The sequence below is a fragment of the Cetorhinus maximus genome, chromosome 5 (assembly GCF_964194155.1).
Source record: "Cetorhinus maximus chromosome 5, sCetMax3.hap1.1, whole genome shotgun sequence".
NCBI classification, from domain to species: Eukaryota; Metazoa; Chordata; class Chondrichthyes; order Lamniformes; family Cetorhinidae; genus Cetorhinus; species Cetorhinus maximus.
Window position 1 is genome coordinate 141202294 of NC_135883.1, and position 576716 is coordinate 141779009.

At 44.1% G+C, this 576716-nt stretch overlaps 3 protein-coding genes across 6 annotated transcripts; 2 read left to right on the plus strand and 1 right to left on the minus strand.

The window, feature by feature from the left end:
* Positions 1 to 4841: 4841 nt before the first annotated feature.
* ak9 (adenylate kinase 9) lies at positions 4842 to 364150 on the minus strand. The gene is made up of 39 exons (XM_078542572.1): positions 364122 to 364150; positions 346702 to 346833; positions 346343 to 346406; positions 346201 to 346253; positions 336736 to 336832; positions 324312 to 324424; positions 314388 to 314564; positions 310442 to 310549; positions 310226 to 310300; positions 297718 to 297819; positions 296742 to 296881; positions 290804 to 290984; positions 287686 to 287830; positions 280148 to 280237; positions 273953 to 274078; positions 256364 to 256518; positions 234568 to 234724; positions 218707 to 218809; positions 215793 to 215875; positions 209594 to 209806; positions 197789 to 197986; positions 177668 to 177810; positions 173196 to 173408; positions 145185 to 145454; positions 140400 to 140524; positions 126441 to 126660; positions 118554 to 118622; positions 113710 to 113919; positions 102249 to 102467; positions 89349 to 89562; positions 85631 to 85832; positions 79077 to 79223; positions 75883 to 76100; positions 66398 to 66594; positions 63957 to 64126; positions 63748 to 63846; positions 17058 to 17160; positions 6825 to 6939; positions 4842 to 5719 (listed from the first exon to the last, which is right to left on the minus strand). Exons 5-39 carry the CDS (start codon positions 336782 to 336784, stop codon positions 5508 to 5510), a joined length of 5361 nt encoding a protein of 1786 aa, XP_078398698.1. The 5' UTR covers positions 336785 to 336832; positions 346201 to 346253; positions 346343 to 346406; positions 346702 to 346833; positions 364122 to 364150; the 3' UTR covers positions 4842 to 5507.
* On the plus strand, positions 363946 to 475996 carry fig4a (FIG4 phosphoinositide 5-phosphatase a). Of its 4 annotated transcripts, none has more exons than XM_078542574.1 (24): positions 363946 to 364156; positions 369563 to 369694; positions 371576 to 371674; positions 374846 to 374969; positions 377362 to 377518; positions 388777 to 388827; positions 391900 to 392051; positions 393848 to 393982; positions 404582 to 404682; positions 404843 to 405005; positions 406193 to 406290; positions 414703 to 414836; positions 416197 to 416313; positions 418614 to 418659; positions 427194 to 427342; positions 431869 to 432035; positions 440412 to 440550; positions 443373 to 443431; positions 444017 to 444167; positions 448144 to 448227; positions 450462 to 450657; positions 458924 to 459006; positions 463545 to 463634; positions 475358 to 475996. In XM_078542574.1, exons 2-24 carry the CDS (start codon positions 369632 to 369634, stop codon positions 475533 to 475535), a joined length of 2736 nt encoding a protein of 911 aa, XP_078398700.1. In that variant the 5' UTR covers positions 363946 to 364156; positions 369563 to 369631; the 3' UTR covers positions 475536 to 475996. The 4 variants fall into 4 exon arrangements, with proteins under 4 accessions (XP_078398700.1, XP_078398699.1, XP_078398701.1 ...); XM_078542573.1 differs by lacking the exon at positions 363946 to 364156 and adding an exon at positions 364286 to 364382 and having other exon boundaries at positions 369560 to 369694; XM_078542575.1 differs by lacking the exon at positions 363946 to 364156 and adding an exon at positions 367110 to 367128.
* A 76841-nt stretch (positions 475997 to 552837) lies between these two features.
* gpr6 (G protein-coupled receptor 6) lies at positions 552838 to 553821 on the plus strand. The gene has a single exon (XM_078542867.1). It carries the CDS (start codon positions 552838 to 552840, stop codon positions 553819 to 553821), a length of 984 nt encoding a protein of 327 aa, XP_078398993.1.
* Positions 553822 to 576716: the final 22895 nt, after the last annotated feature.

Consider the following 576716-nt stretch of genomic DNA (forward strand, 5'->3'; position numbering starts at 1 on the left):
TGGCAAGGAGAAGGGCTCACCAGAGGGCTGCTGGAGAGCAGGCCAGGCCGGAGGGTAGGGCAGCGGGGCATTGTGCCTCTCGGTTTTCAAATGAGCGCCTTGCTGCCCCCCTGGAGGAGGTGGCAGCACGGCAGGAGGTCCTGGTTCTGAGGGACGGGAGGTGGAGGCCCCCCACCTGACCAAACGTGCCTGGGAGGAGTTGGCTGAGATATTCAGCTCCCATGCCGTGGTGTAACGCACATGGGTCCAGTGCCACAAGCCTCCTGTGCTCGGGAAGAGTGAGTACCATGTTGGCAGCCTTTCCTCACAAGGTGCCCCCCACTCCCCCCAACCCCAACTACTCTGAGTGCAGTTACGGCATTGAATTCTTAATGGCATGTTTCCCTCACTAGGTGGGCCGGCAGATATTGCTCATGCCTAGTTCACCCTGAGAGGGTACTGCTGAGATGGGTTCTGCACCCGCAGCACGTGTGACACTGACACCCAGAGTATAGTTTCGGGAGCAATCACAAAGATCTGCACCTAGGCATAGTGCTGGAACTGCGAAGCATGTCAAGGTGTTAACATGCTGGGAGGGGAGCTTCCAGGTGGCGGGGCACCAATCCATCTGCTACCCTTTGCGTTCCACGTGCTTGTGCCTCCTTGCTTTGCAAGGTTAGACCATGTGGTGCCAAATATGATGGAGGCAGCATTTGGGCAAGGCCAGGGGGTCAGCCCTGGCTTCTTTGTGAGAGTGTGCGGCAGCTGCGGGGTGATGTAGCATTGGAGTCCTGCAATATCCCACTCTGGTTGGGTGGCAGGGATGTGATGCAAATCCAGGTACAGGGTGGACTAATCAATGCTCTTCTCTCCTTTTCAGGAGAAGACTGCACACAATGCCGCAGAGTGGGTGCGGACTGGTGGAGGCCAGGGCCAGTTGGCCATCATGAATAGATTCAAGCAAGAGGCCATGGATCTGGAGAAGCGTCATGCGCCCAGGTCCACTGGTGGCGGTGATCATGGGGTGCCACGTGGAGGTATGTTTGCTGAGCACTGAGGTCACCATGTGTGTCCTAGCAGCCATGGCACTGCTGAATGCTTAGTGATTGAAGTTTGCAACATGGGTTGACCATTGATTATGGAAGGATGAGCACATAATGATCCGGGGGACAGGCATGCACATTGGCATTGTCTCCACTTTAACTAATCAAATGTTTTTTTTCTTCCTTTCAGCATTACCGGAGCAGGGCGGGAGGAGGAGCAGGAGGAGGAGGAGGAGGGCCGCCTCTCACACCTGAGGGTCCTGAACACTTTGACTCCCCAGTGTCACACTATCTCTGCCAGGCAGGCACCAGTGCAGATACTAGCACTTCGGTGGGAATTAGATCATCGGCTAGTGTCCCAGGGCACATTGGTGAGGGCACTTCACACTCGCTTGAGGTGTGGGCAGAGACAGAGAATGCCCATGGCACCAGCAGTCGGAGAACTGCAGGGGAACAGGCATATGCTTGGTTGGCGGCTGATGATGTGCCTCTGGAGTTGTCCATGAGGCAGCAAATGCTAGAAGTGCAGCAGGGTATGCAGGAGGATCTGGCGGAGATACATGAGGCTATGCGTGGCATGGTCTCCATGCTGGAGGAGTCCACACGGAGCATCAGCAATGCAATGAGCCTCACGGTCGAGTGCCATGCTTCCTCCATAGATAGAATGGCGACTCTCATGGAGCGGCTCCTCCAGAACAGCAATCAGGGCTTCCTGGGTTTGTGCACAGACCTGGAAGCCCTCACAGCAGCATTGATCTCAGCTGGTTTGTGCCAGTGTGGGAGATGGATTGGGCACCAAGTATCCCAGCTTGGTGCCCATCCATCAATGGTTAGAAGGGAGGTCTGAAGTGACCTCACGTCAGCGCAGCAGCTGCCTGTCGTCAATGTGGGCTCCTCTCAGGGCACTCCGGATGAGGTCAGCAGCTCCTCCGCCCTTCTGCCAGTGGCCATGGCATCCGATGAGGCTGCGGCGCCTGGGGAGATGCCAGCCATGCACTGGCCGCTCCCTCCCAGGTGGGGCCAGAGGACGGCCGTCAAGGTCATCGAGGCCAACAGGACGGCAGAGTGAGCAGACGGTCTCAGATGCCAGTGCCAGCGAGGGGGGAGCACCTAGACATAGCACCCTTAAGCGTAAACTTAAGGCACCTTAGGTACACCATGGGTTTCTCACTGGTGCTTTTATGTTGCCCCGCTATTAGTTCATGACCACTTGGTGTGATGTGTAACACATTGGTAATTATTTTTTTCTGAACTTCATTTTGTTAAATCATTAAATTTTCATATGAGAGCATGGCTCAGGGTGACTCCTTTCTGCTGCAGGTGGACGGTTACCCATATGTCATGAGTGAGTTGTGTGACATTGAACTTTATTGACAAGGCCCTTAGTTAATGTTCCTATTAACATTAATAATGTTGTTGTGTTTGGAGGTCCATCTGTGGTGTACTAGCTGAAGGCTTGTTGGATTAAAGCCTCCTGGGTGTCCCCGCTTCCCTGGAGCATGCCCGGGTCAGCATCTACCCCCTCAGCATTCTCCTGTGTGTGCTCATCCTCGGACTCACTGCTGGACTCATCATGTGCAGCCAGAGCGTCTACATTTTCTTCGTCCATTGTGTCACCCCTTTCCAATGCAAGATCGTGGAGAGCACAGCATGCAACCACTATCACCGACACATGATCTGGGGGGTATTAGAGTGCGCCCCCTGAACGGTCCAGGCATCGGAAGCACATCTTGAGAGGACCAATGTTTCTCTCCACTACAGCCCTTGTGGAGGCATGGCTCCTGTTGAACCGCTGCTCAGCCTCTGTTCTTGGATGGCAGACAGGCGTCATGAGCCACCTTTTGAGGGGATAGCCCTTGTCACCCAGCAGCCATCCATCCAGCCAGGCTGGAGCACTGAAGAGTCTTGGCACCTAGGAGTGTCTGAGCATGTAAGCGTTGGGGGAGCTGCCTGGGTACCTTGCACAGACTTGCAGAATCTGCATCTTGTGATCACACACTATCTGCACATTCAAGGAGTGGAATCCCTTCCTGTTGACAAAGGCACCCCGGCTCACCCACTGGCACCTTGACGGCCACATGTGTGCAGTCGATTGCACCCTGGACACGGGGGAAGCCAGCAATCACTGCAAAGCCTCTGGCTCGCTCTGGCTGGCTGGCCTCGTCCCAGCGGTAGTCGATGAAAGTCAATGCACACCTGAACAGAGTATCTGTCACCTGCTTGACATAAGTGTGGACAGCTGACTGGGAGACTCTGCAAAGAACACCCACCCACCCCTAGAAAGATCCGGAGGCATAGAAGTTGAGGGCATCCATGACCTTCAGCGCCACTGGCATGGGGTGCCCACCCACGCAGTTGGCGCAGATCTCAGGGCCTATCATCTGACAGATGGAGGTGACTGTCTCCCTTGAGAGACAAAGCCTCCTTTGGCACTGTACCTTAGGCATACTGAGGTAGCTGCTTCGCCGCCTGTAAACCCTGGCAGCAGGATATTGACGTCTTCTGCGGCCCCTTCCACCTTGGATTTCCTGTTGGCCCAGCGCCCCTTGTGCCTGCGCTTCTCCTCCCAAAAGAGGCTCCCCTGCAGGCTGAATATGGACTCCTGGCTTCCTCCCCCTTCTGGCCCTTCCTTCCTCCTCAGAGGAGGTGCCACCACTGGATAGCACAACTCCCATTCCCAGACTAAGGGAAGGCTTCCTGAAACCTGCAGGCCCCAGAAATGATCTTTACTCTAGAGTCCTGACCTGAAGGCAGTTACTCCTGTCCAAGCAGCTGTGAAGAGTTTTGAAATATTCCTGCTGACACAGGTAAGTATCAGTAACTTTCACAGTTAAATGTCTGACAAATACAGCTCGCCCCTCTTATCCCACCTGCGGATGAGGTTTATACAAATGTGGCCTACCCACTTGCCCGTTGCGCCTGTGTGACGTCCTGAAGATCGCACGGGCCCCAAAAAATAACAGACAATTGCTGCCTCAAGGGCCTTAAGTGGGTGATTAATTAATGGCAGACGTGCATCAGAGAAAATCACGCGCCCGCCCACCTAAATATTGTGATGGCACGCGGTGATGTCGGGACACTCACCCGACGTCACCGCATGTCATACATCACCGTGCTTCATTTTACACGTCGGCGTGTGGGGCCCACCCCCGCCACGCCAACGAGAAAATTCTGGCCTAGGAATTTTAGAGGAAACCTACTTCACCTTCTCCAACCAAGTAGAAACGGTAATAAATGTAACATTGGCAATGTTGCTCACTTCCCAAGAACATTTTTTATCAGGTTTCAATTCTGTACAGGAAAACAGAAAATTTCCTGATGGTTTAGCTGCTTATTAGATAGCAGAGCGTGTTCTTAATATCTGGATGATGGAAGCTGTGTTTGTTTTTACAGTTGTGTGGAAAAATCAAAAGGATGGTAGCATGACTGCTTGAGTTATACTAAGCCTGATAAACACCCTGAACAGGAACTTTCAATCATTTTGATTTGTAACAATGACATGTAACCCGCTTGGATTTCTAACTCATTAGAATGTCACAAGTGTGAGTTTTCCAGCTGAGAAATGTTACTGGTTCCATCGAATCAGTTAGAGGACATGTGAGTTGATGCTATGTCATATTTAGGTCTCAAGGAATTACCAACCTTCTGTTCCTGTAAACCTGGGTCCAGGCTTTTGAACTCAGCAGTCAAGATAATTAAGAACTCTGAGACAGGCCTCTCCACTTTGGCTTTCTGCAGTCCATGACATGTAAAATCTTATGTATGTGCACTTATTTAACTTCCTACAGAAAATACCAATGCTTATATTATTTTCTTTGTAGTAACGCATATGCATTGAATTAGTTTTTATTATCTGCACACAAGCCATAGTAGATATACTAGTTCAAGTGAATACTCATTCTTACTTCTAAATGCAACTTATGATTTTTAACAAAATGTTAAATCAGAATAAAGCAATAAAATCTGAAAATCTTTAGAAGTAAGAATAGAACAAGTACAAAAGTATTGTACACTAGGGTGGTGCAATATGAAACAAATTGGTGTATCAACATATTAATCTTTTAGTGATAAGGAAGTTTCACGGCTGTGATTCTCTGCAAAGAAATCTGAGCTGGATTATCACAGGCAGGGAGTAGGTACTTAACGAGAATAATCAAGTCGGTGGGGGGAAATAAGCATCACTTGCCTGTTCTTATACACCACCTAAGGGCTAATGAGATAATGGTACTGATAGAGTACATGGTTTCAGGATGGTGGTCTACTTTTGCTGATCGGTAAAAACTCATGCCATAGAGACAATAAACATAAAGCAACATTGAAGACAATTCTAAAATATGATATAAAAATCTATAATTAACAGTATAGCATCTGCCCCTTATTGAAGAATGAACAGAAATTGAAGAATATAGAACTCAAAGGCAGAGGTTTACTGACTCATGGTTCAATTTGAAAAATGGTGACATGCTCAACAAAGACTCAATCTCCCTAAGGAACACTAGTTAATGTAGGGTCCAGATGTTTTAGTGCTAGAAAAGTTTGTAATTTGTGATCAAAGTCAATAGGTCTATCTTTGGGTTCTCTGTACTTTTTGGTCATCTTTGATCCAAGGTAACGGATAAGTTCACAGTGTTCTTCATACTGCTCCAGCTTCTTTTTGTATTTCCTTTTCACATAGTCATAGCTTTTTGGATTGTATGCTGGAACATAAACAATTATATTTAAAATTATTTTTTGTCTTATAAATCAACACTAAGTATTTTCACTTGATTTTTACATAACATATCTGGTTTAAAATTGTAATGTTGAACCATTATAGAAAATATAATTGGAGCAGTCCTGGAGTTAAGACTGAAGAATGTTGAACACTCACCTACAGAAAATATTTGTGACTTGTGTGATAGAAGAACATTTTAGGCAATGCTTACCTATGGAAACAGACCCATTCTATAAAGGTTTGCTCTGAATCACTTATACGCCACTTTCACAAGTTGGCTCCTGAATTAAAGATTGGCTGACAACCTGTTGCATGTTACAAAATAATTTTAGCTTTTGCATGGTTGATGTCAAGTGCAGCAGTGTGTTAAGTCACCAAAAAAGTTGCTTACAAATATCAGAAAGAACTACAACCTTGCAAAAACAGCTGTAAAGGTATTTCTGATTTGAGTTTAAGTTTAGCCAAAGGAGATATTATTTTAAAATGGATTATTGGAAATAAAATATTTTCTTAAGCTCTGAAGCTGTGCTAGCATTAGAACATTTATTGGTGTAATTGTGGTTGACTGCAATATCCCTCAGCTACAGGTACTATTGACATTGCTCCTTTTAAAAAAAGTTTGTATCACTATGTGTTCCATTGGTGAAGAATGATTCCTTATAGCTTTGTTGACAAGACTTGTATAAATTGGGACAAAAACAAAAATTGCTGGAAAAACTCAGCAGAAGAGTCATATGGACTCGAAACGTTAACTCTGTCTTTCTCTCCACAGATGCTGTCAGACCTGCTGAGTTTTTCCAGCAATTTTTGTTTTTGTTTCAGATTTCCAGCATCCGCAGTATTTTGCTTTTACCTTGTATAAATTGGGATCAGGTATCAGTTTTACTTTCACATTCAAGATATATGATTTACCAGAATGCTGCTACGAAACTCTCAAATTTATAATGAATAATTTAAACAACATTTCTTACATTAGTAACATGGCAACCCTCAAAAAATAGATAATGTAAACAAATTAATAAACTGGGCAGGAATGTATACCCTTGAACTATGCAGAGTTTCCAATGATATCTAATACAATTTGTTACCTTTCAGATGATAAGAAATGTAGAGAAGTGCAGATTTCTTCACACTTAAGAAGGGATATTTTGGCTTCAGCCAACCTACGGCTGTCAATGCTTTAATTATTGATAAAGCTGCACCCTATGGAACATCAATTTGAGATAATAAATATTGATGTCATTAAGTTTTCTGCTTGTACAAATAAAACACATCACTGTACATAGCAATATTTTTTAAATAGTATAATGTTCATGCATCAGGATGTGCTCATCAGGCGTTTTACTCCATAGATTTATACAAAGATATGCCTTTAGAAAAACAGCTGTAAAGGTATTTCTTTAAATCTTTAAAGATGAACAGGAAATCTGTAGAGATGATTATAACACATATGCAACTTTGAATATTATGTACTGTAAAGCAATCATCATGTATCAGTGACACTTTTCTTTTAACTGATCGAATGCAGGTGAGACTATAGTCATAGTATAATGATCATGTCATCTTCATGTGTGACTTAAATGCAAATGGAAAATTATGGCAATTGTAACATCAGCAACTTACATTTATATAGTGCCATTTACATAGAAAAGTGTTCTAAGCAACTTCACAGAGGAATTATCAGACAAAATCACCATTGGGCCAAAGGACATTTCAGGATGTCTTATCAGCAGGAGCAACTCGAGCTCCGGGTTTGGAGCTTGAGCAGGAACCTGTGTTACTGCACATCTAGGAGGCTGAGAGCTGCGTGAATAGCATGTTTCTGGATGTGGTCATCCTGCAGCTTAAGGGTGTGCAGGCAAAGAAAGACAATCAGTATAAGGGCGACCACATCCTGTGAAAGAATTAAAAAAAAGAAAATCGTGTTTAACTAACTTGATCGAGTTTTTTTGATGAGGTAACAGAAAGGGTCGATGAGGGTAATGAGTATACATAGACTTCTAAAAGTTGTTTGATAAAGTGCCACATAACTGGCTTGTCAGCAAAGTTGAAACCCATGAAACAAAAGGGACAGTGGCAGCAAGGATACGAAGCTAGCTCAGTAACAGGAAATAGTGGTGGTGAATAGTTGTTTATTGGACTGGAGGAAGGTGTACAGTGGGGTTCCCCAGAAGTCAGTATTAGGACCACTACTTTCTTTGAATTATATAAATGACCTAGGCCAGAATTTTGACGTCGGCATGCGGGGGCGCCAACGTGCAAAATGACATGCGATGACATCGGGCATGCATCCCGACATCATCGCGTGTCATTTAGGTCTTTCGTTCAGCAAGCACGCGCCAGAGGCGGCTGCGTGTCCACTGAGCTGTCAAAGACCTATTAAGGCCATTAGGAAACTGATTTAGATAATTAACAGGGCTGCCCATCCAACCTTAAGGTTGGTGGGCAGGCGAAGAGCCCAAGCGGCCTTCACGTGCAGGATGAGGTTTCCTGAAGGTTTAATAAAATCAATAAATTAATTTAGCTAAATTGACAAACATGTCCCAGCTCATGTAACAATGACATTTCTAAATAAATTTTGTCTTTCTTTATTCAAAGATTTCAATACGTTCTTAATCTCCCTGAGGCACCTCCGTGCCTCAGGGAGATTTCTGTGCTCTTTCGCGCACATGCGCAAAAGAGCACAGGCTCCAGCTCTCCCCCCCCCCCACCCGCACAAGTAGCGCTGCTACCGGCTCTGCATCACGCTGGGCGGGCCTTAATTGACCCACCCATGTAAAATGGCTTCGCGGAGCCGATTGGGGATGGCGGGTCGGCTCCACCCACGCCCGCTCCCGACCGGCCCGCCTGACATGGAGAAAATTTTCCCCCTAGACTTGGGTGTACAGGACAATTTCAAAATTTGCAGATGACACAAAACTTGGAAGTATTGTGAACAGTGAGGATGATAATGAGAGACTTCAAGAGGACATAGAGAATGGGTGGATATATGGCAGATTAATTTTAATTGAGAGAAGTATGAAGTCATACATTTTGGCAGGAAGAACAAGGAGACACAAGGGTGGAATTCTAAAGGAAATGCAGGAGCAGAGAGACCTGTGAGTATATGTACACAAATCATTGAAGGTGGCAAGGCAAGCTCAGAAAATAACTTTAAAAAGGATCCTGGGCTTTATAAATAGAGTCATAGAATACAAAAACAAGGAAGTTATGATAAACTTTTATAAAACACTGGTTCGGCCTCAGATGGAGTATTGTGTCCAATTTTGGGCACCGCAGTTTAGGAAAGATTTGAAGGTTTTAGAGAGGATGCAGAACAGATTAATGAGAATGGTTTCAGGGAGAATTATTTCAAAATTATGAGGGCTTTAGATAGAATAGATGGAGAGAAACTGACCATATTAGCAGAAAGGCTCAGAATCAGAGAACACTGATTTAAATGATTGGCAAAAGAACCAACAGTGACATGAGGAAAATCTTTTTTATGCAATGAGTGGTTCGGGTCTGGAATGCCCCGCCTGAGAGTGTGTTGGAGGCAGATTCAATTGTGGCTTTCAAAAAGGAATTAAAAGGAAGAAATAAAAAAATGCTGTGCTTCGGGGAAAGGACAGGGGAGTTCCTCTTACAGAGAGCTGGCTTGGACATGACAGGCCGAATGGCTTCCTTCTGTGCTGTAACCATTCTATGATCCTAGGAGGGGAGTCTAAAACCTTGGTCTAGGAAGTAAGCTTTATGAGGAGTCTGGTGAAATGTAGTGCAGGAACTCTAGAATTTCTCTCTCTGTAGCAGTCCCTCGAAGTGAAGAGGATACTTGCCATGGAGTACAGCCTGTGGCAAGAGCTTGCGCGTGGAGTCTTTTAAAGAGTCTTTGCTTTTCCACAATGGCCCTGTAGTAATGAGTGGTTCAGATATCTCTGTTGCATTCCCCCATTCTCCTTGCATAGCAAGGCAAACTTCCAACAGTCCCTTTGCCCTAGCCCTGAGCCCACCACATTCTCCAGATTCTGTCCTATCCCCTTCAATCTCTCTTCAACTCATTTGATCCAGTAGATCCACCTCCTTCTCTCTTCAACCTATTCCCCTACATGGATGACTATACAGCTAACCCTCCTGGACTTATGCAACCTGACATCTCAGGTAGTGTCTGCCTGCCATTTGAATACCACTATCATCACTCACCTCCTAAAAAAGACTCCATGCTCAGGCTCTCTGTCATTGCTAACATTGTTGTAATATGCCTTTCAGGTATAGCAGTATGACATCACTAGAAGGGAACAAAGAACAAAGAAAAGTACAGCATAGGAACAGGTCCTTCGGCCCTCCAAGCCTGCGCCGATCATATTGCCTGTCAAATAAAACATTTTGCACTTCCGGGGTCCGTATCCCTTTATTCCCATCCTATTCATGTATTTGTCAAGCTGCCTCTTAAACACCGCTATCGTACCTGCTTCCACCACCTCCTCTGGCAGCGAATTCCAGACACTCACTACCCTCTGCGAAAAAAACTTGCCCCGCACATCTCCTCTAAAGTTTTCTCCTCTCACCTTAAATCTATGTCCCCTAGTAATTGACTCTTCCACCCTGGGAAAAAGCTTCTGACTATCTACTCTGTCCATGCCACTCATAATTTTGTAAACTTCTATCAAGTCGCCCCTCAATCTCCGTCGCTCTAGTGAGAACAATCCGAGTTTCTCCAACCTCTCCTCATAGCTCCAGACCAGGCAGCATCCTGGTAAACCTCCTCTGCACCCTCTCCAATGCCTCCATATCCTTCTGGTAATGTGGCAACCAGAATTGCACACAATATTCCAAGTGTGGCCTAACCAAGGTTCTATACAGCTGCAGCATGACTTCCCAGCTTTTATACTCAATACCCCTGCCAATGAAGGCAAGCATGCCATATGCCTTCCTGACTACCTTATCCACCTGCGTTGCCACTTTCAGTGACCTGTGGACCTGTACACCCAGATCCCTCTGCCCGTCGATGCACTTAAGGGTTCTGCCATTTACTGTATAATTCCTGCCTGTATTAGACCTTCCAAAATGCATTACCTCGCATTTGTCCGGATTAAACTTCATCTGCCATTTCTCCGCCCAAGTCTCCAACCGATCTATATCCCGTTGTATCCTTTGACAATCCTCTTCACTATCTGCAACTCCTCCAACCTTAGTGTCATCTGCAAACTTACTAATTAGCCCAGTTACATTTTCCTCCAAATCATTTATGTATACTACAAACAGCAAAGGTCCCAGCACTGATCCCTGTGGAACTCCACTAGTCACAGCTCTCCATTCAGAAAAGCACCCTTCCACTGCTACCCTCTGTCTTCTATGACCAAGCCAATTCTGTAACCATCTTGCCAGCTCACCTCTGATCCCGTGCGACTTTACCTTCTGTACCAGTCTGCCAAGAGGGACCTTGTCAAAGGCCTTACTGAAATCCATTTATATAACATCCACTGCCCTTCCACCGCCGATCATCTTTGTCACTTCCTCGAAAAACTCGATCAAGTTAGTGAGACACGACCTCCCCTTCACAAAACCATGCTGCCTCTCATTAATACACCCATTTGCTTCCAAATGGTAGTAAATCCTGTCACGAAGAATCTTCTCCAATAATTTCCCTACCACCGACGTAAGGCTCACCGGCCTGTAATTTCCTGGATTATCCCTGCTACCCTTCTTAAACAATGGAACAACACTGGCCATTCTCCAATCCTCTGAGACCTCACCCGTAGCCAGTGAGGATACAAAGATTTCTGTCAAGGCCCCAGCAATCTCCTCCCTTGCCTCCCTCAGTGCTCTGGGGTAGATCCCATCTGGCCCTGGGGACTTATCCACCTTAATATTCTTTAAGACGCCTAACACCTCTTTTTTGATCTCAACATGATCCAGGCTATCTACACACTCTTCCCTAGACAAATCGACCGCTAAGTCCTTCTCTTTGGTGAATACTGATGAGAAGTATTCATTTAGTATCTCTCCCATTTCTTCCTGCTCCACACACACATTCCCACCTCTGTCCCTGAGTGGGCCTACCCTTTTCCTGGCTACCCTCTTGCTTTTTACATATGTATAAAAGGCCTTCGGATTTTCCTTAATCCTGGTTGCCAGTGACTTTTCATGACCCCTTTTAGCCCTCCTAACTCCTTGTTTAAGTTTCTTCCTACTTTCTATATATTCTCCACGGGCTTCATCTGTTCCCAGCCTTCTAACCCTTACGAATGCTTCCCTTTTCTTTTTGACTAATCTCACAATATCCTTCGTTATCCAAGATTCCTGAAACTTGTCGTGCTTATCCTTCATCCTAGCAGGAACATGCCAGTCCTGAATTTTATCAACTGAAGTTTGAAAGCCCCCCACATGTCACAGTTGTTGATTTGCCCTCAAACATCTGCCTCCAGTCTAGATTCCTCAGCTCCTGCGTAATATTGTTATAATTAGCCTTCCCCCAATTAAGCACCTTAACCCGAGGACTCCTGTTATCCTTATCCACCAGTACCTTGAAACTAACTAAATTATGGTCACTTTTCCAGAAATGCTCCCCTACTGAAACTTCGACCACCTGGCCAGGTTCATTCCCTAATACCAGGTCCAGTATTGCCCCTTCCCTAGTTGGACTATCTACATATTGTCTCAGGAAGCCCTCCTGGATGCACCTTACAAATTCTGCACCATCCAAACCCCTAGCACTAAGTGATTCCCAGTCAATATAGGGAAAGTTAAAATCACCCACCACAACAGCCCTATTGCTTTTACATCTTTCCAAAATCTGCCTACATAACTGTTCCTCAATCTCCCGCCGGCAATTGGGAGGCCTATAGTAAACCCCCAACATTGTGACTGCACCCTTCCTATTCCGGAGCTCTACCCATATTGCCTCGCTGCATGAGCCCACCGAGGTGTCCTCCTGTCGTACAGATGTGATATTCTCCTTAACCAGCAGTGCAACTCCCCCACCTCTTCTACATCCCTCTCTATCCTGCCTGAAACATCTAAATCTTGGAAATTTTATCTGCCAATCCTGTCCATCCTTCAACCAAATCTCTGTAATAGCAATAACATCATAGTCCCAAGTACTAATCCAAGCTCTAAGCTCATCTGCCTTGCCTGTTATACTTCTCGCATTGAAACAAATGCATTTCAGACCCCCAGTCCCACAGTGTTCAGTCATTTCTTCCTGCCTGCTCTTCCTCTTAGTCCTACTGGCCATCTTCACTGGTTCCCAGTCATTTATTTCACCTGCTGACCTATTGCTCTGGTTCCCCCTCCCTGCCATACTAGTTTAAACCCTCCCGGTGACACTAGCAAACCTCGCAACCAGGATATTGGTGCCCCTCCAGTTTAGATGCAACCCGTCCTACTTGTACAGGTCCCACCTGCCCTGGAAGAAATCCCACTGATCCAGATATCGGAAACCCTCCCTCCTACACCATCTGTTCAGCCACGTGTTTAGCTGCACTATCTTCCAATTTCTAGCCTCACTGGCATGTGGCACAGGGAGTAATCCTGAGATTACAACCCTAGAGGTCCTGTTTTTTAACTTTCTGCCTAACTCCCTGAACTCCCGCTGCAGGACCTCGTCACTCTTCCTACCTATGTCGTTAGTACCAATGTGTACCACGACCTCTGGCTGTTCTCCCTCCCCCTTCAGAATGTCCCGTACCCAATCAGAGACATCCTGGACCCTGGCACCAGGGAGGCAACATACCATCCTGGTGTCTCTTTCACGACCACAGAAGCGCCTATCTGAGCCCCTGACTATAGAGTCCCCTATGACAATTGCTCTTCTGTGCCCCCCACTGCTGAACAACAGAGACAGCTGTGGTGCCACAGCTCTGGCTACTGCTGTTGTTTTCCCCTGATAGGCCATCCCCCCGACAGTATCCAAAATGGTATACCTGTTAGAGAGGGGGACAGCCACAGGGGATTTCTGCACTGACTGCCTGCCCCTTCTAGCGGTCACCCATCTATCTGTCTGTACCTTGGGTGTGACCATGTCTCCAAAGCTCCTGTCAATGACGCTTTCCGCCACCTGAATGCTCCTAAGTGCATCCAACTGCTGCTCCAACCAATCCATGCAGTCTGTGAGGAGCTGCAATTGGGTACACTTCCTGCAGATGTAGTTGTCCAGGACACTTGAAGCGTCACATATTTCCCACATTCCACAGTTGAAGCACTTCACCCCAGCAACTGCCATTTCTAAAACTATTTAATAAATTAATTTAAATCTAATAACTGCTTATTGACTCCTTATTAACTATACGTTCCCTAGGGCTAGATTTCTACTACAAATGCTAAATTCTAAGAACAATAATCCCCTGAATCTGGTCTAGATACCCTCTACTTATTAATTAAGTGATTAATTTATTTGGTTTAATTAGTTTAACAATGTTTTAGTTTGAAATTCAGTGTAGATTCTCTACCAGCCAATCAGGTCACAGATTTACCGAGACGCCACTTTTAATTTTTTTTTAAAGACCTGAGGTCCGTGAATCCCCGAGGTAAGGTTTTTATACTCACCTCTCTGGAACTCCGCCCTCCGACTCTGCTCCCTGGAAGTTTGTCATATGATCCATTCTTATTTTCACTTTAGTTTTTGAGGAGAGCACAGCACAGCATAGCTCTGCTGCTGATGTCTTCAAGCTTTGTACCTTTCTATAAATGTTGTCATGTGCCTAGTCTTAAATAAATGAACCCACAACGTGTTTACCCAATCCCTTATGAGTGATTGTTGCCTTTATATCATTATAACACAACAAACGTCAGCCCCATCTACAACCTTAATTTCTTTCCCAAACCCTTGAATGTCTCCTTGCCTCCAAAATATTTTCCAATATGTTCCACAGCTCTATTTTAGAATTTCTCCAATCAATTTTTTTTATCTCTGCCACAGCACTGATATAAACTGTAGTAGCTGTAGCTACCACATGGTTCCAGCCAACTAGGAAATTCTCCCACTCTTAGGTTGATAATCAACCTGTTTGATCACATTATAAACACACCTTCCCTGAGCATTAAATCTTGGAGTGGGACTTGAACCCAGAACTTCTAGCCTAGAGGTAGGGATGCTACCCACTGTGCCACAGGCCTCCTCATTTTCGAGTTTAGGACCCAGGCGGCTGACAGCCACAAGTGTTAGGGAGAAGAGAGTGGGAATGCACAAGACCCGAAGGAGGAACAGGTAATTCTGGGAGGGTTATAGGGCTAGAAAAGATTACAATGATAGGAAGGTTCAAGGCCATTAAACACTTTGAATAATAAGGATATGGCAGTCTTTGAGATAGAGAGAATATAGGGTCAGAAGCTCAAGCTTGGGGGCAGATAGGAGTCCAAAGTTTCAAGGGAGACAATGTTATTGGACTTATTTTGAAAACAATTAAATAGGTAGTAATGGAACAAAAGGGGTGCAGTCCAACTGAGCCAAAAGTCAGGAGGCCTACTGGAAAAGGCTGCAATGAGGTCAAGAAGAACAAGGAGGGATAGTGCACCACAATCACAGTGGATATCAGTATTGTGGCAGAGATGAAAACCCGAGATTCTAAAATAGAGTTGTGGGAAAGATAGGTAAAGATTTTGAAGGCAAGACTTTTAAGGATTTTGCAGAGAAAATGAGGTTGTAGATGGGGCTGATGTTAGCAATGACAGAGAGCCTGAGAGTGAAGAGAGAAGGAGGTGGGTCACCTGGATCAAGTGAGTTGGAGAAAGATTAAAAGCAGATTGGAGAGAATCTGGAGAAGGTGGTAGGCTCAGAGCTAGGGCAAGGGGCTGTTGGGGAAGTTTGCCTTGCTTTGTAAAGAGAATGGGGGAATGTGATAAAGGCAACTGAACCAGGACCATTGTGGAAAGCAAAGATAACTCCCGGTTTCTTTTCAACACTACTAATTATCTCCTTAAATGCTACTCCCCTGCTGCCTCCCCTCTCACCTCCAACTGCAAGTGCGAGGAGCTCATAAACTTCTATGTTACAGAGATTTAGATAATCTGTTTAGCTGTCTCTACTGCTTCTCTCCCTCCCTCTTGTGCACTAAGCCAAACTAATCCCAGGTTGTTCCTTGCACTGATTCTCTCCTATATTTCCTCATGTCCCCTCAGAGTTCAGCTCATGAAAGAGACCCAACTCTTCCTCCTGCCAACCTATTCCCACCCAACTTTCCTTCCTAATCCCCATGCGTGTCAATATTATAAATGGTTACCTTTCCTCTGGTACTGTCTGTCTTGATTTCAAAGCCAATATCATCACCCATTTTTCCAAATACCCATTCTCAACCCGCTTTGTTATTGAAAACTACTGCCCTATCTCCAACCCGTTTTCCCTCTCCAAAGTTCTTGAAACTGATATTGTCTCCCAAATCTGCACCCATCATCCTACAATTTTATATCTGAATGAGTTTTCTGCATCTGCCACAGAATTGATATTGTCCTAACCAAAATCACAAATTAATAATACTGTGAAGAAGATAAATTATTCCTCTTCATCCCTTTGACCTCTCTGCAGTCTTTAATACAGTCAATGCTGCCTCACATTTTCCACCAAGTCCTGCTCATTCATCAACCCTGTCTGGGGACACAGTTCCAGAATAAGGGTAGTGAGTTTCAAATTATAACCACTCTGTTTCGCCTGAGCTCCTTATTGGATTTATTAGTGACAATCCTATATAATGCCTAGTTTTGGCCTCACCTACAAGTGAGGCTTTTCTACATTTGTCCCCTTGAATGTCTTCATAATTTTAAAGACCTCCATCAAATCAACCCTTAGCCTTTTCTTTTCTAGACAAAGAGCTGCATCATGTTCAGTTTTTCTAGATAGTTATAACCTTAAAACAGCCCAAAGGATCCAGTTAATTTTCAACAGAAACACTGCCTAGTTCCTTGAAGATGGATTGTGGAGGAGAGAAATTTGAGGAGGATGGAGTGTTGAAGGCAGAAGTTGAAGAGGATGTGAAAAGATAATAAGCTCCAAATACTGTCCTGTGAGATGTCAGTGGTGGTGAATATGCTGCAATTTTCATGCTGTTGGTGGGCGCAAACCTGATTGAAAGGTTGAACTAGGAGTGGTGAGAGAGATAGCAATGATATTGTGGAGAATTTTGGTAATTCCAGCTCAGCCAGGAAATATAGAAACTACAGCTAATTCAAGAAAGCACAAGTCGTGAACCTCAATAAGTGGTCTATTCCGTTAACACTTATTATGGTTACTTATTTTGGGAAGATGAAGTTTTCCAATTAATGTAAATAAACGTGATTACAGGTAGACAAGCACTGCCAATAGTATTTACACTAATTGTAAGTATTAAATAGTTAGTAATAAATGTCCTTACTTGTTCCATATATCCAAGCATCGGAAGTGAAGTGGGAAGAATTGGTTCCTTCACTGGTGGAAGTTTACTTGGGAGTTTCAAATCCAAATACTTGTCAGGACGTCTGAAAGGAAGTAAAATTCAGATGGTGATTTTAAGACACTGACACCATAATTTTCTGAGCAGAATTCCTTGTTTCACTGGCGTAAATCGGATGGCCCAGACTGGCAAATGTGCTGGAATTCTGTTCTGCCAGAACTTCACCAACTTTGGCACACATATCATTTTCTGTTGTCATTTCCAGCAAAGGAAGTACCCACCTAAATGGTAGCCCGTATAAATGGTAATGATATGGTGCCATTATATGTCACATTTCCTGGCATTTCTACCTCCTTAATACAAATACATGTTTGATATAAAACTAACATCCAGAGTTGCTAGGTACTGTGGAAAAGGGAAATAAATTTAAAAAACAACAGCTACTAATGTAAGTATTCCAGAAACCTTTCTTTAGGGGTAGATAACAGAAGTTTGAAGGTCTGCACACCTTTTGCAGCTTTCTCCTAGCTGTTATAGGCTACCTTGTCCTTGAAAAAGAAAATTATTTTTTATTGCAACAACATGCAGCTCTTAGCCTGCAGCTCATAATGAGTGTGATGCCAATGCATGCAACAGACAGTTGTTTATCATGCAAAGCTTTCTACCTCATTGTCCACATTGTTAGCAAATATGATGAATGGTTCAGGGCACAACACAGATCTTTGTGGGATGCCATGAGTCACATCCTGCCAATTATAGCACCTGCCCATCATCCCAACTGTGTGTACAGCCAATTTCTTAACCAGGTCAATAATTTGCTTTCCACCCCATGGGCATCAGTTTTAGGCATTCTGGAAGTCCATATAAATAACATCCATTGACATTCCACTGTCCACCATTTTAGGCATCTCTACAAGAAATTCAAACAGATTCGTTAGGCATGACCCACCCTTTACAAATCCATGCTGGCTCTGATCAGCTGAAAACTTTCAGGTTGCCCAATCACACTATAGTTAATTTTGGACACCAGCAATTTCCCAATAACAGATGCGAGGTTAACTGGTCTTTAATTAACCTGGTCTCCCTTCTTTCTTAAATAACAATGTAACAAGTTTATTTTTTCAATCAAAAAGAATGGTTCCCAATCATGGGCACTTTGGAAGTTTGGAAGATTATAGTTAGGGGAATCTGTAAAGTTCTCACCTACTTCTTTTAAAAATAAGGGATGTAAACCCATCTGGTCCTGGAGTTCTCATTCTTTAGTGTCATTATATCCTTTGTTACTGTTATTTTGTTCATGTTAATTTTGGTGAGTCCCTGTGCTTGATTCACAATCACGAGGGGAGATTTGGAAAGTGAAAGGGAAAGGACAACTCAATAGTGCAGAGTGGTGATGCAGGTAATGACAATAAGAGTGTGACAGGGAGGAACAGAGCGTACAAATTTGTTGTGGACAGGAGGGGGGGTTAATTTAAACAGCCCTGATTTTACCTCTCACCACTCGTCTATAAACAGAAAGATGTTTTTTGATTTGTTTCCCCCTTTATAAGTGGTGGCATATTTCCCAACCCCTCAGTTTCGGTCTGATCCAATTTCTACTAATAACCCCACAGCAAACACGTGATAGGATGAGCTCAGAGGGTTAGTTTATTTGCACACATTCAAACCCAGGAAGAGGGTAGCAATGAGGCCTCCTTTTCACTCATACAGTAAAAGAAAGATAGAGAAAGAAAGATTTACATGGCAAAGACCACAGAGAAAAGAATTATTGTTTCACGTGAGTCCAGAACCAAAGTCCAATGGTATATTCCTTCACAGAGGTTGGCAGACTGAACTGATGCTGGACAATTCATTTTTCAAGTAGAGTTGACTTCTATGATGACATAGGCACGCAGAGACGAGTCAATCTTGTAGGTGATGATACAGAAGGTCTAGTAGAAACAGTGTAGGTGGGGGCCAGGCATTCAAACCTGGACAGAGCCCCTTTTCTGTGCTGCTGCTTGGTTGATGGAAAAATGGCAGAATGAGCTTTGCAGTACAGCAAGACAGTATAACTGGTTCTCCCAGCTTGAGGTTCATGTTACATGACTCCCATCTTTCCACACCACCTTTGACAAAGGACATGTATTCCTTGTCTGGCTCCCTGAGATTGTTAAATGTCCCAGCCATTAAGAATTGAGGAAGGTTGCAGGGCTGTTTGTCTGAGCAGACTGGTGGACTCCGGTTGGCCACTCTGGGTTCTGAAATGCAGTTGGTCTTTGTATAGCTCCCTTTGAATTTGGTCTCTGCAGCCCACAAGGGGGTCGTTAGGTCTCTTCGATATTTCCAATTTCTTCAATACTGCCAAATAGCCCTTTTTGTTCAGGGTCACAGACGAACGTAGCTTCAGCTGTTTTCAAAGGTCATTGTCCAGTTTTTAAATTTTTAGAAATTAGCTATGAGGATATATATATATTTTATAAAACTACAGAGTGTGAGGTGTTAGCCCCATTACAAATATAAGAGTACACCAGCAAATAAGGTCAGATTAGAGAAAAATGGTAAAATGTAGAATTAAAGGCTCTTGATCTGAACGCACGCAGCATTTGTTACAAGATGATGATTTGAAAGCACAAATAGAAATAAATACGTATGATATGATAGCCATTATAGAGACATGGTTGCAAAGTGACTAGGGAAGAGACTCTGAACAAATATTTTGCATCTGTCTTCACAGTAAGACACAGAAATCATGAATCATAAAAAATTAGCCTGCAGGTACAGCAAGTAAGTTGGAAGGCAAATAGAATGTTGGTCTTTATTGCAAGGGAGATGGAGTATAAAAGTAGAGAAGTCTTGCTACAGCTGTACAGGGCATTGGTGAGGCCACACCTGGAGCGGTATGCAAAGTTTTGGTATCCTTACTTAAGGAGGGACATACTTGTATTGGAAGCAGTTCAGAGAAGGTTAACTAGGCTGATTACTAGAATGAAAGGAAAGGTTAGGCAGGTTGGGCCTATACTCATTGGAGTTTAGAAGAATGAATCTTATTGAAACATATAAGATTTTGAGGGGGATTGACAGGGTTTATGCTGGGTGTTTCCTCTTGTGGGGGAATCTAGAAATGGAGCGAGCAGTTTAAAAATAAGGGATCTCCCATTTAAGATGGAGAGTAGGGGAATTTTTTCTCTCAAAGGGTCATTAGTTTTTGGAATGCTCTTCCACAGAGAGCAGTGGAGGCTCGTTCATTGAATGTATTTAAGGCTGAGTTAGACAGATTTTTGATCAACAAGAGAGTCAAGGGTTTTGGTGGGGTGCAGGCAGGAAAGTGGAATTAAGGCCATAGTCAGATCTGTCATGATCTTATTGAATGGCAGAGCAGGCTTGATGTGCCGAAAGGCCCAATCCTGCTCCTATTTCTTATGATCTTATGATTAACATTGTTTTCTTGGCGTTTCTGGCATGCTGACCTCTTCCTCTACTGTAATACTGACATAAAATGGTTATTCAGCATATCCACCATTTCCTTGTTTTGATTGACAGTTTTTTTAAAAATTCCATCACATGATGTGAGCATCTCTGGCAAGGCCAGCATTTGTTGCTTATCCCTAATTGACATTGAGAAAGTCGTGGTGATTAATTTTCTTGAACTGCTGCAATCCATCTGGTGTAGCTACACCCACAGTGCTGTTAGGAAAGGAACTGCAGGATCTTGACACAGCGACAGTGGAGGGAAAGCAATATAGTTCCAAGTCAGTATGGTGTGGTTTGAAGGGGGAATGGTGACTGGTGGCATTTCCACACGTCTGTTGCCCTTGTCCTTCTAGGCGGTAGAGTTCATGAGTTTGCAAGGTGCTGTTGGAGGAGCCTTGGTAAGTTGCTGCAGTGCACCTTGTGGAGGGAACACACTGCTACAACTGTGCGCGGTGAAGGAGGGAGTGAATTTTAAGGAGGTTGCTGAGGTGCCAATCAAGCAGGCCGCTTTGCCCTGTGTTATGATGTGACAGGTGATATGTGCCAGGCAGACGAAATCCACATGGAAACTTTGCCCGCTATCATGATGGTTTTGCAATTTGCATTTATTACGAGAAGGTTTGTGCACTGAATTTAGAAGTAGTGAGTCCACTAACACATTTAGTGATTTTAAAAATTAAATTAAAACATTTACTAACAAAAGAAAAGAATTCAAACACATACATAAGATTACAGTTACATGATAACATATCATAACAAATCCCAAAATTCCTAATTAACCTGACTCCCAAATACACACCCCCTTTAAGGCAACCGTCCAAAATAGATTTGACATTCAAATTAGCAATCCAGCAAGGTTACCCCACACACCCACTCAGCAGTGGAATTCCAAAGGCTTTTTAGCACAACTTTAGTTACTGGACACAGCAGATTTCTGAAAAAGTGGCTATAGGCTTTCTGCAAGTCTTTCACATGGTGTAGCTTTCAAGATTTACATGGCCATACCCCACATAACCTTCCATCCTTCTTTATATATGTTTCTCTCTCTTTAATGTGTAAAATCCCATTGTTCTACATGGCTTCAGAAATTTACTTTTCCCATAATATAAAATTATTTTATGTTGTCAATATGGCCTCTTTCCTTTTGGGAAAAATACACATAATAACCTTGCCCTATTTACCTTGTTAGTTATAAACATCCTACCATCCCTTTGAAACTCAAACAACCCCTTCACTGATCTAAAAATGCAAATTTCATTCACCCCATCTGTGGAACCCTCATCCTTGCTTGTTCATCTCCATTTCAAAAGTCTGCTTTACACGTAACTCTTGATAATTTCAACTAATTCAATTAAATCAGTCACACAGACAGAACCATCCACATTCACACCCATAAGCCTACAACAATATTATGAAAAATATTATAGTTTTGTGACATCTGGAGGTGCTGAATTTGAGTATTGTTGAAGCCATACTCATTCAGGTGAGTAGAAAATATTCCATCACGTCTCTGACATGTAGCTTGTGGATGGCAGACAGGCTTTGAGGAATCAAGAGGTGAGTTACTCACTGCAGAATTCCCAACCTCTGACTTGCTCTTGTAGCCACAGTATTTATATGGCTGGTCCAGATATGTTTCTGGTCAATGGTTAACCCCAGGTTGTTGATGGTTCAGAATTCAGTGATGGTAATGTCAATGAACATCAAGGGGAGATGGTTAGATTCTCTCTCTTGCTGGAGATGGGTCATTTACAGGTACTTATGAGGTACGAATGTAACTTTCCACTTATCAGCTCAAGTCTGAATGTTTGTCCAGGTCTCACTACATATGGGCATGGACAGCTTCAGTATCTGAGGAGCCATGAGTAGTACTGAACACTACGGAATCACCAGCAAACATCCCCAATTCTGACCTTATTATGGAGGGAAGGTGAAGCTGAAGATGGTTGGGCCTAGGGTATTACCCTTAGGAACTGCTGCAATGAAGTCCTGGGGTTGGGTTGATGGGCCTCCAACAACCACAACCATCTTCCTTTGTAGCTAAGTATGACTCCAACCAGTGGAGAGTTTTCCCCTGATTCCCATTGATTTCAGTTTTGCTAGGGCTTCTTGATGCTACACTCGGTCAAATGCTGCCTGATGTCAAGGGTGGTCACTCTCACCTTGTCTCTTGAATTCAGTTCTTTTGTCCATGTTTGGACCAAGGCTATAATATGGTCAAGAGCAAAGTGACCCTAGTGAAACACAAACTGAACATTGGTGAGCAGGTTATTACTGTGTAAGTGCTGCTTGCTAGCACTGTTGATGACACCTTCAATCACTTTGCTGATGATCAAGAGTAGACTGCTGCAGCGGCATTTGACAAGATTGGATTTGTTCTGCTTTTGGTACATGGAACATACCTCAGCAGTTTTCCACATTGCTGTGTAGATGACAGTGTTGTACCTGTACTGGAACAAAAACTTGGCTATGGACTTGGCTAGTTCTGGAGTATGTGCCTTCAGTACTGCTGCTGGAATGTTGTCAGGGCCCATAGCTTTGCTATATCTAGTGCCTCAGCCATTTCCTAATATCATGTGGAGGGAATCGAATTGGCAGAAGATTGGCAGAAGATCTGTGATGCTGGGGATCTTAGGGGGAGGCTGAGATGAATCATCCACTGGGTGCTTCTGGCTCAAGATGGGTGAAAATGCTTCAGCTTTGCCTTTTCCACTGAAGTGCTGGGCTCCCCCATCATTGAGGATGGGTGTATTTGTGGAGCCTCCTCTTCCTGTTAGTTGTTTAATTGTCCACCACCATTCACAGCTGGATATGGCAGGATTGCCCAGCTTTGATCTGATCTGTTGGTTGTGGGATTGCTTTGCTTTGTCTATTGCATGTTGCTTTTGCTGTTTGGCATGCATGTTGTCCTGTGTTGCAGTTTCAGTGGGTTGGCACCTCATTTTTAGGTATGTCTCGTGCTGCTTCTGGCACGCTCTCCTGCACTCCTCATTGAACAAGGGTTGATCCCCTAGCTTGATGGTAATGGTAGAGTGGGGGATATGCCAGGCCAGGAGGTTACAGATTGTGGTTGAATACAATTTTGCCACTGTCAATGGTCTATATCTCCTCATGAATGCCCAGTTTTGGGAAGCTTTTGAATCTTTTCTATTTTGCACCGAGGTAGTGTCACATAAGATGGGACTTTCTCTCCGTAAGGACTGTGCAATGTTCATGTCTACCCGTATTGTATTGGACAGATGCATCTGTGACACGGTAGTTGGTGAGGGCAAGTTCTCTCAGCATATTCAGGAATGGCCAGCTTGGTGAGTTGTGGAGCTACCAAGCCACCCATGTTGATGGGTATTGAAGGCTCCCAGCCAGAGTACATTCTGTCACCTTGCTATACCTTCAGTGCTTCATCTAAGCCTTTAACATAGGAGGAATGTTGATTCGGCAGCTGAGGGAGGAGTAGATGATAATCAGCAGGAGATTTCCTTGCCCATGTTTGATCTGATGCCATGAGACTTCATGGGTTCCAGAGTCACTGTTGAGGACTCCCAACTATATGCCACTGTGCTGCCTCCTCTGCTGGGTCTTACCTGTAGGTGTGACAGGGCATACCCAGAAATGGTGATGGAAGTTTGGGCATTGGCTGTAAGATATGATTCAGTGAGAATGACTGTGTCACACTGTTGCTTGACTTGTATGTGGAATGGCTCTCCCAATTTTGACACAAGCACTAAGATGTTAGTAAGGGGAACTTTGTAGGGTCAACTGGGCACATTGTGCCATTGTCATCTCCATTGCCTAGTCAATGCTGGGTGGACAAGTCAGTTTTATTCCTTTTTGACTTTTCTGTAGCTCTTTGCTATAACTGAGTGGCTAGCTAGGCCATCTCAGAGGACAGTTAAGAATCAGCCACATTACTATGGGTGTGGAGTCACCTGTAGGCCAGACCAGGTAAGGACAACAAAGGAATAATCCAGTCACTTCATGCCATTACTGAGGCTATCTTTTAATTCCAGAAATATTAGTTAATTGAATTTAAATTCCATCAGCTGCTGTTATGGAGGTTGAATACATGCTACCAGGGCATTAGCCTGGGCCTCTCAAGCACTAGCCTAATAACATTACCACTACCCCACCGTCCCCCTGTCCCCATCAGTTTTCAGTAGGCCCAATTTGCTCCTGGCCACCCTTGTAAAAGTTTTCTGTGTTGATTTTGATATCCTTTGCAAATTTTCCTTTCCTCCCTTTTTGTAGCTCTTAAAATCTGTTTTGCCACTCGTTGCTGTTCTTTCTGTCTTTCCCTTTCCTTAGGATTTGTTCTATATTTTTGTGTATTTTTCTTTTAGTTTTATGTTGTCCCTCATCTCTTTAGGTGTCCATGGGTATCTTTTCTGGCAAGTAGAGCTTTTACTCCTTAGGAGTATAAGCTGGTTCTGTTATCACATTAAATTCTTTGTTGAACTCTTCTCTTCTGTTCTTATACCCTTTAACAGATTTGTCCAGTTTACTGTGAACAGAAACAAAAGAAAATACTGGAAATAGTCAGCAGGTCAGGCAACATTTGTGGAGAGAGAAACAGAGTTAACATTTCAAGTCAATGACCTTTCATCAGACGCTGCCTGACCTGCTGAGCATTTCCAGCATTGTTTGTTTTTATTTAAAATTTCCAGCATCCATAATATTTTGCCTTTATATAACAGTGGACAGTGTCTGTCTCATCCCACTGAAGTCAGCCATTCCTAAATCTAGGTTCTCAGAATTTCTACGCATTTCTCTCTTTTAAACACTAAAATGAACTTGGATCATGTTATGATCACTATTAGACAAATATTCACGCACTGTTAGGTTGCTAACTAAATCTGGCTTGTACATCATTACTAAATTTAATATGGCATGCCTCCTTGTTGGTTCTAGAGAATATTGCTACATAAAACAATCCTGGTCAAACTTACAAATTCAATACCTTTCTGACGTGCGTTAGTCTGCTTGTCCCTGTCTATTTGAAAGTCAAAATCCCCCATTAAAACCGCCCTAAATTTCCTACAGGCATTCAATGGCATTATCATCACGGAATCCCCTACCATCAATATCCTGGGGTCACCAGTGACCAGAAATCTAACTGCAGCACCACACAAATACTGTAGCTACAGGAGCAGGTCAGAGGCAGGGCACTCTCCAGTGAGTAACTGAACTCTTGACTTCTCTAAGCCTCTCCACCATCTATAAGACACAAATCAGGAATGATATGGAATACTCTCCATTTGCCTGGATGAGTGCAGCTCCGACAACACTCAAGAAACCTGACAGCAACCATGGCAAAGCAGCCCACTTTATTAGCACCCCATCCATCACCTTAAACATTCACTCCCTCCATCAGTGATGCACCGTGGCTGCAGATTGTACCATATACGAGATGCACTGCAGCATCACCAAAGTTCCTTCAAAAGCATCTTTCAAACCCATGACCTCCACCGTTTAGAAGGACAAGGGCAGCATATGCCTGCAAGTTCTGCTCCAAGTTACACAGCATCCAGACTATGGGTGAAATTGTCCCATATTTGCACTAAATGCGGTAGCAGGCAGGTAAAACGACATTTTACCCACCAGCTGCAACGGCGGCTTTTCACACCATATCGTTCCCAACCCGCCACATTAATTATGCATTCCCGGAAAACATGCTGTTTCCATGATGGGCGGGCTCTCATTCGCCTGCCACACCATCACCTCACTGCTTCATCATGCCGGGCACCATATTCAAAGCTCAGCTGCGAGCACATATCTCTGTGCTTCCAGGCTAGGACTACTGCAGGGAAGATGCAAAAAGACTGCAGCCCCCAGGTTTAATGATGCATCACTGGAACGCCTTTTGGATGCCGTGGATGCGCACCGCAATGTCCTCTACCCCCAATCTGGCTGCAGGATGGGCAGTGGCATGGCCAAACAGGCTTTGGAGGCGATGGTGGCGGTGGTCAGCGCCAATGCACTTCAAAAGAGGACAGCCACCCAATGCCGCAAGAGGACGAATGATCTTTTCCGTTCCGCCAGGGTAAGACACTCTTCTCATCACTCTCAACTCACATACTCACAAACCCATCACACATCCACAGGGCCCTCACTCACTGCTGGTTCAAGGGACATCACAATTCACTCTCTCACACACACCTTCACTGTCCTCATTCTATCCATGGGACCACCCACCACACACACATGCCAGGCATACTTATCATCTGGCCTGGCAGGCATTCTGCTTACGCTCTCTCCATCTCTATTCATGCAGAACAAGCTGACACACGAGAGGACGCAGACTGGTGGAGGAATGTCTGAAATCAAGGTCCTCATGGACTTTGAAAACAGAGCCATCCAGCTGGTCGGTGACGATCTGGACCATTCCTTTGCTGACGGTGAGGTTGGCAGTGCTCTACCAAGTGAGGATCCAGCAGTGTAACATCTATCAGACAACCATACTGTGACTTGTGTCCTGTTTCACAGGCCACTGCCATGCACTAATTATTTCCCCTTGCTTCCGCAGGGACATCTGGGAAATAGCCGACCAAATCCCCAACCCAAGGCCTCCAATAAGGCCCCGAAGAAACCTCTGAAGAGGAATCTGGAGGTTCCTTCCAGTGCTCACCCACACCCTCCACCAGAGCAGAGATACACACCTCGGTGGGAACTAGCTTTATAGTGGCCTTGGGATCACAATCTGGTGAGCACATTGCATTGTCTGATTCACAGCAGGTGGCAGCAGGGACTTCCCAGGTGTCCAGCAGTAAGAGGACTGCTGGAGGCCAGAAATTTGCTGAGTCCAAGTCAGATGACAAACAACAACAACACTGGCATCTACCTGGCTGTGTGGAAAATTGCCCAAGTATGTCCTGCACATAAAAAGCAGGCTACTCTCGATCATCAATGAAGTAATGGAAGGGGTCATCAACAGTGCTATCAAATGGCACTTGCTTAGCAATAACCTGCTCAGTGACGCCCAGTTTGAGTTCCACCAGGGCCACTCAGCTCCTGACTTTATTACAGCCTTGGTTCAAACATGCACAAAAGAGCTGAACTCCTGAGGTGAGGTGAGAGTGACTGACCTTGACGTCAAGGCTGCATTTGACCGAGTGTGGCATCAAGGAGCCCCAGTAAAACTGGAGTCAATGTGAATCAGGGTTGGAGTCATACCTAGCACAAAGGAAGGTGGCTGTGATTGTTGGAGGTCAGTCATCTCAGCTCCAGGACATCACTGCAGGAGTTCCTCAGGGTAGTGTTCTCGGCCCAACCATCTTCAGCTACTTCATCAATCACCTTTCTTCCATCATAGGATCAGAAGTGGGGATGTTCGTTGATGATTATACAATGTTCAGCACCATTCACGACTCCTCAGATACTGAAGTAGTCCATGTCCAAATGCAGCAAGACCTGGACAATATCCAGGCTTGGGCTGAGAAGTGGCAAGTAACATTCTTGCCACGCAAGTGCCAGGCAATGACCATCTCCAACAAGAGAGAATCTAACCTCTTGTGGGTGAGTCCAGAACTAGGGGGCACTATTTTAAAATTAGGGGTCACCTTTTTAGGACAGAGATGAGGAGAATTTTTTTCTCTCAGAGGGTTGTGCGACTTTGGAATTCTCTGCCTCAGAAGGTGATGGAGGTGGGGGTCATTGAATATTTTTAAGGCAGAGGTAGATAGAATCTTGTTAGGCAAGGGAATCAAAGGTTATCAGGGAATGTGGAAATCGAAACACAAGAAGATCAGCCATGACCTTATTGAATGGCGGAGCAGGCTTAAGGGGCCAAATGGTCTACGCCTGTTCCTATTCCTTATGTTCTAACCATCGTCCCTTGATGTTCAATGGTATTACCATCACTGAATCCCCCACTATCAACATCCCGGGGTTACCGTTGACCAAAAACTGAACAGGACTAGCCATATAAATACTGTGGCTACAAGAGCAGGTCAGAGGCTAGGAATCCTGTGATGAGTAACTCACCTCCTGACTCCCAAAGTCTGCCCACCATCTACAAGGCACAATTCAGGTGTGTGATGGAATACTCTCCGCTTGCCTGGATGAGTGCAGCTCCCACAATACTCAAGAAGCTTGACACTGCCCAGGACAAAGTAGCCTGCTTGATTAGCACCACATCTACCACATCCACAAACATTCACTCCCTCCACCACAGTATCAGTAGTGTGTACCTTCTACAAGATGCACTGCAGTAATTCACCAAGGGCAGAAATTTGCCCTCGTTGGGCGGGGGTGGGGCAGGAAGCCGGCTGGAGTACCTCAAAGAAGGGGCGGGGGCTTGTTGTCCGCCGGGTCCAATGGCGACCCCGCAGCCGATTCAAAAACAGCGCAGGCAACCCCAGGGAGGATGCCCACATTGGAGTTGCAGCAGCAACATGGCTGCTAACGAGGATACAGAGACCAGGCAGGAGGTGAAGTCGTCGGCCAGGCACTTGGCTCCCCCTTTTTCAGACGAGTGCCTCGCTGCCCTCTGCAGGAGGCGGCTGCCAGAAGGGACACCCTTGTCCTCAGAGATGGGAGGAGGAGGCCACCCGCTCACAAAGAGGGCATGGGAGGAGGTGGCAGCCTGGGTAAGCAGCCACGACGTGGTGCGGCGCACCTCGGTGTAGTGCCAGATGCGTTTCAATGACCTGCTGCACTCAGGAAGGGTGAGTACCGTGTTGACATGGGTCAGTGTGTTGAATTCTGGGAGGCGGTGGCATAGTGGTATTGTCACCAGACTAGTCACTGCACTAGAATACCAGAGACCCAGGGTAATGCTCTGGGAATCCGGGTTTGAATCCCACCAAGGCAGGTGGTGAAATTTGAATTCAATAAAAAAATCTGGAACTAATGATGACCATGAAACCATTGTTGATTGTCGTAAAAACCCATCTGGTTCATTAATGTCCTTCACACGAACAGGGGAGAGAGCTCATCCTGAGTGAGACACAGCCAAAGTGGGTATTGGCAATTTGGTGCACAGTTGGAATTGAACTGGTAAGTCTTTCTCCTTAATTTTTGTAAGTTCAGTAGTCGAGTTAAAAGGTTGGTATAGTAGACTGTGAGACAATTAACTGTCAATCACCTGAAGCCTGATTAGGGCCTGAAAATAGGTGTTAATTACTATTTGAAGCTTAACTAGTGTGAGTCACCTCAGCTCTATTTCAGAAGGGGACTATCTAGAAGCACACTACAGTGTGCTTGCACACGAACAGGGAAGAGTGCTCATTGTGAGTGAGACACAGCCAGAGTGTGTATTGGCAATTTGGTGCACAGTGGGAATTCAGTGCATAGGGGAAGAAGTGCTCTTTGCATTTTTTCCTTGCTATCCAACTTCTTAAATCTTCAGAGTGTGGTCTTGCCCTGCTGCAGCAATAGAAGCTACAAGGGAAAGGAATGACTGGTAAGTAGTGGGTAAGGTCGGGTAAGTATTTATTACTTTAATCGCTTATAGTTTCAGGTCTTTTTGTGGTTTATAGTTTGTATATTCTATAGTAACGACGATCAGGAAAGAAGGGCCCTAGAGTAATTGATTTAAAAGGTTTAAGTTAAAAGGTTTAATTTAAAAGGATAAGTCGTGGCAGGAAAGCTCATAGCCATGATATGCTCCTCATGCTCCATGTGGGAAGCCGGGGACATTTCCAGTGACCGGGACCAGCATGTGTGCAGGAAGTGTGTCTAGCTGCAGCTCCTGGAAGCTCGGGTTTCAGAGCTGGAACAGCGGTTCGGGACATTGCGGAGCATCCGTGAGGCTGAGAGCATCGTGGATAGCACGTTTAAAGAGGTGGTCATACCGCAGCTGAAGGGACTTAAGGAAGGAAGGGAATGGGTGACCACCAGGCAGTCCAAGAGAAACAGGCACGTAGTTCAGGAGTCCCTTGGGGTCCCGCTCACAAATCGGTATTCCATTTTGGAGGCTGATGAGGGCACCGGTTCCTCCAGGGAGTGCAGACAGAGCCAAGCTTCTGGCACCACAAGCAGCCTGTCTGTACAGGAGGGGAGGAAGAGCAATGGTAATAGGGGATTCTATAGTCAGAGGAACAGATAGGCGCTACTGTGGCCATCAACGTGATTCCAGGATGGCATGTTGCCTCCCTAGTGCCAGGGTCTGGGATGTCACTGAACGGCTGCAGGGCATCCTGAAGGGGGAGGGTGATAAGGCAGAGGTCATGGTACATGTTGGTATCAATGACATAGGTAGAAAGACGGATGAGGTCTTGCATCAAGAATTCGAGGAGTTAGGCAGTAGACTAAAAAGCAAGACCGCTCGGGTTGTAATCTCTGGATTACTCCCAGTGCCACGTGCTAGCAAGCTCAGAAATAGGAAAATAGCGCAGATGAATACGTGGCTTAAGCGTTGGTGCAGGCGGGAGGGTTTTAGATTCCTGGATCACTGGGACCATTTCTGGGGAAGGTGGGACCTGTACAAGCAGGACGGTCTACATCTGAACCAGAGCGGGACTAACATCCTTGCGGGTGGGTTTGCTAGTGCTGTTGGGAGGAGATTAAAATAATTCGGCAGGGGGAGGGGACACAGAATGTTAGTAAAATAGGGACACATCATAATACAGTAAAACAATCAAGTCAGAGGGAGTACAGCTGCATTAAGCTTCAAGGGAGTAAGGCAAAGCTGGATGACCTCTACTTTAATGCCAGGAGTATTACAGGTAAAATGGATGAGTTAAGGGTGAGGATTGACACGTGGAATTGTAATATAGTAGCCATCACTGAGACGTGGTTGAGGGAGGGGCAGGATTGGCAGCTCAGCATTCCGGGATATAGAATCTTCAGGTAAGACAGGGGAGGGGGTAAAAGAGGAGGAGGCATTGCATTATTAGTTAAGGAGTCAGTTACTGCAGTAAGGAGAGATGATATCTTGGAGGAAGCATCGAATGAAGCTTTGTGGGTAGAGCTTAGGAATAAAAAAGGGGCAGCCACATTGTTAGGTGTTTATTATAGACCCCCAGATAGTCAGCGGAAAATTGAGGAAGAAATATGTGCATAATTTGCGGAGGTGTGTAAAAACAATAACAATAGGGTAATTATATTAGGCGATTTCAACTTTCCCAGCATTAATTGGGATAGATATAGTGTTAAGGGGTGGATGGAGTGGATTTCTTGAAATGTGTACAGGAGAAATTTTTAGGTCAATATGTAGAGTGTCCAACAAGGGACGGCGCAGTGCTGGACCTAATTCTGGGGAATGAAGCCGGACAGGTGGCTGAGATGGTGGTGGGGGAGCATTTTAGTGATAGTGACCACAACATAGTACAGTTTAACTTTGTTATGGACAAAGAAATAGACAAGTTGCAAAAAAATGTTTTGGATTGGGGGAGAGTGGATTTTAGTAAAATAAGGCAGGATCTGGCCAAGGTAGACTGGGAACAGCTACTTGTAGGGAAATCTACAGAGGAGCAGTGGGGGGCTTTCAAAAAGGAAATGGGGAGTGTACAGGCTCAACATGTTCCCTCTAGGGTGATAGGAAGGAGTAACAAGCCCAGAGAACCATGGATGACTAGAGATATTCAGGTTACAATGAGAAGGAAAAGAGAGGCTTTTAGTAGGTACAAGGGAAGCAAATCAGCGGAGGCATTAGTGGAGTACAGAAAGTGCAGGGTGGAGCTTAAGAAAGCAATTAGGAGAGCAAAGAGGGGATATAAGAAAGCTCTGGCTGGTAAAAAAGGGAAAATCCCAAGATGTTCTATAAGTATATCAATGGGAAGAGGATAGCCAGGGAAAGAGTAGGGCCCATAAGGGACCAAGGGGGCAATCTATGCGTGGAGCCAGAGGACATCACTCGAGTGTTGAATGAATACTTCACATCTGTCTTCACCCAAGAGAATGAGGATGAAGGTATCAAACTCGGGGAGAGAGACTGTGAGGGTTCTTAAGCAAATTGATATAAGGAGTGACAAGGTATTAGAGGTGTTGGCAGGCTTAAAAGTGGTCAAATCTCCAGGTCCAGATGATTTGTGTCCCAGACTGCTGATGGAGGCAAGGGAGGAGATCGCAGGGGCTCTGACCCAAATTTTTAATTCCTCTCTGGCCACGGGGGAGGTGACAGAGGACTGGAGAACAGCTAATATGGTTCCGCTATTTAAGAAGGGTTGTAGAGATAAGCCAGGGAACTACAGGTCGGTGAGTCTCACATCAGTGGTAGGGAAACTATTGGAGAAAATTCTGAAGGAGAGAATCTATCTCCACTTGGAGAGGCAAGGTTTGATCAGGGATAGTCAGCATGGCTTTGTCAGAGGGAGGTCATGCCTAATGAATTTGATTGAACTTTTTGAGGAGGTGACCAGATATGTAGATGAGGGTAGTGCAGTTGATGTCGTTTATAAGGATTTCAGCATAGCCTTTGACAAGGTCCCACATGGGAGACTTATAAAGAAGGCAAATGCACATGGGATACAGGGTAATTTGATAAGGTGGATTCAAAATTGGCTTAGTTGTAGGAGACAGAGGGTGATGACAGAAGGATGCTTTAGTGACTGGAAGCCAGTGTCCAGTGGCGTACCGTAGGGATCTGTGCTGGGTCCCCTATTATTCGTCATTTATATAAATGATGTAGATGACTATGTGGGGGGTAGGATTAGTAAGTTTGCAGATGACACAAAGATTGGCCAGGTGGTTAACAGTGAGGTTGAGTGTCTTGGGTTACAGGAAGGTATAGACGGGATGGTCAAATAGGCAGATAAGTGGCAGATGGAATTTAACCCTGAAAAGTGTGAGGTGATACACTTTGGAAAGAGTAATTTGACAAGGAAGTATTCAATAAACGGCATGACACTAGGAAGTTCTGAGGAACACAGGGACCTTGGCGTGAGAGTCCATAGATCTCTGAAGGCAGAGGGGCATGTTAGCGGGGTGAAAAAGGCATATGGGACACTTGCCTTTATCAATCGAGGTATAGATTACAAAAGTAGGGAGGTCATGTTGGAGTCATATAGAACCTTGGTGAGGCCACAGCTGGAGTATTGTGTGCAGTTCTGGTCGCCACGTTATAGGAAGGATGTGATTGCACTGGAGGGGGTGCAGAGGAGATTCACCAGGATGTTGCCTGGGATGAAACATTTAAGTTATGAAGAGAAGTTGGATAGACTTGGGTTGTTTCCATTGGAGCAGAGAAGACTCAGGGGTGACCTGATCAAGGTGTACAAGGTTATGAAGGGTATGGACAGGGCAGATAGGGAGCAGCTGTTCCCCTTAGTTGAAGGGTCAGTCACAAGGGGACACAAGTTCAAGGTGAGGGGCAGGAGGTTTAGGGGGGAATGTGAGGAAAAACCTTTTTACCCATAGGGTGGTGACGGTCTGGAATGCGCTGCCTGGGAGGGTGGTGGAGGCGGGTTGCCTCACATCCTTTAAAAAGTACCTGGATGAGCACTTGGCATGTCATAACATTCAAGGCTATGGGCCAAGTGCTGGCAAATGGGATTAGGTAGGTAGGTCTGGTGTTTCTCATGGGTCAGTGCAGACTCAATGGGCCGAAGGGCCTCTTCTGCACTGTGAGATTCTGTGAAGGAAACCTGCTGTCCTTACCTGGTGTGGCCTGCATGTGACTCCAGACCCACATCAATGTGGTTGACTCTTAACTGCCCTCTGAACAAGGGCAATTAGGGATGGGCAATAAATGCTGGCCTAGCCAACGATGCCCATGTCCCATCAACGAATAAAAAAAAATTGTTTTGGGCTGGCCATCCCCCTGTGGAGCTCAGGGGTGTTAGAGTCTGAGTGCCAACTGTCAGTCACGCTGGAGCTGGCCAAGGAGGTGAGCCCTGGCTCCTTTCACTGAGTGCCTTGTGGCTCGAGGGCCCGTCTTTGATCTGCCCTGCCAGCTGCGCCTCAGCTGGGGTTGGCCAGGCTGTAATAGCGCTGCAGGGAGAGAGTGGACTAATCAATGCTCCTCTGTCCTTTCAGGAGAAGACATCCCATAACAATACTGAGGGGTCGTGGACTGCCCTCCTCATCCTCTCCTGGTACGAGCAGGCACCATGCACGTTGATCAATTCCGCGGTGAGGCTGGGGTGTCAGACGAAGGTAAGAGTGCAGTGCACTGAGGTAAGAGTTTCGGATGGTTCAAACATTCTTGTGCAACATCATCATTGATAGGAGCCTCCAGACTGGATTCCTCATTGATTATTGAAAGACGATGGCACATCTCTATTGTCTCACCAGGGTGCCTGGCATGAATAGTGACAGTGTCATGACTTAAACTAATGACACGTCCTTCCTCTCCCTTAGATCAGCCACCAAGCAGCGAAGTGTACGACCTCCAGGAGCTAGCCCTGACCCCGGAGGACCACATGTTCCCCAAGCAACTGTGTCACACCCACTCTCTGAACCAGGCACCAGCGCAGATATCAGCAACTTGGTGGGCATTAGTTCGGCGGCTAATATCTTGGTGCACATTGGTGAGGGTACTTCATACACACTTGAGATGCAGGCGGAGGCAGAGAGTGCCCAGGGCGCTGGCAATTGGAGAACTGCTGGAGACCAGGATGATGCTCAGTCTAAGGTTGACGATGGGCCTCTGGAGTCATCCATTAGGCAGCAGATGCTGGATGTCCAGTGAGGTGTGCGGGATGATCTAGCAGAGATCCAAGAGGGTATGCGTGCCATGGTCTCTGTTGTGGAGGAATCTATGTGGAGCCTGAACACTGTGTTTACCCTCATGGCCAAGTGCAATGCCTCATCCATGGAGAGAGCGGCGACTCTCATGGAGAGGCTGCTTCAGGAACAGTATCAGAGGTTCCTGGGGTTGCCCTGACCTGCAAGCCCTCACACAGGCACTGACCTCAGCTGGCCAGTGTGTGAGATGGATGGGGTACTCAGTATCCCAGATAGGTGCCTGTCCATCAATGGCAAGCAGGGAGGTCCACAGCAAGCTCATGTTGGCACACGAGCTGCTTGTCATCTCTGTGGACTACTCTCAGGGCAGCAGCTCCTCTGCCCCTCTGCTAGTGACTGTCGTATCTGATGAGGCTGCGGCGACTGGGGAGATGCTAACCTTGGCACTGGCCGCTCCCTCCCAGGCGGGGCCAGCACAAGCTCCAGTGGGCAGAGGACGACCGCCAAGGTCATCAAGGCCAACAGCAGAGTCAGCAGGCTGTCTCCAATGCCGGTGACAGCGAGGGTGGAGCACCTAGACGTTGCACCCGTCAACATAAGTTTAAAGCACCTTAAGCACAAAAGGGACTGGTCACGGGAGATCTTTTGTTCCCCCATTTTGTTTTTCTTTTTTTAATGGTGTCTCTACCAACACTGGATATTGTTCCGTTCAATACTATGAGTTCCAGCATTAAATTACATTTGCTTTTGTGTTATTGGCCTGAGTATGTTTCATTTGTTTTGTAGGTGCAGGATAGGCCAGTATGTAATGCTGGACGTGGGAGGGTTGAAACTTAATCGCGCAAGCACTGAGTGTATCTTGGGGGCCAAAGAAAGGGTCATTTCTGTGATCCAGGATGGAGGTGCCAGCCCTGGCATGAGGTGGTAGTTCTTACTTGGCAGCCTAGCTGAAGGAGATTTGGATTAAGGTATCCCTGCCTCCCTGGAGGTTATCGAGACCTGGCTCCACATCCTCAGCATTCTCCTCACCGTGCTCCTCTTCTGACTCACTACTGGACTCATTATCTGGGGCCTGCTGTGCCAACATGGGGGGGGGCATCATGAGCCACCTTTTCAAGGGATAGCCCTTGTCACCCAGCAACTTTCCATCCAGTCGGGCTGGAGCACTGAAGAGCCTTGGCATCTGGGAGTGTCTCAGGATATGCGTCATGGGAGCTGCCAGGGTACCTTGCACAGACTTGCAGAATCTGCATTCTGTGGTCACACACTATCTGTATGTTCATGGAGTGGAAGCCCTTCCTGTTGATGAAGGCACCCGGCTGACCCACTGGTGCCTCGATGGCCACATGTGTGCAGTCGATGGCACCCTGGACACAGGGGAACCCAGCAATTGCTGAAAAGCCTCTGGCTCCCTCAGCCTGGCTGGCCCCATCCATTAGGAAATGAATGAAAGTCAATACCTGCCTGAACAGAGCTTCTGTCACCAGTTTGACACAGCTGTGGATAGCTGATTGGGAGACTCCACCCAGATCCCCTACTGAGCCCTGGAAAGAGCTGGAGACATTGAAGTCGAGGGCCACTGTGACCTTCAGAGCCCCTGACACCGGGTGTCCACCCGCACAGTCGGAGCTGATCTCAGGTCCAATCACCTGACAAATGGAGGTCACGGTCTTCCTGGAGAGATGGAGTCTCCTTCGGCATTGCACATCAGACATTTTGAGGTAGCTGCATCGCCGCCTGTAAATCCTGCAGCAGGATAGTGGCAACTTCTGTGGCCCCTTCTGCCTTGGGCTACCTGCTGGCTCTGCACCCCTTGTGCCTGCGCCTCTCCTCCCACAGGTCCCTCCCCTGGAAACTGCATCGGGAGGCGTGGCATCCTCTCCCTTCTGTGCCTCTCTTCTCCTCAGAGGAGGTGCCTCCAGCAGAGACCACAGCCCCCATTTCCAGGGTAAGGGAAGACTGTCTGCTACCAGGAAGGGTCCACACAATCTGAATCCTCAGCGGGCCTGGAAGACACCAATGAGTCCTGAAATGGAGCATGGAAATACTAAGAATGAAGCCCCAAAAAGAGATTAAGCTGACAATAAGCCACCAGCAGCAAGTTATCTCCAAAACTCCTTACTCATATTGATAATGCTGCTGACCCTTCTTATCCCACCCATGGATGAGGTTTTGCAAATTGTGGGCTGCCCGCCTGCATATTTCGCCTGTGCGATGAGCAAAAAATCACACAGGCAACATTAAATCACCATCAATTGAGTTGTCAAGGGCCTTAACTGGCCTCTTAATTAATAGTGGGAGTGGCTCTGACTCCCATGAGTGCGTGCCGAGCGAAATATTGCGTGAGTGCGCGGTGACGTCAGGACCCTTGCCCAACATCATCACGTGTCATTGCGCCGTGACCCAAGGCTCCTTAGACAGCACCTTTCAAACCCACGACCACTACCATCCAGAAGGACAAGGGCAGCAGATAGATGGGAACACCACCGCCTGGGCCTAGCTAGGCACCGACCAGTGACGGTTCGCTGTGGTTTTTTGCTTCAGCCAGCTTTAGCATGGAGCTGGAACCCCAGCCATCCCTTCTTCCAGATGATGCTGCTCCTCCCTCTGCGCAGCCAGACGCCTCAGTCGCTCTCTTCTCCTTGGTTAAGTCTGAAGGCCCCTTAACGCATCCTGGAAAGTGCTGGCCACCACTTAGAGGGCCAGAGATTAGTGTGCTGCATGGCTGCCTGAAATCCCATCCATATCTGCCCCACTCCACCTGACTGATTGGCGGCAGCTTTGCCCATTGGACTGCATGCTGTGCTCTCAGCTCAGGCGCAGGCATTCTCCTAACCCACGCTGCAAGGCTGCACTGTTAGCTTGAACCATGGGGCAGACTGGTCCAAACCAGGATGATGATGATATTATGAGGGGCTGTGAGCACCTTCACCAGTGACTGCTCCATGGCCAGCTTTAACAAGGAGATTATACAACGTGCCCAGTTGTCCAACTGTTTTGCAGTCCACTAAAATGCTCATTACTTTGCAGTCTGTGCCCAAGGGGTGAAAAGCTCTGGAGCACTTGGTGGCACTTTGATGCCTCTACGTTGCTTGAGTGGGCAGAGAAGCTACAGGCCCGACTCCAATCGTATTGATGTGGCTCACCTGAACTACCTCAACTGTAGAGGAATGGTCACTTTATACAAGGTGTACTTAATGCTTGGCCGCTTCCTCCACCTCGCATGTGCTAGTGCGCTACCTTCAACCGCAGGGCAGCCTTTGTCACCCCCCCCCTCTTCTCCCAAGTTGCTCCAACCGCAGGGCAGCCCTTGCCTCTGCCCCCGTGCCCAATTTGCTTCAACTGCAGGGCAGCCCTTGTCTCCCCTGATGTGTCTCAACTTTGAAGTCCAATAGGTGACCTGGGTGAGCGCTCCACAACGTTGCTGTGTACTCACCTCAGAGTTCCCCTTAAAGACCAGCCCGCCAAGTGCATGCCTTTTGTATGCTTTTGTGAAATACGTCAGCGTGCAATCACACCAACATGGGCTGACGATCCAGCAGGGGGGCGATTCTGGCGGGCTGGCCTTATAATGATAAGCTGATGTTTTACAATGAGGTTTCCGACGTCCGATGGCGGGAAACGTGGCCGCCATTGACGGGCGGAGAGGACAATCGCAAACTGGTTTCACGACGTGGTGAAACCGATTTCTGGCCTTCTTACCATATTGTCTGCTCGTGCCACCGAACACGCCTAATGCCAGCAGGCATGGATAATCCTGGCCTATATCACCATTCCTATCTATGATAAGATCACTATCTCTGAGACAAAATTCTGGATTTCCCTATGTAACAGCACTGTGGGTGTAACTAAATCACACTCACTGCAGTGGTTGAGGAAGTTGGCTCACCACCATCTTCCCAAGGGTAATTAGCGATGAGCAACAAATGCTGATCTTGCTAGCAGCGCTCTGTAAGAAATGGTATCTTTAAGAATAATATAAAATTAGCAGGCATAATATTGTGATTGCCTGACAGAAGGCCATTTCTTTTCTTTAGCAACCAGAGATACAGGTGAACAAAGATAATAGTCAAGGAGAATGGTGCTCTCAGGGGTGTCATGTGGAGGTTTCCTCGTACATGCCTCAATGTTGACATTCCTGAGTTGATAAGATGGAGGCCGGGATTTTCTGGCCCCGTTGCGGGTGGGACCCACCAAGGGCAAGGCAGCGCCCCAGCCAGAAGTCCATTGACTTGCGGCAGGGCCGGACGATCCCGGTGGTGGGCAGATGTGGAAAATCCCGCCCAGTGTCTTGTACCCACTTATCTAGGCAAGTGTCAAGCAGGAGAGTTAACAAATAGCACACATGAGATAAGCTGAAAGATGACCTCAAGGTAAAATGACGGACATGATTCACCTTAGGTACCTGTCCATCAGTAGTTGGAAGATGAAACTGAATAAGCGATTGACATGGCGCTGTGAATGCCAAGTTCATGGTTCATAGTAATATTTTAGAGGTAATTTTTCAATTCTGGCAAGATTAGGGTTTAACTGTAGAAAATGGGATAAATGCAACTAACGCAGCTTGAAAACTATTCACACTTAAAAAGTTGGAGCCATGTTCACTTAAGGGGTTAACGCCTAGAAAGCTAAGATCATAAAACAGCAGATGGGCTTACTTAGCTGGAGAATTGGAGATGAGGTGTCTACACTGTTTGCAAAGAAATAGAGCCCAGACAGCCATTTTGTTTTGGGAGTTAGAGCTACAATTAACTTAGAAGCATTTAGTGAGCCCTGTGTTGTCATAGAGATGAGTGGAGCTTAAGAAAGTTCTAGGGTTTCAATTTGTCTGTGTTTGCTGGGGCAATGAGTGTTCTGTAGCAGGAGAAAGGTGATGGATGATGTGGCTGTTATAGGCTCCAGGCAGCAAAAGTGTTGCTGTTAGCTGGATCTGTGCAGTTAGGGCTCAGGAGAAGTCCTGGGGAGCTGAGAAGGTGGCAGGGGATCACTGGCTTTATGCTGGAAAGGGTTAGCGCTCAGAAGAAGCCCTGTTTATAGCTTGGTGTAGCAGGGGAGATTGGAGCTTGGTGAATTCCAGGGACAGTGCTAGCCAAGTGAAGCCAGCTGGCTATTAAGGAGCTAAAATTGAACCAGTAAGTAGACGCTGGAATGCAGACTTGGAAATCCAGGGGAATGGAGTCTCAATAGAGATGAAATTGAAACCCTGGGAAATGTGCAGTTGTTGAAGGAGTCCGAGTCAGAGCGGTTTTTGAGAGAATTCAGAAGCTTGATCTTCAAAAGTGAAAAGTTTGCAGTCCCTTGTGAGGGAGGCAGAGTTTCAACAAGATTGGTTGACTCAGTTTTTATTGACATCTGATTGGGTTGTTGAGAAATCCATGGGGTCTTTCTTCATCGCATTTGCTATTTATTATGCAGTGAGGTGTGTTCAACCATAGTTTGCTTGTTAATTCACATGTGCCTCATATTAACTCTGAATGTTAGAGTATAGTATAGACATTGTAAATTGTTTTATCTTTTTGACCTTGTATGGTAAAGTTTATTTTTGTTTGTTCAAAACCCATGCAATTTTGCAGTTTTATTCTCTTAGCAAGTGTCTTGAATGTCAAACTTTGTCTGCTTTAAATAAAACATTATAGGTCCACAACTGGATCTTACCAAAGACAAGTGCTGTTGGGGAGGGTTTAAACTGGACTGGCAAGGGAATGGGAGCCTGAGGGCAGAGTCAGATAGGATAAATTCAGTGCAAGGAATGGGAGACAGAAAATTAGCAAGTGACTCGGAAAGACAGAAGAAGCAAAGGTTAAAAAGTGTACAGCACAGGAATTTGGGAGTGTTAAAAGGTATAATGTAATGCAAGAAGTGTAGCAAATAAAGCCAAGGAGCTTAGGGCACAGATAGACAGATGGCAACATGATATCATTACTATAATAGAAATTTGGCTTAACGAGGTGCAGAAAAGGTAGCTCAACATCCCCGGATACAGAATTTTCAGACAGAATAGAGAGGGGGATGATGTACTAAATGAATTATCAAATTAGGACATATGGGTTGAGCGCAGAAGTAAAACAAGGTCAGCCACACTACTTGGGGTGCAATATAGACCCCCAAATAGTGAAAAAGAGTTAGACGAGCAAATATGTAGGCAAATTTCTGAGTGCAAAAACAATAGGGCAATAATAGGTGGGAACTTCAACTTGGTTAAAGAATCAATTACAGCTATGAGGAGGGATGATATACGAAATGAATTATCAGATGAGGCCATTTGGGTTGAGCGCAGAAATGAAAGAAGGGCAGCCATATTACTAGGAGCGTACTATAGACCCCCAAATAGTGAAAGGGAGATAGACGAACAAATGTAGGCAAATTTCTGAGTACAAAAACAATAGGGCAATAATAGTTGGGGACTTCAACTACCCTAATATCAACTGGATACAAACAGTGAGAGAGGCACAGAGGGTACAACATTCTTGAATTGCATTTAAGAGAACTCTTTAAGCCAGCACGTAACAAGCCCAATGAGAGAACGTGCAATACTAGATTTAGGCCAGGATTTTCCATCCCTGGCATCACGGTGGGCGTGAGCAGACATTATGGTGAGAAGGCCAAAAAACGGTTTCATGACGTTGTGAAATCAGTTAATGATCGTCTGCTCCACCCGTCAATGGCGGGTCGCCTTTCCCACTGCCGCATGTTGGGAACGTCATTTTAATACATCTGCATATAATTATAAGCCCTGCTCGCCAGAATCATTCCCCCATGCTGGATCATCCGGACACATCGGCGGGAAAGCACACCAGCCCAGAACACGTCTTGACAAGTATGACGTATAGAAGTTGGGACTTATCGTTAGGGCCTTGCTCACATTATGGACATCAGAGGAGCGGAAGATGCTGGAGCCCTACAGCTACTGAACCTTGGAGGAATGCGTGCATCACATGCTGGGTAGATTTTCATGGACATGGCTCTGCTGCGATGCAGCTCACGGAAGGTGGGAGGTCACCGTTGATGTTTGGGGTCTGCTTTGGGACACCCTGGTCTTGTCCATGGGCTGCTACGGATAATTGTTGAGGGTGTAGAGAGGAAGGTCCAGGTGTGACTGGGAGAGGAAGGTGTACCGGGGGAAGGAGGAGGGTGTAATGGGGGAGAATGAAGCAACTGGGGAGGTAGGTGTAAGGGAAGGAGTTCAGAGGGGGGCAGGATTTCAGGGCGAGGAAGGCGTTCAGAGGGGGGAACAGGACTTCTGGGGAAGGAGTTTGGAGGTGGGTAGGACTTCAGGGGGAGGAAGGAGTTCGGAGGGGGGAAGGTGTCCAGGGGGAGGAAGGAGTTTGACAGGAAGGATGCCGGGGGAAGGAGGGAGTAAGGGTGGAGGAGAGAGTAAGTCCAGGTGAAGGTGCAAGGGAGGGGTCTGTGGAGTCAATGACTGCCTCCTGGGAGCAAACTGAGGGTGGGGGTGGTAGGAGAGAATGGTGAGTATGAGAGAAGGCAGAGTGAGTTGGTAAGGTGGTAGGGTGAAGGTGTGTCGGTAGTGGTGGAAGGGACGGCGAGGGTGGTTGGTTGGGACTGGGAGGCAGACACAGACCCTGGGGGTTGGAAGGGGGAGGTCGGGGAAGTTTATGTGGATGGGGTTGGGATTTTCGGGGACATGGGAACATGCATGTTCACCAAGACATCCTGGAAAGAAAAGGGTTCTGGTTGGTAGGTGATGGTGGGGAGGCGGAAGGTGATGCCGGGGGATCAACAGTGATGGGGCAAAGGACATGAATGACTGGAGGAGGGGAAAGGACGGGGGAGCTGAAAACAAACTGTACAAAAACCATGCTTCTGAAATTGAAAGAGAGAGAGGAACCTCATTTTGGGTGCTGAGTGGGAGTGCGATCAGTGGATGGGTGGAGGTGCAGGTCAACTCAGATGGACAACTGAAAAAGAACCCCAGTAGGCAGCATTGAAAATGCGTGGAACATTGAGATGAGTGTAATGGAGGAAGGCTTCGTGTGTGTGGGGAACGCTTGCACAAGGCTCTGAAAGGCCCTGCCACACACACACTTCTCCCTCCAGAATAACTCATGGACTGGCTGCGTGCAGCTGAACTGCTGGTGGGTGGGGGGGAGGACTCCTGAAGCCTATAAATGAAGCTGAAAGATAACATTACACATTATTCAGATTATAAGATGACAAAATGTGTTTACCCGTGCAACCAGTTGGGATCAGAAATTCTTAACATTTCTAGGCCTACCACATCTTCTAGGTGCTGCCCTGACATCCTCAGCAGGGGTGGAGAAAGCCTGTGCAATGGTTGGCCCTGTTGCCTCTGATGACTTTGGTGTGCGTCCTTTGGAGAGCCGATGCCTTGAGGGCACCGGCTTGCTTTGGCTGTCTTCCGGTGGGCCAGCTGCTCCTTCCATGGTGAAAGAGGATGAGGTTGAGGGGGGTCACAGGTAAAGGGGACCCAAAGGGAGAGGGCAGTCTCTGAGATTCCTGAGTGGATGACCCAGGGGTGTCCAGCTGCCGCTCCTCCTCCCTTCGGGTGACTAAAGGCCCCGGCCTGGCTTCTTGAAGGAAAGGAGCACCTGCAGGGACATTGAGGTGCCCCGTTTACCTCTTGTATTGCCACTGCAGGAACTCACCCATGGCATCTCCACGTTCTGCTGAACCAGGGTCTCCATATGGCATCCACCATCCTTCCTTTGGAGACCTCCATATGCATCATCAAGGAGTAGGTGGATGCACTCTTCCACTCTGTTGAGGGCTTCCAACAGCTCTGCATGATGTTCCCCTGTCTCTGCTGACTCTCCACAGTGAGTTGGAAGGCTGAATCCAGAGGCTCATCATCTGACTTGGACCTCACAGATGCCTCTTCCCTAGCAGTTCTCTGAACACTGGGGAACTTGGCTGAACCCGTCTCCTCCTGCTGTGGACACATGTCTGTGCGGTGACCACCAGATTGTGAACCTGAGCTTGTCCTAGATCTAGGTCCCACCGAGGTGTGTATCTTTGCACTGCTGCAGGGTGTGGGTAAGTGCTGTGATGGGTCTTCCAGGCTGCTTATTACTAGCTGTTCAATGGAGGAAGTGTCCTCTTGGCTGGAGGTGAGGACCTGGATGGAGCTGAGGGACTGGCTGGCTAAGGGTGTCAGTCGCTTGTCAGTTCTGCCTGTGTACCAAAGCAGAAGTAATTAGTGCACGGCAGCAGAGTCAAAAGCAGGAGAGAGAGCACTCAGAGTTGGGTTGAGAGGGGGATGGTGTGGTGCAGGATCCTCATGTGGGTGTTCACCACCGACCTCACCGTCGCCGCAGGCACGGTCCATGTCCTCACCTGTCAGTGCAATGGAATGCTCCTCAATGTGTGAGGGGTCTAATGTGGACCATTCCACTCAAGTCTGAGACCTCTCCTTGCTGCTGTGAGCCAGCTTCTCCTGCATGAAAACAGATGGAGTGTGGTCAGGACGCATGGCATTGTGGGAATGTTTGTGTGATGAGTGGAGCCATGAACGGGATGAGGAAGCGAGTTCCAGAAGATATTTCTTCTAACTATGCTTCAGTTCTGCCGAAGGGCCATGAAGGCTCGAAACGTTAACTGATTTCTTCTCCGCCGATGCTGCCAGACCTGCTGAGTTTTTCCAGGTAATTCTGTTTTTGTTTTGGATTTCCAGCATCCGCAGTAGCTTTTAGCTTTTTGTTTTTATCCAGAAGATATGAGCCTGATGAAGATGTGAGGATGTGTGTGAGAGTTAGTGGTGTTGTCTCTTGAGGTGTGAGATTCCTGTGGATATGTGATGGGTTTGTGAGTGTGACAGTTGAGAGTAATGAGAAGAGTGACTTATCTTGATGAACAGATAAGAGGATTCATCCTCTTCCTGCACTGGATGGCTGTCCTCTTTTGCTCCCAGAGTGGGAGTAGAGGACATCGTGGCGGGCTTCCATTGTGTCCAGTAGGCACTCAAGGGAGGCTTCGCTAAATATGGGGGTAGCATGTTTCCTCCCTTTGGCAGCCATCAGTTCCCAGCAGCTTCCTATCCCTTGAAGAGTGCTAGCTCTGTGCAGGGGCGGCCTTTAAATGTGGCGCCCAGTTTACTGAAAGCCTGAGGTAACAGTGGTGTGGGCGAATCAGAGGCACCGCCAGCAACCTGGTCTGTTTCCTCGGAATTCATTATTAATGAGTTGGGAATGGGATGATATGGTGTGAAAGCTGCCATTGCGGCCAGTGGGTAAAAGTTCCTTTGTCCCGCCTACTACCGCACTCAGTGCAAATCTGGGATGATTCCGCCCTTAGTCTTTGGAAATAAAGCAGGAAAAATGGATGAAGTAGCAGTAGGTGACCAGTTTGGAGATAGTGACCATAATACAGTTAGATTTAGCATCATTATGGAAAAGGACTAAGGTAGAACAGGAGTAAAAGTTCTAAATTGGGGGAAGGCAAATTTAATGAAGCTGAGAAGTGATCTGACGAAAGTGGACTGGATACAGCTACTTGAAGGAAAATCAGTGACAAATCAGTAGGAGCCATTCAAAAGTGAGATTCTATGGGCACAGTGTAGACATATCCCCACAAAGAAAAAGGGCGGTACTGCCAAATCTAGAGCCCCCAGTTATCCAGAAACATACAGGCCAAGATAAAGCAGAAAAAGAAAGCTTATGCCAGTCACAAAAGACTTAGTATTGTAGAAAGCCTAGAGGAGTATGGAAAGTATAAGGGGTGAAGTAAAAAAGGAAATTTGGAAAGCAAACAGAGGACATGAAAACATATTTGCAAGTAAAATCAAGGAAAACCCAAGATGTTTTATCGGTACATTAAGAGCAAGATAATAACTAAGGAAAGGGTAGGGCCTATCAGAGGTGTACAAGGTAACTTATGCGTGGATACAGAAGATATGGGCAGGGTTCTTAATAAGTAACAAAACAAAAACAGAATTACCTGGAAAAACTCAGCAGGTCTGGCAGCATCGGTAGAGAAGAAAAGAGTTGACGTTTCGAGTCCACATGACCCTTCAACAGAACCGAGTGTAGTTAGGAGAGGGGTGAAATATAAGCTGGTTTAAGGTGGGGGGCGGGAGGGAGAGAAGTTGAGGGTGGGGTGGTTGTAGGGACAAGCAAGCAGTGATAGGAGCAGATAATCAAAAGATGTCACAGACAAAAGGATCAAAGAGGTGTTGAAGGTGGTGATATTATCTAAGAAAAGTGCTAATTAAGAATGGATGGCAGGACACTCAAGGTACAGCTCTAGTGGGGGTGGGGTGGAAAGACTGACAAGGTATTAGTTGTAGATTTAAAAATAATGGAAATAGGTGGGAAAAGAAAAATCTATATAAATTATTGAAAAAAACAAAAGGGAGGGGGAAGAAACGGGGTGGGGATGGGGGGAGGGAGTTTAAGATCACTCGAAACGTCAACTCTTATCTTCTCCACCGATGCTGCCAGTCCTGCTGAGTTTTTCCAGGTAATTCTGTTTTTGTTTTGGATTTCCAGCATCCACAGTAGTTTTTTGTTCTTAATAAGTACTTTGTCTCTGTCTTCACAAAGGAAGGGGATGATGCAGACATTCTAGTTAAAGAGGAGGATTGTGAATTATTAGATACAATAAGCATAATGAAGGAGGAAGTACTGGAGGGACTGTCATCCTTGAAGGTGGATAAATCACCAGGGCCAGATATATTGTATTCCAGGCTGCTAAAGGAAGCCAGGGAGGAAATAACGGATGCCCTAAGGATCATCTTCCAATCCTCATTAGATACTGCAAACTACCTGAGGGTTGGAAGTCTGCAAACGTTGTCCCATTATTTAAAAAGGGTGTGAGGGATAGGCCAAATAATTATAGGCTGGTGGGAAAATTATTGGAATCAATTCTGAGACAGAGGATAAATCGTTGCTCAGAAAGGAATGGATTAATCAAGGATAGTCAGCATGGTTTTGTTGGGGGAAAGTCATGTCTTACTAATTTAATCAAATTTTTTGAGGAAGTAACAGGGAGGATTGATGAGGGTAGTGCAGTGGATGTTGCCTGCATGGATTTTACTAAGGAGTTTGACAAGGTCCCACAGGGCAGACTGGTCAGAAATGTAAAAGCCCAGGGGATACAGGGGAATGTGGCGAGTTGGATCCAAAATTGGCTCAGCGACAGCAAGTAAAGGGTAATGGTCAAAGGATGTTTTTGCAAATGGAAAGCAGTTTCCAGTGGTGTTCTATAGGGCTCAGTGTTGCATCCCTTGCTATTGTTGTATATATTAATGATTTGGACTTAAATTTGGGAGGCATGATTGGGAAATTTGCAGATGACACAAAAAATGGCCATGTTGTTGATAGTGAAAAGGATAGCTGTTGTCTTTATAATGATATCAATGGCTTGGTTGAGCGGCCGAAAAGTGGCAAATGTAATTCAATTCAGAGAAGTGTGAGGTAATGCATTTGGGGAGGACAAGCAAAGCTAGGGAATACACAATAAACGGGAGGATATCGAGAGGGGTAGAGGAAGTGAGAGACATTGGAGTGCATGTCCACAGGTCCCTGAAGGTGACAGACAGGTGGATAAGGTGGTAAAGAAAACATATGGAATGCTTTCCTTTATTGAATGAGGTATAGAACACAAAAGCAGGGATATAACGCTGGCACTGTATAAAATGGTGGTTAGGCCACAGCTGAATTTTGTATACAGTCCTGGTCGCCACATTACAGGAAGGACATAAGAGCTCTGGAGAGAGTACAAAGGAGATTTACAAGAATACTGCCAGGGATTGAAAATTGCAGCTATGAGTAAAGATTGGATAGTCTAGAGTTGTTTTCCTTATAACAGAGGAGGCTGAAGCGTCACGTGATTGAGGTGTACAAGATTATGAGGGGCCTAGATAGAGTAGACAGGAAAGACCTGTTTCCCCGAGAGGAGAGGTCAATTACCAGGGGGCAGAGATTTAAGGTGATTGGTAGAAAGATTAGAGGGGACATGAGGAAAAACTTCTTCACCCAGAGTCACAGAATCACACAGTGCAGAAAAGGCCCTTTGGCCCATCGATTCTGCATCGACACGTAAGAAACACCTGACTTACCTACCTAATCCCATTTACCAGCACTTGGCCCATAGCCTTGAATGTTATGACATGCCAAGTGCTCATCCAGGTACTTTTTAAAGGATGTGAGGCAACCCGCCTCTACCACCCTCCCAGGCAGCGCATTCCAGACTGTCACCATCCTCTGGGTAAAAACGTTTTTCCTCACATCCCCCCTAAACCTCCTGCCCCTCTCCTTGAACTTGTGTCCCCTCGTGACTGACCCTTCAACTAAGGGGAACAGCTGCTCCCTATCAACCCTGTCCATACCCCTCATAATCTTGTACACCTTGATCAGTTCATAGCACCCTCGCCTTTGAATCAGAGGGTTGTGGGTTCATGTCCCACTCCCGGAAACCAAGAACTGTGATTGTACTCGAAAGAGTTGCAATCTGTGACTGTTGATAACTCGAAAGAGTTTGATCAGGTCGCCCCTCAGTTTTCTCTGCTCCAATGAAAGCAACCCAAGTCTATCCAACCTCTCTTCATAACTGAAATGTTTCATCCCAGGCAACATTCTGGTGAATCTCCTCTGCACCCTTTCCAGTACAATCACATCCTTAGAGGGTGGTGGGCATCTGGAATTTGATGCCTGGTTTGGTGGTCGAGATAGAAACCCTCAACCCTCAATGGGGGAGACAGTAGCATAGTGGTAATGTCACGGGACAAGTAACCCAGAGGCCCAGGCTAATGCTCTGGTGACATGGGTTCAAATCCCACCATGGCTGGAATTCAAATGAATAAATCTGGAACATAATGCTAGCCAGCATGAAATCGATGTCGGGGCCTGATCGAGAGCAGTGGTCGGCTTTGTGACTGCTCCTGGGCCCACCCGCTGTGAGGTAAAAATCCTGCCCCAGATATCTGGGAGCTAGGAAGAAGATTGAAAAGTAGGAGCTCTAAAGCAACAATCTCAGGATTATTTCCAGTCCCACCTTCTAGTTAGCATAGAAATAAGAAAATTGAGTGATTGAATATATGGCTATAGAACTGGTGTAGGAAGGAGGACATCAGATTTCTGGGATATTGGGGCTAGTTCTGCAGCAGGTGGGGCCTGTACAAGGTGGGCAGGCTGCATCTTAGCAGGATTGGGACTAACATCCTAGCAGGGAGATTCACTAGTGCTGTTGGGAGAGTTTAAACTAGATTGGCAGGGAGAGGGAACTCAGATTCAAGGGAAGCAAATCTGGTAAAAGAAAGTAGAAGGCAAACATAGAGATAAATGGGTATGATTTAATTGCCATTATGGAGATGTTGCTACAAGGTGACCAAGATTGGGAACTGAATATCCAAGGATATTCATCATTTTGGAAGGATAGGCAAAATGCAAAAGGAAGGAGGCTAGCACTCTTAATAAGGGACGTGATCAGTACATTAGCAAGAGAGGGCCTTAGATCAAAGGATCACAATGTAGAATCAGTTTAGGTGACACTAAGAAACAGCAAGGGGCAGCAAGCATTGGTGGAAGTTGTTTATAGGCCACCAACTGTAGTGCTATTGTGGGGCACGGTATAAATCAGGAAATTAGAGATGCATGTAACATGGGTTTACAACAATAATGGGCGACTTTAATTTACACATAGGCTGAGTTAACCAAATCAACATTAATGTTCTGGAGGAGGAATTCCTGGTGTGTGTACGAGATGGTTTTCTGGATCAGTATGTTGAGGATCAGGCTATTTTAGATTTAGTGTTGTGTAATAAGACCATAAGACATAGGAGCAGAAATTAGGCCATTCGGCCCATCGAGTCTGCTCCGCCTTTCAATCATGGCTGATAAGTTTCTCAACCCCATTCTCCCGCCTTCTCCCCGTAACCTTTGATCCCCTTACCAAACAAGAACCTATCTATCTCGGTCTTAAATACACTTAATGACCTGGCCTCCACAGCCTTCTGTGGCAATGAATTCCATAGATTCGCCACTCTCTGGCTAAAGAAGTTTCTCCTCATCTCTGTTCTAAAAGGTCTTCCCTTTACTCTGAGGCTGTGCCCTCGGGTCCTAGTCTTTCCTACTAATGGAAACATCTTCCCTAATGAGAAAGGGCTAATTAATTTTTTTTATTCAGTCATGGGATATGGACTTTGCTGGCTAGGCCAACATTTATTGCCCATCCCGAATCGCCCTTGAGAAGGTGGTGGTGAGCCACCTTCTTGAACCGCTGCAGTCCATGTGTAGTGTAGGAACACCCACAGTGCTGTTAGGGAGGGAGTTCCAGGATTTTGACCCAGCGACAGTGAAGAACAGCAATATATTTCCAAGTTAGGATGTTGAGTGGCTTGGAGGGGAATTTCGAGGTGGTGGTGTTCCTATGCATCTAGTGTCCTTGTCCTTCTAGATGGTAGCAGTCATGGGTTTGGAAGGTGCTGATGAAGGAGCCTTGGTGAATTCCTGCTGTGCATCTTGTAGATGGTACACACTGCTGCCACTGTGCATTGGTGGTGGAAGGAATAAATATTTGTGGACGGGGTGCAAATCAAGCGGGCTGCTTTGTCCTGGCTGGTGTCAGGCTTCTTGGGTGCTGTTGGAGCTGCACTCATTCAGGTAAATGGAGAGTATTTCATCACCCTCCTGACTTGTGGCTTGTAGTTGGTGTACAGGCTCTGGGGAGTCAGGAGGTGAGTTATTCATCACAGGATTCCCAGCCTCTGGCCTGCTCTTGTAGCCACATTTTGTATTATTATATCTTGTATCTATATGGCTAGTCCAGTTCAGTTTTTGGTCAATGGTAACCTCCAGGGGAATTCAGTGATGGTAATGCCATTGAATGTCAAGGGACGATGGTTAGATTCTCTCTTGTTGGAGATGGTCATTGCCTGGCACATGTGTGGCATGAATGCTACTTGCTACTTGTCAGCCCAAGACTGGATATTGTCCAGGTCTTGCTGCATTTGGACATGGATTGCTTCAGTATCTGAGGAGTCCCGAATGGTGCTGAGCATTGTGTAATCATCAGCGAACATCCCCACTTCTGACCTTACGATGGAAGGAATTTCATTTATGAAACAGCTGAAATAGTTGGGCCGACAGCACTACCCCGATGAACTCCTTCAGTAATGTCCTGGATCTGAGATGATTGACCTCCAACAACCACAACTATCTTCCTTTGTGTTAGGTATGACTCCAACCAGTGGAGAGTTTTCGCTAATTCCTATTGACTCCAGTTTCTCTAGGGCTCCTTGATGCCAAACTTGGTCAAATGCTGCCTTGATGTCAAGGGCAGTCACTCTCACCTCACCTCTGGAGTTTTGTCCCTGCTTGAGCCAAGGCTGTAATGACATCAGGAGTTGAGTGATCCTGACAGAACCCAATCTGAGCGTCAGTGAACAGGTTATGTGCTGCTTGATAGCACCGTTGACAACTCCTTCCATCACTTTACTGATGACGGAGAATAGACTGATGGGGCGGTAATTGGCTGGGTTGAATTTGTCCTGCTTTTAGTGTACAGGGCATACCTGGGCAATTTTCCAAATGGCTGGGTAGATGCCAGTGTTGTAGCTGTACTAGAACAACTTGGCTAGGGGCGCGGCAAGTTCTAGAGCTAAGTCTTCAGTACTATTGCCGGAATATTGTCAGGGTCCATAGCCTTTGCAGTATCCGGAGTCTTCAGCTGATATCACATGGAGTGAATTGAACTGGCTGAAGACTGGCATCTGTAATACTGGGGATGACTGAAAGAGGCTGAGATGGATCATCCACTAGGCACTCCTGGCTGAAGATTCTTGCAAATACTTCAGCCTTATCTCTTGTGCTGATGTGCTGGGCTTCCTCATTATTGAGGATGGGGATATTTGTGGAACCTCCTCCTCCAGTGAGTTGTCTAATTGTCCACCACAAATTATGACTGGATGTGACAATACTGCAGAGCTTATATCTGATCCATTGGTTGATGAATCACTTAGTTCTGTCTATTGCATGCTACTTACACTGTTTGGCATGCAAGCAGTCCTGAGTTGTGGGGTTCAGCAGGTTGACACCTCATTTTTAGGTATGCCTGGTGCTGCTCCTGGCATGCCCACCTTCGCTCTTCATTGAACCAATGTTGATCCCTGGCTTGGTGTTATGGTAGTGTGTGGTAATGCCAGGCATGAGGTTACAAATTGTGGTTGAATATAATTTTGCTGCTGCTGGCCAAAAGTACCTCACGGTTGCCCAATCTTGAGTTGCCAGATCTGTTCAAAATCTATTCCACTTAGCACTGTGGGTAGTGCCACACAACCCAATGGAGGGTATCCTCAAAGTGAAGACGGGACTTCTCTCCATAGGGACTGTACAGTGGTCACTCCTACCGACGCAGTCATGGACAGATGTATCTGCGGCAGGCAGACTGGTGAAGATCAGGGCAAGTATGTTTTTCCCTCTTGTTGGCTCACTCACCACCTGCCACAGATCCAGTCTAGCAGCTATGTCCTTTAGGACTTGGCCAGCTCAGTGCTACCCTTGTCACCCTCAGAGCTTCCTCCAAGTGATGTTCAATATGGAGGAGAACTGACTCATCAGCTGAGGGGGATGGTACGTAGTAATCAGCAGGAGATCTCCTTGCCCATGTTTGACTTGATGCCATGAGACATGGAATAAAAGGGACAGTAGCAACATGGATACAAAATTGGCTGAAAAATAGGAAGCAGAGAGTAATGTTCAATGGATATTTTTTAGGCTGGAGGAAGGTTTGTAGTAGAGTTCCCCAAGGGTCAGTATTTGGACCCTTGCTTTTCCTGATGTACATTAATAATCTAGATCTTGGTGTGCAGGAGACAATTTCAAAGTTTGCGGATGATACGAACCTTGGGAGTGTTGTAAATTGCGAGGAGGACAGTATAGAACTTCAAAAGGACATAGACAAGTTGGTGGAGTGGGCAGATAGGTGGCAGGTGAAATTCAATTTGGAGTAGTGTGAGGTGATGCATTTTGGTAGGAAGTACATGGACAGACAATGTAAAATAAGGGGTGAAATTTTGAAGTGGGTGCAGGAGCAGATAGACCTGGATGTATATGTGCATAGATCATTGAAGGTGGCAGGACAGGTGGAGAGAGCAGTTAATGAAACATATAGTATCCTGGGCTTTATTAATAGGGGCATAGAGTACAAGAGCAAGGAGGTTATGCTGAATTTACATAAGACACTCATGAGATCTCAGCTGGAGTATTGTGTACAGTTCTGGGTGCCACATTATAGGAGGGGTGTGAACACATTGGAGAGGGTGCAGAAGAGGTTGACAAGAATGGTTCCAGGAATGAGAAACTTCAGTTACAAAGATAGACTGGAGAGGTTGGGGCAGTTCTCCTTAGAGAGAAGGCTAAGAGGAGATTTGAAAGAGATGTTCAACATCGTAAGGGGGTTGTGCAGAGTAGATAGGGAGAAACTGTTCCCATAAGACCATAAAATGTAGGAACAGAAGTTGGCCATTTGGCACATTGATTCTGCTCTGCCATTCAATGGGATCATGGCTGATCAGATAATGCTCAACTCTACTTTCCTGACTTTTCCCCATAACCCTTGATTCCCTTACTGATTAAAAATCCATCCATCTCAGCCTTGAATATACTTAACCACCTAGCCTCTACAGCACTCTGCGGTAAAGAATTCCACAGATTTAACTATCCTCTGAGAGAAGAAATTCCTCTTCATCTCTGCTTTAAATGGACACCCCCATACTTTGAGATTATGCCGTCTGGTCCTAGACTCTCCCACAAGGGGAAACAACCTCTCAGCATCTACCCTGTCAAGCCCCCTAAGAATCTTATATGTTTCAATAAGGTCGCCTCTCATTCTTCTAAACTCCAATGAGTACAGGCCCAAACTACACAACCTCCCCTCATAAGAAAATCCTTCCATCCCCGGGATCAACCTAGTGAATCTTCTCTGGACTGCCTCCAATACTAGTATATCTTTCCTTAGATAAGGGGACCAAAACTGTTCACAGTATTCTAGCTGTGGTCTAACTAGTGCCTTGTATAGTTTTAGCAAGACTTCCCTATTTTTTATACTCCATTCTCTTTGAAATAAAGGCCTACATTCCATTTGCCTTATCTATTACCTGCTGAACTTGTATGTTAGCTCTTTGGAATTCATGCACAAGAATCCCCAAATCCCTCTGTGCTACAGCGTTCTTCAGTCTTTCTCTATTTAAATAATATTCAGCTTCTCTATTCTTCCTGCCAAAGTGCATAACCTCACATTTTCCCACATTATATTCCATCTGCCACATTTTTGCCCACTCACTTAACCTGTCTATATCCCTCTGTAGACTCTTTGTGTCATCCTCATCACTTGCCTTCCCACCTATTTTGTATCATCCGCAAACTTGGCGATAGTACATTCATTTCCCTAATCCAAGTCATTAATACATATTGTAAATAATTATGGCCCCAGCACAGATTCCAGTGGCACTCTGCTAGTTACAGGTTGCCATCCTGAAAATGCCGCCCCCCCCCGCCATCCCAACTCTCTGTCTTCTATTAGTTAGCCAGTCCCCTATCCATGCTAACATACTACCCCCAACACCATGGGTTCTTATTAAGTAGTCTTATGTGTGGTAACTTATCAAACGCCTTTTGTAAATACAAATACATTACATCTACTGGTTCCCCTTTATCTAACCTACTTGTTACCTCCTCAAAGAATTCTAATAAATTTGTCAGGCATGATTTCCCTTTCATGAAGCCATGCTGACTCTGCGTGATTATATTATGCGTTTCTAAATGCTCTGCTGTTACATCCTTTACAATAGACTCCAACATTTACCCAATGACAGATGTTAAGCTAACCGGCCTATAGATACCCGTGTTTTGTCTCCTTCCCTTTTTGAATAAGGGTGTTACACTGGCAGTTTTCCAATTCTCTGGGACTTTTCCAGAATCTAAGGATTCTTGGAAGATTACGACCAGTGCATCCACTATCTCTGCAGCTATTTCCTTTAATATCTGAGGATGCAACTCATCAGGTCCAGGTGACTTATCGACCTGTAGCCCCATTAGTTTCCCTCGTACTTTTTCTCTAGTGATAGTTATTGTGTTTATTTCCTCCCCCTTTTTGCTCCATGATTATTTAGTATTTTTGGTATGCTATTAGTGTCTTCTGCCATGAAGACTGAAGCAAAGTATTTATTCAACTCCTCTGCTGTTTCCTGATTCCCCATTAATATTTCCCCATTCTCTAAGGGGCCTATGTTGATTTTGGCTTCTCTCTTCCTTTTTATATATTTAAAGAAGCTCTTACTGTCCGTTTTTATATTACTTGCTAGTTTACCCTCAAAGTTTATTTTCTCCCTCTTTATTATTTTTTGGTCAAATTCTGTTGCTTTTAAAACTTTCCCAATCATCTGGCTTACCACTAATCTTTGCCACATTGTATGTTTTTTCTTTCACTTTGATACTATCCTTAACTTCCTTGATTAAGCATGGTTGGTTTATCCCCTTCCTACAATCCTTTTCCCTCACTGGGATATATCTTTGTTGTGAGTCATGAACTATTTTCTTAAATGTCTGCCATTGTTCATCAACCATCTTTTCTGCTAAACTCCTTTCCCAGTCTACTCCAGCCAACTCTGCCCTCATTCCTTTGTGATTACCCTTATTTAAGTTTAGCACAGTTGTTTCCAAACTAAGTTTCTCACTCTCAAACTGAATGCTAAATTCCACCATGTTATGGTCACTGTTTCCTAGGGGATCTTTTATTCTGAGATCATTTATTAAACCTGCCTCATTACACATTACCAGCTCCGAAATAGCCTGATCCCTAGTTGGATCCACAACATATTGTTCTCGGAAACTGTCCTGAATACACTCTATGGATTCTTGCTCGTGGCTACCTGACAGTTTGATTTTCCCAATCTACATGGAGATTAAAGTCACCCATGATTAATATACTGCCTTTGTTTCATGCCCTCATTATTTCCTGATTTATTCTCTGTCCAACAGCATAGCTACTGTTAAAGGGCCTATAGACTACTCCCGCCAGTGTGTTTTTCCCCTTATTTCTTACCTCCATCCATATGGATTCCACATCTTCTGATCCAAGATCATTTCTTGCTATCGTACTTATTCCATCTTGTACTAACAATACAACCCCACCACCCTTTCCTTCCTGCCTGTCCTTTCGAAAAGTCACATACCCCTGAATATTTAGTTCCCAACTTTGATGTCCTTGTCTCCATAATGGCCATAAGATCATACCCATTAACCTTTATTTGTGCCGTTAATTCATTTATTATGTTCTGAATACTAATTGCATTTAAGTAAAGAGTCATTAATTTTGCCTTTTTACCATTTTTCTCCCTTTGACCCTATTTGTTGCTGTTTTTTATGTTTGTACACTCTGTCCCTTCCTTACACTCTGGGTATCATTACCTTAGTAGCTGCCCTGCAATGCCACCATATCCTTTTGCTTTGTAACCCTACTTATTCCCTCTCCAGAACCCTCCCCCCCTCTATTTAGTTTAAAGCCCTCCCTACAGCCCTGGTTGTTCCATTTGCAAAGACACTGGTCCCAGCATGGTTCAAGTGAACCCCATTACACCGGAATAGCTCCCTTCTTACCTCAGTACTGATGCCAGTGCCCCATGCACTGAAACCCATTCCTCCCATACCAATCTTTGAGCCATTCATTTAACTCCTTGACTTTATTTACCCTATGCCAGTTTGCCCGTGGTTCAGGTAGTAATCCCGAGATTATTACCTTGGAGGTTCTGCTTTTTAATTTAGCTCCTAACTGTTCAAATTCGGTCAGCAGAACCTCCTTTCTAGTCCTGTCAACGTCATTGGTAGCAACGTGGACGACGACAACTGGGTCCTTCCCCTCCAAGTTCCTCTCCGGCCGTAAAAAGACCAAGAAGGGGAGGGCATAGATTTGAAGTGATTTGCAAAAGAAGCAAATGTGACGTGAGAAAAAACTTATTCACACAATGAGTGGTTTGGGTCTGGAGTGCGTTGCCTGGAAGTGTGGCGGAGGCATTCAAGGAGGCATTAGATGATTATTTGAATAGAAACAATGTGCAGGGGTACAGAGAGAAGGCAGAGCAATGGCACTAGGTCATAATGCTTATTTGGAGAGCTGGTGCAGACATGCTGGCCGAATGGCCTCCTTCTGTGCCATTAAAATTCTGTGATTCTGTGATATTTCATGGGGTCTGGAGTCGATGTTGAGGATTCGCAGGGCAACTCCCTCCCCACTGTATACCATGGTGCTGTCACCTTTGCTGAGTCTGGTCTGCGGTAGGACAGGACATACCCAGGGATATTGATGGTGGTGTCTGGGACATTTTTTGCAAGGTTTGATTCCGTAGTATGACTATGTCACGCTGTTGCTTAACTAGTCTGTGAGACAGCTCTCCCAATTTTGGCACAAGCCCCCAGATGTTAGTAAGGAGGACCTTTCAGAGTCGACAGGGCTGAGTTTGCTGTTGTTGTTTCCGGTGCCTAAGTCAATGCCGAGTGGTCCAGTTTCATTTCTTCTAGACTGCAATGGTTTGATACAACTGTGTGGCTTGCTGAGCCATTTCAGAGTGCATTTAAGAGTCAACCACATTGCTGTGGGTCTGGAGTCACGTAGCCAGACCAGATATTGGTGGCATAAAGGACATTAGTGAACCAGATGGGTTTTTACAACAATTGACAATGGTTTCACGGGATTCGAACTTGGGTCCCCAGAGCATTACCCTGGGTCTCTGGATTATTAGTCCAGTGACAATACCACTATGCCACCACCACTGCCTCCCCACTTGTTCTAACGGAGCCTTTGAGAAATAGTGATCATACTACGATAGAATTTTGCATTAAGTTTGAATGTGATATGGTTCATTCTGAAGTTAGGTCTTAAATCCAAAGGAAGGAAATTATGAAGTGTAACAAACTCTGATACTTACATTGAGTTTAGATCGGGAGTTTGGGAATTACAATTCCTGATGGGCGTCAGGACTTCCCTGCATTGGCTGGCCGAGAAAGGGCCGCAGGAGCACAGTTCATACATTTTCATGTTTTCAGGCCAGATACCGGTCCTGCGCACATGCACAGAAGAAAAAGAAAAAAGAGAAGTGAAACAGTGTGAAACTGCGGGTGACCTGAAGAGGAATGCTATTCAAGCAAAGGTGTCCAAGGGAGCAGGACATGGGGAGTGGGACAGGGAGAGATCCCAAACAAAGAAGAAGATCCCAAATCAGGGAGTGGGGCAGAAACTGGTCCCAGAAGACAGTTCCAAGTAAGGGACAAGGGCAGAGATTAGAACCAGATCCTGGTAAATAAATTGGAGCGAGAGAAGCTGAGCAATTGGCTCCGAATTAAGGAGACAGATCAGACAGGGAGCAGATTTGAAACAAAATAGGCTCGAGAGAAGCCCTGAGTATCTGAGGGGGGGCAGAGGTTGGTGATTCTCTGCTGTGTAAGGGCAAAGATATTCTTTGGAGCAGTGATGTTCTGTTTGGCAGGGCTGAAGATCTGAATTTGTGCTTCGAAGGTGAAGCTTGAGTGCACTCAGAGATCTAGGGGAAAGGAATCGCAGAAGGCGAATTGAAACCCTGGAGATGGGTTCTTGTTGAAGCTGTCTGAGTGGGAGTGACTTTTGGGAAAGAATTTCAAGATGAGTTCTTCAAAAGTGGAAATTGGAAACCCTTGTGAGAAAGAGAATTTCAGTGAGACTGGTTGGCTCATAGTGCAACAAGCATCGGGGTGGGTTGTTGAGAAATCCATTGAATCTGCTTTGGTTGCATCTGTCATTTACTTTGAAGTGTGGTGTGTCTGTCCACAGTTCGCCAGTTGGTTCACATGTACTGCATACTTACCCTCAATATTAGAGTATAGGATAGGGTAAATTGTTTTATCTTTCCGAATTTGTGTGTGTTTGTATAGAGATAGCTGGGGTGAGGGAATAGTGAATATTTGATTCATTTTCTGGTGTTTGTATTGAGATCTTTCCAACCTTTTGTCTTGTTTAATAAAGGTTTTGTTAAAAGTTCATTAGTAAACTCTTGTGAATTTGTTCAGTAACTTTCCTTCATGGTTTCTAAAAAAAACAAAGTTAGGATCTATCAAGCCAGGTTTCACTCTGGCATCTGACCTGTCCAGTATTAACATCAGCTGGAATCGTAACTGAAGGTATGAGTAGAAAATTGGCTATGGTGGATTGGGAACATACACTAAAAGGGTAGATAGGCAGTGGCTAGTATTTAAACAAAGGCTATATGGTCTACAACAGATATATCTTCCTCTAAGGTAGAAACACCAAAGGGAAAGGTAAATCAACCGTGGTTAACGAAAGAAGTTAAAGATTGCATTAGATCAAAGGAATTGGCTTATAAGGATGCCAGAAAAGGTGGTAAGCCTGAGGATTGGGAACAACTTAGAACCCAGCAAAAGAGGATCAAGAAACTGATTATGAAAGAGAAAAGAGAATATGAATGCAAACTAGAGAGGAACATAAAGGAATATTGTAAAAGCTTCTTTAGGTATGTGAAGAGGAAAAGATTAGCTAGGACAAATATAGGCCCATTACAAGTGGGACAGGAGAATTTATAGTGGGGAACAGGGAAATGGTGGAGAAACTAAATAGTTACTTTGGACGGAATCGTCCCAGATTCGCACTAAGTGCGGTTGCGGGTGGGTCAAATGGCACTTTGTCCGCTGGCTGCGATGGCAGGTTTTCACGCTGTATCACACCAAACCCACCACATTATTTATGCATTCCCAGGGAACACGCCATTTCCATGCCAAGTGGGCTCTCATTTGCCTGCCCGCAATCACCTCGCTGCTTCATCATGCCAGGCGCCATATTTAAAGTCCAGCCACATGCACACATCTCAGTGCTTCCAGACCATGACTACTGCAGGGAAGACATGGCCCTGAAAGGCAAAAAGACTCAGCCCCCAGGTTCAGCGACACGTCACTGGAACGCCTTTTGGATGCTGTGGAGTCCTGTTGGGATGTCCTCTATCCCCACTCTTGCCACAGGATGAGCAGCAATGTGACCAACCAGGCTTGGGAGGTGGTGGCAGCGGTGGTCAGTGCCAACGCCCTTCAAAACAGGACAGCCACTCAGTGCCACAAGAGAATGAATGATCTCCTCCGTTCCATCAGGGTAGGTCACTCTTCTCATCACTTTCAGCTCACACACTCTCAAACCCATCACACATCCAAAGGGCCCTCACTCATGGCCAGTTCACAGGACATCACCTTTCACTCTCTCACACTCATCGTCATTGTCCTCATCCCATCCATGGGACCACTCACCACTCACACATGCCAGGCATACTTATCATCTGTAGTAGTTTTTTGTTTTTATATTTATCATCTGGCCTGCCAGGCGTCTTGCTTACATTTTCTCCATCTCTATTAATGCAGGTCAGGCTGACACGCAACAACAGGGAGGGGTTGCAGACTGGTGGAGAAATGCCTGAAATCAAGGTCTGCAGAGACTTTGAAAACAGAGCCATCCAGCTGGCTAGTGACGATCTGGTCCTGACGATGAGGTCGGCTGTGATCTACTAAGTGAGGGTCCAGCAGTGCAATATCCATCAGACAACCATGCTGTGAGTGATGTGTCCTGTTTCACAGGCCACTGCCATGCACTAATTATCTCCCTTGCTTCCATAGGCACATCTGGGAAACAGCCGACCAAGTCCATGTCACAGGGCTTCCAATCAAGCTCTGAAGAAGCCTCTGAAAATGAACCTGGAGGCACGTTCCCTGAAGCCCCATCACAGTGCTCACCTAAATTCTCCACCAGTGCAGAGACACACACCTCGGTGGGACCTAGCTTTAGAATAGCTTCAGGATCACAATCTGGTGAGCACATCGCATTGTCTGATCTACAGCGGGTGGCGGCAGGGAATTCCCTGGTGTCTGGCATTCGGAGGACAGCTGGAGGCCAGAGATTTGCTGAGTCCACATCAGATGACAAGCCACTGGATTCGGTCATGTCATAGTTGCTTGCGCTGCAAAGGCAAGCTCGGGAACATCAAGTAGGGATGTCCACTGCACTCCTCAATTACAAGGCACGATGGAGAAGTCCATCCTCCTTCACTCTAAGGTGATAGCGCCTGCATGCCAATGCACCGTCAACACTGGTAGAATCGGAGCCACCATGGAGACCTTGATCCAAGACATTGGTCCTGCACTGCTGCGCAGGCTCAACTCCATTGCTGATGCCACAGTTGTCCTCCAACAGTGTGTATGCGAGAGGGGTGAGGGGCAGCTCGATCTCACTCCAGCTACCCCTTCTCCTCAAGGAGTCAGATTGGGCCCTCAGGCACCCATAGGGAGGAGGATCAATCAGTAGGTACACACTCGGAGGCCTTCCATCCAGGTGATTCCGGGAGTGCCCAAACCCATCCGAATCCCCTTTTCCTGTGACCTCAGAAGCTCCAGCTCCACAGGCCGAGAGGGTGCCACTGCCATATGGCAGGACCCTGAAGGCATGCCGGGGCCCTCCAAGTCTCACCCCTCCAAGGGATGCCCACCAAGGTCATCACAGACAGGGTGTTGCAGTCAGCTGGCTGGCTCCACCTCTGCTGTCGATGTCCAGGGAGCACCAAGACGTAGTGGTAGGGTTAGGAAAGTTATGAAGAATTAGTTGCGCAGCATGGGCACAGGTGTTAATCACTTGTTCACTATTGTCAATAAATTCTCAAGAATGTGGGAACCAATTGTAATATTTCCAAATTTGCTGATGACATTAAGCTGGGTGGGAATGTCAGTCATGAGGAGGACACTAAGAGGCTTCAAGAGTACTTGGACAGGCTAAGTGAATGGGCAAGAATATAGCAGATGGAACATAATGTGAATAAGTGTGAAGTTAATCACTTTGGTAGAAAAAAAAGAATGGCTGACTATTTCTTAAATGCTGAGAAGTTGGGAAGTGTTGGTGTCCAAAGGGACCTGGGTGTCCTTGTTTATGAGTCATGTCCTGCTGAGATAGCATGAAGAACAAAAAATTAAAAAGAAATTTGTTCTCTTCCATATTCTCATGTTTAACTTCTGTTTTCTTTAAAATAGACAAATGGCTGAACTGATAAAATGCTACCGCTGACCACATGATGGTAGTTCTGGAAGTTTCTGAGCAGTTTAAAAATGGACAAACGCTAACACCTCAAACCCCTGGAATGTAACACTCCTTACATTGTATAAACACTCCAGCCAAGTCAACACAAAGGATAGTAGACAGGACATTTGACCAGCCAGCTATGGTCAAAGGCAGAGCTATTTGTGACTCATCTCCAACGCTGCACTAGTGGTTCGACAGTTACCTGCTCAAAGCACAATGCGTTTTAACAAAGGGCCTCATTAGCTGAACAGCTTGACCCGAAACCACCATGTCACATTGTTTTTTATTCATTCACGGGATGTGGGCTTCGCTGGCTGGGCCAGCATTCATTGCCCATCCCTAGTTGCCCTTAAGAAGGTGGTGATGAGCTGCCTTCTTGAACTGCTGCAGTCCATGTGGTGTAGGTACACCCCCAGTGCTGTTAGGAAGGGAGTTCCAGGATTTTGAGCCAGCAACAGTGAAGGAACGGCAATATATTTCCAAGTCAGGATGATGGGTTACTTGGAGGGGAATCTCCAGTGATGATGCTCCCATGTGTCTGCTGCCATTGTCCTTCTAGATGGTAGTGGTTATGGGTTTGGAAGTTGCTAAGGAGGCTTGGTGAGTTCCAGCAGTGCATCTTGTAGATGGGTCTGTATTTGTTAAAATTTCAAAGGATGAGGGGTGACCTCATTGAAACTTACAAAATTCTTACAGGGCGTGAGAGGGTGGATGTGGGTAAGATGTTTCCCTTGGCCAGTGAGTCTAAAACCAGGGGACATAATCTCAGGATAAGAGTAGGCCATTTAAGATTGAGATGAGGAGGAATTTCTTCACTCAGAGGGTGGTGAATCTTTGGAATTCTCTCCCCCAGCGGGCTGAGGAAGCTTAATCGTTGAGCATGTTCAAAACAGAAATTGCTAGATTTCTGGAGACTAATGACATCAAGGGATATGAAGAATGTGGTGTTGAGGTAGACGATCAGCCATGAACTAATTGAATGGGAGCGCAGGCTTGATGGGCTGAATGGCCTACTTCTATGTTCCTAAGAACTTCCTAACACTTCAGTTAAGAAGCAGAAGAGGCTGCCACCACTAGCCATCGGCTAAGGAAGCCACACTCACTCTGTGTCACCTGTCCGTTCATCCTCCAGGACCAGTAAATTGCTCTCACCTGTTATTTTCTGTTTTTCTGTCTATTTAGTTCATGTATTATATTTAAACTGTTGCTTCTTAATAAACTACTTCAAAATCACTTACGAGCTCAACCCACATTTTTGGGTAATCTGTGACTCTCAAACTCAAATCTTACAGCTATCCCATGAATGATTTAAAAAAAAATTACCCATGGCCGCCACCGACAATTTAATGATGTACTAAAGAAAATAACATTATTACATTAGTGATCAGTATATGCAATTCTGCCAACAGAATACTTGCATTAATTCAGGATCTTAAAAACAGTGTGTAACCAAATGCAGCTGCATAAATGTGTAAGGGAGCATAAAATTCTGCAAGAAAATACTAAGTTACAATAAAATTCAACCCTTATACAAAAGGCTTGATATTTGATAATGAGGACTTTTGTGGAGAAGATATTATTCAGAAGTATTTACCGCATAAATTTATCAAGGTGTTCCTCATCCTGAAAAAGATATAATCTGTTTCTGTATTCAGCAGCATAATCAATGTGTCCAGGGACCAACGCTTCATATCTGATAGAAGGATCAAAACAGTAGTTAGAAACACTTCTCTGTCAAGACAATTTTTTTCTACATTTTATAAAGTTTCTTTATCCTCTAAGAAATTGATAAGTTGAATCTACCTCTGTTGGCCATCCAGAAATGTAACTGGACAGTAGCCCAGAAATTCTGCCTGTTGAGGAAACCTGGCCTTTACTCCAGCTGCAGTAAGCTTTGTAGGGAGCATATCAGATGTTGGTAGAGATTGAGAAGCTAATGGAGGTACGAACGTCTCTGGATTGTGCAAGAAGGTCTGACAAATTGATAAAATAGACAAATTGAAATTTATACATGTTTTGTTTTAAACAGTTTTATCACAATGTTGAAAAAAGTTGATGATATCAATCAACATAATTTTCCAGAAAGAAAGGCATGAATGTGTTAAACCAAAGTATTAATTAACCCATAAATAGATATTTCTTAAAATATGGGATTATGTTTGAGATTATCTCTGGTTGAATAGATTTAGATGCTACTCCATGCCTCGCTATTTTCTCGTTCACACTTAACTATGTGTATTGTGTATATAAATTCTTGTTGTTTGAAATAGGACAAGATGGTCAAAATTTGTATAAAATTAGACTTCCATATTATTAGCATGGATATGTCATTCTTAATATGTATGTAGTATATTTGGCAACAGTTACGAATAAGTCCATGCCATGAATGTGCATATACAATGTAAAAATCTGGAATTTCTTTGGACCTGCTCTGTTCCACTGACGCATAAAAAAAGGGGCCTTTGCCACAGTTCCAGTGAAATTACAAAGGCATGGTGGGTGCAACTCCAAGAAAATTTCAGACCAAAAAGCATACGTCAATAACTCCTGCGTCAGAGAGCTTTCGGACAATCTGATTGCCTGGTAGCTCTGTAGTCCCAGTGGTCAAGATTGGAACTACAGGCAGTCCCCAGATTCTAAGTCCCAGAGTCCAGGATCAGCTAAGTGTGAGGTGACTGGAGGTTGCAGAGGGATATAGATAGGTTGAGTGAGTGGGCAAAGATCTGGCAAATGGAGTTTAATGTAGGAAAATGTGAAGTTGTTCACTTTGGCAGGAAGAACAAAAAAGCAGAGAACGACTGCATAATTCTGAGGTGCAGAGTGTTCTAGTACGAGTCATAAAAAGTTATGCAGGCACAGCAAGTAATTAAGAAGGCTAATAGAATGCTATCCTTTATTTCGAGAGGGATTGAACATAAAAGTAAGGATGTTATGCTTCAGTTATACAGGTGAGACCTATAATGGTGAGACCACACCTCAAATACTGTGTGCAGTTTTAGTCTCCTTATTTAAGGAAGGATGTAAATGCATTGGAGGCGGTTCAAAGGATGTTTACTAGATTGATACCTGGAATGAGTGGGCTGTCTTATGAGGAAAGGGTGGACAGGCTGGACTTGTTTCCACTAGAGTTTAGAAGAGTGAGGGGTGATTTGATTGAAGTATACAAGATCCTGAATGGCCTCGACAAGGTGGACGTCGAAAGGATGTTTCCTCTTGTGCGTGAGTCCAGAACTAGGGGTACTGTTTTAAAAACTTTTTTTCTCTCTCAGAGGGTTGTGCGACTTTGGAATTCTCTGCCTCAAAAGGTGGCGGAGGCGGGGTCGTTGAATATTTTTAAGGCAGAGGTAGATAGATTCTTGTTAGGCAAAGGAATCAAAGGTTATCAGGGTTAGTTGGGAATGTGGAGATCGAAACACAAGCAGATCAGCCATGATCTTATTGAATCGCGGAGCAGGCTCAAGGGGCCAAATGGGCTACTCCTGTCACTATTTATGTTCTTATGTCTCATGGTGGGGAGGGGAGATGAGGTCCAAGAGGGTAGTGGGGGGTTTGGGGGTCTTGTGGCGAGGAGGGATCACTGCGGGGGCAGACCTTTGAAGGAGGTGGGGGGAGTGAAAGGAACCCCTTGAGGGTGGCGCATCCCCCTTCCTTCACACCTGTGAACCCGCCAATCTAAAAATTGAGGCTAGATGGGAAGAGACCGTTAAGTGGCTAACAATTGACCACTTAAAATCCTCAATTGTGTTCAGATTGGGGGTAGGTGAAAGGGCAGCAGGAAGGCCATTCGAGGAACTTTATGGCCCCCTTTCCATCTCCGTGCCTACAAAACCACCGGTTGGGAGTCATAAAATTCTGCCCCAGGACTTAGAATTTGAAGACTGCTTGTAGTTCCAGTTCTGGCCACTGCTGCCACTGGCCCTGCTGGGACTATCAGATTGGCCAGCAGCTCTCAGAGGCAGGACCTCCACCAGACTGAGGGGTGGAAGTCCTGCTTCCAGCCAATTAATGGTCCTTGGAGCATTAAATGACTTGGGGCTGCTCTGATTGGCAGGGATGTGCTCCCTACTGACTCTTCAGGTGGCAGGGCAGTAAAAAACGCCATTTGAAAAATCCTGTCCCATCATTTATGAAGGTGGGGGAACACCTCTTATAATTCAGGTAAGTATGAACAAATCTGAAAGATTCTTCTTTTCAGTTCTCAGTTAACTTTCATTATTATTTCTGACTACCACAAATATACTTACATCCAGGGCCTCCTTGGATGCCATTTTATAATAATGTCCTTGGAATTCTGCTGCAAATTCTAATGAAGGATCATCAGAACAGTCTACAAATTCTTTATTTAACTGAAGGCTAACGGGGCAGTATTGCTGAAATATTCCAACCCTGGACTGTAGTTCACTGGGTGTGATACACAGGCCAGCAATACAGGCAGCTTTACCTGCAGTGAGAAAACATATTTCTCATTTTAGTATATAAGACAGAAAGTTCTTTATGAAATACATAATCAGAATTGACATTTATACAAAATACCATCAAAAGGTTGTACTTTGCATGTTAAAATATAGAAAGTATTAATTATTTACTGCACATCTATATTTTATCCTCTTACTACCATTTATTAACACTGAAAATATCATTGCTTAATGATTTTGGGAACAATATAGGTTAAGTTCAAATGAAAGGTCACATCTGGAAACATTGGGCAGAATTTTGCCCTCAGATGGCGGGCGGGCCCCACCGGCTTGACGGCGGGCGGACAGCCGACCCCCGCCGAGACGGGGCCCGTCGCCATTTTGAGTGGGCGGGCCAATTAAGGCCCGTTCAGCGGCCTGCCCGACAGGAAGCGCTATGCGCTTCCAGTGCTGGGGGGGAGGGATTCCCCATCTGTCAAAGAGCGCACTGCTCCCTGAGGCAAAGTCCTGTCTCAGGGAGATTAGTGACAGGTAAGAAAAGTCAAAAAATAGAAAAATTAAAAAATTATTAACATGTCCCCTTCATGTGACAAAGTCACACGAGATGGGACATGTTAATAAAAAGGACATAAACTTTATTAGACTTTTTAAAAACGGACATGAAACCTCATCCTGCCAGTGGATGAAGTTTCATCAATAATCTGGAGCCCGCTGGGGCTCCTGGCCTGTCCGCCAGCCTTAAGGTTGGTCGGGCAGGTCTTTAATTATCTTAATTAGCCTGTCAATGGCCTCAATTGGCCATTGACAGGTCGGCAGGCAGACAGCTGATTTCGCTGTCCGCCCGCCTTCCTAAAAATTTAAAGAGACCGGGATGACGTCGGGGGTTTCTCCCGACGTCATCCCGCGTCATTTTCCCGTCAGCGAGCGGGCCCCGCCCCCAAATCACTGACGGGAAAATTCAGGCCATTAACTCTGTTTCTCCACAGATGCTGCCAGACTGCAGGTTATTTCCAGCATTTTCTATTTCTAGTTCAGATTTCCAGCATCTGTAGTTTTTAAAAAAATTCATTTTACGAGATGTGGGCTTTACTGGCTAGGCTAGCATTTATTGCCCACTCGTAACTGTCCTTGAGAAGGTGCTGGTGAGCTGCCTTCTTGAATTGCTGAAGTCCCTGTGGTGTAGATACACCCAGAGGGCTGTTAGGAAGGAAGTTCCAAGTTTTTGACCCAGCCACAGTGAAGGAATGGTGACATATTTCCAAGTCATGACGGTGAGTGGCTTGGAGGGGACAAGTAAAGTGATCTGCTGTTTCATCCACAATTTTGCTCTTGTGAGGACACAGTCCCTTTCATCAGGGCACCTTGGGAGGGCAAGCAAAATGAGAGGAAGATGAGAGGATGGAGGAGGACAAAGAACTGAGGAGGCATTTGTTACTCCTTCCATTCGGACAGACTGTCCCTCAACAGATATTCAGATACCAATTTCCCTGATATCATCCCCTTATCACCGCTACTCCACAATTCTCTACCTTTCATCATTGCGTCCTTGTGGTCAAAATCCTGAAAGAAAAGCCATTGCCAAAAAACCATTCTATCACAACTTTATCCAATAAAACTTACAATAACATATACAAAAAATAACTACTTTTTTTATTCATTCATGGGATGTGGGCTTCGCTGGATGGGCCAGCATTTATTGCCCATCCCTGGTTGCCCTTGAGAAGGTGGTGGTGAGCTGCATTCTTGAACCGCTGCAATTCATGTGGTGTAGGTACACCCACAGTGCTGTTAGGAAGGGAGTTCCAGGATTTTGACCCAGCGTCAGTGAAGGAACAGCAATATATTTCCAAGTCAGGATGGTGAGTGACTTGGAGGGGAACTTCCAGGTGGTGGTGTTCCCATATATCTGCTGCCCTTGTCCTTCTAGGTGGTAGTGGTCATGGGTTTGGAAGATGCTGTTGAAGGAGCCTTCGTGAATTCCTGCAGTGCATCTTGTAGATGGTACACACTGCTGCTAATGTGTCAGCAGTGGAGGGAGTGAATGTTTGTGGATGTGGTGCCAATCAAGTGGACTGCTTTGTCCTGGACGGCGTCCAGCTTGTTCAGTGTTGTAGGAGCTGCACTCATCCAGGCAAGTGGGGAGTATTCCATCACATTCCTGACTTGTGCCTTGTAGATGGTGGACAGGCTTTGGGGAGTCAGGAAATGAGTTACTTGTTGCACGATTCCTAGTCTCTGACCAGCTCTTGTATCCACAGTATTTATATGGCTAGTCCAGTTCAGTTTCTGGTCAATGTTAACCCCCATGATGTTGATAATGGGGGATTCAGTGATGGTAATGCCATTGAACGTCAAGGGGCAATGGTTAGATTTTCTCTTGTTGGAGATTGTCATTGCCTGGCACCTTTGTGCGTGAATGCTATTTGCCACTTGCCAGCCCAAGCTTGGATATTGTCCAGGTCTTGATGCATTTGGACATGCATTGCTTCAGTATCTGAAGACTTGCCAATTGTGCTGAATATTGTGCAATCATTAGTGAACATCCCACTTCTGACCTTATGATGGAAGGAAGGTCATTGATAAAGCAGCTGAAGATGGGTGGGCCTAGGACACTACCCTGAGGAGCTCCTCCAGTGATGTCCTGGAACTAAGATAATCTTGCTTTGTGCTTGGTATGACTCCAACCAGCTGATAGTTTTCCCCTTGATTTCCATTGACTGCAGTTTTGCTAGGGCTCCCTGATGCCACATTTGATCAAATGCTGCTTTGACGTCAAGGGCAGTCACTCTCACCTCATCTCAAGAGTTCAGCTCTTTTGTCCATGTTTGAACCAAGGCTATAATGAGGTCAGGGGCTGAGTGGCGCTGGCGGAACCCATTGTCAGTGAGCAGGTTATTGCTAAGCAAGTGCTGCTTGAAAGCACTGTTGCTGACCCCTTCCATTACTTTACTGATGATCGAGAATATAATGATGGGGTGGTAATTGGCCGGGTTGGATTTGTCCTGATTTTCGTGTACAGGACATACCTAGGCAATGTTCCACATTGCTGGGTAGATGTCAGTGTTGAGCTGTACTGGAATAGCTTGGCTAAGGTTGCAGCAAGCTCTGGAGCCACAAATCTTCAGTACTATTGTCGAAATATTGTCATGGCCATAGCCGTTGCAGTATCTAGTCTTCAGCCAAGTCTCTTCAGGCCCAAGTTTTTAAAGTTGCTGACTATGAGCATCCCAAGAGTCCTTGACTGAGCCACACTCTACTTCTTGCTGCTCCACCTCCTGCTTCTTCACCGTCTTTGAGGTCAACAGTGCCGACTCCCTCATCTTGCCAAAGGTTTTTGTCCAATGGAGGCTGCATGTGCTGTTCCATTGCATAGTAAAATAATGCAGTATTGAGCAGACCACTACCATGCAGGACATTCTTTAGAGGCTGTTAGGCTGGAATCTACCAGATATACCAAGGCAGCAGAGCCACAACTAAAACTTTACAGCATTTTAAATGACAGCAGGTGACAATCTTTATAAGTAGTATTGGATATAGTTGTGCCTTGACCGGTACTGCCTTTGAGTGCAAATTACAAGCAGAGTGAGCTGTTACGAGTTTGGTGAGTTGGGAGATTTAAGTATCATTATCATTCTAAAAATTTGGCCTGCAGTTCATATTTAGCTGGTATTTATTTAAAGTAAATTAACAAACTAAAGTAAGTTGTTATGATCCCAGCTGGTGTTATTACTGGACAAGTCAGATCCCAGAAAGGAACTTGGCTTGATGATCATAATTTTAGTTTTTTTTAAACTTTGGAGAGCATTTACTGAACAGATTCACAGGAGACTCCTAATAACTTTTTAACAAAAAGGATAAAACATTGATTAAACAAGAAACATTAACTATTTTACACTAGATAACAAATAGGTTGGAAAGATTTTCAATACAGAAACCAAGAGAACTCGCTCATTCTCTTTTACCCCAGCTTTACAGACCCAACACTCCAGTGACGCTGTACCACTATTTCCACACCAAATGTAGAGCTGGTTCAGTTGAAAAGAGATTTCTCTTCCATAATTCGTACCTCCCTTGAAATATCCAGGAAATTCACTCTAAATTCACTATTACATTAAAGCAATACACAAGTTCCTCCACAGTCTGGCAACATTTCCAGCTGGAGAGAGACTTAGTCCAGAATTTTCCACTCCTATTGGTGGCGTGTGCCTTTGGCCACGTGAGTAGACAATATGGCGAGAAGGCCAAAAATCGGTTTTATGGTGTCGTGAAACCAGTTTGCGATCATTGCTTCGCCAATGGCGTTTTTCGCAGTCAAATGTCAGGAACTTAATTTTAATGCATTTGCACCTCGTCATTGTGCCTGCACGCCAGATCATCACCCCATGTCAAAATTACCTCCCATGTCAGTATGACTTCAGAACGGTGTGACTTACGGTGCCTTTAAAAGGTGTGCACCTGGCGAGCTGAGCTTCGAGAAGAACTTGGAAGTGAGTGCACACAACCTTGCACAGCACTCATGAGGATCGCCCATAAGACATCAAGGAAGAGGCGCCGCGCACTTGGAGGTGGGGAGGGGCACAGGCAAGTAGCTTTTTCCCGGCTGTCTTTCAGTGTGGTGCTGGGGCAAGGGCTCCAGTGCGAGTGTGCTGGGGAGGCAGATGGGCGCAAGGCAGCACAGACTGATGGAAGTACAGAAGCACATGCCGGAGAAGAGGGGTGTGGGGGGAAAGGGTGAGGGAAGCGGCCATGCACTTTGAAAACCTTGTCTAAAGTGAGCATTCTTCCATAGCTGAGGCCATTCAGCAGCAGCTCCATTGATATGATTGGAGTCTGGCCTCTGAAGCATTTCTGCCCACTCGAGCACCACAAAAGCATGAATGTGCCACCAAATGCTTCAGAACCTTTCACCCGTCAGGCGCAGGCTGAAAATTAATGTGTGTTTTAGGGGGCTGCAGAACAATTGGACAACTGGGCAAGTTGTAGAATCCCCTTGTGAAAGATGGCCATGGAACAGTCACAGGTGAGGGTGTCAGACCCGTTGGAATGTCTTTATTAAGGTTTGGACCATTATCCCTCATGGCTCAAGCTAACAGTGCAGGCTTGCAGTGGGGGTAAGGAGAATGCCTGTGCCTGAACCAAGAGTACAGAATGCAGTTGAGTGGCCAAAGCTGCCTCCAATCGGTCAATTGGAGTGGGGCAGAGGTGGGAGGGGTTTTGCATAGCCATGAAGTGCATTACACACTGACTATCCAAGTGGTGGCCAGCACTCCCTGACATGCATGGAGTGGCCTTGAGATGTAGCTGGAACCGGAGACTTAACCAGGAGAGATCCTTAGGAGACATATGCTAACACACGTGTCTCTCTCTTTGATCCTGCAGGAGGAGAACATCAGGATCATGGGGCCTGGTGATCTAGCAGTTTGCCTCATGGCTTGCAGGGAGCAAAGGAGAAGGGGAAGAGTGCAATAGAGGTGCCTGGCTTTCCAATTAGAGGAGCACCACCCTCAAGATGAAGGCGCAGCAGAGCCTCCTGCGCACGCAGCTGAAGATCTACAGTGAGCCATCACTCGTAGGCACCTCGAGACCCAGGGTCTTTAAACGGCGCCTGTCATTCCTGCAGATGACTGAGAACCAGTGTCATCGAAGACTGTGCATGTCTAGGGAAGTGGTCGGTCACATATGCCATTTGCTGCAGGATTTGGCACCACGGGTCTTGGACGGCATCCACTGTCAGTGGCCGTGTAAGTGACTGCAGCGCTCAATTTTTATACCTGTTGCTTGTTCCAGGGCTCCACAGGTGACTTGTGTGGGATCTCGCAAACCTCCACACACAAGTGCACTCAGGAGGTCATGGATGCCATCTATGCGAAGGACACAACTTTGTGCATTTTGACCATTTATTGATCTGGAAGCCAAACTGCAAACACTGCGCAACATCAGGGAGGGGGAGAAATACCTGGACACTGTACCAGAAGTCGGTCACACCTGTTAGAATACAGTTGTCTATTTTGGTCAGAGGTGAGGGACAGGAGGGTGTGACCATGAGTGAGGCAGGTAAAGGGACTAAGCAGACAGTAGTGGAGGAGCCTCAGATTCTGCAATTGTCAAAGAGGTTTGAGGTGTTTGCAAGCTGTGTGGACGAAAGCGAGGTCTGAAGGGTGGATAAGCAGACTGGCCATGTCATCATGGTACAGGAAGCCGTTCAAGCGGGCGGGAGCAAAAAGGAAGCTAGTGGTCATAGGGGACAGAGCAGTCAGGGGAATAGACACTGTTCTCTGTAGCTGAGAGCGAGAATCCAGAAGGCTGTGTTGTCTGCATGGTGCCAGGATTCGGGACAGCTGCTCAGTGCTGGAGAGGAACTTGCAGTGGGGGGGGAAGGATCCAGTTGTTATGGTCGATGTAAGTACCAACAACATAGGTAGAACTAGGAAAGAGGTTTTGCATAGAGTATGAGGAGCTAGGCACCAAATTAAAAGCAGAACTTCAAAGATAGTAATCTCTGTATTATTACTGGAGCCACGTACAAATTGGCATAGGGTGAATAAAATTAGAGACATCAATGCATGGCTCAAAGACTGGTGTGGGAGAAGTGGGTTCCAGTTTGTGGGGCACTGACACCAATACTGGGGAAAGTGGGAGCTGTATGGTTGGGACGGTCTACACCTGAACCATGCTGGGATCAGTGTTCTAGCAAGTTGTGTAACTGGGAAAGTAGAGAAGATTTTAAGTCGTGGGGGCAAGGGATAAAATTTGGGAAGATGTGGCAAATCAAAAAGTAGAGACAAGGCAAGAAAAAAATATATTGATATGAGAAATGATAAACAAGCCGTGACAGGAAGGGACAGAGAGTACAACTCTAACAGTCAATCAGCAGATAAGGCTAGAGGTTACAAAAATAATAAAAGGACAAAACTAAAGGCTCTGTATCTGAATGCATGTAGCATTCAAAACAAAACAGAAGAACTGATAATGTAAATAGGAATAAATAAGTTTAATCTGATAGCCATTACAGAGGCATGGCTGTAGGATGACATAGATTGGGACCTGAATACCGAAGGGTACATGACATTTAGGAAGGCAGGAAGCTAGGAAAAGGTGGAGGGGTGACTCTGTTAATTAATGATGATGTTAGCACAATAGAGGGGGATGACCTAAGTTCAGGAAACCAGGATGTCGAAGCAGTTGGATAAAGATGAGAAATGATAAAGGCAAGAAGTCACTTGTGGGAGTGATGTACAGGCCCGCTGACAGTAATCACACGATAGGACAGGGTATAAAGGAAGAAATAATGGGAGCTTGTCATAAAGGTATGGTGATAATCATGGGGAATTTTAATCTACATATAGGCCGGGAAAATCAGATGGGAAAAGGTAGCCAAGATGAGGAGTTCATAGAATGTTTTTGGGATAGTTTCTTAGAACAGCACATTCTGGCACCAACCAGAGAGCAGGCTATACTAGACCTGGTATTGTGCAATGAGATAGGATTAATTAATGACTTCATGGTGAAGGCACCCCTAGGTAGCAGCTATCACAGTGAGATTTAATTTTACATTCAGTTTGAGGGAAAGAAGAACGGGTCCAAGACTAGTATTTTAAATTTAAATGAGAGTAATTAAGAGGGCATGAAAACAGAGCTAGCTAAAGTGAATTGGCAAATTAGATTAAGAGATAGGTCAATAGAGGTGCAGTGGCAGACATTTAAAGGGATATTTCAGAATACACAGAATAGATACATTCCAATGAGAAACAAAAATTCCAAGGGGAGGACCCACGATCGATGATTAAATAAAAGAGTTAAAGATAGTATCAAACTTAAAGAAAAAGCATATAAGTGTGCAAAGATTGGCGGCAGGTCAAAGATTGGACAGCATATAAAGAAAAGCAAAGAATGACTGAAAGATTAATAAAGTGGGCAAATTAGAGAATGAGAGAAAGCTATCTAGAAATATAAAGACAGACAGTAAGAGTTACTATAGATATTTAAAAAGAGTTAACAAAGTGAGTGTTGGTGCAATAGAAAGAGAGTCTGGGAATTAATAACAGAATATAAGGTGATGGCAAATGAACTGAACAGGTATTTTATATCGGTCCTCAGTATAGAGGATAGAAGTAATATCCCCCAGAAATGGCTGTAAGTCAGGAAATGGAAGGGAGGGAGGGAGGGAGGAATGCAAAAAATTACAATCACCTTAGCAATTTGTTGGAGTGTGGGCTGACAAACCCCCGGGTCCTGATGGATTTCATCCTAGCATCTTAAAAGAAGTGCCTAGTGAGATAGTTGATGCATTGATTTTAATTTTCCAAAATTCTCTAGATTTGGGGAAGTTTCCATTAGATTGGAAAATAGTGAGTGTAAATTCTGTATTCAAAAAGTCGGGGGCGGGGGGGCGGAACACAGAAAGCAGGAAACTACAGACCAGTTAGCTTAACATCTGTCATAGGGAAAATGTTAGAAACTATTATTAAAGAAGTTATAGCAGGGCACTTAAGTAAATTCAGGGTAATCAGGCAGACTTAACATGGTTTTAGAGGGTCATGAATCTTTAGAATTCTCTTCCTCAAAAGTTTGTGGAAGCAGAGTCTTTGAATATTTTTAAGGCAGACGTAGATAGATTATTGATAAGCAAGGAGTGAAAGGTTATCAGGTGTAGGTGGGAACGTGGAGTTGAAATTAGAATCAGATCAGCCGTAATCTTATTGAAAGGTGGAGCAGGCTCGAGGGGCAGAGTGGCCTACTCCTCCTAATTCGTATGTTGATTTGTGGTTGAGAAAGTAGCAGTGTGGGTACTGATTGAAATAAAAATTGTGGTGGGGTCTTCATTGCATCACTTGGACCCTATCGGGATATGTTTATTCACCCTTTGCTTGCTTCTGATGAGAGTAAATTGATGTCCTCCCAAGTGTCAAACATCTAATGGCAAATCGTTATTTTTTTGGTTTGTGTTATTTTTGTCCTGCCATGTTACAATCATCCTCAGCGTTCTTGAGTTTAAGAGCGGGATAAAATTATTTTGGCTTTCTACTGCTATAAGTGCACAGGATTGAATGCCAGGCAAGACCAAGATTGGGATTGACTGTGTTGCCATCTGGCTTTCAGCAACTGGCTGTCTAGGTTCATTCAGGAACAAGGATCAATTGGTCCAAAAAGCATTTACTGTTGGTAGCTAATTTCATCTGATTTCTTTTTTTGACCAAAACTCTACGTAAAATGAAGTCCAAAGACAGAATATCTATTCATCAGCCATCAGGAAAATTACAGAATATTGTCATGTTTAAACTATGATTAATATTAATTTTAAAGTTCAAACTTACCTTCTTGTATTCTTTCCAGATATATTTCAATCTGCTTTATACTGGTTTTAACGATTTTCAGCACTTCTACCCACACCCACCATTTGCTGTGGTGTGCATGAATAATGTGCCAATTTTGATGCTGCAGTTGATAATATTCCCAGACAGCACTAATCTCATGAGTATATGATGAGTTTCGAATGGTCAGAATCTGAGAACTGTCATGGAGTGGATAGATCCTGTCAAGTAAGAGTACAATGATAGAAACACTCACTGCATAGGAGGTAAAACATTTGCGTCAAAATACGATTTAAATGAATGTTACTGAAAATTGGTCAGATCTAAAATCTATTTTTCAAATTGAAATGTTTTCAATAGAAAATGTGCCTACAAAATGGGGAGTAGCCTTCCCATGATCTGACTGATAAATGTTCATTTGGCTCATTTGCCTACAGTAATACTGGTCTGAAAATACCTGATCTCATCCGATCTCAAAAGCTAAGCCTTGTTAGTACTTGGATGGGAGACTACTCAGAAATATCTGGCGCAGTAGTGAAGCAAAGAGATTTCAGGATAGCAGCAAGGGAGAACACAAGACTTCAGGAGATAAAGCAGCAAGGGAGAGAGTGAGACTTTGGGAGAGAAAGCAGCAAGTGAGAATGGGAGACTTCAACCAAGTCAAAGTATATGACCTCAAAGAGGAGAAGCAGAGCAAACAAACCCAGAGCTCCCTGGTTGATGATAGAGATTAAGGTGTAAAAGGAAAAAGTGTGCTTATAAGGGATGTCAGGTCAATAATACATTGGAGAACCAGGCTGAATATAGAAGGATCAAAGGGGAAGTGTAAAAACAAAAAGAGTATGAAAAGAGACTGGCAGCTAATTTAAAAGGGAATCCAAAAGTCTTCAATCGGCATATAAATAGTAGAAATGTGGTAAAAGGAGGTGTAGGGATCATAAAGGGGATATGGAGGTAGGGGGCATAGCTGAGCTATTAAATGAATATTTTGTACCTGTTTTTACCAAAGAAGAAGATGCTGCCCGGGTCATAGTAAAGGAGGAGATAATTAATGCACTGGAACAATTTAAAATTGATAAGGAGGTATTAGATAGGCTGTCTAAACTAAAATTTGATAAAGCAGCATGACCAGATGAGGTGCATCTAAGGAAATTGAACTGTGAAAGTGATAATTGCAGAAGTGTCAGCCATAACTTTCCAGTCTTCCTCAGACTCGGGGTAGTGGCAAAGGACTGCAGAATTGCAAATGTTACACCTTTGTTCAAAAAAGGGTGTAAAGATATGCCCAGCAACTACAAGCCAGTCAGTTTAAATTCTGTAATTCTGTGGTGGGAAAACTTCTAGAAACAATAATTTGGGACAAAACTAATTGTCACATGGATAAATGCGGGTCACTTAAGAAATTCATGCTAGCTTTCCTTAAGAGAAAATCATGTTTAACCTACTTTCTGGAGTATTTTGAAGAGGTAACAGAGAGGATTGTTGAAAACAATGCTGTTGATGTGGTGTACATGGACTTCCAAAATGCATTTGATGCAGTGCCGCACAACAGGTTTGTGAGCAAAGTTATAGCTCATGGAATAAAACTGACAGTAGCGTAATGGATAAGAAATTGGCTGATTGACAGGAAATAGAGTGGTGGTTAATGGTTGTTTTTCAGGTTAGAAGAAGGTTTGTAGTGGAGTTCCCCAAGTATCAGTTTTGCGACCCTTGCTCTTCCTGATCTATATATTAATGACCTGGACCTTGGTGTACAGGGGATAATTTCAAAATTTGTGGATGATGTGAAACTAGGAAGCATTGTGAATTGCGAAGAGGATAGTGTAGAATGAGAAAGTACATTGACAAGCTTCTTGAATGTGTGGACAAGTGGCATTTGAAGTTCAATGTGGAAAAATGTAAAGTGATTCATTTTGGTAGGAAGAACATTGAGAGACAATATAAAATAAAGGGTACAACTCTAAAGCAGGTGCAGAAGCAGAGGGACCTGGGTGTATATGTGCATAAGTCGTTGAAGGTGGCAGAGCAGTTAATAAAGCATTCAGTATCCAAGGCTTTATTAATAGAGGCATAGAGTACATGAGAAAGGAGGTTATTTTGAACTTGTACAAGACAATAGTTCGGCCTCAGCTGGAATATTGCGTACCGTTCTGGGCACTGCGCTTTAGGAAAGTTGTGAAGGCATTGGAGGGAGTGCAGAAAAGATTCATGAGAATGGTTCCAGGGATGAGGAACTTCAGTTATGAAGATAGATTGGAGAAGTTGGTGTTGTTTTCCTTGGAGAAGAGAAAGCTGAGAGGAGATTTCATAAAGGTATTGAAAATCATAAGAGGTCTGTACAAAGTAAATAGGGAGGAAATGTTCCCACTCGTAAAAGGATCATGAACAAGACAGCACAGATTTGAAGTAATAGGGAAAAGAAACAATAGCAACATGAGGAAAAATATTTCCATGTAGTGGAAACTATTGTTAGGGACCACTGTTAGGGACCAGAACTCGCTGCCTGAGAGTGTGGTGGAGGAAGATTCAATCAAGGCATTCAAAAGGGAATTAGACTGTCATCTAAAAAGGAAGAATGTGCAGGGTTATGGAGAGAAGGCATGGTAATGGCATTAGGTTAACAGATCATTTGGAGAGCTGTTGCAAACACGATAGGCTGAATGGCCTCCTTCTGTACTGTAACAATTCTGTGATTCTGTGTATCTTTGTCTTTTATAGTAGATTGCATGCATTGTTAGTCCAGACCCCTTTGGTAGCGGTTCAGAGTGAGATTGACAACATAAAAGTTTGTTTTGTGAGATTCCATGAGCTGGGTATGAAAACTTCCACAGCCATGACATCTAAATTGAGGGGTTAAGTGCAACAAATAGTTTGGCACTCTGATCAAAAAAGTGATCCATAAAGATCTTGGGCCTACTTTGTTAATCTTCTGGTTTTGAACCTGCATGTCTCCAGTTCCTATTTCCCTAATGGAGGCAAAGTAATTGAAGTCTTCAGTGGCAACAAGTAAATATGGTACTAGACGAATAATTTAGTAAAGAAAACAGGCAAAGTTGTGAATGTAATTCAGTATGGTATATACCAGGGATCTGAGTATTATCTGCTCAATACCCTATCCCTTCCATGTGACATTTATGGTCACATTCCATAGCAGTAGTCATTGGTGCTTTGTGTTTAAAGCATGTGCTGTCTGTTACCTGTCTGGTGACTTTTTGTCAATGAGACCTCTTTTCAAAATCTCTTTTATGTCAGCTTGTAGCTCTATAACCTTAACAGGTATAATTTTACAATTGTTCATTAGATCTATTTGCTGTCTGGTCACTGGATATCCATCTAGGACAAATCTATAAAAATACAATCAAAAAAGAAAATAGATTATTGGTTTGAATTTAACCAGAAAATATTATCTGAGCTGTTAATATGCTACTCATATTCTAGGTGAAGCATGAAGTCAGAGAAAAGTGGATATCAGTAACCTGGGGTCGATGGGGGTGGGGTGTGTGCCGGTAGTGGCAGAGATCCTTGGGATCAAGATTTCGATCAGGGCTTGGGCTAGGGGATCTTAAGGCCATGACTCGGGGCTGGGGGAGATGGAGATCAAGGGCCTTTGGGTCAGGAGCAGCACTGATCAGAAGGTTCCATTAATGTGGGGTCAAGGGAGTTTTACTTACCTTTCTTGCTGCAGGTGATCAGTAGGTCTGATTTCTCTGAGTGTAGGCTATGACAGCACTGGTTGTCTTATCCTTTTTGCCATCTTTTATTGCTTTGTGTCAGCTGCGGCTCAGTTAGTAGTAAGCTTGCCTCTGAGTACTAAGGTTGGGGGTTTAAGTCCTCCAGGACTTAAGCATAACAATCTAGGGTGACACTCCAGGGCAATACTGAGAGAGTATTACACTGCCAGAGGTGTAGTCTTTCAGATGAGATATTAAACTGAGGACTGCTTTTGCTGTCAATGCACTACATGTGCAGTTGTATGCGTGGATGCCATCATTATAGGGGCAATGTGCAGCAGCATGCACGTGTGGCTGCCATCTTTATAAGGGGCAATGTGTGACATGAACACAGCTTATTTACTTTCAAGAACTATGTACCATGTATCAAAATAAAGTGGCCGTCAGTGCTTTGAAAATCATATTTAGTTCTGCAATGTCATTAATTCATTGATCCTTAAACTTAAGAGATTTGAGAATATGACAGAATATGCATATGTTTTAAGACTGGATCTGCCCCTTCGATTCGTGGTGGGTGGGAGCAGAAAAAAGAATCGGAATTTTCCCCTCGCCACTTTCATGGCGGGATGTCTTTCCCACTGATCCATGTCGGGAATGCAATTTGCATGCATTAGCATGTCATGAGCACTCATTAAAACACAACTGATCAGAATCATGTTCCCCCTCCCAATTACTTGCCACACCAGCAGGAAATTAGATTGGTCTAAATCACGACCAGATATAGGTGTCGTGCAGCTGTCCACCCTCACTTCACTCATGACTTCGAGGTGAGTGCAACTTTCAAAGCCTGCCTGCAACAGCGCTACACCAGTTCTTCGGCGATGCCAGTGTTAGCCCACACTGGTGGGGGTGTACAGTGGGACTGCTCACGTTGGCTGCCTCGGGTGTTGGGCTGGGCTACTCACTGTCGCTGCCTCAGGTGTTGAGCTGGGCTGTTCACCCTGGTTTCCTTAGGCATTGAGTTGGGCTGCTCACCCTGATTTTCTCGGGTGTTGAGCTGGGCTGCTCACCCAGGTTTCCTCAGGCATTGAGCTGGGCTGCTCAGCCTGGTTGCCTCAGGTGTGTGAGCTGGGCTGCTCACCCTGATTTTCTCGGGTGTCGAGCTGGGCTGCTCACCCAGGTTTCCTCAGGCATTGAGCTGGGCTGCTCACCCTGATTTTCTCGGGTGTTGAGCTGGGCTGCTCACCCAGGTTTCCTCAGGCATTGAGCTAGGCTGCTCACCCTGATTTCTTCAGGTGTTTGAACTGGGCTGCTCACCCTGGTTGCCTCAGGTGTGTGAGCTGGGCTGCTCACCCTGGTTACCTCGGGTGTTGAGTTGGGCTGCTCACCCTGATTGCCTCAGGTGTTTGAGCTGGGCTGCTCACCCTGGTTGACTCAGGTGTTTGAGCTGGGCTGCTCACCCTGATTTCCTCAGGTGTGTGAGCTGGGCTGCTCACCCTGATTTTCTCGGGTGTTGAGCTGGGCTGCTCACCCAGGTTTCCTCAGGCATTGAGCTGGGCTGCTCACCCTGATTTTCTCGGGTGTTGAGCTGGGCTGCTCACCCAGGTTTCCTCAGGCATTGAGCTAGGCTGCTCACCCTGTTTTCTTCAGGTGTTTGAGCTGGGCTGCTCACCCTGGTTGCCTCAGGTGCGTGAGCTGGGCTGCTCACCCTGGTTACCTCGGGTGTTGAGTTGGGCTGCTCACCCTGATTGCCTCAGGTGTTTGAGCTGGGCTGCTCACCCTGGTTGCCTCAGGTGTGTGAGCTGGGCTGCTCACCCTGGTTACCTCGGGTGTTGAGTTGGGCTGCTCACCCTGATTTCCTCAGGTGTTTGAGCTGGGCTGCTCACCTTGATTGCCTCGGGTGTTGAGCTGGGCTGCTCACCCTGATTTCCTCGGGTGTTGAGCTGGGCTCACCTTGGTTGCTTCGGGTGTTGAGCTGGGCTGCTCACCCTGGTTGCCTCAGGTGTTGGAGCTGGGCTGCTCACCCTGGTTGCCTCGGGTGTTGAGCTGGGCTGCTCACCCTGGTTGCCTCAGGTGTGTGAGCTGGGCTGCTCACCCTGGCTGCCTCAGGTGTGTGAGCTGGGCTGCTCAACCTGGTTGCCTCGGGTGTTGAGCTGGGCTGCTCACTGTGGCTGCTTCGGGTGTTGAGCTGGTATATTCACCTTCTCCAGCAGGACAGCATTGTTTGCTGCGGGTCTCAGGTAGGGCTGCACTCTAAAACAGAGACCAGCATGGTGACCGGGGGTGGGGGTAAGATGACAAAGATATGAGGGTGAAGGGACTTAGTATGGTTGGAGTTGGGGAGGGGAGATGACAGAGACATGAAGGTGAAGGGGGCTTGCTAAGGTTTGGGGGGTAAATAGAAGAGACATGAGGATGAAGGGGAGTTTGGTAGGGTTGGAGAGGGAGATGATAGCAGAGGCAGGGAGGTGAAAGGACTTTGGGAGGATTGGTGGGAGTGGGAAATGATGGCAGACAGAGGGAAGATTGTGGGCGGGGAAGCTGGAGCCCGACATGGAACAGTAAAATGACCCACTCAAAACCACAAGGTTCCAGGAGGAGAAAAGTGCAGGAAAGTATACCCAAGTGCATTTCTCCTGTCCCTTAGTGGCATGCCAATGATCTGAAAGGCCTTTACAACCACAAACATCAAGATAAGGTCTGCATTCTGCCTTGGACATCCAATCCTCATGTTTCACCAGGCCTTAATCATTGGAAAGGTCAGCAGCCAAAGCTGTATTTAATCACTCTGGGAAGTGAAAGGCAGCACACCAGCATAAAACCTGTGTCAAGTGGACTTGATGCATTGTGGCCTCCTGATCTTGCTGCCACAGTGATGCACACGTGGCTGAAGAGACCATCATGGCTGCAAGTCTTGTGCTTTGGCACAAACAATGAAGATAGCTATCTGATGAAGAGACAATGACTAGTAACCCTCCAATGCAATTGAGCATGCATTAATCTATGACGAGACCATTATTATGTGCAGCAAATGTATTTACGAAAGAGCATGATATACACACTGAATGACCACCTGTGTCCCAAAAGTGATATCAAGGTTTCTTAATCTTTTTAATCCTACCGCTACATATTGGTGGATCCCTGACATCCGCAGAAGTGGAGACAGCCTGCTCACTGCTATGCCTTTATCTGTGATGACCTTGGTTGGTGTCCTCTGGAGGGCTGAGGCCAGGAGGGCCCTGGCCTGCTTTGGGTCTCTTGCTGTGAGGCATGTGCACCCTCCTCAGTCTGTGCAGTTGGAGGTGATGGGGTCACAGGGAGAGGGGATTGGAATCGGTTGAAGACTCGCGGAGTCACCTGAGTGGATGGCTCTGGAGTCTCTGGCTGCTGGTCCTCCTTCCTGTGGCTGCCTGAGGACCCCTGCCTGATTCTTTGAGCAGAAGGGGCATCTGGAGAGAGGTCAAGGTGCCCAGCCCTCCCCTGACCTAGCCATCGTTGGATCCCATCACTACCTATAGTGATGGAGTGAAGATTTGAGCGCAATCTGGCAGAACCTGCTGGACCAAGGTCTCTAAGGCAGCTGCCCCCTTCCCATGGAAAACGAGATTCTCACATGCCAGAGCCATGACATCAGACAGAACGCGTACGGACTCCTCCATCCTTCGCTTTAGTCTGTTGACTGCCTCTTGCAACTCTGCTGATGTTCTGCCGCTTGTCTTTACATCTCCAGCATGTTTGCAACAGCTTCCAGAGGCTTTTCAACTGACTTGGGCTCAGCGGGTGGTTGTTCTCCAGCAGTCCTCCGAGTGCCAGAGACCTGGGCTGTCACTGCCTCCTCATGCTGTGGGGATGTGTCAGTGAGGTGTTCACCAGAATGTGATCCTGAGCCTAATCTAGATCTATGACCCACTAAGGTTTGTGTCTCTGCTCTGGTGGAGGGTGCAGGTGCACGCTGTGACTGGTCTTCTTCAAATGGGTCCTCGGCATCCTCCTTTGAGGTGGCCTGGGGGCTGGGGCTTATGTTGCTTGTGCTGTTCTGACTGGACCTGCAGTTGCCTGTAAGAGCGAGAAGATAGATTTAGTTCTTGATGGGCTGAATCCAATATTTCATGTCACTCACTGTGAATATTAGAATGTGATCAACTCATGGAAGGCTCTTCCATACTGGCTTGCTGAGAGAGGCTGATCTCACCATCCCCACAGGAGTGATCTGTGTCCTTGCCCACCAACCCGGTGGCATCGTCCTCAAACTTGGAGAGATCTTGGATGTCTGCTGTCCCTACTCTGGTCTGGGATCTCTCCCTCTTGTTGTGGGAAAGCTTGGCCTGCAAGAAGACAAAGGAATGAATGTGGTGTGAAGAGATGAAGCAGATGTTGGGAAGCATGCATGCCTGCCCTATGTGCCGAGCCCTCCCAAGTAAGGGCTGAAGATGGTAGGTGAGATGCTGGTGATTAGGCTTTCAATGCTGATATCTCCCCTGCTAATATTTTGAGATCCCTGAGCTGACTGATGCTCTGAGAGCATAATGCCATTATAGAATATGCGTTTGGATTGAGATGAATGATGACTTACCCTGGTGGTACGGATGAGATCATTGATCCTATTCCTGCGCTGGATGGCGTTTCTCGGATGGGTGCCTCTGGAGCTGAACTTCCTTGCGACCATCTCCCATGCTGGCGAGGCATGGTTGGTGGACCTCCTAGAACCATCCATCAGATAGAGGACATCTCAATTCTGACACGCGCCATGAATAAGAGCCCCAAGGGAGTCATTGCTGACACTTGGTGTTGCTTTCTTTTTGCTTGGAGCCATCTCAGCCTTCGTCGTCCACACAGCTGGGCCGCAGAGAGTAATGTGTATGTTTGGCCGGTGTTTATGAATGGAGCCAGGACCTTTGGCTGCGTTAGATTACGATGGGGCGGAAGAATCATTGGCCGCCCCCCATGTGATTCGGAGAGTTACTCGCCAATGCATAACTAATGAGCTTCCAAGCATAAAATTGGACGCGAATTCCTGACCAGCCGATCAGTGGGAAACTTGCTGCTAGTCCTGCCCGCCACCGCACTTAGTCTCCAGGGTGGAAAATTCCGCCCTGAATCTTTCGGATCACTGAATATTTAGTAACATATGTTCACAGGGTTTATAAATTGAGACGATAGGAATCATTAAAGTGAGCTGAAGACTCTGGATTATCCTTGTCACTTCTCACAAAATACTGTAACACTTTTGCCAAGTGTCAATAAAATGCTTGTGAACTAGATAGTCCAAGCAATCTGCTGATTCAGTAATTATGGGATCCGTGGAATCCGCAAACTAAGAGCGTATTGCAATAACTGAGTTAAAAAGCAAACTGAGTTGGCAGTTTGCTGGGTAAACCGATGTGTGCATATCACTGGGTTTCTGCGCATGCACGGATCTAGACGCATGCGCAGACGGGTATGACGGCCATCTTGCATTGCCATATTGCATTGGCCGGAGACACAGTGTAAACTGAGGTCCCGTCTGCCTTCTCAGGTGGATGTAAAAGGTCCCATGGCACTATTTTGAAGAAGAGCAGGGAGTTATCCCTGGTTTCCTGGTCAACATTTATCCCTCAAACATTGTCACAAAAACAAAATTATCTGGTCATCATCACACTGTTGTTTGTGGGAGCTTGCTGTGTGCAATTTGGCTGCTGCTTTCTTGCATTACAACAGTGACTACTTCAAAGTACTTCATTGGCTGTAAGCACTTTGGGACGCCTAGTGTTTGTGAAAAGCATAATATCTCTTTTTTTATCTACCCAGGAAGGGGTAAAGTATACCTCTTGTTTGTCCTTAACTAGAAATTTGGTGTATTTCCTACTTGCCATTTTGGAACTTTAGTAGGATATGTAACATCTGAAAAACATGATCCAATTTCTCGACCTTTGAAGAAAAGTTAAGACAGCCCCATCTAATGCCACAGGCTGTACACAGTAACAAGAGCAAGTTGACCTGGGGCTTCCCCTTTTAAATGCAAAAGCTGACACAAAAGTGTAACCACCAGAAGTAAGGCTTTTCAGATAGATAAACATAACTTCAAAATAATTGAACCATACCCCCTTGTGTTGCATACAACATTCATCAAAACCACTTCTAGGCATTTTGTGACAAATACATCTGGCACTATCAAACCCTCCTTGAGATGTTTAATAATGTGAACAGCTAGCCCAGTCTTCTTCTGAGTGGCTAGAACTGTGCGAACAGCTTCTCCTCCTGAAATGGTTTGAAGTCCAAACTCATTGGCAAATCTCCTGGCCACTGTAAGACAAACAATAAATGTATCCTGAAAATGCTTGAGACAGCCTAAGTAACCTGAAGAATCAAGACAAGTTGGCCACTCCCTTGAAGTAGCCAAAACATAGCAAATTATGTTGATTGTTGAGTTTTTCCTTAAGTACAGTTTATTAAAGGCAGATTTACACAGTTAAAAATGACCATGTTTGACCATAAGGTAGATTCAGATTGATTAGAACAAAGTTATTTTTTTCTGATGATTGTTGACCGGACTGTTTAATTCAAACATTTATATTCAACAATCCATCTAGCAATATGGGGCTTCATGCAGGGCTCTTTTTGAGGGTTATAATCTGAACAAAACTCTGTGGCTCCATTTACCTGGGAGAGTAATGCTCACCCATCCATGTTCTGTTGGTTCTAATGAGATACTGTTATCCTACTAACCCCCACCCATCTATGGGAGTATTGCCTAAGCTGTTAAGACACCTTGTTTTGAAAGGGTACTGAAGCCCCTTCTATCTGTCCCAAACAACACAGACTCCAACTTCGTGTTGGACGATCCAGAGGCTGCAAATACTGATCTGTTGATAGAAATTGCAATTAAACTCTGGTTTAATGAGCAGCGCAATTAATCTCTAGTTTAATGAGCAGCCCAGTTATGTTTTGGGCTGTTATGATCCCAGCTGACATTATTATTGGACAAGCTTGATCCCAGGTGGAACCTGGCTTGATAGATCCTAACTTTTATTTTTGTTTAGGTACGTGGAGAGTGGCTACTGAGCAGAGTCACAGAAGTCATCTGATGAATTTTTAACAATAGAATAAAACATTCATTAAACAAGAAAAGGTGAACTATATTACAATACTCCTTCAATCACAACTATACCTTTACAGATGTATACAGATTTGTAAGGATAACACAAGTTACAAAAGCTATCTTATACTCTTAATGTTCACAGTAAGTACATAGTCAATGCAAACCAATCAGCGACCTGTGGTCAGGCACACCACACTCTGAGACCCAGTGACAGATGCTATGGATCTCTCCTCAACTCTACTCAGATGCTTGTTACAGCATGAGCCAACCAGTCTCACTGAACTCTGTCTTTCACAAGAAGGTTTCCAAACTCTACTTTCGAAGAACTTGCTCTGGAATCTTCTCCCAAACATCGCTTTCTCTTGGACACCTTCCATAAAGGTCCACCTCTAGCGAACTCTCTTTTTGATATTCCTCTACCCTGGATCGCATTCAAGCTTCCTTCCATGCATTCTCTCTCACTGACTCAGCAATGCCAACAGAACACCACTGCTTCACATGCCCATTGTAAAGAGTTACAGACCAGCAGCTGTTTCCTTGGACCTTCTGGCTTCCCGCACGCCTATATCGCTTTAAATCTTCATCCTGCAGCTTTCTCCCTTTAAGCTTGAAGCTTGGAGCCTTCCTCTTTGCTCCTTACTTTCATTTCCACAGAACAGGACCTTCACCAGTCTCCTGTTCTTCCTTTGACTAAAAGGTCTCTGGGACCCCTCCTTTCTGTCTCATTCCTTGGCTTTGGGACCTTCCAGTTCTTTTGGGAAATCTATTCTCTCTGCAGTTCCCTCTCCCAGTATCCAGTCTCTCTGGAATCCTGGCTTCAACTTCAGTTTGAGACCTGCTATCCGTCCCTCCGCTGCCTAGTCTCTCTGGCAGCTGCTTCCAACTGAATTTAAACTTTTTTTTTTCTGTCTGCGTATGTGTCTGGGTGGGTGGGGCCTCCCCCTCCGGACCCCTGTTGCTAGTCAACAGCACAGTTTTTTTTCTACTCTTGTTTGTTTTAATTTCTCTTCAAGAGTCATAAAAATCTCATTACAATGCAGGCACCTTTTAAAGCGAAACTAAAACTCAACTTCTCCTTTTCTTAACACAGATACAGAAATACAAATCAAACTTAAAAATTAAAGATATACTTTATTCTTAACTCACCCAAATACACATATAATTTACTTAAACTATCTCTGTTTCCCAACAGGGCTGTGATTTAATCATTGCAGCTTCAGAAAACTCAACACTGAACAAAAATCAAGTCAATTTGTCAACCAAAAATATATTTTTCCTGCACCAGGGATCTGTAAATGCCAGACTTCTACAGCATAACTCAGCCATAATGGACCCTTTGCTCAAGAGGCCAATAGAATGATTGCCTGTTAGGAATCCTGGGCACCCACTCATTCCCCAAGGGTGGAGTAAAGCCTTTGTTTCTAGCAGCATACAGAGGTGAGTATTAATAATTTGCTAAAAATGTCTTGAACCCACCTATCCACGACAAATTAGGCAACTCCCACTGATTCTGCATACTTCAGTGTAACCACCAATATCACTACAAAAACAATTTTAATCTCACAGTTTTGAGAACACTGGTTTGGATTTTGTTGGAATAATAACAGCAATGCTATCAGCACTCAGCATTACTACTGGATAAATCTGACAAAAACTTCCATCTACACATGTGCAGTTAAACCTGGAAATCCAGAAGTTGCTGCCAAAGATACCCTGCTTCTCCACATGGTGCATTGTTGCAGTCCTAAGGGATAGACTTGAAATTGAAATGACTGCAAGGGCCTAAATTTAGGATCACAGCCCAGTAATTCCACACCATAAATGAATGAGAGAGTTAGGGCCATTGCAATTCGAAATAAATGTGTGTTCAACACCATCATAAATTATAACTGATGCTGAACAACCCTTTTGGTCCAGAAAAGCTAATTGTAAAAGAGTGATGTGGCATTTAATAAAAACAAAAAGCTAAAAGCTACTGCGGATGCTGGAAATCCAAAACAAAACAAAAACAGAATTACCTGGAAAAACTCAGCAAGTCTGGCAGCATCGGCGGAGAAGAAATCAGTTAACGTTTCGAGCCCTCATGGCCCTTCGGCAGAACTGCAGCCAACTGCAGCTGCAGTTCTGCCGAAGGGCCATGAGGGCTCGAAATGTTAACTGATTTCTTCTCCGCCGATGCTGCCAGACTTGCTGAGTTTTTCCAGGTAATTCTGTTTTTGTTTTGTTTTTATGTGGCATTTAATGTTGGAGATCCAAAAAAATTAAAAATAATTTAAAAGTTTTTTTGTTTGTATTATCCTACTCCCTTGATCCTATCTGTATTTCTCAATCTTTATTTTGTGTTCTGTATTCAATTTAAATCTAAATGATATTTCCGGCCTTATACTTCCTGTTTTGGACCCTGCAGCTGTGAAATTCAGCACCAGTTGTCCTCTGCTTCGAGTGCCGTTTTGCCTCCAAAATACAATACAAGGCAAGTGGGCACTCTTCTTATACAGCTTGGTACCATACTTGTTTTATAATGATCCTGTGAAGTGCTGTGGGATGTTTCAATACATTAAAGGTACTATATAAATGTAAGTTGCTATTGTTGAACATGAAACACATTTGTCTGCCGCTGATTGCATGATCTGAACTGATATGTACAGATAGAGCAGCTAACAGATGTATTATTTAAAGGTACATTAAAAATCAAAGTTTGTTATAAATTCTTTACCTACCAGTACTCTTTCCAGACTTTGGTGGTCCTACAATGGCAATCTTGATGGGCACAACAGGCCTAGGTTTAGGCTGGCAAATGTACTTGAAAGGATTTTCAATGAATTTGTTTCTGTTCTCTTTGGTAACAAAGTAATACACATACTTGCGGTGAATAACGAGGAAGACATTTTGCTGCATATCAAGGATAGGTTGAATTGCTGTTCCATTGCTCAACTGTAAAAAAAAAAATTAAAACTGGACTCATTCTACTTACATAGTATTTGCATCAAAAGTTGTTTCATTTGGAAAATGTCAGCCATCAGTATCCATTAGTCTTGTGTATTCTGTACGTTAGACAAATTTTGTTCACTTTTTTTTGAGTAGTGATCTTTGTAAAAGTTAAATGGACCAAAGTAAAGTTGCACAGAATATAGAAAATCTTTTGTAGTTCCAGTTGATTTTGTGGTGAATCAAACAGCTAGAAATTACATATCAGGCTAAAATTGTGTTTCAAAGCACAATTGTTTACAATATATTGTACTGTAAGCAAAGAATTAGTCAGATTGTCCTGTATTATGACACAGCCGATGGTAAGGACTGAGTTGTTCAAATCCCAGAGGGAAACTTGAAACAACTGTCATAATCCATTTTTGCAATGTGTATGTTTCGAGATTCAGGCTTTGAATTCAGTAGTAATACCACCTAGCCTCAAGAGGTTTGTTTTATATAAAGTTAAATTAAACATTTATTGATTTAATAACAAATTAAACATATACAGATGTCTACAAATTACTACCATAATAACTTTTAAACAAATTCCCAAATTAATCGCTCCCAGGTAAATCTTCACCAAGGCAACAATAACCCATAGACTTTAAACAGACACTGGGTAAAGCACATTTGACTTTACAAATTCAAAATGAGGTTCCTTACAAATTGGTACTTTTGCAGACACAGTTCTAGGCTTACAGGCTGGTTAAATCTTAAATGCTCTGACTTGCACAGACAAACTCCTTTCAGTTTATACCTAGTTTTCCTTTGAATGTTAATTTTCCATTGTATCCAAGGCTTTTAACATCAAATCTTCTAACAATAACATTTTAATCCCACTAATTTTATTAGTAATATAAACACATTGCTTGGCGTCTCCCAGCTAGGTGCAAGATTTTACTCCCACTCTTGCATGCTTCATTCAACAAATGCAAATATACACTTTACCTTTTAACTTCCTTAGACACAGACCCCACTACAGTTCTATTACAAAAATAATTTCCAGTAACATTATAGACATTAATATCTCTTCATGATACCTGCATGCTAATGTTCTACTGCTTTAATTTGCTTTTATAATGTAGTAATAGTAACTTTTAACTTTTATGTGTTCTGTGAGGAAGTATAAGTCAATTTAGATGCAGTGGCCACTGTACTGCTAAATTAAGACTGTATATAAAGCAATGGTAAATTTAGATAATAAGCCTAATTTAAAAAAACATTCCAGTGAATACTGCAGAGAACTTGGCTCAGTTAATAACAAGTTAGTTCTTCAGATGGATACATCTACGGAAACATCATTCCTTTCAGAAGCTGGGGAGATGGTGGTGTGGTGGCAATTTTACTGGACTGATAATTTAGATGCCCAGACTAATGCTCTGGGGACATGAGTTCAAATCCCACCACAGCAGCTGGTGGAATTTTAAATTATTTTAATTAAAAAAAGGGGAATTATAAAGCTAATGGTAATCTTGAAACTATTAGTGACTGTTGTAAAAACTAATGCCCTTAAGGGAAGAAAATCTGCCACCCTTACATGGTCTGGCCTACATGTGAATCCATTAATGGATCACACAGTAATGTGGTTGACTCTTAACTGCCCTCTGAAATGGCCTAGCAAGTAATTAGGATGGAAAAGAAATGTTGGCCTTGCCAGTGATGCCCAAATCCCATGAAAGAATAAACAATAAAAAAATAGCAACATAGGAACAGGAGTAGGCCAGTCAGCCCATCGAGCCTGCTCCACCATTCAATTAGATCATGGTTGATCATCTACCTCAATGCCACTTTCCTGCGTTATTTCCATATCCTTTGATGTCATTATTCTCCAGAAATCTACCAGTTTCTATCTTGACCATGCTCAATGATTGAGCTTCCACAGCCCTCCTGGGTAGAGAATTCCAAAGATTCACCACCCTCTGAGTGAAGAAATTCCTCCTCATCTCGGTCTTAAATGGCCTACCCCTTATTCTGAGATTAAGTCTCCTGGTTCTAGATTCACTAGCTAGGGGAAAAATCCTATCTATATCCACCCTGTCATACCCTGTAAGAATTTTGTGACTCTCAATGAGATCACCTCTCATTCTTCAAAACTCTAGAGAATACAGGCCCAGTTTCTTCAAACCCTCCCCATAAAACAATCCCACCATCCCAGAAGAAATTGGCTTGACGACAGGGTGAGAGTGCCAGTGAGAATCAGGGATTTGAAAAATAAACCGGTCCAAGGACAGAGCAAGAGTTAATTAACATTTTATTGTGTTTGCTTAAATACCAATTTCGGTGCAGTACATAAATAATTTGAGGCACGGCAGGACTGCTCATACCCGTTGAGTGCACATCCTGTACCATGTAAGGACTCCAGGACACGACCCATGTCCTGGACAACTACATGAACAGAAAGTGACACCAATTGGAAAAACTCGATCTTGGAACTCGAGGAGCAGCTGGTGTCACTGAGGTGCATTCGCGAGTTTGAGAGCTACATGGATAGCACATTTCAGAAGGTGGTCACCCTGTAGCTTCGGAAAGAGCAGGCAGAGAGGGACTGGATGGTCATGACTAGACCGCATTGGGTGGCTCAACTGTGCAGGGAGGGAGAATAAAAGACAGAAGAGCAATAGCGATAGGGGATTCTATAGTTAGGGGAACAGGTGGGCGCTTCCATGGCTGCAAACATGATTCCAGGGTGGTATGTTCCCTCCCTGGTATAAGAGTCATGGATATCACCGAGCAGCTTCAGAGCATTCTGGAGGGTGAGGGTGCACAGCCAGAGGTCGTAGTTCACATTGTACCAACGATATAGGTAGAAAAGGGGATGAGGTCCTGCAGGCTGAATTTAGGAAGTTAGGAAAGGGATTAGCAAGCAGGGCCTCAAAGTTAGTAATCTCCAGATTACTTCCAAGGCCACGTGCTAGTGAGTATGGAAATAGGAGAATACACCAGTTGAATGCATGGCTGGAGAGATGGTGCAGGAGGGAGGGCTTCAGATTTCTGGGGCATTGGGACTAGTTCTGGGGAAGATAGGATCTATACAAGCCGGATACAAGCCTGAATAGGACCGGGATGAATGCCCTTGCAGGGAGATTTGCTAGTGTTGTTGGGGAGGGTTTAAACTAAATTGGCAGGGAGATGGGAACCTGAGGGCAGATTCAGATAGGACAAATTCAGAGCAGGGAGTGGGAGACAGAAAATTAGCGAGTGACTCTGAAAGACAGAAGAAGCAAAGGTTAAAAAGCTTACTGCACAGGAATTTGGCAATGTGAAAATATATTTATTTAAATGCAAGGAGTATAGCAAACGAAGCCAATGAGCTGAGGGCACAGATAGACACGTGGCAGCATGATATCATTGCTATAACGGAAACTTGGCTTAAAGAGGGGCAAAAATGGCAGCTCAACATCCCTGGATATAGGGTTTTCAGGGAGGATAGAAAGGGGGATAAAAAAAAGTGGGGGTGTAGGATTATTGATTAAAGAATCAACTACAATCAATCAATGAATCATCAAATGAGGCTATATGGGTTGAGCACAGAAATAAAAAGGGGGCAGCCATACTACGAGTGTACTACGGGCCCCCAAATAGTTATAGGGAGTTAGAAGAGCAAATATGTAGGCAACTTCCTGAGTGCAAAAACAATAGGGAACTAATAGTTGGGGACTTCAGTTACCCTAATATCAACTGGGATATGAACAGTATAATAGGCACAGAGGGCACAAAAACATTTTTAGCCAGCATGTAACAAGCCCAATGAGAGGGAGTGCAATTTTAGGTCTAGGGCTGAATTGTCCCAGATTTGCGCTAAGTGTGGTAGTGGGCGGGAAAAAGGATGTTTGCCCACTGGCTGCAATGGCGGGTTTTCACACTGTATTGCCAATCCCGCCTCCTTAATCATGCATTTCTGGGAACAGCCAGCTTGCTAGCAGGACATCCTCTGATTCACCCACCCTGCCGTCACTTCAGTCTTTTAGTAAACCTGGTGTCATATTGAAACGTCACCCCTGCAAAGAGCTAGCACTCTTCAAGGGATAGGAAGCTGCTGCAAACTGATGGCTGCCAAAGGGAGGAAACATACTGTTCCAGATTTAGCAACACCTCCCTCGAGTGCCTACTGGACGCAGCGAAGGCCCACTGTGAAGTCCTCCACATCCGCTCTGGGTGAAGGCCAACAAGCAAGGTCACCAATCCAGCATGGGAGGCAGTAGCAGTGGTGGTCAGCGCCAATTGTCTGCAGAAGAGGACAGATACCCAGCGCAGAAAGAGGATAAATGGCCTTATCTGCTCTGCCAGGGTAAATCACTCATCTCATCACTCTCAACTCTAACACTCACAAACCCATCACATATCCACAGGGATTTCATACCTCAAGGGACAACACCGCTAACACTCACACACACCCTCACATCTCCATCAGGCACAAATCCTCTGGAGCTCGCATCCTCATCCCGTCCATGGGTCCGCTCACCACACAAACATTGCATGCAGTGCCATGCGTCCTGCTCACACTCTCCATCAGTTTTCATGCAGGAGAAGCTGGCTCACAGGAGCAGGGACAGGTCCCAGATCGGCTGAGGGTGGGGGGGTGGGGGAGGCGGTGGTGGAGTAACCCTAATTAGGCCCCTCACTCACTTTGAGGAGCTTGACATTGCGCTGAATGGTGAGGGCGTGGACTGTGCCTGCAGCAACAGTGAGGTCAGCGGCAAACACCCACATGAGGATCCTGCACAACATCATCCCTCTCTGAATGCAACTGTGAGTGCTCTCTCTCCTGCTTTTAACTCTGCTGCCATGCAATAATTCTCTCTACTTTGGTTCACAGGGAGCTCTGCCAAGTGACTGACACCCTCAGCCAGCCAGTCCCTCAGCTCCAGACAAGAGGACATCTCCACAAATATCTCCATCCTCAATGATGGAACAGCCCCGCACATCAGTACAAAAGATAAGGCTGGTGCATACGCAACAATCTTTAGCCAGAAGTGCCAAGTGGATGATGCATCACAGCCTCCTCCAGAGCCAATTCAAATCACCCCATGCGATATCAAGAAATGGCTGAAGGCACTGGATACTGTAAAGGCTATGGGCCTGACAATATTCTGGCAATAGTACTGGAAGACATGCTGTTCCTTCGCTGTCTCAAGGGTCAAAATGCTGGAACTCCCTCCCTAACAGCACTGTGGATGTAGCTACATCACAGGGACTGCAGCGGTTCAAGAAGGCAGCTCACCACCACCTTCTCAAGGGCAATTAGGGATGGGCAATAAATGCTGGCCTAGCCAGCCACACCCACATCCTGTAAAATGAATTTATAAAAAAGAGCTGGAAATAAGCAGCCTGGAACACCCATCACAGTGCTTACCCACTCACTTCGATGGGGCCTAGATCTAGAGCAGGCTCAGGTTCACAATCTGGCGGTCACTGCATGGACACATGCCCACAGCAGGAGAAGGCAGGTACAGCCAAGCTCCCTGGCACTTGGAGGACTGTTGGGGAAGTCTCATCTGTGAGGTCCGAGTCAGATGACAAGCCTCTGCATTTCGCCTTCCAACTTTGTGGAGAGTCAGCAGAAGACAGGGGGAACATCACACATCTTACTAATTTAATTGAATTTTTTGACGAAGTAACAAGGAGGATTGATGAGGGTAGTGCAGTGGATGTCGTCTGCATGGATTTTAATAAGGCAGTCAACACAGTCCCACATGGCAGATGGGTCAAAAGAGTAAAAGCCCATGGGCTACAGTGGAATGTGGAGAGTTGGATCCAAAATTGGCTCAGCGACAGGAAACAAAGGGTAATTGTTAATGGATTTTTTTGTGAATGGAAAGCAGCTTACAGTGGCTTTCCACAGGGCTCAGTGTTGGGTCCCTTGCTATTCGTTGCATATATTAATGATTTGGATATAAATGTGGGTGGCGTGTTTGGGAAATTTGCAGATGACACAAAAATTGGCCATGTAGTTGACAGTGAAAAGGATAGCTGTGGTTTCTAGAATGATATTAATGGCTTGGTTGAGTGGGTGGAAAAAGTGACAGATGGAATTCAGTCCAGAGAAGTGTGAGGTAATGCGTTTGGGGAGGGCAAACAAAGCCAGGGAATACACAATTAACATATTAGCATATTGGGAAGGGTAGAGGAAGTGAGAGGCCTTGAAGTGCATGTCCACAGGTCCCTGAAGGTGGATCAGGTGGTAAAGAAAGCATATGGAATGCTTGCCTTTATTGGATGAGGTATAAAATACAAAAGCAGGGATTTAATGATGGAACTGCATAAAATAGTGGTTAGGCCACGGCTGGAATTTTACGTACTGTTCTGGTCGCCACATTACAGGAAAAACATAATAGCTTTGGAGACAGCACAGAGGAGATTTACAATATGTTGCCAGGGCTTGAAAATTGCAGCTAGGAGGAAAGATTGGATAGGCTAGGGTTGCTTTCCTTGGAACTGAGGAGGCTGAGGGGTGACCTGATTGAGGTGTCCAAAATTATGAGGGGCCTAGATAGAGTAAACAAGAATGCCCTGCTTGCCCTAGCAGAGAGGTCAATTAGCAGGGGGCACAGAATTAAGGTGATTGGTAATAGGATTAGAGGGGACATAAGGAAAAACTTTTTCACCAAAAGGATGGTGCGTGTTTGAAATTCGCTGCCTGGTTTGGTGGTGGAAGCAGAAACCCTCAACTCATTTAAAAGGTACCTCGATCTGCACCTAAAGTGCTGTAAGCTGCAAGGCTACTGACTGGGTACTGGGTGGGTTTAGAATGGGCAGCTAGTTTTTTTTTTTCGGCCGCACAGACACAATGGGCTGAATGGCTATCTTTCTGTGCTGTAGCTTTTCTATAGTTTCATGGATTAATCTGGTGAACCTCTGCTGCACGCCCTCTATGACAAGCATTTCCTTGCTTAGATAAGGAGGCCAAAACTGAACACAATACTCCAGGTACAGTATCATCAAAGCTCCATACAATCACAGCAAGACCTTTTTACATCTGTATTCAAATTTCATTGCAATGAAGGCCAACATACCATTTGCCTTCCTTATTGATTGTTGCACCTGCATGTAAGCACTTAGTGACTCATGAACAAGGATGCCCGGGTCCCTTTGGCCACCAACACTTCCCAACCTCTCACCATTTAAGAAATTTTCAGTCTCTGTTTTTTCTACCAAAGTGGATAACTTCACACTTATTCACATTATATTTCATCGGCCATGTTCTTACCCATTCACTTAGCCTGTCCAAGTCCTCTTGAAGCCTCCTTGCATCCTCCGCACAACTTACATTCCCACCTAGTTTTGTGTCATCAGCAAATTTGGAAACATTACAATTGGTCCCCACATTCAAATCATTTATATAGATTGTGAACAGCCATAGCCCTAGCTCTGATCCTTGCGATACCCCACTAGCAACAGTTTGCCATCCTGAGAAACACCTGTTTATCCGTACTTTCTGCTTGCTGTCTGTTCAATCCATACTAGTTTCTTTTCTTTATTCATGGGATATGGGCATTGCTGGCTAGGCCAGCATTTATTGCCCATCCCTAATTGCCCTTGAGACAGTGGTGGTGAGTTGCTTTCTTGAACCTCTGCAGTCCGTGTGGTGTAGCTACAACCATAGTGCTGTTAGGGAGAGAGATCCAGGATTTTTACCCAGTGGCAATGAAGGAACAGAAATATATTTCCAAGGATGAGTGGCTTGGAGGGGAACATTCAGGTGGTGAGGTTTCCAGGGGTCTGCTTCTAGATAGTAGCAATTGGAGGTTTGGAAGGTGTTCTCTAAGGAGCCTTGGTGAGTTGCTGCAGTGCATCTTGCAGATAGTATGCACCGCTGTCACTGTGCATCAGTGGTGGATGGAGTGAATGTTTGTGGATGGGTGCCAAGCAAGCAGGCTGCTTTGTCCTGGATAGCTTCTTGAGTGTTGGAGCTGCACTCATCCAAGCAAGTGAAGAGTATTCCATCACACTCCTGACTTGTAGGTGGTGGACAGGCTTTGGGGAGTCAGGAGGTGAGTTACTTGCTACAGGATTCCTAGCGTCTGACCTGCTCTTATAACCAAAGTGTTTAGATGGCTAGTCCAGTTCAGTTTCTGGTCAATGGTAACCCCCAGGATGTTGATTGTGGGGAATTCAGTGATAGTAATGCCATTGAATGTCATGGGGTGATGGTTAGATTCTCTCTTGCTGGAGATGGTCATTGCCTGGCACTTGCGTGGAGTGAATGTTACTTGACACTTGTCAGCCTATGCCTGGATGTTGTCCAGGTCTTGCTGCATTTGGACATGAACTGCTTCAGTATTTGAGGAGTTGGGAATGGTCCTGGACATTGTGCAATCGTCAACGAACATCTCCACTTCTAACCTTATGATGGAAAGAAGGTCATTGATGAAGCAGCTGAAGATGTTTGGCTTAGGACACTGAGGAACTCCTGCAGTGATGTCCTGGAACTGAGATGATTGACCTCCAACAACCACACCCATCTTCCTTTGTGCTAGGTATGACTTCAACCAGCAGTGAGCTTTCCCCCTGATTCCCATTTGACTCGTTTTGCTAGGGCTCTTTGATGCCACACCCGGACAATGCTGTCTTGATGTCAATGGCAGTCACTCTCGCCTCACCTCTGGAACTCAGCTCTTTTGTTCATTTTTGAACCAAGGCTGTAATGAAATCAGGAGCTGAGTGGCGGAACCCAAACTGAGCTTCAGTGAGCAGGTTGCTGCTAAGCATGTGCCACTTCATAACACTGTTGATGACCCGTTGCATCACATCACTGATGGTCGAGAGTAGATTGATGGCAGCATAACTGGCTGTTTTGGATTTGTCCTGCTTTTAGTGTACTGGACTTCCCTAGGCAGTTTTCCACATTGCCGGGTAAATGGCAGTGTTGTAGCTGTATTGGAACAGCTTGTTTAGGGGCGCAGCAAGTTCTGGAGCAGAAGCTTTTGGCACTATTGCCGGAATATTGTCACGGCCCGTAACTTTTGCAGTATCCAATGCCTTCAGCTGTTTCTTGATATCATGTGGAGCGAATCGAATTGGCTGAAGACTGGCAACTGTGATGCTGGGGATCTTCGGAGGAGGCTGAGATGGATCATCCACTTCGCACTTCTGGCTGAAGGTTGTTGCAAATGTTTCAGCCTTATCTTTTGCACTGTGCTAGGCTCCTCCATCATTAAGGATGGGGCTATTTGTGGAGCCTCCTCCTCCAGTGAGTTGTTTAATTGTCCACCACCATTCATGACTGGTTGTGCAGGACTGCGGAGCTTAAATTTGATCCATTGGTTGTTGAACTGCTTAGCTCTGTCTATGACTGGCTGCTTCTGCTGTTTGCCATGCAAGTAGTCTTGTGTTGTAGCTTCACCAGATTGACATCTCAAGTTTTAGGAATGCCTGAAGCTGCTCATGGCAAGCCCTCCTGCACTCTTCATTAAACCAAGGTTGATCCCCTGGCTGGTGGCAATGGTAGAGTGGGGGATATGCCAGGCCACGAGGTTACAGATTGTGGTTGAGTACAATTCTGCTGCTGCTGATTGTCCACAGCGGCTCATAGTTGCCCAGTCTTGAGTTGCTAGATCTGTTCGAAATCTATTCCATTTAGCATGATGGTAGTGCCACAGAAAATGATGGAGGCTATCCCCAATGTGAAGATAGGACTTTGTTTCCACAAGGACTGTGCGATGGACATTCCTACTGATTGGCATTCCTACCGATACTGTCATGGACAGATGCATTTGTGGCAGGCAGGTTGGCGAGGATGAGGTCAAGTATGTTTTTTTCCTCTTGTTGATTCCATAGATTCCTTCATCATCTGCTGCAGATCCAGTCTAGCAGCTATGCCCTTTAGAACTTGGCCAGCTCGATCTGTAGTAGTGCTACTGAGCCACTCTTGGTGATGGACATTGGTGTACCCACCCAGAGTACTTTCTGTGCCCTTGCCAACCTCAATGCTTCCTCCAAGTGGTACTCAACATGGAGGAGTACAGATTCATCAGCTGAGGGGGGAGGGGGGGGCGGTACATGGTAATCAGTAGGATGTCTCTTTGCCCATGTTTGTCCTGATGCCATGAGGCTTCATGGGGTCCAAAGTCAATGTTGAGGGCTCCCAGGGCAACCCCTTCTCTACTGTATAACACTGTGCCACCACTTCTGCTGGGTCTGTCCTGCAGGTGGGACAGTACATACCCAGGGATGGTGATGGTGGTGTCTGGGACAATGTCTGTAAAGTATGATTCTGTGAGTATGACTATGTCAAGCTGTTGCTTGACCAAAATATATTACCCCAAGTCCCATGTGCTCTAATTTTGTTTATTAACCCCCTGTGTCGGACCTTATCAAAAGCCTTCTGAAAATCCAAATACACCACATCCACTGATTCTCCTTTATCAATGCTACAATAACATCCTCAAAAAAACTCCCAACAGGTTTGTCAAACACGATTTCCCTTTCATACATCCAACTTTACTCTGCCCAATTTTACCATTACTTTCTAAATGTCCAGTTATCAAATCCTTTATAATGGATTCTAACATTTTCCCTACTAGTGACATCAAACTAAAAAGTCTGTAGTTCTCCATTCTCCCTGTTCCTCCCTTCTTAAATAGTGGGGTTATATTTGCTACATTTTCAATCTGTTCAGAACCTATAGAATTTTTAAAGATAACCACCAATCCGTCTCTATAGCCACCTCTTTCAGCATTCCGGGATGTAGCTCATCCTGTCCAGGGGATTTACCAACCTTCAATCCAGTTAATTTTTCAAGTACTACCTCTTTACTAATATTAATTTATTTCAGTGCCTGAATTTCACTAGTTCCTAGTATTTCTGGGAGATTTTCTGCATCATCTTCTGTGAAGACAGACACAAAGTAATTGTTTAGTTCCTCTGCCATTTCCCTGTTTTCCACTATAAATTCACTTGTCACCACCTGAAACGGGCCCACATTTATCCTAGATAATCTTTTCCTTTTCACACACCTAAAGAAGCTTTTACAGTCGGCCTTTATGTTTCTCGCTAGCTTGCATTCATACAAACAAACAAATTAGACGCAGGAGTAGGCCACTCATCCCCTTCTGCCTGCTCTGCCATTTAATAAAACCATGGCTGAACTGATTGCAAAGTCAAACCCACATTCCCCTGCCCCTGATAACCTTTCACCACCCCTTGTTTACTAAGAATCTATCTAACTCTGCCTTAAAAATATTCAAAGACTGTGCTTCCACTGCCTTTTGAGGAAGAATGGTCCAAAGGCTCATGACCTTCGGAGAGAAAAAAATTCTCATCTGTCTTAAATGGGCAACCCCTTATTTTTAAATAGTGACCCCTAGTTCTAGATACTCCCACAAGAGGAAACATCCACTTCACATTCACCTTGTCAAGGCCCCTCAGGATCTTATGTTTCAATAAAGTTGTCTCTTATTCTTCTAAACTCCAGCAGATACAAGCTCAGCCAGTCTAACTTTTCCTCATATGACTACCTGCCCATTCCAGGTATCAGTCTAGTAAACCTTCTCTGAACTGCTTCCAATGCATTTACATCCTTCCTTAAATAAGGAGACAAATACTGTACACAGTACTCCAGAGGTGGTCTCACCAATGCCCAGCCATTGAGGTATAACCTCCCTACTTTGATATTCAATTCCCCTTGCAATAAACAATAACATTCTATTAGGTTTCCTAATTAATTGCTGTACCTGCATACTGGCGTTTTGTGATTCATGCGCTAGGACACCTAAATCCCTCTACACCTCAGAGCTCTGCAATCTTTTACCATCTAGATAATATGCTTCTCTTTTATTCTTTCCGCCAAAATGGACAATTTCACATTTGCCCACATTATACTCCATTTGCCAGATATTTTCCCACTCATTTAACCTTTCTATATTCCTTTGTAGTCTCATTATGTCCTCTTCACATCATACTTTCCTACCTATCTTTGTGTCATCAACAAATTTAGCAATCATACCTTTGGTCCCTTCATCCAAGTGATTTGTATAAACTGGAGGATGAGCCCTGCCACAGAGCAGTCTGTGGCTGCAGCTGCAGCTGAAGCCAGGCAGACCAGAAGGGCCGTAAAGCCTCTCTGGAGTGCTGGCCCACAGATCTGCCATTTGGAGACCACCCCCAAGCCACTGGCCTCTTCCCCAATTACTTGGGAGGCCGATTCAAAAATTCCAGTCAGCATCCTCTGGGAAAATGGCATGGGGGCAGAATTGAACTGCAAACAGCATGCCAACCGGTAGGTGCATGTCCTTGTTGTGTGGCTAAAAAGCCTGACCAATATCTTGCAAATTCCTTTCCAATATAACATTCCAAAAATCAAGCAATATAATAAGAAAAAATGATGTAATGTCCCATATATGTGGAATGTTGCAACAAACAAAATTTCTAAAATGTAACTGTGATAGTTGTAACGAATAGCTAGCTAATTAATGAGATGACCTTAAGTTCTCAATTCAATGTCTAGCAACGTTGTTAAGATATTAATATATAATGTAAAGTGATTTTTTCTGCAATACAAATATTCCATAAATAAGTCTAAAGATGTAGCTCAATCTTTTAATTATTGCTAATGAGAAATTAATCTGCACTTTCTTCCTTTAAGATTTTTTTTTAGTTATTTATTTTATATATATATATTACACATAAACATGATAGCATCGTCCACTTACCTCAACGACATCCCAGAGGCCAAAACTACTCAACAGTTTATAGGAATTCCTTACTACCTTGCGAACCAGTTTTAAATTCACTGGGAAACATTTTTCAAACAGGCTAGCACGATTTTTCACGAGCGGTTCTACTTTCTTATTCAGCTTGTATTGGACAATGTGAGGTTTGCTTTTTCCATCTATCACAATGCATGGCATTAAATTTTCTTTGAGTTGCTCCTGTTAATATTAAGCAAACAACAATTTCAAACTGAGTGAAATTATTTACCTGTATGTATATCAGAGAACTGAGTAATATATTTGAGAGGTCTCAAACTGATCATAGCCTAACTATGCTCCAACTTTGGTATAATTTGATGTTTGACTGTAAAGCAAAATAATTCTAATTCATCTGTATTTGTTCTGTTAATCACTTATTTCCGTCACCACCAAACTTCGACAGCACTTTCCAAACCACAACCTGTACCACCTAGAAGGACAAGGGCAGCAGGGTAAATGGGAACATCACGACCGGCAAGTTCCCCTCCAAGTCACACAGCAACAGCATCCTGAATTGGAACTATTGGGGAAAATTTCCGCTCCGGGCCTAAGTTCTGTGGCGGGAGTGGGAAATTGGAGTGATTCCTGCTATAGAGCGGGGTGGGAAAGCACATCGAATTGTGCACTGCTCTCCTCATTAATTATGCAGCCACGTGTTTTATATCGAGTCTCGTGGCAGGGCAGGCAACAAGTCACACACTCCGCTGTCATATTTAAAAGGCACCCAGACATTCATTCATTGCACCAGGACTTTAGGAGAAAAATGTCTATGGCAGAATTTTCCACTCAGCATGCAGACGCATACCTGACACGCTCGAGTGTGAAATAGCGCGCAATGACAGCAGGCGAGCGTCCCAACATCATTGTGCACTCGCGGGATATTTCGGTCAGCGGGCAGGTGTGAGAGTCAGCAGCGTGCCCACCAACAATTAAGAGGCCTATTAAGGCTATTAAAGTATCAATTAACAGGAACGGTTGGCGGGAGGGCGATTCGGCCAGGAGGCCTTTGTATTTTTCAGGAAACCTCATCCAAGGTGGGATGAGGCTTTTGAAATTAAATTAAAAAATTACAAATCTATGCAAAGAATTTTTATAACGTCTACGCACAGGTAACTCATTCTGATGCATGGACATTTTTTCCAGATTTTAAATTCTGTCTTTATTGATTTTAAATTCATCAGCTCACTGAAGCAGCTCTCTGCTTTCAAGGACATTGCCTCCTGTGCTCCCCCACACCCATATTGACTTCAGTGCTTTCCCTCTTCCCGCCCCCACCTTGGCAGCGCTGAGCCTTTCACACTGGCTGGCCGTTAATTGGCCAGCCAGCGCGAAATTGCAGTTGTGGTCTGATCACGGGCAGCAGCCCATTCCCCGGCTGCCCGCTGACCTGAAAATTCCACCCTATGAGAAGGCAGCAAGTTCCAGCCCCACATTTCAGCCATGCCTTCCTGGAGAATCTCCTCCAGGCTGTCAAGGAAAGGTGGGGTGCCCCTTTGCCAAGGATAGCAGCAGGATCCCCGGTCGTCTGAGCACAGCGGTCTGGGAGATGGTTGTCAGAGTGGTCAGTTCCCGTGGTGTCCAAAAGAGGACAGCCCTGCTGTGCAGGAAATGGATGAATTATTTCATCCACACCACTAGGGTAAGTGAACCTTCTACTCACTCCAAACCCACATTATCACTCATTTTGTCATACTGTCATGGGACCTGGGTGTCACTGGAAGGGCCAACATTTGTGTTGCCCATCCCTAAACGCCCTTGAGAAAGTGATGGGATGCCACCTTCCATGCAGTCCATATGGGGTGCTGTTAGGGAGGCAACTGCAGGACATTTACACAGCCACAGTGAAGACACAGCAATGGGGTATGAAGCAGAGGGCAACTTGCAGGTAGTGCTGTTGCCACGCATCTGCTGCCCTTGTCCTTCCACCTGGTACTGTCGAAGGAGCCTTGGTGATTTGCTGCAGTGCATCTTGTACATGTTACACACTACTGCCACTGTGCATCGGTGGTGGAGAGAGTGAATGTTGAAGGTGGTTGATGGGATGCCAATCAAGCGGGCTGCTTTGTTCTGAATGGTGTCCAGCTTCTTGAGTGCTGTTGGAGCTGCACTCATCCAAGCAGGTGGTCGAAGTTTCAGTAGGGGAGCATTTTGGGAAAAGTGACCATAATTCAGTAAGTTTCAAGGTACTGGTGGATAAGGATAACAGGAGTCCTCGGGTTAAGGTGCTTAATTGGGGGAAGGCTAATTATAACAATATTACGCAGGAACTGAGGAATCTAGACTGGAGGCGGGTGTTTGAGGGCAAATCAACAACTGACATGTGGGGGGCTTTCAAACGTCAGTTGATAAGAATTCAGGACCGGCATGTTCCTGCTAGGATGAAGGATAAGTATGGCAAGTTTCAGGAACCTTGGATAACGAAGGATATTGTGAGATTAGTCAAAAAGAAAAGGGAAGCATTTGTAAGGGCTAGAAGGCTGGGAACAGATGAAGCCCATGGAGAATATAAAGAAAGTAGGAAGAAACTTAAGCAAGGAGTCAGGAGGGCTGAAAGGGGTCATGAAAAGTCATTGGCAACCAGGATTAAGGAAAATCCCAAGGACTTTTATACATATGTAAAAAGCAAGAGGGTAGCCAGGGAAAGGGTAGGCCCACTCAGGGACAGAGGTGGGAATCTGTGTGTGGAGCCAGAAGAAATGGGAGAGATACTAAATGAATACTTCTCATCAGTATTCACCAAAGAGAAGGACTTAGCGGTCGATTTGTCTAGGGAAGAGTGTGTAGATAGCCTGGATTATGTTGAGATCAAAAAAGAGGAGGTGTTAGGCGTCTTGAAGAATATTAAGGTGGATAAGTCCCCAGGGCCAGATGGGATCTACCCCAGAGTACTGAGGGAGGCAAGGGAGGAGATTGCTGGGGCCTTGACAGAAATCTTTGTATCCTCACTGGCTACGGGTGAGGTCCCAGAGGACTGGAGAATGGCCAATGTTGTTCCATTGTTTAAGAAGGGTAGCAGGGGTAATCCAGGAAATTACAGGCCGGTGAGCCTTACGTCAGTGGTAGGGAAATTATTGAAGAAGATTCTTTGTGACAGGATTTACTACCATTTGGAAGCAAATGGGCGTATTAGTGAGAGGCAGCATGGTTTTGTGAAGGGGAGGTCATGTCTCACTAGCTTGATCGAGTTTTTCGAGGACATGACAAAGATGATTGACAATGGAAGGGCAGTGGATGTTATCTACATGGATTTCAGTAAGGCCTTTGACAAGGTCCCTCATTGCAGTCTGATACAGAAGGTAAAGTCGCACGGGATCAGAGGTGAGCTGGCAAGGTGGATACAGAATTGGCTTGGTCATAGAAGACAGAGGGTAGCAGTGGAAGGGTGCTTTTCTAAATGGAGAGCTGTGACTAGTGGTGTTCCACAGGGATCAGTGCTGGGACCTTTGCTGTTTGTAGTATACATAAATGATTTAGAGGAAAATGTAACTGGGCTAATTAGTAAGTTTGCAGAAGACACTAAGTTTGGAGGAGTTGCAGATAGTGAAGAGGATTGTCAAAGGATACAACGGGATATAGATCGGTTGGAGACTTGGGTGGAGAAATGGCAGATGGAGTTTAAGCCAGACAAATGCGAGGTAATGCATTTTGGAAGGTCTAATACAGGTAGGAATTACACAGTAAATGGCAGAACCCTTAAGTGCATCGACAGGCAGAGGGATCTGGGTGTACAGGTCCACAGGTCACTGAAAGTGGCAACGCAGGTGGATAAGGTAGTCAGGAAGGCATATGGCATGCTTGCCTTCATTGGCAGGGGTATTGAGTATAAAAGCTGGGAAGTCATGCTGCGGCTGTATAGAACCTTGGTTAGGCCACACTTGGAATATTGCGTGCAATTCTGGTCACCACATTACCAGAAGAATATGGAGGCGTTGGAGAGGGTGCAGAGGAGGTTTACCAGGGTGCTGCCTGGTCTGGAGGTTATTAGCTATGAGGAGAGGTTGGAGAAACTCGGATTGTTCTCACTAGAGCAATGGAGATTGAGGGGCGACTTGATAGAAGTTTACAAAATTATGAGTGGCATGGACAGAGTAGATAGTCAGAAGCTTTTTCCCTAGAGTGGAAGAGTCAATTACGAGGGGACATAGATTTAAGGTGAGAGGAGAAAACTTTAGAGGAGATGTGCGGGGCAAGTTTTTTATGCAAAGGGTAGTGAGTGTCTGGAATTCGCTGCCAGAGGAGTGATGGAAGCAGGTACGATAGTGGTGTTTAAGAGGCAAAGAGGCAGCTTGACAAATACATTAATAGGATGGGAATAGAGGGATATGGACACCGGAAGTGCAAAATGTTTTAGTTTGACAGGCAATATGATCGGCGCTGGCTTGGAGGGCCGAAGGGCCTGTTCCTGTGCTGTACTTTTCTTTGTTCCTTGTTCTTTGTTCTTAGTATTCCATCACACTCCTGACTTGTACCTTGTATAGGTTGTTCTGGCTTTGGGGAGCCAGGAGGTCAGTCATTAGCCACAAATTAGCTGCCTACGACCTGCTCTGGAGGAAGAGAGAGAAGACAGGAGGTGGGATGCCAGAGCTGTAACCCCTCACTGAAGCAGGCTACAGAGCTGGCAGGGGAGTATGACTGTGCCTGTGCCAAGGGCGAGACCAGCCTCTCCCAAGAATCTAGTGAAGAAGTAAGCATTATTCTGAAAACCTCAGAAAATCAAGATGATTGATGCATGCAATGTTTGAGTGATCATTCATTCTAGGCGATTATTCATTCTCTCTTTTCTCCATTATAGGTGCCAGCAAGAAGAGGGGAAGGCCAGCCTCCACTCAAGAAATAAGCCCCAGCCCCCAGGAGCTCTCAGAGCAAAACAACGAAGCCTTCACACCTGTAGAACTGTCACAACATTCACTTGCGCCCTCCATCAGTCCACCGACACACACACATTGATGGGTCATATTGGTGGGTTTAGGCTCAGGGTCACAGTCTGGTGGTCACTTCACAGATAAGAGTCCAGAGCAGGAAGAGGCAGTGACAGCCAAGGTCTCTAGCACTTGGAGGATTACTGGAGAATAGGCACCTGCTAAGTCAGAGTTAGATGATGAGCCTCTGGAAGCATCCATAGAAAATATGCTGGATATTCAGAGAGATACACAGGAATATCAGTCAGAGATATCAGAGGACCTCAAAAGAGTGGCACGAGAGATGGAGGAATCTGTCCACGTGCTCTCTTGATATCATGGCTCCAGCATGTGAGCGCATGGAAGCCTCCTGAGGAGGATGGTGGATGCCATAGAAACCCAGGTCTAACATTTTCTGCTGGATATGTGCTCAGACTTGCACACCATCACTGTAGCCATGGCTGTGTTCCAGCAGTGGCTAAGCAGCAGGGGGCTGGAGCACCTCAACCTCCCTCCAGGTGCCCTTTCTCCTCAAGGAATCAGGGAGTGGGTGGCTTCTCACACATGGCTTTCATCACTTTGCCAAAGAGCGAGGTCTCCATGTGCCTGCCTGCATAAGGGGAAGGAATAACCATCCTTGGTCCTCAGGATGCACTTCACCTGGCACACGACCAGTAATACAACTCGCACAAGACTGAATCCAGGAGAACATATATTTACAAGTACCCAAACTATATACAATGATTATACACCTAATGCCCCCAGTGCCTATTCAAACTTCTTAACTTTTCCATCTCCACCACTTCATCTGGGTGCTTTCTCAACATCTGCAGCAGAGTTGAAGTCAGCCTGCTGACTACTATGCCACCTTATCTGTGATGACTTTGGCAGACACCCTCTGGAGGTCTGAGGCCTTGAAGACCCCAGCCTTCTTTGGACCTTCTGCTCAGGAGCCAGTGCACTCTCTGCGGCCTGAACAGCTGGAGCTGATGGGATCACAGGCTGAGGGGATTAATGCCTGTACATCCTTGGGGTGTCCGGGATGGATGCCATTGGGTTGTCCGCATGACATACCTTCTCCTTTTGTGTGCTCATGGACCCCTCCCTTGGTTCCCTAGTATTTCTGGGAAGTTATTTGTGTCTTCACAGAGGGAGACACAAAAGTAGTTGTTTAATTGCACTGCCATTTCTTTGTTCTGTATTACAAATTCTTCCATTTAAGACTGTAAGGAACCTACATTTGTCTTCACTAATTTTTTTCTTTTTATATACTACAGAAGCTTTTACAGCCTGCTTTTATGTTCCTTGCAAGTTTACTCTCATACTCTATTTTTCACCTCTTAAACAATCTCTTGGTCCTCCCTTGCTGAATTTTAAGCTGCTCCCAATCCTCAGGCTTGCTACTTTTTCTAGCAACTTTATATGACTTCTCTTTGGATCTAATGCTATCCTTAATTTATTTTGTTAGCCATGGTTGGGCCGCTTTTCCTGTTGTGTTTTTGTGCCAGAAAGGAATGTATAACTGTTGCAGTGCATACATTCGTTCCTTAAATATTAGCCATTGCCTATCCACCATCATGCCTTTTAATGGAGTTCCCCAATCTATCTTAGCCAACTCACACCTCATATCTTTGTAGTTTCCTTTGTTAAGATTTAGGACCCTAGTTTCAGATCGGACTACTTCACTTTCCATCCTAGTGAATAATTATATCATGTTATGGTCACTGTTCCCTCAAGGGCTCCGCACAAGATTATTAATTAACCCCTTCTCATTTCACAGCCTGTTCCCAAGTCGGTTCCTTGACATACTGGTCTAAAAAACCATCTCGTACACATTCCAGGAATTCGTCCGCCACAGTATTATTGCTAATATAGTTTGCCGAGTCTATATGTAGATTAAAGTCGCCCACGATTACTGTAGCAACCTTGTTACATGCATCTCTAGTTTCCTGTTTAACGCCGTCCCCTACCTTATCACTACTGTTTGGAGGCCTACAGACAACTCCCATTAATGTTTTCCGCCCCTTGTTGCTTCTTAGCTCCACTCTGACTGATTCTACATCTAGAATTTCTGAACCAATATCCTCTCTCACGATCGCACTGATTTCATCCTTAACTAACAACGCCACACCGCCTAATTTTCCTTTTTGCCTGTTCATCCTAAATATAGAATACCCTTGGACATTCAGTTCCTAGCGTAATCGCAATCATATCGTACCAGTTTACATCTATTTGCATTGTTAACTCATCTACCTTATTGCGAATGCTCCATGCATTCAGATACAGTGCCTTTAGACTTGTCTTTTTAACATTTTTACACTTTTTTTTGTGCTGCTAGCCCTTGTTTTCTCTGCCTTCTATTGCTTTCTACTTTTTTGTTTTTCATTCCTATCTTTGTTTCTCTTTCTTGTATCTCCCCATTCAGGTTCTCATGCCCCTGCCAATCTAGTTTAAACCCTCCCCCACTGTTCTAGCAAATACGCCTGCGAGGATATTGCTCCCGGTCCTGCTGGTGTGCAACCTGTCCAGCTTGTACAGGTCCCATCTTCCCCAGAATCGGTCCCAATGCCTCAGGAATCTAAATCTCTCCCTCCTACAGCATCTCTCCAGCCATGCATTCATCTGGTCTATTCACCTATTCTTGATCTCGCTAGCATATGGTACTGGGAGTAATCCTGAGATTACTAACTTTTGGGTCCTGCTTTTTAACTTATTTCCTAATTCCCTATATTCTGCTTTCAGGACCTCAACCCTCTTTTTACTTATGTCGTTGGTACCGACACGGACCACAACCTCTGGCTGTTCACATTCCCCCTTCAGAATGTCCTGCAGCCACTCAGTGACATCCTTGACCCTGGCACCAGGGAGGCAACATACAATCCTGGTGTCACGTCTGTGGTCGCAGAAATGTCTATCTGTTCCCATTACAATAGATTCCCCTATCACTATTGCTCTCCCACTCTGAGCCACTGTGGTGCCACAGACTTAGCTCTAGCTGCATTCCCCTGAGAAACCATCTCCCTCAGCAGTATCCAAAAAAATGGAAATTCTGTTGGAGTGGGAGATGGACCCAAGGGACTCCTGCACTACCTGCCTAGTGCTTTTACTCAGTCTGGTGGTCACCCATTCCCTTTCTGCCTGTGCATTCTTTACCTGCAGTGTGACCATCTCACTGTACGTGCTTTCAACAAAGATCTCAACCTTGCAGATGCACCACAGTGACTCCAGGCGCAGCTCCAACTCTGAAACATGGATTCGAGCAGCTGCAGTGAAGCTACTTCCTGCACACATGGTGGCCTTGGACACTGGAAGTGTCCCTGACACAGGAGGTGCATTCCACTTGGTTGGGCTGCCCTGTCATGACTTACCCTTAAATTACTCCCTTAGTTTAGAGAATACTATGGACAGAAGAAATACTTACCAGGCCCTACTTACCAAGGCCTCCGCTCTTCTGACTGAGGAAATGTATAAAAGAAAAGGAACCCTCCTTGTCTCTTCACTGAACTCCCTCTCTCACCAAACTCCAACTGAAGCACTCGAATGCAGCCCATAGCAGCACTCCAGTGCAGATATAGTTCCAAGTCAGGACGGTGAGTGGCTTGGAGGGGAACTTCTAGGTGGTGGTGTTCCCATGTGTCTGCTGCCTTTGTCTGTCTAGATGGTAGTGTTTGTGGGTTTGGAAGGTGCTGCCTGAGGAGCCTTGGTGAGCTTCCACAGTGCATCCTGTAGATGGTACAGACTGCTGCCACTGTTCATAGGTGGTGGAGTGACTGTCTGTGTACGGGGTGCCAATTAAACTGCTGCTTTTTCCTGGATGGTGTCATGCTTCCTGAGTGTTGTTGCAGCCGCACTTATCCAGGCAAGTGGAGAGTATTCCATCACACTTCTGACTTGTGCCTTGTAGATGGTGGACAGGCTTTGGAGAGACAGGAGGTGAGTTACTCGCCACAGGATTCCGAGCCTCTGACCTGCTCTTGTAGCCATAGTATTTATATGGGTAGTCCAGTTCAGTTTCTGGTCAGTGGTAAAGCCCAGGATGTTGATAGTGGGGTATTCATTGATGGCAATGCCATTGTATGTCAAGGGCGATGCTTAGATTCTCTCTTGTTGGAGATGGTCATTGCCTGGCACTTGTGTGGCATGAATGTTACTTGCCACTTGTCAACCCAAGCCCGGATAGCGTCCAGGTCTTGCTGCATTTGGACGTGGACAGCTTCAGTCCCTGAGGAGTCGCAGATAGTGCTGAACATTGTGCAATCATTAGCGAACATCTCCACTTCTAACCTTATGATGGAAGGTATGTCATTTATGAAGCAGCTGAAGATGGTTGGGCCTAGGACGCTACCCTGTGGAACTCCTGCAGTGATGTCCTGGAACTGAGATGATTGACTTCCAACAACCACAACTATTTTCCTTTATGCTAGGTGTGACTCCAACTGGCGGAGAATTTTCCCCATCATTCCCACTGACTCCAGTTTTGCTAGGGCTCCTTGATGCCACACTCGGTCAAATGCTGCCTTGATGTCAAGGGCAGTCACTCTCATCTCACCTCTGGAGTTCAGCTCGTGTGTCCATGTTTGAACTAAGTCTGTAATGAAGTCAGAAGCTGAGTGCCCCTGGTGGAACCCAATCTGTGAGTCAGAGAGCAGGTTATTGCTAAGCAAGTGCCACTTTATAGCAATGTTGATGACCCCTTCCATCACTTTATTGATGATGGAGTAAAGTGATGATGGAGAGTAGACTGATGGGGTGGTAATTGGCTGAGTTGGAATTGTCCTGCTTTTTGTGTAGAGGACATACCTGGGCAATTTTCCATATAGCCGAGTAGATGTCAATGTTTTGCTGTGCTGGAACAGCTTGGCTAGGAGTGCAGCAATTTCTGGAGCACAAGTCTTTAGTACTATTGCTGGAACATTGTCAGGGCTTATTGCCTTTGCAGTATCCAGTGTCTTCAGTGATATCAGTTCTTGATATCACGTGGAGTGAACTGAATTGGCTGAAGTCTGGCATCTATGATGCCGGGCACCTCCAGAGAAGGTCAAGATGGATCATCCACTTGGTACTTCTGGCTGAAGATTGTTGCAAATGCTTCAGCCTTATCTTTTGCACTGATGTGGCAGGCTCCTCCTTCATTGAGGATGGGGATATTTTTGGAGCCTCCTCCTCCTGTGAGTATTAATTTACCACCACCATTCACGACTGGATGTGGCAGGGCTGCAGCGCTTAGATCTGATCCATTGGTTGTGGAATCACTTAGCTCTGTTGATCACTTGCTGCTCATGCTGTTTGGCACACAAGTAGTCCTTTGTTGTAGCTACACCAGGTTGACACCTCATTTTTAGGTAGGCCTGGTGCTGCTCCTGGCATGCCCTCCTCCACTCTTCATTGAACCAGGGTTGGTCCCCTGGCTTGGTGGTAATGGTAGACTGGGGGATATGCCAGTCTATGAGGTTACAGCTTGTGGTTGAGTACAATTTGGCTGCTGCTGATGGCCCGCAGCGCCTCATGGATGCCCAGTCCTCAGTTGCTAGATCGGTTCGAAATTGATCCCATTTAGCATGGTGGTAGTATTACACAACACAATAGAGGGTATCCTCAATGTGAAGACGGGACTTCATCTCAACAAGGTGGTCACTCCTACCGACACTATCAGGGACAGATGCATCTGCGGCAGGCGGGTTGGTGAGGAAGAGGACAAGTATGTTTCTCCTCATTAGTTCCCTCACCACTTGCCGCAGACCCTAGGGGATATGTCCTTTCGGACTCGGCCAGCTCAGTCTGTGGTGATGGACATTGGAGTCCCCCAACCAGAGTACATTCTGCACCCTTGTCACCGTCAGTGCTTCCTCCAAGTGATGTTCAACATGGAGGCGCACTGATTCATCAGCTGAAGGGAGTGGTACGTGGTAATCAGAAGGCGGTTTCCTTGCCTATGTTTGACTTGGTGCCACGAGACTTCATGGGGGCTGGAGTTGATGTTGAGGACACCCAGGGCAACTCTCTCCCAACTGTATACCATTGTGCCTCCAGCTCTGCTGGGTCTGTTCTGTCGATGGGACATGGCCCCGGGGATGGTGATGGTGTTGTCTGGGACATGATCTATAAGGTATGATTTTGAGAGTATGGCTATGTCAGGCTGTTGTTTGACTTGTCTTTGAGACAGCTCTCCCAATTCTGGTGCAAGCCCCCAGTGAAGCCCCCTGGGGATATTCCAACATTGCAAGTGCCATATTTACTAAAGGAGAATCTCACCAAACTTTCCATGATTTTGTCCTTTCATCTATATGACAGGGATATTGTCCTTGAAGATCTACTTAAACACATAATCATAGAGTCAGTTATAGCACAGAAGGATCCATTTGGCTCATACTTCCAGCTAACAATCAATTAATGTTTTCATCATAGTTGCAATATAATCTCTCAGTCATAATTATTGAATAGTGAACTTGAACTATAGAGTTTTAGGTGAAATCTCTCTCATCAGGATAAGGAATGAAAATACTATGTCAACAGTATATGTGTACCCGAAGTGCGAATATCCTTTCCTGATCTGCGTCATATTTTTCTACAATTTCAGTTTTCATCCGGTCAATGGCATCATTCTCTTCTTCATCTTCTTCATCTTCCTCTTCCTCCTCTACACTAAACTCATCTGCTAATATATCCTCAATGTTCTCCTCATCTTCGTCATCAGTTGCATCGCTTTCCTCTGAGGCTTGTTCAAATTTAGCAGCCTACAAAATGAGTACATAAACATTATAATTCAGTGACAGATGTGAAGTATGTCTTACTAATAAATACTTGCACATGTGAATGTGTAAACAAATGTTGAGTTTATGCACAATTTCAAGTTACTGTGCTAATGACTGTGTCATGATTATTAGGAATCAGTCAGATCCAACAAGCACATTCCAGAACAAACAGAAAATATCCAAAACACAGACACAACTGAAAGTTCAGTAAGTTGCAATAATTCTACCCATTTAAAAGTTCTGATCGAAAATTTAACTGAGTAGAAATGACTGTAAACATTTGAAAATACAGTTTCTAATCAAAATGTTAACTATGCTTAAATCTTAGGCTTCTAAAAACACTCTGTAGCTCAGTTTATCAGCATGCAGAGTCAAACACGCTAAGCACAAAGTTGATTTAATTCCAAAAATATGCTGCTTTTAATTTCATCTGTAAGCAGTGCCATAGGAAGTCAAACAATAAATAATGAAATACATAGGACAGAAAATGCACAAAGAATAAATTCCACAGGAATTTTTTTTATTATTCATTCATGGGACATGGGCTTCGCTGGCTGTGCCAGCATTTATTGCCTATCCCTAGTAGCCCTTGAGAAGGTGCTGGTGAGCTGCCTTCTTGAACCGCTGCAGTCCATGTGGTGTAGGTACATCCACAATGCTGTTAGGAAGAGAGCTCCAAGATTTTGACCCAGCAACAATGAAGGAATGGTGATATATTTCCAAGTCAGGGTAGTAAGTGACTTGGAGGGGAACTTCCAGGTGGTGGTGTTCCCATCTATCTGCTGCCCTTGCCCTTCTGGATGGTAGTGGTCATGGGTTTGGAAGGTACTGTCTAAGGAGCCTTGGTGAATTCCTGCAGTGCATCTTGTAGATGGTAAACACTGCTGCTACTGTGTGTTGGTGGTAGAGGAAGTGAATGTTTGCGGATGTGGTGCCAATCAAGCGGGCTGCTTTGTCCTGGATGGTGTCAAGCGTGTTGTGGGAGCTGCACTCATCCAGGCAACAGGAGAGTATTCCATCACACTCCTGACTAGTGCCTTGTACATGGTGGACAGGCTTTTGGGAGTCAAGAGGTGAGTTACTCGTTGCACGATTCCCAGCCTCTGACCTGCTCTTGTAGCCACAGTATTTATATGGCAAGCCCAGTTCAGTTTCTGGTCAATGGTAACCTCCAGGATGTTGATAGTGGGGGATTCAGTGATGGTAATGCTATTGAACGTCAAGGGACGATAGTTAGATTCTCTCTTGTTGGAGATGGTCATTGCCTGGCAATTGTGTGGTGCTAATGTTACTTGCCACATATCAGCCCAAGCCTGGATATTGTCCAGGTCTTACTGCATTTGGACATGGATTGCTTCAGTGTCTGAGGAGTCGTATCTGAGGACTGCATTACAAACACATCATTGCTAATATATGTAATTGCTTGCTTTACATTTACTTACGTGAATCATGAGCTTAGTGTTGAAGTATTTTCCAAAAATACTCATTTTGGAAACACAATTTAACTCCCTCCAGGCCCTTTCTCAAATAGGGTGGATGGAGAAGATAAATTCTCCACAAATTGCATTCTTTTATTAAGCTACCAATGTTACTAAAGTATTCTAAAAAAAGGGTTCTCAACCTTTTTGCTTCTGAGGCCTCTCCTGGGTGATAAAAATTCCATGGACCTTCTGTTACACAACACAACTATTTTTTAAAAAGTGATTTGTTCTTACACGTTAAAAAGCAGCAGAAAATGTTCCCACAACAGAAAATCAGAAGGATCACAATATCTAGCATGCAACTAATCTGCAGGCTCAGTTCCCAGTATAAAAAGTTAACTTGCATATATGCCTACATCTCATGGAAGTGATGCCCCAGAGACCTGATCACGGACCACTAGCTCCCAGTGGCAGTGGGAAGTTTGATCAGCATTCGTGTTGTGCTGCCATGGAAAACCAACCAAATATAGAACAAAATGTGAAATCAGCCAAACATGCACTGACACTCTGATTATTTCTCAGCCCATTTACTCCACAAAATGAACATCGAACTCCACTGACCTGTTGCTCTGCTTACCATATTTAAATATGACAGGCATCAGTGCATGTGTCACATGGTTTGCTGGGACAAAAACCGTCTGCAAACTGTCACTAGTGAATCTGCAGGAGAGGGAACGATCCTCTTCTCCAACATCAGGAGCAACAACACTCTACACCAGCACAATCACGGATCAGTTTTGATCTGTTCTGGTGAAAGGCCATTGACCTTAGGCTTAACTCTGTTTCTGTCTCCACAGATTCTGCCAGATCCGCTAAGTATTTACTACAGTTTCTGTTTTTATTTATTATTAAATTAAATTATTTGTTTGGAGGTGCTTTAAAGATACAGTGAACTTGTGTCTGGTTCTTAGAAATAAATGGGGCACCACTGACATCGGTAGTAATCAATCTTGCTCCTTTATGTCTCGGTCACAAAAATCAGATTTTTAGAAGGATTTATTCTTGAAAGATGATGATTTAGTGGATCTCTTGAAAACTTAAAGACCCCAGAATTCGGAACCATGCTCTAAAAGATTTTCTATTTGACATTTCACCATAACTCTCATATGCTGAATTGTTCTTTTGCACTGACAGATTTATATTCTTTCATCATGTTGGAAGAAGTACAGTTAAAAGAACTTAAAATAGATTGATAACAAGATAAACAAATAACGATAACATAGTACTGGATTTTGTTTATGGTTTAAGAATATAAGAACATAAAAAGTAGGAACAGGAGTAGGTCATTCAGCCCTTCAAGCCCACTCCGCCATTTAGTGAGATCATGGCTGATCTTCTACTTCAACACTATTTACTTATGAACAAAGGGAAGGAGTAGGCTCCGCCCGACGTCATCCTGTGTTATTTTACACGTCGGCGAGCGAGACCCGCCCCCTGCTCGCCAACGGCAAAATTCTGCCCCAAGAATCTCTCCACCTCTGCCTTAAAAATATTCAAAGGCTCTGCTTCCACCACCTTTTCAGGAAGAGAGTTCCAAAGACTCACAACCCTTTGAGTGAAAAAATTTCGCCTTATCTCTGTTTTAAATGGGCGACCCCTTATTTTTAAACAGTGACCCCGAGATCTAGATTCCCCCACAAGAGGAAACATCCACTCCACATCCACCCTGTCAAGGCCCCTCAGGATCTTATATGTTTCAATCAAGCCATAGAGTCATAGAGTCACAGAGGTCTACGGCACAGAAAAAGGCCCTTCGGCCCATCGAGTCTGCGCTGGTCAAACAAGTACCTAACTATTCTAATCCCATTTTCCAGCACTAGGCCCAGAGCCTTGTATGCCATGGCATCGTAAGTGCACATCCAAATACTTTTTAAATGATATGAGGGTTTCTGCCTCTACCACCCTTTCAGGCAGAGAATTCCAGATTCCCACCACCCTCTAGGTGAAAAAATTCTTTCTCACATCCCCTCTAAACCTCCTGCCCCTTACCTTAAGTGCTTCTTCTTCTACTTTTTCTACTAATTAAACTGCAGCAGTCCATTAGCTTAAACAAAATAAGACGAGGGCTTTGGACTGTAGTGGGAGTGTTTCGAGTGGAATAAGGCGCCTAATGTATTTAGTATTCTTTAAAGGGAGTAACTAATGAGCTTAATCTAAAGGGAAGTCATGGCAGCAGAGCTCGCACCCATGATATGCTCCTCCTGCGCTATGTGGGAAGTCCAGTGTCCCTGGCGACCATGTGTACAGGAAATGTGTCCAGCTGCAGCTACTGGAGCTGCAGGTGGATTCACTGTGGAGCATCCACGATGCTGAGATTGTCATGGACAGCACGTTCAGTGAGGTGGTCACACCACAGGTAAAGACTGAACAGGCAGAAAGGGGATGGGTGACCACCAGGCATACTTTGTCAATGCCCTTGGCTTCTGGTTTGCACTGACCTAGAATGAAATACGTAGAAGCTGTTACATGCACAAGCTGGCCTGTCTGACCCTCTACTAAGGCTTCTGGTGGAAAGGGCATATAAAAGACATGAAGGAATTTATTAAAAATAATTTTGCAATGCGGAATTTCTGTCACATATTGGTAAAACGTTTCTATTTTTCTCATTGTACTTTGCAATTTAGTTTTTATAGCACTTCCTGTATTATAACATTCCCCTTGAAAACTCAGTATGCCAGAACACTTGCGGAAAGCATGCATTTTATAGGAATTAGGAATAAATTGTACATCAATTATACATTATCAATTCAATTATCAATTCTACAATTATAAATTGTAGAATTGGTGCAAAATCCAATCTGTTTTTGGTTATGGTTTTGCATTGAATTGACTGTCTCAATGCTTTTGAAACCAATATAACTGAATATACAGCTTAATCAACACTTCTGAAGTATAGATAACATCACAATAGAAAAAACATAAATGTGAATACTGAAAATCGGAAATAAAAAGAGAATGCAGAAAATACAAAGCAGATCCGTTATCATCTGGAAATGGAAAATATAAATGAATATTTTGGTCTAAAGCTCTCAGGAAGGATCTTCACCCAAAATGCTAACTTATCTTTCTGTTTCAGGTGCTAATGAGCTTAGTGTGGATTTCCAGAATTTTGTTCTTATCTTAACTCAATTTTACCTCATTTTCTTTCTTTTTTTCAGCCCGCTCTGCCAAAAGTTCCTCTTTTCTTTTAGCAATTTTTTCATTCTAGAATGCAAGGCATAATGATTGACTGGTTAACATAGATTTCAAAAATGTAGTTTAGTCAGAAACAATAATATTTTTAAATCATTTTATATCTGAACTCAAAATAACACTTAAAGTTTCTGCCACAAGAAAAAAGCTCAATTCTAAATGTATTTCTACAAATGTAGATCATACACTTGTAAAGATGGCATACTTTTATTCATGTATTCAATAAGAAAAAGGCTGAAAAAGTCCTGCTTCTCAGCACAGCAGACAAGATTTATCTTTCTGGCAAATAGAGAGAAATTACATTTTTGCAGTGCCTTTCAATTCTTCGGGATGGCTGAAAGTGCTTTACAATTAATGTGTTGCTTGGAAGTGTAGTCAGTGTTGTATAGGCCAAAATGACCATCATTTTTATGTACAGAAATGTCCTAAGTAGCAAATTAGATAGATGAACATCTAATCTATTTTGCAGTATCGTTTGAGTGAGGTTAATTGGTCAAGACAATGGGGGAATTCTGTGCTCTTCTTCAAATAGTACCAAGGGGTCTTTAATGTTCACCTGAACAGGCAAACAGAGTCTTGGTTTAATGTTTTATTTAAAAGGCAGCAGTTTCAACATTGCAACATTCCTTATTACTGCACTGACAAATTAGCCTAAATTAATGTTAGTCTATGTTTCGAGTATTCAAGTGGACTTAAACTGGCAGCCTTCCAGATCCAGAGATGAAAGTTTTACCAACTGAGCCCAAATTGACACAAGCTCCCAGTTGCAGGTACACTTTCTGGAAGGCCTCGATCGTGCCGGCAGACACCGCGTGTTCCCTCTCCAGGGACACCTGGTCAAGAACACAGCCATGGAAGAGGGGCAGATGACCCTATTGATGGCCAATTTGGCCAGGCCTAGGAGCAGGCATACAAGGAGGTCCTCCTCCCTCCTCTTTCCCCTTCACACAAAGTACCCAAAGATCTGGAGAGTGGGGCTGAAGTGCAACCTAACATTTAAAATCAACCATTACTATGACACATCAGAGATTGGAGCACAGAACTAGGTTGGGTCACTCATCTCAATTAAACCTTAGCATCCCATACAGGGCTCAAGATGTTACATATCTGCGAAGCCACCTTGGTCACCTCAATGTGTGTGCTAGTGTCTCAGGGACAAGGTGGCATCAGCCATGATGCAAGTAGGGCAGAAAAAACAATGGATCCTTACAGTATCCGTACGTTTCATCTTCTCAGCTTCACTTTCTTGCCCCTTGAATCGTTAATGTCTTCAGTTTTTCCTTTCAGAGAGAAGGCTCTGGATCCAGGGCTCAATGCTGCCTTTGTCAAGGTCCTAGTGCAATGGGGGAGGCAAAGAAGGGAGAGGTGATGCCACGCACAACTCCAGCAGGAGACCACGCCTGAGGGACATGGTCAAGCGGAGCCAGAGCATGAACATGACGTCAGGAGGAGAGACACAGACAATGGAGGTGAATCACCAGGGTTTATCGTAGAAGAGTCTCCTATTTACAAATGAGTGAGAGGCAATGACGTGCACGTCTGTGCTTGTCCCGAGATCTGGTACATTACATGTGCCACATTCTTCGTGAAGGCCTGACGCCACATGGTGTTGGAGGGTATCCCCTGCCAGTGGCTTTGAAGGTAACTGCAGTGCTCAGTTTCTTGGCCTGTGGGTCTTTCCAGGGATCAACAGGGAAACTGTGCGGCATCTTTCAGTCTGCAATACATTGATGCATAAAGAAGGTCACAGATGCCCTTTACAGGAAGGCCCATCATTATATCAGGTTTGCTCTGGACGAAGATAGCCAGGCTGCGAGATTCACTGGTTTTGCTGCAACCTCAGGCTTCCCAAGAGTGCAGGGTGCAATAGACTGCACCCATGTGGCTATTCTGGCTCCATGGCAGCAGGCCCTAATTTTTATAAACCACAAGGGCTACCATTCCATCAATGTACAACTGGTGTGTGATCATTGGAAGCACATACTGCGCATTTGTGCACGGTACCCTGGGAGTTGCCATGGCTCCTGCATCCTGAGTCACTCCCAGGTGCTTGAAGTTTTTATGGGGCCATTACGTCTGTAGGGACGGCTGCTTGGAGAAATGTTGGGGATGACACCAGTGTGTCACCCTCAGAGTAGCTCCAAGGAGAGGTACAACGGTGCTCACAGCTCCACATGCTCCCTTATAGAGCAGACATAGGGCTTCTCAAGATGCACTTCAGATGCTTGGACCGCTCAGGTGGCTCACTACAAACACCTCTGATAGGGTTTCCTGCATCATCGCAGTGCGTAGTGCCCTTCACAATCTGGCAATACAAAGAGGTGAACCTGTGCCAAAGGGTGAACTGGAGGAGGATGGGAGCTCATCGGAGGATTAAGATCCAGAGGCCCAGGAACTTCAGGAGGCTGCTGAGGGTCAGTATGAGCACAATCACGCCATGGAGGAAGGGCGAGGTGGGAAGCATGCCCGTGATACTTTAATTGCTGACAGGTTCCAGGAAGAGTAAAGTTAAGTTAGGGCAATTAGCCACATCTTTCCTAGCTCTCAATGCCATTCCCTTTCATCTCGGGGTATGTCCAACCATATGCAGCGAGAACGAGAATTGCATTCACACTTGCACGTCCTGGCCTCATGAATCACCAGGCCATGATCTCTGCTTTGGTCCACGGTGCCCTGTGAATGCACTCACTCTGAGAACTGAGAGTCCACTGAGGAACAAGAGCAATGCGAGAGAAGACTTAATACCATCGCCACCATCTAATGTTGCAAACAGTGCTGCAACTGAGATGTGGACATGCCTAGGGATCTCCTCCTCCCATGCGTGTCCTTTTTTTTTGCCACTACCACTGAAGAGACACAAATGCTGCTAGAATATCAATGCTGATGAGCTGCCCTCACTCAATGGTGTTCTTTGAGGAAGAAGGGTTAGAAACACTTACATCACACACTTTAAAGAAAGATTTAAAGACATCTCCTTGACATCACACAAGGGTGCGGAGACTAGTTCAACTGAGCTTGACATCACATGAATGTTAATCTCACAGTGGGATACTATCACTGAGTAGAAGGATGACTAAACCTCAACATGAGGATTTCAATGGACAAATTCACAATGCCCTCAGTTGACCAAAACATTCACATAACCATCAAATGTATTCACAAAAGTGCAACTTCTTGACAGTTATAGTACACCCGTGACCCAAATGTGACATCAAAATTTCTTAACTTTCCTAACCCTACCACTACACCTGGGTGTAGCCCCGACATCCGCAGCAGAGGCGGAGGCAGCCTGCTGACTGCTACATCCTGATGTCTGCGATGATCTTGGCGGACGTCCTCTGGTGGCCAGAAGCCTGGAGGGCCCCAGCTTGATGAAGGTCTCCTGCTCAGGGGCAGAAGCACCCTCGGTGGCCTGAGCAGCTGGGGTGGATGGGTTCACAGGCAGAGGGGGCTGTGAGCGCCTGCACACCCTTGGAGGCCCCCTCGTCCTCCATGTAGCTGCTCGAGGGCCCCTCCCTGATTCCTGCAGGAAATGGTGCAACTGGAGAGGGGGTCAAGATGCCTCGTCCCCATGTCATCTACATCTTGATGGTGTGCGGGGCTGAGCGCAAATCCTGCAACACCTGTTGGACCAAGGTCTCCATGGTGGTTGCCAGTCTTGCCATGGTGATCTCAACACGCCCGCATGTCGAAGCCATGACATCAGATAGAACGTGGACGGAGTCCTCCATCTTTAGTCTGCTGAGTGACTGTTGAATCTCTGCGTGATGTTTCACCGCCTGTTGTTGCATCTCCAGCATTGAATTGGTGGCCGCTTCCAGAGGCTCATCAACTGACTCGGACTGAGTTGACGGCTGGTCTCGACCAGTCCTCCGAGTGACGGAGACCTGGGCTGTCCCTGTTTTTGACTGCTGTAAGAACATGACAGTAAGGTGTTCTCCAGAAAGTGACCCCAAGCCTAAGCTAGAGCTGTGCCCCACTGACATGTGTGTCTCTGGGCTGGTGGAGGGTGCGTGTGAGCACTGTGACAGTTCTTCCAGAGCTTCCTCTTCAGCCACGGTCTGGGAGCTCGGACTGGTGCTCGGCTGCCTTGTGGGCCTCAATTTGCTGGTGTCTAGAAAATATAAAATAGAGTTTCAGTTGATGAGCATGAGCTGTAAAAGACTGCATGTGACTCACTGTGATTGTCAGGATTCGATGAAGTGATGGAGCTGTGATCTGTATTAGGTTGCTGGGAGAGGCCAATCTCCCGTTCCCTACAGGAGTGATCCCTGTCCTCCCCAGCCAGCTCAGCTGCAGCCTCCTTGAACTCAGTGAGGGCAATGATGTCATGCGTCTATTGTGTGCCAGCTTGGCTCGTATGAAGAAGAAAGAAAGGCATGTGATGAGAAGGGATGGAACAGAAGCTGGGTAAGGTGCATGTTGCCTGCATGTAGTGAGCTCTCCCCAGAAGGACCTGATGATGGAATGTGAGCAACATGATAAATGGGATGGTGGTGATGTGATAGTCCCCATGAGAGAATGAGTGTTGATATGTGTCCGCTGCTAATGGTTGAGAGAGATCTCTGGGGCAGGATTTTCCCCCCGTTGGGGGGGGAAGTTGAAGTGTGGGCGCGCAAGAGGCATGCCTCCGATTGGCGCTCCTGATTGGGGGCGCGCTGCCATTTTACATGGGCGGGCCAATTAAGGCCCGCCCAGTGTGACATCCGCCAGGAAGTGCTATGCGCTCCCTGTGCGGGCAGGTGGGGAATCCCAAAACCCGAGAGTGCGCTCTTTCGCGCATGCGCACGAAAGAGCGCACTCATCTCCCTGAGGCTAAGTGCTGTTTCAGGGAGATCTGTCACATGAGTTGGGACATGTCCATAACGTTTTAAAAAACTTTAATTAAATTTTTAAAAATCTACATGAAACCTCATCCCACCCGTGGATGAGGTTTCATGCTTTTTCTAAAGCCTGCCAGGACTCCTGGCCTGCCTGCCAACCTTAAGGTTGGACGGGCAGGTCCATTAATTACTTCAATGACTCTGTCAATGGCTTCAATTGCCCATTGACAGGTCGGCGGGCGCACAGCTGATTTTGCTGCGCCCCCACCTACCTGAAAATTTAAATGGGGCGCATTGACGTTGGGAGTTCCGCCCGACGTCACCGCATGTCATTTTACGCGTCGGCGAGCGGGCCCCACCCCCCCACTCGCCGACAGTAAAATTCTGCCCCTGAAGAGAGTAGCTGTTTGAATGCATAATGCCATGAAGAGAGTTTAATATTGGAGGGAATTGAAGGATGACTTACCCTGGTGGATAAGATCATTCATCCTCTTCCCACACTTTTTAAAATTAATTTTACGGGATATGGACATCACTGGCTAGGCCAGCATTTATTGCCCATCGCTAGTTGCCCTTGAGAAGGTGGTGGTGAGCTGCCTTCTTGAACTGCTGCAGTCCCTGTGGTGTAGGTACACTCACAGTGCTGTTAGGAAGGGTGTTCCAGGATTTTGACCCAGCGACAGTGAAGGAACGGTGATATATTTCCAAGTCAGGGGATGGTGAGTGGCTTGGAGGGGAACTTTCAGGTGGTGGTGTTCCCATGTATCTGCTACCCTTGTACTTCTAGATGGTAGCAGTTGTAGGGTTGACAGGTGCCGCCGAAGGAACCTTGGCATTTCGGGCGTGGTTGCCATCCGCGCTGACCTGCTCTGTGACGGCCTCCCAGGCCGGAGGTGTGAGGCTGGGGTGCTTCCTGCAGCCATACCTGGGATACAGGACATGCTTGTGCACCTGTAATCCTCTGATCAAGGCGTAGAGGGCCTGGTGGGTGAAGCGGGGTGTTGCTTTCTTCTTGAAGCTTTAGGCCTTTTTCTTGTGTCTGGAAGACATCTCATAGAGTCAGAGGGTCATAGAGTTATACAGCACAGAAACAGGCACTTCGGCCCATTGTGTTCGTGCCGGCCAAGAAGCACCTATCTATTCCAATCCCATTTTCCAGCACTTGGTCGGTAGCCCTGTCTGCACATCTCCTGAATTCAGGTGGGCTGGAAAGAGTGAGATGTGTGTATTGGACTGGCATTTAAATGTGAGACCCGGACTTTTGACCCCACCAGCTGACAGCAGGCAGACAAATCAGTTCCCGACCCGCCAGGTGATTTGGCCTGATACTAGCCTGTGCATAATTAATGAGCTTCCAAGGGCAGAAACAGGCTCGAATTCCTGCCATTCCGGCCAGCAGGATAGACACCGCTGAAACCGCCCACCACTTAGTCTCACAATTGGAAAATTCCACCCGATATTGTGGTGTTACACCTATAACCGCCAGTTACATATAGATTATCAGTGAGTTATTGTATACTATTGGATATTAGAAGAACATGAGCGTCAACAGTATTATTGTTAGCTATTTGTCCAATTTCAGTGAGCTCCTATTAGTGACTAGTGGAATCAAAGTACCTCCAACATCTGGTTCCCTTCCTCTGAATACCTCACCCACTTTTCATTTGCCTTCTTCTCTGTCCTCAGTTTCCTTTCTTTGCCTGCTTGCAAGTGGGCTCCTGATTCTCAAACAAAAGCTACTGCCACAAAACCAGGAGAAAAGATACAAAACTACTAGGATCTAACCAGTATACTTTAAACACAACAACATTTGCAGATGTTGCATGATCAGATATCACATGACCAACATTCTACGAATACCTACAATAAGAATTGGCAACCTTATGCATCACTGGTTGTAATCTCATCCTTTGTAGCAATCAAGTACAGCAGTCAAAGATAAACTTTTATTTGGCATGAATGTGCAAACTGTTGATGTGTTTCTGTTTGTGACATGATGGATTCTCCATTTGGAAGAGTAGCCACATCAGAGAGCAGGGAAACTAGTTATGGGGTACTGAAATTTAGTATTTCAGTTGAAGAAATTAGCTCTACAGCATCCTGGCATGGTTTTTGTTGATTTCTGAAAGCAAACATTGACAGGCAGATACTACATAAGGAACATTAGGGTAACATTCAGGCGACTTAACTGCATAATGCACTGGCTGGTTGTTTGGTCCCTCTGGTGGGAGGGACAAGCCACTTTGAACCAAGGGTTTCATCAACATGGTGGTAGGGTTTCCAACTCCGGTTGGACCTATTCCTGGAGGTATTATCACATGACCTCCTGGTTCCAGCCATTTCACTTGCACATTCCCACCACAGGCCACCCATTGTGTCCACCTCCATTGGAAAGCGAACAGACTCTTCATTATCCAATTGGATAATTTTTGACTGTCAGTCAAACAGCCTTTTTCTCATATCTAATTTTTTTTGTTATAAGTAGTAAACAAAAGTTTTCAAAGGTCTTTAAAAATAACACAATTTTTTATTGCCCCTATGGATTTTTCTCTTGAGTTCCTCCCAGAAGGGCACTGGAGATTAACCTTTCATTCCTGGAGAATTCAGGGCAATTCTGGAGGGTTCGTACCCCTATAAGGTGGCTGGTAGAAAGACAGGATCATGGATGGGGCAGGGTGAGGTGATAAGAGCCCTGAGTGGCAGCTGCTAGTTTTTTTCTGCACATAGAATCCCACTCAGTTGTACCTCTAAATTGCACTGGGGTCTTTGTGCATTATAGGAACCTGATTTGTATAGATCAATGAGGCTGCCGTTGATTCAGGTGCACTGCAGGATACATGAGTTAAAAAGACTGCAGAGTAGGAAATTTGCTCAGGTACTTAGTACAGCTGATTAAAAAAACGCATGAATGAAATTAACCCAGTATGGTTTGATTATTTACACTAATTAACAAGATGCCACTTTCTATACAACAAGGTTTCATTACCAAGAAATCTTTGATGCATACCTTTATCTTGTTCTTCAGCTCTTTTATTTTATTCCTGCGTTCTTGCTTTTGGTTGCGTTTTTCTCTCCATTTTGCTAGTCTTGGAGGAAGGATCCAATTGATCACATTAGCCTCTTCAACGTTAATGTAAATAGCTGCGTCTGGGAACAGGCTATTGTTTGCCAGGTACTGAACTTCATCTGTTGTAGTAGGGAAGCCATCCAGTACAAATCCTTTGGATCTGGGAAATGCAATGTTCTTCAATACGGTTTTATAATGCATGTCTTCATAATATAAGCTTGTATATAATAAACTATGCAATGTTAAATAGTAATGATCTGGATCTTCTAGCTGAAGCAGCGGTGAACATTCAGATAAGCATGACTCAATTCCACTATTGCAATCCATTCAGACTGAGCTGGTAGTTACATTATGGGTCATTTGAATGGTTGTATGGCATGTAGCAGATATTTCACATTATATTGTTTATATTGTCTTTCACAACCTCAGAATTCTCCAAAGCACATTACAGCTAATTAATTAGTTTTGAAATTTAGTTATGCAGGGGATGTAGGGAACCATGACAGGCAATTTGTATACAGCAAGGACCCACAAATAGCTCCCCAGGTAATCTGTTTTGCTGATATTGCTTAAGGTATAAACATTGGCCAGAACACCAGGAGAACTCCCATGCTCTCTCTTGAATTGTGCCCTGTGATTGGGAGGTAATTTATCTTCCTCATTCACCTGCAATGGCTTTTCTTTTTACTCCTGCACCATTAGCTCTGATGACCTCCAAGTATCTATTCCTGGCCTACTCCTTTTTCTCAATGCAGGCCTGAGAAAGAACATTGCCAGAGGCCAACAGATAAAAACAATGGCAGGGAGTCAGCAGAAGACCAAGCAAGCATGAGAGGGAACAGAGTCAGAGACTGACAGGTAAAAGCAGCGGCAGGAAGTCAGCAGGTGTTAGTGAACATAAGAATATAAGAAATAGGAACAGGAGTAGACCATTCGGCCCCTCGAGCCTGCTCCGCCATTCAATAAGATCATGGCTGATCTTCTTGTGCTTTGATTTCCACATTCCCATCTAACCCCAATAACCTTTGATTCTCTTGCCTAACAAGAATTGATCTACCTCTGCCTTAAAAATATTCAATGACCCCACCTCCACCACCCTCTGAGGCAGAGAATTCCAAAGTCACACAACCCTCAGAGAAAAAAATTCTCCTCATCTCTGCCCTAAAAGGGTGACCCCTAATTTTAAAACAGTGCCCCCTAGTTCTGGACTCACCCACAAGAGGAAACATCCTTTTGATGTCCACCTTGTCAAGGCCATTCAGGATCTTGTATACTTCAATCAAATCACCCCTCACTCTTCTAAACTCCAGTGGAAACAAGCCCAGTCTGCCCGGCCTTTCCTCATAAGACAACCCACTCATTCCAGGTAACAGTCCAGTAAACCTCCTTTGAACCGCCTCCAATGCATTTACATCCTTCCTTAAATAAGGAGACCAAAACTGCACACAGTATGCGAGCTGCAATCTCACCAATGCCCTGTCTAACTGAAGCATAACACCCTTACTTTTATGTTCAACCCTCTCGTAATAAAGGATAGCATTCCATTAGCTTTCTTAATTACTTGCTGTACCTGCATACTAACTTTTTGTGACTCATGTACTATAACACCTAGATCTCTCTGCAGCTCAGAATTATGCAGCCGTTCTCCATTTAAGTAATACTCTGCTTTTTTGTTCTTCCTGCCAAAGTGAACAACTTCACATTTTCCCTCATTAAACTCCATTTGCCAGATCTCTGCCCACTCACTCAACCTATCTATATCCATCTGCAACCTCATATCCTCTTTCCTACCTATCTTTGTGTCATCTGCAAATTTAGCCACCATGTCTTCACTCCCCTCATCTAAGTCATTGATATAAATTGTAAAAAGTTGAGGTCCCAGTACAGACCCCTGTGGGGCACCACGCGTCACATCCTGCCAATCAGAAAAACACCCATTTATGCATACACTCTGCTTTCTGCCAGCCAGCCAATCTTCTATCATGCTAATATGTTACCCACTACACCATGCGCTTTTATTTTCTGTAATAATCTTTGATGTGGCACCTTATCAAATGCCTTCTGGGAATCCAAGTATAGTACATCTACAGGCTCCCCTTTAGCCACTATGCATGTTGCTCCTTCAAAAAACTCCAATAAATTGGTTAAACGAATGTGTTTACAAAAGGGAAAAATAATCAAAAAAGGGAGGTAAAAGGAGGAGCAGGGCTGATTATGCACCTAAGTAGGAATTTACGCATGGAGGCAGGGGGCATGACTGAGGTACTAAATGAGTGCTTTGCATCTCTCTTCACCAGGGAAAAAGGTGCTGCCCAGTGAAGGGATGGAGGTATAGTTCCCAGTCAGGATGGTGAGTGGCTTGGAGGGGAACTTGCAAGTAGTGGTGTTCCCATGCATCTGCTGCCCTTGTTTTCCTATGTGGTAGGGGTCGCAGGTTTGGAAGGTGCTGTTGAAGGGGCCTTGGTGAGTTGCTGCAGTGCATCTTGTAGATGGTACACACTGCTGTCACTGTGCTTCGGTGGTGGAAGGAGTGAATGTTTGTATATGGGGTACTAATCAAGCAGGCTGCTTTGTCCTGGATGGTGTCAAGCTTCTTGAGTGTTGTTGGAGCTGCACTCATCCAGGGAAGTGGAGAGTATTCCAACACACTTCTGATTTGTGCCTTGTAAATGGCGGACAGACTTTGGGGGGTCAGGAGGTGAGTTACTTGCCCTAAAATTCCAAGCCTCTGACCCGCCCTTGTAGGTACAGTATTTTAAAGGCTGCCCAGTTCAGTTTCTGGTCAATGGTAATCCCCAAGATGTTGATGGTGGAGGATAAATAATGGTAATGCCATTAAGTGTCAAGGGGAGGTGGTTAGATTTTCTCTTGTTGGAGATGGTCATTGCCTGGCACTCGTGTGGCGTGAATGTTATTTGCTGCTTATCAGCCCAAGCCTAAACATTGTGCAGGTCTTGCTGGATAAGGACATGGACTGCTTCACTATTTGAGGAGTCGCGATGCAGGAGACTTTTGGTTGCATCATTACCAATCACATTGAGAGAGAAGGCCGAGGTGAAGAAGCTGAAAATGAGAAAAAAGGAGGAAGAAGGCAGCCAGAAACCCAGTAACAAGGCTAGGAGTCCTGGGTCCGCCTGTAATGAGAATATCTTCATGGCCCCTTTCAGCAATGGTATAGCTAAAGATGAGGGAGGAGATGGCTGGAAACCCAATAATGAGGGTGAGGGCGGGGCCCCAGGGAGCTGCTGCTCACCCTTATGTGAGCCCAGACCCAGCTGCCATTCACAAAGGCAGGATTCTTGACTGACTTTTTACCTTTTCGCAGTAACAGAGGCAGGCTGAGTTTGCGGGACGTTGTTTTGAAGGGAGGTGAGAAACAGAGAAAATTTGCAGAAGTACCTGTTAATGGGAGGGTTCGAGACTTGGATCGGGATCTGGTGCCCATAAAGGAGCCGCCGGTTAATTGAAAGGGGTCAGGGTCCCCAAAAAGGAGCCACTGTTCAGTAAACATAAGCTTAAACTTGCTAATGCTTCCTAAAGATAATCCCACAAAAAATCTCTTTCAAATATGAATAGCAAAGCTTTTGTAAAAAGGGAAAAATGTTAATATCCGAATGGTAGCTTAATGATTGCTTGGGGCTATGTTCTATTTGAGTTCCTTTTGTTTTCGATTTCATTAAAGACTGATCTTCCCCAACCACCACGATCTGAGAATAAAACACCTGTCCTTTATTTGTCCTTCGAGGTAGTAGGCGTCGTGGGTTTGGAAGGTGCTGTCCTAGGTGCTGCAGCATTAATTTGTGTATTACCGTTGTTGCACAGTTGGACCCCTGGAAGTCAATATCCTGAAGTGTTCTTCAACACGTGACGTGTTCTTTGCACCTGAACTAGCAACAGCCCTAGCCATGCTGTTCCAGTACAGCTTCAACACTGGCATCAACCTGGCAATGTGGAAAATTGCCCAGGTATGTCTGGCACGCAAAAAGCAGGGCAAATCCACTAGGCCAATTAACATGCCATCAGTATACTCTCGATCATCAAAGTGATGGAAGGGATCGTCAACAGTGCTATCAAATGGCCTTCACTCAGCAATAACCTGCTCATAGAAAATCAGTTTGGGTTTTGCCAGGACCACTCTGCTCCTGACCTCAATACAGCCTTGGTCCAAACATGGACAAAAGAGCTGAACTCAAGAGGTGAGAGTGATTGCCCTTGACACTCACAGGGCAGCGTTTGACTGAGTGTGGCATCAAGGAGCTCAAGCAAAACTGAAGTCAATGGGAGTGAGGAGGAAAACTCTCCACTGGTTGTCAGAGGTCAATCATCTTAGTCCCAGGAGTTGCTGCAGGAGTTCCTCAGGGCAATATGCTAGGCCCAACTATTGTCAGCTGCTTCATCAATGACTTTCCCTCCATTGTAAGGTCAGAAGTGGGAATGTTTGCTAATGATTGTAAAATGCTCAACACAATTCGCAACTCCTCAGATACTGAAGCAGTCCATGCCCATATGCAGCAAGACCTGGACAACACTTAGGCTTGGCCTGATAAGTGGCAAGTAACATTTGCGCTACGCAAGTTCCAGGCATTACCATCGCTGAATCTCACACTATCAACATTCTAAGGATTACCATTCCCCAGAAATTGAACTGGACCACCATTTAAATGCTGTGGCTACAAAAGCAGGTCAGAGACTGGGAATTCTGCAACGAATAACTCACCTTCTGCCTCCCTAATGCCTGTTCACTATCTACCATACGCATGTCAGGAGTGTGATGGAATACTCTCCACCTGCCTGGATGAGCACAGCTCCAATAACTCTCAAGATGCTCAACACCATCCAGGATAAAGCAGCCCACCTGTTTGGCATCCCATCATTATTCACTCCCTCCACCACCATTGCACAGTGGCAGAAGTGTGTAACATCTACAAGATGCACTGCAGCAACACAGCCATGTTCCTTCCACAGAACTTTCCAAGCCCACGATCTCTACTACCTAGAAGAACAAGACGCATGGGAACACCACCACCTGCAAGTTCCCCTCTAAGCCACAAACCATCCTGACTTATATTCCCATTCCTTCATTATCACTGGGTCAAAATCCAGGAACTCCTTTCCTAACATCACTGTGGGAATACCTACAATAGATTGGCTGCAGCGGTTCAAGAAGTCAGCTCATCACCACTTTCTCAAGGGCAATTAGGGATGGGCAATAAATGGTGGCCTAGCCAGTGATGCCCACATCCCATGAACAAATAAATTATAAAGAAACTCACTTTAAACAGAAGAATTGAGGAGAAAGAGCCTTGAAATTGGCAGAACAAAACCAAAGAATGCTGGAGAATGCTAATTGCTTGTAATTAATTATCAAAAGGGACTATAGATGTGAGACTCATTCCAGATACGTTACCTTGTGCCAGGCAGTTAGAATTTTTGTTTTGGAAGCCAAGTATGAGAAATTCATTTACAATAAATTAACAAAAACATCTTATTTGTAAAATGAGTTTATAGGAAGTGGACTGCCAGGACCTGGCTCACAGATCCCAAGTTACACAGTCTTTGGTATTTGTGCTACCTTGTCTATCTAAAAGAAAGTCAATCATCTCAAAAAAAATCAACACAAATACAGAAGGTGACTATCTGACTGCATCATCTAATAAAGAAGTTAGTGAGAATGAAAAAGGAGACTCTGAAAACCAAAAACTACCCCTAAATATCAAGAAGTAACCCTCAAGAAAATCTCAAAAAGAGCCCTCAAAAAAAATATATATTTTGATTCCTGGTGCCAAGAACTGCTCAGAGTACTCTAAGTGTGGTCTAACCAGCGCATTGAATAGCTGAAGCATGACTTCTGCCCTGTATTCTATTCCTCTGGGTATAACTATCAGCATTCCATTAACTTTTTTGATTATTCTCTGAGCCTCTTCAATCTAATTGGCTGGCAGCTCCAGAGGGCGGGACTTCTTCCCCAGTGAGGTGCCGAAGTCCCACACTGGCCTTGTTAAGCCCGCCTGAAGCGGGTTGTGGCTGCAGAGTAGGCTGGTGTAGAGCGGGTTGGCTCCACACTGACTTTACTTCCAGAGGGGCAGGCCGTCCGCCCCCTCCATAAAATAAACCTTCCACCCAAGTCTAATTAGGGATCTCTATGACTGAAGCACAAATATAATTTAGGAAGGTCCCTTTTCCATTCTTTTTAAGTCCAAAGTTGATGACCCCATATTTGCCTACATTGAAATCCATTTTTTAAAAATTCATTCACATGGTGTGGGCTTCACTGGCTGGGCCAGCATTTATTGCCCATCCCTAGCTGCCCTTGAACCGCTGCAGTCCATGTAGTGTGGGTACACCTACAGTGCTGGTCGGAAGACGGTTCCAGGATTTTGACCCAGGGACAATGTTGGAACGGCGATATATTTCCAAGTCAGGATGGTGGGTGACTTGGAGGGGAACTTCCAGGTGGTGGTGTTCCCATTTATCTGCTGCCCTTGTCCTTCTAGATAGTAGTGGTTGTGGGTTTGGAAGGTGCTGTCTAAGGAGCCTTGGTGAATTCCTGCAGTGCATCTTGTAGATGGTATACACTGCTGCTACTTTGCACCGGTGGCAGAGGGAGTGAAACGTTTGTGGATGGGGTGCTAATCAAGTGGGCTGCTTTGTCCTGGATGGTGTCAAGCTTCTTGAGTGTTGTGGGAGCTGCTCTCATCCAGGCAAGCGGGGAGTATTCCATCACACTCCTGACTTGTGCCTTATAGATGGTGGACAGGCTTTGGAGGTGAGTTACCCGTTGCAGGATTCCTAGCCTCTGACCTGCTCTTTTAGCCACAGTATTAATATGGCTAGTTCAGTTCACTTTCTGGTCAATGGTAACCCCCAGGATGTTGATAGTGGGGGATTCAGTGATGGTAATGCCATTGAATGTCAAAGGGCGATGGTTAAATTCTCTCTTGTTGGAGATGGTCATTGCCTGGCACTTGTGTGGTGCGATGTTCCTTCCCACTTCTCAGCCCAAACCTGGATATTGTTCAGGTCTTGCTGCATTTGAACATGGACTGCTTCAGTATCTGAGGAGTCGCGAATGGTCCTGTACATTGTGCAATCATCAGCGAACATCTCCGTTTCTGACCTTATGATGGAAGGAAGGTCATTGATGAAGCAGCTGAAGATGGTTGGGCCGAGGACACTACCCTGAGGAACTCCTACAGTGATGTCCTGGAGCTAAGATGACTGACCCCCAACAATCACAACCATCTTCCTTTGTGCCAGGTATGACTCCAACCTGTGGACAGTATCCCCCTTGATTTCCATTGAATCCAGTTTTCCTAGGGTTTCTTGACGTGACACTCGGTGAAATGTGGCCATGATAACAAGGGCAGTCACTCCCACCTCAGTTCTGGAGTTCAGCACTTTTGTCCATGTTTGAACCAAGGCTGTACGGAGGTCAGGAGCTGAATGGCCCTGGTGGAACCCAAACTGGGTGTCAGTGAGCAGGTAATTACTAAGCGACAGTCATTACTTGCCACAGTTTTGCCCACTTGCTTAATCTATCAAAATCTCTTTGATTATACATTCTCATTTATGCTGCTTATAATACCACCTATCTTTGTGTTATTAGTAAATGTGGATATGTGGCGATAAATCCCATTATCTAAGTATTAATAAATACAGTGAATAGTTGAGGCCCCAACATAAATCCTTAGGACACCACTAGTCATACGCTGCTAATTAGAGTACCTTCCTATTATCCCTATTCTCTGTCTCTTTTCACTCAGCTAATTTCCTAACCAGATCAATAATTAGTAGCTTTGATAAGGAAATTGGATAATTTTCTGAAGTGAAAAATATTCCAGGGCTAGGATAGGTGCTAGGTAACTTCACTGCAATTTTGATAACTAAATGTTATCTGGATAGTGGGATACAGAATAAAATTTCAAAATGTGTTGATGATACCAAACTTGGAGGTATAACTGAGAGTGAGAATAATATCCATCAACACAGATAGGCTAGCAAAATTGGCAGATAATTGGCAGATGGAATTTAATCCATGAAGTATGAGGTGTTGCATTCTGGTAGAATGGGTACGAAGAGAATATACACTTAATGGCATAGTTCTAAGGAGTGTGCAGGAGAGTGAGGAACCTGGGTGTTCACGTGCATATATCTTTGAAGATGGCTGGACATATTGAGTGAGCAGTTAGCAATGCATATTTGGCAGGAGGCAGTGGCATAGTGCTATTGTCACTGGACTGATAATCCAGGACCCAATTCGAATCAAGAATGAGAGGGCACAGATTTAAAGTGACTTGCAAAAGAAGCAAATGTGACGTGAAAAAAAACTTTTTCACACGACGAATAGTTCGGGTCTGGAGTGCACTGCCTGGAGGTGTAGTGGAGGCAGGTTCAATCGAGGCATTCAAGAGAACATTAGATGATTATTTGAATAAGGACAATTTGCAAGGATACGGGGAAAAGGTGGGCAATGGCACTAGGTCATAATGCTCATTTGGACAGCCATTGGATATGATGGACCGAATGGCCTCCTTCTGTGCCATTAAGATTCTGTGATTCTGAATCCCACCATGCAGATGGTGAAATTTGAATTAAATAAAAATCAATTAAAAGTCTAGTGATGACCATGAAAACATTGTTGATTATTGTTTAAAAACCCATCTGGCTCACTTATCAAAGGAAATCTGTTGTCCTCATACCTGGTCTGGCCTACATGTGACTCCAGCAAGCCTCTCAGTTGTATCAAACCACTAAACAACCAATAAAAAGGAATGAAACCAGATGGACCACCTGGCATCGACCTAACATGGAACCAATCATGGCGAACGCAGCCCTGTCGACCCTGCAAAGCCCTCCTTACAGGGGCAAAATTGGGAGAGTCATACTCACAGAATCATACCATACAGATCACGTTCCAATTACCATCCCTGGGTATGTCCTGTCCCACCAGCAGGACAGACCTGGGAGAGGCGGCGGCACAATGGCATACAGTCAGCAGGCAGTTGCCCTGTGAGTCCTCAACATTGACTCCGGTACCCATGAAGTCTCATGGCATCAGGTCAAACATGGGCAAGGAAACCTCCTGCTGCTTACCACGTACCGCACCCAGCTGCCCCCTCAGCTGATGAACCATACTCCCCCATGTTGAACACCACTTGGATGAAGCAGTGAGGGTGGCAAGGGCACAGAATGTACTCTGGGTGGGGAACTTCAATGTCCATCGTCAAGAGTGACTTGGTAGCACCATTACAGACCAAGGTGGCTGAGTCCTAAAGGACATAACTGCTAGACTGGGTCTGTGGCAGAGCTAACAAGAGGGAAACACATACTTGACCTCATCCTCACCAACCTGTCTGCTGCTGATGCATCTGTCTATGACAGTATCGATAGGGATGACCATTGCACAGTTTTGTGGAGACGAAGTCCAGTCTTCACACTGAGGATACCCTCCATCGTGTTGTGTGGCACTACCACCATGCTGAATGGGATAGATTTCAAACAGATCTAGCAAATCAAGGCTGGGCATCCATAAAGCACTGTGGGCCATCAGCAGCAGCAGAATTGTACTCAACCGCAATCTGTAACCTCATGGCACGGCATACCGCCCACTCTACCATTACCACCAAGCCAGGGGATCAACCCTGGTTCAATGAAGAGTGCAGGAGGTCATGCCAGGAGCAGTACCAGACATACCTTAAAATGAGGTGTCAACCTGATGAAGTTACAACACAGGACTTCTAGCATGATAAACTGCATAAGCAGCCAGTCATAGAGAGAGCTAAGCGGTTCCACAACCAATGGATCAGCTCTAAGCTCTGCAGTCCTGCCACATCCAGTCTTGAATGGTGGTGGACAATTAAACAACTCACTGGAGGAGGATGCTCCACAAAGAACCCCATTCTCAATGATGGAGAAGTCCAGCACATCAGTACAAAAGCTAAGGCTGAAGCACTCGCAACAATCTTCATCTAGAAGTGCCGAGTGGATGACAATCTCGGCCTCCTCCGGAGGTCTCCAACATCGCTGATGCCAGTCTTCAGCCAATTTGATTAATTCCACATGATATCAAGAAACAGATGAAGGCACTGGATACTGCAAAGCCAAGGGCCCTGAAATAGTGCTGAAGACTTGTGCTCCAGAACTTGCCGTGCCCCTAGCCAAGCTGTTTCAGTACAGCTACAACACTGGCATCGACCCAGCAATGTGCAAAATTGCCCAGGTATGTCCTGTACACAAAAAGGACAAATCCAACTCAGCCAATTACCACCCCATCAAACTACTCTCCATCATCAGTAAAGTGATGGAAGGGATCATCAACAGTGCTATCAAGCGGCATTTGATTAGCATAAACTGCTCACTGATGCTCAGTTTGGGTTGCGCCAGGGTCACTCAGCTTCTGACCTCATTACAGACTTGGTTGAAACAGAGACAAAAGAGCTGAACTCCAGAGGTAAATTGAGAGTGACTGCCCTTGACATCAAGGCAGCATTTGACCGAGTGTGGCATGAAGGAGCTTGAGCAAAACTGGAGTCAATGGGAACCAGGGGGAAAACTCTCCACTGGTTGGAGTCATACCTAACACAAGGGAAGATGGTTGTGGTTGTTGGAGGTCAATCATCTCAGTTCCAGGACATCACTGCAGGAGTTCCTCAGGGTAGTGTCCTAGGCTCAACCATCTTCAGCTGCTTCATCAATGACCCTCCTTCCATCATAAGGCTAGAAGTGGGGGTGTACACTGATGATTGCACAATGTTCAGCACCATTTGCGACTCCTCAGATACTGAAGCTGTCCATATCTAAATGCAGCAAGACCTGTACAATATCCAGGCTTGGGCTGAGAAGTGGCAAGTAACATTTGCGCCACACGTGCCAGGCAATGAGCATCTCCAACAAGAGAGAATCGAACCATCACTGGTTTTATTCCTTGTTTGTTACTGCTTTCTCTCTCATTCTCACCATAACTGTTTGTTATTGTTCTCTCTCTCTCTCTGTGTAATTGTTTGTTATTGCTCTCTCTTTCTCTGTAATTGTTTATTATCGATTATTTGTAACTCCTCAGATACTGAAGCAGTCCATTTTCAGCTAGACCTGGACAACATTCAGGTTTGGGCTGATAAGTAGAAGTAACATTCATTCCACATAAGCCAGTCAATGACCATCTCCAACAAGTGAGACTCTAACCACCTCTCCTTGACATTCTATGCCATTATAATCACTGAATCCCCCATATCAACATCCTGGGGTTTACCATTGATGAAAAACTGAACTGGACCAGCCATATAATTACTGTGGCTGCGAGTGCAGGTCAGAGGCTAACTCACCTCCTGACTCTCCAAAGCCTGTCCACCATCTACAAGGCACAAGTCAGGAGTGTGATAGAATAATCTCCACTTGCCTGGATGATTGCAGCTCCAACAACACTCAAGAAGCTTGACACCATCTGGGACAAAGCAGCACGCTTAATTGGCGCCCCTTCCACAAACTTTCTCTCTCTCCACCACCGATGAACAGTGTGTACCATCTACAAGGTGCACTGCAGAAACTCACCAAGGATCCTTAGGCAGCACTTTCCAAACCCACGTCCGTTACCATCTAGAAGGACAAGGGTAGCAGATACATGGGAACACCACCACCTGGAAGTTCCCCTCCAAGCCACTGACCATCCTGTCTTGGAAATATATCGCCGTTCCTTCACTGTCGCTGGGTCAAAATCCTGGAACTCCCAAACTAACAGCACTGTGGGTGTACCTACATCACAGGGACTGAAGCAGTTCAAGAATACAGCTCACCACCATCTTCTCAAGGGCAATTAGCAATGGGCAATAAATGCTGGCCTAGCCAGTGATGCCCACATCCCATAAATGCGTAAAAAAAAATCTTGAATTTGATAACGGTATGGAGTACAAAAGCAGTGAAGTTACGTTGAGCCTTTATAAAACTTTGGTTAGACCACAAGTGTTAGTTAGAACATAACTGGAGTACTGAGTCCAGTTCTGGTCACCACATTTTAGGAAGGATGTGAGGGTCCTTGAGTGGATGCGCAGGAGATTTACCAAAATAATTCCAGGGATGGGAGATTTTAGCTACAAGGTTAGGTTAGAGAAGCTGGCATTGTTCTCCTTGGAGCAAAGAGGCTGAGATTATGACAGGTTTTAATAAGGTTGACAAAGAAAAGCCATTAGCTGATGATACAAGGATGAGGGGATATAGATTTAAGGTTTTGGGCAAGAGATATGGGGGAATGTGAAGGAGAACTTTTTTCTGCAGCGAATGGTATTGGCCTAGCACTCAATACCTACAAGGGTGGAGGAAGTGGAGAAGATCAATTGATAGAAATGGAAATTGAATAGACATTTGAAGGAAATGGACTTGCAGGGCTACAGGCTAGAGCGAGGGGGATGGAACTGACAGGATTGTTCTTCAGAGAGCCAGCATGGACTCTTTCTGTGCCATAATGACTCCATGACCCAATGGGCTGAATTTTCCTGGCTTCTGTGGGGCACTCTTGGAGGTGGGGAAGTCAAGAAAATAGCAGGGAGCCACATTAGGGCTGCTTCTCGATGCATTCTTGCTGCCTGGGAACTTCCCCAAGTTGGGCCGGAAAGCATACTGACCACCCGCACCACAGAGGCAAGCAACCAATTTACATAATTAAGGCCTCAATAAGGGGGAAAATTTACTGGCTCACTGGCAGTCTTTCAGCAGCGGAGCAGCCCCCTGTTATGTGCAGAGGCCTCTAGCTTAATGGATGTTGCTCCCCTGAGGCAGGCTGAGGGGCCTTCGGAGCCAGGGACTCCACCCTCTAGAGGTGGTCATGAGCGTGAAAAGCCGCCCCTGAATTTCATCCAGGCCTTGGGGTCCTAAAACCCATGGGAAATTACTGCCCCAGGAAGATATTCCCCTCTCTACTACTTTAGTTATCAGTTCAAAAAATTCAATCACACTTGTCAGGCATGAGTTACCCTTTGCCAAATTCATGCTGGTTCTCCCTGAATAGCTGAAAATTTTCAAGGTATGCAGTCACTCTATCCTTAGTTAAAATTGGCCTGTAATTCCCTGATTTTCCTCTCTCACCTTTCTTAAATAGCCGAGTACACACACAATTTTCCAATCTAAAAGATTTGTTCCCAAATTAAGAGAACTTTGGAAGATTTTATGTAGGACATCTGAAATATTCTCACCTAATTCCTTTAAAACCCTGGGATGAAAACCATACCATTATGAGGATTTGTCACTTTGAGTCATGGTAGCCACGCGTGATAGAGTTCACTGCTCATACATGCAGCCAGTGAACAGCGTGGCTGGTGCTGGCAGTATGTATTAATCATATACATAAGCAAGCAGCACAAATTTAATGTGCTGCTTGCAACAGAACCAATGTGCACAAGTTAACTGTGTACCACAATTCCCACACCTGCTTTCCGGGGTTAGCCAATTTCTCCCCCTCTGTATTTATCCAACTCCACAGCCATTGAACTTCGTACTTTTTAGTAATCAACTCTCACTCCCTCCATCAGTTTCTTGGATTTAATCTTCATGCCACACTTCAGTGCTCTTTTCTAATCAAAATTGCTCTACAACCAACTTCAATCTCAATTACAAGCTTATATGTTGTTACATCACAAGTTATATTTGTACTCCTACACGGTGACTTAGTGCACATAATTATTATATTTTAAAAAAATCTACTTATATACTATTTAAAATTGCTCAAAGTAAGGATATTGGGCTTTTTGGTTTAATATCGCTTCATGTGCTCTTGGGGTTGCCACCTGAAACCAAGAATTTAATCTAAATCTCCAGCGTTAGTCTTAAAAATTTATACTTGGCTTTCTGCTAAGTTCATTTGAAACTTATTCAACAAAGTAAGTTCTTATATTTGAAATAAATTAAACTCACTTGAATGGTTCTTCATTCCACCACCTTGGAATAAACTTGTCAAGGACATCTGGTGGTAATGGTTCATCTTCACGCAGATATGCTTTTATGATTTCTTCTTCTGCAGTAAACTCTGCTTCTTCTTCCTAGGCAATAATACAAAACGATGTGAATAGTAGCTTAAACTAAATTTAAAATATTTACATAAGAATATAAGAAATGGGAGCAAGAATAGACTACAAGATCTACAACAACCACCATCTCAAGGGCAATTAGGGATGGGCAATTAGGGATGGGCAATAAATGCTGGTCTAGCCAGCGAAGTCACATTCTATGAATGAATAAAAAAAAAATTCAATTGCATTATGATCAACTTTTCCCAGTGGATATTTTCCTATAAGGTTACCATGATATCCTGCCACAATGCAGAATACTAGATCTAAAATTGCTTTATCCCTCGCTGGTTCCATAGCCTATTGTTACAGGAAACTGTCACAAATGCATTCTACAAACTCACCTTCCAGGCCACCTTTGTCAATTTGATTGGTCCAGACTATATGAAGATTATAACCCCTCACAATTAATATATTTCCTTTGTTACAGGCTCCAATTATTTCTTGCTTAGTACTGTGTCCAAAGGTATAACTAGTGTTAGGGGGCCTATAAGCTACTTCCACCAGCATTTTCTGACCCTTGCTATTCCTAATCTTCATCCATTCTAATTATACTTCTTGATCTTCTGAGCCAAGATCTTATCTCACCACTGTCCTTATGTCATCTTTTACTATCAGGGTTATTCCACCTCCTTTTCCATTCTTTCTTACTTTTTGAAATGGTGTGCACCACAAAATATCTGTTTCCTAACTTGATCACCTTGAAACCATGTCTCCATAATGGCAATTAGATCTAATGCATTTATCTCTATTTGTGCCACTAGTTTATCTATCTTATGCAAATATGTTGCACATTCAGATAAAGAGCCTTTAATTTTATTTTGCTACTTCCATTATTTCCATGGATCTTATTCACTGATGCACTGTAACTGTTAAACTCTCTGCCCAGGATTTTCTGTGCAATCGGCAAAGTCTGAAAGTGGGTGGGACAATTAGTATTTGACCCACCAACGGCAGTGGCAGCTTTTCACCTAGTATTGTGCGCAACTAGGTGGAAAAAATTGAGAGACACGGGTTTCATGTCGAATCACTGGTGAGGCGGCCTCTGATTCGCTCGCCCCACCGTGAACTCAGGCCTCTGTAATGCAGGCCCCCTGCACAGAGCTTGCACTCTCGAAGGGATCGAGAGCTGGTGGAAAGTCATGGCTTCCAAATGGAGGAAACATATTGCCCCCAAATTCACTGACGCCTCTCTCAAGCGCCTAAGGGATGCAGTGGAGGCCTGCCGTGAAGTCCTCTATCCATGCTCTATGTGAAAAATTCAGCATGGGAGGTGGTGGTAGCAGTGGTGAGCACCAACACCCTACAAAAGAGGACAGCCACCCAGTGCAGGAAGAGGATGAATGATCTCTCCTCCTTTCCGCTGGGGCAAGTCACCCTTCTCATCACTCTCGACTCACACACTCACAAACCCATCACACATCCACAGGGAACTCATTCACTGCCAGCTCAAGGGACATCACCACTCACTCTCTCACACATTCTTTTCATCTCCTCTGCGGATCATGTCCTTATTCCATCCATGGCACCACACTCCACCCATACATACCAGGCATCCTTCTCACCTGGCCTGGCAGGCGTCCTGCTTACACTCTCTCCATCTGTCTTCATCCAGGACAAGCTGGCTCATAACTAAGAGGGGAGGTCCCAGACCTTGGATGGAATGCCGGGACTGAAGGTCCTGACTTACTTTGAGATAGAGCCATTGACTTGGTCAACAAGGATTTGGATTGTTCCTGTGTTGACGGTGAGGTTGGTGGTGCTCAGCTAAGTGAGGATTCTGCAGTGCAACATCCATACTGTGAGTGCTGTCCTCTGTTTCGCAGTCTTCAGCCATGCACTAATTATTTCTCCTTTCATTCACAGGCACATCTAGGAAGCAACCAAGGGCATCCACGGGCCAGGCCCTCGACTCAAGCCCTGAAGACACCTTGGAAGAGGAATCTGATGTCACCCTAATTGAAGACCTGTCACAGTGCTCACCCATACTCTCCACCAGCGCAGAGACACACAACTCGGTGGGACCTAGTTCTAGAGTAGCCTTGGGGTCACAATCTGGTGAGCTCAGTGCACTTTCTGATCCACAGCTGGTGGAGGCAGGGACATCCCAGGGTGTTGGCACTCAGAGGACAGCTCACTCTCACTCCAGCAGCTCCTTCTCAAGGAGTCAGCCAGGGGCCCTCGGGCACCCATAGGTTGGAGGACCTGCAGCTCAAAACCCCAGGGCCAACCACGCAGGTGACTCCGGGAGTGGCAGGCTGATCCAAATACCCTCTTTCTGTGACCCCATCAGCTCTGGAGAGCTCCGCCAGCTGAGAAGGGTGCAACTGCCACGTAGCTGGACTCTGAAAGCAGGCCGGGGCCCTTCAGGTCTCAGCGCTCTAGAGGGCACCCACCAAGTTCATCACAGACAACAGGGTGTAGCAATTGGCAAGCCACCTCCACCTCTGCTGTGGATGTCAGGGGAGCATGAAGGCATAGCAGCAGGGTTACAAAGGTTAGGAAGAAGTGGTCGCACAAACTCATGGGTGTTAAATCACTTGTACAGAATGTTGATGATTGTAAATACACTCCTAATCATGTCTGCTTGTTATGATAAGCAGTCTTCATGGAAATCAGAGACAAAACCTTGGTTCCTGCACAAACTGAAGGCAAGTGTCGCAGTTCAGGGCCTCTCCTCTGTGCAGTGTGTAACCTTCTGACCACAGTGATTATCCCATTTCAAAGTCATTCTCCAGATCACTGATGCCTGCACCTTGATGTGGATTGCGTTTGCTGCAAGAATCTTGTCCCCAAGCATCGCAGGGTTCTGTGATGTTCTCTGTGTGCTCCCAGTGCCTTTGAGACGGGGTTGCCCCTCCATCACATAATCGAGTGACAACAGCTGCGGCCACTTGACTCCATCCTGAGCTGGAGTATATTGAATATTGAGTTCAACAATTTTAGATCATGAACTCTCTCCTCCATCCCCACCCCCTTTCTGATCCCCCCTCTTTTTTCCAATAATTTATATAGATTTTTCTTTTCCCACCTATTTCCATTATTTTTTAATGTATTTCCATCCATTGTTTTATCTCTACCTTTTAGCCTATTTCGATCCCTTCCATTCACCCCACCCCACCCCACCCCCACTAGGGCTATCTGTACCTTGCTTGTCCTGCTCTCTACCCTTAGTTAGCACATTCCTTAGATAACATCATCACCTTCAACACCTCTTTGTCCCTTTGTCTATGACATCATTTGGCTATTTCCATCTATCACTGGCCCTCTATCCAGCTCTACCCCCCACTTAAACCAGCTTATATTTCACCTCTTTTCTATTTTTACTTAGTTCTGTTGAAGAGTCATACGGATTCGAAACGTTAACTGTGTTCCTGTCCGCAGATGCTGCCAGACCTGCTGAGTTTTTCCAGGTATTTTTATTTTTGTTTTGTAATCTCTGCTCCCTTGTTTTCTTTTCTTTGCGTGTGCTGGTCTTAATCAGGTTTTTCTCATTTTTGCTTTCAGGTGGCAGCATTATTCTGCCATACACACTTTCTTTGGACCCATCTTTTGTTTCTTTACTTTGTTCCATTACTCACCTTGGCTTTGCCCCACCAACTCTGTCATTTCATGTCTCCCATCTTCCACCCTATCTTTCCTTCTGTTCTTTTTCCCTCTGCTATTTCGCTTACTTATAAGCTGTTACATTTTTAAATTCTCTAAGTTCTGATGTAAGGTCATGACCTGAAATGTAACTTAGTTTCATTCTCCACAGATGCTACCGGACCTGGTGAGTATTTCCAGTATTTTCTCTTTTTTATTTCAGATTTCCAGTATCTGCAATATTTTGCTTTAGAAAATATAGCCACCACCCCTTAATGTTCAACTACATTATCTTCGCTGAATCCCCCACCACCATTAACATCCTGGGATTTATCATTAACAAAAAACTTTACTGGACTAGCCACATAAATATTGTGGCTACAAGAGCAGGTGAGAGGCTGGGAATTCTGTGGCAAGTAACTCCTGAAGCCTGTCCACCATCTATGAGGTGCAAATTAGGAGTCTAATGGAATACCCTCAAAATGCCTGGATGAAAATGAAATTCTAACAGCACTCAAGAAGCTCAACACATTCAAGACAAAGCAGCCCAATTGGTTAACATCTCATTTACCACCTTAAACATTCAGTTCCTCTCGATCTTCTCAATGGCAATTAAGGATGAGCAGTAAGTGCTGGCCTGGCCAGCGACAGTCACATACCATGGAAGAAAAAAAGCATACAATATTAGTCTGTTCATAAGCTATTAAATGGACAGCTTCACAGCCGGGCCTGATACTGTTCTCATCCCATGCCCATACATACACACTCTATTGGAAATCATTTGCTAGAAACCACCAGTGGAAATTGTATTTGACTTTTGCTCTCTTTCATCGAACAGTACTGAGGCCAACAGTTGCTCTCCAATTAAGGTTTGCAACTCAGTACAGACTAGAAGATGATTTTACAACATTCTTGGCTGGATAATTTAGTGATACAATGACTGGTTTCTCTATCTACTAGGCTATCAGAGAACTCTAGAATGTGTTTTTAAATTGGTTGGGAATTGTCATTTTATGTGTATTTCTGTTAAATAACTTTTGAATTGTACCTCTCGTTTTTCTTCAGTTTCAACCTCAGTATTTTCAGGTTGTTCACCCCTTTCAAGAGCCATGACGGCCGCTATGTCAACTAGCTCCTCTTCTGTTGGTTCATCATCATATTCAGGCCCAATCTTTTTCTTAGTTTTAGGGAAAAGGAGCTCCTGAAGAAGTTCTACGAACTGAATGTGAAAGATACCTAATTTGTTTGCCAACCACCTGCTGTGGGTTGTTTTACCAGATCCTTTAGCCCCAAACACGAATACTCTCAGTGGAGGTGACTGAAAATAAAAGACATATTTTCACGAGTGTAACTAAAATCATTTGTTCACAGGTTCTTTTCAAATTCAAAACTGTGTGGTTTCCACCAAGTTAAATCACAGTATTAAAGAGAATAGCACACAAATCACTGAACCGCAGTCATGTACAAATCATGTGCAACAACTTAATTCATTGTAACTATTTTGAATTATCAATTTGAAAGATTTACTGCTGAGGAATAGAACACTATTGGAAAATTGACTTTACTCATACTTTGGGAAGCTTTGGCAAATGAGTGCAGCTGAGGAACTGAGTGCATACCTGCAAGTTTAAAATTAAAAAATTGTCCATTTTGGCAGGAAGATTAAAAATCTAAATGGTGAGAGATTGCAGAGCTCTGAGATTCAGACATGAAACGCAAAAGGCTAATATGAGGTGCAGCACATAATTAGGAAAGCTAATAGAATGTTATCCTTTATTGTGAGGGGAACTGAATACAGAAGTAGGGAAGTTATGCTTCAGTTGTACAGGGCACTGGTGAGACTGCATCTGGAGTACTGTGTACAGTATTGGTGTCCTTATTTAAGGAAGGATGTGTTAGAAGCAGTTCAGAGAAGGTTTACTAGACTAATACCAGGAATGGACAGTTTGTCTTATGAGGAAAGGTTGGACAGTCTAGGCTGGTGTTCACTGGAGTTTAGAAGAGTACTATCAAGGTGACTTGATTGAACCCTTTAAGATTCTGAGGGATCTTGACAGGGTGGGTGTGAAGAGGAAGATTCCTCTTGTGGAGAATCTAGAACTAGGGGGTCACTGTTTAAAAATAAATGGTCACTAATTTAAGACAGAGATGAGGAGAAATATTTCCTCTCAGAGGGTTGTGAGTCTTCTCTTCCAAGGGTCTGAATATTTTTAAGGCAGACATAGGTAGCTTCTTGATAAGCAAGGGGGTGAAAGGTTATCGGGGTAGGCAGGAATGTGGACTTGAGTTTACAGTCAGATCAGCTATGATCTTATTGAATGTGGTGCAGGCTCGAGGGGCCAAGTGGCCTGCTCCTGCTCCTACTTTGAATGTCCATATGTACATATGAAACCAGACGGAGAATGATTGTCATGGAGCTATTAATGTATATAATATTATTGGAAAATATTTTTCTTTTAAAATAGAGATTTGGTCTGTGGGTGTGTCTTAATTGGATTAAAGTCAGCTAGTCTGGGTGCTTTGAAATGTCCTAGTTTTGATATGTAAGAGAGATAGCGTGTGTTTGCATTTTTTGAATAGAGCATTCAAGAAGTGTGGTGAAAACTAACACCTATCCAGCAGGTCTAACAGCATCTGTGGAGAAAAAAGTTAACGTTTCAAGTCCTTATGACTCTTCTTCAGAGCTAAAGAGAAGTAAAATGTAATGAAATGTATACTGTTTAAGAGGGGTGGAGCTGGTGAAGCTGGATAGAAGGCCAGTGATAGGTGGAGGAAGGATGGTCTGAAGGCTCTCCGCTTCTTCCTTGAACAATCCCCATCCACCATCACACTCCTCCGTCTGGCTGAACTTGTTCTCTCACTGAACAATTTCTCCGTTAACTTATCTCACTTCCTCCAAATAAAAGGTGTGGCTATGTGTATCCGCATGGGCCCCACTTATGCCTTTCTCTTTATGGGTCATGTGGAACATTCCTTGTTCCAGTCCTACTCAGGCCCCTTCCCACACTCTTTTTTGATACAGCGATGACTGTTTTGGTGCCGCTTCATGCTCTTGTCTGGACCAGGAAAAATTTATCAATTTTGCTTCCAATTTCCACCCCTCCATCACCTTCACATGGTCCATCTCTGACACTTCCCTTCCTTGGCCTCTCTGTCTCAATTTCTGGTGATAGACTGTCCACCAATATCCACTACAAGCCCACCAACTCCCACAGCTACCTTGACTACAGCTCCCACACCCTGCATCCTGTAAAGACTCCATCCCATTCTCTCAGTTCCTTCGCCTCTGTCGCATCTGTTCCGATGATGCCACTTTCCAAGGCAGCACTTTGACATGTCTTCCTTCTTCCTTAACCGAGGTTTCCCACCCACTGTGGTTGACAGAGCCCTCAACCGTGTCCGACCTATCTCCCGCGCCTCTGCCCTCACACCTTCCTCTCCCTCCCAGAACCATGATAGGATTCCCCTTGTCCTCACTTTTCACCCCACCAGCCTCCGCTTTCAAAGAATCATCCTCCGCCATTTCCACCAACTTCAGCATGATGCCACTACCAAACACATCTTCCCTTCACCCCCCTGTCGGCATTCCGTAGGGACCTTTCCCTCCAGGACACCCTGGTCCACTCCTCCATTACCCCCAACACCTCATTGCCCTCCCACAGCACCTTCCCATGCCACCGCAGAAGGTGCAACACCTGTCCCTTCACTACCTCACCAGCTAAGGGTCCAAACACTCCTTTCAAATGAAGCCGCGCTTCACTTGCACCTCCTTCAATTTGGTCTACTGCATTCGCTGCTCTCAATGCGATCTCCTCTACATTGGAGAGACAAAATGCAGACTGGGTGACCGCTTTGTGGAACACCTTCGGTCTGTCCGCAAGCATGACCCAGACCTTCCTGTCGCTTGCCATTTCAACATCGCATCCTGCTTTCATGCCCACATGTCCGTCCTTGGCCTGCTGCAATGTTCCAGTGAAGCCCAATGCAAACTGGAGGAACAGCACCTCAACTTCCGATTAGGCACTTTGCAGCCTTCCGGGCTTAACATTGAGTTCAACAACTTCAGACCATGAACTCTCTCCTCCATCCACACCCCCTTTATATCCCCTCTTTTCAATATTCCGTCTCATTTCTTAATTTTAATTTTTTAATTTTTATTTTTTATACGCATTTTTATTTAAATTCATTTTTATTCATTGTTTTATCCTATTTTCAATCTTTTTTCCCCACCACCGTCCCCTCCACCGACCCCACCCCCAATAGGGCCATCTGTCACTTGTTCGTGGTGTTCTTTCCAAAGTGCTTACCCTTATCCTGCCATTATCACATTCTGCTCTCTGACCTTAATGCCACCACTAGCACCTCCTTTAGCCAGTATCATTATCAGTAACACCCCTTTTTGCCCTTTTGTCCATGACATCTCTGGCAATCTCTCCTTTGCCTCCACCTATCACTGGCTTTCTATCCAGCTTCACCCGCTCCACCCCCCTTAAACAGTGTAAATTTCATTACATTTTACTTCTCTTTAGCTCTGAAGAAAAGTCATAAGGACGTAAAACATTATCTCCGTTTTTTTTTCTCCACAGGTGCTTTTACACCTGCTGAGTTTTTCCAGCATTTTCTGTTTTTGTTTCAGATTTCCAGCATCTGCAGTATTTTACTTTTACCTATCCAGCAGATACCAAGCAATATGTTTATATTGCTAATAAAATTGGTACTATGAAAGGGGTTTCATTGTTAGAGAGGTTTAGCATAGAGGTTGGTGATACAATGAGAATTTACATTCAATGAGTGGTGCTAGGTATAACGTCAGCAGTGTAGTGTGTGCAGAGCAGAGACAGCTGTAAGCCTCCAACTGTCTCCACAGGAACCAAAGTGAAAAGAAGCTCATTTTGAATTTGTAAGGTGAAAATTTGTAAGGTGTCTGGTTAAGTCTATGGGTTGCTGTTGCCTTATTGGAGATTAGTTTGGGAATTTGTTAAAAGTTATTATAGTAGTGATTATGTTTATATGTTTATATATATTTTAACCTGTGTAAATTAATAAAATGTTTCATTTAGTTTAATGTAAAATCTCGAGAAATGGTGGTCTGATTCCTGAATTTAGAGTCACATCTCAAACATAACACTTAAAATTATAGGTTATGACAGTTGTTTAAAGTTTCCCTCTGGGATTTTTAAATAACTCAGCTGTATCAACTGCATCGGTCATATCAACGATAAACACCCAGATCAAGAAATGGCCTGATTGCCTGATAAAAGACAAATTGCTAAGACACTACATACCATGGTAAAAAAATAAAGAACTGGCTACACACTTACAGTATAATAAACAAAGCTAGTGGAACAAGGTTGGAGGCTGAAAACATGCGAAACGGGAATAAAAACCTAAATAAGTGGCATCTGCAAATGTGCACCTGCATATTATGTTATGTCAGATTAGCCAATAACAATAGAACCTATTCCCCTTCTAAGGCATGGAATTCTTGGAATGAACAGGAGTCACACAGTTGCACGGATGGTCAGGAAGGCTGGTGCTGATTGTTCCAGGTTTTAGGAACCGGAATGAGTTGTTCTCGTGGGGGTTGGAGCACTCTCAGCGTCAGTCAGAAGCCCAAGCCACTTAAGCAGCCTAGAGAGCCAAAGTGATTGACCCAAGCCTACAAAAGCCAGCTTGTATTATTTGCAGGTCATCTCGTCATTTAATTTAATATTGTTGAACAGCTCAAAAAAACATAGTACTGTTACTAGACAATGTAAATAAAACTTGTTTTTAAAACTACTTGGGCTAGAATTGAGTGGAGTTTTTAGCCAGTCAAACAACCCTTTGTTGCTACAGTTACCATGGGAAAATCTGCTAACAATGGCCTAGAAATTAGACTGCACCCAAAAATGGGTGCATGAGTCACGGAGCTGCAGCAGTTTACTACTCATATAGTCAGCACACAATACCTCTGCTGCCTGCTGATTAGAGTGTTTATACTACTGGTGTTATTCATGGGCTACAAGTTTATCAGGGGCTGTAGTCAGTAGGCCAGGATGTTACTTAAAGGTAACCAGCACCTCTTAAAGAAAAGTGCATTCTGGTCGCAAAAAACTATCAGAAAGTTTTTGAAGCAAAGGTTCATTGAAGAAATGAGCAGGCACCGACATTTTCTGATACTGCACTGTAGACCTTGATGGAGGCAGTGACGAGGAGGAGGATATCCTTTATCACTCCAAGGGCAGGAAGCCCGCCGGGCATCCACCCAGGAGGCAGTGGGAGGTAAAGTGGGAGGTAAAGTGGGTGCCCCCCGCCACCCCCTCCCCCCACCCAATTAAACCAGCTTATATTTCACCCCTCTCCTATTTTTACTTAGTTCTGTTGAAGGGTCATGAGGACTCGAAACGTCAACTGTACTCTTCTCCGCCGATGCTGCCAGACCTGCTGAGTTTTTCCAGGTATTTCTGTTTCTGTTTTTGTTTAGGCAGTGGGAGGTGTCGCTCAGAGTTTCTTTATCCATAGTCTTGTCTCTTCTGGCTTCTCCCTCAAGTTGCAAGACAAGCTGCAGGTGCTTTCAACACCCTCTTCTGTCTCTCTGCCCTCCTGCACACCACAAACTAACTCTTAGCCCTTTCTTTCATTTCAATGACTGAGAATGTAAATGCCCTAAAGCCAGTGGAGAAAGAGGAGTGTAGTGTTCATGAAGAATGCACTATCATTTTCTCTGACTCATTTAAGCAGCAGCAGTTAAGACTAGAGGAGGGATCTGCACGTTGTAGGCTGAATTTTATGGGACTTGAAACAATGGGATAGGAAGCAGGAGGAGGGGCTGAAAAATTGAGAGGGTATGTGGGGGACGGCTAAAGCATTTGCAACCAACTTCAGTCAGAATGCCAAATGAATGCTCCATCTCAGACTTCCACAATCACAGATACCAGTATTCATCCATTTTGATTCACTACATGTGATATCAAGAAATGCAGAAAGCACTGGATACAGCAAAGGTGATGGGCCCTGAAAACATCATAGCTGTAGTAGTGTAGACTTGTGGTCCCGAACAATCCATGTCCCTAGACAAGCTGTTCCAATACAATTACATCGCTGGCATTTACCCGCCACATAGAAAATTTCCACAAAAGGCAGGAAAAATCCAATCCAGCCAATTATCACTCCATCAGCATACACTGATCATCAGTAGGGTGATGGAAAGTTTTGTTGACAGTGCTATCAAGCAACACTCAGAGTAATAACCAGCTAAGTGATGCTCAGTTTAGGTTCTACTAAGGCCACTTAGCTCTTGACCTCATTACAGCCTTGGCCCAAATGTGGACAAAAGAGGCGAGGTGAGAGTCACTGCCCTTGACATCAATGCAACATTTGACCAAGTATAGATTCAAGGAGCCCTAGCAAATCTGGAGTCAATGGGAATCAAGGGGAAACCCCTCTGCTGGTTTGAGTCATACCTAACATAAAGGAAGATAGTTGCGGTTGTTGGAGGTCAATCATCTCAATTCCAGGACATCACTGCAGGGTAGTATCCTAGGCCCAACCATCTTCAGCTGCTTCAACAATGACCTTCCGTCCATCATAAGGTCAGGAGTGAGGATGTCCTCTGATTGCACAATGTTGAGCACCATTCGCGACTGCACAGATACTGAAGCAGTCCATGTCCAAATGCAGCAAGGCCTGGACAATATCCAGGCTCGGGCTGACAAGTGGCAAGTAACATTTGTGCCACATATCAGCCAGGCAATGACCATTTCCACCAAGAGGGAATCAATGGCATTACCATTGTGGAATCCCCCACTATCAACATCCTGGAGGTTACCTTTGACCAGAAACTGAACTGGACTAGTCACATAAATACTGTGGCTACAAGAGCCTATCTGAGGCTAGGAATCTTGTGGCGAGTAACTCACCTCCTAACCCCACCAAAGCCTGTTCACCATCTACAAGGCACAAGTCAGGAATCTGATGGAATACTCCCCACTTGCCTGGATGAGTGCAGCTCCAACAACACCTAAGAAGCTCGACACTATCCAGGACAAAGCAGCTCACTTTATTAGCACCCCACCCACAAACATTCACTCACTTCACCACCGGCGCACAGTGGCAGCACTGTGTACCATCTGAAAGATGCACTGTAGCAACTTACCAACGCTCCACAGGCAGCATCTTCCAAAACCTGGTGTTTATCAGGCTTGTCCCCCTCTTGAACTATGGTGGAGGTGGAGGTGCGGTGGGTGGGGGGGGGGGGGGGGGGGGATGATGAAAGTCAACTGTTAAGCTTTGGTGTAATGATGCAGCGACTGATGTTCCAGAGGCTCGTTCAAGAGATGTTTCATGGTGGGCGGGAGAAGGAGCCCGTGGATGATAAGTGGTAAGTAAAATTCATGCCACACAAGTGCCAGGGAATGACCATCTCCAACAAGAGAGAATCTAACCATCACCCCTTGACATTCAATGGCATTGCCATCACTGAAGCCCCCACTATCAACATCCTGAGGGTTACCACGGATCGGAAATTGAACTGGACTAGCCATATAAATACTGTGGCTACAAGAACAGGTCAGAGATTGGGAGTTCTTTGGCAAGTAACTCACCTCCTGACTCCCCAACGCCTGTCCTCCATCTACAAGGCTCAAGTCAGGAGTATGATGGAATACTCTCCACTTGCCTGGACAAGTGCAACTCCAAAAACATTCAAAAAACTTGACACCATGCAGGACAAAGCCCGTTTGATTGGCATCCCATCCATAACCTTGAACATTCACTCCCACCACCACTGACGCACAGTGGCAGCAGTGTGTACAATCTACGAGATGCACTGCAACAATTCACCAACGCCCCTTCGACAGCACCTTCCAAACCCACAAACTTTATCACCTAGAAGAACAAAGCAGCAGACGCAATACCATCGCCATTCCTTCACTGTCTCTGGGTCAAAATCCTGGAAACCGCTTCCTAACAATACTGTAAGTGTACCTACACTAGATGGACTGCAGCAGTTCAAGAAGGCTGTTCCAACAACACTTTCTCAAAGACGATTAGCAATGAGCAACAAATACTGGACTTGCCAGAGATACTCACATCCCAAGAAAGAATAATTTTAAAGAAAGGAAGTTGTTACGGACAGGAGATGGGTTAATTTAAACAGCACTAATTTCTGCTCTCACTACTCGTCTGTAAACAGAAAGTTATTTTGATTTGTTTCCCCATTTACAAGCCATAACATATTTCCCTAGCCTCTCAGTTTTTGTGTGATTCAGGTTTCTATTAATTATCTTGCAGAAAATCCAAGATAGGATGAACCCAAAAGTTTGGTTTATTTGCACACGCTCAAAATACAGGAAAGGGGGTTCGCAATGTCATCTCCACACTCAGACAGTAAAGAGAGGGACAGAGAAGGTTTACAATACAGAGACCATAGAGAAAATATAAAACAAAAATAAAAATACCTGGAAAACTCAGCAGGTCTGACAGCATCTGCGGAGAGGAACACAGTTAACGTTTCGAGTCCGTATGACTCTTCAACAGAACTAAGGAAAATATATATTGGTTCACATGGGTTCCAGAGTCCAGAATCAAAGTCCAATGAGGTATTCTTTCAAGGAGGTCAGCGGGCTGAAAACCAATGTTGTAGAGTACACTTTTCCGGTGGTGTTGACTTCACAAAATGAGATAGGCACGTAGAATTGAATCAGTCTTGTCGGTGATAGCACAGAACTTCCAACAGAAACAGAGTAGATGGGGCCAGATGTACAACTGGGCAGAACTCCTTCTGTGTGGCCTGCCAGTCAGATGATAAAGCAGCAGGTTGGGCTATGCAGCTCAGCAAGAGATTGTTAACCTGTTCAACAAACCAGAAGCTTAGGCCATGTGACCGTACCTCGCCACAAGGTCTTCAACAAAGGATGTTTATCCATTGTCTGGAATTCAGCTGGGACTCCAGGACTGCTAAATGTCCCTGTCATAATGGATTAAAGAGAAACATTTGACAGGTCTTTGTCTTAGTAGACTTTGCATTTCCACTGGCAAGTCTGCATTATCAGGCCTTCAATGTAGCTCCCTTTGAAGGTGGGCTGTACAGTCCCCAGGTGATCATTCGTAGCTCCTCAGAGATAACGAGGTTTGAAGTTTCCGAAACTGCAAAGTGGCTTCTTTGTTTTGGGGTCATGGACAAAAACTCACAGAGGGTCAGCCATCTTAATGCTCTTTGTTCAGCCAAGGTCCAGTTTTAAATTAAGAAATAGGCATGTGGATATATTTTTAGAAAATGTTCAGTGTGAGGGTCTGTTTCGTCACAAAGTCGAAATGGGGGATAGGCTGCTTTGAGGATTCCAACTCTAACTTGTCTCATGAGTTTGTGTATAGTATGGAAATCATTCTGCCCAACGTGGACTGATTGTTAAGTTCCAGCTGTAGAACCCACCATGATAGAGCGTCTTATGCTGCCATGGAAGCTCATGGAGCTACAATGGAAGTTCACACTGCTGGCTGCTATTTTGGTTTTGAGGAGCAATCTTGAAAAGAGCTTCTAGGCTTCACATTATTTCTGCAAACTGATCTCCAGTAGAACACTAGTAGTGCTGATGCGTCATCCCAGGTGAATGGCCTGGGTTCCATAAAAGATGCATCTGCTGTACTGTCTCAGGATGACATCATGCTGCTCCCCTGCCAGCCATCCAGCTATGCCTTGTCAGTGTCTTTCAGCCAGCTGGTCCAGACTGCTGCAGCCCAAGCTGAGACACTGCAGTCTGCAACAGTGTGTAGACAAATAATTTCTCCAAGTCATATTGAAGTGTTCTTAATGGAAGTTTAGCAACCTTTCATTTCCCAAGCTGCAGCCCCTGGAGAAGCATCTCATTGAAGTACCAGGGTAGGAAAATAAGTACACAAGACAGGTACTAAAGGTCACACAAGGGAAATTCGTCTTTTTTTTTTCAATACTGACATGATTTCTTTGATAAATTTGTTTTTTGATCTGGATTTGGTGATAATTTGTCTTTGTTGTGAAATGAAGGCAAGACCAATATGTTTGGAGTGAAGGAATGCAATTGGCTGGTAGTTCCAAGAAGAGGTATGGATTGTGGGGCTGTTTGTGAATGGGGAATGAGAGGGTTGATCTAACTGAAGCATTTTTCAATTAGGTCATCTCTGAGAGCTCAGGCAAGTGGGGCTGTGATAGTTGCTGCCTCTCCTCTTTCTCTTCTTCTTGCTCCTCCTGTCTTTGTTGCTGTTCAGGTGGTGCTAAGTGCTGGTCTTTAACAATGGGAAGTTTTGTAACATGCAGCAGGTGATAACAAATATGGATGCTCACTCAGGTCCGTGCAACAAAGCATTACTTGAGAATACAAATTGTTTATTTAATGATATTTCCTACAGCAGCATCGTTCTAATTCTAGGCATGCTCTGCAGCTTTGCGAGAGTTTACTGACAGGAGTCATGAGCCATGTCCAGAAGGGATATCCTTGTCATCTAATATCCCATTCTCAACTCAGCAAATTGGTCGGAATAAAAATGATGCAGAGAACTGGCACAGGAAGAAAGTGCCAAGACTGCTGCCGTGATAGTGGGAAAAGACCTACAGGAGGCGCTGCCTGTGATCATAGCCAGTTGAACACTGAAGCAGAGGACTCTCTTCCCATTGATAAAGATGCCAGACACTTTGCACCATGGGGTCTACTCTATGGGCAAAACCTAGTACTCTATGTTCCTGCTTTTCTCTGTCAATAGGGAAGGAGATGCAGGTGTTTCTCATGGTGTAGAGAACCTCTCTCACATATCAGTATATTGCAAACTATGAGATGTGACTAATGTTAAAGGCTGTAACAAGCCTATGTCATAAAGGTTGAGGGCAAAGGTGACCTTGGCAACTACAAGCAGTGCTGTCCATGCCCTTGTTTGTGACTGGAGTTCTGGCTGCAGACTGTGTACATAACTTGGTGACAGACTCTACTGTGAAGTGAAGGGACCTCATTCATTGTTAAAGGTAAATTGAGAAGGCTAATGGGTTTTTACAGTTTCCCAGTCTGCCTGGCTGTAGTTGCAGCCAAAGGTCGCCTTGTAGAGGAATTCCAACCCCCACCTTCTTCACAACGGTAGCCTGGCTTTCTCTACTTTTTAACTAAATTTTTAACATTTGCTTCAGAGGACACCTCGATGTTGTAGTGCAATCTCATTTACTTATCTTTAACTGCAGTTGCTCCTCTGAAGCTGGTAGACCTCTGTGAAGGTGGATGTTGTTATTTTAATAGTTTGGGAATGTGATGGTATTCTGTAAAGGTGTGTGTGTGTGTGTATGCACGTGCGTGCATGCGCGCGGGCAATATAAAATAAGGGGTGTAATTTTGAAGGAGGTACAGGAGCAGAAAGCCCTGGGTCTATATGTGCATAGATCATCGAAGGTGGCAGGGCAGGTGGAGAGAGCAGTTGATAAAGCATATAGTATTCTGGGCTTTATTAATAGGGGCATAGAGTACAAGAGCAAGGAGGCTATGCTGAATTTATATAAGGCAGTCGCTAGACCTCAGCTGGAGTATTCTGTACAGTTCTGGGCACCACATTATAGGAAGGATGTGAACACATTGGAGAGAGTGCAGGAGATTTACAAGAATGGTGCCAGGAATGAGAAACTTCAGCTATGAAAATAGACTGGAGAAGTTGGGACTATTCTCCTTGCAGAGAAGGTGGCTAAGAGGAGATTTGATAGAGATGTTCAAAACCATGAGGGTGCTGGACAGAGTAGATAGGGAGAAGCTGTTCCCGCTCGTAAAACAATCAAGAATGAGAGGGCACTGATTTAAAGTAAATGGCAAAAAAAGCAAATGTGAAGTGAGAAAAAACTTCTTCACACAACGAGTGGTTCGAGTCTGGAATGTGCTGCCTGGAAGTGTGATGGAGGCAGGTTCAATCAAGGCATTCAAGATGGCAATTAGATGATTATTTGGATAGAAATGATGTGCAGGAGTACGGGGAAAAGGCAGGGCAATGGCACGAGGCCATAATGCTCATTTGGAGAGCTGGTGCAGACACGATGGCCGAATGGCCTCCTTTTGTGCCATTAAAATGTTGTGAATTCTGTGATTCGATGTCCATGATTAATTAAACTGGTGGAAGCTTGTCTGTGGGAACTGAGAGATTAAAGGTAAAGGTGCTAAATGCATGCATTTGTAATGAGACACTATGGTGAGGTTGATTGTACGAGTAAGTAGGTTGGGTTTTAAAATTTGCATTGGGTGAGAAGTAGGGACTTGACTTTTCAGCTATTAAATTTCAAAGGGGAATTTAGAAGTGACAGCGGGCTTTTAAAACTTACAAAAGGTTTCATAAGTAAACAAAGGAAGGTTATTAAATTTTATTTGACCCGAAAATGGAGGCAATAGGAAAACATTAAAGATTTTTACATTTTGGAAAAGCTAAGCTCAAAGAGGTGCTTCGGACAATGGAAACTAAGATGAGAGGGGAAAAGGATACTTCAGGAAGGATGTTGAGCTGGGTGGTGTGGCTATTTGGGGGAGAAGTCCTGAGACAATCTCTGTGCTGAGAAATGTTGTGAATTTGAAGCAGCCATCCAGTTTCAAGCCAGAAAAGTCTTTGTTTTCAGAAAGCAGTCTGTTTTTGAACTCTTTTGCATTTCCACAGTGTAGTGGAAGAGAATGAGAAGTTGTGTGGTACACCTTTACTAAAGTGACAGCAGATTTTGCCTTGGGTAACATTAATGGATTTTTATGGTTAAAAATCTATGAGAGCGCTATTGCCAAGTGTGTGTTCTAACCAAGAGGTTTATTTTTATTCATTCACAGGATGTGGGCTTCGCTGGCTGGGCCAGCATTTATTGCCCATCCCTAGTTGCCCTTGAGAAGGTGGTGGTGAGTTGCCTTTTTGAACCGCTGCAGTCTATGTAGTGTAGGTACACCCAGAGTGCTGTTAGGAAGGGCGTTCCAGGATTTTGACCCAGTGGCAGTGAAGGAGCAGCGAAATATTTCCAAGTCAGGATGGTGAGTCACTTGGAGGGGTACTTCCAAGGTGGTGCTCCCATCTATTTGCTGCCCTTGTCCTTCTAGATGGTAGTGGTCGTGGGTTTGGAAGGTGGTGTCGAAGGAGTCTTGGTGAATTCCTGCAGTACATCATGTGGAGTGTACACACTGCTGCTAATGTGTGTCGGTGATGGAGGGAGTGAATGTTTGTGGATGTGGTGCCAATCAAGCAGGCTGCTTTGTGCTGGGCGGTGTCAAGTTTCTTGAGTGTTGTGGGAGCTGCACTCATCCAGGCAAGTGGAGAATATTCCATCACACACCTGACTTGTGTCTTGTAGATGGTGGACAGGCTTTGGACAGTCAGGAGGTGAATTACTCATCGCAGGATTCCTTGCCTCTGACCTGCTCTTGTAGCCACAGTATTTGTATGGCTAGTCCAGTTCAGTTTCTGGTCAATGGTAAATCCCAGGATGTTGATAGTGGGGGATTCAGTGATGGTAATGCAAATGAATGTCAAGGGGCGATGGTTAGATCTTCTCTTGTAGGAGATGGCTATTGCCTGGCACTTGTGTGGTGTGAATGTTACTTGCCACTTGTCAGCCCAAGCCTGGATGTCTTCAGGTGAGACAGGGAAGGAGGTAAAAGAGGAGGGGGTATCGCAATATTGATCAGGAATCAATTACAGCAGTAAGGAGGGATGACATCTTAGAAGGCTCCTCAAATGAAGCCATATGGGTAGAACTGAAAAACAAAAAAGGAGCAATCACATTGCTGGTAGTGTACTATAGGCCCTCAATCAGTTAGAGAGAAATAGAAGAGCAGATATGTAGACAAATTTCAGAGAAGTGTAAAAATAATAGGGTAGTAATAGTTGGGGATTTCAACTTCCCCTACATTAACTGGGTTAGCCATAGTGTGATAGGTTTAGAGGGAGCGAAATTCTTAAAATGCATCCAGGACAGCTTTTTAAGCCAGTGCATAGAAGGTCCTACAAGGGAGGGGGCGGTCCTGGACTTAATTTTAGGGGATGAAGCCGGGCAAGTGGTAGAGTTATCAGTGGGGGAGCATTTTGCAGATAGTGATCATAACTCCGTTAGATTCAAGGTTGTTATGGAAAAGGACAAGGATGTGCCAGAAATCAGAGTTCTAAATTGGGGGAAGGCCGATTTTAATAAGATCAGATATGATTTGGCCAGAGTGGACTGGGAGCAGCTGCTTTTAGGTAAATCTGTGTCAGAGCAGTGGGGCTCATTCAAGAAGGAAATAGGGAAAGTACAGGGCCAACGTATTCAAGTAAAGACAAACAATGCGACCAACAAATCCAGGGAACCCTGGATGTCGAGGGATATACAGGATTGGATAAAGAGAAAAAGGGGGCTTATGGCAGATACCAGGCAACATCCTGGTAAATCTCCTCTGCACTCTCTCTCGTGCAATCACATCCTTCCTATAATGCAGATTTCAGAACTGCACGCAATACTCTAGCTGTGACCTAACCAGCGTTTTAGACAGTTCCAGCATAACCTCCCTGCTCTTATATTCTATGCCTCGGCTAATAAAGGCAAGCATCCCGTATGCCTTCTTAACGACTTTATCTACCTGTCCCGCTACCTTAAGGGACTGGTGGGCATGCACACCAAGGTCTCTTTGATCCTCAGTACTTCTCAGGGTCCTACCATTCATTGTGTATTCCTGTGCCTTGTTTGTCCTGCCCAAGTGCATCGCCTCACACTTAACCGGGTTTAAAATCCATTTGCCACTGATCAGCCCATGTGACCAGCCCGTCTATATCCTCCTGTAATCATGAGCAGAAGTGATAGGGCTCAAAAGAGTCCTGAAGGTCGAAGTTCTGTGACCCAAGTGCAAGATAGGCCAGTAGCCTTTGTACAGGTGAAAAAGGAAGGGTCATTATTAACCAGAGGGGTAGGAATGCGTTCACAACCTACCCAAGGAAGCTTTGAAAGGCAAGTTACAGAGATGTTTAAAGATTTTATATGTGAAGGGAAAGTATATCCATGTCTTCCAGGAAGAGCAGGAAAGAATGTTAAGATCTTAAGAGATACAGGGGCTAGCCAGCCATTAATGTTATAGGATACTGTAATCTGTTGTCCAGAAGGATTATTGCAGGAGAAAGTGTTAGTTAATGGAATTCATGGAGAGTTTAGGTCTATTTCATTATATAAAATAAATTTAAAGAGTGATTTGAAAACAGGAGAGGTGATTGTTGGAGTGGTGGAAAAAATTCCCACTGCAGGGGTTCAATTTATTCTAGGGAATGATATAGCTGGGTTGCAAATTTTGACCATGCCTACTGTAGTAGAGGACCCTGTTGAGATGTAATCAACAGAGGTTTTATAGAAAGAGCATCCTGGATTGTTTCCAGATTATATGGTGGAGGTTACAGACACACAAACTTAAACAGTAAGAGGAAGGATCTAAAAGACAGGGGGAGGATGCTGAACCTCAGTTGGCTGGATCAATCTTTGAAAAGATTACTCAGAAAAAGGAAATTAGAGAGAATGAGGCTGAGGTGTTTAGTTCATTGAAGTTAGTGGAGTTACAGCAGAAGGAGCCAGAATTAAAACAGTTATACTTTTACAGAGAGGATAAACAGAAGGGAATACTGGTAGTGATAAGTAAGGATGAGGAAACAGAAATTAAAGATTCTAAAATTAACTTTCCTCTGATTAAGTTAAACAATGAGGAAGTACTTAAGAATATAAATGTGATATTAAGTCACCTTCCAGACAACTGTCAGAGTGATATAAAAGAGCTGTTGCAGTCACACAAAACAATTTGTGGAAATGGACCATGGACGACAAATTTGGCTTTGAATGATGTTGATGCTTCAATAAGGCGAAATCTATACTGAATAAATCCAGTAAAACTAGCTCAAGGCCTGTTTTGCCATTCAATATGATCATGCCCGATCCTCTATCTCAATGCTGTACTCCCATGCTCTCCCCATACCCCTTAATGCCTTTGGAGTGCAGAAATCTATTTCCTTCTTAAATATATTCAGTGACTTGGCCTCCCCAGCCTCTGTGGTAGAGAATTCCATAGGTTCACCACCCTCTGAGTGAAGAAGTTTCTCCTCATCTCAGTCCTAAATGGTCTACCACATATCCTGAAACTGTGGCCCCTTGTTCTAGACCCCCCCAGCCAGAGGAAATATTATCCCTGCATCCAGTCTGTCCATCCTTGTCAGAATTTTATTTGTTTCAATGAGATCCCCTCTCATTCTTCTAAACTCCAGTGAATACAGACCTAATAGGCCCAATCTCTCCTCAGACGACTATCCTGCCATCCCAGGAATCAGTCTGGTGAACCTTCGCTGCACTCCCTCTATGGCAAGTATATCCTTTCTTAAGTAAGGAGACCAAAAATGCACACAATACTCCAGGTGTGGTCTCACCAAGGCCCTGCACAGCTGCAGTAAGACATCGTTCCTATACTCAAGTCCTTTCGTAATGAAGGCCAACATACCATTTGCCTTCTTAAATGCTTGCTGCACCTGCATGCTTGTATCAACATTTCCCAACGTATCACCATTTAAATAATACTCTGCCATTCCGTTTTTCCATACAAAGTGGATAACTTCACACTTATTGACGTTATTCTGCATCTACCATGTATTTGCCCACTCACTCAACCTGTCTAAATCGCCTTGAAGCCTCTGAACACCCTCCTCATCGCTCACATTGCCACCAAGTTTCATGTCGTCAGCAAACTTGGAAATATTACATTTGGTTCCCTCATCCAAATCACTGATATATATTGGAGGCTGCCTCATTCTGTCCATGGCTCCACTCAGCACACACGCACACCTGGCATCCTTCACATTTGGCTTGGCATGCACTTTGCTCACACTCTCTCCAACTGTCTTTATGCAGGACAAGGTCATGCACAATCATCGGGAGAGGTCCCAGACCAGGGTTGGAGTGCTAGACATCAAGGTCCTCACTCCATTCGAGAGTCGAATGTTGGAGCTGGCCAGAGAGGGCATTGACTGTTCCTGCAGCCTTGGTGAGTTGGCAGCTAACAGCCATGTGAGGATCCTGCACCACATCATCCCTCTGTCAACGCAACTCTGAGTCCACTGTTCTGTGTGGAATGTGGCTGCCAAGGGCTAATAAACTCCACTTTCTCTCCTAGGCATGCCTGACACAGCACCCTCAGGCAACCTTGAGCCCAACCCCAGGGCCGAGTACCTCGGATGAGGATCCTGAGGGCAGCATCACTGAAGACCTCTTGTGGAGATCACCCACACCCTCCACCAGCACAGGTCGTACACCTTAGTGTGACCCAGATGTAGAGTAACCTTGGGATCACAATCTAGTGATCCCTACACAATCACTGCACAATCTGTTCCATAGCAGACAGAGGTAGGGGCATCCTTGGTCCCTGGCACTCCTGAGGGCTGCTGGAGGCAAGGAATCTGCTGAGTCCGAGTCAGATTATGAGCCTCTGGACTCGGTCATACCTCAGTTGCGTTAGCTGCAAAGGCAATCATGGAAGCATCAGTAAGGGATGTCTGGTGCACTCCTCAGATTGCAAGGGATGATGGGGGAGTCTGTCCGCCTTCAGTCCGAGGTGATAATGCCGGCATGCTGATGCTTCAAGGTCAACACTGGCAGGATGGCAGCCGCCATGGAGACCTTGGTCCAGGATATTGGTCCCGCACTGCTGCGTGGGCGGAACTCCATCGCAGACACCATAGTTGGCCTCCATCAGTGTAAACATGAGAGGGGTGCCGAGCAGCTCGATCCCACTCCAGCTTCACCTTCTCCAGCCAGGAGCCTACGGCCACCCATAGGGAGGAAGACCAACAGCTCGACACCCCTGGGCCATCCACCCAGGTGCCTCCTGGAATGTCCGTCTGATCCAAATCCTCTCTTCCTGTGACCCCCGCAGCTCCAGCTCCACAGGCAGAGGAGGGTGTAGCTGGCCCAAAGCAGGCCGGGGCCCTCCAGATCTCCACCCTCCAGAAGACGCTCACCAATACAGGGCATTGGAGTCAGCAGGTTGCTTCCACCTCCACTGTGGGTGTCGGGTGAGCACCAAGATCTAACGGCAGGGTTAGGAAGGTTAAGAAGATGTAACTCTTTTGAGTCAAAACAATAAACTAAATTAACAAAAACAAGGGAGAAATCAAACACAGCCCCTAAGTCAGGTCAGCTGTAAAATCAAGGAAAAACTTTAAAGGAACCCTACAAACATCAAACTAAGATGTGATTAAAGGGGTCAACAAAACACCCCAGTCCCCGCGGTGCCCACCGGGCACGGAAGGCCTCGATGGTGCCGGCAGACACCGCATGCTCCCTTTCCAGGGACATCCGGCCGCGAACGTAGCCGCGGAAGAGGGACAAACAATCGGGCGGGACTCCCCCGTTGATCGCCCGCTGCCTGGACCTGTTGATGGCCAACTTGGCCAGGCCCAGGAGCAAGTTCACAAGGAGGTCCTCCTCCTTCCCGACCCCCTTCCGCACCGGGTGTCCGTAGATCAGGAGCGTGGGACTGAAGTGCAAACAAAATAGTAGCAAAAGATTTTTTAAATAACTAAAAAGGGAGTGCAGCCTAAGACATCCTATATACGCGTGGTCCACGGACTCCATAAGACCGCAAAAAGGGCAAGTGTCTTGGGAGTCCGTGAACCTAAACATTCTCCTATTGTAGGGGACTGCTGCATGCAACACCCTCCAACCCAGGTCCCCGATAGAAAGAGGGAGAACTCCTCCGTAGAGGGCCTCCCATCGGGGGCCTCCGCCGCCGGACGGCAACAAGGCACGCCAGGGCGTGTCCGGGCGGCGGACCAGGGCGAGAAAATGGAAGGTGTGCAGCAGCAGTCCGTACAGAAAACCCCTCCCCACCGTGCCAAATGGCACGGAGGGCATGTCCCCGAGGCGGCTCATATTATTGCGGGGCACCGGCACCCGAGGGAAGGTTCGGGGCTTGGGGCCAATGTGGAATTCCGTCCGAACAGGGGAACGTTCAGCCGGAAGATCACCGCGCACCTGGGCCACCTCGAGACCTAAAATGACTTCGGGTCCGAGCACGACCGTCCTTAGGTCTTGGATGGCATCGGCTGCGACCTGGACACTCACTGACGCGCGACGCGCCAACTCCTGTGGGAGCATCCAGCCCAGTCCTCCGCCACCCAGCACGTTCCCGATCCTGGTCACCCCGGCGGCCACAGCCCTCCTCTCCGCCAGCCACTGAAAGGGACGGAGGGGCGGATTCCTGAGCAGCGGCTCTCTGACGATAGCCGCTACTCCTGACGGGGGAGAGCTGCGTCGCGCGGCGACCACGTTCCAGACTTTGATCAGGTCCTGGTAAAAGACGGGCAACACCTGGAAGGAGCCGAGGCCCCTCTGATCTACAAACAGGAGCTGCACGTCATAATTCAGGCCGTGCACCTGGCGGAAGAAATACGTCGCCAGGGCACACCATCTCGGAGGAGGCTCGACGTAAAGGTATCGCTGCAGGGTCTGAAGACGGAAAGTCGCCACCTGCGTGCGTAGGCACACTAGCGCCTGACCGCCCTCCCTAAGCGGGAGACTCAGAACCTCAGCAGCGACCCAGTGCAATCTTTTGTCCCAGAAGAAGTCGACTAGCATTCTCTGGATTTTCACGACAAAGTCCGGGGGAGGGGTCAAAGTGACCAGCCGATACCACAACATGGCGGCGATCAGCTGGTTTATGACGAGAACTCGACCCCGGTAAGACAGCACTCGGAGCAGTCCTGTCCAGCGCCGCAGGCGAGCGGTGACTTTCGTCTCCAGTTCCTGCCAGTTGGCCGGCCAGGATTCCTCGGCAGGGCAGAGATGGACCCCCAGGTAGAGGATGCTGGTCCTGCTCCAGGTGAAAGGCCTGAGCTCCTCGGGTAGGGGATCCATCTGCCACGGGCCGACCAGGAGTCCAGAACATTTCTCCCAGTTGATCCTGGCAGAAGAAGCCGCAGAGTAGACCTCCTGGCACTCGCGCATCCTCCGCAGGTCAGCCGGGTCAAGAAGATGTAACTCTTTTGAGTCAAAACAATAAACTAAATTAGCAAAAAGAACAAGGGAGAAAACAAGCACAGCCCCTAAGTCAGGTCAGCTGTAAAATCAAGGAAAAACTGTAAAGGAACCTTACAAACATCAAACTAAGATGTGATTAAAGGGGTCAACAAAACACCCCAGACCCCGCGGTGCCCACCGAGCACGGAAGGCCTCGATGGTGCCGGCAGACACCGCGTGCTCCCTTTCCAGGGACATCCGGCCGCGAACGTAGCCGCGGAAGAGGGACAAACAATCGGGCGGGACTCCCCCGTCGATCGCCCGCTGCCTGGACCTGTTGATGGCCAACTTGGCCAGACCCAGGAGCAGGTTCACGAGGAGGTCCTCCTCCTTCCCGACCCCCTTCCGCACCGGGTGTCCGTAGATCAGGAGCGTGGGACTGAAGTGCAACCAAAACAGTAACAAAAGATTTTTTAAATAACTAAAAAGGGAGTGCAGCCTAAGACATCCTATATACACGTGGTCCACGGACTCCACAAGACCGCAAAAAGGGCAGGTGTCTTGGGAGTCCGTGAACCTACACATTTTACGATTATAGGGGACTGCTGCATGCAACACCCTCCAACCCAGGTCCCCGATAGAAAGAGGGAGAACACCTCCGTAGAGGGCCTCCCATCGGGGGCCTCCGCCGCCGGACGGCAACAAGGCACGCCAGGGCGTGTCCGGGCGGCGGACCAGGGCGAGAAAATGGAAGGTGTGCAGCAGCAGTCCGTACAGAAAACCCCTCCGCGCCGTGCCAAATGGCACGGAGGGCATGTCCCCGAGGTGGCTCATATTATTGCGGGGCACCGGCACCCGAGGGAGGGTTCGGGGCTTGGGGCCAATGTGGAATTCCGTCCGAACAGGGGAACGTTCAGCCGGAAGATCACCGCGCACCTGAGCCACCTCCAGACCTAAAATGACTTCGGGTCCGAGCACGACCGTTTTTAGGTCTTGGATGGCATCGGCTGCGACCTGGACACTCACTGACGCGCGACGCGCCAACTCCTGCGGGAGCATCCAGCCCAGTCCTCCGCCACCCAGCACGTCCCCGACCCTGGTCACCCCGGCAGCCACAGCCCTCCTCTCCGCCAGCCACTGAAAGGGACGGAGGGGCGGATTCCTGAGCAGCGGCTCTCTGACGATAGCCGCTACTCCTGACGGGGGAGAGCTGCGTCGCGCGGCGACCACGTTCCAGACTTTGATCAGGTCCTGGTAAAAGACGGGCAACACCTGGAAGGAGCCGAGGCCCCTCTGATCTACAAACAGGAGCTGCACGTCATAATTCAGGCCGTGCACCTGGCGGAAGAAATACGTCGCCAGGGCACACCATCTCGGAGGAGGCTCGACGTAAAGGTATCGCTGCAGGGTCTGAAGACGGAAAGTCGCCACCTGCGTGCGTAGGCACACTAGCGCCTGACCGCCCTCCCTAAGCGGGAGACTCAGAACCTCAGCAGCGACCCAGTGCAATCTTTTGTCCCAGAAGAAGTCGACTAGCATTCTCTGGATTTTCACGACAAAGTCCGGGGGAGGGGTCAAAGTGACCAGCCGATACCACAACATGGCGGCGATCAGCTGGTTTATGACGAGAACTCGACCCCGGTAAGACAGCACTCGGAGCAGTCCTGTCCAGCGCCGCAGGCGAGCGGTGACTTTCGTCTCCAGTTCCTGCCAGTTGGCCGGCCAGGATTCCTCGGCAGGGCAGAGATGGACCCCCAGGTAGAGGATGCTGGTCCTGCTCCAGGTGAAAGGCCTGAGCTCCTCGGGTAGGGGATCCATCTGCCACGGGCCGACCAGGAGTCCAGAACATTTCTCCCAGTTGATCCTGGCAGAAGAAGCCGCAGAGTAGACCTCCTGGCACTCGCGCATCCTCCGCAGGTCAGCCGGGTCAAGAAGATGTAGTTGCACAGCCTGGGCACGGTTGTTAATCACTTGCACATAATGTTCAATGTGGTAAATAAACTCCCAAGAATGTCTCCTTGTCTATGGCTTCTTGTTATGATGAGCAGAGTTCTTGTCACTCAGATGTCAGCCTTGGTTTCTGCACAAGATAAAGGCAGGTGCCCCAATCCAGGGCCTCATCCTTGTGTGTAACCTTCAGACCAAAGTGATGGTCCGCCTTCACACTCACTGGACACATTAGTGGCACCTGCACCTTGATGGTGCTTGTGATTGCTGCTAAAATGTTGTCAGCAGGCATCAGAATTCCGTCATTCTCTCCATGCACTCTCAGCACCTTTGAGGAGGGGCAGGCCCCCCCTCCCATTTCTTCAGCATCTGTGACTGGTGACGACGTGCCCCTGAAGGGGACAGGTGCTGAGACTGACAAAGAGTCAGGTGCATTTAAAGTTTCATGGCTGTGTCTCTGTGATGTGACCCTGATCACAGAGCGCAAGCGAGCTGCCCTCAGCCAGACAGGAATCAGACATTCACAGAGGCAATGTAAAGATCTATGGAGTATCCTCACTGCATGCTGTCATCATCCTCCTGGAATCTAGCAAGTATTAGGGACTCCGCTGTGCCTCCATGATACAAGCCTGAGCACTGAGGGTATGTGTGCTATCAGTCACACAGAAGTTAAATGTTCACAGATGCATGTGAGGACGTCAGGACTGTCCTGACTGCACCTCGTCATCATCCCCCATGAATCTTATGGCTAAGAGGGCCTCCCAAGCGCGCCTGCCTCATCTGGCCAGTGCTGGCATCCTCACCTTCGCAAACCTTATCACCGTCATCCCCTTCGACATCCTGCTCATCGGAGATGTGCAACTCTTCCATCTCCTCCTCAGCCAGGTCCTCCCCTGTTGTTGCGTCAGGTTATGTAACGCGCAGCAAGCTACGATGATGCATGATATCCTCTGGGGACTGTATTGCAGTGCTCCACCTGAACTGTTGAGGCACTGAGGCATTTTCAACATGTCTATCATTTGCTCCACCAAAGTCCGGGTTGCGGCATAAGCCCCGTTATACTGTCGCTCTGCTGCAGTCTGAGGCCGCCACAAGGGCATCATCAGCCATGATCTCCGTGGGTAGCCCTTGTCCCCGAGGAGCCAACCCTACAGCCTCTCTGGGCCCTGGAAGATGTCAGGGATCTGAGACCAGCTAAGGATGTAGGTGTCATGTGCAGACCTGTACGATGTGGTTGTGGTGGTTGCACACCAGCTTAATATTCAGCATGTGGAAGCCTTTGCAGTTGGCGTAGTGATTACTTGTTGCTATGAGATCTAAGTGCCATCTGAGTACAGCTGATGTCTCACTGCATCTGCGATAACCTGAGATCTATGCAAATCCCAGTGCTCTTGCCTCTTGGCTTTTCTGATCCCAGTCAAAATGCACAAAGTTCTGTGACTTTGCAAGATGGCATCTGTGACCTCCTGGATACACTTGTGCGTGGAGCCCTGGAAGGAACCACTGGTGTAAAAAATTGAGGGCCGCCATCACCACCACCTTCTCAAGGGCTAGTTAGGGATGGGCAATAAATGCTGGCCCAGCCAGCGAAGCCCACATCCCATTTATGGCCACTGGCAGTGTATGCCCTCCATGTCCCCGAGGCGCCAACTCCTGCAGCAGGTGGCATATGTGACCAACCTGTTCCCTAGACATGTGCAGTCTTCAGCAAAACTGGTTTTCAGTCATCTGCAGGAATGACAGGTGCAGTCGATAGACCCTGGGTCTAGTGAGGCGCCTACGAACAACGGCTCTCTGGATCTTCAGCTGCATGCGCAGCAGGCCCTGCTGCCCCTTCACCTTGAGGGAAGTGCTCCTCCCTTTGCTGAGCCAGGTGCCTCCACTGCACCGTTCTTCTTCTTCTCTGCTCCCTGTAAGCCATGAGGCATACCACTAACTCCCCAGGTTCTGTGATCCTGATGTTCACCTCCTGCATGAAAGAGAGAGACATGTGGGTTAGCATATGTCCTAAGGACCTCTCTCGGTTAAGTCTAAAGGCCCCTTCACGCATTCAGGAGAGTTCTGGCCACCACTTGGGTGGCCAGTGTGTAGTGCGCTTCATGGCTGTTGGAAACCCACCCACCTTCGCCACACTCCACCTGAACAATTGGCGGCAGCTTCAGCCACTGCTCTGCCTGCTGTGCTCTCAGCTCAGGTGCAGGCATTCTCCTAACCCACACTGCAAGGCTGCACTGTTAGCTTGAACCATGAGGGATACTGGGCCAAACTTTAATAAAGACATTGCAAAGGGCTGTGAGTGCCTTCACCAGTGACTGCGCCGTGGCCACCTTTTGCAAGGGGATTCTCAAGTCGCCCAGTCGGCCAATTGTTCTGCTGCTCCTAAAACACACAATTTGCAGTCTGCGCCCGAGGGGTGAAAAGTTCTGGGGCATTTGATGGCATTTCCATACTTTTGCATTGAGTGGGCAGAAAAGCTTCAGAGACCCTACTCCAAGCATGTTGATGGAGCTGTTGCTGAACGGTCTCAGCTGCAGAAGAATGATCACTTTTGACTAGCTTTTCCAAGTGCGTGGCCGCTTCCCTCATCACCACCCCCCAAACCTCACCCCCCCGGCATGTGCTTATATACTTCCCTCGGTCTGTGCTGCCTTGCCCCTCGTTCCACTGGCCTGGCCTGCACTGGAGCCCTTGCCCCAGCACCACACTGAAAGCCAGCCAAGAAAAAGCAATTTCCCTGTGCACTCCCCCACCCACAAATGCACAGCGCCTCTTCCGGGATGTCCTACAGGCGATTCTCGCAAGCGCTGTGCAAAGTTGTGTGCACTCATCTCCGAGTTCCCCTGAAGCTCAGCTCACCAGGTCCACGCCTTTTAAAGGCAGTCATGAAGCATGCCATTCTGAAGTCGCACCAATGTGGGTGGTAAATTTGACGTGGGAGAATGATTCCGGCGAGCAGGGCTTATAATGAGATGCCAAAGTATTAAAATTAGGTTCCCGACATGCAGCAGCAGGAAGACTATGTATTGATTGCTGCAAAGTAAACGCACTAAAGGCAGATTTACACCCTAGTCCACGATTGGAGGATTGTATCAAGAGAGTAGGATAGTCAGAATTAATCACAAAAATTGACTTACTACGAAGATACTGACAAGACCCTTATCGGAAAAGGCAAAAGAGATATCAGCTTTGGTGACACCAGGTGTCAAAGCAAAATAATGCCCTTTTGTATGAAAAATGCACCAGCAATATTTCAGAGACTAATAAAGTGATTGAAGGACTTAGCAATTGTGCTGTCTATATTGATGACTTGGTGGTATTCAGTAAAACCTGGGAGGAACATCTACAACATTTAAAGGAATTGTTTGACCAACTACAGGGAGCCAGTTTGGTTGTAAATTTGGCTAAAAGTGAATTTGCGAAAGGAAAAGTTGCGTGTTTAGGCCACACTGTTGGACATGGTCAAGTGGCCCCACGAGATGCAAAGGTGAAGGCTATTGTCGAGTTCCCAGTGCCTACAATGAAACGGGAAGTTTTGAGATTTCTGGGCATGAGTGGATTTTATCGAGGTTTGTGTCAAATTCCAGCAGCGTAGTTGCTCCACTGACTGGATTATTGAAAAAGAACAGGAGATTCCAATGGACACAGAAGTGTCAGACCGCATTTGACAGCTTAAAAGCTGTATTAACCACTACATCTGTTCTCGCAGCACTTGATTATACAAAGCAGTTTAAAATGACTGTTGGCGCCAGTGATGTGGGTGTTGGTGCTGTGTTGCTACAGGAAGATGAACTGGAACGGAAATTGAATGTGCATCAGAAAGAATATACAACAAAGAAAAAGAGACTTTAAGTTTGGTTTTAGTTTTGCAGCATTTTGAAGTGTATGTTGCAAACAATTCTTCAGAGACAGTTGTATATGCTGACCACAATCCTTTGAAGAGATAAAAATGTCACTGTTCTGACGGAGTTTGTTACCTCAACCATTCAATTTAAAATTTAAAAATTATACATATGGCTGGACGAGAGAATTTAATTGCAGATGCGTTGTCAAGAGCTTAATTTCAAAATGACTTGGACATTGAGAAATTGAGAATGGATTAGAATGAACCTTATTCTTAAAATTTTAAAAAATATATTTTAATGGTTGATGCATGTACACCATATTATAATTTTTGTTTGTATGGATAAGTTAGTAAGTGATACAAAGTGGGTTGCGAAAATGAAAACGTCTTTTTGAAATATGACGTTCCTTTTTTTTTCATTGAGAGAGGTGTGAAGGTGGATGTTACTATTTTAATAGTTTGGGAATATGGTGGTTTTTAAAATTCATTTAGGGGTTGTGGGTGTCGCTGGCTAGGCGAGCATTTATTGCTCATCCCTAATTCTGTAAAGAAGGGTGTGTGTGTGTTTGTGTGTGTGTGTGTGTGTGTGTCTGTGTCCATGATTAATTAAACTGGGGGAAGCTTATTAAAGTCTGTGGGAACTGAGATATGAATTGTAAAGGTGCTAGGTGCATGTATTTGTCATGAGAGGCTATGGTGAAGTTCAATGTACAAGTAAATAGGTTGGGTTTTAAAATTTGCATTAGGTGATAGATGGGGGCTTGACTTTTCAGCTGTTTAACTTCAAAGGGAAGTTTAGAGGTGACAAGGGACTTTTAAAACTTACAAAGGCTTCATAAGTAAACAAGGGAAGGCTATTAAATTTTACTTGACCCAAAAGTGGAGGCAATAGGAAAACCTGAAAGATTTTTATATTTTGGAAAAGTTGAGTTCAAAGAGGTGCTTAGGACAACGGGATTTAAGATGAGAGGCGGGAAAGGATATTTAAGGAAAGATGTTGAGCTGAGTGGTGTGGCTGTTTGGGGAGATATCCTCTGTGCTAAGAAATGTTGTAAATTTGAAGCAGCCATCCAGTTTCATGCCAGAAAAGTCTTTGTTTTTAAAAAGCAGTGTGTTTCCAAACCTTTCTTTTGGATTTCCACAGCAGAGTGGAAGAGAGTGAGAAGTCTTGTGGTATACCTTAACTAAAGTGACAGCAGGTTTTGCCTTCGGTAACAATACTGGATTTTTATGATTAAAAATCTATAAGGGAGCTGTTGACAAGTAGTTTACTTGTGTGTTCTGACCAAGTGGGTTTTTTGGGGGAATGTTTTGTAAGACTATTTAACTGTGCAATCTTAATCTTGTGTACTTCAGTTTTTTAATCTTCTTGTTAATAAATCTTTTAATTTTAAAATACTAAAAGTGTTACTGGGATTCTATGTTTCTGTGATCAGTAGTTTATGCTTCATTTTCAAAATACAAAAAAAAGTTATGATCAGTAAGACAAGTTTCCCTCTGGGGTTTGGCTTGCTCATCAAATAATATCGGCTGCGGTCGTAACACCTCCGATTAGCCTTCCAGCTTTGAGAGCCCACCTGCTGCCCTTAATTGCACGGGGAACTTGTCTACATGCCAGCACCCCAGTCAGATATCCAACAAATGACTATTTCCCTCCACTGGTAGGTTCAAAACAGTCCTTGTTCCTGTTCCCTGCCCCCAAAGCAAAAATTGAGCCCACTAAATCAGGAACTAATCTGTAAGTACTACATCATGTCTTTAAATATCGCTGGGGTGTTATTTTGTGTTTTTATGTATTTTACTGTGTATTTTGTGAACAGTCAACATGTGGAGAGTGAAACACAGGGCCCTAATTTCAATATATTACTTTCCACTTAGAATACAGACAAGCATGCGCTAATCCGTTCTACCAAAGTTTGGGCAGCGCACTTCCTGCCAAGTGTGCGGTTGCTTCTTGCCTGCCATGTGGGAAATTAATAGAGTACTTAGCATTCTAGAAACTACACTATGCTTATTTCTGGAACCTAAACTTTCAAAGCATCTTTAATGAATATCAATGTTTTTGTTTGAGAATATCCTCATAGTCTGTTTCATATATTGTGTTAACATTAATCACATTAGCAGAATAAATACAAATAAAATCAATATAATTTTGACATAGAAGTTGCAACTTACAAAAATATAGATTATAAATGTCTTTTTTAAAAATATATATAAATTTAACAAAATAGGAGATTCAGCAAAAAGTAAAAGTTTCGATTAACGAATGCATTTCTTATTGCAGAAGATGATTACTATTCCAAGACCATTACCTTTAGAGGCTCATTTTCATTTAAGTATTCCTCTGGATTTTTAAAAAACTTATTTCTTGCATCTGGATTAGAAAAATAATAATATTTTTCTCGATACCTAGCAGCACAGTCTTGATCACCTGGAAAAAGAACTAACTTTTCTTTTAAGGCCACAGGGCAGTAATGTTTACTTTCACCCAGCTGTCTGTTCTTCTGCTGAGCAAAACCTTCATTCTGGAAGAAAATTGAGATTATGTTTACATTTTGCACCACATTACATAATATCCAAATAACAACTACTTTAGCATTTGTAGTTTACCAATATATGTTCAATAACCATCAAAGTAAATGGAAATTTTCTTTAGTTTTTCGACAGTAAATTTTTTCATTTTCTCCCCCAGATTCAGCAGGGCATTCAGGAATTTTGAACCAAAAATGTAAACATGTTTAGAGCAGCCCAGTGATGACACATCATATAACTTTTATCACTGCTTTTTCACAATGCCATCAGGACCCAATCCAGATACATAAATAAGGACCTGGTGCTTTCCTGAAGGTGCCTTGCTCACCTGTCCAAATCAACGGGTTAATATTAGGACCCAGAAGGAAGGCAATGGCATTAGAGGTTAAGTCACTATCCTCATTTCCTCTTCAAGTCCATAATCCACCTCCCTTCAAGTTTGGGCTGATGGGAAGGCCATCACTGCTTCCCCACTTAGACTTCTGACTAAAATGGCAGCCAGGTCACACTTAAAGAAGCTGCTGCCTTGCCTCATGTGTTCTGCTCACCTTTTCAAAGGAACAGGTCAATATAGCAGGAACCAGCAGGAAGACACTGGAAAAGTCATTGCCCTATTTTAACTTCACCTTCCCCACTTCAATTGGCAGTTTCTATCAGGCAGGGGAAGTTAAAATCTGGGCCAGAGAAACAGAAGTTGACCACTCACCTGTCTTAAACCTCAACCCATTTGCCTACTTTTGCTTCATATCCCTTGATAACAAAAATCTGTCTATTAGAGCAGTTTTGAAAGCTTCAAGTCAACGAGCATCCATAACATTTTGGGGTCGGGGCGGGGTGGGGTGGGGTGGAGGGAGGTGGCTTGGCAGAGGTACAGTAATTCTGATTTCAACTACCTTTAGGTGAAGAATCATAGAATGACACAGCGCAGTAGAAGACCATTCAACCCACTGTCTTTGCCAGCTCTTTTATAGAGATATCCAATTAATCACACTCCCCTGCTCTTTCCCCATAGCCTGTAGTATTTGTTCCCTTCTTATCCAGTTCTCTTTGAATGTGGCTACTGAATCTGCTTCCCCACACTTTCAGACATGCATTCCAAGGCCTGAATTTTATGCTGAACATGCAGCATGCGCCTGACCTGGAATCGCATGAAATTGCGCAAGAAGACATCGGACGTCATCACGCTCGTGTGCAACGTAACAGTCGGCGGGTGTGTGTAGGGATCGGAAGCATCCCCGCCAAAAATTAAGCCCATTAAGGACCTGATTGTCAGAGATTTCATGTGGCCTGTCTACTTTTACAGTTGACGCATGGGCTAATCGGCCAGGTGGCCTTCACGTTTTCACTACACACTCCATTCAGGGTGGGATAAAATGTTTGGGGTTACATAAAATAAAAGAAGACATTTGAGGGATGAGGTGTTATGTAGTCTGTGTCAGGTGTTTGAATTTGCAGCATTGACACAGTTTGCAGCAGTTTATTGACCACATTTTATTTTCACAGTACTGCAGCTTCCTGAGGCAGCTCCACAGCAACTGTCAGCCTTCAGGGAGCACCCGCCTGCAGCCTCACTTTTCTTGGCGCCCGCCCTCTTCCAGCACCCCCAGCAGTGCTGAGTCTTTCTCAGCGCGCGTTTCACGCTGGCTGCCAGTTAATTGGCCAGCCAGCATGAAATCGCGGTCAGGGGTGGATTGCGGCCGGAAGCGCATATCACATCCACTTCCGAGCCCGCCGACTGCACGCACCCGACAAGCGCAAGATTCAGGCCCGGATTATTACAACTTTCTGTGTAACAAAAATGTTTCCTCATGTCACCTCTGGTTGCCGATCACATTAAGAAATGCTTTCCAAATTTCACTCTTGAATGCTGGCTCTAAATTTTAGATAATGTCGCCTTATTCTGGATTCCCAGTGAGAATAATTGATCTATATCTACCCTATTGAATGCTTTTATTATTTTAAACACTTTGAGAGGCGATCCAATCAATCTTCGAGAGTCAAAGAAATGCAAAAAAAGGAGGGTCCCTAATCCAGTGGATTGCCAGTTTCATTCCAGAAACATCAGGTTGGGGGTGGGGGGAGCAGCGGGGAAGGGGTGGGGGGGGGGGCAGGGTGCAAAAAGACTCAACCATTTTTTTTTACATTCTCAGGGGACAAGACCAGATGAGCCCCACTTTATTCATTACCAAACTGGCATTCCCAGACCAGCCATGAGGAACATACGAAGTAGGAGCATTTGGCCCTTGAGCCTGCTCTGCCATTCAATAAGATCATGGCTGATATGTTTGTGTTTCCACATTTGCATCTACCCCCGATAACCTTTGATTCCCTAGTCTAACAAGAATCTATCTACCTCCACCTTAAAAATATTCAAAGACCTTGCCTCTACCGCCTTTTGAGATAGAGAATTCCAAAGTTGCACAACCATCTGAGAGAAAGAAATTCCCTTCATCTCTGTCCTAAAACTTTTAGCCTCAGTGTTCCTTGCTCTGCCCCAAACAAGGCCCAGCAGAAACTGTACATTCACAACCTAATTTCCAGCCTTTCTGTCATACTTCCACCTGATTTATGGCAAGTATGCCAGAAGGGCTAGAGATTTGCAGCCCTTTGTATTTTCCAAAATCTGTTTCAGAGGCATATTTCTTTTCCCCAGCATTTGACTTCACTTCCATCCCACTTCTCATTCTTATGAATGATTACATAGTATTACAGAATGGTTACATTGTGGAAAGAGGCCATTTTGACCCATCATGTCCACGCCGGCTCTTTGCCAGAGCAACTCACCTAGCCCTATTCCCCTGTATTTTCTTTGTAGCCTGGCAAATCTTTTCTCTTCAGATAATTATCCAATTTTGTCTTTTGAAAGCCATAATTGAATCTGCCTCCAACACAGTGCAGGTAGTGCATTCCAGATCTATGAATAAAAATACCCTCTTCCAAAGAAGGAGCATCAAGATTTTTTATAAATGAAATGCATGTCAGCGACATGCTAAAAAGGCTAAAAATAAATAAATCTTCAGGGCTGGATAGTACTTATTTCAAAATATAGAAAGAGACTAAGCGAGGAGATTTGTGAGGCACTGAGTGGATCAGTGAGTGTCTTCAATGGTGGGGCAAAGAATGTGGGGAAATGCATGAACGTCCAGAGATGAAGCAACGCAAGGTTCATACAGGGTTATAGGAGGTCACAGAAGTAGGAAGGGGTGAGGCCATGGAAGGATTTGAATATAAGGATGAGAATTTTAAAATTAAGATGGTGCTGGACTGAGAACCGAGATTGAGGTTAGAAAGCACAGGGTGATTGGTGGAGAAGACTTGTTGTATGTTAGGGTATAGGCAGCAGAGCTTTGGAGGAGTTCAGCCTTGTGGAGGGTGATAATGGAAGGCCAGACAGGAGAGCATTGGATTAGTTAGGCATGTAACAAAGCATGGATAAGGGTTTTAGCAGCAGCTTGTCTTTTTAATTTGTTCATGCAACATGGGCATCACTGGCAAGGTCAGCATTTATGACCCATTCCTAACTGTCCTTGAGAAGGTGGGGGCTGAGCTGCCTTCTTGAATCAATACAGGGCATGTGGTGTAGATATACCTACAGTGCTGTTTGGGCGGGAGTACCAGGATTTTGACCTAGCAACAGTGAAAGAACTGTGACATATTTCTAAATCAGTTGGAGTGTGGCTTGGAGGGAAACTTACAGATGATGGCAATCCATGTGTCTGCAGCCTTTGTCCTTCTAGGTGGTAGAGGTTGCAGGTTTGGAAAGAAGGAGGCATGGTGAGTTGCTGTAGTGCATCTTTAATATAAATGGTACACATGGCTGTCACCGTGTACAGGTATGGAGAGAATGAATGGTTAAGGAAGTGGATGGAGGACAATCAAGCAGGCTGTTTTGTCCGGAGGGTGTCAAGCTTCTTGAGTATTGTGGGTGCTGCATTCATCCAGGCAAGTGGAGAGTATTCCATTACATTCATGACTTGTGTCTTGTAGATGGTTCTGAAAAGTCACCTACTTGAAACTTTGTGCAGGATTTTTCAGCGGGCTTCTGAACCCTGATGTAAGGCCCAAATGGGGGGTCAGATGCCCCACTGAGTGGGAAACAGTCACGCACCCATGATGTTCCCTGACTTGATGAATCAATGTGACTTTATTAAGTGTCCAAATATAAGTTTTATACATCAAGTTACACAATGAAAAATATGAAAGGTTCCAACAGTGGTATTAAAATAAATGTGCAATTTTAGAGTGTACTTACTCCTTCTTCCTCTTCTTCCATTTCCTCCTCCTCCTCTTCTTCACCTGCTTCCTCATCTGCTTCCTCTGCCATTGCATCAGCATCTTCATCTTCTTCATCTAGGTCTGCACCAGATAACTCCCAGCCATAGTACTTGAAGGGTTCTGCCAAGGTTTGAATACCAGATAAATTTAAAGTTAAAAATTCCTGAAACATCTATATTTCATGTATAATAGTTATTAGGGTTTCTCAAAAAATTCCCATAGTAGTGTTATGTGATAATATTCTGAGAGGAACAATAGAATTGGATATGAATAACAGCATGGCTTTGGCAGAACTTTTACTGAAAAAAGCTAAAGAACTCTAAAGGCTTTTGATTGAAGTTTCACATCACATACTTGTTAGAAAAAGTAAAGCCCAAGAGATAAAAGGGGCAGTGGCAGCATGGATAAGAAATTAGCTGAGAGACAGACGGCAGAGATTAGCATCAAACAGATGTTTTACATACTGGAGAAAAGTATACAGTTGTGCCCCCAGGCATTGGTGTAATGACCAATGCTCTTTTTCATTATCAATATAGTGATTCTTTCTGAAAAAAGAGACATGTTGAAGCTTTTCATCTTGCACTCATCAGGTGGCAAAATCAACACAAGTGTCCTGATGAGTGCAAGATGAAAAGCTGCGATATGTCTTTTGTTTCAGCAATACTCAAGTTCTGTACTACCAAACGGCTATAGTGATTTTAATATTAGTGACCTGGACTTGGGTATAAAGGGAAAAATATCAATGTGTAAAGATGATACAAAGCTTGGAAATGTAGTAAACAGGAAGATGGTAGCATACTTCAGGAGGACATAAACTAGTGACATGGGCAGGCAATTGGCAGGATGAAATCCAATACAGAGAAGTGTGGAGGAAAAATGAGGAGAAGCAGTATAAATTAAATGATGCAACTTTAAAAAGGGTTAAAGAACAAAGAGCTGGTATTTCATACACACAAATCTTTGAGGGTTGGAGAATAAGTTGTTAAAGCTGTTAAAAAAGCATCCTTGGCTACATAGACAGAGTACAAAGGCAAGGAAGTAATAGCAAACTTTATAAATCAGTTGTTAGGTCTCAGCTGGGGTATTGGGTCCAATTCTGGGCAACCACTTATTGGGAAGAATGTCAAGGCCTTCGAGGGGGTTTACTAGAATGGTGCTATGGATGAGGAAATCCAGTTATGTGGAGAGATTCGAGAAGCTGGAATTATTCTCCTTAGAGCAAAGAATGTTAGGAAAGATTTAATAGAAATGTTCAAAATCTCAGGGGTTTTGAAAGTTTTTCCATGAGTTAGTACCATTGGACATAGGTTTAAGATAATTGGCACTAAATGAACAAGAATGGGATGGTGAGGAGAATTTCTTTTACACAGTGAGTTATGATTCTGAATGTAATGCCTGAAAGAGCAGTGAAAACAGATTCAACAGTAAATTTCAAAAAGAAAGTGGATATGTACTTAAGAAAAAAAAACCCAAAGGCTACAGGAAACAAGGAGGGGAATTGGATTAAAAGCAAAATACTGCGGATGCTGGAAATCTGAAACAAAAATAGAAAATGCTGGAAAAACTCAGCAGGTCTAACAGCATTTGTGGAGAGGAAAACAGAGTTAATGTTTCAAGTCTGTATGGCTCTGCAGTCATATGGACTCGAAACGTTAACTCTGTTTTTCTCTCCACAGACGCTGTTTGACCTGCTGAGTTTTTCCAGCATTTTCTGTTTTTGTTGGGGAATTGGATTAATCGGATAGCTTTCAAGAGCTGGCTGAGGCCCCTTCAGCGGCCTCCTGCTGTGCTGTAGTATTTCACGGTGCTCAGGTAGGAATGAGTTAAGATTAATAGTTATAGAGATAGATGTTGACTAATGGAGGAGTCCTATCAAGTTAGATAATTACAAAATGACATAAATAAGCTAACAAGAAATGACACATGGCTGTGATGTTATCTTATTCAAACAGTGGCCCAGATTTTCGCTTCTGGGTCAGGTGTGCAGAGCCAGGCGAATTCCTGCCTCTACAATCCTGACCTTTAAAAATGGCCACCCACAGGCCGGTTTTTGTCCTGGGGGCAGGGCTGGATTGGAAGTCGGGCCTGTTGCCCCGGGAGTGAATGCGGTGGGGGGCTGGGCGGAAGGCTTGCCTCTGTGGTCTGGCACGGTGTGGAACTGAATGGAAAGAATAACACAAAAAAGGACTCCAGCCCTCACCCCCGAAACGCTCCCTATGCCCCATCCGTACCTTCTTATGTTACCTCATGCCCCTCATTCAGGCCCCCATGGCTCCACGTACCCCCATGCCACCTCATGACACCACCCAGCTCCATGGCCCCTCAGACTGCCTATGCCGACTCATGCCCCTCTGCGGACTCATGCCCCTATACCCACCCCCCATGGCCTCTCCCCCTTCCCTTTGTAGCCCCTATGCCAATATAATGCCAACTCATGCCCCCCACCCACCACCCCTTGCCCTTTACCACCCCAATACCAACTCACCCAGTATCCTTTGGCAGTTCCTTCACAGCTTTGACAGTTCTTTGAAAGCGGGACAGTCCTTTAACAGTTGTTGACAGCTGGACAGTCCTTTGACAGTTTGACAGTTCCAGTGAGATTATGCACTTTTTACAGGAATCATGTTCGCTTTTAGCAATCCGAAAAGGTGTCTTGCCTCTCCCAAAAGGTGCCATACCTCTCCCAAAAGATGCCTTACCTCTTCTGGGACCATATCCAAAGGGGTACCTTACCTCTCCCGGGTATTCAAATGAATCCACCAAGTTCAGACCTCCTTTTACCTGGTCTAATCTGCACACTCCAGGTTTCGCACTTCTGGCCTACCAAAATCCTGCTTCAGTGAAGGCAGCTGGTGATTTAAATGGCCAGTTGCCTCCGTAAACCGCACATGCCCAGCCTGACTATGCTCCCACCCCCGCAAAAAAGGAACATGCCACGTTGGAGGACAGGACTTAGAATTTCTGGCCATTTTCGGGATTTGCACCATGACAGAGAGGCACTCTGTTATGGTGAAAATCTGGGCACTAAACTTGGTTTAAATGTACTCTGTATCCATATTTTAAGAATCTTCCATTTGGCACCAACATCCTGTCCATTATTACTTACTATTTCCTCTTATATACACAAACATGAACATGCTTAAAATGGTTTAAAATAAAGTTTATATGAAAACTACAGGGATAAGGTCAAATACCAATGCAATTTAAATGCATATGCCTGTAAAATATGAATATGGTTGTGGTTGTAATCGCTTTATTGAAACTGTAATGAAAACATTGATTACAGCAAGGTAAAATGTTCAAAATTCTCATATGGAGAGAACGAATTGTCACTTGCATGAAAATGTATATCTAGCACAAATGCAAAACCTTGCATTGATATTGCAAATTACCAAAAAATCATTAACAACATAACAGGAGTGTAGCCAGACATACATCTGACATACTCCTGTTGTTATGTTCCTAAATTCTGTGACTCCCTTTGTCCTTAGGTTTAAACTAATCTTGAATTGTTTATTTACTGGTTTGACACTTCCTGGCTACACTGACTGTCTTATGAATCAGATATTCTATGAACAAATAAACTACCTTTGATAGATCAGGTGCATGAGTGCTGCTTACATAAGCTCCTACATTAAAGATATAGGCCGGGGTTTTCTGCGCCCATTTGCGGCAGGCGTTATGGTAGGCAGGAGTGTAAAATATCGCGAAAAGAACGAAAATTGGTTCTATGGTGTTGTGAAACCAGTTTGCGATCGTCTGCTCTACCCATCAATGGTGGGCCGCATTTCCCACCACGGCACATTGGGTACATGATTTGAATACACTTGCATCTCATTATAAGCCCTGCTCGCCGGAATCATTCCCCCACGCTGGATCATCTGGGTACTCAGCATGCAATTAGAACAATGTGTTTCACAACACAATATAAGCAATATGTACCAGGCAACCCGCACTTCACTCGCCACTTCGAGGTTAGTTTGCCTATCTTGCATCACGCAGCATTCACAGTAATCAGTGCCAGGCTTCGGAGGCAGCACCACATCGCTTTCAGGAGGGTGTCACCAGCAAGCCTCTACCTGCCAGACCAGTAAGGCGGGGGTGCTTTTTAATGAGCTGCAGGGTTAGGGCTGCACTGGGGAAGGGAGAGAAATGGCCTGAGGGATGGGAAGAGGCTGTTGGGCTAGGCCTATGCTAGGGAAGGGGAGGGGGAACTGGCCTGATGCATTGGAAGGAGCTGCAGGACTAGGCCTGTATTACGGAAGTGGGGGAACTGGCCTAAGGCATGGGAAGGGGCTGCAGGGCTAGGCCTGTACTAGGGAGTGGGAGGGAGAACTGTCCTAAGGCATGGGAAGGGTCTGCAAGGCTAGGCCTTTATTGGAGGTTACGAGTAGGGATGGTTCACTCAGACACATGACTGGGGGAAGAGTGCAGAGGGAGGTATATGTTGAACAGTGTAAATGGCTTCGGGATGGGTAAGGTCCATAAGGGCCATAGACACATCCACTTCAAAATGTTCAGGGGCTAACAAATGGACATGCAGAAACACCACAGGGATGGGGAGGTCTGTGAAGGAGGGAAACTGGAAACCTGAAGCTCTTCCGGGACGATGGGAGGGGTTTCCATACTCACGTTGGAAGGTTCAAGCAGGTCTGGCAGTGAGAGCCCTGCGCCACCATCTTGCAATCTGCAGCGATGGTGCAATGCAAAATTAAAATGAGCAGAAGCTATGCTGGTGAGGGCTCTGCGGGCGGATTGAAGGGCAGGTGCATGCACTGGGGGGTTTGGGGGGTGTGAGAGGTGCTGATTACAATGGCACGCAACTGAATAGCACATTCCCAAAATAAGACACACAACTGAGGCACATTAGTACTGAAGGCCTGTGCTCCAGAACTTGTGGCGCCCCTAGCCAAGCTGTTTCAGTACAGCTACATCACTGGCATCTACCCGGCTATGTGGAAAATTGCCCAGGTATGTCCAGTACACAAAAGCACAAATCCAACCTGGCCAATTACCGCCCCATCAGTCTACCCTCCATCACCAGTAAAGTAATGGAAGGGGACACCAACAGTGCTATGAAGCGGCACTTGCTTAGCAATAACCTGCTCACTGACACTCAGTTTGGGTTCCACCAGGGCCACTCAGGTCACATAGGCACATAGAGCAGAATATTGCCGTCGGCATGCGGGGGCAGGCTCGACATCATCGCGCGTCATTTTGATATGTCGCTCGGCGGGCATGCACCAGAGGCGGCTGCGCGCCCGCCAAACTGTCAACAGCCTATTTATGCCATTAACAAAGCAATTAAACTTGTTAACAATGCTGCCCGTCCAACCTTAAGGTTGGCGGACAGACGAAGAGCCCAAGCGGTCTTCGCATTTTTCAGGAAACCTCATACCCGGCTGGGATAAGGTTGCCTGAAGCATTTATAAAATAATTAAATAAATTTTCAAAACTTCACAAACATGTCCCAGCTCATGTGACACTCACATGATGGGACATGTTTAAATAAACTTTAACTTTCTTTATTAAAAACTTTTATAATGCATTCAATCTCCCTTAGGCAGCTCCATGCCTCAGGGAGATTGCTGCGCTCTTTCGCACACATGCGTGAAAGAGCGCAGGCCCCGACTGACACTCCCTCCTCCTCCCCCCCGCCCGCACAGGTAGCGCTACCGGCCACGCATTACGCTGGGTGGGCCTTAATTGGACCGCCCGCGTAAAATAGCGGTGCGTAGCCGATCACGGGCAGCAGTCAGGTCCACGCCCACCGACGCCCCCTCCCGAACAGCCTGCATGCCATAGGAAAAATTCACCCCATAGAAACTAGGAGCAGGAGTAGGCCATTCAGCTCCTCAAGCCTGATCCGCCATTCAATATGATCATGCTGATCCTCTATCTCAACGCCTTCTTCCTGCTTTCTCTCCATGCCCCGTAATGCCCCTAATATCCAAAAATTTATCAATTTCTTTCTTGAATATACTCTGTGACCCAGCCTCCACAGCCTGCTGTGGTAGAGAATTCCACAAGTTGACCACCCTTTAAGTGAAGAAACTTTTCCTCATCTCAGTCCTAAATGGCCTGCCCCATATCCTGAGACTGTGGCCCCTGGTTCTAGGCTCCACAGCCAGGGGAAACATCCTCCCTGCATCCAGTCTGTCTAGCCCTGTTAGAATTCTTTACGTTTCAATCAGATCCCCTCTCATTCTTCTAAACTCTAGTGAATACAGGCCCAGTTGAACCAATCCCTCCTCATGCAGCAGTTCTGCAATCCCCGGTATCAAGGCTCATAGCCTTGAATGTTATGACATGCCAAGTGCTCATCCAGATACTTTTTAAAGGATGTGAGGCAACCTACCTCCACCACCCTCCCAGGCAGTGCATTCCAGACCGTCACCACCCTCTGGGTAAAAAAGTTTTTCCTCACATCCCCCCTAAACCTCCTGCCCCTCACCTTGAACTTACGTCCCCTTGTGTCTGACCCTTCACTAAGGGGAACAGCTGCTCCCTATTCACCCTGTCCATGCCCCTCATAATCCTGTACACCTCGATCAGGTTGCCCCTCAGTCTTCTCTGCTCCAACGAAAATAACCCAAGTCTATCCAACTTCTCTTCATAACTTAAATGTTTCATCCCAGGCAACATCCTGCAATCTCCACCCCTCCATCATTTTCACATGGTCCATCTCTGACACTTCTCTTCCCTTCCTTGACCTCTCTGTCTCAATTTCTGATGATAGACTGTCCACCAATATCCATTACAAGCCTACCGACTCCCACAGCTACCTCGACTACAGCTCCTCACACCCCGCTTCCTGTAAGGACTCCATCCCATTCTCTCAGTTCCTTCGCCTCCGTCGCATCTGTTCTGATGATGCTACCTTCAAAAACAGCTCCTCTGACATGTCCTCCTTCTTCCTTAACCGAGGTTTTCCACCCACAGTCGTTGACAGGGCCCTCAGCCGTGTCCGGCCCATATCCCGCGCATCCGCCCTCACGCCTTCTCCTCCTTCCCAGAAACATGATAGGGTACCCCTTGTCCTCACTTATCACCCCACCAGCCTCCGCATTCAAAGGATCATCCTCCGCCATTTCCGCCAACTCCAGCATGATGCCACCACCAAACACATCTTCCCTTCACCCACCCTGGCTGCATTCCGTAGGGATCGTTCCCTCCGGGACACCCTGGTCCACTCCTCCATCACCCCCTACTCCTCAACCCCCACCTATGGCACCTCCCCATGCCCACGCAGAAGATGCAACACCTGCCCCTTCACTTCCTCTCTCCTCACCGTCCAAGGGCCCAAACACTCCTTTCAAGTGAAGCAGCATTTCACTTGCATTTCCCCTAACTTAGTCTACTGCATTCGTTGCTCCCAATGCGGTCTCCTCTACATTGGAAAGACCAAACGCAAACTGGGCGACCGCTTTGCAGAACACCTGCGGTCTGTCCGCAAGAAAGACCCAAACCTCCCTGTCGCTTGCCATTTTAACACTCCACACTGTTCTCTTGCCCACATGTCTGTCCTTGGCTTGCTGCATTGTTCCAGTGAAGCCCAACGCAAACTGGAGGAACAGTGCCTCATCTTCCGACTAGGCACTTTACAGCCTTCCGGGCTGAATATTGAATTCAACAACTTTAGATCTTAAACTCCCCCTCCCCCCATCCCCACCCCGTTTCTCCCCCCTCCCTTTTTTTTCAATAATTTATATAGATTCTTCTTTTCCCACCTATTTCCATTATTTTTAAATCTAAAACTAAAACTTTGTTAGTCTTTCCACCCCACCCCCACTAGAGCTGTACCTTGAGTATCCTGCCTTCCATTCTTAATTAGCACTTTTCTTAGATAATATCACCACCTTCAACACCTCTTTGATCCTTTTGTCTGTGACATCTTTTGATTATCTGCTCCTATCACTGCTTGCTTATCTCCACAATCACCCCACCCTCAACTTCTCTCTCCCCCCGCCCCCCCCACCTTAGACCAGCTTATATTTCACCTTTCTCCTAACTATACTCAGTTCTGCCGAAGGGTCATGAGGACTCGAAACGTTAACTGATTTCTTCTCCACCGACGCTGCCAGACCTGCTGAGTTTTTCCAGGTAATTCTGTTTTTGTTTTGAACATCCTGGTGAATCTCCTCTGCACCCCCTCCAGTGCAATCATATCCTTCCTATAATGCGGTGACCAGAACTGCACACAGTACTCCAGCTGTGGCCTCACCAAGGTTCTATACAACTCCAACATGACCTCCCTACTTTTGTAATCTATGCCTTGATTGATAAAGGCAAGTGTCCCATATGTCTTTCTCACCACCCCACTAACATGCCCCTCTGCCTTCAAAGATCTATGGACACACATGCCAAGATCCCTTTGTTCCTCAGAACTTCCTAGTGTCATGCCATTCATTGAATATTTCCTTGTCAAATTACTCCTTCCAAAGTGTATCGCCTCTCACTTTTCAGGGTTAAATTCCATCTGCCACTTATCTGCCCATTCGACCATCCAGTCTATATCTTCCAGCAGCCCAAGACACTCAACCTCACTGTTAACCACCCGGCCAATCTTTGTGTCATCCGCAAACTTACTAATCCTACCCCCCACATAGTCATCTATGTCATTTATATAAATGACGAATAATAGGGGACCCAGCACAGATCCTTGTGGTATGCCATTGGACACTGGCTTCCAGTCACTAAAGCATCCTTCTGTCATCACCCTCTGTCTCCTACAACTAAGCCAATTTTGAATCCACCTTAGCAAATTACCCTGTATCCCATGTGCATCTGCCTTCTTTATAAGTCTCCCATGTGGGACCTTGTCAAAGGCTTTGCTGAAATCCATATAAACTGCATCAACTGCACTACCCTCATCGTCACACCAGGTCACCTCCTCAAAAAATACAATCAAATTTGTTAGGCATGACCTCCCTCTGACAAAGCCATGCTTACTATCCCTGATCAAACCTTGCCTCTCCAAGTAGAGATAGATTCTCTCCTTCAGAATTTTCTCCAATAGTTTCCCTACCACTGACATGAGACTCACTGGCCTGTAGTTCCCTGGCTTCTCTCTACAACCCTTCTTAAATAGCGGAACCACATTTGCTGTTCTCCAGTCTTCTGTCACCTCCCCCATGGACAGAGAGGAATTAAAAATTTGGGTCAGGGCCCCTGCAATCTCCTCCCTTGCCGCCCTCAGCAGTCTGGGACACATATCATCGGGACCTGGAGATTTGTCCACTTTTAAGCCTGCCAACACCTCCAATACCTTGTCACTCCCTATATCAATTTGCTCAAGAACCTCGCAGTCTCTCTCCCCGAGTTCCATTCCTTCTCATCCTCATTCTCTTGGGTGAAGATGGATGTGAAGTATTCATTCAACACTCTACTGATGTCCTCTGGCTCCACCCATAGATTGCCCCCTTGGTCCCTAATGGGCCCTACTCTTTCCCTGGTTATCCTCTTCCCATTGATATACTTATAGATTATCTTGGGATTTTCCCTACTTTTACCAGCCAGAGCTTTCTCATATCCCCTCTTTGCTCTCCTAATTGCTTTCTTAAGCTCAACCCTGCACTTTCTGTACTCCAGTAATGCCTCCGCTGATTTGCTCCCCTTGTACCTGCTAAAAGCCTCTTTTTTCCTTCTCATCGTATCCTGAATATCTCTGGTCATCCATGGTTCTCTGGGCTTGTTGCTCCTTCCTATCACCCTAGAGGGAACATGTTGAGCCTGTACCCTCCCCATTTCCTTTTTGAATGCCTCCCACTGCTCGTCTGTAGATTTCCCTACAAGTAGCTGTTCCCAGTCTACCTTGGCCAGATCCTGCCTTATTTTACTAAAATCCACTCTCCCCCAATCCAAAACATTTTTTTGCAACTTGTCTATTTCTTTGTCCATAACAAGCTTAAATTGTACCATGTTGTGGTCATTGTCACTAAAATGCGCCCCCACCACCACCTCAGCCACCTGTCCGGCTTCATTCCCCAGAATGCCACCCCTATCTTACCAACCTTTTAACTAGACTACTGAACTTACAAAAATTAAAGAGAAATTAAAGAGAAAGACTTACCAGTTCAATTCCCACTGTGCACCAAATTGCCAATACCCACACTCACTCTGGCTGTGTCTCATTCAGGATGAGCTCTCTCCCCTGTTCGGTGCAGACTCGATGGGCCGAAGGGCCTCTTCTGCACTTTGTGATTCTGTGATCAGCCTAGTGAACCTTCGCTGCCCTCCCTCTATGGCAAGTATATCCTTTCTTAGGGTAGGGAGACCAAAACTGTACGCAATACTCTAGGTGTGTGGTCTCGCCAAGGTCTTGTATAACTGCAGTAAGACATCCCTACTTCTGAATTCAAATCCCCTTGCAATGAAGGCCAACATACCATTTGCCTTCCTTATTGCTTGCTGCACCCGCCTGTTTACTTTCATTGACTGGTATACAAGGATGTCCAGATCCCTTTGTACATCCACATTTCCCAATATATCACCATTTAAATAATACTCTGCCTTTCTGTTTTTCACACCGAAGTGTATAACTTCACATGTATCCACGTTATAATGCATCTGACATGTGTTTACCCAAACACACAACTTGTCTAAATTACCCTGAAGCCTTCTTGCATCCTCCTCACAACCCCGCCCAGTTTTGTATCATCAGCAAACTTGGAAATATTGCATTTGGTTTCCTCATCCAAGTCATTTATATATATTGTTAATAGCTGGGGCCCAAGCACTGATCCCTTGCAGTACACACTAGTCACCACCTGCCACCCGGAAAAAGACCCATTTATTCCCACTCTGTTTCCAATCTGTCATCCAATTCTCAGTCCTTGCCAGTATATTACCCCCAATCCCATGTGCTTTAATTTTGCCCACTAGCCTCTTATGTGGTGCCTTATCAAAAGCCTTCTTGAAAGCCAAATACATCACACCCACTAGTTCTCCCTTATCTATTCTACTAGTTACATCCTCAAAAAATTCCAGTAGATTAGTTAAGCATGATTTCCCTTTCATAAACCCATGCTGACTTTGTCTAATCCCGTTAATGCCTTCCAAGTGTTCTGTTACCTCGTCTTTTGTAATAGACTCTAGCATTTTCCTCACTACTGATGTTAGGCTAAATGGTCTGAAATTCTCTGCTTTTTCTCTCCCTCCTTTTTTAAATAGTGGGGTTACATTTGCTACTCTGACGCCATTTCAGCCTTGGTTCAAACATGGACAGAAGAGCTGAACTCTCGAGGTGAGGTGAGAGTGACTGCCCTTGACATCAAGGCCGCATTTAATTGAGTGTGGCATCAAGGAGCCCTGGCAAAACTGGTGTCAATGGGAATCAGGGGAAAACTCTCCACTGGTTGGAATCATACTTAGTGCAAAGGAATATAGTTGTGGTTGTTGGAGGTCAGTCATCTCAACTCCAGGACATAACTGCAGGAATTCATCAGGGTAGTGTTCTCGGCCCGACCATCTTCAGCTGCTTCATCAATGACCTTCCTTCCATCATAAGGTCAGAAGTGGGGATGTTCACTGATGATTGCACAATGTCCGGCACTATTCGCGACTCCTCAGATACTGAAGTAGTCCATACCGAAATGCAGCAAGACGTGGACAATATCCAGGCTTGGGCTGACAAGGAGCAAGTAACACTCATGCCACACAAGTGCCAGGCAACGGCCATCGCCAACAACAGAGAATCTAACCATCGCCCCTTGACGTTCAATGGCATTACCATCACTGAATTCCCCACTATCAACATCCTGGGGATTACCATTGACCAGAAACTGAACTGGACTAGCCATATAAGTACTGTGGCTACAAGAACAGGTCAGAGGCTAGGAATCCCGCGACGAGTAACCCACCTCCTCACTTTGCAAAGCTTGTCCACCATGTACAAGGCACAAGTTAGGGGTGTGACGGAATACTCTCCACTTGCCTGGATGAGAGTGCAGTTCCAACAAAACTCAAGAAGCCTGAAACCATCCAGGGCAAAGCAGCCTGCTTGATTGGCATCCAATTCACAAACATTCTCTCACTCTACACCGGCGCACAGTAGCAGTAGTGTGTACCATCTACAAGATGCACTGCAGGAATTCACCAAGGCGCCTTAGGCAGCACCTTCCAAACCCACGGCCACTACCATCTAGAAGGACTGGAGATAGATGGGACCACCGCCACCTGGAAATTCCCCTCCAAGTCACTCACTATCCTGACTTGGAAATATATTGCCGTTCCTTCACTGTCGCTGGGTCAAAATCCTGTAACTCCCTCCTTACAGCACTGTGGGTGTACCTACACCACATGGACTGCAGCAGTTCAAGAAGGCAGCTCACCACCACCTTCTCAAGGGCAATTAGGGATGGGCAATAAATGCGGGTCCAGCCAGTGTAGCCCACATCCTGTGAATGAATTAAAAAAACCTTTCAATGACAGTGCAGGGAATCAGGAAAGTAAAGTAATGATGCCCATTCATGTGAGAATAATCACGCAAAGTGGCACTAATCAATCCCCTTGTTTCAACCCCTTGTTCGCAGCATGAAAATTCCCCAAAGTAATAACGAACACCATAATGGACAAGCTCCAGAAGCCTGTTAGAAAGTTGGTGCTGGATGGTTCACTGAAGAGAAGCCTCAGGCACACACATCAAATAATTTCATTTCCTGAATGAACATTTACCCTAATTTTTATTCCCAAGGGTATAGTATTGGAGTGCTGTGAATGAGGCTCCCAGCGCCTGGGTTGAAAGTAGCACAACTGAGCGCCTGGCCAAAGCAATGTCATAGCAGTCGATCATGTTGGTGGGGGGGACCATGATATGCACCCCGCTCTGGCCATCATTTCAGGGGCAAGCACTCTCTACGCGAAAACGAAGCTCTTGAACCCTCATTCACTGACAAGTAATTGGCAGAAAGAGGACTTTTGGAGACTAAAGCTGACACTTGTTGCTTTCTCATTGATACTGTAGAGATGAAGCTATCATGAAGATGGGAGGCTGGATTTATTGCTGCCTGCATTATAGCTTACCGGCAGGAGAGAAGCTGAAGATTGTGATGAGGCACCTAGATCACCAAAGGGAGCAGCAAGACCTTAATACCAAGGGCCAGCAGGGCCTTCTCCAGATGCAGAAGATAAGGCTCACAGAGATGTTGTGTGTAGGCAGCTCGCAAGACCAAGGGTCTACAGAACTCGCATGTCTTATCTGCAGGCGAGCGAGAACCATTATTGCTGATGGCTCCACATGTCCAGGGATCTGAAATTTACCATACTGTCCAGGAATTAGCGCCATGGGGACTGCAACGACATGCATTACTGGTGGCTGTGAAAGTAAGGGTTGCTCTGAACTTATACACCAGTGGCTGCTTTCAGGGCTCCAATGGGGGCCTCTGTGGGATCTCACAAGTATCCACACACAAATGCATTCAGGAGGTCACAGACACCCTTTTTTCCAAGGTCCACAATTACGTCAACTTCAACAGAGATCAAGCAAGCCAGGATGCCAGGGCACTGGGCTTTGCTGAGATTGCCAGATTCCCACAGGTGCAGGGTGCCATCGACTGCACTCATGTGGCTATAAAAGCTCCTTGGCAACAGGCACTACAGTACATAAAAGATAAAAAGCTGTCCCCTCCCCTCACCTCAACCCCACAAAGACCATCTGTCACTTGTTCATGTTGTTCTTTTCAGAGTACTTACCCTTGTTCTGCTACTATCACATTCTGCTTTCTTACCTTAATGCCACTATCAGCACCTCCTTTAGCCCTTACCACTACCATTAACACCCCCTTTGTCCTTTTATCTGTGACATCTTTGTCAATCTCTCCTTTGCCCCCATCTATCACTGGCCTTCTATCCAGTTTCACCTGCTCCACCCCTCTTAAACAGTATAAATTTCATCACATTTTTACTTTTCTTTAGCTCTGAAGAATAGTCATACAGACTCGAAATGTTAACTCTGTTTTTCTCTCCACAGATGCTGTTAGACCTGCTCAGTTTTCCCAGCATTTTCTGTTTTTGTTTTACTGCAAAACATAAACTGGAAACACTACCACTCACTCAATCTAAAGCTGGTCTTCAACCACAAGAAACTGATCATGCAGGTTTGCACCAGATACCCAGGAAGTGTCCATGACTCATACGTCTTGAGTAGATTGCAGATCCCGGACATCTTCGAGGCACCAAACAGGGTCCAGGGCTGGCTCCTCGGTGACAAAGGGTACCTGCAAAAGACGTGGCTGATGATGCCTGTGCTGCAGCCTCAGACTCCTGCAGAGAGAAGATACAACTAGGATCATGGTGCTGACCAGGCATTTGTGGAGCACAATATAGGGATCCTAAAGATGCAATTCTGATGCCTGGACAGATCTGGTGGAGCACTCCAGTCTAATCCCCAGAGGGATCATGGGTCATTGTTGCTTGCTGTGCATGCAATGTGATGAGGACTTGATGGAAGAGCTGCACATCTCCTCCAATGAGTTGGACCTTGAAGGGGATGAGGGGTCCCTCATTTGAGGAAGGTGATGCTGCAGGGAAAGAGGCCATAGCATGGACCAGATAAGGCAGTCGTGCACGTGAAGCTCTGACAGCCACCAAATTTCACCAGGAGGGTGACGAGTTGTAGTGAGTACCCTTTTGGACATGAGCCCTCCATCATAGGCCAGCATTGCAATTCCTCTCATTTCAGCCATATACTTCAATATGAGAGTAAATAGTGACACATAAGGCTCACATTGGCTTGATCCTTTGAAGGATGATGAACCCTCGGTAGCATGTGTCCTTGCTGAGATAAGGTGCTAACTAGAGGAGGGTGTCCTGGTATCAGACGTCACCAGGTGCTGCCTCTTCAAGTGCCTCTCCAACATCCCAGTCGCAATAGCACCCTTCAAGAGCCAGGAGCTGTCGGTCGAGCCTCGGTGGTCTTGTTGCTGTATGCCTTCAATGTGACAAGGCTACTCAAGGAGATCCATCTGAAGCAACAGAACTACACACTCTGTGTAACATCGATTGTGAATCAGATAATTCACATTTGGGCAAGGCAGCCGATGATGTTCTACTGCTGTGAATCCATTTATAGATGACTCAGTCATCTGTGGTGCATTGTTCCAAATCACACTTACATCTGGCACTCTCAGTTATGGATCCTGGACTGCGTTTATCCTCAGCTTGATATGGATGCGAACCACCTCAGCATGACGATGTCAAACACTTGCCTGCCAGACACTAAAATGCTTCTTCTATCACACAGACTTTGTGCCCTCATGGCCAGCCCTGGCCCTTGCCAAGTCCAAAATGCACATACTCCATGAAGCCCTCAAGAGCACGCATCATTGCTAATAGAGAGCACACTTCAGCTTCAGCACATCCTTGCTCCTATCCCATTGCTCCCCTAAACATTGTCTAAAGCATCCACTTCCAGAGCCTGCTCAAAGCCTCTATTGCCTGCCAGAAATGACCATTTGGAATTAGCATCAGTGACCTCGGCAAGTGCTTAGATAAGGGCTCGCACAGCGCTGCATCCCTAGTTTGTGACGAGAGCCTTGACCCCGCAAACACACAACTGCAGGGCGAGAGACGCACAAGGTTAGGCATTCGAGCACCAGGACAATAACGTGGCTGAGAGGGGCTGAGCTTCGTTAGCTCGAGGTTGCAAGGTGCTCCCACTTATTGGTGAGCTTAGCAGATGTACACGCGGAAAGTCGAAAACGCATTTGGCTGACAGCAACGCACACGAGCTCAGAGTATGGGCTCAGAGCATTATAAACCCGCTGAGAGACAGAGAGCACATGGAATTGCACGATATATGACCCTTCTCCACGCGTGAACACATCTCTCTTTATACACTGCGCCTTCACCTTTCAAGAATGCAGACAAGATAGGAGAATACCTTTGCGTCAGTTTTACACAGCCAAGGATAAACATAACGTAACCCTGCAAAGCTTGTGAATGCGGTTGGTTCCACAAGCACACTTAACATTAAGGTCGAGACATCACTGATGTCACGAATGATGTACAAAAGGGGCATACACTTTGGTGATATGGAAGCACAATACTTTGACGAGAGGCCCATGATAGCGACGTGTGCGATAAGTGGGGGAAGGGACCATGGTATCATACTGATTGACAGCAACACAAGCTCATCATAAAAAGAAGGCATACACAAGAGGAGATATGAAATGGGTGCAATTCTATGTACATTTGTGTACATTATATGCATCTTATGAGTATCCATGCCACCATTGTGCTCCTAGATCTTTGTAACTTTCCTAACCCTACCGCTACGTCTTGGTGCTTGCCCGACATTCGCAGCGGAGGTGAGGCAGCCTGCTGGCCACTACACCCTGTTGTCTGTGATGACCTTGGCAAGCGGCCTCTGAGGGCCGAGACCTGGAGGGCCCCAGCCTACTTCGGGTGTCCTGCTGTGGGGCAGGTGCACCCTCCTCGGCCTGTGCAGCTGGAGATGATGCAGTTACAGGAAGACAGGATTTGGATGGACCAGAGGGTCCCGAAGTCACCTGGGTGGATGGCTCTGGGGTGTCCAGCAGCTGATCCCCCTCCCTATTGGTGCCTGAGGGCTCCTGTCTGACTCCTTGAGGATAAGGAACAGCTGGAATGAGATCATGGTGCCCTGCACCCCTCTCAAGTTGGCACTGATGGATGCCACCAAGGGCTACAGCGAAGGAGTGCAGCTCCTGCAGCAGTGCAGGGCCAATGTCCTGGACCAAGATCTTCATGGCGGCCGCCATCCTGCCTGTGTTGACCTCGGTGCACTGGCATGCCGGCTCTATGACCTCAGACTGAATGCAGACGGACTCCATGATAAGTTGCAATCTGAGGAATGCAGCTGACATCCTTTAATGATGTTCATGTGATTGTCGCTGCAGCTCCACCAACTGATTTAGGACCAAGTCCGGAGGCTCATCATCAGACTTTGACTCAGCATAATTGTGGCCTTAAGTAGTCCTCCAAGTTCCGGCAACCTTGAATGTCCCTGTCTCCACCTGCTATGGAGCAGACTGTGTGCTGTACTTGCCAGATTGTGACCCAGAGGTGTGACTAGGTCCCACCGAGATTTTTTAAAAATTCATTCATGGGATGTGGGCATCGTTGGCTATGCCGGCATTCATTGTCCATCCCTAATTGCTCTTGTTCAGAGGGCATTTAAGAGTCAACCACAATTCTGTGGGTCTGGAGTCACATGTAGGCCAGACAAGGATGACAGATTTTGATTTTCTTCCCTAAAGGGCATTAGTGAACCAGATGGGTTTTTACAACAATCAACAATGGTTTCATGGTCATCATTAGACTATTGAATTCAAATTCCACCATCTGCCATGGTGGGATTCTAACCTGGGTCCCTGGGACATTACTCTGGGTCTTCTGGGATTCTAGTCAGTGACAATACCAATATGTCACCACCTCCCCAGATGTGTATCTCTATGCTGGTGGAGGGTGAGGGTGAGTGCTATGACATAGAAACATAGAAAATAGGAGCAGAGTAGGTCATTCGGCCCTTTGAGCCTGCTCTGCCATTCAATATGATCATGACTGATACTCTATCTCAACGCCATACTCCCGCTGTCTCCCCATACCCCTTGACACCTTTAGAGTCCGGGGGTCTACCTATTTCCTTCTTAAATGTATTCAGTGACTTGTCCTCCACAGCCTCTGTAGTAGAGAATTCCACAAGTTCACCTCCCTCTGAGTGAAGAAGCTTCTCCGCACTTTAGTCGTAAATGGCCTACCCCATGTCCTGAGACTGTGGCCCTTTGTTCTAGACCTCACAGCCAGAGGAAACATCATCCCTGCATCCAGTCTGTCCATCCCTATCAGAATTTTATACGTTCCAGTGAGATGCCCTCTCATTCTTCTAAACTTCTGCAGCCCAATCTCTCCTCAAACAACAATCCTGCCATCCCAGGAATCAGCCTGGTGAACCTTTGCTGCACCCCCTCTATGGCAAGCATATTCTTTCTTAGGTAAAGAGACCGCAACTGCACACAATACTCCAGGTATAGTCTCACCAAGACACTGCACAGCTGCAGTAAGACATCCTTGCTCCTGTACTCAAATCCTCTCACAATGAAGGCCAACATACTATTTGCCTTCTTAACTGCTTGCTGCACCTGCATGCTTGCTTTCAGTGATTGGTGTACAGGGACACCCAGGTCCCTTTGTACATCAACATCTATCACCATTTAAATAATACTCCGCCATTCTGTTTTTCTGAACAAAGTGGATAACTTCACACTTCTCCACGTTATACACTATCTGCCAGGTATTTGCCCAGTCGCTCAACCTGTCTAAATCACATGGAAGCCTCTTAACACCCCCCTCATCGTTCACATTGCCACCAAGTTTTGTGTTGTCAGCAAACTTGGAAATATTACATTTGGTTCCTTCATGCAAATCATTGATATATGCTATGAATAGCTAGGGCCCAAGCATTGATTCCTGTGGCACTCCACTAGTCACCACCTGACACTCCGAAAAAGACCTCTTTATTCCTACTTTCTGTTTCCTGTCTGCTAAGCAATTGTCAATCCATGCAAATATATTACCCCCAATCCCATGTGCTTTAATTTTACACACTAACCTCTTATGTGGAACTATATCAAAAGCTTTCTGAAAATCCAAATACACCACATGTACTAGTTCTCCCTTATCTATTCTGCTAGTTACGTCCTCAAAAAACTCCAGTAGGTTTGTCAAACATGATTTCCCTTTCATAAATCCATGTTGACTTTGTCCAATCCTGTTGATATTTTCTAACTGTCCTGTTATCACATCCTTTACAACTTGAAGTGAAGACTCCCTCTACTGGAAAATGTTGGCAATATCTTAAGGTTCAGTTCCTGGAAGGAGCCAGAGACCTAAAACCTGAGGGTGATGTAACCCTGACAGCCACTGGCAGGATCATCCTTGTCCCGGTGTGAGGCTCCAAGTCAGATTACATGTCATGTAGGACATGGCACAGCTCAGTGATCATGCCCTTGTTGAACCTGAGCTACCTCAGTCATTGCTGTGGAGTGAGGTTAAGATAGGATAATTACTGTCTGAAAACACTTGGCGGAAAGGGCCTTCAGTGGAGAGCTCTCCTCCTCCGTTCAAAGATTATTGTCTCTGAATCCTCTGCTCCAGGTCCCGGTCATGTTGGAGACCAAGAGACACTACAACAACTGCCCCAATATCTGGTATAGGTATTTGTCTGTGCTCCAAGACTGTAGCCACCAACTACCAAAAACCAACTCCAAAAACCCAGCACAGTACTTCCACAAACTCAGTCTAAACTAATGTAAATAAAAAGCAGCTCATCTGCAACTTGTCGAGTGGCCCGTTACATAGTTCCTTTTTTAAAAAATTATTTCATGGGATGTGGACCTCACTGGCTAGGCCAGCATTTGTTGTCCTTCCCTAATTGCCCTTAAGAAGGTGGTGGTGAGCCACCTTCTTGAACTGCTTCAGTAAATCTGGTGCAGGTCCAACTGAGTAGTTTTGTTAGGCTACTTCAGCGGGCAGCTAAGAGTCACACTGCTGTTCATCTGGAGTCACATGTAGACCAGATCAAGAAAGGAAAGCAGATTTCCTCTTCTAAAGGACATGAGTGAAGCAGATGGGCTTTTATGACAATTGATGATAGTTTCATGGTCACCATTACTGAGAGTAGCTTTCAATTCCAGATCAATTGATTAATTAATAAATTTAAATTCCATCAGCTGCTGTGGTGGGATTTGAACTCTAGCAATGCCCGCCATACTCCTGCTTGCCTTGTTCCCTGCAAACCCCCTGTCATGCTTCTAACTCTGCACTCCTGTTCTCTCCAAATTCATGCATTCTCTGGGTTCCTGCTTTCTCCATGCTCTGGAGTGGTCCAATATATTAAATTCATTACAGAAATCATGGGGTAATTTGAACACTGATGGAGACAGTCATTATTTATTACTTTATTGTACAGGATTATTGCAGATCAAGAATATCAATGTAATGATAAATGTCCCCTCTTCAATGTATATTTTTGCTACATTATTGTAATATTTAATCATGCTGTAACTTTTAAAGGCAGACTGAAAAGATCTTCTTGAGGTAATAGAAAAACTTCACTTACTTTCCATAACTTGAATAACTTCTTTCAAAAGGGCCTCTGGAGTTTTCTCAGCAATCTCCAATATTGTATATACAGTTGAGATAAGCACTTCTTCAATTGCAATCCAGCCATTTATGTAATTAAAGACAATATTACGATAATGATTCATTTCTGGACCTTCTGGATAACCTCCCTCAGGAACCTCAGGTAATGTGATTTCTAAGTTTCAGAATGAAACAGAATTTAATTTACTCTCACATACATTTGGCATTCATTAAATTTCTTTTTAAATTTGTGTCTTATTTATGCATTCTGTAATATATCTACCAAAGAATTTTAACAATATCTAATTTGCAAATCTTGTTCTTGGGAAGTTGCCAATCCATGCTTTTTAAAAACAAAATATTCTTGGGATGTGGAGCAACATTGGCAAGGCAGTATTTAATCTAGAACAAAAACAAAAATACCTGGAAAGACTCAGCAGGTCTGACAGCATCTGCGGAGAGGGATGCAGTTGACTTTTCGAGTCCGAATGACCCTTCATCAGAACTAAGATATACAGAAATGAGATTAAATATAAGCTGGTAGAGGGGCTGGGTGGGACAGGTAGAGCTTGATGGGGGCCAGTGATAGGTGGAGGTCAAGAAGAGACTGCCAAAGATGTCATAGACAAAAGGACAAAGGGGTATTGACGGTGGTGATATTATCTAAAGGATGTGCTAATGGGGACATTAAGGGTCGAAAACAGGACGAGCAAGTGGCAGATGGCCTTAGTGGGGGTAGGGTGGGGGAAGGGATCGAAATGGGCTAAAAGGTGGAGATGAAACAATAGATCGAAATAAATTTAAAAGTAGGAGGGAAAAGAAAAATATATTTGTAAAAAAATTTGTAAAACTTTTTTTTAAATATTGGAAAAAGGGGGATCAGAAAAGGGGTGGGGATGGAGGAGAGAGTTCATGATCTGAAATTGTTGAACTCAATTTTAAGTCCGGAAGGCTGTAAAGTGCCTAGTTGGAAGATGAAGTGCTGTTCCTCCAGTTTGTGTTGAGCTTCACTGGAACATTGCAGCAGGCCAAGGACGGACATGTGGGCATGAGAGCAGGGTGGAGCGTTGAAATGGCAAGCGACAGGGATGTCTGGGTCATGCTTGTGGACAGACCGAAGGTGTTCTGCAAAGCGGTCACCCAGTCTGCGTTTGGTCTCTCCAATGTAGAGGAGACCGCATTGGGAGCAGCGAATTCAGTAGACTAAATGGAGGGAAGTGCAAGTGAAGCGCTGCTTCACTTGAAAGGAGTGTTTGGGCCCTTGGACGGTGAGGAGGGGGGAAGTAAAGGGGCAGGTGTTGCACCTTCTGCGGTTGCATGGGAAGGTGCCGTGGGAGGGGGTTGAGGTGTAGGGAGTGATGGAGGGGTGGACCAGGGTGTCTCGGAGGGAACAATCCTTGCGGAAAGCCACCAGGGGGGCTGAAGGGAAGATGTGTTTGGTGGTGGCATCATGCTGGAGTTGGCAGAAATGGCGGAAGATGATCCTTTGAACGCAGAGGCAGGTGGGGTGATAAGTGAGGACAAGGGGGACCCTATCATGGTTCTGGGAGGGAGAGGAAGGTGTGAGGGCGGATGCACGGGAGATGGGCCGGACACGGTTGAGAGCTCTGTCAACCACCGCGGGTGGAAAACTTCGGTTAAGGAAGTAGGAAAACATGTCAGAGGAACTGTTTTGGAAAGTGGCATCATCAGAACTGATGCGACTGAGGCAAAGGAACTGAGAGAATGGGATGGAGTCCTTACAGGAAGCGGGGTGTGAGGAGCTGTAGTCGAGGTAGCTGTGGGAGTCGGTAGGCTCCCTGCGGAAAGCCACCAGGGGGGCTGAAGGGAAGATGTGTTTGATGGTGGCATCATGCTGGAGTTGGCAGAAATGGCGGAGGATGATCCTTAGAACGCAGAGGCAGGTGGGGTGATAAGTGAGGACAAGGGGGACCCTATCAAAGCTCCAACAACTCATTGCCACCTACGCCCATCCAGGAGCCTCCACCCCTGCCTCTCCCTCTCTCCCCATCCCGTCTTCCAATCCCAGCCCCAGCCGTGTATTCACCATACCCCCTGACCTTCCCCTCTCTGATGCTGAACGTTCAGTGTTTAGCAACGGATCCTTTTACCCGCCTCCAATATTCTCCCTCCACCTGGACCCCTACCTCTGGATTTTTACCTGCTCTTGATCTTTTCGTTGAGAACTGTCGGCGTGACATCAGTCGTCTCAATTTCTCTGCTTCTCTCACCCACTCTAACCCATCTCTTTCTGAACTTGCCGCACTCCGTTCTCTCAGGTCCAACCCTGACTTTGTCATCAAACCCGCTGACAAGGGTGATGCTGTTGTTGTTTGGCGCACTGACCTCTACCTCGCAGAGGCTGAGCGTCAACTCGCAGACACTTCCTCCTACCTCCCCCTGGACCATGACCCCACCACTGAACATTAAGCCATTGTTTCCAGGACTGTCAATGACCTCATCTCCTCTGGAGATCTTCCCTCCACAGCTTCCAACCTCATACTCTCCCAACCTCGGATGGCCCGCTTCTACCTCCTCCCCAAAATTCACAAACAAGACTGTCCCGGCAGACCAATCGTGTCAGCCTGTTCCTGCCCCATGGAACTCGTTTCTTGTTATCTCGACTGCATTCTCTCTCCCCTTGTCCAGTCTCTTCCCATCTACAGCCATGATTCCTCTCATGCTCTACATCATATCAACAATTTCCGGTTCCCTGGCCCCAAGCGCCTCCTCTTCACTATGGACGTCCAATCCCTCTACACCTCCATCCCCCACCGGGATGGTCTGAGGGCTCTTCGCTTCTTCCTCGAACAGAGGCCCGAAGAATCCCCATCCACCACTACTCTCCTCTGTCTGGCTGAACTTGTTCTCTCGCTGAACAATTTCTCCTTAAACTCATCTCACTTCCTCCAAATAAAAGGTGTGGCTATGGATACCTGCATGGACCCCAGTTATGCCTGTCTCTTTATGGGGTATGTGGAACATTCCATGATCCAGTCCTACTCAGGCCCCCTCCCACAACTCTTTCTCCGGTACATCGATGATTACTTCAGTGCCGCTTCATGCTCTCGTCTGGATCTGGAAAAATTTATTAATTTTGCTTCCAATTTCCACCCCTCCATCATTTTCATGTGGTCCATCACTCACACTTCCCTTCCTTGCCCTCTCAGTCTCAATTTCTGGTGATAGACTGTCCACCAATATTCATTACAAGCCTACCGACTCCCACAGCTACCTCGACTACAGCTCCTCACACCCCGCTTCCTGTAAGGACTCCATCCCATTCTCTCAGTTCCTTTGCCTCAGTCGCATCAGTTCTGATGATGCCACTTTCCAAAACAGTTCCTCTGACATGTTTTCCTACTTCCTTAACCGAGGTTTTCCACCCGCGGTGGTTGACAGGGCCCTCAACCGTGTCCGGCCCATCTCCCGTGCATCCGCCCTCACACCTTCCTCTCCCTCCCAGAACCATGATAGGGTCCCCCTTGTCCTCACTTATCACCCCACCTGCCTCTGCGTTCAAAGGATCATCCTCCGCCATTTCTGCCAACTCCAGCATGATGCCACCACCAAACACATCTTCCCTTCAGCCCCCCTGGTGGCTTTCCGCAGGGATTGTTCCCTCCGAGACACCCTGGTCCACCCCTCCATCACTCCCTACACCTCAACCCCCTCCCACGGCACCTTCCCATGCAACCGCAGAAGGTGCAACACCTGCCCCTTTACTTCCCCCCTCCTCACCGTCCAAGGGCCCAAACACTCCTTTCAAGTGAAGCAGCGCTTCACTTGCACTTCCCTCCATTTAGTCTACTGAATTCGCTGCTCCCAATGCGGTCTCCTCTACATTGGAGAGACCAAACGCAGACTGGGTGACCGCTTTGCAGAACACCTTCGGTCTGTCCACAAGCATGACCCAGACATCCCTGTCGCTTGCCATTTCAACACTCCACCCTGCTCTCATGCCCACATGTCCGTCCTTGGCCTGCTGCAATGTTCCAGTGAAGCTCAACACAAACTGGAGGAACAGCACCTCATCTTCCAACTAGGCACTTTACAGCCTTCCGGACTTAATATTGAGTTCAACAATTTCAGATCATGAACTCTCTCCTCCATCCCCACCCCTTTACTGATCCCCCTTTTCCCAATATTTAAAAAAAATTTTTACAAATTTTTTTACAAATATATTTTTCTTTTCCCTCCTATTTTTAAATTTATTTCGATCTATTGTTTCATCTCCACTTTTTAGCCCATTTCGATCCCTTCCCCCACCCCACCCCCACTAGGGCCATCTGCCACTTGCTCGTCCTGTTTTCGACCCTTAATGTCCCCATTAGCACATCCTTTAGATAATATCACCACCGTCAACACCCCTTTGTCCTTTTGTCTATGACATCTTTGGCAATCTCTTCTTGGCCTCCACCTATCACTGGCCCTCTATCGAACTCCACCTGTCCCACCCACCCCCCTCCACCAGCTTATATTTCTTATTGACTATATTGTCTTAGTTCTGATGAAGGGTCATTTGGGCTTAAAACGTCAACTGTATCCCTCTCCGCAGATGCTGTTAGACCTGCTGAGTTTTTCCAGGTACTTTTGTTTTTGTTCCAGATTTCCAGCATCCGCATTATTTTGCTTTTATCTCAGTATTTATTCTAGTTGTCTCAAGGGCATTTTGGAATCAACCACATGGTATAGAAATGGAATTACTTTATGGGCCAGAGTGAGTAGAGTTGACAGTTTCACTTCCCTAAAGGACAACAAGAAAATCCAGCGGCTTTCATTTTTATATTCTGGTACCAAAACTTAAATTACCAAATGTTTACAAATTAAATTTCATAACTTGCCATGGTGAGATTTGAACTCTCTGATTGCTAGCCTATAACCACTAGGCTAATCATACTAGTTGTGGAGCATCAAGATCATATTGGTTGGTGGGAAAGCAGGATGAGTGAGTGCCTGTCATTCCTGTGGCCTGACACCAGATGGCATAACTTAGAACCATAGAAAAATTACAGCACAGTACGAGGCCATTCAGCCCATCTTGTCCATGCCAGCCTGAGGACACCCAGGTGCCCTTTCTAATCCCACCTTCCTGCACCCGGCTCATAGCCCTGCAGCTTACAGCATTTTAGGTGCAGATCCAGGTACTTTTTAAAAGAGTTTAAAGTTTCTGCCTCTACCACCAACTTGGGCAGCGAATTCCAGACACCCACTACTCTCTGCGTAAAAAAGTTCTTCCTCATGTCCCCCCTACACCTTCTGCCACTTATCTTGAATCTATGTCCCCTGGTTCTAGAATTCTCCATCAAGGGAAAAAAATTAATCCTGTCCACTCTATCTATTCGCCTCATAATTTTGTACACCTCAATCAAGTCACCTCTCAGCCTTCTTTGTTGTAAGGAAAATAACTCCAACCTAACCAATCTCTCCTTGTAGCTACTACTTGCATAAATCCCTTTAAAGGAACGTTACTTGGGGCAACTGTCCTGGCCCTTATTAGCCGATTATGATGCAAAATCAGGCAATCACAAGTCCATCAGCTCAGGCAACTAAGATGAGATTCCTTTTGGAAGTAGTAATGATGAGATTGAAAAACTGACCAGATGAAAATATGGCTAGAATTCTTCCATTTTGGCTCCAAATTTCAACTTCATTAATTTTAGTCTGCTGAAAAGCAGCAGTTTCAGAATCTTTGTACCCTGTATTATTTAATTTAGTCTCAGATATGAATAGTAGCATCAGTTGGTAAAATGGCAGTGGCTTATTAATTTATTGACAAAAAATTACTTTTCATGATATACATTTATAACTGTCAAGCCAATCTGTTGGCTGCAGATTGAGGGTATTTTACTTGCTTACAATCCAAATAGTCATTATCATAAAGAGTAAACAATATAGTATAGAGAGATAGTGGCACGAAAGGAATTCTGAGCATCAGTTCATAACTAGGAACTAGGCACTTTCTGCAGTTCAAAGATGTTCATTCTAGAATAAAGCTTATTATTATGATTGGTTACCCAAAGTAATTCCACTTACCTTCACATAAAAAAAACTTAGAATCATAGAATGGTTGCAGAATGTAAGGAGGCTAATCACCTACTGCCACACCCCTGCCTTTTTCCCATAGCTCTGCAAAGTTTCCTCTCCAGATAATAATCCATTAATGTTGTGTTTATATATTATCCTTCACAATCACACAAGAACAAGAACACAAGAAATAGGAGCAGGAATAAGCCATTTAGCCCCTCAAACCTGCTCCGCCATTCAATAAGGCCATTGAATGTGACCTCAATTCCATTTTCCTATCTGGGACCCCAAAACCCTACACACCCTTGTCGCCCAAAAATCTATCTAACTCAATCTTGAATATATTCAATGACACAGCCTACACTGCTCTCTGGGAAAGAGAATTCTTCAGACTAAAAAACCTCAGAGAAACAAATTCTTCTCATCTTAGTCTTAAATGGGAGACCCTTAATTTTTAAACTGTCTCCCCTTTGGGTGTCACTGAGTGCTTTACAGCTGATGAAGTACTTTTGAATGCTAGTCGCTGTTGTAAACAGTCGTCGATATACACATAGCTGGCTCCCACATACAGCTATGCAAAAAAAAACCCAGATAATCTGCTTTGATTAAGAGATGAATGTTGGCCAGGACATTGGGGGTAACTCTTCAGTTTAACCTCTCTTCTGAAATTCCTCAATACTTTTTGTTCATTCATGGGATGTGGGCTTTGCTGGCTAGGCCAGCATTGATTGCCCATCCCTAATTGCCCTTGAGAAGGTGGTGGTGAGCTGCCTCCTTGAACCACTGCAGTCCATGTGGTGTCGGTACACCCACAGTGCTGCAAGGGAGGGATTTCCAGGATTTTCACCCAATAGTGAAGGAACTGCTATACATTTCCAAGTCAGGATGGTGAGTAGCATGGTGAGGAACATAAAGGAGCTGGTGTTCCCATGTGTCTGCTGCCCTTGTCCTTCTAGGTGGTAGCAGTCGTGGGTTTGGAAGGTGCTGTCTAAGGAGCCTTGGTGAGTTCCTGCAGTGCACCTTGTACATGGCACCTACTGCTACCACTGTGTGGAGGTAGTGGAGGAAGCTTGTGGATGGGGGTGCTAATCAAGCAGTCTGCTTGTCCTGGATGGTGTCAAGCCTCTTGAGTGTTGTTGGATCTGCACTCATCCGGGCAAGTGCAGAGTATTCCATCATGCTTCCGACTTGTGACCTGCAGATGGCAGACAAGCTTTGGGAGTCAGGAGGTGAGTTACTCACTGCAAGATTCCGAGCTTCAGTATCTATATGGCTTGTCCAGTTCAGTTTCTGGTCAATGATAACCCCCAGGGTGTTGATACTGGGGGATTTAGCTATTGTAATGCCATTGAATGTCAAGGGGTGATGGTTAGATTATTTCTTGTTGGAGATAGTCATTGCCTGGCACTTGTGTGGCACGAATGTTACTTGCCACTTGTCAGCCCAGGCCTGGATTTGGCCAGGTCTTGCTGCATTTGGACATGGACTGCTTCAATATCTGAGGAGGCGCAAATGGTGATAAACATTGTGCAATCATCAGCAAATAACCCCATTTCTGACCTTATGATGGAAGGAAGGTCATTGATGATGATGGTTGGGCCTACGACAATAGCCTGAGGAACTCCTGCAGTGATGTCCTGGAAGTGAAATGGTTGACCTGCAACAACCACAACCATCTTCCTTTGCGCTAGGTATGACTCCAACCAGTGGAGAGTTTTCCCCCTGATTCCCATCGTCTCCAGTTTTGCCAGGGCTGCTTAATGCCACACTCGGTCAAATGCTGCTTTGATGTCAAGGGCAGTCACTCTCACCTCATCTCTGCAGTTCATCTCTTTTGTCCATGTTTGAACCAAGGCTGTAATGAGGTCAGGAGCTGAGTGACCATGGTGGAACCCAAACTGAGCGTCAGTGAGGAGGTTATTGCTAAGCAAGTGCCGCTTGATAGCACTGTTGATGACCCCTTCTGTCACTTCACTGATGATTGAGTGTAATTGTTTGGGTTGGATTTGTCCTGTTTTTGTGTACAGGACATACCTGGACAATTTTCCACAATACTGGTAGATGCTAGTGTTGTAGCTATACTGGAACAGCTTGGCTAGGGGCATGGCAAGTTCTGCAGCACACGTCTTCAGTACTTTTGCTGGAATATTGCCAAGGCCCATAGCCTTTGCGGTATCCAGCACCTTCAATTATTTCTTGATATCCCGTGGAGTGAATTGAATTGGCTGAAGCCTGGCATCTCTGATGCTGTGGACCTCCAGACTGTCAACTTTCATTTTTGCAGCCAAGTCCTAGAATGGATCTTGAATCCACAGCCTTCTAACTCAGAGGCCAGAGTACTACCATCTGAGCCATGACAGACACCTAAAACATGTTGACCAGTTTATTTATAGGACTACATTCATCCAAAGGGCTCCATATAAATGGTTCACTCATCAAATAGAGATAGATAATGAAGCTGATTTTCATATCTGATCTTCGAACCAGCTGCATCAGGAACAGCTCCCATGCAAGAATATGAGTGCTGAATTCAGCATAGGTTGTGTTCAGCTTCTATATTATTGTTTCAGCAAACTAGAAGCATGAGTAACAGCTAGGATTGGCACCTTGAACTATAGAAGGTGTAAGGTGATTTTACGGCTACAAATCTTAAAGGCTTTCAACAGCTTAAAGTGCAATGCAATTTTTCATCCAAAGTAGGAGAAAGTTGACAGCAGCTTTCTTTGGTGTCTTCCGGCATTGAGGATGTGAGACGGAAACTCATATTTCTAAAAGCAGTGGAACTTATAATTGATTAAATGGCTGAAAGTAGATATCTAGTTCCCAGAGAATAGTCTTAATTTGATAGAAAGTGTAGCAAACTATTTGGCAAAAGATAGCTATCCATCTGAACGCCAGCAGCACTATTCCAAGAACCCGGGAGTAATGCTGCAAAAATTGAATGATCTGACCAGGTGTGCCAAGTTAGAATACCGCTTTCACATCTTCCATTGATTGAACTATGCCTTGAGCTCTACATAAATGGGCAGTAGCTCAGAAGCGTCCTCTGCTTGTCTATTTTGCAGCAGCAAAGAGTTTGCTGGGTCTACCTGTTTTTTTTCCTGATAGCTAAAATGCTGGAGGTGGTTGGGGAGAAAGGATTTAAAAAGTAAATAAATGGAAATAAATAAAAAAACAAACAAACAAATAAATAGAAAAAAATTGAAAAAAGGATTTAAAAAGGGCTAGAGATGGAGGAGAGAGTTCATGGTCTGAAGTTGCTGAACTCAACGTTAAGTCCGGAAGGCTGTAAAGTGCTTAACTGGATGATGAGGTGCTGTTCCTCCAGTTTGCGTTCGGCTTCACTGGAACATTGCAGCAGGCCAAGGACAGACATGTGGGTATGAGGGCAGGATGGTGTGTTGAAATGGCAAGCGACAGGAAGGTCTGGGTCATGCTTGCCGACAAAGCGAAAGTGTTCTGCAAAGCGGTCACCCAGTTTACATTTGGTTTCCCAATGTAGAGGGGAACATTTTGGGAGCAGTGAATGCAGTAGACCAAATTGAAGGAGGTGCAATGAAGTGCTGCTTCACCTGAAAGGAGTATTTGGGTCCTTAGAATGTGAGGAGGGAGGAGGTAAAGGGGCAGCTGTTGCGCCTACTGCAATTGCATGGGAAGGTGCCATGGGAAGAGGGTGAGGAGTTGGGGGTGATGGAAGAGTGGACCAGGGTGTCACGGATGGAATGGTCTCAATGGAATGCTGATGGAGGTGGGAGGGGATGAGGGGAAGATGTTTGGTGGTGGCATCATGCTGGTGTTGGCGGAAATGGTAGAGAATGATCCTTTGTATGTGGAGGCTGGTGGGGTGAAAAATGAGGACAAGGGGGACCCTCGTACTGGGAGGGAGAGGAAGGGGTGAGGGCAGAGGTGCGGGAGATGGGTCGGACACGGTTGCGGGCCCTGTCAACCACAGTGGGTGGAAATTGTTGATATAACGTAGGGCATCAGTAGAATCGGGAATATAGGTGGGAAGAGAAATCAATGGAAATCAGGAGGAAAGCTCTCTGCTGGTTGGAATCATACCTAGCACAAAGGAAGGTGGTTGTGGTTGTTGGAGGTCAATCATCTCACTACCAGGACATCACTGCAGGAGTTCCTCAGGGTAGTGTCCAAGCCCAACCATCTTGAGCTGCTTCATCAATGACCTTCGTTCCATCATAAGATCAAAAGTGGGGATGTTCGCTGATGATTGCACGATGTTCAGCCCCATTTGTGACTCCTCAGATGCTGACACAGTCCATGTCCAAATGCAGCAAGACTTGGACAATATCCAGGCTTGGGCTGACAAGTGGCAAGTAACATTCGCACCACACAAGTGCCAGGCAATGACCATCTCCAACAAGAGAGAATCTACCCATTGCCCCTTGGCATTCATTGGCATTACCATCACTGAATCCCCCACTATCAACATCCTGGAGGTTACCATTGACCAGAAACTGAACTGGACTAGCCATATGCGGCTACAAGAGCAGGTCAGAGGCTAGGAATCCTGTGGCGAGTAACTCACCCGACTGCCTAAAGCCTGGCCACCATCTACAAGGCAGAAGTCAGGATTGTGATGGAGTACTCTCCATTTGCCTGGATGAGTGCAGCTCCAACAACACTCAAGAAGCTCGACACCATCCAGGACAAAGCAGCCCGCTTGACTGCACCCCATCCACAAACATTCACTCCTTTCACTACCAACTAACAGTGGCAGCAGTGCGCACCATTTACAAGCTGCACTACAAAAACTCACCAAGGCTCCTTAGACAGCACCTTCTAAACGCAGGACTGCTACCATCTAGAAGGACAAGGGCAGCAGATAGATGGGAACGCCACCACCTAGAAGTTCCCCTCCAAGGCACTCACCATCCTGATTTGGAAATATATCACCATTCCTTCACTGTCGCTTGGTCAAAATCCTGGAAATCCCTCCCTAACAGCACTGTGGATGTACCTACACCACATGGACTGCAGCGGTTCAAGAAGGTAGCTCACCACCACCTTCTCAAGGGTAATTAGGGATGGGCAATAAATGCTGGCCTAGCCAGCGATGCCCACATCCTGTAAATGAATTTTAAAAATGGTGACAGAAAATGTGCAGCTGCAACTGCCTCCACAGCGGTCGAAGTGGTGCCAATTGCTGCTGGGACATCTCAAGCCCTTGTTTAATGACCATCACCATCTCAGGGGTTTTTAACTGGAAGATAGCAGTTAGTTAGCTCCCATGCCCCAACCACTGGGGAAACTTAAGATAGTAAATGATTATCGCAGGAGAAGGCTTTTGGTCCATTTAGTCCATCTATCCTTGGTGGATTTCCAATAACCCTAAATCTGATTTGTTGAAAGTAAGATTTCTAGTTCCTTCTTGAAATTCAATGTTTCTTCTTCCAGCACCTGGGCTGGTAACCTGTTCCATTAACTTACCAATTTCACAATGAAAAAATATCTTCCTGCACTTACTATTTTGTTTTATTCCCCTTAGCTTGAAAATATGATCCCTTGTGTTTGAATTGTGCATATGGAAGAAAAGTTTACTTGGATCCAATTTATCCAAGCCTTTCATAAGTTTTAACACATATTATAACCCCATTAAATATTATAAGTACATTTTTTGTCACCAAAGATCTGAAATGTTTCACAAATGTGGCATGAAAATGTATAATGCTATTTTTCAGATTTTGGAAAGTTAGTTATTTTAACCAAAAAAAGTGCTATTAATGAGTCAACTGACCAGGTTCTGGTTCTGGTTCTGGTTCGGGTTCCGGTTCCGGTTTTGGTGCAGGCGCAAGTTCCAATCCCATTGTAGGTTTTGGATCAGTTTCAGGTGCATTTTCAGTTGTCGGTTGTTGATCGGACTCAGTTTGATCTGTTTGTGCTGAGGGCTGTGCTTCAGATACCTCTATGTCTGATTTAGATTGAGTAGGCTCATTCATTTCTTCGTCAGCTATAATTGAAACGCAACATGAGTTATTGTGGCATGATTGACATGATTGTCTTTTCCTGCCTGTTGCTTTTGTGCATTTGTAAATCAACAAATATATCGGCATCAGACTACAGTTAATGGGAATTAAGTGGATAAATTAAAGACACAAATTTGTCAACATTTTTATAGTGTAGATTTTTTTAAATTCCAAAATGTCACAGACTTGTTGTGGCACAGAGGGAGACCATTTGGCCCATCGAGTCAATGCCAACTCTCAGTAGAGCAGGGATTCCTAAACTGTGGGTCACAGCCCTCAGTGGAGTGGTAGGATGAGCAATTGGGGTCACGAGCTCTCTCTCCTCCATGGTGACTGTGGAGCAGAGACTTCATTGGGACAGTCCTAGGATTTGCTCTAAGGCCCCTTGACATGCGCATGCACTGTATTTTTCTTGCCTTGGTCAGGTGGACGTTGCCTAATGGAATCACTCCTAAGTGTGCAATAAAAGCCCGCAAAATGATAAGTGAAAAAAACATTGCTGCCTGTTCTCCAACAATCACCCTGCTCCTTGCTCTCACAACTCCACCTGCTCTCACAGTTCTGGAAACCTCAAAGTGCTTTACAGCTAATGAAGTACTTTTTAAGTGTAGACACTGTTGTAATGTAAGAAACATGGCAGCCAATTTGCCTGCAGCAAGCTGCCACAAACAGCAATGTGACAATGACCAGAGAATCTGTTTTTGTGATGCTGATCGAGGGATAAATATTGGCTAGGACACCAAAAGTAACTCTTCTGCTCTTCTTCAATATAGTGCCATGGATTCTTTTACATCTACCAGAGCAGGCAGATGAACCTTCGGTTTCACTCTGAGCCAAATGATAACACCTTTGACAATACAGCCCTCCTTCAGCTGATGTCCTCAAGTGGAACTCGAATGGGAACCTTCTCACTCAGACGTGAGAGTGCGAACAACTGAGCCAATGGACATTCTATGCCTAGGGGTCCATGATACTGTTCTGAGACCACACATAGGTGCATAAGAGGGATCAACAGTTGACAGAATTTTATTTTTGTGTGTGAGAAAACCTGTAGTTTTTACCCAACAACTCTCAAGTTCTATAGACTTTCTACTTGTGATAATGCAAAGTCATTTTTTTTATACTAGAAAAGAAATTGAACATTTTGTATCACACAATGTTAAAAGCAGAGCGAAATGGAGGAGCTTAACAAAGCTATTGACTCGCTAGCTATGGGCAAAGCTCCAGGTGCTGTTTCTATACTGCCTGAAAACATCAAGCACTGGAAATTGGCACTCCAACATCTGCATGAATTTCTCTGTCTCTGTTTGAGGGAGGGGGCAATGCCCCTGGATATGCATGATGCCAAGACTGTGATCCTGCACAAGAAGGGCGACCACAACAATTGCAACTATTATTGAGGCATCTCCCCGCTGAACATCATGGGAAACATATGTCCTTAAGGGAAGGAAATCTGCCATCCTACCTGGTCAGCCTCCAGATCCACAACAGTATGGTTGACTCTTAAATGCCCTCTGAAATGGCCTAGCGAGCTACTCAGTTCAAGGGCAAATAGAAGGGGCAACAAATGGCTTTGCCAGTGATACCCACATCCTATCAAAGAATTTTTAAAAAGACAGTGACAGATTGGGTCTTAACTTCCAAGTTCCCCAGTGTTGGATTGGCAGGGGAGGTACCCCAAAGATGTGCTAGAGAATCGCCTTCAGAAATTCCCACATAGGGTTGCACAGCAATTGCCCAGAAGTGCAAATTTCCTCTGCACAATTGCCCTGTTCTGTGAACCATCCAAAAATGCGATTTAAATCGCAAACTTCGGATGTTTCCAACTGGGTTCCACCAATAGCTGCCCAGAAAAGGTTAGAAGGGTTAAAACCACATCTAACTTCTGGGTAACTATTGTACAGACCAATTTCCCACAGGATTACCTAGACATCCCTGACTCCCCCAGTGGACACCCTACCCCAACCGCACCCCCTGACTACACCCCGCAACATGACTATCCCAAGGGTTTCCCCCAACTCCCTGACTACCCCACATGGAATCCCCCACCCTCCAAACCCCCAGGGGTCTCCCTCCACCCCCCCCCCCCCGACTACCCCCACCCTCGGGATTCCCCCCACCTGCACGGGACATCACACCTTGCGGGCTGGTCTCTCACCTAGATCCCCCTCCTCCCAAGCCAGACCCAACCTGACCCGAGGTTGGACACTACCCCTGATTGAGGCCTGACCCCCCTCCTCCCAAGGCCTTACCCCCCTCCCTCCAAGCTCAACCCTCCCCCAAACCCGCGACCTGACTCCCTCCCCCTTGAGACCTCCCCCATAGCCCCGTCACCGATGCCCAACCTCCACCTCCCCAGGCCTGGCCCCATCACCCACCACCAACTCCAACCCCAACCCCCCCAAGGCCCGATTCCCCCCTTACCCAGGCCTGGCTTCACTGCCCCCTCCCCAGCAAGGCTGCACCACTCCCCCGACCTCCGACACCACACCCCGAGGCCCAATCCTCCCCCCACCCTCTCAAGTCCCGATTTCCCCATCCCGAGGCCTAAGAGCTTACCCCGCCTCCGAGCCCCGACCACCTCCCGACCTCCGACCACGACCACAAGACCCAATCCTATCCCCTCCCCCACCATCCCCGAGACCCGATCCGACTTCAGCTCTCCTGCAGTTTGACAATAGGCTCCAGGTCGCGCTGCGCTGCCTGGATCTCATTCAGCCGGAAAGTCAAGCGAGACAGGTTGGGGAAAAGAAAATATCAGGTAAGAAACTGGGCATGGAGTGGCAATCCAATGCGGATTGCCACTTAGGGACAGTTCAGGTCCATTGTTTCCCCTGGCTGGGTAATCTAGGACATTCTCAGGATAAGGGGCTGGTCATTTCAGACTGAAATGAGTAAAAACTTCTTCACTCAAATAATTGTGAATCTTAGGAATCCCCTACCCCAAAAGATTGTGCTTGTTCCATCATTGAATATATTTAAAGTTGGGATAGGCAGATTTTTGGCATCTCAGGGGATCAAGGGATATGGGGACCAGACAGGAAAGTGGAGTCAAGGCCAATGATCGGCCAAGATCATGTTGGGCAGAATTTTACGTCCTGCAGGCAGGCGCGCACCTGACCCAATCGGGCGTAAAATAGCGTGTGATGACTTTGGATGAGCGTCCCGATGTCATTGCGCACTCATGCGATATTTTGGTCGGTGGGCGTGAGTAGGTGCCAGGGCCATGTCCACCATTAATTAAGCGGCCACTTATGATCATTAAAAAGCTAATTGACGATGATTTTTTGTTGCCTGTGCAATTTCACACTCGTCGCACGGGCAGAACAGGCAGGCTACTAGCCGACAATTTCCAAAACCTCATCCACGGGTGGGGTAAAAGGGATGAGCAGCATTGCCAATGTCAGTAATGGGGAGGTTGGTACATGGTTTGCTGCTGGTGACTTATTGATACTTGGCAGCTTCAGCTCTGTTCAGGGCTTCATTGTTAGCATTTCCCAGGCTTCATTTGAGGAATCATTGGTGTCCCCAAAGGCCCTGGAGGATTCAGACCGTGTGGGCCCTTCCAGGTATCAGATAGCCTTCCATTACCCTGGTAATGGGGACTGTGGTTTCCGGTGGTGGCACCTCCTCTGAGGACAAAGATAGGGGCAGAAGGGAGAGGAGGCCAGGTGTCCCATGCAGCTTCCAGGAGAGGGACCTGTGGGAGGTGCAAGCACAAGAGGCGTAGGGCCAGCAGGAAGTCCAAGGCATCAGGAGCCGCAAAACCCAAAGCCAGGGTTTACAGGTGGCGATGCTGCTACCTCAATATGTCTGAGGTGGAATGCCGAAGGGAGCCCTGTCTCTCAAGGCAGACAGTGACCTCTAATTGTCAGATTGGGCCTGAGATCAGCTCCGACTGTGTGGGTGCATATCCCATGCCAGTGGCTCTGAAGGTCACAGCGGCCCTCAACTTCTATGCCTCCAGTTCTTTCCAGGGTTCAGTGAGGGATCTTTGTGGAGTCTCAAAATCAGCTGTCCATAGTTGTGTCAAGCTGGTGACAGAAGCTCTGTTCAGACGGGTACTGGCCTTTATTCTTTACCGCATGGACAAGGCCAGCCAGGCTGAGTGAGCCAGAGACTTCGCAGTGATTGCTGGGTTCCCCCGCATCCAGTGTGCAATCGACTGCTTACAAATGGCCATCAAGGCACCAGTGGGTTAGACGGGTGCCTTCGTCAACAGGAAGGGATTCCACTCCATGAAGTGCGGATAGTGTGTGGCTACAGGATGCAGATTCTGCAAGTCTGTGCAAGGTACCCTGGCAGCTCCCATGACGCTTACATCCTGAGACACTCCCAGGTGTCGAGGCTCTTCTGTGCTCCAGCCCGACTAGATGGATGGCTGCTGGGTGACAAGGGCACTCTTTGCCTTCACCTGCACATCAAGCGAGTATGAAGTGCCCTCACAAATGTGCACTGACATTCTAGCCGCCGATCTAATGCCTACCAAGGTGCTGGTACCTGCGCTGGTACCTGCTTCAGAGAGCGTGTGTGACGCAGGTGCAAATGAAGCCCGGTGGTCCTCTGGTGTCAAGGGTGGCCCTTCGGGGTCCAAGTACATGTCATTAATTAAAGTCACCGCACTGTCACTGTGCATGCCAGGCACCCTGGTGAGACAATGGAGATCCGCATCATGGTGCCATCATCTTTCAATGATCAATGGGGACTCTGGGTTCGAGGCCCCCGCCAATGACGAGACTACACTAGAATGGTTGCACAATCTGAAACTCCCACCTCTGTGCACTGCGCTCTTATCTTCATCTGGCACCCCCAGCTCTCCACGCCCGATTGCATAGGGAGCATACCAGCTCTCGAGCTCTAGGGCATCCCACTTGAATCTGGTGAGCAGCAGCAGGTTGGGTGGGCCTCTGTCTGTACATGCCCCTCTGCTTGGTTATGGTTCGTCTTCTCCTGAAAGGACAGAGGAGCATTGATTAGTCTACTCTCTACCTGCTGCGCTATTGCAGCCTGGCCAACCCCAGCTGAGGAACACCTCGCAGGACACATCTGAGTCGTGGCCCTCAAACCACAAGGCACTCAGTCCAAGCAGCCAGGGCTCACCCACTTGTCCAACTCCGGCATCATTGACAGTTGGCACTCAGGCTCTAACATCCCCAAGGTCCACAGAGGAATGGCCACACCTTAACACGTCTGCACACTGACCCATGCCAACACGGTACTCACCCTTCCTGAGTGCAGTAGGTCACTGAACTGCTTCCAGCACCGCACCACGTCATGACTGCTCACCAGCGCTGCCACCTCCTCCGATGCCCTCTTTGAGAGGTGTGATGGGCTCCTCCTCTCATCTCTGGGGACAAGGCTGTCCATCCTGGCAGCCATCTCCTCCGGCAAGGCTGCGAGGCCCTCATCCGAAAATTGGGGAGCCGAGTGCCCACTCAACCTGCCCTCCTGCCTGGCATCTCCAGCAGCACTCAATTCCATCAAGAATTTGCAGAACAAACGTCCTTCCGTGGCAGCCCTTCTGGGCTGTCTGGGCCATTTTAAAAATGGCCACCAGGTCGCCATTGGACCTGGCAACCGTCAGCCCCCACTTGGCTCTTCCCGACCAGTGACGGAGTTGCATTTCACGCTGGGTGGGCCTTAATTGGCCCGCCAGCGTGAAATCGCAGTCGGGGGCCGATCGCAGGCAGCGGACCGTTTCTCGGCCGCTCAAAGTGCGCCAACCGTGCCTTAAAATTCTGCCCATTGAATGGCAAAGCAGGCTTGAGGGTCATATGGTCTATTCCTGCACCTATCTGTATTATTCCTAATTTGAATTGAGAAACTTTGAAATAAGAGCAGTAAACTGTAAGTCAAAATTTAAGCTTTTTCACTTTTGGATATCACTAGGATCAAATGTGCAAGTTAAAAAAAATGGATTGATAACATATTGTATACTATTGTGGAACTCATTTTGTTAAAGTAACATACCTTCATCTTCCCCTTTCATCTCCAGTGATTCTGTCTGTTGATTTTCTATTTCTGCGTCTCTTAAAGCTTCTAACATGGCTTGTCTGTGGAAATAGCACATCATAATTATTATCTGCTTTGACTCCTGTACCATTCAGGACGAGCTGGGGTGGTGCAGTGGCAATGTCACTAGACCTGTATTCCCAAAGCCCAGCCTATGCCCCAGGGACACAGGTTCAAATCTCACCAGGACAGCTTGTGGAATTTAAATTCAATCCAATCAGCAATCCTACCTAGTTCACTAATGCTTTTTAGGGAAGGAAATCTGCTTTAATGTGACTCCATTGCTGGGGTTGGGGTTGGGGTGGGAGGGGGGCAAGCACAGACATTTGCACAGATAAGCGCTCTGAAAGCAAGGAGCTGAAGATTTTTAAAAACATAAATAAAGAATTTAAAAATGTTAAAAACATGTCCCCTTGTGTACTCTGTATTAAATGAGATTTCGACATTTTTATTTTATTCTTAATTCCTGTTGGAAACAGAGAGAAGGGATGAATGGGTCTTTTTCCGTTTGGCAAGCTGTAGCTAGTGGAGTGCCACTGAGATCAGTACAACTATTTATAATCTACATCAATGATTTGGATGAAGATGAATGTATGGTAGCTAAATTTGCTGATGACACCAAGATAGGTAGGAAAGTAATTGTCAAGAGGAGGTAGAGAGTCTGCAAAGAGGTATAGACAAGTTAAATGAGTGGGCAAAAATTTGGCAGATGGAGTATAATGTGGGAAAATGAGAACTTGTCCACTTTGGTAAGAAGAACAGTATACTATTTAAATGGAGAGAGATTGCAGAACTCGGTAGTACAGAGAGATGTAGATGTCCTGGTACACAAATCAAGTTAGTATGCAGGTACAGCAAGTCATTAGGGAGGCAAACGGATTGTTTGTTGTTTATTGCAAGGGGAATGGAATATAAAAGTAGGGAAGTTTTACTGCAGCTGGACAAGGTATTGGTGAGACCACATCTGGAATACTGTGTACAGTCTTGAACTTCTTATTTGAAAAATAAGTTACAATTGCATTAAAAGCAGTACAGAGAAGGCTAACTTGACTGATTCTGGGATGAAGGGCTTATTCTATGAAGAAAGGTTGAACAGGTTGGGCCTATACCCATTGGAGTTTAGAAGAATGAGAGGTGATCTTACTGAAACTTATAACTCCTCCACCACCGACGCACAGTAGCAGCAGTGTGTACCATCTACAAGATGCACTGCAGGAACTCACCAAGCCTCCTTAGGCAGCACCTCCCAAACCCACAACCACTACCATCTAGAAGGACAAGCGCAGCAGACAAGTACTCCCTCCACCACTGACCCACCAGTAGCTGCATCAGATACTATCTACAAAGAGCAGTACAACAACTCACCAAGGTATCTTCAACAGCACCTCCAATCCATAACTTATACTACCTATTAGGACAGGGGCAGCAGTCCCATGGGAACACCACCACCTCAAAGTTGCCCTGAAAGCCACCATCCTAATTTGGACATATATTGCAATTTATCATCGTCACTGGGTCAAAATCCTGGAATTCCTTACCTAATAACTCTTTGGGAAGATCTTCATCACATGGACTGCTGTGTTTTAAGGAGATGGTTCATCATTACCTTCTCCCAACAAAAAATGGACAATAAATGCTGGCCTTTCCAATCATGCTCACATCCCATGAATGAATTTTTTTTTGTACCTCCTGGCTCCCCAAAGCCTGTCCACCGTCTACAAGGCACAAAGTCAGGAGTGTGATGGAATACTCTCCACTTGCCTGGATGAGTGCAGCTCCCACAACACTCAAGAAGCTTGACACCATCCAGGACAAAGCAGCACACTTGATTAGCAGCCCTTTCATAAACATTCACTCCCTCCACCACCGACAAACAGTAGCAGCAGTGTGTATCATCTATCACTGCACTGCCAAAACTCACCAAGGCTCCTTAGGCAGCAACTTCCAAGCCCACGACCACTACCATCTGGAAGGGCAAGGGCAGCAGATACATTGCAACACTACCACCTGGAAGTTCCCCTCCAAGTTACTCACCATCCTGACTTGGAAATATATCGCCATTCCTTCACTGTTACTGAGTCAAAATCCTGAACCCTAACAGCACTGCGGATGTACCTACCCCACCTGGACTGCAGCAATTCAAGAAGGCAGCTCACCACCACCTTCTCAAGGGCAATTAGGGATGGGCAATAAATGCTGGCCAACCAGCGATGCCCACGTCCCATTAATGAATTTTTAAAAAGATGCTTATACTGCTGTTGCTTCGTTATACCTCTTTTGGAACACATAAACAAATAAAACAACGCATTACCAATTAAGTGCCCATTTAAGGGGACACTATTACCCCACTGTAATAAAAGTTTAAGGAAATTTATCAACTTAAATTAAAATAACATTCCCAGGGTTGATAATGCACCCCAGTGCCCAAGGCATGTTGTTTACTGATAGAGCTGCAAGCACTTTAAAACAAATTAATATTTCCCTATCCCATCTCTGCTTGCACTGTTCTCCCTCTCTCCAAGCCCAACTTACTGCTCAATGTACTCCCTCAACCACCTTTGTACTCATAATATGCTGTTCCCTCTTGCATTTGCCACCATTACTGTCCCAGGAACTAACATTGTCCACTCCCTCAGATTACCTACCACCTAGTTCCAGCAACAAGCCTATCCCCAACCTCAAAAAACTCTCACTTGCTGTCATGCTTTCATCAAAGGTACCCATCTGCAGTTTCTCTTCCCTGCACTTCTATCTCCAAACTTACCCTTTGCACCTCAGGTGGAAAAAACAAAAATACAAAGACATACAAAAAGGCACAAGCAAATCAAATCACACAAGAGAAAAGCAGCAATAAGAAAGCTGATGTACTCACGCATCAAGTTTCTTTTTTGCTTCCACTGCTTTAAGTCTATGTATCATTTTGACTTCAATCTGATCTTTATTTAAAGTATACAATCTGCTTAGCAGGAATTTTCCTAAAGGCATTAAGAAGCATACAAGACATCACAATTCTATTTTAATACAGTTTACCAATTATCAAAGTAATCTATCGTGGTACATTCTGACACTAACAAAGGAACAGAATATAAAAGATTGGTAAAATTTTCCTCAATTTTAAGCGGGCGGGTTCTCTGATAATCATTAAAAAAGGAAAATGTCAAAATAACACAAATTTAAAGTTTCAAGATCAATTTTTATATTTGAATACCTTACACATGCAAGATGGGGGAGGTGGTGGCATACTGGTATTGTCAATAGACTGGTATAACAGAGACCCAGGGTTAAGCTTTGGGGACCAAGGTTCAAATCCCACCATAGCAGGTGGTGAAATTTGAATCCAATAAAAATCTGGAGTTAAAAGTCTGATGATGAGCATGAAACCATTACAGATTGTCGTAAAAACCCATCTGGTTCACTAATGTCTTTTATCAAAGGAAATCTGCTGTCCTTACCCGGTATACATGTGACTCCAGACCCACAGCAATGTGGCTGACTCTTAAATGCCCTCTGAACAAAGGCAATTAGGGATGGTTAATAAATGCTGGCCTAGCCAGCGATGCCACATCCCATTAACAAATTTTTTAAAAACGTGTATGTTGAAATTGTCAAGTTGCCATATGCTGGTTTTAAAAAAATGTAGGTAAATAAATACCTTCGGAGAATTGAATTATTTGGGTCAAAACATTGGCTACAAAATTCCCTTGTGTAGAGGACCTAGCGCTGCTTTCCCAGGGGTTTGCAGCACTACCAGTGGCTTCCTGTGCACACTGTGTTTGGTGAAGAGAAGGGAGCACGCGGGGGCACCCCTGAGCACATTGAAAGGTTTCGAATCGATACTAACTTCACTCAGCCCAAACGGTTGAGGCAACACCAGGATCCCTAACTTGGACATTGCAGGCTTAGACAATTTTTCTGCTACAGAATGGGCCCTACACGAGCATTATTTAAAGGGCCAGGCACCCAAATTGTTGGTGAGTTCCTGGATTTGTGAGAGAATGTTGCTGCACCCTCTTAGGAGGAGCAGAGGAATAGGTCATCTGTCCACTCAAAGGTTGCAACAAATATAGAGGGGCAACAGTGCAAGTGCCTTTGGGTCTACAGCAAGACAGGGAGATGGCACAGAGGCAAGCTCTGCAGCATGCCCTCTGCTGACTTCAAGCCAGACTCCGCCATGCTCCTTGACAGTGACAGGAGGCTGCCTGGTAGGCATAGGTTCTGTCATAGCCAGTCCAAATGATGCTATGAGCCATCTCCTCTGTAGGGCTCAGGAGATGCAGGTGTCCTTAGAGTCAGAGTCATTACGGCACAGGAGGAGGCATTTTGGCCTGTATAGTCCATGCCAACTCTCTGTCCAGCAGTCCAATCAGTCCCATTTCCCTGCTCTAATCTTGTAGCCCTGCAAGTTTATTTCTTTCAAGTGCCCATCCAACTTCCTTTTGAAATCATTCATTGCCTCTGCTTCCACAACCTTCATAGGCATCGAGTTCTGGGTCATTACCACTCGCTGCATGAAAAAATCCATTCCACACATCCCTCTGGCATCTCTTGCCCAAAACTTTAAATCTGTTTCCCTCAGTCCTAGTTCCATCAGCTAATGGGAACAGTTACTCTATGTATCCTTGTCTAAACTTGTCATAATCTTGTACATCTCTATCAAATCTCCCTCAATCTCCTTTGTTCCAAAGAGAATACCAGCATCTTTAACATAACCTTGTAGCTAAAATCCCTTGTCCCTGGAGCAATTCTGGTAGTCTCTGCACTCTCTCGTGGACCCTCACAGCTTTCCTAAAGGGTGATGCCCAGAACTGTGGCCTACCTAACCAGAACTTCATACAGGTTCAGCATAACCCGTGCTTTGCTAACTGCTTCCTCAATATTTCCGGCCACCTTCAAAGACCTATGCACATGAACCCCCTGATCCCCCTCTCCCTGTACTCTTTTTAGATCTGTGCCATTTAGTCTATATTGGCTCTCCCTATCCTTTCTGTCAAAATGCATCACCTCTGGATAGAAATAATTTTATTAGTTTGGCAGATGGCCAGATTTTTAGGTTAGATAGGGGTGATGATCATCAATTTTAGTAAAGAAATGGAAGCCATTTAAATAAATCTACATGGCAGTTACTATATTTAAACCCGTGTATTAAATTCCATTTTCCATTTGTCTGTCTATTCTGCTAGGTTTATCCTGTTGCAGTCAATTGGTTACATTTTCACTGTAAACCACAATATCAACAAAAAAAGTGTACCTTGGAGAACACCACTACCATCCTCCAGTCTGAAAAAAAACGTTCATTCGCTATTTTTGTCACTACAAACACTGACCTTCCTATTCCATGTATATCAATTTTGTTAACCATCCACCAGCCTTTTATGTGGCACCTTGTCAAAGACTTTCTTAAATTCCATATAGACAACATCTATTGCTTTCCCCTCACATTCTGTTACTTCATGAAAAAACTCAATTAGTTAAGCAGGGTCTGCCTTTTACAAATCCATGCCAGCTCTCCTTAATTAACTCAAACCTCTTGAAGTACCTGTTGATTTTTTTCCCAGAATATTGTTTCTAAAACCCTTACCCACCAACGATGCTAAACTAACTGGCGTATATTTACAATGACAGTCTTTACATCCTTTCTTGAATAAGGGTGTCACATTTTGCCAATTCTCTAGCACCTCCCCCGTATCTAGGGAAGATTTGATCCACTTCAAGAGAGAGGGCAGAATGTCAGTGATTGTGTTGCAGTGTGTCTGAATAGCTGGAGATATGTGGTCTCTATTGAGAGAGGTGGGTGTGAGGCTGGCAGCACTGGAAGATGTGTGACGGTTAGCTGGAGGATCTGAAGGATAAGTGTGAGTCCTTAGTGCCAGAGATTGGTGCTGGGCTCCACTGGGGACATCTGTAGGATCGCTCATCCACATGCAAATGCATACATGAGATAACAAATGCCCTTTTTGCCAAGGTCCACAATTACGTCAACTTCAACAGAGATCGAGCAAGCCAGGATGCCAGAGCACTGGGCTTTGCAGAGATTTCCAGATTCCCACAGGTGCAGGGTGCAATCGACTGCATTCATGTGGCTATAAAAGCTCCCTGGCAACAGGCACTCCAATACATAAATATGAAAGGCTACCACTTGCTCAATGGATAGCTGCTCTGCAACCATGATAAACTGATCATGCAAGTTTGCAGCAGATATCCAGGAAGCATCCACAGCTCATACATCTCAAGTAGATCGCAGATCCCAGACATCTTCAAGGGACCACACAGGATTCAGGGTTGCCCCCTCAGTGGCAAAGGGTACACGCAAAGAACATGGTTGATTACACTCGTATAGCAGCCACAGAATCCTGCAGAGAGAAGGTCCGACATGCCGCTACCTGAATGTTGGTACAGCACACCATAGGTATCTTAAAGATGCGATTCTGATGCTTGGACAGATCTAGCAGAGTACTCCAGTACACTCCTCAGAGGGTCTCACGGATATTTGTGGCTTGCTGTGCGCTGCACAACCTGGTGCTGCTAAGGAGGGAGGGCTTACCAGATGTTAACATGAAGTAGCTGCATGCCTCCTCCGGTGAGAACATCAAAGAGGGCATTGTTTTTGAGGAAGCCAAGCGTGCAGGGGAAGAGGCCATAGTATGAGCCAGATGAGGCAGGCATGCAATTGACGCCCTCAGAGCCACTATATTCCGCGAGGACGACGATAAGTTGCAATGAGTACTCTCTTGGACAAGTGCGCTCCATCATGGGCAAACATGACCACCAGCATTGTGATTCCTTTCATTTCAACCATGCACTTCAATATGAGAGTGAATAGTTACACATCAGGCTCACATTGTCCTGATATTTTGAAGGATAATGAAGCCTTGGGAGCATGTGTCCTTGCTGAGATGAGGTGCTAATTGGAGGAGGGAGTCCCGGCATCAGACGCCAGAAGGTGCTGCCTCTTCAAGTGTCTCTCCAGCATCCCAGTCGCAACGGCGGCCTACAAGAGCCAGGAACTGTTCCATTATCCTCAGTGGGCTGGTAGCTGTATGCCTTCAATCTGATAAAGCTCCTCAAGGAGATCTATCCCCAGCAATGGGAGAACATAGTCTGTGTTCAGTCTGTGTTCAGATGGTGAAACTGATAGGTGATGCTTGGGCCAAGGCAGCAGAGGGCATTCTGCAAGTGATGACTGATGATCAGAGATGACTCAATCCTCTGTGCCACCTTCTTCTCTATCACATTAACAGCCGGCACTCTCAGTTATGGATTCTGGCCTGCTTTTATCCTCACCTTACTATGCATGTGGACCATCTGAGGATGACGACGTACAACCACTTGCATGCCAGGCATTAAATTGCCTCCTCTTTAAGACTCACATTGTGCCCTCATTGCCAACCCTGGCCCTTGCAGACTCCAAACTGTTCAGACACCATGAAGCCCTTAAGGTCACAAGTTGTTGCTAGTAAAAGGCACACTTCAGCTACCGTACATCCTCGCTCCTATCCCTTTGCTCCCCTCAACATTGTCTAAAGCTATGATGTGCGCTTCCAGAGCATGCTCAAAGGCCCTATTGACCACCCAAAAAAAAATCATCATTTGCAATTAGCATCACTTGTCTCGGCGATGTTTAGGTAATGGGATGCACCCAACATTGTGATGAAAGCCTTGTGGCTGCAATATAGACAATTACAGATTGAGAAAGGCTCAAGGTTGTTGGTTCAAGCGCCAAGGCAACAATGTGGCTGAGAGGGGCAGAGCTTGGGTACCTTGAGGTGGCAAGGTGCTCCCACTTATTGGTGAGTTTAGCAGATGTACACTCGGAAAGTTGGAAACATGGTTGGCAGACAGCAGCACACACAAGCTCTAAGTATGGACTCATTGCATGAAAACCCTGTCAGATGACAAAGAACACATAGAGTTGTATGATATATGATCCTTCTCCATATGTAAACACATCTCTCACCTTTCAAGAATGCAGACGAGAAAGGAGAACACCTCTGCCTCAATCTTACACAGCCAAGAATAAACATGACATGACCCTAAAAAGCATGTCAGCAAGGTTCCTTCCAGAAGCACGTTTAACATTAAGGTCAAGGCATCACTGATGATGAGAATGATCTGAAAAGGGGGCACACACTTTGGTGATAAGGATGCACACTACATAGAGAGGCCCATGATAGCGACATCCGCAATAAGTGGGGCCATGGTATCACACCTGATTGACAGCAACACAGTTCATCATTAAAAAGAGGCATGCACAAGAGGAAATGTGAAATGAGTGCAATTCTAATTACATTTGTGAACATTATATAAATGTTGTGAACACCTGTGCCACCGTTGTGCTTGATCCTCCTAACCCTACTGCTACATCTGGATGCTTCCCCAACATCCACAGTGGAGGTGGAGGCAGCCTGCTGACTGCTACACCCTGTTTTCTGTGATGAAATTGGCGGGCGTCCTCTGGAGGCCCGAGACCTGGAGCGCCCCGGCCCGCTTTGCGTGGCCAGCTGTGAGGCAGGTGCGCCCTCCTCGGCCCGTGGAGCTGGAGGTGATGGGGTCACAGGAAGACAGGATTGGGATCAGCCGGTCAGTCCCGGAGTCACCTGGATGGATGACCCCGAGGTGTCCAGCTGTTGTTGCTCCTCCCTATGGGTGCCCAAGAGCCCCTGGCTGACTACTTGAGGAGAAAGGACAGCTGGAGTGAAATCAAGGCTCCGCTTTCCCCTTTCACATAGCCGCTCATGGGTGCAACCAATGGCTATAGCGATGGAGTGCTGCTCCTGCAACAGTGCAGAACCAGTGTATGGACCAAGGTCTCCATGGTGACCGCCATCCTAACAGTTGCCCTCAGTGTGTTGGCGTGCTGGCGCTATCAGCTCAGGCTGAACACAGACAGACTCCTCCATCATCCATTGCAATCTGAGAAATGCAGCTGCCATCCCTCCCTGATGTTGCCGTGATTGTTGCTGCAGCTCCACCAACTGATTTAGCAAGTCCGGGGGCTCGTCATCCGACACTGCAGAATCGTGGCCTCCAAGAGCGCTCCGGTTGCCGGCAACCTCCGGTGTCGCTGCCTCTGCCTGCTGCAGACCAAATTGTGCGTTGTGCTCGCCAGATTGTGACCCCGAGAACTGAGTACCACCGAGGTGTGTGACTCTGTGACAGGCTTTCATCGGTACTGTCCTCAGGTTCCTCATCTGAGGCATTGTCAGGGCTCAGGCTAAGGGCCTGGCTGGTTGAGGGCTTGGCAGCTTTGCAGAGGTGCCTATGAACGAAAGTAGAGATAATTAGTGCATGGCAGGCAACTCTAAAACAGGACAATGCACTCTCAGTATCATCATTTCAGGGATGAGCTGGTGCAAAGGTCCTCACATGGGTGTTTGCTGCCGACCTCACCGTTGCCACAGGCATGGTCCACACTCTCTCCGACCAGCCCGATGGCTCTGTTCTCAAAGACAACGAGGACCTTGAGTTCTGGCATTCCACCCACCTAGTCTGGGGCCTCTCCCTGTGATTGTTTGCGAGCTTGTCCTGCATAAAGACAGATGGAGAGAGTGAGCAGGATGCATGTTAGGGCAGTAGATAAGGATGCCTGCTATGTGTGGGCGGTGAGTGGAACGATGGATAAGATGAGGACATACGAACATACGAAACAGGAGCAGAAGTAGGCCAATTGGCCCCTCAAGGCCGCTCTGCCATTCAATAAGATCATGGCTGATCTCTTTGTGTTTTGAGTTCCAAATTCCCATCTACCCTGACAACCTTTGATTCCCTTGCCTAACAAGAATCTATTTACCTCTGCCTTCAAAATATTCAGTGACCCCACCTCCGCTGCCTTCTAAGGCAGAGAGTTACAAAGTCGCACAACCCTCTGAGAGAAAAAATTTCTCTGCATCTCTGTCCTATAAGGGCGACCCCTAATTTTAAAATAGCGCCCCCTAGTTCTGGACTCACCCACAATCAGAAACATCCTTTCCACGTCCACCTTGACAAGACCGTTCAAGATCTTATATACTTCAATCAAGTCACCCATCACTCTTCTAAACTCCAGTGGGAACAAGCCCAGTCTGTCCAACCTTTCCTCAGGAGACAACCTGCTCATTCCAGGTATTAATCTAGTAAACCTCCTCTGAACTGCCTCCAATGCATTTACGTCCTTCCTTAAATAAGGAGCCCAACGCTGCACCCACTATTTGAGATGTGGTCTCACCAATGCCCTGTATAACTGAAGCATAACATCACTACTTTTATTCAATTCCTCTTATAATAAAGAATAGCATTCCATTAGCCTTCTTGATTACATGCTGTACCTGCATATTAACTTTTTGTGGCTCAGGCACGAGAACACCTAGATCCCTCTGCACCTTCGAATTCTGCAGTCGTTCTCCATCTAAGTAATGCTTGGCTTTTTTATTCTTCCTGCCAAAGTGAACAACTTCACATCTGCCACATTTTTGCCCACTCACTCAATTTATCTATATCCGTCTGCAAACTCCTTATGTCTTCTTCATAACACACTTTCCTACCTATATTTGTGTTGTCGGTAAATTTAGCTACCCTGCCTTTGCTCCCCTCATCTAAGTTATTGATGTAAATTGTAAAAAGTTGAGGCCCCAGCACAGACCCCTGTGGGACTCCATTCGTCACATCCTGCCAATCAGACAAAGACCCATTTATGCATACTCTCTGTTTTCTGCCAGCTAGCTAATCTTCTATTCAAGCTAATATGTTACCTCCTACACTATGAGTTTTTACTTTCTAAAATAACCTTTGATGTGGCACCTTTTCAAATACTTTCTGGAAATCCAAATACAGTACGTCTAAAGGCTCCTCTCTATCCACTGCACATGTTACTCCTTTAGATAACTCTAATAAATTAGTTAAACATGGTTTCCCTTTCATAAAGCCATGCTGACTCTTCCAATTACCTCGCTTTTCTAAGTGCCCAGCTATAACCTCTTTACTGATCGACTGTAACACCTTTCCCACGACAGACGTCAAGCTAACTGGCCTATAGTTTCCCATTTTCTGCCTCCCTTACATCTTGAATAGAGAGGCTATATTTGCTAGTTTCCAGTCTGATGGAACCTATCCAGAATCTAGGGAATTTTGGAAAATTAACACCAACGCATCTTCTACCTCACTAGCCACTTCTTTTAAGACCTGAGGATGAAGTCCATCTGGACCCAGAGACTTGTCAGCCCGCAGCTCCATCAGTTTGCTCAGTACTGCTTCCCCAATGATTGTAATTTCACAAATTCCTCTCTTCCCTCCACTTCCCTATTTACAGCTACTACTGGAATGTTTTTTATATCCTCTATAGTGAAGGACACAAGCTCCAGAGGAGATAAGCCTAGATGGAGATGTGAAGGTGTGTGTGTGTGAGCGGTGATGTCCCTTGAGCTGACAGTGTGTGGGATCCCTGTGAATGTCTGATGGACTTGTGTGGATTGAGAGTGACCAGACGGTTGACTTATGGAACGGATGAGATCATTCATCCTCTTTCTCCACTGGGTGGCTGACCTCCTTTGTACAGCATTAGCACTGACAACCCCTGCCACCACCTTCCAAGCCAGAGTGGTGAGGTTGGTGGACCTCCTGTGGCCATCACAGGGATAGAGGACATTGCGGCGGGTTAGGGTTAGGGTTGGGGGGCAAGTGCCCCAGGGAGGCAACACTAAACTTGAGGGCTGCCATCTTCTTGGCTTTCGGGACTATGTCTTCAGCAGTCCTGGGCTGCATGCATTGAGAACGTTGTGCACGGTTGCTGTTTAAATATGGCGCCCGGAGTAAGGAAGTGGTGTGCTCACAGCCTGGTGGGCAAATCAGTGGCCGCCTTCCCACGATCTGAGTGTTTCCCATGTGTGCATAATTAATGAGGCAGGAAGCAGATGTTAAGGCGCAAAATCCTGCCATGGTGGCTGGTGCTGAGAAACGCTGTTTTTACGCCCACCAACATACTTAGTGCATGGTGGAGAAAATCCCACCCATGATTCCTGAATAATGCCAGTGGGCTTGTTACAATAATGAGGTTTAGAAGGTCATTTTAATTTGGAACTGTAGCTTTAAATTTAGGATAAATGAAGGGGGTCATGTGACCAGTCTATCTGGCAGTAAGATTGGGTGGTTGGAGAAAGCTTAGATTGTTTTACTGAGAAGAAGGTGCAAGGTATTTACTCTTGGAGACCAATGGCAACAGTCTCTGAGTTTACAATGAGTAGGCCCTGAGTCTCCCAAAGTCCCAGTCCCAACTATCAGGTTGTAAACAGTTGGGCTATAAACTATCCATTTACTTCTAAGATGAAAAGGAGATGTGGTTAAGGATAGCTAATTAGCATTTTTATCTGGATGTAAGGTTGATGTGTTGCACATTGCCATGGGGAAGAGGGCAGACAAAGCTAGGTCTCGTTACACATTTCCCTCTCTCAATTTAAAGCCATTCAGATAATAATCTGCCTTCCTGTTTTTGCTACCAAAGTGGATAACCTCACATTTATCCACATTACACTGCATCTGCCATGCATTTGCCCACTCACTCAGCTTGTCAAAATCACACTGAAGCATCTCTACATCCTCCTCACAGCTCACCCTCCCACCCAGCTTTGTGTCATCTGCAAATTTGGAGATATTACATTTAGTTCCCTCATCTAAATCATTAATATATATTGCGAATAGCCGGGGTCCCAGTACCGATCCCAGCGGTACCCCACTAATCACTGCCTGCCATTCGGAAAAAGACCCGTTTATTCCTACTCTTTGGTTCCTGTCTGCCAACCAGTTTTCTATCCATCTCAATACACTACCCCCAATCCCATGCGCTTTAATTTTACACGCTAACCTCTTATGTGGGATTTTGTCGAAAGCCTTCTGAAAGTCCAAATAAACCACATCCACTGGCTCCCCCTCATCAACTCTACTAGTTACATCCTCGAAAAATTCCAGTAGATTTGTCAAGCATGATTTCCCTTTTGTAAATCCATGCTGACTCGGTCCGATTCTGCCACTGTTTTCCAAGTGCTCAGCTATTAAATCTTTTATAATGGACTCTAGAATTTTCTCCACTACCAACGTCAAGCTGACTGGTCTATAATTCCCTGTTTTCTCTCTACCTCCCTTTTTAAATAGTGGGATTATATTAGCTACCCTCCAATCTGTAGGAACTGTTCCAGAGTCTATAGAATCTCGGAAGATGACCACCAATGCATCCATTATATCTAGGGCCACTTCCTTAAGTGCTCTGGGATGTAGATTATCAGACCCTGGGGATTTATCGGCCTTCAAATCCATCAATTTCCCCAACACCATTTCCTTACTAATACTGATTTCTTTCAATTCCTCCCTCTCACTAAACCCTGTGTTCCCCAACATTTCTGGTATGTTATTTGTGTCCTCCCTTGTGAAGACAGAACCAAAGTATGTATTTAGTTGGTCAGCCATTTCTTTGTTCCCCATTATAAATTCCCCTGTTTCTGACTGTAAGGGACCTACATTTGTCTTCACCAATCTTTTTCTCTTCACATACCTATAGAAACTTTTACAGTCAGTTTTTATGTTCCCCGCAAGCTTACTCTCGTACTCTATTTTCCCCTTCTTAATCAATCCCTTGGTCCTCCTTTGCTGAATTCTAAACTGCTCCCAAACCTCAGGTCTATTGTTTTTTTCTGGCCAATTTGTATGCCTCTTCCTTGGATCTAATACTATCTCTAATTTCCCTTGTAAGCCATGGTTTGGCCACCTTTCCTGTTTTACTTTTGCATCAGACAGGAATAAACAATTGTTGCAGTTCGCCCATGTGCTCTTTGAATGTTTGCCATTGCCTATTCATCGTCATCCCTTTAAGTAATGTTTCCCAATCCATCATAGCCAACTCACGCCTCATACCATCCTAGTTTCCTTTATTAAGACTCAGGACCCTAGTCTCAGAATCAACTACGTCACTCTCCATCTTGATGAAGAATTCTATCATAATATGGTCGCTCATCCCCAAGGGGCCTCGCACAACTAGATTGCCAATTATTCCTTTCTCATTAAACAATACCCAATCTAGGATGGCCTGTTCTCTAGTTGGTTCCTCAACGTATTGGTCCAGAAAAACATCCCGTATACACTCCAGGAATTCGTCCTCTATGGTATTGTTACTAATTTGATTTGCCCAATCTATATGCAGATTAAAGTCACCCATAATTACAGATGTTCCTTTATCACATGCGTCTCTAATTTCCTGTTTAATGTCATTCCCAACATTGTCACTACAGTTTGGGGGTCTATATACAACACCCACTAACGTTTTTTGCCCCTTAGTGTTTCTCAGCTCTACCCATACAGATTCCACATCATCGGAACTAATATCTTTCCTCACTATTGCGTTAATTTCCTCTTTAGCCAGCAATGCAACTCCACAGCCTTTTCCTTTTTGTCTGTCCTTCCTAAATACTGAATAACCCCTGGATGTTCAGTTCCCATCCCAGGTCACCCTGCAGCCATGTCTTTGTAATCCCAACTATATCATACCTGTTTACATCTATTTGCGTGGTTAATTCATCCACTTTATTGCGAATGCTCCTCGCGTTAAGGCACAAAGCCTTAAGGCTTGTCTTTTTAACATTACTTGTCCTGTTCCCACTATTTTTCACCGAGGCCCTGTTTGATTCTTGCCCTTGATTTCTCTGCCTATCACTTTTCTTATTCCCCTTTCTTATTTCCCCTTTTTGTTCTTGTCCTTGATTCCCCCTCCTCTGACTCCTTGCATAGGTTCTCATCCCCCTGCCATTTTAGTTTAAACCCTCCCCAAACACTCTAGCAAATATTCCCCCTAGGACATCAGTCCCGGTCCTGCCCAGGTGTAACCCCATCCAGTTTGTACTGGTCCCACCTCCACCAGAACCGGTCCCAATGTCCCAGGAATCTGAAACCCTCCCCCTTACACTATCTCTTCAGCCTCATAGTCATCTGATATATTCTGCTATTTCTACTCTGACTAGCATGTGGCACTGGTAGTGATCCTGAGATCACTGCCTTTGAGGTCCTACTTTTCAACTTACTTCCTAACTCCCTATATTCTGCTTTTAGGACCTTATCCCTTTTTTTTTACCTATGTCGTTTGTACCAATTTGTACCACGACCACTAGCTGTTCACCCTCCCCCTTCAGAATGTCCTGTAGCCGCTCTGAGACATGCTTGGTCCTAGCACCAGGGAGGCAACATACCATCCTGGAGTCTCATTTGCGGCCACAGAAACACCTATGTATTCCCCTTACAATTGAATCCCCTATAACTATTGCATTCCCACACTTTTTACTCCTCCCCTGTGCAGCAGAGCCAACCGTAGTGCAATGAATTTGGCTGTTGCTGCTTTCCCCTGGATGTCCTTATACACCAGACACTGAAGGTAAGCATGCAGGTGCAGCAGGCAGTAAAGAAGGCAAACAGTGTGTTGGCCTTCATAGCGAGAGGATTCGAGTACAGGGGCAGGGATGTCTTGCTGCAATTGTACAGGGCCTTGGTGAGACCACACCTGGAATATTGTGTGCAGTTTTGGTCTCCTTATCTGAAGGATATTCTTGCTATAGAGGAAGTGCAGCGAAGGTTTACCAGACTGATTCCTGGGATGGCAGGACTGACATATGAGGAGAGATCAAGTCGGTTAGGATTATATTTGCTGGAGTTCAGAAGAATAAAAGGGGATCTCATAGAAACCTAAAAAATTCTAACAGGACTAGACAGGGTAGATGTAGGAAAGATATTCCCGATGGTGGGGGAGGCCAGAGCCAGAGGTCACAATCTGAGGATACATGGTAGACTATTTAGGACTGAAATGAGGAGAAATTTATTCACCCAGAGAGTGGTGAGTCTGTGGAATTCACTACCACAGAAAGAAGTTGAGGCCAAAACATTGTATGTTTTCAAGAAGGAGTTAGATATAGCTCTTGGGACGAAAGGGATCAAAGGATATGGGGAGAAAGCAGGAGCAGGCTATTGAGTTGGATGATCAGCCATGATCATGATGAATGGTGGAGCAGGCTCGAAGGGCCAAATGGCCTACTCCTGCTCCTATTTTCTGTTTCTATGTTTTTAGATCAAATTACAGGTTTCCCTGTAGAGCCTACAGATAGGAGTTTCTATGCGAGAAAAGGCTGCTTGTCTTTGAAAGTTACCATTGCCAGATGCAGGAGGGAAACAGTTTCTAGGTGAAGGGACATGTCCTGCAGCCATCTAGGATTCTGGGAGATTCATCCTGGCATGGTCAGGTGAGGAAGAATCATTGGAGCAGGCTTTGCTGCTGGTGGCAGATATAAAGAACTCTGAGAACTGAGGAAAGCACCTGGAGATGGTCACTCAAAGTTATTACTCTGAGAACTATGGATATGGGAATCCCATGGAAGCTAGGAGCAACAGTGGACTATTTGCTGTAAGGACTGTAATTTTGTGGAGAGTGCAATGTGTAATAAGTATAAGAGGGGAACATCTCTATCTGTGGTTTAAAGTATAAGCTGCCTGCAAAAATAAAAGTCTTTTTGTCAAAAGTGCTTTTAGTCATTTGTTGCAGCAAAAGTTTTAAAATGTGAAATCTTATTGTGTCATTCTTTCAGCTATCATCTGGAAATTCGAATCTATTTTTAGAAGTTATAGGTCTCTGCGGGGATCGTAACAGACTCCCCTACTGAGTGCAGAGACAACCACAGTGTTAAGAAGACAGCAGACCTGGATCTGCTTTACTAGATGCTAGAATCATGCAGATGAGGTAGGTACACCAAATTTGCATGCTGCCCACCTCCATCTGAACGCATAAAAGCAGGTCGCAAATTGTTTTCCCTGCACCTAGAAGTCAGGTTAACACAACTTCTAGCCCTAAATGTTTATAGGCTAGTACCAGTATAATAGAGGTTGATTTATTTGTTGCAGGACTGATATATTGTAGTCTATTTTGTGGAAATATATTTTATATTATCTCACCCCATTAGTTTAATATTGCAACTCTGAACTTGAGTATGGAAGGTACTTGGTCCACTAATTATACCTTTCCAACAAGATGTGTACAACATGTACCATCATGGACTTCTGCAAGGAAATTTCCTGAGGGACGTAATTAAGTGCAAGCAATAACTTTAACACTGAAGGGGCCAATTTTAACTGTGCAAATGGATGAGATATGACTGAATTAAAATCCCTCCCAAGGTTTGAAGCCTATGGATTTGGCAGTCACTACAGGATCCATTTTAAAAATAGAACTTTTACATGGTGTTCCAATTAGCCCTAACTTACATTTTTTTTGTCTTTTGCATACTTTTCTTTAGAATGAATGAGTGAATGACTGATGGTGGCATCTTTGGTTTAATAACTTACTGAGGCTGCCAATGTCAGAAAGTTAAATTAATGTTAAGATAATGCAAAGGGGACTTTAGTATTGACTGAATGTTGATTTTGCTTTCTCAGATTGATATCTTTTCAAGCCAGTATCTTTTTTAACACTGTTATTCCAATTTTCACCATCTCACCATTACATTAAGCAGACTGCTCTATTCATTAACCCCCAACATTCCCTCAAGACACAAATTACTTCATTAAAGGTTTATGCACGCAGAGGCCAGGAGGCCACAAATGTTCTTTTTTTATTTTAAAAATAGTTCATGTTTCATTCAGACCACTCATGAACATTATGAAAATCTGTCAAACTCCAATAATTTCAAAATATAGTTCAAGATAAAATTGCTTCTGAGAATTTTCCCAGTCACTCCCTTTGTGATTTTCCTATTTTTCCTTTACCTTTTCTGATACTTTTTCCAAGTGCCATGAATACCTGGGGTCTGTGATACAGACAACCGCAAAACGTGTGATACTTGGGATGAAAGGATTGCCCAGCCAAGGCCTCTGAGTTTTGGAATTGACCCTGAAATACTGCTTTACTGGGTTTGTCTTGGTCTGCCAATTTTGAGGGCATCTTTGGATAATAAGCAAATAAGTCACTGGTACTTGAGGGAAGGAACAATTCTTGGAACCATTATACTGTTCTTTCACTAGATACGACAGAATATTAGTTGTCAACCACTGGAATCATGCTCCTACCAATACCACCATTGATTCCTCAGTTGCTCCAGCTGGCTGAAGGTAGTAGGCTCTTCACTGCATGTAAATGATGGCAGTGAAGCTGGGTCCAGAAGTTCACAGGATTTTTCCCTTCCAATGCTACCACCACCAACTCAAGTGACTACCAGGAAGAGAGAGCAGTAGGCCTTGGAAGAATAATAAAAGCCTCATGCAAATAAAATATAATTTATAGGACCTGAAATAATTTAACTCTAATTTTTGGGGCTCTTCTGCACCCTTTAAAACATGCTCCAATTATTTTAGTGATGCAGCATGTGATCAGGAGTGGTGGATTTCCTCTTGCTGGTGGTGAGGAGATGGGGCAAGGAGGTGGTCCCATTGAGAATCTAACCTGCACTGGCAAACATATCTAATCCAGGAATGGGTTGGGATCAGTGAGAGGTCAGCTCAATGAGTGGAAAACCTGCTCAAATCCTCCTTTGGCAGTGAACCCCATCTGGAAGAAAATCTAGGATTCTTTCTGTCTGTATGCAAAGTCACAAAAGACTAATTGAGTTACAATACATTGTTTGTTAATGAGAAATGTTTCCATCCTCATGGAATGGTGGATTTTTGGTGTGTGTTATTGGAGATCTGCTGATAGATATGTTATTCTTACCACCAAAGCAAAATAAATTCAGTTTATTAGGTTACTTACCATCATTCTCAGCATTACTCAACAAGAAGATATTATCAGGAGCAAAACCTAGCTCTACCATTACTTTACATTGATCTGTTGTTTCTGGGAAATCATCCAGCACCCAACCCCCAGCCATGGGATGATCAGGGTTTTTCACTTTTTGTTCTTCACCAATCTGCAAAACAAGCAAATCGTAAACAATTGTAGTGTACGTCAGTTCCATTGCTATTGCTGCAATTGCCAGCCATGGCTCAGTGGTAACACTCTCAAATCTGAATCAGAAGATTTTGGGTTCAGGTCCTACTCCAAGAACTTGAGCACAAAATCCAGGTCAACACTCCAGTGCAGTACTGTGTGGTTGCTGTGCTGTCAGAGGTATCATTTTTGCCAGCAAGAACAGTACAAAACCAGCTTAATTTAAAAATAAAACTTAGTCAGTAATTTTGAGGAGACATACAGAATGTGAGACAAAGGTGGAGCAGCTTCAAGGCAGATGTCAGTGAAAAATTAACTTCTTGGTTTCCTGAGATTTGAGTTGCACTTCTAAGGTTATAAACATCTCCATCTGCAAAACTGTTGTTTTAGTTTCAATAAAACCAATTACTTAGAAAAGTTTCTACCCCTGGTTGGCCTTTACCTCTGAGTAACCTAATGTAACAAAGAGGGGGTTCAAAAACCGTATAATATGAAAAATTCCAAACAATTTGTTCTGGAATGGAAACCATGTGGTCCTGGACATTTACCACACTTTAATGCCATTATTTTCTTCATTATTGTTATTTGCTTACATTAATTTTGGCAAGTTCCCGATTCAATATTAGTTTTATTGGGATGTCTGGCATGCTGTCCTCTGCCTTTACTTGACCCAAAGTAATTTTTCAACATATCTGCCATTTCCTTATTTTCATTGTCAATATCACTGTTAACAGTTTCTAAGGGATCCACAATGCTCCTGGCCATCCTCTTTTTCCTAATGTTATGCAAACTTTTTGTGTTGGTTTTTATATCCCTTGCAAATTTCTTTCCGATTCCCTTTTTGTAGTTCTTACTAGTTGTTTTGTTACCCTTGCTGACCTTTCTATCTCTCCTGTTCAATTTTTGTTAGTGTTGAAGATAATCATGTTACCAAAGCTTTTCGTCTTGCACTCATCAGGACAAATGTAAGAATGCCAAGTTTCAAGTCATCACTACAATTTAAACCATGGAAGAAAAGGGTGCAAGTCGACTACAGTTGGCATAGGCATTGCCAATATTACAATCAGGTAAAGATGGGTAGAACGGCTCCCAACTTTTCACATTACTTGTTTGACCGCAACAGGATTTCTTTTAAGGATATACTTGCCAATTCAGTGAGGGCTTAACTGTTTATGTGCTGTGACTGTACAGGTTTCCTTGCAAGTTTTTAAAAGTAAATGAGAAAAGTATTTTTTGTACTTAACCCAGTCTAAGAAAACAAATAAAAATGTTCCAACTTCACTCACTCACTCACACGCACACAAACGAGCGGGAAGATAGATGAGCCTTCCTTTTAAAGTCCAATAAAAAGAAGTTAAAGATATATGGGTCTTGCAGACCAATGATTTGGATGATTTTGGGCTGAGCTCGATGGTCCTTCTGGATTCAGTGCTAAGGCAATTTAAATAAGTTGATGGACGATTTTTATCTGTTCTTATGGAGTCTGCAGTTGCAGGGTTGATTCTTAAAAAAACTGCCTGTGGCATACGGCTGGTCGAACAGCTACAGTGCTTAAATTTGCAGACTGGTTTTACAGCCTACGTACCTGGCATTGCACCAGTACTGAAATTCATACATGGCATTGCTGAATTGTGTGGTAGGCAGAAAAATTTTTGGATTGATGACAGCATCCTGTTAGTGGAAAATACCACTTGTGTAGCAACTGCATAGTAGTAATGTGAAACAGCTTGCTTAAACTGTTGTTCAAATTTCTGAGATACCTTGCTTTTCCAAGGTAATTTGAGTTAGACCAGGCACTTTTCAAGTCCGAAAGTGGTGGCCTTTGGTCCATTTGCAAGTTTGCACTATGCACTGTTCCACAAGATAGCTTTGATGCATTCTATTTCTGTGTCAAGCTTACAAGGTGAGCAAATGGCTAAGGCCCTATTTACAAGATTGCTGATAAGGCCAATCTTATAGCATATGGAGCTATATAAATCCCAATATGTATACTGACTGATGAAGATAGGCTTGCAGTGGACAGTAATGGAGAACCCATTAGCAGATTTCTCAACTGGCTCAAAAAAGAAAAGGGAATGTATTAGCCTCCTCCATCTCAAAAGTGAATTAAACTGCTGGATGGAGTGCACTAAGGTCCTTACACATGGCTGCAGATTCAAAAATTGTAAATGTATCATGTACGTATCTGAAATAAGCTTGGAGTAGGAGTTCAGTTTTAACGACACCATGTATTCCCAAATAGATGGTGTAGCCATGGGATCCCCACCAGGTGCAGTGCTTGCTAATAGATTTGTCGGTTTCCACAAGAAACGCACTTTTAATGATATGAGCCCTAACCTCTTTGTTTGGGAAGCCTATAGTTCCCTGTTACTTTTTCCATGGCAACACCTCAGCCAATCAGTCGACTTGCCAACCAATCAACATCCTTTTCTCCTGTAGTATAAATTGTTGTGATCATTTGAAATGTGGCATTCATATGTTTGTCCTGATGAATGCAAGAGGAAAAGCTTCAGCAATATGTCTCTCTGTTCACTGATATTCAAGTTCTGTACTACCAAGGGAAAAAAATTTTCATGCATCTTTGCATGCTTTTTCTTTGTTATCTGTTGTCCCTTACCTCTTTAGTTGTCCATGACTGTATTTTTATTGGCAAGTACAGCTCCTGCCCCTACATTAAACTCATTTTTGAACAACTGCCACAGATCTTCCATCATTTGACCCACTGTCAGATTTGTTCTGTTGTCAGCCTTACCTAAATCTAGGATCTTAGTAGTTGTTTCTTATTGCTCCCTTTCAAATACTACAAACTTGATCATATTGTAATCATTACTGGATAAATGTTCACACACTGCTGCTAAATCAAACTGGCTCATGTCATGCCCCTTGCTGGTTCTAGGAAGTATTCTAAACATATTCAAGAAATTCACTATGAGCGGAATCGTCCCAGATTTGCACTAAGTGCGGTAACAGGCAGTAAAACAACATTTTACCCACCAGCCGCGGTGGTGTGTTTTCACGCCATATCGTCCCAAACCCGCCACATTGCTTATGCATTCCCGGGAAACATGCCATTTCCATGGTGGGCAGGCTCTCATCCACCCACCACGCCATCAGATCACTGCTTCCTCACGCCAGGCACCACATTTAAAGCACAGCCTCTCAGTGCTTCCAGCCCAGGCCTGCAACAAAGAAGACATGGCCCTGAAAGGCAAGAAGACTGCAGCCCTCGAGCGCCTTTTGGATGCCGTGGAGGTCCGCTGTGATGTCCTCTACCCTTGCTCTGGCCACAGGAGGGACAGCTACATTACCACTTTGGCTTGGTAGGCAATGGCAGCGGCGGTCAGTGCCAATGCCGCACAGAAGGGGGTGGCCATCGAATGCAGATAGAGGTTGAGTGAACTTATCCTTGCAGCCTGGGAATGGCTGCATCATCACTCTAAACTCACACACTCAAGCCCATCAACATTCGCTGGCACCTCACTCACTGCCAGCTCAAGGGACATCACCACTCAATTCTCACACACCTACCATCATCTAGTAGGTCCATCTGGCCTCAATTCCTCTGGAGACTGCCTCCTCAGCCCTCACCATCTTGAGGCCACTTGCACAGATCAACATTTGCCCCCACACACACTCTGGGATACCCTCCTTCCCAGTACAGCTCTCGTCCTGCAGCCTCTCTCCTTGCTTGAGGCCACTTCTCCCCCTTCCCCAAGCAAGACCTTGCTCTGCAGCCATTGAAAAGCCATCCACATATGGCTGATCTGGTAGGTAGAGACCTACCCGTGAGTCCTCCTAAAAGTGATGCGATGCTGTCTTTGAAGCCTGGCGCTGATGACTACGAGTGCTGACCAAAGCAAGGTAGGCCTCCAACCCTTGAAGTCCCGAGCGAAGGGCAGCCTGCCAGGTGCACGTCGTTTATGCACTGTCGTGAAACTCATCGGCATGTTTTCCTGCCAACACAGGCGGACGATCCAGCGTGGGGGCCGGGGGGGAACGAGTCCAGCAGGCTGGCCATATAATTATATGCTGATGTATGACAATGAGGTTCCTGACATCCGATGGCAGGGAACGCAGCTCGCCATTGGCGGGCTGAGCAGACGATTGCAAATTGCTTTCACGCCGTCATGAAACTGATCGCTCCATATTGGCCTCTCATGCCACCGAACACGCCTGATGCCGGCAGGCACAGAAATCTCAGCCTACCTTTCTGACATGAGCTAGTCTGCATATCCCTATCTATTGTTAGGAAATAGAGATAGGTTAAGTAAGTTATATTTGTATTTGTTGGTGTTAGGAATGAGTTTTAGCTTTAAGTTAAGTTTGATTTGTATTTGTGTGTTAAGAAAAGAAGTTGAGTTTTAGTTTCACTTCAAAAGATGCCTGCATTTTAATTAGAGTTTACCACTCTTGAAGGGAAAACAAGGTAGAAAAAAATCACTGCTGTTGCCTTGCAACAAGAAGCTTCACAAGAAACAGAAAAGTAATTTCAGTTCAGTTTGGTTGCAAGTGGTCAGTGGGTTCCAAGGTTGAAAGGATTTGCCAGCAGAAGCAGCATAAGAGAGGGACAGAAAGCAAGTCTCAAATTAAAGTTGGAAGCGACAGCCAACAGAAGCAGGACAGGAGAGGGAACTGCAGAGGAAGCAGGTTTCCTCAAAGAACAGAACAAGAAAGTTCCCAAAACCAGGGAGTGGAACAGGAAAGATCCCAAGAGGGCAATCTAGTCAAAGGACAAGGACAGGAATCTGGAAAAGGCCCTGCTAAGTGAAGTTAAGAGTGAGGAGCAGAGAAAGACTCCAACTTAAAGGGAGAAAGCCACAGGACACAGGTTTAAAGCAATATAGGCTTGCGAGCAGCTGGAAGATCTAAGGGGTCAGCTGTAGCTCTTTACCAAGAGCATGTGAAGCAGTGGTGTTCTGTCAGCACAGCTGAGTCAGAGAGAGTGCATGGAAGAAACCTTGAATGCACGTGGCAATCCAGGGAAGAGGAACATCGGAAGGAGAGTTCAAAACCCTTGAGATAGACCCTTGTGGAAGACGTCTGAGAGAAAGCATTGGTTTCAGAGAATATTCCAAAGCGGGTCCTTAGAGAGTGGAGATTGGAAACCCTCGTGAGAAAGACGGAGTTCAGTGAGGCTGGCTGGCTCATGATGTGACGAACATCTGGGAGGGAGTTGAAGAGAGATCCATAGCATCTGTTTGGGGTGGCATCTGTCACTTGGTCGCGGAGTGTGTGTGCCTGACCACAGGCCGTCTATTGGTTTACATGGACTGTGTACTTACTGTGAACACTAGAGTATAAGATAGCTTTTGTGACTTGTGTTATCCTTACAAATTTGTATATATCTGTAAAAGTATAGTTGTGGGTGAAGGAGTAGTGTTATATAGTTCATTTTTCCTGTTTATCAAATGTTTTATTCTTTTGTTAAAAGTTCATCAGCTAACTCCTGCGACTCTGTTCAGTAGCCACTCCCCACGTATCTAAACAAAAAATAAAAGTTAGGATCTATCAAGCTGGGATCAGGCTTGTCCAATAGTAACATCAGCTGGGATCATAATGAAGTGGGGGCTCGTCCTGGATTATTGTTATAACGTGGGATTTCTTATGGCGTTGGAAATCCTTGAGCATTGGTGGGATTTGTGAATCCTTAAAAATGAGTACACAGAGGCACTAAGGTACTGGGCATAGGAATTGGAGTTGCTGTGATGTATATGATATGGGTTGGAATTCAAAATTGCTTTGGTGGTTGCAAAGACTTTTTTACAGATGGAAGATGTAACCCTGACTAGTTTACAGAAATTAACCAAGAGTAAGGTAGTGGAATTGGTGGACTAGCTGGAGTTAGAATTACCCATAGGGGCAAGGAAAGCAGGCATAGTTGAGATGATAGTGCAACATTTGAGATTGGAAGGGACATCAGAGAGACCACGTTCTCCAGGGCATGAGTCAATTGAATTGACTAAAGTTCAGTTGCAAATGAAAAGACTTGAATTGGAGATGAAAGAAAAAGAAAGAGAATTGGATTGAAAAGGCTAGAGCCAAAAGAAAAGAAAAGGAAAGAGAAAGAAGGGAAAAGGAAAAAGAGAGAGCATTTCAAAGAGAAATGGAAATGTGAAAATTCAACTCCAGAGAGAGCGGGAGAAGGAGTAAGAAAAGGAATACCAGGCTAAAAGGCTGGGCTTTAAAACAGAGGCCTCAGATGCTAAAGAAGGTTCTCTTGGTGAAAAAATTCTCCAACCCAAAGCCTAGTGGGGAGATATTTTAAGTATGTGCAAGTCCTCCCAAATTTTGAGGAAAGGGATGTAGAGGCATCCTTTATTTCAGTTGAAAAGGTAGCTAAGCAGATGAAGTGACCAAAAGAAATTTGGACATTCCTCTTACAGAGTAGGTTGGTGGGTAAAGCCCATGAGGTTTATGCATCACTGTCAGAAGAAGTTTCTGTGGATCATGATGCAGTATAAAAGGTGAGTGCATGTGGTCCCTGAGGCATAAGGCAGAAATTTCATAACATAAGGAAACGACCTGGGCAGACCTATATTGAGATTGTGAAGGTAAAGCAAAGTAATTTTGACAGTTGGATACGGGCACTCAAGGAAGAGACAATGTATGAAGCACTTAGGAAAATAATTCTCTTGGAAGAATTTAAAGATTCACTTCCTCCAGTAGTTAGAACCCATGTTGAAGAAGAGGATTAAAATAGCTGGACAGGCAGTGGAGATGACTGATGATTATGAACTGGTCCATAGATCCAAATCCTTTTTCTGTCATCTTCACAAACCCGAGAAGGATAGAAGGTGGGATGGTGAAAGGAAGGTGAGTAGCCAGGGGAGAGAAGGGACAGTTTGGAATCCTCAGGAAATGTATCCTCAGACCAGAAAGAAAGGTGCTGAGAATGGAAGTGACATTCGAATGCCTAAGCGTCTCCATTGTAACAAGGTGGGACATGCTGGAAACTAAATGGTAGACCTATTTGCAGTAGTTGGAACGTGTAAGCAATCCTCAGAAAAGGAAATGGTTCTCAAAACTGTAGCAGTGGTACAGGTGAAACGTGTTTGCTCCAAACTGACAGGAAAGGGGGATATGGTTCAGGATAGTCCAGTGAATTCAGGCTATTAGAGGTTCTGGATGTTTTTTCTCAAAGGGAGAAGTGTTCCCTTACTCCTCCAATAAAATGAGTAAATAGATCAAAATTTTGAGCGATATCAGGGCAGATTAATCATTGATGGTGGCAATTGATACAATTTGTGTTTTGAAAGTTTTTGATAGTTTTATGAAGGAACAGGTATTAATGGGGGTATTAATGGAATTTAAGAACCTATTCCTTAGTGTAAAGTCAACTTACAAAGTCACTGTTTAAATGGAATTGTTGTGGTGGAAATTATTCCTAAACCACCTATTGAAGGGTTGGTTTTATCCTGGGCAATGATTTGGCTAGTGGAGACACTAATGTGGCAACAACTGTATTGCAGCAGGCGATTGATCATGCTGATCTTAACCAACTCCTGAAAACTACTGTGGCCAAAAATGAAACATTTATAGCAGATAATAAACAATTGAAGGAAAACATGATTAAAATAGAAAACCAACTTTCATGTATGAGAGGGGTTTGCTAATGAAAAATGAGAATGAGTGAGGCCAATTGAGAATCAGTCACAGAAAATAGAACACATGACTGGGGACCTGAAACGTCTAAATAATAAACTTGTAGAAGCAAAAAAAGGTCAACCGTCAGTTAAAACTTGACGAACTTCAAGCATCAGTAGTATCTATGAAATATCAGGGAAAATGCCTTGAATAAGAAAAGGAATTGTTAGTAAATCAGACTAATTAGTTGAATGCAGAATTAAAAACCAAAACTGATGAACTGTTAAAACTGTTGGGAAAAGAGCAATGAAATTCTTGAACTTCAATGCAATCTGGAGAAGCTGAAAGAGATGATGTGTGGCATGAAGCATCACTGTTCTGAAGCTATTTCTGTGAATAAAAATTTCTTGCTGAATTGTGGTCTAATTGAGCATAGAACTGATCCAAGGAACAGCACTGATGTATCAACTTCAGTAATGGACAATATGAAAGCAACTAAAGTGCCTGAGGAATTGGAAATCAAGAACTGTCAACAAAAAGGACTGATATCGCAAAATGACATTTCCAAATCAATGGCCAGAGACACAGATTTACAAGTGCTTGCTCTTGCACACACACCCTCTCTCTCTCTCTTGCACACTCTCCCTCTCTCTCTCTCACATGCCACCCCACCTCCCCCGCCCACCCCCCCCCCACCTTGCTCACTTAAACTGGCTTTCTTCTCCCTTGTACATTCCCCTCTCACACAAGTTACCCCTCTCTCTTGCATACTTACTGCCCCCCTCCCTCTCGCACTCTGCCCCTCTCCCTCTCGCACACACTCTCCCTCTCCTGCATACTTCCTCCCTCTCCCTCTCTCGTGCACACACCGGCTTTCTTTCTCTTGCACACTCCCTCTCTCTTTCACACACTACCTCTCTCACTCGCACGCACACTCAGTGGCTCTTTTCTCTCACACACTCACTGGCACACTCTCTCGTGCACTCTCCCTCTCCCTCACACACTCACTGGCTCCATCTCTTTCTCACACACTCACTGGCTCTCTCTTCTCTTGCATCCTCACTGGTACTCTCTCTCCTGCACACTCACTAGCTCTCTCTTCTCTCTCACACTCACTGGCTCCCTCTCTCTTGCACTCTTCCTTTCTTGCACACTCACACACTCACTGGCTCTCTGCCCTCTCTTGCACACTCCCCCCCTTTCTTTCACACTCATTATCTCTCTCTTCCACACTCTCCCTCTTTCTTGCGCACACACACTCCCTCTCCTCTCGCACACTCATTGGCTCTCTCTTTTCCCGGACATTCACTGGCTCTGTCTTGCACAGGCGCCCTCTCTCTCTCTTGCACACGCGCCCTCTCGCACCTGCTCCCTCTCTTTCTCACACCTGTTCCCTCTCTCACACTAACTGGCTTTCTTCTCTTTTGCTCACTTTCCCTCTCTCTTGCACATGCTACCTCTCACTCTTGCACACTTGCAGGCTCTCTCTTGTACACTCTCCCTCTCTCTTGCACATGTTACCTCTCTCTCTCGCATACTCGCTGGCACTCTCTTCTCTCGTACATTCACTCACTCTCTCTTCTCCCGCATATTCACTGGCTCTCTCTTGCACAAATTACCTCCCTCTCTCTCGCATACTCATTGGCTCTCTCTCTCTCTCTCACACACACACTTACTGCCCCTCGCTCTCTCTCACACGCACTCGCTCGCTCTCTTTCGCTCACACACTCGCTCTCTCTCTCACACGCTCTCGCGCACGCTCGCTCTCTCTCTCGCACGCTCGCTTTCTCACGCACGCGCGTTCGCTCTCTCTCGCACGCTCACTCTCTCGCACGCTCTCACACACACACACGTGCGCGCGCACTCGCTCTCTCTCGCGCACGCTCGCTCTCTCTCGCTCGCTCGCTCACTCTCTCTCGCTCACGCTCGCTCTCTCGCTCTCGCACGCTCTCTCTCGCTCACGCTCGCTCTCTTTCGCTCTCGCACGCTCTCTCTCGCTCTCGCACGCTCTCTCTCGCTCTCGCACGCTCTCTCTCGCTCTCTCTCGCTCTCGCACGCTCGCTCTCTCGCACACATGTGCACGCTCGCTCTCTCTCACACACGCTCGCTCTCTCGCACACACGCTCGCTCTCTCGCACACATGTGCACGCTCGCTCTCTCTCACACACGCTCGCTCTCTCGCACACATGTGCACGCTCGCTCTCTCTCACACACGCTCGCTCTCTCGCACACATGTGCACGCTCGCTCTCTCTCACACACGCTCACTCTCTCTCGCGCGCACCCCCGCCCCCCCCCCCTCTCCCACACGCGCGCACCCCCGCCCCCCCCTCTCCCACACCCCCGCCCCCCCCCTCTCCCACACGCGCGCACCCCCGCCCCCCCCCTCTCCCACACGCGCGCACCCCCGCCCCCCCCCCCTCTCCCACACGCGCGCACCCCCGCCCCCCCCCCCCGCCCCCCCCCCCCCCTCTCCCACACGCGCGCACCCCCGCCCCCCCCCCCCCCACACGCGCGCACCCCCGCCCCCCCCCCCCTCCCACACGCGCGCACCCCCGCCCCCCCCTCTCCCACACGCGCGCACCCCCGCCCCCCCCCTCTCCCACACGCGCGCACCCCCGCCCCCCCCCCTCTCCCACACGCGCGCACCCCCGCCCCCCCCCCTCTCCCACACGCGCGCACCCCCGCCCCCCCCCTCTCCCACACGCGCGCACCCCCGCCCCCCCCCTCTCCCACACGCGCGCACCCCCGCCCCCCCCCTCTCCCACACGCGCGCACCCCCGCCCCCCCCCCCTCTCCCACACGCGCGTACCCCCGCCCCCCCCCCCTCTCCCACACGCGCGCACCCCCGCCCCCCCCCCTCCCACACGCGCGCACCCCCGCCCCCCCCCTCCCCCTCTCCCACACGCGCGCACCCCCGCCCCCCCCACCTCTCCCACACGCGCGCGCACCCCCGCCCCCCCCCTCCCACACGCGCGCGCGCACCCCCGCCCCCCCCCTCTCCCACACGCGCGCACACTCGCCCCCCCCTCACACGCGCACACACTCGCCCCCTCTCTCACACGCGCACACACTCGCCCCCTCTCTCACACGCGCACACACTCGCCCCCTCTCACACGCGCACACACTCGCCCCCTCTCTCACACGCGCACACACTCGCCCCCTCTCTCACACGCGCACACACTCGCCCCCTCTCACACGCGCACACACTCGCCCCCTCTCTCACACGCGCACACACTCGCCCCCTCTCTCACACGCGCACACACTCGCCCCCTCTCACACGCACACACACTCGCCCCCTCTCTCGCGCACACACACACACTCGCCTCCTCTCTCACACACACACACACACTCTCGCTCCCTCTCTCACACACAGACACTCGCTCCCTCTCTCACATACACACACTCGCTTCCTCTCTCTCACATACACACTTGCTCTCTCTCTGCACTAGAGTGCTGCTTTGGGGTGTAGTAGAGTGCTTAACTTGCAGTTTGGTAACTGAGGGAATTTGAGGATTAATTTCTATCTAAAGTCTAGTCTTTCTTTAATTTAGTTATTAACCAAAAGGTGATGTTTGGATTGGAAGAAGGTGAGTTTTAGACCAGCTTTAAGACAGGGTTTATACAGGCTCTGCTTGCAGCTACAACTGGTTAATTAGATAACTGGTTTAAACAGGTTTTAAGAGGCTAGATTCAGTGAGTATAAAAACAGGCCATCTTACAGTGCTGGCTTTGTCTGCACTGGAGTGCTGCTTTGGGCTGCAGTAGAGTGCTTAATTTGGAGTTTGGTGACTGAGGGAGAGCGGTGAGGAGAGGGACGAGGTGATCCTTTGAGTACTGAGAGTACGGTCGGGTAAGTATTTACTACTTTTATCACATAGTTTTTAAGGTTCATCATTTGTAAGGGCTATATTCTGTAACAATGAGGGGCAAGAAAAAAGAGCCCTCGAGTAATTGATATTACTTGATATTAAGTATCTTCCAAAAGGTTCAATTTAATTTAAAGGGGTAAGTCATGGCAGGAGAACTCAAAGCCATAGTGAGCTCCTCCTGCTCTATGTGGGAAGCCGGGAACGTTTCCAGTGCCCGGGGTCAGCATGTGTGCGGAAAGTGTCTCCAGCTGCAGCTCCTGGAAGCCTGGGTTTCGGAGCTGGAGAGGCAGCTGGGGACACTGTGGAGCATCTGTGAGGTGGAGAGTATTGTGGATAGCTAGTATAGGGAAGTGGTCACACCGCAGGCTAAGAGTCCACAAGCAGGAAGGGAATGGGTGACCACCAGGCAGATCAACAGGACTAGGCAGGCAGTGCAGTAATCTCCTGCGGCTATTACCCTGCAAAACAGATGTACTGCTCTGGATACTGTTGGGGGGAAAAGCAGCAACAGCCAAATTTGTTGCACTACAGTTAGCTCTGCTGCACAGGGGAGGGGTAAAAAGTGTGGAAATGCAATAGTTATGGGGGACTCAATTGTAAGGGGAATAGATGGGCGTTTCTGTGGCCGCAAATGAAACCCCAGGATGGTATGTTGCCTCCCTGGTGCTAGGGTCAAGCATGTCTCAGAAACGGCTACAGGACATTCTGAAGGGGGAGGGTGAACAACCAGTGGTCGTGGTACACATTGGTACAAATGACATAGGTATAAAAAGGGATGAGGTCCTAAAAGCAGAATATAGGGAGTTAGGAAGTAAGTTGAAAAGTAGGACCTCAAAGGTAGTGATCTCAGGATTACTACCAGTGCCACATGCTAGCCAGAGTAGAAATAGCAGAATATATCGGATGACTACGTGGCTGAAGAGATGGTGTGAGGGGGGGGTTTCCGATTCCTGGGACAGTGGGACTGGTTCTGGGGGAAGTGGGACCAATGGCTTTGGAAGGTGCTGCCTAAGGAGCCATGGTGAGTTTCTGCAGTGCATCTTGTAGATGGTACATACTGCTGCCACTGTTAGTCAAACTATCATTTACACTACCTTTTCTACCAGAGCCATCCCTCACACAACCACTCCCCCACCCCATTTACCGATGATTGTTTAAAGCCCTCGTGACTACTATCTATCTTGTCCACTAGGACCCTGGTCCAACCTGGTTGAGGTTAAGCCTATTTCAACTTTACAGTTTCTTCCTGTCCCAGTACTTCAGCCAATGCCCCATGAAATGGAACTCCTCTTTCCTACACTGGTACTTCAGTAACGTGTTCCCTAACGGATCACCCCCCTAGTTCTCCATTACCCTAAAGCAAATTCGAGATGTCCCTCACCCTCGCACCAGTTGGGGAAAATACTATGTTGAACCTTACAAAAAAGTGCTAATTATCGAATCCCCTACAGCTACAACATTTGGCTTCTTTTCCTCCCCCTCCTCCCCTCTTTGAACAGTATTGTGCTCCAAACTGCTATGGTCAACATTCTAGCTGTCATTCTGACATTTTTTATTCTTATTCCCACAGGTAGCAAGTACCTTGTAGCTGTTGAATAGGATTAGTTTCTTTGGATCCTCACTGTCTATTTCACCGAGGGTCCCTTACCCTGCATACTACTGGGTCACAGCAGCCCCGTTCTGTTCCTGCACCTGTCCACGAGGTGTGACATAAGACTAGAGAAAACTGTCCAGATAATTCTCCCCTCTTTTATGTCAGAGTGTCTCAAACTCGCACTTCAGCTCAATGACAGAGAGATTTGAGACAAAGGTGCTTATTCCTGATGTGTTCGCTCTGGACATCTCACTTCTTATTATTTGCACAAAGGAAGATGGTTGTGGTTGTTGGAGATCAATCATCTGAGTCTCAAAACAGGCTCAAAATAGCAGAAGCCCTAGAGGAGTATAGAATGTGTAGGGGGGAACTTAAAAAGTAAATTAGGAGAGCAAAAAGGGGGCATGAAGAAACATTGGCAGGTAAAATAAAGGAAAATCCAAAGTTATTTTACAAGTACATTAAGAGTAAGAGGGAATGAGTAGGGCCCATTAAGGACCATTAAGTGTGTGGAGCCGGAAGACGTAGGTAGGGTTCTAAATGAATACTTTGTGATGATGTTCACAAGTGAGAGGGACGACGTGGATATGGAAATCAGGCAGAAGGACTGTGATATAATTGAAGAAATTAGCATAGAAAGGGAGGAGGTTCTAAGTGGTCTTGCAGGCATAAAAGTAGATAAATCTCCAGGCCTGGATGAAATGTATCCCAGGCTGCTGAATGAGACAAGGGAGGAGATAGCAGGGGCGCTGGCAATAATTTTCAATATCTCTCTGGCCACAGGAGAGGTGCCAGAGGTCTGGAGGACAGCCAATGTGGTACCATTATTCAAGAAGGGAGGAAGGGATAAACCAGGGAACTACAGGCCAGTCAGTCTAACCTCAGTGGTGGGGAAGCTATTGGAAGCAATTCTGAGGGACAGAAATTATCTACACTTGGAGAGGCAGGGGTTAATCAAGGACAGTCAGCGTGGTTTGTTAAGGGGAGGTCATGTTTGACCAATTTGATTGAGCTTTTCGAATAAGTGACCAGATATGTAGATGAGGGCAATGCATTTCACATAGTCTACTTGGACTTCAGCAAGGCTTTTGATAAGGTCCCGCATGGGAGACTGATAACGAAGGTAAGAGCCCATGGGATCGAAGGCAATTTGGCAAATTTGATCCAGAATTGGCTGAGTGGCAGGAAGCAGAGGGTGATGGTCGAGGGGTGTTTTTGTGACTGGATGCCGGTGTCCAGTGGGGTTCCACGGGAATCGATGTTGGGTCCCTTGCTGTTTGTGGTATACATAAACGATTTAGACTTGAAAGTAGAAGGGTTGATTAGTAAGTTCGCAGATGACACAAAAATTGGTGGGGTGGTAAATAGTGAGGAGGATAGCCTTAGATTACAGGATGATTATAGACGGGCTGGTCAGATGGGCTGATCAGTGGATCAGTTTAATCTGGGTAAGTGTGAAGTGATGCACTTGGCAGGACAAACAAGGCTCAGGAATACACAATGAATAGCAGGACCCTGGGGAGTATCGAGAATCAGAGGGACCTTGGTGTGCATATGCACCGGTCCCTTAAGGTAGTAGGACAGGTAGATAAGGTGGTTAAGAAGGCATATGGGATACATGCCTTTATTAGCTGAGGCATAGAATATAAGAGCAGGGAGGTTATGCTGGAACTGTATAAAACGCTGGTTAGGCCACAGCTGGAGAATTGCGTGCAGTTCTGGAATCCGCATTATAGGAAGGATGTGATTGCACTAGAGAGAGTGCAGAGGAGATTTACCAGGATGTTGCCTGGGCTGGAGAGTTTTAGTTATGAGGAGAGATTGGATAGACTGGAGTTATTTTCCCTGGAGCAGAGGAGATTGAGGGGGGACATGATTAAGGTGTATAAAATTATGAGGGACATAGATAGGGTAGACAAGAAGGAACTTTTCCCCTTGGAGGGGGATTAATAACTAGGGGGCACAGATTTAGGGGGAGGGGCAGGAGGTTTAGAGGGGATTTGAGGAAGAGTTTTTTCACCCTGAGGTGGTGGGAATCTGGAACTCACTGCCTGAAAGGGTGGTAGAGGCAGAAATCCTCAACATTTCAGAGGTATTTGGATGTGCACTTGCGATGCCATGACATACAAGGCTATGGGCCTAGTGCTGGAAAATGGGATTAGAATAGTTAGGTACTTGTTTGACTGGCGCAGACTTGATGGGCCGAAGGACCTTTTTCTGTGCTGTAGACCTCTATGACTATACTACTCAGCCCTACGATGGCATGGCAGGAGTTTTTTTTTTTAATTCATTCATGGGATGTGGGCGTTACTAGCTAGGCCAGTATTTATTGCGCAACCTTAATTTTTTTGCTCTTTAAAGACTGCTCTTTAAAAGATGGTGGTGAGCTGCCTTCTTGAACCGCTGCAGTCCATGTGGTGTAGGTACATGGGAAGAAGTTAGGGAAGGAGTTCCAGGATTTTGACCCAGCGACAGCGAAGGAAAGATGATATAGTTCCAAGTCTGGATGGTGAGTGACTTGGAGAACTTCCAGGTGGCGGTGTTCCCATGTGTCAGCTGCCCTTGTTCTTCTCAATGGTAGTGGTCATGGGTTGGGAAAGTGCTGCCTAAGGAGCCTTGGTGAGTTCCTGCAGGGCATCTTATAGATGGTACACACTGCTGTGACTGTGCTTCGGTGGTGGAGGGAGTGAATGTTTGTCAAAGGGGTGCCAATCAAGCTGGCTGCTTTGTCCTGGATGGTGTCAAGCTTCTTGAGTGTTGTGGGTGCTGTACTCATCCAGGCAAGTGAGCAGCATTTCATCACACTCATGATCTGTGCTTTGTAGGTGCAGTTCCTAAGGAGTGAGGTGATTATAGGAGGATTATAGACGGGCTGGTCAGATGGGCTGATCAGTGCATCAGTTTAATCTGGGTAAGTGTGAGGTGATGCACTTGGCAGGACAAACAAGGCACGGGTAGGTGCAGTTCCACAGTCCTTGGCCCACCCGTCTTCAGTTGCTTCGTTAATTACCTCCTCTCCATCATAAGGTCAGAAGGAGGGATGTTTGCTGATGATTGCACAATGTTCAACACCACTCACGACTCCTCAGATACTGAAGCAGTTCATGCCTATATGCAACAAGACCTGGGCAACATTCCGGCTTGGGCTGATAAGTGGCAAGTAACATTCGGGCCACACAAATGCCAGGCAATGACCATCTCCAACAACTGAGAATCCAACCATCTTCCCATGTCATTCAATGGCATTACCATTGATGAATCTGCTACTAGCAACATCCTGGGGTTACCATAGACCAGAAGCTGAACTGGATCTGCCATATAAATACTGTGGCTACTTGACCCAGTCACTGGCTGGGAATTCTGCAGCGCATAACTCACCTCCTGACTCCCCAAAGCCAGGCAACATTTAAAAGGCACAAGTCAGAAGTGTGACGGAATACTCTCCACTTGCCTGGATGAGTGCAGCTCCAACAACACTCTTGACGCCAACCAGGACTAAGCAACCTGATTGATTGGCAACCCATCCACTGCCTTCAACATCAACTCCCTCCACCACTGACGCACAGTGTCAGTAGTGTGTACAATCTACAAGATGCACTGCAGCAACTCAAAAAGAGTCCTTAGACACCGCCTCCCAAACCCATGGCCACTACCATCTAGAAGGACAAGGGCAGAAGGTGGATGAGAACACCACCACCTGAATGTTCCCCTCCATGCCACACACCAGCCTGACTTGGAACTATACTGACATTCCTTCACTGTCACTGGGTCAAAATCCTGGAACTCTCTACCCAACAGTACAGTGGGTATACCTACATTACATGGACTGCAGTGATTCAAGAAGGTGGCTAAGCACCACCTTGTCAAGGGCAATTAATGATGGGCAATAGAAATGCTGGACTAGCCAGCGACGCCCACATCCCATGAAATTAAAAAAAACTGTCCCCGAACTCCTATATCCTGCAGTCCAGACACACAAATAACTTTTCCATATCTTAGTTCTGCCACAACTTAGTTATAAGTGCCCATTCAACTTCCTGCTCATTGTAATTAACCTCTATTCAGACATAATTGACTGCTAACTGTCACAGGAAAACAGTTTCTGTTAACTAACATGCAGTTTATTTGACAGCTTTTTAAAATTCTAAGTTAAACTCAAAATTTAAACTAAATTTCAATTTGAGATCGGCTCAGCAAACAGTTCCACTCTCAACAAATTCCCACTGAACCTTAACATAAGATCAATGAACAGTAACCCCCACCGCCAATGCAAATGTAAAATAGGGCGTGATGATTTCAGTTCGGCAATACAATGTCATCATGCCAGTCCCCAAAATTACAGAAGGCAAGCGGGCACGGAAATTAGCAGACCACCCACCATTTTGAAATTACTAATTAACAAGCTATTGAGGTTGCTAACGACTCAATCATCTGAAATTTTTTGTTGCCTGCTCCATTGTTCAGGTGTTTGCCGTGAAAAAGTTTGGGAGCATTTTATGGCAGTTTTGACAAGGTGGCACCAGGGCAGAAAAATAGGCCTGCCACCAGGACTATGGCTGAATGTAGGAGCAGATTCTGCTGGTGAGGTGGCAGTATCTGCATGTTTTTTTTTTACTCATTTTTGAGCCCTCAATAAAAAATAGAGTCATTCAGAAAGCAGAGGGCCTTTAACCTTGTTAAACTGTTCGCGGCATTACCCCCACTGCCGCATGTTATCCCAGCCTACTATCCCGATTGGGCACAGAGCTCCGCTTTGCTCCTCTAACTGAACTCCTTTCTGCTGCACAGCCACTAATTGTCCATCCAACATTTTGAGCTGAGACGACGGGGGTGAGAGCGAGCAGACTACTCAATTTCCTTTCCGCCTTCCTCGTCCCACTGAAAAACATAAAATCTAGCTCATCTTTCGATTAGGCACTATTCTGCCTTGTGGACTCAACACCTCGTCTAATAACTTCAAATTGCGGCCTTTCCCTCAATTTTGTTTCCTATATCTTTGCAGGTTTTAGTTTTAACTCATTTTCCCCTTACTTTTGTCCATCATTTTGCCGATTACACCACCTCTCGACACATTTTTTGTTTCTTTATTTGACCCATTACCACTCCATTTGGCCTTGTGCTACTAACCTTTTTTCATTTGATCTCTCATGCTTTGACCTTCCCTTTTCTTCTTGTTCCCACCTTTCCCCTTTCATTTGCTTAAAACCTATTGCAATTCCAACTTTTCCTACTTCTGATGAAATGTAATCAATCGGTTTGAGATATTAACTCTGTTTCTCTCTCTCTACAGATGCTGCCTGACTCAAAGGTTTTCCAGGATTTTCTGTTTTTATTTCCAACTTTTCAATTGTTTATAATGTACTCCCACACTGTGTGTGACTGTTCTACTCTTCAGCAGTTACTGTTTTGTCCCCTCATAGAGGAATGGTTTGAGACTTTCTTTATTTCTTTCAGAAGACTTTGAAAGAAACTGGAGCCTGAGAAGGTGAAATTGGTCTATACCAGCAGCATGAAATTGGCTCGCAGTGAACCAGCAGTTGATTTTTCACCCCCTCTGATTTTCTTTCCTCTTAAATTCACAGAGCAATAATTTAAATGATTTTTGGAGACTGTTTCCAAACCTCATTGTCACTTCTACTTGGTTTGAAATTAAAAATCTTGCCAATATTTTCCGTGTCAATGGAAAATAAAAACTGACATTAAAAATTCTAAATCTGATTCGCTATGTGCCAGTTTCCGCTGCCATAGACCAATTTCACCCTCTGAGTTCTCACAGCTTTTATTTCAGGCAAATAATGAATTTATTTAATACATTAACAATTCCCTTTCTCTGTTATGAACAGAAAACAAAGAAATAGTTTGTGTGAACTGGAATAACTGTCATCATGTTGGAAAGGAAAATTAAGATATTGTTTATAGGGAATGGATTTTTCTTTTAGTCAATCATTTCTTTTGGCCGTACATATTGCTTAAAAAATACTTCACTTCTGTGCCATTTTTGAGGTTTAAAGAATTTTTAATAGCAGTGAATGAAACATCCTAAAGAATCAGTACATCGACATGCTATGAATTAATTTTTGTTCAGCTGTTAAAGGCAATTTAGGTTTTATTGAAGAAAGTAGTGCATTAAATTTTCCAACGTTGCTGGTAGATGCAGGAGTACTGTCAAAAATCAGAATACTCCCATCAGATTATGATACTGTGTAACTCGAGCACATCATTTTATATCAACTTATTTAAGCATAAAATTTACGCAAATGCTTAAGCCTGGAATGTAACTTGGTGACGGTGGTTGAGTCCACAAAGCTGTACAAATGGGACTGCAAAAAAGTTGGTAAAGTTAGCAGACAATAATATATCTTCTTAATATGCAAATTAGGGTCCTATCTGTGTCAGACTTCCAGCATTTATACTATTCAGCAATGAATGATATGAATGTGAAGGTATGAATTATAATTGTCCAAGGTATTTGGTAGGTGAATGATGGGGGCATTGAGCAATGTATGAGGCTAGCATGGCCACTTGTATTAGGTCACTGATCTTCTCTCAGCTCTGCATCCAGGTCCTCAGGGCTACAACCTGGCATTGGCCAACACAGCTTGTCTGATGAGGAAAAATTGCACTGCTCCTGCTCTCCATGTCCTGAACCAAGGTCTCCAATGCAGTGTTGAAAAATCTTGGAGCCCACTTTCTGCCATGCTTGTCTCTTTCCCAGGTCAAAAATCACTTTTAGAATAATTTACAGCACATGGTCCAGCCAAAATGCACCTGTCCTTTAGGAGCTACAGGCTGTCATTACATAGTTACATTGAATTCATGCTGACCCTTCATGTCTTGCAACCTCTGCTCAATTGTGCAAACACTCAACGCACATTTATCACTGGCTGTAGACTACTATCATTTAAATTTAAAAGGGAGCATGAAGTTTGCAACTGTCTATATTAGAAGCAATGATTGTGAGTTATTTGCACATCAAGATCCCAATGTCTGTTTTTGTGAGTTATTGAATTTCACAGCCTTTGAAACTTTTCCTTGCACTATGACACAATTCAGTTTTTCCAAAATGCTGTGTCATGTCCCTAAGACATGAAAGAGATCATAATTTTTTAAAACATTCATTCATGAGACATGGGCGTCACTGGCTAGGCCAGCATTTATTGCCCATCCCTAACTACCCTTGTTCAGAGGGCATTTAAGAGTCAACCACATTGCTGTGGGCCCAGAGTCACATGTAGGCCAGACCAGGTAAGGGTGGCACATTTGCTTCCCTAAAGGACATTTTTACGACAATCAGCAATAGTTTTGTGGTCATTATCAAGCTTTTCATTCCAGACTTTTATTGAATTCAAATTTCACCATCTGCCTTATTGGGATTCAAACCCGGGTCCCCTGAGCATTACCCTGGGTCTCTGGAATACTAGTCCAGTGATAATATCACCATGCCACCGCCTCCCCTTAAATTGTTTAAATCAAACCTTATCTTTTTGCGTATTTAAAAAGTGGGCCTTACTGAACCAAAAGATGGCTGCTACAGGTCACATGATTCACAAGTTGGCGACAGTTGCTGGAAGTTTCCAACAGCTGTTACAGGACAAAAGCTCAACACTCATCCTTGTAGAAACTCACATCTCTCATTGTGAGGGCACATCATAATGAATGAAAACAAGAACTAGAAGGTGACCTGCCTCCTCAGCCTGGTCCTATAACAAAGGGAGAGCCATTGAAACTCTTTATACCTGCAGAGGCATGAAAAGCCACCATCTATCTCCTAAGGTGAAAAATGGGTTTTGACCACAGGCATAGAAACTGCTTGTTAGCCTGCAAAAGGCTCATTAATGGGCAACATCACATGACTTAAGCTTCTGGCCTTTAGAAAGTTTTAATATTACATTTCTAAACTCACAACTCAGTCTACTGTTTAAACTCCAGCCTGCAAACATCAAATCAGGTATTCACACTGACCAACAGCCTACATCAAGTCTAAGCCTCTTCAGAGCCTGTTTTTCTGGAATATTCCTGCCATCGCCTGCCGAGCAGACCAAGTCTCTGTGTACTAACATCATCTCGCTGCGCAACCATCAACTTTAAAGGAATTCTACAAATCTTGCTTCAGCTAACTGAACCCGCCTGAATGAAGCTCCTCTGAGAAGGATCTCTCACTGGGCTCTGACTTTCTGGACTCTAGCATTTACGTGAACTGATATCCATATCTGTGGTGCTTCTTCTTTTAAATTATTCGTAGTTGTAAAAATTCCTTTTTGCTATCTTCTTATTCTGTGCTTGCATCTGTATATGAAGTTGCAATCATTCCCCAGGTTTGAATGTATGAATAAACTATACTTTTGATTTAACCCTGAAGACAGTTTTCTGTGAATCACTTTAAAAATTGACCTTACAAACAGAGGATTTGGGGAAACACGTTACAAACTATTTCAAAAATTAAAACTCTGCTTATGGACAGATGGCGAGAAAATAAAGGAGTTCAGTTTTGCCTCCCTCCCCTGTCCGTAACACTTATGCTTAACTGAAATAAACTGACCTTTCAGGTTTATCACAAAAATGCAGTTTTACCTCTGAAATAGCTTTTATCAACGTATCCATGTAAGCATTCATTGGCAGTTCCACAGGAGCCTGCATTGCACTCTGAACAGCCTTATTCACAATTTCCTTTACATCTGGGTGGTCCTCAGTCACCTCTGGAATTTGCATTTTTTGTTTTGCAGCTTCTAAACATTAAAACAATTCATACATATTAATTTAGAAACTGAAGATGTCCAAAATTCCAAATAAAATTAACATTATGAAAACTATTTTTTCAGCCTAGAGTTCATTTGGAAATATTTTCTCTTACTTTGTGACACAAGTACAGAACAATCGAAGAGGACACTCTGTAGAGAGCATAACTCCATCACACTGTGTTAACTCAACATTATTACAATTACACAATTCTTCATAGAGGCATTTCTCTGCCTGGATGATTCTCTGTAACTGTAAACAGCTGATAAAAGAAATCTTTTTATCAACAGTTTCCATCTCACTGAGGAGGATACAGGCCAATCCACATCCAATAAGCTGCTCTGAAAACTCTAAACACATTTTTTGTCACATTTGTGACAAATTCCATCGCACCAGCTGAGACAATCCACAATTATCTACAGCACTTGTAATAAAACAGCCCACAACATTCTTAAAAATTGTAAATTAGTCCTATCTCCCATTGTTAACGGTTTCTTTAAAAAAAATCCAGGATCCAGATCCAGGTTTTCATCTTCGCTAAAAACTAATCAGTTCTTCCTTGGGCCATACCATATCTGTGTACCAAGTTTCATTGAAATCTGTCCATTAGTTTTTGCAATATATTGTTTACAAACAAAGAACAAAAAGAGCAAAGAAAAGTACAGCACAGGAACAGGCCCTTCGGCCCTCCAAGCCTGTGCCGATCATATTGCCCGTCGACTAAAACATTTTGCACTTCCGGGGTCTGTATCCCTCTATTCCCATCCTATTCATGTATTTGTCAAGCTGCCTCTTAAACACCACTATCGTACCTGCTTCCACCACCTCCTCTGGCAGCGAATTCCAGACACGCACTACCCTCTGTGTAAAAAACTTGCCCCACAAATCTCCTCTATAGTTTTTTCCTCTCACCTTAAATCCATGTCCCCTAGGGAACAAGCTTCTATCCACTCTGTCCATGCCACTCAATTTTGTAAACTTCTATCAAGTCGCCCCTCAATCTCCATTGCTCTAGTGAGAACAATCTGAGTTTCTCCAACCTCTCCTCATAGCTAATAACCTCCAGACCAGGCAGCATCCTGGTAAACCTCCTCTGCACCCTCTCCAATGCCTCCATATCCTTCTGGTAACGTGGTGACCAGAATTGCATGCAATATTCCAAGTGTGGCCTAACCAAGGTTCTATACAGCTGCAGCATGACTTCCCAGCTTTTATACTCAATACCCCTGCCAATGAAGGCAAGCATGCCATATGCCTTCCTGATTACCTTATCCACCTGCGTTGCCACTTTCAGTGACCTGTGGACCTTTACACCCAGATCCCTCTGCCCGTCGATGCACTTAAGGGTTCTGCCATTTACTGTATAATTCCTGCCAAACAGGCTAACAAAGAGGGGTGAGAACATTAGTTTTACCCACCTTCAATGGCTGAGATAATAAATATTTCCGAATACAGATAATATGAATGGTCATGATTTAGTTTGTACCACATTGCTGTTTTTCAGTGGTAATTTTGCAAACGGGTGGGTTTCTTTTATTTATTCTTGCATGGGATGTGAGTGTCGTTGGGAATTAAGGCCAGCATTTGTTGAACTGAATGGCTTGCTAGGCCATTTCAGAGTCAACCACATTGCTGTGGATCCAGAGTCACATAGACCAGACCAGGTAAGGATAGCAGATTTCCTCCCCAAAAGGACATTAATGAACTATATGGTTTTTACAAAAGTCAATGGTAGTTTCACGGTCACCATTACTGAGGTGAACTTTTAATTCCGGACTTTATTAATTGAATTTAAATTCCGCCATCTGCCATGATGGGATTTGGAAGCGTGCCCTCAAAGCATTAGCTTGGGCCTCTGGATTACTTGTCCAGTGTCATTACCACTAGGCCACCGTGTCCCTACATATGAGTACCAGGGCTAACAACTTCTTATTCACCATGGTTCCTCCAGTGTGATTGCACATGTACCTTTCCCTTCTCACTAGCTTTGTGTCTTAAATTGTATCGCCTATTGGCTTCTCATTCATTTGGCCTGCTTTACTTTTTAATCTCGCTTTTCATGAAATTTGCTCCTCCTGCCTCTTTAAAATTTAATTGCTTTATGTCAGTATTATTTTGTATCACTCAGCCATGCAATACTCCCAACCACTGCTACCTGCATAGAGCCCATGAGAGAGCTGCACTTATTAACCATGACAGATCACATCATTATATGTTCATGCTTTAATGTATGATTTACATATATACAACTTCTTAACTAACAGGCAGGACTTTTCTCATTACTGTCAGCCAGAGCTCAATGGAAATTCATTCTGCATAAGTTTCTGCAAGGAAACATGATATATCCCAGCTACAGTGCTGAAGATCTCTGCTTCAGAACTAGCTGCACCTCTAGAAAGGCTATTCCTGCACAGCTACAACACGGGACTATTACCTAACAAAGGTGGAAAGTTACCCAGGTATGTCTTGTTCAGTAAAACGACAAATCTTACACTGCCAATTGTTGTCTTATTAGCCTATTCTCAACTCATCAACAAAATGATGGTAAGATTAGCAACTGTGCTATCAAACAGGACTTACGTAACACTAACATGCTCACCGATATTCAGCTTGAGTTCTACTAGGATACTCAGTCCCAGGCCTCATTACAGCCTTGCTACAATCATAGAGCAAAAGCTGAATTCAGAGGTGAGTGGGAATGACTACCCCAGTGGTGGATTTACAATTAGTGGGGTCCCGTGCTCCACTTCATTTTCAGAGGCACCCCCCGCGAGATCACCCCCCCATCCCGAGGACCCGAAGGCCGAAGCCAAGAAAATACACAAATTGATCAGTGCTTCTTCATGTAAAAATATGCCTGTATGAAAAATTACCTTGTTGAAATCCAAACTTACCTCTTCTCTGAATGATGGTAAAGATGGTAAATATTGTGATGCGAGGCGAGAAAAGCCAAAAACCAAGGACAGATTATACATAGAGAGGGAGAGAGTGTGTCTGCAGGTAGGAAAGGGAGGCTGAATAGATGCCCACTTGAACATCGATATGTCAGTCTGTTGGTTTAATTTTGTTCAGGGACAGGGAGAGCAGACTGGAGCCCTGCTCCAGTGCCAACAGTTTACTGAGACAAAATAGCACTGACAACACATCTATTACATAGGAGATGTGAGAAACATTGCTCTTTACTGAGATCTCATCACTCACTGGAAAATTTTATAACAGTATGGCTCAGTGGAAAAGCATGAACTGCTGTTGTGGTTTCAGGCTGGCCCGCGTTACAATTGTTTAAATTAAAACTCAGCTAGAGGTTAATTTTTCAACCTCTGACCAAACTGGCCAAGGTTTTCTGAAACTCTTCTCCCCACCAAAGCTTGCTGATTATTAAGAGAGAATAGGAATGTGTGGAGTGAGGGTCTGGTGCTGCCCAACATCTTCCCTCCAACATCCGACCACGGTCCGCCAATCCAATTTCTGGTGTCTCTCTGCGCTGGACACGATTTCTGGAGTGACAGCCAAGGAATGATTCTGAAGATGAAACCAACTGATGTAGCCCAGAGCAGTGCCAGGCAAATCTGTCTCTATTTATTTCCTGTCATTGAGTCTAACTTGGCATTATTGTAAGCCTGTGTGTGGGCTACAATTCCTCCTGTCCCAGCATGGTAGGCTGGTACTTTTGAAACCACTTCAAAATGGAGTTTGAATCAGCTATCCAGTCAAGCCAGAAAAGTCTTGGCTGCAAAAAGCAGTTTTGTTTTGAAGTGTTGGATTTCCACCACAGAGTGGAAGCGAGTTAGAGTTCATGGATGCCTTTATTAAAGCTACAGCAGTTTGCCTTGGTTAATATTACTGGATTATTGCAGTTAAACATCTATAAGGGAGTGTTGCCTGGAAGCCTGGAACTTGTAGGTTTGACCAAGTAGGGGGTCTTTTAGGGGGAATATGTTGTAAGGCTAACTTTAACTGTAATCTTGTGTGCTTAAGTTTTTTTTAATTCTTGTTAATACAATTTCTCCTTTTAGCTTTAAAATCCCAAAAGGGTTACTGGACTTTTTCCTGCTGAGATCAGTACATCATCTTCTTGTTTTCAGAGTACAAAAAAAGGGTATGACCCATAAGCCAAGTTTCCCACTGAAATTTGGTTTGTGCAAGTAATTAACAGCCGCTGTGGTCACAACATTGCTGAGTCGACCCCGGTGCCTGTCAATCCCATCACACACAGGAATCAGTCCCAAAAGTAACTAATTTACTCGGCGCATCCCTTTTTAACTTTGCAAATATAGCATCATTCACGCACCCAGTTTGAATGTTTTGCTCTATATTCACTGACAACAGTGTTAGAAATGATCCCATTTTAAAGGTCCAGTTTCTGATTTTGAGACTGGTCAGGGAACAAAAATCCCTCTCTATTTCTACCTGGAAATTCATTTAATCCCAGGATTGTCCCTGCTGAATGTCAGACTGGTTGCTTATGACAAAATGTGTTATTCAGGATTCACACCAGCAGCTGATAAAAGATTTATAAGATGGAGAGATCGCTGTGAATTAACCAACACCCCCATTGCCGACAACTAGCTCAGCAAAACTTTATCCAAAAACAAAAAACTACTGCGGATGCTGGAAATCCAAAACAAAAACAAAATTACCTGGAAAAACTCAGGTCTGGCAGCATCGGCGGAGAAGAAAAGAGTTGACGTTTCGAGTCCTCATGACCCTTCAACAGAACTTAGTGTGCTTAAGTTTTTTTTAATTCTTGTTAATACAATTTCTCCTTCTAACTTTAAAATCCCAAAAGGGTTACTGGACTTTTTCCTACTGAGATCAGTACATCATCATCTTGTTTTCAGAGTACAAACAAAAAAGGGTATGACCCGTAAACCAAGTTTCCCTCTGAAATTTGGTTTGTGCAAGTAATTAACAACTGCTGTGGTCACAACATTGCTGAGTCGACCCCGGTCGACTTTATTCAGCTTCTCTTCATTGAAATCTCTTGGGAGCTATCATTTATTGACCTGATTTCACATTAAAAAGATGCCACTTGAAAGACGCAAAAGAGCGACTCTGCATGTGCGGCACACGTTAGAACTCCAAGCTCTGAACTTTGTGTGGTGAAAGTGGATCGCTTCTTTAAGGTCATCAGTTAATAGCTCCCACCCAAAAAGTGATATATACTGGGGAAAATAAGGTCATTGTAAAATGATTTGTCTTTTCAAGTTCTGCATCTAAACATCATGTGTAAATTAACAATCCACTAGCCTGAGCCTGCAACAATGATCAGCATTAGACCACAGAAGGATGCCCATGATTTGATACTGCCGATTTTGTTGTTACATTGGTAGAATCCATCTCCCTTGTGTTCACTCGTCTCAATGATCCTTACCTGCAGAGTGGAGGTGCTGACCCGTTGCTGCATTGTTGTCTACTGTCTGGGGTGTTGATCTGTTGTGAGGGTTGTCAGGAATGGGCTGCCCTGTAGTCCTGGAAGGCTGAGTCCCATTCACACAAGTGGAGTTAGAGAGAGTTTCAGACTGTGCTGCTTGGGCAGCCAGCGCAGTTCAATCTTCTTCTGACTGATCAGAGACTCTGCATGTGGATGTTATCAAAATGTGGGCCTCGGATTGGCTGTGATCAAACACTCAGCCAAAAAAAAAAATCACCCGCTCCTCTGACTAATATTACACATGCAACGGCCCACGGTGCTGCAGAGGGAAACTCCTTCACTGTCTGCAGGGCACAGCTTACCAGGTAAGAACTCTGAGCGGCGGGTCACAGAATCTTACGATGTAGAAGAGGCCCTTCGGTCCATCGAGTATGCACTGACACATGAGAAACACCTGGCCTACTTATCTAATCCCATTTACCAGCACTTGGCCCATAGCCTTGAGTGTTATGACATGCCAAGTGCTCATCCAGGTACTTTTTAAAAGGATGTGAGGCAACCCGCCTCCACCACCCTCCCAGACAGTGCATTCCAGACCGTCACCACCCTCTGGGTAAAAAAGTTTTTCCTCACATCCCCCCCTAAACATCCTGCCCCTCACCTTGAACTTATGTCCCCCTTCAACTAAGGGGAACAGCTGTTCCCTATCCATTCTGTCCATGCCCCTCATAATCTTGTACACCTTGATCAGGTTGCCCCTCAGTCTTCTCTGCTCCAACGAAAACAACCCAAGTCTATCCAACCTCTCTTCATAACTTAAATGTTTCATCCCAGGCAACATCCTGGTGAATCTCCTCTGCATCCCCTCCGGTGCAATCACATCCTTCCTACAATGTGGCGACCAGAACTGCACACAGTACTCCAGCTGTGGCCTCACCAAGGTTCTATACAACTCCAACATGACCTCCCTACTTTTGTAATCTATGCCTCAATTGATAAAGGCAAGTGTCCCATATGCCTTTTTCACCACCCCACTAACATGCCCCTCCACCTTCAGAGATCTATGGACACACACGCCAAGGTCCCTTTGTTCCTCAGAACTTCTGAGTATCATGCTGTTCACTGAATACTTCCTTGTCAAATTGCTCCTTCCAAAGTGTATCACCTCACACATTTCAGGGTTAAATTCCATCTGCCACTTATGGAATTCGTCCCTTGACATTCAATGACATTACCATCACTGAATACCCCACTATCAAATCCTGGGGGTTACTATTGACTAGAAAGTTAACTGGACTAGCCATATAAATACTGTGGCTACAAGAGCAGGTCAGAGGCTAGGAATCCTGCGATGAGTAACTCACCCCGACTCCCCAAAGCCTGTCCACCATCTACAAGGCACAAGTCAGGAGTGTGATGGAATACCCCACTTGGCTGGATGAGTGCAGCTCCCATAACACTGAAGAAGCTGGACACCTTCCAGGATAAAGCAGCCCGCTTGATTGGCACCACACCCACAAACATTAATTCCTTCCACCACCGACACACAGTAGCAGCAGTGTGTACCATCTACAAGATGCACTGCAGGATTCACCAAGGCTCCTTAGACAGCACCTTCCAAACCTACGACCACTGCCATCTAGAAGGACAAGGGCAGCAGATAGATGGGAACACCACCACCTGGAAGTTCCCCTCCAAGCCACTCACCATCCTGACTTGTAAATACATTGCCATTCCTTCACTGTCGCTGGGTCAAAATCCTGGAACTCCCCAACAGCACTGTGGGTGTACCTACACCACATGGACTGCAGCAGTTTCAGGAAGCCAGCTCAACTCCACTTTTCCAAAGGCAACTAGGATGGGCAATAAATGCTGGCCCAGCCAGTGAAGCCCACATCCCGTGAATGTATTTTTAAAAAAATGTTGTGAATAAGGAGGGTGCAGACAGGTAGAGTGAGTGGGCCAAAATATGGCAGATGGAGTATAATGTAGGAAAATATGAACTTGTTCACTTTGGCAGGAAGAATAAGAAAGCAAAAGTATTACTTAGATGGAGAGCGACTGCAGAATTGAGGTGAAAAGGGATGTAGGTGTTCTAGTGCATGATAACAAAAAGTTAGTATGCGGGTACAGCAAGTAATTAAGGCGGCTAATGGAACACTGTTTTATTGCAAGAGGATTTAACATAAAAGTAGGGATGTTATTCTGCAGTTATATAGGGCATTGGTAAGACCACATCTCGAATACGGTGTGCAGTTTTGGTCTCCTTATTTAAGCAAAGACATAAATGCATAGAGACAGCTCAGAGGAGATTTACTAGATTGATACCTGAAATGAGCAGGTTGTCTTCTGAGGAAAGGTTGGACAGACTGGGCTTGTTCCCACTGGAGTTTTGAAGAGTGAGGGGTGAGTTGATTGAAGAATATAAGATCCTGAACGGTCTTGGCAAGGTGGACGTGGAATTGACATTTCCTCTTGTGGGTGAGTCCAGAACTAGGGGGGCACTGTTTTAAAATTAGGAGTCCCCCCTTTAGGACAGAGGTGAGGAGAAATTTTTTTCTCACAGAAGGTCTTGAGACTTTAGAATTCTCTGCCTCAGAAGGCAGTGGAGGCAGGGTCATTTTTAAGGCGGCGGTAGATTGATTCCCTTGCCTAACAAGAATCTAAGGTTATCGGAGGTAGATGGAAATGTGGAATTCGAAGATCAGCCATGATCTTATTGAATGGCAGAGCAGGCTCGTGTGGCCTACTTCTGCTCCTATTTCATGTATTTTTATGGTCCTATGAGGCCAAATAATGTCTGCCTGAGATTCAAGACACATGTCTATTATCCAGCCATCATTTTCACATAAGTACCACCTTTGTTCATGTTGCAACAATGGGACTAAAGGCAATGAGATGAGACTGAATGAAACTTAATGGAACTCAGGATCTAGATGGGAGATAATTGGGGCGGGTGCTTGGGGTTCATTTTGGCCCCATGAATGAATACAGGGCCTTCACAGAATCGAAGAGGCCCTTCGACCCATCGAGTCTGCACCGACACGTGAGAAACACCTGACCTACCTACCTACTTAATCCGATTTACCAGCACTTGGCCCATGGCCTTGAATGTTATGACGTGCCAAGTGCTCATCCAGGTACTTTTTAAAGGATGTGAGGCAACCCGCCTCCACCACCCTGCCTCCACCACCCTGCCAGGCAGTGCATTCCAGACCATCACCACCCTCTGGGTAAAAAAGTTCTTCCTCACATCCCCCCTAAACCTCCTGCCCCTCACCTTGAACTTATGCCCCCTTGTGACTGACCCTTCAACTAAGGGGAACAGCTGCTCCCTATCCACCCTGTCCATGCCCCTCACAATCTTGTACACCTCGATCAGGTCGCCCCTCAGTCTTCTCTGCTCCAACGAAAACAACCCAAGTCTATCCAACCTCTCTTCATAACTTAAATGTTTCATCCCAGGCAACATCCTGGTGAATCTCCTCTGCACTTCCTCCAGTGCAATCACATCCTTCCTATAATGTGGCGACCAGAACTGCACACAGTACTCCAGCTGTGGCCTCACCAAGGTTCTATACAACTCCAACATGACCTCCCCTACTTTTGTAATCTATGCTTCGATTGATAAAGGCAAGTGTCCCATATGTCTTTTTCACCACCCCACTAACATGTCCCTCCGCCTTCAAAGATCTACAGCCACACACGCCAAGGTCCCTTTGTTCCTCAGAACTTCCTAGTGTCATGCCGTTCATTGAATACTTCCTTGTCAAATTACTCCTTCCAACGTGTATCAACTCATACTTGTCAGGGTTAAATTCCATCTGCCCATTGGACCATCCCATCTATATCTTCCTGTAGCCCAAGACACTCAACCTCACTGTTAACCACCCGGCCAATCTTTGTGTCATCCGCAAACTTACTAATCCTACCCCTCACGTAGTCATCTATGTCATTTATATAAATGACAAATAATCGGGGACCCAGCACAGATCCCTGTGGTACGCCACTGGACACTGGCTTCCAGTCACTAAAGCATCCTTCTGTCATCACCCTCTGCCCCCTGCAACTAAGCCATTTTGAATCCACCTTATCAAATTACCCTGTGTCCCATGTGCATTTGCCTTCTTTATAAGTCTCCCATGTGGAACCTTGTCAAAGACTTTGCTGAAATCCATATAAACTACATCAACTGCACTACCTTCATCTACACACCTGGTCACCTCCTCAAAAAATTCAATCAAATTTGTTAGGCATGGCCTCCCTCTGACAAAGCCATGCTGACCATCCCTGACCAAACCTTGCCTCTCCAAGTGGAGCTGGAGAAATTTCTGAAGGAGAGTATCTAAGAGTTTCCCTACCACTGACGTGAGCTCACTGGCCTGTAGTTCCCTGGCTTATTTCTATAACCCTTCTTAAATAGCAGAACCACATTAGCTGTCCTCCAGTCCTCTGGCATCTCCCCCGTGGACAGAGAGGAATTAAAAATTTGGGTCAGAGCCCCTGCGATCTCCTCCCTTGCCTCCCTCAGCAGTCTGGGACACAAATCATCTGGACCTGGAGATTTGTCCACTTTTAAGCCTGCCAACACCTCCAATTCCTTGTCACTCCCTATATCAATTTGCTTAAGAACCTCGCACTCTCTCTCCCCCCGAGTTCAATTGGCCATTCAATACCCGAGACTGGGAGATAGATAAATGCAAACTATATTTACAATAGTGAAGATTATACACATTGAATGAACACCTATGCCACTATTGTGCAATCAAATCTTAATTTTTCTAACCCCACTGCTACGTTTAGGTGCAGCACTAAGATCTGCAGCAGAGTAGGAGGCAGCCTGCTGACTGCTATGCACTGCTGCCTGAGATGATTTTGGTGGCCATAGGCCTGAATGGCCCCTGCCTGTTAAGGTTCTCCTGCTCTGGAGCAGGTGCACCCTCCTTGTCCTGACCTGCTGATGGGATCTCAGTTAGAGGGGATTTTGAGCGGCAGGGCACCCTCGTAATGTCCTGGGTAGATGCCCCTGGGGTATCTGGCTGGCACTCCTCCCTTTGGGTGCCCGAGGGCCCCTCCCTAGCTCCTTGAGAAGGGGCACCTCCACCTCGGAGGGAGGTCAAGGTGCCTTGTACCTGACTTGCCTCGCCACTGCTGAAACGCACCCATGGCTGTACAGGTCCAGGCACAAATCCAGCAAAAACTGCTAGACCTGGGTCTCCCAGGCGTCCAATACCCTTCTCATGGTGACTTTTATGTGCTTGCATGTCAGAGCTACAACATCAGAAAGAACATGCATGGGCTCCTCCATCCTTCATTCTAGTCTGCTGACAGCTTCTGAGTTCAGAGCTGCATTTCAAACATACCAATTGAAAATATAGGTTATGACAGTTGTTCAAAGTTTCTTCTGGGAATTTAAATAACTCCGCCTTTATCAACTGCTGTGCCATAACAGAGGGTAAAGATGTTTAATATAATGGTGTGTTATGATCCATGCTGATATTGCTACTGGACAAGTTAGATCCCAGGGTGAAACCTGGTTTGATAGATCCTAAATTTTATCTTTTGTTTAGAAACGTGGAGGGCAGCGACTGAACAGAGTCACAGGAGTCTGCTGATGAATCTTAAAAATAAAACTTTTATTAAACAAGAAAAGATGAACAATATTACAGTACTCCTTCACCCCAACTATACCTTTAGATATATCAAGATTCGTAAGGATAACACAAGTTACAAAATCTCTCTTATACTCTATGTTCGCAGTAAATATACAGTCCATGTAAAGCAATAGGCTACGTTTTCTCTTGGGAATCTTCAATAAGGATCCACCTCCAGGTGTTGATCTCTCCTTTCGATGTTCCTCTCCCCTGGATCACCATGTGCATTCAAGCTTCACCTTCCACACACTTAGATATTCAGCCATGCCAACAGGGCATCCCTACTTCACAGGCCCGTAGTATGGAGTCACCAACCTTTGGCTGTTACCTCAGATCTTCTGGCTTCTCGCAAGCCCACTTTGCCTTAATTCTGCTTCCAACAGCTTTCTCTCTAATTCGGAGCATTTTCCTCTGCTCCTTACTTTAACTTCACTGAACATGATCTGTTCCAGGTTCCTATCCCCGTTCTTTGTTTCAGCTTTCATCTTGGGACCTTTTCCTGTCCCACTCCCTGTTTTTGGGACACTTGTCTTTGGTTTGGGACTTTCTGTCAGTCTCTTTCCCGTGTCCAGCTTCTTCTGGCACGGCCTTCCGAATGGCATTCTCTTCTGGGTCACCTGACCCTTTTTCCGCACTGTTTCACTTTCATTTCTTTTTTTCTTCTGTGCAGGTGCAGAGCTGGCTTTAAATCTTAAAAAAACCTGCGCACATGCGCAGGGCTGGTCTATCGGCCTGAACATGTGAATATTCCGCAACTGCGCATGTGCGGCCATTCTCTGGCCAGCACATTCACATAAGCCGCAAGAAGGAACGATCTGCACATATGCAGCTATTCCAGGGCTGGCACATGTGCAGAAACCATTAAGGCCTGTTGGGAACTGTAGCTCCCAACTCTGTGGGCCCAGCCTTCGCTTTTTAACAATGTAGGTTTTTCCTTTTTCATTTCTGGGGTCTGTAACACCTTTCCCCTTGAAAGAAAGAAAGCTTCACAATTGTGAAGGTTTCTTTACAATGGCCTTACATCTGCTTCACACATTTATCATAAACATCTAACAAATAGCTTGTTACATACTATACAAACAAGTATTCCATCTCGTTCACAACTACAATTACAAATATTTAAGTAAAACAAAGTCAACCAATGTAGAAAGAAGATTAGCAGAGTTTACACATCATAGACTTGCACTTTTTTTCCTTCTTATTCCCAGTCTTTAACTCAACAAAGAATGTTTCATTTAAGTCCTCAGCCCAATCGTCCTTTTTGTTAGCTGTAAGCATACTTTCATCCTCAAGCTCATCCAAATGTGATAAAATCTCATTTTGATTTAGTAAAGTCAGAATTAATATCTCATTGTCTCTGAACAAAATCTCTTTTAGCCATTTCAAGCCTCCAAGTCACTCTCCATCCTGATTTGGAAATATATCACTTTTCCTTCACTGTCGCTGGGTCAAAACCCTGGAACTCCCTTCCCAACAGCACTGTGGATGTACCTACACCAAATGGACTGCAGCAGTTCAAGAAGGCAGCTCACCACGACCTTCTCAAGGACAACAAGGGATGGGCAATAAATGCTGGCCCAGTCAGCGAAGCCCACATCCCGTGAATGAATTTGAAAAAAAAAAAAAATGCTTTTTAGTTTCACACAAAAGGGTTTCATTCTCCTGTTTGGTTTGATCTTTGAATAGAGATTGTTAAAAACAAGATCATAAAAAGTTCAAACAGGTCTTTTCCACTTCTTTTTGAACAATGTCAATCACTTTCTCCCTTGGGGATTTCATAGTTCATTCTAACCCTTCAAATCTTTTGTATAAGTTGTGAACTATATCAGTCCACTCCTTGGCAGATTTTGAATGGTCTTTTGCAAACTATCCACTTGCCTGGATTCCAGCTGTTATACCTCGTATTAACACTAGCAAGCACTTGTAAATCAATGTTTTTGGTCCTTGACCATTCCGGATCATTTCGCGGTTTCAGCCCTTTTTGTTGACAATTCTTAATTTCCAATTCTGCAGGTACTTCAGTTGCTTCTGTACAGCCCATTACTGAGGTTGATACAAGAGTAATGTTACTTGGTTCAACTCTTAGCTCAACTGGGCCACAATTTGGCAAGGAGTTTTTATTCACAGGAATAATTTCAAAACTATGAGACTCCATACCATACACCTTCTCCTTCATTTTTTTCCAGTTTGCTTTGAAGTTCAAGAACCTCACTGTTTTTTTCCAAGACAAAATTCTGACGGCTCGTTAGTTTTGGTTTTTAATTCTGCATTCAACCAACTATTCTGATTTACCAACAATTCCTTTCCTTGTTCAAGACATTTTTCACAATATTTCATAGAAGCTTTGGAGCTCATCAAGTTTTAACTGAAGATCGACCTTTGTTAAATTTACCTCAACCAGTTTGTGATTTAGGCATTTCAAGTCCTCAGTCAAGTGTTCTACTTTCTGTGACTGATTCTCAATTTTCTTGCCAATTCTCTTTTTCCAATCAGCAAACTTATCTCCCATACATGGGGAGGCAATGGTGTAGTGGTATTGTTGCTGGACTAGTAATCCAGAAACCCAGGATAATGCTCTGGGGAACCTGTGTTAGAATCCTGCCATGGCAGACTGTGAAATTTGAATTCAATAAAAGGTCTGGAATTAAAAAAGTCTAACAATGGCCATGAAACCATTGTCGATTGTTGTGAAGACCCATCAGGTTCACTAACATCCTTTCCTGGCTTACATGTGACCCCAGGCCCAATGAATTTTTTAAAAAACATGAAAGTTGGGCCAATTTCTCATCTCATTGTTGGCCACAGTAATTTTTTGAAGTTGGTTAAAATCAGCAGGATCTGCAATACAGTCATTGCCACATTACTGTCTCGCTAGCAAAATCATTACCCAATAAAATTCTTCAATAGGTGATTAAGGAATAATTCCGACCATAACAATTCCATTTCCAAAGTGACTTTATACAAAGGAATAGGTTCATAAATTCCATTATTACCCCTTATTAATACATTTTCCTTCATAAAACTATCCAGAACACAAATTGTATCAACTGTCACCATTAATCTACCCTGGTATCTCTCAAAATTTTGATCTGTTTTCTTACTTTATTGGAGGAGGAGGCAAAACATCCAGAAACTCTCATAGCCTGACTTCCTTCAACAATAATCAAAGAAGAATTCTCTGAGCTATATTCCTTTTTCTGGAGGTCAAGTTTTCACATTTCAATTTCTCTTTCTCTTTCCTTTTCTAATTCAAATTTTGTCATCTCTTTTTATTCTGCCTCCAGCTTTTCAATTCCAATTCTTCCTTTTGCTTTTGCCTCCAATTCAAGTTTTTTCTGTTGCAACTGAATATTAGCCAATTCAATTGACTCGCCCCCTGGAGAATGTGGTCTCTCTGGTATCCTTTCCAAATTCAAACGCGATTACCTCAAATATGTCCACTCACCTCACCCCTATAGTTAATTCTAACTCCAATTTATCTGTCAGTTTTTTCAACTTACTCTTGGTTATTTTTTGTAAACCAGTCAGGGTTACATCTTTAATCTCTAGAAAAATCTTAGTAATCTCCAAAGCCATTTTGAATTCCAACCCTTATAATATACTTCACTGAAACTCCAATTCCTATGTCAAGTGCCTCCATGTCCTCATTCTTTAAGGATTCACAGATCCCACGAAGAGTCAAGGATTTCTAATCCTGCAAGAGATCCCATTTTATTATGATAATCCCGGACAAGACGCCAGACGCCACTTTATGATCCCAGCTGCTGTTACTACTGGACAAGTCAGATCCCAGAGTGGAAACTGGCTTGATCGATCCTAACTTTTATTTTTTGTTTAGAGACATGGAAGTTGGCTACTGAACAGGCTCACAGAGATCTGCTGATGACTTTTATCGAAAGAATAAAACAGTTACTAAATAAGAAATGAACTATATTGCAGTACTCCTTCACCCAACTATACATTTACAGATATATACAGATTTGTAAGGGTGACACAAGTCACACAATTTATCTTCCAGTAAGTATACAGTCCATGTAAAGCAATAGGTGACCTGCAGTTGGACACCCCACACTCTGAAACTAAGATGCCACTCAAAGCAGACATTATAGATCTCTTTCCTGCACACCCCCAACCCCCAGACATATTTAATAGGTGGATATCCATTTACCGAATCAAGTAGCAGAAGACATTATGTGAATCACAACTGTTTTATTGTTAAACTATAGTTCAGAACAAATATCAATTTCCACTCCCTGTCTAGAAGCTAAACCACTACTGGGGGAAAAACCCAGCCCTGAAGTGCAGGCCTCAATGAGCATCATCTGCTCTCATTTAACTCTGAAGCTTGTCCTGGTTTATTCTTAATAGGACCTGCATTTCCAGCATTGTCAAGGTGCCCGTCACACAGACAACTGGTCTCACAAAAACTCCAATCTTTCACACGAGGGTTTCCAATCTCTGCTCTCGAAGAACTCGCCTTGGAATCTTCTCCCAAACAACGCTTTCTCTTGGGCATCTTCAACAAGGATCCACCTCCAGATTTCGATCTCTCCTCAGTATCACTATCTTTACAGTGCAGGAGGAGGCCAATTGGCCCATTCTTTTGATGTTCCTCTCCCCTGGATCATGACATGCATTCAAGCTTCACCTTCCACACACTCTCTCAAGTACTCAGCTGTGCCAACAGAACATCACTGCTTCACAGACCTGTAGTAAGGAGTCACCAACCTTTGGCTGTCTCCTTGGATCTTCTGGCAAGCTCACTTTGCCTTAACTCCGCTCCCAATAGCTTTCTCTCTTTAATTTGGAGCCATTTCCTCTGCTCCTTACTTTAACTTCACCGAACAGGAGATGTTCCAGATTCCTATCCCCGTTCTTTGATTTGGGACCTTTTCCTATCCCACTCCCTGGTTTTGGGACTTTCTTCTTTGGTTTGGGACTTGCTCTCTGTCCCTTTCCCGTGTCCAGCTTCTTCTGGCACTGTCTTCCGAATGGCGTTTTCTTCTGGGTTACCTGACCCTCTCTTTGCACGGTTTCACGTTCATTTCTTTTCTTCGTCTGCACAAGCATAGAGCTAGCTTTAAATCTTAAAAAACTGCACACATGCACAGGGCTGGTCTACTAGCCTGAAGATGTGAACATACCCCAACTGTTCATGTGCAGCCATTCTCCGGCCAGCACATGTGTAGAAGCTGAAGATCGCAAGAAGGAACAATCTTTACAAGTGAGGCCATTCCAGGGCCGGTGCATGCACAGAAAACTCTGAGGCTCATTGGAAACTGTAGTTCCCAAGTCAGAGGGCCCGGCCTTCGTTTTTTTTTTACAAGGTAAGTTTTTCCTTTTTCATTTCTGGGGTCCGTAACAGGTGCATTTCACCTCAAGTCACTTTGTTATCCAGAATGTGCTGCTTGGGGGCAAGGGCTAGCAGGACTCTGATCATGACCTTGGAGACATTTTGGTGGCTTGAAAATATGGTGGAACTATATATATCATGATAAGCCAGCCCAATGTACCGGATAGGCTGAATGGATCAGTAGGTCCTTGCCTGCCCATTTTTATGTCTTTATCTATGATACCCTGAACAGGCTGGCATTCCAGCTAGTTGACACATGATATACTGATTGGATTGGTACAAGCAAGTGCTTGATCATTTAAGTCTTATGCCCTTGATCTCTGTTATTCTTTTCTACTCTCTCTAAAGTGTCCAAAAAATGAACTAGCAACAAGGCCCAAAGGTTCTGATGAAGGGTCGTGGATCTGAAATGCTAACTCTACGTTTCTCTCACTCCAGATGTAAAGAAAAATCCTTAATGAACACATTGTATAGTAATCTGAGAAAATTACAAGACCTAGGCAAAATACAGCATGAGCTCTGCTAAATGAGCATTTTTAAATTTAATTAATGCATGCAATCTTGCTATAATTCACCTATTTATAAAAATTCAGCAATGTTTCACAATAAGAAACATAAATTACTTTCTTTCCTAGTTTATATTTGATTTCCTTCGTTAATTCAAGTAAGGGTACACAATTTCACAATTTGCTGCAGCAGATGTTTGCGTCAATAGTTCTATCCTCTTTTCACTGTTTTAAACATTAGACATTCTATAGAAGTTTGAAAAATGTTCTTATTCATTTATGGTTTTATTACTCCCAAGGTAGAAACGAAAGATAACACACTGGTGCATCTTATATTAGTCCATGAAATAGCAGACTGTTAAGTAAGTGTAATCAGTAGTAATTGTCAAATATTAAAAGTAGATAATTGAAACAAGTCCACACATTCTATTTTATGATACTGAGGGACAGACAAAATTTGCTAAAAGCACTAAAGAAAAACATGGCACAAAAATCAGTATTAGCTAGTATTAATATTCATTGAAATATTTTACCTACCTATATCAAAAGGTACTTTTGTTAAACCTTCCTTATTTTTAGCTTCTTCTGGATCTTCTGAGGGTGCTACCTGATCTTCTGAGGGTGCTACCTGAGAGTGTTGAGAGTCTTTTACTGCATCTGTTTCTAAATCAAATACAAAAAAAGCTCCTAAATTTTAAAATATATACTTTAAAATATAACGCAATTATTCTTCTCTACTTTGTTGTGAAAATACCTTTGCAAATAAATGGATTTGAATGTTACACTGAGGTTACAGATGGACTTAATGGGAAGAATTTTCCAGTTCGGCGAGCGGGCCCAAGGTGTAATATGACACGAGGTTACGTCGGGCGTGCATCCTGACGTCACCGCGCGTCATTTAGATTTTCAGTTCGGAGGGCGCGCAGCCGACTGAACTGTCAAAGGCCTGTTAAGGCCATTAATTAACTAAGGCTAATGAGAAAGCTGCCTGTCCAACCTTAAGGTTGGCGGGCAGGCGAAGAGCCCAGGCGGCCTTCGCACTTTTCATGGAACCTCATACATAGGCAGGTTGAGGTTTCATGACGGGTTTATGAATTAAATAAATTTTTTCATTAAAGTTCATTGACATGTCCCAGCTCGTGTAACACTGTCACATGAGGACATGTCTTAAATTTTTTTTTCTTTATTAAAATTTTTAGAACTTAAAAAACTTTTCTCCCTGAGGCACAGGTGCCTCAGGGAGATTTATGCACTCCTTCGCATGCATGCACGGAAGAGCACACTCCCGACTCAGGGAACCCCTCCCCACTGCCTGCACAGGGAGCGTACAGCGCTTCCGGGTGCGTGTCATGCTGGGCGGGCCTTAATTGGTATCACCATCACTAGTTGAATCCTAAAGGACATAATTGCCAGACTGACCTTGTGGCATGTGGTGAGAGAACCAACTAGAGGGTACAACCTCTATAAAGAGATTGGCATGTAAAATTAAAGCGCATGGGATTGGGGTAGTGTATTGAGATAGAAGGAAAACTGGTTGGCAGACAGGAAACAAAGAGTAGGAATAAATGGGTCTTTTTCCAAATGGCAGGCAGTGACTAGTGGGGTACTGCAGGGATCGATGCTGGGACCCCAGTTACTCACAATATATATTAAATGATTTAGATGAGGGAATTAAATGTAATAGCTCCAAATTTGCAGATGACACAAAGCTGGGTGGAAGGGTGAGCTGTGAGGAGGATGCAGAGATGCTTCAGTGTGATTTGGACAAGCTGAGTGAGTGGTCAAATGCATGGCAGATGCAGTATAGTGTGGATAAATGTGAGGTTATCCATTTTGGTAGCAAAAACAGGAAGGCAGATTATTATCTGAATGGCTATAAATTGAGAGAGGGGAATGTGCAACGAGATCTGGGTGTCCTCGTACACCAGTTGCTGAAGGTAAGCATGCAGGTGCAGCAGGTGGTAAAGAAGGCAAATGGTATTTTGGCCTTCATAGTCAGAGGATTCGAGTACAGTAACAGGGATGTCTTGCTGCAATTGTATAGGGCCTTGGTGAGACCACACCTGGAATATTGTGTGCAGTTTTGGTCTCCTTATCTGAAGAAGGATGTACTTGCTATAGAGGGAGTGCAGCGAAGGTTTACCAGACTGATTCCTGGGATGGCGGGACTGACATACGAGGAGAGATTGAGTCCATTAGGATTATTTTCGCTGGAGTTCAGAAGAATGAGGGGGGGATCTCAGAAACCTATAAAATTCTAACAGGACTAGACAGGGTAGATGCAGAAAGGATGTTTCCGATGGTGGGGGAGTCCAGAACCAGGGGTCACAGTCTGAGGATATTGGGTAGACCATTTAGGACTGAGATGAGGAGAAATTTCTTCACCCAGAGTGTGGTGAGCCTGTGGAATTCGTTACCGCAGAAAGTAGTTGAGACCAAAACATTGTATGCTTTCAAGAAGGAGTTAGATATAGCTCTTGGGGCGAAAGGGATCAAAGTATATGGGGAGAAAGCAGGAGCAGGCTATTGAGTTGGATGATCATCCATGATCATAATGAATGGCGGAGCAGGCTCGAAGGGCCAAATGGCCTACTCCTGCTCCTAGTTTCTAACTTATTTGTTCCTGCTGTGATCAAGTTACCTATCTCAAATGCAAGAGTGACCAAAGTCCTGTTGTCACACTGATGACACCCTCCAACATGCTGTGTGGCACCACCGCAAGGTAAGTAGGTTAGATTACGCTCGGGTCCAGCAGTTGGAATCCATGAAGTCCTGTAGGCCATCAGCAGCAGCAGAATCCCATCACAATTTCAAACAATATGGCCCAGCCTATGCCTCACTCTTTCTATCAACATCAAGCCCGATGACAAACTCATTCAATGAAGAGTGTAGAAGAGTATGTCAGGACCAGCACCAGGCATACCTGAAAATGAAGTGACAACTCAATGAGCACAGCAACACACGCAAGATAAATAGCGCAAATTGTATGCCAAGCCATCCAACAGTCAATGGATCAAGTCAAAGTTCTGCAGTAATGCCACATCCAGTCATGATTGGCGGTGGGCAATTGAGCAAGTTACAGGAGCGGGAGGCTCCATGTACATCCCACATGCTCTATGATAACGGATCCCGGCATGTGTGCACAAAACTTAAATGTTGAACCAACCACAACCATCTTCAGCCAGAAATGCCAAAAGAATGATCCATCTCAGCCTCCTCCTGAGGTCTCCATCATCATAGTGTGAGTCAAACTGGCTGAAGACTGGCATCTATGTAATATCAGAGAAACAGCTAAGTGTGCTGGATACACTAAGTGCACCAGGTCCTGGTAATAGCCCATCTGTAGTGCTGAGGACTTATGCTCTAGGACTAGCTGCACCTCTAGCCAAGCTGTTCCAGTACAGCTCCAACCCAACAATGTGAGAAATTGTCCTGTTCACAAAAAGCAGGGCAAATCCAACTCAGTCAGTTACCATAGTACCAGCCTACCGTCAATGATCAGCAAAGTGTTGAAAGGAGTCATCAACACTGCTTTCAAGCAGTATGTACTCACCAATAACCTACTCACGAATGCTTGATTTGACTTCCGACAACTACTCGGTTCCAAGCTTCATTACAGCCATGCTCCAGACAAGGGCCGAAGAGCTGAATTCCAGAGGTGAGGTGAGAGTGACTGACCTTGACATCAAGGCAACAGTGAAGCATATGTGCCATCAAGGAGTGGTAGTAAAAATGAAGTCAGTGGGGATTAGGAGGAATGTTCCCCGGTAGCTAAAAACATATCTACCACAAAGGAAAAGGGTTGTGATTGTTGCAGGCTAATCAAGTCAACTCCAGGACAACACTGCAGGAGTTAATCAGGGCACTGTCGTCGGCTATCTTCAGCTGTTTTACCATAAGCTCAGAAGTGGAGATGTTTACTGATGATTGCAGAGTGTTCAGTTCCTCTTCACAACCCCACAGATAACAAAATAGTGCATGCCCATATGCAACAAAACCTGGACAACATTTAGAGACTTAGGCTGATTAACATTTCATAACATTTACACCATGTAAGTGTCAGGCAATGAACATCTCCAACAAGGAGGAGTTTAACCACGTTCCCTTGACATTCAATGGCATTACCAAAGCTGAACCCCTCCAAATTAGCATGCAGAGTCATCACTGACCAGAAGTTTAACTGCACTAGCCATGTAAATACAATAGCTGCTGGAGCAGGTCAGAGGTGAGATAGGTTATATATTCTGCACTGTGGAGTAACTCATCAGATGGACAAAAGCAGCACAAATATGATCATCACATGTTCATGGGCAACTAGGAATGGTCAATCAATCCTGGCCTTGCTGACAACACCTATATCCCCAGAATGACGTGAAAAAGAAAATCACCAGCCCCCACATCTCATCAATGAGAGATAGCAATATGGAAGACATCTTTTTCACAAAACCAAATGATTGGTCAATACTGACGGAATCTTCTGTTAGTGTGGAGGGTACAAAGCTGACCAGACTGATAAAAGGATGAAGCTAGCTGGTGCCAATGGAAAAGAGATGCACTATAATCACCTATATCACCTGACATTTATGAAGGTAGGACATCAGATTCTTGATCAATGTCACACAATCCATCCACTGATAGCTCATGGGTGGCAGAAGTAAATAAGATCACTAATACTAGATTTTTCTTTGAAGAGCAGCAATTGATGGTCAGTATGTCTTTGGGAATAAGGTGTAGTACCTTGAAGTAAAACAGCCAAATTGGCATGGAATAACAGAGGACTGGGTGAAAGAAACAGAAAATGCTGGAAATACTCAGATGAAAGGTCTGAAATGTCAACTCTGTTTCTCCCTCCACAGAAATTGCCAGACCCGTTGAGTATTTAAAGCATTTCCTGCTTTTATTTTAGATTTCCAGCCTCTGCAGTATTTTGCTTTTGTAGAGGGCTGGGTGGCATAGTTCTGGTCCAGAAACTGCAGTCAGTTTGGAGTATTCAAATATTCAATTTTCTCCAGAATTATTCTCTAGAAAGGAGGGAAGCAGAAAGTAGGAAACTATAGGCCAGTCAGGCTAACATCTGTCATAGGGAAAGCACTAGAATCCATTATTAAGATGGTAATAGCTTTTTTGATGTAGTAACATTCAAAGTGGACAAAGGGGATCCAGTTGACGCGGTGTACTTGGGTTTCCAAAAGGCATTTGATAAGGTACCACATCGAAGGTTACTACACAAGATAAGAGCATATGGTGTAGGGGGTAACATATTAGCACGGATAAGGGATTGGTTGACAAACAGGAGGCAGAGGGTAGGGATAAATGGGTCTTTTTCGGATTGGCAAACTGTAACTAGTGGAGTGCCACAAAGGTCAGTGCTGGGTCCTCAACTATTTACTATCTATATCAATGACTTGGATGAAGAGACCAAAGTTGTACAGGGCCTTGGTGGGACCACATTTGGAGTTATTTGCGCAGTTTTGGTCTCCTTATTTAAAAAAGAGGTAATTGCTTTAAAAGCAGTTCAGAGAAGGTTCACTGTACTCATCCCTGGGATGAAGTGGTTGCCTTATAAAGAAAGGTTGTACAGGTTAGGCCTATACCCATTGGAGTTTAGAAGAATAAAGGGATGATCTTATTGAAACATGCAAGATCCTGAGGGTACTTGATAGGGTGGATACCCAGAGGATGTTTGCTCTTGTGGGAGAGACTAAAGCTAGGGGGCATAGGTCAAAAATAAGAGGTTTCCCTTGTAAGACAGACAAGGAGAAACGTTTTCTCCCAAAGTGTCGTTGATGTCTGGAATTCTCTTCCCCACAAAAGTAGGGGTCTTTGAATTTATTCAAGGCAAAGTTAGACAGATTTGTTTTTGGCAATGGAGTCAAGGGTTAAGGAGGCCAGACAAGAAAGTGAAGCTGAGACCACAACCAGATCAGCCATGATATTATTGAATGGTGGAACAGGCTCAAAGGGCCAAATAGCCTACTCCTGCTCTTCTGTTCCTATTTTCCTAGAACTGTCAAACCCAATATGTATGAGTGGACAACCTGAAGAAAATTTTACATTTAAATGGTGTGCCACATGGCCAACCAGCATCAGAGGTATTTTACGCAAAGTTTTTAAGCTCTCAGAGGATTGTAGAAAGAAGCATTCTTTCTGGGTGTGCTCTCTTAATGTAAGGTGCATGAATCAATGTGTCTAACATGATTTTTAAGATGTCTTAAGACAGGATATTTCTTTTATCAATTCTCTTGAATTTTTTTTATCATTCCTTCTCCTCCTGCTTTGGACTAGCATATCTATACCTGTTCATTCCAGTGATTTATGGAGGATATCTGGAATGAAGAAGAACGTCTTAAAATGATAAAATCAAATTTGTTCAGGTTTTGTGTAAATTTTGTTAGTGCCATGCTATCATTCTTTGGTTTGAAAGGCAGTCTCTGAACATCTATTAGCATTACTTGTGTGTTCTGGGACCCAGGTTACTAAATTTCAACTTGCATCAAAATAACAGCAAAATATTCGACTCGAAACGTTAACTCTGTTTCTCTCTCCAAAGGTGCCGCAAGATCTACAGAGTATTTCCATTACTTTGATTTTATTCAACTTGCATTTGCAGCATCTAAGCTGTAATGCTACTTATTGCTAAGAAAATGATGTGTAGGTTAAATAAGCTTATGACAACAAGCAAGTGTACTCTAATCATCAGAAAGAATGTATATTGCTGAGCTGAATTTATACCTTTTGATTCATCTCCACCTTCCTCATCTTCCTCAGTTATAATTGCGTCCTCCAAATTAACGAGAAAAGCTGCATGCCGTTCAAATTCAGCTGTAGAAGACAATGGTAGGAGTATCCATCACTAATAAGAAATACAGCCTTGAGCAACAAGTAATCTTTTTACTGCAATGCGTGGTTTGAAGTGGTAAAATAATGGGCTGAATTTTGTTCTTGTCACGGGGGTCCCGCCAACAGGGCTGAAAGCAGGTGGGTGACCTTGCTTTGGCTGTCTGAGGGACCCAGGCCTTATCTCGCCAATGGCAGCCAGCTAGCTGGCTACCCCCAGAGCTGCCATCCCGCTGCCATCCCTATTAAGGATAGTCATCCTCCCCAGGAGCTGCCGGCCAATCAGGGGGCCAGCAGCTCAGCAGCCTCAGGAGTGCCTCCAGAGCATGGCATCCTCTGAACCAGGTAAGTGGAGTCTCAGAGTACTAGGGTCAGCCTGGCAGGGCCCATAGGTGGGTGGGTGGGGTTGGTGAGGACATGAGGTGGCTGTTGCTGCAGGGGGCGCTGTTTGTGGGCCACAGTGTCTCTAAACAGAAGGCTCGCTCAACCCTCCTGGGAGACCACCAGGATTTATCTGGTGGTTTCCCCATGTGGCAGAGGAACCATAAGCCGCTGTTTAATTAGCAGTGGCAGCAGGAAGTGGTCCTTAATTGTCCACTTAAGTGACTCAGTTGGACTTTGGATGGTAGGGCTGTCTGCCACCTTCTCACTGCTGTAAGATGACATGGTTGTGTGAACCTGATGGTATTCCAACCCTTGCCTTCCCTCACCACATTACAGCACCACCAGTCCGTTCCCAGAGTAAGACTTAGCCCATTGTGTATGAATCCACACAAAATAAAACCTGGCTTGCACTGACATTTTCTAGTTAAAGCAAAGTGCTCCAGATATTCTATAGTTAGCACAGGATTAAGTTGCAGCATTCAAGCTATATTAGCAATGTTAATACTGGGTTAACAAATTAAAAATCAAGGTTTGCTTACAACACAGTACCATAATGGCTAAGTAATAAGGTGCTTCAAGATAATTGAAATGTACGTAACAAAATAACTTTGCATGTTCTAGGGAGTAATGAAATAAAATTTAAAAACACAAATGGAGAGGGGTTGGGAAATGCAAGTGTCCAAAGGGACCCGAGTGTCCTTGTTCATGAGTCACTAAAAGTTAATTGCTTGCTGCACCTGCATGCTAAGAAACCGAATGGTATGTTGGCCACCATCGCAAGGGAATTTGAGTACAGGAGTAAAGATGGGCCTTAACTTCAGAGCTCTCCAGCATCAGACTGTGGGGTACGACAAAGATGCGCCGAGGAATCCTGTTCAGAAGTTCACAGGTAAGGTTTACAGGTAATTACCCAGAAGTGCAAAGTTCCCTGGGCAATTGCCCTGCACTGGGAACCGTCCGAAAATGCGATTTAAATCGTAAACTGGGTTACACCAATAGTTACCCTGAAGAATTAAAATCACTTCTAACTTCTGGGTAACCATTCTACAGACGCAGAAAGAACCACCACCCACCCCCCCCACCCCCACCCCCAAGGGGATTTCCCTCAACCCAACCCCCTGCCGCCACCCCCCCCCCCCCCACGACTACCTACCCACAAGCCAACCCCAATGACTGCGCCCCCAAGAGTACTCCCCATCCCCACCCCCTGACAAGCCACCCAGAACACCTCCCCCTCTCCACAGGTCTCTCACCAACCCATGGCAACCTACACCCCCCGTGGGACTCCACCACCACCACCACCCACTCTCTCCCCCACCCTGGAGCCCCTAGGATTCACCCACATCCCCCCCCCACCACAGGATTCCCAACACCCACACGGGTCTTCTCCTCCAACACTCTTTCTCTCCCCCCCCCCCCCCCCCCCCCACCCTCCCGACCACCCCAGCGGGCCCAACTCTCACCCCCCCACCGCCACCCCTCCAAAGGCCTCTCCATTCCTTCTGGAAGTCCAGCCCGAAACAGTCCCCCACCTCCCCGACCTCTGATCCAACAACCACCCACCCCGACCTCCGATCGACCCACAACCCCCAAATCCTATCCACTTACCTTAGACATTTACCTTTTCCCTGGCCTGTGAAAGGCCTATAAATTTCAATGGACCTTTAAATTCATCTGTTTTACAGCAGTTAGTGCCGTAAAAGGGGGGCATTACCTCCTTCCCTTTGACTCTGTTGCACTTCAACGATGAGTCCTGGGAATTCGCTGCACTGCCTGGATTTCGCCTGGCCTGAGTCGGAAGGTCGGGCGAGACAGGTTGAAAAAAAATTAATGCAAGCAATTGGACACGGAGTGGCAACCTGATGCTGATTGCCACTCCAAGGAAATTCAGGCCCTGTATCTTGCTACAGTTGTATAGAACCTTGGTGACACCACACCCAGAGTATTGTGTACAGTTTTGGTCCCATTATCTAAGGAGGCATACACTTGCCATAGAGGGGGTGCAATGGACGTTCACCATACTAATCCCTAGGATGGCAGGATTGTTCTTATGAGGAGAGATTGGAGAGACTGGGTCTGTATTCCTTTGTGTTTTGAAGAATGAGGGGTGACCTCATTGAGACTTACAAAATTCTTACAGGGCATGACAGGGGGGATATAGATAAGATGTTTCCTCTGACTAGTGAGTCTAAAACCAGGGGCCGTAATCTCAGGATAAGGGGTAGGCTATTTAAGATTGAGATGAGGAGGAATTTCTTCACTCAGAGGGTGGTGAATCTTTGGAGTTCTCTACCCCAGAGGGTTGTGGAAGCTCAATCATTGAGCATGTTCAAGACAGAAATCGATAGATTTCTGGAGACCAATGACATCAAGGGAAAGTGACGCTGAGGTAAATGATCAGCCATGATCTAACTGAATGGCGGAGTAAGTAAGCTCAACAGGCTGACTGGCCTTCTCTTGGTTCTATGTTCCACTAGTGAGCCTAATAAATACAATGAAATAATTCATCATCATATCATTGTTGTATGATGTAACAAAGAATACAATTATAATTGCACTGCTTGTGGATGAAAACAAAGAGGGGCAGATTTGATCCAGGCAACAGAGGTCTTGCCCATGGCTAAACAGCTGGCGAGACCCCCCCGTATCCTCTTCATTGGGGGAAGTCTGCTGTGTTAAGTGCCTATCAGGCACTTAAGTGGCCATGTCGAGTCTTCCCGATGTATAGTTTGGGGGGGGGGGGCGCAGAAATGCCACCCCCCCCTTGAGATTTGCCAGCCAATCAGAACCATTCAGCCCATCAGGCCTCAAAAGGGCTATCTGATTCGTCTAACAATTGTTTTCCCTTCAAAAATGTATCCAATTCTCTTTTGCAACTTATCATTGAGTTTACTTCCATCATCCTTTCAGTGGGTGAATTCAAGACTATAAGAACATGGTGCATTAAAAAAAAAATCCCCATTTTGTCTCTAGGTCTTTTGCCACTTACCTGTCCCTTCTGCTACTCAAAACAATTTCTCCTAATTACTCTACCAAAACCATTAGGAATCTTGAACACCTCTATGAAATCTCACCTTAACCTTCTGAGTGAAGAAATTCCTCCTCATCTCAGTCTTAAATGGCCTATCCCTTACCCGAAGATGATGACCCCTGGTTTTAGACTCACCAGCCAGGGGAAACATCTCATCTACATCCATCCTGTCATGCCCCATAGGAATTTTGTAAGTTTCACTGGGGTCTTCGAAACTCAAGGGAATACAGAGTCAGTCTCCCCAATCTCTGCTCGTAAGACAATCCCACCATCCCAGGGGTTCGTCTGGTGCAATTCTTCATTATCTGCATGTAACTGAAGTCCGGCATCCAGTGTACTATTCAAAAAGTTCTCCTCTGCGCCCTCTCCAAGGCCTCAACATCAATCCAAATTCGTGGTGCCAGAATTGAACACAATACTTCAACTGGGGCCTAACCAGTGATTTAGAAGGGTTCAATATAATTTGCTTGCTTGTGTACTCTCTACCTCTACTATTCATAAAGCCAAAGATCCCGTATGCATTTAAAAAAAAAAAATAGCCTTATCAACTTGTCCTGCCACCTTCAAATACACGCGCATGTGAAGCCTCAGGTCTGTCTATTCCTGCAGTAGCTTTAAAAACATGCCTTATTCTTCCTTCCAAAATGCATTACTTCCACGTTAAATCTAATTTGTCACGCATCTGACCATTTCACCTGTCTGTCTTTGTTCTCCTTAAGTCTGTTACTATCCTCCTCATTTGTTTATTTCATTTGAATTTCATGTCACCCACAAAACTTTGAAATTATGCCTGTATACCCCCGGGGAAAGGCAGTGGCGTGGTGGTATTGTCACTGAACTGGTAATCCAGGTTACTGCTCTGGGGACCTGGGTTTGAATCCCATCATGGCAGATGGTGGAATGTGAATTCAATAAATATCTGGAATTAAAAGTCTAACGATGACCATGAAATCATTGTTGATTGTCGTAAAAACCCACCTGGTTCACTAATGTCCTTTAGGGAAGGAAATCTACCATCCTCACCTCACTGGTCTGGCCTACATGTGGCTCAAGATCCATAGCAATGTAGTTGACTCTTAAAAATGCCCTCTGAACAAGGGCAGTTAGAGATGGGCAATAAATGCTAGCCAGTGACACCCACAACCCACAAGCGAATTTAAAAAGTCTAGGTCGTATAATATATATCAAAAGGAGTATTAGGCCTGACACCAAACCCAGAGACATCACTATATACTTCCCTCCAGTTTGCATAATAGCCGGTCACTACTTCTCGGTTTTCTCTTCTTTAGCCCATTCCATATTCACATCTGCCACTGCCCCTGCCCCTTTAATCCCAGGGGCTTCAATTTTACTAATAAGTCTATTATGCTGTACTTTGTCAAATGCCTTTTGAAAGTCCATAAATACAATATCAATCAAACCACCTTCATCAACCCTGTGAATTATTCCATCAAAAAAAATCAATGAAGAGAATTCCTTCAATTCCAGCCTTTTGTGCATTCCAAATTTCTTTACCTCACCACTGCTAGTCTAGGCTCTACCTCTCTACCTGTCCCTCCTCCTTCAAGATGCTCTACCGTTTAAATTTACTTCTTTGACCGAGCTTTTAGACACCTAATAAGAACATAAGAAATAGGAGCAGGAGTCATTCAGCCCTTCAAGCTCACTCTGCCATTCAATGAGATCATGGCTGATCTACTTCAACACTATTTTCCTGCACTCTCCCCCAAAAACCTTTGAGAGTGGGGTCAAGTGAAAATTTAAAAAATTAGCTTGATAAATTTGTTACTCAAGGAAATTAGGGTTAAGGGTTACAGGACCAAAGGGGATATAAGGAGTTAGGATACAGATTGCTCAAGGCCTATTTAAATGGCGGAACAGGCTAAAGATTTTCGACAGTTTGTTCATGCATGTTCTCTTGTTTCTATATCTTGTCACTTTCTCACCTATCTGATGTGATTCTACAAGATACATGAATTTGAGTTGGCATATTTAAAAATATCGGGAAATTCCTTCATTGGCTGCCTTGATGCCACAGTCAGGTGATCCAGTCAATCAAGCCATAATAGGTAGAAACATTTTAGGTTTAATGCCTGCTCTACACGGAGTTCATTCACCTCAACTGGGTTCGCAGTAACAGAGCTACAACTGACCTCAGGACCCCTGAGTAAGAGAGGGGAAAAAGTTTTATTCTGATTTCTCTCTCATGAACATTATCCAGGATAGGCATGTGCCTGGGCATCAGGAGTGTGCATTGGACTGTGATATTCCTGAATCAAACAGTGAGCTAACACACACTGTAATGACTTACACATGAGTAATGTTCAAGCTGGAATAACTATTGGGAATTAATTGACCCCCACAGAATCAAGAAAATAAAAAGGTGGGAAAGGGAAATAAACTGGTAAAGGAAGCAAAAAAAAAAAAAAAAAATTACAGTAAGTTCTCGTTTTAAGGTGCTGTGCTTTAAGTGGATTCGCTATAAAATGGTATTTATGTCCTGTTTCCTCCCTGTAAGATCTCACCATAACATTTGCTCCAGTTCCACATGTCATCAAGTTAGTGCCATTGTACTGTAGTGTAGTACTGTATTCAAGGCAATATTGATTTTGCTAAAAGAGGCATCCAAAGCCAGAATTTTGGTTGAGACTTTTGAACCACTTTTTTTTGTGTTTTTTTTCCCAAACAAAAACGTGGAAGATTTAAATTTGATTTCAATTTTGAAGTTTTGCTGTGGGTGAGGCTTCTAAATCACTTTTAAACATGAGCAAGAAATACCCAGTAAGTGGTGCTAGTGTGCCTGCTGCTGCAAAAGCAGCAAGACATGCCATCAGCCTAGCAGTGAAATTGGATTTATTTTCATTCATGAGATGTGGGCATCGCTGGCTAGGCCAGCATTTATTGGCCATCCCTAATTGCCCTCGAGTAGGTGGTGGTGAGCTGCCTTCTTGAACTGTTGCAATCCATGTGGTGTAGGTACACCCACAGTGCTGTTAGGGAGGGAGTTCCAGGATTTTGACCCAGCGGTATTGAAGGAACAGCGATATATTTCCCAGTCAGGGTGTTGTGTGGCTTGGAGAGGAACTTCCAGCTGGTGGTGTTCCCATGTGTCTGCTACCCTTGTCCATTTAGATAGTAATGGTTGTGGGTTTGGAAGGTGCTGTCTAAGGAGGTTTGGCAAGTTCCTGCAGTGCATCTTGTAATTGGTGCACAATGCTGCCACTGTGCATTGGTGGTGGTGGGAATAAATGTTCATGGATGGGGTGCCAATCAAGCAAGCTGCTTTGTCTTGGATAGTGTCAAGCTTCATGAGTGTTGTTGCAGCTGCACTCATCCAGGAGTACAGGATGTTTTAGAACAACTTGTGGCTGGAGAACATGCAGTTGATATTGCCAAAGCACTTGGGAACCCCCTATGGTGCATCAGCCAGGTCTCCCCCATGCCAACATGCCCTACATTGAGGTTCTAAAATCACTGAAAGCCACCTCCACTGAAACGCTGTAGGTATGTCCTCAAAGCATCTCTGAAGAGGTAATACATCTCCCCAGCCCATTGAGACAGAGTGGAAGTAAGTCATCCCCGAACCTGAGGGACAGCTAAGAGAGAGAGAGAGAGAGAGACACTGGTGAATGTTATCTAATTTGATTTCTTTTTTTTAAAAACAGGATTTCTTTTATATTTAGTGATTTATTTTATTTTGCAAGTTACTTCAGTTAGGAATGCACAGTACTGCACACGTATGGTACAATATTTTAACGCGTACGTTGATATTTTCTGGATGAGAAACGTCCAACAGAACCTAACTTCGGCTTTGACATTGATTCCTATGGGAAGCTATGATTAACATGAGGTTGGTTCACTTAAAAGTGGTGATTTTTAGCAAAGTAACCACCACTTAGTGAGGAATTACTGTAGAGAGCTCAAAAACAAAAAAAGCTATGTATGAAAAATTAAAAGGCAGAATAATTGAATCTTGATATGCTTAAAAACTAGATTATAAAAATGTTAACTAATTTACCTTGAGCTTCCTCTAACATCATTTTTTCCAGTTGATCTCTAACAGTAAGTAATGCCGATTGCAGTGTTTCTACCCGAACTCGTTCAATATTGTCAAACTTCACTTTCTGTCGCTGTGGCTCCAAAAGCTGAAACATGTCCAGAATCTGAAATATTGATTTTATAGCAGTTACTATTTGAATGATAAGATGGATTTCTAAGCTTTTGCATTGGAAACTAGATCATGCATTCACTACCTTTGACAGTAATTTTTACAGATAATAGAAGACCTGCAGGAGTAAGAGCATCTGGCACTTTTTTCCTCCAAAGATCCTCTTGCTGGTAAGATCAACTGGTGCTAGAACAACTTGATGTACTTCCTCATTGTTGCTCCATATCATCAGCCTAACTGTAACCTATGTACACGCTACAAACATAACAGATCTGACTAAAAATCTCTCCCCAATGCCAACCAGGAGTCCTCAGTAAAAGTTGTGCTATAGGCAGTGGGCTTAATCCAATTATCCTAACATCATCCCCCACAGTACTGATCCAGTGGAGTTCCTTCAAAATTAATATTCAGCCTGTTGAAATTCCCCCCTCATTGACTTGGGACATACTTAAAGGGGCAAGCTCTTATTTATTGCTAACAGGAGTATTGGAGGTGAGTGTTGCTCTAGGTGGGCATTTATTACAGCTGGTGAGAGGTAAAGTGATCAGCAATGACCGGTAAATTAGGAGCTTAAATAATGGTAATACTACATGTTCACAGGGATTCTGTTTTGTTGTTAAAGTACCTTAGAATAAAAATGAACTTGCTTCCTTTGGCATGAACCATCTTTCATACAGCACTGAGATAGGAAATTAAGTACGCAATGTCACCAATATTATTGTGACACCACTTCCGTGGTGTGCAGGGCTGCTTAATAATCAGGCATAACAAAACCTTGAATATTTCTAATGTCCCCTTCCCTCTCCCAATTGTCATAAAAGGGAATCTCTTCGGATTCCTTCAAGCATCTTCCAAATGACGGATGTCAAGCTGCATGACCTGTAGTTACCTGATGCTGATGTACTTTTTTTTTTAAAAAAAGGATCTATATGCTACCTGGAATTACCTACTGAACTATTGAAGGTATGGGCAAGGGGCTCACAAAAGCACCTGTCCCAGTTTTTTTACTCATTCTTAAACCCCTATTGGTTTTGAGCTTTCCTAATCTTTCCATGATGACATACTACTGTGTCTGTTTTAATATTTATAGTGCTACTCAATTCAGCTGGAGCATAAGCATCATCAATAGGGCTAAAGACTGATATGAAATAGTTATTTGCAGTTCTGCAATAACCTGAGAATCAGTTTGCATCTGTCGCAAATTGTCGTTCAGTGCCCTTATACAATCTATAACAATCTTCTGACATGGCTGAATAGGTTCTTTTACTATAACCACAGTTGTGCACAACTTTCTTTTTCTTGAGGGGGGGGCGGCGGGAGCAGGGCAGGCTTTTCCATTGAGGTTGCTGTGGCTGGGGGATTGAAAAGTGCCGCCTTTGGTGTGCAATGGTGTTGGGGGGGGGGGGTGGGAACTGAAGCTACGATTGTAGAATTTTGCACAGTTGCAGGACTCCCTTTGGTGACAGCGAATATTTGCTATCATGCAGCACAGGCAAGATCAATTTGTCGAGGGATTTGAGGCACGGCAGCCAAAAGGACAAAGAAAAGCAAGTAGAAATGTAAATGCGTGAACGCACATGTCCCCTTATTTCTCTGATGACTGCTTGTGGTCCGTCCTGCAGGCATCATTTCACAAATGCAAGTTACTATTTCCATTGAGAGGTGAATCCTTCTTCTTCACTGCACGTCTGTCATGTCCAGGTGGTTGCACCTTATTCAGTAGGTTCTGTCAGCAGGATAGTGGCAACTCCATTAGCCCTTTCTCCTTCAGAAGCCTTGCTGGCCTACAACCCCTTCAGGGGGTGTTGTTTTTGGTCGTGGGCAGACTCATCTCTGGCCAGCCAGTCTCCTCTCCCTTCCTCATCTGAGAGAGAGTCCCATATTTAAGTTCTTGGATTGCTGAGGTGCAGACTGACTGATGATATGACCAGCCTGTTAGTGGCTCTTTAAACTTTAAACAGAATGGTTCTGAAAACAATCAGAAAGTCAAAACTTGGGCAATAAATATCAACTTCTACCTCCACACTCTTTGCTCTTTCTGCAGTCTTATATCTCAACCTGGATTGAAAAGGTATTCATTGAGGACCCCGCCTGTCCATGTGCCAACTGTAAGACCGCGTGAGCTGCTTAAAGTCACAGCGCATTACCATTCTAATTAGTTCAGTTGCCCCTTTAATTGATGTCAGATGGGCTACCAACTTTTGGGCCTGCCCATCTCCCAAAATATCGAGATGATGTCAGGATCTCCCCCCGATATCATCACAATCTATTTTATGCTCCTTGGGAGTATCATGCACCCACCCGCACACAGCAAAATTCAGACCAATGTTGATGTTGTTCTTCAGAGACCTTGATATGCATCCATTTGCAAGTTGTCCAAGCTTCAGCAACGTGGAGAAGCATGGGAGAGATACTGTTCAAAAAAATTTGAGTTAAGTGTCTAATCTGATACCATGATTCTCAAAAACTTTTTAATTTACCATAGGCTGAGCTAGCACATTGGATTTGGTGGTGTCCGTTTTCATCAATGTCAGCTTTTTGGAATAGATAGCTTCTAAGATATGGGAAGTGAAGGGCATTTTCTATTTCCTCACCATGAATTGTAATTGAAAGTATTGGAATTGATACATTTAGTGATGGTCCAAAGCAGGGAACTTTCTGTTTCAGCTGGAGGATTAAATAGATGTGGGAAAGAACTGTTGAATTCAGATTGTACAAGTTAGTTTCAAATCACAGGGCTGCCTCACATTTAAATCTGCCAGTCTAACTTGTGACTAATTTCATGCCCCTGTAAATTGGCTACTGGAAAGAGGTGATTACGGTTATCATGATACCCATACTCTCACCTAGAAGAGGGTCCTCAGAGAAACTTTGGAAATGGGTGTCAATGCTGTTGCCAGTAAATCAATATGTAAGTGGATAAACTCTACACAATAATCACATGGTGTAGAATGGAGCTCTGCAATACCTTTGCATCATATTTCTGTGCAATCAATTTGCATAGAGTGGTCTTTCCTGCAGATTTTGGACCCAATATTGCAACCTTACAAGGTGGACGAGGCTGTGGAGGGAGAAGATATGGTCGAGGATTGGAGATAAACCTTTTCAAAGTTTCTTCAGATGAAAGGAAATACATTTTGTCCAAAAAGCTGCAAAACAGATAAAAATTATGAACATTTGGTGCATATTTGAGTTTGAAACTGAATAGGCATAGAGTAAGCTTAATGATAAGATTCTGTTATGTACCCCCTACAAAACAAGACAATGATAAAAGTAATATATTCTATCGGAGGATATGTATATGCAATAACATGAAAATCTTAGTGATTTCAAGGAACCTAGTATAAGCTGGCAATGATCAAATGGAATTTGAGGCCGCAATATTAATCCCACAGGATGGACGGCAGATGGTTAGAAATTGAATTACAGGAACACGGTCCCAATTTGCCACGCAGGTACTGGATCAAAATCCTAGAACTCCCTTCCTAACAGTACTGGCTGTGGGTGTACCTGCAGCACAGACTGCAGCAGTTCAAGGCGGCAGCTCACCATCACCTTCTCATAGGAACAGAAAATAGGAGGAGTAGGCCATTTGGCCCTTAAAGCCAGCTGCACCATTCAATATGATCATGGCTGATCCTCTATCTCGATGTCATACTCCCGCTCTCTCCCCATACCCCTCGACTCCTTTAACATCTCAAAATCTATTTCCTTCTTAAATATATTCAGTGACTTGGCCTCCACACATTCTGTGGCAGAGAATTTCACAGGTTCACCACCCTGAGGTGAAGAAATTTCTCCTCATCTCAGTCGTAAATGGCCTACCCCGTATCCTGAGACCGTGACCCCTTGTTCTAGCCCCCCACAGCTAGGGGAAACATCATCCCTGTATCCAGTCTGTGCAGCCCTGTCAGAATTTTATACATTTCAATGAGATCCCCTCTCATCCTTCTAAACTCCAGTGAATACAGGCCTAGTCAACCCAATCTCTCCTCATACAATCAGACAATCCTACCATCCCAGGAATCAATCTGCTGAACTTTCGCTGCACTCCCTCTACGGCAAATGCATCCTATCTTAGGCAAGAAGACCTAAACTGCACACAATACTCCAGATGTGGTCTCACCAAGGCCCCGTATAGCTGCAGTAAGACATCCTTGCTTCTGTACTCAAATCCTCTTGCCATGAAGGCCAACATACCATTTGCCTTCTTAATTGCTTGCTTTCAGTGATTGGTGAACAAGGACATCCAGGCCCCTTTGTACGTCATCATTTTCCAATCTATCAAAATTTAAATAATACTCTGCCATTCTGTTTTTCCAAACAAAGTAGATAACTTCACACTTATCCACATTATACTGCATCTGCCATGTATTTGTTCACTCACTCAATTTGTCTAAATAACCTTGAAACCTCTTTACATCTTGTTCAGCACTCACATTCCCACCTAGTTTTGTGTCCTCAGAAAACTTGGAAATATTGGATTTGATTCCCTCATCCAAACCATTGATATATCGTGAATAGCTGGGGCCCAAGCACTGATCCCTGTGGTAACCCACTAGTCACTGCCTACCACTCCAAAAAAAGATCCATTTACCCATTTATTCCTACTGTTTCCTGTCTGCTAAACAATTCCTGTGCTTTAATTTTGCACACTAACCTCTTAAGTGGGACTTCACAAAAGCTTTCTGAAAATCCAAATACGCCACATCCACTGGTTCTCCTTTATCTATTCTACTAGTTACAGCCTCAAAAGACTCCATTAGGTCTGTCAAACATGACTTCACTTTCATAAATCCATGTTGACTTTGTCTAATCCTGCTGATATTTTCTAAATGTCCTGTTACCACATTCTGTATAATGGACTCTAAAATTATCCCTACTACTGATATTAAGCTAACTGGTCTGTAATTCGCCGTTTTCTCCATCCCTCATTTTTAAAATCGTGTGGTTACATTTGCCACCCTCAAATCTGCTGGAACTATTCCAGAATCTACAGAATTTTGTATACTCCCTAGTTTTTTTCTAATTTTGGATGATGACAACCAACCACCTCCTTTAGTACCCTGGCATGTATTGCCTAGTTATGTCCTGCACACACAGCAGGACAAATCCAAACTGGCCAATTGCTGCCCCATCGGGCTACTCTCGATCGTCAGTAAAGTAATGGAAGGGGTCATCAACCGATATTTGCATAATAGTAACCTTCTCACTGACGCTCAGTTTGGGTTCTGCCAGGGGCACTCAGCTCCTGACCTCATTACAGCCGTGGTTCAAACATGGAAAATACAGCTGAACTCCAGAGGTGAAGTGAGTGACATCAAGGTAGCAAAACTGGAGTCATTGGGATTCAGGGAGAAAACTCTCCACTGGTTGGAGTCATACCTAGCACAAAGAAAGATGGTTGTGGTTGTTGGAGGTCAATCATCTCAGTTCCAGGGCATCACTGCAGGTGTACCTCAGGGTAGTGTCCTAGACCCGACCATCTTCAGTTGCTTCATCGATGATCTTCCTTCCACCGTAAGGTCAGAAGTGGGAATGTTCACTGATGGTTGCACAATGTTCAGCACCATTCGCAACTCCTCAGATACTGAAGCAGTCCATGTCCAAATGCAGCAAGACTTGGACAACATTCAGGCATGAGCTGACAAGTGGCAAGTAACATTTGTGCCACACAAGTGCCAGACAATGTCCATTTCCAACAAGAGAGAATCTAACCATCGCCTCTTGACATTCAATGGCATTACCATCGCTGAATCCCCCGCTATCAACATCTTGGAGGTTACCATTAGCCAGAAACTGAACTGGACTAGCCACATAAATACTGTGGCTACAAGAGCAGGTCAGAGGCTAAGAATCCTGCGATGAATAACTCACCTTCTGACTCTCCAAATCTTGTCCACCATCTCCAAGGGACCAATCAGGAGCATGATAGAATAGTGTCCGCTTGCCTGGATGAGTGCAGCTCCACAACACTCACGAAGCTTGACACCATCCAGGACAAAGCAACCTGCTTGATTGGCACCCCATCCACATTCACTCAATCTACTACCAACGCACAATGGCAGCAGTGTGTACCATCTACAAAATGCACTGCAGGAACTAAGACCTCTTAGACGGCACCTTCCAAACCCAAGACCACTACCATCTAAAAGGACAAGGGTAGCAGACACATGGAAACACCACCACCTGGAAGTTCCCCTCAAAGCCACTCACCATCCTGACTTGGAAATATAATCGCCGTTCCTTCACTGTCGCTGGGTCAAAATCCTGGAATTCCCTCCCTAAGAGCAATGTGGGTGTACCTACACCATATGGACTGCAGCGGTTCAAGAAGGCACCTCACCATCGCCTTCTCAAGAGCAATTACAGATGAGCAATGAATGCTAGCCTAGCCAGCGACACACACACCCCACGAATGAATAAAGGAAAAAATACTCTATTCACACTGAAAGTCATGGAAAGCAATGAAACAGGGCTGAAAGTGAATGTAGTTGAAGGACACAAAATATAGATTGCAATAGAGATCTGTATTGTTGGACTGAAGGCATGGTCCTGATGTGTTCAGTGGTTGGACTATATTCATCTTTTACATAAATGTTCAAGATAGGAAACCAAACGTGAGATTGTCAAAATTCAGTAAACAAGACAATCCAGTAGAAACTAAGAATGCAACTATGGATTTGCAGATAAATTTGGATGACATTCAAATTTGCACACTGGTGAAACAATATATAAGTACAAATAGATAGAACAGAATTAGCAATAAGTCATTTAAATAGAAATCCAAGAGTACAAGTGAACTAGTTACTTTCAACATAACTTTGGAAAACATAGCAGTGCATTGTTAAAAAGTGAATCAAAAGATGGGCTACAGACTGAACAGTCTGAAAAGTCTACTGAGTTGATGCCGTGGCTGCACCGATAAAACTACACTTGAGTGTTGAATGGGCTGTTCTGATTATTACAGGCAAATTAAATGCACGAGCATTTGGGAGGTGCTGAATTACAAGGCTGAGAAGAGACTTACAATGAAGTACTCCCTTAATAAGTCTATATGATGGGCAAAAACTTTGAGATTTAACCTCACTTTTATAGAGTGCCTTATTCACATCTCTGAGGACATTAATAAACAGTAGTCACTGTTGTTCTGGAGGCAAACAAGGTAGCCAATCTACAATTAGAAAAGGCTTGCATTTACATAGTGACCACAGGATCATAAAGCACTTTACAGCCTTCTCCTCCTGCTTCAGATACCATGTCTTAAGAGAACATTGGGACCCATGGACATCCATTTGATTGGTCCATGATTATGCTTGGCAAACTGGTTTTTCTGTTGCCTTCTGCAGTATGGTTGAGCAGGAAACTCTCTCACTCTTACCAGTTGCCATCAAGTGTATTGGAAGGATTTACAGGCTGATAATCAACCTCTTTGGCCAGGTTATGAATGCACCTTCCATGGCCATCAAGTCCCAGAGTGGGTCTTGAACCCAGAGCTTCTGGCTCAGAGGTGGGGATGCTACCACTGTGTCACAAGACCACCACTTTACAGCCAATGAAGTGCATTTGTGAAGTGTAGTCACTGTTGTAACATAAGGAAAAATAGCAGGGTCTCATTAACATAAACATTGAAATGAATGACCAGTTATGTTGTTTTCAGTAGTGTTGGCTGATTATGAAATACCAACTGGCAAAACTCCCTAGGTCTGCCTTGTAAAATGTTATAGAACTTTTAATGTCTACCTAACCCGGCAGATGGGAACACTGTGTAATGAATCATCCAAAGTATATGGCCTCCAACCATGAAGTTCCCCCTCTATACACACTGGGGTGTCAGCCTATATGATGGGCAAAAACTTGGAGTGAGATTTAACCTCACAATCTTCTCACTCAGCTAAGACTGCAAAATAACTGAACTGAGCTAATACAAGTAAGCTTACTCCGAGTGGAAGGGAGATGCAACCTCTGTAGCCTAAGAAGAGTTAAAGGGGGAAACCTAGCTGAAGGCCTGGAATTTCATCCTCGAGGCAGGAAGTGGGAGTTGGGAAAATTCCTCGCTCGCCCCATCCACCTACAAGGACAAGGTTTTTATGTTTTTATTGTTTTTGGTGAGGGGTAGGTGGAGGGGGTGCATATTGCAGTTGGCCCAGCCAACCCAGGAAAATGTTTGGAGGCAGCTACAGGAGCTGTTGAGTGTGGAGGTAGGCTGTTTAAAAGGCCCGCCTTGGTGCTGTGGGACTTTGTCCCAGAAAGGATAAACAGAAAGGCCTCCAGCCCTTACCCCTCATATCCCCTCATTCTCCACACAATCCCCATGCTCCATCCACACCACCTCATGACACCACCCAGCCCCTCATGCCCCCATGCTAAACAATGCCCCCAAAATAAGCCCTATGGCCCCCTCATGCCCCATGCCAACAAATGGCACTTCCATGCCCATTCACCTACTATACACTGTATAGAAGCAATGAACCCTTTAGGTGACATCCTTATAGGATGTGTTTTTAAAAAAAAAAACTTTAAAAAAATTCCTTCACAAAAATAGCTTTTACTACAGCCTGATAAAACTGTCAAACATCCAAACCCTTAAAAAGTTTCAATTGCAGAAACTGCAATCACTTAAACCTCTAATGAACACTGTGAAACTGACTGAAGAGGTCAGCGGGCCAGAGCTGTCCACCAAGCAATATTTTCTCTGGAGCTCAGATGTTTGTGTGTTCTAATGGATTTCTGGGCTCTCAGCCACAAATACATCAATCAGATTCAAGGAAATCATGAAATAAAACCACTTTTTTCTGTAATATGATGGCGGCACAAATAGCTTTTTAGATTATTTGTAAAGTGACAAGAAATTCCTAAAGCTTTAAAATTATGAAAATATCACTGAATGATTCCTAAAATTGTACCTCGCAGAAAACTGCAATTTGCCCATAACAAGATTTCCCTCAAATAAAGATACAGGACATGTTCGACCCCACTTGCTCCTACGCCAGCGGTATCCAGGTGCTATACGCTTCATTGATGCAACAGATCGGAACAGATCATCCTGTTTAGGGACGTAAGAAGAATATTGTTAAATCATTTTGGTGCAATATCTCCTGTGCAGATTCAGAGCTGGTTTTAGCACAAAAAACAGTGTTACTCATCAAGAGAGGCCAGGGAGGGGGATCGAAGTCTAGAACAATTGGAGGATGGGGGATTGTGGATGATTATCAGTGAGGATAGGGGATGGGTGGGTGGGTGTATGTCTGTGACATGCAATCTTTAAATGGAATTGAGGAGGTAAGTAGATTTCATTAATTATCTTGCCTACCAAATTACCTTGCAGGCCTACCAAAGTATGACCAAATTAATCTTTCATCTCACATAGGATGAAAAGGGCATGTAAGATAAGGGACCATTTAGTGATAAGCACAATTTGTAGATCAAATTTTAGAAACCCAAAGAGCACCCACAACATCTACAGGTCAACGTTGACCCAAGATATTTTTCTGTGCTAGAGACGAGACATCAAGGAGAAGGCTATGAATTTTCTCTGTGTAAATCCAAGCTTTGCTGACACCCAACATAAAAATGTAAAAGGAATCAATCAGCACAAGTTTCAGGATCAATTTGATCAAAAAAAATGACACCAACTGAACATGCATACAATGGATGAGAGTCAACTTGGTAGGGAAAAATAAGCTACTACCTTCGGAGTGTGATATTCTTTAGTATGACGTTCTTTGAACCAGTGTATCCTTTTTCAATTCTGTTAGAGCGGTTTCTCCATGGCAAGGATACCTAGTCTATCCTAGTGATAGCAATGCCGAGTGTGAAGAGGAATGGGGAATTGAAAATAAATTGAAAAAAAAAGTTATTTTTCCCGACTAGATTGCTCACATCATCAAGTTCTTCTGATGTTTCTTCTTCCTCCTCATCGTGTAGATGCTGTACGAGAGCTGCAGGTTGTAGGCCCAAGAATTCCAATTTATACATCACTGACTAAAAAGCAAAGGAAAGGAAAGCCCCTGAGCAAAATAAACATTTAAAAAGAATACTATGCTGAACACAAAAATTGCAACAACAACTACATACCCATAAATTATGTGCATTTAGAACAGTATTTTATAGTTTGTATTCTGTTTTCAGTAAAGATAAGTTTAAAAAAAGATGAGGCATTCTCATAAAATAATCACATCAACTTTTCATTGTGACTTTTTCAAATCCTGAAAATTAGTACTGTACCTTCTACTACACTGAGAACACGACACCTCAAAAACACTGCTCCAAAATGAATGCAGAAAATTGTTAAAATGATGGGAAAAATAGGTTAAAATGAATAGACTAAAACATCAGTCATAATTAATTTTGAGGGAAGAAAATAAAGATTGTTTTATTTTATTTTAAGTGGTAAGTTACCCCTGCGGGAAGATGGATACCCTGATCAGATCATTTCATGCTGTATATCACGCAAACTCATGAATAGGCCTAAGGCCGTCACTTTCGGCCCTGAAAAGTCCCCAGTCTGCCTCAGATTACCCTGGAGGGACAAGGTGTCTTAAAAATTTGTGCAACAGGCGAAACTAGCCATAGCAACACGAGTGGTATTTGCCACTAACAGGATGCTGTCATCAAGACAAAACGACGTTCTACCTATTACACAAATGAGTAATGTGGTATATGAATTTCAGTGCCAGTGTGATTCTAGATATGTAGGCCGTACATCCCAAAGACTGGCGGATCATATCAAACAGCCTGTCCCTTCCGCTGTTCGCACAGGCAAGGTACAGACCGTACCCAACCAATCCATGCTTGCAAAACTCAAAACACAATGTTCAACACTAGATGTGATTCCATGATTGGACAACATTTGTTAAATAATCCTCAGTGTGCTAAAAATCACGCTGACAACCAATTTAAGATTTAGGGTATGGCGCATTTGCATGTACTGGAAGCTGCATATATTACACAGAGCCCTGTTCTTTGCAGACAGAAAGAACATGTACACACATTGCGCCTGTTTCAGCTAAACAAAATAAGTGATCGTCATTCGCTGGTTCATTCCTCAGGGCAATGCCTTGACCAGAGTCAAGCTGCCTGGTTTAAATTTCAAACAATGCTTGGCAGTTAACTGTCAGTCACCATTAACTGGTGCATTCTCCATGGCACCGCCTCTACCAATCAGAGTCCACTTGCCCACCAATCAGCACTCTCTTCTCATACAATGTAAAGTTATTGCTTTCCCTGACATTGGTATTCTTGCAATTGCCTTGATGAGTGCAAGATGAAAGGTTTTCACAAAATGTCTTTTTTGAGCAATACTAAAGTTTATTTTATTGTATTACTTAGGCTTAAATTAGTACAGAAGTGGTAGTGGTAAGAGGCATTAATTTAAAAATGAATGCAGAAATTAATTAACAAGTTAATCAAAACACCTTAAGGATGGCAGGGCAGGTGATGTGTTACAGTTGCAATATGTGGGAGCTCGTGGATGTCAGTGTGATTCACTGTAATCACATCCACAGTAAGCAGGAAGAATTTTCTAGTCCTGCCTGCGGCAGGAATTGTGGCATGCAGGAGCAGAAAATTTGGGGTGAGACCAAAAGTCGAATTTCCGCCAGCGGGAAAACAAGTTGGACTTTTCCCCTAAGTACTTCCATGATGGCCTAATGGCAGGTCAACTTTCATGATGATCCATGTCGGAAACTCCATTCTAGTATCATGAATTATTAAATTCACAACTCGCCGGAATCACTTACTCCATCCTAATTATGTGCCATGCCATTTGGAAATTAGACTGGGCTGAATCACAACCCGATATAAGTGGCATGCAAATGCCCACCTTCACTTCACTCATGACTTTGAGGTGCATACAACATTGCAAGCCTACTTGCAACAGCACTGATCTGACTTGTCACTGCTCTGTGCCAAAGCTGCTCTCTCAGGCAAGACATGGGGTTCGCAGGCAGGACTGCAGTCTACCAGCAGAGATCAGTGTAATCAATGTCTCACACACGGTGGTCCTGGGGGTGACTGGCTCAGTACTGGTCTGCAGGTGGAATAGTCAGGGGAAGGATATGCAGCCTGTAAATGGGGAAAACGTAATAAAAGAAGGGTGGGGGTACTCAAAGCTCTTGTGGGGGTTGGGGGGAGCAGGGCCTCTATGTAATCATGCACATGGCTTCAAGATGGAGGGGTGAGGTCCACATGGTGTGTGGGGACATCCAGTGATGGGTTCAGGGGTTTTGTGGGGGGGGCAGGGATATCTGCAACAATCACTTTGGGCACCAAGGTTACTGGGGGGAGGCTGGAGAGTGACTGGAGGGAGGTCGACCTGCACATCGTGGGCTTCCAGGATGTTCAATGGGACATGAATGGTGACAGGGGAGGGTCAAAGCTGGTCTGGAAGTAGAAGTGCAGCATCACCATTTGGAGACCCCAAATCAATGACAGTTTAAAAATGAAACCAGAAAAGAATCCCCACAGGGGAGTCTGAGCGGAGCCCACGACTGGACTTAGGGGCCCTTTCAGCAGGCAACCTCATACATATTAAAATTTCAACATGGAGATGAAGGCTCAGCTGAGAGAACTCATCAAGACTTTACTGAAAAGTTAGAGTTGTAACCAGTAACTCCTGATGCGCTTTTACATGACACTACACTAGACACTGGAGTCACATCAGAGGTGGTCTCTTTGAACATTCACACATCAGAGGAATGTGGGATGGGAAGAGGCAGCCAGTCATTAAGGGAGCACAGCTGCTGAATATATATCCATGAAGCCCTATCAAAATCTGCAAACTGCATTTGACATGGGTCACAGGGCATAAGGCATCCAATCATTAAAAGGTGCGAGGCAGGGATAATCTCAAATCCAAATTAGGCAGTTTATGAGTGCCTTTAGTGAGACTTTAAATTACATGGCTATGCTTAACCCTCTTCCATCCTATATAGGATTGAGATGTCAAGTTGTTGGGGTGGCTTCTTAAACACATATGATCAGTAAGGGAGCACCTCAGCTACAAGAGTGGAACAGGGAAAGGCAGTTAGCACAAGCACAGTCCAAGGGCATGACATTGGCTTTCTGGCTTGGAGTGGGAGGTCTGTAATTTTTGGGTAAGCTACATCCATCTCTTTGATCTATTGGTCTACAGGAAGAAGGAGGATTGCAGAATGGAGACTGCGGTCAATGCTGGCAATGTTCAGATTGAGGAGAAGGGCCGGGCACCATCTAGTACAGCTTAGAGAAGAGCCCCAGGCTGAGGTGAATGGTCCAGGGGTGCTCCAGGAAGACCCAGAGGCTGAGGAGGTCAGACCCATCCCACGGGACGGGACTGGCACGACAAATGGTATACTGAAAACACCTCTCCTATTTGGAGATGAGCGAGAGACAGTGACTTTTTTAAAAAATTCATTCACAGGATATGGGCTTCACTGGCTGGGCCACCGTTTATTGCCCATCCCCAACTGCCCTTGAGAAGGCAGTGGTGAGCTGTCTTCTTGACCCACTGCAGTCCATGTGGTGTAGGTACACCAACTGCGCTGTTAGGAAGGGTGTTCCAGGATTTTGACCCATCGACAATGAAGGAACGACGATATATTTTCAAATCAGAATGGTGAGGTACTTGCAGGAGAACTTCCAAGTGGTGATGTTCCCATCTATCTGCTGCTCTTATCCTGCTGCACACATTTATGGTTGTCAAGAGATATTGTGGCTCAAATCTGCCACATTCTTCAGGAATTTCTGACACCACATGGACTAGGAGGCCATACCCTGATAGTGCGTCACTCAATTTTGTGCACTTGGCGGGCTGCACTTTGAGGGGAGCTCAGAGGGAAGTACATAGTAACATTGCAGAGCAGCTACCCCGGTCGCCTGTTGGACTTCAAGGTTGAGGTGCGTTGGGGAGGGGGGGGGGGGGGGGCAAGGGCTGCCCTGAGGTTGAAGCGCATTGGGAGGTGGGGCCAATGGCTGCCCTGCGGTTGAGGTGATTTTACTTGCCCACTACCTGCACTTAAGGCAAATCTGGGACAATTCCACCCTTAGTCTACAGAACGGAAATTTCCGCCCAGTGTCCGCAGCTTGAGGAACATTGACTCAAGATTGCTGGACTGTAGGCTGAGCTGCAGACACTATAATATATCAGGGAGGGGGAAAGTTATCTGACACTTTATTCCAGAAGGCAGTCGCACCCCTTAGGATGGGGGCTTTTGTTTTGCTCCATGCTCAGGGCAGGAGGTGTGACTGCAAGTGAGTCAGTTATGGGGATCAAGAAGGCAGAAGTGCAGGAGCTTCAGCTAATGCAATTATTCAACAGGTATGCATTTCTTGCAGCCTGTGTATGGGTGAGAGCAGGGGCTGCCAGGTGCATGAGTGAATTGACCATGGCACTGTGGTACAGGAAGCCATTCACATGTGTAGAGTAAATAGGAGTGTAGTGGTAGTAGGGGACAGTATAGTCAAGGAGGATAGTCACAGTTCTCTGCAGCTGAGTGCAAGGGTCCAGAACACTGTGCGGCCTGCATAGGACCAGGGTTCGGGATATCCGTTCAGAGCTGGAGGGGAACTTACAGTGGGAGGGAGATGATCCAGTTGTCATGATTCACATGGGTACTGTTGCATGATGTTATATGTGCATGCATGCCACTGGGATGTAAAGTTGTTCAACAGCACAATGGTTAAATTTGGACTGGAGAAGAGCACCACCCATGGTCTGATGCATAGTCACATGGTAATAGACAGAGAACAGCCCAGAGAGAATGCTCTGAAACCAGCCTGCATAGAGGTAACAGCACCATGCACAACAGTAACCTGTGATCTGTAAATATTTAAAAGTTTAACAATAAAGGGTTCATGTTTAAATATACAAGTCTCAAGATCTTATCATCGAGACATTAAAAGAGCCCATATTACAACAGGGACCAACGACATAGGTAGGACTAGAAAAGATGCTCTACTTAGAGATTATGAGCGGCTAGGGGCTAAATTAAAAAGCAGAACCTCAAAAGGTAATAAACTCTTGATTATTACCTGAGCCACTAGCAAATTGGCGATCAGCACCATTCGCGACTCCTCAGGTATTAAAGCAGTCCATGTCCAAATACAGCAAGACCTGGACAATATCAAGGCTTGGGCTGACAAGTGGCAAGTAACATACGTGCCACACAAGTGCCAGGTAATGACTATCTCCAACAAAAGAGAATCCAACCATTACCCTTTGACGTTCAATGGCATTACCATCACTGAATCCCCCACTATCAACATCCTGGGTGTTACCACTAACCAGAAACTGAACTGGACTAGCCATATAAATACTGTGGCTACAAGAGCAGGTCAGAGGCTAGGAATCCTGTGGTGGGTAACTCACCTCCCTACTCCCCAAAGCCTGTCCACCATCTACAAGGCACAAGTCAGGACTGTGATGGAATATTCCCCACCTGCCTGGATGAGTGCAGCTCCCACAACACTCAAGAAGTTTGACACCGTCCAGGACAAAGCAGCCTGCTTGATTGGCACCACATTCACAAACATTTACTCCCTCCACCACCAACGCACAGTAGCAGCAGTGTGTACCATCTACAAGATGCACTTTGAGACTTTCACCAAGGCTCCTTAGAAATGCATCTTCCAAACACATGATCATTACCATCTAGAAGGACAAGGGCAGCAGATAGATGGGAACACCACCACCTGGAAGTTCCCCTCCATGTCACTCACCATCCTGACTGGGAAATATATCACTGTTCCTTCACTGTCGCTGGGTCAAAATCCTGGAACTCCCTCCCTAACAGCACTGTGGGTGTACCTACACAACATGGACTGCAGTGGTTCAAGAAGGCAGCTCACCACCACCCTCTCAAAGGAAATTAGGGATGGATAATAAATACTGGCCCAGCCAGCAAAGCCCACATCCCGTGAATGAATTTAAAAAAAATGGCCTGTGCAAAATATGCTTATGTGGTTTAATCATAGATCAAATGCTGCAAAGATTATCATGGTTGGATAAGTTAGGCTCTGGGATGTGACTTAACACTTATATTTGAAGGTCCTAATATGTGAAGAAAACAGTTGCAAATTTTCAAATCTTCAGTCTTATGTCTTAAATAAATTTAGCCTTTTAAGTTATAGTGTCTTAAAATAGAAGTCCTCACTTTCCTTCAAAGTATATAACAGACCTATATATTACTTCAGTTCTGTAACCCTGGGAATTAGATTCCGTCATCAGATTTTGTAGTTCTTGTCACTGTTTTTCCTTATGAGCATGCAAAGCTGTATCTTATACATGTATCTTGTTATCTCAGTTTTAAAATACTGGTTGTCGCTATTCACTGATTTTTATACATTTTGTATTAGCTTTATATTGAAGTAGCCCTGTAATTTCAGTGTTAGTTTAAGGTTGTGTTCCTCTTGTGCTCTTTTGTCATTTTTAAGTAACTTGCTCCAGGCATCAGCAGTCACGCTTAGGTGTATGAAATCTACAGAAAACCTAGATGTATCATTTAAGCATTTTGGGATGACCAGTCCAAAGTGTCAATCATTAGGGAATGACACCACACACACACTATCTCAAATAAGCAGACACACAAATTACCTTGCAGTGCCTTGTTATCTTAGTGAAAGCTATAAACTTAATAAAATACTACGACAAAGCTGTAATGAGAAGGACGCTCCTACAAGTGACTGACATCTTACGGGGAGCAGTCAGGAGTTAGCAGGAAGTGACATTAGTAAGGTGACCATTGGCTTAAGAGACCAATTGGACACTAATCATACACCACCTAACCAATCAGGGACTGATCATGCATTGCCTGGAACAAGAGCTCAGGGATCCTATTGACCATGCACAGAGGTAGTGCCCAGAAGGAAAAAATAGTTTGGACCAGTACTCTTATTTCCCAGTTTTTAAACTGGTGTTCCATTTGAAGGTATACAAGACCAAGTCAGACCAGTATTCTTATTTCCAGTTTTTACTGTTTTTATCCTTCTGGGTGGCTAGCGAGCAGCAACTTTTAGCAGCCAAGTATGCAATAAGAGAAGACAGAACACCTCAAGAGTCAGCGCCACATTCAACCGGAAGTCGCAAGCCAGTGGTGCAGAGTGAACTGACTGCTTCCACTGCCTTTGCCAAGTATTACATTTTTGCAATTATTGTAATTAACTTTGTAAATACTGTGAAACTCGTGACAAGACATTTGTACCCAGCATGGTCTGTAGCTAGTCAGAACTGGAAGCCCCTCTTAAACCAGCTCTCTCAAGTCAGCCTAACACTTGTATTTGACTTGAGTCTTACCATTAGGATAAAGAGATCTCACTCCAGTACTAGGGAAAGTGGGAGCTGTACTGGTGGGACAGTCTTCACCTGAACCATGCTGGGACCAGTGTTCCAACGAGTCGTAAAACTAGGCTGGTAGACAGGGCTTTAAACTAAAACAGGGGGAGGAAGGGATCATGTGAGATGATGGTGTAGTGGTAATGTCGATACACTAGTAATCCAGAGGCCCAGGCTAATGCTCTGGGGACATGGGTTCAAATCCCACCACAGCAGCTGCTGGAACTTAAATTCAATTAATAAATCTTGAATTATAAAACTAGTCTCATTAATGGTGACCATGAAACTATCGTCGATTGCCATAAACCCATTTGGTTCACTAATGCCCTTTAGGGAAGGAAATTTGCTGTCCTACATGTGACTCCCAGACCAACAGCAATGTGGTTGACTCTTAACTGCTCTCTAAAATGGGCAGTCACCTCAGCTCCAGGACATCACTCCAGGAGTTCCTCAGGGTAGTGTCCAAGGCCCAACCATCTTCAGCTGCTTCATCAATGACCTTTCCTTCCATTATAAGGTCGGAAGTTGGGATGTTCACTGATGATTGCACAATGTTCAGCACCATTCGCAACTCCTCAGATACTAGACAACATTCAAGCTTGGGCTGACAAGTGGCAAGCAACATCTGCACCACACACAAGTGCCAGGCAATGACCATCTCCAACAAGAGAATCTAACCATCGTCCCTTCATATTTAATTGCATTACCATCTCTGAACCACCCCCCCACCCCCCACCACCAACATCCTGGGGGCTACCTTTGACCAGAAACTGAACTAGTCATATAAATATTGACAGAGACAAGAATCCTGCGGCGAGTAACTCACCTCCTGACTCCCCAAAGCCTGTCCACAATCTACAAGGCACAAGTCAGGACTGTGATAGAATACTCTCCTGTTGCCTGGGTGAGTGCTGCATCCAACAACACTCAAGAAGCTTGACACCATCCAGGACAAAGCAGCCCGCTTGATTGGCACCACATCCACAAACATTCGCTCCCTCCACCACCAACGCACAGTAGCAGCAGTGCAAAATGCACTGCAGGAATTCACCAAGGCTCCTTAGACAGCATCTTCCAAGCCCAGAACCACTGCCATCTAGAAGGACAAGGACAGCAGCTAGATGGGAACACCGCCACCTGGAAACTCCCCTCCACACCACTCACCATCCTGACTTGGAAATATATTGCAGTTCCTTCACTGTTGCTAGGTCAAAATCCTGAAACTCCCTCCCTAATAGCACTGTGGGTGTACCTACACAACATGGACTGCAGCGGTTCAAGGAGGCAGCTCACCACTAGCCTCTCAAAGAGAATTAGGTATGAGCAATAAATGCTGGCCTAGCCAGCAAATCCCTCATCTCTTGAATGACTGAAAAAAAAAAACCAGAAAAGGCCCAACAAGCCATTCAGTTCGAAGGGAATTGGGGATGAGCAACGAATGCCGTCAGCGACGGCCACATCCCACGAAAGAATTTTAATAATGAGACGAGATGCAGTAAAGTTAAGGGAAATGACAGCTATTAAAGCAGGATGGCAACTTAGGTAATGATAACCAGAATGTGGCAGGAAAGAACAGAGCACACAAACATAAGGGTGCATCAGTAGATAAGGCCAGAGATTTTATAAATGGTAAAAAGACAGAGACCAGGATTTTCCGGCCCCACCATGGTGGGGGATTCAGCAAGCCAGCCAAATGGTTGACGACTTCGGCAGGACCGGGAGATCCTGGCAGCAGGCGGGGCTTGAAAATCCTGGCTAGAGTTAAAGATCTGTATCTGAAAGTGTGCAGCATTCATAACAAAATGGATGAATTGTTAGCACAGATAAAAATAAATATGTATGGCCTGATAGCCATTACAGAGACATGGTTGCAGGGTGACCAAGGGTGGGACCTGAATAAATGAAGGGTTTTTTGGCTTTTCAAGAAGAAAGCTAGGAAAAGGGTAGCACTATTAATTAAGGATGACATGAGTACAGTAGTGAGAGATGACCTACAGTTAAAAGAGTAATATGTAAAATCAGTTTAGGTAGAGACAAGGCCCTTGAGTGGGGTGCAGACAATGCCAAACACTGGGGCTTGGGCTCATTGTTCTAAACAGAGTTTCTTATTATCACCCAGCCTGAGCAGCCAGAGGCAGAGCTGCAGACCTGAAAGATGGACTTTTAAAAAAAATCAGAAGCTTCATCCTGAGTGTTCCTATTTTTTTTTAAAAAGCCAGTTTGTCAGGTCAGTTTTGCTGCTTCCAACCTTTGGGCAGCTTCGTGATTACAATTTTTTTTTTTTTTAAATCCCACCAGAAAACCACAAAGCTGCCCAAAGAAAGCTGCCCGAAGGTCAACAGCAGCGCAGCAACTGAGAGAGTTCTTGCTTGAAAAATGGTAAGTGAAAATCTCTATTTTAGAACCAATTGAATGCTGGGGCAAGAGCGGGTTGCTGGAGATGGTTGGGAGCTGTTAGAGGGATGGGGGTATGGAGGAGGTTAGATGGGGAGTTTGGGGGCTGTTGAATGGGTGGGGCGGAGGATGGGTGCTGCTGGAGGGGTGGGGCAGAGGATGGGTGCTGCTGGAGGGGTGCAGGAGAGGTTGAGTGCTGCTGGAGAGGTTGGGGGAGGCTTTTGCAGGGATGGGTGGGAGGTTGAGGCCTGTTCAAGGGGTGGGACAAAGGTTGCGGCCTGTAGGAGGGTTGGGGGAGATTGGGGGGAGTTTGGGTCCGTTGGAGGGGTAGGGGAGCTTGGAAGGTCTTGGAGGGGTGGGGCGGGGGGGTTGCAGAGGTGGCGTGAGATGGGAGTGCCACTTTTTTTGCTATTGGAGTTTCTTATATATTAACTACAATTTTCCACTCAGGCTGCAAATTCAGTGTACAGCACAATTTGTATGACAGCTTCTGGGGGAAGGGGAAACAATCTAGTTCTTAAGGCCGTACTGAATTTATGTACCTCGTACTATTCTTCTCGGAAAAATTCAGTTCTACATTTTTTCTAAGCTGCTGGTAGTTGTCTGATTGTCAAATCCTGGGGATAGTGTCATTAGTGTAAAAGGAGCAGGTGCCATTTATAATATTTTGTGGGTTGGCACCAGAGAAGTCAGAATGGTAAAGCTGTATTGGCTACAGAGTTGAATTGCAGTGATCTCTTTGCAGCCACTTTCCTAACATCAGTTGATTGCTTTGTGATTAATTATCCTTGGAGAATCAGCATTGCGTCTCCAATTTCACCATTGCTACAGTCACTCTGCTTATTGCATGCAGATGTAATGAAAGAAAGACAAAGCCTACGTTTATCCAGCACCTTTCACAATGTCTCAAATCACTTTACAGCCAAATAAATACTTTTGAGTTGTAGTCACTGGTATAATGTAGGCAGTGTTTTCAAATTGCAGCGCAGGCTTACTCTTGCTCTTAATAAGTATGTTCGTATGTCATCCTGCGTGGATGACATGAACTGGGCTAGATGGCCTTTGTTATCTATAATTATCTTTCAAGCAGAGGGTGGAATCATGACTGAGTTCTGTTTATTTTGTTGCTAATGGAAGTTTACTATGAGCAGGCATTATGGGTGAAATTGCCAGGAGACGAGTGGGTAATGGGCTCCTAGTAAATCGGTAAATCAGCAAATGATTTGAGTCTTTTCCATTGACTTAAGTCTTGTCCTTTTGTCTATGTACCTATTATCCCACTCTATCTTGGTGCTTTTATGAGCTTTTGGAGAAATGCAATATCATGATAAAGTTGTGTTGCATAGTAGATATTGAAAATATGTTGTAGTGAGAAGCAGAGTCTTCAAACTTGCTAATCAAGAAAACACAGGTACAATTGTGAACCAGTCTTTGTCCTCTGACCTCCTAAAAGTTGTGTCACACAGACACTTGAGGACTCCATTGCTTCTCACTGACAGTGAAGACCTATGATGTTCAATCATTTCACTTTGTTAATCAAGAGTCATTTGATCTTTCTACCCTGTAAGATTACTGATGAAAAAAGGATGTAATTGGATTCTATGAAATAATGGAATTGAATAATATCATGCACCCAGGCAGGGTAAAGACTTTAATTCTTCTACAGAATGGCTTGTGCAGTCTATCTGGGTTAGAAGTATTGAAGCTTTCCCCTACCTATGAACACAGTGACTATAAATTCATATGGTGCAGTGTGCAAAACATGTTAATGAGGGCTGAGGCAGTCACTAAAATCAGTTATATCATCTTTGCAGAGTTATAAATAACCAATAGGATATTTTCCTGTCAAATTAACAATATTGCATGATTGATAAAAGTTGTACTCCCTGGTTTCTTTAATAGTCGCAGTGGGATCACCTATAGGACGCACACAACCTAACACTGCATTATAATGTTGCTGCTCTTAATGTTAATGACCCATGCTGCATATATATCAGATGGTATTTATAATCAGATGCCAACAATGACAGTTATCATTTTACTAGTACCTTTCTCCGATTGAAGATTCACCAAGCAATTCACCAAAGGGGGAAATTTATCATGCTTGATTGAGAGGAAGGGTAAACACTATACAAATCTGCAAAGATTAGTGGTAGGTCAGAAGGTTGGACAGATTTTAAGAGCCAGCAAAGAATGACTAAAAATATAAAATAAGGAGAAAATAGAGTATAAGAGAAAGCTAGCTGGGAATATAAAAGCTGATAGTAAGAGTTTCTACAAGTATTTAAACAGGCAAAGAGTAACTAAAGTGAGTGTTGGAATATTGTTGGAAACAATATTTCTTTTCTGTGGTCTCTGCACTGTAAATCTTTCTCTCTATCCCTTTCTTTACTGTCGGAGTGTGAAGACAACATTGCATTTTGAGTGTGCGCAAATACATGACTTTTTGAGTTCATCCTATCTCGAAGTTACTATGGGGTTATTAATGGAAAATTGGATCACACCAAAACCGAGGAGTTGGGAAATACACCAGTACTTTCTGTTTAAGGACGGGTGGTGAGAAGAGAAATTAGTGCTGCTTAAATTAGCCCTGCTCGTGTCTGTAACTGTTAACATTGCATTGTTTTTGAAACAAAAATTATAAATGTGACTTTGAATAATTCAGAAAGTTGTTACACAACTTACCATAAACAGCTCATTCGGTTTTTTGTTTCCATCCAATTCTATCAGATTTTGATAGTCATGATCTGCCATATAATCCTGTGTGGGTTTTTTTTTAAGATAGATACACAAAAGAAGCATAGAATTGCATTATAATGAACACAATTTAAATGCTGTGAAAATATCTGTAGTAACTACAAATTCAAGTTGAATCTCAAGTTGTGTGAAATTATTCCATACCTCTAAAAGCCTCAGCATTTTGTCTTTGTATAGGGCCACATGTTTTTCAACAGTTGAAAGATGATCTTCAGGTCTCCTCACTAAACGTGCAACTTCTAAATTCTCTTCCTAATTACAAAGTTTGACAAAATATATTTTACTAATTCCTGTAAAATGATAATTAATAAAATAGGTGGATGGATCCTAGAGAACTGCCAGTAAATCAAGCAAAAAAGGCCAGCAATATCAAAATGACTACAATATCCTATAATGACACAATAATGAAACGTTTTAGCTAGAAATACGTACTTAAACGTACTCCCAGTATACAGAAAGTAACTATGAAAATTTCTAGTTTTACATTCATTTTGACGAATAGGCCATCCAACGAAGTTCCATACTTTGCATTGAATGCCTCATTACATGAAAAATACAATTCCTTTCTTTACACCAAAAACAGATGTAATATTTCAGGTTGATTAACTAGCATCAGGAAGTTACTGCTGCTGTGTAGGCGTCCCTGGGATAGGAAACTTAGCAATGAGATGAAGGTAGGAACTGAGGCTACCCAAGGCAAATGGATGTTACAGCACTTACTATGGTGAATCTATGGAATTCATTGCCACAGAAGGCTGTGGAGGCCAGGTCATTGAGTGTATTTAAGACCGAGATAGATAGGTTCTTGATTGGTAAGGGGATCAAAGGTTACGGGAAGAAGGCAGGAGAATGGGGTTGAGAAACTCATCATCCATGATTGAATGGCGGAGCAGACTCGATGGGCCAAATGGCCTAATTTCTGCTCCTGTCTCTTCTGGCCTCACATCAGTCTAGCCTGACATTAGTCATTGGGAAACCACTAGAACCTATTAAGAGAATCTTAACAATGTACTCAGAAAATCATAGACTGACTAGATAGAGTCAAGGTGATTTTACAAAAGGGAAATTGTTAGTTACATCCTCAAAAGCACACATCATGAATGGTTACAGCATAGAAGGAGGCCATTTGGCCTTTCATGCCTATGCTGGCTCTCTGCAAGAGCAACTCAGCTAGTCCCACTTCCCTGCCTTTTGCCCATTGCCTTGCAAACTTTCTCTTCAATTATCTTTTTGAAGGTCTTGATTGAATCTGCCTCCACCACACTCTCAGGCAATGCACTCCAGATCCTAGCCACTCGCTGCTTAAAAAAGTTTTTCCTCATGTTGCTGTTGCTTCTTCTGCCTGTCATATTAAATCAGTGTCCCAAGTTCTTGGTTCTTCTGTCAACAGGAACAGTTTCACTCTATATACTCTGTCCAGATCCCTCATGATTTTGAAATCTTTATCAAATCTCCTCATCTTTTTTTCTCCAGGGAGAACAGCCAATGATTCTAGCCATGTAACTGAAGTTCTTCAACCCTGGAGCCATCATGAATCTTTCTGCTCCCTCTCTAATGCCTTCACATCCTTCCTAAAGTGTGGTGCCCAGAATTAGACACAATACTCCAGTTGAGGCTGAGCCAGAGTTCTATACAGGCTTATCATAACATCCTTGCTTTAAGGACGGTAGATAAAGGGGAACCAGTAGCTGTTGTATGCTTTGGATTTCCAAAAGGCATTCGTTAAGGTGCCACATAAAAGGCTAATACAATAGATAAGGGTTCAAATGAAAAATGGAAAGAGGAGGGGCCTAGAGGCGTAAAGACAAGAAGTGATAAGGGAATAGAAGCAATGGACTTAAGCACAGAGAGGCAGCCAAAACATGCACATGAATGGACACAAGAAACAAGTCATATAGCAAGATTAAGATATACATGCCCTGATAATACATGGGTAATAGAGAGAGGAAAAGAAAAAACGATTTGTATTCATATACGACCTTAGGATGTCCCAAAGCACTTTGCAGCTAATTAAGGACTTTTGGAGTGTAGTCACGGTTAATGTAAGAAATAATAGGAGGGAGTCCAAAGCTCAAGTCATTGGTCCCATGGTGGAATAAAGTTGATGCAGTCAGCTTGAAAATCGAGACAGATATGGAAGATGATTGAGTCCAGAAACTATTTGAAGGGCAAAGTATTGTAGAGAAAGAAAAGCATCCCAATGTGCTTCACAGGGGGATAATCATACAAAAATGAAAACCGGCTAAGGAGATTATTATGAAGCTATGCTTTATAAAAAATGGCTTCATGAATTCACTGACTGGAAACCACTAATTTAATTTTTAAAAAAAGATTAATGCCACATTCCAATGACTTGAAATCACAGTCAAAGTTGACTGTACATTTGCATAACTGCACCTTCTACATTCCAAAGCCATTGAAATGGAGACGACCTGTCTGCAAAAGCCCAAAGACAATTACCTTAAGGGAGTATGAATGAACCAAATCTCCTTTACCCATTCGCAGAACATCCAGGCTCAACCGGGTGGGGAATCAGCATTAGATGTAATCACTTCAGACAAAGGACTCTGGCTGAGAGAGGAATTTGCAACCATAATCTAATCAAGTTACAAGTGGAATCCACTAGCCATGACCATATTTGGGTCACCAGGCAGTTGGAGAGGGAGGGTCATGTGACAAGCCAGCTAACCCTTTGTGTTTTTAAGCATCTGTTTTTTCTACAGGCCACAACACAGCAAATGAGATGCTGAAGTAGTAAGGTCCCTTTGTGGATCTCTCTCTCCATCTAACTTGCAAGTTTTGAACCCTAACAGCTGATTTTGATTATCCATGTGCCAGAGGCAAAGACTTCTTAAAAGAAATCAACCCAGCAGTGGCCAAAGTGATAAATCAACTATTAACATCTTCACCTCCTCGATGCTAAACCTAGAAGGACAGTTGAGTTCAGACTGAAGCCAGCCAAGTCACCAACATCCAAGAGCCATATACCCTTTCACTTTGCTGGGCTTTAAATAGCTTTATCTATCCTCCTTCTCTGTTATCTCTTTGGCTGTGTGTGAATTCCAGTGTGTTTGTGTGAAGGTTGGAGTGCTTTTATTATTTTACTCAGACCGTTTAAGTACAATAAATACTATTCTCTTTTCAAAAACTCAAGAAACCCTGTCTGTTTGTATCTTTTACAGTCATAATACTCACTGAATTACCACTCTCAGAATTTAAAAAGAACCGCGTGGTCAAACAAGGAGTAAGGAAAGAGGGGAGCCATTCAACCTCTCCTCGCCTTGTCATAACCAGATATTGAGAGAGGTGATCTAGAACCTGGCTAAAAATGTAGATTTTAAGGGTGGTCTTAAAGGGAGGGAAGTGGAAAAGTGAAGGCATTCAGCAAAAAATTTCTAGAGCATGAAGTGTTTGAGACAAAGCTCAGAACATGGTATATTGAATGGGGTGCAAAGCAACAACAATGTACAGTCAGTGACTACAACAGCATTCAATCTCATGTTTTCATTCCTCTTTCTCTCTACAGACCCTTTTGATTTTTGCCTTGCATATCCAGTTTCCTGCTCCCTTACCTCAGGAGTGCAGTGCCAGAACTTCAACTTCCCATACTGCAGTCCATCATTACAATATACATATGCACTACAACCAAAACCTTCAATTGCAGAAGAGCTGCAATTTCAGCTATTAAAGTCCACAATCGTACACGTACAAATACTGTTCACATCTTTGTAGCGTGGCAAAACCAAGATTGGGTATCTATAATAGAACAGATCTCAAATGTTTCATATTTTTTTACTAAATAAGTGCTACCAGGGGTCCTGGGGTGATTTAAGAGGTTATTTAAAATCAAAGAAGTCATCTTTCAAACATATCTGCAACCTTGAGTACTACAGTTAAATAGCACAACCCAACATCATCTGCTGAAAGCCACCTTCACAGGCCTGTGGATTGGAAAATTTGAGTTACAATATTGCATCTCCTTCCTATGTTTTTTGAGTGCAGCCTCCTGCTAGGAGCACAAAATCACATCTTTAATTTTTAGATTATCACAATAACGCAGAAATAGAAACAGAGGAAATTAAACACTTACCTCTTCAAGCTCTTCAACTACACCTTCTTCTTCTTCATTCTCCTCTTCCTCAGTTTCTCCTTTGTTTTTAGCTTTCTCTACCTTATCTGGATTCCATTGTTCTCGCTGGTATATTTTCCCTGAGAGAGGATCTTGACGTTGTCCAGACACACGTTCACACAGGTCATAATCAGGACACTATTAATATAAATTAAATATCTTGAAAATTTTTCCCTAAAAACATTGTATCATCATTCTGATTTATGCTATATTTACTCATGCTTCAAATATTCAAATCCCTTCTTTTACTCATTTGTGTGAGAAACATTACTGAAACATAATCATGATACACAACTCATATCCATACTTAATTCTTTCATGCAATGTGTTTGCCATTTTTAGGCTTCTTCCAGAGGAACAATTTTCAAGATCCAGAAATTGCTGAAGCAAAGTATCTCAACTGCTTTTGTGCCACAAATGCAAATTGGCATTGACGTGGCATGGTCAAAAGGGCTTCTGGGGCCTTATGAACATTGGGCCCAATGGTCCATCTCCTTAACCAATGAAATTTAAAGATAGAGAACGAAACAGAATGAATGACAGCGGCTTTAGATTTAAGGTAAGAAGTAGAAGGCTAAGAGGGGAGTTGAGGAGAATTTTTTTCACCCAGAGGGTGGCGGGAGTCTGGAACTCATTGCCTGAAATGGTGGTTGAGTCAGAAACTCTCATTTAAGTAGTATTTAGATATTCACTTGTGCTCCCATAGCCTCCAGGACTATGGGCCAAGCACTGGAAAATGTGTGATTAATGTAGTCAGATCTTAGTTGACCAGCACAGACACAGGGTTAACTGGAGGCAAATTAGATATCAAAAGAAATCAAGATGGAAAAAAAAGATGGATTTAGAGAGAAAGACAGAAACAAAAAAGGTGCAAAATAAATGTACATTTGAATATGAAATTTAAAAATTCTCTAGGAATAATTTACTGAGATCCCATAGTTTCAATTGTTCGCTTTTTGGGCCTCCAAGTTTGACTTTCATATCAAAACCATAAAAGACCTCATTAACAGGGTCCTTATGGCATGGAAAAGCAAACCTAAAATGTTTGTGGCACTATTCATTCATATTTACGATGCAAATCCAGCAATTTTTGACACTTGTGGGGAGGTTGATGTCTTTTGCAAAGCCAAGAGTAAATTATCCAGCAATTTGTGGCAATTCACAACTGATGATCATTTCCCCTCCACAAACTACTGGGGAGGTTTTCTTTACCCACTAATAATGGTGAGTGTCATAGCTCGCATTTAGCTTTCCAGCTACTTTTGGGCCCATGATGAAGCTCTTTAATGTTGAAGTTTCCAAGGTTTTTCCATCTAATTCTAACGGACAACATACTCTCCCACCCAGCCCTGATTTCTGACTGCAGTCAGGTGCTGACTGCCCAGTTAATCATTGGTCAGAGGAATCATGGCTGCAGAAAGGCCCAGAGCAGGCTTGGAAGTGGCAAATGGGGCAGGCTCAGGGACAGAAGGTGGTATTGGTGTCTAAAGGGGCGCTGGCAGTGTCAGTCTGTTGAAAGTGGGGAGGCTGGAGAAGGCCAGAGCGAACAGAAACGTAAAGCAGTGAAGGGAAGCAGCAGTCAGAGAGGCTGCTGTAGTCTTGCTAGCCCCGCTGCACCTCAGCGACTGTGAACCACTGGAGGTTGAGCAGAGAGGTTCAAAGGACTACAGAGAGCCACACTCAACCTTAATCAGCAACGGCAGAGCATGCATGGATGGCCCCCTGGATCAAATGATGACTCACTGTGATCCCTCCACAATGCTGTCTGCTGGAGGTTCTCCTTCTGTGGGATGGCAAAAGGACACCTCCCCATGAAAGCCTGGATGGAGGTGGCAGAGGCGGTCAATAGCCATGGGGCTGTATATAGGACTTGGTTACAGTGCAGAGAAAGGATGGATAACTTATATGTCTGCAAGGGCGAGTAAGGAAGCTATCAATGTGCTCGTACACAAAAGGCAGACTCAGCAGCTTGATCAGAGATTTCTGGGTATGTGTTCAGATCTGCAAGTCCACACACTGTCAATAACCTCAACTAGGCATCGTCAGTGCAAGAGATGGACAAGGCACCTAGTGACTCTGCAGCTGCAGTAAGCAGGGAGGGCTATTTGGCAATTGAGCAGCAGCTGTCTGCATCTGGGGGCTTGTCTCAGGGTACTGCTGATGACAGTGGCTCCCCTGCCAGTGACACCAGCATCTCAATGTGCAGTCACAAAGGAGGCTTCTGCCACTAGGCAGGAATCCCTCACAATGCCAGATGCTTCACAGCTTCAGACAGAGGTCATCCATCATCATCCAGGTCAATGGGGGATCAAGATCAGCAGTCTGCTTGGAGTGCAGCTGGCAGTGATAGAGGACCATCTCGGCACAGCACCTGTAAACGAGTAAAACAGGGGCCATTACTGGTGCTTGCTGCTTATATAAGGCTGAGAGCGGTGCTGTTGGCCTGTCCTTTATTAAAGTTCTTACTTTTTATATGATGTTTGCTTGTTTATGCATGGACTGGGAACCAACTTACATGAATAGTGGTTGCAATGCCCTTAGCAGGCTTATGGCTCTCTCCACAGTTGCTCTGGTGGAGGCATGGCTAGCTTTGTACCTCTCTTTTGTCTGGAGGCTGTGGACACCTGCTGGTTGTTATAAGCCACCTCTTTAATGGGTACCCCTTGTCGCTTATCAACCAACCATGCAGTGGAGCAGGAGGCAAGAAGGGCCATGGCACTTGGGAATGTCTGAGGATGTAGGCATCATGACTACTCCCAGCATACTGCACACAAACCTGCAGGATGCCCTGACGGCGATCACAGGCAGGTAATCTGCATGTTCAAAAAGAGTGAAAATCTTTCCAATTAACAAAAGCCCCTGGCAGGCCCGCAGGCACCCTAACGGCCACATGTGTGCAATTGATGACCCCCTGAGTTTTAGGAAAGCCCACCATTGTCCCAAAGCTTCTCACTCTCTCAGCTTGGCCCTCATCATCAGTGGTGAAACTGTCCTGAACAATGTGTCCATCACAACTTTAATACAACGCTACTTTTAAACCCCATACTAGCCCCGAAGGTTAGAATATATATTTAAAATGGTGGATTTCAGAGATGCCAATGCTGGAAATCCACCAAAAAGCAGAAATTTCTCATCCCTGGATAGAGCAGACAATTGGTTTCTAAAACTTCCTACGCTGGTTGCATCACTCTAGAGAAGCCCTGCCAGTGCTCAAAGCAGGTGACACAATTTGCGGCGGTCTGCTATGTGCTTCACAATGTCACCATCATGATGGCACAGTCCTTGCCACCAGCTATAAGGCAACTAGCTGAACAGCAAGGGAAGAATGAGGACGAGGAGAAGGAGTTAGAGGGAAATGAAGGGAGGAGGCAATCCAGACAGCCCTATCTTGGCTGAGCTGCCCATAAAAGCATTATCTGGCTGCAACATCAATAGACAACCCCAATTCCTCAGTCACCAACAATCCCATACCTTGCCTTTACTCTCTCACAGAACGTCATAGTGTCTGCTTGGCCACATTGCAAAGATAAAAGCCAACGTAAAATAAATATTCCAAATTAGATTTTTAAATTAAAGCATGCCATTTTCCATACAAACATGAACTAAATCACCTTTGTGAATTCTTTTAATGCCTTTGCCTGTCCTTGTCCTTCTACACAGTGCTATCTGCAGCACAGGTGGTGAAAGGATGCTAATTATCAGTAGAGATGACAGCTGACCTTGGACTACAACCTCGAGCAGCTCTGCGTGTAGAAGACCCTGCTCTAGACTTCACCCTCAGCCTGGGTGACAAAAATCCAGGTTTGCTGACTGTCAGGCAAAAAGGGCAATGGCAGGATGTCAATGGTGGGAGGATGAATGCTCTCATCCTAAGAGAGTGTGGCAGGTTTGTACTCAACTCAGGCAACGTCATTCCCCTGGCATGCCACCTCAGCAATCCTAGTAAACTGTTGGAGAACTGCTGTGACACCCTGCAAGATTCTATACATGGTATCCACAGCCATAATGGCATCAGTCTTCAGCTGGTACAATAGAAAAGCTTGCACAGCAGAAAGCAGACCTTGCCTGATAGAAGTTTGAGCTTACGCTGCAGCACCCAGACATTTGGTGGCTTGTGCTGCAATGGAAACCGAGACATCAGCCATCACATGCTGCATTATGGTGGAGTCCATAAGTATGCTAATGGCTTTGGTGACCACCTCGAGTTGGGCCCCAAGCTCTATTAAAAGCCTTGAGCAAAGCTGGTGCCGGTCTCCTTTTGCTCCTTGACAACAGGCTTTCTGGCAGGGCTATGAATGCATCAAGTATTTTGTTATGAACACTTTGGGGCAGGCTACAGAAGAAGGCTGATGGGTATGTATGAGTACTTTGCAGTAGAACCTGTACGTGATCTTGTCCTCTAGCACCTTTGCTACCTTTTCCCATGCCCTGGCTACAGGTGACATGCCATGTGTCTCACCATGTGTAGATCATGCCTGTAAGCAATGCTCTAACTAGGCACAGTGTCAATATCTGAGCTGGGGCCTGCATGAACAAAATTGAGTGACTTTTATCATCAAGGTTTTTATCATCATAGCCTGCTTGTTCTCCCACCACTGCATGGCCAGGGTGCTGCTCATAGGTATCTGAAATGAGAAAGGCACAATGATGGGGTTGTGTTGAGGAATGTGAGGGGAAAGTAAGAGGCGCATACTTATATCAACTGCAGATTTTAAATCGGGGGGGGGGCGGGGGGGGGAGGGGAGGAATTGTGGGATGAGGAGTAAGTATGATGTGAAAAGGAGGATTAGGTACAAGCATACTGCCATCTTCTACCACTTGAGCCCTGCTCAGCGTCATTGCAACACCAATGATGGAGAGTACCATCTCCTACATGGGTGCAAAGACAACCAGCCGCTGTCCCCCTTGGTTAGCACTTGCTGCCTTTGGTTGTGCGGCACCTCGTCCTGAAAGAGCGTGAAGAGTGTCAGCGAGTGTAGTGCAATCTAATTGGGTGATGTGGCTGTCGCAGTGAATAGTTGGCAGAGTGTGCAAGCTGTGAGATGTGAGTGTGAAGCTTGCAGAAGTGCTAAGTAGGTGAGGGTGGTGTTTCTTTTTTATTAAGAACATACAAATGAGCAGTAGTAGACTATTCAGCCCCTCAGGCCTGCTCCTCCTCTGTTCATAGGAGGAGGGTGTAGCTGGTTAGGCCTATCCCTAACTGCCCTTGAAAAGGTGGTGGTGAGCTGCTTTCTTGAACCGCTGCAAGCTATGTGGTGTAGGTACACCCAGAGTGTTGCTCAAAAAAAGGGAGTTCCAGAATTTTGGCCCAGTGACAGTGAAGGAATGGCGATATAGTACCAAGTCAGGATGGTGTATGGCATGGAAGAGAACTTGTAGGTGATGGTGTTCCCATGCATCTGCTGCCCTTGACCTTCTAGGTGGTAGAGGCCGCAGGTTTGGAAAGTGTTGTCGAAGGAGCCTTGATGAGTTGCTGCAGTGCATCTTATAGATGGTACACACTGCTGCCAAAATGTGGTGTGGGAGTGGATATTTAAATATTTAAGGTCATAGATGGGGTGGCAATTGAGCAGGCCACTTTGTCCTGGATGGTGTCAAACTTCTTGAGTGCTGTTGGAGCTCCACTCATCCAGGCAAGTGGAGAGTATTCCATCACACTCCTAACTTGTGCCTTCTAGATGGTAGACGGACTTTGGGAAGTCAGGAGGCGAATTACCTGCTGCTGATTTCCTAGCTTCTGACCTGCTCTTGTAGCCACAGTATTTATATGTCTGGTCCAGTTCAGTTGCTTTTTTTTTTTAAAATTCATTCATGGATGCGGGCTTTGCTGGCTGGGCCAGCATTTATTGCCCATCCCTAGTTCCCCTTGAGAAGGTGGTGGTGAGCCGCCTTCTTCAACTGCTGCAGTCCATGTGGTGTAGGTACACCCACAGTGCTGTTAGGAAGGGAGTTCCAGGGTTTTGACCCAGCGACAAGTGAAGGAATGGTGATATATTTCCAAGTCAGGATGGTGAGTGGTTTGGAGGGGAACTTCCAGGTGGTGGTGTTCCCATCTATCTGCTGCCTTTGTCCTTCTAGATGGTAGCGGTTGTGGGTTTGGAAGGTGCTGTCTGAGGAGCCTCAGTGAATTACTGCAGTGCATCTTGTAGATGGTGCACACTGCTGCCACTGTGCGTCAGTGCTGGAGGGAGTGAATGTTTGTGGATGTGGTACCAATCAAGCGGCTGCTTTGTCCTCAACGGTGTCCAGCTTCTTCAGCGTTGTAGGAGCTACACTCATCCAGGCAAGTGGGGAGCATACCATCACACTCCTGACTTGCGCCTTGTAGATGGTGGACAGGCTTTCGGGAGTCAGGAGGCGAGTTACTCGTCACATGATTCCTAGCCTCTGACCTGCTCTTGTAGCCATAGTATTTATATGGCTAGTCCAGTTCAGTTTCTAGTCAATGGTAACCCCCAGGATGTTGATAGTGGGGGATTCAGTGATGGTAATGCCATTGAACATCAAGGGTCGATGGTTGGATTCTCTCTTGTTGGAGATGATCATTGCTTGACATTTGTGTGGCGTGAATGTTGCTTCCCACTTGTCAGCCCAAGCCTGGATATTGTCCAGGTCTTGCTGCATTCGGACATGGACCACTTCAGTATCTGAGGAGTCACAAATGGTGCAATCAGCAGCAAACATCCCCACTTCTGACCTTATGATGGAAGGAAGATCATTGATGAAGCAGCTGTAGCTGGCTGGGCCGAGGACACTACCATGAGGAACTCCTACAGTTATGACCTGGAGCTGAGATGACTGACCTCCAACAACCACAACCATCTTCCTTTGTGCTAAGTATGACTCAAACCAGTGGAGAGTTTTCCCCGATTCCCATTGACTCCAGTTTTGCTAGGGCTCCTTGATGCCACACTCGATCAAATGCAGCCTTGAAACACTAGTCTTAGACTCAGTTTTCCTTACAACTGAACATGAAATTCTTCATGTTACGATCACTGTTGCATAGAGGCTCCTTTACTATGAGGTTATTGATTAATCTTGTCTCATTGCTAATTACCAGGTCCAGAATAGCCTGCTACCTGGTTAGCTGTAGGACTTACTGCTCTAAGAAATTGTCCCAAATATACTCTTTGAACTTATGTTCCAGGCTACCTTTGCAAATCTGATTTGTCCTTTCCACATGTAGTTTAAAGTCAGCCATGATTATTCTGGTACCTTTATTACACATCCCATTTATTTCTTCCTGTATATCCTGAGCTACAGTGTAGCTACTGTTGTGGGAGTAGTTTATAGGCCCCCCTAAGTGACCGCTAACCTTTACTATTTCTTATCTCTACCCAAACTGATAGTACATCTTTCTCTTTTGAGCCAACGTCATCTCTCACTATACTTAAAAGAGCTTTTCCAAGCTTCACCATCTTTCATGTCAAATACCCTTCTGGAGATGGTCATTGCCTGGCACTTGTGTGACATGAATGTTACTTGTCACTTACCAGCCCAAGCCTCAACACTATCCAAGTCTTGCAGCATGTGGACATGGATTGCATCAGTATCTGACGAACCATAAATGATGCTGAACATTGTGCAATCATCAGCAAGTATCCCCACTTCTGACCTTACGATCGAGGGAAGGACATTAATGAAGCAGCTGAAGATGGTCGTCACTGCCCCGAGGAAATCCTGCAACAATATCCTGGCATGATTGACCTGCAACAACCGCAATCATCTTCCTTTGTGCTAGGTATGACTCCAACAAGCAAAGAGTTCCCCCCTCAGATTCCCATTGACTCCCAGTTTTGCTAGGGCTCCTTGATGCCACACTCGGTCAAGTGCTGCTTTGTTGTCAAGGGCAGTCACTCTCACCTCAAGTTCAGCTCTTTTGTCCATGTTTGAGCCAAGGCTGTAATGAGGTCAAGAGCTGAGTGGCCCTGGCAAAACCCAAACTGAACATCAGTGAGCAAGTGATTGCTGAGTAAGTGTCGCTTGATAGCAGTGTCTACGATCCCTTCCATTACTTTGCGGATGATCGAGAATAGACTGAGGGCGCAATTGGATTTGTCCTTTGTGAACAGTGCACAGATGAGCAATTTTACACACTGTCAGGTGGATGTAGCAGTCCAGTGTTGTAGCTAGAAGCCAGGATATTTTTTGGGAACATAAGTCTTCAGCACTACTGCTGGAATGTTGTTTGGGCCCACAGCCTTTGCAGTATCCAGTGTCTTCAGCCTTTTCTTGAAATCATATGGAATGAATCCAATTGGCTGAAGACTGGCATCCATGATTCTGGGGACCTCAGGAGGAGACCGAGATGGATCATCCACTCAGCACTTCTGGGTGAAGATGGCTGCAAATTCTTCAGCCTTTCCTTTTGCACTGATGCGCTAGGTTCCCCCATCATTGAGGGTAATTATGGAGCCTCCCCTTCCTCCTGTTAGTTGTTTAACTGTCCACCACCATTCATGACTGGATGTGGCAACACTGCAGAGCATGCTGCTTCTGTTGTTTGGCATGCAAGTAGTCCTGTGCTGTAGCTTCACCAGGTTGACATCTTATTTTAGGAATCCCTGGTGCTGCTCCTGGCATGCAGCCTTCATTGAACCAGGGTTGATCCCCTGGCTTGAGAATAATAGTAGAGTGGGGTACATGTTGGGCCATGAGGTTACAGATTGTGGTTGAATACAATTCTGCTGCTGTTGATGGCCCACAGTTCCTCATGGATGTTAAGTTCCAATAGCTGCTTGATAACAAAGAGAGAGACCAAGTCTTTACTTCTCCAAACAGTTTTATTCTGATGACAAAAGTCCAGATAGCTTGTCTCACTTGTTTCCCCTTTATATTCGCAACTGGTGAAGTACTTAACTGTCAGAGTGTTAAGTGGGTAATTGTAAGTTAACAAGCTAACCGTTTCTTTCCTTCACAATGGATGCCCAGTTTTGAGTTGCCATCTGTTCAAAATCTATCATATTTATCAGAGTGACATACAACACGATGGAGGGTATCTTTAACGTGAAGACAGGACTTCGATTCCATAAGAACTGTGCGGTGGTCACTTTCATTAATACTATCATGGACAGATGCATCTGCAACAGGTAGATTAGTGAGGTAGAAGTTAAGTAGGTTTTTCCCTCTTGTGGGTTCCCTCACCATCTGCTGCAAACCTAGTCTAGCTGCTATGTCCTTTAGGACTCGACCAACTGGGTCAGTAGTGGTGCTATTGAACCACTCTTGGTGATGGACATTGAAGTTCCCCACCTATTCATGTAAAGCCAAGGATATCTGATTGAAAAAGATTCTTGGTAGGTCAGTGATGGGGGTGTGGTGCATTGAGAAGCACCTGAGGCTGTGAGCTATCAGCCACTTTGACATTCTATTCGAAAGATCTAATGTTATCAGGCTCAGTCATCATTGACAGCTTAACCCAAATACTTACGCCAAGAGGACGAGCAAAAAGATATGCCAGGAGGAGCCTGCAGAGGTAGGGAGTGCCGAAGCCATGAAGGGATTTGAACACAAGGTTGAGAATTTTAAAGTGGCGGTATTCACGGACCATGAACCGATGTAGATCAGCAAGCACAAGGATAATGGATGAATGGGATGGTGAATCAAGATTCAAGCAGCAAATGAGCATATGTTTAAGGATGGAAGATAGGAGGCAGGTATTGTGAGAGAGAGGCTAAGACAGCGCTGGAATTATTAAGGCTGAAGAGAACAAGTGCGTGGATGAGTCTACAATGGTGCAAATCGTCCATCATACTTAACATGCTTTCAGGGAAGTTCAACACAGTATTTTGTTATTTATCAACCAAATGCAATAACATAATTGTCATTTTATCACAATATTACTTTATTCAATAGGTTAAATTAATAATAGAGATGTCCTTTTACCTTAATATTAATGATGAAGTCAGGCTTTAGATTCATATTTTTTATAAGCTGTATCTGCTCTGGAATATTCAAGTAGTTCTCAGACAGAGTAGGAAATTCACATAAAACGTAGCCTAAAAAGAGTGGAGTGTTGTTAAATAGCACTTAAGAACATAAAAAATAGGAGTGGGAGTAGACCATTTAGCCCCTTGAGCCTGCTCCACCATTCAAAAACGATAATGGCTGATCTTCTGCCTTAACTCCACTTTCTCGTCTGCTCCCATAATTCTTCCCCAAAAGATAAAATCTATCTCTATCAGTACCTTGCATAAACTCAACATCCACAATCCTCCGGGGTAGACAATTCCAAATATTCAGAACCCTCTTCAGTGAAGAGATTTCTCCTCATCTCAGTCCTAAATCACTGATCCCTTATCCTGAGATAGCATCCAGTGTTCTAGATTCCCTAGCCAGGGAAAACAACCTGTCAGTGTCTATCCTGTCAAGCCCCTTCAGAATCTTGCATATTTCAATGAAATCACCTCTCATTCTTAACTCCTGAGAGCATAGTTCTGACTTGCTCAGTCTCTTGTCATAGGACAACCCTCTCATCCCAGGAACTAATCTAGTGAACCTTTGTTCTACTGCCTCCAATGCAAGTATATTCTTCCTTAGATATGGAGACCAAAACTGCACCTAGTACTCCAGATGTGGTCTCCCCAAAGTCCTATACAATTGTAGCAAGATTTCCATTGTCTTGTATATTAATCCCCTTGCAATCAAGGCCAACATTCGCACTTGTACCTGCATGCTAACTTTGTGTTCCTTGTAAGAGTACATCTAAGCTCTGAATCTTAACACTTAGAAGTTTCACACCTTTTAAAAAATATTCTGCTTTTGTATTCTTACAGCCACTTTACACACCATCTGTCATTTGTTGCCCACTCACTTAACCTGTCTATATCTCCTTTCAGCCTCCTTGTGTCAACCGCACAGCTTACATTCCCACCTAGTTTGTCTCATCAGCAAACTTGAATACATTATACATGAGGCAATTCTTGCTAATTCTGGTGAATATAGAACATACTCAGGGTATGTTAATAAAGATGTTTCTTAAAAGCAGAAAAAGACAGTATTTCCATTAACCTATATAAAAAAAGTCTGAATTTGCTGCAGTTTTTGATTTCTCGGGTGTCCTGCCTCCATCAGGTTTTTTTAAAAGAAAGTTTCACCTTATATTTAATATATTCCTTTTGGGGAGCCAAAACCATAAAAAAGACTGCATGTAGAACATTTGATTACTTCCTTAGCTTGAACTTATGCAAACTCCTCCAGGAAGAACTTTCTTTTCTTTCTTCCCCATCTCAGAGGGTTTGTCACTGCTAGATGCATGGATAGAGAGTTTCATTTTGGGGAGGAAAAAAAAAGATTTTCAAATGCATTTGATTTGCAATGGGAGATGAACTGTGACAACTACTAGAGTAGGCATCAAAGGAGGTATCTCAGATTACTTTGTATCACAGTACTTCAGTTCCCTTTTGGTATGACATGTGGATCTGCTGCATCATCTTCCAGAACTTGGCCTTGTGTTTATTATGTCAGCATCACCTCTCCTTTCCCACTCTACTTCTCTATCAACTGAAGAACCTCATCCCCTTTCCACAGCACTTTCCTACGCAGTTGCAGGAGGTGTAACACCTGCCCCTTTACCTCCTGCCCCTCGCTGTCCAAGACCACAAAAACTCCTTCCAGGTGAAGCAGTGATTTACATGCACTTGCTTCAATTTATTTTACTGTATTCACTGCTCACAATGTGGTCTCCTCTACATTGGGGAAACCAAACTCAGACTGGATGACCTCTTTGCAGAAACCTCTGTTCAGTCCGCACGCATGACCATGACCTTCTGGTAGCTTGCCATTTCAATTCATTACCTTGCTCTCACACTCTCATTTCTGTTCTCAGCCTACTGGCAATGTGCCAGTGAACATTCAAATTAGGAGGAGTAGGCCACTCGGCCCCTCGAGCCTGCTCAGCCTTTCAATAAAATTAAGGCTGATCTGACTGTAACCTCCTGCCTACCCTCGATAAGCAAGGAGATGAAAAGTTATCAAGTAACTAGGGTCCTAAATCTTAACGGAAACTACGAAGATATGAGGCATGAGTTGGCTAAGATAGTTTGGGGAATGTCGTTAAAAAGCATGATGGTGGATAGGCAATGGCTAATATTTAAGGAACGAATGTATGCACTGCAACAGTTATACATTCCTTTCTGGCACAAAAACACAACAGGAAAAGCAGCCCAACCATGGCTAACAAAAAGAAATTAAGGATAGTATTAAACCCAAAGAGTCATATAAAGTTGCTAGAAAAAGTAGCAAGCCTGAGGATTGGGAGCACTTTAGAATTCAGCAAAGGGGGACCAAGAGATTGATTAAGAGGGGAAAAATAGAGTATGAGAGTAAACTTGCAAGGAACATAAAAGCAGGCTGTAAAAGCTTCTTTAAGTATATAAAAAGAAAAAGTAGTGAAGACAAATGTAGGTCCCTTACAGTCCAAAACGATGGATTTATAACAGAGAACAAGGAAATAGCACAGCAATTAAACAACTACTTTAGTTCTGTCTACACGGAGAAAGAATCAAATAATTTCTCAGAAATACTAGGGAACCAAGGGTCTAGTGAGAAGGAGGAATTGAAGGAAATTAGTATTACTAAAACAGTAGTGGCTGGAAAAATTAATGGGGCTGAAAGCCGATAAATCCCCAGGATCCAAAATCTACATCCCAGGGTACTAAAGGAGGTGGCCATGGAAATAGTGGATGCGTTGGTTGTCATCGTCCAAAATTCTGTAGATTCTATAGAAGGTGGTAAATGTAACCTCGCTATTTAAAAAAGGAGGGAGGGAGAAAACAGTGAATTACAGCCAATTAGCATTTTCCATTCTACAGGGGTTCAATTTATTCTGGGTAATGATACAGCTGGATCACAAACATGGGTGATGCTTATGGTAGTTGAGCAGCCTGTAGAAGTGTTTTCAACAGAGGTGTTACAGAAAGAACATCCTGCATTGTTTCCTGATTTTGTTATAACAAGATCAAAGGTTTGTAGGGAAGAACAAGAAAAACAAGACAAGCAGGCAGGTCAAAGGCAAGGAGGTATCAAAATCCAATTAGCTGGCACTGTTTGATAGCATTGTTCAGGAGGAAAGAATATAGGACAATTCAGCTGAAATGTTTATCTCAAGGAGGTTAGTGGAGTTACAGAAAAATGATTTTCAATTAAAGCAATTATATCAGAAAGTTTATTCAGAAACAGAAGCAAAATGTATTCCAGTATGTTATTATCTTCAGGGAGATATTTTAATGAGAAAGTGGAGGTCGGATCATGTCTCAGGAAATGAAAGCTGGCGGGAGGTGTATTAGATTGATATCCCACTGGAGTATAGAAATGAGATTCTGGGGGATTGCTCATGAAATTCCAATGGGGGACGTTTAGGAAAACACAGGAAAAGATAGAAGTATTTTTTTTTGGCCAGGATTGCATAGGGATGTAGTCAAATTCTGTAGAACCTGTTATACATGTCCATAAAACCATAAGAAATAGGAGCAGAAATTAGGCCATTCGGCCCATCGAGTCTGCTCCGCCATTCAATCATGGCTGATAAGTTTCTCAACCCCATTCTCCCACCTTCTCCCCGTAACCTTTGATCCCTTACCAACCAAGAACCCATCTATCTCGGTGTTAAATACGCTCAATGACCTGGCCTCCACAGCCTTCTGTGGCAATGAATTCCATAGATTCACCACTCTCTGGCTAAAGAAGTTTCTCCTCATCTCTGTTCTAAAAGGTCTTCCCTTTACTCTGAGGCTGTGCCCTCGGGTCCTAGTCTCTCCTACTAACGGAAACATCTTCCCCACATCCACTCTATCCAGGCCTTTCAGTATTCTGTAAGTTTCAATCAGATCCCCCCTCATCCTTCTAAACTCCATCGAGTATAGACCCAGAGTCCTCAAACGTTCCTCATATGTTAAGCCTTTCATTCCTGGGATCATTCTCGTGAACCTCCTCTGGACCCTCTCCAGGGCCAGAACATCCTTCGGGGCCCAAAATTGCTCACAATATTCTAAATGTGGTCTGACCAAAGCTTTATAAAGCCTCAGCAGCACATCCCTGCTTTTATATTCTAGTCCTCTCGAAATAAATGCCAACATTGCATTTGCCTTCCTAACTACTGACTCAACCTGCAAGTTAACCTTAAGAGAATCCTGGACTAGGACTCCCAAGTCCCTTTGTACTCCAGATTTCTGAATTCTCTCCCCATTTAGAAAATAGTCTATGCCTCTATTCTTCCCGCCAAAGTGCATGACCTCACACTTCCCCACGTTGTATTCCATCTGCCACGTCTTTGCCCATTCTGTTAACCTGTCCAAATCCTTCTACAGCCTTCCCGCCTCCTCAATACTACCTGTCCCTCCACCTATCTTTGTATCATCTGCAAACTTAGCCAGGATGCTCTCAGTTCCTTCATCTAGATCATTAATGTATAAAGTGAAAAGTTGTGGTCCCAACACTGACCCCTGCGGAACTCCACTAGTCACCGGCCGCCATCCTGAGAAGGACCCCCTTATCCCCACTCTCTGCCTCCTGCCAAACAGCCAATCTTCTATCCATGCTAGTACCTTGCCTCTAACACCAGGGGCTCTTATCTTACTGAGCAGCCTCCTGTGCGGCACCTTGTCAAAGGCCTTCTGGAAGTCCAAGTAGATAACATCCATCGGCTCTCCTTTGTCTAACCTACTCGTTACCTCCTCAAAGAATTCTAACAGATTTGTCAGGCATGACCTCCCCTTGATGAAACCATGCTGACTTTGCCTGATTTTACCATGCACTTCCAAGTATTCTGAAATCTCATCCTTAATAATGGACTCTAAAATCTTACCAACGACCAAGGTCAGGCTAATCGGCCTGTAATTACCCGTCTTTTGCCTCACTCCCTTCTTAAACAGGGGGGTTACATTAGCAATTTTCCAGTCCTCTGGGACCCTCCCCGACTCCAGTGATTCCTGAAAGATCACCACTAATGCCTCCATCAAGTAAAAGGAAAACCACAAGCAGTAATTAAACCAGCACCTTTAATCCCAATACCAGCATTTAAAGAACCTTTTACCAGGGTCATGATTGATTGTGTCGGACCCCTCCTAAAACTAAAAGTGGCAATCAGTATTTACTGACAATAATGGATGTGTCTACCATGTTTCCTGAAGCGATACCTTTAAGAAATATTACAACTAAGAAGATTGTGTAGGAGTTAATTTTTTTTTTAAAACAAAATATGGTTTACCTAAGGAAATACAATCAGATCAGGGGTCAAATTTCATGTCATGGCTATTTAAGGAAGTAATGAACAGTTTGGGAATAAAACAGTTTATTATCCGGAGTCACAAGGAGCTTTGGAAAGATGGCGTCAAACTTTGAAAACTATGGTGGGAGTATACTGTCAGGATTAACCACAGGATTGGGATACAGGAATTCCAATTCTGTTATTTGCTATTAGAGACACTCCTAATGCGTCGACTGGTTTTAGCCCTTTTGAACTAGTTTATGGTAACGAGGTAAGGGGACCACTGAAATCGATTCATGAGAAATTGGTGGGTCAAAATTCAGAAACTACTCCCCTGGATTACATATCAAATTTCAGGGAAAGATTGAACAGGGCATGGGAGTTAGCTAGTGAACATTTAAAGATATCACAGCAAGTGATGAAAGTGAAGGCAGATAAAGCTAAAATTCGCAGCTTTGTTTCTGGAGAGAAAGTATAGTTTTGTTACGAGTACTAGGTGATTCATTAAATGCAAGATTTAGTGGGCTTTACAGGGTTGAAAAGAAATTAAGTGAAGTAAATTATGTAATAAGTACTCCAGATAGAAAAGATGCATATGGTGTGTCATGTAAATGTGCTTAAAAAGTACATTGTTCCTCTTCCTGTCAAAGAGGTATTAGTGATAGTGGATGATAAGAGGTAGAAGTGCAGAACTCTGAAATTGATTTTCCTCTAATCAAATTGTATAATGAGGGGGTGCTTGAAAATTTAAATGAAATATTGAGTTACCATCCAAACAAGTGTCAAAGTGATTTCGAAAGCTATTGCAGACACAAACCTATTTGTGAAAATAAGTTGAGAAAGACATATTTAGCTATACATGATGCCTTGGTACAAGTTTCAACTTCAATAAGGCAACAAGCTTATAAATTAAATTTGGCAAAGTTATCACAAGTACAAAAAGAAATTGATTTCATGCTTCAAAATGATATCATTGAGTCTAGTTGAAGTAACTGGAGTTCGCCTATTGTATTGGTACTGAAGCGGGATGGAACACAAAGATGGTTGTGGACTAAGAGTGAATGCGGTGACAAAAGCGGATTCATATCCTATACCACAGTTGGAAGATTGCATCGAGAAAGTGAGGCAATCGAAATTTATCACAAAGATTGACTTGCTAAAAGGATATTGGCAGGTAGTGTTGTCGGAGGGAGCAAAGGCGATATCAGCTTTTGTAACACCAAGTGAACTATATCAGTTTAAAGTCATGCAATTTGGTATGAAGAATGCACCTGTGACATTTCAAAGGTTGACAAACAAAGTAATTGTGGGTCTAAACAATTGTGCTGTTTATATTGAAGATCTAATCATTTTCAGTCAGGCATGGGAGGAGCATTTACAGCATCTGGAAGAATTATTTACTGGACTACAAAGAGCTAATTAGATGATGAACTTGGCTAAAAGCGAATTTGCAAAAGCGCAAGTTACGTATCTAGGCCATACTATTGGACCTGGTAAGATGGCTCCGAAAGATGGAAAAGTCAAGGCTAGTGTGGATTTCCTAGTGCCTATGACAAAACGAGAAGTTGAGATTTCTGGGCATGAGTGGGTTTTACCGGAAATTTGTACCAAATTTTAGCCAAGTGGTTGCTCCACTGACTGAACTATTAAAAAGGAACAAGAAGTTTCAATGGACACTGGAGTGTCAGAAGTCATTTGATAGTTTGAAAACTGTATTAGTTATGACACCAGTTTTGGCAGTACCCAATTTAGCAATTTAAGTTGTCTGTTGCAAGCGATATAGGCATTGGGGCTGTACTGTTACAAGATGACAACAGTGGAATTGAAAAACCGATAGGGTATTTTTCATGGAAGCTGAATGTACAACAGAGAAGGTATTCAACAATCGAAAGAGAGAGACTTGGGTTTATTGTTAGCATTGCAGCATTTTGAAATTTATGTTGCAAACAATTCATCAGAAACAATTGTTTATAGAGACCATAATCCTTTAAGATTTTTGGACAAATATCGAGACAAAAGTGTAAGACTTTTCAGATGGAGTCTATTATTACAGCCATTTAATCTACGGATTATACATATTGCTGGAAGAGAGAATCTGTTCACAGATGCATTAAAGAGTTTGAAGCTTAAAGGAAAATTGGACATTTTTTTTTAAAAAACCTGGAAACTGAACTGGATGTGTGCGTGTGCGTGCGTGTGCACGCTAGTTAATTGGATTAAAACCAGCTATTCTGGGTGCTTTCACGTATAGTAGTTTTGAGATGTAACCAGGGAGGTAGAGGTACATTTGCATTTTGTTGAATAGAGCATTCAAGAGTGGGAGTGAAATCTTACACCTAGCTAGAAGATACCAAGCAAGAAGATACCAAGCAATATGTTTATATTATTAATAAAATTGGTACTATGAAAGGGGGTTTTATTGTTAGAGGAGGCGGAGTTCAAAGGGCCTGGTGATACAATGAGAATTTACATTCAAAGGGACGTGCTGGGTATAACAGAAAGCAGTTTTGTGTGCGCAGAGCAAAGGCATGTAACATCAAAGCAGCTGTAAGCCGACAACTACCCGCAAAGGGACCAAAGTGAAAGGAGTCTCGTTTTAAAGTTGTAAGGTGAAAATGCTTTGCCTGGTGTCTGGTTAAGTCTATGGGTTGTTGTTGCCTTAGTGAAGGTTAGTTTGCGATTTTGTTAAAAGTTATGACAGTAGTAATTTGTAGCCATGTGTATATGTATAACTTGTGTAAATTAATAAACGTCTCATGTAGTTTGATATAAAAACCTCTCAAGAACTGGCAGTCTGATTCCTGAATTTAGAGCTGCAACTCGAAACATACCACTTGAAAATATAGGTTATGGCAGTTGTTTAAAGTTTCCCCTCTGGAATTTTAAATAACAGCGTTTACTAACTGCTGGGTCATAACTGCTTCTATTGCATTTACATCCTTCCTTAAATAAGGAGGCCAATACTTTCATGTATAGTAGTTTTGAGATGTAACCAGAGAGGTAGAGGTACATTTGCATTTTGTTAAATAAAGCATTCAAGGGTGGGAGTGAAATCTTCTCCAAATATGATCTCACCAGTATGCTGTACAACTGAAGCATAACCTCCCTACCCCTGCATTCAATTCCCCTCGCAATAAACGATTACATTCTATTAGCATTCCTAAATACTTGCTGTACCTGCATACTGGCCTTTTGTGATTCATGCACAAGGACACCCAGATCCCTCTGAATCTCAGAGCTCTGCAATCTCTCACCATATGGATAATATGCTTCCTATTTATTCTCCCTGCTAAAATGGACAATTTTACAATTGCCCACATTATACTCCATTTGCCAAATCTTTGTCCACTCACTTAAGCAATCTATGTCCCCTTGTAACCTCCTGTGCTCTTCACAACTTAATTTCCTACCTTTGTGTCATTGGCAAATTTAGCAACCATACCTTCGGCTCCTTCATCCAAGTCATTTGTATAAATTATAAGTTGAGGCCCCAGCACTGATCCCTGTGGCACACCATTTGTTACATACTGCCAATCAGAAAAAAAGACCCATTTATGCCTACTGTTTCCTGTTAGCAAGCCAATCTTCTACCCATGCCAATGTTAGCACCTACACCATGAGCTTTTATTTTCCCACGATAACTGTTGAAGACCAGTGCAAGCTGGAAGCAAGTACCTCATCTTCCAATTAGGCACTTTACAGCTTTCTGAACTCATTGAGTTCAACAAGTTCAGACCATGAAATCCATTTTGTAGTCTATCCCCCAAATGCCAGTCTGCATCTTGTTCTCATGTTTTGCTTTCAGACAGCGCTAATCTTTATTTGGCTATTAACACCTATTCTGGACTGATGCTTTGTTCTTTTACAGCTACCATTACCACTCTTTGCCTTCTGTTCCATTACATCTTTGTCATTTAATCTCCCAGCTCTCAAATCTATCCCTGACCTTCCCTTTTGCTCCCCTTGACCCTCACTCTCATCCTCAGAAATGGAGATAGAAATGTGATTGGTTTTGTGCTATTGAAAGAGTCAAAACGTGAACTCTGATTCTCTCTCCACAGCTGTTGACAGACCTGCTGAGTTTTTCCAGCATTTTCTGTTCTATTTCACCTCTTTCCTCCTATGGGAGTTCTACCTACAAACCATTCTGCTGATCAAAATTGTGGAGGACACAACAAGCAACCAGCAGTTGAGAAATTCTGCTTGGCAAATAGAGTTAGGCACTCTTGCCTATCCAGCCACCGGGGGTTGTTTTCAACTTAGGGCAGGATAAGTGCATGGGCAGGGCAATGCCCAAACCATGAAGAAAGTGAGGCCTGACTAACGTGATAGCAACAGTCTCATTTTATTTTTTTAATGATGTCTGATGCCTAAAGCTGGCAGTAATGACATCAGGTCTGACAGACCAGAGCCAAAATTGGGGCAGGAGTCAGTCTTGGTTAGGAATACAAAGGAAATTGAGTAAGTGTCGGAGGTGGGGTTGCAGACCTAATGCCAGTCAAGAGAGGGAGACACAAGGCCAGGACTGGGTAGACACAAAGGACTCTTTGCAGAACCCAGAATAGCATTCTAAACCCACAGGGAATTCCACACGGAAGTAAATTTATTTTTTTTTTTAAATGTACCGTGGTTCTTCTGGCCACTCCATCGTCATGGTAAAGCTATTGGAGCAGGCCTTGCAAATCCATGAGTTAAAATGGAGTTGTGGCACTGATTATATTATTGGACCCAACTTTAAGATTTAAATTGGGCCTATACTTGTCTGCAGCTGGAACCCCCTCCAATTTCAATGCCAATGAAAAGAAAATGCTGCAATATGGAAACCATTCAACCCTGGACCTAGTAGTCTTGGGTGATTTTAACTCCTCCTCTTAGTTAACACAAGATTGGGGTGAGGGGGAGAGCAGATAGCCAACCAGTCATCTTTTTATTTGCTCATAATGTATTCATGCTGGGACACTAAACTGTCAAAGTTTTAATGCACCTTGGCAGTATAAACTACATTAACATTGTGCCTTTGCTGACAAATTAACTGCACATTCAGGAGAATAAACTTCACTCTCACTGGTGTAGTTTTGGAGGCATGTATTACAGTGACTGTAATCAATGGCCATTAGTCCCTTACACTATTAGAACTTTACTACAGATGAACTGAAACTACTGGGGAATTGTATAAATTGTCTAGACCAGTGATGGGCAACCTAGGCTAGTGAGTGGGCCACGAGTGGCCCTCCTTCATTTCAATGAGCCACATGATTAAAATCGGTCACGTGCACTAACCATGACCCCATGAACAAGAATTTGCGGAGTGTGCAAACTGAACCGTAGCAATCTTTGACTGGACGCAGAGGGAGTGCATAGCTCTCAGTCAAAAGTTGTGCGCAATCAGCATGCACCTCACGTGCCCTTGTTTTACATGTGTATCACTTTGGTGATATCAGTAGGAAAAAAAACGACGTGGATGGAAACCAGCGGTATCTGGTAACCCTGCGCATGGGCAATGGTCAAAAGAATGTCTCTCAGGCTGCACTCAGAGCACTGATGGGCTGCATGTGGCCCACCACTGGTCTAGACCCTGGTAAAGTGGACATCCATGACTTTCCTGATGCAAGAATGCACAGTGAATTAGCTGATTTGGCAGAAGTCTCCAGTGGCTACTGACAAAGACCCCAATGTATAAAGCCGTTACTTTGAAAGTGCTCCATGCTGCTGTCTTTATCCAAAGTTCTTGACTGTAGCAACATAGCTCCTCCAGAGTTTTTTTTATTTAAACCACAGACTCTTGAGAAATATTGGAGAAGAAACTGGGTTTATATATCCTACTGGCCACAGTGTTGGAACGCTGTGCCTCTGTAAGGGCAATACCCAGTCACCTGATACTCTTTTCTCCTCTTCATCTTTCAATATGCATAATGGAATTCACAAGTTTTCCTCAGGATAAAGCACTCCATGGGGAATGAAGATTGTGGCTTCGGATGTACAGATGTAAACAAGGAGCAGGAGTAGGCCATTCAGCCCCCAGAGCCTGCTCCGTCATTTAATAAGATCATGGCGAATCGGACAGTAACTTCAAATCTGCATCCTGCCTACACCCGATAACCTATCACCCCCTTGCTTACCGAGAATCTATCCACCTCTGTCTTAAAAATATTCAAAAACTCTGCTTCCACTGCCTTTTCAGGGAGTGAGTTCCAAAGACTCATGACTCTCAGAAAAAATTTCACCTCATCTGTTTTAAATGGGTGACCCCTTATTTTTAAACAGTGACCCCTAGTTCTCTTCTCCTACAAGGGAAACGTCCTCTCCACATCCACCCTTTCAAGTCCTCTCAGGATCTTATATGTTTCAATCAAGTCACATCTTACTCTTCTAAACTACAGTGGAAACAGACATAAAAAGAAATCGGTGTAGACAATGCAAATTTATGGGCAAAACCTGTTCAGCTTAAATAAAACCACAGCCTTTTTACATTTTAAGAAACCACTTCTGCCTTGATCATCTGAGTCTGACAAAAATATCTACTTTATAAAGGTATTCACTGGGAAATTAGATGCAAAGGTGGATAAACTGGAATTTAGGAGAGATGGCACAATCATGTCCTAAATCTGTCCATGCACTGGCCCTCCTATTGCAACGGCCTTGCATCTTCAGCCTAGCCCCACAGGACAAAGGAGGCAGAAGGCAAGCAGATCTGGACACTGTCTCAAGGTCCAGCACCAAAGTGACATTCTTGCCCGCTCCTGGAATTTCCGAGCACCATATCTTCATCCACAAATCACTTCAATGGCCTTCCCTCTCTCTGCAACCTTATATGCTTCACTATATCCTACTGCCTTCTGACTCTTGGTTCTAGTGCATCACTGTGGCAGGCTTTGGTTCCTCAGCTTTTAGTTTTTTGGAACACGTGCCCACACCAATCCAGCTTTCTGTCATTTCCCATCTTCAAAAGCCTTCTCAAAACATAGCCTTTGATAAAGCTTTCAGTTACCCCTCCAAACCCTCCTAAAAAGATTGCTGGTCATTTGTTTTCCCCCCTGTGAAGATCCTTAGGATTTTTCTACAATAAAGATGCCATATGAATGCAAATAATTGGTGTTTACTCACCCCGATGAGCAACCTCTGGAGAGCGGAGCTTGTCCAACATCAAATTCATTACTAGCTCCTCATTAATACTCTCACCTCTAAGTAGGCATTCCTGAAACTAAAGGAATATCTGTAAAATTATACAGGTTTCTAATAAAGTTGCTCTCCCTTAAACACTGCAGAGTAATATGATGAATTTGATTTCAATACACTCTGTATTACTGTTTTTCTCATGTGCATGTTTCTAAAAGGGAATGTGTGTCAAAATCTGGTTCACAAATTACAATATTTAATGCAGTTAAACAATGAAACTTAGAGACAGACTGGCTAAAACAGTGAGACAGTGGGGTTAAAACAGCTAGCCACTACCAATAGCCACTCAAAGTCTGCATTCGGAATGAAAAAAATCGAGGTGTGATATCACAGGGAAGCAGGTAGGTAATTGGTTAGAGAGTATTTCCTATTTATCTTATCTAAATTAGGGAATTTCAATTGGGGCAAGTAGAACATTAATTGAAATAATAACAAGACAAACAAACAATCAAGATTAGTCATTGATTAAAATGAAATTAAGAACATAATTAGTTAATTAAAACACAATAAAGACGGCAGGGCAGGTGATGTGCTGCAGCTACAGTATGTGGGATATTGTGGACAGTGCGATCCAAGTCAAACAAGTGTCAATGGCTTGAGGCACTTGAGGCTCAGAGCTAATGAGCTGGTGTCTGAGCCTCAGACACTGATGCAGGTGGGGGAGAAGTTCCCTTGATACTTTGTTCAAGAAAGCAGTCACAGCCCATAGGCTAGGGCCTTCTGATTTGGCCCGTAGTCAGGGAGCGGAGGATGTGACTGCAAGTGAAGCAGTAATGGGGATTGAAAAGATAAAATTGGAGAAGCCTCAGCCTTTGCAATTATCCAACAAGTCTGCAGTTCTTGCAGCCTGTATGGATGAGAGCAGGGGGCTACAAGATGGATGAGCGAACTGACCAGGACACCATGGTACAGGAAGCCATTCAAGTGGTGGGGGAGTAACTGTAGTGGTCGTAGGGGATGGTGTAGTCAGGGGGATAGACACAGTTCTCCGTAGCATAGAGCAAACTCCAGGAAGCGGTGTTGCTTGCCTGGTTGTGAGGGTTCGAGATATCTGCTCGGGGCTAGAGAGGAACTTGCAGTGAGAGGGGGAGGACCTGGTTCTCATGGTCCACACAGGTACCAATGATATGAATAGGGCCAGGAAAGAGGTTCTGCTTAGGGAGTATGAGCAGCTAGGAGCCAAATAAATAAAACAGAATCTCAAAGATAATTATTACCTGAGCCATGAGCAAATTAGTGTAGAGTAAATAAGAGCACAGAGTTAAATGTGTGGCTCAAAAATTGGTGTAGGAGAAATGGGTTTCAATTCATGGGGCACTGGCTGCAGTATTGGGGAAAGTGGGAGGTATACTGTTGGGACAGTCTTCACCTGAACCATGCTGGGGCCAATATTCGGGCGAGTTTTATAATTAGGGTATGGAGAGGGCTTTAAACTAAATAATGGGGTTAAAGGGTCACGTGAGGGAAAACGTGATAAATTAAAGAGAAAGGACAAGGCAAGAGAGCAAGGTGGCAATAAAGGTAATGATAATCAGAGCGTGGCAGGAAGGGACAGAGCCTACAAACATAAGAGTGCATCAGCGGTTAAGGTCAGAGTTTACAAAAATAGTAAAAAACTAAAGACTCTGTATCTCAATGCGCTTAGCATTTGTAATAAAACAAATAAATTGTCAGTTCAAATAGAAATAAATAAGAATGACCTGATAGTCAGTACAGAGGCTGCAATGCGATCAAGGCTGGGACCTAAATAACGAAGGGTACTTGACATTTCGAAAGGGCAGGAAGCTCGGAAAAGAACATAAGGAATAGGAACAGGAGTAGATCATTTGGCCCCTCGAGCCTTCAATAAGATCACGGCTGATCTTGTGTTTCGATTTCCACATTGCCATCTAACCCTGATAACCTTCGATTCCCTTGCCTAACAAGAATCTATCTACCCCTGCCTTAAAAATATTCAATGGCTCCACTTCCATCAGCTTCTGAGTCAGAGAGTTTCAAAGTCACACAACCCTCAGAAAAAACTTCTCCTCATCCTCATCCCTGTCCTAAAAGGACAACACCCAATTTTAAAAGAGTGCCCCCTAGTTCTGGACTCACCCAAGAGGGGAAACATCCTTTCAACTTCCAGCTTGTCAAGGCTGTTCACAATCTTGTATACTTCAATCAAATCGCCGCTCACTCTTCTAAACTCAGTGGAAACAAGTCCAGTCTGTCCAGGCTTTCCTCATAAGACAACCCACTCATTCCAGGTATCAATCTAGTAAACCTCCTTTGAACCGCCTCCAATGCATTTACATCCTTCCTTAAATAAGGAGATCAAAACTGCACACAGTATTTGAGGTGCGGTCCCACCAATTCCTTGTATAAATGAAGCATAACATTCTTACTTTTATGTTCAATCCCTCTCATAATAAAGGATAGCATTCCATTAGCCTTCTTAATTACTTGCTGCACCTGAATACTAACTTTTTGTGACTCATGTACTAGAACACCTGGATCACTCTGTACCTCAGAATTATGCAGCCTTTCTCCATTTAATAGTCTGCTTTTTTGTTCTTCCTGCCAAAGTGAACAACTTCACATTTTCCCCTCATTAAACCCCATTTGCCAGATCTTCTCCCATTCACTCAACCAATCTATATCCATCTGCAACCTCATGCCCTCTTCGCAACATACTTTCCTACCTACATTGTTTCATCTGCAAATTTAGCTACCATGTCTTTACTCCCCTCATCTAAGTCATTGATGTAAATCATAAAAAGTTAAGGCACCACCACAGACCCGTAGGACTCCACTCATCATATCCTGCCAACCCAAAAAAGACATTTATGCATGCTCTCTGCCAGCCAATCTTCTATCAATGCCAATATGTTATCCCCTACACCATGCGCTTTTATTTTCTGTAATGACCTTTGATGTGGCACCTTATCAAATGCCTTCTGGAAATCCAAGTACAGTATGTCTGGAGGCTCCCCTTTATCCACTGCGCATGTTACTCCTTCAATAAATTGGTTAAGTGTGATTTTCCATTCACAAAACCATACTGACTCTTTCCGATTGCCTCGAACTCTAAGTGGAGGGATAGCTCTGCTAATTGAGCATGACATTAGTACAATAGTGAGAGATAATCTCAGTTTTAAAGATCAAGTATAGAATCAGTTTGGGTAGAGATAAGAAATAGCAAAGGTAAGAAGTCTGAGAGAACTAAGCCCTCTAACCATTAATTACACTGTAGGACGGGGTATACTGGAAAAAATAATGGGGGCTTGTAAGAAAGGCACGGCAATAATCATGGGTGATATTAGTCTTCATAATGATTCGATGAATCAGATTGGCAATAGTAGCATGAAAGATGAGTTCATAGAGTGTTTTTGGGACAATTTCTTAGAGCAGCATGTTCTTAGGGCCAACCAGAGAGCAGGCTTTTTTAGACCTGGTGATGTGTAATGATAAAGGATTCATTCATGACCTCATAGTAAAGGAGTTTCTCCAGGTAGCAGTGATCACAACATGACCAAATTTGGTATTCAGTTTGAGGGATAGAAGAGTTGGTCCAAGACTAATGTTTTAACCTTAAATAAAAGGTAATTATAAGGGTATTGAGACAGAGCTGGTTAAAGTGAACTGGGAAATTAGGTTAAGGGGTAGGTCAGTTAGGGATTTAGTGACAGATATTTAAGGAGATATTTCATAACACTCAAAAATACATGCCAGGGAGAAAGAAATACTCTAGGAGATGGAGATACCATCTGTGGCTAACTGAGGAAGTTAAAGATAGATTCAAATTGAATGAAAAAATATACACTTATGTGAAGAGTAGTGGTACCTAGTTAGTATCTAAGAAGATAGGACAGAATTTAAAAACCAGCAAACAATGATTAAAAAAGAGGAAAAAAATTAGAATATGACAAAAGCAAAAAACTGCGGATGCTGGAAATCCAAAACAAAAACACCTGGAAAAACTCAGGTCTGGCAGCATCTGCTGAAAGGGAGACAGTTAATGTTTCGAGTCTGAATGACCCTTCAACAGAACTAAGTAAAAATGAAGAGAGGTGAAATATAAGCTGGTTTAAGGGGAGGGTGGGATAAGTAGAGCTGGATAGAGGGTCAGTGATAGGTGGAGATAACCAAAATATGTCACACAAAAGGACAAAGAGGCGTTGAAGGTGGTGATATTATCTAAAGAATGTGCTAATTAAGGGTAGAAAGCAGGACAAGCAAGGTACAGATAGCCCTAGTGGGGGTGGGGTGGAGGGAAGGGATCGAAATAGGCTAAAAGGTAGAGATAAAACAATGGATGGAAATACATTTAAAAATAATGGAAATAGGTGGGAAAAGAAAAATCTATATAAATTATTGGAGGGGGGGGGGAAAAAGGAGACGGCGAGGGGGGGCGGGCGAGAGAGAGAGGGAAAAGAGATCGGAAAGGGGTTGGGGATGGAGGAGAGAGTTCATGATCTAAAGTTGTTGAACTCAATATTCAGTCCGGAAGGCTGTAAAATGCCTAGTCTGAAGAGGAGGTGCTGTTCCTCCAGTTTGTGTTGAGCTTCACTGGAACATTGCAGCAGGCCAAGGACGGACATATGGGCATGAGAGCAGGGTGGAGTGTTGAAATGGCCAGTGACAGGGAGGTCTGGGTAATGCTTGCAGACAGACCGAAGGTGTTCCGCAAAGCGGTCACCCAGTCTGCGTTTGGTCTCTCCAATGTAGAGGAAGCCACATTGGGGGCAGCGAATGCAGTAGACTAAATTGCTATCTGTTACTTGCTCGTCCTGCTTTCTACCCTTAATGTCACCATTTGCACATTTCTTAGCTAATATCACCACCGTTAACACCCCTTTGTCCTTTTGTTTATGACATCTTTGGCAATCTCTCCTTTGCCTCCACCTATCACTGGCCCTCTATCCAGCTCCACCTGCCCCACCCCCCCTTATACAGCTTATATTTCACCTCATTTCTACATTCCCTCATTTCTGATGAAGAGTCATACGGACGCGAAACATTAACTGTATTCCTCTCCGCAGATGCTGTCAGACCTGCTGAGTTTTTCCAGGCATTTTTGTTTTTATAACTATATATTCCTTTGCAGACTCAAGTGAGTATGCAAAAAATTGACAGAGTATAGTGTGGGAAAATGTGAACTTTTTCACTTTGGCTGAAGAATAAAAAAGCAGTATACTACTAAAGTTGAGAGATTGCAGAACTCTGTGATACAGAGGGATTTGGATGGCCAGGTACATCACAAAAAGTTAGTATGCAGATACCACAAGAGATGAGGAAGGCAAATGGAATGTTGCTGTTTATTGAAAACAGAATGTAATATTAAAGCAGGGGTGTTTTGCAACGGTTGTACAGAGCGTTGGTGAGACATCTGGAGTGCTATGTACAATTTAGGTTTCCTTACTGAAGGATAGAATTGCATTAAAAGCAGTTCTGAGAACGTTCACTCAACTGATTCCTGGGATGAAAGGGTTGTCTTATGAAGAAAGGTTTGTCACGTTGGACCTGTATCCATTCAAGTTTACAAGGCTGAGGGGTGATCTTATTGAAACATAAGATCCTAAGGGGACTTGACAGGATGGATACTGAGAGGATGTTTCCCTTTATGGGAGAAGACTAGATTTATGGGACACTTTAAAAATAAGGAATCTTCCACATGAGACAGATGAGGAGAATTTTTTTCTCTCAGCGGAGAGAGGGTGAACACATGGTATTGTCACTGGACCAGTAATCCAGAGACCCGGAGTAATGCCCTGGGGGGGCCGGCTTTGAATCCCACCATGGCAGGTGGTGAAATTTGAATTCAATAAAATCTGGAATTAAAAGTCTGATGATGACCATGGAACCATTATTGATTGGTGAACCAGATGGGTTTTTAATGACAATGTCCTTTAGGGAAGGAAATCTGTTGTCCATACCTGGTCTGGCTTACATGTGACTTCAGACTCCACAGTAATGTGGTTGACTCTTTACTGCCCTCTGAAATAGCTTAACAAGCCACTCAGTTGTATCAAACCACTACAAAATCTAAAAGGAATCAAACCGTATGGACCGTTCAGCATTGACCTAGGCACCAGGAATGACAACAGCAAACTCAGCCCTGTCAACCTTGCAAAGTCCTCCTTGCTAACATCTGGGGACTAGTGCCAAAATTGGGAGAGCTGTCTCAGACAGGTCAAACAACTGCCTGACATAGTCATACACAGAATCAAACCTTACAGATAATGTCCCAGACACCATCGCCACCCCTGGGTATGTCCTGTCCCATCAACTGGACAGACCCATCAGAGGAGGCAGCACAGTGGTATTGAGTCAGGAGGAAGTTGCCCTGGGAGTCCTCAACATCAGCTCTAGACCCCATGAAGTCTCATGGCATCAGGTCAAATATGGGCAAGGAAACTTCATGCTAATTACCATGTACCGCCCTCCCTCAGCTGATGAATCAGTGCTCCTTCATGTTGAACGCTGCTTGGAGGAAGCACTGAGGCTGGCAAGGGCACAGAACGTACTCTGGGCGGTGGACTTCAAAGTCCATCACCAAGAGTAGCTCGGTAGCACCACTACAGACTGAGCTGGCCGAGTCCTAAATGACATAGCTGCTAGACTGGGTCTTTGGCAGGTGGTGAGGGAACCAACAAGAGGGAAAAACATACTTGACTTCATCCTTACCAACCTGCCTGCTGCAGATGCATCTGCCCATGACAGTTGGTAGGAATGACCACTGCACAGTCCTTACGGAGACAAATTCCTGTCACATTGAGGATTCCCTCCATTGTGTTGCATGGTACTACCACCGTGCTAAATGGGATCGATTTCAAACAGATCAAGCAAACCAAAACTCAGCATCCATGAGGTGCTGTGGGCCATAAGCAGCAAAATTGTACTGGAACACAATCTGTAACCTCATGCCCTGGCATATACCCCACTCTACCATTAAAACCAAGCCAGGGGATCAACCCTGGTTCAAAGAGAGTGCAGCTTTGCAGAACTAAAAATAAAAAAATCAACCTGTGAAGCTACAACACAGGGCTACTTGCATACCAAACAGCATAAGCAGCAAGTGATAGTCAGAGCTAAGCGATTCCACAACCAACAGATCAAATCCAAGCTCTGCAGTCCTGCCACATCCAGAAGTGAATGATGGTTGACAATTAAACAACTCACTGAGGCTCCACAAATAACTCCATCCTCAACGATGGGGGAGCACAGGACATCAGTGCAAAAGATAAGGCTGAAGCATTCGCAACAATCTTCAGCCAGAAGTGTCGAGTGAATGATCCATCTTGGCCTCCTCTGGAGTCCCCCAGCATCACAGATGCCAGTCTTCAGCCAATTCATTTCACTCCACATGATATCAAGAAACGGCTGGATACAGCAAAGACTATGGGCCCTAACAATATTCCGGCAATAGTACTGAAGACATGCCGTGCCCCCAGCTAAGCTGTTCCAGTACAACTACAACATTGGCATCTACCTGGCATTGTGAAAAATTGTCCAGGTATGTCCTGTACACAAAAAGCAGGATAAATCCAACCCAGCCAATTACTGCCCCAACAGTCTACTCCCAATCATCAGTAAAGTAATGGAAGGGATCATCAACCATGCTAACAAGCGACACTTGCTTAGCAATAACCTACTCACTGATGCTCAGTTTGGATTCTGCCACAGTCGTTCAACTCCTGCCTCATTACAGCCTTGGTTCAAACATGGACAAAAGAGCTGAACTCCCGAGGTGAGGAGAGAGTGACAGCTCTTGACATAAAGGCAGCATTTGACCGAGTGTTGCATCAAGGAGCCCTAGCAAAACTGAGTTCAATGGGAATCAGGAGGAAAACACTCCACTGGTTGGAATCATAGCTAGCATAAAGGAAGGGTGGTTGTTGGAATCACCTCAGTTCCAGGACATCACTGCAGGAGTGCCTCAGGGCAGTGTCCTAGGCCCAACCATCTTCAGCTGCTTCATCAATGACCTTCTCACCATCGTAAGGTCAGAAGTGAGGATATTCACTGATGATTGCACAGTGCTCAGCACCATTCACGACTCCCCAGGTACTGGAGCAACCCACATACAAATGCAACAAGACTGGACTGTACTGTATCCAGGCTTGGGCTAACAATTGGCAAATAACATTTGCGTCACACAAGTGCCAGGCATTGACCATCTCCAACAAGAGAGAATCTAACCATCGCCCTTGACATTCAATGGCATTGGCATTACTGAATTCCCCCACTATCAACATCCTAGGGGTTACCATTGAATAGAAACTGAACTGGACTAGCTATATACATACTGTGGCTATAAGAGTAGGTCAGAGGCTAGGAATTCTAAGGCGAATAACTCACCACGTGACTCCCCAAAGCATGTCCACCATCTACAAGGCACAAGTCAAGATTGTGATGGAATACTCTCCATCACAATCCTGACTTGGAAATATATTGCATTCCTTCATTTGTCACTGAGTTAAACTCCTGGAACTCCCTAACAGCATTGCGGGTGTACCTACACCACATGACTGCAGCAGTTCAAGACAACAGCTCACCACCAGCTTCTCGGGGGCAATAAATGCTGGCCGAGCCAGCAATGCCCTCATCCCTTGAATGAATATTTTTTAAAAGTTAGTCTGTGGAATTGTCTTCCCCAGACAGCTCCGGAGGCAGAGTCATTGAATATTTTTAAGGCCAAGTTAGATAGATTCTTGATCGGCAAGGTAGTCAAAGGGTATGGGGGTAGGCAGGAAAGTAGAGTTGAGGCCACAATCAGATCAGCCATCGGGGCTGAACGTCTTACTCCTGCTTCTAATTTTTATGCTCATATGTCTGAATTACAAGGCACAAAACCTCTAGAAGTTTAGCAAAGATGGGAATTTCAAGGTGATTTTGCAGACACGTCTCTGGACTCAATTATCAAATGAAAAAGAAACAAAGGCTGTGCAATTTAGACTTATTTTTTATAAATGAAACCAAATCTTGCCAGTCTTTGATTTTTCCTTTAGGTCTGGAACAATAGTATTGAACTGACACAGTTACCACTCTGATGGAGCTCCGTAGACAGAGGTCAGCAATGAAAAATTGACTCAAACCACAGCAATATTTGAGAGAAGGAATAACCTCTTTGCAAAATACTGAACAATTGTTATTACCTATCATAGTGAATATCTTTGGTTTGACAATATATATAGATTATTCAAATTTTACTTTCCACTTTAAACCACAATGAGGCTCAGTGATTCTGTTTCATGTACCCATACACCCCAGCTTCATATGAAGTTAGTGTTTGAAACAATCTAACTTGTTAAATAATTAAACTTACATTATATAAAAAAGAGTTCTCTATTTCCTTGCAATGAAATGTGTGGCTTATTACAATACTGGTTAAGAACTGCATTTCTTTACCTTTTGCCCAATTTCTGTGTTTTCATCAATGTTCTCCTGTATAAGTTGCAGAGCTGAAATCAAAGCATCAAGTATATATCACAACAAATACTTTGAAAGAATAGAGATATTATTGTAAAGCCACATCCAATCTAATACTTACGTTCAACTAATATCGACTTCCATGTGTCTGCTAAGCTTTTAGCCAAAGTTTTTTTCCCAACACACTGCAAAAAAAAAGCTAAAAATTGTCAGTTATCATTCTAGGATTTATTGATTTATGATTATTAAAGCTATTGCAGACTGCAATAGTTATTAAATTGAGAAAAATTTGATAATGCGTAACTTGAATAATGTTGGAATAAAGGTGGTTTCAGGTACAAACATCACTTAATTACATACATATCTACAATATTTGGTTGTAATACCCTTTCCTAATTGCAAATAACATTACTAAAATTGCCATGGACATCCATTTTAAAGTGTTGCTCAATACTGTTTGATAGAACTATAAGTGCTTACTGGCTTTCCCACAATTAAGAAACACGTGGGTTTTGCTGTCAAAACCTTTCTCTCGACTTCATCTTCATCAAGTGGATCTGCAAAGGCCAGCTGTTCCTTCTTATGTTTTGCTGCTTCCACATCGTCAACAACCTATTGTTAGATACAGAAATCATGTTGGATCGATAGGTTTTGGACAAAAGATTAAATATTAAATAATTTGTATGCTTATAATGTGCCTTTATACTTCCAATTTTCTATTTTAGAAACAGCGTTTTGGTCTTCAAAACCTGAAATATGAGCGAGCTTGTACTTTATAAGACATAGGAGACATAAAGGAGTTTGAAGTAGAAGATGGCACCCGTCATGCAGCTCATTCTGTGAGAGAGGGATCATGATCAATATCATCAACCTGGCAACTTACCAGTCTTCAGAACAACAACTCTCATCACCATAAGGATGCCCTTTAGGGCCAGGCAACAGACCTAACAAGGATTCCTCCAACTCAACACTAAGAAACTATGCCGGTGAACTACAAGTGTCTCACAAACATCTTGAAGATATGAGGACATCTTCATGTTCCAAGAACCCACCTCTCCATTTCCAAAAGGCCAGCTACCACCATATCTATGGGTACAACTTCACACCTAGCCACTACCACCTCTAATATGGTTTGGCCTTATAGATGATGAGGAAAGCTACACAGATTTCAATGCCTTCTCCCCAACTGAAGAAACAACCTATACCATTGCCATCAAGATAGGGGAGCTGCACATTTCTAATGTGCACAAAGCCCCTAATTTGAAATGGCCACAGCCATGGTTCTCAAGTGCAGCAATCTCAGCCCTATACATCGTTGACTTTAACAGGCATCACACTACGTGGGCTATTATACAAATGCAGCAGATGGCGAGGATCTTATGATCTGCATACCCATGAATGTTCTGTAATTGGTCATTTATCCAAACAGTGAGCAACTTTCCATTCCGCTTGCTGGAAACACGACTACAACCTGGACCTCACCATCATCATTTCCAAAAATCAACATGGGAGCTTGCTTCACGCATTCCGTAAAATACTGCTCAACTTTCCCAATAGCTAACCTAGGCCCATCATCACTCATGCCGTCATCAAAAGCCCCAACCCTCTGTTGAAACGAATCTCAGTGAAACTGGGCTAAATCCAACTGAGACTGTAATAGGTAACCCGTGAAAAAATTTCCCTATACTGGAATTTTATAGGTTCACTGGTCTCCTTATGGCTCCACCACCAAAAAGATCATCCCCATGCCTGGTCCCTGGAACATCTTGGGAGCTGCTAATCCATCGGAATGGACCTCAAAAGTCTAGCACAACTCAAAAGCCTCCAAACTAGTGGACAGCACAAAAGGATTGCTCAATGAAAATACTCAGTGAGAAGAGATCCATCATCAACTACATAAGCCAATGAGCTCAAACGCTCCACAAGACCCCACCATCAGGACAGATGGAGAGCAGTTTAGCTGCTATGAAGAAAGGGAAGGTGGTCAGGGGAGATGGTATTCCCCGGAATTTCATCAACTAGGTCCCAAGGAACTCCAATCCAAGGTGTACATCAATACCATGGAAGACGGATATATTCCAAAAGTATAGCAGGAGGTGATGGTCACTGATGGTCACCGCAGTACCCAAACTGGCAAGCCAGCCAATAAACTGGAAAGCTACAGACCAATATTACTCCTGTGTATGATCTATAAACTTCTGGAACATATCATTCTATGGAAAAGCAGCCCTCTCGCCAAGTTAGTGATTCCCATAGAACAAGTGGGACTCCAGCCTAATTCTAATTGAAGTTGCTCCAACCTTATTTTCGTCCTTGCAACATACAGAGGTTGGATTCCATTATAAATCCAAGGCCAGTGCAGCCTTTATAGGCCTGCCAACAGCCTACACCATGGTACAAATTGAAGGACTGATGCTGAAGTTCCCAAGGATTACTCTGCATTGGATGATGCAGAGCAAGAAGCAGCCATACGCCAATTTGGATAACAAAGTCAACGCATCCCAGTTCCTCAACAACGGACTGACACAAGGTTTTGTACTTGCGTCAACACTCCACAATGTCTACAACAGCGACATGCCGCCAACAAAGTTGCACAAATTTGCATATGTGAATGATCTTGTTCTAGGAAAGCAGTCATCACAACGACATTAAATTCATCTTGAACGAGGGCTGAAAACCATGGAGGAATATTTCCGGAAGGTCAAGCCAAACCCCCACAAAACAATCAGTGCAGTCCATTTTGATTACAGAATGCCAAGCATACCCTGAAAGTCACCCTTTGAAGCAATACAGTGTGACTTGACCACATTCTGGCCCATCTTGGAAGATTAGCATGTGGTCCAGCTATACTCTATGACCACTTGAAGAAAGTGGCTGCCAAGATGAAGACGAGATCAGCCTGATCACCCACGGAGAAGTCTAATGAATAGAGGGAAACAAACGTCTCCCCATCCACCAGGACCTCCATAATGCTTGAAGTTGCTCTCAAGCCCTTTTGGATCCATGCACTTGAACTTCAACCCTGATCGAACTTAGAAAGCTGAATGGAGTTCAGTAGAAATCAGAAACATCTTGTGAAAAATCTGATGCAAAAGATTCTTGACTTAATTTTTTTTTCCTGGGGAACCCAAACTGCATCAGCACAATCTGCATGGCAGATGAATAATTTGATGCAGAAGTGGAGAAGTCAACCTCTCGTGTGTGACAGTGGTCCCCAGAACAGGCCATGTAACATATCTAAGAATCAGGCATTGAGTTATATGAAGGAGACAACACAACAATACACTATTCTACTCCTGACGCAATTATGTAGCTTAATCTCTTGATTGTAAAATCATTGTTGTTGCTCAACATCTACATCAGCCATATGTCCAAATAGTACCCCTGCATGGGTTAGAATGTTAATATAATGGAAGAGCTTCTTCCAGTTTAGGAACAGCAGAAGGCCATTCAGCCCATTGAGCCCACTCCATCATTCAATATGATCATGGCTGATCATATGGTCCCACACCCCTTTTACCCACACTATCCCCATAACCCTTTGTTATTGTTAATCAGAAATCTATCAATCTCTACCTTAAACACACTCAATGACTGAGCTTCCACAGCCGTCTGGGGTAGAGAATTCTAAAGATTCACAACACTGAGTAAAGAAATTTCTCCTCATCTCGGTCCTAATGGCTCCTCCCTTATTTTGTGTCACCTGGTTCTAGACTCCCCAACCAGTGGAAACATCTTACCTGCATCTACCCTGTCTATTCCTTGGGGTATTTTGTAGGTTTCAATGAGATCATCTCTCATTCTTCGAAACTCGAGAGAACACAAGCCCAGTTTCCCCAATCTCTCTTCATAAGACAGCCCCGTCATCTCCAGAACAAGTCTGGTGAACCTTTGTTGCACTCCCTTTATGGCAATAATACCCTTTCTGAGGTAAGGGGACCAAAATTGCACACAGTACTCCAGGTGCGGTCTAACCAAACTTCTATACAATTGAAGCAAAACTTCACTACTCCTGTACTCAAATCCTCTTGCGATAAAGGCTAACATTTCATTAGCCTTCCTTATGGCTTGCTGCACCTGCATGTTAGCTTTCAGTGACTTATAGACAAGGACACCCAGGTCCCTTTGCACATCTACAGTTTCTAATCTCTTACCATTTAGGAAATACTCTGCGCATCTGTTCCTTCCACCAAAGTGGATAACCTCACATTTTGCTACATCATATTCCAACTGCCATGTTCTTGCCCACTCACTAAGTCTGTCCAAATCCTCCTGTAGCCGCTTTACATCTTCCTCACAACACACATTCCCGCCTAGCTTTTTATCATCTGCAAACTTGCTCTCTCTGAAAAGCCATGTCAAGAGGAAAAGGGGAAAACCACCAGTAGAGACATTGAAAAGCAAGTTTTCAATCAGTGAACTACAGACTGAAAGTGCTCGGAGACCATCTCATGTCATTTACAACGTACTGCAAGGAATTTGGAAGACATCAATCAAAATCAACCCATCTAATCCCATATTCCGGATTGGTGCTACTGAACGGTTTTATCTCACCATGTTTTGTATGTCTTATGTGTGTTTGTGCTTAGGGGTTAAGGGGCAGAGTTAAAAGTTAGCACTGTTACTCACAATAAGTGGTTGTAGTGGAAGAATTAATCCAGGCTGGTCTTTTGGTTTAAGCTGGTTTATTTTCAAGACAACTCCTCACTGCTACTGACTTCCAAGTCCACCCAAAGTGTTCCAGCTGTATCTTTTTAATTCTATTTAAATGGGATAATCAATGCCAATCACCTGTTTAACTAGCAATTGGTTTTAACAAGGTGATTGCCACATGGTTCCCCTTTTTTTTTAAAAAAACTTAAGAACATTTTAAACAAACAGAAGGAAATAATGTCACATATTTCCACATCTATAATTCCTGAATTTCTTTTATCACATATATAAACAATTATAAAACAAAAAAATTTTTTTTTTCATTGCATCATTATATGACACCCCTCTTCCAACGCATTTAATAATTTCTTAGAGCCGGCACTTATTTTTGTAAAACAGTCCGATAGTTGGTGACTTGTGTCAACCCATTTTATCTCAGAGATCTCTCTTCTCTAATATCCCTTTAAGCTGGCTAGGTCTATTCTTAGCCTTTTTTCAGTGACACTTTTTGTGGAATGAATGTTGTCCCAAAGAGACTGATTATCAACATATCATTCTATGGGCAAACATCTCCCACATTGCCCCTTATATAATATTTGTGTCAGTATATTAGATAAGTAAACCCACATATATAATGCTTCTACCAAGGCTAGCATTTCAGCAGCTAAGGTGCTTTTCACTACCCTTTATTTTCTTGGCCTCCCAAGCCAGTGGGAAACATTTATCACTTTTTCCTACCAAGAATTTAGTAAACCCTGCTGTGCTGGAATACTCATCTGGAAGATTGGTCATTTTTAGCAATACTTCCTATGCCAATCTCGTATCTTCTGGATCACCCAAGGCTGGAAACTTGAGCACACATCTCTCAGAATTTAAGTGTTTTATTTGCTCTCAGAACGTGCTCAACTGTAGCATGTTTCATCATGGTACTCAGCTCCAACACATCATAGTTAGCATCAGGCCTAGTCTGAGTGCACAATCAGTTCAACTGCCCAATCAAGCTTCTCAACTGTTCCGTTTCTTCCTTGGTAGCAGGATCCTCTTTTTGTGAGGATCTACCATGAGTTATTGGAATATGATTAACATTTTCTAGATAAGATTTTTGATTCAATATCACTCCTAACTTGCTCTGCTTAATGTCTAAACCTATGTATTTAAAGGCCCCTGAAACCTGACTTCCAACCTGGAATTCCTTCTTTATCTTCTCGATTACTCATTGTTCAAATCCTACAAAGCCTCCCCACAGGAAATCATCAACATGCATGATAAAGATTCCAGCTAGTTTCTCCTTATGGTACCAGTAGAACATCGCAGAGTCTGCCTTTAACTAACTGCAACCTGTTTTCAACAGGACAGACCTCATGGGAAAATACAATACTGTTGATGCATCATTCAATCCATGAACACACTTGTTCAATTTCCATAGCTTTCCTTCTACATCCCCAGCTTCTTTGGGTGGTTTCAAAAAAACTTCCCTTTGAAACTTCTCCCCCTGTAAAAACGCAGCCTTTTATATCAATTGATTTGCACTCCCAGGAATAGGATGCCAAAATAGCTAAAAAAAATCTTCAAACTCGTTTTCCCCACAGTATGCAAGTCCACTCTGACATCCTGATCTTCTAGTCTATCTTCAAAGTCTTGGGCTCCTAATCTCACTTTGGCCTTATATGTGCCGTCTTGGAGTGCCTTTTCTGTACAGATCCATCTGAGAGATAAAGCTGGCTGTCCCCTGTCAGGTATTTCAGCATATACCCCAAATTCCTTCCAATTTTCTAACTCTTTCCATGAAGAGTGTACCCTAACAGTTTGATTGCTGTGTTGCACAGTTACTACTTTCCCCATCACTCCCTATTACCTTGCCAGGTCCTTTCCACTCTTTCTGGCCTTCCCTTTCATAATATACCATGTCTCCTTGTCTAAACTGTATTCCTGATGGTCTTATGCGGTAGAGCTTTCATACTCCTTGGCCTTCCGCCTCATCGAGAGACTCCAGATAGCTGTCAAGCCAGTCCATGCCACAAACCGTGGAAGTGCAACCGCTGTCAAGAATTGCACAGTTGAAAGAATCTACCATCAAGATACTCATCACTGGATTCAAACTTTCAGTGATCGATTCAATTCCATCATGGCAGTCACCATCATCATTTTCGGTTTTAGATAAATCAGTCTCATGGGTCACTTCAAAAACACGATTCCTTCGCTTTGGGCAGTTCATCACATAATGATACTGGGAATCACACCAAAAACACCGATTCCCCGTACATTTTTTGGGTTTAAACACCTATGGTCACCATCCAGACACACTTTTCGTCCCAACTCTCAAATTTGGGTGGGTTACAACCATTTACGACCCCAGAACTGAACTCACGTTAGTACTAAAAGACTATCAACATGGGAAATGCGAGCACAGTCTAGTAATTTAAATGCCAATACTGATTCTGGAATTTCATGTTCAAATTTCTGTAGTCTCTTGTACTGTTTATCAGAATCCATGATACTTCTTTCCATGGACTGATCATCTGAATTCCTAAACCTATCAAAGATCATCCAAGCTTCGTATGTTTCCAATAACTCATCCTTTTTGTAAAACTTATCCAAAAGTTGTAACAGAAGGTTTAATCCCTCTTCATGATCAATCACCCACTTTCCACTCTGAAAATACCTCACTCCTTATCTTACTTTTGGCTGGTAATGATAACACCAAAGCCATACCTTGCTTCCTCCAGGATATTGATGTAACCGAGGTCTACATTTCTACTTCAGCCTTCCATTGCTGATAAGGTTCAGAGTCAGAAAAAAATTGATGGATAGTCAAAGCTTGCGATTTTGCACCATCCTTCCGCGATTCCATAACTTAAAATTGTCAGCAACGGTGCACTTCTTTTCCCTCGAAGCATTGAGACAGAAATCTTCATATATAGCAATCAATCAGCAAAGCTTAAAGTTCATCCTCTGCTACCATGTTACTCACAATAAGAGGTTGTGGTGGAAGAATTAATCCAGGCTGGTCTTTTGGTTCAAGCTGATTTACTTTCAAAACAACTCCTCAGTACTACTGATTTCCAAGTAGCTTCCACCCAAAGTTTTCCAGCTGTATCTTTTTATTCTATTTAGATAGGATAATCAATGCCCATCACCTGTTTAACTAGCAATTGGTTTTAACAAGGTGATTGCCATATTAACAAGCCATTCATATTTTTTTCTTTTACCACTGGTTAAAGACAATTTGTTTAATAAACAGTTATTTACTTATTAAGTTTACAAACAGGTGCTCGTATTCTATTAACCTAAATTAAACAGGTAGGTAGAATTGGGGCAATCTGGTGGTTTAGTCAAACTTTTCATATTTGTCTTGGCTCAGGGAGCAGTGGGGCTTGGTATTACAGTGCACTATCCCAAGTCAGTCGTGACAGTTTTAAATTCTTCAGCTCCCTGATGCAGCTCACTGCCTTCAGGGAGCTTTAATTGCGTGCTCCCCCACACCGACTTCAGCACCCACTCTCCTACCGCCCCCACCCCGGCAGCACTCAGCCTTTCAGAGTGTGTTTCACGACGTCTGCCGGTTAATTGGCCAACCAGCATGAAATCACAGTCGGGGGAGCTGATCGCGGGCAGCCACCCATTTCCCAGCTGCTCCTGGGCCCGCCCACCATGCTCGCCCAATGACCCAAAAATTTTGCACAATGTAAAATTCTATCATTTTGTGGTCATTCATCCCTAAATGTTCTTTTTCAACAACATTATTAATTAGCCCTTTTTCATTACATAATACCACATCTAAAATAGCCTGTCCTCTAGTCGGCTCCTCAACACACTGCTCTAGAAAACCATCCTTAACACAATCCAGAAACTCGTCTTCCACAGGATCAGTGCTCAATTGGTTTACCCAGTCTATATGCAGATTGAAATCACCCATATTGCCCCTGCTACATGCTGCTCTCATCTCCTGATTCATACCATGCCCCACATTACCACAAGAATCAGGAGAAAGCTGTAAAGTGGATTTATGACAAAATATCCTTGGTGGCTCCAAGGAAGGTAAGCTTCAAATGACACAAAGTACCCTGGCAGAAGAGTCATGGAAGGCATAATTCTTTGCTAAAACCTTGCATTGCAGGAACTCACCAAGACTCCTTAGGCAGCACCTTCCAAATCCAGAATTGCTACCATCTAGAAGGAAAGGACAATAGAAAATTGGGGCACCACCAACTGGAGGTTCCCTTCCAAGCCACTCACCATCCTGACTTGGAACTATATTGTTGTTCCTTCATTTTCACTGGGTCAAAACCCTGGAATTTTCTCCCTAACAGCATGGTGGGTGCACCTACACCACATGGACTGCAGCGGTTCAAGAAGGCAGCTCTCCACCACCTTCTCAAGCGCAATTAGGGATGGGCAATAAATGCTGGCTTAGCCAGCGACGCCCACATCCCTAGACTGAAACGTGCGCTGAGAACCTCAGCGTTGCCGGGGTGGGGTAAGGAGGAGCGCGAGCGCTGAAGTTTGCGCATGCGTGGAGGTGCACTCAGTGAAAGCTCCCTTAAGGCACAGAGCTGCCTCAGAGAGCTGAAGATTTTTAAAATCAAAAATAAAGGTTTGAAAAATAAAGGAAACATGACTCTGTCACATGAACAGGGACACGTGAAAAATGAGTTTAAAATTTTTATTTTTTTTTTTACTTACTATTGGATACCTCATCCCGCCCATGGATGAGGTTTCACAAAATTGCAAAGGCTGCCTGGCCAATTGGCCAGCCCGCCAACCGTAAGATAAAAGCAAAATACTGCGGATGCTGGAAATCTGAAACAAAAACAAAAATTGCTGGAGAACTCAGCAGGTCTGACAACATCTGTGGAGAGAAAGACAGAGTTAACGTTTCGAGTCCGTATTTCTCTTCACCAGAACTAAAGAGTAGAATGTGGTGAAATATATACTGTTAAAGGGGGTGGGACAGGTGAAGCTGGATAGAAGGCCAGTGATAGGTGGAGGCAAAAGAGAGATTGCAGAAGATGTCATAAACAAAAGTTCGAAGGGGTGTTGATGGTGGTGATACAGGCTAAAGGAGGTGTTAATGGTGACATTAAGAGTAGAAAGCAGGTTGAGCAAGTGACAGATGGCCCTAGTGGGGGTGGGGTGGGGGGAGAAGGGGACGGTGTGGGAAAAAAGATCGAAATAGGCTAAAAGGTGGAGATAAAACAATGAATGGAAATAAATTTTAAAAAAGAAAAATCTAAATAGGTGGGGAAAAATATATATATATATAAAAAATTTTTAAATAAATATTGAGAAAAGGGGATCAAAAAGGGGTGAGGATGGAGGAGAGAATTCATGATCTAAAGTTGTTGAACTCAACGTTAAGTCCGGAAGGCTATAAAGTGCCTAATCGGAAGAGGAGGTGCTATTCCTCCAGTTTGCGTTGAGCTTCACTGGAACATTGCAGCAGGCCAAGGACAGACATGTGGGCATGATAGCAGGGTGGTGTGTTGAAATGGCAAGCGACAGGTAGGTCTGGGTCATCCTTGCTGGCAGACCGAAGGTGTTCCGCAAAGTGGTCACCCAGTCTGCGTTTGGTCTCTCCAATGTAGAGGAGACCACATTGGGAGCAGCGAATACAGTGGACCAAATTGAGGGAAGTACAAGTGAAGCGCTGTATCACTTGAAAGGAGTGTTTGGGCCCTTGGACAGTGAGATGGGGGGGAGTAAATGGGCAAGTATTGCACCTTCTGCGATTGCATGGGAAGGTGCCATGGGAGGGCACTATCTCTAAGCTGTCCTTGCCGCCAGTTTCATTTTATTCTTCGTCTCATCCAACGCCTTAACAAGAAACTTTGTCTCTTTCTTTCAGGTGCTAAGGAACGCAAGCTCCAACAACTCATGGATACCAACGCCCATCCATGACCCTCCAACCCTTTCCGTTCCTCTGACCCCCCATCCCATCTTCTAATCCCAGCCCCGGCCGTGTATTCACCATACCCCCTGACCTTTCCCTCTCTGGTGTTGAACGTTCAGTACTCAGCAAAGGACCCTTACACCCTCACCTCAATGAATTTTGGACTCGGCATGATGTTGAACTCTTCTTCCGCTGCCTTCGTCACCTTGCTCACTTCTTTGGGCAGGAGTCCTCCTGCCATTCAACGAATCCTTTCACCCGCCTCCAGTATTCTCCCTCCACCTGGACCCTTCCCTCTGACCTCTTATCTGCCCTTGATCTTTTCATTGAGAACTGTCGGCGTGACATCAGCCATCTCAGTTTCTCTGCTCCTCTCACCCACTCTAACCTGTCTCCTTCTGAACTTGCCGGACTCCGTTCTCCCAGGTGCAACCCTGACTTCGTATCAAACCTGCCAACAAGGGTGGTGATATTGTTGTCTGGCGTACTGACCTCTACCTCGCAGAGGCTGAGCGCAGACATTTCCTCCTACCTCCCCCTGGACTATGACCCCACCACTAAACATCAAGCCATTGTTTCCAGGACTGTCACTGACCTCATCTCCTCTGGAGATCTTCCCTTCACAGCTTTCAACCTCAGTCTCCCAACCACGGACAGCCTGCTTCTACCTCCTCCCCAAAATCCACAAACAGGGTTGTCCTGGTAGACCGATCATGTCAGCCTGTTCCTGCTCCATGCAACTCACTTCTTCCTATCTTGACTCCATCCTCTCTCCCCTTGTCCAGTCTCTTCCCACCTACATCCGTGATTCCTCTGATGCCCTACATCATATCAAGAATTTCCAGGCCCCAACCGCCTCCTCTTCACCATGGACGTCCAATCCCTCTACACCTCCATCCCCTGCCAGGATGGTCTGAGGGCTCTCCCCTTCTTCCTTGAACAGAGGCCCGAACAGTCCCCATCCACCACCACTCCCCTCCGCCTGGCTGAACTTGTTCTCTCACTGAACAATTTCTCCTTAAACTTGTCTCATTTCCTCCAAATAAAAGGTGTGGCTATGGATACCCTCATGGGCCCCAGCAATGCCTGTCTCTTTATGGGGTATGTGGAACATTCTTTGTTCCAGTCCTACTCAGGCCCCCTCCCACAACTCTTTCTCCGGTACATCGATGACTGTTTTGGTGCCGCTTCATGCTCTCGTCTGGACCTGGAAAAATTTATTAATTTTGCTTCCAATTTCCACCCCTCCATCACTTTCACATGCTCCATCACTGACACTTCCCTTCCTAAACCTCTCAGTCTCAATTTCTGGTGATAGACTGTCCGCCAACATTCATTACAAGCCCACTGACTTCCACAGCTACCTCGACTGCAGCTCCTCACACCCCACTTCCTGTAAGGATTCCATCCCATTCTCTCAGTTCCTTTGCCTCCGTTGCATCTGTTCTGATGTTGCCACTCTCCAAAACAGTGCTTCTGACATGTCTTCCTTCTTCCTTAACCGAGGTTTCCCACCCATGGTGGTTGACAGTGCCCTCAACTATGTATGACCCATCTCCTGCACCTCTGCCCTCACACCTTCCTCTCCCTCCCAGAACCATGATAGGGTCCCCCTTGTCCTCACTTTTCACCCCACCAGCCTCCGCATTCAAAGGATCATCCTCCGCCATTCCTGCCAACTCCAGCCTGATGCCACCACCAAACACATCTTCCCTTCACCCGCCCCCTGTCGGCATTCCGTAGGGACATTTCCCTCCGGGACACCTTGGTCCACTCCTCCATCACCCTCTACACCTCAATCCCCTCCCACGGCACCTGCCCATGCAATCGCAGAAGGTGCAACACCTGCCCCTTTACTTCCCCCCTCCTCACCGTCCAAGGGCCCAAACACTCCTTTCAAGTGATACAGCGCTTCACTTGTACTTCCCTCAATTTGGTCCACTGTATTCGCTGCCCCCAATGTGGTCTCCTCTATATTGGAGAGACTAAACGCAGACTGGATGACTGCTTTGCGGAACGCCTTCGGTCTGTCCACAAGCATGACCCAGACCTTCCTGTCGCTTGCCATTTCAACACACCACCCTGCTCTCATGCCCACATGTGCATCCTTGGCCTGCTGCAATGTTCCAGTGAAGCTCAACGCAAACTGGAGGAATAGCACCTCATCTTCCGATTAGGCACTTTATAGCCTTCCGGACTTAACATTGAGTTCAACAACTTTAGATCATGAACTCTCTCCTCCATCCTCACCCCTTTTTGATCCCCTTTTCTCAATATTTATTTAAAAATTTATATATATATATTTTTTCCCCACCTTTTTAGATTATTCTTTTTTAAAACTTATTTCCATTCATTGTTTTATCCCCACCTTTTAGCCTATTTCGATCTTTTTTCCCACACCATCCCCTCCCCCACCCCACCCCCACTAGGGGCATCTGTCATTTGCTCACCCTACTTTCTACTCTTAATGTCACCATTAGCATCTCCTTTAGCCAGTATCACCACCATCAACACCCCTTCAAACTTTTGTTTATGACATCTTCTGCAATCTCTCCTTTGCCTCCATCTATCACTGGCCTTCTATCCAGCTTCACCTGTGCCACCCCCTTTAACAGTATATATTTCATCACATTTCTACTTCTCTTTGGTTCTGGTGAAGAGTCATACGGACTCGAAACGTTAACTCTGTCTTTCTCTCCACAGATGTTGTCAGACCTGCTGAGTTTTTCCAGCAATTTTTGTTTTTGTTCCGCCAACCATAAGGTTCCTCAGACAGCGAAAAATTCAAATTAATTAACTGACTAATGGGTTTAATAGCCCTCTTAATCGGCAGCAGCGCACTGCCCACTTCGCGCATGCTCGCTGACCGAAATACTGCGCAAGTGGGCAATCATGTCAGGATGCTCACCCAACGTCATTGCACGCTATTTCATGCTCATGCATGTCGGGCACGCGCCCGCACATCGAGCTGAAAATCCTGCCCCTGTTAATTGCTGCACAAAACAAGTCCCAGAGGGATACTTGGCTTACAGGCTACAACCTTTTGTTTTTGTATTCTGATAACGAGAAGACGATGTACCAATCTCAGCAGTAAGACGTCCAGTAAAACTTTTGGGTTTTTAAAAATTAGAAGTAACAATTTTCTTAACAAAAAATAAGAGAAAACGTAAGCACTCAAGATTACAGTTACACAATTAAGGCTAGTCTTACAAAACATTCCCCAAAGCCTCCCTACTTGGTCAAACCCAGAAGTAAACACCTTCCACGCAACACTCCCTAAAAGATATGTAAATATGAAATTCAGTAATATTACACACAGCAAACTACTATAGCTTCAATAAATAGGACCTTTACTCTCTTCTCCTTTGCAGTGGAATTCACTTCAAAATAAAACTGCTTTTGCAGCCCAAGACTTCTCAACAGTTCAAACAGCGCCAGCCATCTCCAGCTTAACAGCTAACCAACTCAACAGATATACAGCCATCTCTCCATCTCAATAGCTAAAAACCAGCTATCCACAGTAACTCTAATATACCTTTTTCCCTTATCATCTCAGTCCCGTTGTTCTAACACCCCTTTGAAACTCAAACCCTTCCAAATATAAGATCTTTCATGTTTCCATCTTGTCTTTGCTTTTGGGTCATTAAAAATATAATATCCCCACTAATATTTACCTATGGACTCTTGCAAGATGCAAACATTTTCCTTTGTACCTCTGACTCCCCTTTGAAATTCAAACAACCTTTTAAATTATCTAAAAAAAAGCAAGTGTTAGATCTAACCTATTTGCTTCCACCTCAAACTTAACACCTCTAAGCTTTTCACGTTTCCAAATCCCCACCTGACTCCTATCAAACTCTTGCCCAGCTTAATTAAATCACATACACAGATACAGACATCCAGTCTTCTTTACAGAATAATACAATAAATGCCAAAATATAAAAAAAATCCATTCTCACAAAAGGGATGACCTAAATTCAGGAAACCAGGATGCGGAAACGGTTTGGGTAGAGATGAAAAATGGTAAAGGCAAGAAGTCACTTGTGGGAGTTGTGTGCAAGCCACATGACAGGGTGGAGCTTAAAGGAAGGAATAATGGGGCCTTGTCAGAAAGGCACAGTGATAATCGTGGGAGATTTTAATCTACATATTGAGTGGAAAAGTCAGATGGGCAAAGATAGTCTGGATGAGAAGTTCATAGCATGTTTTCGGGATAGTTTCTTAGAGCAGCATGTTCTGCAGCCAACCAGAGGGCAGGCTATACTGGACCTGATATTGTGCAACGAGATGGGATGAATTAATGATCTCATAGTGAAGGCGCCCCTAGGTAGCAGCAACTATAACATGATTGAATTTTACAATCAGTTCGAGGGAGAGAAGAGTGGGTCCGAGACCATGTTTCTAAACTTAAATAAGGGCAATTATGAGGGCATGAAAGCAGAGCTGGCTCAAATGAATTGGCAAATTAGGTTAAGGGATAGGTCAATAGAGATGTAGTCGCAAACATTTAAGGGGGTATTTCAGAATACACAGAATAGATACATACCAACGAGCAAGAAAAAGTCCACACCACCTGTGATTAACTAGAAAGGTTAAAGATAGTATCAGACTTCAAGAAAAAACATTTAATTGCGCAAAGATAGGTGGAATGTCAGATGATTGGACAGAATATAAGGAATAGCAAAGAATGACTAAATGATTAATAAGGAGGGAAAAAGCAGAGTATGAGAGAAAGTTAGCCAGAAATATAAAAACAGATTGTAAGTTTCTATAAATATTTTAAAAAGGAACATGTTAACAAAGTGAGCATTGGTCCTATATAAAGTGAGCCTGGAGAATTGATAATGGAAAACAAGGAGATGGTGATGGCAGATGAATTGAACTTGTATTTTGCATCAGTCTTTACTGTAAAGGATACAAGTAACATTCCAGAAGCAGCTATAAATCAGGAAATGGAAGGGAGGGAGGAATTTTGGAAAATTACAATCACCAGAGAAGTGGTACTGAGTAAATTGTTGGAGTTGCGGGCTGACAAGTGCCCAATCCTGATGCACTTCATCCCATGGTCTTAAAAGAAGTGGCTGGTGAGATAGCTGATGCATTGGTTTTAATTTTCCAAAACTCCCTAGATTCGGGTAAGGCCCATTAGATTGGAAGATAGCAAATATAACTCTATTATTCAAAAGGGGAGGGAGACAGAAAACTAGAAACTACAGGCCAGTTAGCTTAACGTCTGTCATAGGGAAGATGTTAGAAGCTTTTATTAAAGAAGCTGTGGCAGGGCACTTGGATAAGTTCAAGGTAATCATGCAGAGTCAACATGGTTTTGTAGAAGAGAAATCATGTTTAACCAACTTGTTGGAGTTCTTTAAGGAAGTTCTTTAATGTGCTGTGGATAACGGGGAACCGGTGGATGTACTGTACTTAGATTTCCTGAAGGCATTTGATAAAGTGCCACATCAAAGGTTATTGCAGAAAATAAAAGCTCATGGTATAGGGGCTAACATATTGGCATGGATAGAAGATTGGCTGGCTAACAGGAAGCAGAGAGTAGGCATAAATTAGTCTTTATCAAGTTGGCAAGATGTAACGAGTGGTGTGTCACAGGGATCAGTGCTGGGACCTCAACTGTTTACAATTTATATACATGACTTGGATGAAGGGATAGTTGGGATGAGGCTACAAAAAGATATAGATAGGTTAAGTGAGTGAGCAAAGATCTGGCAAATGGAGTATAATGTGAGAAAATGTGAAGTTGTCCATTTTGGCAGGAAGAATAAAAGTGAGGCATATCTAAATGGTGAGAGATTGCAGAGCTTTGAGATGCAGAGGGATTTGGGTGTCTCAGTGCATGAATTGCAAGAGGCTAGTATGCAGGTACAGCAAGTAATTAGGAAACATAATATAACATTATCATTTATTGCAAGAGGAATTGAATACAAAAGTAGGGAGGTTAAGCTTCAGTTATACAGAGCACTAGTGCGACCACACCTGGTGTACTGTGTACAGTATTGGTCACCTTATTTAATGAAGGATGTAAATGCATTGGAAGCAGTTCAGAGGTTTACCAGACTAATACCTGGAATTGGCGGGTTGTCTTATGATGAAAGGTTGGACAGACTAGGCTTGTATCTGCTGGAGTTTAGAAGAGTAAGAGGCAACTTGATTGAAACATATAAGATCCTGAGGGGTCTTGACGGGGTGGATGTGGAGAGGATGTTTCCTCATGTGGGAGAATCTAGAATTTGGGGTCGCTGTTTAAAAATAAGGAGTCGCCCATTTAAAAGAGAGGTGAGGTGAAATTTTTTCTCTCAGCGGCTCATGAGTCTTTGGAACTCTCTTCCTTAAAAGGTGGTGGAAGCAGGGCCTTTGAATATTTTTAAGGCAGAGGTGGATTCTTGTTAAGCAAGGGGATGACAGGTTATCGCAGATAGGTAGATACAGATTTGAGGTTACTATCAGATCAGCTACGTTCTTAATGAATGGTGAAACTGGCTCGAGAGGCCGAATGGCCAACTCCTGCTCCTTGTTCGTATGTATGGGTGACAACATTAATCATAAGTTCACAACTTTTTAGGACTTGATAGAGTTTTTGTTCTTCTTTCACTCTTTTACTTCGATGTTACTGGCTAGCATATTTTGAAAATGATTAATTTGCAGAACATTTCAAAATCTTATTCTATATTTTCTTCCAACTAAATTCCCAGTTTAATAACCCCAGAACTCCAGGCACATATTTTTTGATATTTTCTCAACAGTTGTGCAAAATACGAACAATGCATCGCTGTTCACATTACGCTACTCCGCGAGTATTCAGCAGAGTAATCAGAAAAAAAATCTGGTCCCTTAAACTTGCCCTCAGCTTTTCGCTAAATTTAATAAGAGCTGATGCATAGCGCAGTTAACTGTCCCCAAATTGCATTCATGCAACATTCAACTTTGCAATAGTACCATTACAATTATATTTTACGTGTCCTGATTTTTCTCTGTAAATTATAGCTTCTCTCGATGGTTATTACCTTTTCCATAATCGAGCGTTGCAGTGATTGAGTGGGTAGCTATGGAAACACTGGCGCGGGCGAGGAAAAGGGGTATGTGCGCACGCGCTGCATCGCGTCCTCTGGGAATTGTAGTTCTGCGGTTGGACTACAGGTCCCAAAGTGCACTCCACCCCCCCCCCCCCCCCCCCGCTATTTCGATTCTCCTTTCGATAAAATGTTCACGTTAGTAGGAATGATTATCTCACGCTTTTCACCGTGTCAACGGTATTAAGGAGCAGCGTTTCTTCTCTATTCTCGGTAAATTGCTCGCGCAATTCACGCCCCGAAAGGGGAGGAAGAGAATTCACGTTTCGTACCTGGCATAAGTCTGTCTCTTCGGCGATCCATAGGTAGGACAGTTCCTCGTTAAAGCCTGCTTCAGACTCTACGCTGGGGCTGTGTCCCCATAAAACGTTGGCGGATTTCATTCTGAGTGGTATCGCAGATTATTATCTGTAGAAAGTATCCTGAAGACGAATTCGGGCGGGCGTTAGTTTTCAATTTCTGTTCCTGCAAACAGTTTAACGGATTAACTTGTTATCCGCCAGCTGAATATAATATCTCGATTGGGAGAAGCGGTTGAGTGAGAGGCTGTGGCGGTTCTTCAGTTTCGGATATCAGTTAAATTTGAGTAATTATTATTTGCCGGGGTCGGGGTCGGGATGGGGGGGTATTCGAGAGGTTTCCCTTGTTGTGTCAGGTGGCGATGACCGGTTTTTGTGGGGTTTTTTCTCTCTCTCTCTCCACCCCTTTTGCTCCTGCGGATAAGGACGAGAAGAAGGAGGCCTTCTTCCTCCTTCCTCCTCTTCTCACTGAAGCTCGAGCGGCTCCGGCCTGAACCGTTGACCATTTGGCAGCGCGTGACTGTTCAAACTCGGCGCTCGAGCGGCAGCGGCACCCGGGGCGGCGACATGAACTCCTGGAACTTTCATCACCAACACCTCAGCCCTCTTCCAGCCTTTTATTTGCTCCACTTCTGAGCATTTTAAGAACAATGATGGCAGTAAGAATATAATGCGGGGAAGTGTCAGATTATTCAATTTCCTCTTAAAATTAGAAAAGCTGGATATTTTTTTTTAAAAGGCCGGAAATGTTGACATTCAGAGGGACCTGGGTGTTGCAAGGGACGCACAAGTTAGCATACAGGCTTAGCAAGCAATTAGAAGGTGAAAAGGTCTTTATTTCGGTTTTTTATTTTGTGTTCCTCTCCGCAGATGCTGTCAGACCTGCTGAGTTTTTCCAGGTATTTTGATATTTGTTTTGGATTTCCAGCATCCGCAGTTTTTGGCTTTTATCTTTATTTCGGGGGACTGGACTACAAGCATAAGGAAGTTTTGATAGTTGTGTAGGGCTTTTTGAGACCACACCTGAAGTACTGTGTGCAGTTTTGGTCTCCATTATTTAAGGATGTACTTGCATTTGAGGCTACAGTGAAGGTAAACGAGATTGGTCCCTGCGATGAAAGGTTTACCCTCTGATGAGAAACTGAGTAAATTGGGCCTATATTCCCTGGAGTTTAGAAGAGTGACTGGCATTAAAACATTCAAGATTATTAAGGGGCTTGATAGGATGGGCAATTTCAGTGCCAATGTAATACTAGGTATGTAGACCCTGGCTGGGGAGTCTAGAACAAGGGGACACAGTTTCAGGATAAGGGGCCAATCATTTTGGACTGATATGAGGACAAATTCCTTCACTGAGGGCTGTGAATCTTTGGATTTGTCTACCCCAGAGGGTTGTGGATGCTCTGTCGTTGAATATGTTTAAGGCTGAGATAGACCTTTTTTTTGGTGTTCTCAGGGGATCAAGGGATAGGGGGAAGGGGTGGGAAAGTGAAGTTGAGGCTGAAGATTGGCCATGCTCATAACGAATGGCGAAGCAGGCTTGAAGGGCCTTATGGTTTACTCCTGCCCCTGTATTCTTAAGCTAACTGTTTCATGCTGCTACTATGCAGTAGCAGCACGAGTGATATTTGCCACTAACAGGATGCTACCGTCAAGTCAAAAAGATATTCTGCCTGTCACACAAATAAATAATGTGGTCTCTGAATTTCAGTGCCAATGTAATACTAGGTATGTAGACCATACATCCTAAAGACTGGCAGATCGTGTCAAACAGCTTGTCTCAGCCGTTGTTCGCAATGGGCAAGGTACAGACCGTACCCAACCAGCCCGTGCTTGCAAAACTCAAAACACAGTGTCCAATATTAGGCGTGACTCCATGATTGGACAACATTTGTTAAATAATCCTGAGTGTGTGCTAAGAATTATGCCGACAACCAATTTAAGATTCAGTGTGGTGCATTTGTGTGTACTGGAAGCTATATATTAATACACAAGGCCCTGTTCTTTGCAGACAGAACGTGTACGCACATTGTGCCTGTTATGCTTGGCAGTTAACTGGCAGTCACCATTAACTGGCGCATTCTCCATGGCAACGCCTCTACCAATCAGTGTCCACTTGCCAACCAATTAGCACTCTTATACAGTATAAAGTTGTTGCTTCCCCTGACGTTGGTATTCTTGTGATTGTCCTGATAGTGCAAGATGAAAAGCTTTGACAAAATGTCTTTTTTCAGCAATATTCAAATTATCCCATTTTTTTTTTTTAAGACCTTGATCGAACCTGCCTCCACCACACTCTCGGGCAGTGCGTTCCAGATTCTAGCCATTTGTTGCGTTAAAACATTTTTTTAGAAAAATTTTTCCTCGTGTCGCGGTTGCTGCTTTTGCCTTGCTGCTTATGGGACCTTGATGTGTTCAAATTGCTTTGTGTCTTAAGGTAGTATCACGACCCACTGGGGATAGTGCGCTGTAATATCAAGCCCCACCATTCCCCAAGCCACGACAAATGTGAAAAGGTCAAACCACTAGATTTAAACAGTTAGGTAGAACTGGGGCATTTAGGTTAACAGAATATAAGCACCAGGTTTGTAACCAACCTGTCATTAACCAGTGGCAAAAGAAAGAAATATAAACTTCTAACGTTATAACTTAAATTCTACTTCCTTCTTAAATCCCTATATACACACACATACAAGACACAAAAGATGCACAAAACACATGGATTTTAAGGGTGGGATAAAACAGTTAAATAGCACCAGTTCCAGAGTACAGGATTCGATGGGTTGATTTTGATCGATGTCTTCAAAATTCATTTCAGTTCTTGGTGACACGAGGTGGTCTTCCAGCACTTTCAGTATTTAGTTCACTGGTTGAGCACTTGCCTTTCAATTTCTCTAACAGTGATTTTCCCCTTTGTCTCTTGTCATGGGTTTTCAGAGAGCAAGCAGGTTATTGAGATAACGAGAAGAAAAAATCAGGTAGCTATTAAGGAATTACTGGAATTTTCCACACACAGGAGAAAGAGGTTTTAGGTCATGTTCCTTTCAAACTAGGAGCTATTCAGCTACCCTTCTCTTCACACAAGCCCTGGTCACCTGGTCAGAAGCCAGTTAAAATGCTGTTGTCGGGCAGCTCCCTTGGTCCAGGACCCCTTTCCATCATGTCTTTCATGGCACACTGTTCCAGGACTGCAACATTGTGTGTATATATATCTCTCATCCTGTCCCAGTGGACATGTCTTTCAACCTGTAGCCATTGTAATTTTAATCCATAGTTCAACAGAAAATAAAAAGATGTGCCCTTTACAGTAGCAAGTACTTTGTTGGTTATGAAGTCCTTTGGAATATTTTGAAGTTGTAAGTCCTGCTAATATAAACATAAGTTCCTTCTCGGGTGTTTCCTGACGTGCAGTTTACGTTCATAATACCTATTCCAAGGTGAGGTGCACACTAGTGAATCACCTATTTCAAAATCACAGGATCCTTACTAAAGTTTTAACAGCTTTTCTGAAGTTGTAAATTTAATTTGCTCTTGTGCTTGTGGCTTTTGGCATTATCATGCTGTTTTGCAACTTGCTACCAACCATTAGTGTATAATATACATGCAGGAAAATTATAACCCTTCAAAGTGCTCCCTTTTTATGTTTACCAAAATATATTTTTCCCACTCTCTATACTGCCCAAGTGAAGTGTTATCATCTGACTTAAAAAATAATCATCTTTTCTAATATTTTTCCTGGAAAATGACCCATTACATTTAACAAATAAAAAGATAATTTCATGGGATGTGGGCTTTGCTGGCTAGGTCAGCATTTATTGCCCCTCCTTAATTGCCTTTGAGTAGGTGGTGGTCACCTTCTTGAGTGTACCACAGAGATTTGTGCTGGATCCTGGAAAATGACCCATTACATTAAAAAGTACCTGGATGAGCACTTGGCACGTCATAACATTCAAGGCTATGGGCCAAGTGCTGGTAAATGGGATTAGGTAGGTAGGTCAGGTTTTTCTCACGTGTCGGTGCAGACTCGATGGGCCGAAGGGCCTCTTCTGCACTCTGATTCTGTGAGCTGCTGCAGTCCACGTAGTGTAAGTACAACCACAGTCCTGTTAGGAAGGCAGTTTGGAACAGTGATCTAGTTCCAAGACAGTGATGTGTACCTGAAGAGGAACTTGCAGGTTGTGGTATTGCCATATGACTGCTGCCCTTGTTGTTCTACGCAATCGAGGTCTCAGATTTGGAAGCTTCTATTGAAGAAGCCTTGGTGAGTTGCTGCAGTGCATCTTGTGAATAGTACAAACTGCTGCCACTGTAGTTGACAATGGAGGGAGTGAATATTTAAGGTGATGGATGGGGTGAAAATCAATTGGCTACTTTGTCCTGGATGATATTGAGCAACTTGTGCTGTTGGAGCCACACTTATCCAAGCAAGTGGAGATTACTCCATCACACCTCTGAATTGGGCCTTGTAAATGTTGGACAGGCTTCGGGGAGTCATGACTTGAGTTACCTCTTGAAGAATTCCCAGCCTCTGACTTGCTCTTGTAGCCAGAATAGTTGTGTGACTGATCCAGTTAAGTTTCTGATCAATGATAATCCCCAGGATGTTGACAGTGGGGGAATTCAGCAATGGTAATGCTGTTGAATCTCAAGGGGTCATTGCCTGGCACTTCTGTATCTGGTTTGCAAGGTCTGACCAGAAATTGTTGATAATTGTGTTGGTAGATGGAGTTGATTCTTGTATAGAATCTTGCTAAATAAGTTTGGTACTCTGATACCAAGGGTGAGGTGACATTTTGGTTTGTTACTGTCCTATGTCTTGCACTAACAATCCAGAGGATGAGAGTTCAAATTCCACCATGATAGTTTACGAATTTGAATCTGGTGTGGAAAGAAAAAACTTGCGTCTTACTAGTTTACAACAGCAACCCTTCAGTCCTAACCTGATGTGGCCTATCTGACTCTGGCCCCACATCAGAGAACAGCAAAGAATCTAATCAATCAAGCAACTAGGGATATGCAATAAATTATTGTCGTAATGATGTACAATCTGGAATATATGCATGTTCAAATTACAATAAACTTAGATTCTCTTTTGTGTGTGGTAATTGAATCATTAAATTCCACCAATTGATTCAGGCCAGTTCACATGCTGGAATGCGCTGAGATTGAAATATGCCTTCTTCTTTGGATTACTCAAGCTACTGGATTCGCGCAGCTTTAGAATCACCAGACAGAAGGATGTTTGTGAAAATATATATACAATTTCGCTCCCCTGCTTTTTTGCATTGCAAATTTTTCATTTATGCAATTCCATTTTGAAAATTACTATTGAATCTACTTAATGTGAGGTAATTAAACCTGTAAAATGACTTTGCTAAACTATAAAGTACTTTTTGTTTCTTCTGTTTTAGGTAATAAACTGCAAACCTGATCTAAGAGGATGCTGATATAATAACATTGTCAGAGTCAGCTTTGTTGCCACCATGCCAACAGTGCAACCAGTCATTAGCTGTATACAGAAACTGGTTCTGTATGAAACTCGAGCAGTACGTTCAATTTTTAGTATTTGCATGCTTTGTCAGTGGATTTTACAATTGGTATCTATTGCACCTATGTTTCTACATTCAGAGGGGACTGTAGAATAAGTAAGGGAAAGTTTACCACCATTACAGTGTTTCAGTTTTTCCATGTACCCGTGGCATTTAAGTTTTACTCTATTCCAAACTTTAGTTCATATCAAAAGCACTTGTTTGAAATATTGTGCTGCTGCCGTTCCTGTTGTACCTCATTGACATAGCCATTCTTCCAGTCTGAGACATGATTATGAATACTGGTGGTTTGAAATATTGTAAGTTGTTTGTCTTAACTAAACATGCCAGTCTCCTCCTAGTTGCTTAGTATTTTGGAATCACTGGGTAATGAATGAGAGCAGGGCAGAGAATGATGCCACATCAGTCTAATAAAGGACTTTCAGCAATACTCTAAGCACTTTTGTCACTGGGATGTTACTTCTAGAAAAAGTAGAGAAATAGTTCTTTCTGTTGGAAGTGCTTAAAAGGAGCTAGTACATAGGAAGAAAGAGGAAACAACAATAAACTTTGAGTAACAGTTTACAGATATCCTGGTTATCTGCCCAGGATTCTGCAAGATAAATTCCTGATGGATACCTAAAATTAGGACGTAGTGATCAGTGACCACACTTCTCAATGGAAGCATTAACGCCAATTTTAATCTTCCAGGCCAGGAATCAAACCTTAGACCTTCCTGATCTATATTATTCAGTGCATTTTATAATAACTAGGAATTTATTTTTAAAAAATTACCGTCAAGTACACCTCAGAAGACAATTTTTATAAGTAGCATGAGGTCATTATAAATGATGCCAAAGCAGGTAAGCACAGTTATGGCTAGATCTCACTTTACAAAAGCTAGATCTTTGTTACTGTCTCTCTTCTGCTAGCTACCTCAAAATATTTCATGATTAACTAGGGAAAGTGACTTAATCTTCAGGACGGAGGCACAGCATTGGCATTCTGAGGGAGTGGTTTGCATGACTGCCCTCTTCCCACCTATCCCTATCTCCCTTCTCAGAGGTAAATTGAATTCTTAATGCCTTCTATGTGACTGGGTGAATCTAGAACTTATGAAATTTGCATAAAATCCATTTTGAAAACATTGTTCTCGGCATTACTGTTGATTTTAAGCATTGAGTAGGATCAACAACACAATATGTATCCTCTGTTCACAGGAATTAATATTTTCATGGTGGTAAATTAAACATTTGATACAAACTAGCTATAGATTCAAATTAGACCACTTTCATCTCTTCTCATACTTTATTCCCAAACTCTTAATATGCTTTATTTCTTCTAATACTTTTACTATTCTTGCTCCATGGCTCTTTTTTGAAAGTTGCCAGATCTATTTTTGTAATTGCTCCTAATAGAATTACATAAGTCAACCCATCCTGTTTGCCATCAGGGTTTTTAGTGTCTCCAACTGAGTATTGTCTAATTTTAATTGTTTTTAATAATTTGATAATGGTTAACATTTTACATGGCATAGTAGTGTTCGAATTATGAGTATTTTTTTCAAGTCTAAATTTGAAAAATATTCTTGCTTGGATGGTGAAATTTGGAGTATAATTTGGATAGAGCTTTTTTAGCTGAATCCTGAGAGCATATTGCCAACCTGCCAGCGACTAATGTGGGTTTGGGATGAGGGGGGGTGGTGGTCCGCATTTTTTTTGTACAAAAATAACTTGGAACAGGTTGCCTTTAAAAGCAAGGAACATTCAGTACAGACATATGTGGTCTTTGATGCAAGTCTTTTAGTTTTAAAATGTTAAGCTCAAGACGATGTTTTTTTTTGAAGAAAAAATGTGAATTGAAGAAACTGTATATATGTTGTTGTTATTTTCCTCTTAGAGATATTTCCTGGTTGGGAGCAATCATGCAGAAACCAAATTTCGTGTTCTGAAAATAGACCGCACAGAACCAGAGGACCTGGTAGTTATTGATGACCGTGTAAGTGCCACCTGAGGGAACATGATTGATTTTGTTTGTTATGCAGTGTTATTGAAACATTTTTCAGTAGGGTATAATTACAGGTATTTGTCTCAGACATGCAGAGTGCAAAGCACAAATAATTTAACTTTCCCATCACTGCAACATTATCTTAATTCTAGTGTATTGTGCCCACCACCACTGAGAATTTATTCATCATTTGGTCAACTCTGGACTTGCCATTTCTCTGATGTCCTGACACAAAAACAGAAAATGTTGAAGACCTTCAGCAGGTCAAGTCAGCATCCATTCAGAGAACGGACAAGTTAGCATTTCAAGTGTAGACCTTAGTGCAGTGTTTTGCTTTTATGATTTAATTCATTCTTGGCCGGGTGTACACCTGAGACATTAACTTAGCAATTATTTTGCCAAATGTTGACTGTTGTTATGACCTCGAGGGAAACCAAAGCAAGCCCTACTAATTTAACACCATATATTATGCTAACACTTTGATTTTAATCCTGAAAATCTCAACAGGACACTCCCCCATTCTACTTTTCTTTCCATCCAGTATTCTTTGCAAGATCTTGAGGGTTCCTTCACTTCTCCTGGGACCAAATCAAGGTGTGCCACAGCTCTTAGGAATTCACTGCTTTCTTGTGCAGTGACTCCACAAACACAAAGTCCCTTGTGTTTCTGGTTTACAGCTTCTGGCAAATTCTCTTTTCTGTTTCTCAAAGCTACTCCCATGTTCCAGCTAACTACTTCTATGTGAAATCACACAGATAAACCCAAAACAAAAGGGTACCTCATTGCAATCTAACCCCATGGCATCATGGCACACTTGGGGTGCCCCAGATAGAGATTTCAACTAATTAACCTTAATTTCCAAACTTGCCCTTTGATCTGAAAATCATATGGATACTTTTATGACCTTCCATTGTTTACCAGGTTTCCAACCTTTCTTTGATTTGGAGCAATTACACAAATAATTTACATCTTTAATGGGGACAACTGCTATCATACCAAATTTACTGGATCTATTCTGAAGTTAAGGTATAACCACCCTTTTTATTGGTTACACTCCTCTAACTCACCCTTTTAGGTAAACCAGGACCTTCTTTGGATTTGTAATTATCTTAGGGGTATTCACCAATCTCCCAGACCAGGTGCTTCCATTATCTTGCATTTAAAACTTCAATCCCCAAATTAAATGTTATACTGCTAAAACATATTAATTATTAAAATAGGCATTTTTGCAACGATGTGTTGTGTTTCTAACATCTGCATCATCTTATATTTTATGTCATGTCCTTCCTGTCAACCTCCCATCACCACCTTCCACAAACACCAACTTGCTCACATTTGATTTAAACATAATTTTAAGAAGCACCTTTAAAGGAACAGTTATCAGGTATAATCTGATTACACCCTAAAATCTTAAGCACACAGAAGAAAAGGAATAATATTGAGCAATAAAACTGTTAACGGAGAATTAGCCTTTGAAAACTGATACAGGTGTGGCAAGTCTAATGGCCTCATTCTGTGCCAAAGTCTATACGAGCTAAATTCAATGTAGCCCATTTTCAGGTATTTTTCTTTTATTCACTCCTGGGATGTGCCTGTTGCCCATCCCAAATTGCTCTTTCAACGGTGATGGTGAGCTGCTTTTTTAGATGGCTGCACCCACCCATTGTAGGTACACCCACAGGGCTGCTGACATAACGGACTGTAAGCTTCCAACACATGGCCAAGAATAATCCTAAATTGGTCCTCTGCCCTCATTGTCATAATTGAGTCATGCTGGTGGTGTTGGTCATGCCTCCAAAGGAACATTCGGTGTGGGTGGTTGGAATTTGAACCCCCTGCCCCTGGTGGCCCTTGGATAAATCCTGGGGTGGGGGAAGTGAAGAATTTTGTGGGGGTGGGGAGTGGGTTGAAGGTGGATTGATGACTGCCTTCAGTAATTCTATCGAACCTGAAGGAGCACTCCTGATCCTTCTGGCTACAAGTCAAGATAAGTATGGAGAAAGAAAAGCAAACTCTTTTATTGGTGGCTGCTTTCGGCAATATCTTTTGAGGAACACAATTTAGTTAGCTTGTAGACTGAGAAATGCTAAGCAGAGCACATTTGTGATGACCCATGTGCTTTGGGAAAAGCCTGTATTTATTTTGTGCGATACCCTCTTTAAAACCAAAGTGAACTGGGGAGTGTTCTGAAAGAGGATTAATTGGTGTCCTAACTATAACATCATTAGCTTCCAAGAAATGCCCATGTGACCTGTGATTGCAATTGGAATGAACAGCTAAGAAGCAACGGTTAAATAGAAAGCTAATTGCAGTGGTGTTGGGTTTCATCCTGCTTTTCTGTTGAGCAGTTCTGAACACAGAATTCATGTGAGAGGAAGCAAGACTCTCGCCAATTGGAACAGTTTTCTGTTTGGCAATTCAAAACAGATCCTTGCGTTGAAGCAAGTCTCTGAGAATAGAGCAGAGCTTGTGTTACTGTATTATATAGTTAGAAAGGGCAGGGAGCTGAAGATGGGAAGAGCATTGGATTGTAGATTGGACATGACCTATTGCTGCTGTTTGTGTGTTGCTGGAGCCCACCAGACCATTTAAAGGGCTCAAAGAAGGGAGTCTCTGTGGATTCTGTGCCATCAGGACTCTCATGACCCGAGTGAGAGGGGGTTCATAGATGTGCACCTTGTAGGGTTAACAATGTCTGGGGACTTCAGATAGAATATGGCTGCTGGTGAGTGCGAGTGAGAGGTTCCAACTACTCTTTCCAACTTGGCCACTGCTGTGAGATTGCACATAGTACCACATTTGTGTAGGAAATAATTCAAGTGCTTATAACTACTTGAGATGTATCTTTGAATTGATTATTTAAAGTGAAATTTACCTTTTTTATTTAAAATATCTTTTGCCTGTTAATGTTTGAATTATGTTGATTTTAGTTGGTTTGTTACAGTAAAAGAGTGAAATCTTGTCCATTGATTTTCCTTCTGTTGACTACATGGGGATTCCTTTGTTTTAAAAGTTAGTGGTCTGGATCTATGCGTAAATAGAGTGCATGCTTTTCTACTGCTAAAATTGTCATTGCTGATCCCAATTTGCGCCCATGAAATGGATGTGCGATTTTGAATTTCTACCCTGATGATTCTAAAAATCATTTTTGTTTTGGTTTAGCATGTATACAATCAACAAGAAGTTCAGGAACTTTTGAGTCGCCTTGATATGGGCAATCGAACTAAAATGGGGCAGAAGGGATTATCTGGGCTTTCACGAGCTGTATCCGCTTTTGGCATTGTTGGTAAGAATGTGAAAAAAGCCATTTCTGTGGTGACCCTGTTTGAAAAAGTGTTTATCCCATTTTTCAAGAGATAACATAGTGTAATAGCAAGACTGTTACCAGTAGACCTAGTGCTGCAGACTGTTTGCTGAATATCCTAATCTGCATTGGGTTTTTGCATTGTTTACCAACCTCCTGTGTTTGTGACCTCTGACATTGCACTTGATATGCAAACTGTTACATTAGAACCAGATTGCTATAGATTTCATAGCCATAAAACAGCAGCAAATTATTGTTGGGGATAAACCAGGGATCAACAGTCAAACATGAACAAGTTCTACTAATTACAAAATTCAGAGCCTACAAATCATAATTGGTCATGCAGATACTAGTGGCAAGAAGCAGAAGGGTAAATAATAAAATTCACCATAAAATTGTTAAACATATCTATACGGTTCCTAGTTGTTATGAGCTTGAATTGTCTCCAAGCAATGCTCTTTTTTTTAATTTGGAGCATATTCTGAGAAACCTGAAGCTTGAGATGGGATTCCACAAAACTACCACCCTATCAGCTAAACAAAGGCCTCAACAAGGTAGCAAATTGCATTCCAGAATACAGCAGTATAGCAATCTGAACTACGACTCTCAGAATGCAGCTTAAATTAACCTCCTCAGAGTCAAATAAATATTACTGTACTTTGGAACTAATTGAACAGGAAGTTCAGCACAACAGCTTTTTATAGTTGCACTGACCATTTACAAAACATGTCAGAGCTTGATTTTGTAGTACAATTATAGCCTATGTAATTGTGTCTTAAGTATTTGATGACAGGCAGTAAGTTGTAGTGCTGCCCTTGGTACCTGGGACTGCAGCAGTTCAAGGAGGCAACTCACCACCACCTTCTCAAGGGCAATAAATGCTGGCCTAGCCAGTGATGCCCACATCCCGTAAATGAAAAAAAAAGGCTATTCTTCATGAGTTTTTAGACGTGGCAGGCGCCACTTGTGTACTGTTTTTCTTTCCCTTACCTGATGCCTACATTATAACATCCTGGATAGTAGTTAACAGTCATGACATCACATATGATTGGGAGTAAGCCATTCAGCCCTTGAGAATGTTCCCCTCTTCCCCCACCAGAACCCCCCACTCACCATTCAGTCAGATCACAGTTGAGCTGACCTTTGAAATTCCATTTACATGCCTTTGATACATAACCCTTGACAGATTTTTGTTAGGCAACCTTGGACTTGAAAATTTCGATTGATCCAGCATTCACAGTCTTTTGAAGGGGGTCGTAGCAGTGGGCGGTGGCACTGCCAGATTTTCACTACCTTGTGTATAAATGTGCCCCCTGTTATCCTGGATTTTTCTACCCAATCAAATCATTTTGTCACTTTAAACATCTATTAGTTGACTCAACTTTCTAAACTCAAGAAAATACCAGCCAAGTTTGTGCAATCAGTTTTCATAATTAACCCTTCAAGCCCTGGTTTAATTCTGGTCAGTCTGTACTGCACCTATTCCAAGGCCAGTAATTCCTTCCTGAGTGTGGTTCGAAAACTGGAGACAGTGCCCCAGAGTCTGTGCAGCTGAAGCATAACATCCCCTTTTACACTTTGGCATTTATTTTAAAAAGGAATAATGTCCTATTAGAAGCTTTATACCTATCCACTAGCTTTTAGTGATTTATGCAGATGGACACCCAAATCTCGTAGTTCCTTTGCAGTTCCTTGTTTCTCACCATTAAGGAAATATTCTGCTCTGCCTTTCTTGGATCCTGGCATCAGTTCCCCACATTGAACTCCATTTGCTATAGTTTTTTTTTTCCCATTCATTTAATTTGCATGTCCCTTTGTAACTCCCTTTGTACAACTTACTGTGTTTCCTAACTTAATATAATCTACAAACTTGGATAATATAACCCTCTATTCCTTTATCCAAAACATTGATATAAGTGGTGAAAATCTTAGGCCCCAGTGCAGAGCCCTGAGGGACTCTACTTGTCATATCCCACCAATTAGTGTGTTCCCTTATTCCTACTCTCTTTCCTACTGCCCAACCAATTCCTAACCCATGTCATAAGTTTTATTTCCATTCTGTGCATTTCTTTTTGTTTTTATTCCTCCACGCACCCCCGCCCACCCTTCATTTTCAATCTCGGGGATAGTGGGGTAATTATTATATTTGAACCAATGTCCTAGCTGAAATCGGGTACCTTGGTACTGGTGAGATAGTGAATATGTGATCATCCTCCTCTGTATTGCTCAATTCAGTGGCATGTTTTCCATCCACTGAGCTATCAAGACTATTATTTAGACTAAGTTGCAGTAAATATGTCTATTACGTTATTTGATTGTAATAATATAAAGCTCTATTTATGTTGAAGGCTAACGATTCAAATTTTTCTCTCAGGGTTTGTCAGATTTTTAGAAGGATACTATATTGTATTAATTACTAAAAGAAGAAAAGTTGCAGATATTGGTGGCCATTCAATTTATAAAATAGAAGACACCAACATTGTCTCCATTCCAAATGACTCAGTTAGAATTGCCCATCCAGATGAAGCCAGGTAAGTGAGCACCAAACAATTTAAATAAGTCAGGGTAATTTTACAATTAACCTAAACACTAACTCGCACTAATTTAAAGCCTTGTATCTTAACATCACCAAAAAGTCTTTAGCTCTTGATCACAAGGCACCCTTCCATCTGCGAGAGTTGATGGGAATGCAACCTCAGAACTTCTGGTGAGGTTATATGAGATCATCTGCTGTGCTACTTTTGATGGCTGAACAATCTACTTCTGGAAAGATGAAGTCTGCCACATGTGAAGTTGTCCCTTGCTGATCATGCAGGATGATCTCTGTTGATGCCTTGTTTGAGGGGCTGGCATCTGCTTTGGAGCTACTGAAGCCACATAATTGTGGTGGTGAATTCCTGCACACAGCTGGTGTTGCCATTTGCAATGATTGTCAGCTGGAGTTTCCTACTTGTTGTGATTGATGTTGAGGACTTTCATGTCTCCTTTGACAGAATCCTTCAGTCAGAGCTTTGGGAGCCCTGCTGGTCTCTTGGCATGGCTACTTCACACATAGTGTATCCTTGGGGATGCAGCTATCTTCCATGCTATGCACATGCCCTGGCTAGCCCAAGTTGTCTTCACTTGATTAGCGCTAGCATGCTTGGCATGGTACGAAGGGGAGACGGTGATATAGTGGTATTGTCACTCGACTGGTAATCCAGAAACCCAGGGTAATGCTGTGGAGAGCAGGGTTCGAATCCTGCTATGGCAGATGGTTGAATTTGAATTCAGTAAATATCTGGAATTAAAAGTCTAATGATGACCACAAAACCATTGACAATTGTCGGAAAAGCCCATTTGGTTCACTAATGCCCTTTAGGGAAGGAAACCTGCCGCCCTTACTTGGTCTGGCCTACATGTGACTTGACTTCATCCTAGCCTGCCTGCAGCAGATGCATCGGTCCATGAAAGTATCAGTGAGAGTGACCACTGTACAGCCCTGGTGGAGACAAAGTCCCATCTTCACATTGAGGATACCCTCCACCTCGCTGTGTAGCACTATCACCGTGCTAAATGGGGTAGACTTTGAATAGATCTAGTAACTCGAGACTGGGCAACCATGAGGTGCTGTGGGCCATCAGCAGCAGAATTGCACTCAACCACATTCTGTAACCTCATGGCCCAGCACTTTCCCCCCCACTCGACCATTACCACCAAGCCGGGAATCATCCCTGGTTCAATGAAGAGTGCAAAAGGGCATGCCAGGACCAGGCATACGTAAAAATGAGGTGTCAACCTGACGAAGTTACAACACAGGACCACTTGTGTGCCAAACAGCATAAGCAGCAAGCGAAAGAGCCAACCAATGAATCAGATCTAAGCTCTGCAGTCCTGACACATCCAGTCATGAATGGTGGTGGACAATTAAACAGCTCACTGGAGGAGGAGGCTCCAAAAATATCCCCATCCTCAATAATGGGGGAGCTCAACACATCAGTGCAAAAGATCAGGCTGAAGCATTCGCAACAATCTTCAGCCAGAAGTGCCGAGTGGATGATCCATCTCATCATCCTCCGGAGGCCCCACAGATGCCAATCTTCAGCCAATTTGATTCATTCCACGTGATATCAAGAAATGGCTGAAGGTACTGGATACCGCAAAGGTTATGGGCCCTGACAATATTCCAGTAATAGTACTGGAGACTTGCTCCAGAACTTGCCGCGCCTCTAGCCAAGCTGTTCCAGTACAGCTACAACACTGGCATCTACCCAGCAATGTGGAAAATTGCCCAGGTATGTCCTGTACCAAAAAAAAGGACATATCCAACCCTGCCAGTTAATACCCCATCAGTCTACTCTCAATCATTAGTAAAGTGATGGAAGTGGTCATCAACAGTGCTATCAAGTAACGCTTGCTTAGCACTCACACTCAGTTTGGGTTCCACCAGGACCACTCAGCTTCTGACCTCATTACAGCCTTGGTTCAAACATGGACAAAAGATCTGAACTCCACAGGTGAAGTAAGAGTGACTGCCCTTGACATCAAGGCAGCATTTGACAGAGTGTGGCATCAAGGAACCCCAGCAAAACTGGAGTCAATGAGAATAAGGAGGAAAACTCTCCTCTGGCTGGAGCCATACCTAATACAAAGGAAGATGGTTGTGCCTGTTGGAGGTCAGTCATCTCAGTTCCAGGACATCACTGCAGGGGTTCCTCCAGTAGGTCCTGGGCCCAAACATCTTCAGCTGCTTCATCAATGACCTTCCTTCCATCATAAGATCAGAAGTGGGAACGTTCGCTGGTGATTATACAATGTTCAACACCATTCACGACCTCTCAGATACTGAAGCAGTCCATGTCCAAATGCATCAAGACCTGGACAATATCCAGGCTTGGGCTGACAAGTGGCAAGTAACATCCAAGACACACAAGTGCCAGACAATTATCATCTCCAACAAGAGAGAATCTAATCATCGCCCCATGACGTTCAATGGCATTACCATCACTGAATCCCCCACTCTCAACATACCGGGGATTATCATTGACCAGAAACAGCAGACAGATGGGAACGCCACCACATGGAAGTTCCCCTCCAAGCCACTTTCCACTCTGACTTGGAAATACATCGCTATTCCTTCACTGCCACTGGGTCAAAATCCTGAACTCCCTCCCTAACAGCACTGAGTGTACCTACACCACATGACTCCTGTGGTTCAAGAAGGCAGCTCACCACCACCACCACCACCACCTCGGGCAATTACAGATGGGCAATAAATGCTGGCCTAGCCAGTGAAGCCCACATCCTGTAAAATGAATCTTAAAAAAAGAAAGGACTGCCACATTGTTGACTTTGTCTTTCCATGTGATGCCAAGGATGCATTACAGGCATTGGGGATAGAAGTTATTGAACCATTTTTCTTGGTAGATGCATGCTTCACTGCCAAACAGCAATGTGCAGAGGATATGGGCCTTATCTATAAGCTTCTTGGTCCATGTTTCTCCATGCCCATTTTGTTAGGTGGCCAAATTTGGTGGCTCCCTTTCCAATGCATGTGCTGAGCTCTTCATCAAGAGACATGTTTTCTGTCACCATAGATCCAAGACAGCAGAATTTGCTGACTACTCCCAGTGGTGTGTTGCACCTGAACACAGGTGGAGACACAGCACCCTGACCCATAACTATGGTTTTCTTGACACTGTTGTTGAGCGAGAATGTGACACAAGCATGGGACAGATGATCCATGAGCCTTTGGAGCTAGTCTTCTGCCTGGGGCACTAGTGCAGTATCATCATTATGGAGGTTCTCTGATCAGGGCGTGCCACAATTTTGTCTTGGTTTTGAGTATTGATAAATTGAGGAGTTTTCCATCTGTGCGTGGTGGACCACCCCTTCTGTGTCAGCAGGGAAATAAATCAGGAGGCAGAGAAAAAGATACAAAATAGAGTAGGGACTAAGGACGCAGCCTCGTTTCACCCCATTTTTGACATTAAAACTGTCAGAGGTGGAGCCATGAAACTGAATGGTGCCGTGCATGTAATCAAAGAAAGCACATATGTGACTGACAAGCTTAGGAGTTTGAGTATTTGGTAGAAGCCTGTCCTTGTGGTGTCAGGTGCTTTTATGAGATCCACAAAAGCAAGGTAGTGTGTGTTTACACTCTCTGCACTTCTCTTGAAGCTGACGCAGGGAAATCGTGTCTGCCATGGATCCGCCTGTCCTGGAGCCACAGTGTCCCCCCAGGCCTATTCTGTTGGCTAGTCAATGGAGCCTCATTAGAATAATTCTGGCAAAGGCCTTCCCAGTAACGCTGAAGAGTGAGATGCCCCCGGTAGTTGTGGCAATCCCCTTGATCGCCTATGTTCTTGTATAATGTAACGACGTTTGAATCATGCATATACTGTGGGACAGAGACTTCTCTCTGACAGAGGAAGAGGGTCGTGGAGGTCGGGCAGCAGGTGGGGCTTTCCCTATTTGAGTAGCTCAGCCGCTATACCATCCTTTCCAGCTGCTAAGGAGTCCATGGCCTTTTCAGGTTCAAATAACAAGGATTCTGCATCTAGCTCACACATGACCAGTAGGTGGAGAAGATCATCAGGCACAGCCAAAGAGGTACCCTTCTCACGTGAGTATAGCTCGGAGTAGTGGTCTATCCAGCAGGTCATTTGTTTGTTCCTGTCGGTGAGAATTTCGGAGGAGCAACTTTGGTTGTGACCAAGTGTTCTTTTGATGCCGTCATACATAGCACAAAGATTACTATTGTCACTAGCAGTTTGTATTTCTTCACAAAGACTGATCCGATACTTGATGGCACAGTATCTTTTATCTTCTATACAAAAACAAAAAACTGTGGATGCTGGAAATCCAAAACAAAAACAGAAATACCTGGAAAAACTCAGCGGGTCTGGCAGCATCAGCGGAGAAGAGCAAAGTTGACGTGTCGAGTCCTCATGACCCTTCAACAGAACTAAGTAAAAATAGGAAGGGGGTGAAATATAAGCTGGTTTGGGGGGGGTGGTGTTGTTGAAACAAGTAAGCAGTGATAGGAGGAGATAACCAAAAGATGTCACAGACAAAAGAACAAAGAGGTGTTGAAGGTGATGATATTATCTAAAAGAATGTGCTAATTAAGAGTGGAGAGCAGGACAAGCAAGGTAGCTCTAGTGGGGGTGGGGTGAAATAAACGATGGGTGGAATACATTTCAAAATAATGGAAATAGGTGGGAAAAGAAAAATCTGTATAAATTATTGGAAAAAAAACAAAGGAGGGGGAAGAAACGGAAAGGGGGTGGGGATGGAGGGTTGAGTTCAAGATCTGAAATTGTTGAACTCAATATTTAGTCCGGAAGGCTGTCAAGTGCCTAGTCGGAAGATGAGGTGCTGTTCCTCCAGTTTGCATTGAGCTTCACTGGAACAATGCAGCAAGCCAAGGACAGACGTGGGCAAGAGAGCAGGGTGGCGTGTTAAAATGGCAAGCGACAGGGAGGTCTGGGTAATGCTTGCGGACAGACCGAAGGTGTTCTGCAAAGCGGTCACCCAGTCTGCATTTGGTCGCTCCAATGTAGAGGAAACAGCATTGGGAGCAATGAATGCAGTAGACTAAGTTGGGGGAAATGCAAGTGAAATGCTGCTTCACTTGAAAGGAGTGTTTGGGCCCTTGGACGGTGAGGAGAGAGGAAGTGAAGGGGCAGGTGTTGCATATTCTGCATTTGCATTGGGAGGTGCCGTAGGACGGGGTTGAGGAGTACGGGATGATGGAGGAGTGGACCAGGGTGTCACTGAGGGAATGATCCCTACGGAATGCCGCCAGGTGGGGTGAAGGGAAGATGTGTTTTGTGGTGGCATCATGCTGGAGTTGGCGGAAATGGCGGAGGATGATCCTTTGAATGCAGAGGCTGGTGGGGTGATAAGTGAGGACAAGGGGGACCCTATTATGTTTCTGGGAGGGAGACGAAGGCGTGAGGGCGGATGCGTGGGAGATGGGCCGGACACTGTTGAGGGCCCTGTCAACTACCGTGGGTGGGAAACCTCGGCTAAGGAAGAAGGAAGACATGTCAGAGGAACTGTTTTTGAAAGTAGCGTCATCAGAACAGATGCGACGGAGGCGAAGGAACTGAGCGAATGGGATGGAGTCCTTACAGGAAGCGGGGTGTGAGGAGCTGTAGTCAAGGTAGCTGTGGGAGTCGGTAGGCTTGTAATGGATATTGGTGGACAGTCTATCACCAGAAATTGAGACAGAGAGGTCAGGGAAGGGAAGGGAAGTGTCAGAATTGGACCATGTGAAAATGATGGAGGGGTGGAGATTGGAAGCAAAATTAATAAATTTTTCCAGGTCCCGACAAGAGCATGAAGCAGAACCGAAATAATCATCGATGTACCGGAGAAAGAGTTGTGGGAGGGGAAGGACTGGACCTTTTATCTTCTACACATTTGGTTAGCATGAGATTGTCACATGCTTTAGGGTTAGGAGGCAGTTAAGCCAACTGAGCTACGCTCTTCGCTTCAATGACCGGAGTCATTTCTGCAACTTGGGTCTCGAACCAATCTTTGTTCCTTTCTCTTTCTTTGCCAAATGTTGTTTGACCACAGGGGCTGGCTTGCTTCACCAGCATTATCTGGTGAGCCCTCAGATGGAAGGGGCTGCTTTAAGAGGTTCTGATAACTCCAGGGATTTATTTGGGATGTGGGCTTCGCTGGCTATGCCAGCATTTATTGCCCATCCCTTGTTGCCCTTCCGAAGGTGGTGCTGAGCTGCCTACTTGAACCGCTGCAGTCCATGTGGTGTAGGTACACCCACAGTGCTGTTAGGAAGTGAGTTCCATGATTTTGACTCAGCAACTGAAAGAACGGCGATATATTTCCAAGCCAGGATGGTGAGTGACTTGGAGGGGAACCTCCAGGCGGTGGTGTTCCCATCAATCTGCTGCCCTTGTCCTTCTAGGTGGTAGTGGTTGTGGGTTTGGAAGGTGCTGCCTAAGGAGCCTTGGTGAATTCCTGCAGTGCATCTTGTAGGTGTTACACACTGCTGCTACTGTGCATCGGCGGTGGAGGAAGTGAATATTTGTGGATGTGGTGCAAATCAAGCGGACTGCTTTGTCCTGGATGGTGTCAAGCTTTTTCAGTGTTGTGGAAGCTGCTCTGATCAAAGCAAGTGGGGAGTATTCCATCACACTCCTGACTTGTGCCTTGTAGATGGTGGACAGGCTTTGGGAAGTCAGGAGGTGAGTTACTCATCGCATGATATCTAGCTTCTGACCTTCTCTTGTAGCCACAGTATTTATATGGCTAGTCCAGTTCAGTTTCTGGTCAATGGTGACCACCAGGATGTTGATAATGGGGGATTCAGTGATGGTAATGCCATTGAATGTTATGGGGTTAGATTCTCTCTTGTTGGAGATGGTTATACACTGACACTTGTGTCGCGTGAATGTTCCTTGCCACTTGTTAGCCCAAGCCTGGATATTGTCCCGGTCTTTCTGCATTTATACATGGACTTCTTCGATATCTGAGTCGTTGCCGATAGTGCTGACCATTGTGCAATCTCAGCGAACATCCCCACTTCTGACCTTATGATGGAAGGAAGGTCATTGATGAAGCAGCTAAAGGTGGTTGGGCCTAGGACACTACCCTGTGGAACTCCTGCAGTGATGTCCTGGAACTGAGATGACTGACCTCCAACAACCACAGCCATCTTCCTTGGTTCTAGGTATGACTCCAACCAGCTTGGAGTTTTCCCCCTGATTCTCTGACTCCAGTTTTGCTTGGGCTCCTTGATGCTGCTCTCGGTCAAATGCTGTCTTGATGTCAAGGGCTGTCACTCTCACCTCACCTTGGGAGTTCAGCTCTTTTGTCCTTGTTTGAACTAAGGCTGTTACGAGGTCAGGAGCTGAGTGGACCTGGCGGAACCCAAACTGGGCGTCAGTGAGCAGGTTATTGCTAAGCAAGTGCTGCTTGATAGCATTGTTAATGACCCCTTCTATTACTTTACTGATGATGAAGAGTAGACTGATGGGGCTGTAATTGGCCGGGTTGGATTTGTCCTTTTTGCGTACAGGACATACCTGGGCAATTTTCTACATAGCTGGGTAGATGCCAGTGTTGTAGCTGTACTGGAACAGCTTGGCTAGGGGTGCGGCAAGTTCTGGAGCACAAGTCTTCTGTACTATTGCTGGTATGTTGTCAGGGCCCATAGCCCTTGCAGTATCCAGTACCTTCAGCCATTTCTTGATATCATGTGGAGTGAATTGAATTGGCTGCAGACTGTCATCTGTGATGCTGGGGACCTTCAGAGGAGGCCGAGATGCACAATCAATTAATTTACCTTGTTACGAATGCTAAGTGCGTTCAGATACAGATCTTTTAGTTTTGTCGTCTTGTTATCTTTGTAACACCTAGTCTTGACTATTGGTGTATTCTTAGGTTTTATCTCTCTCTCCTTTCTTGCTATTCTATGACTCTCATTTCCCATATTACTTTTATGGTCTCCTGCTTTGAATCTACCCCTTGATTTGCTATATCTACCCAAGCTTGATCCCTCACCGCCTTGTTTAGTTTTAAGCCCTCTCTACTTCCCTCGTTAAGTGATTCGCAGGAACACACGTCCCAGGTGCAGAGCGTCCCAATGGTACAACCGCCACTTTCCCCAGTACTGATGCCAGTGCCTCATGAGCTGGAACCCATTTCTCCCACACCAGTCTTTGAGCCATGCATTCATCTCTCTAATCTTATTTGCCCTATGCCAATTTGCACATGGCTCAGGTAATAATTCAGAGATTATTACCTTTTGAGGTTTTCCTTCTTAATTTGGCACCTAACTTTTCATACTGACTATGCAGAACCTCTTTCCTTGTCCTGCCAATGTTGTTGGTACTTACATGGACCATGATGACTGGATCCCCCCCCTCCCACTGCAAGTTCCCCTCCATCCCTGAACAGATATCCCAAACCCTGGCACTGGGCAGGCTGCACAGCCTTCTGGACCCACTCTTTGCTGCAGAGAGCAATGTCAATCCCCCTCAGTATACTGTTCCCTACTACCACTGCATTCCTGTTTGTTCCCCATGGCTCCATAGCCAGCCTGCTCATCCATTTTGCAGACCTCGCTTTCGCCACACAGCCTGTGAGCACCTTAAACCTGTTTGACAATTTCAAAGCCTGAGGCTCCTCCACTACCATCTGCACAGTCCCATTACCTGCCTCATTGATGGTCGCATCTTTCTGCCCCTCACTGCTGACCAAAACAGATGGCCCTATACTAAAAGGTGTCTTCTGGAACAGTGTCCAGGTACTTCTCCCCCTCCCTTATCTTGTGGAGCATCTGCAGTTTGGCTTCCAGATCAGTAACCCTGATCCGGAATTCCCCTAGCTGCATACACTTTCTGTAGACGTGTTTGTTGTGAACCTCCTTAGTGTCCAAAAAAGCGTACATTCCACAGCTGCAACATAACACCTCTCCTGCATATATAATTTACTTTCTACTTAATTTAATTACTCACTTTTAATTAATTTAGAATAATTCCAATGTATGCCGCACCTCTTTCCCTCGTACACCGAATTCCCACGTGAAACTAATTCGCTACTCACTCAGCCTCCATCTCACTCCGGCATAGTCGCCTGTCTCTTCGTGCATCCCTTGCTGACCATCATGTTTGAAAAGCCTATCTGTTTTACAGACCCTCTGAGTGTCTAGCTAGTTTAGCTTCTTGCTACAGTAATTAACTCGCCTGATATTACTTGTATCCTCTATAGTGAAAACCAATGCACAATATCTGTTCAGTTCACCTGCCATCTCCTCCTTTTCCGTTATTAATTCCCCAACTCACTTTCAGTCGGAGCAATGCTCACTTTTTTAAATATCGATAGAAACTTGTACTATCTGTCTTTCTATTTCTAACTAGCTTTCTCTCGTTCCCTAATTTCTCCCCCTTACTAATCTTTTAGTCATTCTTTACTGTTCCTTTATATTCTGTCCAATCTTCTGATCTGCGTCCATCTTTGTGCAATTATATGCTTTTTCTTTAAATTTGATCTTTAACTTTTTAGTTAACCACAGATGGTGGGTCTTCCCCTTGGAATTTTCCTTTCTCGTTGGAATGTATTGATTCTGTGTATTCTGAAATATCCCCTTAAATGTCTGCCACTGCATCTCTATTGATGTATCCCTTAACCTAATTTGGCAGTTCACTTTAGCTAGCTCTGTTTTCATGCCCTCATAATTGCCCTCATTTAAGTTTAAAATCCTAATCTTGGACCCATTCTTCTCTCCCTCAAAGTGAATGTAAAATTCAATCATATTCTGATCGCCGCTACCTAGGAGCGCCTTCACTATGAGGTCATTAATTAATCCTATCTATTAGCACCGTACAAGGTCTAGTATAACCTGCTCTCTGGCTGGTGCCAGAATGTGCTGTTCTAAGAAACTATCCTGAAGACACTCTATAAGTTCCTCATCTAGGCTACCCTTGCCCACCTGATTCTTCTAGTCTATCTGTAGATTAAAATCCCCCATGATTTATTGCTGTACCTTTTCTGAGAAGCTTCCATGGCCTGCACACGACTCCCACAAGTGACTTCTTGACTTTATCATTTCTCATCTCTAATGTTAACAAAACAAGCTGCTGTGTTGCCCACTACATGGGAATTCTTGCAGCTCACTTTTTCTTCTCCATACTTCGTTCCTCAAACATGCTCCTTGTCAGCTATTTTTGCTCTCCATACATTATCTCCACTGTACACATTCAATTCCATACTAAGTCAGGCTCTACTTTGATTTCCATCCTTGCCAACCTCCATTTGACACTCTGCATCCCCCATGGATTGAATTTAAGATCCTCATCCTCTATTTTGCAATTTTTTTCATTGTCTTTTTCTCCCAATCTCTTTGCAGTCTCCTTCAGCCCCTGCTTGAGAGCATATGTCCTCTATTTTTCTGATTCTGTGGTACCCACTGTAACATTTTATTACTGAGGTTGTCTGAAGTAAGTTGCATAGCTGCTTGTAAAGATAAATGCAGATGAAGGAGGTGGTAGTATGCTATACCATCTGGCTTTCCAATGTCCATTTGTAATGTCACTCTCTCAAAAAGTCAGCATTTTGTCAGACAGGAGCTGCCCCCTTCGGAAATGCGATTTGTTGTCACCTTACCGAGTATTTTTATTTTAAGTGAATATTTTCCTTGTTTTGTTCCATTGAAGTTTGTTATACTCCAGAAAACCAGATAGTGTAGAAAAGAACTGGAGCCAATCTTTATACACCTTTTAAATCATTTATTTACAGAGATACAGATTTCAAACCTGCACCTTCTAACCCAGCAACCACAATTTCAGTCTGTTCCTACTTGTAGGAGCACAAGTAAATCCCCAGTTAATGCCCAACATCAGCATACAATTAACTACAATGAGTATAAAGTTAACAACTTACAGCTCAGGATGCTGTTTGACACATTCTGGCTGGCCAGCACTGTGTTAGGTAATGGAAAGCAGATCCACTCTCTTCTCCCCGTAAATCTTGTATTCACCCTTTTATTCCCTGTTCCAAATATTATTCCTATTGATTCATTACATTACTTTGCCAACTACTGATTGTGAGACTGAAGTTACTTTTATTTGTTCTATTGTCTTTCTTGGAAGCAAGCACACACGTATCTAGACATTTATTGTTGCTGATTCTTGTAAATTATTGAAGACATTGATGTAATTCAAAGAGAAATCAGTTCAGCTAATCTGTTAGGAATATTCTGTCTCTTTTTCATTGCTCTGAATGTTTCAAGTATATACCACTAAAATGAAACATTAAGTAATTATTTTTCCAGGTATGTGAGAATTTTCCAGAGTGTGGATCTTTCCAGCAATTTTTATTTTAGGTAAGACATTGCTTTTATTTGTGATTTACATGTCTAATATAATATTACCAGTTGTTTTTGCTCCGGCATCCTCCATATTCCAAAGGAATAAGATTAGGTTAGGTTAAGATTAGACAAGGAGAGTGGCTCTTGGTAAATGCATAGATAATGCTCATAGTTCCTCTCTTTCTATTTAATGTCTTTCCTGGCCCAGTACACAATTGGTTTTCCTGTTGGCCCCTTCTTTTATTCCTCCTGCTGTTGCTAGTGATTTTTTAAATAGTATTTTGCCTTGTAAATGCTGCTGTTTTTAGTGTGAGGAATTAAATGATTTGTTAGTTGTATTATAATGTTACAGTTCAAATATTACACCAGATATGATCATTGGTGCATAATGATCAATGACTCTGGTGATTACATATTAAGCATGAAATGGATGTGTGCCGGTTATGCCCTAACCTTCCAGTTTCTAATGGCTGGAACTGACTCCAGTGACTGGAGAATATGTAGAATGATGGAATGTTGTTACAGGAGTTAGATAAGTTAGCTGGTAGCCTTTTGAGACTAGCCTAGTTCTATAAGAGTGAAAAGCTGGTACCTGAAAGATTTGACACCCTAGGAATAGTTCTTTTGTAAAATCCATGACCTTGGTACTGGACGAATGTGCAGGGCATCCTCGCACAACAATGGATCGGTTTCCATGCTGGCTGGCTCCGGATGGTTGGTTGCTTACTCATCATTTGTGCATCATCTTTATTGTTATCTTCTACGTGGTTACGATGTCCTCTCTCCCAATTCTTTCCAGATGTTAAGGGAAGGTCATGTTTGACAAATTTGATCGAATTTTTTGAGGAGGTATTCAAGAGTGTTGATGAGGGTAATGCATTTGATGTGGCCTACGTGGACTTTAGCAAGGCTTTTGATAAGGCCCCTCATGGGAGACTGGTCAAGAAAGTTAAGAGGCCTTGGGATCCAAGGCATAGTGGCACATTGGATCCAAAATTGGCTGAGAGGCAGGAAGCAGAGGGTGATGGTAGAGGTATGTTTCTGTGACTAGAAGTCTGTTTCCAGTGGGGTTCCGCAGGGCTCGGTGCTGGGGCCTTTGCTGTTTGTGCTGTACATAAATGATTTGGACTTAAATGTAGGATGCATGATCAAGAAATTTGTGGATGACACAAAAATTGGTAGGGTGGTAAATAGTGAGGAGGATAGCTGGAAACTGCAGGAAGTTTTCAATGGACTGGTCAGGTGGGCAAAGCAGTGGCAAATGGAATTCAACCTGGAGAAATGTGAGGTAATGCATTTGGGGAGGGCTAACAAGTCAAGGGATACACTGAATGGTAGGACCCTGGAAAGTACTGAAGATCAGAGGGACTTTGGTGTGCATATCCACAGATCCCTCAAGGTAGCAGGGCAGATAGATAAGGTGGTTAAGAAGTCATATGGTATACTTGCCTTTATTAACCAAGGCGTGGAATGGAAGAGCAGGGAGGTTATGCTGGAACTGTATAAAATGCTGGTTAGGCCACAACTGGAGTACTGTGTGCAGTCCTGGTCACCACATTATAGGAAGGAGATGATTGCACTGGAAAAGTTGCAGAGGAGATTTACCAGGATGCTGCCTGGGCTGGAGGGTCTGAGCTATGAAGAAAGATTGGATAGGCTGGGGTTGTTTTCCTTGCAGCAGTGAAGGTTGAGAGGGGTATAAGATTGAGGGGCATAGATAGGGTAGATAGGAAGGCACTTTTTCCATTAGTAGAGGGGTCAATAACCAGGGGGCATAGATTTAAGATGAGAGGTAGAAGGCTAAGAGGTGAATTAAGGAGAAATGTTTTCACCGAGGGTGGTGGGAGTCTGGAACTCGCTGCCTGAAAGGGTGGTTGAGTCAGAAGCTTTCGTAACATTTAAGAAGAATTTAGATATTTATTTGCATTGCCATAGCCTCCAGGGCTATGGGCCAAGCGCTGGAAAATATGAGTGTAGACAGATCTTTGTTGACACGTGGACCAAATGGCTGCTTTCTGTGCTGTAGACATGAATGAGTCTATGTGCTTTGTCAAGTAATTGATTTGGAACTAGTGTCGGTGCTAATCCCAAATTGTTACTATAGCTCTGCCTTTTTAAGCACCCCCCGGCAATCCATTTAATGAGGTCGAGTATCAGAGAGACCAGTACCTCATTAGAAATAAATTGGATCCTAGAAGTACTGAATACTGTAATACTAACTACCCCTCGTGGAATTGACCTCCCCTTTGTACTGTTGGACCAGGATGTTTCAGATACGGGAGGACACTGCAATGAAGAAGAAAATTTTAGCTACCTGTTTTACAGGATTGTCTTCATTGCTTGAATGCAAATATTGATTCTGTCCTTTGCGAGACCATATAAGATCAGGTATATTTACAAAAATAAATTACCTAGCCTAATGAGGAACAAGTTTTATGCTGAATAAGGGCAGAGTCACATGTCCACTGTTCCAACATTTAAAATTGCTTGAAGAAACTGCCTGTATCCCCTCCATTGCCATATGAACTTATTTCTTGTGAAATATATGATATGCTTCCATCTAGGGAGATGGAAGCAGAGTGGTAATGTCACTGGACAAGTAACCCAGAGGCCCAGGCTAATGCTTTGGGGACACGGGTTCAAATCCCAAAATGTCAGCTGGTGGAATTTAATTTCAATTAATAAATCAGGAATGTAAAGCTAGACTCATTAATGGTGACCATGACAATTATCATTTGTTGTAAAAGCCCATCCGGTTACTAATATCCTTTAGGGAAGGAAACCTGCCATCCTTACATGGTCTAATCTACTTGTGACCTAAATCCAATGCACTGTGGTTGACTCTTAACTGCCCTCTGAAATGGCCTAGCAAGCCATTTAGTTAAAGGGCAATTAGGGTTGGACAACAGATGCTGGCCCTGTCAGATGATGCCTACATCTCATGAAAGAACAAAGAAAAACATTTAAAAATTAAAGAAAATGGGTGGCTTTTAGTTTTTAACAAAAACAGCAACCATTCTTTTCGTATGCTACATATGTACTATTTTCTGAGAAGAGAAGCTATGTTGCCTTATTTCTTTTCTATAGTTACAGCTATGATCTGACTCATTCCCTTCAGTTCAATCTAACACTGTTGAAAATGCCCAGTGAAGGATTGAAAAGTGAAATCTTTGGACATGGTCGGCAGGAGAGCTTTGATATCTTTGAGGATGAGGGTGTCAGTACACAGCCTGGAAGTGGTAAGCATTAAACATGTTAGATGCAGGTGTTTGTTCAAGGATGATGTAAGTTAGCCAATAGAAATAAATGCATGGTTGTCTGCCCCTTTTCTCCTATGGTTACTATGTGGTTGCCCTTTCTCATAATGTAGAGTGGGTTAATAGAATATAAATTAGAATAATTACACGCCAGATTTAATTGCATGTTCACGTTCTGAACAGGTGAAATATGTTTACAATGATGCACGGAGCTCCTACCAGGCCTATTTACAGCAAGAGGAACAATTTTAATTTAAAATTGTTTTTAATAAATGACAATATATTGTTATATATTGGAGCCACATGTAGGCCAAGTAAGGATGGCAGATTTCCTTCTCCTAAAGGACATTAATGAACCAGATGGGTTTTTACAACAATTGGCAACGGTTTTGTGATCATCATGTGACTCCAATATATAATTGTTTTACACAGGTGCCAGACTTAATGTTTTGCTTTAAGATTTGAGTTGCAAAATGCTATGATCTCACAGGGGAGGCAGTAGCATCGTGATATTGTCACTGGACTAGTATTCCAGAGACCCAGGGCAATGCTCTGGGGACCCAGGTTCAAATTCCACCATGGCAGATGGTGGAATTTGAATCCAGTAAGAATCTGAAATTAAAAATCTAATGATGATCATGAAACCATTGCCAATTGTTGTAAAAACCCATCTGGTTCATTAATGCCCTTTTTAGGAGAAGGAAATCTGCCGTCCTTGCCTGGCCCACATGTGACTCCAGACCCACAGCAATATGGTTGACTCTGAACAAGGGCAGTTAGGGATGGGCAATAAATGCTGGCCTAGCAGGCAATGCCCACATCCCATGAATGAATAATAAAAAATTTTTAAAATCTGATGCTTCATATTGACAGTGATTTCATTGTTTGAGTCCGGACTTGAGAACCCTAAGTAGAAGCTAGATGGTTTTGAGAGATGAGCACTCGCTTTGCTGTTGTATCTCCAAGTAAACCTTGTAGAGCAATGTAGGCACAGAGCTGGAAACAAATCATTTGCCTGCTGTTTTTAAATACTATGTCCAGAAAGGCATTCAGCTTCAGTATCTTTCTCTTATACCCACCCGCTCCTCCCCCTGGCCCCCGACCACCCAAGTCTACTAGGACTTCATAATTTCATCCTTAGCTATTTTAACTGCGTTCATGGAGTATTTGTATCATTTTTTTCCCCTATATATGCGCTGTACTTTTCACTTGCCTAGTGAAACCTCAATTCCATTAATCTGCTACTGTCCAAGCCAATGTACCCTGCTCAAGTACTGCCATAAATAACTGACTACATTCAACGTGTTGCTGTTTGTGGTACTTTTTATGAAAAATGGATGTTATGTTCACCCTCAAAACCATAATTGTACAATATAATTTGTACTATGTTAAATACCCTGGGCAGTTTCTGATAGATTGAGATGCTGTGCAAGTTTGTTTTCCTAGCAACTGTAATGGAAATTGCTGAAGTTGAGGCTGTAACTGTATTGGATATTTTTTTTACGACTTAAAGAAATAAACTCACTAGCTGCTTGAAAGAAAATTATACCACTTTTGGGACCAGTCTTGAAAATTCTGTACCACACCACCTGCTACTGAGCTATGTTCTCCAAGAAGTGAGAACACACAAAACATCAGAACCATTGTTCAGATACCAGATTGTCCTTGAGCAAAACCACAGATGATCAGCTGATAACCATATTATACATTTAAAATAGTATATGTTATTTATTTCTATGTTCTAATGTTTAAGTTGACATAATATTTATCATTTTCAGCTCCTGGTTACTATGGCATTCTGAATGAGCCCTATCTCAAATATGCTTGGAACGGTTACATCTTAGAAAAAGTCAAAGCTACTGTCCACCATAACTGGTTGTTGTATATTATTCATGGATTCTGTGGTCAATCGAGTATCCTTTTCTAATGATTCTGTTATTACACGATAAAATGTATTTCAAAATGTAAAATGTTCTGTTCTGTTGGGACCTAATTAACAAAAGCTTCATAGCCAGACCTCCCTGTACTTATGGGCACGTATTTTGTTCCGGTGTGCATTGAAAAAGTCCTTGGTTGGCCTATGGAGTATACATAGAACCAGAAAAGCTGTTGAGGAGAGGGAGGCACTTCAACCTAGTTAGCTTAACTTCAGTAGGCAAAAGAATATTTTATGGGATGTCACCTAATTTTGTTTACTATCCAAAGGCATTAAATAGTAATAAGCGTTACTAATAACTAATGGGTTATGGAACAGTACAAGTATTAGATTGTTAAGCAAATCAGAAGGTGACTGATCCATTCGGATCTAATTGGAAGAGAATTCGACAGAAGAAAGTTGCACTCTATGTAATCGAAGTGAAATTAAGAACCCTACCTGAGTATTCATTTTGCAACAAAAAACAGAATATTATGTATAATTGACTTTGTAAGAGGACCAGTGAAATTCAGCAGAATTCTGTCTATTATAGATGCTTTACACACAATTAAGTTTACATTACTCAAATGAATCAAAAGATTATATTTCTCACCATTATTGCATCAAGTTGTAAAACTAGATAACAAAATAGCTTTGTATTAGTCAAAGAGGACTGAACAAATTAACTTGAGTCAAAGAAAGATGAATTAGGATAAATGCAATTCACATCAGACTTGGAAACATAAAACCAGGTGCTATTTGGGTGTCCATTGACAAAAATGGAAAAATAAAGTTTAAGTGACATTGACGAGTCAGTAATCATTTGACCAGTGAGTGGCTATTATAAAAAATAACTAAACAAATGCTAAGATGCATCTTGCAAATTTTGCCTAAGTAACGGAAAATACATATCAAAAAATAATAAATGATGGAGGAGTATCTTGAAACATGTTCAGGATATCCAAGAGTGACCCATAAATGTAAATAATGCCTGCACTTGACCTCCAGGTTAGTTATCTTGCCAATTGATTATAGAGATTGCAAATGACAGTTCAAACATGTACAGTTTTGGGCACTAGTACCAGTGTTAGATTTTGCTGGGTTCAAATTTAAAACTGACTCAGCCTTTGAAGTGTCTTGTATATTGGGGAAACATCAAACAATTATTTTGAAATTTTAAAAAGCAGCATTCGACTGCATTTAATCGAAGTAAAGTTCTGCCCCTAATCTTCCAAGAGTTTGGAATTTTGGATAATTTAGATGTAAACATATTTTAAATTCATCTGTTTACGTGCCTCCATTAGAACTTTGGATGTCTATCAAACAAATTTAGTGCTACCTTAATGTTGAAATGAAGCCACAATAATCTGCATTTATATAGCATCTTTAACATCATAAAGCATTCCAAAGCACTTCACATGGGTGTTATCAAACAAAACTTGACACTGAGCAACATTGCCACATTGAGAGATATTAGGACAGCTTAGTCGGAGGTCGATTTTAAGCAGCATCTTAAAGGAAGAGAGAGACGGGTTTAGGGAGGGAATTATGCAGCTACGGGCCTGAGCAGCTGAAGGCACGGTCACCAGTAATAGAACAATTAAAATCAGGGGTGCACAAGAGGCCATAATTGGTGAAGTTAGTGTTTTGGACAGGAGGTTGGGTTAATTTAAACAGCACTAATTTCTCCTCTCTCCACCAGTCCATAAATAGAAAGTTGTTTTGATTTGTTTCCCTCTTTTATAAGTAGTGACATATTTCCACACCCCTTGGTTTTTGTATGATCCAATTTTCTATTAATAACCCCACAGCAAACTCAAGATAGGATGAACTAAAAAGAGTTAATTTATTACGCACATTCAAAATGCAAAAGGAGGGTCACAACCTCGCCTACACACTCTCACAGTAAAGAGAGGGATAGAAAAAAGGTTTTACGGTACAGAGACCACAGAGAAAATAAATATTGGTTCACTTGAGTTCCTGAGTCCAGAATCAAAGTCCAGTGAGGAATTCCTCCAGGGAGTTTGGTGGGCTGAAAAGCGATGTTGTAAAATTCACTTTCTTGGTGGTGTTGACCTCAAAGATGAGAGAGGCACGCAGAGATGAATCCGTCTTGTAGGCAATGGTACAGAACTTCCAACAGAAGTACGATAGATGGGACCAGGTATCCAACCTGGGCCAGAGCTCCTTCAGTGCGGCCTGCTAGGCAGATGTTAAAGCAGCAGACTGAGCTTTTCTGTTGTTCCACAAGCCAGAGGCCCATGTCACATGACTCCCACCTCTCCACCCTCTTTGACAAAGGATGTGTATCCTTCGTCTGGATTCTGAAGTCTCTTAAATGTCTCAGCCATTAAGAATTGAAAGGAAGGTTGCGGGGCCTTTGTCTTAGCAGACGATCCATCTCCTTGCCAGCCGGGGTCATTAAATGCATGTAATGCCATTGAATGTCATGGGGAGATGGTTAGATTATCTCTTGTTGGAGATGGTGATTGCCTGGCACTTGTGTGGCACAAATGTTAATTGCCACTTATCAGCTCAAGCCTGAATGTTGTCCAGGTCTTGCTGTATGTGGCCACGGACTGCTTCAGTATCTGAAGAGCTACACGTGGTGCTGAACGTGTGGTGTAATCATCAGCAAACAACCACACTCTGATCTTATGATGGAGAGAAGGTCATTGATGAAGCAGCTGCAGATGGTTGGGCTTCAGACACGGCCCTGAGGAACTCTGCAGCGATGCCTTGGGACTCAGATGATTGACCTCCAACAGCCACAGCAATCTTCCTTTTGTAGGGAACATAGGAGCAAGGGCAGGCCATTCAGCCCTTCGAGCCTGCTCCACCATTCAAACAAATCATGGCTAATCATCTACCTCCATGCCGTTTTTCTCTACTATACATGTATCCCTTGATGTCATTAGTATCCAGAAATCTATTGATTTCTGACTTAGATATGCTTGATAATTGATTGAGATTCCACAGCCATCTGGGTAGAGAATTCCAAAGACTCTCCACCCTCTGAGTGAATAAATGTGCCCTTATCTCAGTCTTAAATGGCCTGCCCTTTATTCTGAGATGATGTCACCTGGTTCTAGACTTAGCAGCCAGGGGAAACATCCTATCCACATCTACCTGTTACACCCTGTAAGGTTTTGTAAGTTTCAATGAGATCACCTCTCATCCTTTGAAACACCAGAGATTACAGAACCAGTTTCCTCAATCTCTCCTCATAAAACAATCCCACCATCCCAGGATTTTGTCTGGTGAACCTCTGTTGCACGCTCTATGGCAAGTATATCCTTCCTTAGATAAGGAGACCAAAACTGTGTACACTACTTCAGATGAGGTCTCACCAAGACTCTACATAATTGCAGCAAGCCATCTTTACTCCTGTACTCAATACCCCTTGCGATGAAGGTCAGCATACCATATGTCTTCCCAATTGCTTGCTTCACCTGCATGCTAGCCTTTAGTAACTCATGAACAAGAACACCCAGGTCCCTTTGGACATCAACACTTCCCAACCGCTCACCATTTAAGAAATAATCTGCCTTTCTGTTTTTTCTACCAAAGTGGATGACTTATTCACATTATATTCCATCTGCCATGTTTTTGCCCATTCACTTAGCCTGTCCAAATCCTCTTGAAACCTCTTGCATCCTCCTCACAACTGTCATCAGTAAATGTGAAAATATTACATTTGGTCCCCACATACAAATCATTTATGTAGATTGTGAACAGCTGTGACCCAAGCACTGATCCTTGCAGTACCCACTGGTAATAGCCTGCCATCCTGATAATGACCCGTTTATTCTTTGTTTTCTGTCTGTCTAACCAATTCTCAATCCATAGCAGTATATTATTCCCAACCCCATGTGCTCTAATTTTGTTAACTAACTTCCTGTGTACGACCTTGTCAAAAGCCTTCTGAAAATCCAAATACACTACAACCCTGGCTCTCCTTTATCTATGCTACAAGTAACGTTCTCAAAAAAACTCCAACAGGTTTGTCAAACATGATTTCCCTTTCTCAAATCCATGTTGACTCTGCCCAATCATATCATCATTTTCCAAGTGTCCAGTTATCACATCCTTTATAATAAATTCTAGTATTTTCCCTACTACTGACGTCAAACTAACAGGTCTGTAGTTCTGTTTTTTCCTCTCTCTCCCTTCTTAAATAGTGGGCTTACATTTGCTACTTTCCAGTCCACATGAATATTTCCAGAATCCATAGAATTTTGAAAGATAACCACTATTGCATCCACTATGTCTATAGCCACCTTCTTCAATACTCTGGGATATAGCTCACCTGGCCCAGGGGATTTATCAACGTTTAATGCAGTTAATCTTTTGAGTACTACATCTTTATTAATACCAAATTCTTTCAGTTCCTCATTTTCACAAGTCCCTTGGTTCCCTAGTATTTCTGGGAGATTTTCTGTCTTCCTCCATGAAGGCAGGCACAAAGTGATTGTTTATTTTCCCCTCCGTTTCCCAATTCTCCATTATAAATTCTCCTGTCTTCGTCTGTAATGGACCCACAATTTTCCTTGCTAATATTTTCTTTTTCATATACCTAAAAGAGCTTTTACGGTCTGCCTTTGTTACTTGCTATCTTGCATTCATATTCTCTTTTCCCTTTATCAGTTTCTTAGTCATCCTTTTCTGGATGCTAAATTGCTTCCAATCCTTGGGCTTGCCACTTTTTCTGGCATCTTTATAAGCCACTCCCTTTGATCTAATGCAACCTTTAACTTATTTTGTTAGCCCAGATTGATTCACCTTTCCTGTTGGGTTTTTGTGTCTTAGAGAAATGTATATTTGTTTATTTTAAATACTAGGCATCGCCCGTCTACCGTCAAATCTTTTAATGTATTTTCACAATCCACCATAGCCAACTTGCCCCTCATACCTTCATAATTTCCCTGGTTCAGATTTAGGACCCTAGTTTCAGAATGAACTGTATTACTTTCAATCTTAATGTAAAATTCTATCATTTTATGGTCACTATTTCCTAATGACTCATTTACAGCAAGGTTAATTAGCCCTTTCTCATACTAACTCTAAAATAGCCAGTTGGTTCATCAGCGCATTATGCCAGAAACCCATCTTGTACACACTCCAGGAATTCATCCTCCACAGCATTAATGCTAATTGAGGTGCTATGTCAATTGAAGTTGCTCATTGTGACTGTATTACCCTTGTTACATGCAGTTCTAATTCCCTGATTTCTACCATGCCCAACATTACCACTACAGTTTGGCCTATAAACCACTCCCACCAATATTTGCTAACCCTTGCTGTTTCTTAGCTCCACCCAAACTGATTCTGCATCTTAATCATTCGATCTAAGATCCTCTCTCATGGATATACTGACCTCGTCCCTTGTTAAGTTTTACCCCACCTCCTTTTCCCCCTCCACCTTTTCCTCCTAAATGATGAATATCCTTGAATATTCAATTCCCAGACCTGGTCACTCTGTAACCATATCCCTGTAATGGCAATGAAATCATACCCATGTACTTCTATTTGCACCTTCAAATCACACTACCTTATTGCGAATGCTGCATGCATTCAGTGTGCCCTTAACTTTGTCTTTTTAACATTATTCCGCATTCTGATCCTTTTTGATGGATGCCTTCATTTCTTCATTCCTATTTCACTTACTACTTAGCTACTCCCTGTTACCAGTTTTGCTTCCCTTCAATCTGAGCTCCCTGTCAGGTTCCCATCCTGCTGCCAATCTAGTTTAATCCCTCTCCAGGCAAATCTCCCTGCCAGGATGTTAGTCCTAGTCTTGCTAAGGTGCAACCCGTCCATCTTGTACAGATCCCACCTGCCCCAGAACCAGTCCCAATGCCTCAGAAACCTGATGCCCTCTCTCCTACACCAATTTGCCAGCCACAGGTTCAATCGCTCAGCCCTCCTATTCCCATGCTCACTAGCATGTGGCACTGGGAGTAATCTTGAGGCTATTGCTTTTGAGGTCCTGCTTTTTAATTTATTTCCCAACTCCCTAAAACCCGCTTTCAGGATCTAATCCCTCTTCCTACCTATGTTGTTGGTACCAATGTGGACCACAACATCTGGCTGTTCGCCCTTCCCCAGAAGAATATCAGTAGCCGCTCATGGATAACCCTCATGCTTGCCCAATTTTGAGTCGCTAGATCTGTTCAAAATCTATTCCATTAGCACAGGTGTAGTACCACACAACATGATGGAGGGTATTCTCAATGTGAAGACAGGACTTCATCTGCACAAGGACTTTGCGGTAGTCACTCCAATGATACTGTCGTAGACAGATGCATTTGCGACAGGTAGATTAGTGAGGGCGAGGTCAAATAAGTTTTCCCCTCTTGCTTTCTAGCCACCTGCCACAGACCCAGTCTAGCAGCTAGGTGCCCTTGCCACTCTTAGTGCTTTCTCCTACTGATGTTCAACCTGATTCATCAGTTGAGGACAAGTGGTGGGTTAAAAGGGGTTGAAAGTTCAGTGATTTCAGAAAATGAAACAAAGTAGGAAAGCTTTACTGTTGCCTAGCGACAGTGATCCAAAGGCACAACCACAGAAAAGACAGGAGCTGAGTTCAGTGTGTATATCAGAGAGAGAAGACAGGGATCTGAAGCTCTCTGAGAAGACGACCTGCAAAGCTAGTTGGTCAGGAGTTAACTGAATAATCAGTTGTGGGATTCTAAAGTGATCAGTTTAGCAGAGATGCTACTGTAAGATTGAGTTTAGGAAACTCATTTGTTTGCTCTGCAGTTGGGAGTATCGGTGAGTTTAGAGTTTTTTTGGGTGTCTCGGGGAAAGAGATGAGTTGGTGAGAAGCGTCAAGTGAATGTTCAGGAATTCACCGAAAGAAACCATTTGCAACTGTACCAGTCCCAAGCGAGAAGCATTTGTGTCAAGCTAGTGGTAACTCTTCACTGATTTATGTGACTGTAAAGATTTTGCTGGGGTAAGGGAATAATGGGAATTTGAATTGGCTTCTTGTGTTTGTATTGAGGTCTTTCCAACCTTTTTGTCTGTAATATAGTTCACTCTTCTTGTTTTAATAAATCTTTTATTCTTTGTATTAAAGTTCACCAGTAAACTCCTGTGCATTTGTTCAGTAACTTTTCTCCATGGTTTCGGGGAAAAAAAAAATTAGGATCTATCAAGCCAGGTTTCACTCTGGGATCTTAGTTGTCCAGTATCAACAGCAGCTGGGATCATAACACTATGTCCAAAACCATGCATGTTTCTTCCCTTTTTTACTACTTTTTACAGTTTACACTACCAATATTATATTGGTATAACTACATTTCTAATTTACTGTGATGAAAGGGCACATAACTGAAAACCGTTGTCACCTCTCTAGCTAACTAAAAAGTTTTACATGTGGCTGCTTCTCTGATTGGCAGCATGTAATGTTGGTCACAATTTGGCTTTACCTTCTGGTACGCCACCTAGACTGATGTCCAGATACAAGCCACAAGGTTCAAGGTTTCTAGGGATGACTAAATGATGATTTTGTTTACCAACACAGCACTCTGCATCTACTGTAGTAGTTGCTAAGCTTCATGTTTAACCTTTTGTAGACATTGAATTACATGGACCTTCAAACAGTTCAAGCTACAGGCTTGGTTTAAGGGTGGCATTTCTTATTTAACAAGTTTTATCGTTCATTGAGAACCCCCCCTTATGCTTCATCAGGAACTCCTTTTCTGCTATCTCTTCTATAGTTCAAAATCTGCTCCAGCTTTTTGCAGGTGACTGTTTTCTTTGTATTCTCATTTCTTATCCTTAGTGCAGGTATTTTTTTAATATATAACCAGCTGCATGTGTTTTTCAGGAAAGGAACTGTTGATTTCTATTAAGCCCCTGGCCATTAGTGTACTGTATTATATTGACTAGATATTGATTTGGTTTCAGCCAGTGTGGTAATGTTTCCTGTTTTTTTTTCCCCCGTCTGTCATTTCTTTTTGTTGTTTATCTTCTGCTATTTGTTGGATGGCAAAACTCAGAATAAAAAGAGACTACATTCAAATCCCTCCCCTTAAAGAAACTAGATACCATCCTTTAAATCACTTAAAGTTTTGTGATTCATTCTCCACGTCCCTGTCTGAGAAATTCATTATTGGTTTCCAAAAGTTAGCTAAATCTATTCCCCATGTTTACAGAGTCAGCATACAGAATCCAAACAGCATTAGCTAGGCAATTTTGTCACACACTTAATTATATAATTTTTGTGAAGTAAAACAATGCTGAAATGTAATCAACACCCCAAAGTATCATGATGAATATCTTGTATTTTTTTAAATCTACTATTTTTATGTAACTCAATGCATAAATTTATTTTTTGCATTATATGATATTTGATATCCCACATATTTAAATATGAATGCAGATTATAGGTTCTTATTCATAAATGGTACATGTACTGAGTTGATATTGTCACTTTCTTCATCACAGCTTTGCAGTTATGTCTAGAGAGCTGACTGTCATGGTGGGTGAATGAGCCTCAGACTTGCTATCCTGAGATTGCATGGGATTGCTGGTGCTGCTTGTGACTCTTTTTGACTGTTTTCTTCCCCATTTTATTTTTCTCTCTGCACCATTTTAGCATATGTATTACTCTCCTTTTGTCTGTTTTCCTCCTTATGTCTATTTTCATTTTCCTTTGCTTCTCTATCTGTTCCTTTCTTCCTGAGACCAGCATTTCATATGGAGATAGCAGGATGCAGATGGAGCTGATAGCAGAGAATTACTAGGGCAGCAAATGGATATGGAGTGTTTGGATCTGGCACCAAAGAGAGAGATGGGGTTATCCTCAATATATGATTTTGGTCTGCTGTCCATACATCGGCATTAACGTTATTGAGTGTGCATGGGGGTGGTGGGAGAAGTGTTACGAGCCCAGCTGATGTTAATACTGGACAGGTCAGATCCCAGACTGAAACCTGGCTGAATAGATCCTAACTTTTTTTTAGAAACCGTGGAAGAAAGTTACTGAACAAGATCACGAGTATGCTGATGAACTTTAAACACAAAGAATAAAATATTTTTTCAACAAGAAAAATGAACTATTTTACACGAGACAAAAAGGTTGGAAAGATCTTAATGCTCCCAAAGACTGCACTCAAGCTGAGAGTTGCTTGGGCCTGCTCAAAAGAGTTCTGAGCAACTGGTGTTTCCGAACAATAGATTTCAGGATTAGAGAGGTTATGTTGTAGTATGCTAGTTGAAGCAGATGATCAGTCATGATTTTATTGAATGGAGGAGAAGAGTCAGAGGCCATGTGACTACCACCTATTTCCTATGCCAACATTCTGTTTGCTGGGGGGCCAGAAAGCGGAATGGGGAGGCGATGACATAGTGGTATTGTCACTGGACTAATATTCCAGAGACCCAGGGTAATGCTCTGGGGACCTGGGTTTGAATCTCCCCATGGCAAATTTGAATTCAATAAAAACCTGGAATTAAGAGTCTGATGACCATGAAACCATTGTCGATTGCTGTAAAAACTCGTCTGGTTCACCAATGCCCTTGAGTGAAGGAAATCTGCTATCCTTGCCTGGCCTACACATGACTCCAGATCCACAGGAATGTGGTTGACTCTTAACTGCCCTCTGAACAAGGGCAATTAGGGATAGGCAATAAATGCTGGCCACATCCCATGAACGAATAAAAAAAAATTAACTAGGTAACTCTGATACTTCATGATGATATTTCTCATTGCCAGTAAATTAATATAGTATAATAAATATATTTAAGATCGAAATAGAACTAGAAGTAAAACTTCAGAAACTCAATCTACAGAGTTACCCAGTGGCACCCAGCAAGCAAAATGTTGATATAGGAAATAGGTCATGCGCCCCCTCGACTCTTCTCCATTCAATAAGATCATGACTAATCATCTTCAACTGCACTTTCCCACCCTATCCCCATGTTTTGTGATTTCCTTAGTGTCCAAAATCTTTTGTTCTCCAGCTTGCATATACTCAACAACTGATCACCCGCAGCCCTCTGGGGTAGAGAATTCCTAAGATTCTCAACCTCTTGAGTGAATAAATTTCTCACCTCAGCCCAAATGGCCAACTCTTTATCCTAAGGCTAGTTCTGGATTCTCCAGGTGGAGGAAACAGCTTCTCAACAACTAGCCTGTTATGTTCTCTAAGAATGTTATAAGTGAGTTTCAGTGAGTTTGCTTCTCATTCTTCTGCTCGGACTTCTTGTGGAGTTTAGAAGTAGGCCATTGGCTCTTCGAGCCTGCTCCACCATTCAATAAGATCATGACTAATCTTCTACCTCACTACACTATCCCACAGTATCCCCATATCGCTCGAGTTCTTTATTATCTAAAAATCTTTTGATCTCAGTCAGCAACTGAACATCTAATCTAGGCCCATTCTGCTCAAGCTTTCTTCGTAGGCTGGTCATCCCAGGATACGACAGTTTGTAATAGCAAATGTTGACACAAAAACATAAACAATTGTGACAGCAGCAAGTAAGGTTTGTGAACAGAAAGATTGTGCCCTATCCAAGATTTTTAATAATATTAGATAATGTGGGATTAATTTGCTTTCTGCTCATTGTGCCTTAACTTAACTGTCAGAAATGCTGATCTATGGCAGACCAGTTTACGTTACTTTGATAGCCAGAAGATCCTGTAAGTTTGCTGGAACACGTTTCCTGAAAAGAGGTGCAAATTGTGAGGTATATGCACACAGGTCGCAGAAACCTGCCTTCAAATTAAAGAATTTGAAAGCAAATAAAACACTTAGAGATGGGTAATAAATCGCCCACAATCTGTGAATGAATAAAATATTTAAAGTTGCATTAATAATGTGCAACTTTGTATTTTTCACTTTCCCAGGGCGATGTGGCCAATGAAGTAGAGACTGAACAGATAATTCATGATGCTTCTGTGATGTCCTTTTCTGCTGGAAGTTATTCTTCTTATGTACAGGTTCGAGGTTCTGTTCCACTCTACTGGTCTCAGGACATTTCAACTATGATGCCCAAGCCACCTATTACATGTAAGTGTTAAGAATTCTAAAAATATCTCACTTGGCTAAACCAAATATTTTAGCTTTTACTTTTTTTTTAATTGTTCTTCGTATATGGGAGATGCAGGCTATGTTGCATTTATTGCCTATCTCTAATTGCGCTGGTTTTGGATTTTGTGAACCACTGCAATTTTTATACTAGTTGTGCTCCCACAATGTTGTTAGGTAGAAAATGCAAGAATATTACCGTATGAGTTCTACCTGATTTAAGTCTGTAGTCTTTCTAATTCGTAGGCTGATCTCTCTGAGGGCAGTTAAGTATTTGGCCCCATGCAGAATAGCCAATCTGACTCCCAATAGAATTTTCAGATCTGTAACAGCAAAATCCATAGTTTCCAAAAAGGCACAATATAGCTTTCAAAGAACCATGTCATGAACAGGATTAATGATCGCTGCAGTAGTTTTTAAGAAAGCTTCTACTTGTCATAAATAAAATGCTTTCTTGAGCATTAATTCCGGTACAAGAAGCTTCAAACTCAAAAAAACGAAATACTAGAAGTCTAAAATAAAAACAGAAAACACTGGAGCAGTTTAGCAGGTCAGGCAGCATCTGTCAAAAAAACAAAATACAGATCATTTGATATTTCAGGTATAAATTCTTTGAGAAAGGATTTACACTTGAAACACTAACCAACTTGTATTTTGCCAAACTTCAGAACTCATCATTTTCATGCAAGAGGCACATTTTGGACACAATCTCAGTTCTTTCCATAAAGCAGCTACCTGGAACAGCTTATAACCTTTTATTGATATGCACTTCGGTCTGAAGTCGTAAATCTTCAGGGATCATCTGTCACCTTCTGCATTTTTTTTGGGCACGAGCTGAATAAATGATAAATTACCAATATTGGAATGACCTTTCTCGCTCTCTCCAGTTCAAGTTCTTAGCTTACCACCTACTCCTTTATCTAGTTTTTGATGGATCATATTAATTTTAGTACTCTAACTTGTACTTGGGATCTCCATTGCTAGCTCCTTATCCAGGAGTGTATATTGCAAAGTTCTTTATGGGATGATTTTCTTAGACAGTTTTCCCTTTTGGAGACCAGAGTTTCTAATATATATATAATTTTCTTGTATTCAAGTTTTATTCCCTCTTTCTGTTCACAAATTCAAATTTATTTTACCGTGATGCATTTTATTCTATTCTCTTACAGTGGACCAGGCAGACCCATTTGCCCACGTGGCAGCTCTTCACTTTGACCAGATGTTCCAAAGATTTGGCACCCCGATTATTATCCTGAACCTGGTTAAGGTGAGCTTCTCATTGATTTTTTTTATTTTCAAAATATCACATTGGAGTACATATTGATAGCAATTCTCCAACTTTCCCCCTCTTTCCATCTCCCAATTTTCTCTTCTCCATCTTCCCCTGATCCGCCCCCCCCACCCTGATACTTGCATTCTGATAGTATCCTGCAGTCCCAGGCAAGCAAGCACAGTTAAGTATCAGTACGTTGTTTGACCTTATGCCACTTTGCAGCTAGGATCTTTTTGGACAACAATCTAAGTGAAAATTTTTATTTATCTTACTGGGCTCCTAATTTTAACACTGATAAGTGGTCATCTTTAGGTTGTGGTTGTCATATTTTTTTCAAACACTGAACCAAAAGCAACAATCCCCATGAAGATAAATATTTCAGTTGAATGAAAGTATTTATTCTTATTTTATTCATTCAAGGGATGTGGGCTTCGCTGGCTAGGTCAGCATTTATCGTGTGTTCCTAACTGCCCTTGAGAAGGTGGTGGTGAGCTGCCTTCATGAACTGCTATAGTCCATGTGGTGTAGGTACACTCAGTGCTGTTAGGGAGGGAGTTCCAGGATTTTGACCCAGTGACAGTGAGGGAATGGTGATATATTTCCAAGTCAGGATGGTGTGTGGCTTGGAGGGGAACTTCCAGGTGGTGGTGTTCCCACATATCTGCTGCCCTTGTCCTTCTAGATGGGGATAATCGTGGGCTTGGAAGGTGCTGTCTAAGGAGCCTTGGTGAGTTTCTGCAGTGCATCTTGTTGATTGCACACACTGTTGCTACTGTGTGTCGGTGGAGAGGGCGAGTGAATGTTTGTGGATGGAGTGCCAATCAAACGGGCTGCTTTGTCCTGAGTAAGTGGATGGAGCAATAGTAACATTCGTGTCACCCAAGTGCCAGAAAATAACCATCTCCCCTTGACGTTCAACTTTGTTGCTATTGTTGAATCACCCACCATCAACATTCTGTCGACCAAAGACTTAACTGGACCAGCTCCACAAATAATCTGGCTGCAAGAGTAGGTCAGAGGCTGTGAATTCCATGGTGAGTAACTCACTTCCTGACTCGCCACAGCCTGTCCACCATCTACAAGGCATAAGTCAAGAATATGATGGAATACTCTCCACTTGCCTATATGAGTGCAGGTCCAACAACACTCAAAACAACTTGACACCATCCAGGATAAAGCAGCCCACTTGACTCCACAACCTTAAACATTCACGGTCTTCAAGACTGGTGCAAAGTTGCTGCAGTGTGTAACATCTACAAGCTACATTGCAGCAACTCGCCAAGGCTCCTTCAACAGCACTGTGACTTCTGCCTAGACGGACAAGGACATTGGGTCAAAATCCTGGAATGCCCCCCTTTGATTCCCTGGGTGTACTAACACCACATGGACTGCAGCGGTTCAAGAAAGCACCTTCTCAAGGGCAACAAATGCTGGTCTATTCAGCGATGACAACATTCTGTAAAAAAAAATTTTTTAAATATATAGTAAGTTTCCTTCAAGCCATACACCATCCTGACTTGGAACTGTTTTATCGTTCCTTTATTGTTGCTGGATCAAAATCCTGGAACACCCTCCCTAAAAGCACTGTGGTATACCTTTACCATATGGGCTGTAGCAATTCAAGAAGGTGACTCACTACCACACACACACACCCCCCGCCCCCCCGCCCTCTCAAGGGCAGGTAGAGACCAGCAACAAATGTCGGTGATGCCCACGTCCCATGAACGAATAAACAAAATCTAGCTATCAGTAATAGTGATAGATTGGAATGAGTGGTGGGTTAAAATAAAAACGTTCGCCTACAAGAGATCTAAAATAAAAGACACATGCAGGAATAGTTCAACAAATTGGTTGGTATCTCTGGTGGGGTGGGGTGGGGTGAAGGGAGAGGTAGATTACCAATTTAGGCATGAGCTATTCGACTGGAGTTGAAATAGTTCGAGCAAATGTACAAGTGTGATCTCTGTCCCAGCCAAACACGTCCAGTTTGTGCTTGAAGGAATAAACTGAATCAGCATTCATTGCACGAACCAACTATCTGTTCCACAAATCCATCCTCCTCTTGGAAAAGAAATACCTAACACCCAACCTAATTCTGCCTTTGCATAATTTGTATGCATGGCTCTTGGCCCTCCCTAAGCTGCCCTGTAGATCAATTATATGAATACTACCTAGTCCCTTCATTATGCTTTCAATCTCATCAAAACATCCCAAGTCTTAGGCTCAATAAACTGGGTCTCCTCTTTAAAGAGCCAATCTGTGCAATGTGTTTTAAACTTGAAATTAATCTGGAGGTCCTCCTTTGCACCCTCTACCAAGCCTCAATATCCCCATCTTGTGAGGAGACCAAATCTGGGCACCTTATTCTAACTGAGGCCCAAGCAAGGTCTTGTACAAGTGAAAAGTAGCAGTCTTTATTTTGTGAATGTACCCTGGAAACCAATTCACTTTAGCTATAGCTTCACAGCAGTGAAAGCCTTTAGAGATTGACGCACTGAAGCATTAACGTCTTTCTTTCACTTGTTTTTCCTCCATAGGATGTTTAGTACTTGACCTTCCTGCATGCATAATACTAGATATTTCTAAATTTCACAGACCAAGTTCCCCAGCACGTGGAGAGCTGTTTGTAGAGTTTAGCATTCTCTACCAATCCTAACTCTCATAAATATCTTTGTTTCATCCCTCACCTCTTACATCTAGATTTTGTCATCTGCTGGTAGAGCGTAAACCTTTATCACATTTAAAAAATACTTGGTTTTTCTTTAATCATTTGCGGGATGTGAGTGCCGCTGGCTAGGCCTGAATTTATTGTCCACCCCTAATTGCCCTTGAGAAGGTGGTGGTGAGTTGCCTCCTTGAACTGCTGCAGTCCCAGGTACCAAGGACAGCGCTACAACTTACTGCCTGTCGTCAAATACTTAAGACACAATTACAAAGGCTATAATTGTACTACAAAATCAAGCTCTGATATGTTTTGTAAATGGTCAGTGCAACTATAAAATGCTGTTGTGCTAAACCTCCTGTTCAGTTAGTTCCAAAGTACAGTAATATTTATTTGACTCTGAGGAGGCTAATTTAAGCTGCATTCTGAGAGTCGTAGTTCAGATTGCTATACTGCTGTATTCTGGAATACAATTTGCTACCTTGTTGAGCCTTTGTTTAGCTGACAGGGCAGTAGTTTTGTGGAATCCCATCTCAAGCATCAGGTTTCTCGGAATATGTTCCAAATTAAAAAAAGAGCATTGCTAGGAGACAATTCAAGCTCATAACAAATAGGAACTGTATAGATATGTTTAACAATTTTATTATTTTTCCCTTCTTGCCATTAGTATCTGCATGACCAATTATGATTTGTAGGCTGTGAATTTTGTAATTAGTAGAACTTGTTCATGCTTGATTTCACTTGAATTCCTGTAGCCTACAGACTACAGATTAAGAGCTGGAAAGTGGGATGAGGATGAATTGCCCTTTTTCTGCTGGCACAGACACAATGAGCCAAATGGCCTCCTCCTATGCCATAAACTTTCTATGTTGCTATGAAAAAAATTGTAAAATATTACAGTCCCATCTAGCTTGCACTATCTAATAGCTGTATCTATATTTGTGAAATTGGGGGATGGAGGAGGGGAAAGGAATCAATTGTGCATTGATTAACAGTTAACCTTAAACAATTGATGTTAGTTGGTAAAAGGTTTCTGAATGTTCACTTTTTAAAATCTACACTGTCAGAATCCTATGTAATTATACAACATCAGTTGACTATATTGGCTATTAATTGAGATAATGCATGAAAGAGAATGTTGACTTTGTAGATATTCACTAAGTGCTTTCTCCTAGATTGAAGAATGTATATAAGAAGGTTTATCTGTAGATAACTAGAGTAAAATATATAAATTTGTAAGGGAAAGAAGAATGCTTTGGCAAATAGAGGGGCATATAACAGTTGTAATTGACCACCTTGGAGGGAATGTAATTGACCACCTTGGAGGGAATGTTGGTGGCAAAGAAAGGAATGCATAATGCAATGTGAAAGGTTAACAGATTGGGGGTTCAGCTACTATATTCTGTTAATATATGACACATTACTCCAAATCAAAAAAAAATGCTCACTTGCAGCTAATGAAAAACTGGCATTACTGGTATCACAGAAACTTGGAAGTAAGCAGATGATGGTCAAGAGCAAAAGAATAGAATGTCTTGTTGAAAAGATAGCCTGTTATATGGAGAAGTAGCATTAATATTATGGAGTGATATAATGCATGCAGGTAGGTCGGCTATAATTGTTGAAGGTGGTAACAGTTTCAAGGACAGAAAAAAATCAGATAGTTAAGTAGTGTGTAGATGAAGGTTTGTTGTGTGACTGAGAAGCACTGTGCTCTCCAGCCCTCTCAAAATGTGCTGAACCTCCTAGTAGACATTGCATTAGTTTGTTTAAAAAAATGAAACCAGGCGATATTTCAGGACAGCTGAACTCTTCCATTCTTTTGGGAAAAAGTTAATTTGGTGACCTGACTTTCCTCCTTTAACCTTTCACATTGCAACCACTTATTTATAAGATCCTTCATTAATAATTTTGGGGGTCATTGTGAGCTCATCCATCCAGGAAGAATCTTAGTTAAATTGCTGAGAAATCAAAATTGCTGGCAGTGCCACTGGAAAAGTTGTAATCCTCAATGCCCAATATGACACATTATATTGATGATTTTTTAAAATTCATTTACGGGATGTGGGCTTTGCCAGCTGGGCCAGCATTTATTGCCCATCGTTAGTTGGCTTTGAGAAGGTAGTGGTGAGCTGCCTTCTTGAACCGTTGCAGTCCATGTGGTTGAGGCATACCCACAGTGTTGTTAGGGAGGGAGTTCCAGGATTTTGACCTAGCGACAGTGAAGGCACGGAAACATATTTCCAAGCCAGGATAGTGAGTGACTTGGAGGGGAACTTCCAGGTGGTGGTGTTCCCATCTATCTGCTGCCCTTGTCCTTCCAGATGGTATTGGTCGTGGGTTTGGAAGTTGCTGTCCAAGGAGCCTTGGTGAATTCCTGCAGTGCATCTTGTAGATGGTACACGCTGCTGCTACTATGTGTCAGCGGTGGAGGGAGTGAATGTTTATGGATGTGGTGCCAATCAAGCTGACTGCTTTGTCCTGGATGGTGGCCAGCTTCTTCAGTGTTGTGGGAGCTGCACTCATCTAGGCAAGTGGGGAGTATTCCATCATACTCTTGACTTGTGCCTTGTAGATGGTGGACAGGCTTTGGGGAGTCAGGAGGTCAGTTACTTGTCACAGGATTCCTAGCCTCTGACCTGCTCTTGTGGCCACAGTAGTTATATGGTTGGTCCAGTTCAGTTTCTGGTCAATAGTAACCCACAGGATGTTGTTAGTGGGGGATTCAGTGATGATAATGCCAATGAATATCAAGGGGTGATGGTTAGATTCTCTCTAGTTGGAGATGGTCATTGCCTGACACTTGAGTGGCATGAATGTTACTTGCCACTTGTCAGCCAAAGTTTGGGTATTTTCCAGGTATTTCTGCATTTGGACATGGACTGCTTCAGTATCTGAGAAGTCGCGAATGGTGCTGAACATTGTGCAATCATCAGTGAACATCCCCCTTCTGATCTTATGATGGAAGGAAGGTCATTGATGAAACAGCTGAAGATGTTTGGATCGAGGACACTACCCTGAGGAACTCCTGCAGTGATGTCCTGGAACTGAAATGACTGACCTCCAACAACCACAACCATCTTCCTTTGTGCTAGGTATGACTCCAACCAGCAGAGTGTTTTCCTCCTGATTCCCATTGACTCCAGTTTCGTTAGGGCTTCTTGATGCCACACTTGGTCAAATTCTGCCTCGATGTCAAGGGCAGTCACTCACCTCGGAAGTTCAGCTCTTTTGTCCATGTTTGAACCAAGGCTGTAATGAGGTCAGGAGCTGAGTGGCCCTGGCAGAACCCAAACTGGGCATCAGTGAGCAGGTTATTAGCTAAGCAAGTGCTGCTTGGTAGCACTGTTGATGACCCCTTCCATTACTTTACTGATGATTGAGAGTAGACCGATGGGGCGTTAATTGGCCGGGTTGGATTTGTCCTGTTTTTTGTGTACAGGACATACCTGGACAATTTTCCACATAGCTGGTTAGATGCCAGTGTTGTAGCTGTACTGGTTAGCGTGGTTAGGGACCCGGCAAGTTCTGGAGCACAAGCCTTCAGCATTATTGCTGGAACATTGTGAGGGCCCATAGCTTTTTCAGTATCCAGTGCCTTCAGCCGTTTCTTGATATCACGTAGGGTGAATCGAATTGGCTGAAGACTGGCATATGTGATGCTGGGGACCTCTGGAGGAGGCCGAGATGAATCATCCCACTCGGCACTCTGGCTGAAGATTGTTGCGAGTGCTTCAGCCTTATCTTTTGCATTGTGGTGCTGGGCTCCTTCATCATTGAGGATAGGGATATTTGTGGAGCCGCCTCCTTCAGTGAGTTGTTTAATTGTCCACCACCATTCCCGACTGGATGTGGCAGGACTACAGAGCTTAGATCTGATCCATTGGTTGTGGGATCACATAGTTCTTTCTATCACCAGCTGCTTATGCTGTTTGGCACGCAAGTAATCCTATGTTATAGCATCACCAGGTTGACACCTCATTTTTAGGTATGCCTGGTTCTGCTCTCCTGCATCCTTTATTGAACCAGGGTTGATCACCTGGCTTGATGGTAATGGTAGAGTGGGGGGATATGCCGGGCCATGAGTGTACAGATTATGTTCGAGTCCAATTCTGCTGGTGCTGATGGCCCTCAGCGCCACATGGATGCCCAGTCTTGAGTTGCTAGATCTGTTCGAAATCTATCCCATTTAGCACCATGGTAGTGCCATACAGCACGATGGAGGATATCCTCAATGTGAAGGCGGGTCTTTGTCTCCACAACAACTGTGCAGTGGTCACTCCTACCGATGCTGTAATGGACAGATGCATCTGAGGCGGGCAGGTTGGTAAGGATGAGGTCAAGTATGTTTTTCCCTCTTGTTGGTTCCCTCACCACCTGCCGCAGACCCAGTCTAGCAGCTATATAATTTAGGACTCAGCCAGCTCGGTCAGTAGTGGTGCTACCAAACCATTCTTGGTGATGGACATTGAAGTCCCCCAGAGTATGTATTGCGCCCTTGCCACCTTCAGTGCTTTGTCCAAGTGTTGCTCAACATAGAGGAACACTGATTGATCAGCTGAGGGAAGCGCTACGTGATAATCAGGTAATCATGTTTGACCTGATGCCATGGAGTCCGGAGTCAATGTTGAGGACTCCCAGGGCAACTCCATCCCGACTGTATACCACTGTGCCGCCACCTCTGCTGGGTCTGTCCTGCCGGTGGGACAGGACATACCCAAGAATGGTGATGGTGGAGTCTGGGACATTAAGGTATGATTCCCTCCCTTGACTCGCTTGACTCGTCTGTGAGACAGCTCTCCCAATTTTGGCACTAGCCCCCAGATGTCAGTAAGGAGGGCTTTGCAGGATTGACAGGGCTGCGATTGCCATTGTCGTTTCCGGTGCCTAGGCCAATGCCGGATGGTCATTCCTTTTTTGTCATTTTGTAGCGGTTTGTTACAACTAAGTGGCTTACTAGGCCATTTTAGAGGGCATTTAAGAGTCGATCACATTATTGTGGGTCTGGAGTCACGTAAGCCAGACCAGGACAGACAGCAGATTTCCTTGCCTAAAGGACATTAGTGAACCAGATGGATTTTTACAACCATCGACAATGGTTTCATGGTCATCATTAGACTTTTATTTCCAGATTTTTTTTATTGAATTCAAATTCCACAAGGATTCAAACCTGGGTCCCCAGAGCTTTACCCTGGGTCTCTGGACAGCACCAATACCACTACGCCATCGCCTCCCCCTACACAGGAATAATTATTATATCATTTAATGTTGTATGCAGTTAGAATGGAAGAGAGAGAGAGAGAAAGTCATTCGTGCCTGTAGAGAAGATTAACTGCAGATGTGACTATGAATCAAGATTGCTGGATCATTCATTAGGCTGTGGGAAAATTATGGCATGCTTACTCAATGGTTCAGTACAATTTCTCCAATTTTTTTCGTACAAGTACTAAGGTCAGATATGTGAGACAAAGTTGTCTGTTTCCCTCTGCAGTTTTTGTATTGAGAAAAATGAACACTTGCAATCAGCCATTAGAGGCCAAAAAATTACAATGATTTTCTGAATTACAAAAGCTTTATCGATCAATTCAATTTTTAAAAATCCTTTACATGCAAATAGTTTCAAACTAACAACTTTTAAAACTTTTTTAAGCACTGATTTTGTAAATGTCCTTAAAATTTAACATTTTGTTTTATCTTGTATCCAAGTATTGTAATTTTCAAAGGGCCATTGCCTTTTATTTTAGAAACGCGAGAAAAGAAAACATGAGAGGATTTTGAGTGAAGCACTGTTTTCTGCCATTACGTATCTGAACCAGTTTCTACCACCAGAATTTTTCATTCATTACATTGCTTGGGACATGGCCAAATACACAAAAAGGTAAAATATTTACTATAATTCTGATTGGAAATCATACAAAAAATAGTTTTAAATACATTTCAGGTCACTTTTGAGTTTCTGATCAAACTGTTTTGTCTCCCTTGGTGAATTCTGCTATTTTTTTCTGAATACGGATCTTTTCAGAATGTCTTTCTTTGTACACTTAAAAATGTGCAATTTAATATGCTATTACATAATACTTAGAATTTCAAGAATAACTTTACCTTAGCAAGGTCTTTTTGTGACATGGTGTTTTATTAATCTCTGAATCTTGGATTTGAATTTAACTAAAGTGATCATCATCTCCCTCATCTCTAGGCATTTAGGATGCTTGGCAAGGAAACATTATTTGTTGCCACCTTAGACTTCAAATGCACTGTTTACAGTAGAGGACTTTTTATGCTAAATCTTTTATGCTTGTACCCCACTAGGTGACATTTAACAGCAGCCCTGGGTCCCAAAAACTGAAAAATGCTCTATTTTCCATTTGAGCACAAACATTCAATAAAATGCAACCCTATATGTAGAGTAAGTGGTTAGAACCAGAGCTGAACCTGAATTCAATAAATAGACTGATGCCATAGTATGTTTTGCTTTGCCAGCTCTAATTTTAAATTGGCCACATATGATCTTCAGTTAGTCCTATTGCTTGCAGTCCTTAATGACTTCTGTGCTTGAATTTTTTTAAAGGTCTTATAAATTTACCTTGATTGTGATGAGTTGTATGTTGAAATTTGTAGAATTCAATATGACTTCTACCTGTCAGATGTCTGAAAACATCTTATTCAAAACATTTCAGACTAAAATCACCATTTCAATTCATTAAATACAAAAGTTGAGTTTATTTTCAAACCAGATAGTTACACAGAAGCAGAAAAACACAGCAAATATTTGAGCAATAGTAAAGCAGTTCAAAATCTTCATATACCTTTCCAAAATCCAAATCGTCTCTGCTACACCTTTACATAAGCTTCTTATTCCTCTTCCTCCTCCACCCCCGCCCCCCAAAACCTGGTAATGTACTGTCTGCATGAAGTTATGTTTTCCTTCACCAACAAGGCGGGTAACTATTCTCAACTACAACAAACTGAAGTCACATCATTGCTTGTATAAAATGTCACATCAAAAAATCATATACCACAGAAATGTTCCTCTGTGAATGACTTGAGTTTTGTTTATATCATGGATACTGTAAGATAAGTAATCTTATTTTCTGCAAACTATCCTCAACCTCTTAATGAAGAAAAATTATTCTAAAAATAGGTGTTCTTCATCCTTCAATGTATAATTATTTTTATGCTGCTGTTTTATAGATGAATAAGCACAGCTTTCAAACGATAACTCATCTGTCTGTTTTTAGTAAATTGTGCAATGTCTTGGATCGGCTGAGCATAATTGCAGAAGATGTTGTGAAAAGAACAGGCTTCTTTGTGAATCGGCCTGATTTTTATTGTAACTCCTTGCGTCCAGGTGAAAGGTAAGACTGAATGCGAAGTGACTTGAATAGTTGGTGGCTATTAGTTAGATACCAGCAAGCTAAATAAGCCAGAAAACATAAGGTCATTGGTTGTGAAAAGATTGTCATAATATTATCTGTGAATTATACAGTACATAATTTATTTTAAGATCCACGTGTTCATTGTATTAGAATGTTTTATTAGTTTAGGTATGATTAACATTCTATACCTAGAGCTGTATTCAACAAGGCTGAACCACAACCACTTCTGTTAAGTAGCATATATAACAAGAAAAAACTTCCCAAAGTGCTTAAGAAAGGCTTAGACACTTTGGAAGGAGTAATTTGACAAGGAAGTTTTCAATGAATGGCATGACACTAGGAAGTTTTGAGGAACAAAGGGACCTTGGCGTGTGTGTCCATAGATCTCTGAAGGTGGAGGGGCATGTTAGCGGGGTGGTGAAAAAGGCATATGGGACACTTGCCTTTATCAATCGAGGCATAAATTACAAAAGTAGGGAAATAACGTTGGAGTTGTATAGAACCTTGGTGAGGCCATAGCTGGAGTACTGTGTGCAGTTCTGGTCGCCACATTATAGGAAGGATGCGATTGCACTGGAGGAGGTGCAGAGGAGATTCACCAGGATGTTGCCTGGGTTGAAATATTTAAGTTATGAAGAGAGGTTGGATAGACTTGGGTTGTTTTTGTTGGAGCAGAGAAGACTGAGGGGCGACCTGATCAAGGTGTACAAGATTATGAGGGGCATGGACAGGGTGGATAGGGAGCAGCTGCTCCCCTTAGTTGAAGGGTTAGTCACGAGGGGACATAAGTTCAAGGTGAGGGGCAGGAGGTTTAGGGGGGATGTGAGGAAAAAATTTTTTACCCAGAGGGACGTGACGGTCTGGAATGCGCTGCCTGGGAGGGTGGTGGAAGCGGGTTGCCTCACATCCTTTAAAAAGTACCTGGATGAGCACTTGGCACATCATAACATTCAAGGCTGTGGGCCAAGTGTTGGTAAATGGGATTAGGTAGGTCAGGTGTTTCTCACGTGTCGTTGCAGACTCGATGGGCCGAAGGGCCTCTTCTGCACTCTGTGATGCCGGAGGAGATATTAGGGATGTGACCAAAAGTTTGGCCAAAGAGGTGAGTTTTAAGAAGGATTTTAGAGGAGAGGGAGCTGGAGAGGCAAAGGTTTAGAGAGGGAACTCCAGGGTGTGGAGCCCAAATGTTTTAAGACATAGCCACCGATGGCGGGAGAAAGTGAGAGGGGTGTGTTGCACGAGTCAAAGATATCGAGTTTTTTGGGACAGTTGGAAGACCGGAGAGATTACCAAAAAGGGAGGGGCAAGGGTCATGAATTTATACAGAAGTGGGGAGACTTTGGAGGACCGGGAACAAAGTAGATCAGCATTTGAATCCTTGTTTATAAATCCTTGAATGGTCTTGACCATTTTTTATACTGACCTGCCTTGGTCTGCACTCTGCTCCAGATATTTGCCCTGTTCCCTTGGTTCTCATGTTCTGTTAGTGTTCCATTTCTTTCCCTTCCCATCAGTGCAAGCACTTACTCCTGCCTTGGTCTTATTTGTGAAATCCGTATAAACTGTTTTGCCTCTCCAGCTTCAATAAAAGCTTGAAGTTGTGGTTGCGTTCCTGAAAATCGTGACTTTAAGTGAAATAAGTGGATCATGGGTTCCCATACAAATCAAAGTTAAAGCCAGAGTTGGGTTCCTTTTTGGTTATTTCTTGTCCAGGAAAAACCAACGTACAAGTTAAAATACTGTACCGTACATGTGCAGCATTTTGCATTGCTAGCTGGAATAACTTGCAAAATAAAATAAATCAATAAATATAATAAATACTATATAAATTCAAATTAGATAATAAATCACCCAAACAAGCCCTGAGTAGCACAGTTTCTGTGTCTCATCCACAGGGCCCCTGAAATTCAGCTCAAGTAAGCTTTTTGCTTGCTTACTTTTTCCACTGTGTGTGGTGGTGTGAGCCTCTTCCCCTTGGCCCCTCTCGTGTGCCCTCCCCCTCTCTCCTGACAAACTGGGATTGAGCCGGTGGAGCTATGGATTGAGCACAGAGGGTTGGATACTCACCGTTCCCCACTCAGTCAGCAGCTTCTCATCCTGAGCCGCCATAGCAGTGACTTTCACAGCCAAGCCTTTTGGTCAGGTCCCTGCCCTATGCTCCTGCTCCCAGATATTGGGCCTCGCTTTTAGTGAATCACTTTGAAATGTTTAAAGTTAATGTCCAACTTGTGCTCTCACTCTCGCTCTTATTTTAATTGCCCTCTTTTTCTTTCTTGCAGATGGGATGAACTCGGCGGATGTATTCACAATACATGTCGCTTACAGGTAATGAAAGGAATTAGTAATGTAATAGTTATTATGCTACATCACAAAAATATGAGCAAAAAACTGGCAGGAACTGTTCAGAAGATGAGACATATTGGACTCGACTGTTTCTCTCTTCACAGACGCTGTCAGATCTGCTGTGCTTTTCCAACACTGTTTTATTATCACAAAAATATAGCCTAATCACTGAGCATAGAATAATTATTAATAAAGGCAAGGTGAATTTACACTGTTATGCAGCATACTTCCTCAGTATACTACTAGTTAATTGTTTTACAGCACCAAGTTACTTTATCCAGTTAATTTCATAATAATTTTGTCCATTATGTTGGTTAGTATTGTTTTAATGATTATGTAGGAACCAAGAATGTTCAATACCATTTTTTAAATGTTATTAATGGTGCATGCAACATAACAAAAATGTAAAGCTACCTTGTCACAGGATTAATTGGAGTTCCAGAGTTTCCACTGAGGCCAATACAATCAATATTGTGAATAAGCTAAGGAGTGAGAAGTCGAGAAGTATTGGCGACTGAAATTTTCAGATTCCAAGAATTGTAAAAAAAAACTAAATTTACTTCTGCTGAAAAAATTTAATCAAATTGAATATCATCTTAGTAATATTGATTTAACTTATCTTTCTCTCATTTTAATTTTGGTACAGAAGTTCAATGGTAGTCCTCCCAGTGTTGCTGATTTAAAATAATGCTTTGACAAATGCAGAAAAACTCAACTCAGCATCGTTGCAGTTACAATTAAGTAGGGAATCTGTTGTGTTACCATCTTAAATTCTGTATCTCTGCATATTTGTCTATCTGATGCTACCAGCAATATTGCCACTGTAAATAGCAGCATGTTTTTGGTTTTTTTTTTGAAGCTTTATAAGTTACTTGAAGTATTGAGAAGTGACTCAAAGATCATGCAGTTGTCACAGTTGGGTAAAGCCGAAAAACCACTTCTTCAGAAATTGTGAACAAATGCAAACAAGGTTATAGTTTGTCCCAAAAAACTGGAGACTAATGAAAACTTTAGTGGTTATTTATTGCCCACCTGGGAGGTTGTGTAGAGAGGCTGTGGAGATTTCAAATAGAACAAGATAGGATTGTGTTCTGTAAAGTTAGGTTACAAAACTCAGGTTAACTCAGTTGGCTAGAAGTGTAATGTGTGGGTCAGGGTAACCCCAACAGCACGGGATTTGATTCCCCGTTCTAGTGGAGGTAGACTTGAGACTTGCCCCTTCGTCCTGCCCCGTAGTAGCACAACATAAGCTGTGGTTCAGCAACCATCAAATAATCGAGGATGCTACCTGGAGAAGAAGAGGGTGGCTAAACATTTTAAAGTCCATGTTTAGCTAGGAATGATAATTGAATGCTTGCCTCACTGCTCTGTCCTCAGTCATGTGAGGCCAGGGTGATTTTTAGTACCCAGACCTCGGCTGCGTGTCACCAGTCAAGCCTCAGCTTGCAAGGGATGGGAACCAGTACCTGACTATTCGACTGGAACAGAATGTCAGGCATTCAGTGACCACGGGCCAGCACTGAAGAAGCATCCTCTGCTGACAACCTCAGCCTCAGGAAGGGGATTTTAGGAGAATCTTGTTTGGAAACAGAGAACGCGTAGGCCAAGGGACACCTAACCACCTGGCCCCACGAAGAAAGTGAAAAAAGCTAAAACCTGTTTGGGCTTTTGCTGGTGCAGGATCCTCTTCCTGCTGTTTTCACTTAGTGGTAAAGCTTCCCCACTCAGGCCCCAGTGAAAATTGCAGTTTAGGCATATGCCCTTGCTGCCTGCTCAGAGCAGGTTCAAATTCAAAACAGCAATAACTGTGTGGGACATCAGTGGACAAGTCTTCTGGCCATTGTTAACTGCTTTCCCTGTTTTCTCCAGGTGGTAGGGTTAAAAATCATCCCATTAATCTTTAGTTTTCCCCTACCTACATGGATTTTTAAAATTTACAAGATTAATAACCTGGCATCATGCAAAGTTTCCATCTGTACATTTAAACCCCTCAGTTTCTATAGTTCATTGAAACTATTTTCAAATTGCATAAATCAATTTATGATCAACCTGAGGATTTATCCTGTTTCAGATCACACGATTCTTAATAATATATATTTGTGAATGAATTCTAAACTGGGCAGCTACTCTGGAGTTTTCAAATGTATTTATTCCCAAGGTTAACTTTCTTGTAGCTGAATGCAAGTCACACTGCCTGGTTTAACACCCAGAGTTCTTTGATCTCTACTTAACTTGGTTACGCATTCTTTGTAGAATAATATACGTTTCATTTGGGAATTCCCAGCAAACAGGTGTAAAAGAAGTTAACAGGCATGAGTTAATTGTTTGTGGCTGGTGCCCTTTGAGAGAGTCTGGTAGGACAGGCAACTGTTACTGAGTTGATTTCCCTTTGAGTTGTGGAAAATATGATTTGACAGCTACATGCTCTGAAGCTTCCTAATGGATTATGTAACAGTGGTCAATTTGGCTATTCACTTGATTAAACCATTTAGCTTCCTGTCACAGCAGAATTCCATAGTGGTGACAGCTCATGGCTGATAACCTCAGTTAAAAGGCACTTTTTCAGTGTTTTGTGGGGTATGCTCCAAGAATAAATGAATGTGCCTCTGAGAGTTGTAACATTTTTCTAATTAATCTGTTCTCTTTTACTTTTGTATGATTTCATCTCTTAATAGTGGGTAAATAAATGGCAAATGTACTTCAGTATAGCTGAGTGTGAGCTGGTTCATATTGATGAGGAATTAAAGAGGCCACCTATTTATTGGAAGGTAAGAAACTAGGGTAGAGAAGCAAAGGTTTGGGAATATAGATCATAAATCTATAAGTAGCAATGTGGGTTGATATGGCCTCAATAAGTACAAGAATAGTATTGGACTCATTTCTAAATTGAATACAAAAGATGGGAGATAATGAAGTGAATTTTGGGAAACTATTTCCACTGGTAGGTGGGTCGAGAGGAAGAGTGCATAAATGTAAAATGGCCACAAACGGTTCAAACTGAGATTTCCTGTACGGAATGGTGAGAATTGGAAACCTGCTACCACATGCAGTAATTGAAGAATACATGAGGAAGATGGATATAGAGGGAACAGGATAGTTTGGGAACAAGTAATTGGAGCAGGCAGAAGCTCATATGGAGTATGAACACTGCAGTTGATTAGTTGGGCTGAATGATCTGTTTCTGTGCTCAGTTCTGAGCACCACATCATGAGAATTGGAAGGAGTGCAGCATATGATATTTGGATTCCAAGGGTTAAGTTATGAGTAAAGATTGCAAAAAAGTTATTTCATGGAATTTAGGTAGTTAAGTGGGATTTGACCAAAGTTTCCAAGATATTAAGGGGGACAGACAGCAACAGTAGGGAGAAACTATTTCCACCGGTTGAGGAGTCTCGCACTGGGGTGCATAGCCTAAAATTAGAACCAGCCATTCAGGAGTGAAGTTAGGAAATACCTCTGCACCCACAGGGCGGTAGCAGTTTTGAATTCTTTTCCACAAACGATAGTTGATAATTATAAATCTGAGATTGACAGGTATTTGATAATCAAAGGCATTAAAGGATATGGAAATAAGGGCAGATATGTGAAGTTAGATCAGAGATCAGGCACAACCTCATTGAATGGTGGAATAGAGTTGAGGGGTTAATTGGCCTGCTTTTGTTCTGATGTAAATCTTAGTTATCTAGCCTAAGATGCAATCTGGCAGTGTGGTTTTATCCCCACCTGTTCAAAGAGATCAGGAGTCAATGATGGTGCCCTCTACTTCTTTGGTGCATACCCCAATGGCATAAGAGTGTGCTACTAACCCAGATATTTGATATACAAGATTAAGTTAAAGGTCATAAAATGTGTGGGTTTGCCTGTGCAAGCTGACTCTTGCAGAGAGCACCAATAAGGATATTTGGGAAGTCACCAAAAATGTAATGCAGATTGCCATTAATTCTATTCGAAGTTGAAATTTGTGAGCAGAAAATTTATCAACAGAAATAGGAGCAGGATTAGGCCATTTGCCCCTCAAGTCTGCTCTGCCATTCAATAGATCATGGTTGATCTGATTGTGGCTTTAACTCTACTTTCCTGCTTGCCCCCCTTCCATTACCCTTGGCTCCCTTGTCAATCAACATCTCTCTAACTCAGTCTTGAATATATTCAATGACCAGGCCTCCATTGCTCACCAGCAAAGAGAATTCCAAAGACTAACAACCCTTTGAGTTAAGAAATTCCCCTTCATCTGTCATAAAATGGGAAACCCCTTATTTTCAAACTGTGAACCTTATTCGAGATTTGCCCACAAGAGGAAACATTCTCTCGGCATCCACCCTGTCAAGCCCCCTCAGAGTCTGTTTCAAATAATCACCCCTCATTCTTCTAAACTCCAATGAATATAGGCTCAACCTTTAGACAACCCCTCATCCTGGAATTAACCTAATGAACCTCCTCTGAACTGCTTCCAATGCACTTATATTCCTCAAGTAAAGTGGCTAAAACTGTCCACAGTACAGTACTTGAGGTGTGATCTTACCAATGCCCTGTACAATTGTAGCAAAACATACCCCCTTTTACGCTCCATTCCCCTTACAATAAAGGCCAACATTCCGTTTGCCTTCCTAATCACTTGCTCTACCTCTATGCTGACTTTTGTGATCCATTTACAAGGACACCCAGATGCCTCAATCCTGCAGCATTCTGTTGCCTTTCTCCATTTAAAAGATATTCTGCTTTCATGTTCCTCCTGCCTAAGTGGACAACCTCACATTTTCCCACATTATACTCCATCTGCCAATATTTTACCCATTCACTTAATCTATCTATATCCCTTTGTATCCTCCTCACAACTTGATTTTCTACCTACCTTCATACCATGAGCAAACTTGGCTTCAATACAGTCAGTCCCTTCATTCAAGTCATTAATGTAGATCATGAATAGTTGAGACCCCAGCACTGATCCCTGTGGCCCTCCACAAGTTACAGTTTACCATTCTGAAAATGATCCATTTATCCCAACTCTGATTCCTGTTGAACAGTCTTGTATCCATGCTAATATCACCACCAACACCCATAAGCTCATATCTTGTGTGGTAACCTTTTTATGTGCACCTTATCAAATGCCTTGTGGAAATCCAAATGCACTACATCCACTGGTTCCCTTTTATCCATCTCGCTTGTTACATCCTCAAAGAATTATAATTTTGTTAAACACAATTTCCCTTTCACAAAACCATATTGACTCTGATGCTGCCTGATTGTATTATGATTTTCTAAATGTCCTGCTTCTACCTCTTTAATAATGGGGTCTAGCATTGATGGGCGTTAACCTAACCGGCCTATGGTTTCTTCTTTTCGGTCTCCCTCCTTTCGTGAACAGAGATGTTACATTTGCAGTTTTCCAATTTGCTGGGACTTTACCAGCATCTAGGGAATTTTGGAAGATTTCAACCAATGTATCCATTGTCTCTGCAGCCACAGAATGCAGGCCTTCCAGTCCAGGGGACTTGTCAGTCTTAAGTTCATTAGTTTTCCCTTTATCTCTAGTGATCATGTTTGTTTTAAGTTCCTCCACCAATTTTGTCTCTTGATTTTCTTCTATTCTTGGGATGCTTTTTGTCTTCTACTGTGTAGGTGGATATGAAATACTTGTACAAAGTCTCTGCCATTTCCTTGTTCCCCTTTATTAAATTCCCTAGTCTCACCCAAAAGGGACCAGTGTCTACTTTAGCTACTCTTTTTAGTATATTTGTAGAAGCTTATCCACCTTCACAGTAGAAGATACAAAAAGCATCCCAAGAATAGAAGAAAATCAAAAAACAAAAGGGAGGGAGGAACTTATAACAATCATGACCACTAGGGATAATGGGAAAACTAATGAACTTAAAATATTTGTAGAAGTTTTACTGTCTGTTTTTATATTTCTTGCTAGTTTTCTCTCGTACTTTAATTTCTCCCTCTTAATTATTATTTTAGTCATCCTTAGATGGTTTCTGAAACTTTCCCACACTTCTGGTCTACCACTAATTTTTCCAGTATTGTATGCCTTTTCTTTCAATTTGATACCACCATTAACTTCCTTATTTAGCCATGGATGGTACCTTTCTGGTAGAGTCTTCCTTTCTTCCTCACTGAAATTATCTTTGTTGAAAGTTATGAAATATACCTTTAAAATGTCTGCCACCGCTTCTCTACTGCCTTCCTTTTTAACCTATTAACCTAATCCACTTTGGTCAACACTGTCTTCACACCCATGTAATTGCCATAATCTAAGTTTAAGGCACTAGTTTCAGACCCACATTTCTCATTCTGAAACTGAATGTGAAATTCTACCATGTTATGATCACTCTTGCCTAGAGGATTCTTTACTATGAAATTTTAAATCCACTCAGTCTCATTACACATTACCAGGTCCAAAATAGCCTGTTCACTGCTAGGTTCCAGAGCGTATTGTTCTAAGAAACTGTCCTGAATACACACTATGAACACATCCGCTAAGCTATCTTTACCAATTTGATGTGTCCAACTGATGAGAAGATTTAAGTCGTCCACGATGTCTATCCTACTGTTTAGGTACTGTTAGGGGGCCTATATACTACTCTCACTAGCGATTTCTTCAATCACTATTTCTTATCTGTACCCAAATCTCTCACCATTGTATCATCATCTTTTCCTTTCCTCCTGAAATGTCAAATACTCTTGAATATTTATGTCCCAGCTTTGGTCAATTTAAATTCAATTTAGCTGCCGTGGTGGGATTTGAACCCACATCCTGAGCATTAGCCTGGGCCTCTGGAGTAGCAGTCCAGTGACATTACAACTGTGCCACCATCTCCCCTGTCATTTTATAATTTTTGCCAATTCTGACCTTACTTTCTGGTGCACTCATATGTTTATATGCTCTGTGCCTTCCTGTCACACTCTGGTTATCACTACCCTGCTCTATTGTCTTGTCCTATCTCTTTAACTTCTAAATCTCCCCTCTTGTCAACCCTCCACTATTTAGTTTAAAGCCCTCTCTATAGTCTTAGTTATATGATTTGCCAGTGCTCTGGTCCCAGAGCAGTTCAGGTGAAGGCCTTCCCAGTAGTACAGCTGTCTCTTTCCCCAGTACCCCAAGAATCAAAATCCACTTCTCCCACACCAACCTGAGACTATCTGGTCCAAGAACAGAGCTTGAACCACTAAACCCCTCTGCTACCAATTGAACTAATATGCTTCAAGATGAACACTTGGTTGATGATCACTGGTGTGGGAATGCAAAAGTAACAAGCTAATTTGAAAAAGAATAAATTTATCATCAGTTTTTACACACTTGTGAAATAAATGTTGCAATCATACAAACACTCTTAGCTGCATTTGTAGGTCATCCTTTTGCACTCTTTGGCACTCCTAAAGCCTCCATATGTAAACAAATGCTTGTACAGCGCATAAACCAACTGCCATTTATTTGTGGACAGAGAAAGAGTTAACATTTCAGGTCGATGACATTCAATCATAACTGGGGATAATTAGAAATGTCAAAAGTTTTAAGCAAGTTTTATTCTTTTTTTCTCGTTGTTTTCTGTCAGACGACAGCTATCCATCATTCTGCCATTTATACCTCCTTCAGAAACATCTATTGTTTCTTCATGTGCCCCATTACTAATTCCTTTGGCCTGGCACCACCAACCCTTCTGTCATTTCATCTCTCCTGTCTTCCACCCTAATATAGACCTTTCCTTTTGTTCTTTTTCCAAAGCACCTCCTCCCTTTCGCTTGCTAAAAACCAATAACTTTTCCCACTTCTGATGAAAGGCCATCAACCTGAAAGGTTAACTCTATTTTTCTCTCCACAGGTCTTTTGCTGTAGTTCATAATCGTGTCTATCTCCATGTTTCAATGTTAAAGTATTTAGACGTTTTTCAAAGTCTAGAGTGACTAAACAATTGTACAAGAGATGCCTTCATTTGTAATTCTCAAAAGCAAGTTTTGCAGGTTCCTTCCTTACTTAAATAAAATTACGGCATCAAAAATTTTAATTCTTTTTGGCAAACCATGAACTTTTGAATGTAGAACCTACTTAAAGGGAACTGTAATTGCAGGGGACGTGGTGGCGTAGTGTATTGTCACTGGACTAGCACTCCAGATACCCAGGGTAATGCTATGGGGATCCGGGTTAGAATCCCACCACAGCAGATGGTAAAATTTGAGTTCAATAAAAAATCTGGAATTAAATGTCTGATGACCATGAATCGATTGTCATAAAAACCCACCTGGTTCACTTATGCCCTTTTGGGAATCTGCCGTCCTTACCTAGCCTGGCATACATGTGACTCCAGACCCACAGCAATGTGATTGACTCTTAAATGCCCTCTGAAATGACTCAGCAAGCCACTCCGTTCTCAAGAGCAATTAGGGATGGCCAATAAATACTGGCCCAGCCAGTGACGCCCACATCCCATGAACAAATAATTTAAAAAAAGAATGGTGACTAGATATTATGCCTGCAATATAACTTATTATAGTGCTTACCCTAAATTCTGTTTCAGACTGGTGTTCTCAGGACAAACTGTGTTGACTGTTTGGATCGTACAAACACTGCTCAATTTATGGTGGGAAAATGTGCTTTGGCATACCAGCTCTATGCAATAGGTGTGATTGATAAACCAAGATTGCAATTTGACACGGATGCTGTTCGGTAAGCAATGTGTTGCTTTTATAAATTCCAACCGCTTTATTTTGTTCAATTTAGTGTTTCTTTTTGTTTCCTGATTTTCCCTGCCCCCTTTATAATTGGGGAAATTCGGCTTTCTTCACTCCTATTTTAGACCCATCCCCGTGTCCAGCACTCCCAACGCTAATATGCACAGACTAAGGGCAGCACTGCCTTAGTTTCCCCCATTTTTTCCAGCAAACCTAAGCTGACCAGCCTAGATGTAGAACCTTTTTTTGGTGGTAATTTTAACCATCAAAAAGGAACCAGCACAATTCCACAACCTGTAAACCCTGACACCCCCAATACCAGCCGACCTCTATCTCTAATCTACCTGATCCTGGATGGCATCCTTGTGTAGGAACTCCCCTTAGGAGGTATCTAAGCTTGTTATTCAGCTGGCTTCTGTTGGAATCTTTTTTTAAAAATTGTATGCTCCAGAATTGAAACTCCACAGCATTTCCAGTCCATAACTTTTGCTCCGCAAACCCACCCCAGTGAATATTGGGCATTTGTGTCTGTCTGGGGCAGTGTTGTGCTCTATGCTAATCAACAATCTATGATTTTCCTCATATGAACTTGAGGATTGGTAAAATTCTAAATAAAACACATTTGAGAAAAAGGCAGGCTGCAGGCACCAGATGGCATTTTACTGTACTAAGCCCTACAGAAAAAGGAGATGCATGGTTTATACCTGCTTTATGCAGCTTGCTTTATGCAGCTTGCTTTGCACTATTAACCCAGGATGGCAGGATAAGGCACTACTGCTGGCCTCACCACTTGTGAGCTCAGAATGGGAAAATGGAGATACAGTTTCTGCCCCTGGAAACAATTCAGTGACACCTTTGCAAGAAAGTATGTACCTCTGGGATGTCTCATGAGGATGGAATTGAGCTTGTCCCATGCTCAAATAATCAGATAATAATTCTGCAGGCGCATAATATGCCATTTAAGCAGCATATGATACCTGTGGCCAGTATATACCAGTATAATCCACTCTTCAAGGCAGGAAGAGAGAAAATTGGAGGAGAATTTGCTACTATTTGCAGCTTTTCAAACTGACTACAACCATGAAACGTTACACAGGAGCAAGATTAGGTCGTTCAGCCGATTGAGTTTGTTCCAGAAATCTTTACCTTGTACACATTTTTTTTGTCAAATAGTGTTAGGTGTGGCCAGAATTTCCACTGCTTATTTAATTTCACACTTTTGTGAGTTATAATGTACAATTGTTGCTCACCAAGATTAGGATGGAAGTATAAAGTGCTATTTTCAACTTCAGAATTTACACCTAAAATGAGGTATAGCATTGGTTTGGTATACAATAACTCCCCCATAATAACTGATTTTAACATCAGAAAAATACAAGTTGCAGAATAGATATATCTGAAAATATATTGCTTTTGATTATGCTGCACTATTTGTCTTGATCCCAATCTTAGAAGCTGGTTAAGATTTTTGTACAGACAAACTTCATATGATGCCAGAAAGATCATCTCACTTACCAAGGCTGAACTCAAATGCCGGGCCTAGAGGGAGAAATAAAAGCATTCTAGCCAGTCACCCTATACTTTTTAGATAAATGGGAAGGCCTTCCCAAGTTAGAATATTGATTTTTTTTTTTTTCCTTTTCTACAGCCCCCATTCAGAATTTATTTCAGGATAGCCCTAGGTAAATAGTTAAGGCCCCCATATAAAATATTAAGATATCAGCAGTGTGGAAAAAGAAACTGCCCTTTCACCACCTCCTTTCTCACTGTCCAAGGCCCCAAACACTCCTTCCAAGTGAAACAGTGATTTACTTGTACTACTTTAGGTTTAGTCTACTGTGTTCACTGCTCACGATGTGGTGGTCTCTATGTTGAGGAGACCAAAGGCAAGACTGGGTGACCTCTTTGCAGAGCACCTCCGTTCAGTCTACAAGCACAACCCCAAGCTTCCGCTTTCTTGTCATTTTAATTTTCAACCTTGCTCCCATGTTGACCATTCTGTCCATGGCTTGCTATAGTGTTCCAGTGATGCTCAACATAAGCTCGAGGTGGAGCACCTTTCAGCTCAGCACTCTACAGCCTTCTGGATTCAACATTGAGTTCAACAACTTTAAATCATAACTTCTGCCTCCATTTTGTTCTTTTTTTTTTTGTTTTGCTGGGTCAATCTTGTGTTGTTTCTTTATCCCTTCATGTTGCACTCATGTGGTTTCTATGTAGCCATTCTTGCCTCATTTGGACACAACCTTTGTTTCTTTACTATATACATTACCACTCTCTTTGGCTGCTGCAAATCTCCCCTGGCATCCACCCTATCACAGACTTTCTCCTTTGTTCTTTCTGCCCCCTCCACCCTTCCACTGTTTTAAAACCCTTACATTTATATCCATCTTCAGTTCTGATGAAAGGTCAATGACCTGAAACATTAACTCTCTTTCTCTGCACAGATGCTGTCTAATCTGCTGAGTTTTTCCAGTTTTTTTTTGTTTATTTGAAAAAAGAAATGCTAGACTTGGGGATCGAAATGTATTTTTAAAAAATATATGCAGGCCAGAATTTTATGCACTCCTCCTCTTCCTGGGGTGGGGAGGGGATAAAATTGGTTGGGGTGGCAGGAGACTCCATGCCCGTTGCTTAATCATCTCCACTGAGATTTTTGGCAGCAACGGGGCAGGTGTTGGATGGCCTGCCCACCCTTGGGCCAATTGAGGTTCATAAGTGGCTAACTGATTTCCACTTAAGGGCCTCCTTCCCTGCCACCCAGGTGCCCAGGGTTTACCTGGCAGAGGGCCTGTCAGGTGGGGCCTGTGTCTGCCTCCACACCAGCAGAAAGGGCTGCCCCAGTTTGAAGGACCCCACCTTTGGCCTCCCGATCGCCAAGGCCCCCCTGACTGGCCCTGGCAAGGCTACCCAACTCAACTCATCCTCCAGCCTCTATGCTGCTCTTGCTCAGAGACTGACTGCTGGCCCAGCAGAGGCCACTGCTAGCTGTGCTGCTGCTGGAACTGGAAAACTACTGACTATCCAGTTAGCTGGCAGCTCTTGGCCAGCAGTCCTTGGAGATGGGGGAATCCTCTCTTTATGGGGGTGGAAGCCATGACCTCAGGCAATTAACTGCCTGACTACCGTAAAACCTGGTTGTGGCTTCCTGAACCAGCGGAAGCAGGCTCACTCAGCGAGTGGGTGGGGCCACTGCCTCTGCATAAAATTTAGCCCAAAGTGTGTATATTTTAGATTTTTGACTCCTACCACAGCACTAAAACAGCCTTTCTCAAAGTCACAAATTACATTCTATATAACTATGGTAAATTTATCCCTCCTCATGCTTCTTGACCTGCTTGCAGCCTTCGGCACATTTGACTATACTATCATCTTCCATTGCCTCTCCTCCATTGTCCATCTGAGTGGGACTGTCCTTGCCTGGTTCCATTCTTATCTATTGAGTCATAGTCAAACAATCACCCACTGTGGGACCATTACATTTGGGGTCCCCAGGGGATCCTTTCTATTTGGCATCTATATGCTGCCCCTCGGTGACATAATCAGAAAACTTGACACCATGTTCCACATGTATGCTGACGATTCCTAGCTCTATTTCACCACTATCTATCTTGACCTCTCCACTATCTCTGATTTGTGTCACTGCATCTCTGGCCTCCAATATTGGTGAGCAGAAATTGCTTTCCAACTAAATATTGGGATGATTGAAGCCATTGTCTTTGGTCCCCACTACAACTTCCATTCCCTGACCACTGGTTCCATCTGTCTCCCTGGCTACTGCCTGAGGCTGAGTCAGACCTTTTGTGACCTTGGTGTTGAGCCCAAGAACAGCTTCCAACCACATATCCACTTGATCACTAAGACTGAAACTTCCATGACATTGCCCTACTCCACCCTGCCTTCAACTCATTTGCTGCTGAAACTCTCATCCATGTTCTTGTTACCTCTAGATTTGACTATCCCAATGTCCCCCAGCCAGCCTTCCATCTTGCACCCTACATAAATTTTATGTTCATCCAAAATTCTGGTAACCATATCTTGACTTGCACCAAATTTCACCCATCATACCTGTGTTTATTGACTTTCACTGGCTGCTGATCCAACAATGCCTCAGTTTAAAATCTTCATCCTTATTTTCAAATCCCTCCATGACCTCACTCCTCATTTCTGTTTTCTCCTCCAGCAATCTCTGCATTCCTCCGATTCTGGCATCTTGCACATCCCCAGTTCTGATCTCTCCACCATTTGTGGCCATGTTTTCAGCTGTCTTGCCCCAAGCACTGACATTCCCTCCCTAAACCTCTTCTCTCTTCGCTTTTAATGTGCTCCTTAAAACTTATGTCTAATCAAGCTTTCAGCCATCCGTCCTGATGTCTCTTCCTAAGGCTCGATATGAGAAATTTTTATTGCTAATGCAAAATTAAAATAACCAAGATGTAAAAATGGGAAAACTCCAAAATGTTCCTGCTTTCATATCTTAATAAAGGAAGTTATGTAACTGTTGGAGTAATTTCTCGATAGATTATTTGAAGAACTGTATGAAGATCATGGTGATACACTATCTTTGCAATACGGGGGTTCGCAGTTAGTACATCGAGTGAAAACCTATAGGAAGATTGCACCCTGGACACAACATTCCAAGGACATCATGCAAACCCTTTCTAGGTACTACAGTAATGCATTTTCAGGTAATATGATCTTAGTTTAATGTTTTAATCATTGTGTAACGCTGTTGACCACCTCAAAAGATATACTCCAATGCAGTTTTGTGCTTCAGGCTACAATTAGTTCTTTCTGAATTCTTGTTGCATGTATTGCATTGTGTCTATATCCTTTGCCACTGAAAATCCTCGCAAGCTTTTTTTTAGCTCCAAGCATAGCTTTTTCAACATCTTTCCGTAACTCCCCCTTACACGCATTCCTCCAGGAATTCCTCCTATAAATATATGTGCATTTATGCCGCACCTCTCTCAACCTTGGGGCATCCCAAAGTGTTTCACAACCAATGAAATGCTTTTGATGTGGTCACTGTTAAACATAGAGATGTGCAGCAGTGCATTCCACACAGCAAGGCCCCACAAAGAACAGCGAGATAAATAACAGAAGCTGTTTTAGTGGTGATGATTTGGGTATAAATATTGTCTAAGAGACAGCAGAAATGCAGTGTAAATTATGTCAGTTCTGTCATGGGGTCGATGATGTCCATCTGAAGGTAGACAGGGCCTTGGCTTTTTAACCATTGATGGGACGTGGGCATCACTGCCTAGGTCAGCATTTATTGCCCGTTGCTAATTGCCCTTGGGAAGGTGGTGGTGAGCTGCCTTCTTGAACCGCTGCAGTCCATGTGATGTAGGTACACCCACAGTGCTGTTAGGGAGGGAGTTCCAGGATTTTGACCCAGTGGCAGTGAAGGAACAGCGATATATTTCCAAGACAGGATGGTGTGTGGCTTGGAGGGGAACTTCCAGGTAATGATGACCCATGCAGCTGCTGCCCTTGCCCTTCTAGATGGTAGCAGTCATGGGTTTGGAAAGTACTACCCAAGGAGCCTTGGTGAGTTCCTGCAGTGCACTTTGTAAATAGTACACACTGCTGCCTCTGTGCGTCAATGGTAGAGGGAGTGAATGTTTTTGAGTGGGTTACCAATCAAGTAGACTGCTTTGTCCTGGACGGTGTCAAGCTTCTAGTGTTGTTGGAGCTGCACTTATCTAGGCACGTGGGAAGTTTTCCATCACACTCTTGACTTGTATCTTATAGATGGTGGACAGGCTTTGAGGAGTCAGGAGGTGAATTACTCACCGCAGCATTCCTAGCCTCTGACCTGCTCTTGTACTACGGTATTTATATGGCTAGTCCAGTTCAGTTTCTGGTCAATGGTGACTCCCAGGACGTTGATAGTGGGGGATTCAGTGATGGTAATGCCATTGAATGAAAAGGGGTGATGGTTAGATTCTTGTTGGAAATGGTCATTGCCTGGCACTTGTGTGACATATCTGATCCAAAAGACAACAGCTCTGACAGTGCAGTACTGTCAACCTAGATTATGTCCAGTGTCAGCTGTGGCTCAGTTGATAGCACTCTTGCCTTTGAGTCAAAACATTCAAGGGGTGCAGGAGCAGAGGGACCTGGGTGAAAAGGTGCATAAGTCAGAAGGTGGCAGGACAGGTTGAGAGTGTTTAATAAAGCATACATTATACTCGGCTTTATTATTAGGGGCATAGAGTACAAGAGCAAAGAGATTATGTTGAACTCGTATAAAGTCACTAGTTTGGCCTCAGCTGGAGTATTGCGTCCAGTTTTGGGTGACACACTTTAGGAAAGATGTGAAGTGAGTGCAGAAAAGATTCACAAAAATGCTTCCTAGGATGAGGAACTTCAGTTATGTAGATAGATTGGAAAAGTTAGGACTGTGGACTTGGAGAAGGGAAGGCTGAGAGGAGATTCGATAGAGGTATTCAAAATCATAAGGAGTCTGAACAGAGTAAATAGGGAGAAACTGTTCCCACTCCATAAGACCATAAGACATAGGAGCAGAAATTAGGCCAATCGGCCCATCGAGTCTGCTCCGCCATTCAATCATGGCTGATAAGTTTCTCAACCCCATTCTCCCGCCTTCTCCCCGTAACCTTTGATCCCCTTATCAATCAAGAACCTATCTATCTCGGTCTTAAATACACTCAATGACCTGGCCTCCACAGCCTTCTGTGGCAATGAATTCCATAGATTCACCACTCTCTGGCTAAAGAAGTTCCTCCTCATCTCTGTTCTAAAAGGTCTTCCCTTTACTCTGAGGCTGTGCCCTCGGGTCCTAGTCTCTCCTACTAATGGAAACATCTTTCCCACGTCCACTCTGTCCAGGCCTTTCAGTATTCTGTAAGTTTCAATGAGATCCCCCCCTCATCCTTCTAAACTCCATCGAGTATAGACCCAGAGTCCTCAAACGTTCCTCATATGTTAAGCCTTTCATTCCTGGGATCATTCTCGTGAACCTCCTCTGGACCCTCTCCAAGGCCAGCACATCTTTCCTGAGATACGGGGCCCAAAATTGCTCACAATATTCTAAATGTGGTCTGACCAGAACCTTATAAAGCCTCAGCAGCACATCCCTGCTTTTATATTCTAGTCCTCTCGAAATAAATGCCAACATTGCATTTGCCTTCCTAACTACCGACTCAACCTGCAAGTTAACCTTAAGAGAATCCTGGACTAGGACTCCCAAGTCCCTTTGTACTCCAGATTTCTGAATTCTCTCCCCATTTAGAAAATAGTCTATGCCTCTATTCTTCCTACCAGAGTGCATGACCTCACACTTCCCCACGTTGTATTCCATCTGCCACTTCTTTGCCCATTCTCCTAACCTGTCCTTCTGCAGCCTCCCCGCCTCCTCATTACTACCTGTCCCTCCACCTATCTTTGTATCATCTGCAAACTTAGCCAGGATGCCCTCAGTTCCTTCATCTAGATCATTAATGTATAAAGTGAAAAGTTGTGGTCCCAATACTGACCCCTGCGGAACTCCACTAGTCACCGGCCGCCATCCTGAGAAGGACCCCCTTATCCCCACTCTCTGCCTCCTGCCAGACAGCCAATCTTCTATCCATGCTAATACCTTGTCTCTAACACCATGGGCTCTTATCTTACTGAGCAGCCTCCAGTGCGGCACCTTGTCAAAGGCCTTCTGGAAGTCCAAGTAGATAACATCCATTGGCTCTCCTTTGTCTAACCTACTCGTTATCTCCTCAAAGAATTCTAACAGATTTGTCAGGCATGACCTCCCCTTGATGAAACCATGCTGACTTTGCCCGATTTTACCATGCACTTCCAAGTATTCTGAAATCTCATCCTTAATAATGGATTCTAAAATCTTACCAACGACTGACGTCAGGCTAATCAGCCTGTAATTTCCCTTCTTTTGTCTCACTCCCTTATGAAACAGGGGGGTTACATTAGCGAATTTCCAGTCCTCTGGGACCCTCCCTGACTCGAGTGATTCCTGAAAGATCACCACTAACGCCTCCACTATCTCTTCAGCTATCTCCTTCAGAACTCTGGGGTGTAATCCATCTGGTCCAGGTGATTTATCCACATTCAGACCTTTCAGTTTTCCTAGCACCTTCTCCTTGGTAATGGCCACCATACTCACCTCTGTCCCCCGGCTCTCTTGAACTTTGGGGATGTCACTCATGTCTTCCACTGTGAAGACTGACGCAAAGTACCTATTCAGTTCCTCCGTCATTTCTTTGTTCACCACTACTACTTCTCCAGCGTCATTTTCCAGCAGCCCAATGTCCACTTTTGCCTCTCTCTTACCCTTTATATATTCTAAAAAAACTTTTGCAATCTTCTTTTATATTACTGGCTAGTTTACCTTCATAGTTAATCTTCTCCTTCCTTATTTCTTTTTTAGTTGTCCTCTGTTGGTCTTTGTAGGCTTCCCAATCCCCTGGTTTCCCACTGCTCTTTGCCTCATTGTATGCTTTCTCTTTAGCTTTTATGCTGTCCCTGACTTCCCTTGTCAGCCATGGTTGCCTCGTCCTCCCTTTAGTATGCTTCTTCTTCCTAGGGATGAATTTTTCCCGTGTCTCCCAAATTACTCCCAGAAACTCCTGCCATTGCTGTTCCACTGTCTTTCCTGCTAGGCTCATCTGTCAATTCTGGCCAGCTCCTCCCTCATGCCTCTGTAGTTGCCTTTATTCAAGTGTAATACCGTTACATCTGATTCCAGCTTTTTCCTCTCAAATTGCAGGGTAAATTCTATCATATTATGGTCACTTCCTCCTAAGGGTTCCTTCACCTTAAGCTCCCTTATCAAATCTGCCTCATTACACATCACTAAATCTAGAATTGCCTGTGGGCTCCACCACAAGCTGCTCCAAAAAGCCATCTCGTAGACATTCCACAAATTCCTTTTCTTGGGATCCACTACCAACCTGATTTTCCCAGTCTACCTGCATATCGAAATCCCCCATGATCACTGTAACCTTGCCTTTCTTACATGCCTTTTCTATCTCCTGGTGTATCTTGTGCCCCACATCCTGACTACTGTTCGGAGGCCTGTACATAACTCCCATTATGGTTTTTTTACCTTTGCGGTTCCTCAACTCTACCCACACAGATTCCACATCATCTGACCCTACGTCATTTCTTGCTATCGATTTAATTTCATTTCTTACTAACAAAGCAACCCCACCCCCTCTGCCAACCTGCCTATCTTTTCGATAGGATGTATATCCTTGGATATTTAGCTCCCTTGCAGCCATGTCTCTGTAATGCCCACCACATCATACCTGCCAATTTCAATCTGCACCACAAGCTCATTTACCTTATTTCGTATACTGCGTGCATTCAGATACAACACCTTCAGTCCTATATTTCCCGTCCCCTTTCTCATTGTCATCCCTTTATCTGATGTGCTTGAAGTTAGATTCCTAGCCCTTTTCAAACACTCTGTCCTATTTTGTGTTCTGGAGACTTTAGTAGCTTCTCCTGGGCTCTCCTTTTCAGTTTTTTCATAATTTTCCATGAAGTTGAATCCACCCCCCACACGCTAACCTGCTGCTTTGTTTCCCATTAGTCATGCTTCTTGGAGTTTTACCCTTCCCCCCCACTTTCTAGTTTAAAGTCCTGTTGACCACCCTATTTACCCTTTTCGCTAGAACATTGGTCCCAGATCGGTTCAGGTGGAGACCGTCCCAACGGTACAGATCCCTCCTGTTCCAATACTGATGCCAGTGCTGCACGAAATGGAATCCCTCTTTCCTGCACCACTCCTTTGCCACGTGTTTACTTCCCTTATTCTCGCATCCCTATGCCAATTTGCACGTGGCTCGGGTAGTAATCCGGAAATTATAACTCTCTAATTTAATTTCTTTAATTTAGTTCCTAGTTCCTGATAATCCCCAAACAGGTCCTCTTTCCTAGTCTTACCTATGTTATTTGTCCCGACGTGGACCACAACAACTGAATCCTCCCCCTCTCTCTCCAATATCCTTTCAAGCCGGTCAGAGATGTCCCTCACCCTGGCACCGGGCAGGCAACATACCATGCAGGACTCTTGATCCTGCTTACAAAGGAAGCTATCAATTCCCCTAATTATAGAATCCTCTACAACTACCACTTGTCTTTTTGCTTCCCCCCCTTGAATGGCCTCCTGTGCCACAGTGCCGTGGTCAGCTGGCTCATCCTCCCCACAGCCCTCTTCCTCATCCACACAGGGAGCAAGTATCTCGTACCTGTTGGACAAGGTCAAGAGCTGAGGCTCCTCTGTTCCTCGTGACAATTGAGAACAAGAGGGCAAAGATTTAAAGTAAAGCAATAGGGATATGAGGAAAAACTTTTTCATACAGTGAGTGGTTATGTTCTGGAATGCTCTGCCAGAGAACGTCTTGGAGGCAGGTTCAATTGAAGCATTCAAAAATGAATTAGAATGTTTTCTGAAAAGAGAATGCGTAGGGTTACAGGGAGAAGGCGGGAGAATGGAACTAGGTGAGTTGCTGATTCGGAGAGCCGGTGCAGACACGTTGGGCCAAACGGCCTCCTTCAGCGCCGTAGCAATTCTATGAAAAGTCTCACTCCAGGACTTGAGCACAACAGTCTAGGCTGATACTCCAGTACAATACTAAGCCAGAGTTACTGCACTGTCAGAGGTGGTGTCTCTCGGATGAAGCCTTAAACCAAGGCTGTGTTTACCCCCTCAAGTGGTATAAAAGATCCCAAGCCACTATTTTGAAGAGAAGCAGGCAAGTTTTCCCTAATGTCTGTCCAATGTTTATCCCTCAGTCAACATCACAAAAACAGATTATCTGGTCATTAGCACATTGCTGTTTGTGGATGTTTGCTATGCACAAGTTGGCTGCACTTGTACACTACAACAATAACTACGCTTTTAAAAATATTTCATTGACCATAAAGCACTTTGGAGCACCAGTGATTGTGAAAGACTCTATATACTATATACAAGTCTTTTGCCCTTTATTTGTTCAAATAAAAACATAGAAAATAGGAACAGGAGAAGGTAATTCAGTCCTTTTGAGCTTGCTCCGCCATTCAATAGGATCATGGCTGACCCTTAACTCAATTCCGTACCCTGCGCTCTCCCCATACCCCTTGACACCATTAGAGTCTAGAGATCTATCTATTTCCTCCTTAAATATATTCAGTGACTTAACCTCCACAGCCTCTGTGGCAGAGAATTCCACAGGTTCACCACCCTCTGAGTGAAGAAGTTTCCCCTCAGGCCCTAAATGGCCTACCCCATATCCTGAGACTGTGATCCCTTGTTCTAGACCACCCCCAGCCAGAGGAAACATCATCCCTGCATCCAGTCTGCCCATCCTGTCAGAATTTTATACGTTTCAATGAAATCTCCTCTCATTCTTCTAAACTACAGTGAATATAGGCATAGTCGGCCCAATCTCTCCCCACATGACAATCCTGCCATCCCAGGAATCAGTCTGGTAAACCTTTGGTGCACTCCCTCTATGGCAAGCATATCCTTTCTTAGGTAAGGATACCAAAACTACGCACAATGCTCCAAGTATGGTGTCTGCAAGGCCCTGTACAGCAGTAGTAAGACATTCTTGCTCATGTACTCAAGTGTTCTGGCATGAAGGCCAACATGTCATTTGCCTTGCAAACTGCTTGCTGCACCTGCATGCTTGCTTTTAGTGATTGGTGTACAAGGGCACCCAAGTCTGTTTGTACATGAACATTTCCCACTCTTATCGCCATTTAAGTAATACTCTGCCATTCTGTTTTTCCTGCCAAAGTGGATAACTTCACACATATCCACATTATACTGTGTCTGCCATGTATTTGCCCACTCACTGAACTTGCCTAAATTGCCTTGAAGCCTCTTAACATCCTCCTCACCACTTAAATTCCTGTTATGACTGATGCAGTGGTAAAACAGAGTTGTTTAAAAATCCCAGAGGGAAACTTTAAACAACTGTCATAACCTAAAATTTTAAGTGTTATGTTTGAAATCACGGAGTGCAGAAGAGGCCCTTCGGCCCATCGAGTCTGCACCGACACGTAAGAAACACCTGACCTACCTGCCTAATCCCATTTACCAGCACTTGGCCCATAACCTTGAATGTTATGACGTGCCAAGTGCTCACCCAAGTACTTTTTAAAAGGATGTGAGGCAACCTGCCTCCACCACCCTGCCAGGCAGTGCATTCTAGACCGTCACCACCCTCTGGGTAAAAAAGATTTTCCTCGCATCCCTCCCTAAACCTCCTGCCCCTCACCTTGAACTTATGCCCCCTTGTGACTGACCCTTCAACTAAGGGGAACAGCTGCTCCCTATTCACCCTGTCCATGCCCCTCATAACCTTGTACACCTCGATCAGGTCGCCCCTCAGTCTTCTCTGCTCCAACGAAAACAACCCAAGTCTATCCAACCTCTCTTCATAACTTAAATGTTTCATCCCAGGCAACATCCTGGTGAATCTCCTCTGCACCCGCTCCAGTGCAATCACATCCTTCCGATAATGTGGCGACCAGAACTGCACACAGTACTCCAGCTGTGACCTCACCAAGGTTCTATACAACTCCAACATGACTTCCCTACTTTTGTAATCTATGCCTCGATTGATAAAGGTAAGTGTCCCATATGCCTTTTCCACTGTGATCTTCCCATTGTTCATTTCGAGGAAATGTTAACGCCAAACATTTATTTGAGGGAAGTGGTGAAGAGGTTGAGGCAGTGTCAGAAATGGTCCAAAGCAAGTTTTCAGTCTTAGCTGCGTCATCCAGAGGAGAAACCAAATGAAGAGGAGGCAGTTTCCCAGGAGGAGGGAGGTTGTGATTGACAGGTGCATGGCCTAGGGTTTTCCTAAGTAGCCCTCCATCCAATTCCCTAGCGACAGTTGCTGAAGACCGATATCAGACCTCTAGGCTCAACTACTCCATCAAGAAATGATGTAAGTAATGCTACATCTCAGGGAAAATGAATAATCAACATGAAATTGCAAGTCTAAAAGACCATTCCATCTACAAGTGTCAGAAACTTTTGAAATATGCAAACCTTTAATTGCTGTTTCATTGATATTTTCTTACAGATGCTGATAGACAGGATGCTATAAATCTGTTCCTTGGAGTTTTCCAGCCGACGGAAGGAAAGTCTCATCTTTGGGAGCTTCCGACTGACTATTACCTACATCATAAGAACACCATGGCACTTTTGTCTCCCAAGAGAAGGTAACGAATGGTCTGTAGATTCTACCTTATTTTAATTTTTATATGATGGGCAAATCTGACTCCTTTGAGTATATATTGTTAAGTATCTCCCAAGATTCAGCATAATCGCCAAAGCTTAAGTTCAACTCTATAGAAATTTAACACCTATTATGATCTCAGGATATCCAGAGCTCTTTGTACAATGTACTTTTCAACTACAGTCACTATTGTTATTATAGGGAAACATGGCAGCCTATTTGTGCACAGCAAGGTCCCAATCAACCGCCATGACAAGATGATCTTGATATTAGTTGAGGGATAAATGTTGGTCAGAGCTACACTGCCCATGTGTAATGCCATGGGATCTTCTAAGTGTACTTAAGTCTCCGGCTCCGGCTGCATCTCAAGGCCCCTTCATGCATGCCTGAGAGTGCTGGCCCGCACTTGGATGGCCAGTGTTTAGTGCGCTTCATGGCTGTCCAAAACCACACCCACCTCCCACGTTACTACACTAGTTTTTAAATGTATTCATGGCGCAAGTCTCCTAAGTCCACTTTGGAAGGCAGATAGGAAATGGTTTATTCTTTTGTCTGAAAGATGGCACCTCTGATAATGCAGCAGTCCCTCAGTAAGGTACTAGTGTCAGCCTAAATTATATGCTCGAGTCTCCAGAAGAAGGTTGATCCCACACCATTCTGCCTCATAGGCAAGTGCTACCACTGAGCCATATCTGACATAGTTAGACTTGAATTTTTTAATAGTTATGGCTGTTGACAAATGACTTGGATGAAGGGATGGTTGCCAAATTTACTGCTGAAAGTAAGTTGTGAAGAGGACATAAGGAGGCTACAAAAAGATAAAGATAGGTGAAGTGAGTGGGCAAAGATCTGGCAAATGGAGTATAATGTGGGAAAATGTGAAATGTTCCATTTTGGCAGGAAGAATAAAAGAGAAGCATATTATCTAAATGGTGAGAGATTGCAGAGCTCTGAGGTGCAGAGGGATCTGGGTGTCCTAGTGCCTGAATGACAAAAGGCTAGCATGCAAGTACAGCAAGTAGTTAGTAATAGAATGTTATCGATTATTGCAAGGGGAATTGAATATAAAAGCTGGAATGAGTTTGAGATGCCCCTCCACCTTCTCATGTTGACACTGATGGATGTCAGCAAATGCCATAAGACCATAAGACATAGGAGCAGAAATTAGGCCATTTAGCCCATCGAGTATGCTCCGCTATTCAATCATGGCTGATAAGTTTCTCAACCCCATTCTCCCGCCTTCTCCCTGTAACCTTTGATCCCCTTACCAATCAAGAACCTATCTATCTTGGTCTTAAATACACTCAATGACCTGGTCTCCACAGCCTTCTGTGGCAACGAATTCCATAGATTCACCACTATCTGGCTAAAGAAGTTTCTCCTCATCTCTGTGCAGCTCCTAGCAGTGCAGGACCAATGCCCTGGAAGAAGGTCTCCATGGCAGCTGCTATCCTACTAGTGTTGACCCTGGTGCATTGGTATGCCGGCACTATCACCTCAGATTGAAGGAGGACAGATTCCTCCATTATGCCTTGCAATCTGAGGAGTGCAGAAGACAGCCTTTCCTGATGTTCCTGAGCTTATCTTTGCAGCTACAGCAACTGAGGTAGAACAGAGTCCAAAGGCTTATCATCTGACTCAGACACGGTGAATTCTGGGCCTCCAGCTGTCCTCCGAAAGTCGACACCCTTGGATTTTACTGCCTCCACCTGCTGCGGATCAGAATGTGCCGTGTGCACCCGATTGTGACCCCTGAGGCTAATCTAGAACTAGGTCCCACCAAGATGTGTGTCTCTGCACTGGTGGAGGGTGTTGGTGAGCGCTGTGACAGGTCTCCATTGTCTGCGGATTCCTCTTCTGGGGTGTCCTCGGAGCTGGGCTTGATGACCTGGCTTGTGGCCACCCTTGGCTGCTACGCAGATGTGCCTGCAAGAGAGAGATAATTAGTGTACGGCAGTGAACTGTGAAACAGGAGATATCACTCAGTATGATTGTCTGATGGATGTTATAGTACAGGATCCTCACTTAGTTGAGCACCACCAACCTCACAGCCAGCTGGATGGCTCTATTGTCAAAGGCTGTGAGGACCTTTAGCTTGGGCATGCCTCCCCAAGTCTGGGACCTCTCCCTCTTGTTGTGGGCTAGCTTATGGAGACAGATAGACAGGTGTAAGCAAGTTGCCTGCCAGGCCAGATGAGAAGGATGTCTGGCATGTGTGGAGTGAGTGGTGCCATGGACAGCATGAGGGCATGATGGGCAGGGTAGATGAGGGCGTTTTGTGAGAGAGAGTGGTGATGTGCCTTGAGCTGACAGTGAGTTCGAACCCTGTGGATATGTGATGGGTTTGAGTGTGAGAGTTGACTGATGTTCCCCAGATTCCTTTGTTGCTCTACACCATTGAGACTTTTCTTTTATATACAAGGTCTATGTGCCTTCCTTATTACCCTTACCAACATGACTTTCAACATAAATGTGAATCTATTTGCCATTTAAGCACCCATCCTGCAAGTTTATTAACATTGTCTTGTAATGTGATGTTGAATTTGTACTTCTGATACCCGAGTACATCATTTATTTAAACAATTTGGATAGCAGTGGTCCCAACACTGATCCCTGTGGAATACAGCTTCCCATCTTCTGCTGGCCTGAGTAAATATCTTTATTTGCCACTTTTGTACCCAGCTTATCCATTCTGTTTCACCTGACTCCATACCAGACTTTTTTTATATAAGCAAAATTTCTAAGTTTGTGTGTATTCTATATCAAATGTTTTAAATACTTGGTTTTTTTTTACATTTCTTGAAGCTATACCCATTGGTGGACACCGGAGGTGCTAATCAATTTACCTTTGCCTTTTGATGAAGGTAGGAACAAATAACTTGCTTGCCAACTTGAAAAGATCGGTGCTCTTAATTTAAAAGTATTTGGCATGTTATATGTAACCTGTCAAATACTTTTAAATTAAGAGCACCAAAAAGTAATTTAAGTTGTTATGTAAATGAAATTTTAACTGTTTACATTCACTGGGTAACAATTATTATAGTGTATTTACCACATTCAGAATCAGGAATTGGCCTTCACTGTAAGGAATAAGGAAACTGTATAGCTTGAACAATGAAATTCTGGAGAAAAGCTTCTGCATATAATGTTGATGTTTGTCATATTGAATGCCATAGCTATATAGTAAATAAACTCTCCAACACTTAAAAGTTGCAGCTTTTTAGCTATGCACCTTGAAAAATTAAATGTGGCATTCTTGGCTCAGTAACTTTTTAAACCTTTCTTGATTCAAACAAATATGCCTGCTGTATTTGTAAAACTTGACCAGTTTGTGTTAAAACTGCAGCCTAGAGTATTCCTTTTAATGTTATTGCAGCCTGGTATTATGATCGTTCAGTTAATTAAACTCATTGATAAAATATTTTCCTCTCTGTTGTTCACCTCTTTAGTTCCCTGCACTGAGAACCTTAAAAAAACGACAGTAGTGAAGAAGATGGATAAATCTGATGAAGAGATAGACGTATACACTGAATTCTTCAGGCCATATGAACTAAGCTGTTTCGATGATACATTTTGTCTGACAATGACAAATTCAGCTAAGTATGTAATCTATTCACTCCAGTGGATAACTCCTGCTCTGCCCAATGCTCCAATCCTGATGCAAATTAATTTTTTAAAGAACTTTTAACCATTTTATTTTCAGAACATTTAAGGATAATATCCTACAGTACCTTTACCTTTGAGACTTGATAAACATTGCGTGAAGAATTAATTACCTATGTGAAAACTTCAGTGATATTTCTACCACTTAAGGAAATAGCCCTTGTGCATTAAATTCTATTTAAAATAGAGCAAATTGCTGTAATTGCCTACACAGTTATTTTGATCATTGCAGCCTCCTTTCTGACATTCAGGTGGTTGATAGTGTTAGGAAATATAGATAGTTTAAGTTATATCAATATTTGTGGGTGGTAGGAATGGGTTTTAGCTTTAATTTTTAAGCTTGATTTGTATTTCTGTATCTGTGTGTTAAGAAAAGATCAAATTGAGTTTTAGTTCCACTTCAAGAAGTGCCTGCCTTTCTAATGAGAGTTTACAACTGTACGAAAAGTTAAGCAAACACAAGAGTAGAAAAACTGGGCTGTTGTCTAGAAACAGGAGTCCAGAGAGGCAGGTCCCTCCCACAGACACACACAAGAAACAGCAGTTTTAAGTTCAGTTTTGAAGACAGCTGCCAAGCAGAAGCAATCTAGAAGGGGCAAATAGCCAGTTCCAAGCTAAAGTTGGTTGAAAGTAGCTACCAGGGAGAGACTGGAGTAAAGAGGACAGATGGTCATTCCCAAGCTAAAGAAGAAAGTCCCCAAGAATCCAGGGGAGTGGAACAGGAGAAAGTCCCAAGCAGACCACCTAGTCAGAGGAAGGACAAGGTCTTGTTAAGAGTGAGGGGCAGAGAAAGACTCCAAGCTGCATGAATCAGTGTCAAAGTGATATAAAGACTTGTGAGAAGTCAGAAGGTCCAAAGAGGCAACTGAAGGTCTGTAACTCTTTGCTATTGGCACGTGAAGCAGTGGTATGCTGTTGACAGCTGAGTCCGTGAAAGAGAATGTGAAAGATAGCTTGAATGCGTGTGCGACCCAGGGGAGAGGAACATCAGAAGGAGAGTTCAAAATCCTGAAGGTGGACCCTTGTGGAAGGCATCTGAGAGAAAGCATCGGTTTGGGAGAACATTCCAAGGCGAGTTCTTGGAGAATGGAGATTGGAAATGCTTATGTGATAGACGGAGTTCAGTGAGACTGGTTGTCTCACAGTGTGACAAGCATCTGGTGGGGCGGGAGTTAATGAGAGATCCATGGTATCTGGTTGAGGTGGCATGTGTCACTCGGTTTCAGAGTGTAGCGTGTCTGACCACACTTATTGGTTTACATGGACTGTGTACTTACTGTGAACATTAAAGTATAAGATAGCTTTTGTATCTTGTGTTACCCTTACAAATCTGTGTATATCTGTAAAGGTATAGTTGTGGGTGAAGGAGTACTGTAATACAGTTCATCATTTCTTGTCTAATAAATGTTTTGTGCTTTTTTTGTTAAAAGCTCATTAGCTGGCTCAGGTGACTCTTCAGTAGCCCCTCTCCACGTATCTAAACAAACAACTAAAAGTTAGGATCTTTCAAGCTGGATTCCACCTGGGATCAGGCTTGACCAGTGGTAACATAACTGGGGATCATAACAATAGCGTAGTGGTAATGTTACTGGACGAGTAATTCGGAGGCCCAGAATAATGTTCTGATAGCATTATCTGGAGGGGATTTAATTTCCATCAGTTAAATCTGGAATAAACTGCAAGTCTCATTAATAATGATCATGAAGCCGACAGATTGTTGTTAAAACCCATCTGCTTCTCTAAACAGGAAAGGTATTCTGCTGTCCGAACCCAGTCTGACCTACATGTGACTAAAAACCCACAGCAATGTGACTGATTCTTAACCGTCTTCTGAAATGGCCTGGTATGCAACTCATTTGCATCAAACCACCACAAAAAAGTCGAATAAGAACAAAACCAGACACATCACCCAGCATTGACCCAGGCACTGGAAATGACAAAGGTGTGCACCCTTGCCGAATCAACCCTGCAAAGTCGTCCTTACTAACATATATAGGAATATAGCACTTAGGAGCAGGAGTAGGCCATTCAGCCCCTTGAGCCTGCTCCACCATTCTATAAAGTCATGGCTAACCTGATCAGTATCCTCATCTCCACTTTCCTGTCTGCACCCCATAACCCTGGATTCCATTGTCTATCAAGAATCTAACCCAGTCTTGAGTAAATTTGGTGGCCCAGCCTCCTCTGCTTTCTGGGAATGATTGGGGACTTGTGCCAAAATTGAGAGAGGCGCCTTACAGACTAATCAAGCAACAGCTGACATAGTCATATTCAGCAAATCATACCTTACGGCCAATGTCCCAGACTCCTTCATCACCAACTTTGGTTATGTCCTGTCCCACTGCTAAAAGAGACCCACCAGAAGTGGTGACACAGTGGTACACAGTTGGGAGGGAGTTGACCTGGGAGTCCTCAGCATTGACTCTGGATCCATGAAGTCTCATGGCATTAGGTCAAACACTGGCAAGGAAATCTGCTGCCTACCACCTACTACCTTCCCTCAGCTAATGAATCAATGCTCCTCCCATGTTGAACACCAATTGGAAGAAACACTAACTAAAGACACAGAACATATTCTAGGTGGGAGACTTGAATATTCGTCACAGAGATTGGCACCATGGGTCCACTACTGTTAGCTGGCCGAATCATGAAGCCCATATCTGCCAGACTGGGCTGGCAGCAGGTGGTGAGGGAACCAACATGAAGGAGAAACCTGCTTGACCTCATCACCAGTCTACCTGTCACAGATGCATCTGCCCATGGCAGTAAAAACAGGAGTGACCACTGCACAGTTCTTGTAGAGATGAAGTCCCATCTTTTCTCTTGAGGGCACCATCCATCAATATTGTGTGCGTGCGTGTGTGTGTTAAGCTGGGCAAGAGATTGATGAGTTGTCGGAGGGTTTTGAAACATGAAAAGGGATAGAGGTGTTAAGTTTGAGGTACATAACATTTGCATTTTTAGATAAGGTGAGAGTTTGTTTGAATGTCAAAGGGGAGTCAGAGATGTAAAGAAACATGTTTACATCTTGCAGGAGCCCCATATATAAACAGTAGTGGGGATATATTTTATTGAACCAAAAGCAAAGACAAGATGGAAACATGAAAGATCTTATATTTGGAAAGGTTTGAGTTTCAAAGAGATGTGAGAACAATGGAACTGAGATGAAAGGGGGAAAAAAGATATTAGAGTTACTGTGGATAGTTGGACATAGTTGTTGAGCTGGAGCTGTTGAGCTACTGGGCTGGGAGAGAATGCAGTTTGAATCACCCATCCACTCAAGCCAGAGAAGTTTTGGGCTGCAGCAGGCCGTTTTATTCTAAAGTGGATTTCACCACAGAGTGGAAGAGGGTAGCGGCCATGTGGTATGCCTTTATTGAAGCTACAGCAGTTTGCCATGTATAATATTACTGGGTTTCATAGTAAACATCTATAAGGGAGTGTTGCCTGGAAGGTGTTTATTTGTGGGTTTGACCAAGTAGTGTTTTTGAGGGAATGTTTTGTAGGACTAACCTTAATTGTGTAACTGTAATCTTGTGTAATTAGGTTTTCTTTTATTTTTGTTAATATAACTTTTACCTTTAATTTTTAAAATCCCAAAAGCGTTACTGGACCTCTTATTGCTGAGATCGGTACATCCTCCTCTTGTTTTCAGAATACAAAATAAAAGGGTGTGGCCCGTAAGCCAAGTTTTCCTCTAGGATTTGGTTTGCGCAGCAATTAATGCCGGCTGTGGTCATATGGGCTGTTGCCTTCAGCCCAGACCCATCACTGGTATTTTGGCAAAGTTTTTGTTTAATTGTGTAGGAAATATGACCAGTTTTGATACTTTGCATGTTTGTTTTAAATTCAGAATGATGTGAGGCCATTTTCATAGTATTTCAAGGCTTCATTGTACTGTGTTTGTCTAAAGGGACTTCATGCCAAAGCATGTTGGAATTGACCCAAGTCCTTTCACTATTCGCAAGCCAGAAGAAACAGGCAAATCCATGCTGAGGTAAAGAACTGGTAACTAGATTTAGTTGTCTCTTAGTTTAACTATATGAAACATTTTGCTTTTAATTGCTGTTATTAATTTTAACCAAGAATCTGTGTCTTGGAGGATGTACACAATTAAATAAAACCGAAATACAAAAGCAAAATACTGCTGATGCTGGAAATCCTAAATAAAAGCAGGAAAGGCTGGAAATACATGGGTCTGGCAGCATCTGTGGAGAGAGAATCAGAATTAATGTTTTCGAACGCAAAGCATAATTCCTCTGCTTTTTTTTTCATTTTCAGGTTTTTTGTTCTGTCAGCCTCTTGTCCAATATCTTCCTTTCGCTTTTTTCCACACTCTAGCTTCCTCATAGGTTGTCTAACATTTTCATCTCATTGTTGAGTTTTTGTGACTCAGCTCAGGGAGAAAATTTTGACTCCAACTTAAAGAATGGGTATAATACCACACATGACCTGCTTAATAATGTCAAGTGGCAGTAAAACCGCTTCTTGTAATTCTTTTAGTTAAAGGTGTGCCACCAAAAGCATTTAATAGATGAAGATGATCAAACATCAAAGTATAAAGGATTATATTTCACTGCCAAGTCCCAACACGAAAATGCCAAATAATCAGTTTTCCTTCTCCAACCAGTACAGTTAATGCAGAAAGTTGAATTTGCCAGAGTTCATTTTGACAAAGTTCAATAACATGAGCTGTTGAGCAATATGTTTACTGAAAGGTTCAATAAAATCCTAGCTCAGGATCAGAAATTACATTGAAGTATATGGTATTAATCAGGCAATCAAAGTCAGAAACAAGCATATTGCTCAGACCAGGGTAGAGCATTAGTGCACAAGAGTTCCCAGTCTTGTTGCACTTGTAAGAGGTGCCAATTGCAAACTAAACAAGGGAAAAAAATAAATTGGACAAATGTCAGGAGTAAAAAAAGATAACTTGCATCTATAAAATGCCTTTTACAACCTCAGGTCATTCTAAAGCATTTTGCAACCAATTAAACACTTTTGAAGTGATGATAGGTCACAGACCTGAAATATTGACTTTGTTTTTCGTTGCACTGATGCTGTCAGACCTGCTCAGTATTTTCAGCATTTTCTGTTTTTATTTCAGACTTCCAGCATCTGTAATGTTTTGCTTTTGTGTTTTCGAAGTGTTCTCCATGTTGTAATTCGATGTCAGATGTCACTCATTTGATAGCATTCTTGCCCCTGAGTCAGAAGGTTGAGACTTGTGCACAAAAATCTAGGCTGACACTAGTCTGTGGGCCCAATAACAGAAAATGAATGGATAGCCAGAAAATTTGTCATTGGTAATTTTAGTTGATGAAGGAATGTCACATAGGACATGGAAAGATTTCCTGCCCTTCATATATTCAGTGGTATCTTTGAAATGTTCTCTAAATAGAAGTTAACATCAAACTAGAAATTTGCTTAGTAAATTATACCCTTTGCTGTGTGCAATTTGAATTCCTGACATACAATAAAAGTTGTATTGTACTATTAGACTTGATGTTTTTAGAAAATTCCCTTCGTCCACTTTTGCAGTAACTATTACGAGATTTATCCTGGACACACTATAGCTTGGGTAAAAATCATTTATGATCAAAAATGGAAAATATCATACAAACCAATTCTGTTAACAAATTAAAATATTTTTATTTTGGAGTAGATACCAGTGCATTTAGGGGGAGTCAAAGGTATAGTCGTACTGTCACTGTACTAATATTCCAGTGGCCCACACAAATGCCCTGGGGACAGGGATTAAAAACCCTACCATGGTAACTGGTGGAATTTGAACTTAATTAATAAATCTGGAATATAAAGCTAGTCTCAGTAATAGTGATCATGGAACTATTATCGATTGTCGCAAAAACCCATCTGGTTCATTAATGTCCTTCCTAGGGAGGGAAATCGGCCATTCTTACATGGTCTGGCCTACATGTGACTCCAGACCCACAGCAATGTGGTTGACTCTTAACTGCCCACTAAAATGGCTTGGCAAGCCACTCAGTTCAAGGACAATCAGGGATGGGGAACAAATGCTGGCCTTGTCAGCGACGCCAACATCCCATCAAAGAATAAAGAGAAAACAATTTAGTTTAATGTTGATTCTTCACATGCATTGCACTATTTTTCCTCAGCTGTGATAGCATAGGATAGTTACTACCTATACGATGTATTTTCAAATTAGCTTTATTCTTTAGTACAATTTGCCTAAAATACTTTCTTCTTCAGTAACAAAAGTAATAAAGAAGAAGCTGTATTGCAGCGTAAAACAGTAGCAAGTGCTCCACCACCACCATCAGAGGAGGTCGTTTCTAGTAGTTCTGAGGATGACTCAGGAACTGACAAGGAGGAAGAAGGTCCTGTGTCTCAGCGGTCAACACCAGTAAAAATTACAGAGTTTGGGGATGCTACCAGAATTCCTGAGGTAATAAATACATTTTATGCAATTGAAAGAAGCTAAATTTTATAATGCCACAGATTAAAAGGATGTAGTTTTAAAAAACCATTTCAAAGCAAAATACTTCTCATTGGATGGAAAACTGGAAGAGCAGGTCAACCCAAATAACTGCTGCAAACCTTCTGTACCTAGTTACTGACAGAGGTCTTTCATCAGACCGTCTTGCTGCCCTGGACTAGGAAATGATCTGAGTCAGCATAAAGGAGAAAGGCATAAAATTGAAAATAGGTTCAGAATAGAAGTGTGGCTAAAATCATTTGCCAGTTTCTTTTCATCACTAACCAACTTAATTGGTGAAGGATAATTTTTGCCATCAGTATGGAGAAGGCCTGTGTCCAACTGAGAAGCCTGTTGGCTTGATAATTCAAATCGCTTTCCCAAATGTAAACACAAAGGGGCAGTATTTAACTTTTTTTTCAGTGGTGAAAATTGCATTACACTTTTATGTAACTTGGTTGAGTCAAGGTTGGGAAAATATTGTAACATGTCAATAACCGTTGAGTAGTTTCTTTTTTCCTAAAATAACAGAACTACATTGTAAAAGGGCGAGGCGAAAGTAAGCATCACATCCATTATATCATGGGTCTGTAAGATAGGAAGTTGGCATTGATAGCCATTTTATTCAGCTAGGTGACCACGAAGTAACAAAGCCTGTGTAGCCCTATTTAGGCGTTAGTGCTTTCAAGATTCAAGCCAATATAAGTGTATTCTTTTTGTAAAATAAAAAAGCAGGGCTCAACTTTAGAAAATTTGGTAATTATAACATGTCTCATAGGAATTTCTTGTCACTCAGTAATACTGGCTTAACCCTTCAAGCTTTGCACTAGAATCAAAGTTTTACTAAAATAGAATTATATATGAAGTATTTTCATAAACATGATTGAGACAACCACACTACCATCAATACTATAATGTAATGGATGTGATGCTTACTTTCACCTCGCCCTTTTACAATGTAGTTCTTTTATTTTAGGAAAAAAGAAGCTACTCAATGGCTATTGACACACTACTATAGGTTATAGAACAAAATTGACTGTAGCATAACTGATATATTATGGTCTGTGATCAGTTGTTTACTTCTAAAGATGATGCAAGGAGTTTGCATAGATTTGTCTGAAAGTCCAGCATAAGTGATCCTACTTGATGTGTGAGCTTATTTGTTTTATTTACTTAGGTAGTGGATTAGGCCGATGAAATTATTTTATGTCCAAAGTACTGTTATCAAAATGGCAGCAATTGACGATCATTTTACTTTCGTTGATGAAAATTGTAAATTCTGAAGTTCACTTTTTTTTTGCTATCTCAAGAAAAGAGTTGCAAATACCATTCGCATAGCCGCTGCATCATAGCAGCGTGAAAAGGCTTGCTTAACCTGGTATTCAAATTTTGAGATACTTTACCTTTCCAGGGAAATTTGAGGTGGACATGGTACTGTTCAGGTCCAAAAGTGGCAGCCTTTTGTCCATTTGAAACTTTGTTCGCTATGTGTTGTGCAATGATCTGATCAGGACAGACATTGGCCCGCAGGGTTCTCTACTGCTTTCACTGCAAGCCTACTGGTGAATGTAGATGTTGGGATTTCTCTAGCTCCACCCGCTGTAAGATTGGCCTTATCAGCAATCTTGCAAAGAGGGCCCTAGCTATTTGACCACCTTGCAAGCTTGAGGCAGAAGTAGAGTGCATCAAAGCTATCCTGTGGGTCATTGGCTATCCTGAACAGATTATTGTTCACTCTGTAATCACGCAAACACAAAAATGGGCGATTGATCCAACTTTTGGGCCTGAAAATTGCCTGGTCTACCTCAAATTACCCAGGAAAGGCAAAATATCTTTTTTAAAAATTTGAACAACAGATTAAGCAAGCCATTTCACACTGCTACTACGTAGTGACTATGTGAGTGGCATTTTCTACTTGGAGGACGATGCTGCCAGTCCAAAAAGATGTTCTGCCTGCCGCACAACTGAGCAACGTTGTATATGAATTTTAGTGCAGGTGCAATACCAGGTAAGCTGTCCACTCCAGCAATTGGCTGACCAAATCAAGCAGCATGTTCCTTTGGTTCTTTGTAACTGTCCAAGTACAGACTGTACTCAACCAGCCCCACTTGCAAAAGCCAAAACAAAGCGTCTACTATTAGTTCTTATTCCACAATTGAGCAACACTTGCTGAACAATCCTGAGTGCACTAATAGCTGCACTAGCAACCAAGTTAAGATAAACAGTCAAGCTTGTAATGCCCCCTTTCTCTCTCGCCCCGCCCCCCACCTTAGACCAGCTTATATTTCACCCCTCTCCTAACTATACTTCAGTTCTGCCGAAGGGTCATGAGGACTCGAAACGTCAACTGTTTTCTTCTCCACCGATGCTGCCAGACCTGCTGAGTTTTTCCAGGTAATTCTGTTTTTGTTTTGGATTTCCAGCATCCGCAGTAGCTTTTAGCTTTTTGTTTTTAAGCTTGTAATGTGGCTCATTTACAATTGCTGGAAGTGACATACATTAAGACCATAAGACATAGGAGCAGAAATAGGCCATTTGGCCCATTGTCTGCTCCACCATTCAATGAGATCATGGCTGCTCCGATAATCCTCAACTCCCCTTTCCTGCCTTTCCCTATAACCCTTTACTCCCTTACTCATTAAAAATCTGCCTGTCTCAGCCTTGAATATACTTAACGACCCAGCCTCTACAGCCCTCTGCAGTAAAGAATTCCACAGATTCACTACCCTCTGAGAGAAGAAATTCTTCCTCATTTTTGTCTTAAATGGGTGACCCCTCACTCTTGAGATTATGCCCTCTGGTCCTAGACTCTCCTACAAGGGGAAACAACCTCTCAGCATCTACCCTGTCAAGCCCCCGAAGAATCTTATAAGTTTCATTAAGGTCACCTCTCATTCTTCTAAATTCCACTGAGTGCAGGCCCAACCTACATAACCTCTCCTCATAAGAAAACATTCCATACCCATGATCAACCTAGTGAACCTTCTCTGGACTGCCTCCAATACCAGTATATCTTTCCTTGAATAAGGGGACCAAAACTGTTCCTAGTATTCTAGAGCCTTGTATAGTTTTAGCAAGACTTCCCTATTTTTATACTCCGTTCCCTTTGAAATAAAGGCCAACACTCCATTTGCCTCCCCTATTGCCTGCTGAACTTGTATGCTAACTTTTTGTGATTCATGCAGGTGGACCCCTCAAATCCCTCTGTGCTGCAGCTTTCTGCAATCTTTCTCCATTTAAATAATATTCAGCTCCTCTATTCATCCTACCACCAAGTGTATACCTCACATTTTCCCACATTATATTCCATCTGCTAAGTTTTTGTCCACTCATTTAACCTGTCTATTTCCCTCTGTAGACTCTTTGTGTCACCCTCACCACTTGCCTTGCCACCTATTTTTGTGTCATCCACAAGCTTGGTGATAGTACATTCACTTCCCTCATCCAAGTCATTGATATATATTGTAAATAATTGTGGCCCCAGCACTGATTCCTGTGGCACTCCACTCGCTACAGTTTGCCATCCTGAAAATGCCCCTCTGATCCCAACTCTGTCTTCTGTTAGTTAACCAACCCTCTTTCCATGTTAATATATTACCCCCAACACCATGGGCTCTTATCTTATTAAGTAGCCTTATGTGCAGTACCTTATCGAACGCCATTTGGAAATCCAAATATACTATATCTACTAGTTCCTCTTTATCTATCCTACTTGTTACCTCCTCAAAGAATTCTTAGTAAATTTGTCAGGCGTGATTTCTCTTTCATGAAGCGATGCTGACTCTGCTTGATTAGATTATGCATTTCTAAATGCTCTGCTATTACATCCTTTATAATAGACTCTAACATGTTCCTGGAAAAACTCAGCAGGTCTGGCAGCATCGGTGGAGAAGAAATCAGTTAACGTTTCGAGTCCTCACGACCCTTCGGCAGAACTGAAGTATAGTTAGGAGAGGGGTGAAATATAAGCTGGTCTAAGGTAGGGGGCGGGGGGAGAGAGAAGTTGAGGGTGGGGTGATTGTGGGGATAAGCAAGCAGTGATAGGAGCAGATAATCAAAAGATGTCACAGACAAAAGGATCAAAGAGGTGTTGAAGGTGGTGATATTATCTAAGAAAAGTGCTAATTAAGAATGGAAGGCAGGATACTCAAGGTACAGCTCTAGTGGGGGTGGGGTGGAAAGACAAACAAAGTTTTAGATTTAAAAATAATGGAAATAGGTGGGAAAAGAAGAATCTATAGATTCAATAATTTATATAGATTCTTCTTTTCCCACCTATTTCCATTATTTTTAAATCTAAAACTAAAACTTTGTTAGTCTTTCCACCCCACCCCCACTAGAGCTGTACCTTGAGTATCCTGCCTTCCATTCTTAATTAGCACTTTTCTTAGATAATATCACCACCTTCAACACCTCTTTGATCCTTTTGTCTGTGACATCTTTTGATTATCTGCTCCTATCACTGCTTGCTTATCCCCACAATCACCCCACCCTCAACTTCTCTCTCCCCCGCCCCCTACCTTAGACCAGCTTATATTTCACCCCTCTCCTAACTATACTTCAGTTCTGCCGAAGGGTCGTGAGGACTCGAAACGTTAACTGATTTCTTCTCCACCGATGCTGCCAGACCTGCTGAGTTTTTCCAGGTAATTCTGTTTTTGTTTTGGATTTCCAGCATCCGCAGTAGCTTTTAGCTTTTTGTTTTTATCTAACATGTTCCTAATGACCGATGTTAAGCTAATTGGCCTATAATTACCTGTTTTTTGTCTCGCACCCTTTTAGAATATGGGTGTTACATTGGCAGTTTTCCAATCCTCTGAGACTTTTCCAGAATCTAAGAATTCTTGGAAGATTACGACCAGTGCATCCAATATCCCTGTAGCTACTTCCTTTAATATCATAGGATACAACCCATCAGGTCCAGGGGACTTAATGGCTTTTAGCTCCATTAGTTTCCCTAGTACTTTTTCTCCAGCGATAGTTATTGTATTTATTTCCTCCCCCACTTTTGCCCCTTGATTATTTAGTACTTTTGGAATGCTACTAGTATCTTCTACCATGAAGACTGATGCGAAGTATTTATTCCCCACTATTATCTCCCCAGCCTCATTCTCTAAGGGGCCTATGTTCACTTTGGCCTCTCTCTGCCTTTTATTTATTTAAAGAAGCTCTTACTGTCCATTTTTATATTACTTGCTAGTTTACCCTCAAAGTTTATTTTCTCCCTCCTTTATTTTTTTGGTCACCTTTTGTTGGTTTTCAAAGCTTTCCCAATCCTCTGGTTTACCACTAATCTTTGCCACATTGTATGTTTTTTCTTTCAATTTGATACTATCCTCAACTATCCTTGGTTAACCATGGTTGGTTTATCCCCTTCCTTGAATCCTCCTTTCTATATATCTTTGTTGTGAGTCATGAACTATTTTCTTAAACGTCTGCCATTATTCATCAACAGTCTTTTCTGCTAAACTCCTTTCCCAGCCCACTCCAGCCAGCTCTGCCCTCATTTGTATTTACATTCGTACATAGAGACAGGTTAACTGCAAAGGAATATTTTCAAACCTTGGGCCTTTTTTGAATTACTTTGGAGCTTATAGTTCCCCATTGCTTTCTCCATGGCAATGCTAAGGCCACCCAGTTGGCAGTGGCACTCTTTTCTCCTGTAGTATAAATTGTTATTTTTTTTGAAATTTGGCATTCTTCTGTTTGTCCTGATGTGTGCAAGAAAAGAAAATTGGCAACATGAATATTGCTGAAAAGAGAGAACTTCTGTACTACCAAACGACTTTATAGGTGACATAATTTTGTAGTCCTTTTCATGCCTTTTGGTTAGTAAACAACTCTAACTTCTGCCCTGACATCTCCTTCTATTCAAGGTTTGAGATATAATAGTGTAGAGTTTATATTACTGGACTGATAACCCAGAGAAAGCCAGTTGAAATCCCACTAAAGCAGTTTGGGAATTTGAGTAGTAGTTTATAAAATAAAACATCTGAGATTCATAAAAGTGACTGTACAGCTGGTTTAGTCATATCTTACATTTAGGCGGGGTGGGGGAGGCATGCCTTCCTTATTTGGTCTGGGCTATTATCTGACTTGTGTCCCACACCAACATGGTGGACTCTTTACAGCCTCTGAAGTGGCCTAGCAAACCACTTGGTTGTATCAAACCTGTACCAGTGGTTCAAGAAGAAAGCCCACTATCACCTTGTCAGGACATCTAAGGATTGGCAATGAAAGCCAGTCTTGCCAGTAACATACTCATACTGAGAATGAATAAATTAAAATTAGAGTCTCTTCCAGAACCTTCAAATCTCATTTTCTATAGTTTAATATTTAAGGTGCTGTATTTTTATACTTTGCAGTTAGAAGCATTTGTATAGTATTTTAATGTGTGAAAGACATTGAAACTGGTTACTTTCATAACAAATTTTAAAGCTCTGACCTTGCCTAGTTACTTTGTGTTTCACACACTTAGCATGTGTCTGTATTTATAGCTTGTGATGGTGTTATTCCTATGAATTATTCAGTATTTCACAGAGAGATTACATGAAAACAGATTGTACTGTGGGAGATGAAATGCCCACATTTTTACAGAACAACCAAATGTTTTATTTACTTCAGTTTTAATTCTTGCTCTGTGTACCGAGAACAAAATTTATGGTAAGGTGCTATTGCAATCTATAACACTTTGTAGCACTAACCATAACTCCCCTTTCAACTTTGACTAAATTCTCAAGAGGCAATCTGGTCAAGAAGATCTTCTAGTATCCTCTACATGTATCCTGCACATCGTATATGTGTAAAATGTGCTACATCACACTTTACTATTCATTGATATGTGCAGGATAACTGAAGAAAGAAATTATGATGCATTTTTTTTGGTGTGGTTTCCTCAGCCTTTGAATATACTATATTCAGTATAGGTTGTGTTCCAGATTATTAAGCTATCCTTCCCAATGTAATGATCTAATGTTTTGTTCTCAGTGTAGAATGAATGTCACGCATCATTTATCTCACTCACACTTGGCCCAGACTTTCTGTCAGCTTCTCCACTATGATTTGTAGTTATTAGAGAGCTATTGGCCTCACCATTATACACCATTTTGGCCTGAATTTTGCAGTAACACTTTTTTATTGTTATAAATTACTGTATACCACTTCTTACCTCCTCTCTCGATGGACATCATTGAAAAGAATTGAGGATAAGCAACGGTTATAGTTTTAACTGCCATTTAGAGACTGTCATATCTAAAAGATTTTTTTTAATTATGTACGTGATTTCTCCACAGGATAACTGAGTTATTATGTTGGTATGTTAAGAGCTTAACAATTAGAATTGTCAGACAAAAGCTGATTAGTATTTTTTTTGCACCATTAATATTTTTCCTTGTCAGGTGTATGCATTCTGAAAACAAAATATTTTCTATCTATAAATCAAACATTTCCAAATTTTGATCGTGCTATTACAAGTATAGGGATGAACAACAACTTGCATTTATATAGCGCCTTTAACATAGGCGACACTTCATAAGGACATTATGAAGCAAAATTTGAAACTGAACTACATGAGAGATTATAAAGAAGGTGACCAATAGCTTTGTTAATTGGAGAGGTTCTAAGCTGTTTAAAAGAGGGAGAACTGCTGGCAGATTGTAATCCTACCCTAGGTTTTTCTGAGTTTAATGCCCAGTCAGCTGAAGATATGGCTATCAATATTGGAGCAATTTGGAATGCACAGGAGACCAGAATTGGAGGAGTGCAGATATTTCAGATGTTTGTAGGGCTGGAGGAGATTACGGTGATAGAACGGGGTGAGGCCATGGAGGGATTTGAAAATGAGAATGAAAACTTTGAAATAGAGGTGGTGCCTGATCAGGAACCAGTGTAGGTCAGCGAGCACAGAAGTGATGAATGAATGTGATTTGGTGCCAGTTAGGATACGGTAGCAGGATTTAGATTGAGCTCAAGTTTATGAAGTGTGGCAATGCATATATTTATCTATTTCTGCACTTCCAGACCAATCTATGACTGACAGGAGGAGTTTGCTTTTGACAGTCTTTAAGACGTTGTTTTGTGAAACGTTTAACAAATAATCAAGCCACAGGATAATTGGAGCATAATGAAGATTCAAATATATAATCAGGTACCATTGGGCTACTTGTTCTGTGTAAGGCCAAAGTATGGCATTTAATGTTGAATTAATTGTTTGTTTGTTTTTTGTGACAATTTCCAGGATTCCACCCAATCTCCAAGGGAAACACATATCATGAATCTTTCAGGGCTTCCGTCAGAAGATGATTTTATGATATATAAAAGGTAAGATAATACAGAACAAATATCCTTGATATGAGTTACAAAACAAAAATGTAATTGGTCCAGCTACTCAAGTTATTTGAAGCATTCAATGTTCAAATAGCATTTAAAAATTATCTGAACCACATATTAAATAGTGTCCTTACATTTGTTTTTAATTGAATTTTCTTGAGTCTGTTATATGCTTAATCCTCTGGGTTTTTTTCCCCCCATTTTGGCATTTCAGTGGCTCTGTAATGTCCAAAAAACTGATGTGTATCTTTTTTACTTAGTTAAGGAATGCATAGATATTAAATCAATAGGCAGGTCAGTATTTCTATGAAATATTTTAATTTTAGCTTAGAAGATATAGTTTCAAAATCTATGTTATGTGTTATGCTGCTCACTGTTTATCACCCTTACCCCCTTTACCGTAAATGTACCACAGAAATTGGAAATATTTCAGTTGATTTGTGATTGCTACAAAATAGGGGAAAGCTTTTGATTTAGGTGTAGGAAATTAGGGTCATCAAGCCTGTTTCCTGAGGATCACCTCACTGTCATCTTGTCACATCCTTCAATACCTTGTCTCCAAAGAAACACATTCTAAACGTCTCTTGAACCCATTTATACCCTGCCCAATAACATATTCTGCAGCTCCATTGATTGGAAAATTCCCCCCTCCTTCCAACTTGATATGTGAATACTTCATGAATAATTTATATAAATTTATGAATTCCATAACACTTCCTCAAAGTCTCCTATTTTCAAAAGAAATCAAGACTTGCGTAGAAAATTTTACTTAAAAGCCAAGTTGATTTATGTGGAATTCTCGATGCACTGAATCACCTTTGTTGTTTACCTCTATGCTCTTTCAAAAACAATATCCATCCACATGGCTGGAACTTACATACGGCACTGCAGGTGGGGTCTAACCACAGCAACAATCCAAATTCAAAAAGTAAAAGAGAAATTGCAATTGTTGGAAATCTTAAATGAAAACAAAAATGCTGAGAAAACATGTCATTTGACATCTGATGAAAAAGATAACTAACCTGCTTTTTATTGTTTTATTTTGTAATAATGCAAGGTTGATTTGATTTGTACTGAATTTCAATGCTAATCCATACAGTATCTTTTTTGCCTGTTGTATTTACTGCAACTGGAAAGATTTAACTGATTTATCTGTATACTTATATAATCCTTCCCTGACTTGCACATGGTACTATTGTTCTATCTAACATCTATTAGGAAGATTTGGGAGGAGGTGTATGTGTGTGCTTGTGATGTAGGTGTGATTTTAAGAAGCTCAAAAACTATTTTCTACTGTTTTATGCAGTTTTAAGCCATTACATTAAATAACTGAATTAGTGGTGTTTTGGGAGAAACAGGCTTAAAGTTTTTGAGTCCATTATATTTTCTTCAGAACCCTGTTTCTCCACAGATGCTGTCAGACCTGCTGAGTTTTTCCAGCATTTTCTGTTTTTGTTTCAGATTTCCAGCATCTGCAGTATTTTGTTTTTATTATAATGGTGTTTTGGATGTTTGGGGGCAAGAGGGAGGCATTTGAGGCATTTCTATATTGATATTGGACAATACAGCTGCAGAGAGGAAAACCAAGACCATCCTAAACAATATCACATTCTGGACATTGGAATTTGGGCAATGCCACCCAGCGATTACCAGAAAAAATACAAATGCATGGGGAAATGAAATTTTTATAATTTCAATATATCGGCATAAAAGGAGGAAGGTTTTGAGAAGGAAAGAAAAACAAACAAAGACTTTTGTAATCACATTTTGCTGTGGGAGGTAGAACAAATAATTATTTTATAATGGAAATAACTGGGAATGAGCGATTTTTGAATGACAAAGTTGCACAAGAAAATTTACTTGAATCTCAGCCTAAGTTTTATGAAGTCATGCTATTTCAGATTTTGAGGTTTGAATATTTCAGTATGTTATTTTTCTCATCAGTTGCCTTAAGTATTGCTTCAGTAAATGTGCTATGATACAGCATTAGGAAAACCGATGTAACACTTAGGCTGTAGCAGGAGCGGGATCACAGTAAGTATCAGAAATTATATTCTCGATCCCAGATTACCCAGGAGCAATTCCATGGGAGACCTTCTAGATATTAAAAATACAGATTAGGACCAATTCGATGGGTTGCCTTTGTAAAGTAGGACTTCATGGTGCTAAACGCTGGTCTACCAAATCCTGTGGATTTACCAAAGGCATTCCAGCTTTCTGGTATTAGTATTTTGCATGTTTGTTTTACCACTGACACATTGGATTGCATACCGCAGGTCTGATGTTAGAACTCTATCTTTGATGGATTCTTCTATCCATGAGTTGGTGATGAATGTCTTTATCATTCGTTGGTCACCACCACTATCTGTCACAATTCAGAATCAAAAAAAAAAATCATTTGTAAATAAAGTGCAGCAATGGAAACAAAGCTGAAAGAAAGTTATGTAGTGGGTACAAATAACATCCCAAAAGTAAGTGTGCATCAAGAGGTGAAGGAGAGGGAGGAACTTTAAACAATTACAATCACCAGGGAAAGAGCATTGAAAAGATTATTAGAACCAAAAGCCGACAAACTTCCTTGTCCTGATGGGCTTCACCTTAGGGTCTTAAAAGAAATTGCTGCTGAGATAGCATATGCATTGTTTTTAATTTTCCAAAATTCCCTAGATTCTGGAAAGGTTCCATCAGATTGGAAAATAGCGAATGTAAGTCCTCTATTCAAGGTAGGAGGGAGATAGACAGAAAGCGGGAAACAACAGGCCAGTTAGCTTTACATCTGTCATAGGAAAATTGCCAGAATCTATTATGAACAAGGTTATTGCAGGATACTTAGGAAACTTCAATCCAATTAGGCAAAGTCAACATGGTTTTGTGAAAGGGAAATCATGTTTGACTAATTTATTGGAGTTCTTTGGGGAAGTAACAAACAACCTGGATAAAGCAGAACCTGTGGATGTGCTGTACTTAGATTTCCAGAAGGCATTTGACAAGTTGAAACATCAAAGGTTACCATGCAAAATAAGAGCTCATGGTATAGGGGGTAACATATTAGCCTGGATAGGGGATTGGTTAGCTAAAAAGAAAGTGTGGATAGGCGGGGGAGGCAGTGGCATAGTGGTATTGTCACTGGACTGGTAATCCAGAGACCTAGGGTAATGGGAACCCGGGTTTTAATCCAACTATGGCAGATGGTGGAATTTGAATTAAATAAATATCTTGAATTAGAAGTCTAATGATGACCATGAAACCATTGCGATTGTCATAAAAACCCACCTGGTTCACTAATGTCCTTTAGAGAAGGAAATCTGCTGGCCTACATGGGACTCCAGACCCACAGAAATGTCGTTAACTTTCTTTTTTAAAAAAAAAAATTTTAAATGCCCTCTGAATGGGGCTCAATTAGGGATGGGCAATAAATGCTGGCTTAGCCAGCGACACCCACATCCCACGAACGAATAAAAAATAAATAGATCATTTTCAGGCTGGCAAGATGTGATGAGTGGAGTGCCACAGGATTCGGTGCTGGGGCCTCAACTATTTACAATTTACATCAATGACTTTGATGAAGGGACCGCATGTAAGGTTGCTAAATTTGCTGATGACACAAAGGAGGAAAATAAGCTGTGAAGAGGAAATAAGCCTGCAAAGGGACATAGTTTTAAGTAAGTAGGTAGAAATTTGGCAAATGGAGTATAATGTGGGAAAAGTGAACTGGTCCACTTTGGCAAGAAGAGTAAAAAAGCAGCATATTATTTAAATGGAGAGAGATTGCAGAACTATACAGAGGGATCTGCATATCCTGGTACATGAATCACAAAACATTTGTATGCAGGTACAGCAAGTGATTAGGAAGGCAGATGGAATGTTGGTGTTTATTGAAAGGGGAATATGAAAGGAATATAAAAGAAGGGATGTTTTGCTACAGCTGTACAGGATATTGTTGAGACCACATCTGGAGTACTGTGTAATTTTTTGGTCCCCTTATTTACGAAAGGCCATAAATGCATTCGAAGCAGTTCAGAGAAGATTCATTCAACTGATACCTGAGATGGGGGTTTATCTTAGGAAAGGTTGGACAGGCTGGGTCTGTATCCATTGGAGTTCAGAAGAATGACTGGTGATCTTATTGAAACATCTAAGGTCCTGAAGGGACTTGACAGGCTAAATGCTGAAAGGATGTTTCCCCCTTGTGGGAGAGACAAGAACTAGGGGACACAGTTTAAAAATAAAGGGGTCTCCCATTTAAGACCGGGAAAAGAAAATTTATTTTCTCTTGAGGGTCGTAAGCCTTTGGAAATATTTTTAAGGCAGAGTTAGACAACCTTTGACTCCCTTGTTAGTCAAGAATCTATCGGGGGTAGGCGAAATGTGGAGTTAAGGACACCATCAACCATGATCATCTTGAATGGCGGAGCAGGCTTGAGGGTCCGAATGGCTTACTTACTCTTGTTCCTTATTCATAGTTCATAAGCTGTCTTCTGACTTCACATTTGGAGCAATGTTTTAACAATGCTATGTTTTTACAACAGGTTTGTTTATTTGGGTCAAAACCAGCATAAGGTTGACACATACAGCCAACAAAACAATGCAAAGCAACTAGACAACATGATGACCATTTTGTAAGTATCAAGCTCTTATTTTTATACATTGCCTAAAGCAAACTTCTACCTTGTCTTTTTATAAGTCTGCAAGTATATCAAAAGGGTGCGTTTTGGTGAATAAGGGAAAAGCATATCAAATTAAAGCAGTGGACTCCTTGGAGACAGCCTCCAGCAATTGTGACCCCTAACACATCGCTGACTTATGCTCTTTTACTATTTTCTTTGCCGTGGGTTGTGAGACTGCTGTGGGTGTCGTGTCATGGAGGGGCGCAATACTTCATTATCATATTAAAATATAGCTCCCATACTGCACTTGGGAGCCTGGTTAACATTTATATTTACTATAGATGTCAGTGTATAAGATGACATTTGAAGCCTCAAAATCCCTCCCAACAACTGACATCTCCTTAAACATATAAAAATGAGCTGCTGCCGTGGGTCTGGGTGGCTGCCATTTCAAAATGTCATCAGCATCCAACACAAAGAGAGCGTGTCTTAAATTCCCACGGCTATTTCACAACAGAGCCCATATCGCCTGCTTGACCCCTTGTTCCAGTTATAAGGTAACAGTAAGTAAAGCATGCATTTGTGGGGTAAAAAGTTGAGGCTGACTACTAATACAAGTATAGTATGTGTCATAATTATCTAGTTCATGCTTTGAATCCTGCTCTGATTAATTATTTTTACTCTGGATTGCCCCTTGCCCTTTTCCATAGTTAACTTAAACATTATGATGCCTTGATCACTGTTCCCTAAATGTTCCTATACTTACATTTGAGCCACTTGACCCACCTCATTCCCCAGAATCAAATCCAATGCCCACATTGGATTGGAAACATACTGATTTAGAAAATTCTCCTGAAAACATTTCAGAAACCCTTACCCCTCTCTGTCCTTTACAGTAGTGGTATCCCAGTCAATATTAGGATAATTGAAGTCTCCTATTTATAACTACTCTATAGGTTTTGCAGCTCTCTAATTTCCTTACAAACTTGTTCCCCTGCACCTTACCCACTGATTTGTGGTCTACAGCATTCACCCCAGCGGTGTAATGGTACATCCATTGCTTCTTAGCTCTAACCAAATGAAGACAAGAGCTGCTAGCTTCGGGGGGGTAAGTGCTTTTTGTAGCATTCCTTGTGGAGCAGGTGTGCCTCCCAGCCCTCAAGTAAATCTTAAGCCTCCCTCCTTGTTTCAGGCAGTCTTTTTTACCCCTGCCATGATCAGTACCCTTTTGCCCTCCCACACTGCCCTGATTTTAAAGCCTGACATACTGACCATCACCCTCCCGCCTCCACCCTTCATTGATGCTTGATCCACGATCACAAATGCCAGACTGTCTGAAGGTCCCTAACTGCAACCTCCTGCTCCTGGTTTTCCTGCTGGGCAGCCTGTCGTTTGGAAGAAAGATTTATACGGTTCTGTAATTAACTTCGTAAGAACATCATGTTGCCTGTTTCTCCCTCACTTCTCTTCCTGTGTATATTTGGGACAAAGAAATAGTGAGCAATAAGCAGGGAGAGGTTTTTCCAGTTTGAGGAAATTAGATTAATTAGTTACAATTTACAGGAATAGTTATAGAAATATTACAGTATCCAAAAATTTACAGAACTAAAATTACTGAAGTAATACATCAGTTGAACAAGTGGAGAATCTGTTCATATGTTGACTGAGAGTAAGTAACTTTGACTTAGTAACTTTGGTATGATTGGATTATTTTTGAAACACTAAAGGATAAAAATTGGATTAAGCCCAATAACTGATGTGGAGATTGTGATGTGATGCAGGCGGCATGCAAACTTGATAGCTGCGTGCAGCCCCAGCACTAAACTTGCTGCTGGGTGGCTGCATGCCTCAGCAGGGAGTCCAAGTTTGTGTGAGGCTAGTATTACTTAAAACTAACCTGTATGACTGAAAGCCAACCTGCACTTCTTAAAAGGAAGTTGCATTTGGCTGCAACAGATGCTCTTGAAAGAGCCTCTAAGCAAGAAGAAGAGTGCAAGAGGACAGAGAGCATTCTCCAAGATTCTCCGATGCAGTAGAGGAGGTGGACAGGAGCATAGCGATCTTCTTCCCACAAGGAGCCAGGAGGCCCTCCAGACAGACACTGAAGGCAGTGGGAGCAGATAACAGTTGTTGCCAATGAGCTGTCTAGCTCCAAGGACCTGAATGCAATGCAAAAAAATGTTTAATGACCTCAAATGATCAAGGTCAGTGAATGAATTTTCAAATGCCATGTTCTTGCAAATGAATACTGCAGGGCACCTCTGGAGAGGTCCAAGCAGCTGAACTGTGGCTTGAGCACCCCAATAGCCTGCTCTCTGATGCTTCATTTGGCAGTATGGTTCTCATATATGCTTGCTGGTCATGTGGTTGTGTTGCCTGCCAGAGTCAGGAGCCAAGTGTTAAGCCCTTTCCACCCAGCAGCCACCCTTTGTTATTGTGACTTAAATACAGAGGTAAGAACGGGCAGACACAGAAAATGTGCATCATGACTGCTGTCAGAATAGCAAGCATTGGCTTGCATGATACACTGAGCATGGTCACACTTCAGCTGCACATTGACGAATACAGTATATCTCCGCACTTAAATGTGGCACCCACAAAACTATGCATGCAGTTGACGGCACCCTGCACCATGGAGAAACCAGCAAAGCTATATGCATACTCCAAATGTTCTCTCTCTAGCTAGAGAGAAGGTGATAAATTCCCCTCCTGGCATAAAGAGCATCAGTCAACTCCCTTATAAATCGTGGATAGTGAACTTGGACCTGTCACCTATTCCAGCCTGGAAGGGTCCCAGCAAAAACAAATTTAAGGGCCTGTTCACCTTCACAGCCACTGGTAGTGCCATCCTTGCCTTGCTTTGAGGTTTCAAATTTCTGTAGCACCTCCTTCATAAAACAATGTTTATGCAAACACTGCTCCTGGCTTAGGTTAAGCTAAGAGAAATGTTCCCTGGGTTGATAAGGCCTTTTGCTGAGAGCCTTCCTCCCCCACCACCGCCTCCTTCTGAGCAGCTTGTCCTCTTCTGTGCAGCCTCTGCTCCATCTCCCTCTTGTGCTACAGTCCAAGGGAGATGATAACTATACAAAAGCAGCGGAAGTCATGTCATTGAATATATTTAAGGCTGATTTGGATAGGTTTTTGATCGACAAGGGAGTCAAGGGTTATGGGGTTGTTGCGGATTGGGAAGTGGAGTTGAGGCCACAGTAAGACCAGCCATGATCTTATCAAATGGCAGAGTAGGCTCAAGGGGCCGAATGGCCATCTCCCACTCCTAATTCTTGGGTTCACCTGTGACTGGCAGTAAGTAGTCTATACAGAACTCTTGAAGTCAAATCCAAGGCGTTCTTTCCACGTGCAGCACCACTCCCTGTTGACTTCATCAAATTTTAACTACTGCAAACTGCGAAGCACTTTTACAAACTTGGAGCCAGTTGAAATTAATCAGCAACTAACCTAGAGTGGATGATGATCCTTTCTAAATAGCACACGTGAAGGTCCTTCCTGTTGCTGAATGCATACTCAGCTGCGTGTGTTTGAGAGGTGGTGGTGGATGGAATTGCAAGGTCAAAAATGACAGTGTTGGTATCAAATAACACTGACCAAAACGGTACCCGTAGCTCCAAAACTACAGGCACTGGGAGCCAAGTTTTGCAGCACGTGTTTTAATATGAAATCTGTTTTCATCCCAATTGCAGGCTGCCTTTCAGAAATCTTACCTCAGAGTTTTGATTTTGACCTGGGGAAAATGAAAGAACTTTGCAAATGTGAATATTTAAGAAAAAAAATATAATATTCAATAGAAAATCAGACCTAAACATGAAGTGTCTAGAATTACTTAGCATTTATCACATTGCATAATATTTCTTTCATTCAACCGCCAGGCACGTGCTTCATCTACACAAACATGTGCCATTGCCAGAGTGAAAAGTTTTGATGAGCCGTAATCACCGAAATTTAGCTGCCTTAATTCTAAAAATAGATTTTGCCTGTTCTAATTCTTTGAGAGGCTTTGTCTCTTCTAGCTCTTCTGTTGTCGCTAAAGCAACTGAAGTACTCTATGAAACTTAGTGGAAAAAACATATATACAGGCTTTTATAATGTTGTCATGGAAGCATTGCTACTCTTGCTAAGTATTGACACTGCGCTAAATATACCAATTATTCAGTTTTAGAATACTTGTTGAATTTTTTCTATTAGCTAAAAATACTGTTGACTGAGACTATTAATATTTAAAATAGCTTAATTTTAACTTCTTTTGTTTATTGCTGTAAGGTGGAAACATCCCAGATTTGCACAAAGTGTGGTAGCAGGTGGGTAAAACGATGTTTTACCCGCCAGCCGCAATAGTGGCTTTTGACGTCATATCATCCCAAACCCACCACATTAATTATGCATTTCCGGGAAACACACCGTTTCCATGGCAGATGGGCTCTCATTCACCTGCCACACCATCTCCTCGCCACTTCATCACGCTGGGTGCCATATTTAAAGTGCAGCCACGTGCGCACACCACAGTGCTCCCAGCCCACAACTACTGCACAGAACACATGGCCCCAAACGGCAAGAAGATTGCAGCCCCTATGTTCAATAACATGTCCATCAAGTGCCTTTGGATGCAGTGGAGGCCCGCTGTGATGTCCTCTACCCCCGCTCTGGCTACAGGATGGGTAACAATATCACTAATCTGGCTTGGGAAGTGGTGGCAGCAGTGGTCAGCACCAACGCCCTGCCAAAGAGGACAGCCACCCAGTGCCGCAAGAGGATGAATGATCTCCTCTGTTCCACCAGGGTAAGTCACTCTTCTTATCGCTCTCAACTCTCTCACTCAAACCCATCACACATCCACACGCCCTCACTCATTGCCAATTCAAGGAACATCACCATTCACTCTGACTCACACATGTTCATTGTCCTCTTCCCGTCCATGGGGCCACTCACGATCCACACATGCCAGGCATACTTATCATCTGGCCTGGCAGGCATCCTGCTTGCAGTCTCCCCACCTCAATTCATGCAGGACAAGCTGGCACACAACAAGAGGGAAAGGTCGCAGACCAGTGGGGGACTGCCTGAAATCAAGGTCCTCATGGACTTTGAAAACAGAGCCATCCAGCTGACCAGCGAGGATCTGGACCGTTCCTTTGCTGATGGTGAGGTCAGCCATGCTCTCCCTAGTGAGGATCCAGCAGTACAACACCCATCAGACAACCATGCTGTGAGTGATATGTCCTGTTTCACAGGCCAATATCATGCACTAATTATCTCTCCTTGCTTTTGCAGGCACATAAAGGAAACTGCCAAGAGAGTCCACGACCTACGATCAAGCCCCGAGGGAAGCTCAGAAGAGGAATCTGCTGAAACCCTCCCTGAAGACCCATCACAGCACTTACCCACCCCCTCCACGAGTGCAGAGACACACGCCTCAGTGGGACCGAGCTTCAAAGTAGCCTAGCGACCACAATCTAGCGAGCGCACCGCATTTTCTGATCCAGGGACTTTCCAGGTGTCCGGCACTGGGACTGCTGCAGGTCAGAAATTTGCTGAGTCCTAATCAGATGACAAGCCTCTGGACTCTGCCCTGTTACAGTTACTGGAGCTGCGAAGGAACATCAGGAAGGAATGTCCGCTGCACTCCTCAGATTGCAAGGCACAATGGAGTCCATGTGCCTTCAGGCTGAGGTGATGGCGCTGGCATGCCGACACACCGAGGTCAACACTGGTAGGATGGCGGCTGCCATGGAGACCTTGGTCAAGGATGTCGCTCCTGCCCTGCTGCACGGGCTGAACTCCTTCACCGACAGGAGCCCTTGGGCACCCATAGGGAGGAGGATCAACATGCATAACCCCTGGGGCTGTCTATCCAGGTGACTCTGGGAGCATCCGGCCCATTCACATCCCCGCCTTCCTGTGACCTCAGCAGCTCCAGCTCCACAGGCCGAGGAGGGTGCCACTGCCACACAGCAGGACCTTGAAAGCAGGTTGGGGCCTTCCAAGTCTCAGCCCTCCAGAGGACGCCCGCCAAGGCCATCACAGACAGGAAGTAGCAGTCATCAGACTGCCTCCAGCTCCGCTGTGGAGGTCCAGGGAGCACAAACTTGTAGGGTTAGGAAAGTTAAGATGTAGTTGCACAGTTTGGGTGTTAATCACTTGTGCACAATGTTCACTATTGTTAATAAACTCCCAAGAATGTTTCCCTGCCTATGGCTCCTTGTTTTGATGAGTAATGTTTGTGTCACTCAGTTGTGGAACCTCTCTGCATAAGATAAAGGCAGGTGTCTTAGTCCAGGGTCTCTTCACTGTGCTTTGTGCAGCCTTCAGACCAAAGTGATGGCCTGGCCTCTCACTCCCTGGAAACATTACTGATGCTTGCACCTCGACGGTGCTTGCCATTGCTGCCAGAATGTTGTGGGCAGGCGTCAGAGTACCGTCATGCTCTGTGTGCTCACAGCACCTTTTAAGGTGGGGCTGGCCCCCATCTCTTCATCTGTGACCAGTGACGCTGTGCTCCTGAAGGGGTCAGATGCTTTTAAAGTTTCATGGCTGTGTCTCTGATATGACCCTGATCACAGAGCACAAGCGAAGTGCCCTCGGCCAGACATGAGTCAGACATTCTGAGGCTATGTGAAGATCTTTGGAGTGTCCTCGCTGCATGTCGTCATCATCCTCCTGCAATCGAGCACCTATTAGGGCCTCCACTGCGTCTCCATGACAGGAGCATTATCACAGAGGGTACGTACACTGCCATAAGCCAGACTGGAGCCAGACGTTCATAGATGCAAGATTAGGGTCCATGGTGTATCTTCGCTGCATGTCATCATCATCATCCACAAATCTAGCAGCTATGAGGGCCTCCCGAGCGCACCTGCCTCATCTGGCCAGTGCCAGGCACCGGAACCTCAAGTCCAGCATCCTGATAGTTTGCTCCACCAAGTTGCAGCATGAGCTTCATTATACTTGCTGTGTTGCTGTCTGAGGCTGCTGCAAGGGCATCAGCCACAGCCTCTGTGGGTAGCCCTTGTCCCCCAGGAGCCAACCCTACAGCCCCTGTGGACCCTGGAAGATGTCAGGGATCTGTGACTGAGAACGTAGAAGTCGTGGACACTCACTGGAAACAGTGTGCAGACCTGCACGTGCGTCTGTGGTGGTTGCAACCAGCTGCACATTGAGCGAATGGAAGCCCTTGTGGTTGACAGCGTGTTGCGACAGAGATCTGAGCGCTACGTGAATGCAGTCGATGGCACCCTACACCTGTGAGAAACCTGAGACCTGGACCAATCCAATCACTCTTGCATCCTGGCTGTCCTGGTCCCGGGTGAAATGCACAAAGTTGTGTGCCCTTGCGAAGATGGCATCTGTGACCTCATGGATGCATTTGTGGGTGGAGGCTTGTGACCTCCCACAGAGGTCATCTGTGGAGCCCTGAAAGGAGCTACTGCGTAAAGGTTGAGCACCGAGGTCACTTTCACGGCCACTGGCAGTGGATCCCCTCCATGTCCCCATGGTGTCAAATCCTGCAGTAGCTGGCAGATGTGACCTACCATTTTCCTAGACATGCGTAGTCTTCGGCGACACTGGTTCTTGCTCATCTGCAGGAATGAAAGGCAGTGTCTTTCGACCTTGGGTCTAGCTAGGCACTGACCAACAATAGCTCACTGTGGTTCTTCAGCGGGAGCCCCAGCCGTCCCTTCTTCCCGAGGGTGTTGCTTCTCCCTCTGCGCAGCCAGGCACCTCCTACGCTCTCCTCTCCATCATCTCTGCTCTCTGTATGCAACGAGGCATACAGCTAGTTCTTCAGGTTCCATGCTTCTGATACAAAACAAAAACAGAAATACCTGGAAAAACTCAGCAGGTCTGGCAGCATCGGCGGAGAAGAGCAAAGTTGACGTTTCGAATCCTCATGACCCTTCAACAGAACAGTTCTGTTGAAGGGTCATGAGGACTCAAAACGTCAACTTTGCTCTTCTCCGCCAATGCTGCCAGACCTGAGGTTTTCCAGGTATTTCTGTTTTTGTTTTGGATTTCCAGCATCCGCAGTTTTTTATTTTTATCCATGCTTCTGATGTGTGAATTAGCTTGGGTATACTAAGAACCTCTCTTGGTCAAGTCTGAAGGCTCCTTAATGCATCCCGGAGAGTGCTGGCCACCATTTGGATGGCCAGAGTTTAGTGCGCCGCATGACTGCCTGAAACCCCAACCACCTCCGCCCCACTCCACCTGATTGGCAGCAGCTTGCCCATTGGACTGTATACTGTGCTCTCAGCTCAGGCACAGGCATTCTCCTAACCTATACTGCATGGCTGTAATGTTAGCTTGAACCATGGGGGAGGCTGGTCCAAACTAGAATGATAACATTGCAAGGGGCTGTGAGTGCCTCCACCAGTGACTGCTCCACAGCCTTTATCAAGGAGATTGTACAATGCGCCCAGTCGTCCACCTGTTCTGCAGTCCACTAAAATACTCATTAGTTTGCAGTCTGTGCCCAAGGAGTGGAAAACTCTGGAGCACTTGGTGGCACTTGCGTGCCCCTGGGTTGCTTGAGTGGGCAGATAAGCTAGAGGCCTGACTCTCCACATGTCAATGTGGCTGTGCCTGAACTGCCTCATCTGCAGAGGAATGGTCACTTTTTTTATACAAGCCTTCCTTAATGCATGGATGCTTCCCTCCCATCCCCCCACCACCGTGCATGTGCACTACCTTCAACAGCAGGGCAGTCCTTGCACACCCCCCCCCCCCCCCCCAAAAACATGCCTCAACTGCAGGGCAGGCCATGCCCCCACGTCTCCAACGCACCTCAACCTTGAAGTCCAACAGGCAACTTGGGCGAGTGCTGCGCAGCCTTACTGTCTACTCACCTCCGAGTTCCCCTCAAAGTGCAGCCCGCCAAGTGCACGCCTTATATATGCTGTTGTGAAACACATCGGCCTGCAATCAACCAGCCATGGGCAGACAATCCAGCTGGGGGTGTGGGGGGAGGTGATGATTCAGGTGGGCTGGTGTTATAATGATATACAGATGTATTACAATGAGGTTTCTGACGTCCGTTGGCAGGAAATGCGGCCCACCATCAATGGGCTGAGCGGGCAATCACAAACCGGTTTCACGGTGTCATGAAACCAATTTTTGGTCACCTCACCATATTGTCTGTTCACACCGCCGAGCATGCCCAATGCTAGCAGGCACGGATGATTCCACCTGCAGAATTTAAAACAACCATCCAATGCAAAGATATGTTGATTTAATAGTTCCCTCAAATATGGATTCACAGGCCGTGACAAAGTCTGAGTTACACTTGTGAAGTCTTAGTTATAAAGTCAAACTTTTTTGGAATTTTTTCGAGATGTGGGCAACATTGGCATGGCAATATTTGTTGCCTTAAGGAATTAAGTGTCAAACATATGGAGTACAACTAGAGTTGAATGTAGGCCATATGAGGTAATTACCCTTCCCTTAAGAGGAATTGGTGAACTTGTTGGGTTTTCACAACAACCTGGTCGATCTCAGTCATTTACTAGCGCGGTCCTGCATAATAAATGGATAGATTTATTAAATTCAACTTCACAATTTGTATGGATGGATTTGAACTCGTGGGATAGAATTTGCTCTCATTTTACAGACATAAAATGGATGCAGCAGGGACCAAAGGTGTCTGAAAGATGTCGACCTGATATTGGAGTTTGCCTGCTCTGCTGTGGATTCTTAGCCTTCCCAGGAGGAACAAGAATGTTCTCCTCCACTCAGAGTATTCTAAATACCTTTTTGAAAGTACTTTGTTATAATCTGGGATCTGGAACTTGAAGAAGCTTGATCCATGAGAAGAAGATCAGATATAATTATTACAGACCTTTGGACGACATCATTTCTTTCAGTTCGGCTGTATTTCCATGCATGGCTTGTTTGCAGTGCCCATCGTGAAAATCAGGAAGTATGATCTTTTACTTAGTGAGATATAAAAAGGCTTTAAGAACATTACACATATTTGCTGTAGCTTATAATAAGCTAAGTTGTACCATTTTAAGATTCAAACAGTGGATTGAACACCAGCCTTTGAACTCTTAGACATGGCTTTGAATCCAAGCTAGATTCATCGAATGAAATTGTGTAGAGTTTTGAAAAGCCCAGGTTTCTTCAAACTTTCCTCATATCTGTGACCTATGATGCTAAGGTTTAACCTTGTGGCTCTTCTCTGAACATCTCCCAGTGCTTCAGTGTTGCCTTTGTGCTTGAAACACCAAAACTGGATGCTGTACTCAATCTGATCATTTCACAGTACAAATTTTTCAATTGTAATCTATTGTTTTGACTATCCAGATTAACATGCTATGAGCTTTGTTGATTGCTGCTGTTACAATCCTTGTGGAGACCAATGACATAAAAGAACTGAACTTTCCAAATGATGCCAATGGAAGAAACTGATGGATAAGATTTCACTTTTTAAAATTTTCACTAACAATCAAACCGACATCAGCAGAAACTAAACATAAATTAACATGCACATTGCACTCTGTGGAAACTATAAATTATGCTTTAAGTATCTAAAACAACAAAGATCAATCTCTCGGATTTCTCAGGTGGTCCCTTCAGCATACATGGCATTAATCTCAACCACAGAGTCCCACAAACTTATCTTCCATGGTAGAGTTTCAGTTTCTTAATTAACACAGGAATTAGATTTGAAGTCCCATCTGACAGCAGCTTTACCACTGAGTTCAACGGGGAAAATAACCACCAAAAAGTACACGTTTCCAGATCCTTCAGAACTCAGCTCCCTGAATCAGCCTAATTTTGTCTTCTCTTCCAGCTGTGCCATGATTTTCCACCTTCGCTGTCTTACTGTCACTGAACTGTTCTCATTTTTTTGAAGAAGCTGAACTTTTAGAGCTCTGCCTGTTCTGGCCTGAAATTTGACTTCTCAGCATCGTGTCTTTTTTTCCAATCAGCTTCCGTTTCTCTGGCAGTTTAAGCCACAAGCTGACATTGTAGAAGTCTGATGTCACAGCTTGGAATTCCAATTTAATACCCCTCCCAGAAGCCTGGACTTGGTTTCTGTTTCAGTTAGGGATTGTGGCTGTGAAACTACAGTCAGTGCAGACAACAGCTTGCAAATGACGGATTTTATCACACTGCTCTGCATCAGTTGGAGATCTTCAGTAGTTAGTCTCCTAAGACTCAGAAGATCTATTTTGGTTGTATCTGTAACCATTTCAACATCATTCATGAAATACACACGTTCCTTATTTCTTTTTATGTGCAGCATTTTATATTTGTCTGTATTAATCTTTATCCGAACAATTTAACCTGTTCCTCTGATTCTAATTTCCTGCCTAGTTTGATATTGCTATAAATTTAACTACATTCCTTCCTCAACCCTGACATAAGTCCCTGAGTACTCCTTATTTTCCATCCTTCCATCAATATTTTGCACATTCGCAGGTTTCCCCCTGAAATCCTAATATTTTAGGTTTAATTAACAATATCTCACGTGGAACAAGATTAAATGCCTTGGGTTCTTTTACATTTACCTGAGCAGGTAGGATTATCGATGAAGTGTCTCTTCCAAAAGACTGTACATTCAACAATGCAGTGCTCCCTTAATAGTGGACTGACGTGCTAGTTTAGATTACCTTTCCAAATCCTGGAATGTGGCTCGAACTCATCAACTTTCTAAATCTGACTCGAGAGTGTCACCACCGAGACAAACTGTTGTTGACCATGTTTTTTTACTTCTTTTCCAGGGGGCCAGTCTCATTGTTTCTTCAGGATAGTATTTATGAGGTGCATCTGGCTGACCTTAGCAGAAAATCGGCAGAAATCTTTGATTCCCATATCCAAAATGGCAAAGGCATTATACAACCCATGTGCAAGGATGACATGATAGTCTACAGAGAATACATTAAAAACAGATACATGTGAAGAGTTTCGTCATGCAGTCCTAGACATAGCAAATTACCAAGGTTAGAGTGCCATGTCCATAGAGACAATTTCCAGGCATAATTGTCGTATGTGTGGGATATGACTAATTCAGAGTGTAATTATCCTTTCTACAAACCATTCATACAATTGAATTTGGGTCTTAAACACTCTATTATGACAAAATAATGAAAATGATGAGCTTAAGTGTGACATTAATATGGATATCATTTCAGGACAAGCTCATGGTATTCGGTAATGTGTGTCTTATATCAGTTTTGCTTTATTAGAACAACAGTATAGGTTGTTTGGAGATTGCATGCGTAGTTAACTGACATCCCTACAACTTAATATCTTTAAAAACAATGCTCAGATATTGTGATAATGCATTCTTTGCCAATGTTGCTCAGTATTGATGATGTTTATCTTTTCCCTGTGCTCACATTAAAGAAAACTACTTCAAACTTTGATTCCAAAAATGTTTCATTTTCTAGGACAGTAATGGCCGCCTAGTTTTTGTTTTAGTTTTCAAATGCATTATGCCTTCATCAAACCATCTAAGTTCCTCTTGACAACTGTCATTCAATTACATATAATATTGCTATGTTGTAGGGTTCAAAATTTGCATTTTACTGATAGGGCAGGGAACTGAGATTAGGTAGAATGTTCTTTCAGTGAGCCAGTGCAGACTCGATGAGCTGAATGGCCTCCTTCTGCACTATAAAGTTTCTGTGATATCTTTTTAGAATTAGGCATTGTTACAGCCTGAAAATTGTCCTTTAAAAATCCCTTGCTCAAAACTTGCAGTTTTGACAGAAGAGTCAAGCAATGATAAATATGTATGATAAAAGCAAAATACTGCGGATGCTGGAAATCTGAAACAAAAACAAAAATACCTGGAAAATCTCAGCAGGTCTGACAGCATCTGCGGAGAGGAATACAGTTGACATTTTGAGTCCAATAGACTCTTCATCAGAACTAAGGAGATAGAGAAATGAGGTGAAATATAAGCTGGTAGAGGGGGGTGGGACAAGTAGAGCTGAGTAGGGGGCCAGTGATAGGTAGAGGCAAAGAAGAGATTGCCAAAGATGTCATAGACAAAAGGACAAAGGGGTGTTGACGGGAATGGTTAGATTTTCAAAGCCTTTAGGTATTGTATAATTGTGCTTTATTTCTATTTTCCTGTTTCCCGCCAGATTTTATTTTTGTTGACACTTAATGGACTGGGGAGTCTAGATGTCCTGTAGATTTTTCAACTTTATATATGCAGGTACAGCAGGTAATTAGGAAAGCTAATAGAATGTTATCATTTACTGTGAGGAAAATTGATTACAAAAGTAGAGAAGTTATGCTTCAGTTGCACAGTGCGATGAGACCGCATCTGGAATATTGTGTACAGTACTGGTCTCCTTATTTAAAGAAAGATGTAAATACATTAGAAGCAGTTCAGAGAAGGTTTACTAGACTAATACCAGGAATGGGTGGGTAGTCTTATGAGGAAAGGTTGGGCAGGGTTAGGCTTGTATCCACTGGAATTTAGAAGAGTAAGAGGCGACTTAATTAAAACCTTTAAGACCCTGAGGGGTCTTGACAGGCTGGATGTAGAGAGGATATTTCCTCTTGTGGGAGAATCTAGAACTAGGGTCACTATTTAAAACTAAGGCATCACTCACTTAAGACAGAGATGAGGAGAATTTCTTTCTGATGGTTGAGTGTCTTTGGAACTCTTCCTCAAAAGGTGGTGGAAGCAGGGTTTTTGAGTATTTTTAAGACGGAAATAGATAGGTCCTTGATTAACAAGGGGATGAAAGGTTATCGGGGGTAGGCAGAAATGTAGGGTTGAGATTACATTCGGATCAGCCATGATCTTATTGAATGGCGGAGCAGGCTCGAGGGGCTAAGTGTGGCCTACTCCTGCTCCTAATTCATATGTTGGTATTAGTGGATAGGTAGGAAGAGTCCTGATTCTATTGGAGAGAGGCTGATAACATCCATTTCTCTCTGCCCTTTATGCAGCCATGTCCTTCCAATCTCCCCCAATTCAGTACATTTTAAGGATAAGCATTCTAAGGGCTTGAATTCTTCTCAATGGGTGGCCGGGCCTCTACTGTTTGAGAGGTCTGGGTCATTCTGAAAAAACGTCAATTAGCAATCAGACAATGTGAATAATCATTTCAATTTATAGCACCAGTAATTTGTCATACCTGACTGGATTCTGCAGTCCACTCCATTCAAATGAATACTGTACTCAATCAGTAAATATTTCTGTTTGAGTGAATGGAATTTAAAAGTGCAACATTGTGACTTTTAGCTATAATTCCATTAGGAAATATATTTCTGGGCAAAGGTGACAAGGGAGTGTTAAATTGTATATACATCAATGTCTAGTGTGAGCTGCAGGTGTATATTGCTACATAAGTTTATGACATGGTTGTATTAACAGAGACATGGCTTAAAAAGGCCAGGAATAGGTTCTTAATATTCCAATGGACTGCAGTGGTTCAAGAAGGCCCCACCACTTTCTCGAGAGCAATTAGGGATGGGCAGTAAACGCTGGCCTAGCCAGCAACGCCCATATCCCATGAACAAATAAAATTAAAATCCAAGTATTCAAGAATCATAGAAAAGGAAAGAGGGGGAGTGGCGGTATTTATTAAGAATTATACAATTATAAATAAAAGAATGCACTAGATGGTTGTAGGAATAAACTGTCTTGGTTTTTTATTCTTTCACTTATTTCTTTGACTCCAAGTAAAGCATGATCTCCCTTTTAAAATTCTCATCCTTGTTTTTAAAACTCTTCTTGCCCTTGACCCTCCTTATGTCTGCAATTTCCTCCAGCCCTATAACCCTCTGAAATCTCTCAGCTCCTCCCAAATCCAGCCATTTGAACATTCCTGATTTTAGTTCCACCATTAGCAGCTGTGCCTTCAAGTGCCAAGACACTTAGTTTTGGAATCCCCTCTCTGAGTTTCTCTACCTTTTATTTCCTCCTTTTAAGCTGCTTCTTAAAACTTATGTAAGAACATAAGATATAGAAGCAGGAGTAGACAGTAGGGCTGCTATTTTATTTTTATTTGTTCATGGGATGTGGGTGTTGCTGGCTAGGCCACCATTTATTGCCCATCCTAGAGCCTGCTCCATCATGGGGCTAACCATCTGCCTCAGTTCCACTTTCCCACCACTCCCCTTATCCCTAGATTCCCTGAGACACCAAAAATCTTTTCTATTGCATTCTTAAATATACTCAATGATGAAGCATCAACAGACCTCTGGGAGGGGCAATTTCAAAGATTCACAACCCATTGAGTGAAGAAATTTCTCCTCATCTCAGTCCTAAATGATTGCCCCCTTATCCTGAGACTGTGTCCCTGTGTTGTAGATTTCCCAGCCAGGTTAAACAATCCCTGTCTACCCTGTTAAGCACCTTCAGAACCTTGTATGTTTCAATGAGATTAGCTTCCGTTCTTCTAAACTCCAGAGAGTATAGGCCCAATTTTTTTTTAAATTCACTTACAAGATGTAGGCTTCGCTGGCTAGACCTGCATGTATTGCCCATCCCTCATTGCCCTTGAGAAGGTGGTGGTGAGCTGCCTTCTTGAAGCACTGGAGACCCTGTGGTGTAGGCACACCCAAAGTGCTACTAGGGAGGGGAGTTCTAGGATTTTGACCCAGCAACAGTGAAGGAACGGTGATATATTTCCAAATCAGGATGGTGAGTGACTTGGAGGGGAACTTGTAGGGGGCGGCATTCCCATTTGTCTCCTTCCCTTGTCCTTCTAGATGGTAGTGGTCCTGGGTTTGGAAGGTGCTCCCTAAGGAGCCTTGGTGAGTTTCTGCAGTGCATCTTGTAGATGGTACACACTGCTGCCACTGTTTGTTGGCAGTGGAGGGAGTCAATGTTTGTGGAAGGAGTGCCAATCAAGCAGGCTGCTTTGTCCTGGATGGTATAAAACTTCTTGAATATTTGTTGGAGTTGCGTTCATCCAGGCAAGTGGAGAGTATTCCATCGCACTCCTGATTTGTGCCTTTTCGATGGTGGACTGGCTTTGGGAAGTCAAGAAGTGAGTAACTTGCTGCAGGATTCTGCTCTTGTAGCCATAGTATTTATATGGCTAGTCCAGTTCAGTCTCTGGTCAATGGTAAACCCCACAAGATGATGTTAGTGGGGGATTCAGTGATGGTAATGCCATTGAATGTCAAGGGACAATGGTTAGGTTCCCTCTTGTTGGTGATGGTCATTGCCTGGTACTTGTGTGGCAGGAATGTTAATTGCCACTTGTCTGCCCAAACCTACATATTTTCTAAGTTCTAAAGAATCATACAGACTCGAAACGTTGACTCTGTCTTTCTCTCCACAGATGCTATCAGACCTGCTGTGTTTCTCCAGTACTTTTTGTTTTTGTTTCAGATTTCCAGCATCCGCAGTATTTTGCCTTTATCTTAGATATTTTCCAGGTCTTAATGCATTTGGACATGAACTCATCTCACTATCTGAAGAGTTGCGAATGCTGCTGAACATTTATGCAATTATCAGTGAACATCCCCACTTCTGACCTTATGATGGAATAAAGGTCATTGATGAAGCAGCTGAAGATGATTGGGCCTAGGACACTTCCCTGAGGAACTCCTGCAGTGATGCCCTGGAACTGAGATGATTGACCTGCAACAACGACAACCATCTTCCTTTGTGCTAGGTATGATTCCAACCAGCAGAGAGTTTCCCCGTCATTCCCATTGATTCCAGTTTTGTTAGGGCTCCATGATTCCAAACCTAGTCAAATGCTGCCTCGATGTCAAGGGCAGTCACTCTCACTTCACCTCCGGAGTTCAGCTCTTTTGTCCATGTTTGGACCAAAGCTGAGTGACCCTTGCAGATACCAAATTGTGTCAGTGAGCAGGTTATGCTAAGTAAGTGCCACTTGATAACACTGTTGATGACCCCTTCCATCACTTTACTGATAATGGAGAGTAGGCTGATGGGGATGTAATTGGCCAGGTTGGATTTGTCCTGCTTTTTGTGTACAGGATATACCTGGGCAATTTTTCACATTGCTGGGGCGTGGTAAGTTCTGGAGCGGAAGTCCTATTGCCAGAATATTGTCAGGACCCATAGCCTTTGCAGAATCCAGTGCCTTCAGCTGTTTCTTGATATCACGTGGAGTGAATCGAATTGCCTGAAGACTGGCATCTATGACGCTGGGGACCTCTGGAGAGGGCCTAGATGGATCGTTGACTTGGCACTTCTGGCTGAAGATTGTTGTGAATACTTCAGCCTTATCTTTTGCACTGATGTGCTGGGCTCCTACATAATTGAGGATGAGGATGTTTATGGACCCTCCTCCTCCCAGTGAGTTTTTTAATTGTCCACCACCATTCGTGACAGGACTGACCCATTGGTTGTGAAATCACTTAGCTCTGTCTATCACTTGCTGCTTATGCTGTTTGGCACGCAAGTAGTCCTGTGTGTAGCTTCACCAGGTTGACACCTCGTTTTTAGATATGCCTAGTGCTGTTCTTGGCATGCCCTCCTGCACTCTTCATTGAACCAGGATTGATCCCCTGACATGGTGGTGATGCCTGAGTGGGGGGTATGCTGGGCCATGAGGTTACAGATTGTGGTTGAGTACAATGCTGCTGCTGTTGATGGCGCACAGCGTGTCATGGTTGCCCAGTCTTGAGTTGCTCGATCTGTCTGAAATCTATCACATTTAGCACAGTGGTAGTGCCACACAATACGATGGAGGATATCCTCAATGTGAAGTCAGGACTTCATCTCCACAAGGACTGTGCGGCTGTCACTCCTACTGAAACTGTCATGGAAAGATGCATTTGCGGGAGGCAGGTTCGTGAGGATGAGGTCAAGCATGTTTTTCCCTCTTGTTGGTTCTAGTCTAGCAGCTACGTCCTTTAGGACTCGGCCAGCTTGGCCTGTGGTAGTGCTACAGAGCCACTCTTGGACATTGAAGTCCCCACCTAGAGTACATTCTGCACCCTTGCCACCCTCAGTGCTTCCTCCAAGTGGTGTTCAACATGGTGTACTGATCCATCAGCTGAGGCAATGGGTGGGGGCGTGGAAACGGTATGTGGGAATCAGCAGGAAGTTTTCTTGCCCATGTTTGACTTCATGGAGGCCAGAGTCTATGTTGAGGACCCCCAGGGCAAGTCCCTCCCAACTGCATACCACTGTGCCACCACCTCTGTTAGGACTGGCCTGCCGGTGAGACAGTAGTGATGGTGGTGAGTCGAACATGTTCTGTGAAGTATGATTCCATGAGTATGACTGTCAGGCTGTTTGACTTGTCTTTGAGACAGCTCTCCCAATTTTGGCACAAGCCTCCAGATGTTAGTAAGGAGGACAGGGATGGGTTTGCTGTTATCATTTCCATTTCCTAGGTCAATGTTGGGGTGGTCCATCAGCTTTCATTCCTTTTTATTGACTTTTTAGCAGCTTGATAGGCCATTTCAGAGGGCATTTAAAAGTCAGCCACATTACTGTGGATCTGGAGTCACATGTAGGCCAAACCAGGCATGGATGGCAGTTTTCCTTCCCTAAGGCACATTCGTGAACCAGATGGGTTTTTACGACCATCGTCGATGGTTTCCTGGTCATCATTAGACTTTTAATTATTGAATTCAAATTCTACCATCTGCCATGGTGGGATTCAAACCCGGGTTCCCATTAACCTGGGACTCTAGATTACCAGCCCAGTGACAATACCACTGCGCCGCCTCCTCTTACTCAGCCTTTTACCATAGGATAATCCTCTCATCTCTGGAACCATTCTAGTGAACCTTCACTGTTCTGCCTCCAATGCCAGTATATCCTTCCTTAAATATGGAGACCAAAACTACAACCTTATACAACTGTAACAAGATTTTCTTATTCTTGAAGTCTGATCCCCTTGCAATAAAGGCCAACATACCATTTGCATTCCTAATTGCTTGCTATACCTGCACACTAACTTTCTGTTCCTTGTATGAGTACACTCAAGTCTCTGAACACTTTTGACTAAGCTTTTATTCATCTGCCCTCATGTGGCTTGATGTCAAACCTTTTTTGATAATGCTCCTATGGAGCACCTTGGGATGTTTCACTATGTTAAAGGTGCTAAAAAGTACTGTTGGTAGTTGTTTTAGATGGGGTCATTGCCAGTTGCCATGTGTCTGACCTGGATTATTAAATAGGTGTTCCTGTTACAATAAATTGTGTGAAACGTATGGAAGATGTGTGTGGCAAGGCTTTCAGTTGGATCTTGGTTGTGTACTCTGCTGAGATGCATATTGGATGAAATAAAGAATGCTACTGTTGCAACATAGCCCAGAAGTAAATGTGTTGTCAGAAAATACTGTGTGTTTTGGAATTTCGTGCTATCTACCTGGTGATTAAATAATCTGGCAAATTGAGAATTAAAGTGTGCTGCCTTCAGCATAATCTATTCCCAGGTGCTGTAGGTTGACTCTGCTGCCACCTGCTCCTGAGTATTATACACCATCATTCTCTTAGGAAATCCTCACCTGCATTACAATAAATAGGATTATTATTCCAAAATAAAAGCACTGTCCAAAAAATCTGAAGGTCCAGAATTTTTTAACTATACAACAAAAAGGGCTTGAGAGAAGTTTTTACTGTATAATTTCTATATAATTCCTGTTTAGTTGTGATGCAGGACTTTGGTTTTTAAAGTAGTATTTTCTCTGTATCACACTCTTGGATGTCTTTGAGCTAATGACCATACTCTTCAGTGAAGGTAGGAAGATTTCCTCCAACGCTGCTGTGAGCTGACAGTTTATAAGTTTTTATTCATTCACGGGATGTGGGCGTCACTGGCTACACCAACATTTATTGCCCATCCCTAATTTAAATTAGGGATGGGCAATAAATGCTGGCCCGGCCAGCGAAGCCCACATCCCGTGAATGAATAAAAAAAGGGTGTGGTGAGCTGCCTCCTTGAACTGCTTAGTCCCTGTGGTGTGGGTACACCACAGTGATGTTAGGAAGGGAGTTCCAGGATTTTGTCCCTGCAACAGTGAAGAAGCGGAGATATATTTCCAAGTCAGGGTGGTGAGTGGCTTAGAGGGGAACCTCCAGGTGGTGGTGTTCCCACGTATCGACTGCCCTTGTCCTCCTTGATGGTAGCGGTTGTGGGTTTGAAAGGTGCTGCCTAAGGAGCCTTGGTGAATTTCTGCAGTGTATCTTGTAGGTGATATACATCATCACACTCCTGATTTATGCCTTGCAGATGGTGGACAGGCTTTTGGGAGTGAGGAGGTGAGTTACTCGCCACAGGATTCCTAGCTTCTGACCTGCTCTTGTAGCCATAGTATTTATATGGCTAGTCCAGTTCAGATGCTGGTCAATGGTAATCCCCAGGATGTTGTTAGTAGGGGATTCAGCGATGGTAATGCCATTGAATGTCATGGGGCGATGGTTAGATTCTCTCTTGTTGGAGATGGTCATTGCCTCACACTTCTGTGGCGCGAATGTTACTTGCCACTTGTCAGCCGAAGCCTGGCTATTGTTACGATCTTGCTGCATTTGGACATGGACTGCTTCAGTATCTGAGGAGTCGTGAATGGTGTTGAACATCGCTGATAATTGCGCAAACATTCCCACTTCAGACCTTATGATGGGAAGGACCTTCAAGGTCATTGATGAAGCAGCTGAAGATGGTTGGGCATAGGACACTACCCTGAGGAACTCCTGCAGTGATGTCCTGGAACTGAGATGATTGATCTCCAACAACTACAACCATCTTCCTTTGTGCTAGGTAGTGGAGCTGTACAAGGGTAGCCATTGATAATTCACCCCTAAAATGATTTTCTTCCTCCTTGTGAAGATGCATTTTCTGTCAGATCACATACTTCTCCAGTTGAAATTGGTAGTGCAAACATGCAGAAGATTAAACACATGACACAACTTTCTATCCTATAACTGGGCCATCTTGCCTGATCTGATGACAATTCACATGGTAGTGGTGCAGCATGTTCATGTTACGATGTGTCTGTGCCATTCAATGAAGCACTTCAACTTTCACCTACAATTTCCAGCACACAGAGTTCTTGATTGTTGCCAAGCCATCTGGAGGAAGGTGCTACTTTTCTTCAAGGAGAGAAGTGAAATTCACAACCAACACTTTTCTCTGGGAACATTTGCATCAGCACAACATTGCCCAGGGGTTTCAGAGAAAATTGTCCACCTCACTTTTCAAGGATGTTGTGTGCCACAGAATAATATAAAGGTAATGGGAATAAAAGTAACACTTTTTCGTTTGGGAAATGTTGCTGTTTTGTTCCACAGTTACACCAACATTGTCTCTTGAGCATTTGTATAAAAACACAGCCTGTGGAAATTAAACAGAACTATTTGTACTTGCTTATTGTGTCTAATAGATACTAATTATGAATAACTAGTAACACTTAATTACTTGTACACTAGTTCTCAAAGTTACAATTTTGCTCAATTAGGTAACAGAATGTTTTGGGAATTTGCCTTGCTGGCAACCTAATTTTCTGAGAGCAAACTTAGTTTATTGAGCAGGTAGGGTAGCTATCAACAAAGATGTGTGGGGTTGAAGGTAATTGTAATGTTATCGTAAGTTGTACACTTAAGTGTACATTTTCAACTCTGTAAAGCTGAAGAACCACTTAGAAAACATTGGAGTTTTTTTTAATTCTTCCCTTCTATCATTTTTGGAAAATGTCTGCAGCAAATCTTTTGCTAGAGACATGGGCTCAGATCTGCTGGTCAGTAGCGGCTGATTGTGATTTTAAACTGCCCACTTACCACTTTAAACTGGAGCCTTTTGTAGCTTCCAGTCCCAGCTCCAGTTTGAATCCATGGGCGAACAGAGTGAGGAGGCCAAGTGGTCAGTGTAATTCCAACGAAGCCACACCCCCTTCGTCATGAACTGAAGATGCACCCCTTAAGGTCTGTCTTCAGTTCATTGACATATACTGTTTTGAAATGGGCATATCAACCTCTAAAATTGTACAGCCTCACCCACCCACCCCAATAATGTTCACCCCCCTGACAAAGCTCATCCTCCAACTCATCCTCCTCCGCCTGCCTCTCACCCCAAACAATGTTCATTCCCCCTCCCTGCACCCATGCACCCTCCGCCAATGATGACTCTCCCAACATCAGCTGGATAGGAGCCAGGGACTCAGGAAAGTGGGTGGGAGGATGAGCATTGTACAGTGAAGGGTTAATGGTTGTGCTAATGAGACAATGATGTTAATGATGATGGAAACATGACATCGGGGTCAGATGACCAAGTGACTCCAAGAGTGCAAGACACACAGTCTGTCCACAGAACCATGTGCTTGCCATGAAGTCTTTGTAAATTGTTTCGAGGAAAAACTATACCAATTATCTCAAGTCACTCAGAGTAAGCAAAACTTTATCAAAATATTATGGCAGTGCTCGAGGCTGCACTTGAAGAAACTGAGACCACAGCTTGGAACCCACAGCTGAAGTACCTTGGAACAGCTCAACCTTGCAACGAAGAACAACAAAACTGAAGCGCACGTTGGTAGGGAGCAGTGAGCCACCCACTATGTCGGCAGCCATTGAACAGCCACTACCTGTTTCACAGCCCTTCCAACACATCGAGAGCCTGCAGCAAGGGCAATGATGGGACCTCTGGAGAAGGCAGTTTGAAAAGTACCGAATGATTTCGTGTTTACAAGAAAAAGCACAAAAACACCAAGTATGTACCCTTTTGCATCAATTGGGGCCATAGCTGATGTCCTGGCTTGGCAAAGAGTCGAGGAGATCTCTGCATTCTACGAAGAGGTTATGAGGGCCTTTGATAATTACTTCAGCCCTAAGAAGAATCTAGTCATTGAACAGGTGAGGGGCCAGATTCAGCCAGAGGAGCCAAAGACCTGATAAATCCATTGATTAATTTATTAATGACTTGTATCGACTAGCCAGATGTTGCGGTGACAGAGTTTTAAAGCATATTAATTTGCAACTGCATTATAGTCTGCGTGCTCAATGACATGCTGTCGGACGTTTTGCAAGTCAAAGAGGATTTGATATTACGAAAAGGCCGACAGTTTGCAAGGCGGGCAAACTACAACAGCAGAATCGGGGCGTACTTCAGGGAGATGCCGAGGCTCCAGAAGGGTTGGCTCCAGAAGGGTTGATCCAGTATGTAGGCCTAAAATTGGGGCCCTACCCACTGAAAAGCCTGCCAAAGAGGTGGGAAGAATCCTTCCACCTATGTTAAAATGTTCCAGATGCAGCTCCAAAAAGCAGCATCGCCACAAAAAATGCCCAGCAGGGGGAGCTGAATGCCTTCTCTACGGCAAGCCTGGACATTTCGAACAATTCTGCAGATCTAAAGTTCAAGTTAAGGGAAGAAAGCTGCACCAAGCTTCCAACCATTTCGAAGTCCAGAAAATTGGAAATACAGCATTTCAATCTGACTGTTTCCTAGGAGAGAGAAATCAAATATCCCAATAAGCAGATCTGGTCTGTAGTGTTGGAAGCCCAAGGATACAGAACAGAATTTAAACTGAACTCTAGGGCAGGGGTCAAAATCTTAACCGGACAAATTAGACTAGCTTCAGGTCTGGCTTAAGGAAGGAGAAATCCAACCATCTGCACTAAAACTAGAATATCCAAGAGGCGCAGACCTCAAAGTGAAGGGCCAGTTCACTACAACCCTTAGGCATCAAGATAAAGAGATTAGCAAAACTGTCTTTATAACTTACAGAACCACCAAATTTCTCTACTTAGCAGGTCAGCGTGTTTAGGACTTGGTCTTCTATGAAAGGTCAATGAGGTAACAACAGAGGACAGTGGAACAATATCTGGATTGCCCTGAGGATTGGGAAACCTCAACACTGCAGCAGAAATGGAAGTCGACTCGTTACACAGTGACCCGTCTTCATTGCATAAACACCATCCACTGGACTACAGAAGGAGATTTCAGATCTCACTTCTCTTTGAAGACCGGCTAGAAGAAGCAGAAACAAGATGCACTAAACAACACTGTGACCATATGCTCGGAGCTTATAAACATTGTTTGGCTCTTTTGGGACAGAATTCAAGGAAATGAAGCAGTTGCAGAAGCAGAGAATCTGTTGGAAGAAGAGGTCCTAGATCTTAGGACAATCTGACTCCACTGCCAATGCCTGTGAAGTCTTTGTTGTCTCTTTTGAGTAGAATCACCCTTTCATTGAAGGAGGTAATAATGAGGCTAATTTGTCTACTTATTCTATTGAGCCCACTAATGATATGGATCAACAATTGCTTGCAGCCAGCAGAATGCTATTCAGGGAGAGAGAGATGCTCAACTCCAAGTTGGATCAAACCAATAAACAAAGTTCACAGCTTATTAATTTGTATGAATGTGAGCAGCAGCTCACACTTGGTTCTTACCAGCAAGTCAAGGGTGCACTCAAATCTTCTTTCAATAAAAAAGCAGAGGCCCAAATTACAGAGCTTCTACAGCTGAAGAGTACTACACAGGAACTTCATATAGATCTAGGTCTGGAGGTTTATTCTATTGTTGATGGTGCAACCCTACTTAAGCTAAACCCATGATCCCATTGTCTGCAGTGGAGCAGCCTTACGCTGTAGCAAGCTTAGAAATTATACCACTACCTACAGAAAGTGAAAATCCTATCCGAAGAGAATTGGGAAGTCTTCCTTTCCTTGTATTCTGCAGTGTCTTCAGGATCTTCTTGGTTCTTTTTTTTTTGTCCATCAGATTCATTCATATTTCAGGTATTGAATGCTTCTCTTGTCACAGCAGCAGTGAACGATACAGCTGTGCAGTTCTTCATAGGAGATTAAAGTGTTTCATTTTCTCACCTCAGCACTTTCACCTTTCCCCAGTGTGCAATGCAGAAGATCACAGAGCAAATGTCAGTTTGTTGTCTTCCTTTTTAAAAGGGTTGTGATCGTTTGAGTTGTGAAAGTTTCTCTGTTGAATCAGTTTTTTCTTGATTGGTTTTCACTGCCTTTACCTTCAGATCATCGTAAGAGTCACAGTCCAGGAGTTAGCAGTCATGAGAAGCTGCTATCCCACTCCTCCAATGTGTTTGTCTTCCAAGGAGAAGATAAGGGAACACATATGTTCTACACGGCCTCTTAGACAGCCCATTGTTGGGGATTGATGCCTTTGGCGACAGTGACTTGGAGGGGGAGGTGGGGGGGGGTGGTGGTGATAGGAGTTGGATGGAAACTGTAAACAGTACATGAGGTTAACAGACGGGGAATGTAATGTATACAGCTTAACAAAATAATATAACCATTTTGAGATTATACTTGGAGATGTAAAGGGTTAATAGTTATGTTAATGAGACAGTGATAATGATGATGTAAGCATGACATCAGGGTCTGATGACCAAGAGGCTCCAAGATAGCAAGACACATAATCTTCTGTGTCTATAGAACCATGTGCTTACCATGGAGTCTTTGTAAATAGCTCTTAAATAGTTTCAATAAAAACTACATACCGACTATCTTCAAGTCACTTTTCGCGTAAGCAAAACTTCATCAAAACAAACGTCAATGGGGAGGGGGTAAACATTGTTGGGGTTGCCTTGAGTGCCGGAGTGCATTGACAATCCAGCTGCTCTCTTCAAGGTGTGCTCCTCAGCAGGCTTTACACCTGCTAGGAAAAGCACCTGTGTAAAAACCTTGGTAAATATAGCATAAACAGCCCAAGTCTCTGTGGTTTTGGATATCTGATCCCACTGTCATTGGAATTGTGCAACAATCCGGGCAGGGCAAAACCAGCAATTAGAAATTTAAATTTCCCACCGAAGTACCGCACATGTTGGGTGTCGAGACTTTCTTAGCGTCCCGTGGTGCAGCAGTGACTTGAGTTGTTTGCCGCTCCCCATATCGGAAGATTCAGGCCATCTTAACATTTATTCAGGTGATTTTTTTTTAAAAGTGCAGTGGTGGTGGATGGGTGTACCAGTAGATGCAAAGCATATCCTCACCCAAATCACGAACTGGAAGGTTGGTATCCAGGTAGTGCTTTTACTCAATGAGCAATTAAAGCGCACAATTTTTTAAGAAGTTGAGTTCATAACCTGGTCATTGCTTTCTATGCCTGTTGTCAAGGAAATATTGTATGGCACAGAATGAAGGCGAAAAAAAATGTCTGAAAGTTGCAATTATAGCTACATACTGTCTTCTGGCCATTGCTGAAAAGCGCATGTGTGCAGATGTAAAGTTGATGCCTTCAGAAGGAAAAGGGAAAGAAACAATTAGGGCTGGGAAAATGTTAATATCACTTGTATGCATTCAACGCTTTGGAAGTACCAGAAAACAACTACACCCCAAAGTTGCTAGGTATTTTAGGAATGAAATATTTTCTACAATCAAACACTTCATAAGGAATTTAATAAGATCATGGCTGATCTGATAGTAACCTGAAATCTGCATCCCGCCTACCGCTGATAACCTATCACCCCCTTGACAACCAAGAATCTATTCACCTCTGCCTTAAAAAATATTCAGAGTCTGCTTCCGCTACCTTTTCAGGAACAGAGTTCCAAAGGCTCACGATCCTCTGAATGAAAAAATTTTGCCTCATCTCTGTTTTAAATGGACAACCCCTTATTTTCAAACAGTGACCCCCTAGTTCTAGATTCTTTCACAAGAGGAAACACCCTCTCCACATCCAGCCTGTCAATACCCCGCAGGATCTTGAATGAGCATAATAAATAGCAGTAACTATATGGCCCTTCAATCTCTGCCATTTAATAAGAACAGGGCTGATTGAATTATCCCTTGATTCTCTTAAAATCCCTTAAGAAGTCCAAAAATGTATCAATCTCAACCTTGAATATACTCAATTGAGCATCAACAGCCTTCTGGGGTTGAGAATTCCAAAGATTCACAGACTTCTAAGTGAAGAAATTTCTTCCCATCTCAGTCAAAAATGGACATCCTCTTAACTTTAGACTATGGGTGGAATTTTCTGTGCCCATTGGCAGCAGGCGTGTTTGGTGGTGTGAGTGGAAAATATGGCGAGAGCACCAAAAATTGGTTTCACAACATCGTAAGTAGGACCTGGTGAGTAAATTAGGAAAGTAATATTTTTAAACAGGTAGCTATACTTTGATTTAACTGAGAAGCGCCAGGAATAAGGAAAATTTAGGGCCAACATAATAAAGTAATATAAATAATCCAAAGTAGAATAAAGTTCATGTAAGGGAAGTAGAGTTAAGACATGGCAGGGCAGCTCAGTCAAGTGGAATGCGTGTCCTGTAATATGTGCGAAGTCGTGGACTCTACAGGTGTCCTACACAACCACCTGCGGCCCTAGGTTTCAGAGCTCGAGTGACAGCTGGAGTCACTGTGGTGCATCTGCGAGGCTGAGAGCTAAGTGGATAGCACGTTCAGAGAGGTAGTCGTACCCAGCTTAAGGGCCTGGAGGTAGACAGTGAATGGGTGACCACCAGGCAGTTCAAGAAAAGTAGGAGGTAGTGCAGGAGCCCCCTGAGGCCCTGCTCACAAATCGGTTCTCTATTTTGGAAGCTGGTTAGAGCGCTGGTTCTTCAGAGGAGTGCAGTCAGAGCCAAGTTTGTGGCACCATGAATGGCTGGGCTGTACTGGAGGGGAGGAACAAAGAAAGAGCAATAGTGATCGGGGATTCATTGGTTAGGGGAACAGACAGATGTTTCTGTGGCCATAGACATGACTCCAGGATGATATGTTGCCTCCCTGGTGCTAGGGTCAAGGATGTCACATAGTGGCTGTAGGACATTATTCTGGGGGAGGGTGAACAGCCAGAGGTGGTGGTCCGCATTGGTGCCGATGACTTAGGTAGGAAGGGGGATCTGGTTCTGCAATAAGAATTCAGGGAGCTAGATAGAAAATTAGCAAAGAGAATCTCAAATGTAGGAATCTCCGGATTACTCCCAGTGCCATGTGCCAGTGAGTACAGAAATAGGAGGATAAGGCATATGAATGCATGGCTGGAAAAATGGAGCAGGAGGGAGGGCTTTAGATTCCTGGGACATTGGAACTGGCTCTGGGGATATGGCAGCTGTAGAAGCCAGACGGGTTGCATCTGAACAGAGCTAGGACTGAGTTCCCTGTGGGGCATTTTGCTAGTGCTGTTGGAAGGACTTTAAACTAACTCAGCAGGGGTGTGGGAATAGTAAGTTAATAGTAAGGGGTGAGGGAGAAAGTAACAAAATCTAAATCACGATTTCTATGCATGCATGCGAATGCACGGAGTATAGTAAATACGTGAAACGGCGTGTTTCCTGGGAATGCATGATTAATGAGGCGGGATTGAGACGGTACGGTGTGAAAAGCTGCCATTGCAGCCGGCAGGTAAATCGTTCTTTTTCCCGCCCTAGTGCAAATCTGCAATGATTCTGCCCTATGTCTCCTAGTTCTAGACTTTAGCCAAGGGAGATAGCCTCCCAGCATCTACCCTGTCAAACTCTCTCATTCTTCTAAACTGAGGTGAGACAACAACCAGATCTTATTGAATGGCCTACTCCTGCTCCTTAAGCCCTATGTTCCTACTAATCACTTTAAATCTGTGGCCTCTCATTCTTGATCCTTTCCTTCCAGGAATAGTTTCTCCATATGTACTCTGTCCAGACCCCTCATGATTTTGAAAAGCATTACCAAATCTTGTCTCGGCCTTTAAGGAATCAGTTCGAACTTCTCTAATCTATCTTCATAACTGAAGTTCCTCATCTCTGAACCATGCATAAAATGAATAACCTCATTTCCCCACTTTACACTGAAGAGCTTCAGGCTGAGAGGCTGCTTTGCAAAGTACTCCTTCTATGGGCCAGGCAGGTACAACAAGATAAAAGTCACTGGCCCACCCCTCCCTGCCTCCCACAATCCCCACATCTCTGATCCTTGCCAAGTTGTGTGATTACTTCGCCTGAAAGGAGAGAAAGAAGGGAGGTGGGAGTGTTTATTACAAATAGCTTTTGTTCAAAGGATTGAAGGGCAAGATTTGTATATGGTGACTATGAGGCATAGATGGGAGAGTGCAATAGGGTGAGGATCATGGTGAGTGTTGGCTGTTTGTAGCCAGTCTTTCTAGGTCTTACCATTTCTGTGGATGCTGCAGCCTGAAAAGTCCAAGCCCTGGTGAGATTCTCTGAAATACTCTGTGGTCCCTTTAAGCAGAAATTCATCCTCTGATAAAATGGCCACATCCTCCCTAATTGGTCAAGAAGCTCGAAGGTGGGATCTTAATTGGTTTGCTCTGGAAAAAAGCAACAGAAGGCCCCCTTCTCCAGAGATCAGTTTGCAACCTGAAAATGGTTTTGATATCTGAGAAAAAAACTAGGGCAGTAAGTTTCTGGTTAGTTTACTCATTCTATTTTCTCCCTCTAAGTATTGTTTTGGCCATCCTTTGCTGGTAAATAAATTTCTCCCAATCCTCAGGCTTACCACCATGGATTGCCATCTTGATGTGGTTGAGAGACTTGTGCATTCAGATGCTCCCTTGAGTAATGCCATTGGGAGCTCCTTGCTCCTGGTAGGGCCACTCATGGTAGCAAGGTCAGGGAGGTACAGACAAAGTGAGATCCAAAATGTCCTCAACGTCAGAACAGGTGTTGGAAGACTATGCGTCTCACCAGCTGAGAAGGCAGAAGAAGGCTGCAGTGGCAAGATGGTTCCAGTCATCAAGATTCAACATGTCACTGAAATCTGATCACCAAGCCATCAAGATCGTGTGGACAATGACGGCACCCCAGGGCCCCTACATTTATCATAATCACTAGCAGGCTTCTACGAGGTCCTTTTGCCAAGTCCTGTAGTGATGGAGAATTTTTTTTTTATCCATTCATGGGATGTTGGCATCACTGGCTTGGCTAGCATTTATTGCTCATTCCTAACTGCCCTTGCAAAAGTGGTGGTGAGCTGCCTTCTTGAACTGCTGTAATCCATGTGGTATAGGTACACCAACCATGCTGTTAGGGAGGGAGTTCCAGGGTTTTGACCCAGCAGCAGCGAAGGAACAGCGATATATTTCCAAGGATGGTGAGTGGTTTGGAGGGGAACTTCCAGATGGTGGTGTTCCCATGCGTCTGCTGCCCTGGCCTTCTAGATGGTAGCGTTCATGGGTTTGAAAGGTGCTGCCTAACGAGACATGGTGAGTTCTGCAGTGCATCTTGTAGATGGTACACACTGCTGCCACTGTGTGTCAGTGGTGGGAGTGAATGTTTGTGGATAAGGTGCCAATCAAGCGGGCTGCTTTGTCCTTAATGGTGTCAAGCTTTTTTAATGTTGTTGGAGCTGCACTCATCCAGGCAAGTGGAGAGTATTTCATCACACTCCTGACTTGTAAATGGTGGACAGGCTTTGGGAGTCAGGAGGTGAGTTACTCGCCACAGGATTCCTAGCCACTGACCTCTTGTAGCCACAGTATTTATATGGCTAGTCCAGTTGAGTTTCTGGTCAATGGTAACCCCTAGGATGTTGATAGGAGGTATTCAGTGATCGTAATGCCATTAAATGTCAAGGGGCAATGGTTAGATTCTGTTGTTGCAGTTTGTCATTGCCTGGCACTTGTGTGGCGTGAATGTTACTTGCTGCTTGTCAGCCCAAGCCTGGATATTGTCCAGGTTTAGTGTATATGGACACAGACAGCTTCAGCATCTGAGCAGTTGCAAATAGTGAACATTGTGCAGTAATCAGCAAACTTCCCCACTTCTGACCTTATGATGGAGGGAAGGTCATTGATGAAACAGCTAAAGGTGGTTGTGCCTACGACACTACCCTGAGGAATTCCTGCAGTGACACCCTGGAACTGTGATGATTGACCTCCAACAACCACAGCCAACTTCCTTTGTGCTAGGTATGACTCCAAACAATAGAGTTTTCCCCCTGATTCCCTTTGATTCCAGTTTTGCTAGGGCTTCTTGATGCCACACACAGTCAAATGCTGCCTTGATGTCAAAGGCACACTCACCTCACTTCTGGAGTCCAGCCTGTTTGTCCACGTTTGAACCAAGGCTGTAATGAGGTCAGGAGCTGAGTGGATCTGCTGGAACCCAAACTAAGCATCAGTGAGCAGGCTATACCTAAGTAAATGGCGCTTGATAGCACTATTACTGACCCCTTGCATCACTTTACTGATGATGGAGAGTGGACTGATGGGGTGGTAATTGGCTATGTTGGACTTGTCCTTGCTTTTTGTGTACAGGACATACCTGGGTAATTTTCCACACTGCTGGGTAGATTAGCAACAGGGACAGAGCTGTTGAACCTGGGAGTCCCTAGTAAAGAATCTGTAACCGGGTGACAGATGTACGAAGGTTGTTGGACACCTGTATATCTGTGACTGAGCAGTCCTCTTCAGGATGCCCTCTACTCACCACAAATAGGGAAGGGGCTAGAAAAGATCCAGCTTCTGGAGGATTTTAAAGCCAGGGTTGGCTATGCCTCTGATGTCTGGGGTGAAACCATTAGGAAAAATTGGGTGAGAAAAGCCAATGCAAACAGTGTCCTCCTGCTGACAGCATAGCATCATTACAACAAACAACCTCTTCCATCAAAAGGACAAATACAAAACCACATGGAGACAAGGGCACTTCCTGGATCATGTCATTGTTTGAGCCAAAGATCTATGTGATGTCTTTATCACTTGATCCATGCAGGGGACTGACACCTGCTGGACAGATCATCGACTTGTTCAATCAGTGATGAACATCCACCTAGCACCAAGACATCACGAGGCCCAAAAGTCCAAGAGGAAGAAGATCAATGTCTCAGCCCTAAAGCAGCCAGACCCAAGTGCAGCTCACAACTGATCTGGAAAATTTTCACACATCCAACTCAATTTCAGAACAGTGGAATCAAATAATGACATCTGTAATATACTCCTGTGTCCAGACCATTGGGTTCGAGCATCATCATTACTAGGACTAGTTCGACAAAAATGATGCTGAAATGTGTGACCTATTGGAACAAAAACAAGCAGCCTCCATTGCCTGGCAGAACAACCCAAGGTCACAAGTCAAGAAGGCAGTATTCCAACAACTCAAAGCTGACACCCAAAGACAAATCTAAAACATAAAGGACAAGTTGTCAGAATAGAAAATCCTGAGAGATCCAACAATATGCAGACCATCACGACATGCAAAGCTTTTTTGAAGCCACCAGGGCCATCTATAGACCAAGATCAAATAGACATAATCCCCTTTGCTCAAACGATGGTGCCTGTCTTCTTAAGAATGACAATGCCTTCTATCAATGCTAGAAAGAACATGTTCAACAACTGCTCAACCCTGAATGCACCATGGTAGTTGATACTCTCCAGGCTATCCCCCGTATCCCTATGGTAGAATTCAAGGGTGACCCGTCATTGATGGAGAGCTGAAACAAGCAATCAAATGGAATAAAAACAACAAAACCTGTGGCCCCAATGGTATTCCAGCCAAAGCCTTCAAAGCTGGTGGACTTTTGCTCACATCGAGAATCCATGCGCTCATCCTCCTGATTTGGGAGGGAAAAGAAATATATCACCGTTCCTTCACTGTTACTGAGCCAAAATCCTGGAACTCCCTCCCTAACAGCACTAGATGTACCTACACCACAAGGACTGCAGCGGTTCAAGAAGGCAGCTCACCACCACCTTCTCAAGGGCTACTAGGGATGGGCAATAAATGCTGACCCAGCCAATGAAGCCCACATCCCGTGAATGAATTTTTTAAAAATCACTAGGCTATGTGGATTGTGCTTCAAATATTTAGATGTCAGAGCAACATTGTCACAATCCTGCAATTGTTTCATGATGATATGACTGCAATTGTCTTGAGTGGGAGACCTGAAACAGATGCCTTCAAAATCTGGACCAGGGTCAAGCAAGGCTATTTACAATCTAGCTGACAGTGACTATTCACCTCATCAAAGATCAACTGCCTTCTGGTGTGAGTATTAAATACTGCCCAGATGGAAAACTCTTTACAGACCACCACAGATCTACAGTTTGCGGATGACTGCAATGTTGTTGCCCACTCTGCACCAGATTTGCAAGTCACTCTTGATCTCCTCAGTTCTGCATACAAGAGACCCAGTCTGTCCTTCAATGTTGCCAAAACAAAACTGATAGATCTGGTCAACCAAATATTCCATCTCCCATATATGTTGAAAGAAAGACCCTGAAATATGTTGAGCACCTCCCATTCCTTGGCAGCCGCCTCTCTCAAAAAGCTACCATTGATGAGATCCAACACCAGATCAGCTGCGCCAGCTTAGTCTTCCACAAACTACAGCAGTGGGTGTTTGACAACAAAGACTTCGTAAGTCAACAGAAGTCCTAGTGTACAGAGCAGTTGTCTTCACTGCACACCTATATTGCACTGAGCCCTGGGCTGTGTATCAGTGTCAAATAAGAGCACTAGAGAAATTCCATCAGCAAAGCAACCTCCACATTCAATTAGAGGACCATTGAATAAATGCTAGCATCCTTCTTGAAGCAAGCTCCACAAACATTCAGACAAAACTCATGTAAAATCAATTACGATGGACCGGACACTGTCCGGATGGCCAAAAGACATCTCCCCTGCCAGGTCCTGTTTTCTCAACTCTCAAATGGCCAGCGGTCCAAGGGAGGGCAGAGAAAATGTTTCAAAGACACTCTGAAACTCTCCTTGAAGCATTGACATTAATGACAGCCAATCATTCAAAATGGCAACAGCGTGTCCATCAGGCTGCATCATGCTTTGAATCCAAATGCCTTAATAATGAGGCAGAGCAGTGGCAGAGAAGGTAAGAAAAGGAAGCAAATCCTGCACTCCAGTTCCCACTATACCTCGTGGGACATCCTGCTCCTTGTGCCCAAAGATCTGTGGGTCGCGAATCGGCCAGTTCAGTCACATGGCAAAAACCTGCAGCCCTTGTCATCCTCAAATCGAGGGACAGCCAATAACTATTCTTAGCAATATTGTAATCCTCTTAGAGACATAGGCCCATAACTTCTGATCTCTGGGACATCATACCTGCGAGGTACCTCAAAGATGAGCTGTGGACCTCCCCCAAAAGTCCCCACATAAGGATTGCATGGCAATTGCCTGGAAAGTTCAAACTTCCATTGGGCAATTACCCTGCACTGGGAACCATCAGATATTCTGATTTAAATCGCAGTTTTTGGATGGTTCCAACTGTCTTTCAGGAACAGTTACCTAGGAAAAGTTAAAAGAATTAAAAGCACTTCTAACTTCTGGGTAACTATAGTACTGATTTCCCCCCCAACTGACCACCCCATCTGCCTCCTCACCTGATGACCACCCTACTACCCTCACCAACCATCCCCCCCCCACCAACAATGACCATCTGACCCTTCCATTAACCAAACACCACACTGACCACCCAATCCCCCCCACGTCAACCCCCTCCTCCACCGCCATCCTACCCACTTACCTGACACACTTATCTTCTCCTGGCTTCTCAAAGTGGCTGGATCTTTTGACCTACCTGGTGCGGTAAAAATGGAGCATGACTTCCTTACCCTCAATTTCCCTGCACTCGACTGAAGGCCTCAGAAACTCCCTGCACTGCACTATTCTCACCTGGCCCGATTCGGAAGGTCGGGCAAGAAAGGTTGTGGCTGAATTTCAGGATAAGTAACTAGGAACAGAGTGGTAATCTGACTGTGATTGCCACTCCACGGAAGTTATGCCTCATAGAGTCATTAAGGCACACCGAGTCCATGCCAGCTCTCAGTCAAACAACCCAGCCAGTCCTATTCTCCCACTCTTTCCCCACAGCCCTAAAACCTTTATTTCCCTCAAGGGTCCATCCAATTTCCTTTTGAAATTATTCATCTCTGCTTCCACCACCCTTATAGGCAGCGAGTTCCAGGTCATTATCACTCGTCACGTAAAAAAGTTCTTCCTTATATGCCCCTTGCATCTCTTGCACATATCCTTAAATCTGTATCCCCTAGTCCTTGGTCTCCAACAGCCACAGTTGTTTTCCTTTGTGCCAGGTATGATTCCAGCTCGTGGAGAGCTTGCCCCCTGATTCCCATTGACTTCAATTTTGCTAGGATTCTCTCAGAGCTGCTGGCTCAATCAGCGGCCACTGATAGAGGTGACCACTGCTGAGGCTGCAGGAGGAAGAGGGCCTCTCCATGTTGAGGCACCCTTAAGGTCAGATAAGTTTTATTATTTTAATGTGCAAGGGTGAACCTTCCAGTGGCACAGAGCTGCAGGAGCTGCCATTGCCACTGGGAGCCCCTTCCCAGGCCCTGGATCAGCCATTAAGGAGGCCCCCCTCAGTAACCTGCTGGGAGGCTGCCAAGGTTTAGCTGGCAGTCCCATCACTCAACAGGGGGCCTGTCCAGAGGCTGATAAAATACTGGCGAGGGTGGGAACAGCCACTTAATTGGTCCAATTGGCCACTTACCTCCAGTTGGCAGGTGCCCATGCTGCTGCTGTTCACGTCATTGGGAATATCTTGTGGCAGTGGGAAGACCCTGTGGCAGTGGGGAGACATCAGGCTAGCATTGCAGAGAGCTAGTAAAATTCAGCCCAACACCTCTAATGTTCTTCCTTGAACAGAGGCCCCAACAATCCCCATCCACCACTACTCTCCTCCGTCTGACTGAACTTGTTCTCACACTGAACAATTTCTCCTTTAACTCCTCTCACTTCCTCCAAATAAAAGGTGTGGCTATGGGTACCCGCATGGGCCCCAGCTATGCCTGTCTCTTTATGGGGTATGTGGAACATTCCTTGTTCCAGTCCTACTCCGGCCCCCTCCCACAACTCTTTCTCCGGTACATCGATGATTACTTCGGTGCTGCTTCATGCTCTCGTCGGGACCTGGAAAAATTTATTAATTTTGCTTCCAATCTCCACCCCTCCATCATTTTCACATGGTCCATCTCTGACACTTCTCTTCCCTTCCTTGACCTCTCTGTCTCAATTTCTGATGATAGACTGTCCACCAATATCCATTACAAGCCTACCGACTCCCACAGCTACCTCGACTACAGCTCCTCACACCCCGCTTCCTGTAAAGACTCCATCCCATTCTCTCAGTTCCTTCGCCTCCATCGCATCTGTTCTGATAACGCTACCTTCAAAAACAGCTCCTCTGACATGTCCTCCTCCTTCCTTAACCGAGGTTTTCCATCCACGGTCGTTGACAGGGCCCTCAACCGTGTCCGGCCCATATCCCGCGCATCCTCCCTCACGCCTTCTCCTCCTTCCCAGAAACGTGATAGGGTCCCCCTTGTCCTCACTTATCACCCCACCAGCCTCCGCATTCAAAGGATCATCCTCCGCCATTTCCGCCAACTCCAGCATGATGCCACCACCAAACACATCTTCCCTTCACCCCCCCTGACGGCATTTCCTAGGGATCGTTCCCTCCGGGACACCCTGGTCCACTCCTCCATCACCCCCAATCCTCAACCCCCACCTATGGCACCTCCCCATGCCCACGCAGAAGATGCAACACCTGCCCCTTCATTTCCTCTCTCCTCACCGTCCAAGGGCCCAAACACTCCTTTCAAGTGAAGCAGCATTTCACTTGCAATTCCCCTAACTTAGTCTACTGCATTCGTTGATCCCAATGCGGTCTCCTCTACATTGGAGAGACCAAACGCAAACTGGGCGACCGTTTTGCAGAACACCTGCGGTCTGTCCGCAAGAAAGACCCAAACCTCCCTGTCGCTTGCCATTTTAACACTCCACCCTGTTCTCTTGCCCACATGTCTGTCCTTGGCTTGCTGCATTGTTCCAGTGAAGCCCAACGCAAACTGGAGGAACAGCACCTCATCTTCCGACTAGGCACTTTACAGCCTTCCGGGCTGAATATTGAATTCAACAACTTTAGATCTTAAACTCCCCCTCCCCCCATCCCCACCCCGTTTCTCCCCCCCCCCCACCTTTTTTTTTCAATAATTTATATAGATTCTTCTTTCCCCACCTATTTCCATTATTTTTAAATCTAAAACTAAAACCTTGTTAGTCTTTTCCACCCCACCCCCACTAGAGCTGTACTTTGAGTATCCTGTCTTCCATTCTTAATTAGCACTTTTCTTAGACAAATATCACCACCTTCAACACCTCTTTGATCCTTTTGTCTGTGACATCTTTTGATTATCTGCTCCTATCACTGCTTATCTCCACAATCACCACACCCTCAACTTCTCTCTCCCCCCCCCCCCACCTTAAACCAGATTATATTCCTAACTATGCTTCAGTTCTGCCGAAGGGCCGTGAAGGCTCGAAACGTTAACTGATTTCTTCTCCACCGATGCTGCCAGACCTGCTGAGTTTTTCCAGGTAATTCTGTTTTTGTTTTGGATTTCCAGCATCCGCAGTAGCTTTTAGCTTTTTGTTTTTACCTCTAATGTTCTCTTTGCTGGCCTCCCATCCAAATTCAGCTCATCCAAAACTCTATTGCCTGTATCCTGTCCTGCACTAAGACTTGCTTGACCATCGCTCCTGTTCTTTCTTATCCACTTTGGCTTCCAGGCCTCCAAAATCTCTATCTAAAATGATTGCTCTCATGTTTAAATGCTTTGTGGCTCTACCCCTCCCTACCTCTATAACCTACAATGTCCTCCATCCTGAATCCATTCTTTTCCTCCTTCTTCAGCCTTCTAGACTTTACATTCTGTAATTCCCACTCTAATTCTCTCTGCTTCTCCAAGGTTATCTTACAATTTAACCTTTTGACAGTGCTTTTACTCATCTAATATCTCTCTTTGATTTACTGTCTATTTGTTTTGACCACCACTGTCTGAAGTAATTTGGGACGGTTTTTCCTAGGTTAAATGTTGTTGTTATCTCTAACACAGTATATAGAAAAGCACAGGTTTCAGTTCCTTGCTGACTTGGTCTACGTACAGAAACTGCCTCTAACCCACAAAGACCACGGAGGTGTTGGAAGAAATCCAAACATGTATCAGGGTGTAATCTGAATTTAATGAATTAATTAAATTAGATTGTAAACCTGAAAGTGAAGCAGATTGTTCCTGTGGAGTTTTACTGATAGCCTCTCAGAGAACAATTTAAAAAACATTATGCAGCGTAAGAGTTTCCTTCATAGACAGTCCGTCAGGATCAAGGCTGACTTGCTTCCATTCCAGTTTGATGGGTTCTGAGGTGGCTGATAAGTCTAATGTGTGATCTACAGACTCTGCCACGTACGGGGCAGGTGTTGCTTGGAAGGTTGGGTAGACGGGGTGTTTGGAGGTTTGTGCACTCCCTGCAACTCACCCCATTCCCGAAGATGTCTCTCGATATGTTTGGTGCCTACCTGAATAAGCCTTCTCCATTTTGGTCAGTCACAAACCAGGACCTCCAATGAGTCGACAGGTATGTTTGACCTCTTCAAGGATGCTGTGAGAACATCCCTAAAGCATTTCCGCTGTCCTCCTGGGAGCCTCCTGCCGCGACTGGGTTCCGAGTAGAGCAGTTGCTTCGGGAGTCTGATGTAAGGCATATGAACAACATGTCCCAAGAGTATCCAGTAAAGTCATTACTATAATGAATACAAAAGGGCAACACAGATCTACTATGACTGTCAGCTTATTAACAAACAACTTGTTGCCTAGGAAACGTACAAAGTACAAGCTGATCGCCTCTGTCTTCAGATTTAGAACCCAGTGCAATGATTATGCAGAAACAAAGGTTGACAGCTGCTGCATTTAAAAAAAAACTAATTCATTCAAGAGATGTATTTGCATGCTGAACTTGAGAGTGTTTCCTATAAACAAATTCTATAGGATTCTTGGCATGGAAAATATTTTGTAAGGAAATCCACAAGAAGTTCAGTTGCTTATGAGTGAGAAAAGTTGCCTAAATGTTTTCCAAAAGCAACATACTGCGGATGCTCGATATCTGAATTAAAGCCAGAAAATGCTGGAAATACTAAGATCATGTAGCATCTGTGAAGAGAGGAACACAGTTAATATTTCGAGTTGATGATTGTTCGCAGAACTAACAAATGGCGGGGTGGCATGAAGGGAAGTTGAATGGTCAGCAGTCTTGCCTTTGACAGGAGTGCTTTAGCCACCTGGGCCTCTTGTCATCAACTTGAAGATGACATCCACTTGGTTTTGAATGTCTGCCATCGGTCTTCATGTGACTGAACAGGACGATTTTCGACTCTCAGACCTTTGAGCATGTGGGGCAGGACATTACAGAGGCAGTGGGATCTAGAGTATAGGATTTGTTTTTTTTTCTCTCCTCTGCCATCGTTCTGCTTCATCGTTAAGGCTTTGGGATTTGAAGAATGATGCAGCTTAATGGGCAAGTTGTCACCACTCTGTGTGACAGGTAGCAAGCTCCTTTCAGTCATTGAGTTCAATGCTGTCACTCTTCAAGGAGAGCTTGAGTGTCTTTCAAGCATTTTCTTTGTCCTCCCTTCAAATGTTGTCCCTTTGAGAGTAGAGAGAACAGGACCTGGTGGGGGAAAAAATTATTAGCCATGTGGATAAAGTAGCCAGTCCGTCAAAGTTGATTTTGCAGGAGTTTTGCCTGAATGCTTGTGGAACTGGCTTCAAGAAGGACTCTAGCATTTGTTCGATAGTTTTCCCATTGATTCCAGAGGATGCAGCAGATGCATTGCTAATGAAAATTCCCAGGTGCTCTTATGTGTTGCAGATACACAGTCTAGACCTTGCAGTAGTAAGGAGGCAGTGGCATTGTGGTATTGTCACTAGACTAGTATCCCAGTGATCCAGGATAATGCTCTGGGGACCTGGGTTCAAATCCCAGTAGGGCAGATGGTGAACTTTGAATTCAATATAAAAATCTGGAATTAAAAGTCTGATGATAACCACAAAGCCATTATTGTAAAACCTATCTGGAAGGAAATCTGCTATCTTTATCTGGTCTGGTCACATTGTTGTGGGTCTAGAGTCACATGTCTCTTAAGCTCACATGGCTCTCAAATGCTCTGAACAAGGGCAATTAGGTATGGGTAATAAATGCTGGCCTTGCAGTGACACCCAGGTAAACAAATTTTTAAAAGTGGCATGGAGATGACATTTTTGTTGACTTATTGTTATTTGTTGTCTTTGTCGTTCTGAAGCATTCACCATAGTTTGTACAAGGCAACTGATTTGATGTTTGATCTCCTTGTTAATGGTGGCCTTTGAGAGAGGCAGCTGCTGAGGTATGGGATGTGCTAAAAATATATTTCAGACTCTCTCCTTCAACATGGGAGGTGGAATATTTAGCTGACCAATTGTGGGTCAGTACATGAGTTTTGATTTGGCAACATTCAAGGACAAGTTTCTTGTATGCAGACTTGAAAATATTGAAAAGTGGCTTGCAAATCTGGTGCAGCATGGGCAATCACAGTGAAATTATCCCCATGTGTATCTATGGTGGTCAGTTTTGTTTTGGCGCAGAAGCGACTGAGGTTAAAGGATTTTCTATCTAGGTGGTATTTAATACTGACACGAGGGCAGTTGATCTTTGAAGCGAATAGCCACCATTAGGAGATTGTCAATGGTATGGGGGCTATCAAACAGCCTTGCTTGACCCCAGATGAAATTTTGAAGGTTTCTGTTTCAGATCTCCCACTCAATACAGTTGTGATCATATTACCATGAAGCAATTGCAGGATTGTGATGAAGTTTCTTGGTCATTTTATTCATTGGAGCACAATCTACAGTCTCCCGATTTACTGGATGGAATTCTTTGGGATGGTTGATGAATGCAATGAAGATTTCTTCTTGTTGACATTTTTCTTGGAATCTTCTAGCAGCAAAGACCAGGTCAGATTTTCCTCTGGAAGACCTAAAGCCACACTGGGGCACTAGGAGAATTTCCTCAGCCACCGGAAGTAGGCAACTCAGAAGAATCCATGACAGGATGTTCCCTGCTATGTCAGCCCAGCCCGCTAAACTAGTCTTTGTAACTGAGGTCACAAACTAGGCATCCTTCTGATGACTTTCCTCTAAGTCCATTCTAGGATCTCTATATCCTCTATCATGAGCCTTTTCAAATGAAAGGGCGGGGAGAAATTCACTCATGTCACTATTTTACAGACTTATGTCGACTCCTGGGGCCAGGTATCACTAAGGGGCGTTACCGGCACAACTTGCATGACATCCTTCAAATATGTACACATGGGATACAGGGTAATTTGATAAGGTGGATTCAAAATTGGCTTAGTTGTAGGAGGCAGAGGGTGATGACAGAAGGATGCTTTAGTGACTGGAAGCCAGTGTCCAGTGGCGTAACACAAGGATCTGTGCTCGGTCCCCTATTATTTGTCATTTATATAAACAACATAGATGACTATGTGGGGGGTAGGATTAGTAAGTTTGCAGATGACACAAAGATTGGCCGGGTGGTTAACAGTGAGGTTGAGTGTCTTGGGCTACAGGAAGATATAGACGGGATGGTCAAATGGGCAGATAAGTGGCAGATGGAATTTAACCCTAAAAAGTGAGAGGTGATACACTTTGGAAGGAGTAATTTGACAAGGAAGTATTCAATGAACGGCATGACACTAGGAAGTTCTGAGGAACACAGGGACCTTGGCGTGTGTGTCCATAGATCTCTGAAGGCAGAGGGGCATGTTAGTGGGGCGGTGAAAAAGACATATGGGACACCAGCCTTTATCAATCGAGGCATAGATTACAAAAGTAGGGAGGTCATGTTGGAGTTGTATAGAACCTTGGTGAGGCGATAGCTGGAGTACTGTGTGTAGTTCTGGTCGCCACATTATAGGAAGGATGTGATTGCACTGGAATGGGTGCAGAGGAGATTCACCAGGATGTTGCCTGGGATGAAACATTTAAGTTATGAAGAGAGGTTGGATAGACTTGGGTTGTTTTTTGTTGAAGCAGAGAAGACTGAGGGGCGACCTGATCGAGGTGTACAATATTATGAGGGGCATGGACAGGGTGGATAGGGAACAGCTGTTCCCCTTAGTTGAAGGGTCAGTCACAAGGGGGCATAAGTTCAAGGTGAGGGGCAGGAGGTTTAGGGGGGATGTGAGGAAAAACATTTTTACCCAGAGGGTGGTGACAGTCTGGAATGCGCTGCCTGGGAGGGTGGTGGAGGCGGGTTGCCTTCCGTCCTTTAAAAAGTACTTGGATGAGCACTTGGTATGTCATAACATTCAAGGCTATGGGCCAAGTGCTGGTAAATGGGATTAGGTAGGTAGGTCAGGTGTTTCTCATGTGTCGGTGCAGACTCGTTGGGCCTCTTCTGCTCTGTGATTCTGTGATATCATTGTGGCAATGCGTAAATGCAGATCTTGCCAGAATATTCTTGATTTTATATTTAATTGCTTTGCCAAAACTTCACTGCACCATATTTGTTTTCATATTAATATTATCACACTGGTCATAAACATGCAAACGTACAAATTAGGAACAGCAATAGGCCATTTGGCCCCTCGAGCCTGTTTTGCCATTCAATAACATCATGGCTGATCCGATTGTGGCCTCAACTCCACTTTCCTTCCTATCCCTAAAGCCTTTGACACCCTTGTCAATCAAGAATCTGTCTAACTCAGCCTTAAAAAATATTCAATTAACCTGCCTCCACCACTCTCTGGGGAAGAATTGCAATGATTCACAATCCTCTGAAAGAAAAGAAATTCTCCTCATATCTGCCTTAACTGGGAGACCCCCTTTAAACAGTGTTCCCTAGTTCTAGTCTCTCCTACAAGGGAAAACATCTGCTCAGCATCCACCCTGTCAAGTCTCCTCAGGGTCCTATGTGTTTCAATAAGATCACCTCTTGTTCTTCTAAACTCCAATCTATAAAGACCCAATCTGTCTAATCTTTCCTCATAGGATAACCCCCTCATCAAAAGAGTCAGTCCAGTGAACCTTCTCTGAACTGCTTCTAATGCAATTATGTCCTACCTTAAATAAGGAAACCTAAACTGTTCACAGTACTCCAGATGTGGTCTCGCCAATGCCCTATACAACTGTAACTAAACACCCCTTGTATATTCCATTTCCCTTGCAATAAACGACAACATTCCATTTGCCTTCCTAATGACTTGCTGTACCTGCATACTAACTTTTTGTGATTCATTTACCAGGACACCCCAATCCCTCTGTACCTCAGAATTCTGCAATCTACCCCTATTTAAATAATATGCTGCTTTTTTTATTCTTCCTGCCAAAGTGGACAAGTTCACATTTTGCCACCTTATATTCCATCTGCCAAATTTTTGCCCACTCAATTAACTTATCTATATCCTTTTGCAGACTCCTTATGTCCTCTTCACAGCTTACTCTCCTATCTATCTTTGGGTCATCAGTAAATTTAGCAACCATACACTTGGTCCTGTCATCCAAGTCCTTAATATAGATTGTAAATAGTTGAGGTCCCAACATTGATCCCTGTGGCACCCCATGACCCATTTATGCCTACCCTATGTTTCCTGTTAGCTAAATAATCCTCTATCCATGCGAACATATTATCCCATGCACCATGAGTTCTTATTTTGTGCAGTAACTTTGATGTGGCCCTTGTCAAATGCCTTCTGGAAATCTAAGTACACCATTACCACAGATTCCCCTTTATCAACTTTGCTTGTTACTTCCTCAAAGAACTCCAATAAATTAGTCAAACATGATTTCCCTTTCACAAAACCATGTTGACTTTGCCTAATTGGATTGAAGTTTCCTAAGTATCCTGCAATAACCTTGTTCATAATAGATTCTGACAATTTTCCTATGACAGATGTTAAGCTAACTGGCCTGTTGTTTCCTGCTTTCTGTCTATCTCCCTCCTACCTTGAATAGAGGACTTATATTCGCTATTTTCCAATCTGATGGAACCTTTCCAGAATCTAGGGAATTTTGGAAAATTAAAACCAATGCATATGCTATCTCAGCAGCAATTTATTTTAAAACCCTAAGGTGAAGCCCATCAGGACAAGGAAGTTTGTCGGCTTTTGGTTCTAATAATCTTTTCAATGCTCTTTCCCTGGTGATTATAATTGTTTAAAGTTCCTCCCTCCCCTTCACCTCTTGATGCACACTTACTTTTGGGATGTTATTTGTACCCACTACAGTGAAGAAAGATGCAAAATATCTGTTCAATTCATCCGCCATTTCCTTATTTCCCATTATTAATTCCCCAGACTCACTCTGTAGAGAGGATCAATGTTCACTTTACTTACTCTTTTCCTTTTTGAATACCAAACTCTTACTATCTGATTTTAGATTTCTAGCTAGCTTTCTCTCATACTCTAATTTTTCCCTCCTTTTTAAGCATTTCTTTGCATTCTTTACATTCTTTACAATCTTCTAACATGCCACCAATCTTCAAGGAATTGTACACTTTTTCTTTCAAGTTGATATTTTTAACTTAGCCACAGATGGTATATCCTCCCGCTACAGCCTTTCTTTCTCACTGGAATGTATCTTTGCTGAGTGTTACAAAATACCTCCTTAAATGCCTGCCACTGTATCTCGACTCTCTTATCCCTTAACCTATTTTCCCAATTCACATTAGGCAACTCTGTCTTCGTACCCTCATAAAAATCCAGAATTAAAAGTCTAATGATGACCATGAAACCATTAACAATTGTCATAAAAACCCATCTGGTGCACTGATGTCCTTTAGGGAAGGAAATCTGTCATCCTCACCTGGTCTGGCCTACTTGTGACTTCAGATCCGCAGGAACGTGGCTGACTCTGAAATGCCCTCTAAAATGGCCTAGCAAGCCACTCAGTTGTATCCAACCAGTAAAAAGCCAAAAAAAGGAATGAAACTGGACGGACCACCCGGCAACAAACAAGGCACTGAAAATGACAACAACAAACCCAGTCCTGTCAACCTGCAAAGTCCTCCTTACTAATATCTATGGGCTTGTGCCAAAATTGGGAGAGCTGTCTCACAGATTAGACAAGCACGGCCTTACATAGTCATACACACGGAATCATACCTTACAGATAATGTCCCAGACACCACCATCACCATCCCTGGGTATGTCCTGTCCCACTTGCAGGACAGACCCAGTAGTGGTGGCTGTGCAATGGTATACAGTCAGGAGGGAGTTGCCCTAGGAGTCCTCAACATCGACTCTGGATCCCATGAAGTCTCATGGCATCAGGTCAAACACGGGCAAGGAAACCCCTGGCTGATTGCTACGTACCACACACCACCACCACCCCTCCCCCCACCCTCAGCTGATGAATCATATTCCTCCATGTTGAACACCACTTGGAGGAAGAACTGAGGGTGGCAAGGGCGCAGAATGTACTCTAGGTGGGGGACCTATGAATGCAAAGGGAGAATTTTCTCCCCATCGGAGGGGTTGGGCAGGAGCGGGTGCGGACAGGCGCACAGCCGATTGCCCCCCGCGATCAGCTGCGCGGCGCCGCTTTATGTTGGCCTGCCCAGCGTGACGTGCGCCCAGAAGCGCTGAGCGCTCCCTGTGCGGGCGGGGGGGAGTAGGCTGAGTCGGGACCTGCGCTCTTTCGCGCATGTGCGCAAAAGAGCGCAGAAATCTCCCTGGGGCACAGAACTGCCTCAGGGAGATTAGTTTGATTTGTAAAGATTTTAATAAAGAAAAAGAAAAATTTTAAGATAAACAATGCCCCCTCATGTGACAGTGTCACGTGAGCTGGGACATGTCAATGAACTTTAATAAAAACTTTCAATTTATTAATACTTCTTGAAACCTCATCCCACCTGTGGATGAGGTTTCTTGATAAATGCAAAGGCCGCCTGGGCTCTTTGCCTGCCCGCCAACCTTAAGGTTGGACAGGCAGCTCAGTTAATCACTTTAATTAGTTTTTAAATGGCCTTAATAGGCCTTTGACCGTTCAGTGGGCGTGCAGCTGACTCCACAGCGTGCCCGCCGAACTGAGGATCAGAATGACGCGCAGTGACATCGGGACGCGTGTCGTTTTACGCGTTGGCGAGCGGGGCCCGCCCCTACTCGCCGACCCGAAGATTCTGGCCCAAGTCTTTTTTTAATCTTCTTACATCTCCCTCTCCCTTTCACCTGTTTCTCTTTCTTATCATTTGTTTCTCACTTTTTCTTTCTCATTCATTTCTATCTATATCCATCTTATCCACTTCTATTTTTCCCTTATTTTGGTGTTCCTTTCGCTCTAGCCCCCATCCTTGTGTAATTCTTTCTTTCTAATTTATTGCATCCGTGCTTTTCCATCTCCCCTCCATTCATATTTGTCTCTGCAACTTTTATTTATTTCTGACTTTGCAAAAAAATTGCTGCCAGATGAGCCCCAGGGGTTTGAGGAGAACTGAAGTGGGTCCTCAGGTCCACAGAAGTCCTTATATGATGAAGGAAGCATGTTTTTTGCACATTTATTAGAGCTTGGCCATACCATGACTCCTGGAAATTGTATAGTTTGAAATCAGCGTCCTGCACCTTTGAACTTTGTTTGTTTCATCAGGGTCACCCTACATTGGTTCTCAGAACATGGGGACTCAGCTGGCTAGATGGGAATCACTAAATGTAAGGGGACGCAGAGTCCAGGATGTTCAGATGGCTGGGGATGTGTCATGCAGTTTGTAAAGGAAAAAGAGCATTGTTGGAATCAATTTATAAGTAAGGTTGTGATTTATTTGTTCTTTCTGCTGTGAGATAAACTTTAATTTTAGAGATAAATAATGAGGTGGGTGAGGAACCATATGGTGGCTTTATCTTATTGTATAGTTTTTTAGGTTAGGAAAGCAATTGGAAATGATTTTGGCAAGACTTTATATAACGTTGTTGGCTATTTTCTACTTCCATTATTAACCAATGGACCATTGGAAAATAGGAAGAAAAATGAAGAACAAGCAAATCATTTGCCAATGAGGATGAAAAAAACTGAGACCCACATTGGTCATAAAGTAGAGAACAGGCTCTAAGGAAAAAGAAATGTTTTGTTTTCTTATATTTGGTACTAATTTTAAATGACAAGCCTTTGAACACAACGCATTGCACACGTAAGTGCTATAATTACAAATCTAGCGTTATTTCATTTTTCCTTCTCATGGGACTAAATGTATACTCAATATTTTATCTGCTGAATGATATTTCCTTGGAAAAATAGAGTATCCAAAAAAGAGGTGAAAAACTTAACATGTCACTCTTTGGTATTCTGGGGTTGGTGAATAATGAAATGGCAAACTAAACTATTTAAATGAATAATTAATAAATAAACTTTTGCAAAGATGAGAATAGCAGCTGATTAAAAGAAGACATGGAGTGCAAAACTACACTTAAGTAGAGACAATTTTAATTCCTCACCTGCACATATGGTTAAGATAAATAACAACTATACTTTGAATGGAGGAAATTTTGTTGATGTGTAAGAGGAGGGGGATTCAATGATTCAAGTTCATGAGACATTAAAAGCAGCATCTTAAGTGAATAAGGCTAGAAAAATACTAATGAGAAAATGATCTTGTGGCAATAGGCATAAAAATAAAAAGGGAGATGTATTGATGAACCTTTTTAAATCTTGGTAAGTCCACATTTCAAGCTCGGTACACAAATTTAGGCTGCACGCTACAGGAAGGCAACTCAGGAAGCAAACAAAGTTCAGCATAGATTCACTAGAATACTGTCTGGAGTAAGGAAATACAAATATGAAGAAAGGCTTGAAAACTTGGGGTTGTTTTCATTTGAAGACATGAGTTGACAATTGGTTGTAAGTGTTAAGTAGTAAGAGTGGACAGAAACAGACTGTTTCCAGTGTTTGGATCTAGTACATTGAGTGGGGAAGGCAAACAGCCAGAAGTCATGGTCCATATTGGTACCAATGACATAGGTAGAAAGAGGAATGAGGCCCTGCAGGGAGAGTTTAGAGAACTAGGAAGGAGTGCTTGAAAATAGGACCTCAAAGATAGTAATCTTTGAATTACTCCAATATTATGTGCAAGCATAAAAATAGGATACAGCAGGTGAATGCATGGCTGGAGAGATTTTTTTTATTTGTTCATGGGGATGTGGACATTGCTGACTAGGCCAGCATTTATTGCCCATCCCTAGTTGACCTTGAGAAGGTGGTAGTGAACTGCCTTCTTGAACCACTGCAGTCCATGTGGTGTAGGTACACCCACAGTGCCATTGGGGAGGGAGTTCCAGGATTTTGACCCAGCGACAGTGAAGGAACGACAATATATTTCCAAGTCAGGATGGTGAGTGGCTTGGAGGGGAACTTGTAGTGATGGTGTTCCCATCTATCTACTGCCCTTGTCCTTCTAGATGGTATGGGCCGTGGGTTTGGAAGGTGCTGTCTAAGGAACCTTGGTGAATTCCTGCAGTGCATCTTGTAGATGGTACACACTGGTGCTACTGTGCGGTGGTGGTGGAGGGAGTGAATGTTTGTGGATGGGATGCCAGTCAAGCGGGCTGCTTTGTCCTGGATGCTGTCAAGCTGAGTGTTGGAGCTGCACTCATCCAGGCAAGTGGAGAGTATTCCATCACACTCCTGACATGTGCCTTGTAGATGATGGACAGGCTTTGGGGAGACAGAAGGTGAGTTACTCACCGCAGGATTCCTAGTCTCTGTCCTGCCCTTGTAGCCACAGTATTTATATGGCTAGTCCAGTTCAGTTTCTGGTTAATGGCAACCCTCAGGATGTTGATAGTGGGGATTCAGCGATGGTAATGCCATTGAATATCATGGGGAAATGGTTAGATTCTCTCTTGTTGGAGATGACCATTGCCTGGCACTCGTGTAGCACAAATGTTACTTGCCACTTGTCAACCCAAGCCTGGATATTGTCCAGGTTTGGACATGGACTGCTTTGGTATCTGCGGAGTCACGAATTATGGTGCAGGAGAGAGGACTTTAGATTTCTGGGATATTGAACCCAGCTCTGGGGGAGATGGGCGATACACATGCCAGACAGGTTGTGCCTCAACAGGACCAGAACCAAGGTTCTCACGTGGCGGTTTGCTGGTGATGAAGAGCGGGTGTTCAAACCAACTTGGCAGATGGATGGGAACCAGGATATAGCATTAGAAAGGAGAAGAAAGATGCACAAATGATTTGGTGAGTCAGATAACACTAGAATATGAAATAGGAGGATATTAGGAGGGCAGAAGAGAACTTCTCCACCCCCCCCCCCCACCTTAAACCAGCTTATATTTCACTCCTCTCCTAACTTTACTCAGTTCTGCAGAAGGGTCATGAGGACTCAAAACGTCAACTCTTTTCTTCTCCGCCGATGCTGCCAGACCTGCTGAGTTTTTCCAGGTAATTCTGTTTTTGTTTTGGATGTTAGGAGGGGTCAGACTGAGAGGAGATGCAATAGTATCTAAATTAGGTTTACAGTGCATGTATGTAAATACATGAAGCATGGTAAATAAGGATGGTAAGCTTCGGATGCAGATAGCCATGTGTGAACATACTGATGTGGTGATAACTGAGATCCGGCTCAAAAAAGGACAGGAGTAGATATTAAATATTCCTGTACACGAGGTGTTCAGGAAAGATAGGGAATGAAAGAAAGGAGAATGGTTGGCAGCATTGATTAAGGAGAATATTGCAGTGCTGGAAAGAGACAATGTCCTGGAAGGGTCAGGCATAAGGCCTATTAGATTAGAGTTTAATGATAGAGGCACTATCGCACTTCCTGGTGTATTCTATAGTTCAGCACTAATCAGAAAGATGTGGAGGAGCAAATTTGCAGGGAAAATGCAGAGTCGTGCAAAATCAGTACTCACACAGAGTACTGATAATGGGAGCTTTAATTATCCTAATATAAATTGGAATAGTAGTAATGTAAAGGACAGGAAGGGGGAAGAGTTTCTGAAGTGTGTTCAGGGGAATTTTCTTGATCAGTATGCTTCCAGCCTAACAATTAGGAAGGAGGCATCGCAGAATGGAATTCTGGGGGATGAAGTTGGTCAAGAAGATCAATTGACAGCAAGTGAACATTTAGAGAACAGTGATCCTAGTATCATAAGTTTTAGGTTACGTGTGGAAAAGGCCAAAGTGCAATCTAAAGTAAAGCTATTCCATTCTAGAAGGGCCAATTTCAGTGCAGCGAAAATGGATCTATCCCAGGTAAATCGGAATCAAAGCTTGGCTGGCAGAAGTATGATGGGACAATGGATTGCCTTTAAAGACAAGATGGTTCAGGTACATTTGGCACCCAACCGCCCCCCCTACCCCAGTCATGTATGTTTTTCCTTCCTCTTTCAAGATTCATCAATCAATTCACCAAACAATCACAGAAAGGTCCTCATAAAATGACAACAACCATTGTTGGCATCTGGTTACAAATATTGTCTGATATATAAATAGCATGGGGCATTAATATTAAGAGCAGCAACAAAATAATGCAGTAATAGTTACTGTATAGGTGATCCCACCACAACTATTAAACAAGCCAGAAAGTACAAATTTTGTTTTAACAGCATTGTGCAATATTGTTAGTTTGACAGGAAAATATCCCATTAGTTAATTACAAGTGTGCAGACGATAACATTGATTTTGGTGACTGCCTCATTAACATGTTCTGCACATTGCACAATATGTGCGTGGTGACTAAACTCATATTTGGGGGAAAGATTCAACACTTGCAACCCAGATTACAAGGAAACCTTTCGGGTTTTGTTTTATATATTTTGACTACCTGTTCTGTATAGAAAAGAAAGACCATCTCCACGCTGCAGCTCAAATTGTTTAATTGTTGGAGAGTTGTAGAAGGGATAGAGAGAGAGATGAAGGGGAGGAGGAGAGAGGACAGTTCCATTCACTTGCAGCCGCCAAAGTTCCCACCTCCATCCTGGACATCACTGACACAGCACTCATCTTGCTCAAGATAACTAGAATAATATCACTAGAAGCACAGTTCCGCGTTATGGCTGCAGGGTGGGCAGACATGGGGCGGGCTGATGTGGAGCAAGCCGGCCTCTCACTGACTCTGCTCCCCCTGCACCATCGCACCCCCACCCCCCACCATCCCCATAATACGCAACCCGGTGTTGACATAAATGATTCCACTATACTGTTTCTAGTGTTCTGCATAATATTTCTCACTCTACCAGAACGACTGAAAGCAAATCTTCGGATCAATTATTTATTTCCTATTTATGCAATTTACAACTGTCTGCCATGTGTGCCTACCTAACGACAGGGACCACTTCAAAAATAATTCGCTAGTTATAAAGCATTTTAGGATATCGTGAAAGTTTCGTCCATTCGTTCATTCTATATAAACACAATTATTTTAATTTTTTTATTTACACCTCTCCTGAAGACCTCAATCTCACCCAAAGCCCTGGCCTTAACAAGTTATTTTTTTACCTAGAGCTGTAATTCTGCTAGCTGAAGGCAAGTTCGACAGTCTGAGCAATAAAGCTTATAATTGCCTAGGATGGGTCAATAGCAATTAGTGAGCTCAAGAGATGCTCCTCTTCAGTTTCTTCATATATTTTTGGTTATTTTTCAAATTATTTGAAGACAATCTGTACTGCAATTTTAAAAAATTTGTTCATGGGATGTGGGCGTCACTGGCTAGACCAGCATTTAGTTCCCATTCCCAGTTACCCTTGTTCAGGGGACATTTAAGAGTCAACCACACTGCTGTGGGTCTGGAGTCACATGTAGGCCAGATCAGGTAAGGATGGCCGATTTCCGTCCCTAAAGAACATTGGTGAACCAGATGGGTTTTTACAACAATCGGCAATGGCTTTGTGGTTATCATCAGGCTTTTAATTCCAGGTTTTTATTAAATTCAAATTTCACCATCTGCTATGGTGGAATTCGATCCAGGTCCCCAGTGCATTACCCTGCATCTCTGGGATATTAGTTGAGTAATAATACCACAATGTCACAGCCTCCCCAAAAACTTTATTTGGGTAATGTTTGTATTAAGTTTATATTAAAAAGAAACAGGCTGTTTCTGTGAGTGAGTAGATGCGGCCTCCTCCGGAGGACCCTAACCAGTTTTCAGCCTATTCGATTCACTCAACGCAATATCAAGAAACGGCTGAAGGCACTGGATACTGGAAAGGCTATGGGCCCTGACAACATTCCGGCAACAGTACTGAAGACTTGCCGCACCCCAACCAAGCTGTTCCAGTACAGCTACAACACTCGCATCCATCCAGCTATGTGGAAAATTGCCCAGGTATGTCCTGCACACAAAAAGCAGGACAAATCCAGTCCAGCCAATTACCACCCCATCAATCTACTCTCCATCATCAGTACAGTAATGGAAGGGGTCATCAACATTGCTATCAAATGGAGCTTGCTTAGAAATAACCTGGTCATTGACCCTCAGCTTGGGTTCGGCAGGGTCACTCAGCTCCTGACTTCATTACAACCTTAGTTTAAACATGGACAGAAAAGTTTAAACATGGACAGAAGAGTTGAACTCCTGAGGCGAGGTTACAGTGACTGCCCTTGAACTCAAGGCAGCATTTGACTGATTATGGCATCAAGGAGCCCTAGCAAAACTGGAGTCAATGGGAATCAGGGGGAAAACTCTCAGCTGTTTGGAGTCATACCTAGCACAAAGGAAAATGGCTATAGTTGTTGGAGGTCAATCATCTCAGTTCCAGGACTCACTGCAGGAGTTCCTCAGGGAAGTGTCTTAGGCCCTTAGCTGCTTCATAAATGACCTTCCATCATAAGGTAGAACTGGGGTTATTCGCTGGTGATTGCACAATATTCAGCACCATTTGCGAATCCTCAGATACTGAAGGAGTCTATGTCCAAATGCAGAAAGACCTGAACTATATCCAGGCTTGAGCTGACAAGTGGCAAGTAATATTCGCGCCACACAAGTGCCAGGCTATGACCATCTCAAACAAGAGAAAATCTAATCATCGCCCCTTAATATTCAATGACGTTGCCATTGCTGAATCCCCCACTATCAATATCCTGGGGGTTACCATTGACAAGAAACTGAACTTGGCTAGCCATATAAATACTGTGGCTACAAGGGCAGGTCAGAGGCTAGGAATCCTGAGGCAAGTAACTCACCTCCTGACTCCCCAAAGCCTGTCCACCATCTACAAGGCACAAAGTCAGGAGCGTGATGGAATACTCTCCACTTGCGTGGATGAGTGCAGTTCCAACAACACAAGAAGCTTGACACCATCCAGGACAAAGCAGCCCATTTGATTGGCACCCCATCCACAAACATTCACTCCCTCTACCACCGATGCACAGTGACAGCGGTGTGTTCTATCTACGAGATGCAATGCAGGAAGTCACCAAGCTTCCTTAGGCAGCACCTTCCAAACCCACAACTGCTACCATCTAGAAGGACAAGGGCAGCAGACACATGGGAACACCACCACCTGGAATTTCCCCTCCAAGCCACTCACCATCCTGACTTGGAAATATATCACAGTTCCTTCACTGCTGCTGGGTCAATATCCTGGAACTCCCTCCCTACCAGCACTGTGGGTGTACTTTAACCACAGGGACTGCAGCGGTTCAAGAAAGCAGCTCACCACCACCTTCTGAAGGACAATTAGAGATGGGTATTAAATGCTGGCCTAGCCACATCCCATGAATGAATAAGAAAAAATCCATTTCAGGCATGACAGGCTTATATAAAAGCAAAAAACTCCGGATGCTGGAAATCCAAAACAAAAATACCTGGAAAAACTCAGCAGGTCTGACAGCATCTGCGGAGAGGAACATAGTTAACGTTTCGAGTCCGTATGACTCTTCAACAGAACTAAGGAAAAATAGAAAAGAGGTGAAATATAAGCTGGTTTAAGGGGGGTGGGACAGGTAGAGCTGGATAGAGGGCCAGTGATAGGTGGAGATAACCAAAAGATGTCATAGACAAAAGGACAAAGAGGTGTTGAAGGTGGTGATATTATCTAAGGAATGTGCTAATAGGTGACATTAAAGGTAGAAAGCAGGACGAGCAAGGTAAAGATAGCCCTAGTGGGAGTGGGGTGAGGGGAAGGGATCAAAATAGGCTGAAAGGTAGAGATAAAACAATGGATGGAAATACATTTAAAAATAATGGAAATAGGTGGGAAAAGAAAAATCTATATAAATTATTGGGAAAAGGCGGATCGGAAAGGGGGTGGTGATGGAGGAGAGAGTTCATGATCTAAAATTGTTAAACTCAATATTCAGTCTGGAAGGCTGTAAAGTGCCTAGTCGGAAGATGAGATGCTGTTCCTCCAGTTTGCGTTGAGCTTCACTGGAACAATGCAGCAGGCCAAGGACGGACATGTGGGCATGAGAGCGGGGTGGAGTGTTGAAATGGCAAGCAACAGGGATGTCTGGGTCATGCTTGCGGACAGACCGAAGGTGTTCCGCAAAGCGGTCACCCAGTCTGCGTTTGATCTCTCCAATGTAGAGGAAACCTCATTGGGAGCAGTGAATGCAATAGACTAAATTGAGGGAAGTGCAAGTGAAATGCTGCTTCACTTGAAAGGAATGTTTGGGCCCTTGGACAGCGAGGAGAGGGGAAGTAAAGGGGCAGGTGTTGCACCTTCTGCGGTTGCATGGGAAGGTGCTGTGGGAGAGGGTTGAGGTGTAGGGGGTGATGTAGGATTGGACCAGGGTGTCCCGGAGGGAACAATCCCTGTGGAATGCCGCAGGGGGGGTGAAGGGAAGATGTGTTTGGTGGTGGCATCATGCTGGAGTTGGCGGAAATGGTGGAGGATGATCCTTTGAATGTGGAGGCTGGTGGGGTGATAAGTGAGGACAAGGGGGACCCTATCATGGTTCTGGGAGGGAGAGGAAGATGTGAGGGCGGATGCGCGGGAGATGGGCCGGACATGGTTGAGGGCCATGTCAACCACCGTGGGAGGAAAACCTTGGTTAAGGAAGAAGGAAGACATGTCAGAGGAACTGTTTTTGAAAGTGGCATCATCAGAACAGATGCGACAGAGGCAAAGGAACTGAGAGAATGGGAAGGAGTCCTTACAGGAAGCAGGGTGTGAGGAGCTGTAGTCGAGGTAGCTGTGGGAGTCAGTAGGCTTGTAATGAATATTGGTCGACAGCCTATCACCAGAAATTGAGACAGAGAGGTCAAGGAAGGGAAGGGAAGTGCCAGAGATGGACCATGTGAAAATGATGGAGGGGTGGAAACTGGAAGCAAAATTAATAAATTTTTCCAGGTCCAGACGAGAGCATGAAGCAGCACCGAAGCAATCATCGACGTATCGGAGAAAGAGTTGTGGGAGGGGGCCGGAGTAGGACTGGAACAAGGAATGTTCCACATACCCCATAAAGAGACAGGCATAACTGGGACCCATGCGGGTACCCATAGCCACACCTTCTATTTGGAGGAAGTGAGAGGAGTTTAAGGAGAAATTGTTCAGTGAGAGAACAAGTTCAGCCAGACGGAGGAGAGTAGAGGTGGATGGGGATTGTTCGGGCCTCTGTTCGAGGAAGAAGCGGAGAGCCATCAGACCATCCCGGTGGGGGATGGAGGTGTAGAGGGATTGGACGTCCATGGTGAAGAGGAGGCGGTTGGGGCCAGGGAACTGGAAATTGTTGATGTGATGTAGGGTGTCAGAGGAATCACGGATGTAAGTAGGAAGGGACTGGACAAGGGAAGAGTAGTGGTGGATGGGGATTGTTCGGGCCTCTGTTCAAGGAAGAAGCGGAGAGCCATCAGACCATCCCGGTGGGGGATGGAGGTGTAGAGGGATTGGACGTCCATGGTGAAGAGGAGGCAGTTGGGGCCTGGGAACTGGAAATTGTTGACATGATGTAGGGTGTCAGAGGAATCACGGATGTAGGTGGGAAGGGACTGGACAAGAGGAGAGAGAATGGAGTCAAGATAGCAAGAAATGAGTTCCGTGGGGCAGGAACAGGCTGACACGATCGATCTGCCGGGACAGTCCTGTTTGTGGATTTTGGGTAGGAGGTAGAGATTGGGAGACTATCAGGTTGGAAGCTGTGGAAGGAAGATCTCCAGAGGAGATGAGGTCAGTAACAGTCCTGGAAACAATGGCTTGATGTTCAGTGGTGGGGTCATGGTCCAGGGGCAGGCAGGAGGAAGTGCCTGTGAGTTAACGCTCAGCCTCTGCGAGGTAGAGGTCAGCGCGCCAGACAACAACAGCACCACCCTTATCAGCAGGTTTGATGACAATGTCAGGGTTGGACCTGAGAGAACGGAGTGCAGCAAGTTCAGAGAGAGACAGGTTAGAGTGGGTGAGAGGAGCAGGGAAATTGAGACGACTGATGTCACGCCGACTGTTCTCAATGAAAAGATGAAGAGAAGGTAAGAATCCAGAGGGAGGGGTCCAGGTGGAGGGAGAATATTGGAGGCGGGTAAAAGGATCCGTTGAACGGAGACAGGCTTATAGTTGTACAGCTTATAGTTTATAAACTACAGTTGTAGTTTTTATTTATATTCCAATTATAAACTATCTATGAACTTCAAGCTGAGAGAACTGAAGGACATGATTTTATCCTAACTCACCCAGGATGGACAGCAGGGGTTGAATGTTTGTTTTTCACCCCTGCTGAATTTACTTACCAATGAAGTTATTTACCTCTATAATTGAACTTCCTGATGTCCAGGGCCAGCTCTGAACATTTATTAGGTATTATTTCAGGCTGATACTGACCTTTGGGCAGCTTTGTGGTTTTCTCGCAGGCTTTTTAAAAAAATCGGAACCACGAAGTTGCCCAAAGATCAGTCGCACCATGAAATAATACCTAATAAAAAAAGCAGCAGTGAAACTGACCTGATGGTTCCAATTTTTTTTTAAGCCACTTTTTCAGATCTGAAGCTCTTGCTGCTCAGTCTGGACAATGACGGGAACCCTATTTAAGACAACGAGCCCAGGCCCCCCCCGCTAGACCCTGGTCCCCTGCACCTTGTACACCCCTTCCTCCCAGGCCCGGTACTTAATTAAGGAAAGCCAGCATGGATTTGTTAAGGGCAAATTGTGCTTAACTAACTTCATTGAGATTTTTGATGAGGTAACAGAGAGGGTGATAAGGCTAATGCATTTAATGTGGTGTACATGGACTTCCAAAAGATATTTAATTAAGTGCCATATAATAGACTTTCCAGGTAAGTTGAATCCTATAGAATAAAACGCAGCAGGGATAAAGTGTTGGCTGAGTGCCAGGAAACAGAGAGTAGTAGTGAGTGGTTGTTTTTTGGACTGGAAGAAGGTATGCAGTGGAGTTTCCCAGGAGTTGGTACTAGTACCATTCACTGCTTTTCTTGATTTGGATTAATTACCTAGACTGCAGTGTACAGAGCACAATTTCAAAATTTGCAGATGACACAAACTTGGATGAGTTAAACTGTGAGGATGATAATAATAGACTTCAAAAAGTCATAGACAGGCTGGTGGAATGGGCAGACATGTGGCAGATTAGATTTAATGCAGAGAAGTGTGAAGTGATATTGGGAGATAAAGCAAGGAGAAGCAATATATAATAAAGGATACAATTTTAATGGAATGCAAGAACAGAGAGACTGGGAGTAAATGTGCACATATCATTGAAGATGACAGAACAGTTGAAGAAAGTGATAAAGATGGCATATAGAATCCTGGGTTTTATAAATGGAGGCATAGAGTACAAAAGCAAGCAAGTTATGATGAATCTTTATAAAAAATACTGTTCTGTCCTCAAGTGAAGTATTGATTCAATTATGGGCACCACACTTTAGGAAGGGTGTGAAGCTATTAGAGAAAGAGTAGAAAAGATTCACGAGAATGGTTTCAGGTATGAGGAATTTCAGTTATGTGGTTAGATGGCAGAGGCTGGAGTTGTTCTCCTGAGAGAAGAGAAGGTTGGGGGAAGATTTGATAGAAGTGTTCAAAATCATGAGGGGTCTTAACAGAGTAGATAGAAACCAGAGGACACATATTTAAGGTGATTGGTTAAATAATGAATGGTGACTTGAGGATAAACTTCTTTACGCTGCGAGTGGTTAGAATCTGGAATGTTAGGGAAGCTAATAGAATGTTATTGTTTATTACAAGGGGAATTGAATATATAAGTATGGAAGTTATGCTTCAGTTGGGCAGGACACTGGTGAGACCACACCGGGAGTGCTGTGTACAGTATTGGTCTCCTTGCTTAAGGAAGGATGTAAATGCGTTAGAAGCAGTTCAGAGAAAGTTTACTAGACAAATACCAGAAATGGGTCGGTTGTCTTATGAAGAAAGGTTGGACATGCTAGGCTTGTATCCACTGGAGTTTAGGACAATAAGAGGTGACTTGATTGAAACCTTTAAGATCCTGAGGGAGTCTTGACAGGGTGGATGTGAAGAGGATGTTTCCTCTTGTGGGAGAATTTAGAACCAAGGATCACTGTTTAAAAATAAGTGTCGCCCATTTAAAACAGAGATGAGGGGAGATATTTTCTCTCAGATGTGAGTGCGTCTTCCTCAAAAGGCAGTTGAAGCATGGGATGTGGGTATCGCTGGCTAGGCCAGCATTTACTGCCCATCCCTAATTGCCCTTGAGAAGCTGGTGGTGAGCTGCCTTCTTAAACCGCTGAAGTCCCTGTAGTTTAGGTACACCACAGTGCTGTTAGGGAGGGAGTTTCAGAATTTTGACCCAGCAACAATGAAGGAACGGCGATATATTTCCAAGTCAGGATGATGAGTGGCTTGGAGGGGAACTTGTAGGTGGTGGTGTTCCCATGTGTCTGCTGCCCTTGTCCTTCTAGATGGTAGCGGTCAAGGGTTTGGAAGGCACTGTCTTGGTGAGTTGCCACAGTGCATCTTGTGGATGTTACACACTGCTGCCACCATTCACTGGTGGTGGAGGGAGTGAATGTTTGTGGATGGGGTGCCAATCAAGCGGCTACTCTGTCCTGGATGGTGTCAAGCTTCTTGGGTGTTGTTGGAAAATGGTAAATGTAAAAATGTAAAAGTATGGTAATCTGAGGTACAATACACTTTTAAGAGAATGTGAGCAGATTGACCACATGATTGTATTATCCAATTGCTGCGTAGAGTCGGCTACATCATTAATCAGTAGTTTAGAATGGATTTTGGTTTGAGAAGCACACATGTTGGTGCTCCATTGCTTATGTGAATAAACAGCATGTGCTTCATTTTACAACGGTCTCTTCATTTACTTTGTCTCGATTAATACTCATTTATCAGTAGATAGGCGTGCAACCGTGTTCACTGAGCAAAGTGACCCAATAGTAGGAACATAACAACTGGTGACGAGGCAAAATGCAATTAGTCAACAACGCCACAAAAAGCCACAGGAATGACACTGAAGTAAATCAGTCGTACCTTGTAGGTACTTGTAAGTATAGCCTTCATCATATTCATCAGAGTTATCTCTTTCCATTATGCCACAGTTTGGCCGTATCGAGCCGTTTGTTCAGACCACCGATGACTGGTCACAGTACATTGAACGCTTTGCGTTCTTCTTTTTGGCCAACGACACATCAGGGGAGGAGAAGAGGCAGACGATCCTCTTATTGACATGTGGCAGTAAAACATATGGCCTAATCCGTAGTCTAATAGCACCCAACGCCCTAGATTCCAAGAGCTTTGATGAGTGGGTAAACCTTGTGAAAAGCCACCTTCAGCCGAAACCCTCGGTCACAATGCGGCGTTTGAAATTTAATTCGAGGTGTTGCACCCTTGGAGAGACAGTTGCTTGCTATGTAGCAGCCTTAAAACAATTGACAGAGCACTGTGAGAATGGGATGTCGATTGACGACATGTTAAGAGACCGATTAGTATATGGGATTAATAAAGACACCATTCAAAAAAGGTTGCTGTTAGAAAGAAATTTAGACTTCAGCAAGGCGCTGGAGTTGGTGTTCACAATGGAGAGCGCAGTCAGGGATTCAGAAACAATCAAGGGAGCACAAAATGGCACCGTTCTTCACGTCAGGAGGGAGGCTCCAGTTAGAAAGGACGCGGAAATGCTGGGCTCCATGGAAAGGCGGGAAACAGCCATCTTTAACAGACCAGCAAAGAGCAATGGTTTAACAGATAAAACCTACAATAATAACGGCCAAAATGGAACCAGACAGCCTGCAAACGAACAACAATTTAAAAGAATCGAATGTTTCCTCTGCCATGGAAATGGACATATTATGCGACATTGTAAAGACAGGTTAAGACAAAATTTTAAACAAAAAGGTAGAAATCATGAATTTCACATAATTGAGGAACCAGAAGAAACAGGGTCAGATATTTGCTCACTATACAGCTTAAAAATGGGTAAAACAGAGCCCATCTACGTGACAGTGAAAGTCAATGAGAAACCCATCCGAATGGAGGAGGATACAGGGACATCCACGACAGTAATAGGGGAACATACTTTCAAATACCTGAACGGAGGAGACCACCCATTAAATCTGGAAAATTCAGATGCTAAATTAAAGACGTACACCTGTGAAGACATATGAGTAAGAGGTATATGCCCAAGGTTCCAGTACAGTATGGAAATCAATCTGTTAATCTATCCCTAATAGTGGTAGCAGGGAAGGGTCCAAGTCTACTTAGTCAGAATTGGCTTAAGGAAATAAAATTGGAGTGGACTGAGATTTTTCAACTCCGAATGAAAGATCTACAAGAATTATTACAGAAATATGTGTCTTTTCAGGGAGGAGCTTGGAAAGATTCAGGGCTGCAAGCTAAAATCCACCTGGATCCTGAGGCAACCCTCAGATTCAAGAAGGTGAAGCCAGTACCCTAGGCATTATGAGTAAAAATTGATGTTGAATTAGATAGGCTGGAAAGGTTGGGAGTCTTGCAACCTGTACAATTTTCCAAATAGGCAGCACCCATTGTTCCAATACTAAAGCCTAACCAGAGTGTGCGAATGTGCGGGGATTACAAGTTGACCATTAACAAAGTGGCCAGACTAAACAGGCATCCTATACCGAAATTGCTAAATTGCATTCCAGGCTGGCAGGTGGAACCTCCTATATGAAGCTCGGCATGAGCCATGCTTACCAGCAACTTGGACTAGAAAAGGCCCCTCGGGATTTTGTGACGATCAACACACATAGGGGGTTATAGCATATATCAATATACCAGGTTCCCATTCTGAGTCTCTTTGGCTAGTGCCATTTTCCAACGGACCATGGAAAATTTACTTCATGGACTGCCCCATGTCGTGGTTTATCTCGATGATGCCCTAGTAACAGGACTAACTGATGAAGAACATCTGGCTAACCTGGAAGAGTTTTTAAGCGCTTCTCACAAGCAGGAGTACATTTGAAAAATGTATCTTCCAAGCAAAAGTGGCTTACCTGGGTCATAGGGTCGACTCGCAGAGCCTTCACCCAGTAGAAGAAAAGGTGAGAGCCATTTGTGAGGTGCCAGCACTGAAAAACGCCACAGGACTCAAGTCCTTCTTGGGAATGATTAACTATTATGGCTGTTTTCTCCCAAATTTGTTAACAGTACTGGCTCCATTATACAGGTTGTTCAAGAAAAACCACAGGTGGTCTTGGCAATCTCCACAACAAGAGGCTTTTACAATGGTAAAGCTGTTGATACATTCAGTGGCATTGTTGGTACATTTTGACTCCAAGAAAGAATTAATTTTGACCTGCACTGCATCTCCTTATGGAGTAGGGGCAGTACTCTCCCACCAGATGGCGGATGGCTCCAAATGGCCCATTGGTTACGTCTCAATAACACTCAGTATTGCAGAACGAAGATACTCACAAATAGAGAAAGAAGTTTTTCCATTATATTTGGCATTAAGAAGTTCCATCAACACATCCATGGTCGCCACTTTACCATTGTATCTGACCACAAGCCACTACTTGGTTTGTCGGCAAAGACAAGGCAATACCCTCAATTGCCTCTGCACGCATTCAAAGGTGGACACTGATTCTAGCTACTTATGAATATACTTTTATCCACTTGCCAGGAAGCCAGATTGCAAATGCTGATGCACTGAGCCGATTACCTCTAAAGGACAGCAATGTGAATGTCCCAATTCCCCAAGAACTTGTCTTGTTATTAAATTTTCTGGGTTCCTCACCAATACATGCCAAACAAATAAGAGAGTGGACAGACCGCGATCCAGTTTTGTCTCACATAAGGGAACAAGTCTTACAGGGATGATCTAACGAGCCAAAGTCGGATGAAATGAAGCCCTATTTTAATAGGAGATACAAGCTCACCTGTCAGGATGGCATCTTGCTGTGGGGAGTGAGAGTCATTGTGCCTCTGAGAGGAAGAAAGCCATTATTGGCCAAATTGCATAGTGCTCACCCTGGCATCTCAAGAATGAAAATGTTGGTGCACAGCTACTTATGGTGGCCCAGGATGGATACAGAAATCAAAAACTTAGTCAAGAGTGCCAACAAGTACAGAAATTTCCTCCTTCGGCTCCATTGCATCCCTGTAAGGCAAGGGATTACACTATGAATGGTAGGACCCTGGAAAGTATTGAAGATCAGCGGGACCTTGGTGTGCTTATCCACAGATCCCTGAAGGTAGCAGGGCAGGTAGATAAGGTGGTTAAGAAGGCATATGGGATACTTGCCTTTATTAACCAAGGCGTGGAATACAAGAGCAGGGAGGTTATTCTGGAACTGTATAAAATGCTGGTTAGGCCACAGCTAGAGTACTGTGTGCAGATCTGGTCACCACATTATAGGAAGGATGTGATTGCACTGGAGATGGTGCAGAGGAGATTTACCAGGATGCTGCCTGGCCTGGAGGGTCTGAGCTATGAGGAAAGATTGGAAAGGCTGGGGTTGTTTTCCTTGCAGCAGCAAAGGTTGAGAGGGGTCCTGATAGAGATATATAGGATTATGAGGGGCATAGATAGGGCAAATAGGAAGACACTTTTTCCATTAGTAGAGGGGTCAATAACCAGGGGCCATAGATTTAAGGTAAGAGATAGAAGGCTAAGAGGGGAGTTGAGGAGAAATTTTTTTCACCCAGAGGGTAGTGCGAGTCTGGAACTCACTGCCTGACAGGGTGGTTGAATCAGAAACTCTCGTAACATTTAAGAAGAATTTAAATATTCACTTGCATTGCCATAGCCTCCAGGACTATGGGCCAAGTGCTGGAAAATGGTATTAGTGTAGTCAGATCTTTGTTGACTGGCATGAAGATGATGGGCCAAATGGCCTTCTTCTGTGCTGTATGCGTCTATGAGTCTATGGAATGACCAGGAAGGCTATGGGTCTGCCTCCACATTGACTACGTGGGGCCTTTTTTGGACACAATGTTCCTCATGATCATAGACACTCACTCGAAGTGGATGGATGTATATGAAGTAAGATCATATACAACTCAGCCATCATAGACAAATTGCGTCAGAGTTTTGCGATCCACGGGTTACCGGAAATGATAGTGCCTGACAATGGAATGGCATTTATCAGTGGGGAATTCCCAAGATTTGCAAGTCTCAATGGCATAACACGAGTTAAGACCTCGCCATACCAGCCTGCATCCAATGGGTTGGCCGAGAGGGCAGTCCAGACCTTCAAGTCCGGAATGAGAAAACTGGACGGAGACTCTATTGCAACTAGATTATCACGCTTCCTATTCAACAAAAAGAATAGACCACACACGACCACCGGTATTACCCCTGCAGAGTCATTGATGAAAAGGCTCCTCCGGACACGTTTGAGTCTCATAAGGCCGAATTTAAGTGGGAGGGTAGAGAGAAGTCAGGAGACCTGGAAAAATGGACATGATTACCACAGTTGTGAAAAAAACGTCATTGTTGGAGACACAATTTTTGCAAAGAACTTTGGAGCTGGGCCCAAATGGCTATTAGATGAGGTTAGTGCAGTGACAGGGCCCTTTTCCTATCACATATCGGTCGAAGGTCGGATAATTAGGAATCATGTAGATCACCTCAGGAAAAGGGAAACAGATCTATAACAAAGGATGTGCCAAGCATTCCCGTTTGAGTCTACACCACATGTGGAAGGAACTCCCTTTTGAAAGTACTGGCAGGGTCCATTGAGACTCCAAGGGTCAAAGAAACAAACTTACAGGTTCCTACTGGAGAGCCTAGTGGAAAGATGACTCCTGAGAGGGAGACCTCTGATAAACCATCTGAAATCGTAGAACTACGGCGTTCGACACGTTTGAAAAAGCCTCCAGAGAGACTGAATTTGTAAATAGTTTATTTATGTAAATAGTTAATATATTGTAAAGATAGTAATTTCTACCTTTGAGTAAAGGCAGAGGGATGTGGTAATCTGAGGTGCAATACACCTTTAAGAGAATGTGAGTAGATTGACCACGTGATTGTATTACCCAGTTGCTGTGTAGCGTGTGCTACATTGTTAATCAGTAGTTTAGAATGGATTTTGGTTTGAGAAGCACACGTGTTGGTGCTCTGCTGCTTATGTGAACAAACAGCATGTGCTTCATTTTACAACAGTCTCTTCATCTACTTCGTCTCGATTACCAACTCACTCATCAGTAGATAGGCATGCAACTGTGTTTGTTGAGCAATGTGACCCAATAGTAGGAACATAACAAAAAGACAACTGAATGGAAATAAAAACAGAATATTCTGGAAATACTCAGCAGGTCAAGCAGCATCTGTGGAGAGGAAAACAGAGTTAACATTTCAGTTTGATGACCCTTCATCAGAACTAAGGGAAAAATTTTCCCCCCGTTTGGGGGGGAAGTGCAGGAGCGGGCATGGGCAGGCGCACCTCCAATCAGCGCTCCGAATTGGGTGCGTGCCACCATTTTACGTGGGCGGGCCAATTAAGGCCCACCCAGTGTGACATCCACTCCCTGTGCGGACAGGGGAGCGGATTCCCTCAGCCGAGAGTGCGCTCTTTCGCGCCTGTGCACGAAAGCGCGCACTGATCTCCCTGAGGCTAAGTGCTGCCTCAGGGAGATTGGCTCCAAATTAAAAATTGTTAAACAAATGATAGAAAGATTTCCCTGACATGTCCCCCCATGTGACACTGTCACATGAGTTGGGACATGTCCATAACTTTTATTGAAACCTTTATTAAATATTTAAATACCCTCATGAAACCTCATCCCGCCCGTGGATGAGGTTTCATGCTTTTTCTGAAGCCCGCCAGGGCTCCCAGCCTGCCCGCCAACCTTAAGGTTGGACGGGCAGGTCCAATAATTATGTTAATTACTTTTTAAATGGCCTCAATAGGCCGTTGACATGTCGGTGGCCGCACAGCTGATTCGGCTGCGCCCCCGCCGACCTGAAAATGGAAATGACGCGGGGTGACGTCAGGAGTTCCACCGGACGTCATCCCACATCATTTTACGCGTCGGCGAGCAGGCCCCATCCCCACTTGCCGACCAGAAGATCCTCCCTTAAGAAAAGTTAGGCATGTAATCATTTTCCAGGAAGTGAAAGAGGAAGAGAATAAAAGGGAAGGTCTGTGATAGGGTGGAGGGCAGGAGAAATTAAATAACAAATGTTTCATGGTACAAAACCAAAGGAAGTGATAATAGGACACGAGACTAAACAAGTCTCTAGAGAAGGTGCGAATGGCAAAATAGCAGCCACGCAAACACAAAGGGATTAAGAACGAAACAAGAGAAATAAACAAATCAGCCAAAAAAATGATAAAAACGGAAGCAGATGTTATGATCTAAGATTGTTGAATTCTACATTGAGTCCAGGAGGCTGGAAATTGCCCATTTGAAAGATAAGGTGCTGTTCCTCAAGCTTGCGTTGAGCTTCATTCAAATACTTTAGCAGGCCAAAAACAGAAATGTCAGAGTGGAAACAAAGTAGAGAATTGAAATGACAAGCAACAGGAAGCTCCAGGTCATGTCTGTGGACCGAATGGAGATGTTCCATAAAGCAGCCACCCAATCTGTAATTGGTGTCCCCAGTGTAGAGGAGACAATATTATGAGCAGGGAATACAGTATATAAATGGAAAGAAGTACAATTAAATTATTGTTCCTTTGGAAGGATTATTTGAGGCTTTGGATGGTTAGAAGGGTGGAGGTAAAAGGGCAGGTGTTGCATCTCATACACTTGCATGGGAAGATGTCATAGAAAAGGAAGGGTGTGCTCAGGGTGAATGAGGAGAAGACCAGGGTGTCGCAGAGGGAATGGTGCCTTTGGCATGCTAATAAGGGAGGGGAAGGGACGATGTGTTTGGCGGTGGCATCCTGTTGGAGATGGCGGAAATGGTGGAGCTTGATCTGTTGAATGGAAGGTGAGAGCAAATGGAAATTTATCATGGTGCTGGAAGGGTGGGGAAGGGGTGAGAGCAGAAACATGGGAAATGGGGTTCACACAGTTGAGGGTTCTGTCAACCATAGTGGGAGAGAACCCTCAATTGAGGAAAAAGGAAGCAGTATGGAAGATTGCATCCTCCGAACTGATGATATGTAGAAGGAAAAGCTGGGAAAATGGAATAGAGTCCATACAGGAAGCTGGGTGTGAATGGAAAATTGGCTTGACAATAAGAGGCATTAATGAAAAAGAAGCTCTGTCTGTGGGTGGCGACTAGATTTTAGACAAGATTTGGTTTGGGCCCATTCCTGTTTATATTATTCACGAATGACTTGAGAAGAGTGCTTGTTACAAAATTTGCTGACAGCACTGTACCAAGTTAGGTCCTTGCACTGAAAACACAAGCAAAATAAATAGCATTTAAAACTATCTACACCAATTAAGCAGTTAAGCTAGGAATACCAGATAAATTAATTTTTTTATATTGGTGTATGTATATATATATATATATATATGTTTCCAACTTAATGGCAAGTGATTTGTCATTTATATCATCCCAAATAAATGTTATAATTTATAGCCCCTTTAAAGCTCAACTTTCCCTATCAGTTTAAATATTAATTAGCAGCATGGTGTTCTGTTTCTATCAGCCCACCTAACAGTAAATGTTTGCCCAGTTACTGCAACTGCTAGTCTTCTAGACGATATGTATGCTTTCACCAGGACAATCTCCTGAATGTTGAGAAAACTTTCAAAACTGCCATGAGGCGTCGGATTGCCACTCCATACCCAATTTTTTACCTTAACCTTTTCTCGGTCCTATCTCACTCAACCTTCCGACCCAGGCTGGGCGAGATCCAGGTAGTGCAGCACGTCCCCAGCATCGAAGTGCAGCTAAGTCGAAGTGAATTAGGCCATGCCCCTTTTTTACGGTACTAGCTGCCTTAAACCAGGTTAAGTTTAAAGTCCTTTGAAATTTAAAGGACCTTGACAGGCCAGGCCAGTCTAAGGTTTGGGGATAGGATTTGGGAAGTGGGGGGTTTCAGCGGTTGGCGAGGGGGGATCGTAGTTCAGGGAGAATTGGAGGCCGGGGTGGGTGGTCGGAGATCAGGGGGCTGGAGGACGGTGGGGGGGGTCAGAGGTTGGAGCAGTCAGAAGTTGGAGGGTCGGATCAAGGGGTTGGAGGTCGAGGGGAGGTCGGGTTGGGCAGAGGGGGTTGGGGAGAAGGATGTCGGGCCTCTGTGGGGGTTGGGGTTGTGGGTTTCGAGCCTCGGGGCGGGGGAGGATCGGCCTTGGGTTGGGTCCAGTCAGGCCTGGGAGGAGTGGGGGGAGGAATCCCAAGCGGATGAGGGGAATCACTTGGGGGGTAGTTGGGGGTGGGGGGAGTCTCCTGAGGGGTTGGGGAGTGGGGGAATTCCGTGTGGTGGGATAGTCAGGGAGCGGGCGAAGTGCCCTGGGGGTTGGGAGGAGTCTGATGGGTGGGATAGTTGGGGGTAAGGGAGTCCCATGGGAGGGTTTAGTCGGGGGCGGGGGGTGCTGGGGTTGGGAGAATCCCCTGGGGATTGGGGGTTTGGGAGGAGTCCCCTGGGTGGGGTAGTTGGGGAGTGGGGGAGTCCCATGGGAGGGGTAGTCGGTGGGGGGGTGGGGGGGGGTTGGGGGTGTAGGGTGTGTCCCGTGAGGGGTCAGTCTAGGCCTGTACAATAGTTACGCAGAAGTTAGACATGACTTTAAAATCCTTCCAACTTTTTCTGGGTAACTATTGGGGTAACCAAGTCAGAACCATCTGAAGTTTGCGATTTAGATCATATTTTCGGATGGTTCTCAGTGCAGGGTAATTGCCTAGGGGAAGTTTGCATTTCTGGACAATTGCCATGCAAACCTTACCTGGGAACCTCCAAAGGGGATTCCCCAGCACATCTTTGGGGTACCACACCCCAATACAATGCTGGGGAGCTCAGAAGTTACAGCCCAATATCTGTCTGTAATCAGGTATATGTCTGGACTCTAATACCCAAGGAGCCAATGAACAGTTAGAAAGACCACGTGGGGTGAACTTTCTCTTTGACAGTTGAGAGGAAAATGGAAATTAGTGAATCTGCTGTTAAATTTACACCCTCCCCAGTTTCTATTTCTGTTGAATAGAAATGAAAATCTGGCTCAGTGTGAAAAAGGTGGTCAGTCCACTGGCATCCATTTTCCACCCGATGTAAAAGTGAAAATTTACCCCTGTTGAGTCTCTAAGCTCAGCTGGTTCCTATAACAGTTTGTAAGCAGTCAGCTCAGCAGCACCTTAATTCAGACTCTAATTTTAAACATTGTTTATTAGCTTAGCATCTGGTGACAGTGAGACCAGGTGTTACAGTAACAAGATGGAAACTACCTTTACTCTTGGATGAGCTAAGAAAGACCAAACACCAATATTTTAATTTTAACTAGTGGTATGTTTTAAAATGCTGACCACCCATACCTATAAGAAAATATCCCCCCTTCCCGACTGCTCATGGTTTTTGCCATTTCCATCACAACTGTCCACAATTTTCATCTATTTTTGCTACTCCAAAACAGTTTCCATAGAACTCTGAAATTTACCATGCACAAAGAAGCCATTCAACCCATTCTGTCTAAGCAAACTTTTTGTTCATTAGATCATAAAGAATAGGAGCAGGAGGAGGCCATTTGGCCCATCGACCCTGCCCCGCTATTCAATAAGATCATGGCTGATCTGATTGTTGCCTTAACTCCACTTTCCTGCCTGTCCTCCATTTCCCTTGACTCCCTTGTAGATCCAAAAATCTGTGTAACTCAGCCTTGAATATATTCAATGACCCAACCTTCACTACTCTCTGGGAAGAGAATTCCAAAGACTAACGACCCTCAGAGATGAAATTCCACCTCATCCCTATCTTAAATTTCTTAAGCTGTGCTCCCAGTTCTAGATCTCACCATGAGGAGAAACATTATCTCAGCACCTACCCTGTCAAACCCCCTCAGAATCTTGTATGATTCAATAAGATCATCTCTCATTCTTCTAAACTCCAATGAGTATAGGGCCAACCTGCTCAACCTTTCTTCATAAGACAATCCATTCACCTCAGAAATCAGTCTAGTGAAACTTCTCTGAACTGCTTCCAATGCAAATATATCCTTCCTTAAGTGAGGAAACCAAAATGGTACAATACTCCAGATTCAGTTTCACCAATGCCCTGTACAGTTATAGCAAGACTTCCCTACTTTTATACTCCATCCTCCCTGTAATAAAGACCAACACTCCATTTGTCTTTCTAACTACTTGCTGTACCTGCATGCTAACTTTGTGATGTGTGTTCTCTGTGATTCAAATCTGAGCCCATTGTGCCATGCTCTCCTCAGGCTCTGTATCTTTCACTGCTTCATATGTTCACTTCTCTGAATGAGCTGCCTTATACCATAATCTTACTTACAACGTAATATACTTATTACTGTTATTTTATGTAAAGCTAGAATTGTTTTTTCTCCTTTCCTTCTAATTTGTGCCCTCATAGCTCTAAGTCTCATCTATGTCAACATACTTCAACCAATAATTTTTCCCTGGGTTAATTTTTTATTGACATCTCCTGACCATCCTAATGTTTTTATATTGACCAATTTCCACGTCAGTGTTCACCATAATATAATTAAACAACCTGAATCATTTCGCATTGTTAAGAATGAATCTGGTCCAAATTACCTGAGCAATAAATTTAACAAATGGGAAAGTGCATCAGAAGTGGGGAATCTTCAAATACGAGAGTCTTAGAGTACAAAATTGTTATCCTTCCTTGTTATCATATAGTAACTTATCAAAGAATTTAACAAGACAAAGTTCCACCTTCACATCTACTGCAACATGACCACTATACTAAGTGGACAGACTAAAGACGGCAGCCTAAAACTAACATCCATGAGGCATTGTGAACCATCAGCAACAGCAGAATTGTATTTTTTCAGAAACTCATATCATCATGGGGGATGCACCATTCCTTGACAACCATCAGCCTGAGGGACCCCTGGTTCAATTGGGAACAGAGAAAGGTGTGCCAGCAGTGCCATGAGGTCACAATCCAGTGAAACTACAAACAGGCTACCTGTATGTTGAACAACAAAAGGAGTGGTCAATAGCACTCCGATAACTTTGGATTAGAGCAAATCTCTATAGCCATTAATTAAGAATTGTGGCAGGCAGCCAGGCACTTAATGGAGGAAGCTCCAGGAACATTCCAATCATCAACCATAATGGAACCAAGCACATGAGTGTCAAGAAACAATGCTGAAGCACTTGGAAGATCTTCAGCCAAAAGGGATGAGATGAGACAACAAGCTCCTCCCAAAGCCCCCACCAACTGGCTGATTCTGGCTCATTCAATTCACTTCACAGTCACAAAGGTACATTGGGCACTGGTCTCCCTTGAGTCATAAGTGAAGTGGTGGAATGAGTCAGTAATAGTTCTATCAGGCTGAGTCACCTGTAGTGACTACTCACCAATAAAGAAAATAAGTTTTGCATATATATCATGCCTTTCACAATCTCAGGATGCCCAAAGTGCTTTGTAAACAGTGAAATACTTTTGATAATCCATGTTGTAATGTGGGAAATAAGGTAGCCAATATGTGCACAGCAAGCTCTCACAAACAGCAATGTGATAATGATCAGATAATCTATTTTTAGTGATTTGAATGAGTGATAAATAAATAACTATTCTGCTCTTTCTCAAAATAGTGCGGTGGGATCTTTCATCTCCACCTGAGAGAGTCAACTGGACCTTGGCTTGGATTATTTCAGAATCATTGGGTTCCGAACCTCATTATGGTCCTGGCCCATACATTGACGCAAAAGTTGGATGCCAGAGGATGGATGAGAATAGCTGCCTTCAACATCAAGTCAGTATTTGACTGAGTACCACTTAAGGAGCCCTAGAAAAACTGAGGTCAAAGGGAAAGTGGCTAAAGTCATACCTGATGCAAAGGAAGATCGGTTTGGTTAGGAACATAGGAGCAGGTGTAGGCCATTCTGCCCATCGAGCCTGCTCTGCCATTCAAACATCATAGCTGATCATCTACCTCTACACCATTTTTCCCCACTATCCCCATATCCCTTGATGTCATTAGTATCCTGAAATCTACCTATTTCTGTTGTGAACATGCTCAATGGTTGAGCTTCCACAGCCCTCTGGGGTAGAGAATTCCAAAGATTCACCACCCTTTGAGTGAAGAAATCTTCCTTATTTCAGTCTTAAGTGGCCTGCCCGTTATGGGAAACATCTTATCTACATCTACCCTCCTACCATCTGCTCCTACAACAATGATGAAGCTGGACACTGTCCAGGACAAAGCAGTCCCCTTGACTGGCACCACATCCACAAACATTCACTCCCTCCACCACCGATGCACAGTCGCAGCAGTGTGTACCATCTACAAGATGCAGGAATTCACCAAGGCTCCTTAGACAGCACCTTCCAAACTCACAACCATGACCATCTAAATGGACAAGGACAGCAGATGGATAGGAACACCACCACCTGGAGGTTCCTCTCCAAGCCACTCACCATCCTGACTTAGAAATATATCGCTGCTCCTTCACTGTCACTGGGTCAAAATCCTGGAACTCCCTTTCCTAACAGCACTATGGGTGTATCTACACCACATGGACTCCAGCGGTTGAAGAAGGCTGCTCATCACCACCTTCTCAAGGCCAACTAGGGATGGGCAATAAATGCTGGCCCAGCCAGCGAAGCCCACATCCCATGAATGAATTTTAAAAAAATACTCTGTTATGTCCTTTAAGAATTTTGTAAATTGTTCAATTGCAGCAATGGAGGCCAACATACCATTTGCCTTCTGAAAGGCAAGATGAATCAGCACACACAGGTGAGACAGAGACCATGACATCTTCTAAGGGAAAAATGGATGTATATTTTAAACAGGATGATACATTGCTATGGGAAGAGAGCAAATAAGTTGATTTTGGATTTGTACAAATGACCTAATGGCATCATCCTGTGCTGTAAACTTCAATTGTATATACTTTTTAAAAAATGTATTCTTTCATGAAATGTTGATGTCGCTGGCAAGGCTAATATTTGTTGTCCATCCCTAACTGCCCTTGAACTGATTGGCTAGTGGGGCATTTCAGAGGGCAGTTAAGAGTCAACCACATTGCTGTGGGTGTGGAGTCACATGTAGGCCAGACCAGGTAAAGATGGCATATTTCCTTCCCTAAAGGATATTAGTGAAACAGATGGGTTTTTATACTGTAATCTCCCAATTGTGCCATGTTATTCATGTAAGATTAAAATAAATTATTTATCAGCAACCTAACTAGAACTTTATTATTGATATCAACAGACTCTCAAAGCACCCTTCAATTAAAAGGAGTAGACTATGCTTGCCAGTTGATGAGAACAGATCCCACATTTACTCTCATCAATTCGACAGGGTCTTTAGGTGGCTCCTTGTTATAGGTCTCAACCAATGGTAATGCACAGCCTTTGCCTGCAAGCAGAGAGTCGTAAGGACTTTACAAGAATTAATTCCACACCATAAACTGCACCCCCATAGCCATAACACCTCATACAAACAAACAAATTAGGAGCAGGAGTAGGCCATTTGGCCCTTCGAGCCTGGTCAGCCATTCAATGCGAATCTGATTGTGGCCTCAACTCCACATTCTGCCTATCCCGGATAGCCTTTGACTCTTGTTAGTCAAGAATCTATCTACCTCTGCCTTAAAAATATTAATTGACCCTGCCTCCACTGGTCTCTGGGTAAGAGATTTCCAAAGGTTCACAACCCCCAGAGAGAAAAAAAATTCTTCTCTTCTCTGTCTTAATTGAGAGACACCTTGTTTTTAAACTGTGTCCCCTAGTTTTAGTCTCTCCCACACGGGGAAATATTATTTCAGCGTCCACCCTGTTACTTCCCCTGTCTAAGACTACCTACCACATTGCAATAGGAACAGAATAACCTTTGTGGTGTGGAAATGGTGCCAAACTCAAAAGTACGTCTACTCCTTGAAATTCAAAGTTAAAAAATTTAAGTAGAACAGGGGTCTAGCCCAAGTTCCTGGACTCTTGTGGGCAACCCACCCCAGTTTCAATGAAACATTAATTATTTCTCGCCACAGATGCTGCCTGACCTGCTGAGTATTTCCAACATTTTCTGTTTTTATTTCAGACCCATCCTCTCCCAGTTTAGAAATTTTGACATTCGTGGGTACATGTTTTTGGGGTCTGCATTGACTTTAAACACCTCTAGCTTTTTAATAATTCTCCCTCTACCGATAGCCATCTTCCTCACACACCCCACTGACCAATTATTCATTTTTTCATTAATTTATTTTATAAGGATCATCCATCAAAACTAAAGATAAACAACATTTCAATAATTGGGAATCTTTTCTAATTGACACCATTTCCTGTTTAATAAATAAGATCCCCAGTATAAAGCAAATGTATTCATTCTGTAATTATAATAATGAGTTACTAACTTCTATAAATGCATTTAATTCACTCAGCTCACTCTTTAAATGTCCCTTCAGGGAACATAAGTAAGGTTGCAATATATTCAATGATTAAAGCAATGATTTCCTGAGTATTTGCCACAATAATTGCAACACATAAATTCTCTTTAGTTTATTCTAAATTAACACTTAATACTAAATGATTGATGAAAATTCCAAGTTTTTATTATTTATATTACAAATTCCAATTGTGATATCCCTTTGCTGTTTAAATCCGAAATTGTGCTCTTTCAGACTCTATTTCAAAATTCCATTGAGGATTCTGCTTAGAAATTTGAATAAAGTCAATAGACTTCAGTAAGGAACATAAAAACTATAAGTAGGAAATGACACAGGCCTGAGATAAAAATTGATTATCACTTGCACTTGGGCCAATTACCAACAGGCACATAGCCCCTCTGACCAGGGGGCCTGAGCCAAAAATTGGGCCTCAATCTGTATTTTAATAACTTCTGCAAGCTTCCGATGTCCATCTCCCATTTCAGCAGGAGAAATTTTGGGTGCTTCCCTCTCTAGCAGCAACCCTCAGGTAAGGCCTGGGGGAGGGTGGGAAGGACAACAGGGTGTTGTGGGGAAAGAACGTTCATGGGGTGGCAGCAACCTTCAGGATTGCTTGGAGACAGGGAGGAGAAATCCCATTCCCGGGTGGAAGATTAATTTCGCTTATTGTTTTGGTACTTACTTGGTTAAATTAATTGTTTAATTGGACTACATCCAGGCTTTGAAAATTTCAGCACAAGGGCCCTAAAACAGCCGTTAGACATATGCATGATGTAGCAGAAATTTAATTGAATCCCAGATACACAGCAACATCATAGTATTCTCCTTATACAGGAATATGCTCACAGATGGGGAATGGAGATTTTACAATGGCCAGGATTTTGCGCCCCCGTTTGTGGTGGGTGTGTTCGGTGGCGAGATCGGAGAAACTCGTGAGAAGACCCTAGTTGCATTTCCCGATGATGTAAATCCAGGACACCATCGACCGTCGGGAAACTAATTGTAATAAATTTGTATCTAATTATTGTGACCACACACCGGAATCATCCCCCCATGCCAAATTTAAATTACACGTCGGCAGATTTCACAACGGTGTGATTTATAACTGCCTTTAAGTCGTGAGTCTCAACTTCAAGGGGACCTCAGAGGTGAGTGTACGCAACTTTGCACAGCGCTTGCAATGATCCCAGCAGCTCCACAGATTCAGAGGGGGCACAGGCAAGTTTCCACATCAGCTTCTTCATGGCTGGCTTGTGGTGCCAGGGCAAAGGCAACATTGCAAAGGGGGAAGGATGAAAAGGCAACCTCGGGGCAAGGGTGACAGTGTGATGGGGGGTCTTGGCAGCACCGACTGAAGTTTGAGCACAAACACATGTTGGAGGGCGGGGGAAGAAAACGGCCAGTCTAATGGAAAAACATCTCAAAGATGAGCGCTTCACTGCAGCTGAGAGTGTTCAGCCTGAGCTCAATTGACATGCTTGGAGACAGCCTAATCAAGCAAATGTGCCCAGTCAAGCTGCACATATTCCTCACAGTGCTAATGAATGCTCCTCTACTGCATGTACATTTCAAACTCGAATGAGTGTTATGGTGCTGCAGAACCATTGTACTTCTGGGCGAGCCTGAGGATCCTGTTGGGAAAGGTTGCCTTCGAACACTGACAGAGGCGTGCAGTCCTATGTTTCAGCTGACATTAAAAAGCCATCCTCATGGTCCAAGCAAACCACGAAGCCCTGGAGTGTAAATTAGGACAATGCCTGCACCTAAGATAAGAGTTCAGGATGCAGTCGAGTGGCCGAAGCTGTGGCCACATGGTTGTGTGGTGTGGGGCAGTGCTGGGTGGGGGCATGGTAAGCCATCATGTGCACTAAACACCGGGCATCCATGTCATGGCCTGGACTCTCCGGTATGCGTTAAGGAGGCTTGAGACGCAGCCACATTTGGATGACTTGACCAAGAGTAGTCCTTAGGAGACAATTGCTGACCTTGCGTCTCTCTCTTTGATACTGCAGTGAGGAGACCATCAGGAACATAGAGCCTGGTGGTCTCCCTGGCTGCCTGATTGCTTATAGGCAGGAGAGAAGAAGGAGAAGAATGTGATGGGGGCGCCTGGCTCGCCAAAGGGAGGAGCAGAACTTTGAAGACCAAGGAGTGGCCTCCTCCGCACACAGAGGATGAACCCCACAGAGCCATTGTTTGTAGGCACATCGATAGACCCAGGGTCTATAGATGGCGCTACCTACAGATGAGCAAGAACTAGTGTCACTGACGCCTGTGCATGTCAAGGGAACTGGTCATTCACATATGTCACCTTCTGCAGGATTTGGCACCACAGGACACGGAGGGCATCCACTGCATTAGCAGTTTAAGTTACAGCTGCGGTCAATTTCTATGGCAGTGACTCCTTCCAGGTCTCCATTGGGGACCTTTGTGGGATCTCACAAGCCTCCACTCACGAGTGTATTCAGGAGGTCACGGACACCCATTTTGGCAAGGCACACACCTTTATCAATTTTGACAGGAATCATGCAAGCAAATCAGGGATTTGCTCAGATTTCTGGATTCCCACAGGTGCAGAGTGCCAGCGACTGCACCCACATGGCTCTTAAATCTCCCTGGCAACAAGCAGTCCAGTATGTGGACCGCAAAGGCTTCCACTCTCTCGATGTTCAGCTGGTCTGTGATCATAACAAACAGATCATGCAGGTATGTGCAAGGTACCCTGGAAGCATCCATGACTCATACATCCTCAGCTGGTCTCAGATCCCTGACACCTTCCAGAGACAGCACAGAATGCAGGGTTGGCTCCTCGGGGACAAGGGCAACCCAAAAAGGATGTGACTAATGATGCCCATGCGGTTGCCTCAGACGCCTGGTGAGAGAAGGTACAACAAAGCTGATGCCGCAAACGGGAGTTTGGTTGAGCACACCATTGACATCCTGAAAATGAGGTTCCGGTGCCTGGACAGACCTGGCGGAGCACTGCAGTACACACCCCATAGAGTGTTGCATGTCATAGTGGCTTGCTGCGCGCTACACAATCTGGTGATGCAAAGTGGGGAGGGCCTGGATGATGAGGAGAAGCAAGAGCTGCACGTCTCCTCCAATGAGGAAGAAGTTGAAGGGGATGAGGGTGGTAAGATCCTGGAAGGTGAGGCTGCAGGCAATGAGGCCATCGCATTGGCCAGATGAGGCTGGCATTATGGTGAGGCCCTCATTGCCACAAGACTCCAGGAGGACGATGACGAGATGTAATGAGGACACTCCTGAGATTTTCACATTGCATCTGGGAATGCCTGACACCTGTCTGGCTGAAGGCAGCGCACATACGCTCTGCGAAGAGGCTCATATCATGGAGACGCTGCTGAGATACAGCAGCTGCATGGATTTTAAGACAATTTGATCCTTTAGCAGACTTCAGCACCACACCTTCACCTGTCAGGAATGGTGTTGAGATGGGGGGCAGCCCCGCCTTAAAGGTACTGAGAGCACACAGAGAACATCACGGAGCTCAGCGACGCTTGGGTACAAGGTTCTTACAGCAAACGCAAGCCACATGGAGGTGCACACATCACTAATCTGGACAGCGACTTTGAAGCCGGACAATCACTCTGCTCAAAAGGTTCCACACTGCACAGGGGAGAGGCCCTGGACTGCAACCGTAACCTTTGTTTTGTGCAGGAAACAAGGTTTCAATCTGATTGACACGAACCCTGCTCAACATAACAAGGAGTCATAGACCAGGAAACATTTTTGGGAATGTATTTACAATGGTCAACATTAAGTAATAGTGATTAACACCCATGCCCACGTTGTGCAACTACATCTTCTTGAGTTTCCCTGGTGGCCAAGTGGTTAGCATTCAGCGCTCTCACTGCTGCGACCAGGGTACGGTTCTTGGTCAGGGAATGAAAATTTATTTGAGGTGTCAGCTGTGGCTCAGTTCATAGCACCCTCGCCTTTGAATCAGAAGGTTGTGGGTTCATGTCCCACTCCCGGAAACCAAGAACTGTGAATGTACTCAAAAGAGTTACATGCGATCTGTTGCTAACTCGAAAGAGTTACATCTTCTTGACCTTTCTAACCCTGCAGCAACGTCTTGGTGCTCCCCAACGTCCACAGCAGAGGTGGAGGTGGCCTACTGACTGCTATACCCTGTTGCCTGTGATGACCTTGATGGGTGTCCTATGGAGGGCCGAGATCTGGAGGGCCCTGGCCTGCTTTTGGGGTCCTGCTGTGTGGCATTGGCACCCTGCTGGGGTCTCAGGAAGAGGCAATTCGCATGGGCTGGATATTCCTGGAGTCACCTGGGTGGATGGCCCCAGGATGTGCACCTGCTGACTCTCCTCCCTATGGGTGCCTGAGGGCCCTTGGCTTACTCGTTAAAAAGAAGGGGCAGCTGGAGTGAGGTCAAGATGCCCAACCCTTCTCGTGTTAACACTGATGGATGCCTGCAAGTGCCTCAGTGCAAGGGCCTGCAAGTCCCACAGCTCCTTCATCAGTGCAGAAACAATGTCCTGGACCAAGGTCTCCGTGGCGGCCACCATCCTACCATTGACCTCAGTGTGTCGGTATGCCGGTGTTATCACCTCACACTGAAGGCAGACAGACTCCTCCATCGTGCCTTGCAACCTGAGGAGTGCAGCAGACATCGCTTCCTGATGTTCCCGAGCTTGCCTTTGCAGCTTCAGTAATTGATGTATGACTGAGTCCAGAGGCTCATCATCTGACTTAGACTCAGCAGACTTCTGGCCTCCAGCAGTCCTCCGAGTGCCGTAAACCTGAGAAGTCCCTGCCTCCACCTGCTGTGGATCAAACAATGCAAAGTGCTCACCAGATTGTGACCCCGAGGCTACTCTAGAATTAGGTCCCAATGAAGTGTGTGTCTCTGCGCTGGTGGAGGCTGTGGGTGAGCGCTGTGATGGGTCTTCAATGTCAGTGTCTGCGGATTCCTCTTCTGTGGTGTCCTTGGGGTTTGAGTTGAGGATCTGGCTTGTGGACCCCTGTGGCAGATTCCCAGATGTGCCTGTGAAAGCAAGGAGAGATAATTAGTGCACGGCAGGGGACTGCAGAACAGGACACATCACTCACAGCATGGTTGTCTGATGGATGTTGCACTGCTGGATCCTCACTTGGTAGAGAACCACCGACCTCACCATCAGCACAGCAGCGGTCCAGATCCTCGCCGGCCAGCTGAATGTCTCTATTTTCAAAGCCTGTGAGGACGTTAATGTCAGGCATTCCTCCACCAGTGTGTGACCTCTCCCTTTTGTTGTATGCCAGCTTGTCCTGCCTGAATACAGATAGAGAGAGTGTAAGCAGGGCACCTGCCAGGCCAGATGAAAAGGATGTGTGACATGTGTGGGTGCTGAGTGGTGCCATGGATGGGGTGAGGACATGATCCGCAGGGCAGATGAAGGTATGTGTGAGAGAGTGAATGGTGATGTCCCTTGAACTGGCAGTGAGTAAGATCCCTGTGGATGTGAGATGTGTTTGTGAGTGTGTGAATTGAAGGCAATGAGAAGAGTGACTTACTCTGACAGAATGGAGGAGATCATTCATCCTCTTTTGGCACTGGATGGCTGCCTTCTTTTTGCAGGGCATTGGCGCTGACCACCACTGCCACTGCCAGCCAAGCTGGATTGGTGACCTTGCTTGCTGGTCTTCGCCCAGAGTGGGGGTAGAGGACTTCATGGCAGGTCTCCACTGTGTCCAGTAGGTGCTTGAGGGAGGCCTTGCTAAATTTGGGAGCAGCATGATTCCTTCCTTTGGCAGCCATGACTTTCCAGCAGCTTCCGATCCCTTAGAGAGTGCTATGTCTGTGCAGGGGTGCCCTTTAAATATGGCGCCTGGATTACTGAAGGCTTGAGGTAACAGCGGGGTGGGTGAATCAGAGGCCGCCCGGCCAGCGATCCGACATGAAACCAGTGCCTCTGTAATTTTTTTAAAGTGCCGCACGATACGGCGGAAAAGCCACCTTTGCCGTTGGCAGGTCAAATGCCCATTTCCCTGCCTGTTTTCAGACTTTGCTGATTTCTGGGATGATTCTGCTTAATGTGTGCAGGACTTATTTCTTACCCAGTATTTTTTTTACATACAAGGTAAGAGAGAAGTCCTGCACACATTGTAAAAACTCCATTCCCAGTCTGGGTCTAATAATGGAAAGTGAATCGGAATAGATCAGAGAAACAGGGAAAATCTAAACAATACTGATCACAACAAAATAAGGCTTAAGCTAAAGGTTCAGGAGGACTTAAGTAAGCCAAAGATCAAAGTAACAAATGGGGGAGAAAAGCTAAGAAGAGGTATAGAGTCAGTGGCTAAGGAACAGAGTTTGTGGTGGGGATCAAATACAATGGCTTCAGTCTTCTCAATATTTGGGAAGATTGGACGACATATCTGCTCAACCAGTGCAAGATGTCAGAACAAGCAGACTGACAATTTAAAGAGAGTGAGAGATTGAGAGAGGTGGCAGGAGGAAGAGTTTGGTGACCTTAATGTACATGTGGAGCCTGACATGTTTTTCGATGATGCCACCGAGGGACAGCAAGTAGAAATAGGAGGGGCCAAGGATAGGTCTTTATGGAACAAAAACAGAAAATGCTGGAAAAACTCAGCAAGTCTAACAGCATCTGTGGAGAGAAAAACAGAGTTAACGTTTCAAGTCCGTATGACTCTTCTTCAGAGTTCTGAAGAAGAGTCATACGGTCTTGAAACATTAACTCTGTTTTTCTCTCCACAGATGCTGTTAGACCTGCTGAGTTTTTCCAGCATTTTCTGTTTTTGTTTCAGATTTCCAGCATCCGCAGTATTTTGCTTTTATCATAAGCCTTTATGGGATTTCAGGGGTAACTGAGCACAAATTGAAATGATAAAGAAATAAGGACAAAATTGAAACAAAAGTAATAGACATAATATAAAAAAAAAGTCGTCAGGAAAGGGACGAGCCCACAAGTGGATGGGCACAATAAACTCACAGGTAATCACAGCAAAATTGGAGAAATATTAGATAATTACTTTGCCCTGTATTTACCAGGGAGACTAACATGGTGGACATGACATTAGAAAAAGAGATCAAAAGAGATATAAAGACACTTAAGACAGAAAGATGGAGATAATTGATAAACTAACTAAATTTAGAAATGATAAAACCCTCAGACTGGATGGATTGCATCATCCGTGTGTAATAAGAGAGTTAAGGAAGAAGAGACTGAGCGGTGACTGATAGAGGTCATTAAGATTATGAAAGAGTTTGATAGGGTGGACATAGAGAAGATATTTCTACTTACAATCAAGGCCAGAGTTATCATAGAACGCTTACAAGTACAGAAAGGAGCCATTTAGCTCATCCTGTCCATGCCAACTCGAGAAGAGCAACTCAACTTGTCTTATTTCCCTACCTTTTCCCCAAACACCTACAAATTTTTTCTGTTCGGGTAATTATCCAATTCCATTTGAAAGCCATGATTAAATCTGCCTCCAGTGTCAGGCAGTGCATTCCATATCTTAACCAATCACTGTGTAAAAGGTACTTATTCCTCCTGTTGCCTTTGGTTCTTTTACTATTCACCTTAAGTTGGTGCTCTCTGGTTCACGAACCGTTTTACCTTATCTACTCTGAGTGGGCCCCTCATTATTTTGAACACCTCTAACAAATCCCTCAGTCTTCTCTTCTCGAATGGATATTGGGGTCATCAATATACGATACTTAACCCCTTAACATTCTCAGCTACCATTTGAAAAAACACCAAAATCTCAAGCCTCGCTTAAGAGCTGTAAAGACTCATCTCCAGCAATATCATAGTGATTCTCTGCTGTGACTTTTAAATTACTTGTATACCTTTCAAATAATAGTGTGCACAACACTGTATGCAATACCCTAATAGTGGCCTTATTAAGATGGTGATCAAGCTCAAAATTATCTCTTTGGTTTTGTATTCAATGCCTCTGGATACTTATCGGGGGATTGTGTTTGCCTTTTTCAGGGCCTTATCTATTTCTGCTGCCACCATTAATAGCCTGTATATTTGCACAGCAAGATTCGTCTACCCCTGAAAACTGAAGAGAATAAGGAGCAATTGCTCCTTTTCTGTGTTTGATGTGTGTTGATTTTTCACCATTTGTCACCTTTGTTCTTTCCAATCTTACTAAAATGGCTGTTTATTTTTCAATCTTTTGTTTTGATGAGTTACATAGCTGCTGTAACCTGTCAAATCTCTTTACCTGCTGTGTATTTCCAGGGTTTTCTGATTTTATTGCTGCCTTTCAGAAAACAGTGCTGAGAGGTCTTATTTGACTCATTTTTCCAAATGCTAATTAATGCTATTCTATAGTATAAATTCATGTAGTTTACCAACAACTGAAGCCTAACTGGCTTATAGTTTCTTGGCTGAATCCTGTCTCTTTCTTTTGAGGAGGGGGTGTGGGGGTGGGGGTGGGTGCCATAGTGAAGAGTCTCACCTGCCACTGTCTTATTAAAAATTTAATGGACATTCCAAAGTCAGTGAGCATGGCTCAGTACGTCCATGTATGGACCTGCTGTAACTGGGCAGAGAGTGACATAGAAGTTGGTAATATAATCCAATCTGTGGCCCCACTTTGCACTCTGGTAGGGGGATTGTAGTATAACTGGCCTGAGTCAAAGTTATTTGGTTTAATCAAGCAACCTAATTAAAACAGAAACTGGATGGTGTGTTTAATTTTTTTTGTGTCTTCAAATATGGCAGCTCTGCTCTTTCCAGTCCTGTTTATATGTGGTGGAAATTGAAAGAAAAGATAGAAAGACTTAAATTTATGTGGTGCCTTTCAGAATCTCAGGATGTCCCAAAGTGCTTAACAGTCAGTGTACATTTGAAGTGTGGCCATCATTGTACTGTAGGAAACTCAGAAGCCACCTGGTACACAGCAAGCTCTCAGAAAGAGCAAAGTGACAATGACGAGTTAACCTGTTTTTGTGAACACAGAATCACAGAATCACAGTGCAGAAGAGACACTTCGGCCCATCAAGTCTGCACTGACACGTGAGAAACACCTGACCTACCTACCTAATCCAGTTTACCAGCACTTGGCCCATAGCCTTGAATGTTATGATGTGCCAAGTTCTCATCCAGGTGCTTTTTAAAGGATGTGAGGCAACCCGCATCCACCACCCTCCCAGGCAGTGCATTCCGGACCATCACCACCCTCTGGGTAAAAAGGTTTTTCCTCACATCCCCCTTAAACCTCCTGCCCCTCACCTTCAATTGATGACCCCTTGTGACTGACTCTTCAACTAAGGGGAACAGCTGCTCCCAATCCACCCTGTCCATGCCCCTCATAATCTTGGACACCTTGATCAGGTCGCCCCTCAGTCTTCTCTGCTCCAACAAAAACAACCCAAGTCTATCCAACCTCTCTTCACAGCTTAAATGTTTCATCCCAGGCAACATCCTATTGAATCTTCTCTGCACCCCCTCCAGTGCAATCACATCCTTCCTATAATGCGGTGACCAGAACTGCACACAGTACTCCAGCTGTGGCCTCACCAAGGTTCTATACAACTCCAACATGACCTCCCTACTTTTGTAATCTATGCCTCGACTGATAAAGGCAAGTGTCCCATATGCCTTTTTCACCACCCCACTAACATGCCCCTCTGCCTTCAGAGATCTATGGACACACACGTCAAGATCCCTTTGTTCCTCAGAACTTCCCAGTGCCATGTCGTTCATTGAATACTTCCTTGTCAAATTACTCCTTCCAAAGTGTATCACCTCACACTTTTCAGGGTTAAATTTCATCTGCCCATTTGACCATCCCGTCTATATCTTCCTGTAGCCCAAGACACTCATCCTCATTGTTAACCACCCGGCCAATCTTTATGTCATCCGCAAACCTATTAATCCTACCCCCCACATAGTCATCTATGTTATTTATATAAATGACAAATAATAGGGGACCCAGCACAGTTCCTTGTGGTACGCCTCTGGACAATGGCTTCCAATCACTAAAGCATCCTTCTGTCATCACCCTCTGCCCCCTGCAACTAAGCCATTTTGAATCCACCTTATCAAATTACCCTGTGTCCCATGTGCATTTGCCTTCTTTATATGTCTCCCATGTGGAACCTTGTCAAAGGCTTTGCTGAAATCCATATAAACTACATCAACTACACTACCCTCATCGACACACCTGGTTACTGCCTCAAAAAATTCAATCAAATTTGTTAGGCATGACCTCCCTCTGACAAAGCCATGCTGACTATCCCTGATCAAACCTTGCCTCTCCAAGTAGAGATAGATACTCTCCTTCAGAATTTTCTCCAATAGTGTCCCTACCAGACTCACTGGCCTGTAGCGGGGTGATGTTGTGTGAGGGAAAAATATTAAGCAGGATACCAGGGAAAACTTCCATGCTCTTCCTCAACATAGTGCTTTGGGATATTTCACAACCAGGCTTCAGTGTAATGTCTCATCCAGAAGACAGAACTTCCAACAGTGCAGTTCTCCCTCTGCACTGTGTTGGAGTGTCAGTCTATGGCCTGAATCTTTGGCTTGGCGAGTGTGGGCGGGGCCCACTTGCCAGGCGTAAAATGACACAGGGTGATGTCGGGCGTGCGTCATTTAGATTTTCAGTTTGGCAGGCGCGCAGCCAAGTCGGCTGCGTGCACATTAAACTGTCAAAGGCCTAAGGCCATTTAAAAAGGCAATTAAGCAATTACCTGAGCTGCTCGTCCAACCTTAAGGTTAACGGGCAGGCGAAGAGCCCAGATGGCCTTTGCATTTTTCATGGAACCTCATCCACGGGCGGGATGAGGTTTCATCAATGATTTAAAATTTTCGCACAAATTTTTATTAAAATTTCACATGAGAGGACATGTCATAAAAATTATTTATCCACATTATTAACCTTTTAAAACTTAAAACTTATCTCCCTGAGGCACCTCTGTGCCTCAGGGAGATTTCTGCGCTCTTTCTCGCATTCGCGACTCAGGCAACCCTGCCACCACACCCCCCACCCCCTCGCCTGCCCGCACAGGGAGTGCACAGCGCTTCTGGGTGCGCATCACGCTGGGCGGGCCTGAATTGGCACGCCCGCGTAAAATGGCGGCGTGGACCTGATCGGGGGCGCTGATCGGGTCCACGCCCGCCCCCATACAACCCCTCCCAATGAGGGGGACAATTCTACCCTATGTTTTGTGCTTAAGCCTCTGGGGTTGTGAACCCACAAGCTTATAAATTAAAGACAGCAAGGGTGCTATCACTTATCCACTAAGACCTAATGAAGATTGGAAGATTGGGGCGACAAAACTCTGTTTGCAAATTATCACATAGTGGATTCTGAAAACTTGTGATACAACTGACACCAGTAAAGTGGAAAAGTAGAATTGCGTTCTCCTTCAACACAATGCTGCAGAGAAATAGTTTGAGGTGTTTATGGCTCGTGCTGTAATGTATGAGGAACAGCACACAATGATTTTCCTGTGACATTTCCCCATTACTTTCTCGAAAGCTATTGGAACCTTTTCAGACCCCTTCAGCTATGTTTGACAGATGGTTTCATGATGTGAGTTTCATGCAATATGTTCATGGCTACTGCACGGTGTCCATGGTGTTGAATGGCCTCTCAACGCCAAAGGAGGAAACTCCCAGATGGGCCTTCAGGCACTGGAGAACCAGACTGGTCCAAGAAATAATTGTGTACAGTACTGTACCTGCCATCCTGCCCTCCCCCAGATCAGGTTCTTTATATAATGATGCTTGCGCATCTGCCAAACTGGACCTGTGGCAGGTACTGAGGGAACTAAGAAGAGGGAAAAGTCTACTTGGCCTCACCCTCACCAATCTTCACATTGAGAATACAGTTCATTGTGTGACACTACCACCATGCTAAGTGGATAGATTCAGAACAGACCCAGCAGCTCAAAACTGGGCATCTGTGAGGCGCTGAGGGCCATTGAAATTGTATTCAACCATAATCTATAACCTCATGGACCAGCATATTCCCCACTCTACCATTATTATCAACCCAAGTGACAGCCTGGTTCAATGCAGAGTGCAGGAGAGCATGACAGGAGCAGCACTAGGCATACCTAAAAATGAGGTGTCAATCCAGTGAAGCTACAACACAGGATGGCGTGCATGCCAAACAGCTTAAGCAGTGATAGACAGATTTACATGATTTCACAACAAATCAGATTAGATCAATGCTCTGCCACATCCAGCTATGAATGGTGGTGGACAATTATACAACAAACTGGAGGAGGAAGCTCCATAAATATCCCCATCCTCAATTATGCCAGAGCCCAGCATGTCAATGCAAACCACCAAGATGAAGCATTTGCAACCATCTTCAGCCGGGTGGATGATCCATCTTGGCCTCCTCCTGAGGTCCCCAAAGTCCCAGTTGGCCAGTTTCAATTCACTACACTTCATATCAAGAAATGCTTGAGGGTACTGGATGCAGCAAAACCATGGGACTAGAGTGGGCTGCACACTTGTACAAGCTGTTCCAGTACAGCTACACCACTAGCATTTGCCCGACAATGTGGAAAATTGTCCAGGTATATCCCAACCACAAAAAGCAGCACAAATCCAGCCTGGACAGGTATCAGTCTATCAGTCTATTGTTTGTCCTCAGCAAGGTGTCATCAACAGTGCTATCAAGCACCACTTACACAACAACAGCCTGCTCACTGATGCTCAGTTTAGATTTTGCCAGGGTCACTCAGTTCCTGACCTCATTACATTTCTGGTCAAAGCATGGACAAAAGAGGTGAATTAAAGAGATGAGGTGAGAATGGCTGCCCTTGATATCAAGGCTGCATTTGGCTGAGTGTGGCTTCAAGGAACTCTAGCAAAATTGAAGTCAGTGGGAATTAAGGGGAAACTGCCTACTGGTTAGAGTCATATTTTGCACAAAGGAAGATGGAGGTATGGTTGTTGGAAATCAATCATCTAAGCCCCAGGACATCACTGCAGGAGTTCCTCAGGGTAGCTGCCTAGCCCCAACCACCTTCAGCTGCTTCATCAATGACCTTCCTTCCATCATAAGGTCAGAAGTGGGGATTTTCATCGATGACTGCACAATGTATTCGTGGCTCCTCAGATACTGAAGCAGTACGTGTCCATATACAGCAAGACCTGATAATATTCAGGCTAGTGCTGATAAGTGGTGACTAACATTCACACCACAAAAGTGTCAGGCAATGACCATCTCTCCTTGACATTCAATAACATTACCATCTCTGAACCCCCGCCATCAACATCCTGGGGGATACCATTGACAAGAAACACAATTGGACTAGCCATATAAATACCGTGGCTAAATGGGCAGGTCAGAGCCTGGGAATTCTGTCACAAGTAACTCAGTTCCTGACTCTAAAATCTGTCCACCATCTGGAAGGCACAAGTCAGGAGCATGATGGAATACTTTCCACTTGCCTGGAAGACTGCAGTTCCAACAACACTCAAGAAACTCAATACCATCCTGGACAAAGCAGCCCGCTCGATTGGCACCCCACACACCATCTTAAACATTTACTCCCTCCACACAGTGGCAGCAGTGTGTACCATCTACAAGACGTGCTGTAGCAACTCGCCAAGCCCCCTTCAATGCCACCTTCCAAACCTGTGACCTCCACCACCTAGAAGGTCAAGGGCAACAGACAGAGGGGAACACCACCACCTGGAAGTTCCCCTCTAAGTCAATCACTATCCTAACTTGGAAATATATCCCCATTCCTTCACTGTCGTTGGGTCAAAATCCTGGAACTCCCTCCCTAACAGCACTGTGGGTGTACCTACACCACATGGACTGCAGCGGCTCAAGAAAGCAGCTCACCACCACCTTCCCAAGAGTAATTGGGCACAGGCAATATATGTTGGTCTTGTCAGTGACGCTCACATCCCTTGAAACAATAAAAAAAATCGACACTGAAACAGAGACGATCCAGTGCCTCCATTTATTTAGAACACACACAATCAACACCGCAGTAGGTTAACGGTCAGAGCAATGGTCAGAGCTGGCAATATGAGGACTGGTGGAATCTTGGTGCCGGACTCGCGGCTGTAGTGTGAGCGCACTTTTCCGTTTACGTCTCAAATCGCCTCCTTTAGATTGACGATAAATTTGCATTTCTTCTGGCCAGACCCCAGTTCGCTAAACTATTTCCACTTGTTTCAGATGAATGAAGCTGCCTTGGCGAGGTGCAATTTCGCATTGCAATGTAACAAGATTCATTAACTGGATGTGGCGCTTTCCTGATCTGATCGCTGTCATTCCTACATGTCTAGGTTAAGTTTAACCAACGTTCCCCCTGGTTGGTGTTATTATGGGGACATCTCAACAGCGCCAAGCGTGGTGCTTACATTTGTATTTGCTTTCACTTTGCATATTATCACCAATGTGTGACTGGTTCCGTCTGAGAAAGATAAGGGACGTGCAAATAAGCGTTGATCCCCTGGGAGAAAATGGATGAGCATAAATAGTGACTCTGTGGAATAATTGTGATTGCATCAGCCAGACCATAAAAGACACAGCAATTCGGCAATATCAGCGCTGGGATGGTGTTACCAATTTACATCGGGATCATTTAAAGATAGCCAGTAAGACAATGCGACCTAATTCCGGGCTGTGATTGTTTATCAGGTACGGGGATTGAAATTCAAATAGCACAGGGAGGCTCAGGCATGTAAACTCTCACAGCCATCGGGGATTAGCCTATGTAAAAACCTCGGGGGAAACGAAATCGAGTTGAAATCCCTTCTGAACTGGATGGTATTTAATCACGTGTAGAATAATGGGTGATATAATTGCAGGCAATGATAGGAGACGTGGCTGTTCTGCGCCCTCCTTTGCAGTATGAACGCCTGTTCCTTGCTGTGTGATTTGGTGGCCCCATTGAGGATGCTTTGATATTGGCAGTAGTGTGAGCCCCGTGACTACCAAGCACAGGCTGACGTCAGGGTAGGAGTGAAGCTGCCATCAGTTCGAACAGCAACAACCTGCACCTCTCTCTCCCGTCATAAACTCCAGCCAACACCTCCCAGGCCGCCGGCTGCATCTCTCTCCAGCCGGCTCTCGGCCTTTACACGTCTCTCACTGGAGCCCACAGGGAGGGGAGGGGAGGGGAGGGGGGGGAGAAACGCTGTGTTCCTTCATCTCCATCAAAACGGTCCGACCAGCCAGGAGGAAGGAACATCACGGATGCCCCAGCTTGTTGCCCAGCTGTGAGCGGTAAGTGGAAAAGTACAGGGCTGGTTTCTTTCTGGGGAACTGAGAGTGTGTGAATACAAAGCATTTGTGTGTAGTGTTGAATCGTCCTCATGCCTGAAGCCCAGCGAAAGTATGTGCGCGGGGTGAGAGACTAACAGATTTGCAGTCAGATTCAGACCGCTGTGCTGTCGCCCTGTCAACCCCTTAAAGGATGTTTCAGCACCATGGTCAGCGCATTGTCTTTCCCGTTAGCCGCTGCTGTTCCCTTTCGCACCCAACCCATCCTCTTCACGCTTCATTTTTAAATTGTTTAAACGTCTTGCTTGAAATCTGTCAGCTTGTACCGCGATGCCAAAAGGGCCGATTTTAGAACTTGTCTGTTTACTATCCAGTCTGGATCGCCCAGTCCGCCTCTTTAGAAATCACAGTCACGTCCATTCTCACCTCGCTGCTCCCCAATCCCCCCACCACCACCCCCCACCAACCCCCCCACCCCCCACCCGCACCGGCTACAGATGTATTTGCACTTTGCTCAGGTCTGCTGTTTAATCTGGCCGTTTTGATTTCAGGAACACAGTAACGGGGAAGAGATGGGGGAAATCTCCTCTGTGAATGAAACTGTTAACCTGTCCAGCTGGTTGGAAGCCCTGGACAACAACTCTTCCCTTGAGCTGCAATCGCAGGTGCCGCGGCTCTCGGTGGATCCTTGGGATGTGATGCTGTGTATTTCAGGGACTGTCATCGCTTGTGAAAATGCCCTGGTGGTGGCTATTATATTCTATACTCCGGCATTACGAACGCCAATGTTTTTATTGATCGGGAGCCTGGCGATGGCGGATCTCCTGGCCGGACTTGGCTTGATCCTGAATTTCTTTTTCCATTATCTGATTCACTCGGAGACGATCAACCTCATCACCGTGGGTTTTTTAGTCGGCTCCTTCTCCGCCTCTGTGAACAGTCTGTTGGCCATAACGATCGATCGCTACCTTTCACTGTCTAACGCATTAACTTACTATTCCGAAAGGACCGTAGCCTATATTCACAGCATGCTGGCCGTTGCTTGGGGCGTTTCTGTGTGCCTGGGATTGCTTCCTATCCTGGGCTGGAACTGTCTAAAAGACGCATCTACCTGCAGCATCGTGAAGCCTCTGACAAGGAGTAACTTGACTCTTCTGTCAATTTCTTTCTTTCTGATCTTTGTCATTATGTTACACCTTTACATTAAAATATGCAAAATTGTGTGTCGACACGCCCACCAGATTGCCCTACAACAACACTTCTTTGCCACATCTTACTACGTGACCACAAAGAAAAGTGTCTCCACTCTTGCCATCATTGTTGGCACCTTCGGGACAAGCTGGCTACCTTTCGCCATTTACTGCCTGGTTGGGGACCATGCCTACCCGACCGTGTATACGTACGCCACCCTCCTCCCTGCTACCTACAACTCCATGATCAACCCCATTATTTATGCTTTCAAGAATCAGCAAATCCAGAAAGCTACTTGGGTTCTGTTTTGTGGCTGCTTCCAGTCCAACTCCTCCTTCCAATCAAGGTCACCGAGTGATGTCTAGGTGTCTATCCCCTTGCTGTGTCTGGGCACCTGGCATTATCAAGGTGGCTGCCTTACTGCCCTGTTAACACCAGTAAAGAGGCCAGTGGCATTTTGAAAGGGCTTTCTTGCTGGATTCCCACCGGCCGGCTCCTTAATTTATAAAAAAAAAGGGGTCCTGGGACTCCGATTGCCATTTTAGTTTCCACGAGCGTGTGTTTAAGTTCCACGGGTGTTGGAGCCTAAGAAGCCCATCCAAGTCATTTAGAGTTGTTTTCCAAACAAGCCTCCACTCTCTGCCATCGCAACCCACGCTTACCTCGCGGGGGGTTGGGAGCGGCCCAATGCTGGAAACTTCAAGCTGGCTAGCTGTGTCGGGGGTCGAGGGACCCCTTCGGCACCCCTCAGTTCATTAGCCTGATGGCAGTCAGACAGCCTGCTCCTAAAGACCAAGTTCGGCCGCCTAAAACGGCTGTTCAATAGGGCAATCCACCCAATTTTCCTTTACACTGATTTGAGGGAAAGTTAGACGGGATTTCTTTTTAAATAAACTGGCAGCTGAGCCCGAGGTTGGGGGTGGGGGTGGGGGTGGCGGCGGGGGTGGTTAAACCCAGGCAGCTGTACTTTGTGGAGCTGGAAGAAAAGCTGCTGCCTCCTTAAATATCCACTAAAATACAAGTGTCAATATTTCTCTGGCTGTTTACTGGGCGGGCAGATCCTCTCCAAAACAGAAATAAAAACTCAACAAGCCTTGCAGAATCTGTGGAGAGAGAAACGGAGTTGCCGTTCTAGGCTGCTGACTCCTCGTCCACACTCCGCCCATGCGGTCCTTAAAATTGCAATCGGAATATTAAACTACCTTAGAACTTCCCGCCTGTCTCAGATGGTGATCTACCACCTCCCCCCCCGCCCCGCCCTTTCTAAATGGCGATGTCTGGAAGTGCCAAGGTTAGCGCAGTGAGGAGTTTTCCCATCCCATTACCCAATCCCATTCCTGCCCCGTTAACCCCAGTTTCAGCGGGTTAAATCTCAACCCACGGGCTCTGTGGAGGGCGGGCTGCCCTGGGACGATGCCACTTTAATTGACTCCCTACAATAAAGATGTGAGGAAAACATTTACTTGATGGAACTTGTTTGAAAAGTTCCAGTATCTCCAAAGTTACAGTCTAATGAACAACATGACAAGTATTGAACTGAACAGGCACTTTATTTGTAGCGATCTGCTCCGCCCCTTTGGGTGAACTGTACTGTAAATATTGATGGTAGTCGGCAACATATTCTATTTTTGTGTATTAATTGCATTAATGTCGTGAATCCGAGTGCATATTTTGTTTACTGTGAAAATAAAGGTCTTTTTGTACATGAACCATACATAACGACTGATCTGTTGTGTGACGGGCGATTCATCCCCACATTTCGGAATCTTGCGCAATTTTCAAGCAGATGTCAGTCAAGGCAAAAACGCCATCGAAATCTTGTAGTCAGTGCCGACCAAGGGAATATTTTATAACAGGCAATTCAGACAGATGGAGTGTTCAGTAACAGCGATGAGGCTGGTTGTGTTACATTCAATGGTCAGTGGGGTGGAACATCTCATTCTGAATAAGTCAAATGTTAGTTAGAAAACAACAGCGAATCACAACTCAGCTGGTGGGGACTTAACCAATGAACAAGTAGCAAGGAAACAAAAACCCGCCAATCAGGAAGTCTCAAAGAGGTATAAGCCTTCCAATCAAGAATCAGAAGTTAACCTTTAGCAAAAAAATATCAGCAGGTACGTTGATGTGGGGGCTGAAACCCAGGCAGCTGTACTTTGTGCTTTAAATCATTTTGACTGCCATCTTGTTCCTAAAACCTGAAACACGTAAAAATATACAATCGGTAAAAATGCTAAGATTATAATTGAAATACATTCTGTGGTTGAAATCTTTCCAATAAGACCTGCTCCCCCTTCAGAGGCCTGAAATTTTGAATTAGCGCAGCTTCCCTTAATGAATAGGACCAGTCACATAATAGGGATGAGTAGGACCAGCTACAACTACCAGGTTGATCATTGTAAACGTGAGTAAGCAGACAGACTCCTGCAAAGGGTTGAAGAACTGGCCCCCTTCGCAAATATTATGAACGCTGCCACATTTTGGAACAAAGTCTGTAACTGGAATGTTTTCATCACTGACATCAGAACTGGACATTCACCGAGAATGCCATCCTATTGTTTTGTTTCCATAAAAATATTTTTTTTTAATTTAAAGAAAATACTGTATTCATAAAATATCCGGAAGAACGTTACAAAACATTTCAAAATCGCCATCACAAAAAGTACAATCAGATTTAACTTTTACGCATGGATCAGGAGGTGCTTCAATACAATCAATGAATATTACAATTATTTCAATATGATCATTACAGACAATCAGACAATGGTATTGGAGTTATCAACATACATCATGTTGCACTCTGAGGTGCTTCAATACAATTAGTATTCAATGCATACATTCATTGTGAGCTGTACAGCCCGAGGGGCTCTCAACAGGTCCCAGCCCCTCAGTGCACAATGACAGCAAGGTCTTAGACAGCGACCTTTCCCCATTGCGCCTTTGCGGTGGCTGCCCCAAGCTTTAGTGCGTCCCTCAGCACGTAGTCCTGGACATAAAAATATATGTTATTCGTAAAATTTATAAAAATACATTACATAAGGTGCAAACCAGATCAGTTTATTTCAATGCTGTATGTTACTCACTACTTTACAATTACAGTTAATATTTACAAGATTCATTACATGTCAAATCTACAATCCGAGGGGTTTTACCCAGTTTCCAGCTCCTCGGTGCACCATGGCATTAGACGATGGCCTTTCCCCTTTGCCCTTTTGCAGCGTCTGGAATGCCATCTTGTTTGCATACCTTCCCATTTCGCCAATAGAAAAGAACTGATGGTAGTAAAGAACCAGGAGAGCTGTTATGAGAACCAATGACTCACTTTGAAGGAAAATATGTTTTTCAATTAAAAGCACCACAGCCATCAAATATTTCAAACTCTCCTCCAGATAGCCATGAAGGGAAAATTAACGCAAATTCATACAAGGGTTTGTCTCATGTAAATATCCAGCTTGTGTGCACCAATTTCTTTGTTTTCATAGCTACTATATGAGGGGCATACTTCATTGCCTGGACACATCTTTCACAAACAACTTTCCAAACTATTTTATCAATCATGTAAATCTTTCTTCCACTCCAATATCCCCTTCTCCATGTATCCTTGGCTAATACAATCAAATATTGGTATGAATCTGAATTAGGATTCTGATTCCAGGTTTACTTAGGACTAGTCCTTCCTGTGATGTGAAAAGTATAATTTCCACTTATAGATGAGGAAATGACTTGGAACTTCTTCGCTGTTCCTTCACTCTCGCTGGGTCACAAACCTGGAAGTCCCTTCCTAACAGCACTGTGGGTGTACCTACACCAAATGGACTGCCGGGGTTCAATAGATGGCTCAGCACCATATTCTCAAGGGCAATTAGCATTGGGCAATAAATGCTGGCCTACACACGATGCTCGCTTCCCACAGAAGAATATTTTGAAAAACCTATCCGGTTGAAGCAAGTACTGGTTACAGGAAATGAATTGCTTTTGTGGCCACATGTAGGGAGATGTGACAGTCAATATGCCCACAGCAAGTTCTGAGAAACAGCAATGAATAAAGAACAGCCAGTTCCTTTTCCTTTAAGCAGCCAATGTGATATCATTGCTATCACGAAGATGTGGTTGAGGGAGGAGCAGGACTGGCAGCTCAATATTCCGGGGTATAGAATCTTCAGGTGAGATGGGGGGTGGCATGGTGTAAAAGAAGAGGTGGTGTCACAATATTGATCAAGGAGTCAATTACTGCAATAAGGAGGGATGATATCTTGAAGGTTCCTCAAATGAGGCCATAGGAATAGAACTTAAAAACAAAAAGGGGGCAATCACATTGCTGGGATTGTACTATAGACCCCCAAACAGTCAGGGAGAAATAGAATGGCAGATATGTAGGCAGATCTCAGAGAAGTGTAAAAATAATAGGGTAATAATAGTATGGGGATTTCAACTTCCCCAATATTAACTGGGATACACAAAGTGTGAAAGGCTTAGAGGGGGCAGAATTCTTAAAATGTATCTAGGAGAGATTTTTAAGCCAGCACATAGAAAGCCCAACAAGAGAGGGGGTGGTGCTGGATCTAGTTTTAGGGAACAAAGCCAGGCAAGTGGTAGAAGTGTCTGTGGGGGAGCACTTTGGTGATAGTGACCATAACTCAGTAAGATTTAAGGTAGCAATGGAGAAGGACAAAGATAGACCAGAAATAAAGGCTCTGAATTGGGGGAAGGCCGATTTTAATATGATAAGGCAAGATCTGGCCAAAGTGGACTGGGAGCAGTTACTTGTAGGAAAACCTACATCAGAGCAGTGGGAGTTATTCAAAAAGGAAATAGTGAGAGTGCAGGGCCAACATGTCCCCGTAAAGGTGAAGGGTAAGACCAACAAGCCCAGAGAACCCTGGTTGTCGAAGAATGTAGAGGATTGAATAAGGAAAAAAAAGGAAGCTTATGGTAGATACCGAGGGCTCAACACAGTAGTAGCCGTAGAGGAGCGTAGAAGGTGCAGTGGGTTACTTAAAAGAGAAATTAGGAGAGCGAAGAGGGAGCATTAAAAAACACTGGCAGGTAAAATAAAGGAAAATCCAAAGGCATTTTATAAGTATATTGGGGGCAAGAGGATAACCAGGGAAAGAGTAGGGCCCATTAGGAATCAAAGTGGCAATCTGTGTGAGGAGCCGGATGATGTAGGTGAGGTTTTAAATGACTACTTTGCTTCTGTGTTCACTATAGAGAAGGATGATGTAGGTGTAGAAATCAGGGAGGGGGCTGTGATATATTTGAACAAGTTAGCATTGAGAGGGAGGAGTAACTAATGGTTTTAGCGGGCTTAAAATTGGAATAATCCCCAGGCCCAGATGAGATGTATCCCAGGCTGCTGTGGAAGGCAAGGGAGGAGATTGCAGGGGCTCTGACATTAATTTTCAAATCCTCTCTGGCCACAGGAGAGGTGCCAGAGAACTGGAGGACAGCTAATGTGGTACCATTATTCAAGAGGGGTAGTAGGATAAACCAGATAATTACAGGCCCGTGAGTCTAACATCAGTGGTAGGAAAACTTTTAGAAAAAATTCTCAGGGACAGAATTAATCCCACTTGGAGAGGCAGGGATAGTCTATCAGACTATCAGGGATAGACTAAATAGACTATCAGGGATAGTCAGCATGGCTTTGTCAGGGGGGATCATGTCTAACAAATTTGATTGAATTTTTTGAGGAGGTGACAAGGTATGTAGATGAGGGTAGTGCAGTTGATGTAGTTTATATGGACTTCAGCAAGGCTTTAGACAAGGTCTCACATGGGAGAATGATTGCATGGAATCCAGGGCAATTTGGCAAATTGGATCCAAAATTAGCTTAGTGGCAGGAGGCAGAGAGTGATGGCAGGAGGCAGAGAGTGATGGCCAAAGGTTGTTTTTGCGACCGGAAGCCCGTGTCCAATGGTGTACCACAGGGTTCGGTGCTTTAGGTATGAATATAGGAGGCATGATCAATAAGTTTGCATATGACATGAAAATTGGTGCTGTAGTAAATAGTGAGGAGGAAAGCCTTAGAAGTACAGGATGATATAGATGGGCTGGCCAGATGGACAGAACAGTGGCAAATGGAATTTAATCCTGAAAAGTGTGAGGTGCTGCATTTTGACAGCACTAACAAGGCAAGGGAGTACATGATGAATGGTAGGCACCAGGAAGTACAGAGGATCAGAGGGACCTTGGTGTGTATGTCCATAGATCCTAGAAGGCAGCAGGACAGGCAGATAAGGTGGTTAAGAAGGCAATTGGGATACACGCCTTTACTAATTGAGGCACAGAATACAAGAGCAGGGAGGTCATGTTGGTGCTGTATAAAACGCTGGTTAGGCCACAGCTGGAGTACTGTGTGCAGTTCTGGTTGCCGCAAAATAGCTGGAGAGGATGCAGAGGAGATTCATCAGGATGTTGCCTGGGCTGGAGGGTTTCAGCTATGAAGGGAGACTGGTTAGGCTAAGGTTGTTTTCCTTAGAGCAGAGAAGGCTGAGGGGGGACTTGCTATAGATGTACAAAATTATGAGGGGCATAGGTAGGGTAGATAGGAAGAAACTTTCCCCCTTAACGGAGGTGTCAACAACCAGGAGGCATAGATTTAAGGTAAGGGGCAGGAGGTTTAGAGAGGATTTGAGGATTTCTTTTTTCACCCAGAGGGTGGTTGGAATCTGGAACATCCTGAAAGGGGGGTAGAGGCAGGAACCCTCACAACATTTAAGAAGTATTTAGATGAGCACTCGAAACGCCATAGCAAACAGGGCTACGGGCCAAGTGCTGGAAAATGGGATTAGAATAGATAAGAGTGCTTGAAGGCCGGCATGGACACGATGGGCCGAAGGGCCTGATTCCGTGCTGTAAACCCTATGACTATGGGTTCCTCTGCTGCTCTTTCCAGAGTCAATGTCCAGAAGCCGCTATGCGATATGCACCGTGGTTTATCGGCTATTTATGGATGGGATGGTGAGTATATTGTAAACCAGCCCTGAATGTGTGGCCAGACAGTGATGAAGAGATACTTTATTCTTTACGATCCCCCCCAACCACCTCCGCACCCCCACCCTCCACCCCCCTAATGTTGGAACCTGTCACCGCCACTTCTCGATTTCAAGGTGGACAGTTTCGAGTCGCAAGTAAACCTGAGCAGAATAATATTAACAGCGAAGCCCCCCCGCCCCCTCCCCACCCCCGGGGGGGCAGCAGTGAGCCTTCAGCTACCCCCGGCTGTCTACACCCAGCCATCCGAAGCCTGTGCACCCACCTCCCCATCAAACCCCCCGACAAAAGCTGGCCCGGTGGGTTTAAAGAGCCAGAGGCGGTGGGCATCATTTCGGCTGGAGCCGGAATCAGTCTCAGGGGCGGTGGGCTTAGGTGTGACATTTAGCCACACGATAGGGAGAGAAGAAAGAAAGGTCCACTAATCCAATGAAAGTAGGTGAAATTCTGTCACTTGGTAAGAGAGCGGAGTACATCAGGGGCCAGTCCCCTGTTTCCAAAGCAGGACCGCTGCAAGTGATGGAAGCAGCGGTGCCCTGGAGTGAACCCCTGTTATATAAGCGGAGCTGCTCTGTCAATGGCTTCTGTTCAAAGAATGAATGATCTGAGCCGCAGTGGCTTCCACGGACAAAGTTGCTGTTCGCTCGAGGTCAAATATCATTGGTGTCAATGATTCAGGGAAAATCCGCTCGTTTCCCCAGTTTCAACCCCAGCTGTTTGTGCAGAGGTTGGGTGGGGAGGTTTTGGTGGGGGAGGGGGGTAGGTGGCGAGGTTGGGGGTGGATGGGGGGGGGGTGCAGTACCGCTCCTGTCACCACTTCGACAGTCAGTCTCGCCGGGAGATGGAAGTCATTATCTTCCCTCGGTCTCAACTAATGGGGAAGGCGAATGTATCATCCACACAGTTGGCAATGCAATCTGGCGCTGCCGTTTAGAGAGAGAGAGAGAGAGGGAGAGGCGGCCAAATAAAGCCCTGTGTAGTCGCGATTATTTTTTTGTTAAAATTGAGTCCGATCCGGTGGTCGCAAAGCCCCCGGCCCCTTTCAGATTGGGGGACTGGAAAGAGCCTTGCCAGGATACAGCCTGTGATAAAATGTCATAAAGATGCGGCTGTTGTGACTGGAATCGAGCATCACAAAACTGCAAACTGAATTCGACAGAATCTACCGCACAGAAACCGACCACTCGGTCCAGCTGAGGAAAGTCGGATAGGAACCCATAGGAACTGATGCAGTCAGATCCCTGTCTGGTTAATTGCACAGTGGTGTGGATTCCTTTAAATCGGTGATATTGCATAGTGCAATCTCTGCAGTAGAGGAACTTTAACACATCACAATTTCTTTATTTAAAAGCAGACGCAATTCAGCCAATTTAAGCATCATAAAAAGACAATGCAAATACTATGATGTGGATGGTAGCCAAATAAGTAGGGTCATTGGAGTAGGAGACAGTAAACATTTACAACTATTACAGTCTAAATAATAAAAGACCAAATGAGAATCTACTGCATGAACAATGGAGGAAACATCTGGAACAGTAAATACAAAAGTAAGGAAGTTATGTTACACTGTTACACATCTCAGGTTTGCTTCAGCTGGAGTATTGTGCACAATTTGGCACCCCGCTTTAGGGAGGATGTACAGGATAATACCAGAATTGAGGGACTTCAGCTATGGGGAGATTGGAGAAGATGGGGTTGTTCTCCTTGGAACAGAGAAGATTAAAGAGAATCCTAATGGAGGTTTTTAAATTGATGGGATTTTAATAGAGCATTTAATAGGGAAAAATCAGTTTCTCTTGGCAAGTGGGTCAGGAACAAGAGGTCACTGATTTAAAATAATTGGTAAAAGGTGGGGAGATGAGATATTTTTCACAGAGGTGATCTGGAATGCACTGCCTGAAAGGGTGGCAGCAACGGATTTGGTAGAAACTTTCAAAAGGCAATTGGACATAAACTCAAAAAGAAATCATTTGCAGGGTTATGTGGAAAAGCTGGAACATGGGATCACATTGGAGCCAACATGATGGGCCTAATGGCCTCCTTCTGAGATGTAAAGTTCTATTATTCTAACATTCCTTTACTGGAGCCGACTCTCTCCAAATTACAATCAAAGGTATTCCCTCATGCACCATTCAAAGAGGTCACAAAAATGGCTAGTGCAAGAAATGGAAATGACAACACTGGTGCCTTGTTGAAGCTGACTACATACTTTGCATCTGACCTGTCGTTAGAAACATAACCTGAGAAGGAGATTGGAAATTACAGTGGGCAATGTTAGTTTGATGATTATTTTAATGGCGGTATTAGCCTGCTTAAGATAGATCAGCCATAGATCATAGAGGAATGTCATAAACATACTTTAAACATTCACACATTAGCGTCATCAACTGCACTGTCTAGGGGGTGAGTGTCTGAAGTGAAGGTATAGAGTTCCTTAGTATTGGCATCCCTGAAAATCATCAAGAATTTTAGATAAAAATGTGTCCATTGCATCGAACTGTATATTCCAATACTCCATCAAACTGTGAATCCCCCACTACTCCATCAAACCGTGTATCCCCCATCAATCCATCGAACTGTGTATCCTCATTACTCCATCAAACTGTATATCCCCATTACTCCATCAAACTGTATATCCCCATTTCTCCACCGAACTGTGTATCCCCATTAGGCCATCAAACTGTGTACCCCCGTAACACCATCAAACTCTGTGTCCTTAATATATTTAATGATACATCAATGTCCTCTTCTTCTAGTTAGATGATTGAATAGGCATTTCATTCTTGACACAAGAAATCTAAAGGAAGCTCAATGAATCAGCTTTGGCCTTCATTGCAAAGGGATTTGAGGACAGAAGCAAAGATGTCTTGCTGCAATTGCATAGAGCCTTTGGGGAGACCTCACCTGGAGTATTGTGTATAGTTTTTGGTCCCTTATCTAAAGGAAGGATATACTTGCATAGAGGGAGTGCAACAGAGGTTCACCAGACTAATCCCTGGGATGGTGGGATTGTTTTATGAGGAAAGATTGAGGAAACTGGGCCTGTATTCTCCAGAACTTGGAAGGATGAGGGGCGATCTCATTAAAACTTCCAAATTCTTACAGGGTGTGACAGGATGGATGTAGATAGGATTTTTTCCCTGGCTGGTGAGTCTGGAACCAGGGGACACAGTCTCAGAATAAGAGGTAGGCCATTTAAGACTGAGATGAGGGAGAATTTCTTCACTCAGAGGGTGATGAATCTTTGGAATTCACTCCCCCAGAGACTGTGGAAGCTCAATCATTGAGCATGTTCAAAACAGAAACTGATAGTCTAGAAGGTAATGACATCAAGGGACATGGGGATAGTGGGAGTAAAATGATATAGAGGTAGATGATCAGCCAATATGTGTTTGAATGGTGGAGCAGTCTTGATGGACTGAATGGCCTACTCCTGTTCCTATGTTCCTTAGCTTTGCTTTCAATGTTTAAAAATATTTGGGTACTCTGGGGCGGAGATGGGGAGATTGGGGTGTTGGGAAGTCCAGTGGAGCAGCGGCTGGGGGGGTAAGAGACAGATGCAGTGGTCCAGAGGTGTGGTTTGTTCGGGTGGTCCTTCTGGGGCTGGGGATGGGGGTGTTCGGGTAGTCAAGAGTGGGAGTGGGGAGTGTGCAGTTTCGGTGGGTGTGCAGTCGGGGGGGGGGTGCAATCGGGGGGGTGGATGCAGTCAGGGAGGGTGCAATCGGGGAGGGGGGTGCAGTCAGTGGTTGGGGTACAGTCAGGGATGCAGTCCGGGAGGGTGCAGTCAAGGGGGGATGCAATCAGCGGATGTGTGCAGTCAGGGGGGTCCATTTGGGGTGCTGCAGTCGGTGGGGGCGGGGGGGGCGGGCTGCAGTCGGGCAGGGGGTGCAGTCGGGCAGGGGGTGCAGTCAGGGAGGGTACAGTCGGTGGTGTAGTTAGTGTGTGGGTTGCAGTCAGGGAGGTGCAGTTGGGGAGGATGTAGTCGGGGAGGGTGTAGTCGGGGAGGGTGTAGTTGGGGAGTGTGTAGTCGGGGAGGGTGTAGTCGGGGAGGGTGTAGTTGGGGCGGGGGGTACAGGCGGTGGCGGTGCAGTCTTGGAGGGAGCAGTGCGGGATGCATTCAGGGTGTTGTAGGTGGGGGGTGCAGTCCCTGGGGGTGCAGTCGCTGGGGGTGCAGTCATTGGGGGTGCAGGCAGGAGGGTGCAGACAGGAAGGGGTGCAGTCGGGAGGGTGCATTCGGGGTGGGGGGGGTTGAAGTCAGAGGGATTGTAGTTGGCCGGGCCTGCAGTCGGGGAGGGTGCAGTCTGGGAGGGTGCAGTCGTGGGTGCAGTCGGTGTGTGGGGTACAGTCTGGGAGGGTGCAGTTGGCGGGGGTGCATTCGTTAGGGGTGCAGTCAGGAGGGTGCAGACTGGAATGGGGGGTGCAGTCGGTGGGTGGTGCAGTTATGGGGGCTGCAGTCAGGGGGCTGGAGTCAGGGGAGCTGTATTTGGTGGTGGGGGGCGCAGTCAGAAGGGGTGCAGTTGGGGTGGGATGCAGTAGTGGGGGATGTAGTCAGCGGTTTGTAGTTGGGGTGTACAGTTGTTGAGGTGCAGTTGTTGGGGTGTATTTTGGGGGGTGTAGTTGGGTGTGCATTCAGTGGGTGCAGTTTGGGGGTGCATTTGGGTGGAGGAGCAGCCGGGGGTTACAGTTGGTGGCGTAGTCAGGGGTGGGGTACAGTCGGGGAGGTGCAGTCTTTGGGGTGTAGTCAGGGGTGGGTGGTGTTGTCAGTCGGGGATGCAGTCGGATGGAGTGTGGTTAGGGGGTTCCATAGGGGTCGGGGGGGGCTAGTTGGGTCATAACAAAACCTGTTTTTGATGAACCCGTTTGCTACTTTATTATTCCCTTCTCTTAGATTCTCAGGCAGATGTTAAAGATTCCATAGTACTATTTTGAAGAAGGGCAGAGGCATTCTCCCCAGTGTTTTGCCCAATATTTATCTCCCAATCAACATCACAAAAAAACAGATTATCTGGTCATTATCTCAATGCTATTTGTGGGAGCTTGCTTTGAACAAAATTAGCTGCCATGTTTCCTACAATGCAACAGGGGCTCCCTCCAAAAGTACTTCATTGGCTGGAAAGCACTTGGGACTTCCTGTGGTCATGAAATATACTATATAAGTGCAAATCTTTCTTTTTTAATATCTAAAATCCTTAGCTATTAATACCATTTATATGGAAAACCATAACTCATGCAGCATCAGCCTTTGCTCAGTTGACAGCACTTTTGCCCCTGAGCCATAAGGTTTGGGGTTCAAGCCCCACTCCAGGTCTTGACTGCTTTGGGGCTGCCAGTAGTTGTGAAAGACCCCATATAAATACAGCTCTTTCTTCCTTTCATAATATTTGATTTCTACCTAAAGTTTCGTACTTAATCCTGAAAGCTAATGCTCTTAATGTAATCCCTCCCAGCAGACTCCACATCAATCGCTCCCCCACTGAAACAATTATCTATGCTTTTCTAACTTCAAAATTTGACATAATGAATGCTCTCCTTGCTATACAAACTTCAGCTTGATCAAAATGGCACTGACTGCAACCCTCACAAACTATTCCTCACTCTCTCAACCATCATCCTAGCCCTAGCCCTAGCTCCCTCTCTCCAAATGTATCAAATTCAAAAGATGTGATTGCACTGGAGAGGGTGCAGAGGAGATTTACCAGGATGCTGCCTGGGCTGGAGGGTCTGAGATATGAGGATAGATTGGATAGGCTGGGGTTGTTTTCTTTGGTGCAACAAAGATTGAGAGGGGACCTGATAGAGGTGTATAAGATTATGAGGGGCATAGATAGGGTGGATAGGAAGGCACTTTTTCCATTAGTTGAGGGGTCAATAACCAGGGGCATACATTTAAGGTAAGAGGTAGAAGGCTAAGAGGGGAGTTGAGCAGAAAGTTTTTCACCCAGAGGGTGGTGGGAGTCAGAAACTCTCATAACATTTAAGAAGTATTTAGATATTCACTGGCGTTGCCATAGCCTCCAGGGCTATGGGCCAAGCGCTGGAAAATGGGATTAGTGTAGTCAGGTCTTTGTTGACCGGCGCAGACATGATGGGCCGAATGGCCTCCTTCTGTGCTGTAAACGTCTATGAGTCTATCTTTAAATCGCAAATTAATATTAATTAATCGCTAGTTAGATCGCATCAATTAATATCTTTTAAAATCTTTAAAAGGGATGGAGTATATTTGCCAAATTTATGCTGATGTGGATTTGGAGTTGATGGGCTTTGATTTAGATTTTCTTATCACTAGTTGAGTAGGAGGATGTGAATTATTTACCATCATGACTTTCTACTGAGGTTACATACATCCTAGACCTGAGTTAGAGGCAGAGTGACATTTATTTAAGCTAACTTATATGACATATTCTTCCTCTGGGCTGAGTTATCATCTGCCCAACATCTCCCTTTAGAAAAATTTATTTATACAATTACAGCAAAATTCACTACCTTGAACATTGCATTTCTGTAATAAGTATCCATCAAGGTTGAGGGCAACAGTTCATAAAACTGAAATGTTAAAGAAAATCTCAACTCCTCCACATCTCCCATTAGTCATGTCTCCAGAGCATGTGGACAAAGAATGGCACCAATATTATGTAACAATGCAAAGAGTACACTTTAGAGTAAAATAAAACCTTAAAGCACATTCAGGAAATAGTTTTCCTGTATGTGTCAGCACAGGTGCACATCTTTATCTATTGAGAGATACTCGTGGGGAGTATCCATTTCAGTTTTGTCCTGAATCCTTGGATCTAAGATTTACAGCCTTTATTTTAACTCTTCAAGGCAGAGCTTCCACAGGGCTGTATATCTGCCATTCCACCCTCTCACAATGGCAGGAGTCCTGCAGGGAACATGCTGCGCATCTCTATTGAGCACTGAACCAGGGGAATGGGTTAAAGTTGGAATAGACACAGAGGAGCACGATTCAATCAATCAGCATGAAGTCCCTTAGTGAAATGCCTGTCATTCTTGGATCACTTCACTTTTGATCAGGCACTTCCACCGCACCCATTCCCCCAATTGTCAGTTTTTGAACTGCTTATCATTAAGTTATCTCCAAGTTGCAGGAGACGGGGGATGGTGTGAAATCTTGTAGTCTGGCATTGTGTTGCTTGCCAGCTACAATATCACATTTAACATGCTCAAGGAAAGTAACCAAACTGGCCTGCCCCAACTACGAACATTTTACCAATTTTTAAAAATTCTTTCATGGGATGTGGGCATCCCTGCCAAGGCCAGCATTTGTTGCTCATCCCTAATTGCCCTTGGGCTGGCATTGCTAAGTCATTTTAGAGGGCAGTTAAGAGTCAACCACACTGCTGTGACCAGGTAAGGACGGCAGATTTCCTTCCCCAAAAGGACATTAGTGAACCAGATGGGTTTTTGCAACAATTGATGATAGTTTCATGGTCACTATTACTGAGGCTAGCTTTCTATTCCAGATTTATTAACTGAATTCAAATTTCACCAGCTGCCATAATAGGATTTGAACCCATGTCCCCAGAGCATTAGCCTGGGCCTCTGGGTTACTAGTCCAGCAACATTACTACTACAACTATTAGTCAATAGCAAAATAATTATTCTGACAATAAATGTAAAAAGTACTCTTGAATATTGTTGGAAAGAGAAAAATTTTGCCGAAGTTTTTTGCCTTGCACTCATCAGGAGAAATGCAAGAACCTGTTAGATGGGATTCTAAGATCGGTCAGCACTTGCTGAACAATCCTGAGTGTGTTCATAGCAACAATAACAACCAATTTAAGATAATCAGTTGAGCACATAACATGGTTCACTTATGCTTTCTAGAAGCGACATACATTCATACACAGGCACCCGTTCTCTGCAAATAAAAGGAATGTTATCATTCATGGCACCTTTTTTGAATTACCCAGAGACTTGGGGAGCATGTAGTTCCCTGTTCCTTTTTCCATGGCGATGCCTCGGCCAATCAGAGTCAACTTGCCAACCGCTCAATACCCTTTTCTCCTGTAGCATAAATTGTTGTGATTGTTTGAAATTTGACATTCTTGCATTTGTCCTGATGAATACAAGACGAAAAGCTTTGGCAACGTGTCTCCCATTCCGGGAATAAGAAGTACTCTTTTAAAATGTCTCAGATACACCAGCCAACATATATAGTGGGCAAATCACATTGATATCAATGAGCACACTATAAATGGTGGACACTGTATTTGTTGCTTCTTGAAGCCTACCACCACTTTCACAGGAAGCATCAGTAAGTATGAAGGGAAGCAAGGAAATCTGTCAAGGCGGAAGGACCTGCCCTGGTGCTATTTACATGTGGTGGACAAAGAAGGTATTGTGACAGTCTGGACAGGAGCCCGGAGGTGGTAGTGGGCCTCACCTCCAAAATATTTTGACATTCTCTGTCATGATCCTGCCTGGTTTTGGGCAAGATCGAAGAGTAGAACAACCTCACATTTGTTTAGAAAGGCCAGGTTCAGAAATGGTTGTTATGTACAGCCATCTCTATTTCAGACGTTGTGATCATCTGGACAATCCGACCGCAAAAATCTGTGTCAAATGTAAAGTGTTAAATCCAGATCTCAATGAGCAGCGTGGGTAGCAGGGTGATTGCTGAATGCAGGTTGTGGAGCTGAACAATCAGACCCGGCCCATAATCAAAAATGATAAATGGTCAATTTTGAATAAAGAATATGTACAGTCATTGGTTTCTTTCACTGTCCATGTGCTGCCATTGTGTTTCTGTTATGAAAAGCATAGTAACAGACTGCACAGAAGAACAACTTAGCAACTGAGAAACATGAAGATTAGCAACGTAACTGGATGCTTTTTCGTAAGCTTTCAGCTAACATTTGAGTATAGCCTATTTTTAATATAGGAGACCATTTATTTACTATAACATGTTTTTTAAAAAGTACCCTTAACTAATCAAGTTACTGCATAAGACGTGTAACAGGGGTTGGTTTGTAGGATTAAGGGAAATCACCAAACAGAATAATTAGAATATGATTCATACTCCAATACCCTGACTATTCTCTTTTCCAACGTACCTTGTTCACTCTCTGTTATGAACCAAAAAGGACTTTTTCTGTTACCTATTCTTGTTGCAACAGCTAATAAGTACAATATCAGTAATTGTGTATTAGGATAGCCCTTAAACAGCCTCAGTTATCATAAAGATAAAAACAAAAAGCTAAAAGCTACTGCGGATGCTGGAAATCCAAAACAAAAACAGAATTACCTGGAAAAACTCAGCAGGTCTGGCAGCATCGGCGGAGAAGAAATCAGTTAACGTTTCGAGCCTTCATGGCCCTTCGGCAGTTCTGCCGAAGGGCCATGAAGGCTCGAAACGTTAACTGATTTCTTCTCCGCCGATGCTGCCAGACCTGCTGAGTTTTTCCAGGTAATTCTGTTTTTGTCTCAGTTATCATATTTGTACAGAGGAATTGCAGATTGAAAGTACATCCATTCAGTATTACCACACATTGGGCAGGATAAAAATTATTTATTTTGAGATAGAACAATTCCAAAAGCAATTATGAAGGTGGGCAAGGAGCTTGAATGTAATAGAAGTGGAAATGAGCAGTCTTTTAGTGATTGGCAGTTTAAAAAAATCGAACGCTACTATTGTCACAGAAATGGGCATATGATGAGGCAATGCAAGGAAAGATTTAAGCAGGCTTGTAAATAAAAGAAGAGGCCCAATGAAATCTACAATGTTGAAGAGCCTGAAACAACAAATTCAGACATTTACTCATTGTTTAATCTGAAAGTTGGAAAGACAGAACCAATATTTGTCACAGTGAAAGTAAATGGCAAACCTGTTAGAATGGAAGTGGACATGGGAGCTTCCACTACAGTAATTAGAGAACATACTTTCAGATATTTGAATAATGGTGAACATCAATTAAGTTTAGAAGAAACAGCTGCCAAGCTCAAAATATATATGGATGAAGACATTCAAGTAAAAGGCATAAGCAGAGTAACTGTCCAATCAGCAAAGCTACGAGTGTTGGTATTGATCAGCAGAGGACCAAGCCTTCTAGGGCGAAATTGGCTAAGGAAAATATGGCTTGGTTGGTCACTGGGATTCCTAAAGGAAGCTGGAAGTGTTCCTGTTCTGAAAAAGGCATGTGTAAGGACTCAACAAGCTGAAGAAATGCAGACTGCCTTAAGCCAAAACCTGGCAGAACAGCAGAAGAAGCTCGAAGAGACCCTGCTTGATGATGGAGTTCGAGACGAGGTGAACAACCTTCGCAGGGAAAAAGAAAACTTGTTGAAAGATCTTCACACACTAGAAGATGCCCTCAAGTCAGCGTTTGTACCTCTGGAAAAGTATGAATAGAAACAGAAAGAATTCAGCACTTCTCTGAACAAACTGAAGAATGAGTTGAAAAAGAAGACACCACAATGCTCAATTTTCCAGGAGGCAGCAAACAAATACAAAAAAAAGATAGAAGAGCTGAAGAATCAGCTAAATGAAGCCAAAGAGGTTTTGGAAGCAAAAGTCACAGAATCGTCCAAGAAGCAGACAGATAATGACATTTTGGGAGACTCAGCCACTGAGCTCAGGCAAGTTGAGCTTGCATCTGGGGGAAGTCTGGCCAATAGTGAAGTCAAAATGAAGGCCGAGATTAAAGTCTGCGCTAGAAAGAAGAAGGCAGCACATAGAAAGAAGAAACAGAAATACTAACAGGGCTTTAATTCTGGCAACATACGAATACACTTTCGTACATAGGCCTGGCAATAAAATCACAAATGCTGTGCCCTTAGTCGTCTGACTTTACAAAAAAATGATGAACACATCCCAGTTCCACAGGAACTTGTTTTACTGCTAATTTCTTAGATTCCTCGCCGGTATGTGCTCAACAGATCAGAGACTGGACAAGTCAGGATCCAGTTCTATCTCAAGTACGAGAACAAGTGTTACATGGTTGGTCACAGGGGCCTGTATCTGATGAAATGAAACCATACTTCAATGGAAGATATGAAATAACCAGCCAAGATGACATCTTACTGTGGGGAGCATGAGTGATAATTCCTCCAAAGGGAAGGGAACCACTTTTAATCGAACTTCACATTGACCATCCAGGAATTTCCCGAATGAAGACCATAGCATGCAGCTATTAATGATGGCCTGGGATGGATGGTGAAATAGGGAGTTTAGTAAAGCATTGTGTGCAATGTCAGCAACTGCAAAAGTCGCCAGCGACAGCGCCATTATGACCATGGAAGTGGTCAGGTAGACTCTGGGTGCGGTTACACATTGTTTCCAGGAAAAATCCAACGTAGTCAATGTTTCTGCTCATTGTCGATGCCCATTCAAAATGGTTGGATATATATGAGGTGAAGTGTCCAATGTCAGCTGCTACGATAGAGAAACTAAATCAGGGTTTTGCCATTCACGGACTACCAGAAATAGTCGTTTCCGATAATGGCACGGCATTTACGAGTGCTGAGTTTCAATGGTTTATCAGCCTCAACAGTATCACATGTGAAAACTGCATTGTACCACCCTTCCTCAAATGGACTGGCCGAAAGGGCAGTTCCAACATTCAAGGCAGGCATGATAAAGCTAACAGGCGATTTCTTGGCAACCAAGCTAGCACGCTTTCTTTCTCATTATAGGACAACCCCTCACACAACAGGTGTCACACCTGCGGAGTTATTGTTGAAACACCATCTCAGGATGAGATTGAGCTTAATAATGCCGAATTTAGAGGGGAAGGTGGAAAGGAGCTAGGGAAATCTGAAAACTAGACACGACTGGTCTAGTCGTAAGAGGCAATTTACCATCGGAGAGCCGGAATATGTGAAGAAATTCAGGGCAGGACCAAAGTGGTTACGGGGTGAAATAAGTGTGGTGACTGGACCTCTATCTTGCCATGAGGAGGTGGAAGGTCAGATCATCCATAAACATGTGGGCCACTTAAGGAAGAGAGAGACAAATCACCAAGATTTGGTTTCACCAGCGATCATGACCAGGTCTGTGTTTCCTGCTGAGGATACTCAACCCAGGACTGACATGTCTGATGTTCCTGTAAGAGTTGAGCATACAGAACTGCAAGTGCCCACTGAAGCACCTGATGTTCAGGCAACTTTGGAAAAGGAGGTCCCTGACAAAGAATCTGAAGTTGTGGAGCTGCGACGTTCCACATGTACCAGGAAACTGCCTGAAAGACTACTGGAAATTCCTTACACAGTGTAAATATTATGTTGTCTTGAAAGATATGTACTTGTAAATATAATCTGGTTAGCCAAGTTAAAAGGGGAGGAATGTAGTAATTATAGTTTTGTTTAGTCTGTAATGTACCTTTAAGAATAATAAATGTTAAGGAGAGATCACATGATCTGTAGTAACCAATAGGAGAGCAGCATAGGCTACCTCAGCAGTCAGTGTAGAGATAGAGTTGGAGTTGAAAGCACACGTGTAGTTGTTGCTGAGTATATTGTAAATTAACTTAATGTCTCCACCCAAGAAGTGTCTGCAGATCAACTCTATCATCAATAATACAACTCGGCCACCCTACAACAGTCTTCCTGATGTCTTATGAAGGAAATTTTGACTTATTTACAACAAGGTCAGATGGACAGTCTAACAGTGCAAAGGTGGTCAAGTGATCAAGGTAAAATGTGTAGAGAAAAAGCCTGGGATATTACTGAAAGGCAGCATGTAGACAAGAAAGAGAGGAGTCTGGGAATAATAATAAATCCTTAGGGGCTCCAGAAATGGTCACATGTGGACAGGATGTGAATCCATTGCTGAAAGTGTACTGATTGCATTTGACAGACAGGAGTAGAACCATGCAGGGTAAGTAATATGGACTTTAATAAAGAAGGAGAAGGGATAGAGGAGGATGGCATGGTTAACCATACCATACACTGCAGACAGGTCAAAGAGGCTGCGGAAGAATAAATTACTTTGGTCACAGTCACCGACTCCGTAAATGTATGACTCTGTCCAGCAGGGCTATGGTGCTATGACCAAGAAAGTATTCATGAAGGATTCAGACAGGAGAGATGGGCATGAGGCAGTAGAGCTCTTAGAGAGGAAAGGGAACTTGGAGATAGGGTGGTACTTACAGAGGATAAATGGCTCGAGGTGGGTTTTTTGTAAACAGGGCAATGGCGACAGCTTTGAAAGGTAGAGGAATGGGAAAAGGGAGCATTGCTATAATTGTTACCAGGTGTAAAGAGCTGTATGGTTGAATGCTTTGCATGCAGCCTCATTCAACATTGAGAGGAAACACAATTGGGAATCCATACTCTGCTGGGTGGTGTTTTCTTGGCAGATTTTCTGAGCTGGATCATCCCCTTAATGGGTGCATGTACTTACGCCTACTGCCAGCTCCTTCCAAGCAGGACAGACTGCTCTCTTGAGGGGAGACTGCCTTTCATTGCCAAGCAGGATAATCCTGATTCGACCCATGTGATGAAGGAGAAGCTATAAAGATGCATCACCAAATGATAATCTTCTGTGTAAGTGCTACATCACTATTTGACTGTAATTCTGACCTTTCTGAAGGAAAATGTCAAGTTACATTCAAGTGATAGCTTAGTCCATCCTTATTCCCCCTCCCATGCTGTTGATCTTGTTTGGAATGGGTAAAGCATGCCCTCCCAGTGCAGTACTGTTAGAACATGAACAGGTTCCAACTTTCATAGCATTCAACAAATGCCAATTTCTTTCAAGGATTTATTTTCGAAAGAAGAAAAATATCCAAGATGAATAGGGGAATTTGGATTTATGAGGAGATTGGGCAGATAGGTGGCACATGAAATTCAATGCAGAGAAATACTTCACATGGGGGCAAAAACGTCCAGGAAGAGACTATTTCTCAAATGGATAAAAAATGTGTTTGTAAAATGAAGGAGAACTCGGGGTCCTGATCAACAGTAACTTGAAGCTATCGTGACAATGCCCAGTGACAGTGAGTAAAGTAAACCATTTAAGATGTACTAAAAGCCCAATCTTTAGCAAAATTAATGAGATTATGAATCATTATGAACATTGACTACAGTGCTGGTTGCCACAGTACAAAATAGAAACAGAGGAGAGCAAGCAGAATGATTGAGAGGACAAAGTGATTGTATTTTGATGAGTGGTTAAATATATTGAGCTTCTGGGTAATCAGTCAAGCTCATAGCGTGGCTCATTTATACCTGCTAGAAGTGACATACATTCAAACGCAGGAACCTGTTCTCTGCAAACAAAAGGAATATGTTCAAGCCTTGCGCCTTTTTTGAATTACCTGGGAGCTTGGGGAAGCTTTCTCCTTGCTTTCGCCATGGCAACACCGTGGCCAATCAGAGTCAACATGCCAACCAATCAGCACCCTTTTTTCCCTGTAGTATAAATTGTTGTGATTGTTTGAAATTTGGCATTCTCACATTTGCCCTGATGAGGGCAAAACGAAAAGCTTCGGCAACATGTCTCCCTTTCCGGCAATATTCAAATCGGGCATGTGCTCCCTGGAAAATAGAAGGACAAGGAGTGAAATGATTGCTGTTTTATAGGACTCGATAAAGGCTAAACAATGTAAATCATAACAAACTGTGTCACCTTATCCAGAATAGTAGAACCAGTGCTCACCTGCACTAGAAGTGGGTGAAGTTTGAAACTAATCTGCAGAAACACTATTTCAGTAAGTAGAACAGGCTTCCTAGAGAGACAGTAGTAGCAGGCTGCATTGGTTTATTCAAATCAGATAGATTTCTTTCAGAAAACAATACTTTTAGGATAGAATATATGAATAATTTGGGACTTGATAGGTAAGCGTAGCATGCTTGGGAGAACAGGTGCCTTTGAACCTATAGTTTCCAAGAAACTTTCCACCATTGAGATTAATTGCAATCATAGTCAACAACTCCATTATTGCATTATTGCAGAATGGGAGAAGAGAAACCAGATGCACCTTATTCTTTTCTTATATTTTTATTTCAGCCTGAAAGTTGCATATTAATTGATCACTTGGTAATTTTTAACAAGGAAATCTGTGAAACCCCACAAACTACTGGATAATCAGTAAAATCGTCAGTTTTTTTTCCAAACAGGATGACTGGCATGATTTGTCAGTATTTTGGAAATTCCTCCTTCAGTCGGTACCATATCCTGAGAACAACAAAAATGATACTGACACCTACAGATTTATCTTTCCTCTAGCCAAGACCTCTGTCTGTCTACCTTTCTGGAATTGAACTAGTTGTCAATTTCTACACAATATATAACCATGGGCGTAAAATTGATCTTGGCCAGTAAGTCTTAGGAGTCAATGGAAGAGAAAATTGGTCGGGGTGTTAGGCTGGTTGCCTAACACCCTGAACGACTGCCCTTGACATCAAGACAGCATTTGACCGAGTGTGGCATCAAGGAGCCCTAGCAAAACTGGAGTCAATGGGAATCAGGGGGAAAGCTCTCCACTGGTTGGAGTCAACCTAGCAAAAAGGAAGATGGTTATGGTTGTTGGAGGTTAATCATCTCAGTTCCAAGACATCACTGCAGGAGTTCCTCAGTGTAGTGTCCTCAGCCCAACCATCTTCAGTTGCTTCATCAATGACCTTCCTTTCATCATAAGTGGGGATGTTCGCTGATGGTTGCACAATGTTCAGCACCATTCGCGACTCCTCAGATACTGAAGCAGTCCATGTCCAAATGCAGCAAGACCTGAACAATATCCAGGCTTGGGCTGACAAGTGGCAAGTAATGTTCACGTCACATCACTGCCAGGCAATGACCATCTCCAGCAAGAGAGAATCTAACCCTTGCCCATTGACATTCAACGGCATTACCATCACTGAATCCCCCACTCTCAACATCCTAGGGGGTTACCATTGACCAGAAACTGAACTGGACTAGCCATATAAATACTGTGTTTACAAGAGCAGGTCAGAGGCTAGGAATCCTGTGGCAGGTAACTCACCTCCTGACTCCCCAAAGCCTGTCCACCATCTTCAAGGCACAAGTTAGGAGTGTGGGGGAATACTCCCCACTTGCCTGGATGAGTGCAGCTCCAACACCACTCAAGAAGCTGGACACCATCCAGGATAAAGCAGCCTGCTTGATTGGCATCCCTTCCACAAACATTCACTCTCTCCATCACTGACGCACAGTAGCAGCAGTGTGTACCATCTACAAGATGCACTGCAGGAACTTACCAAGGCTCCTTACACAGCACCTTCCAAACGCACGATCACTACCATTTAGAAGGACAAGGGCAGCAGATAGATGGTAGCACCACCA

What these genes read in the sequence shown, in the direction of transcription:
- gpr6 (XM_078542867.1), top strand. Translation starts at nt 552,838, where the DNA reads ATGGGGGAAATCTCCTCTGTGAATGAAACTGTTAACCTGTCCAGCTGG.
- ak9 (XM_078542572.1), bottom strand. Translation starts at nt 336,784, where the DNA reads ATGAATTTGATGTTGGACAAGCTCCGCTCTCCAGAGGTTGCTCATCGG. An exon ending in TCCAGAGGTTGCTCATCGGG is followed by an intron (nt 324,425 to 336,735) that starts GTGAGTAAACAC and finishes CACTCTTTTTAG; the next exon opens with GCTACGTTTTATGTGAATTT. An exon ending in GCCTCTGGGATGTCGTTGAG is followed by an intron (nt 89,563 to 102,248) that starts GTAAGTGGACGA and finishes TTTTTTTTACAG; the next exon opens with TTGAGCAATGGAACAGCAAT.
- fig4a (XM_078542574.1), top strand. Translation starts at nt 369,632, where the DNA reads ATGCCAACAGTGCAACCAGTCATTAGCTGTATACAGAAACTGGTTCTG. An exon ending in CAGTACACAGCCTGGAAGTG is followed by an intron (nt 392,052 to 393,847) that starts GTAAGCATTAAA and finishes TATCATTTTCAG; the next exon opens with CTCCTGGTTACTATGGCATT. An exon ending in GCCCAAGCCACCTATTACAT is followed by an intron (nt 405,006 to 406,192) that starts GTAAGTGTTAAG and finishes ATTCTCTTACAG; the next exon opens with TGGACCAGGCAGACCCATTT.